A 554,531-nucleotide genomic window follows, 5' to 3' on the forward strand; every position below is an offset into this window, starting at 1 on the left:
GATTGCACCTATGAATACAACTGCTTTGAATCTGTCTAGTGAGAAGTTTAATTTCCTTGATTGCAGCTGAGGACATTAATTTAGAATTGTGTAAAATCTATGAGAGAGATTTGCCTTTTCTTATGAAAATATTATAACTAGCTAAAATATTTTTTGTTGCAAGTGTCATTACATTTGTAAATGTAATATATTTTATATGCCTTAACACCAAACCTTAAAATATGTTGTTCTTCTTTGCCGTGATGAACGATGATCATTTCTACCAAATGTTTCCAGCTCCTTAGATAGTGTTGATCTTTTAAAAACCCCTTTGTTCTGATTTGTGAATATTTTCTGTAATAAATGCTGTTGAAAACCAACTTTTTTAAGCCCTATATAAATATCATAATCCATACAACCATCATTAACTATTTTAAAAAAATCACTAGATTGTGTGAGTTTTTCATGAGTGCAATGCCCAGGGGTAGGTATCTAAAAGATCTGACTATGATACCAACAGATTCTGGAAAGCTCAGACGTATCTGCTCCTTCACAAGGCCAGGAGCTGGAGTGGAAGCCACGCATTGCTGTGGAAACACACTGTGGTGTGTAGTTTTGGGTAGATTTTGTCCCCTGTGATCCGTATGGTGTTCCACACACATAGCCAACTTACTCAGCCATTGCAAGGAACGTGGGGGGACTATACTTACTGAACAAAGATTATTCTTCATGAGTAATTTTCTTGCCTGTCGTTTTTTGGATAAGAAGCAATTTTTAAAATGTGTTGTCAGAAATCCATCCCTTATGCAATAAAAAACTCAAAAGCTGTGCCTGATGACATACAAGATGTCCAGATCTGCATTGGCTCCTTCTCTGCAATCTGTTTACAAAAGTTAAAAAATGCAACAGAATGAGTTGGTTTGTAAAGGTGCTTTTTTGAATGCTAAACTGTATCTGCAAAATTGAAACACTAAATTTTTTTCTGTTTCACTACACAAGAGTATTCTGAATCAAGTTTTAATTTAAATTGAAACAGAAGATTAACACACATAGAACAGAAAAATAATTTACATACAGAGTCCATGTTTCCCTCTCTCAAGGGAAAGAACTCTATGGACTGATGAAATAGTATATTTATTTGTGGTTCCTATGGTACTTTGTAATATTTGACAAAAAAAAATTTGGAAATTATATGGGAATTATTGTTAAGTTTTCTAATAGTATTCATATTAAACTGTCATATGAAATTTTTTATCTAGTGAAAATCCCTATCAAAAGACTTTTGAATTTACCAAAATATTAGTTACTGATGCATTTTGAATTTTAAATTGCCTATGCCAGGCGTTTTGAAGTTGCATTTTGATCGTGAATGAGTAATCTGCTTTTTAGAGATGTGATATACCTCATTTGCCATTGATTTAATGTGATCTAAAAGGCTTAGCATATCTGAAAACTAATTCAATAATTTTATGCTTCTCTTGAGATCTTTTTAAGCCTGCAGGGAGTTGGAAATTCCCAAATAATTGTTAGGAAATACTGCTAAAGAAATACCTTGTTCTGTCTCAGGTTTGCAGAAATTCCAATTAATAGAGTGTATAAAGTCATATATCCGTTCCCTCTAACCACTGTTAACTGTTTGAGTTTTGTTAACATGGCTATAAATTTCTGGAACTATATGGTAGCTGAGCTCATTTTGTTATTTTTAGTGGATTTTAGTAGTTTCCCTCTGAAGAACGATCTCCTCATTTCCCTCCAGCATCCTATGTGGCTAACAGAGGGACCAAAGGATCACATATCTATCAGGTACGTGAAACAGACACATGAAACCTCGCAGGGTTAACTCCTTGAGATGTGCTATCCTCCTTGCCTATCATGCTGATTAATAGTGCCTTGGTATTTCCTTCAGTGGCCCTCACTGTCTGTGTTTTTGTGTAGTCACAGTTGGAATCAGAGCTCACTTACTGTGTCTGTTTTCTGTTTGTCAGCACAGAGAGCCTCCTCTGCACCCACACCCGATGCTTACAGGCTGCACCAGTACAAGTTAATTAATAATTATTATGGTTACTTAGTTGTGTTAAACAATCCTCAACATTATAAGAAACATTTTAAGTGTGGAATGAAACAAGATTAAGAGTTCCTAAGGCTTTCTGCTCTGTTTCAATTTCTTGTCAAAAGTTAGTGTTTACAGACAAACTTTAAATTTCTGAAAAATGCCTTTATTTGCAGCATACTCCAGCCAGCTGCTTCTGGTGGTAAAGCTCACGTCTGTGTATGGACTCTGCTTCTCTGCATGACTCTGTCAGTTGTCCCCAAGTTCACACTAATATTGCTTGGCTACAGTCTCTAGCACTGTGTCACTGGAAAAAAAAAAACATACTTTGAGTTTCATTCTTGTTTGTTGCATTTGTGTCCAGCTCTGAGCCATAAAGGAAAATTCTTTTTCTTTATTATTTAAATAGTAATGTTGAGTATTGGTCTGTGAGGGCTTTTTTTGTTTGGTTCTGTTTTTTTCTAAATGTTGCATGACATAGTGCTATTAACATTTTTATGGAGTAATGATGATGAAAGAGGAAACTGCATTCCAGTGGCAGGTCACCTCTAGGTTAGAAGAGGGGAAAAAACAGGCATTCTCTGTCTCAGTTGCCTACTATGGAAGCAGTAGTACCTAAATATTCCTGTCAAGCATTTTGTACTGAGTAGTAATCTAAAATATAACTGCCAGAAGACAAAGCCCCGAAAGAAAATGGCAAGGTAAAATGCAAAATTATTTACGCTAAGATAAAAGTATATGTGGAGGTAAATAAGTTATAGACCATAGGTTATAGACAGATATAAACTCTTTGTCCTGCTTCAGCCTTAAAGTTTACATTATTACATCTGCCAATATTCATATAGAACTGTCACAATTTTGTGAGCTTTACGTTATCTAGACAAGTTTCACAATGAATGATACATGAGTCAGTAATACATTTTTAGTCTATAAGCAATTACCAGATATTTTCACCACAAGTATATAAAAATGCAAAAACAAGAGCAAACACAGTACTGATATACTGGGAAACATGATGATTTTCTTAAGGTAGATGACCTTTCTAATGTTTCAGAGAAGCTGCCTAGAGAATAGTATCAGTAGGAAATTATTGTTTCCACATATCTGGTATTCTGTACTTTAATGCTGTCTTCTCTTGACATGCTTAAAATACATACATAGTAAGGGCAAATCTTACCTGTGTGATCTAGTCTATTGAAAAAATCATTTCTGTTTTGCTCCTTTAGCCCAGGATGCTCTTGCTAGTTTGTGGATGTTTACACTTGTCCTTACTGTGACAGAAAATATTCAAAAAGATGAAAATATTAGTCTTGTTAAGGTAGCTTTCAAGATTTAGACATGTGGACTGAATTAGGGAAGAGTATTTTTATACTTCTGGACCAGAAAGGAAATGAGTTACACATGACTAGGCATTAAAATGATCTTCAGAGAATAAATTAATAAAATTTGAGATGAAAAAGAAAGTGATTTCAGGTGGTTTAGGTTTGATTTTGTCTGTACCAGAAGAAATCTCCCCTTCAAAGGTGAAATACCGTGAAATGTTTTACTCTACTCTGAAAATGCAAGCCCTTGAATTCTCACAGATCTAGTTCAGATTCATCACATGTTCTGATGGTTATCCAAATGAAATTCCTCTAAAAATGCAGATATGAACTCAGAAAACAAAACAAAGAGCCTCTGTGCAAAATGTGCAGTGTGTGGAGTTAGGAATGAGTTCAAAGAGCCTGTCTCTCAGCCTTCTATGATTTTCATCTCCATCTAGGCCTACAGGGGCATCTTCATTGATTCAGTAGAATTATGCCTTTTTGAGTTGTTATTTATTTGATGGAGAATTAGTATACATCTGATTGAAAAAATACATATCAGCTAATTCTGTTTGATAAAGGAGGAAGGAAGCACTATTGTGAATTTTAATATACCTGAAAATCTGGTGCATGGGTTCTTGTGAATGAGAATATTTGAGGAAGAAAACATTTGTAGCAGCTTCATTTCTGTTTTCTACAATACTGCCTTCTCCAGAAAAATATTACTTTAAAAAATGTATTTTAGCAGCAGTAATGTTTAGTTCTTTTGATCTCTAAATGTTTAATTTATTAAATTAAAATTTAATATCTTAGAAGAAATTTAAACAAGATAAAATTGATATTTACAAAATTTACCACGATTAGATTAAAATCAGAATTTCTCAATTTGCTTGTGGAAACATGTTAATGTAATGGATTCTTTTCTGAATTGGATGACAGACAGATTGATGTGTCAACAGAGAAACGACTTATAACCATCGAAGTGTCTCTCATTATTTGACAGTGATTTACTACTGTCCAACAAGTCTGTTAGTTTAACTTCCACACTGAGTTATTTAGAATACCTTACGCTAGAAGCATTATTTGCTATGATACACAGACCAGGGAAATGGCCTCCCAAGACTGGTCCAACAGAGGTCACACACTCTTAAAAGACGTAATCAGACAGCCTCTTGCCTGTGCCAGGACAGCCTGAAGTCACGGACTCACTGTCAGTCACTTCTACAATCTACAGGAGACAGTCTATAACGGAGCTTTTAGTTTGGAGTTGAACAAAAGCATCTTTTCTGAAAACTCAAAGATGTGTTTTCTGGTTTATCCTTTCTCTATTTTTAGGCCTGAAAGATAATTTTTTTCATCTTAAATGCAAAATTCTGATGAATACCCAAATTCTGTAAATGCAGGAGGTGACTGATATGTGCACGATTAAGGCATCTGTGATCTTAGAGATGTAACATCTACACAATATTTAAGCAATGAGTGGCTCAAGATTTGAAATAGTGTTGGTACATTTTTTGAGCCTATCATATAAATACAAATTCCTATGTTTTCATATCCAAAAGTTTAGCTAAGGCAATGGAAAGCCTTGAGATCTTAAATTCTCACTGAACTGGCTGAGAAAATCCTTTTTTATGTTTCAAAATCATAGCATTGATTTTTCGTTGTTCTGTCAATGGATGTTCAGAATTTATTGCAGCAGGGTATTCTCATTTACCACTGATAATTGTTGTATTTCCAATTTTATCATGTGCATACTTTTATGATGTGATAAACAAACTTTGCTGTTGATTTTAATACAAACAGAACCTGATCCTTCATGATTGATTAGTTTAATTATCCATTCATTCAGCTTTGTTACTCTTACTAAAATACTTTGGAAGCAATGTAGGCTACACTAAAATATAAAGATTGGAACCTACATAGCACTCATCAGAGTAGGAAGATGCTTTTCTTCATTCCTGGTGTAACAATGAAATGGTGCAAGTGCTATTTTTGAAGTCTTTAAAACATCATCCAGAGAAGACAGTGATTTTGATCAGAACAGGTAAGGCTGCAGTTGTATTGTGTTTTGTTTCTATTATTTTAGTAGAAGTAATTTTATAATAATTCTGAGTATATTTTTCCTACTTAAAAGTTTTCTGTATCTATGCTTTGGTTTTCCGAGCTAGATTTGAGTGAGGTTTCACCAACCACCACATTTTTTTACATTGCTTGGAAAATCATTGTGTCCTTGGGCCTTTTTTTAGTTGTGTGGTAATTTTCGTTGTAGTTTTCTGTAATCTTTGTTGGCATTAACAAAGGACATCCTTATGTCCCTGACTCTTAGGTTGAATACATACTGTTAATTATATTTCTATCAGGAAGAAAATCTAATGGTTCAATATATATACAGTTAATAGTGACTTCACTTTTATTTGTTATATCTTCTTCTGTTCTCCACTCTTGAAAACTTTTGCTGTTTTTTAATGCTTTCATTTCTCACTTAAAGGAAGTACATCAGGCCATCATTTACATGGCAGTGTTTTGCAGACATGCTGTATTGATGTGTTTCATATAGCATGTTGTGTTACTTATATAATGAATTTGCTCGTGTTGATTTATATAATCAGCAGCAGTTTGTAATTCTGAGATAGTTTAGCACAAAACTGAAATATCCATTGAATTTTTATGGAGGACAGCGAGGTTAATATTTGTCATTACACCACCTTAAAAACAGCAAAATAGTGTGTTAAAATTTTGTACATTTTAATTTAACAATTTCTATTTGCGAGGGGATTTTTTTTAAATGGCCTCAGGACTTGTAGTTGCAGAAAAGAATGTTGACTGTGGCTGAAACTGTCACAGGTAAAAATGGCTTAGTGTTAACTAAAGCTAACCTGATGTCAACTTGCAAATGTGAGTCATACAAAAAGCTTCAGATACAAAATTATTTCATGTTCAGATTCTTTATTTCCTTGAAAAAGATGACAGGTTTTGTCTGGGGGGAAAAAAAAAAGCAAGTTGCCATATTGTGTTTGCACTTGCTTACCCACTTTCTGAGAAAGTACAAAGGAGAGGAGTAAGCAAGCTTCCTGCAGTTGCACGAGGTCAGTCAACAAGGATGAGCCAAGGACGCTGAGATGTAAAGATAACTCAGAACTGAGTGCAATGTATGTCAGACTGCATTTCATAGTTAACATTGTTGGTCACTAATTTAATGTGCTACATTTTTTACTTTTTATCCTCATATAGGCATTTCATAGCATGAGGAGCAGCATCAAGATTACTAGTGTAGCATAAGAAAATTCAACAGCCTGAAAGTTACTTGTTGTCAAAAGACCCAGCATCAATTACTATGGCAAATAAAACATGGACCGAAGGAGAAATTGCAGTTTCCCTCACACATAAATGATTCTATTGTAATTCAGCCATCCCATCTGTTAGAGCAAAATTGAAAGTTTACAATAGAACATATGTGACTTGAGCAGTGTGTTTCTCTTTTAACGTGCCTGAGTCTTAGAAAAGGAATCGTATTATCTTGTAGTTGTCATAGTAACTCAAAAGGGGTTTTTTATTAAATAAAATGTACTATATAAAAACTGTTAGGTGATAGCATTGTTTTCCAAATTAATGAAATTACTTGGAAATATATATATCATTTTAGGACACTGAAGATTCTCAAGCAGCTTTGATTGTCCACTGAGTAATATTTCAACTAAGCATAGGGAATTCCCTTCGGTAGCTGCTGATCTGTGAGACAGGTCTAGAATCACACTGTACATTGTTGTGACATTCCATGATGTACCTGAAAACTTAGTTTAATTCTGTCCCTCAGAACATCGTTCATTTATTGCTAGGAAACCCAGCAGTTAAGTGTCTATTCCAATCTAAAATCTGCTGGATTTTTTTTTCCTTTTTGCATAATTTGTGCTGTGGTCGTTGGATTCTTCCATCACAACACTAAAATACTTGGCCTTCAGGAAATAAACAAACAAAAAGCAATAAAATTATTATAAAGAAATATAGAAATTAAGATAAAGAAAATAAAGAAATTAGAAATTTCTTCCTAAGTTAAATTTGTTGTGTTGTGGTTTAGTTCTTTAAAATCATTCACTCATTCTGCAGTTAAGACTCAAGTGATTGTACTACATAAAACAATAATTTAAAAATATGAATTCAGTAATTCTGCATCCTTGACATGAAATGCTGAGACCTGAACAAGCGTATTTCCAACATTTCCTTCGTTTGTCATCTTCCTGATATTTTTTCATACATGCTGATTGATCTTCCTCAGATTTATTTTATTATAAAAGGTATTGATGCAAGCAAAAGCTGCTGATCAGATTTGCTTGGAAGAAACATTCTGTGTGGAAGTTCCCCACAAAATGGAACATATTTTACCCATCTAGAGATGTGCTCTAAATTCTCTTTGGATAGGTGAAACATATCAGTCTGGACTGATTCAGTGCCACTGCGAGGAACTGTGTTCAAACTGAGATCATTTAGCCCTTATTCTGCTTACCTGCAGTGCATGGGTAAGGGAGCCAGTGCTGCCTGGATTGACATGAGATGAGGAGGCTGGCTATCAGAGGTACCTGAAATGATCCTGCAGGAGCTCTAGCATCATATGGGACAACCCAGCAGTCAAGGAGAAAACAGGACTGGACACAGTGAATCATTTGTGCTGCATGTGATGGTTTCTCACAGATCCAGTAACACATAACGTCATTCTGTAGATGTGACCTTACAGAAGGTAGCTTTGGAAGAATGGAGGGTTCTTTTCCTTTTTTTCCTGACTGGTTCTCTTATCAGTCTAGCAACATTTCTGACAATAATCTTGAGGAGGTCCTGTTCCCAGTTCTGTTATAGTTGTCATTTTGTAAAGACAATCTCTGAGCTGCTTTGACACAGATTAACTTTTAAATTCTGAACTGGAGTGACTAATTTAGGGGCTTAACTGCTAGAGGTCTCCTCTACCGTCAATGAATGAAGACAAACATCTCCAGGAGACCCTTTGAATCATAAAATCAGCAGTCTAGTGGGCTTATCTTATGTACTGTCCTTAAAGAAACAGGATAGTCTAACTTAGTTGCTTCATTTAGATATCTAAAGCTAAGTGAGATGTACCCAGTCACTTGTCTTTTAGTTTTACCAACCTTTAGAACAGCAATAATAATTGGGTATGTTTCAGAATGCTTGTGGAACTAAATGTATCATTTGTGCTATAGATGTTAACAGCTGTGGAGTTAGGCATAAGTGCCCCTGTAATGCCTGAAGTTTTGCCACAGTGTGTTAACATAGCATTTCTAAAAATTCTAAACATTTGATAGGTATTTATTGACAAGAGCTTTTGGATAAATGTCTTCATTTTTTTATATATTAGTGTCCTGCCAAATCTTTTCCTTTTTCTCTACTTTCTGTAGACTTTAAAACTGTTGCCTAGGGGCTTTTCAAGGGAAACAGACTTTTTTAAATAAAATATCTGCAAAAAGGGTAAATTTTGGCATTAAATTAAAACACAATCACTTTTTTTTCTGTTAAATTAATTATCATCAAAGGTTTCATTAACAGCAGATTTCTTATCAGAGAAGTCAACAACAAAATTGGAAGCTGGACAATTTTCTCCCATTATCAAAAAAGAAAACATTTTATGGACCTTTTTTTCTTCACTTTGTCCTTTCTGGAAGACTGACTTACAGCATAAAGAGTGGGATTCAAAAGTCCTTAAATCTCTTCATGCCTTCTTTGTTTTTACTGGAATTGGAAAATGTGATATCAAAATACAATCTGTACATTAGTCTGATTCTGTCTAAAGATCAGCTTCTGAACATCATTAATACAGAAACAGAGTTTAGGACGGTGTGTCCATTTTACATTGTTTTTTCAATAATTATCTAAATTATCCTTCTATCTTCTAAACTTTCCTTGATATTTAGGGGAAATTACTTTAGAAAACCTTGTTTGGATGAGTTAAAAACATTTTCCTGCTGAAGTTTCAGCTCAGCTGAGCATTTGGACTGTTAGCTGTTTTAGCCATTTAATGAAAAAAACAAAACAAAACAACAAACACTCAAACCACAACCTTTTTTGATTGTTCTGCTTCTGTTATGAATTTCTATCATTTCCTTTTTTGGGGAGTGATTTTGAACACCAGAAGTTCTGTACAAGTTATGAAGGTGACTTCCAAGTCATCTGTCAGGTGTGAATTGCAGCATAGCTGTAAATTGCTAATACTACCATGGTTAAGCATGGAAACATCTGATAGATTGAGAAAAACTAAAAGCAGTTGTCCTTTATTTTTCAAATTTTAATAATTAAAGGTCTTGATAACTTTTTGTGAAAATTGGTAACCAGTGGTTCTCAAAGAATATAGGTATTTTAGAAATTCAAATATTGGTATATCATTTCTTGCACTGTCATCATAACTGTCACAACACAGACTTTGGTGTAGATTTAGATGTATCCAGCAATTGGATTGGTCCTCATTTTGAAAGAGGATTTGGCAATGGTAGTAAAGAGAGATGTTTGCTTTGCACAAAGGGTCAGCACTAGTGTAGAGTACTTTATAATGCCTTTGGAAGGGAGGTACCTTGTGAGATTTAACTGACTCCTACTTTGAAATAACATGTCAGCATTCATTATACAACTCAGTACACAGACAGTAAGATGAGGTGGAGTTGCTGCCTTATTCATTGCACAGGGACTGATGCAAGGGGTCTATGAGTTTTGTGGGCTATAATTATCCCTAGTAATTTAAGAATCCATTTACCTTCTGCAGATGGAGATACAGTTTAATCAAATACAGTGGTAAATCAGCCTTTATTAGGCACATTCTGTAGGCTATTATGTAGGTGTTAACGTTTAAAATGCTTCTGTATTAAAATTCTTCCCAGGTGAGCAGGCACAGGTTTCAATTGTTAAAAAGAAATTTCAGTAATGACCAACAAAGTGCTTTTTCTTCAGAAATTGTACTACTTTGAACAAAGAATTTTGATACTTTTAATCCCCATACTGTGGCTGCTCTGTAAACCAAATGGCTGATTTTGAAAATTAGTAGCTGCAGACTGATTCAGTCAATGACTGTGCAAAACATTTAGAAGCTAAAGATTTCAGCAATGTATTTTTCTATTAAAATGGCAGTTCCTAGATTTGCTTTTAATTACTTGAAGCGAAGATATCCCTGAGATCCCTTAGTAAATCTTTGGTTGAGTGTGTTTGAACTCCCTTTCCATTTCCATTTGTATGTGCTGAACTTTAGTTTTGGAAACCTCTGCATTAACGTTATAATTTTCTTTGGGATTTAAAATATATATGCTTCATAGGATTTGTCTTCGTTGTTATTAGTGGTATAGCAAATGTATTAGCCATGTTGCACTTGCAATTGCTGTGTTAATCATACTAAATTCTGGTCTGCAGTTATCACTAAAAGCATACTTGTAAGGCCTTCTAATCCAAAGATAAGAGTATCCGCCTCAAAGGCGGCACTGTGGTGATAACAGGCATAGGTCTTTCATGGCCATTGCTTTTGCTGTGTACAGGATAGTCCCATTATAAATTTAAAAAACTTATATATTGATATTTCTGGTCATTTGGGCTGGAATTTTAACTATTTGATAATTCGATACCTTGCTGACTTGTAATAGTTTTAGTACCTGTATTTTGAAGGTAAGGAATGGAAAGATCTTTCAAGGATGTTTGTAACAGCTCAGAGTTCAGTCTTGACATTACAGTTCCCAAGCCACTTCCATGTTGGTTTTTGTTTTTGAAACTTACACTGTCCAATTTGGGGAGAACCTAAAGATACGACCAGGTCTGGTTTGCTTCTGTGTTTTGAATGATAAAAATTAGTAGTTGTTGGGGATTTTAAGACCAATTTCTGAAGTTACTTGAACAATGTGCATTTATTTGTCAACTATGGATAAGGGTCGTGTTTGGTGGTGAAAACATGGAATATAAAAAATTCAGCAACTCTTCTAACTCTGCAGAATTTAACAGTGGTATTAAGAACTTTGTTTCAGCAAAGCTTAAAATGTTGTTCTTTTACCACTGGATATTAGGTGTTTCAGAACAATAAAAAAGCACCTAGTCCTGGCTTCTGTGAAATTCAGAAGCATTGCTTTTGTAAATAATGTTCTTGAGAGTAGGGTGTCTATATTTGGGACTTAAGAAAGTCAGGACTTTTCCTTCTTCTATGGAATTTGATAAAGTTTCTCTGTAAGAGATGAAGGCTCTGCCTTCCCCTTTGCAGTTTTCACGTGACACAGGACCCCTACATCTTTGAGGGTGAACCAGAATGGGTGAGACAGTACCATTCCAAAAATCTACCAATTCTAGCAGAGCCTTAGTTTCCTTGCAAAGTATTCAATATTTGATGACAGGATTATACCTATTTACATGAATAGTCTTAATTAATCAGCTTGCATTTACTGCAGGCTTCTGTGTTTAGTGACTCAAAATAATATCTCAAGTGCTCTGTTAGCCTCTAGTACAAGAAAGGCACCTATGCAGTAGGTCAGATGAACTGAGTGGGGCTATTTCTGGTTCACTGAATGCAAAAGACATGGAAAGTTATAAATGGCAGCCCACAGTTACTTTAATGAATGTGGTCACACCCAGAGGAAAAAAATTGGAATGAAGAATAACAGCAGGTGTGAAAAGTGCATTTAATTTTCATATGATATATCTTCAGTTAAATGGTGAGTGTAGAATGAGCAGGATTTCTTCTCAAAAGCTAAAGGCTAACTATCAATGCCCACAGATTTAACTATTACACATGGGCTGTCTGCCATCTAGGTATGTGGTAATTGTGAGTTTGGCTTACTCTTTAGATCTTGAGAAAATAATAGAAAGGGAAATAAAACCAGCTGGCTCTTTTTGTTCCAAAGAATTAAAAAGAAAAGGAAAAGCAAACATTTGATGATGTTGATAGTTGCTTGCTTTCTGGGCAAAAAGCAGCATCTAATTTCCATTTATATGTCCCTCACAGGGATAATGTTTTCAAGCTTCACCATATAAAAACAGTCAAATAGTTTCTCAGTTAATAAGTACCACTACTAGGTTTCCTGTGTAAAAAATGAGAGCTTTTAACATCCATAATCCAATGTCCTGCTAGAGTTTGCTCAGGTTGTGGAGCAACAGTGCATTTGATGTTGCAACTTGAAAGGCAGATGGCCATGTGGCCCAGGTGTTCTGAGTTAGTGTACACGGGCAATAATGTGCAAAATGTATACAGTTGGCTAATAAATACTTGTTCCCACCATTCCTGAAATAAAGGAAAAGGATTTTTTTAGTAAAATGCTTCTTTCCTTTTTTAATGCTCATACTATCAGTGATAGTCCAAATAGAAATGGCAGGTATTGCCTAGACTAGGGGGCTGGCATGTATGAATTATTATCTGTGAATTGGTGATTTTGTGTGATAATTTATTCCTGAAATAACATTAGAATTAACAACTTTCTTGCATATGTTGTTTATTTAAATTGCCAACTTTTGAGTAGTTCAAAGTTTTGTTCTTTAGATGTTATGGTGGTTTAACTGTGTCTGGGTGCCAGCTGCCCATGAAGTCGTTCCATCACTCCCCCTCCTAAACTGGACAGAGGAGACAAATATAACAAAATGGTCATGTCTCAAAATAAGGACAAGGAGATCACTCAGCAATTACTATCACAAGGAAAACAGGCTCAACTTGGGGTGAGGTTTCACTGTGAGGGTGAGGGCGCCCTGGCACAGGCTGCCCAGAGCGGTTGTGGAGTCTCCTTCCTTGGAGGTCTTCAAGACCCACTTGGATATATTCCTATGAGACCTGATCTAGGTGAACCTGCTTCTGCAGGAGGGTTGGACTAGATGATCTCTAAGGGTCCCTTCCAACCCCTACCATTCTATGATTCTATCTGTGCAGCAACTTCCTCCCCTTCTCAACTATGTTAATCACTGGTCAGCAAAGGGTCCATCTTGGAGGTCACTGGCACTGGCTCTATTGGATATAGGAGAATCTTCTAGCAGCTTCTCACAGAAGCCCTCCCTGTAGCCCCCCACTACCAAAACCTGCCCACACACACCCACTACAGAAGTAAATAACCAACGTGAATATCCTCAGTTGTCCTTAATTAGTGAAATATTTACTGATCTTCATTATTGCTAGTTACAGGCACCAGCCAACTGGAAATAACAGTAAGGAGTGTCAAATATGGGCATTATGGATATCATAAAATAAAGACAGTGACATGGAATTTAGTTCTTTCTGACAAGACAACAAAGGATTTAAGATATGAATCTTGAGGTTCCTAAAAGATAATACACATAGACAAAACTTTTAAGTCAAATAGCTAGCCATTACATTTCTAAAACAGACTATTTTTATCAGCTGCTAGCCTGTAAATAAAACACATTTAATGGACAGTGCTTGATTTTTTTTAGAAGAGTAATAAAGGAAGACTCTTCTATTAAAGTAATACTGAAATTTAAATGGTCCAATAACTTACAGATCCTAACTTCTACATGAGACTGTTGCATCCAATTCACTGATTGTACACAGGTCTAGGTCCAGGTGTCCATATCCACAAGCTCCTACCATTTCACCACAGGATAGTCTTGTCATCGTATGATTCCACGTACGACCTGCAAAGGTACACCAAAAATATGCACCCAGATCATCAAGGAGAAAAGGGTATATTCCCTGAAAACATTATCACACTCAAAAGAAAAAAATAGACCTCTTCCTTTTAATCAGGGAGTTCAATTCCAAGTCCTGAGGTACGGAAATAATGATTTGTAGGTACATGGGAAAATACACAGGAAAAAAAGCTATTGTTTCCCTTGGACTTCTTGTGAAACAGAAACAAAAAAACCACTTTATTTACTTTGATTTGTGCCAGAATTTAACTGATAATATCAACACAAAATATAATAGTTTTAGCAGTTATATATAATCAATTGCAATGGGTAACAGCACAGTTAGCATTAGTCTTTCCATTCTTTCTCTAAAAGCGTATTTTTATCTCTTTACACACAAGAAGTGAAATAAAATAGACAGGGAGAAACTGTTCTAGAAGACCAATAGAAAGCCTTCTTCATATTCAGATCCTCTTATTTAATTCAGTATCAAAGCCTGTTTAATACAGTGAGATAGGATGATGTACCTATCTCCAGCTCTGTCTACCCTCATTTCATTGAACAAATAATAGAGACAGAAGTAGCCTAAGTCATTGTAAAGAGAAATGTAAAGTGTGGGTTTATAAATGACCAGGAATACAGAGTATAATGTAGTACTATAAAGTGTGGATGTGTTGTCATCTGAAAATTTAGAATAATAATGGGGATAAAAAAGGAAAAATTACTAGTAGGTAATTCATTCTAGTACAACATGTTAGAATTTTCTCTAATGGGATTAAATTATGAGAAGCCAAGGCCACTGTTTCTTCTTGATTTTAAAAGATTCTCTGTCACATAGCAATAGATGAATGTCAGCCTTCTTAGAGGTCACTGCTTAAGTTATGTAACAAGAGGGGGGGAAAAGAAGCATTTCTTCTATAGCACCTTGAAATTCAATACTAACACAACAACTAAAAGTTAGCTGGTGTGGTAAGTAATGGAATTCACTCTGATTCTCTGTATCCTCTCCTACCTGAGAGTAAGGTGATTCTCAGCTGCTTTGTTTTGATTGATGAGTAGGGTTCTGTGTATTTCCATTTGTATTTATTGCAATTTTATTAGACTATATTGCCCATAAAAGCTTGTATTAAAAGTACAAGATTTTATGTACTAGGCTCAGAGTCCCTCTCCCACCCTTCAATCACACATAGGATGTTTTAGGATCTTCTTTTGTATCTTGTAAAGCATGTGTTTTAGATGCTCCCATATTATGTTATTGGTTCTGTGGAGCTTTTGGGTCTTTATAGCTTTCAACCATTCTAACATATTTGCAGGATTTGACACTAAAGAAATTCAGTAACTATTTTGCCAGACTTCTAATTTTTTCTTCTTTCAGGTGAAATACAAATTGAGCAAGCAGCAGATTAAGATGTTTCTGAAGCTCTGCCTCTCTGCCACCATCCTCAGGAATATTATAGATGTGATTTTTTTTCATAACAACAGTAAAGACTGAATACGTTTAAATTTGTCTTTCATACTTCACGAAAAATCCTTTTCATATGGTACTGCTATAGTCCCAAAGAGAGCCCCTACCTAGTCTCTCTAAAACTATTCTATTAGCAGTCTTTTCTCTGTGGCTTAATGTTTGTTGAAGGAGAGATAAGGAGGAGAAAGGGCTTTTTTAAAGGATTGTTTATTGTGAAGGAAAAACAAAGCAGTAAAACAGAACACATAAAAAATGAAAATTGCTATATAGTTTAATGAATATTTTGTAAAAATCATTTTCTATTCTCCTTCTACAAATTCATGATAGCAGCACTGCTGGCTGCTTGTACATGATTTATCATGTCAGATTATATTGCAGCAAGCAGACTATATACCCTTTGACCTTGAAGACTCCTAGTGTACTGCTATAAATTTTGGTTTCTTAAAAGCAGGGAGTGAAAATACCCTTTCCTTTAGACAGTTACTGAGCTTAAATATCTAGGAAAATAAGATTTTGTTGTTTTTATTCTGCTTTGTTAGTAGATGATATTTTGTCATTCTGGATTTATGTGGAAAACTATTTGGAAATTTTTGTATCTCTGTCTCAATGTGCATGTCTACAGATACTGTTATTTTCAACACAATTATCTGGATCGTGTTAACAGAGCTTTTCCATGCCAGTGTTTGCTGAGCTGTGAAAAATGTGAAGTTCTGAGTGCAGCATCTTCCAGAACCTGATTTTTGAGTATTTCAGCTTCAGCTTTGTGTCCAAGAACTGTTATGTGATGAAAACCTGGAAAGATACCTTGTGAAAGGGGGAAGCCTGCTTTCTTGCAAACGTGTGCCCTACATTCTCATTACATCCACAAAACAGAAGGACCTGGAACCAGAGTTTCCTTCATGCCCAGTACTTTGCCTTTGCCCACCAACCCATGAGATGGCGTCAACAGCTCCAACAATGGGTGAGCAGCTGGCCTGTGCTCACTGGCCAGCTGAAATCTATTCTTTGGTAAAACAGAACTATAATGTTGAATTCTCAAGCTTTTGTTCTATAAGGACAGTGGTCTTCCTCTCCAGCTGCCTATTTTCGTAGCTGTTTGCTACGAAATTTAATAATGTAGTTGAAAGAAGCATAGTAGGCAAGTCTCACTTTTTTTTTTCTATAGAAAGGGTTGTTTTGATCAATAAAACCTTCAAAACTATACTTTGCAGAACCACGTCCTGCATAGAAAATGCAAAACTTATATCTGTTAAGATATGTTTTCTACATACTCTTATTAAATAAAGGGTACACCTTGACAAGCAATCTGCCTACTATGCAAGAGTATATTCTTGCTCACACCAACAGCATCTTCAGAGAGATTTATAGAGTAAATCCTATTTAGCACATTGGAGGGAAATGGCTGAAAAGAGAAATTTGGATTATGAACTGGATGCCTTTTCCTGCAGCCCTCACCAAACAGCCCAGTAACTGCAGTTGAGTGCTTTTCTGCTGAACTGTTAGAAAGAGCTCTAACTTTTTGTTACACCCTGGGGAAGTCTATGTTGATTTAAAAGATTCACACATGACCTCAGTTTAGTCCACTGACTTCACTATCAACTGTTTCTATTTTTGCTTCATAAATATTAGGACAAAATATGAGAAGTGCTATAATACCAAGTATTATAACAGATTTTAACTTAGCAGAGAATCTTGCATAGCGTAAATTGCAGTAAAACAAAAAGTAAGACTTATCTGTCACTTCTGTAAGTGGCAACTAAAAATACCCTTACAAATATAATGGAGTTAGGGGACTCTCCTGTTTTTTAATTTACTTTCGATAATTCATTAGCATACACTTTAACCTTAATCGCCAGTCCCCACAGGATTTATATGCTGTGCCAAAACAGATTTCTCATAGGCAAAATTAATTTTCTACAAATAACTTCCCTATTTTTTGTAATTCAGGAACACCAGAAGGTAGCACAGCTTTGGTGATTTGATCTCGATACATAAGATTTCAGCACTCGTTTTAGCTGGCGTTCTTGTATATTCAATTTTCTTTTTTAGACTGCTAAATATTGGGTGTGACTTACAGGAGGATATGATTCATTTTGATGGAACAGCTTCTAGGTATCTGTATTGGTGCTTATTAATTACTTTAGCAGAAGTGTTTTGTTCCTTCAGTTCCTCTTGAGGATTAAATACCACATAACATATGTTAGATTTTGGCAATCTTATGTTTACAGAAGTTTAAAAAATATTTTGAGCAGTTGTGCATGAAATTATTTAATATCCCTCATGAGAGGAAATGTTAACAATGTTAAACCCAAATACAACTGCTTTCTATGAATACTCTTTTCATATCTCATGAGAAAGTACTGAATGGAATATGAAATTTCCACACTTCTTTGAGCTCTGGAAAAATCAAGGCAACAACAATACCTGAAAACAAATATTAAGAGATGAAAATGTGATACTGAGAAATGGTTGAAAATAATGCACATTGGCCCACTTACAGTCTCTAAAGTAGGGGAAAAAAGTACATTTGTTTCAGAGGTACATCTAAGTTAAATATATAAGAACAAGGTTGCAGTACAGAAATACAAGTATACTGAGAATGTAATAAGTTCTTTTCTTAAATTTCCTTCATTTTTATCTCATTATAGAGTTAATGACTGTAGCAGAAACCAATCCCTAAATTAAACCAAAATGGCCTCTAAAAGAGGATTAGCAGTTGCCCTTCTTGTCCTCTCTGCTACTTGCTGTATAGAAGCAACAGGAGCTGGGTGAGAGCCATCAGTGCTGAGACAGTACCCTTACCTGGCCATAAGTGGGGCCACACTTGTGCACCGGCTTGATAAACTCACCTCACCTGAGAACTAGTGCAGTGCTGGCCATCCTTCCTACCTTGTTTCCACATGATAGTCAGCTGCTACCCTTCCTTTGCTTTCCACAGCTGGCATAGTACTGTCTCCTGCTGTTGGGAGGTTTAAAGGACTTCTGTAGCAAACTTTGGGATTGCACCTTATCTCTCAGGTTCTTCCTGTCAATTACTATTACTTTCACAGCTGTTTTTGTAGGGGACAAGGCTCCCTCTAAAAAGAGAAAACTGTTCCAGTCTCCACCTCTATGTCCCCCTGGGTTCCTTAGGTACTTAGCTGATCCTATCACTCCCTAAAACTAGTATTTCCCTTCTCAACATTCTTTAATAATTAGAAGGCCAAGTATACAGGTGAGTAATTTGCATCCTTCCTGCTAGGAGCAGTTCACACATGCTTAATTATTTGGCTTCGTTTTGTGCTTTCTGCTGCTCTACTTTGGGTGAGTTCTCCTGCTCCCTGTTTCCATTACCCAAAAGAACAAGATCTTTCTGAAACCTATATTTTGATTCATTCATTTTTCTCAGAAAATCATTTTACTTAGGAAAGCAATAACCATTTCTGAGTGTTATTTTCTGTTTCATATATAACTAAAGAAGGACTTCATTTGTTATTGCCAGCTAAGATTCAAATACTCATTTAAAGCTAGGGGTGAATGTCTAGAGGAAGAGACTGCCCAATGATCAGCTTTGTTGCTGTGACTTAGGTCATTTCTTTAATGTATCTCATTGATCCCTATACACAGAGGTGGTCCAAAGCACATGCAGAAGTAACATCTGCTTATTTTACCCACAGACCTACCTAGGACTACTTTTTGGAGACTGGAATATAGGACTTGTGGACAGACAGCTTTATCATGGAAAGAGAAAGATCTCAGGTTCTTCATGGAAGAGATGGTCGTGTATGGTGAGTGAGCGGTGACAAATTGAGCTAGCATGAGCAAAAAACGTGAGTGAAAATGTTCTGCTTCTAAAGTTTCTACTTGCCCTTCTCAGACTTCTCCCCTTCCCCATTTCTTTCTTCTTGTGTTTTTTCTGAGCAGCAAACTCATCTGCTTGCTCCCAGATCTCTTTTCCCCCTTTATTCCACCTAATGACTTCTCTGTCACTGCCTCAGAGGTGAATGCTGTCCATATGGCTTAAAACTTTAATGACTCCCAAGGTGTCTGTTTCTAAACTGTGTCATTACTGAGCCAAGCAGAATATTTCAATGAAAACTAATCAAATGCACAATGTTATTGGCAGCTGTACCCCTGAATACTAAACCAATGCCTGTGCTTCTCAACAGGAAGGAGAGTTTGTAAAAAGTGTTAAATGTAGAAATGTGTGTTTGAGGAAAACAATATTGACAACTACAACACATTGCTATCCTTTCCAAAGCTGCTGGTATTACCTAGGTGATGTTAAGCAAAAAGGGATCACAGATGAAAGTAATGTGTTCTTTTGATTTCACATAGGAGTGAAATGGCCTTTCCAAATTAAATCCTTACCTACAGAGGAAGTGGCATCACTTGGTAGATTTGACACTGTTTTGATCTGTCAGAATAAGTCCCTCTTCCCAAATTCATATGGTACAGCTAATTCACCTTGCATGTCTTCATAAGTTTTTGTTGCAGGAGTAATAGTGTGAGATCTTTGAACATCTCCAAATAGGAAAGCTTAAATTGATACTTTATTTGGTTATATCCCAATACCTGCTCCTGAATATCAGTGGTGCTGCTGGTTGTCCTATCATAGTGTAAGAGGATTCATTTCTACTCTTAGCTGACTGTGTAAATTATCAAAAATCTATTGGATTGTTATGTGTTCTCTAAAATAATTCAAAATTGGAAAACCAGAGCTGCAGAAAACTGGCAGTTGCTGAGTGGACTTCTCTATAGCGTCTGACATTGAGTGTTTAGGGCATGAAATTCTGCTGTAGATTTTCTGTGTGCTGTTTTGCAAAATTGTTTCAGATCATGGTATCCATTGTTTGTCATTACAATGTGATCACACAAGGAGTTTAAGGATTTATTTAATCTGAATTGGAAAAGCAAAATAACTACCAAAAAAATCCTATAAAATTGAAGGTACTTTTACTTTTTTAGGTACCATTCCACTCATCTATTTCTTCTTACAAATCTGATCCTTTTTTACGTGGGTACAACACTTCAGCTGTGCAGTCTCTCAGTCGAGTTTTTGGTGAGGAAAAAGATAATGGCAAAAACAAAGCATCATGTAACTTTACTTTTTGAGCACACTTTCAGTCATTTAACACAGGATTTTTATAGTTCTGACCGTACAGCAAGAATAAAATGAGCAATAAACTTTTTATTTTACTGCTAAATAATTAGATAAAACTGTTACTGAAATTAAAGATGTTAGACTTGGTACCTGAGAAAAGAAAATTACTAACTAGCCATATATCAAATTAAAGAAGTAATATATTCAGAAGCTGTGGTGTAAGGCAGATGATACCTTTATTAGTGGTGTATGAATCAAACAGTGATTGAGTGAGAGCTACATTAGCTTCTCTGAGGCCTCTCAGTACAATAAGAATGTTCCAGTTAGTGCTGGCAGTGTCAGGGTCACACTAAGCTTTGCAGGATCTTTCCTGGGGGAATCTGCTGTCAAATAAGGGTCACTTACTTCTCTGTCCCTTGCATCTTTTGGCAATGTGTCTTGTAAGAGTCATCTTGGGTTGCTGTAAAAAGACGAAACAGTTCTTCCCCTAATCTTTCAGTGAGACTGTAGGATTTTTCTTGAGTAAATACTGTTCCTTTTCTCTGCACAGATAGCAATTCCCTTGTGTCGTCTTCATGGTTTTTTGGAATGATATAGCTAAGAGTGTTGAATTTCCTGTACATGAGCTTGGATAGGGTTATTTTCCAATTTAGGCTTTTTTGGCTTTTGTTCTTTGGCCTTCAGAAGGAAAATAATTTGTAGACAAACATGTGCACCTGGTGCTAAAACAATAGGTACTAACACATTTGTAAAGAGGATGGAACTGGAACCCTCATACACTAGGTTTCCAGGAAAGCAGTCAGCCATGACTTGCTCTGCGCCAACAAAATGGCTGGTTTGTTTTGTTGTTTGCACTTATGATGGTTGTTGAAAGCTTTTCCCCCTTTTGCACTGACTGTAATTACAAACAGAACACATAAATAATATGTTTTAAATGCTGGTAAGGCAATAGCTAGAAAATCGTGAACAAATCAAATTACTTTCTTCTAAAGTAGTGTAAATTTTATGTTGGGGAAAAAAAATAAAGGTGAAAGCCCTTTGTTTATTCCACTAGAAAGAGAAAAGTCTTCTGATGTTATGTATCAAATAGACTAGTATTGTGGAAGTGACTGGGATAAAAGTAAATTTCTATGATTGGTATTATTTGTCAAACCAATTTGAAGTGCACTTCATTAACATTAACACAGTCTGGCCACTGCAGTTGCAGGTCTTCCACTTGTATGCATTGAAATGAAGTTCAAGGTGAATGTCATTAAACCATATAATTTATATATTGTAGATATGACATCTAAAATTGTCACAAAAGAACCTTGACTATTTCTCTCATTTGTTTTCTCCATGCACTTTTCTCTCCTATCTGTCTAACTCTAACTGAAGTCTTTCTCAAATGCTAATGATGGGGAAACTGTGGTTGAATATTATTTACAATTTTTGCGTATGTTTTCATTTTTCCTCCTTCTTGAGCTCTGAAACAATTATTATTAAAACATAATCAGAAAAGACTAGAAGGAAATCCACAAAAAGGTATAAAAATGCCATGAGAGACATAAGATGAGTAGGTGGGTTTTCTTCAGAGTCCATCTGTAAAACATTTTTTAAAACTGACATCCCATAAATATTTTTTAGAGAAAAAGATCGAATCTGAGATGTTCAGGGAAGACAGCTACACCAGGTAGGATAGATTTCAAAAAACTATGAATTCAAATCTCAAAAGATCAATATGTAAGAATGTACTACTAGCACCTTGAACAAAAAAAGTGAGTTTAGAAAACCAAAGAGATAAGAAAGGATAGAAGCAGAATCCAATGAAATATTTTAACATAAATTTAACTGAATTTAGGAAACCACTGCATGGCATTTTTGAAAGGAAAATATGCAAATATGAAGAACATCCTACAATTCTAAATGAAATTAGTTCCTGTACATGATTAGGCTTCAAACCATAACTCCATAATATATCCCTTTTCATTTTCTTCTGTGATCACTTAAGTTTTGGAATTACTTGCCACGATACTTGTAATCGATATTAAAAAAGGTAACACTGAATACAGTTTGTGTGGGTTTTTTTCTTCGTTGTTTGAACAGAATAAGGTAAAATGGGGTTGTGCTAAATGTTTGTTGAGAAAATTAGAAAATGCTACTTATGAAGAGGTTCTTTTAAAACTCTGAGACACTCAATGAGTCTGTTTTATAGAGGCACACTATGTAAATTAGAAAGTTTTCTGCCTAAGCCTACCCTGCCCTATCATTTTCCAACAGGAAATTAAGATGTGTTTAAGGGGTTATAAAGAATATTCAAGGGTCTTCTAAAGCTGAAAATACCTTCCCAAATTGTCACCCATAGTAGCCTTTCTGCAATTCCATAGAAGTGAAAGGTAGCTGCTCTCCCTCCACCTGTAGGCATGCTACTGCTAGTGGGATCTGTTGCTGAAATAAGAGAGACAGATTTTTACTCTTCCTGCATGTCAAGAAGAGGCCTCAATGCCTTAGCAGCCCTCAGTACAGGCTTCAGACACTTATTGGAATCAACATGCTAAGTTCTACACCCTGTGAAGTAAGACTAGATGCTTTAAGGAAAAGGACTAGTGGAGTTCTAACAAGGGAGGAAGCCACAGTGAAGAACAACAGATGTATGAAAGTTAGAGAGCACTGAATTAGGAAGGAATACTGTGTAAAAGACTCCAGACAAAGACATAAAATTAAGAAGTGAATGGAATACATATTCTGGGACTTCTACCAGTTGGGAACGAGGGATAAGAAAGGGGAAAGTTGGAATGAAATCTTGAAAGGGAAGTGCTAGTAGGAGATCAGAGCTTCTGAAGGGCACAAACCAGGGCAGAAACACATTTCTTTGCAATCAAGGGAGGAACAGGATGGTCAGCGAGGGAAAAAGTTTTCAGCTGGGGTGAGGAAATTGATCTAGGAAGTGTGAGTGAGGATTAATTTTGTTTGTCGGGGGGTAAACCAAATCAATTCATAAAGACTTGATTGTGGGTTGAATTGATGCTGATGGTGCATGCACTAAGTGGTGTCGAGTTACAAAGGGAGATATTTGAATATGTATGTCAGCGTGAGGGGAATTGACTTTGACCGTGGAGGACAAAGTGACTGAGAATTGATTTTTATTGTGGAAGGAAATTGATTCAGAGAGAGAAAGAGAAAACCAGTTTAATTTGTGTCTAAAGAAAGCTCAGATAATGGTAGAGAACTGGTAACAGAAGAAATGGACTTTGAATTTGGTCATGACATGGTTTCATACATGATACTTGTGACAGTTGATGTGTCCCGCATAAAATTCTCTATTCTGTTCTCTGAGATGATACTAGTAAATGTCCAATGAGAAGATCAGTAAGTCACATTTGAGACAATACTAGTTTTTTGGAAAATATCAACTAGAGCACTAATATCAAGACAATTAATATGTCTGAGCTGTGGTACTAGGGTTTAGATTTCCAGTAGTAGAACAATGGTTTTGTCTTGTATGCATTCAAGTCTGATAGAGTTCTGGCATAAAAAGGAATAGGAAATGTATCTTGAATCATTTCAGCATATTCACACTGTTAGTTATACTGATGATTGTGCTTAACAATATGTATACCCATTGAATGTTGCTGTCCTCCTAAATCATCTTATCCATTTAAATGTGAAGCCCATTTAAGTGAGGAGTGAACCTCATTCCATCCAATGTGAGAACTGTGTGTAGTGGTTTAGCTCACCAAAAGAAGTGAAGATTTTAGAGATAATTAACTAGAGGTGGTTAATTCCATAGGTAATTGTATTTGAAAATCTTCATTCTGATTTATTGTTACAATAAAGACTGCCTGGCTTGTTCGAACTCTCTTGAATTGCATCCAGGAAGCTTAAATGCTGATTAGGACAAGGCAAAAGTAGAACTGAAACAGGAAAACACGTGTGCCAATAGACATGTTCTTTGTTATCTTTCTAGAGCAATTATAAGAAAGTTGGTGTACTTGGCAAACTAAGATATTTAGAGGTATGTTTCACAGTAGACAAAATAGACTTGAAAACCAATTCACTCAATTTGATAAATTATCAAATAACTCAGATTTTCTTTTTCTTTTCCGCTAAATCTGAGTTCCTTGATAATTTGTCAAATGTTACTGAGATTGGCCTTCAAGAGGGGGAGTTATGAACAACACTAATATTCTATTCTGTAAAAGATCAGCAGCCTAATAGCAACTTGTTGAATCAAAATTTTGAAGTTTTAATTTATTTTTATGCATTCAGGATGGTGACATCCTGACATATTTAACATTTCTATTGACTTTCCCAGTCAAAAGGAGGTCAGTTTAGTCAAGGATGAAAAATTCAAAAAGGAAAAAAAAAAATTAAACTAGTTTACTACAATTGTATAGTGGAGAAAGCCTTCATGGAAACCTTTTCCAGATACAGGTTGTAAAGGGTGGCTGGGATAAGTCAGTATGGGTTGAATAGGAGCAAATTGTACCCGGCCAAACTGATTGCTTTCTGTCCTAAACTAACAATCTCTCTGGACTGCCTCTGCTGATTGCAGAATATTATTAGTCTGGTGGGGTTTTTTACTGTTGAGTAAATATGGATATTTCTTTGAACAGTGTTGAAGACAAATAGATTTTTAGCAACTATTGTATCAGTGGATATTTATCAATATTTTTCTCTAAGTTAATTTTTTGGTCCTAAATTAATCCCTCACAAAGTTAACTAATAAAGGACTCTTCAGTTTATATGTGAAAAATGTATGTGTATATTTAGCTTTGGGCATATGAATAACTCAAATTCTTCATGTTTTTTAGCAAGTTAATATATGCCCAAGCATGAGCAGGATCAGTGTCCTGTTTTTGTCACAGAGAAGTAATGCAGTCACAGATTCACAGAGACTGTGGAGAGTTAGAGTTCTACAGGAGTTTATGTAGCAAAAATAAGAAATTTACTTCAGGACAAAATTTTTATCTCAAATATTTGGCAGAAAGCAAACTCCGAGGCAATCCTAGGATGCGATTTCAAAGTCTAACTGGAACACTATCTCTTAAAAAAGGGACTGGCAAAATTGTTTAAAAAAATGCAATGATGAGTCACACAAACTAATTACAGTGCTTCTGTGCAGGTGGCTCATAAATACTGTCATTATCAGAAATTTTGCTATCCTTTTAATTTTCTCTCAGTAGTCTTGCTATTATTTTTGTCTGACAGGATTACCTTAGTTTGTTCTCAGAGAACTGGCTTGCAGTAAAATATTTTTAAAGCATAATAGCAAAAAATGTACAGAACTCTTAAATACTTAAGTGCATATTTGATGATTCAAAATCAAGCAGCTCACAGTTTTAGTCAGAGTATAACTGTTGGCATGTAAACTAGTTTTTCATAGCATTACACTTACTTTTGAATGGTTGAGTTCAGATAATAGAGATACAAGCTAGTACATGCCAGTTCTAAGTTCAGAAAACCTAAGAAGTGGCTCAGAAAAGGCTAGTTTTAAACAAAAAGAGGTGAAAATGAAACAATTATTATGATATGTAATTTTGGTCTGTAGATTTTCATGTAATAGCACATATATAGGATGTAATAAATCACAAAAAACACCACAGTATAAGATTCTCCCCAGGTTTAGAGATCTGTGCATTACATGGTATTTTATAAATATTAGGTGCTTAATTGTCCGTGTGAGAAATAACTATTATTTATTGCCATTTTTCATTTAAGCTAAATTAGGAACTGTAGACAAAAATACCACTCCAGGGTTTATACAGTTGTGTCTAAATCCATGCTGATATGTTTTAACCTATACACATATCCATTTAAAAGGGAGTTTATCTCCTGCTTGACAATTCTTAATAACACAGTAGACTGTTCCTGTATCCCCTTTCCATCCATTAGTCAATATACCCACAGCAACCAGCAATAACCCAGCAGCAAAAAACATACTGAAGTTCTTTAAATCTCCCACCTGAATTGCTGTAGCCAGGAAAAACAAATGGGCCCAAATACACGTGGCTACATTTTTAAAACTGCTGAGCACCTGCAGCTTCATCCAAAGATGTTGGATGTCATCACTTAACAAATTATTCCACCAAATTAAAAATATTAACCATGTGAATTCATAAAGACTGCAGTAATCTGTGTCAGGACTGACGTTTTACCAGCGATCCATCCTTGATTTAGGACACTTTTTCATGCCATTGCAACTAGTTATTTTTGTGGCTACTTTTCCCACGTGTTGCTCAGTGGGTTAGCTAGACCTGGTGGATCCAGCTGGCTTGGGCTGTTGTGGGTACATTGGCTCTGCAGCCAGCAGCAGTCACCTGAGCAGCTGTTTGCTGCTTTGGGATCTTTCCCAGAAGGAAGAGACATCAATGGTTATGGCTTTTTAAGATACAATTTTCATTGAAGTACATGCTACTTAGGCCATATCCCTTGCACGCTTTCTTTTGCCGAGACTTGTTCACAGTTTGAAGGCTGACATCGCAAAGAGGGTAGACAGACCTTAGGAAAAAAACAGGGCTGCTATTTTTCCAAGATGGATAGATCTGTAGCCTTTTCTATGTTTGTAGAGGGTAGCTGTGAGCTTGAATTTTTGTATCTGATTCTCAGAGGAATTAGTTCCTAGTAAGAAATAACTTAAAATGTGGCTGAAGTGCTAGTTCATATGCTTTTGTCCCAGTGCTGTCTTCCTTATTAACCCCCCACCCTGCACTACTGAGAAACTCACCTTCCTCAGTCCTCCCTGATCCAGAGTATGCCCACTCCTACACTCTTTAAAGAGCAGCACAGGACTCAATGGGACTGTGTTGGTTTCTGAGCTCTTACATGCCTTGATTGCCTGGTTATTTCTGGTTGAGGACCTTCTGGGGTCTTTCCGTGTGGGGAAATTTGGCTTTCTTTCCATCTCTCCTTTTCATGAGAGTTCTAGAGTAACAGCTGTCTCTGAAGTGACTCATATTTAATTAAAGTTGGCCGGCAGCTTCAACCTTATCAAGGAGTGGAGGATGGGAAAGGACAGACAGACATGGCATTTGTGAAACCAAGCTAAAGGCTAGAGTAGAGCATTAGTTATTACTGGTGTGGAGTGAGAAAGACTAGAAAGTCAATTGAGCTTCAGATACGAAGAAGATGGGCTGATGATGTGGTATTTTATCAGAATAGCCTCAGATTGTAGAACTATATACAGGACATATGTTTTGACTTATAGAATTTTTAATGTCCCATATTTTGTAAAAGTTGGATTCAGTTTAAAAGAGTTACCCCATTCAGATAAGCCCTGATCCTAACAGAAATACACAATTGGAGACTCATGCTGAAAGGATTTAGAAAGCTCTCACCTTTTCACTGTTGCTCAGTATTGTGTAAGAAGTTTGTTTCAAAGTCATAGAACTTGGATTTTCCTGGAAATAAGTCTGCAATGAAATTCTTTATTAACTGTTCACAGTTATGCAGAAAAGTATAATAAATGAGCAGAATATGTGCTGGGTTGGGGGCCACTGTTTTGTACAGTTTTAAATTGAGCAGCCTGAGCATTTTAACAGTCTTCCTACTGCTATATGACACCTTAATAATACTATTTAAAAGGTTTGAATTGTTGTTTTTGATGCTGGGTCTAGAAACATGGATGTCTACCTCCCTCTCTGCCTCTCTCTATTTCTCTCTCTGTAAACATATCCCTAGTTTCCCAGCAGGTTCAAACACAGATGGCTGCCTTATTGCGACAGAAGCAAAAATGCTACATTAATGTTTAAAGAGATTAAAAATCCTCTTGGCAGCAGTGGCATATGTTACCAGTTAATTGTAGCACTGGAAGCTTCCCTGCTGTTTTAAAACATGGACTCATTTTACTTGCTTTCTGCAGAGCTGTATGAAATGTCAAATTTGTTGGTATAAGTTTTGAATCCAGTCTGACAAAAATGAGTCATAAAGACAATGTTGTTGTCCTATCTAACATAGTATTTGAATCCAAATAATGTTCAACTACTATGCCAGCTCTGGCAGAAAGCTGGCTCCTTGTTCTAACCAAATGATCATGTGCATACTTTGATTTCAGCAGAGGGTGTTCACATTTGCAAGGCAATTTTTAGCTTTTCACCTGCATTATTTCAGATTATTGTCATGTTGGCCAAAGCACACTGCTTGTTTAAATTACTATAAGATGCAACACTAGCTTTTTCTGACACAACCTCCAGTTGGAAACTATGATAGCCTGCTAGCAATGAACGTTTTTGTTGTGTTGAAGACATTTTTAACTGCCGTGGTCAGGTGATTAGCGCACTGCTGAGTAACATCGTTCTTTCTAGATACCTAGTCACAGATTTACAATTCTCAGTAGTGCATTGCTGACAGTGCAGCTACTATTTGCCACTTTTTGACTGAGGCAAGAAATTGGGGAAAAAAAAAATCAAAAGCTGAAAACTTCTGTCATTCTTTACTTTAAATTCTGCAGCAATTTTGGGAGTTTCTCCAGTTCTTCAAGTAGCAGCTGTCACATCAGATATACATTAGGATAAAACAAAGGATTCAATCTTCCTAACTAGCCTGTAAACATCAAACACTATTAACAGGACACTTTTGCTATCAGAAAAGCTGATGATAAAACTTCATTTACTACACAAGGTGTCACATCACCCTTGTGTGCATTTTGAGGGAGCTGCATAGGCCTTATCGGGCTTAAGTATTTTGGGAAGTAATTGTGTAAATGCATTCTCATGTTGGAAAGGTAAACAAAACTTAGCATCACATATTGCCTGTGATCTTTTTAGTATTTGTTCTCTGCCATATGTGCACATTAGCTTTTACAGACAGGTAGATGTGATCTCTGCCCCTGAGGGGCTTACAGTCTAGATTAAATATCACATGGAGATGAGACACTCTTGTTGGTATTCTCAGCAGGGAAGGCCAAGGGTATGGTAGGCATGAACTATCCTTGCTTGTCTGAAAAACAGACCTTTCAAATCAAGGCTGAAACACATCAATAAAAGAGGGAGTACAACTGTTCCTGATTTCTTCAGAGAGCTTCACACTGTACAGTGCTTACTTGGTATCCATTTCCAGCATTGATATCTGCGTTTTGAAAAATCTGTGCTAACCCAGATGATTTTCTCTACTATTACTAAAGCATAAATTGTCTGTTTGGGCAGTCAGGGGATTTCCAGAGTAACAGCTTTAGCCATGTTTACATCACTATTACTTGTCCTTTAATATAAAAATATACATTAATATGAAAATTAAATATTGTTCTATTGGGGGAAAAAATTAAATGGGGTCCTTCAAATTATCTTAGTTTATTACATTTTGCAGGAAGTTTAATCAAGTCAATAATTGTCAAGATATTCGTTGTTAAGTGCTGAACACACATAAAACTTTACATAAGCAATTGGAAAACATTTTGTGATTTTCTGTGGTACAGCGATAGACATCACTCACACTGTTTAAATTACTATTACTGGTGTCCTATTATTTATTTACAGTTTTATTGAAGCAACAAGATGAATGCAGATGTAGCAGCAGTACTAATTCCTTGGGATTCACAGATATCCTAATTAAATTATTTTCATACTTTGCTTTCTGCAAGTGAAGTTTGCAGTTGAAGAGGAGAGTGTTTTTATCATTCTTTCTCCTATTTGTGAACTTGTGATAGTAGCATAAAAAAGGAAAAAATTAGTCCTTCATTTTGAAGCTATAGCAAATTATGAAGATCTAAACAAGCATATTTAAATAGTTACTTTGCATTATTCATGTAACTGAAAAAGATTCACTCTGGGTAGACAATTACTGTGTATTAACATCTTGCCTTAGGGCAGCTGAAATGGTTTTTAATGAGGTGTTACCAATCCTGAATATCTTTCATTTGCCACTTGACCCAACAATTTATTTTTTACTGGGACATCTTGACTTAAAATGCTTAGCTTTATTATAGGGATTACAGCATATCCTTAAACAGAATATATTTAAAGCATATACTTAAACAGAATGTTTATTGGCATTAATGGTATTTATTAAATTAATCTGTGTTATTCTAAATAATGGTAACTGGTACCTATAGATCAAAATTCATCAGAATTTCTGGAGTATTCAGCTCCAGAGCCTAAGAATCACCTTGTTAAATTAGTATTCAGATGGTGAAAACAATTAATGAGGCTTCAGACCTATAAAAGTCCACTCAAACAAACATCTGCCAGTGTTTTAGAGGATATTCTGGCTCTGGCATCTGCTGTGACCTGAAGGGCAGAGTAATATGAACTTGACTAAGACAGTATTTCAGATAATTTGAGATGTAGAGACCATAGCAATAAAGAGAAGAAAAACGGTTCTTCCTCCAGCATGAAGACACAAATATCCACTACTCAGTCACTCAGCAGCACGCTGAGTAGGAACAGAATTTCCAGTTACTTTGTTCAGATGATATGGCTCAGGTACTTGCACTGTAACTAGTGTGATTGAGTACTCTGCACCTGGTTGTACTTGGCAGATAAAATGATGTTTCTGAAAGTCTTTGGCATAACAACTCTGTGAGTGGCTATGGTGTGAAACTTCTATGCTAATTTTTCATATGAGCATTTACCATGTAGTAAGAGTGTTTATGTCAAGGTAGTCCTGGGCAGTAATTCTGCAGGATAACTAGTTCTCTGTGAATTCACACTTGACTTATTTCACATAAGCTTTATAAAAACAAACCCTAAGAGTTAATGAAGTATTGTGAGTTTTGAGCAACAGACAAAATCTCCTTCATCAGGATTCTGTCAGAACAACCTTCACACAGTTGACTATCACATGGATGATGAGAGTCTGTAGATATACCTGTAGCCAGCTCTTCTATCTGCTCTTACCTCTGCTGTCACTCCATAGCACAGAGCAATGCTCACAGTAAAACTAGTTTTGATACTGGAACATATAGCCACGCCAGCACAGTGATTTTCTCAGGCTACTCTTATTTTAGACACAGTTCAAGCATTCTCATATCCTTCCTTGCTGCTGTACTGGTATTTCCGTAGTGCCACACACTTTGCTGTGACACTAGCCTGGATGCCAGAATCGAGGCCATCAGCACCTGTAAATGACAGTTCAGAAGGATGGTAATAAGAATCCCCAGTCCTTTACAAGACCATATATAGAAGATATAGCTCTCTTTGGCCCAGAATCAATAGTCTAGAAAGGGGTAACAGGCAAAATACAATTAAGAGGTTGACCACTGCTTTGTTTCTTCCTGGAACATATGGTTCACAAATAAAGTCCATCTTAGCGAAGTGGAGAGGATACAGGGTAAAAGGGAATCTTTCTGACATATATACCAATACAACACCAGTTACTCTGCTGGAGTTTCTTTCTCCCTGTATATGTAGTCTATGCTGAATTAATTTGTAGTTGGCTGAATTTCAAACACATCAAGTTCGTTTTCACGTATGTTGATGGGATTTTCTTTTGGATCAGTTTCTTATGTTAATTAGGCCTCCATTTATGCTACATTGTAATGAGCTTTAGCAACTCTGCATGTGCAAGCCTGGTGGGAAATTGGCTGGATTTGCGCAATTTCAACTTTTGCAGTTGCCTGGTTTACATATACTATGGAATTTCCCCTTTCCCAAGCCAGGGACAGTCTTAAGTATGGCAATTAGTTCTTTTCTAATTTTTCAAAGGAGAAGGTTTTTTGTTGAGGAAAAGAAAGCCTAATATATTAACTTGCATTTTAAAGAAATGAGGGGTGTTTTTAACTGTGAGACTTATTGGTGCTTCAGATCTTCAATGACTAAGTTAAAGAGAGTAAATGGGATGGAGATTTTATGGCTTCCCTCTAGGTGAGGGAAAATACTACATATCAAAGATAGACTTTACTCTGAATAAGAAGAGAGTAATGCAAACAAATCCTAAATATCTTTCTTTTTAGCAAAAAGAGAGATATTACTGGTTTTGAATTTAAAGGAATTTCCACATCAACTGCTTTGCTTTATCTGTTTAGTGCCCAAAGACCATCTGATTTATAAAAACATTAATTACCAATATTTTGTTGGTTTTTGTTGTTGAGAGACAAAGGATGCTTCATGCACTTCAAAATCAAGACATCTATTCATATATCTAAGTGTACAGTAGGACTCTCCAGGTGGCTATTTTTAAAAAACTTCTATTTCAGTGCCTTCTGGAAGTAAGATATATGAAAACTGATACACTCAGAAACACAAATATAAACAGAAAGTCTTCTAAAATAAAAATAAATGTAATATGTTTAACATACAGATCATATGTAAGGTTATCTTCTGGAATGTAGTGGAACTTTTTGCTGTAATGGATACTGGGCTTTGGTTCAGAGACACCTTACAGAGAGAGTATTGGACAACAAACCACCGTTGTAGAATGTGTAGTTTTATTTAAAGATAAAAGAGAACAGAGGTGGATTCCTATGAATGCTAAGGCAGATAATGATAATTCCCCCTAAAAAGTGAGTGTAGAGAAATACAGAGAGCTCATCTTCATCTTCCCCACCACCAAGTAGTCTTGGCTAGTCCATGAGAACAGATAAGCTGTTGTTTCCTCACAAGGTGAAATTATTACTAAGAAAACTTTTCTTTTTTGTGATCATTGCATGAGCCACAAACTCAGATACTCCTGAGGTATAATGATAGACTCAATCCAAAAAGTTGAGAAAAACATGGATATGTAAACTTTTCCTGTCACAACTGCCTGAGTGAGCATGAACTTTGTGGAGCGGATAGGGTTTGTGCATCACGCTGGGAGCAGAACCACAGTAGCAGTTCATGCCACACTGTGGGCTATCAGCACAACTGCATATGAATTTGTTGGCAGAAACAGTCTTGCCCTGCCCATGCTCAGGAGAGCAACAGCATGGTCAGTACATGCTGAACTTCAGTGGTAACAGTGGGCCCAATCTCACATAATGCAGCTTATAAAAGGCTGTATTAGTCAGTTCAACATTGCATTAAAGGTGTTTTGTAGTCATCTACTTAAGTAGGGGCAGAGCAAGCCTGTTTCTGCCTGTGAAATATCTTCTACTTACCATCTAGTTAATACAACAACATCAGGTGAGTTTGGCACGTTTTCTTCAAGAGCCTGAGGTGGTAGCTGTAATTGCCAACTCATAAGAAGCTTCTTCAGAACAGACTTTATTTATTCTTTCTTCCACGTAGAACAAGTGTTAACGGTGCAGAAGTTTAGTTGCTCCATTTTCCCCTTACTTTTATTTTCCCTTGTAAGAGTGAAAGTTTATGTTTATAAATACAAGTTTCTTTCAAGCAACTATATTCCAGTTCATTTTGAAAACAAGAATCTTTTTCTCTCCAAATATTTTTGCATGGCAAAGACACTCATATTAACTACTGAAATACCTTAAAATATTTAGTACTTTCCTGCTATGTTGTGGTGCAAAAAAAATAATCTAAGAGACATGACTTGGACTGTTCCCATTTCTCAAAAGAAGTTTTCGATAAATATTCATCTTAACCTAAGGCATTATCGTTAATATTCAAACTTGGGCTTTTCAGCTTCACATGCTTCCAGAGCACTTCCTTAAAATAAGAATGGACTCCAAAATTCCATGTACCACACAGAATTATATTTTTATGTGTATAATTACCAATAGGATAGTTACAAACTATCACTGTCCAAACCATTTATTTATTCAGTCATTATGGTCAAAATCTATTGTGTTGGAACATGTCTAAAACTCTTCCTCACTTAAGTGAAATAATTGGTATAGTAACAGATAGGCTTACAGAATTTCTCAAATGTCTTTGCAAGATGTCATCACATGCAAATACTGAACAATTACATTTTGATAAGAATTTTATCACCATTGCCTGTTACATAATCAGTAGTGGGGAAACTATGTCTTACATTGTATGAAGTGTTGCAATGAACATGAAATAAGAGGAGGACTGAACCCAAACTCCTCCAGTAAATACCTTTTTAAAAAATCAATAATCAAAATAATACCCCAAGATGACTTGTGATTCAGCTTGCATGCTTTACCTCAGTGCAAATTGTAAGCTAAGATTGAGCGCTGGATAAATAATAAGCATTGGCTTTTAACGGAGCATTTTAAGAGGCTGGGTGGTCAATGCAGTTAGAAGCATTTGTTGGTTGTGGGAACCCATCCAACTTCAAACTGTGGTCAAATCTTTGCATTTTACAACGGAAATCCCAGTATTTCCTGAATTTAGCCTTTTAAGAAATCAGACTCCCAATATATAATTGAATATGTCATGCCTTGTGGAAACAAAAAAGCATCCTTGCCTACTTCTTTTCAGTTGTGTGATTCTCACAGTGTTTTAACTAAATCAATGTGAAATGGAGAAAAATTGCAGTATTGGTTGAATGAGTTAATTTTTAGAACAGGAAAAAAAAATCTCCAATAATCAGAAAGTGGTAAGACAATCATAGCATGAATTTTCTCAACAGAACTTATTGTATAGTCACACTTGGTCAAGAATCTAGAGAACTCAAAAACCTAAAACAAGTTTCAACCTTGTATTGCACCAGAATCCAAAGGAAAAAAAAAAAATCAGACTAAATGGTCTTGGATGTAAGTGAGATTTACTATAAATAAATAAAACATATAAGTGCACTGTTTTAGTAGGCTTAATTGCTTTGCTAAACTGACACACTAATGGCGACCGTCTTTTTATTAAAACCATGGTTATGCAGTAAGACTTCAAAGAAACAGTTGCAAATGAAACTCTTGACTATTGGATTTCAAGGGTGTGATGTACTGTGCAACTAAATCTCTGAAAATGTCTTATTCATTGCTTGTCTGCCATCTAATCCAATCATCTCTTAAACTACCTAACAAGGTATCAGTTCCTTTGCTATACATACATGTATGTAGCTGTAAGCATGCACTTTCTGCTGTCCTATTCATAATCTACCTCTGTCTGTAGCTGTCCTTACACATCATGCTCATCTGCCTGCTTTAGTGACACAGCATAAATGGAACTGTGGTGCTCCATGCCTGACTTCTAAGAGCATCCTTGAACAGAAGAGGCAATGATGCTGTGTTATGAACACAGGAGCCATGTAATAGTCCTACATATTTTCCTTTAAACAAATGTATTTACAGATCTGCTCTTGGTTTTCCCCCTAAGGACAATAATCCCTGGCATGGGGTCATAGCAGTGACAGAGATTGGTCTCAGTTGCTGGGATTTTTGCCAAATTATTACAGGACTCTTGATTCTTCTCTTCCTGGCTTTTGCCGTTTTCTTTCAGATTCAACAAGTTATTGAGCATCCTCATCTCTAAATGGCTTGTGGTTGCCGGACATCAGCTGTGATCCTTGTGGGAATCTGGATCTCCCAGGCATGCAGTGCTTCCCCAACTACTAGTGGAGACCAGACTATAAATTCCTTATATATCCTAAATTCATAGCTTACTTCAGACCACATCTATGTACATAAATTTCTCCTACCAAAAGAAACCCAACCCAAAACTGTTCTAGGATCCCTTTACACTGAGAGAATGCAGGGGCACTGAAAAAAAACAGCATTATGCACACATTTACCTGTTCACCAGCTACTTGCACCAAGGGAAGGGATAGAGAGAACCCAGTCTCCTGAGGACATGAGAAACCTACAGTGTCTCACTTGTATCAACTAAATCTTCCTAACTTTCCAGCAGATGAGAATCAATTTTGGCCTACCAACCTCCAGTCTCTGGGTCTACTTGCTTTATTCTTCCAAGGATAAATTGATATATGTTTGAATGGCAGCCCTAGAAAGTACTTGTAAATGGACCGCAATAACTTGTTTTCTTACTAACAGTTTTAATTTAAGAACTCCTTAATAAAGGGCCAGTTCAAAAAAGCTCTTTTTAAATAATTGTAACCTTCATTCCAGTTGGTATTATACCTAGAAAGCTGATTAATTGCAGAATATGATCTATAGGCATTACTAAGGAAGACAAGATAAATATAAGTAGTGTGTACTACATATATAAAACTGTTTAAAACAGAGTAGATTGCAAACTACTGAATGCCCATTTAAAGCAGTTTACCTAAATTTACTTTGTCTGTCCTTCAAAGAGATTTTAATTTCATAATGACATATACATTATCCAATGTACTTTTTTTAATAACTGGATGAACACACAAAGGAACATAATTAAGGTTTGGAAAAATTTAAATCTAGCATGTCTTACATTTCCAGTGCTTTCTCTTGGCAACCTAAATATTATTTTAACTTGTGGTGTGATTATATATCAGCTCACATAGGGGAACTGCAGATCTCTGCCTGCTGAGCATCATTAAGCACTTTGGTGCGCAGTGGGAGTTTGTTCATTAGGAGGAGTGTGTTATGAATTTTACTCTATGTGCATCTTTGTGAGAGGGAGGGAGAGCAAGGCAATGAGAAAGAAATATAAGAGAAAGCATTTACACATACAAAATAACTAAATATTAATACTCCTATTTAAAAGAAGCAGAAAAGTATTGTCCAGAAGAAAATAAACATCATCCTTAGGGCCAGGAAAGAAGTCTCCTCAAACCTGTTGCTTCTACTATCTTGAAACTTGCATTATTTCCTCAGATTTAATCTGGCTGGCAAAGATCCACCAATCTGTCATATTTGCCTTTTGGTTTATTGTTTCATTTTAGACATTTGACTGTTTTGGTATTTTTTTTAAATCCTGAGACATAAAAAGGTAAAATGGTATTACATAATTAAATATATTACCCATACTTAGGAATGAATTCTACTAGCAAGAAAGAGGAGACTTAACCTGTGAAGACTTAAAATCACATTCTTTTTTTTCAGGTGTTATAATCTTAAATCTAATTTTTGCACAGCTGAGAACAATCTGTAGAAGATTATTCCTTGATTTTGTGTTATATTTCAATTATTAGATATCAAAGACTATGCAGTCAGGGGGTGGGATATTGAAGTTTCTTAAAAAGAGTGTATTTTGTGCAAACTGTATTTGATTTTTTCACTGGAGTATTCAAAAAGAAGAAAAGAATCACTCTCTTAATTTTGTACTCATATTGGCTTTATTCCCATGTTTTGTAATTCTGTTGGCTTCTCTAGTCTATCTGTTTATTTATATGCATATGGATGTGGTGGAAAATCAGAGTCACTGTTTTGCAAATGGTTTTTCCATACCAAAGCAGTGTACTCACTTGGCCTAAGTGACGTTCCTAACATTTTCAGTGTAGTTATTTTAACTTCACGTGGTATGTATACATAAGATAGATTTTTTTTGCCTTTTGTATGTACATTGAAAGCAAAGAAACAGTTACTGAAGGAAGAGGGATATTTGGATATTATCTGCTCCTTTAAATTATGTCTATTTTTTTTCTCTATGAAAGTAGCAAGAGCTTAAGCAACTCCTGCTGTCTTGTTGTTCGACATCCACTACTGCCCATCTGCCTATTGATTGGTAGGAAACTCCAAATGGGAATTTCATCTCATTAATCATGTCACATCACAGGGATTAGGACAAAAAAAAATCCTTTATGCTTCACAGCAGCCATCTAATGCCCAGTAAGACAAGTGAATGAATATGATATGGATAGAATATCTTCCCACTAATTAAAGGTCATCTGCTAAAAACTATGAGTCAGACTTGCTCAGAATGTACTATAATCTAAATCTGCACATACTTAAGCTTTGCAAAATAAAAGGAACAGTAAATACATATTTATAATTCAGACGTTAGCATAGCTTGAGAATAAAACCCATCCATTACAGAATACTGTAGTGACAATACTTGCAATAGTCGTTCTCCCTCAGTAGTTACTTGCAAAACCCAGTTCCATTGATTCTCTCTTACTCCCCCTCACATCATCATTAATATCTATCCACATGGCATTTCCCCACCGATGTGCTCCATAATCTTCTTTCCAACACCACCAAAATTGTTACTGCTCTACTCATAACCCACATAATCTGCATTATAAGATACTAGGATTTTTCTAAGCCTGTTTGGTACTGTAATGAGCAAGAAAAAGCAATTAAAATTGCTAAGATGTGACTGAGCAGGTGAGGGAGGTTTCCTTATAGTTAGGGCACTATGGCAGATGAGAGGGACACACACAGCCTTGGAAGAAAGCCAGCTTATTAATGGAATTTGACCATGCAAAACTTGTTGAAATCCCTCTAGAACATCAAATGCCACATTAAAATATCTTTACTGAGGTCTTTGCCATTCCCAGAAAATCTTTAATTCCCTTTTCAGAGTATGATTTTTTTTTTCAGTAATACTTTCCAAAGCAAGATTTCTGGGACGTGGTTTGGTTTGCATTTGTGTTTTGCTTTGTCTCCATAGTGAAAGCTCTCATCAGTTAAAAGCAGGTAGGTAGGATGTTTTCTTTGTTGGAAAGAAACCTTCAGGGAATTTATTTTGACAGAACTAAACAATTACTTATTCTTTGCTTTCAAGTTAATAAACAGTTCTAAAGTCATAGATACTTTGTTCCTGAAATCATTGCTTGTGATATGGTATTTAAAATCCTACAAGTCATTTTAGTCATGCTAATGACTATAGCAGATACTGTAACTATCCAGTTGTTCGAAGTGCTTGAGTAGTCATGTACACTACTGTTAAGTAGTGCTTATTTGTTTACATGGAAATAGAATTGCTCACACTGAATAATCTCAGACAAAAATATATTGGTCAATAGTTGTCCTGCTGCAGTGTTTGTGCATGCTAATTGTTTAAACAAATATAATTTAGCATAGAAACCATCCACCATGATATCTTCAGTATCCTGAGGTTCCAACTGAGATGACAGTAACAACTTCTCTATGAAACCAGCCCTACAATCAGAGCAACAGTGCCTAGCTGATACTGCTTATTCCACAGGTGTGGGAGAGTCCTGGTTTGCTCTCTGCTGACTCTTTTTGTCATTTTTTTTCACCAGTCTGATTTACCTCCTCTACAGCACTCTTCCATTGCAGCTTCACTTACAAACCATCCTGTGCTGCCTCTTGTGCCAGTCTCTAACAAGTCTGCTGATCATATCTGGTTTGCTTTTAACCGAGTAGATTCAAGCCCTCACCTGACACTAGTCTTTTTTTACTTTAATCAAACAAGCTCCATCTTCTGCTTTTTCTCTCATTGGAGCCCAGTTCACTCCTGCATTTTCTATTTTCACTTTTCATTCACATCTTGATTTTATTTCTATATTCCTGCTTTTCTTTGCATTCAAGCCTAGATTTACCAGATCAGTTAACCAAGTGTTTTCTGACCCCTCCTGTTATTCTGCTTGTCACCTCTTTGCATGTGTAGCAGATCAGATGCCCTTTCCATTCAAAACCCATGACTCTTAGTAATAGGGTCACTGATTCCAAAGGAGATCCAGGCTCTGTTTTTCTTCTATAGCTGCTTCCACTCTGGCCTGGAGAAGTAAAGAGCAGTATTACACAAGGGATTATTTTTACATGTCAACTTCTCAGACATTTGCTGAAGATGAAAAAGGATGTGCATGGGAAAGAATTTTTTTAAATCATTAACATTTTTTAGGTTACATCTATATACAGGTATAGAGCTTCATGTTAAATGTCCAGACTGGCTCAGAACAAGCTGATATGTCAATACAGCATAGCAGAGAATTACTGGGTATTTTGCCAGTAGCTGTTAAGTGCATCATTACGGTGCTCTGGCAGGGCCAGGTAATGTGGTTAGAGAACATGGATGTAACTACACAGCAGGAATCATCCTCTGGTACTCATATGCTGTTTGCACTGTTTCTACTCTTCCCAGTTGAACCCAACAGGTTCCTAACACAGAAAGTCTTTGAAAGGTACTGTATGATGCAGATATATATCCTTTCAGGCTTTGAATTTTGATCATATAAAGCTGTCAATACTATTTACTTCCTTGTGTAGTGACAGGCAATCACCTCAAGCCTGACAAATATTGAATAATCTACTCAACCTTTTGCCATTCACAGGGAAGCTGACAAATATTTCATCTTGGCTATCTTGTTTGTAACAACTTTTGTGACCAATGAACAGCACTTTTTCTTTAGCCAGCAGAAATTTTCATTGCAGCCTTCCTGTAACATTCAGCAAGCAAGTCAGTCCATGTGCAAGTTCCCTTACAGTTGCAAGTGGCATAATTTCCATTTTTCTTTTCAAAGAATTAACATTTATCTTACAGTGAGAGAACAGCCATAAAATAGGTTTGATAATTTCGTACAGCGTTCAACAGATTTGAATGAATGGTGAGGCCTTTCTGTTATCTCTGTTACACATCAATACAGTTGAAAAGTAGAGAAAGTGCCAAAACCAGCTGCTTTGATGTTAAGATAAAACATCCTGAATGTGCCCAGCAGGATAAGGAAAATACATTTTATGTGCTGCTTACAGTCCCATTTGCTTCTTGCCAGAAAAACAGTTTGTTAGAAGTAATTTTAAATTATTTACTTTTTTTAACTTCTGGGTTGTGGTTGATGTTTATAACCCCTGTAACCCCTTTCTGGTTAAGGGCATGCTATGGTGGTATATGGCACTGTATATAGAGGGTAGTGTGAGGGCAGGGGCTGAACAGCCCTCTGAGTTGTCCCATGCCTATGTGAGTTGGGGACAACCAGTGGAGTCTGTGGAGAAGCCCGGAGGAAGCAGATGCATTGGTGTGCCAGTGCCTTGTGGGCAGGTAGCCACTGGCTTCTACATCTGGGTATACTGGGAGCCATGAGCAGGGAAAGGGATACACATCATACACGTGGGCCTGGCACAGGCCCGCTGCCAGGAGCTGGCTGCGCCCCGTGGCCGTTGCTCTGATGGCTACAGTCTGCTGCCCTAACTCACTGGTTCCCACACTGCACATGGATGGGCGTAGCTGCTCAAGAACAGCTTCCCATGGAGAGGAACACACTGTAGCTGAAGTGCAAAGAAAATTTCCTGTGCTTGAAACATTGATTATCAAAATGAGTGGAATGTGAGTAGTTGAGCCGTTTCTCTTTTTTGTATCTGCATTTTTCAAGTTCAGTCTGTTTTAAAAAAGGAAGAAAATAACTTGTGGGTTCAAATGCTCTGTTTCTTGATGCCTTTAAATGTGCACATTCAGTGGTGTTCAGACTTCTACCATCTAGTGCGGATTTGTTAGTTTTATTAATGTTAATACACGGGTTTGATAGTATTTTAAATACTAACAGTCCTCTCGTAGTTAAATTATGGGAGAACCCAAAGAAGAGAAGATGCTATGAAGTAAGAACAATCCCTCCAGATATGTGGTTCATAGCATATATTGATTTGTAGTGTTCTATGGTAAGCAAAAGTTTAACAACCATAATTTTATGAAAATGACAATTGAAGAGGACATCTGGTGAGAATTCATTTCTGCCTTTTTACATTTTTAACAACCTGGCTATTTTTACTCTTCTCATCCTCTCAAAGGGAGTACAATGTAATGAAGCATGGAGCTGGAACTAGGCCACACCTCAGCTGGAAAATGTCAAGTTCTATTATGCCATACTCAAAAGCATAAATCATTGCTGCACATTTTCAAAGGTATAAATGAGGGAGGGAACAAAATTAAACATTTATCTAAATTAAGGCAATATATTTACAGTACAGAAGAATAGAGTATGGGTTATTATTTATGAAATATAGAAAGATACCAAACAATTACAGGTTGAAAACTGTAATATGTAATATCTTTGCTCAGGAATCCCTTTGAACATTGCTTACTTTCTTGAATTTAATTTTTCTGCTTGTCAACTGATAACTAACCTGCTTAATGTCAGGAACTACTAGTAACTTTGTTGCTTGAAAACCTTTTTTATTGTACGAAATATTTTTAACAGTCTTAAGTTAAAAAAATATACTTGACTAGTGTAATATCCAGGGTTACACATTTCCTTTTTTTTAAATATTAAATTGTACCTTTCACTCATTTTTTTCTCATGTTTCACTGGTTGAGATAGTTAGTATCTGTCTCTTTGGCAGCAATGATACTATAGTTCATAACTATTCAAATAAATAAATAGCATTTACTAAACAGGAGGAGAATGGAAGACTCAAACTAATTTGTTCACTCCCATTTTTCCTGTTTTCTTCACTATTCCTTTTATTCCAAGAGATTTGTATTGTCTAAGTCTGACTCTACTCACAATATGTTTGCCTTTCTGGATTTTTTTATACCTCTCAATTCTGTAACATAATTTAAAAAATCTTTTAAATATAACATTCATGCATTTGAGTAGAGGAGATTTATAGGGACTGCTGATACGCCTCAAGAGCCTGTGATTATATACCTCTGTAAGAATTTTTGTGTGACATTCAGCCTGTAGTAGATGAAGATCTTGGGCTGATTGTTAAAATATAGGCTTGTACAAAACAAGGCTACTAGCCTCTCTGAACTCCTTTGTCTAGCCATGTTCCAGTATACATATATTAGGCTGATTATAGTGATTACAGATTACGGTATATTTACTGTATAAAAGGTAGGCTACATTAAGCATTATGAAAGTGACTAAAAGGTAGTGTGGACCCAAACTCAGTCTCATTGCTGCCACCTGAAACCTCTTCTTATACAGAAGCAGTTATTGTACAAATGTTATTTATTATCTGGTAAATATGTTCTTAATTTGAACTACAACTTCTATAATTCTACAGTTTTTCAGATCCAGGTTAAAGCTGTTCAGAGACAAATCAGTCCATTGAAAACAATCTGTAAGAGCCCTTAGCAGAACAGAATTGCATGTATTTTCTGAGATATTTTGTTCTGTGCAGATTCTTTTATCTTACATGTAACCATCTTATCACAGCATCCTTGGGTATATGAACAATACCTCAGGTGTAGTGTGTGTGTGCGTATATTTCTTCTTATATCCTTTATCCAGAGAGATTTTGTGCAGTTCAACTTTAAGTTTCAAGCAGAGGATTTAGACCAGACTTACACCAGGGGTTAGGATCTTGTCTAATGAATATCCATATAGGTATTTGTATCTGTGATACATAAAAAATGTAAACCTGGAGTAGCGTGGTGCAATTTGTGGTGGTTTTCAGTTCCTAAAGGCATTTGTTCCTTTGCACCTGGCTCAGTATAGCCGATTTTTAGTTGTTTAGTAGGAGTAGAAAAGATAATTACATCTACTGCTTTGATCAACATTGCTGGCATTATTAACACATCAGAAAATATGGGACAAACCTTTGCATGTGGTACAGATCTTCTTTAAACCCAGAGTAGAAAGTGGAAGACAGGCTGAGTACACTACTGAGCCTGTTTTCCTGAGGATATGCATTAGACATCTGCTGGTGTGTCCTGGCTGCTGAAAGCCTAAGTCACTATATCACAATGCTGGAGGCCATCCAAGAAGTGATGGAGATTTCTGTTGTCATCAATAGGTTCATGTGAAATTCTTAATCTTGTGTTTGAAGGTGAAAGCAGCAAGACTGTTTCCTCAGAACTGTCTCAGATAACTCTTGGATGAGATGAGGCAAGGCAGCAAAGTGAATTTGCTCTACTCAGTGATATACATAATAGATTATATATATATAAACCATTAGAACATTTAATTTTTCTTCTCTCTAAAGGCGTTGTAGTTTATACTACTTGTTAGAGGAAGATCTTAAACCACATAATGTTAATTGTGTTTAACTTCATTTTGTGTCATAGGTTTCCAGCTTATATCTAAACAGTGTTCTTGTGCAGTAGATATTTTAGTGTTAGACATTTGAAATCTTATCTACCATTCTGTTCTCACTGATTTAATTTCCTTGGCTTTAAATGGTCTATCTGAAGTCATTGCAGAATGGATCAAAAGAGGAGCACTCAGCTAATTTAGAAGGAGGTTAAGAAGCTATTCTGAAGAGTTATTCTTATCCTTAAGAGTTCTTAAGCTATTCTTAAAAGTTTAAGAAGCTATTCTTAGGCTGAAGGGTGAGAAAGAGTAGTTGAAGATTTAAAGTTGAAGGCAAATAGTTTAAGAAGATGATGATTTGTCATGTACAGCATCAGGAGCAAATTCCTTTCCTTCCTGACCAGTTCTTCATGCATACAGCACAGAACCACATTAGTTTGGGCAGCACAGCTGTGTGTGATGGACACTCTGTAAAACAGATTTTAAAAAATGCTGAGGAATTGGGGGTGGGGGGGGGAGGGGAGTCAGAATAGTTCCCTGACAAGCTGAGCCATCCCAGTTGCAACTCTGCAGCAAGGGACACAGCTTGAGACAGTGGAAGGCATTGCTAGCAGCCACTTTGGAAGGAGGAAGCCTGAGCTGCCTTCATCCTTCACTCTGCTATGAAATCCAACCTGCCTGTGACAGGAACCTCAGGCTGACAGTGGATGCCTCCCAGTACCTTTGAAGTGTTAGGACAGGAGCAGTGTTCCTTATTGCCTGACTCTGATAGTGGTATCAGTAACTGCTTCTCAGGATACAGGAGGGCAAAGAGCACCACTACAGAGGATAGCTAGCGTGCTTTTCAGCCAGCGTTTAGCAGTCAGTAAAGTGTTAATGTTCAGTGTCTCTTCCTAAGCCCTAGATAAACATGCTACTGCTAATTTTCAGCTATCCCGAGTTTAGAACTCAGCAGAAACTGGGTTTTTTAGTGTTTGAGTAGACATTTGGCAACTTGTGAAGTGTCAGATGAGTACTGGTGAATTTGAGAACTAGGGTGAACATTTGTGTCAGGGAAGGAAAAAATCTTCACAGCAGAAAGCCCTCTGTAGCCTGAGAGTAGAGGTACCTGAAATAAAGTATCTTTAAACTAGTCTATTCCAATTACATTAAAAGCCAAATCCCTGCAGTGCTGACACTTTACAGACTGGAGCAGCAACTATTGAAATCTAAGAGACTAGCTGCACACTTGAGACTTAATCAATATAAACTGAATATGGCAAAGGTTTAAACTGTGGCCTAAGCAGAATATACCATGAGAGAACATAGCTGAAACGTTCCATCAGAAGGTGCCAGTAAAGCAGAGGGAGCAGCCTCTGGGATTCAGCAGAGCGGACTTCTCTGCTGCTCTGATTGTTCCTGCTCTGGAGAGGAGCCCCAGCCTGGCATCTGCCTGGGTGTCCGGGCTAACAGCAAAGCTTCAAAAGTCAAAGGCACTAAAGGGTCCTCCCATGTCATTGCCTGGGGTGCAGCCTCCATGCAGAGTCCCTGCTGCAGCGTGTGATGCTGCAGAGGAAAGCACAGGTGCAAGTGCTCAGTTTTCCTGCTTTTTTAAACACCTCTGGGACAGATTCACGTCCTTGCAGATTCTCATCCAAATGATAAAAGACTTGGTAAATCCAAAATTGTATTCACTGGACTGTTGTTACGGAATTTCCCTATTAGATTTATCACCGCTTCTGTTAATTCCATTTAGTCTATTAATTTACCCTCGATGAATTTATCACAGCTTTCTGGGCTGAGGGTTTTTTTATTCCTCCTCATCTGCGAAGTGCTCAACGTTGACAGTGACGGAAACCTCGCAGGAAGCACTGACAAGGTTTGAAAAATAATTCTGGAGCCCTTGTGTTGCTAGGGAAGTTTCATCAGTAGAACCAACAATTTGAGATTGTTTTCTCAGCAGTGCATGAGATAAATGAGAACTATTTCCAAATTCGGTAATTTTGAAATCTGAAGGAAAGATCTTATCAGTTTGCTGGCCACCCTGAATAGAATACATCAAGAAAGATTAATAGGAAACAGAGATACCTGTTTTGGTTTATAGCAAAAAAAAAAGCCCTGCAAAACTACTTTAAGTAGCTGGTTTTCCCTACTACCTTTAGTATTAAATATAAAAATCTATGTATTTTATATACCTGGAGTTTTGTGTTATACACTACTAGGTTAAGCAAATTGTTTTATGAAAATAAAAATAGGTGAAATTTATTAAATCTTAAAAGGACACCCTGTATGAGGTCTGAAATGCTGGAATATTTATGTATGCTTGGGTATAGTCCAGATTTTTCCCAGTGGATAAGGGAATCACTCAGGAAAAGTTTATTTAGATAATTTTAGCTAAGATGTAGATACGTAAGGCAATTTTCTTTTCCACCAGCTGCAAAATTTGACTGTTTTGAGTTTTGCCATCCTCAAATATATGACAAATCTGCATTTATCAGACAAATAAATACAAGTAATGTGAACCCAAAAGCCCATGTTTAAATTCAAACAAACTTCAAGCATTCTTTGTCGAGGCTCTTTGCTACCCATAGCAAACCCTGATTATATTTATTAAATATGAAGCATTTCACTTCCACAGGAGTAGGACTGGGACCATGGAGCAATAGTGGCAGGTAATATTTTACTGTAGCTACAGCATGCTTGAGCCATCCAAGGGGAATACATGACACATATCTGTGTAGCTCAATTTAATGTGCCTGGTTAGACAAGCAGCAGTGTTCGTGTGCAATGCATTTGCATCAAGTAGATATTTGTGACACAGTATAGTACACAGTATATATTTGGAAGCTAACAGGAGTGTATGCAATGTTTAAATAGATCATTACAATGTGTAGAATACTTTTTAACAGAAAAAAAACCCTACATCTTTAAAGATCATCACTTTAACTAAGCTACTACTTAACAGAAGCATATTTAGGTAATGATAGTTTTTTAAGAACGACATCTGTTCTTCAATGAAGAACCTCCAATTTCTGTTAGCATTATAATCGTCTTTGACTTCCAATCTTGCTCATGCACAATGTTATCAGTCATAATCCTATTGTGACAGTAATTAATCAAGTGTGTTGTTCAACATTTAGAGATTTTCAAAGCATATTTCACTGAGCTACAAATAAAACCTCTCCAGGTTAAAGTGTCCCTTTCCTATCATGTCGATCTGGTTTGAAGATTTCTGGTGAGGAAGGAGGGAACTATTTTTTTCCTTTGCCAGTAAAAATAGATCACATCTATTTTGGGGCTCTGAACACAATCTACATTTTAAAATTCTCAGACAGTGACTATGACTCACTGAATATCTATCTGAAGTCTGAGCTTCAAGAACATACAGATACTGGTCAGCTCCTCGGCTGGTGTACATCAGCAGAACTTCTCTGATCTTTATTAAGCTGGCCTTGTGCATCTCTTTTATGCTTTTAAGCATTTCTGTTTTCCAATGCTTTGATTTTCCTTTGCTTTTTCTCACCTCTCTGGATTAGTTTCAGTCTATCAGTCCATGAACTTTTTTGTTATTTTGAGGGCCAGTTCATGTGTTACCGACTTTCTTTTCCCTGTGGGACAATGTAATGTAGTCTCTAAGTGTTGGTTTGCTTTTATATGGAGTAGTTGATCTGATCAAAGTACTCCAAGTGTGCTTTATGCAAACAAATTCCTGTAAATCACAAAGCAGGACTTAATCTGTGTCCTCCTTTAGCTTTTTTTTCTGTTCCTAGAGTGTAGGTGTGTTTTTCTCATGCACATTTCTGTCCTGTTGTATCTATTTCTATATTTAAACATGTGTATTTTATTTCACATAGATGGACTTGTGTGAATTCTTACATGTAAACTAGTCTACAGAGAACTCAGTAGGAAGGTTAGGGTAGTTAACATGACAGTAGATGGCTGTTTCCCCTTTTTTGTTGCAAAAGAGCTGTCTGAGTCTGCCATGTGTTGGAGCTACAGCCAATCCTTGGACAACAAATTTCAATAGCACCTTCCTAAGCAAAAAATTCCTCTGTGTGTGTGTGTGCACACATGCATGTGTGTATTTTGGAATCGGTCACTTTCTTTTAAGCACTGATATCACGTCCTGTTAGGAGGAGGCAACTTTGATTTTGTCTTGATGCAACAAATACATAATTTGGGAAGAGTTTCAGTAATAGAGACCAATGGATTATCAGACAGTGCTTCCCTTAAGGCATGCAGCCTGCCCAGAGAATTTGAAGATTTTGATAAATCCCCTGTGAAGAAATCTACCCACTTTATTACATGAATTTGCCTTTTCCTCTGCAATAGTCAGCTTAACTTTAAGCGATCTTTAAGTACTATTGTTAAAGGATTTTAGTGCACCTTTATTTTAGGAGTGTATGGTTTTGTTTTAGGAGTGTGCACCCTGGGGTACAATACATTTCTAATCATCCTTTCTCTTCCCAATCCTACATGCAATCTTTTCATTAGCTTGTTTGGGGGAAGGGAAGAGAATGGTGTGTCCCCAGGTTTCTTTTTTGTCAGGTATTGTTATATAAAGAAAAATTAAAGTAAGGTAAAAAGTAGCTGCCTTTAAAAAGGTAACAATAAATCATTCAAAGTCTGTCAGTTTTCTGCGCAGGCTGCTGGAATAACACATTTAACGGATCTACAGATAACAGAGCTTTTCTGTGTTGCTTATCTTTTCTCATCTGGCAGAGAATTGCATCATTTGGAACAAGCCCTACATCGTGGGTAGACTTTCTCTACTAAAGACATACTAGTTTCTGACAAGGAGTACTTTGATTGTGGGGGAGTCCATATATATCTTCTTTATAAGTGTTTCTTGTTATATATTTTGAGACACAAAGCCTAAGAATACAGCACAGAATATGATCATGCAGAATATATATAAAAAGCTGTTGATTACCATTTGTATTTTTAGTCTCCTTATTTCAGGAGAATGCCAAGAGCAAACTTCAGCAGTCATATCCAACTGTATTATTCCTCATGACAGTATAAAATAGTGAGGCAGTTTCACAAACTAGATTAAGAATCATAGTTTATATTGCTGCATAAAATCGCTAAAATTGTATAGAAATCTGTATTGTGGATCATAAGTTAATGTAAAAACTCAAAGCTATTTTTTTTCCAGCTTTCTCTGTTTAAGCTACTGGGCAAGTTGTTGCATGAATAAATATATTTTCTTCCTCTGAAACTGTGTAATATTAAATGCTGTGTTGTTGGCATAAAATATAAGTTGATCAGACAGACAAAGATTATTATTCTGACAACTGCATACACAAGGGTATCGTTGTACATTGAATTTCAGTGTGTAATATGGTATAAATCTTCATGAGAGACTCAACTTTTATTGGCTGCACAGAAGGTGCTTTTCCTTATTAAATACGGGAGATGGTCCCAGGGGAATTTTTAAAAATATCTTTATCCATTTTTTTCATCTAGGCTCTGGGCCCTGGGAGGCTGACAGCTGCAGCCGGGTAAGCATTTCTCTTCTGAGTGCTTGGTTATAGATACAGTCATGCCTTAGCACTTGAGCCTCTGTAATGGTTTTGCTCAGCAGAACCCATCAGATCGCGCACAAACTCCACCATCCCCATTCCTTATGGATATGTGTGTGCCCTGTCTATAACCTGTAGGACAAGAAACAAAAAGGGGCTTAATTCAGTGTATTTGCTGAAACTGGAAAGGTAGACTCATCCTGGGTAAAAACCTTACTCAACGACAGAGTGATGGTTATGTTTATTTTGAGACAGTGAAGATCTTAAAAAAGGGAATTTTTCTCGTGTCCTCCACCTTTATTAGTCAGCTAATATTATTAATCAGCTGGAAAGACTGTGGACACAGAGGTGTGTTACATTTTGAACTGATGAAATTACAGTACTCAGTAGATTTGTATATTGCATTAAACGAGTCAGTTAATCTTTACTTAATCTCCCTTCCTCATTTGTAAATGAGAATTAGGTGTATCTTTCATGTGGTAGTCTTTGTAGACCCACATCCACCTCCCTCCTCGGCACACCTTATGTATGCACATATACATGTGTTCCCCATAGCACCATCCTCCAGAACGGATAAGGGCACTGGGGATGAAGGCAAAACTCAGATCTGATGTGTGTAAAGCTTGTTACTAGATTACCAAACTTAATTTTCCAAAATTTGTCTTCTTCACCATGAACGTCCTCAGCTGTTTCAGACCCTTGGAGAGCCCATATGAAATGAATTGCCTTTAAAGCTTGGATTTACTTTTTTTTACAATTAATAGAATCAAAATCTTCCCAGCTGCCCAAAAGTCTCATGGGGTTTTTTTATCCTGGTATTTTCTGTTATAGCTTTATAGCTTAATGCACTTAAAACCTGAGATTATACCAGTACCAACTGTAAAAATCTATGTGCCTCACCTTCATAGCATGAGTACGGGCTGTGGAATTATTATGGTTAAAGTACACATTATTACTGTTGTTTCTCAGCTACTGGTTCATGTATTACTATGTTGAGAGGGCATAACATCTCTAAGGACAAAAATAACCCTCTTTTTACCATCCATAGGCACATGAAATTGCACATATTGTTTTCAAAATTAGCTATCACATGTAAAGTTATATGTTATATAGCTGAACACTAAAAGTAAGTGCATTTTTAGGTGTTGGTCAAGTGAGGTCACAGTGCTTATGAATTTCCCAGTATTGCTTTGAGCTTACAAGATTCTAGTGGCAATCTGTGGACCAGTGACCAGAAACTTGGCACACATATGTCTGCATGTGCTCACAGACAATTTGAAATCCACACCAAACATAACCTGAAGGGCTATTCACATTTACGGTTCAGAGAACATTTTTTCACCTGTGTGTGAATTCACATTGATGAGAAGAAAATGTTCTGATGAGGAAATAAATAGTAAACTATTCCTATATTAGTTTAAAGTGAATGTATCTTAGTCATAGAGAATTTTAACCTGCAGTATTATTAAACTATGTCAGCTGATTTGATCTTAATTCCCACTTATAGCATAGGAAAGAAATGGTTTGGTATGTAGTTTTTATAGCCTAATTTCACAGCGTTTTCTTCAGTTAGAAGTGTGTAAATGTTTTTTAAAAAGCAGAGGTAGGAGTAGCTGTAAGATGTAGCATGTTTTGGTTTTCGGTATCTGCTTCTTACTATAATAACTTTTAAACAAATGTTTGGATTTCAATAGACTGGAGTTTATTTGTTTTTAGCTAATGCTTGTTTATTGTCTTAATTTTTCACTGTCTGTCAAACTTGCTGCATCCTAACACCCAGGCAGCAGCGACTTGGAGATAATCTGTGTGGATTTCCAAAGAGAGCTGCGAGCACAAAGCAGACATCGGCACACAGCGAGGAAAGGCTGAACTCTAAGCACTGCTTTAAAATCTTCCAGCGCTACTTTATGTAAGTGTGTTAGGAAATGTATCACTTCTTAATGCATCCTTTTCCTTCTTTTCTCTAGACATTTTCTTCCCATTTAGACTTCTCGATGTAATCAGTAACAGAACTGTGAAAAGGCTAAACTTTGCACTTCACCTGTTTCTGGAAATGATAACTACTGCAACCTAAGAGACTGTTTCAGTACCCATACTGCCTTTTCTGAGTTTTCATCCACTGCTAGGATTTTTACAAATACACCCAAGTATTCATCACTACATGAATTTGCTGTATTCTCTGTACCCCATAGGAAGGACAGTACTGCCAGCAGAAGTCATGAGGATTAAGAGGGAGCATTTCCCGTACAAACACTGATCCAACTGGAACACTTTGAATATTTGATCCAGGAGGAGAAATGATCATTGAGGCTGCTCCCCTTCAGGGTGTCTGTAACTCAGAATAATAGCTCTTGAGTTATTAGCTGGTTATGTTTGGCATTCATCTTCTGAAGTTACTGCCAAAGGCATATACACAAAGTATAACACCACATTGATAAATATCTGTCATTTCCCCCTGCCTTCCCCTAGAATTGTATAAAATGGCAAGGCATAATTGGAAAGTTAGTAAATATAATAGATCAGAATTTATTTTGGGTTTCTTTTCCATCTTGAACCTTTGTAATATCAGACTTCAACCTGGAGTGACTGACTTTCATATCTGATTTACAAATCTTTCAAATGAAGAATGTAGTGTGGAAACAAAATAAATGCTTACTTATCCATGGATTTCCAGTTATGAGAACTTACCAGATTAGGAAAAAAACATTGAGAAAGCAAGCTATGGCTGCTTTCTTGTGATCTGGCCAGCTGGTGGGACAGGGAGGCCTGTGAGCTCTCACTTGTCTCTTCCATTCCTCTCATGATCCCTGCGCCACTGCAATGTTGGTGAGTTTTAGCTTATTCTTATATCTGACCTACAAAATCTGAGCAAGAGTCAGTATAAAGAAAAAGAATGGCAGAGTTACTCTGTGTAGCAATCACACCTCTAAGTTAAATTCAGATGGTAAAGGAATTGAAAATAAAACATTACTTCCAGTTTATGATTCAACATTCCTGTTTGTCTCTAAGGGGCAAAAGAGCTAAGATGCAAATTTTATCTGCATCCTTTTTTTGTCTCTGAGCAAGCATCTTTCTGAAACACTCAGATCTGACAGAGGCGTGGTTAATAGCTGGCAGATATGGACCAGGAAGCTCCTCTGCCTGTCTTCTACCTTAAGTTAAATCATAGTGATGCATCTTTGTTTTGATCTTCTGGTTATAAAGTATGTTAAAACCAGGATTAAGCATGTCTTTAACTCTTCAGTTCACAGTCAATGTGTAAAAAAAACAATTACTAGAAAATTTTGCTAATTAGTAGATATTTTGCCAAATGTTACCTTATCATTTCTTCCTTACCACTTTTTCCAACAGCAATTAAGAACTGGCTGTAAAGATGAATGGCTACTGTTGTGGATGACTTAATGGAAAGAGCTGTGGTAGTGGCACTGTACAGAGATGGCAGAAGATAATAATGGCCACACTGTGTGAAAGCAAAGAGCATTGAGCCCATGCACTCCCCAGGAGTATGCCAAAGGAAGAGCAGAAATCCATGAGGATGTCTATCACGATGTCTTAAAGCAGAAGGCTGTATCCCTGTGCTTAATCACAGGGATACTTTAATTTGATAGCTCTTATTTCTTCTATTAAATTCTCAATAGTCATTCTCTTGTCATTTTCTTTGTGGCATTAATGATTATATGAAACTCTGTCTCATGAATTCCTGGTCTTTTGTCTTCCAGATTTCAGAGTCTTGATTTATTTAGCTATTCCTTATTAAAGCCTTAAAAAGCTTGGAATTAAAAGTATATATTTCTAATATTAAATGTTACTTTATTTACAGTCATTAATTTGTTCCTGTATATTAATGCAACATTTCATTACCAAGTAAGACACAACTGCAGAGTTACAAATATTTTATGACAATTTCAGTTGTCTATTTTCTTCTCTTATGATAAAATCTCTAAATAAATTATTCCCACATTTTTGACTTTGTTTTCATTTCACACATAGTCACTGGTGTAGATGCCTGTCTTTGAGTAGGAGCAATAGATGACCTCTTGAGACCTCAGCAACCTGAATTATTCTGAGTTGATAAAAATCTATAATCAGTAATTTTCCTCAGCAGAAACATATAAAGCATAATTATAGACATGTAAACCCATTCTTTAAAAGGCATGCAAGAGATACCACAGATTTTCTGAAATGATGGAACTTGTGAATTTTCATCTAAGCATCCCTCTATATGCAACGGGCTCCCTCACACAGCAAGCAGGATATTGAATGTTTCCCTGCTCCATTTATTCCTGCAGCATGGGTGGCTGGAGGCAGCAGTCTGTTGGCCAAGCAGACTTTGTGTTTCAGTGCCACTATGAAACCATGGAATGAGTTTCTGGTGCCCTTTCCCCATCCCACCTCCTCAAAAAAGGATGTCAGGTTGATTTCTTTTTTTTTTTTTCCTATCTGATGAAATCTGCTGACATTATTTGTAAAATGAGTGACACGTTAAATGTAGGTTTTATGTAAAAGCCTAAGCATCTGTAGACAAAATATGATTTTATTATTTGCCTCCCTCAGGCCATGTGTCGTTCAAAGGCATAACTGGTCCAGGATTTTAATATCACTAAATATAAGGCAAAAAAAATCACAGAACATCTAAGGAGCACTGAGTGATCACAGCACATCTGATGGAGCAAACAAATTGAGAACACTGGGCTTTATTTTGGTAAGAAAGACCCAGAGCAAATGTCCAATGGTATCACTGGATTAGAATGAACAAGAACTAGCAAAATGCTCAAACTTTAGGTTTACCATCCTGTTATTAGTAAAATAAGCTTCAGGAGTGATAAGAGTATTTTACAAAAAAAACCCACCCCAAAACCTCAAACAGTGGTGTCACCAAAGAACAAATAGTAATATATTTGTATATCTATCTGAGAAAATTACGTCTTTCCAAAATTACTTCTAGCTCTATGTAAATCAGGGAGATATATCCATACGGCCATGAATTGCTGAACTGTAGATGTTTGGGGTTTTTTTCTGGTATAGCAGATGCACAAAGGGAATGAGGATGTTTTATAACTTAGGCTTTTAAATAATAAATTAATAGCTTACATTCTCAGCTTGAGACATCTTGATTTTTGTGTACTAATACTGAATTATAGAGGGTTTTTTTTCTAGAAATAATTATTTTCCCCTTTTAAAAAGAATATAAAGCCTCAAGAATACAATGAAACATCACAGTTGGTTTCTAAATATTTTGCATCTTAATATGGTTGAAGTTAAGGCAGTAAGTAATTTCTGAGTTTTTCCCTTGAGCTGCGTAGCTCTTTTCATATGTAATTATTCTCTGAGTGCATTAGATAATGCTGTGGTTCCCACAGCTGTATACACATCTATAAATCATTAATGAGGCAGTTAACTGAAACAAAACTATAAAAGATTTGCATTACCCGGCAGAACTCAGCCTTAATTGACTTCCAGTTATTTACAATTAATTTTTCCATTTGGAATAATGATTGCAAGCAACTTAGTCTTTTTTTTATTACTCAAGCATCAGATGCTGACTATTCATCAAAAGTTTTTACAACAGGACCCTGTCAGTGGACAGTAATGAGCTTCAGGTAATCTCATTTTTACACACACATGTACACATACCCCTTCACACTGGCAGGGGAGAGGGGAGTGGGAGGGAGCTTGTAGTAAAATGGGGACAGGAGACAGCACTATCCTTTTTTTTCTTTGTAACTAACTTGTTATCACATACCTCAGTTTAACAACAATTAATTTCCTTCCTGTATAGCATCTAGCTGAAAGGCAACACACTGAATAGAGCTGGCTACAGTTGTAGATAGAACAAACTGCAGGCATGAAGAGTGAGTAAATATTTATTTCTATCCTTCTATCTTACTGTAAGACAGAAACCAGGGAAGAGGTGATTCAGAGGCTGTCAAGTAAATATTAATCCATTATGCTATTTTTAAAAAATTACTTTCTAGAAATACAAGACACAAAGTAAATCCTCATTAGCTTGTCATTGTTTGAGTTAACCACAGAACTGGAGTCTGTGTGTCACACTCTGGACATCCACAACAAAAAGATCTGCTCTCTCTGCCATGTAAGCATAACTCTCAGTGACGTTAATGGGCTGTGGATGTGCTCATCAAGAAGGGATGTCACGTTCAAATTCCTAATAAAACCCAAGTCAAAAATAACCAGAGTCCATTTGCAGCAGCTGATGTTATCTTTGTTATCTTTCAGTCTTGAATTTTCAAAATGCCTGAGTGGATAGATCCCATCAGTAGTAACTCTTGGTCAGGTCTCTGTTTCTAGATCTATACAATGAGGAAAATCTTAAAGGTATTGGAGTGTATTATACTGGAACCATGATCATTGGAAATCAGTCCTTCCCTGAGACTGAGCAAATGATACCTTTAAGTATTTCCCCTTGCTACCCTTATTGGGTGTACAAGATACCTAAAATAAATGTTTGTGTTTCTCCCCCTCAGATGTAGTTACGCTGAAGAAATAAAGTCACCTGCTTTTTTTTTCCATGTTTTAAAATAAATAAAGTTGTTTCCTTCGACTTACATTTAAGACCGTCTCCTTCCATGAAGATTGTCTCGGTACGCTGCGCTGAGTGAAGATCTGAAGGTATAACCATTGTCATGAACACAGCAAAGGGCAGTTGCAATCAGCATCAGGAGCTTTGACATCTTTCTAAGTTGTGTGGACCAAAAAACAAGCACTGTTAAATATGTGAGAGTTTAATTCTGAGTGATGCAAAGCCAACAGCTGCTTTCTTCACCTTATCAATAGGTGCCAGGAAACGGCTGCTAAAATGGATCTATAAAATCTGGGCCCCATGACTATCCAACACTTGTAACCTTGAAAATCTTGCAATCTAGCGCTGAATTTTTTTTTCCAGGTTATGTTTCACCGGGTTGTGTTACAATGTGTAATGTAAAGTAACGTGACAAGACTAGACATGGGTCATTCAGTCTGTCAGTAATTCAGAGCTTGGCAAATTGGTCCTCCCTCTTCACCAGTCCATGAACTTCACAGATACTTAACTTACTCATGCTACACTAGCTACCACATTATTTTAGCTGGAAAAGCTACAATGATGTGTGAAATCTGAGAGGCTTTTCTTTTCTGAAATTGGGCTGGTACCAGATGAGCAAATAGTGTTGTTATTTTCATTAACATCTCATATCCTGTCAACACACAACATTGGCAAGCACGTTTAAAGTAACTGGGTACCTGAGGAATTGTACAGCATAATTTAGACTACACTTCTTTACTGTGTTCATGACCCATGATTTGCCTGAGGTGGAGAAGGCTTTTTTAATTCTTTTTTTGTAAACCCAGAGCTCCAGTAACATTTTATGCACATAGGTGATATTGCTGACATCACAGATGATTATTTTTCTCCCCCCTACTGGATGCAACGATTTAAATCACTCTAAAACTGAGAAGTCCACCAGATTCCAGAAAGTATTACACCAATCAACCCCTTCTGTCTTCCACTTACATTTGGAAGACAGCCTGTCACTGCCTGTCTTCAGAACAGTGGAAAAAAAAAGAAATACCATGGCTTTGGAGGCTCTTGAGGGTTTGCTTTGAAGAAGTAAAAAATAATTCCAGTGACAATCGGAACTTTCATGTGCTGAAAATTTCTGTTTATCTGAAAAACTATTAACTATCAAAAATATGCAATTTACTTACCAGCTCTGTTATAAATCAAGAGTCTTAGTCCTGTAGTGTTTCTCATCACAATAGCAGACTCCTCACTTATTTTTCTGTGACTCCTTGCAGCATTAAGAGTGTGGCCTGGTTTTGATTTGGTTTCAGAGCCAGCATCTGTGAATCAGGGCTGCAAATTAAACACAACTGCTTTTCTCTTTTTCCCTTCCCCCCCCACCCCCCACCCCTCAGTTAGTGTGAGCTGAACATACTGTGTATTAGAAGAAATGAAGAATTACAATCAGGGTGTGAGCAATTAATTTTTTCCTTTGGAATGGAATCTCAGTATCAAACTACCAGGAAAAAGGTCATGAAAAGAATCACTGTTTTTTCCACTGCTTTGCACATTGTAGAACCATTTCAACATTGTAATATAGGTGTCAAATGCTAATAAATCAGCTGTCAAATGCTATCAAATACTTACTTTGCACAGGTGTAAATGGTCACATAAAATGCAAAGCACTGATCTGACACACAAAAAAATAATCTCTGAGTCCTGTTTCTGTCTTCACCAATTTTATAGAACTACTAAAAAAACCCACCAAGTCCATGGGGACTTTATTCCCTAATTTACTAGATTTTTGGTCTGTTTTATTACTTTTTGGGATGTGGTTTCCCCCTCCCACCCAATTGACACCAAGGAGAGAATGCAACAATTTATATGTAATTGCTTTGGACTGGTCTACAAAGAGAAATACTGTGTTTCCTAGTAATGATATAACTGATGAAGCATTTTTCCTGCCAAAACATCTCTGCAAGTGCCCCAGCATCATCAACTGATGGCAGCACAGCTCTGGGAATAAACAGACTCCCATCTAATGGCAGGAATCATGAGGGGAAACATGAAACAGGTATTTCTTCCCGACACGGAATGAAACATATGATTAAAGACAAATGCCAAATCCTACTGACACTGGAGCAAATTAAAGTTTATTTTTTGTTCTTGTTTAACCTTTCTTCTAATTTTAGTTAATTAATCTTATTTTGTTTAATGCCAACGTTTTTTTCAGTTCTATTTGGCTACTTTGGTGTAAGGGTGGGACAATTCATTTAAGGCATGTGGCCTTTTGGTAGTAAGATTAAAGCTTCAGGCAAAGTCCTGATCCTAAAACGAGAATTAATCAGACCCTCCCAGCCTGTATTCAGCCTTCCAAAACAGGGTCATACCTGCAATTAATTATCTTCTAGGGAGAGCAAAAGCTTCTCTTTTTCCAACAACTAACCCCTCTCATAGGCATCCAAAGCAAAGAATTGATAGATGGAAAAGGGAACTACTACTTGGTGAACACACATTTCAATGTCATTGGTGAAAAAGCAGTGCATGCATTTTCAAACACACAAAGCCCAATGTCTTTTCAAAATGTTAATTAAGTATTATAAAAGATCCAATTTCTAAAGTCATTACCATAAGAGCATTTCAATATATGGTGCTGCATTTACTTTCATAATTTTGGATTATGGCAACAGATCATATAAGATATAGTAAAAATCTTACTGTATCTCTATCATCTGGAGCTCAGAATCATGGCAGTTATTTTAAAAATAATCTCCTATAAGAACTTGTTTCCCTACCTTAGATTGCCACACTCCAAGAGCCATGCAAAGACACCAGCTGACCAGCAGCAGCAGGAATAGATGACAGTCTAATAGAATGGCAGAGAGCTGCAGCCCTTGTGCTGTGCTGAGAGTGAGTTGGGTCATTTCAATTGATTTCTTTGATGAACAAACATAAAACTGTAGTACTTCATAATTCAGCCCTAAACTTATAATTTAAACAACCTCAACTTGTTTTTTTCTCCCCTTCCATCTCAGCTTCCAATCATCAAAGATGATTTCTGCCCTTATTTGCAGGCAGAACTAAACTCAAAATGTTTAAGAGTGATTTTACAAATGCCCAAACATTTGCAAAATGTGTAACACCTGTTGACAGCAGGTGATTTGGCTTTGAACAAACACCTCTGTAAATCCCTCTCCTGCTCCCTCCCTCCTGACCCCAGCAAGGAAGAGCAGCACAGGCAGGATGCAGCACGGGAAGAAGCAGTGGGAAAGGGGGAAGTCTTTACATCAGCGTTGCCGCTAAAGGTGAGAAATCTTCAGCCCAGGGCTGGTGAGGCTCTGTGTGACCGTTTGTGTTGTTTGAGGCCAAGTCTGTGTGCACACACACACACCCAGAGGAGCTGTGGTAGAGATCAGCTCAGGCCGTGAAGGGAATCTGTAACAATTCAGGTCTCCCCACATTTTGACAGGTTACCAAAAATACTCTGTAAATAAATACACTAATGGCCCACTTACTTGTAGACAGCAATTACTTAAACCAGTATTCAGCTTTTAATGCACAGCATGCATTTCTAAAGGAGAGTGTTCTCACTGTGTAGTACTATAGATCCACATTTTAAATTGAGATTGGTCACTATTGATTCTGTTAGAGTTCATGATGATAGCAGTCTGCATTACACAAGATTCATAAAACTGCTGAAATACATTGTCCATTAACTTACCTGCATTTAGCCAAGATCACCTTGTGCCCAGCCAACACCAACTTTATAGGCACATTTAATGCCATTTCAAAGGCAATTTACAGACAAGGAGATACTTTGTGGGAAACCAGAGTGGGCTGAGGGGCTGCAGCCCAAACCCTGCTGTACCCTTGTCACATATTGGTGTGAGGTCGCTTCCACTGCCAGGAGGTGTTGAGGACATGGGCACAGCCAAAGTCCTGCTTCTCATGGGCACTTATATTTGAAAAAAGAATCAGCTTTTGAGTCAGTCATCCCAGCCAGATCCCTATGCAGGAGGGTGTCATTTGGAGTATCACTAAGATGATAGGAAGTAAAACGAAATAAAGAACTGAAATTGGTACTTCCACACAAACTACACAGTTGCAATCAGCCAAACCTGTTGCCTGTTCTGGCTTTCTTAAGTTTCTTTCTCCCACAGAAGTTACAAGTGTGCTCCTTGAATTGAGCTGACATAAAGAGACCTCCTGGTCTTGGTTTGTCAGTATTTATCAGGAGCTCTCTACTAAGGATTTAACAAGATTCAGTCCCCGAAGTTTATCAGTTTCTTAAATCTCATTTGCCAGTACTTTGACATTTAAAACTGTTCTGAGAAGGACAAATTAGAAATCAATGATGTGCTCATCAACCCAGTATCAATGCAGCCCTAAGAAATGTAGATCAGCCATTGAGGAAAGAAATGCTAAAATATCCTCCACTGAGAGACAAAAGAAACCAAACAGCTGCTATTTCAGACTGAAACCTTGGGTTACTTTAATTCTTTCTAAACCCAGGATTCTGAGTAACTCATCAAAGAACTGTCTTCAAAATCTTGCCATTCAGAGAAGAGCCAGAAATGACGCAGAATCCCACAGACTGTTTAAAAAACCCAAAGATTTAGAAATGAGGTCCCACTGTCATTTCACAGAATCCTGATGGAATGGCAACTACAATTAATCAACAGTCAAAGATAGGATTTAAGCTTAGGTGCTGTAGTATTTTACTCACACACAAGCCACTGCTAGAGTGGGGAGGACCACATTTCCTAATGCCTCTGTTTCTCTCTCGTTCCATTCCTCGTTGTTCAATCACTGGCAGTATGATTAGTGCAGCTGTTAGAACACTCTCTATAAAAATAACGTGGCACAAACCATGCTTGTTAATTGGAAGACTCCTCTAACAATTAGCTTGATCAACTGTAAACCAGAGGCTAACAAGTTTTCCTGAACTGATGCATGGTTAAACTAACTAATTTCTTTTAGGAAGGAAAAAATCAAGATGGTTCTACTCTGCTGTATTACCTAGCACAGTTTGAAGGAAAGTAAGTTTGCCAAAGGCTTTAACCAGGAAAAAAATAATCTAGTGATAAAAAGAAAAGAAATAGTGAGTGTTACATATATAGCTACAGACAGCAGTGTACATAATCATGGGAAATATATTCCCCACAGATCTATTTAAAGGGTTTTTCTAAGTGGCAGTGATTTAATTAGGGACTATGTATGTAACCATAAGTATGCTTATGTAAAGATGAGTTCATAAGGAAATGAGCATTGTGCCTTTGACCCGTGAACAGAAGGAAGGAGTGAACAGGTGATTACTTAATTCCATTTGACTCAAACTGGTATTCAGTCACATATTTTGAGAAAGGAATGCTTCATTGCAAAGTTCACAGTTTGGAACATACAATACTTAGGAAAATGTTTAATACTAGCCCACCCTCTTTATTAAGTAATTTCTTCAAGTCTTTTTAATAGTGCAAAATACTGTTTTGCATTAGTACATTGACTATGGGAATTCACAGTCCCAAAAAAAAAATCTTAGAAGATTTCCAAAGTCAAACAAAAAATTTTTAATACTGTATTTTTAGCAAGAACATTTTTAACAAAGAATGTGTACTTTAACTTAATATGGTACAACAGAGAAACCATACTCAAAAGTTTCCATTATCTAACACTCTACTGCATATTCATTTTTTCATCTTAAAAGACCAAAAGCCAAGCTGAACTGAGCATAAAAAAAAGCATCAATTATAATCCTCATATTACATCAGCTATTAGGGTTTAGCTCACACTTTTGAATTGGTCATCTAATGAAAGGACAGTTTTTACATCATTCTTTTAAAAAATGTACACACATTTCTCTTTAAAACGTAATATATATCGAGTATCTGCTTCAGTAAACAAAGCTTAATTTATAAACACAATCGAAACAGCTCCATGTTGAACAGTTTCAGTGATAAACTGGACGTGTATGATGTACAGCCAGTGAGGACCTTTGTGGCTTAAAATCATTGTGCCATTGCTATACAGTAATAGCTACTGCCTTAGAAAAAAAAAGAAAAGAAGTTCTTTTGGGGGGGGGAGGGGGAGGGGGAGTAATTCCTGTATGTGCTTAAAAATACTAAAACTCCTTTCTATCTCCAGGGACCTAAAAATGATCTGTTGCAACAGGCTTGGTTTGGTATGGTAAGCTTGTAAAAAGTCTCAATATTTCTTAATGACAATACGGCAGTTTTCGATGCAGCAACAGTAAATTGCTTGAAATTGTCCTTCAAGTTTCATGCTACAAATCCTGTTCTCCACAAAGTACTGAAGGCATCAAAGGTTGGAAGGGACGTTTTTCATGAACTATATAGTCTTCAAATAGTGATCATTATACATTTTTCAGCAATAGGTGTTTCCTTCAGTACATAATAGTAGGTTTGATGTATGTTCTGTTTTCTGGAAGAAAAAAAAGAGAAGAAAAAAGGTCAATTACACAGTTACACATCTTATAACTAACTGAAACACACATTTTATAATTAATTGGTAGGTTTTCTTATTTGCTTGTGGATTTTTTTCTTCCTCATGCCAAATTATCAGATCTACAGTGATATAAACTATCCATCACGTGACATCACAGGCTTTACCATAGATGAAGAGACCCTGGGATGGCAAAGCCCTGAAGAGGAGAACCCTGACGACCTCCTCACCCAGCCCTACAGCTGCAGGCGCTCAGCTGGGCTAAGACCCTATCAACCTTGTTCCTATGGTGCTTGCCAGCCAACATCTGCTGAGTGGTGCCTATAGATACTTGAATTTGGATTTCCTTACTTTATGGCATTTGCCTTTTAACTGAACGCTCCTTTTCCTTCTTTTCGTGTTGTACTGCTTGCTTCCATAGGACAGCCCCAGTAACAGGGCATCACCTTTAAAACATACCCTTAGCAGGTGCACAAAACCTTCCAGGCAACACGGTGCTCAAACAAAACTGCATTGCCTTAAACCACTGTCATAAAAGTAAATCAGCATCTGCTCCTGGAAAACTCTTCTTTCATTCAGAAAACACTGTCTTCCTTTTGCTTTTCTTTATTTAGGGAAACAAGTAAAAAACCACTTATTTCCTTCACAAAAATATTCATAGTTGTAATACCTATCAACTGTAATTTTTCACACCAAACAACTTTAAGCCCAGAGGAAAAAAACCAAATTAAAATACCCACAGAAACCAAAAGTAAGAAGAATCCATGTTCGTGTTCATTATACAATGAATCATGAATCCACCCAGCTAAACCTGTTAAGTACTGATGGTGAAGATGATGGCAAAATGATAATACTGAGAAGCATTTTGTATAATGTTGACATCTATCCCATTACTGTTTTACATATGCCAATATTGAACACTCATATGGAAAGAACAAGTATTGACCTGCTAACTGACACCGATCCTTGGAGCAATCTCAAAGTTTGCCACATTTCAATTTCAAAATGCATTTCAGCTATAATATGAGTGATTTATCATTTAGCAGGAGCTGTCAAAGTAACCTCCTAGATAAAACAAAAACATCTGGAACCATAAACAGAGGAGAGCGGTAGCTGAATTTTAATCCAAATCCGACATGTTCACTTCATTAGGAACAGGAAACAGCTAATTAGTAACTGAATGTTTCATGGTTTTAAGGAGGCTCAGACTCTCCAAACAGAGATGATTTAACATGTATTTTGGATGTAAACAAGAATAAAGATCGGAAGAGCCAGGGACATCACATCTCTGGAGGAATGTTTGGGAGCATGGGAAACTCCAAAGAAGTCACTAAAATTAGTTTGGAACCTTTGGCTGATCAAAATTATTGTCTTAAACTTAGCAAGGCAAATATTAAAGCCTGGGGAGGGAGCAAGCAGAAATGCAAATAGTGAAGACTGTGGGTTTTGTCTGGCTTTGGGTAGGTTTTTTTTACAATTTTTATTAGGAAGCTGCTTGTGACTTTTTCCCATTGCAGGCTGTAGGTGACACAGCCTATATTAAGGTTGTCCTACTAAAGAAAGGAAGCCACTGTCAGAATTTGCAGATTTGCCTTTCCTCAAAAAAATCACATCAATAGTTTTTACAGGCAGCCCCAAACGCTGAGCCTTGGCCATAGTGTGCTTCTCTGGAGGCAGCAACAACAGACACTGGTATTTTGTTGCATTTTAGCAAGTATTTTTCCAGCTAAGGTAGAAGGTGCACACTGAGGGTGCTGTGAGCTGATTTGACTACAACTTTGGAACAGGTTTCAATTTTTCCTTCTTATTCCTTTTATTTCTCAAGGAGAGTTCAATGGAGCTATCTCCAATACCTGTAAGACAGAAAGTAAATGCCAAAGCTCCACCACAGTGCAGCCACCCAGGAGATTATTACTGATCAGCAAACAGAAAAGGCATAGTTAAATATTTCCTTTTTTATAAAGCTCTCAATTCTCCTCCAGAAATGAGAATTCTTTTTGTTGCTGTGCAGTAACCTTAATTCCACTGCATTAACAACGTCATACAGCAACCAGATACGAGGAATGGAGCTGTTGGGAGCAGCTGCACTACCACTTGGACCCAAAAGACAATGCAATGTTGTCAAATTCATCTTTTTTGAAGAATATTCACCATCTCCTCAGTGTAGCTGACTGCAAACTACATACCATTTTATAGCATTTTACTGTATTATATGGCAAAGATTTGAATAAATCTGTGTGCAATAAATGTATTCTTTTATTAGGTTTATCCCTTAATCAAATATTCATTTATGTGGGCTTCATTCTATTAAAAAATGAAATTATACAAAGGTGAGCAAAAGCGTAGATTTACAGTAGTTTAAAGCCTAATCTCATTCTCTAGGGGTAATATTGACAATATAAAAACTGTATAAATGATATTCCCTAACACTAAAATATGCTTATGAGCCCCCTGTGCATGTTCTACTGCTTTACAACCTACAGTGAAATGCATGACTGGCTTAATAAGCAAGACATTTAGAAAGGATTTTTTCCCCCTTCACAATGTATGAGACAAGTGAAGATCTCGCAATTTCTCAGTCAGCCAGGGCCGATGTTAGTAATTGTAATTCTCCCTCAGGATGGGGGTACCTTACCCAAGTTGTTAGTCCAGGGTACACATTCATTTCTTGCACTCCCTTGTAGCAACAATATCACCATTTGTCTTTTTCTTTCAATGTATGTATAAACCCCAAATCCAAAAGCAATAATTATCATCTGCATATTTAGTCATTTTAACGTGTTTTTGCTTTTTAAAATGTCTCAGCCTATTCAGCATCTCTGAATTTTCTGAATCCTTTGTGAGGCTTTGTTTGTACTATCGTTAAGTCAGTAACTCAGCTGTATTTCAATAAAACTACTTTAAAACAGAATTTGCATGTGTAGCCTCACGGTTGCCTAAAGAGCAGGGCTCTCGGGAAGGAGAGCAGCAAGCAGCCCTCAGCCTACCAGCTACAGCTCGGGCTGGGGCAGTACCTCCAGCACCCTGTAAACTGGCACAGGAAGTCAGTGGTGGATGTCAGGAGGTTGGGGCATCACTTTTTTCTGTTGTATCTAGTGACAAGATAAGGGGTAATGGAAAGAAGCTGGAATACAAAAAGTTCCATTTCAACATAAGGAAAAACTAGTTTGCCGTTCAGGTGAGGGTGTGGAGTCTCCTTCTTGGGAGGTTTCCAAACCCACCTGGACATGTTCCTGTGCCCCTGATAGAGGGGAACCTGCTTTAACTGGGTTGGGCTGGATGGGCTCTGGAGGTCCGTTCCAACCCCCACCATTCTGAGATTTTGTGAATCTCTCAGCACACTGAAGCATTGACGGGCCTGGAGGGAGGTTGCACCCAGACCTCTGCTAGTGGGATAAGGACCATGGCAACTATGAAAACCCCAGAAAAGGATCCCTTCACTACTATGAAAGGAAACAACCTGGCTGGCAGCCAGTTCTCATGTTTTTGGGCTAGTCATTCAGGAGAGTGACAACAGCGAGTAAAACTGATTTCCTCACTGCTTATTAGTTGCCCAGGTAAAGTGTTCCCTTTCCAAACTGAGCAGTGAAACAGTAACACAAACTGAGCAGGACATGGTTTCCTCTAGACTCATGGAAGAATGTGAACAATGAACACTGCTTCTGAGAGCAGAGGTGCTAATGAAGTTTGGTTTGCTTTCCTTGAATCTCTGTCTCTTTTGTACCTCGTTTTCTAGCCCTGCAGGTGTGCAGTCTCTGATGTCTCAGGCTGGCTGAGTGGACCTAGATCTCTCTGCGGTGTGCAGGGCCCTGGCACCTGCCTCTCAAGCCCTGCACACTCCCCAGGCTGCTGCCTTTGGGGTTTCTTCCCCATTTGTGCTTTGGATTACAAAGTCAACTCTGTCAAATATTTCCACGTCAAGTTTAACAGACCTAAAAACTTGTAGAGCAAATAGGATTCCTCATAAGTAACAACAGCCACGGACAAGAAAACTCTCACTGAATACAAACGGTGTAGATGCGATTGCCATTGTCATTTTGAGCTGCCAGGGAGATATCACAGTGGTTCCTGCTTAGGAAATGGCCCTTTGTAAGAACAGAAAGGTATGGACCTTCACACTCCTGGGGAAGCTTGTACCTACCTTCTCTTTCCAGTAAATAGCAAAGTCTCCCCTTCCTCCCTCATATGTATGAGTGTGTGTTTACAGAGACAGAAACATGTTCAGAAAAACACTGAGTACCAGAAGATCAGCAATGCTGTTGCTTTTAAAGCCCTGCATTTGTGTTGCCAGCAGGTGAGACACACGGCCAGCATGGCCATGGCATGGCTTGCTACTGACACGGGCCTTGGCCTGGACAGCAGCTGCTGAGCAGAAGCGCGATGTCGGTGTGTGCTGGACACAACAGTCTGGGAACGGCAAATGACTTTGAAAGAGTTTTTTTAGAAACACTGCAATAAGGCATAGTACAAGGTAGCTACTAGAGGTTTAATGGTTCACAGCATCCAGAGCAGGACACGCAGTTGGGACAGAGCACAGCTCAGAGAGGAGACAGAAGGCTTAAGGCTCCTATGAAGAACTCACTCACAAGGAAAATACCAGGCCTCTGTTCAGTTTAATCTCAAGAGTTTCTCATCATAGGATTCTCAAAGTGCTTGAACATGGTTTTTCAGTGAAAACAAGATTAAGACTGTGACTTCCAAGATGTTGAATTTGTCTGTTATAATTGTACTCTGAAATTGGGTACCATGGTTGGTTTCAGTGGTTTGCAGCATTTGGAAGTATAATTTGACATAGTAACAAAGTTGTTAAACCTCTTAAAAACACTAGCCCTCTCTTCTGTGCTCCTTGTGTCCTTTTTACCACAGGCTGGATTTGAAACCTGACTGGTTGTACCAGAATACTGAAAACAAAGCCCAGTTTTCTAAACAGTAACAACCAAAATACCTTCCAAACTTCAACAGTCCTTCCTCTGTGGCAAGTAAATAAAACCAAAAGTCATTCACAGTTGCTGAAAGTTTTTGTGCTAAACTTTCTCCCCGGTTCTTTCCCAAACAAAGGCAGTAGCAGCCCTGGGTCACCCTCCTGTTACAGGTACAGTGAGCCACACTTGCTTTGAACCATGTTTTCACCTGAGTAAAGTCTGTCTGACCATGCTGCTGCCTCCTTCTTGAAATTTAGAGTCTTTTATTTTTGTAAGTTGTTACCACCAAATATTATGGTAACATCTATTTTTTAACATTTTAAGATAACATTGGTTTGCTGTTTGTTCCAATATCCCCTAACAATGAAATATAGTAATACAAAAGTTAACTAAGGTATAAACATGCAAAAGGAGAAGTCTCCTTGCGATCGTAAAATGATGTTATTTTCTGTTCAGCAGTTCATGTTACTGCTGTTCATGCTAATTAATTAAAGGAGCTGTTGCTGTAATGTGCAAACAGGGAATCTGAGAAACTGAGAGGGCTTTTAGGTCTCGGAGTGAAGTTAAGTCAATCTGGGTGCGGGCAATCAAATGTAATGAAATCACTTGTCAGTGCTAAGCTTGCAAAAACTGTGAAGTTTGACTAGGGAGTAAAAGGATTATAATTAGATTTCCAATAGGATAATAACTAAATGGCAGAAAGCAGTAAAGAGAAAATATTACTTTGTTAGCTAATGGTGCTGCTGTTCGGTTTTAGTTTTTATCAGCACACTTGTACTTGTGCTAATTTAATTTGCTTTTATCAGCAAAAATGCACTACTCGAATGGTACTTGAATGTCATTTGCAAAAATCATTGATCTGAAGGTGCACTTAATGACACCCAGTATGTTTATTTTATGTGAAACGGAGATTGGTTGATAAAATGGTTGATGCACTGTTTTGCTGGCCCACAAGTGAGTTATGGAAACAAGACCAGAAGGGTGTTTGTGTGTGTGCATCACCCTCTCCTCTGCCACACAATGAGGCAGGGGGCTTCGTGGCTCCAGCAACTAGTACTTTACTGCTTTGTCAGCAGAATAGCTTCTCTCAGGCCAAGCTCTGTTGGACCAGATCGCGTTATGGAGGATGCAGGTATTTGACTTGAAAGTTCAAAAAAGTTTTAAGTCTCATCTGCACAAAAATGCTGTTCAATTAATAGAGAACATGAGTGAACTAAACGGAAAAGATTTATAATGCAGATCAGAATCCCAGTATATGAACAGCTTGTGTTAATAAAATCATTTTAAGAAATGAGTATAAAATATGATATGACTTAATCACTGTGAAAGGTGGCTGTGCCATATTTTTGTAATTTTCCTTTAAACCATCTTAAGGAGACACTGGCAGTGAAACTAATTGAATTTCAAAGGAAAGGCACTGTGTGAATGATAGATTTCTGTCCAGCAGAGCTATTGACAACAGAAAAAGAAAGGTCTGCATTGATGCTAAAGCTTTTTTTCTGTGCAATAGAGAGAGATTTTTGGAAGCTTGGAAAAAGCTTTGTGTTAGGGACACATGTTTTGATCCTTCCTCCTCCTTGGGCCCAAAAAACAAAGGCAGCAAATGAAGGGGGCAATGAGGGAGTGTGCTCAAATTGTTAAAAGACGACAGCGCAATAGTAGCTGTCAAGCACAAAAACTGCAATCAAAGGAAAAGAGAAGAGAAGAGAAAGACATTAAAGCATCGGCATAAATAAAAATGAAAGTGATGGTGGTACGGGATGGAAACACTTTGAAATCTAACCAAGCTCTACAGAGAGCTCTTCAGAAATCTTTTTGTCAGCTGAGAAGGCTTAGTGAAAGCCATGCGAGCAGGACTACCACACCAAAACTGTCACAGAAGTCAGCGTACGATGTTGCTCATGACTGTGGTGAAGATGAGAGGTGCTTTGCCACTGAGAAGTGTGGTACAGGTTTACAACAACTCCTACACAGTCTGTCACCTTCTGCCTTCACAGAGGGGCACTGAGCTCAGAGGTACTGAACACAGTGGCCATCCAGTTCTCCCTTTCTTCAGGCTTTTGACCTGAATAAAAACTTGATCCAAAGCCTGTTAATACTAAAGAACGACGTAGCTGGCGTCAGATTAAAAACAAACAAACAAGCCCCAAAATCCAACTTGGAACAAAAATCACAAAATCACAGGTTTTCTTGCATATCAATAGATTATAAAAAGTGTAAGAAAGTTCTCTTAATGCCTTCAAGTAAGAAAACAGTTGTTGGAAGTGGCTACGTATTGCTTTCTCCACAGTTATTTATAATCATTTTTGATGAGAAGGCACATTAGAGCCAGCTAACCTTTTTCTTCAATTGAAAATTGAAATTAACTTCCTTTTTAATTCTGTCCAGATGCGCTTTGACTCTCAGAATCTTTTTGGAAGAGCAGGTATCATAAGTAGATCAGAAACGTTAGGAATATTTTGCTTCTCAAATACATGTGTCCCAAGTGCTTATGCAATGTTTTGACTGTTTCTGGAAGTCACAATTTTCCAAATGCACTATTTAGAGCCCAGCTCTAATCATCTGTGCACATACATATACACACAGATGTTGTATGCCTTATACATGCCTTACAGTAAAGCTGTGATTCTCCTTCTTTGTAATACATAGCATATGAACCTCAAATCACAGAAAGACAGCAGTGAAAATATTTGAAAGCTTTCCTGTATAGATGACAGATGGATGGCAGATGCATACCAGAGGTATGCAAAGTCAAGCCTTCCACAGCTGAGAAATGCCAGCAGTGACACTTGTACCTGCGGCCGTACTGCAGCCCTGCTTCTGTCTACACAGGAGGGGACTGTTGCTCCTTACTCCAACACAAATTAGTTTTTGCATGTTACCATCTCACAGTTCAGTAGGAAGTTCTCTGAGCAGCAGCAGTTACACTGATCCGGGCAGCTCTTTCCAGGCTGCTGTAGTGGCCCGTGCAGAACTGAATGGTGTGTAATGAAGATAGCACAGGATTGAAGGGAGAAAAAGGCTGGTTCTATAGAAAACTAACACTACAATACTGGACTTTCTCCAAACTCAGAGAATCACTATGTTCAAATTACTCAGACCTGATTTTTATCAAAAGTGACTATGGATTTTCTGCATTGTCTCAAATAGGCTTCTGATAGCAATGGAAATAACTCTTAAGATCTCCACATCTCAGCTCCCCTACACAATGATTGCACAGCTCCCTCACTTCACAGGCCTACAGTCAGAATGCATTTATCATTCTTGGGAAGCACTCAAGACTACACGGGAATGTTCTGTATTTACAAACAGTCCCTGAACAGTGAGGAGAATGGAGCACTATCTAAGTGCTCATAACATGAATGTGACCTCAACTCTCCACCTACAAGACATGTATTTTTTGAAAACACTTATGACTTTGACAGGTAGGTAAGGATCAGAGGTAAAATAATTTTAAAAGATAAATCATGGGTAAAATCACTTTTGAACTGAGCACTAAATAGCACTGATAGCTAAATACGAGTCTCCCACACTAATTCAAACTAATTTCATTTCTGGTCTTGTGAAGTACTTATCTTTCAAAGTTTTTCTGCATTGCACAGGAAAATGAAATGAATTTGTGTAAGTTATATTTAAAGCAAGAAAACAGAGACTAAAACTATTCCACTTTTCATTTTCAATATGGCTCATGACAAACAGTTATGGGATGTGGAACATACTGCACCTTGCATTGCTGCACTGTCATGTTGGGTTCCGTTGTGTTCTATTTCCATATCTGGGATTCCAGCATCTGAAAGACATGACACTGAAGATTAATGCATTCCCCTTTGTCCTTCTCTCATGCATCTTTAGAAAAATATTTATAGCAAACTAGGGTGATCTCCAAGTTACATGGTCTTGCATAAAACATTTGGTCTTCACAGAATTTTCAGTAGTAAATCGTTTCCAAAATGTGCAAACATTACTGGTCTCACAGTGAATTATTTTTAACGTGCTTCACATTTGTCTGGTGATCAGATAATAACCAACGCATGATATTAATATGGCTGTAAAATTCTCTTGGAGAATGAGGGCATCTGACACTAAAAATAAAAGTTGTAATTAAATGGTGACAATATGAAACTCCAGTGACCCTGGCAGCCCTGCACCTGCACAGCACAGAATTAAAGGACGTAGCCAACATGTTTGTGCAAGTGCATGTCACAGGGAAGGACTGTGCAAACTGCACTTAAAAGACTCAGCTCAGGACGCTGTAAACATGCATCACCACCCAAAACAAAATCACGTATGTGATATTATGTGAAACACTTCCAGATTTCTGGGAAGAGCTTTCCAAAATGGATTGTGCTCTTTTTTCCAAGCTGAGAAAGTCTCACAATGCTATGCACTTTGGAACTACTTAATTTTGTACAGGCAATACCTATAAGCACAGTCCTGAGGGGAGCGGATAGGGGCTCCTACACCCCAGGGTGTCATGGTAACAGATGCCATTATCCACCTTGTGCCAACAAGGGTTAGCATGAAGGGTATGTGATTTGAATCCACAGCACCTCAAATCCTGAAGAAACATCTGCTTCCTTATAATAATTCAGCACTCAGAAATCACATCAAGAAAAAACCCCACACCTGAAAGGGGGCTGCAAAAACAGTTGTGAAGTTTTTCTGTGCAGAAACCTGTTCTCAACTTTCTCCAACAGAGAATAACTGCACTGCTGCTTTCTCAGCTCACTTTGGTTGGAGTGTCAGTACGTATCACCAAGATGCTGGTCTCCCTACATCCTAACTGAACTATTAGAGCACGGCAGCCTGATGAAATGCCCACACACAGAAGAGTGGTATGAGCAATATCTTAGCCATATATGTGTAAATGAAACATATGTGATCTTTGTTTATATGTCCTCATAAATATATATGAACAAATAAACAGTATTTTACTGTACACAGTGTTTTCTTACAAAATTACAAGTGGTTTCCCTTATTCAAAAGTTCAGGGCACCAATCTATTAATCTGCAAAGGTTCATTCTTTTCAAATCTTTTAGAGTACATGTGGTATGTACGTGAAATGACAAAGTCATCTGTAACTAATAACAGCATCTGTTAAATGAGACAGACCTTCAGAGTTAAATTAAAAATATTCAGAATAGCCCTTCACATTTTGTTGTCATAAAATTGTACCTGCAATTAAATTGTGGATTAAGATGCTAATGAGCTACCTGATTTGCATGTGCAATCAGATTAGCATGTAAATATCAGCTTCTTGCAGGCACTAACATATATATGACTACCTGAGTGTGTCTGCAAATCAAAAGGGTAGCAGCCAGCCCCACAACAGCAGATGTAAAGATCTGTTAATCACATTGCTGGCATGTTGGTACCCTTTAATTTGTGGCTTCCAGAACTGCTGAGCACTGCTAACTGTGGTGCAAGCGGCAGGTGCTTACACACAATGGCAGAATGTGGGTGAATGACCTTACAGCACACTAGGATTTTAGATGTTTTCTGACACTCCTCAAGGTGCTGGCTATGTCTGTGGCATTTTTCTGATCCAGTGGGGTTGGTGGAAAAGGTTTCTGCTAGCTCTGTGCACCCACTGCCCTTTGGGTCACTGTCCCTTATCACAGTGCAATTGCCAGCTGTATATCCACGCCTGAGCTCCCACTGCTCCCTGTCAGTGCATCAGGAAAGTCAGGCAGTGCCTGGTTATAGTGATATGCTGGACTATAAAACCCAGCAGATGAGAATGCCTCTGAAAGATGTTGCTCTTGTAGTTAAAGGGTTTATATCTCTTAGGTGTTTCAGATAAATCACAATTCGCAGTCCATTGTGGAGTGTTGCAATGGCAGTTCATGGAGACAGGCCTGCCCTCGCTTTAAAAAACACTTTGAGGAGCCTTCACTACGGAGAACTCAGGACAAGACAAGCTCATGATTTTTACCCAGCAGTTCAGGCAGTGTTTGCAGTTTGCAGGTGTTGTTATGGTTCAGTTGCTGGCAGCACCCAACCTGGGCAGCACGGAGTGAACATACAGAACATACAACATACAAAGGCAACAGGGACTGAAGGGAGCTCAGATTCACAAATCTCTGCAGAGACTTCAGGGCAGGGGTGCACAGACTAAACCTTTGCTATAGAACCTGAAACGAATCAAAACTCAACTATATTCAGCCTGCAAGATCCCAACCAAAGCTCTAAACTCAGGCCAGAATCATTTTAAGCAGGAAAGGCAAATCTTCCCACTACTCAAAAGATAATCACTCTGGTTAGGAAATTCACTGATTTGCTTTTGTTTCACAAGAATATTTGGGAAGTATTCAAAACCTAGTCAGCTCTGAAAGCTGATACATATTTAACAAACTTAATAGGTCCTAAGGCTGAGCGAACTTCAGCCAAACAGCTTTTAAAATGAAGCTCAGCAGTTCTAAAAATTAATCTGCTGGGAGAGGAGAGTTCAGAGAACCTTATAGGAACCAAATTTCACATTGTCTTAGCTGGCACTGTAACAGATTTCTCTGGTAATATATTCAGCATTTCTTGTCATGTCTGTGTAAACTGCTCTGTCTGTTTCTCTAGTGGCAGACTTACTTATTTTTTTAATTCATGACCCAGAGCACAAGGCCTGAAATAGATTTTTAATTATTTGAGAAGACTCTGGTTTTCTTATTCTGGAATTTGCTCTGTGCATCATCTTATTTTCTTTCACTCAATTAAATATCATTTTAAGCTAACTGTGAAAGGCCAACTAAGACATTACCATTTAACATCCTGAGACCGTCACCTGATGTGGCCTGTTTAAGCGCCTGTTCCACTTGTTCTCTTCTCTTTGATTCAAATTCCAAAGCTTCCTGCAATTTTCTCTTTGCCTTTTTTTCTTTCTTCAAGCGTTTCTGAATTGTTGCTGGAATGTAAAGATATTGTAAGAATGGCTCTTAAAGCACAATTAATATGTATTGAGACAGTAAATGAGTTTATGTTCAGTGTTTGAGGGGCTAATTCTGGATTGAGGTAAAAAATAATCTGGCATGAATGAGATATAAAATTAAAATAAAAAACCCAAGCCACATTCTGTAGTGAAACAGTGAACAACCTGAAAGGGCTTTAGATCTTGCTAAAGATCTTAAATCTCATCCTCACTCTGGAACAGCCAGAATTAAGTGTCCTGACCAGACCAAAGGGTCTCAGAGACTGCCCAGTGGTTCCCATCACACAGACTACACCCATAAATTACAGCTATGGTTCTGCAGAATTTGGTTGAAGATCATTGGCTTAAATGCATTTCTAGAAACAGCAGCAAAGGACATCCTCAAAATTAAATAAAACTCTCACCCTTCATTCTAACCTCTTCCCTTAATAACTGACAATTGCATTGAATCCCTCCTCCTCCTGTAGTTTTATTTAGAAAGATGACCCAAACACACTGGTTATATCTTCCCTGGTCACTCCACACAGATGGAAGAAGTCTTCTCAATGTGTCAGAGATTTTGTTTTAGTTATGTTTTCTGATATTAAAAGGAAATGAAATTTACTCGTGCAGGCAAACTGTCTGTGTGTAGGTCAGAGGATATGAAATGTCAGTATCAGTGGTGTAGAGTGAAATCCCACAGAACTATGTGCCCATTTTTCTGGTAAAAATAGAGCAGCAATTGGGTTAATTTTGAAGCAGAACTACTGAAATAACAGAACCACTCCCCAAGCCAGAAGTCAGGTGTAAGGCTTTTGAACTGCTGGGTATGTGTCGAGAAGGGGTATGTCCTGACTATAGCATGAGTACTTTTGCAATTCATTACTACTGGGAGAAAAAAAGAGGGAAGTCAAAGAAAGGAGAGAAACAAAATGCATTGTCTCTATGATGACAATCTCTGAGAAAAATTAAAAGGGTAAAACACCAGTTGAAAATAAGCTTCTAACACTGGTAAGTAAATGTAGTATATTCTCTTCATTAACAATTTCCCCTTCTAGCTGAAGCACTCCATAAAATGCTGTACAGTAGCTGTCTGTTTGGACTTAAAATAGTTAACAATACAATGAGACAGGGCTTCTGCATAGCTTTGTGTTAGGTAATGCAGAAACAGTGCCTAGCTGAAGATCATCATCAGGCCATTGATACAGCCGTGTAAGATTTAGTAGAAAACAGTAGTATTCCTGACTAATCTCAGTCTGAAACCCAACTATAAATAAAGCTAAAACTAGAATGAGAGAACTGAATGGTATTAATTGTAGCCAGATGATCAATATCTTCATTGGGAATTGCTGACATTTGCTACAACTGTATTCTCTCATCTAGATAAATTCAAGCAATAAAATGCACCTCCTAAGCCTTTTGGTTTTCAAACCCTGAATTTTAACCTCATATTTTAACCCTCGTTTTCATCAGCACCAGGCTACCATTACTAGGGCAAGAACTATATCTAAAATACCTACCTCTCCAACAGCAACCCTTCCTATCTCCTGCTGGCTAACAGACTGTCATTATCTTTGTTAAACTATCGTTACTGGGCTCCTTTGCTTCTTTTGTCATCAGTGCTCTTGTGTCAAATCTTTGTGAGACCTGCACCTCCTTTCCCTGGTTTAAACTGCTTGGAGGGATCTCTACAGGCGCATCATCACCCTTCTGCTGAGTGTATCCTGCAGCCAGAAAACTCTCTCCTCCTGGGCACAGCTCTCATTCCAGAGAATCTGTGATGAGCTGGCACGGCTCATTGGCACAAGGAAGATTAGTCGGACCGGAGGATAATGCCCATGTACTTTCTCAAAATCAGCTGGAGAGTACTTTTAGCGAGCTCTGGGAGGGGTCAAATATGACTTCCATAGCATAACCCAGCTTGTATGAAAGCCCAGCATTTCCACAACCCATCCCAACTTGTGCAGAGGATTGACAAAAGCTTTTGCATTGTGCCGCTTCAGCTCACATGTGTAATCACATTCCACAGAGCAGCACTTAATCCTATGGCTTCATTTGGAATAAAATAAATGGAAAAGTGATGGCACTAGAAAAGGTAGGTAAAACTAACAGATTCAAAAGAAGCATTTTTCCTCATGGGAAAAAAGCCCGACTTATCTAGGGTTATTTGCTTCAGATCTTGCACTTGGGTAGACAATTTCTCATAGTTTGTCTGTTTTGTTGCACTGAAGTTATCCACAAGTAAAACTAGCTGGCTAGCACCTTGACTAGAGAGATGTGGCCTAGATAAGTAGTAAGGTAATGAAAAAAAATCACCTAAATATCCAAATTACAGACATATTCTTTTTCTCACAGTAAAACTGATTCTCAATGCTTGGAGGATAATAGCAGAAAACAAAAGAAATTAAAGCTGTCAAATGAAGAAATCGGGCTGGGAATACACAGGCAGTGTGGTAATAACACATGTGAGAACCATGGAACTGAATCAGCCTTCCTCCACAGAACTTGCCAAAACTCTCTGCAGCCAGTTGCCCTCCAGGAAATAATCCTTCAGTCAGTGTTCTGCCTGCTTACAGAAAAGTGTGCTTCATTCTGTTTTTATTAAATTTAAATCTTTCATTACCAGTGCTAGCCCACTGCTGCCTTACACTGAAGTATGAATGTCAGTTAACTCCAAGTCCTCAATAGGTCCAACTGGAAATGCCAAAGGGTTATACACTTAATAGATATCTAAACTCCATTTCTCACTCACTCACCTCTGCTTTGCAGCTCAGCTGTGAGTTGCCTTTCCAAGCTCTCTCTTAGTTCTCTCTCTCTACAAAGCTCCATCTTTAACTCTTTCTTTTCCTGCTGTATCTGCTTTTCCTGGACTCTCGCATTGTCCACAGCCACTTTCAGTAGGCCCTAAAACACACACAAACGTAAGGTCTGAAAATACCATTTTGTTTCAGCAATGACAAAATTCATCCATTTCTTACACACTCTCTAGGCAAACAGAAAAAATTACAAGCAGGAGCCTATAGACCTGGAATGCAACTGGGCATTGAAGTGGCTAAATGTTATATATGAGCAATTTCGTGGCACGGAATCATTCTGTATAGCTTTTGCTAATTCATCCTACTGATGTGGTTTATTACAAAGAGTGCCATATCATTGCTGACCTCAGTCAGTTGCAGGGAGCAGCAAAGGAGGAATAATAAGACTGGTAAATTTTAATATGACCATTATTGCCAACTATTAAGTCAAACAGACAATGTATTAAACCCTTTCATGATCGATAACGTCAGAGAGTGAAAACCTAACCATTACACTAAATAAAAGAAATCAGAATTACATATACAGAACAGTTCCTGAAACTTTAAAGAGACTGAAAAACATTTTATCTACCATCACATAAAGCCTGGCCCTATAGAGAGTAATTTACCTGAATGTTGGTTAATAATGTTTCTACTGATGAAAGACCATCAGCAAAAAGAAATGGTGCCGGAAATCCAGGAGGCAAGGCCTGTCCAGCCAGTTGGACTTTATCTATGGTTGGTTTCATTATTGGAATGGCAATCTGGACCTCTTCTGTAAAGACAGATATAAAAGCAACATCAGAAAGCATTGAAAGTATAGGCAAATGTAATTTCTAGAAACTAGCATTTTTAGCACTAGCACTGTTTACCTGGAAGTCAAAATCAAGTGCATTAGTAAAACTGACATTGTTTCAGTTTTTGAGCTGCTCTGATTGTTACTAAGGTAAATTTGCAAAACAGTGCACACAAATAATAAATATATTGAAGATTACAACACAGTTGTAATAGACTATTATATCTCAAACTCTACAGAATTATTCTACAGAATTACAACAGTATTACGCAGCTCATTAAGCCTGAACAACCACTCTTCACTGCGAGATGTTTGCCATTCTGTGATGTGCACTTTTTGTTGCTACAACCTTGACAAAATCCTAACCAAGAAATGTATCACATCTTCTTACTCCTTGAATGCTATCCTTCCCACAGCCAGCAGTCACAATCTCCACTGAGTCATCCCCTCCTGCTTCACCAGCACCAACTCCTCCTTGACAGTGTCCGCACTGGTTTTTTTAACAAGTACCTTGCTTCTGTCAGCCTTTCTAGTCACAGGCAGTAGCCAAATATGCTTTGCTGAGTTTTCTCTATCAGGAGAATCAAGTGAGCTGGCTGGTGGCAGGTAACGGGAGCGGCCGTGGTGGAGGGGGCTCCAGCTCCAGCCGTACTCCTGCGATTTACTGCACCAAACTAGATGGATGCATCTCTTACAAATTGTGGAATCAAGACCTGGTAGCTTCCCCTTTAGTTGTTTCAAACAGATCACGTTGTCATAGATCGAGCTGTGCACAGATGGTAGAAATGTGTATCCGGAAAGAAACTACATTAGCAATTATTTTTCAAAAATCCTTTAAATTTTGAGATGAATCCATCCATCAATGAGCTCACACTTTTCAAAAGGGTAATTCAAATATATTTTAGGTCAGTAAATGTATCTCCTTCTCTCAGATCCCTCCTACAAGTCCTTCTTCCCCACTTACTCATTTTAAACATCAAGTTACTTCCTGAAAATCACAACAGCAAAACCTAGCAGCCTTTAACAACAAACTCTGTACATTTCTTTTACTCTGAAATGGTAGAAAACTATTTTCTGTGTAAAATTCCACGGAAATCCAGTCTCTTTATATTATGTTCCTGCACTTGCAGAAATAATGAAGAGTATTTTCTCAGCAATCACTTTTCAGTAAGGCTTGCAACTAACATATTGACCGTAAGTTCATGACGCATGTGTTTTCTGAGGGCAGCTCCAAAGCCAGTCCTGATAGTTTCATTTGTCAAGTGTCTTGGTCGTATTAAGGCCAAGATTTACAATTAGACCATACCATATTCAAAAAGACTTCTTTTCCCATCTCTCTTGTTTAAAAAAATCAAAACTACAACTCAGAAAGAATCTGACAGCAACAAATTAAACCACGGTGTCTCTACAGCAGTGCTATTATCCATGTTAACAAACTCCAGGAGCATCTACTGAGCAGTAAGCACTTTTTGCTGTGTTTCTAAAACACATCGACTGACAAGGAACCGGGAGCATTAGCAGTTTCCAGGTACTCTTTGAAATCTCCATTCAGGGAGTATTTTGTTTTCACTGTATGAGTTCATTAAGTGGAACATCTTCATAATGATTCTTCAGGACTAACAAGAACAAAAGCTAGTAACCTCTTTGTACCTATCATTTTAGAGCTGTGTTCATGCAACTTAAACAATTCATTTGGAAAAAAAAGAACTAACAACCAACCCACAACTCTGGTAACATAGCCAGACCACAGGGTTTGTGGTGACTCAGACAGACCATTTATCACATTTAAACATCTTCTATCAGTGGCAAAGCTTTTAAAACAAACTGATTAGTTGTTGTGTATGATGCTACACAGAAATAATTCCTAAGGCATGCAGTCACAAAAGACTAAAAGAAGTGGTATTTGAAAAAGAAACTAATACATGAAGTATGCATAACAAAAGTAGAGCTGCTTTAAAATCTCTAGAAATCTCCACTATTTGGAGATGAAAGTAATAACACTAAATTGGCCGAAAGGAAAATTACTATTGACTGTGAAGACAGGTTGCATGGTCTATGGTTTGTAATGTTACTGTACAGCAGATTGAAGTTTCAAAATAGTATTACTCTTCTTTAAAGAGATAGACACAGCTAAATTAGGTGCTGCTTGCTGCAGTGAGGATCAAATGCAAAAAGAATCATATTTCATCAGACCTAGTCAACACCAGGAAAATAAATAGAAATATAAGAGGTATGCAGGCAATGATTCATTTTGATAATCTGGCCCAAGAGAGACACATAGAGACAGCACACAGATCTAAGCTTCTACCAAAAGACAAATAGGACACAGAGGGTGGGAATTGGGATGACAGTGTAGCAGAGGTCACATCGATTTTCAGCAGCAGTTTTCACACAGATGAGATAACCCTGGACTCTATTTGGCCCATTGTTCATATCCTACCTGTCCCAGAAGCAATAAATTTCCAAGTCCCAGAAAAAGGGCAGTAAAGAAGAAGGATTCTACTTATGACTTCTTATGATTAAGTTTTTGTGCTAACCAAACATGCTTTGCAGACCAAGGTCACATTGCATGTTAAAGTCTGTAATAGCTGAAAACTAGAAGCAGCATATTATGTTTTAGCGTATATGGGTGGAAACTGTCAAACCATTCATCATCTTTTTTTTCTGATTGAAATCACACTCTGCAAAGATGAATGATAAATGCATTAGAAATCTATTTCAATCTTATAATAGGTCTTCACATCTGAATGGTGTCTACATCTTGCCCATATTCTGAATACGTGCACAGTTAGGCAGGAATTTATTAGCTAGACCTGAGAAATCATAATTGGGAAAGTAATTAAAAATAGCACGTGTTGGAAGTATTTTTTTGTGAATTGTATCCAATGCAAAATGTTGATTTAAGCATTTTTACTTTAAAGAACACTAAATATATAAATGCTAAAAGCTGCAGTCATGCACAGTACAACAGAATAAGCAAGAAATAAAGCTAGGACAACCACCATCTAACCAAGGACACAAATGACCTTTCTATTTATTGAAGCAAAGTGGGAACTACTTTTATTGAGCTTGTTTGTTAAACCTGCCACGCTTTATAATAGCATTCAGGAATCCATTTAGAGTGCAGTCTTTTTATTTTAATTTCTAGCTGGCATCCAGATGAATAGATGAAAGCAAGAATTATGTTGCAGAGAAAAGAAATACACAGCAAACACTAACAGTGGATGGAATATTATCCTGGGAAAGCACATGGAAATCTGCTAGAAAGTTTCTTGTTGTTAATTTTGTATACTGAAGTATTTAATCTTCAGTCTTCTGCCTAAGTTTCAGAAATAGGAATTGGAAAATGAAATATCAACCTATGGACTAAATGCAGCACTGGGAACATGAGAAACGCGAATTGCTCCCTGTATGACAGTGCATGGCCCAAACCAACAGGCACTTTTATTTGCCAGCTGGTTTATATTCTTTTAGAAGGCATGTTTTTAAACCCATCATTCATATAACTGATACACTTGACATGTCACATCCCTATCGGAACACAGTAGAAACATTAGTTACAATTTACATTTTGCCTAGCAGCAGTTAGACCACCAAGTTATTTCTTCACATATATTTCAAACTTTATCTGGAGCTGTATAAGTATTATTCCCTTCCAAGAGTTTATAGAATAAAACTCATGCATAAATTAAAGATATGGCATATGGAGAAAAGAGCAACAATTGATATGAAATTTATAGTTATTAAACTGTTCGTTACTAACCCAGACCTATTTGATCTCAGAAAGCCTTCAGCTGGCATTAATAAGACAGTTCCGGACATAGATGTCAGCTGGGTCACTCCTTTTCCCTGCCTGTGGCATACAATTTAGAAACCTAAGGACTAAATGGTTTATTGCAATTACAATTCTTTGAGCTTCATACTTGAGTGATGGGTATTACATTTATTGGTCCATAGTTCCAAAAGAACAGCCTAGATACTCCAATGGACCTTTCTGACTTTTAAGAGAATAAAACAGGTTCTGCAACATCACCTGGGCTGTCTGCGCTATCCATCTCCAAAGATAAGATACATTTTTTTACCTGAAATAGCATTATTTGTCCAAAGATCTTACAGAAAAAAAAATAGTGAGACTTCTTATTTTAATTTTAAACTTTCGCAATTTCTGTGTTGTTTAACTAGAAACTAATTGTTCAGGGTTTTTTTCCTTTACAATATGGTAAGTATGAAAACCCTGTAGTCTGAAGCATTGTTTATTTCAAATCTTTTGTATTTTTAAGTCTGCAATGACAGGCTTATCTGTCTTCAGTGTCTTAATAACTCTGAAAATCCTCCATAAACCTCTGCCTGCCTTTTTCTCCCTCACTCATTGCTTCTCTGCCAGAGGCTGAGTACTCTTGTTCATCAGTGAGAAAAGAGATACCTCCTCATAACCTGGCACCAATCAGACTTAGAAATTTACTGCTTTAACCTTGTGATTCAGGTGCCAAATTTCAAGTCACTGCTGTTTTTCTTAATTACAGTCCCTGAATGAACAGGGTCAATGAATGCAATTGGGGAGTAGCTGATTAATCCAGTGCACTAGCTTTAAATCAGACTTTATTTCATTTTCAAATGATTGATACAGCTTGATAGCATACAAGCATTTTTCACTATTGAGCTTTGCCATAAAAACCCTTCACTTTAAAACTAGTATCTAATCATTACATATACATTTGCAGGCCTCCTTAAAAGCTTTTGGAAACTATCACAAAATACTAACATCAACTATGCTCTGCTTCAGGGTATCATGTCCAAGCTGGTTCTCACCTATGCACTCTGAAATAAACTGATTTTTGTCCTGAAGAAGTGCTTAATAAAATCTTTTCATTGTTTTCAACAAAGCAGTGAAACATAGACCAGACAAACTTAGAAATGTTTAGGTTGGATCATTGAGTCCTACCATTACCTCAGCACTGTCATGGCCACCACTAAACCATGTCCATCAGTGCCACAACTTTTAATCTCTCCAGTGAAGGGGGCTCCACCACACCCCTGAGGAGTCTGCTCAAATGCTTGACAACCCTTTCCATGAAGAAATTTTTCCCAATATCCCATCTAAACCTATCCTGGTGTAACTGAAGGCCATTTCTTCTTGTCTCACTTGTTACTTGGGAGAAGAGACTGACTGCCACCTCACTACAACCTCCTTTCAGGGAGCTGCACAGAGCAAGAAAGTCTGCCATCAATCTCATTTTCTGGATGAACACCCCTAGTTCCATCAACCACTTCTCATTAGACTTGCGCTCCAGACCCTTCCCCAACTCCAAGTGGATCCCATCTGCCCCCACAGACTTGTGTGCATCTAAGTGCTGCAGCAAGTTACACATCACTTCACCTTGGATTATGGGAGTTTCATTCTGTTCTCTGTCCCATCTTCCAGCTCAGGGCTGTGGGGACCTAGAGAACAATTGGTCTTACCATTGAAGACTGAGACAAAGAAGGCATTAAGTACCTTAGCCATTGTTGCTGTTTCCCCCTGCATCCAATAAGGAATGGAGATTCTCCTTAGTCCTCCTTTTTTTGCTGATGTATTTATAGAAACATTTTTTACTGTCTTTTACGACCATGTCTGTTACATTAAGAGCAATGTGTTAGCTTAGGAAAAGTTGAGTACCTGAAGTAGGAAAAAAAGAGAAAGGAAACTGCAAGCAATGCATTCACCACCTTTCCATAGACCTGTTCTCAGGAATGATGAGGGTGTGTTTTCCCAAAGGACGTCACAAAGCAGGCATTTAGTGTCTGAACAGAAGGTGGCAAAACCCAGAGAAATGAAAATTTCACTAGAAAAGGCTGAAATTAGAGTTTACAAATAGAGTTTACAATTGTGCTCTCTTTATCAAGAGGTACGTAATTATACAGCTTTGACATTTTCATCAATGTACTCCCATTAATAACACAGAAAATTATACCTATTTATAACTTCAACATATTTACAATATACTCTGATGTTCACATGGCACTGATGCTAAAAACACCTGAAAATATTTTAATAATTCAAACCTTAAAAAAAAGGATCTGAGTTAGATGAGATACTAGGTTTGCAATAATAAAAAATGAAATGGAGAAGTGTGTTAATTCACTATGTAGACATCAGAACTAAAGTGTTCCATTTCCAGTAACTACAGTCCAAAGTTCAGTATGTACAGATTAAGACAAAAAACCCAAGTGATGTCAACTGAGTAAATTCTGTTCATTAAAGAGAACCCTAAGTACAATTAAGGCTAATAATAAATCTATTTAAAGTCTTACAAATGCTATATTTTATACTCACAACACTTATTTACCATTCATAGTTTGTCCATGTTGCTATTATACCTGCTTTCTCCTATGAGCAGCTCCTCTGGCAGGTTTTGGTAATCTGGATTCCAAGACATTTGAAGTTGTTCTGTGCTTTTAAATTGCTTCTTAATCTACGTAGAAGCTTACGTACCATTGATCTGAATTTTCCATATGGCAATTTAAAGTAACTAGTTACTTGTAGCTAGTAATAGGACCTTGTCATTCCTCCCAACGACAAGAAGCATTATTTCTACTGACAATAGAGCAAAGTGAAAATGTGAACTATTCAATAAAAGGCTAGTAATAAAATTATTGTGGCGTGGAAGAAAGGAGGAAAATGAAACCAAATAAACAAAATCTTCCTTGTGGCCATTAACAAGAGGTTATAGTTTTTTTCTCCTTTTCACATTCACACAGGTTTTTTTTCATGGTGATTTTTAAGCATCACTGCAGTCTGACTATTCTTCTACTGAGATTTTAAACTGTCAGATGAGGATGGGTAGGAGGAACTTGCCAAGAAAAAAAAAATTCTTCAATTTTCTTGGCGGATTTAGCTTTTCCCTATTAATGTTGAGATTATTTCTTCAACTATTTTGTTGCAAATATTTATGACTCCATATGGAACAACAGATGTTGAAGGGAAGAGATAGCAGAAAAGACTTCATTTTCAGCAATTACCCTGCTACTTGTTGTCATACTGTAGGTGTTCTTAGTGAATCTATTTTACATACCACCCTGTCCTTTCACACACTGCAAAAATGTCAGTTTGGATAATTAATGTAATAACTTTAGTCCAAATCATTTCCACAATATTCATTTATGAAAAAAATATATAAACAGGACAACAGGAGGAAGAAATCAGGAAAGAAGGGGGAAGATAGGAATTACTTTCCCAGTCCTTCTGGAATATCTCATCAGGAATCTCTTTCTCACAAAGCTGCTTTAGGCCATTAATACAAAATCTTTACCACTTTTTCCTTTAAGGCAGGTTCCAGTGACTGTCATCAAGACGAGAAAAGAAGAAATAGAAATAGACTGCCACAAGAAACAGAAAAACAAAGCTATCCAAGAAGCAGTTCAACAGTAAAATTATTGCATAAGGAAGGTGAAGAAACACCTACGTGTGATGAATATAAAAAGTAACAGGTTGATGGTGTTCAAGCTGAAGAAATGTCCATTTACTCAACCGGCAGCCTACCAGCACAGCCAGCCAGAGCTGGCTGGAGAATACCAGTCCCCGCCAGGAAGATGGTGAGGTCCTCACAGGTAGAATCGCACCCGCTCTGCCACATTCTCAGGTGAAGAGCAAACCAGCTCCTGCCAAAGGAAACTGTGACCACCGAGCAGCACAGATCCAAGAACCACGCTCTGGCCTGCACCTGGCACCCACGCACAGGGCCTGGGACGGTGGGAAGAGGAACAAGACCAATGACATTCTGGGCTGTATTAAGAAGAGTGTGGCCATAAAATCAAAGGTTCTCTCCCTCATCTACTCTGCTATCTCATCTGGAGTACCGTGTCTGGGCTGCCCAGATCAAGAGGGACCAGAGAACCACTGGAGAAAGTCAAGTGGAGGGCTACCAAGATCATCAGGGGACTGGAACATCTGTCGTACGAGGAAAGGCTGCGAGAATTGAGGCTGTTTAGCCTACCTAAGAGAAGACTGAGGGAGGACCTCATCAACACTAAAGGGTGCATGTCAAGAGGATGAGGCAACACTTTTTTCTGTAGTGTCCAGCAATAGGACTAGGGGTAATGGACATAAGCTGGAATACAAACAATTCCACTTAAACACAAGGAAAAACCTCTTTGCCGTTGACATGAGGGAGCCAGGGCACAGGCTGCCCAGGGAGAGTGTGGAGTCTCATTCTCTGGAGCTTTCCAAACCCACCTGGACACGTTCCTGTGTGACCTGATCTAGGTGGACCTGCTTTAGCAGGGGCTAGACTAAATGACCTCTAGAGGACCCTTCCAACCCCTACCATTCTATGATTCTATGAGAGGAGAAAGCTCCATCCCAGCGCTGTGCTACTGCAGCTGTGTAGCTTCTGGGGGCAGCTCCCACTTGGTGTAACTTGAAGAGCCAGGAGCCATCTGGGAAAGTCACTTGCCCAGCTCTGCCTGTGGCATCCCATGCCACCAATGCCAGTAAAACAGCACTTGAGAATGGAGAGGGAAAACAGTGCACTGGCCTCTGTGCCTCCACAGTTTGGCAATCTCTTTCATGTTCTATTCACTGTAATAAAAATAAACAATGTGCTAATAAACAATTTTCATCATCTATTCTCTTTATTGCAGTATTTGGTAGTAAACCAATAATTTGAAACAGATCTCATCAGAAAGATTCCAGTTTTTACTACTCACAAAATGCTTCCACCTGAAAAACTCTGCCTGCCTGCTAAGGCTGCAAATGTGCCACCAGAAAAGGTTCTCCTGAAGTAGTCTTCCTGGTCCAGGGAACTATTCAAATGTCAACTGGGCATATGCCAGGTGCAAAGTCTGTGTTCTTAATCTCAGACAAAACCTGGCAGGAATTACAGAATCATTTTGTTTGGAAAAGACCTTTAAGATCATCAAGTCCAATCACTAACCTAACAATCAAGACACTCATTGCCTTCTGAGCTCCAGGTAAGAGGACATTAAGTCCTCTCTGGCCACAACCAAATCTAAAGACACAAAGAATTAAGCAATAAGAGACTGTGTTGTTCCCTGACCGTAAAGCTTAGTGATCTCCAGCAGAACTGACTGGGAGCCAGCTGTGGGGCCCTGGGCACCATCAGAGTAAGTTTAAAGAACTCTAAACATCAAAGTAAGTATAAATATTTTTGCAACATGTTTGTCTCCCGTAGGATTATACACAGTTAATACCATATAGAGATTACAGTTATGTATTATTTGGTTTATGTTTAGCATAGCAATTATGACACACAAGAGAATGAATATCTTAATATATTTTAAAATAGCATTAAATTAATATCTATAATATTACTGTTAAATTCAATTTCTTCAAGCATATGTATAACCAGCATTTAAGTCTTCCAAATATTTGAAGCAGGTAGAGTACTCCATTTCTTGGGTATTCCTGGATAATTATTCCTGTTTTATTAAGGATTATTTTACAACTGCGTAAAATAGGTTATAAAGGACAATTCTGCTATTATGTCCTCTCCTGCTTAAGCTTAATAAATATTATATTCCACACCATCCATTAAAGCCAAGCAGTAGAGAAAATAGGAGTGGTAGTAATCTCCTCCACAGATGTAAAATACCTTTAATAAAATAAGGATGTATAACAGTCAAGAACAAATTACTGAGGTCTGCTTTAATAAAATAGTACCCTTAAAGAAGTATTACTCTTAAGGTACTGACATTCCCACTGGTGATGCAGTGTATCCTTTCAAAGCAGTATAGCTTGTTAAAATGGCAAGATATCTTTTTGCAATAGAGTGTTTGTGTCCAGGCAGATACGAGGTTGGTATAGAATGCATCCAGGGAGCCATAAAACTGGTGGGAAACATATTTCTCTGTGGTATTTTAGTACTTCGAAAAATTCAATCACTGGGAAAAAATGTTTTGCTGTAAACATCTGAAGAGCCTTATAAAAGCAATGGCTTCCCACAGCACCTGCTTAAATAATTTTAAGGGGGAGTATGTCTTTGCTCATCTTCTAAAACTTGAAGAAAGCTTCTGTTAATTTCCCTGGTGCTGTAAGGCCAGGGCACATTTAATCAGAAATAATTATGAGTGCAACTGGGGAATGTTCACCAGTAGGATTTTTGCACAGTAGAAATAAGACAACTTTCAAAACTGATTGCTAAGAGAAGTATAATTTCCTTAACAGGGAAACAGAACCAGAAAGATCACCTTAAAAGTCTCGTTATAAATGAATTATGAATTCTTCAGATGTCAACAAAGTACTCTGCTTATACATCCTAGAGCTTGGATTCAGTTCAGTTACACATTGATTTTATAAACCCTCATTATAAAAAAGCATGAGAAATGAATTTATCTTCTGTTTCAATTCTACAGGTGAGAAGCAGTTCTGTGCTGTAGTTGTTACCAGTATGATTCCCGACTCAGCCAAGTTGTAAACTTCCACAGAAAACTTTAACCTTGCACCAGCTCCTCAGAACTCCTGTGCTGCACAGGGCACATCCCTCCATCATACAGCATGTCCCTCAGTCCCACAGCATGTCCTTTGGCCCCACAGCACATCCACCAGTCCCACAGCATGGGCAGCAGCTAACCCTCACCTCCAGACTGCAGCCACGCTCCAGAGTGCTGCCGTTGAGACAGTGCCAGTATGTCCTGCAGATATTAAAAGTCACATAATAGAACCCTAGCACAACCAAACCTCTCTCAGGCTAAGCGACAGTCAGAATTTGGCTTATCCCAGTCCTCTTCCCCTCTTCAACTAAGAGGGCAAGTAATAGGCCCTCTGATAGAAATGTCCTGGTGTATGGATATTGCATCTCAGTGACAGAATGATTAGACTCACATATATCAGCATTACAGCAGCTCTCGGTGTGGAGAGCCACATGGCCATAGCAACATAGCACAACTCTTCACCACCAAATAATTACATGATGCTCTGGGGAAAGACAAGTTTTCCTAGCACACAGCCAATCTATCAAAAGGGAAAACTATTGCTGACCCAAATGGCAGCTGCAATCAGAGTATAAATGTAAGCTAACCACCAAGTAGTCCACATCCACTACTTTGCAACCTAATAACTGTTAAGTCTACTGCTGTAAGTTATCCTGAGCTCTTTTAAAAGATTAAATACTGGGGAAAGGAAAGAAAGAGGTAAACTTTCTGCAGAAAGCAGCAGCTATCTGACATTAACCTACTGTATTCTTCCTTCAGATGATTCCGAGTGCTGTGTTTGGCAGGAAGCTCTGCTGCCTCCAAGCCTCTCACCTTACTGGGGTAGCACCTCTTCAGTGAGCACCCTGTTAGTAATGACTCCCCACATATACCTCAGACACTACATCCCTTGCAAAAAATGTCTAAAGTAGCCAAACCACAAAAGGCTAATTCCAGAGTTCTGTGTTTTTCTCTAACAGGTTGCTAGTACACTGCTAGTACAACTCCCAATAACTGGTCAACAGTTTTCCTCTACTCGTCTCTCTGGCCAAGACTGACAGCACAGCAATGTGTATGTACAATCCCATCCTTTTGGTGCAAACCACTCAGGAAAACTGAGAAACTTCATGAACCTCTTGCCTATAAACCACTATCATTTATACTAGTCTTTAAGACAAACAAAAAATGGCACTGGCGTCATCATTACTAAATAAAATCTACTAAACAGATTTTTGGATAATTCTCTTGGATCTACACGCTTCTCATCTGAAAAAAACATACAAACAAAAAGTGAAACCCAGTACTCCAGACTTCTCACACATTCACAAACAGATTTTAAACCAGCCTTGGATTTGATTTGTGACTGAAAAATCCAACTTCATGGATCTGCCACTTTCTGTGGCTTCTAGATTTGGCAGCGAGTGCCAGGAGAGGTGGTGAAGCACCACAGTGACCTCTGCAGCTGCTCCCAAGGGATACCAGCAGGAGAGAAAACGGCATCATCTTAACCACTCTTTGCTGAAAATATAGAAGTTGAAAAACCAACTATGTCTGAACTCACAAACAGACTCACTGTATTCAGTAAAAAAGTGAATAACTAACAAATATCCAACAGTTTTCTGTGTATTGGCTTCCAAATGACAGAAATAAGGCTCTGCATTTCAGTACTGCAGCTGTCCTTCTAGGGGGATTCCCACCAAGTCAGCTAGGAGCGTGAACTTATAGGTGTTTCTAAGGCATATTAAAAACATCATAAGCATTAAATCCTTTGAAAATGTTTGAGTTTTGATTACTGCTACTGTGACTTACCTCTTTTAGCAACCAAAGCATTTTCTTTTCAAAACTATCTCACTCTCTTTGCGGGGCACATTATATTTTCACTTCGGCTTATTCTACACCTTCTTGCTTTGAATCTATGTATTACTTGAGAGAGTAGTTGACATAACCATTCATGATAGTGCACAAAATGAATCTTAATGAATCCCCAAAGCAATCTACTTCGTGTGCTAAAATCAATGTACATTGCCTGCTACCGTGCCTCCCTGTGAAATCGAGGCATTTGCTAAAAAATTTCTATCTTAACAGGGTCTTTTCTTTTTTTGTAGCACTTAACTGCCTTTTGTCTGCTCTTGTCTCCCTCCAGTGTTGCTCAGATGGCAATCTTTTATTCCTTCTGCAAACTCATTTGGAAAATGCTGGATGGGCTACAGCTGTGTACTGCTATGTAAGGTCTAATACATGTCAAGCGGTGCTTTATACGCACTGAATAAACACAATGAAGCAATGTTTTAATTGATTACCAAAAAGCCAGGGTTCCAGACTGAAAGTAGTATTTAAAACCAGATTTAATCAGCTAGTTTTGTAAAATTCTGAAAGGTATTGATGCTGTACACAGTGCCATTTGAGCTCCAGTTTTCACAAAGGTTACTGCAACCCAAGGTGACAAAGCTATTTCTGGGTGGTTTATGCAAACATGCAAGCCTGTAGCTGACAAAAAACAAGCAGTGGATCAAAATATTTATGAAGTATGAACCTTACCTGGAAAAGGTATTTTCTCCCTTATCTTTTTAAGATGTTATCTAAAGTGCATACTTTTGAAGAGCCAGTCTCTGTTCAAGTACTGTGGATCCTTTGCAGCTCAGTAAAATACATTCCTGCTTTTATGACGTGTAAAGTCTGGACTTCCTACTCTCTGATAGTAAATACTGACTTAAAATCAATCTGCATTGCTTCTAACACAGGTATCTAAGTTGGATATGCAGTCTAGAACCATAAAAAGTCTCTTTCTATGATTTGTTTAAACCAACAACTGTTAGACCATGCAGTTTTTTTTTTCCCAAATCAAAATATCAAAAACAATAATACAAAAGACATTAGTTGGTAGTAAAAATGACCATGGATTCAAAAAAGGTGCCTCTGACCCTGCACAGGATACTACTTGAGGAAGAAGAGATTACTTTGAAGGATTATTTGTAAGTTTGGGCATCAATTAAACTGAAATGAAAACCACCATCTCAATTCTCCTTTATACCAACAAACATTCTTGACTGACTGTATTTCTCCACGGCACCCTAGGAATCTGTGGGAAAAAACGCAATGTGAAACAACTAAAGTTTTTGGGGTTTTTTTTGTTCAAACAAGAAGTGCCAACATTGTCCTGACATTTCAATTGTAAAAACTGGTAATGTCTATTAAACAGCTGCATGAAGAACCTTCATTAGCTTGAAGTACATGGATTAATCAATCAGATGAGAAGCAAGCACGGCACAGATGAAAATAGCAAACTGCTATAATTACAAATGATGTTTTGTGCATGGTTGTGTCTCAAGAATTGTTGCAGGATGCTGAGGAGAAAAAGAAATCATTTGTACCCACAGTCCAGAATAATATGGTCCATTACAACGATGTACTTCAGAGCAGAAATGTCATTTGTTACATTTCACATTGTTTCTGTTCTATTCAATGAATCTGTATTTCATTTTACTTTTTTTTAAAAGATGAATTTGCTGCAAAAAACTGACAGCTTATATGAATATTTTAGTTTTGCTTGCAAGTAACAGGAAAAAACCCACCATGGCATAAAACTCAAGCTCCAAGTTCTCCAGAATGCCTACTGAGAATAAATTCTATGTTTATTTGTATTTCATTTTCCTTGAACAACTGCCTTTCCCTTAGGTATTTATTAAAAGCATAAAAAGAATGAGCCAAATTCACTTCTCAGTAACATCCATTCAGCATTGTCGAAGCTTGCAAAATTGCACCAGACTAGCCAAGGGGAAAATCTTACTCACTGTTTGGTAAATATATATATATACACCTTTTTTTCTAGTTGAGAAGATGTATTGTTTAATCTTTAAATTCTCTGTGTGCTCCTGCTTATCAAACAAGAAAAAGCAACCATTTTCTTATAAATTCGCGACCTCACATAGGAACATATATGATGTATATGCACTATTCACTCATTCAATTATGGGTTACTTGGGGCAGTCCTACACTATGCAGTTCCCATTGGATTTGCTGAAGACTCGAGTGGAGATTCCATCAGCTTCACTACACAAAGAACTAGTTACATTTTCTTCTGCGTGGTTTGCCTGAAGATTCCCCTAAATAATCTTAAATGACCTACATTCTAAAATATACAGATTGAGAAAACATTATTAGCAGAATGGCCTAAAGTGAACTGGGAAGGTCTATGCTCAGTGGCCATGCATAAGGTCTGTGCTCAATGCAAGGCTGGAGGAGCATCTTTACACTGCAAACAATACAGGACAGAGACATGCGCCTTCAGAGCACATAAACCTGCAAAATCCACAAAAAGTGCGATGGGACAGAAGCTATCAGTTGGGCTAAGACCACAACTGAGATGGTTCACCACGTAGCAGTCAAGCTGTCTCCCCATCATGGCTCTCCTGCCTCCTGCAGCAAGTTTCCAGCCAGCCAGGCTGAGCTACCCAGGATTGCCCTTCACCTGCCAGTGCAGATGTCCTAAATCTGTCTTGATATCATACAAAATAAAAAATCCAATTCCCATTATATCCAAGGTCACTTCTCCCGCTGCACTTGACTGTCACTGTGGGTTTTGGACAGTTTGATGATGTCTTTTTCAACAGAGCTTGCAGGAAAAGCCAATCCACACTAATGCTGTAGCATGTAACTACGACTCCTAAATGGAGCATGTGGCCAAGAGCAGGGGTGAGCGTTTCTTGCCCACTACTCCCCAAGAAATTACAGTTTATAGCTTGTTAGTAGAAAAAATGATGTCTTTAAGATCTAAGCCAATGTTTTCAGAAATATCATGGATTGTCTTTATTGCCAGCATAACAAACCCCCAAAAATATAATAGCAAGTAATGTGACCATTGCCCTTGGCAGCACCATTAAACTGGGCAGTGAACTACTTCAAATAGCTGTGAGCGTTAAACATTAGTTCTGCCTTAAGTAGGTTGATTTTAACAGTCAAATGTGCACTGCAGTCTATCTGAACATTAAAAGCACCTTTCAAACTTAATTTTACAGAAATGTTAACGACCAGAACAAACTACTGAAGGCAAAAAAGAAAAGTAATTATTTCAATAGATGAAAGGAAACAGTAAATTAACACTCTTGTTTTAAAAGTGGGCTCAATAACTTACCTGCTTTAAGGAAATACCATTAACTGAAGGTACTAGAGATATTTCATTTAACATGTTTATGGTTTGGACTTTCTTTCCTCTTCTGGTCTTTAAAAATGAGGTTTGAGGCAAAAGGAGAGCTGTAAATCTTTACTTGAAATAAAAGTTCCAGAAATGCTTTATCAAACTCATGGGAACAGATTTGATTCCTAAATATCTACATTATGTGTCATGTACATACAGGTACATGCGGAGAAAAAGGAAAAATGGAACAGAACAGAGGCCTCTCAAGACTAAAGAAAGGAGTAAGACAGAACTAGAATGATTCAGAAGTTTTCCTATTATACCACTAGGGCCTATGTACCTAAAAAAAAATAGGGACAGCAAAACTAATCCTGTTATTACATTAGAAAATTTATAGGATGAAATTTGTCCTAGCTTAGAAAATGTACAAAATGTACAAATTTTTGTACAAGAGCTATTATTCTGTGCAATTTTGAAAACTGTTTTAAAAACAGTCACTGGTATGCAAGCAAGATTTTCTTCCCATATGTGTTGTAATGTGGAAGTAGATTGTAGACATTTCCAAAAAGAATTTCAGATATATATTTTTAAATTGTTTATAGCAAAATTTAGGTGATCATTATAATTTTTTGTGTGTGGACATGCATTTTCTAAACAATAAAAAATGTACTGATATAAACGTGGGGTTTGAAAAGAAATTATTCTGCATAATCAGCATAGCTACATATGCTTTTCATTCTGAAATCGCTCATTCACAGACTTCAAATGAGGAAATGGTAATTATCCTCATGACTTATACACGTCCACCTTGAAATTATGGTCCAATGCAAAGTTCATTCAGCAAAGCTGCATTGCTGATGGAAGTAGCTTTAATCTTGGCTTTTAATTAATAGTTTCGCATAAAAGATACTTTAGTAGATATAAAGATTGCACGGCATAGGTATCAGTTCATGTTTATGCATATTTCTATAGACGCTTTATACACACACATCCATGTAAGACATATATGATCCAGAAGGTAAGGAAAGAACTGCATTCAGAATTTAGCAATACTGAAGTAAACTGAGAATCAGGTCAGGCAAAACTGTTGATGTAGTCTCAGAAAACACTGGCTTTGACAGTAAAGCCAATTTAAGTAGTTCCCACACCCTATAGCACAGTGTATCAGCCCCTTCTACAAAGATCTGTCAGATGCCTATTTTTAAACTGCATCACATAAATAGAGTCTCTTCCCTAACACCTCTGGATGCTACAGGATTATTATTTTGGATAATTCCTTGCTTATGGTATTTTGATGCAGAAATAAGACACATTCTTACACTTAAATCATGGCAGTTAATGTAATTCCACAGAAAACCAAAAAAGTTGTTTAAGGCCTTTTTTTTTTCCTAGCTGAATAAAATAAATTGGATTGTCCAATTTAAAGAAGAATTTGAGGAAAGTGTGGAGAAATACACACAGAGTGCACCTTTGATGGACAGACTATAGGTAGGTGACATTTTGAGGCTTCACTCTGGTGACAGCTGGAGAAGAGCCTGCCCTGCTGCTAACTGGCAGGCTGGACACAGGCTGGACACAACCATTCTGATGTGATGAAGACAGGGACTTTGAGAGGCAGGAAGGCAAGTCTGATGGGAAGCCACTGCATCACAGCTATGTGGGGGGAGCAAAGCATCATTTGGGAGATGACCAAACTCAGATTGGCTGAGGTTGTAAGGGACTCTGGAGGTCATCGTGTCCAATGCCCTGCTCTAGCAGCAAACAGGGGTGTGCCCAGGTCTGCCTGAAAAATCTGACTAAGGCAGACCTCAAATACAGAACATTTAAACCTAGTTAGAAACAGCTATGGCATGACTGGAAGAGGGCTGTCAGTTAAGCAGATAACTGGCATGAAAGGAGAAGTCTACTCCACAAATTAAAATCCCCTTTAGTAGCCTCTGTTAATTTAAGGCTACTAAGGGGACAATTCAAGGAATAAGCTGGAGACAACGCACCAATACAGGATTACATGGTGGAAACCCTTTCACTCTTCTATCAGATCCACTCAGAAACTGCCAGGTGCAGTACCCAAATCAAGCTGCAGCCTGCCACCTCCATGTCCATCACCCACATGTCGGATCAATCATCATTTGGTATTGAGCTGTGATAAATACCACCACGTCCAAGCCTTCAAACAATAACTCCTACTTCTTCAAATACTTTATGACAGTACTGTTGCTATAAACATATCTGCATCAAATATTAGCGTAAGAAGTATTTGCAAGCCAGCAGTCCAAAAGCATGAGTTTGAGCTGCACACAGCAAGGTATATACTTATTTAAAACTAAATGTGAAATTCAGTCTTCCACAAAAGCAGCAGTGTCATGAGAAAACTTGGGCTTTAAGTTTTGTAAACGCTGCGTTTTCAATATTAGAATGTCAGTCTTCATTCACTCTCTGACAAGGTTGTCAATCAAAGAGCAATCTAGTTTTGTAAGACTTTAACCAAAGATCAAAGCAATGATACTGCTGAGTTCACATTACCTTCCCAGAGATAACTACTTGAATGCTTTCATAGCACCACATCGATATTAACTTTGCACCATTCCTTCCAAGCAAATAAAACAGTACAAAGTTTGACAGCTCTTCTGGCTTCTGCTCTCAGCCCTGATCTAAACTGAATCCCAGTCTCCATTTCCCCTACCCCTTTATAACTGCCACCTGGATATTGAAGTTGAGGATTGCAGGACTTGCATTCAGTTAAACTTTCATCAATTAAAAAGAAAATGAAATGTGCTTTCTGTCTCCTTTGGGAAACACACTGAATGTCTTTTACTCAATAACAATAGTTAGGCAATAAAAAGATGAGTGAGCAAAATGTAGTATATCATCGTTTTGCTTTTGACTTCAGCCCAATGGCAAATGAAAGGCATCCAAAATCAATTTCAAGAAGCTAATAAATTCAGTATGTGAAAGCAGTGAAAATATAACTTTTGCAGCCTCATCATCAAGCTGATTTGTAAGCAAAGCTGGGCCCAATTCCTGCACACTATGTCACCCATATTTTCAGTTTCATGTAGGCAATATACTATTTCTACAGAGTTTATATTCTGAGGCTAAACATAGAGATATATATATCTTCTTTCCACAAACATATGTCCTGATAATATCATAATAAAAATCTGAATGTACTGTGCCCAGGAAATCATGTTGATCACTATCAGTTACTTCGTCCAGTAACAGTGAAAGAAAGGTGAAGGCTAATGCTGCATGCAAGGGCATGCTTGAAGCAGAACAACTGCTTTCCACAGCTCCACATAACTTTCAGAACAGACCTCTTTATGGCTGCATGGGGAGGGGGCTGTTGGAGTTTTTATTTGCTTGTTAACTGACTGAGAAGCATGCCAGACCATGCCCATCTGAAGGCAAACTTCCAAAGGGAAATGAATTGACCGTAATTACAAGATAATGTAAAATACTCCTTGAGCAATGTTGAATACCTTCTATGTATAGCCTCTGTTCTTACTAGGACACAATACAAAGGGCTTCCACTTACTCTACACGGTTATGTTAAATTTACACGAGAAGAAAATTGGACCCACAGTTTCTACCACAATATAAGAAACCTTGATTCAAGATCAAGTCCATCAAAACGATTCAGTGGCAACTGCTCTGAAGAGTTAACCAGCCTTTACCAGGGGGTTTTTGTACAAGGTGCAATTTTGCAATGCAATTACAGGTAAACTACTTGAGAAAGGGAGGGACGGCACAGACATACCTCACCTGGCTTGTGAGGCCAGGACTAACTCCTACGAGAGCAGTGACAATACCCACCTTTGCTTACACACCAGACTTGCACATGGAGCATGGAAAGTTGCCAACAAATATCAAGCCAAGGCACGTAAAGGAGTGGCTGTACACCAGCCTTAGGAGCTGTGGGTCTGGATTGGAAAAAATCAGAATTTCTGAGAGCAGCAGTTTCTGTCTCTGCAACAGCCAACATATATGGTGCTTTTTGGATATTCTGTTTGTCTGAAACAAGTGTTATAGAAGGTCGAATATGTTTATCTAACTTCAAAGTCATTAACAGTGTTACAATGTTTTTTGGTGTCCTGCTTATTTAAAAATTATAAATAAATTACAATGAAATAGAACAGGTTTCCAATCTTGGAGATGTCTGTGTTGATATATGGATTTATTTGTTTCCTGTAGAGAAAAAAAAATGACAGCAAGAGAAGACAAAGAAGGCAGGCAGGCAGGCAAGCTGGGCACTGGGTAGAGCCAGAACTGGGTAAAATGTGCATAGAGAGTCCTACGTAACTAAAGAGTGATGGTGTTTGTGGACTGGGGACATGTGTGAGTTTTAAAAAACAGCAGGTGGAGAAAACTGTGGAATAGGATTATATTTAAAGGGGAGAAGTTAGAACTAGGTGAGAACAGTAAAGGAATCACACTCAAGAGTGTAAAATATTGCTTTTGTCACTTAGTTCGCACTGTGAACATGTCCAGGTTTTTCCTTCCCAAAGCAGAAGCAACGGGAAATGCTGTTTGTTCTTTCTCTATTTCTCCACCAGAGAATCATCCTTCTCAGATGGTGGAAGCTTTTGTTAGCCTAGACTGTTATTATGGGACCTGGAACAACTATTTCCTCACACTGCAGAAAACATGATGCTTATTTTTTAGATCTTTCCTCTGTCTTTACTCCAGGATTTTATTGAGCAGACGAAAACGAGTGATTATAAAACCCAAATCAAATATAAATGAAACTCTAAAACCAGCTTTCTTCTGTATTTGTTACATCTATTTTACCTGTTCACCCCTAATATTTATAAGCAACAGGAAACACTAGTTTTTTCAGTCTCAACCATTGTTTCTCCAGCTGAAGACAGTCTGTGCCATGCCTGCTCTCCACTCTTTCAGCTTTCTAGAACACCTCCAGCAATAACACAAAATCTAAGAGATCATGTTACTGATATTTCTGTACTACAATAAGCATAAGCGTATCTTTGAAATCTCCTTTGCAGATAAAGCAGGTTACAAAGCATGTGTATGTATCTAGAAGTCACCTTTAAAATAACAGGTTTTCTGTGGATGTGCAAAGGAGTCACCTGAACTTTCTAACACTGTTTTCATGCCCATGTCTGCCTGTCTTTCTACGTGACTGTCTCCCCTGCTTTACACCATTTAGTAAGAACCTCTGGGTCTGTGATCATACACTGGCTCATGGTCCAGATTTCACCAGAATGCATATGCAAGCAAAAAGCATATGAGCACATATGTTTTTATGAGAAACAGAAGTTAAGCTGTGAACGCAATGCATCACCCTCCAACAAGGAGCTACAGCAGAAGTGAGTCAAGTCCAGCTCAGCTGACCCATCCACTCATCACATCTCTGCAACCTCACATGTGAGGTGCCATGGCTGGGGGATCTCTGTTCTGTGGGGACTCTGACACACCACACTCCCAAAGCACTACCTTTCTCCACATCCCAGAGCAGAGTAAGATTTGTTCCTACTAGATGCATAGTGAATTATTGGTAACATTGCAAAAGCCCCTCTTAGATGCTAATGGGATTAAATAGCATTACATTAAAAGTATCTGGTCATAAAACATATTTAAACAGCCTCTATGTCTGAGCATCCTTAATGTTACCGAGTCCTATTCCTTTTCAGAACTCTTGACAGAATTTGCTAAGCATACAGGGATCCTATTATTTTTAATCATTAATTACCTGCATGGTCAGTCCTGCTTGCCCATAGGATTTAAAATTAATTTTCAAAATGAAAGTTTAAGAAACTAAACTTCCCGGCATTTCCTTTTACCTTTGATAACTCAACACAAAAATAGTTTCTCCTAAATTTTTAGTTTCTTCCAGTATTTGTAGAGACTGTACGTTTAAAAACATTAAAAAATCAGAATATACTTAAATATAAAAATGTCTGATTATATCAATGATTGAGTTTTCATTTAGTTGCAAAGTGTTGATATTATCTCTATTATGTATTCTTCAAAGGAGAACAGTAATTAGAAAAGTTCTGCAAATTTGCACTAATGAAGCTGAAAAATCCACTATGAAGTAATGAATCTTATTAATCACCATTTAACCACATAAATAAAAAATATTAAAATGTACATATACCTAGCCCCTTCTTTTTATGAATTTTATGGCAGTTTCTGTAAAATTCCTTACAGGCTGGTTCTAAGCCTTTACAACAACTTAAGCTGGGGATTGAAATTTTACCACAAATTTGAACTTTTATCAATGAATTTATATTCCACAAACAATCAAAATGAGAAGCCACTTAAATATGCAGCAAAATTATGTACTGAAAAAATCCAACAGAGAATGAGGAGGATAAAAAATAGATGCAGCGAGACAAGGTAAGATTTAAGATAACCATTTGGTCCTGATGCACAGGCTCAGGAGCAATATTCCTTCAAAACATTAATTGCAGAGGAGAAATAAACTCCACTGCCAAGCCTGAAGTGCCAGGGCAGAGGTAAGGTCAGCATGATGCCATTTTTTCACTGCCTCCATGCTGCAGCAGGTGAATGTTGCTCCAGTGCACACAGCATTCAAGGTTATCTTAAGCAACTAATGACCCTCAGACAGGTTCTCTTTTGGTGTGGGACTGCCCAAGTCAAGCCATTGCAGACATGCCTCTTATTTTCTAATATGTCTCCAGTGTCACAGCTGCCAAGATGAAAATGGTTGAGAGCTGTAGGTGATTTTGTGCCTCTGGGGAAATCCCTGCCTCATCGCACTGCCTCCTGTCCCATGGAGTGCGACGCTGTCACAGGACGTAGCTATAAGGATTTAAACAGGAGAGCAAAAGATGGCTGATGAACTAAAACTAATTAATCATCCATCCAACACCACTGAGATGCATTCAGTGGAGTTCAAAAGCTTCAGCTGCACCCAGAATGATGTGAGATCTTACTGCAGGCCACTACTATTGAATCAACAGAAAAGCAGAAGAGTGGGAGACAGGACAGAGGGACTAGGGAGTCTTTTAACCAAAAACTGGTGAGGTCTTATTCTAACTGCACACCTACATCAGTATGTCTTTTGCTTTTTGATCTTTATCAACTGGCACTGGAAAAGAAACCCCAAGTCTTTTTTATCTTTACATCTCCCTTCCCTTCCCCACACCCACCATCTTTTCTTGCTGTCCTCATGGAATCCCTCTAAATCCAGACGAAAAAAGAATGCCATCAAAAATTGCCTTACAACAGTATGTATTAGCACCATTATATGAAATAATTGCTCCTTGGGAGATTCTAGACAGTCAATTAACCCTCAATTCACGACTCAAGTGGCAGAGCAGACACTCAATGAATAAAGGGTAGGGGTTCAATTCTCAATTAGGATGAAATTTTTTCCTTAATAGTTTAATCTTGTGGTCAATTAAATCCCCTAGCGTTGTATTAATTATTATATGAATTCTGGACAACTTCTAATTTAAAGGTTAGTTATAGCATAGAGCAACTGGACTAGAGTCCTGGACATACATGTTTAAAAGCCGAAAGCTTTTTCTACCTTAAGTGGAAAAATATCCTCTTTTGAAAAAAAATACAAGGAAATGTCTTTACACTGTGCATTCCTAATCCTGGACACTTTAAATGTCTCCTGTATTTTTATGCCAAAGATGATATTGCAATTATGTCACAGATCACTAGAACTCAGTTTACTGTTGCACCACATATTCAAATCACTAGTTGTATTAAACAGGATTTCTGAGCAGACTTCCAAGGATTAATGTCATCTCCAATTGCTGAGCTCTTTTTCCTACACTGCTGGCCGTAGCAGCTTGGAATAATAGCTTACTTTTCCATCTGTTAGACATATAGAGACTATCAGTTTGTGAAGCACTGTCTTGGTACTCTTTTTGGTAGAATAAAGTCCTGGATTTCCTCAGGGAAGCAAAGGACATATGCTGATGCTCTGTGGTTTCTGAGTTGCTGCAGAGATGAATTTTTCTTGGCCAGCTTTCTGTTGAGTAGGTGCTGGAATCATATAAAACAGCAACTTGTAAAAAACAAAACCAAACCAACATAAAATAGTGAGTTCTCTGGCCAAATCAGTGATCTTTTTTCAACTAATTATTTTTCTTGCTCAAAATGAAGACAGTTTGTCTTTGAAAAGACTGTCTATCATTAAAAAAGAAAGTATTGAAAGTTTTTGAAACAACTATAACAGATGTCATAGCAGTTGAAAGTACAATTAGAAAGCACAACGCCGCAGAAATAAAACTTCAAACAAAAGCGGAAAGAGTTCTTTGTGCACATCAATAATTTAGAATGATTTAAGAACTGTTTTATAGATGCAAGAGGAGCTCTTTCTGTCTATATATAAATTGAATGTGGTCTTTATAGGCAAACAAAAAGGGGATACAATCCTTTTAAATTATTTTTAGGATAATTGTTTCCACAACAAACATCATTATTTATCAGTTTTGAAAAGAAGCCAACTGCTAACATTTGAAACGCTCAAATCTTGGCATACAACACAGAAAATGGTAATCTCCCCCCTTTTCAAAACCACTTTTGCATTTATTTTACATGTTTGTCAAGTTCTTATCTCAAAGCACACGCAGTGTTACCTATTTCTATCAAAAATCATTGCATTTTATTTCTAATCACCTTCCCATAGCTAATTTGGTAACTCAGGAAAGGAAACATTTATTGCTAACAGATGCTTTTACCTTCCTGCTCACTCACATACTACTATAAATTGATTCAACAGCCTGGAAAACAAGGTTTAATATGTATCATTTTGCCTTCTGGATTTCTTTTGTTAGAATCTTTCATTTTAGATAAACAGTCTCATTTTAGTCCTGTACATGTTCTACATCTATGCTACAGCGTCTCATCAGCTACGATGTCTCCATGTTACACAGTGCAGTGCTGTAGTACTTGGGATAGTCTGCATGCCACAAGCAGTTTAGCCATACCAGCCACCAGGCTTTCACAGAGGCATGCCCCATTTCTGAGACTTTGATTCATCCCATGTTCTATCTCTATTACCATGGTAAAACATTAAGTGAATTATCTGTTTTGTATTTGAAACTAACTGCATTGCTTTTCTCTGTTCTATATCATACAGGCTAAAACCCCTGTATACTAAAATGGGATTCTGACAAGCAGTTTTGTGTATAGAGAGATATAAATGAGGGTCCTTGAGGCTGTAAGCTGTCTTAAGAGGAAGAAGAAACATTTGTTTTTAGAATCTTAGAAGAGAAATCAGTTCCTCAACAGCTTCCACTTGCATGTTTGAACATCAGAACACAATCCCACTGAAGTCAACAAGAACACAAAAGGGGAGGTCCTAATCCAGCTACTTTATTGCTTCCTAGAGCATGAGACAACCAGGCACAGCCTCCAAGACAGTGGAACAGTGACACAAAAAAATCTAGGAAAAGTACAAATTTCAAGCTGTGACACTTCACTTACCTATCATTAAAATGACTTAACCCACGTATCTTTGAAGGTTAGCTCTGCTGAAAAAAATTCCCATCAAATTCTGCCAATTTAGCTACAAGTACTACAAAATGAGAATCATGCTTTTCAGATACTTGGGACTATCAGCTTCAGCATCTTATGCAAGTAATGATATATGAGCTGCTAGTTGGGTAAAATTAAAACACAAGCCTGATTGATAATATATTTAATATATGCTATATAGGCAGTGATGTTTACAAAACACTAGTGCTAGAATTAGTGCTGAAAAATCATCTTATATATTACAGAGAAATCTAGAAACGCCTCACTTATTTTCTGCTGAGATTCCAACGTGTGTGTGTAGAGAGAGAGATTAGTAATGAATGTTCTTGAAACAATAAAACTCTCTCAGGAGCTCCTTGAATAGTTTTTGAATATTGTTGAGTTTTGGTTTCTGATTTTTTTTTTTAAGATCAAAAGCTTCATGCAAAGAAACAAAGGAACTATGGCCCAATGGAATTGCTATAATTGTCAGTATTGCTGCTGTTATCTTAATTTTACAAAAATATTAGACTTTCCTTATAATACAACAGTTAAAAGAAAATGCAGTATATATAAATACACTCTTTTTATAGAGTAATTTCAAGGTCTCCATTCCATCTAAATCCCTTCTGCCTGTAATGCCGTAGGCTATATGACAATAATGTCAAAAGTCAAACAGCAACTCTGGCGACTCCTCCTTTAATATGTGAATTTCTCCACACTTTTGCCTGGAGGGCACCTTCATTACAATCACTTTCTAGTTTTTAAAACCAACAGAAAACAAGACAACAGTAATAAATGCAGGTCAATCTCCTAATTGACAGTGTCTAAAATGTCTCCAAAGGTTACTGATGTATAAAAAGAACATGTTATTTTCTGAGCAATTCATATTTTCTGACCTCTGCGAGCAGACACATGTACACACACAAATTCCATTTTCTGCTCCAGCTCAGTCATCCACCAGAAATGCTCCATCTTCCAACATATTTTACATCAAAAAGGCATCTTCTACCACACCAGAACAGGCACTCTAGTGATATGTCATTAAAAATTTTACAGCTATGTATCCCCTCACTGACAACACTCACCCAAATAAGCCATGGGATATGTCAGCAAATTCACACAAGCCAAGTCTAGCTATCAAAATATTGCACAACAATCCAGGTGATGGATAAAATAGACAGATTCAAAACTATACAATGTTTTATAGATTATAACGTATCAAAATACACCTGGAAGCAGAATTTTATTTATTAAACTACTTCTTATAGCCTGTCACATTCTGTCAACTAGAAGAAAAATCTGCTTTGGAAACTACTGTCACACTGACTACAAAATAAAAGAAGAAAATAAATCAGTTGGTATTTCCAGAGCAACATGAAACAGCCAAGCATGACCAAAGGAGCATGTCTGGGGAATTCTGTATTGGAATAATCACTGGCTTTCTAGCTTTGTACTCGTTTGCCTTGAATTTCAGACTTCTAATAGCTAAAATGAGCTTGAGTGTGTGCAATAGAACCTTTTGGGAAAATGACACATTTTTAACAGTTCTCATGAACATGATTAAGCATTATAAATACATCACAAATGAACACGTCAGAATGACTTAGGAGTCCAGCTTCTGCTTTAAATTTCTTGGGCGCTGGTTTTCACAGGAGTTCAGGCAAACTACAATTATGGAAATAGGAGTGATGTCTCAAAAACTCTCAGAAGTCTGATATTCAAGCTAAAGCTATGAAGGCACTGGTGTCCTAATGCTGGGCACAGATGTATCGATGAGGCATTGAAGAGATGTAAAAAAAGCCAGTATCTAATCTCACAGCTGCCTTTAGCCCTCTAAAATTATGCCCACATTCCTTCTGGCTAGATTTTGGCTGTAGCCTAACTTGGGTCCCATTTCAAGGTTGTAAGATAGACTAAGTCCAGGGAGGACAGAACTCTCTGGTTGACGGTCTCATAAGCTCCAAATGGAGTGGCCACTTGAGAAACAAAGAGTCTTGCTTTCAAGCTGTCAGACTACTGGTTTGAGATTTGGTAACGGAGTCTGAGGAGGAAGAAAAGACATCAAACAACACAGCTGATCATGTAGCAGGCCAAGGGACCTGGAGCCTGCTCTTACAAATACTGAATCACTCAGATGAAGCAGAACAGCTTTATCTGGAGACGGTGTGATAGAGCAATGAGAGGTAGCCATGCAGAGACACACCAGCCTGAACGAGCGTTCACTTAGGAGACTCAATCTTGTGCTACCAACTGAGGAGTTTTGAGAAGTTTACTTCCCACAGAGTACTCCAATGACTGGGATATCCCAAATACAACAAGGCACAGGTGTGTCTCTCCTTCCTCCTTTTTCTGAGTCGTAAGTACCTGCTGCAAGAAGACTATTCACTACTGGAAACCTTCAGCTAATGTGAACACTTGCTTCCTGCCTGGTAGCAGGCACCAGTCCCGGAGAGGACCCAGGCAGCCCCTCCTGTGAGCACTTCCCAACACCAGGCACCTTGCTGAGATGGGTACTGATAGATGTTATAATTAGCATAAGAATGATCATGGCCTCCTGGAAATTTTCATCCTGTTGTTTCATAACTTACTGGGTATATGGCAAGTGTATAATGACAATGTCACAATCAAGTCATTTAAGGTTTGTTTATCCTTTTGGCAAATAACTTGCTCCTGTGAGGTAAGTTGAGAGAAAAACCAGGGAGACATTTTACAAACACAGCAACTCCTCAATTATTTTGCACATTTCCCCCTACTTCCCACCCCAAATTCATTTATGGAGAATATATAGAAAAATAACATGAATTTGAAAAAAATATCTTCAGTAGAGTCTAGAACAAAATAAAGCAAAAAACCCTGACTCAACTAACCAACCAAAAAACCCCACCATTTGTCAGACACATTTTTTGCCTAATTTCCAAAGCACAGCTGATAACACAAAAAAGCTAACAGAACTGTTCATCCCCAGAAATAACTACAATGATTGTAACAAGAACCTAACACAGTAAAGAGTGCTGCAGTGGTGCTCTCTGCCCCAACAATCACAGAATCTGGAGGGTTGGAATGGACCTCGAAAGATCATCTACTCCAACTCCCCAGCCAGAGCAGGATCACCTAGAGTAGGTCACACAGCAAACATAAAATCTGATTTGCTTGAAATTACGTGTTGAGCTGGCTGTGGTCTGGACCTCCTCATGTTCTGCAGTCCCATTAGCTTGTGAGTTCATTATATAGGCCATATCAGCTCTGTTAACAAAGTGTCATGTAACTGGTCACCAACTGCTCCTTGATACTGAGACGAGAGCTCTTCACTGCCACCTTGATGTGACTTTTACACAGAAGGCAGACACACTCCACAGAGCAATCTTAAGGTATTCAGCTCAAATTAGAAAAAAAGTCCTGAATAAAAAGAAATGCTACACAAAATCCCATCCAGCTGTGCTAGGTATGCTCCAATGCTTCACCATAACTTATGCCTTCCTAAGACTGCTGGCCCAGAAGCACAGACATGCAGACAATTCTGCGAGCACCTGCAGCTCTCGAGTGATCCTCTTCCCTGGAAATTAGGTTATATATAGCAAAGTCCACTGATGCTATAAAGGCTGGATCCGCCCTTTGACAGCTGGAGCACAAGTTCTGTCACAACAAAGAGCAGATTTTAGTCCTCTCTGTTCTTGAGTGCAACAAAGGTTCTTGAGTTACGGTCACAGCTGTGACTCTGTCACTCAGTATTTCATTGATATGTAACATCCACCTAAAGGCACCACGATAGGCCTAACTCACTATTAGTAACCCTCTAAAAAGAAACCTATATTTTATTAAGTGCTGCTTCTGTGAATTTCTCCAAGGTCTTCCTCAGACACAAATTTTGCAAAACTTTTAAAATTGCCACTTTATAATTTTTGTTATTAAGTTTTTATCCATTCATATATTTGGCTTGAATAAAATGCATGAAATATGCCAAAAAAGATATTTTCTTACATTTGTGCTGAAAGCAGAAATTGCTGCTTCTGAGTAGTTTCCTAGTGAAGAAGAGTTTGATGGCTTTCTTTGGTTTCCTTGCTAGAAATGACTTTTTTTTCAATAATACATACTGTCTGTACAAACAAAAATTTCAAGCGGTGACAGTCAAGGACTTACTGGATGAATTCAAACAGAGAAGAACCTGTTCCTTCCTTACGTGTGTGCATTGTTACACACTTGGTCACACACCTGCACAAGCATTGTTTTTCAGGAGCAGGTCTGGTGCCTATGGCTGGCTCAGAGTGCAGGCAGGGGGAGGCTGAACCCGTTAGTGCATTCCCTGAGATTGCAAGGATTTCTGTAACATGAGAAAACCATTCCGCAACCTTTCAGGATGCATAGTTTTCAGATCTTACTGCTCGTAATGAGGACTGAAGGCAAGCTTATTAAGTAACTCATAGACATTAAGAATGTCACCAACTGTAGCTTTCAGGTTAATGACTTTGCATCAGAGGTATTACAAATCAGAGAATTCAAAGGATCAGTTTTAATACAAATGCTAACTCCAAGGAAAAGACTCCTGGGTCTAATCCAAAAGCTTTCTTAGGTCACTGGGTGCCAATCAGCAATTTTTCTCCCCTTTTTATGCCTTTCAAATCTGATATAGCTCAATAAGATGGATCTACCTAAAAGAGAATTCACAGCATTGAGAAAAAGTGCAAATGCTAAACTCTGAAGAGACAAACTGACTTTGGAGAGTAGCTACCTCATTTCTATTTTATTTCATTCTTATTTTCCCTTTTTTTTCCACAGATTACATGAATTCTCTTCTAAAAAATTTGGTCCAAAGACTTTTCAGTAAATGATTTCATTATTTCAGCACATTTATCTAAACTCATAATTTCCAGTGTTTAGATAGCAATACATTAAACTCATTGAAATCTAATAAATTAAACATTAATAAATTATATAATGATGTAAAAAACCGTCTTGGTCCATCTGTCAAGATAATTATGAAACAGGTATTTTACTCTTCAGAAAAAAATGCATTCTTAAAAATTATTCTCCAAATAAAGACCTAAGATAAACTGAAAGATGTGACCTTGGAATACTTCAGTAATATCTCTTGCATAACTCCCCTTGTGTCTATAAAGGTTTGAGCAATGATTAACACACAATCACAATAATACAAGTCTAGACACTTTAAAAATGAAAGCTTTACCATTACTTTCTATTTAAATATGTTGTGAACCTAAGTGTTAGTAAGAGTCTGCCTTAGTTTCGTGGGTGTGGGTTTGGGTTTTTTTTTGATTGACTGACAGAAGATGACACCTGCTCTCAGGTCACCATTTCAACAGTTGTCAGGTCACTTGCAGGTTAAATTTAACATCAAAGAAGATTTTTGGGAAAAGCCTTTACCCAGGATGGAGAACTATGCTTCTTATCTTTCAGTATTTTCAAGGGACAGAAAATGTAAAAATCTCCCTGAATTTTCCAGTAAACACTTGCACTGCACGTGCCACTTAAGGTTTTTGGAAAAAGGGATGCTTGCAACTATTATTGCATCTACTGCTTAGGAAACGAACCCTAGGTCTTTAATGCACACACTTAGAAATCAAAAGAAACATGAGTTCACTTCTCATTTGGGGAGTTTTTCATGTATCTCAAGAGCAGAGTCATGAGCACATTGCTGAGGAAAAGTGCTTTTCATTCTCATTATATGTTTAACATGCAAGTATCGATACGTCAAAGAAACAGCATGGGGAACATTTGAAGTGTTGGCACCTATCGTACACTTTGTACACACGCTGTGTGGTGCAGCTTCGTACTCTTATTTCTCTTCCTTACTCCTTGCACTCTCCATCTGGATGCTTTCAGATTCATTGCTGGAAAAGTCCTCTCTCTGGAGGACACCACCCGGGCCTGTTGCTGGTTCAGGTGTTCTGCACCTGCTTGTTCTCCTCCCCTCACACTGTGACTAACCCAGTCCTTTGGCAATGATTAATTTAAACAGCATAAAACTTCTTTTCTGCTAATGAAATACAATAAATAAATTCAGTTATTCTTTCGTTACCATAGTCTCTGGCCATCTGAAAATACTTTACTCAGCTGACAGAAATGATGCAAAATTCCCATTTCCTTGAAGTAATAAATAGAAAGGTGTTCCTTAATAAAACGAAAAGGGATAGCTGCCAGAAGCACAGTTTAGGAGACTACCATCTACTGGAAACATGAGATATAGTCCTCAAGTCCAGATTTATGGTCTGAAGATGCAGACAACTAGGGTAAAGGAGGCTAGCGTCGCCACTGAGCAGCTCTCGGAAATTCGGAGCAAACCGCTTTCTCAACAAAAACAATCTTTTATTTCCACTCAAAGACTGCTTGAACCACGGTTAAGTCTGAAGATACTGGTCATTCATGCAATTCATCCAATGAAATTCACTCTGGTTCGCTTAGGGTAGCACGCAGCTCCAAGTGCCTCCGACACCCACGTGAACACCCTGCCCAAGTACGCCGTGGGCCCTAGTCCCACACATCCTGCTGGCCTCCTGCTCAGAGCAGAGGAGCAGGGCTGGTGAGTGCCCAACTCTTAGCAGGGCATGCCACGAATCTAGGAGGAACAGCACTAGTGCAGCCTGCCAGTATGCACGTTCCTGTCTGGAATAATCACCAGTACTATTAGCTGGCGGAATGATCTGCCAAAACATCAGGCTTTAGCGGCCTCTGTTTCCATTGAAGACATCATGAACATTCCTATTGATTTCACTGTGGAAAGAGTTGGGCTGGTGCCTTTTATTACTCCATCCTATATGAGGAGTTTGAAATATTTCTTGTCATGCAGTCAAACAGAATAATTGTACTGGCATTTAAATCCGACTGGAAGGCATGGCCAAATTCTTTTCTGGCTCATTTAACCTACCTAATGCCAGAATTCATATGGAGATTTCTATAAAGCCTATACAGGGCTGTGTCAAACACAATCCTTTCCCATACAATGGAGATTTTTTCCAGGATATATACTGAAGCAGATGAATTTAAAATTTAGTTTATGTGAGCAATTATGCAGGTAAAATGCAACTGCTTCAAACCAGACACAGCAAGTAAGCAAGGTCAGGAAGAATTTGTGTTTAAGTTTCTGTAAACATTTGGGGCTATCTTCTGTGGGGATTTTCTAACTCTGTTTCGTTTTACAAGTGATTTCAAAGTAAGTGAAGATTACTCTTCATATGGTTTTCACTCGCACCCTGACATGGATGCACAGGCAAAATGCTTGTGCACCACAATGGTTAAAGACATTTGGCAAAAAAATAGTATATATTAAAAAAAATCCACAACTGTAGACCTATAAAGATGTTTGACTTTGTTGTCCTCTAATGTTAAGCTTGGCCTTACTTCCTAAAAGATGAAAGGATATGGAGCAATTGTGATTTAATGGCATTTCTCTTTCAAAGAACTTAAAAGTATGGTCTGTAACGGGGCTCTAACCCCTCTGCACTAGGGTAGCCACTAATTCCATAAATTCTGCCCCCCCAACACATGCAAACAGGTCTTTACAATCAGAACAATCCTATATTAACTGTGTTTTAAAGAAAAAGTGGTAAGTCATATTCTCTTCAGCCCTAAGTACCTTGAAATTATTTTGATGAGAACAAAGCAGCACCTTTTTGTCTGGTGCTGAGATCACTTAAAATGAGACATGGAAAACAAAACCTGTGTAACCTGAGAGATATCATAGTATTTGCCTATAATCACTACAATAATTCTTTTCTTTACATGCTAAGATTTCACCTAAGTAGCACCACTGTTGAATTTTAGTTACTTTATTTTCATTTGTTGCTATCTTTAATTGTTACAGAGCGCTCAGAATTGTAAAGTTATATCAAGGTGCATAACAAAAACATGTTCAATATATGCCTTCAATAATTTCTTTGTTGTTAGGAAACTTCCAACTTATAGCAAAGCTGGCATTTTATGGCCTGCAGAGCTATAAATCATTTTTAAAATCATGATGATATTACTCAAAACAGATGTGAAAACATATGTTTGCCACGGTTGTATAAACCGCTTACTTGTCATACTTAATAAATGTTGATACTTTTATTTTAACTACATTCCTTCTTAATAACTTTGAAAATCTTTTTCATGGTAAATATATTTTGCCTTAGTAAAAGTAATGGCCAGTTTTGAAAAACAAAGCTTGTTCTGTACACAAATTACACATACATTTTTGCTGAGTGATTCAGCATAGATGACACTCTTCAGTGACTATTTGTGGTGCACCAGAGCCCAAAATAATTATTTGCAAGAGGATAATAATAGTATTAGGAACAAAGAATCTATATGGGAGTGAGAGAAATCACTGAGGAATACCAACACTTGCATGGGGTGACAAAAGCCCAGCAGACACAGGCTGAGGATTTCCACAAGCAGAGGATTGACTCTGTCATACTGGTGCAGCCCATCAGTTACCAGGTACTTGCATCCTATAAAACAGGATTTCTACAGAACTGCAATACAGGTCTGTCACATTGCCAAATGCAAAATTGGCTTGGAATGGTTGAATATATAATGTCGGTGCCTTTAAACTTTCAGCATTTGTCCCACTATAACGTTGTCAAAAGGTTTCAGCTCTGGAGCCCTGGGATTACTTGAAAATTACAACTTTACTTGACAATCTCTCATTCTCATGTTTTCAGAGAAATGCTTGAACTGTTGCAGACCAAGAAAAAAACAGAATCTTTATTTTAGCTTTAAAATGATAACTTAAACTGTCTCATGATTTTGAAGCACTTTTTTCTCGTGCAGGTGAATGTCTGAACACTAAGTTCATCCTAAAAAAATGCATGCAGAAGTAACGTATGTATAGAGATGTATTTCCCAGCACCTAATAACACCATGCAAAAATGCAGACCAGGAAATGAATAAACCTAGACAAACTTTAATCTTAAGATGAATCATGGTACACACAATGTTAGCACCAGAGCTTTGTGATTTTGTACATGTTACAAGGAACGTTCAATGAACACAGGAGCCTGGGAATTGGGTTCACAGGTGGTGGGGTTTAAATTATTTTCACTCTTTTTGGGATTTATGAATTGTCTTTTCTGACTGTACCTTCCTTCATCCACTCAGAGTGTCAGGACTGCTACCACCAGTAACGACATGATTTGCATCTTTAAACCCCACAGGATATTGAATTGTTTTGCTGAAAAATGACTAAACATGTGGCAAGAAGCCAGCCACAGTTCGTGCAAAAAGTGTTCAACTACACTTTCAGATTCAGGTTAAATATTCACCTATGTAATTACTATAGAAACGTAATTATTTACTCTTAGGAATGAAGGTATGGTTATTAAGTACTTAGCCTCTGCTGTTGGTCTGTAAATGCCAACAGGATTCAAGAGGGAAGGATTTAAGCATGATGATCCATACAGAAAATTATCTCAGAATGGCACAAAGAAGCTCTTTAGGGGTTCATGAGGAAAGAATTCAGTAAGAAAATACAAAATATAAGCAGAAAGTTTCAGGCTCTTCCTAACCATGACTGGATCAGTCACAGATGCCGAGGGAGAAGAGAGGATCATGCAAAATCAAGAATCTGTTCAAATAATTTTATATGACTCTGGAACCACAGGACACATGGAGCCTCCAAATCCTCTTCTGAGTAGCTCATAAAATTGTCTGAATCAGTCTTTTTTAGTTTTCTCATAAAATACATTAAGATAATCTCAATCAAAATATAAATGAGGGTTTTTTTATTTATGATAAAATGCTCATATTTACAGTACACTTGTTAGTACATTTACCTTATGCTGTCTCCTCTCTTGGTGACTTCATTCTCCTTCTTTTCCTTCATTGTTTTTTCACTCTGAAACCTTATTATCTCCCTCAGCATAAGCCTTTGCAGTCCTTTTCCAGTGTTCACCTACCATCAGCTCTCTTATTTAACCATATCCCATCTTTTTTTTGCAGGCACTCATTTTGTATGGTGCTTTCTGTACATATTGCCAGAATAAACAAACTTCTCACCTATTAATATGATTTATGCTTTTGTTATATTCGCAAGGAAGCAAAATGGCTGCTTCTTCCTTGATGTGCAGTCATAAATGCCACATGCTTTCCCTCACTAAAACACTTCCCCAGGGCTTACCTGCATCCACCAACATGTTCACTTTCTCCAGTACCCAACAATCACTGCAGGGAGAATCGAGCAGAGGAGGCACTTCCCTGCTTACAGGACAATCACTACTGGCCAAACGTCACTTCTTCCCTTGTTGCCTCTCACTTGTGTAATGGAATATCATTAGACACAAAAATTGGCTTATTTCCCTCACCTATGTACCAGCATTAGAGTAGTCTGCACACACATCCCCTGGAGGCAAACAAACAATACCATGTGACTAATCAAATATTTGCTAGGAACTTCATAAATAATTGAGTTAAAAGATCAGCAAAATATTAGCCCCATACTATATAAACAGAGAGAAGCAACGATCTGATTGTTTACACTTCCTAAGAAGAACGTCATATAAATTCACTGGATACATTATTCATTGCAATTAGGCACTGAGCGCTCTTAAATTTATAATATAATGCCATTGCATATGCAGAATGCTAGAAAAAGGAATAAACCACATAATAAGTGTAATTAAATGCTGAGATAGAAAACAGTCTGCGATTTTACCTTTCTCCTTTTGCATCTTTTTTAGGCTGGTTCCAGTTTCTTGATCAATGAGTTCTCCTTCCCTGCTGTTGGTCAGCACAGCTGAAAAAATGAGAGGGCACAGCTATATAACACTGTCAGTAAAAAAATGTCAGACTAGAGGAAAGTATTAAATTATATTTTGTCCTGTCAATATTTTGGTGCTTTAACATTTATTTATACCATACAAATTCTAAAGGAATTGATCATTTTTGTTGTCCATAATCAACCATTTCACTGTCCCAGTTCAGCACTTAGAGCCAAGTAAAATATGCAGCCAAAGCAAATTTTCTCAAGTTGATTAAACAAAGATACTAAGACAGAATCCAAATTACTACTGAGGTGAATGTGATTTCTTATAAAATGCTCAAATTAACTAATTAGAAAAGTACTTCACAGAAATCATTTTGAGGAAAAATACATTTATGATTGAAGTATTAGTGATTATCCACAAATCAGCAAGCTTAATAAAAAACACAGATTGACAGACAGTAATGCAAACTGATATAAGACAGTGAAAAAACAATACACTGTAGTGTTGAAAGAAATTCTTTACTTAATACCAGCAAGATCAGGGAAAGGTGCCTATTTTCTTTATTTTCATTTGATTAAGACATTTCCTCCTCTGCAATTTACCAATTACAGATTTGAAACTTATTCCAGTGAGGACATTTGTTAAAAATTTTATCTCCATATTTTAGGGAAAGCTCCTTTTTTATTTTACATTGTAGAAGTAAAATACAGCTATGTTTATATAGACACAAGTATATATATGTATCTTTACAACAGAAAGCATTAGATTTCAACACAAAGAAATGTTTGGTTCAACAAAAAGAAAACTTGTCTTGCTTTAAAAACTTTCAGCACCATTTCTGAGGCTTGCAGTGTGCGCTACTGATTAATAAAACAAGTTACAGCAGTTTTCAAAAGCTATGGAGAGGCCAGAAGTCCTTTTTCCAGTGTTCCTATAGGAATATTACCTTTATTTTCTTGTATGTTCCTAGCCTTATTTGTCATACGGAATTTACTTTCTAGCCTCTAGCCCTATGAGTGCATATGTTTAGAGGAAGCAGTTCAGGTTCTGTTGACTGGTTTGCATAGAGCCAGCAGTGCTGTGTACTGCCATGGTGCTGGTCTATGGAGCAGAGTCAAAACTGCAAAATCCCAACAAACAGCTGAGTAGTTATTTGATGAGAGTGAAGTCTAAACTGACTTACATAGACTGCACTGTTTTTGTAGTTTAAATCTAGCTCAGCAATGCCTGCTTGAGCTCCAGTCACTGTGAAGGCAACAGTGTTGACATACAGTGACGTGAAGAGATGTTAATCGACTTGCCCTAGATCTCTCCTGGAAGCACCAAGAATAGGACCAAAACTTCCTCTAAACTGAATTAGCATTTTAAACACAAGATCGGTAATGCACAGGCTGTGAAAGCTGTGGTGGAGAGACCAAAAAAGTCAGAAAGCCCCCAGTCTCTTAGTGATGAGGGACTGTGTGAGCATCAGGAGGTTTTTGGAACAGGAAAGCCATTCTATAAACTGTGACTTTTCTGACATGCATACAAAGAAAAAAGGTATCTTGTTATTTTTCAACTCCAGGTGCCTTCAGAGGCACTCCTCTACTCCAGCATGCAAGAGAAACTGGTCAGTGAAGGGGCAGTGCATGGGCAGATACTGGCACAAAATGAATCCGAGAGGCTGGGCTCTGCGTAATGAGGAACCTAATAAAACAAACTATACTGATGAACTTGATGGGAGTTTTTTAACAAGTTCTTTCCTGAGTTTCCCAGCAGATAAATATTTGCCTCAGCAAATTTCTACAATTTTTGAGGTCAGTAATTGCAAAAGGTTGTGAGGCTGTAGAGCACTAACCAATTCTGTCTGGTGTGTTGTCCAACTGGGACGGGGAACTGGACACACTGCTGCTCTGATGGGAAGAAGCATGGCTTCCAGGCCGCTGGCTGTCTTCTAAAGATGGTGCTGGAGAAGGGCTATCTTGAATCCTTTCCTTGAAACAGAAATAAAACAAGGTCTGTGCAATTTGATTCATGGACTTCACCAAAGTTGGCTTAAACAGCAACGACAAATGGTCTTTCTGAGATAAATAGTGAACAGCATTCACACTTAAAGAGCAGTATAGTCTTCTACAGTCAAAATGAGTACAGCTTTCCACATGAAATGTATCTGGGCACAGCTTTTCATCCCTTGTGTCATGACATAACTTTTTTTTTTCTTAGTAACTCTTTATTTTCTAACTTGTTCACACATATAAAGAATGTTCATTGCTGTTATCTACAGACAGTAACATTTACATATCTGAGTCACATTTCAAATAAACAATTTGGATTTGGATTAATCAGTCACTAAATGGAGTCAAATTTGTAAGCTCACTAGAGTCTGTACCCAAATAAATTATCTCCCTTCTCAGGGTAGAGCTCAGGCAAATTTAAAAAGCTGTGGCACTGATAAGAACTTTATTTTTGCTTGACAACAACCATTGGCTAGCAAAACATGCTTGCAAATTCCTATGTGTATGTTTGCACACAAAACTTTGATATTAACCTCTCATTCAAATGTACATAGCACTTTAGACCAGGAGGAAGAAAGCATAAGAAACTATAAAAATCTAAGAAAAGCTGAATTCTGTGTATCTATACTTGCAGATTGCCTGAAGTTTACTTGGAATTTCCATCAGTTAAAATCTTTAGGAACAGGTTAGACAAGCGTGGCATAAGTAATAATTCATCCTGTCTTGAGGAAGGCATGAGATTATATGACAACTTAAGATCCCTTCCAACCCACTGATTCCACGTGTATAATTTTTCTAAAATTAATTCACAATTCCAGTACCCTTCACTGCTGTTCCAGGATCAACTAAAAATGAGAAAAAGGGGATCGATCATGGCCTGAGATACTCAGGTATTTGTATTTTAAAATCCCTTCTATGTTTTACATTCTCTTTTACAAGTCCTTGAAAATACAGATCCAACAGAGAGACGTTTAACAAGGAGATGCTTCAATTTACACAATTCCAGAAACTGCATCTTTGGAATTACCCTCATCCCTGGCAATTTGCTGTTCCCCAAGGAAACTCAGAACTGAAATATCACTTTTTTTTTCTTATTTTTTTTAAATGGAGATCCATTTGTCCCTGCCTCATTAAAAATCACAATTACAGTGTAATCTGGGGAAGTTGTCTCAAAGGAACTTTGCAATTTTTCTGCCCTTCTAAACTATTCTCAAAGATTTTTCATTAGGAATATGCAATCTGGCTACTTGGTGGCAATTTACCATGTGCCTTTGAAAATCAACAAGACAGCATCTGAACTTTTTATGAGTTTTTGATAGATAGTGCTCTAAATCAATAATATGGCTTTAGGAAGAGAATGGTAGGTTCTAACAGTTTTTCCATTCTAAATAGATGGCATAATAGCTTCTGTCCATAACCTACTGAGACAATTCACTAATAGCACTGTTGGTAAGCAACACTTTAAGAACATTATGTTACCCAGCCTCTAAACAGACTCATCTTCCTATTTACAGATACATTTGAGAATGATGTAAAGGGAATTATAGAATGGTAGGGTCAGAAGGGATCTTTAGAGATCATCTAGAGATTGGATCCTACAAAAAGCCAAGGGTGGCATTTGCCTATTCCAACCACAGCAGCTGAAAATGTAGCATTGAATGCATTTTTAATAGGATAGTTATTGTACATTAAATAACAACTGAGCCTCAAAATCATGTAACAGATGTGTATCTATTACATAGCTGTTAATCCTCAATGGATCTGTTTTCACTAATTACCTGTTATTTAATGAACATACAATAACTAATAAATCTTAAAGGAAGACTTTTAATTGCACTATTTCTGAATGCTAATTAAAAAGGCTTATTAAGTTTTAACAGACATGAATTTATTATGCTGAGTCAGAACTTCTTAAAATGCTGAAAACTTAGTTGTTTCAAACAAATTTTCATATTCTGGGAGGAAAAAAGTCAGTCACTGATCTTTCCTGCGTTTTCTTCTCCTTGGACTCCAGAAGTGTGCTTTAAGAGGTTGCTGAGATGAGTGGAACAGAAACAGAGTCCTGACTTACTCTGTGGATGAGTTACTTCTAAGAAGGTCACATTCTTACCCCAAGTAGTACTCTCCTATACAAATGATGAATCATATACATGCAATCCTCAGCTTGTAAATATTATTTTACTTTTACCTTTGTGTAAATAATGGCTTCCAAATAGGTTAGTGCTGATCAGATACAACTCTGTATTTTCATTTGCCTGGATTTCAGATTTAGCAGTCCTTTTTGGCACTATTTCCTCTCTTTTTACCATGAAGAATACTTAATTTACAATTAACACATCATTTTAAAATTATTACTTTTACAGAAGAGAATATAGTTTAAGTAAATTTCATTGTCTATTGCAGCCATGAAAATGAATAGTCAAGGAGAGGACATGCCAACTGTTCTGCCAAAAAAAAGCTATGAACAAATATGACTACGAATTAACACTTAGATATCACACAAACAGCCATATATGTCATCTTAAATGGGAGTTATCTGAGTAATTCAAAAGCTGATGATTTGGAAAAGCGAAGTATTTGAGCTCCTTCTGGTAACTGCACTTCCCATTGTCTCTTGCTATAAAATAATCTCTGCTTCAAGTAATTTGCCTTCAAACTCAGCCTCTTGGTTTGAAATGTTCAGGCAGAAATAAAAGTGTCAAATAATAATGTCATTCTTAATCACACAGTGAATCACTTTCTAAGAGAGTTAGTTGATTATGTCATCTACCGTCTTACCACTTACAAAAACTGACATATGCAGAGAAGACACACTTTTCCCTATAAGCAACAAAGGAGTCGAAATTTTCTCTGTATCCTCCGTACAAGAAACGACGATTGAGTATCTCCATGTAAGAGCATGCAGATTGAGAAATTGTCTGTTTCTAAATGTTTGTGTGGAAATGCAATGCCAATATTCCCCTACCATAATGAATAACACCATGAACAGACTCTTTTTTTGCAAGTAAACAGATCCATTTTTCAGTCCTGTAATCAGTATGCATCTATTTAGCTACTTAACAGCAATGTGCTCTGGTTCATTAGGTAGCTACTGTTGTGTCTCAGTCTAGTTAAAATTTCACAGCAAGTTAATCTATTTTATTACAAATGAGAACACAAGTGATAATGTCCTCACCATTTTCCAAACACAGGGTTAACAGTATTTGTAACAAATCAATGAGGACATTTAAATGGGAAAATTGCAAATCTAAAACCTTAACATTTTTTTACACATTGATGACTTCATTTTATTTGTCATATGTGTATTTTACAACACTGTTACTTTTAATGCATTTTCTTTTCTTTCCTCTTGAAAATAGCTCAGTCCCCACTAGCACAGAGATGTGCAGTCTGGTTCTACAGGAGGTACACTAACAGCAAGAGAGAAGCATTTCTAAATGACATCATGTTTTTTCCATTTGAATTTCTTCCTATTTCATAAATTTGCAAAAGTCATATTCCAGATTATAATGTAATGAATTATATATATAAAATGTACAGATTGTGAGAATTTTATGAAAGATGAAAACATCTCTCAAGAGCTCACCTATTTATCTAACTATACTACCCACTTTATCTTATCTTTTCTCTTCCCTTTACAGAGCTGTAACATAAATTCTCAAAAAAGACTTTTGCAGTGTTTAATCCTTTTGAAGGGTAATATATTTCTGTCTCACTAAAGATCAGTGTCTTGCTTTGGCTCAGAAAATGTAGCTACAAAGCCCAACATAGTTAATTTTAGTAGTGATTTAGGTTAACGGCACTGAAGTCATCAACTCATCCAATTTCCAGATACATCCTTGATTTCACCTCAATATCCCTTTCTATCCCCTACGAGGTAGTATTCCACACAAATAACTTGAAACACTACATAACAGTTGCATCCACACTAGTTTTATCTGAAATATATATGAACAGCTTACCTATTTTTGACATAATCATCTTGACCTTAATTCCTTACCACTGATTTTTTTATAGTATTGATCTTCATTTTGTGTCAAGAGTTTAGAGAAATGATGCTGCTGGATTTTCCTTTATTTTTCTTTGTTCTTAGTTCTAATCTAGATGTAATTACTCTTCCAAATGTTAATCTATTAATGAGTTCCTAGAGGATTTAATGGCATTTCACTGCTGACAAGCAGATTTTGGAAGTTTGTCTGAGTCCTGGATGTTTTATTCAGACATTTATCTTGATATTTCATATTTAATTGAGGTGCTGCTTCTGTACTCTACAGGGCTCTGCAGTGGCAGGAGATCTGGAATGCACCAGACCTCACTAATGAAGTGGAGAGGAAGGAAAAATGGGGATTCTACTGTCTTTAGGTCTAGTCTAGAGTCTTCAGCTGTTGTAAGAAAGATTCAGAGCTGAGGATCACACCGGAAAAACACAGTTCACAGGCTCCGACAGAATAAATGTTCCAACATTAATTTGCAAACTAGGTCTTCACTGGAACATTTATCGTGCCAAATCTTCATCTCCCATTGTTTGCCAAACTACCAGATTCTCAAAGTGGACTATGCAGTTAAAAAAAATGTTTGGAAATCAGAGTCCTTTTTCTCTGGAGGGGTCTGTGAAGCCAGAAGCAGTCAGCCACCAGACTGGCTGTAGATCGCCTCACCTCCAATCCAAAACTACCTCACCTTCATGCCTGTGATATCAATACTCCTATCTCCCTGAATGAATTCCATCCTCAATGAGAGTGAAGAATAAGAATGATGAACACAATTTAGGCTAGCAAAGAAATGGATTGCTAATGTTTTGGTTTTCTTTGGTTATATCTAAGACATATTTCTTTCCAACTGACCTTTGCTGATACTAATGCTATTTGAATTCTAATTACAACTACATATTTAACAGTGTTTTAAAGTTTAAAAAGTTTTTAACTAATGCATTAATTATTGACAAAAGCAATACATAATTGGTGTTTAGGCTTTTCAAAGAAAAAGAATAATCCTGACACAGGAAGCAAGAGCTATGCTAAATCTGAAATCATGCCGGGCACTGGCCAGTAAGAAATACCACAGTTAGAGTCACTGTTTCTGGGCAAGAGAACAGTGGTTAAGTTTGTATTTTGAATCACCTCAGTCTGGAAATGGGCACACAAAAAGAATATGAATGACTTGTTGATCTTCTGAGCTACTTACAGTATCTCCAATTGCTGTAAGAACTGGAGATGAACAAGGTAAACAGCTGGTCTGAAAACTAAGATAGGATCTGTATGTCTGAAAGCCAGCTGGATCCCATTCATCTTTTGCAGTGTATTGGGAAGTCATTCACTTAAAATATGTACTTTACCACTTAAAATCGCAATTTTTTTCACTGTGGACATATAGTTGTTTCAGTAATAGTCAACAGGCAATTATTTTCCCACCGAATTTAAGGAATCATAAAAACTCTTCTATGTTTACTGATTTTTAATACCAGATGTTCACTTGCTAATTCCATTACCTTGTGACTACTTCCTATCAATTCATTAATTGCCAGCTGCTCAGCCAAACAGAAAACTGCAGCTAATCAGATGGTATTGGTAAACAGCCAAACAAGAGCTTCCTTCTTCACCACATCTTAAATTAGCAGCCACTGTGAAAACAACCTTCACTCCTATATTAAGACTTTACCTTTGCATTTTACTTTGGAAGTATAATATTGACTAAAACTGGAAAGCATCTTGCAGTGGAAACTTTTCACTTGTAACCCTCCTATGAATTGTTTCATCCGGTGCTGCTACTGAATGACAGAAAGGCACTCCCAGAGCTAATGATGATAATGCTATATCTAATCTACTTTATAGCTATATTAGTTATTAAGTACAAATGCAAATGACTAAGCCAATAATAAAAAGACCTGAGCCAGAACTAAAAGCGAGTATGTGCTTGGCCTAACAATATTCCCTTGCAAGCTTTAAAAAAGAAGAGATGGATTTGCTTCTTATTGTATTTTTTCCCACTTGCAAGTTTAATATAAGTATTCACTGCTCATTCTTTAACCAAGCAACTAGGTGACTCAGTGTTAACAAACAAGACATTCTTGATGTTGTAGGGACAGATATACCTCCCTGCAAAGGTGGAGAGAAGGATATGCAATTTCTAGGGACCCTAACATCTCCCAAGATCGTAGTTTCTTTGTGTGAGTGAATAAAAAGATAGAAAACTGCACACTCATTTCTCCTTTGCTAAATATACAGCCTATGAATAAGCAAACTTAAACTTGTCTTGCTTGTCACTCCCCTAATGTATTCTAGTCCCATTTCAGCAATAAGCTGCCAGCAATGAACACATGCTAGGAAGCAGGACAAAATAAATCTAATAATGAGGAAAATACAATAAATTTCATGGAAGTTTAATTTTATAAATCTTGTAATAGCCTGAAAACAATTCAGAATGAGTTGAATGCACAGAGAGATATGAAATTAAATGTTATAAATTCTGTTTGCAAGAAATCTTTTTATACTGAGAAGAATGGTTTCAGAGTATTCTGAGATGGCCACATTTTTCTGGCTGTCAGGTAAATATTAAGAATATGAGTTGTACAGCACACAGAAAATAGCACCTCTCAGCAATAATTACACAGCCCATCTGTATTCTCTTTAGGGAATTTAAAATATGTCATATACATCCGTTACAAATGCTTTAACAGTCTCACAAAATCAGGAGAAGAACAGAACACAAGAAAAAGGAGACTCAAAAATCTCTAAGGCATGTCTAGATCACACTATACAGATAATGCTTTGTTCTGTTTTTCAGTAAATCAAACTATTCAGACAAAAATTGTGTACAGTGGACGTGAAGTACAAGACTTGAGTTTCTCTACCAGAACAAAAAACCGCATTTCACCTAAAATGTCCTTTTGTGGGAGGAGTGGGTGGAGTGGGGTGAAGAGGGAGGATTTTGGTCTGTTTCTAAAGAACATTGGAGTGAAATTCTGAATGAAACATGAGAGGCTTTTAAAATAAAGCATTTTATTATATTTCAATTTATTTTCTCTGTGTTTTCCAGTGGCATTAAAAAAAAAAAGCCATTTGTTCCTAATTGGGACCTGGATAAATGAAGAAATAAGATAAAAAGGAGTAAGATTAAAGTAAAAATACAGCAAGCATGAGGGAATGATGACAGAAGAAAAATGGGCAGCAGGAAATCAATTTGCAGAAATACTCCCACTCAGGAGAAGTACATATCTCAGCTCAGAAGAGGTTGTTAAGAGAGCCAGAAAGGGAGAGAGACCGATGAGAAGGAGGAGAGATGGAGGAGGAAGGGTGAGACATGGGCAAGAGGAGCAAGGAAGTTGCAAAATCTGTGGTGTGAATGGAAGAAGCAGTAAGGGAAAAACTGGGAGAAAAGGGTAAAAGAGTCTCTCAAATCTCTGGGATAAAATTTTGCCTCATTACTCTCAGTACTCTTTCGAACTGTTGACACAAAAGGAAGCGGCTTAAGGCTCCTGGTTTGGATTTGGTTCCCACAACTTCAAGCCCCACTCTAACCACAGTATCTCCCACCAACCTGTTTCAAAGGACATCTGGGAATGTGGCCTTTCAGCAAATATACAAAGACTCCCATAGTTACAGCACCAGACACTTGGCTGTTGCTATCCCTCCTTATACCTTCCTACACCCAAACCTTCTCCCCACCTCCTCGACACCTTTTGGCTGAAATTGTGTAAGTTAACATGGTTTTAGTCAGCTAAGCCCCTTCTGGCTTAACATGTATAAATGGAGACTTTAAGCTCAATGGCATCACCTCAATACTCCTGATGCCTTTATTGCTCACAGCTTGAGGATCTGCAGCTTGAGGCCTCACGCTACCGTGGACAGAGAGTTGTTACACATGCATGGTCTGACCTGGAGGTTCTCAATGAACAGAACAGCTATTCTCATTTTTGTTGTGACACCTCTTTGCCTGTTTGCCGTTCATGTTATGTGCTGTGAGGTCTCAATTCCTTTGGACACAATTTAATTTCAATGATCTGTTAAGACATAGGCGTGCTTCCAGCATTCCATTCAGTTTGCATTCTCAGCATAAATCTTAACATCTCCTTTATGATAAATTCTACAGTATGCTGTGAATGCATATTAACATCCATATTCATTTGTTACATAATTGGTCATATTCATTATAGGTCCACTGCAAAATCAAAATCTTAACATAATGGAGTTATTGCTCTCTGGAGTTGAGTTGTTCTATAAACTTCAGTAAAAAAATCCTTTCAGTTTTGTATAAAGGGCCCATTCAAACTTTGCTTCTCCAGCCCTGAAAATATTGTCACTGAGTACATTTTTCCTGAATTTCAGGAAGAGAATTATTGAATAACAATGAACTACTACATTTATTCACTACTGTTTCTAGCTTATGATTCAGTGTACTTCAGCTAAACACATCCCAGACTGGTCCTCATGAATGGGCTGGCAAAGCATTTTACACCTAGATGAGTGAGTGGTATGCAGAGGGAATCCAGCTGAAGAATAGCTCTGGAAAATGAAGAGTAGACACAAGAGGGAGAGAGGGTGGTGAAGTCAGTGCTGATGGCATAGTTTGGTTTCGCCATATGAGATCGTCAACTATACAGATTCTTCAGAGCCATTTGAGCCAAGTTTCAAACAGAGCAAGTTCTTTCACATGTGCAGTAAATCCCTAAAAGAGTGGATTTATTACAGAGCACTGTCAGAACTGTAGCTATAGCCCTGCTAAGCAGGTGCTGCTATCATCACATCAGATCATATTATAGATGGCTAAGAAGGTTGTGTGAGCCTGACCATTGTGCCTGCCTAATTTATAGTGTTCCTGTCAGGAAGAAATCAAGTTTCATAGTTATGACATTTCTTTCTGGAGCACTAAACGTTAACTTTGCTGATCATGCATATCTTGGTAGAACAGCTTATTTCTAAATGGCAAACGTGATATAAAAAGCATAATGACTTCATTGAAAATCTTTATAAAGCAGCTTATTCTCACACCTATAGAAAACAGGGCAAGTGGTATTTTCGTCATCAGAATATGGAAACAGATACACACTCAATATATTCATTTTTCCCATTTTAAGCTACAGCATGAGCTTACAACATTTTATAGAGACTGGAATTGCAGTCTCTATAAAAGCAGCCATTTCTTGTACTTACGAAATGCACTTAAATAATGTCACAAAATAAAAGTAATATTGCTGACAGATAACAACAGCAGCAATCCTTTTCTTCTAACATAGTTTGTTTTGTACAAGGATTTCAATCTCAATTAGTAGTTGTTCGGAGACAGATGATTGCACATGAGGGAGGGAAAGGACAAAAGGAGCCTCACACTACAATAAAATTCATCCACAGTTTCAGCACCCAGATCAAACAAGAGCAAGATGTGGCATCACTTGACAGGTGAGAGTGACACAGGAGTGGATGCACATTTTACCTTCATCATTAGCTACTGGTGTATCTTCCTCTACATCGTCTAAAGGAAATAATTCCCACTAGAATGACGGAGATATTGTGCATAAAGAATATCCTTAAAACCTGAACTCCTTGCAAAATTTTTATTACAAAGATCTAGCTTTTTTTATAAATCATATTTAATCTTCATTCTGACATGCTGATAGTATTTAAAATATAATCAAAGCTTATGCAGTCTTCTTGCTGCTACAAATGTCACACTGCTGTATTTAAGCCACGATTTTCTCCAGAGGTCTCTGAATAGTGAAGGAGTACTGAGTGGAACAAAGAGAAGCTCAATTAATTTCTAACAATTCAAGGACTTGTGTTGATTAATGGACAGTTGGACATCAGAGATACCATGTTTCTCCAACTCAGCCAACAACTGTATAGACAGACTGATGATAAGGAGAAATTTTTATAGATCTTAATCCTAAAGAGTCTCTAACTGGGAAATGTCTGTGTGTTGTGTGACCCTCCCAAGCCTGTCAGAATCCAAGAAAACAAAATGTAAAGAAAATCAAAGCATTAGGAACATTTGTCCTAACTTGGAAGGGGGCTCTCAGCAAAGACAAAAACCCAATCTTAGGCAATTTTGGTGATGCTCAGTGCCAGGAAGAAGATCAGAAGGAAAACAAAGACCTCCAGAACCTCAGCAATAGACAGATGTTGTATTTTATGAGACTGTAATGTGACAGAAGAGAGCGTCTTTCTTCCTTGAAAGTATGTTGCTATCACTAAATACAGGTATGAAAAACAAACACGTAGTTGTGTACAACTAGCCCCTTTCCCTGCTCAATTTAGAAACAAAATCTCCTGCAGTGGGGCAAGTTGTGACAACAGAAAAAGTACAAGACAATTCTGACTAATTTATTCTCACAACTGGCCTGTACTATTGACAACAGTAACTTTCTGAATGATAAAATATTCATATTCTATAAATAAGATGTTTTACAACAAAGATAAAGAAATTAAGTTCACCAAATCAGTGAAAGTTATTAGAATAAAGAACTCCGTGATTCCGCAATGATGGGGATACACGTATTTTGCAGAACAGACAGCTCTATAGACTCCTAGATTTAAAATCAAAGAACTATGGACTAAAATAACTACCTTTCAAAACTGACCAAATTTTGCCAACAAGAAATATGCAAGTATACACAGAAGTTAACACTGATAAAACCTGCAACTTTTGCTCAGTAAAAGAGAACACACTGTGTTTCAGAGAATCCCATAGCACCAATCCTACATATGCATCCTCTATCCTTTGACTTTGAAAATTTCTTGTCTCAGCATATGTTTTAGTGCGTGGTAGGACTTCAGCTCTCAACACAGGTATGAAATTTTCTTAACAGTCATCCTGGAAGCGACTATCAGAAGGCCTTCAAAGGTATAAACATATTTTACTCAGTCAGAAAGAAATTTAAGTGTGGCTACCAGAGGCTATACTCACTAAGGTACTTCTGATGATTTTCTCTGCTAGTAACCTTTTCTGGAATTGCACTGCACTATGGCTCCTGTTACATTCTGTAGCATTTTCTTTTAAGTATAACATTAAGTTTGATTATAAAGAGCACTTTAAAATAGCTGTAGCTTTAACAGATGCAGCACTGCCTATTCCCCTAGCCTCTAGTGAGTCTTAGTATCTGTTTTTAATTACATTACAGATTTGTAGATAGAACAAAGCATCTTAACTCCTTGATGGTACCCGTGGGTATTTCCTCAGACTGAAGCACTATCGGGAATAGCAGATCAGGTGTGCCATAGGCAGCGTAAGACCACAGCTTCTTTATCTTCCTTTAGAAAAGTCACTGTAAATGCTTTTGTTAGCCACAAAAAGCTATTTTTTCTCTCACATATGACTCTTACCTTTATAACAGAGGCCCCTGCCCTGGACAGAGGACTGTGCATCTGGGCAGCTGCAGCCATGTTCGCTATCGTATTGAGGTGGTTCATCTGGTTCATAGCCATCGCGACTGAGGCAGGAGGTAGGCTGACAGGGAGCAGAGGGTGAGGCATCATCATAAATGGCAGGTCTATCCCTAAGAGAGAGCATGGGCAGGTTATATCTGTCAGTCCTGCAGTTTATAACCCATCACTTTCATTTTTAGTATCTCAAGTCTACTTGAACATTGACTTGTCAAAATCAGCATTATTGTGTGTTAATAATTTTGAAGTTCTGTAGGGAATAATTGTGATTGCATTCCAGAAAAGGCTGTGTGGTTCGTACTTGGAAAGAAACCTCCAGATGTAAAGTAACACAATATTAGTAAAATGAATATACAATAGCATAAGTTCAGTGATCTCTTTATTAAGAGCAACAAAGAAAAAAAATGAAAAACATGTAGATATTTGCATGTTTTTCCAACATTATGTGAAACTGGATTTCCTACATTAGGACTATTTCTTGAATATAGGAAGCTGTGGGTTGGACCACAGACACTACTGAACTACCATACAGAAGGTCTGTGAACTGGAAGATGTAATGAGAGATTAAAATCATTGCCAGAGGTTTTAATTTCCAAAAAGTCACTTTAAATTGTCTTCTGCTATGGATACAGTGCAATTTAAGAAGGCATGAAATTCATTTGGACCAACTTGCAGATCTTGACATTGCCAAAAAGATGATGTTACTGCTAGCAAGAACTGGATTCTCATGTTTCATTAATATCTATTTCAGCATGTGTATTACTTGGTGTATTTAGCAATGACTACAATGGAAGGCAAGACCAAGACACCAATTCAATGAAAAAATTGTTTCAGGTTAGTTTGCATTTAAGAATTCTTTAGAGACCACTTGAAGATAGCTACCTTTGGCCATCCAAAATGTTGGGATTTTTTGGCAGAAAAAATCACCCTGCCAGATAAAATGTCTTATCATTCTTCTAAATGAAATTTAGATTAAAAATTCTCATCTAAAAATTCAGGTATAAGTAGTAAATAACGTAATCATAAAGCTTGTCATAGCCATATCCTATTCACATTAACTATTTCTAAATGGGGTTTTTTTTACCTTTTGGCTCCATCTTAACTATTTTAAAGGAGAAAGCCAGTCATTATTTTGGTGTATGACAGAACCCATGATATTGCAATACAATTGCAATGTTATTGCAATACAATTTGACTATAGTGATACAAAAGCACCACTGTGCCCACCACGAAAGACAGAACTGTGTATTCTGAGCTCCCACACTATTTCTGTTTCGCTTGACTATATCATGATCAACAACTGTGATGTCTTATGATTCACTATATATTTTATATGATGATACACAACAATATTAATTACTATAGGTAATAAGCAAAGCAAACATACTTCTCCCTTCACTTTAAGCAATACTGACAGTCTCCTTCAGTGCTTACATCCATAAGCTTTTGTTCTCCTGCATATCTCTCTTAACAGCTCAATAATCTTTCCTCTTACTCTATAGAGTTCCAAAACTCCCAGACACCATCTGGCCACATCGAGTTGTATGTCTACTTAAAGTCCAATTGACATGCAAACTAAATGCAAACTACAAACAGAATTTAACAGCACATCACCAGTTTTAAGACACAATCCGTCAAACATTTGAGAGGACTACGAAGAAAATATATCCTACACTTGCAAATCATTGGACATAACGTCTGACATTCAACGAATTCTTTAACAGCCCTATAGACATTTGCCTACTACAAAATGTACTGGAATATATTTTTCTTTAAAGAACACAATATCCCTATATATAAAATATATACAGGTGTTAATTATTTAAGAATATTAAAAGAAAGGATAAACTATAGTGAGTTTGAGTTCTGTGATCTTAACTACTGACACTGAACTCATAATGCTCAGGGCCATACATTCCCACAAACAAAGCTGATCCATATTGTAGGAGTCATTTCAATAGCTTTGATTTGTTCAAGTCTGGGGCTCTACCAAGGCAACAAGGAACTATCTGCTCCTAAAATTATGTAAGGAGCTCGAAATACCATTTCTTCATTAAAACTAACACAGAAAATCAACTTTCATGGAATCATAGAATGGTAGGGTTTGGAAGGGACCTTTAGAGATCATCTAGTCCAATCCCCCTGCAGAAGCAGGTTCACCTAGATCAGGTCACACAGGAACGTGTCCAGACAGTCTTTGAAGACCTCCCAAGAAGGAGACTCCACAACGTCCCTGGTCAGTCTGGGCCAGGGCTCTGTCACCTCAACAATAGAGGGGTTTTTTTTCAGCTTCTTTGCATTACCCCTTGTCCTGTTACTAGATACAACAGAAAAAAAAAATGTGCCAACCTCCTGACATCCACCATTTAGATATTTGTAAATATTGAGATTCCTCTTCAGTCTCCTCTTGTGTAGACTAAACAGCCCCCGTTCCCACAACCTTTCCTCATAAGGAAGATGCTCCAGTCCCCTGATCATCTTGGTGGCCCTGTGCTGGACTCCCTCCAGCAGTTCCCTGTCCCTCTTGAGCTGAAGAGCCCAGAACTGGACACAGGGCTCCAGATGAGGCCTCACCAGGGCAGAGTAGAGAAGAACCTGACTCAACCTCTTGTCCACACTCTTCTTGATGCATCCCAGGATGCCATTGGCCTTCTTGGCCATGAGGGCACATTGTTGGCTCATGGTCAGTTCATTATCCATCAGGACTCCCAGGTCTCCCTCTGCAGAGCTGCTCTTCAGCAGGTCAATCCCCAGCCTGTACTGCTGCGTGGGGTTGTTCCTTCCCAGATGCAGGACTCTGTATTTGTCCTTGTTGAACCTCATGAGGTTCCCCTCTGCCCAACCCTCAGATCCCACAGAATGGCAGCACAGCCTCTGGGGAATCAGCCAGTCCTCCCAGTTTGGTGTCATCAGTGAACTTGCTGAGGGGACACTCTGTCCCCTCATCCAGGTCATTGATGAAGATGTTGCACAAGACTGGCCCCAGAACCGATCCCTGTAGAACTCCACTGGCCACAGGCCTCCAACTCAACTCTGTGCCATTGATCACCACCCTCTGGGCTCTGTCATTCAGCCAGCTCTCCATCCACCTCACTGTCCACTCATCCCAGCCACACTGCCTGAGCTTTCTGATGAGGATGTTACGGGAGACAGTGTCAAAAGCCTTGCTGAAGTCAAGATAGATAACATCCACTGCTCTCCCCTCATCTAGCCAGCCAGTTATACCCTCATAGAAGGTTATCAGGTTGGTCAAACAGGATCTCCCCTTGGAGAATCCATGCTGCCTCCCCAAATAACCATCTTTTCAGTCCTTTTTTTTAACTAATTTTCAATGCTTTGAGGATGAAGAGCTAAAAGAAACAAAAATAATTCAGAAATAGTGACATTTTTATTCTTCATAAATCACCATCTTTTAGAATTAACTTTACTCCTCACTAATTTTAAAAATATTAATCTTGAACATCTTTCTTGGAATAACTTTCTTTTCCCTTCCTTCCCTCTTTGGGCACAAAGAAGACGGGGAACTTCTGGCATCCCATCTGTGCCATCCTAAGGGAAGGAAATGAGATGGGTTTGAAGGGAGCTTAAAGTTTCAAATCCAAACTTAACCTGTGCTAATTTATTCCAGTTAGTTTGAATATCTCAGTGAAATGGATGACCTTGCCCACATTTAGCACATCTAGACAAGACAATGCAGAGAGATTCCTTCTGTTTGCTTTCAACTAGACATTGTGCATTTATTTCTGGCCCTCTTATTTTTATTTGGTGGTCAACATCTTCAATTGGGTGAGAGTTTTCCCACACAGCTAGAACTTTAAGCAAACGGTTATTTTCCCCTTCAGGCCACAGGAATGTCAATTAAGGACTGACAGTCCCTAAGACAGCAGTTGGTGACTATTGAAAGAGGGCAGCTGTATCCCATGGGTGCCCTGGACAGGATGCACATGTGCAGTGGACAGTGGGAGAAGTAACACTTCTGTTGCTCATGACTCCCATCCATTTGCCCCACTTCCAGGAGATGGGAAGGAATGCAAGCCCAGCCTCCCAGCAGGGCTCCATGTACTTTTTTGTCTCAAAGAGCACAGTACATACTGTTGGTGAGCAGGTGATTCTGCTGGAGAGGACTGAGGGGGTGCGCGCTTCCAAGGCTCGACTGCCCTGACAGTGTGGGGTGACCAATGCTGTGCTGTGATCCCGTTGTAATGGGAGACTGAAGCTTGTCTTTATCCCAGGAGGATTCACTCCCACCTGCAAAACAGGGTGCAAACAAAACATAAATGGCGTATACTTTTCTTTAAAACACATTGTGCTTGGTTAGCACTGTGCTAATACCCTGCACCATAGCTAAGGACCTCACACAAACACATCACCTGAAACCTACGCCTGATTTTTCAAAACATTAACTTTTAAATATGCATCAGGCAAAAAAGCAGTATTAGCAACTCTTAGTATCACCTACCTTCATAACAGTAGTTTCTGGAAATAGGAAAAGCTGAATGTTTACATATAAAACAATCCAAGTAAACACAATAAAGTAAATAAGGCAGAAAGGGAACATCTGAGACACTGAATCACAATGTCCTGCTATCATGGGGAATCAGGCCATCCAATCCCTGCCAGAGACTAATAAGTACCCAACCTTGGGCTCATCAGGTCTCTCACTGCTGTTAATCTTAGTGGAGAGTCACTCTGCTATTCAGTCCCTGCAGTGCTCTCTGGCACTCTAGCTTAAATTTATCCCTGATCCTGCTGGTATGTTATCTTTGATCTGAAATAACTTTCCCTCCATTTCTGAGCCTTATCCTGGGGCTGTCACCAGTGAAACACTTCATGTTGCTAGGTTAAACCAGCCAGGCACTAGGGTGGGCTTGGAAATCATTAATATCCAGGCATGTAAGAGTCCAGATATCTGTTATGCTCAGTAATTCCTGTATACAACAAAGACAACAGCACAGCAAATGAAGCACTCATGTTTGATCTAGAACACTCGTTTGGTTTTCCGAAAAGAGAGTGTTCTGCAGCAATTTTACAGATTGTAGTTTTGTCGAGTATTACACACTTGAATAACAAGTTCCTTTTAAATAGCAGTTATGTAGATCATGTTAGAGAATTCTGAAACACATCTGGTCCACAGAACAAACCATCTTTAAAAACAGAACACTTTCTAGAGTGAAAAGGTATTTTAAGTACCCTCCTTTTTCAGGTATGTCCCATATCATCTCTTAGATTATAGATTCTTATAAAAATGTGTAACTGCACTATTGACTTTGTTTTGAATTTATGAACAAGAATTTAAATTAGAATAAGTAAATAGATCACTGTGATGAAGAAGATACAGGCAGCAAGCAAAAAACATTTTAATTGAATATGAAAGTAACAGAAAATTTCATTCTTTATGACAACACTTAGCTAATAAACATGATTAATATGCCTAAATGAAAAAGTTTGAAAGATCGATGATCGAGAAAAAAGAAAATCACTCCATCATTTTAACACTATGTCCAAGTATGAATTACCTTCTTATAAAAGATTTTTAATTTGTAAAACGATGAGTAATATATTGACAAAAAAAGATACACTAAATTGTGCCATGTGATATAACATGTCACAGTTCAGTAATTAGAAGAACTACTACAGTTAAGGCCATGTCAGCATCTTTTTTATTTAATATACTGTATATCAGCTCTTTCAAGTAACATTTGACTGGCACCCTGTATAGAAGTTTTCCATTCTGACTACTTTGAAACAGAGGTGGCATTATTTGGTGAAGTACTTCTGAATTTAAATGTGCAATTTTAAAAAGATTTTCTGAGTAAATGCTTAGCATTTGACTTTAACAAATTAGTTTTATTTTCTCTATATGCTTTTTTCAGTAAATTTAACATTTGCAATTTATTCTTCATCAAAAAAACACATATGATGTGTACCTCAGCATGACATTTTTGCTTAGAAATAGATTTTGTCCATTTAACTTCACGTATCAGGGCAGTGGCCACAAAAGTTGTGCACAAGGGAGTTTGTTCAGAGATTCTGGAATGAAAATAAAACACTGCACTCTTCATCTAAAAGCCTTCCTCACCTTGTTTTCCTCCAATACTTCCAGCTCCAGGTACAGATGGTATAAACTCTTAGCTCATTGACTTATTTCTGGAAGCTTCTCTTGTCTTTCCAAAGCTTCACGCATCTACCCACCATACCTCTGTGGCCCTGAAGCTGTAGTGTTAGAGTGCCCTACCAGGTTACTGTGCTCAGCTTTACAACTGCTGCATGCCCCATGGCAAAGTACAACTATTCCCGTTGTACATCTGGAGATCTGCAAAGTGCAGAGAAGTGACTTGCTTAAGGAAACAGAGGAAACCTGCAATGGAACAGAAAACTGAATTCATACTGTGTCTTACAGTCCCAATCACTGGATGAGTTTTCCTTACAGGTGTGGACAATAACAACTTTTTCTTCTGCAAATTCCACTTGTAAATCTGCTCCAGTACTAAGTGCCACCAACACAAGAGTTAATTGCAATACTATCACTTCTCCTTAGAGAAATTAAAAAACTTCAAAACAAATTGCTGTGTGTATGACTTATAACAAAAGTGCATGTTAAATGCAATGTATCATGTAGTCTGCAGTATACTACATAGGTAACAGCTTAATCACTTAACCTAGACTCTATATACTATGTAGTAGCAAGTCTCTTCAAAAGAAAAAAATAATTAGAACTCCTTACCTAGAACTGTTCAGCTGTGACATGATTTATAAGGACAGTATGATTATCTCCAACTACACAAGTGGGAAAGTTGAGGTGCAGAATTTTAAAGCAACTTCCTCCATGTTACCTAGCAGAGTAACGGTGAAACTGGAAGAGAAGTCAGGTCTGGCATGTCCCACTCCCATACTCTATAGACAGACACTTGCAATTCATCTTACCCACAATCTCTTTGCACAGCTAAAAAAGAATAGTTTTAAAAGAAAATATGCATCGTTCTCTGCAATATCTATACCCATACAGTAAGAAAGACTTACATAGAAATTAATAGTAAGTCAAAACTAGATTCACATTATAAAGTAAATGTAAAATGCAAAACTATGGTAATAGACTCAGTCATTTTACTGTCATGAAACTTTAAAAAAAAGTATTTCTGTTTGAGAATATACATTTTCTTTAGTAACACAGCAAGTTATATCAGCAAGTACATATTTGACATTTATATCAATGTATATTTTCAAATTCTTTGCTACTGTAATAATTAGAATTGAATACATCTACAAAATCTTCCTTTATACTTCAAATTTAGGTTCAGTCACAATTTTTCTGAACATTTCTGTTCATTGTCATTTTTTGCCCAAACTGGTGCCATCTGTAAGTCAAATATGTCATGTTTTAATTCTAAATTCTGTCTTTGGTATGATGAGCCTTATAGGTAAAATGAAAAATGAAACTTTATTGCATGAATCACACAATATACCACAAAAAATAAATTTATGGGAGGAAAAATTTTTTCTCTCCTTATACTAGAAAGGTTTAGTCTTTGAAGAAATCTGTGTTAGGATAAACAATTTCTTTGTCCACATAGCTAGTGAAAGCTCTCATTCCTTTTAATATAGAAGATAAGGAGTCTAAAATCAAACAATGATCTGTACTACTGTATATAGAGACAGACTTCAAGTAATTTCTTTTAGCTACATCTGAAACAAAAGGAGAAAAAAATATGAAAAAAGAAAGTAAACATACAGTACTGTAGAAAATTAGACAACAGAAAAAAACTAATGGAACTGACTTCTGTATATGAGGGGAAACTGTTGTTTATTTATTTTGAAAGAGAAAAAAATGCTTCATTTTAAAATATTAGTGACTTGATTCATAAATGCCATAGGAACATTATTTGAGCACTTAGGAGTCTGTTATTTTTTAAAATGCCAGTATCATTTATACACTTAAGTTTTACATTTAACAGTTACCCACTGCTCATATGACCTTCTCTCCTACAGATAAAACTAAAGGACAAAAAAGGTAATTTTTTCTTATCTTGTTTGCATTTAAGTCGATCTTGTCCCAGAACAGATTGTACTCAGCATTAAAAAAGGGCAAGAGAGACATGAGCCTCCATCTTCCAGAGCTCCTGATGCTTGTCAGAAGGAAGCACAGAGACTGTGGTTTCCTTAACGTAGCCACACCAAAGTGGGAAGTAAGAGATATGTTGGCCAGCCATCCTAAAAGGTTGCAGAACGCACTGGCTGACCTGCAGAAGCAGCTAAAAAAAGGTCTGACCTACTTCAAATATCCACTTCAGACCACACAGCAAAGGTGCAAAGTACAGGTCTGCATTGAACACAGCCAGCAGTCAGCTGCAGAGAAATATGATGTGTGTTTCAGAGGGCACAGATGAAGATGGACACTACGTGGATTTGGTAAGAGAAAGAGTTATTTACAGTATGCTTAATAATTAAAATCTGGTATTTACCAGTTTTAACAGGTTATTTGAAAGAACTTATTTATCAGTGCATGAATTACCCTTATGTTCAACTAAGCAAAAGCAGAACTAATGTAACAAACCCCAGTCCTAAATTAAAATGCAGTGAGAGGTAAGCATTCCCTTAATGTCATTTTACAGCCCTGTGGCCAAATTCCGTATGTCTCTGTTCCTAAGTCCCTATCAACAGTGAATTCAGATCAGTTCCAATGCACAGGGAGTTAAATCACAGGTAACACAAACAAATAGGCAGAATCAGCCTAAGCAATACATGCACATGCTGTTCATGATCTACACTTGACTCACAGAGCCACTGTAAGGCTATTACAATCACGTACACGTCTGTAAGCAAAGTGCTTCTGTTTGTTACATTTTGTTTAGTTGAAGGAAATGCAAGTGATAAGCTCAGCTTCATTTTTTTTGAAAATGCTTCTACTCACCCATCTTAATCTTAATATTTTCTAAGATAACTCTAAAAGCTACATGTTTGCTTGTAATAAACCTCTTTTTGCATCTGTGTTCTTCAAAACAAAACTGAAAAAAACCCCTTTTTTTTTGGTGAAAATGTACTTATGATGATTAAATTATTGTCTTGTTTTTAGGTATTGAAAGCTCTCCAGAAAGTAATCAAAGTTCAATTTGGTGACAGTTTCTTTTCATTTGGTTTCAAATTCATTTTATCAGCCTTAAAACTGTCTGGTCTAGCTAAATGAAATCCACTCTGTCAAAGGTACCTTTGAATTGAACAACCACACTGTTTCAATCTATGTCTGTCATTTTATTTTTTGTTGTGATACATTTCTGAAAAATTGAACTCAAATTGTTAGAAGCAATACCATCTTCACTGTCCAATTTGATTCTAAAATTATTTTTTAACACATTTTTCATGTTGGGCACATTAAGTATAACATCAGTTGCAAAGAAAAAATATTCAGTGAATTTCCGTTTCAGCAGTGATAATTTCTACTTATCACCTCTAACTTCTTTTCCAAGTGTGCAGCACACACAGGGCCTCTGGAATTTTTTTGGCTTATCTAGAACCCCAGTACCCCTGACACAGCATAGGCTTCTTTGCCAGCATTCCTAGTCCATGTTTTCAGGTGCCTCAGTCTACTTGCTTTCACCAATATTCCACTCTCACCTCGATAGCGGGAAAAATGGTCACTTTTTTGGCCTACACAGAATATCCTCTACTGGAAATCCTTCAGCCTACAACCTTCTGTCAATTTTTTTCACAGTGTTAGTATTTGAATGCTCCAGGTAGAGAAGATGGGGTGGAAAACAACGTTTGTCTTATTTGATAAACTGAGAATTTTACTACAGTAAAGACAGAAGACACCATCCAGGTCATACTCCTGGTAAACTGGCACTTTTCTGTCAGAAAAAGATAAAACTGTTTGGGTTGGGAAAATGACTCCTTTAACTCCAAATTCTCACCATTACATTGGCACTTGATGGTGTTTATTATGGAATCACAGAATTGTTCTGGCTGGAAAAGACCTTTAAGACTAATCAGTCCAACCATTCTGCCAGCACTGCCATGGCCACAACTAAACCATGATCCTCAGGTGCCACATCCATCACTTGCCTGGGCAGCCTGTGCCAGGGTTTGACAACCCTTTCTGTGATTTTTCCTAATCTCCAGTCTTAACCTCCCCTGGTGCAACTTGAGGCCATTTCCTCCCATGGAAACCATACAAACACGGACACTTTCTGTGGTCTTTTATTACCCTTAAATAAGGTTTCTTACTTTAAAGTTGGAATGAGATTCTTTTCATCAGTCCCCAGAAGGATGAGACCCATCTGAAAATCTAAAAGGAAGATCTGCAATGTGTTTAAAGCTTTAATGCATTGATTTGTTTAGCTGTGTGTATTTGGCTATATCAACCTCTGGATTGTGCACTACAATAAAGCCAGGAAAGTGTGTAGGGTACGATATTAAAACTCAAGAAATACAGTGATGTAGCTTCACTGGGCTACTTCCAAAAACTTATCAAGTGGCTCAGCAGATGTAATTACTGCTTAGCCCTGCCAAAGCTTTGAAATGTGCCCATTAATTCAGCAATTCCCAATCTGTCCATCAGTCAGTCATACTTAAAAAATATGTCTGTCACAACTTAGGTGAAGTAATCTGTATATAATTATACAATAAGAATTATACACAAGGCATCTGAAATGTGAATATAAATTCTAAACTTTCTGAAACGTCTTAATGACAGCAAAATCAAGGTTTATTTCACAGCAATAAGATATTGAGGATAACTGAGAATATGTCAGAATATTTTATTAAACGATTAATTCCAGGAAGATACTTTTTTAGAAGACAAAAATCAGAGATTTATTTATTTAAGAACCTAACTACCCCTCCATAACCATCAATTCCTTCCCTTTTAAATGAACCAAGAAAGAAAAAAGTGGTAAACATCATGTATTTTAAAGTTCCCAAATTATGATTTCTGATAATAATGAAAAGTCTTCTTACTGTCAGTTATCTTGGAAAGCAAAACTATCCTACAATGGCCTTTCCAGTTAAAACAAAATCTCAGAACTAAAATCAAGTGCTCACTGTCCAAGACTCTTAACAGTATAAAACCTTTTTTCTAACAGCACACTGGGTTATCCACCCCTTCAAGTTACATGCTCAAAAACATCTTCATTAGTGTGTGACTTTATCACTATTTATTTTTCTATACAAAGATCAGAACACTGTACCAGAACATGGCACATAGGACCATCAGGAAAAAAAAAAAAGCTGTTTTCCACTGCAGGACCAAAGTCTATCTTCAGAATCAAAGTCTATCTTCAGAATCACGTGCATTTCATGGACAGAAATAAGGTCAAAATTTTGGTTTGTCATGTCTTTATTTATGCACAAGCCAGAAATAAAACAGCTTAACTTTCAGATCTTCAAAACAGTGTAGGGCTGGCTGCCAGAAAGGATAACACATACATCCTTCTAAACTCAACAACTGTAGCCAGCAAGCACAGAACCAGGATTCATATTCCAGTAATGATAATCCTTGACACCTTCACTCACCACAAACCAAATGTTACTTGGTTTTGGGTTTTTTTAAATTACTTCATATTTTCCCATATTTAACAACTTGCTGAAACAATCACTGAGATACATGTACTGTATATTTTTACTGTGCCTATAACTAGCCAGATAGTTTAGTTTGATTTTGAGAGGCTTTGAGAACACTCTGATATCCACAGCAGACACGTAACAGTATGATACGAAATTAGATGATTCAAGTTCGAACAATTGATCATTTTTTGTTTCTTAAAAATAGTTGTAACAAACACTCCATGTTATAGATTGTAATCTTCTGAGATAACTGCAGCTACATAAATAAATCATATATTTAAATAACTTCTAACACAGAAAGTACTTTGTGTAATGTAAAGTGTGGCTTCAAAGAATTAAATATCTGTGGCGCTTCATACATACACATTTGGACAATCTTCCACCCCTGCTAACTTGAGGCATCTACTTGAGGCTCTATGACACCGGAGATTTTACTAGAGAACGAGAGATTGCAAAAAGCACGTCTAACATCCTTTTATATTGAAGCTGAGTAACTGCAGAAGCTCTCCAACAAGACCAGTTTCCATGAAGGACCTATAAATACAAACTTTTGCACAGTTCCAACAACTTGTGCCTGTATAGGGAGCATTGGCAAGGCATATACTAATTCTGAAGACGCACCATTTTTTGTATCTAGCATTTGATTCCTTGCACTAAATTATTACTGACTTCAAAAAATGTAAATTGCTGCCAAAACCAGGAAAGACTGTGAATAAACCTAATTCACATAGAAGGTCAGCAGTGAAATATACCGTGTTTCATGTAATGTCAGTCTAAAAATAACAAGCAAATAATCTTTCTATATATTAGCAGCCAACTTGGAATTTCCTTCAAAAATCACTTTTTACTCATAGTAATAGCTGAATATACACCTACCATAGTACTTAGACATTTAAACATTCAGCCAGTCTTTGCTTTTCAGATTTTTTATGTTTTTCTCCTTCAGCAAACCTGGTCTATGGGTGCTCTCATCTAATTTCCAGTGTAATTGTCCTCAATGAGTACCAGTGAGAGCTTTGCATTAGCTACCCTAAGGAGCAGGAACAAACCCCTAAAAAAAGATGAATAATGCCAAAGAAAATACATCCTAAATTTGCCATGTTAAGGATATTCTGGTCTTCAAATTAGTGTTTCTTTCTGAAATATACAAAACAACCATCATCAGAACAAACATTAATAAAATGATGATTTTAATATCAGGTAAAGTGAAAACATTTCTTAAGAAAAAAGAGTGAGGCTTCAGCAACAAAATACAATAGTACAGTGGCAAACTGAATTTAACTAAGCTTGAGGTTTTGGACAGGATTCATTTCTGCTTGCAGTGTAAGTATGCACCACCTTGATTATCATTTAAAAAAATATTGACAGCTTGCCTTCTCATACCAATGCCTAGTAACAAATTCCAAATGTTTTGTCACATTTCTTGTGAGCAATGCCATCTGCCAGAGGTGGCATTTCATGGCTGTTTACCCTGACTCCCTCCAAGAATTCATCTGCCACTATCTAATGCTGCCTGAATAAAGGGGATTAAGACTCTGATGCAACAGAGACTATTGATAATTTGGTATAATTGGGAAGAAATGAAGATAAATGAGGTTGAGGATGGAGAGGCAATTAGTTGAGCTGCCTGTACAGCTGTGTTCTCAGCCTAGCTCCCCTGGCCTTTTCTTTGGTGGGGTATGTGCAAATTAAACATAATGACAAATACACTCTTCCCAAACCTCTTTAGTTGGGAAGCTTGAAGTTACATTTTTCACTTCTGAAATTCTAGGCAGTATTTAGTTTAAAAATAGAATAAGATTCAGGCTCACTGTTGAGATTTTTAAAGAGCTTTGTAACAGCAGACCTATGGCACAGTTCTCTTATGTCAAAACACAGCTCTTGATTTGGCTGAGGTATGTAGCACTGGTGCCGGCTTTGCGACTTTGACCAAAAAGGACGAAGGCTCCTTCAGTGCCACAGAAAGCCTTGCCTTTTCCACAACTCCAGACATCTTTGATACTGATATTTCGTGCCTCATTCTGTAAACATACTCTTTCCATGTAATTGGTCAAGTAACAACTCCAGCACACGACCTCCTGAAACGGGGATTCTTTAAAGTTTAGCCCCAGATTCTGCAGCTGGACCTCCATTAGTTAAATTGCACTAGCTTTTAAAAATACTGGTCAAAAAGTCTTAATTGAAATGTCCACAATACATGTTTTCCTCTATGAAAGACCTTAGAACTGATAGGCTTTTCATCATAGATATAATACAAAGACAGCTGCCCAGATGTAAGCCTTATTTCTAAGCTGTATTATTCAGGTGAGGCCAAGTAATCAAGTTTGAAAACCTTGAAAGGTACTTAAATCCGAAGTGAACATGGTCAGACTATCAACATCCATATTAGAAGGCACAAATCTGCAGTCTAATTTGTAGTTCTCCCTTCAAATATATTGGGATATTGTCATACATATACATATAAAACTGTACGTGTACACAGTGTAATGTAAACATACAATGTGTTTGCCACAATAAATGCCACTGTTTCACATATTCTAAAATAGTTTTTCATAAATATCAAATAGATCCCTTTTAGAAGGAAAAACAATATTTACAGAGGCAGTTTTGGCTTATAGAAATGTTTGCCCAAGTACCCACCACATGTGAATTTTCTGCTTTCATGGGAAGGTGATTTTATCTTAATTAGGTCTTAGATGAAAGACCAGAAAATTGCACTTTTTCCTGTATCCATACTATCCTCAGCTATTTAATAAAAATATTTTACTGGATACTTCAAAAATGCTCCTTAGATGAAGACAAAGCCTAGCTCCTGCGCTAGAGGGATTTTGGTGAATTTTGGAAGATAAATACCAAATCATAGAATCAGAGAATGGTAGGGGTTGGAAGGGACCTTTAGAGATCATCTAGTCCAACCCCCCTGCAGAAGCAGGTTCACCTAGATCAAGTCACATAGGAACATGTCCAGGCGGGTCTTGAAGACCTCCAAGGAAGAAGCCTCCACAATCCCTCTGGGCAGCCTGTGCCAGGGCTCCCTCACCTGAACAGTAAAATTAGTTTTTTATGTTTAAATGGAACTTCTTGCGTTCCAGCTTCATCCCATTACCCCTTGTCCTGTTGCCAGATACTATCGAAAAAAGGGATGTCTCAACCTCCTGACACCCACTATTTAGATATTTGTAAATGTTAATGAGATCCTCTCTCAGTCTCCTATTCTGCAGAATAAACAGCCCCAGTTCCCACAGCCATTCCTCATAAGGACAAAATTTATTAATTTTTTCTGTAATGTGAATTTTCAACACAGTTTCTTTGTATTATAGAGTACTGTTCTTTGGTATATTCTCAAAGATGAAAACATTTGAATTGATCTCTTTTCAAACTCACAGAACTTCCACAAAGTCCAATGCTGGTTTTGAGGCAAACATTGTCGGGAGAGGGGGGAAAAAAAAGTTTATACTTAAGTTTAAATCCACCTTGTTTTGTCTTATTGAAGCTGAAAATGTGGTTGAGGTAAGTGTTCCCTTATATAACAAAAGTTCTGAACATACAGTTCAGAACAGTGATTTTTAATTCGTCTGCAACATTCAAATTGCATGTTACACCTTTGGTCTTCTACTGAAATTCTCATTGTGAATGAGCAAAATTATTTGCTGCCCATCTTCTGGCTTGACATGTTATCAAAGCATTGCAAGTTAACCTTGTGACTGACTGTGTACAATTCACATGCTAGATAAGACACACTGAGCAGAGCTTTGGCTTTCCACTGGGAACAAAGGCCCATGTCCTGACTGGAGAAATAGCAGTGGCTCCCTCCAGCTCTGCCCTGCTTTCTCACACCTGCACTGCAGCTGTACACACTTACCAACACTCATGTTGGCAGCCTCCATCTCCTGGGATCACACAGGGTTGACTGCTCTCAAACAAAGCCAAAATACACGTCTCTGTGGGTGCTCCTGATGTGTGTCAGCATTGCTCGAGTCAACAACGCCCAGTGCAGTACTTGCTTTTTATTTTGTATTTGAGGAAACTGCTGCAAGGTTTGCCTGATCTCCCCATCCCTCCATGTGCCCCTGGTCCTTCACCTACAGCACTCGCTGCCACATGAAGAACAGCTGCTGCTTGTGGGCCGTGCACTTGGGCTGGGAAGGAGGGAAAGGGTTGGAGGGATTTTCAGAAAGGGCAGAAACTTCAACGCAGTGAGGAGACCAAAATCAGCACAGTGACCCCCTTAAGCACAGGCAAAAAGATAAAGGATCAAAATTGTTCCCTAACTTCAACGGGTCACCCAACACAGTAACCAAATGGCCCCAGATGACCATTTCAAGAATAGTTCCATAACCTAAAAGGTAGTAAAAAGCAGTTTCTGACTAAGCCAGAAAACAAAGGGACAGTAGGTGATAAAACAGAAACACGTGAAAAATTTTACACTGGCATGGACAAAAGAAATGCTCTCTTTCCCATGTTCATCTTGCTTTGTTTTCCCACTTTTGCATTAAAATATTTGTTTAAGTCCCTCTTCTTTTCCCTCCATTTCATACAGCCCTTCCTCAGAAGTGGGTAACAGTTCTCTTTACATCAACATACCAACCCCAAATCATAAAATGTACCAGACTCACGATGACTGCAAGGGAATAAGTGAAACTGTTCCTAAGAAAATACATTGTGTTTTTACAGAACCCCTTCTTGCTGTTTTTCAAATGTACCTGTGATTTCAGCTGTATTAAAAGGCTAAACATAGCTTCTGCTCTACCTCTTCTCAATTTTGAAACTCAGATACATCCAATTTGAGTATGAAAGTAAGTCTACAATAAACAACAGCTTTCTGACTGCTAGTTTTTAATTTATTTGTACCCTACTTTCAAATGTTTGCTTATTTTCCTGTTTTTGAATGGTACCTACAGCAGTATTATGTAAGACTTACAAAGCGAAACTAGTGTTATTACAAATTTAAGTGTAATTTCTCAAAGATGAACCTGCAAAGCCAAATAAGTAACTAGAGAACTAGTTCTGCAGTTAGTATCTCACTTGGCTTACTACAACATTATCACCAAAATTTCCATGCTGCACTTTAGGTAAGCTTATTAAAAATGGCACTGGAATGGTATATATCTGAAAAATGAAACATAGGAAATAGGTGACAATGCTGTTAAAGGACCAGCTAAAAATCACAGAAAGTGATTTTTGACAGGGAAAAAAAACCCTTTCTGAATAAATGCTCTCCCAGTCTATCAAGTTGACTTTAAAAGATGTAATCTGTAGCTTACTATGGGGTATTTGCAAAAAAAGGTAACACAGAATGATAACTGATGATCAAGGAGAATAGCTACAGATTTCAATAGATTTTCAGAGCTTCCTGGTATATGCTGAGAACAACAATATCAAAAGGTTCCTCTCCAGCACTGCTGGTGTCAAGGTTAATGAGCTAAAACTTGTTAAATTGATATTACCAAACTAATGACTTTTTTATAGTATACTGCATGGATTTTAACAGACAGGCTAATGTGGAATACTGCTAGTCTTAATTGAATTAGAAGTTATTGCATGTATACAATTAAGACAACTAAAATGGAAGAGCTGTGAGGTGATTGTCTATCTAGACCATGCTATTGTCACATACCTCATGTGCTGCCACACATATACTTCAAATTTCCAATGCAGGCCCTGAATTCAGAACGCGTTCAACTGCACACATACAGAGGACAGCAAACACTAGCATCTGCAACGATAGTTTGTTGGCTAGCAGTAACCCTTAAAAAATCATTCATTTTGATCCTGTTACGTTCCCTCTTTACTGATTCACACAGTGAGTCAGAAGAAGCCACGTAAAACCACAGAGCCTCAGATCTTGAGGACTGTGCTCAACAGCAGGATGAAGGTCAATTGCCCGACTCACAAACTGCTGTGACTCAGAGCCATTCGAGAGCCACAACCACCTGCAGGAGAGGAAAGCAACACACGCTTTCTGCCAATGAACCTTCTTCCATCAGTATCCCTCCCCTGCTGAAGAGTGGGAAGGGACAGCTTTCTACCAGTCTGCAAGAGCTTCTGCTGCAGGCTGGAGGAGCTCCTGTCTACAGGGGAATTTTCTAAATCACACGTGTTCTAAATGAGAGGATGTTGAAAATACAAATTTTCTTGAAAAGTAAAGAAGTCAGCCTCAAATCTCTAAGAAGTTACAGCAGAACAGATCTGTGATTTCAAACTTCTACATTTGAAATACTTCAAATAATGTGAATGTTATTTTAAAATATTTCTACATCAATTGCACCACAGGTTAAGACAGAGGGGAAATAAATGCCTGGAGTCTACATACAAAATAGATGAAGAAACAGCAGGGGAAAAAAAAAAGGATATTTAATGAATCATATTAAATGAGAAGGAGTTTATAAAAAATAAATGACATTTGTAGAAGATTAAATTTTGAAGATGAGATGTTATATAACTGCACCAACCATTTATTTCAGTGCCATAACTGCATCTAATAAATAAAATACTTTTTTAAAATCCAAACTGAAGATTCACTGCTATCTGATGACTCAGATTTTCCATTTACATAGTACAGGGACAAGGTTTGGGCTACAGTTATTCAAGGCAGTTTCAAAGAAAGAAGAACTGTTACTTAGCTGGATAAAAAATGAGGATTAGTCGCTAGCAATAGGACAATGCAAATATTTGTTTTACAGACGCAGTCATTGAGTTTAAGTTCAGAGAGGCTCTCTAGAGATTATCCTCCTAAATATAAGATACCTGCAAGTTTCATGCAAATACCTTTCTGCTTAGATAATGTATTTCCATTATGTTCAATCTCTCACTAACACAGAAATGTTATTTAACATACAGTATGTACCCACACACATTTTAGTATTTATAAAAAATGAAAATACAAATCTTACTCATGCTAGCTCTTCTATTTTTTTATCTAGATTATTTTTCTTCCCAGATGTAGGGTTTTCAGAGGAGAATAACGTTGGATTTAATTTCCCAAAAACACCTACTTTTTCAAAGTGAAAAAAAAAATGCAAGAGTTGCTGCAAATGAGGGGGAACACTGCTCAAAGATGGAATGCTAAAATCCCCCTTATGTCAAATTCTTACAGACAGTCAATCAGAAAACAGAGCCTTAACAACTTGCAAGACACTTCTCATACTACCTTTCCAATTTCCAGCTGAAATATGAGAAAATAAATCACAACTTAGGTAATACTGTATGTCTTACAGGAAAAGAGTAAAATGCAGCCTCTTATGTGCATTAATAACTGAATATATAGCTCTTAAACAGGTGTGCTGGAAGTTTCACTAGTCCCAAAGTTTCAGTTGTCTCCATCCTTACAGTAGCCTTATCATCTTAAAAAGAACAATCTGTTCTCATTTTTACAATGTACAAATGTAGAACAGACACAGAATCCCTTAATTTCCTAGGTTTTAAATAACAGTGCATGTCTCATTGTAAAGGCAAGCTCAACATTTATGTCTTGTCTTGGTGATAAACTTCATGAATATATAATGAGAGGAGAACAACTCTGCTACTGATTAAATGTCAAAATAAGTTTTATTGTCAAATATACTGTAAATACAGAAGATAAACAACAAAGAGCATTAATTGCAGAAAGCTCTGTACAGCTAAAAAATGCACATAATCTAAACAGGAAATGTTGATTTTCAGTTCCAACTATCAATTTTAATTTACCTTCAGAATGTACCTCCAGTCAACTTATGAACTATAAACTGGCCAAAACTCAAATGAAAGAAATGTTTCACATTCAAGGGCAGATGTCATAGTCTTGACCATAAGCATACACAACAAAATTAACCAATATATACAAAACTCTGGATCTTTAATATTTACCTAAACCTTTGTGAACATTTAAAAGAGAAACAATGTTAAAATTTGGTCAGGACAGGTGAAATTCTCACAAATTTAGAATAGAGTCTGTGTTTGTACCTCTTTTGGAAAAAAAGAAAAAAACCCACAAAACCAACATCAAAGAAAAACCATCAACCAATTAAAAACAATCAAAAACTCCCCAAAGACCTAGCAGCTATAGAAGACTGCAGGTGAACACAAATCAGTGTTATCCAGCTTCCAGGAAATGTCAGGAGAATGAGAGTTTCACACGATAGCTGAAAGTACGACTGGGAGAAATTCTTTCTCCTTATCCTGCTCTACATTGCTGCACTGAGCACTGGCATAGCCCTGACTGAAGCGTGGTGTTGGGCTGGGAACCAGCAGGAAATGAATCACCTGCAGAGAGGCCAGATGAGTGCAGTGAGATCTGAGTAGGGACCTAAGAAAATCATCAGTATGAGGCAAATTCAGCTTGTTTAATGTAGGGAAGGGAAGATAGGAGATTCACTAATAGTCTTCACTGGATAAAAGACATGTTCAATAATAAAAGGCAATAAATTGTTCTCTGTACCCACAGTGTACAGAAGAAGCAGTAAGGAAAGACTACCAAAGGAGACTTAGGTTAAACATTACAAAAACTGGTTGTGATTAGGATGCCTGTGAAATTTCCAAATTTAAGCTGGATAACTTATCAGTCAGGTGTCACTCTGGCAGACTTCTTGCTTAATTAGGAATGTGGATAAGAAAATAAGTGCTGTTTTCCTATGATCCTAAACACTGCAAACTGCAACACAGAGACCAGATCCAGAGGCGGTGCCAAACTGCAGGGTGAGATGGCCTGTCCTGAGCTCACCTCACCACTGCTGAAATGTAGATACCAATTGATACAGATCTGTATGCTGCAACATAAATTGAGAGTACAGCCTGAAGTGTTCATCCACAACACAGGATCATTATCATACATTGTGATCTCTTTTACACCTACGAGAATAGCTCAAGTGAAGTCTTTTTTTTCAAGAAAACATCATAATTTGAGAATGTAGTGCTGTTCTAAAACCATTAGGAGCATCCTTTCTGCAACTTCCAAGATGAAATTTATACCTGGAAAAACTAATACCCAAGCTGGTTATGCTTTTCTCTTTAGATTATGGAAAAACTAGTAGCTTTAAATATATGGTGACACAAAATTTTCTTCTCCGTGACTAAATGGACTAGGTTTTAATATTCTTCAATGATGTTATTAATTTAAATCAAGCTTCTAAGAAATTAAGAATTTAATTTGAGAAAAAAATGCCGTGGGCAGGGAAATGAAGGCTTTCTAATACTCGTTGATGATAAATGTACATTTACTCTTGGTCCAAGACAACATTGCCTTTTTTCCATAATTGTAACTAGAACGATCTGCTAAATTGCTGCTCTGGTATACAGTTATAGGGGTTGGTTTGTTGTGTTTGGGGTTTTTTTTAAAAAAAAAGAAGCTAAAAACACAGACAGCCCACCTGTATCTAATTTTAACTTGGTAATGATTGTACTTGCTAAAATTCTACCAAAATGTCACTCACAGCGTTGAATTCCAGCTTTTTTGAAACTGAATATGGAGCAGAAAGCATAACCTCTTATGCAAAACCGTCAGATGCTTACTTTTAAAATCACAGAAATAAATGAATAATCCTGGTTTTCTTATGGATCAAAGCTTTACTGAAGGAAAACAAATCTTGAATATAACTAGTCAACAGAGTCCAAGTATTCTATAAAAAGTAGTTAGGTTCTCATCTGTGTATGTCTAGTTTATCCCTACAGTCCCTACTCCAGAACTAAGGGATGCCTCTAACTTTATAAGTGCAAGTAATGGTGGAATTACTTGAGACCACTGTGATTTCTGTCTCATCAAACTCACTAATCAGCTAGACATTTAAACAGCACCAACTGTTGCAAGTAAAACTGCTATTGAATCTCAGCTGCAAAATTGTCAGTTCAGGGCACTGTGCAAAAATCTAGTACTGAATCCTTAACTAAAAACCGCCATTATTAAAATGAGGATTTTGGATTAATGCTACTCTTTTGAGTGAGAAAATATTCAAAATGATCACAGCACAAACAGTTCTTACCTCAAACATAAATTAACTGTATGTTAGGGGACTTTTTAAAAAAATCTGATTAAAATTGTAATTCATGAGACTCCTGCTGTTGGCAGCTGTATCACTGTCAATGACATCCTTTGGGGGACTCTCAGCATGTGGCCCGCATCAAAGGTAATATGCCAGTTTTCATCCTAACTTGTATATGCCTTAACAAGAACAAGAATGTTCCAGACTTTATAATGTGATTAAAATATTAGAGTACTTTTAATTGTTAAAATGTCATTAATGGGAGATTGAAGTTGACTCACTAGTATTTCCAAAGGCAGATATCACTAATACTTTCTTTTCCTTACAGACAGGAATTCTTTTTATGCTGGATTCCTTAAATCCTCACATACTGAAATGGGAAATTAAAACATACTGGCTAAGCATGCTCATATACCACAGTGTTTAAACAAATCTGTTACTTTGTGCAAAGGCAGACAAGATTTTATCAAAACAGAGTACAAAGAGCTCAAAAAACACAAAGGGAAAAAGAAAAAAGGATGTATAAGACATATGATATTTCACTATTCTTTGGTAGCACTGTGAAAAATCTGCAAATTAATAAGCATACTTCTTAGTGTTTTTGGCATTGACAGAGCTCACCTCATCACCAGTTGATGGTTCCTACTTCCAGCACCACTTTTGCTGTTATCCAGCAATGGCTTAATATAAAAAGCAAAATGCCTTTCAAAGATGTAGATCTGGACCACAAATTTCTTTCTCCTTCCCTTTCCCACTGAACATAAGGACCAGAAAGGCAGAGATGCCTGAAGATGCATTCTCACCCTATGTTTGCCTGCAGAGACACCAGCTCTGCTCTCTAAAGGGCTGGTCAGTACTCTTCGCTTCACGTCCTTCAGCAGTCACAGAAGCCTACTAAAACATCTAAACTGGAATAATTTCTCCTTTTCAAGTGTAAAGGATCTAATCTGTATTGGTCTTAATAAAAAATTACATTGGAAGTCCTAAATTTGGTATGTTTCTGCTAGGTATTGCTCCCTACGGTGCTATGGCAGTTCCCTGTGTCTTGCAAAGAAACATAAGACCTCACCTTAATGAGGGACACTTTCGAGCAACCTGTGTTCCTTCAGCAGGTTGATATTGATCATGAATATCTGCTACTGCTAACAAATATGAAAATTATTATCAAGGAAAGAAAATGTCACTTTGGCTCACAGTGGCCAAAATGATTTATGATATCGAGACTCAGTGAAGACAATGAATACTCTGAAGGGCCTGTGTGAGCTCAGGCTGCACTCACGTGTTCTATGCCCACTCCTAATTACTTCATTTATGACTGTAAAAGTATTTTAACAGACAAAATTAATTATTTTGAATAATCATTCTGAAATATGACATGCATTTTAATTGTATGTACCCTGTCATTAATTAAAGTTCCCTACCTTTTGGTGCATTAATTCAAAGATCACATCAGTGACAAAGCAACATCTATAACAAGACTGTTTACTAAAATTAAAAATGAAGTTAAAAGGTTAATGTAGGCTTGTGATATACTTAAAAGTAATGCTAAAATGTTTTCATTTGAGTTTTTACTAGACATTATTTTCTACTCTTTAAAATCAATCTCTTTGTTCCAGGAACACATTTCCTGTCAATAAAATGAAAAATGATATAGATTTAGGAGGATAGTGGTCTCAGCGTAGCATCTCTCATATTATTATTCCAGTATCATCTGTTACAAAGTAAGACCAATTCCCACATCTAATTACAAACAGGATTTCAGAGTCATTAAACAAAATACATTTCCATTAGTGCTGCTGTAAGAAGATAGGGGAAAAAACGAAGATTAGTTCATGCTGCACCTCTGTTTTTCAAGCTTTGAAGATTTAGACCTCTGCACTCTGAGACTATAAATTTGTAAAGGATCTGAAAGGTGACAGACATGTGAAAGCTCTCAATTCTAAGCAGTTTAGCCATACCATTTGCATTTTGTCATTAGTTTATCTTTTGTTGCATTTAGTTCTGATAGCAGATACGGCAAGAATCTAGAAAGGTGTTTTATGATTATGCTGAGAGCACCCAAAGGTATTGTATTTAGTGTTAGGAAGTTTGGGTTTTCTAATAGATATGAATCTTGATTTTTTATATTAAATTTGCCAGCAAAACTTACAACATCATAAGGAATTTTTTCTTTCTGAAAGAAACCCAAGTACTTTATGATCTGGAAAAAAGGAACAGCAGCTCTTGAACTTCAAATAAAATAACTGCCAAAATACACTGAGAAAGAAGATTGTGTGATACGTTTAACTGTTGAAATACAAACTTACAAGTATATGTATCCTCCATTCATAAACATTTAGCAGCATCTAATTGTCATGATTCCATTTAAAATATACCCTTGAGAATTAGCCACTAAAAAAGCATTCACATTAATCAGAGCTTAGACATTGAATAAGAAATTTTCTAAAAGAAGTCTGCACAACAGCTAAATTTCCTTACTATAAAATAGTTTGTATTAGCTTATGATGTTATACAAACCTCATATAATTTCATCATGTGTAAAGTAAGCATCAAAAAATCTGTAACAGAAATTCTTCCCAAAGGGGATGTCTATTAAAGAAAAGCATGGAGAACTTAGTTTTCAGAAGATGTCTGAAGTTATATTTTATTAGCTTTAAAACTACAGCCAGGGCTACTTCCTATTTCTCAGAGTTGGGTATCAGTCAATGCAAATACGTAAAGTCAACATTCGTGTGTGAATCATATACATTTACTATAAATTATGTATGTTCATATTTAAAGGAATAAGAATACTTTTTAAAAACACAGTTAAAGTATTCAATAGGTAACTGCCTGAGAAGCTATCTTAATTGGGATCTTAAAATATTTTGTAGATAAGAAACAAATTTACTTTTTCACTCCACTGAAAATGGTTCTCTAAAACATCCTAAAATTCTTGGTATTGCATCCTGCCCAATGAGAAACTATCCACCAATAGCCACTCTCAAAAAACACCCCAATTTGCCAAAGAAATGTGTGGAAACTGGGTTCTTGGGACAATTGAAAGGATTCATGAAAGTCATTACCAATATCAAAAAATAATAGAGAGTATAGCAAAATAAAAACGAGGTACAATTGAATCAACCAAACAGCTTATCATCTTCAAGGTAATGTTTGAGGAGCTGGATCTTAAAAAAGAAACCAACACCTCAACCGTTTCCTCCACAGCTATCAGTTGCTGGCTCCAGGAAGGCTTCACTTATTTTATCTGCATGGGATTCACTGTTCTGTATCATTCACCAACCATGGGCACTTTCTGAGAAGCAGAAATGGGTAAAGCTTTTTAAAGCTTCAGTGTTATGTGAATATTGATGTACCTTCACTCCATTTTCAATGAAAAGGAAAGCTTACAGTTTCTTAGACATCACTTGCAAATGGTTTCAAGGAATTTCCAAGAAGCCACACCTCAAACCTGTGTATGGAAGCGCATCCTGAAAGCCACCGAGTTTCACCACTGTGCAAATCTTCAAGTAAGGCGTTGGGCCAAACACCCTTTTGCAGAGCTTGTCCTCACAGTCAGTCACCCCTGAGGCCATACATGTCTTCATTACCCAGAGGAGTCTCATTCGCAAATCAGACATCAGCCAACTGCTCCCTCACCTCTGCTCTGTGTTAGCTCCAAAGAACCAATGTCTTCTTTAGGGGCTTCAAAACTGCAGGCTTTTACAGACACACTGTAACACGGTCCAGCGCAATTGGAGCACCCTGTCTCCCCCACTGAAACACATCTCAGTCTGAACAGGAGTCATGAAGTACTCTGAACTCATTTCTGATCTCCGGAGGTCCTGTAAGCTGTGTCTCTGCACCACACTATCACTTCCTACCTCCCAGCCTGGTTCATCGGCTGTGCAATAGGTGTTATACCGTGAGTCATACTAACAGTATAACATCATTTGCATGTTTGAGGAAAAAAACCAAAAATGTCATCCTCTTCCTTTCTATCCTATCTTGGTGCTCAGTCCGTTTGATAGCTGTGAACTAGGAGCTCACTGAACTTCACTACCCAGCAGAAAGGGAGGTCCACTTACCCACTATGTGCTACACTCAGCTTTCAGTGTGAAAATCAAGTATCTCCACACTCACTAAGACCAACACAGGTACATGTACAAAGAAATAGCACAGATGACTCAATTTTTAGGATGAAATGCTTTAATATATGTCCTAGAGCTGGAGACAAAGTTGTCTAGTTTCTACATGAGACAGAACAGAAAACAAAACATACTAAAATCTCACTTCAAGACTGTAGGCGTATATTCCTCCTGGCAAATGGACAATTAAAGAAAATTAAATATAAGCTTCATTAGCTTTTCAATTGATTCTAAAAATATTAATAGTAGTTTTGACTGGTTATATTTTTAAAATGGCATGAATGTTTTGTGTTTTTTAAATAAAATTATCATCTTTGAAACAATAACTCTCTGCTCATGTAACACAAAACTACTTGCTCTAACAAGAGGTAAAATGACTTCATAAAGTCTGCATGGCACTCTAGCATTAAAAAAGTCTGTTCTCTGGTCTTGTCATCTTTACTCTTACAATAAAATAACATCCTCGGCATCATGCTTTTGAGAAGAAAAGACATACCTCTTTTGACTTTTCAAGCACTTGAAAATTTTAAAAGAGAAAAACTAAAAAATGCTGACCGTGTAATAGCTGGGTATTCATGGTGGGTGGAGAACATGAAAGGTTACAATATGGATCTGTGCCTACGCGTTTCTTTTCAACTTGAGCAGCATCCTCCTGCTTCTGCTAACTCGGCAATCATACAGCTGACAGATTTCTGGGTTTTCTAAATAATGCATGGGATTTTCTTTTAACATGTCAGTGCAAAAGTATCAATTCTGCCCCTGTGTCGTTTGTGATGCTGATTTTCCTTGACAGCATTCCATTAAACCAATGAGTTTTTTCCCTCCTGATGGTTCCTTAAATATTCCTCTGAGTGATGTATTTGTGGTTTTTAAAACAGATTGTGAAGGATGTTTGCATTTATGAGAAAACTGCATGGCAGGTACTGAAGGGAAAAAGAATAAAAAGATAACACTTTCTTTTTTCTGTGAAGAGCTTTTTCTCTGATCCTCATATGCCAAAAGCTAGGGTGTTTTTCCTTTCTTTTCTGCTTAACTTAGCTCCTTGTCTGGAAATTAAGCAACAAGATTCTACATACAGAATAACATTTTGACTTCCTAAGGAAATACCACTGAAACACTTAGTACTGTTTGATATCTCTCTTGGGAAAGCAAAACACATTTATTAAATCATGCATGCGAACTCCAAAAGCCAACAGAAGGAAATAACTGCTTTATTCTTTGCACTGAGGTTTTGTACAAACAGATACTGTCACGGACTGCTGTGCCCTGATACTTTTTACCTTATGCACCTTAAAGGATGTTCAGGCAATATCATCAGCACTGTATTTTGCAATCTTCAAGTAAGATTCAAATTTCCCTAGGCAATTACATGCTAATTTCCAGAGTACACTTCACCTCATTTTAGTATTGTATGATGACGAAACAGAGGTTTTGTTTATCTTATTTCTAAAGCACAACAAAACTGGTTACGTGGCTGGGCTTTGAAAGACTTGCACATGCATCCAGCATACCTGGATTCAGCTGCCAGCTTCAAACTCTTGATCCTACTCATTTTCCCAACTGGAATATGAAAGGCCATATCACTCCTGGCATGTATTATGAGTCATGCTTTAAAGCATGTCTTGCCTTAGCTATGGCAACCCTCTGGAGTCCAGGCAATCCTCAGGTATGTGCACTGATGCCATCAACAATCTGTCTCATCTCCAAGGACTTGCACAGAGTAGTCAAAAAGGAGGAACAGGATTATGAAAGACTTTTGGCCATTAGGAATTTGAGATTCCAAAGGGATTACTTTCTCTCACTTACAAGAAATCTGTCTCCAACTACGTGGTTCTCTAAATCCAACCTTCTTTCTCACATTCTACAAGAAGATGGAGACACACACTAAGCCAGAGGAACAGGTAGCACACATTGGCCAAACCATGGGGCCAGAGAACCTACAGTGCCAGATTAAATATGCGATTTTCAACTGCCTGAGAAGATTGTTTCAACACTTCATATGATGAGTAGGAAGGTGCAAAAAAATCTTTCTCTTCTGCAGAGAGAGTTGAAGGAGGACATTAATGTTCAAACATATAACAGCATTCTTCACAGCACTGTGAACTAGTGCATTACTTCAATTAAAATATATGTAATTTTATTTTAACCTTTTTTCTCCACAGTTTAATTATTGTCTCTTGCAGCATTTCTTTAAGAAGTTATTTAGAATATTCCAGTATTACATTCCTTCATTACTGAGATTACTGTAATAGCATCAAAAGGAGGTGGGCAGGACTGGATGGTAAAAGCCTAGCAGCTAGTCTAGAAGTAGGAAAAAAAGTGTCCCATTTATTCCCCACTTCCTTAAAAAAATTGTAAGATTAAATCCCACACCTGTAATTTCCTGGAGGACAATACAATACCTGAGGAATTATAGCCAGTGATCCTGAGAGTTCTGATTGTAAATTAACAGCATGAATTCTGGCTCAGAGAGAGAAATTCTTGAAAAATTTCCATCATCATAGGCACAGAAACATAGGGAGAAAAGTGACAGAAGTGACATTCTAGGCATTACCGAAGAAGTAAATCCCAAAATTATTTCATACTAACTTCAACAGATTCAGATGGGAATTGAAATGAACATGGTAAGACTGCTTCACCACTCTTTTATTACAGTAATGTCCTGTGTATGACACACTTTCAAAAACCTGGCAATAAAGTTTCAGGACTTTATACTGATTGATTACATTTTTAATTCAAAACAAACAACAGCAACAGAGACTCCTCTACTCACCTATCAGACTATGGAATAAGGAGGAAGTCACACATCCTAACGTGCAATATTTAGAGACTGTATTTTATGATCGCGAAAGGAAGTTGGTGTAACGCTGAGGTAAAAACTCAACAATCTCTATTGCTGTTTTTTTAAGCTAAACTGCAATCCTTCATGTCTTTTTACAGTAAAAAGAAAATTAAAAAAATCAAAGGTAGCAAAAGGTCCTTTGCTCTGTATAGCTATATTTCTGATTTGACAGCTACAATTATAATCATTCAGACATCTATTTCCCACAAACTCTCCGCAGCCATAACCTTTAGTGATTAATTATAAAGTTCCAGGAGCAATAGTACACAGACTAATTTCCTAAAACAATAAAAGACAGAATTTCTCATTTGGAGCTAAATGAAACACGAACAGGTTGTTATTCATGCTGAAATCTAAATGCAGAGTCATGTTGCAGCCATTACAGAAGCTATTAAACACAACCTCAAATCAAAGAAACTGTAAGTCTCTCCTAAAATAAAATGTTTTTCTCACTTACGAGGCTTCTGACTCCTTTGCTCTGTTGCTTTTTACCTCTTCTTAGTAAAAAGAAAAAATTAAAATTCAATTGTCTTCCTTATTTTGTATTCCTTTTTTTTTAATAGTAATTTAAACTGTAGGAGTCTAGAGCAAAACAAACATCTGGTAAAGTTTTCATGCACAAAGGATTACCATGTTCTTCTCTTCACATGAAGCAAAGTTAACGAAATGTATATCAATTTCTAAACAAAATGCCCATTCTCTTCATGCCTCAGCTCAGTCTCCAATAAATTTTCTATAACAAATATTTGATAATTCCTCAATTATTTTGTGTAGTAAAATGTACCATTAAGTTGTACCTTCTTTTCATTTTTGTTTTCCTTTTTGCCACATCCTGCTTAATGTAAATCTCTAAAAGTGATCCCCCAAAAAGGAGAGGAGACATGCATTACAGAAATGATCCTAATGCTGGCATTGCAGATACTAAAAAGACAAGAATTTGTAATTTTTAATATGATTAGTTGTATTTACTTTTGTTAAGGACTTACTTCTCTGTCCAGCAGCAATATCAGCACTCAATCCAGTAGGTTTGCTCTTGGCAAGTTTACTGAATTAGGCAATGAAAGGGGGAACGAATTGAGAAAAGATCTTTACATAACTGACATTATATCCTTATCCTTGGGGCCCACCGTAACTTCAGCTAAAGTCAGTGGGAATTTTTCCAAATATTTAAATTGGTATTGAGTCAGTTGTAGAACTCATTGAATTGCTAAACCACAGAGAACATTCATTTAATATGTATACTCCTGGTGTGTTGACAAAAGGCTGTATGATCATCCCTCATAAAACTTGTCAATGAGGTAACTAAAATAATATCAATGTAACAGAGTCTCCCTGTATGAAGTATACAAATTTTGCTGTATCAAGTAGGACAAAACCATGAAAACTCAAATTAGCAAGCTTTAGTGCAGTAGCTTTTAAAAGCAAAAAAAACCTCCCCATCTTTTCTATATGGAGCTTCCTTGCTTCTCTGTAGGAATTCTATCTTCAGTCATATTTCCTAGCATTCAGTGAAACCTCATAATTCAGTTTGAACTATAAGAGTTACACAAATTAAATGTGCTTTTGCAATGCTTTTTTTCTGAATTCAATATGCACTAATTGATTAAGGTCTAAGAGGTGAATAAGAAATACATACCCTACATAATAGAAAGCTGGGTTTGATGCATGAATTAGAAGCCAGATTTCTTCAATACAGATGAGTACACAAAATTAGCAAATGGCAATACCACTTTTGGAAAGACTGCTTCGTGCATAATTTGTCATGAATTCAAAGTTATTCCCTTAGAAAATGAGTCTAAGACCTCCCAGCTGCTGCTTTATTGGTCTAATAAATTACCATTTTGAGGGTACAATGCATATACACTATACACCATCCAAGCAAGCAAACTGTTAGAGAGGCTTCATCTTTAGAGACACATGTGTGACTTCAGAGATGTGTGAATGCCAATGGGAGATATGAATGCAATGAGGGATTACACAATGCCTCTGTTCTTGAATTGATAATGAAAATAAAGGATGCAGAAGCTTCCAAAATGGTAAAAGTGTATTACAGGATTGTTTGTGTTAAAAACATGAGTTCAAGAGAAACTACTCTTATTGTAGTATGTGTCTAGCAGCTGAGACATCTCTATGTAGAGACATCTTTCATTCACATGAAAAGGACGTTAGAATAAACAACATATTCACTTCAAAGGACCCAGTTCTGACTTCAACTTTGAACTCTACTCTTATGGAGCTGGGACTCAAGGACCTTAGTTCAAGCTTTAAGTAATACTTATAGTAGTATAGACTGAACATATGTCCAGTGTCAGAGTGTTCCACCTGAGGTTATTCCAGCCAGGTAGGCCACACCAAACATTTACCATGACCCTCCTTCGTAGCTGTCATTTGTAAGTATCTATTCAAGGTAAGAACAAAATGGAGAAAAGACAGAAAATTGGTGATTTAGCTTCCCTGTTTTACCTTTCTCCAGTGACCTGTTGGAACTCATAATGAGTTCCAACAACGTGATGTTTTGGAAACCTTCCATCATTTACAGGAAAACACCGGACTCAACTGTATTATTGCCAATAGAGAAGTCTTTTGTTACTTCAAAAGTTTAAACTGCCTGTGTTCTAACATAATGAAAACAATCCATCACTAATATTTTTTTAAAAAATAATGAAGATGGCTGTCAGGAGGAAAATGAAGAATACCAGAGGAATGGGTGCAGTAGTTTTGATTTCACACTGGCAGAGAAAAGTTTACAAAATATAAGAGCACAAGAATTTCAGATAGATTTTTTTATTTTGTTTACCATGCACAAAACCAGATGTTAAGAGCTCTTACAGGGCTCATATGCACAGCATTACGTACCTGCATTAGAGTTGAGCTCTTCATTTTCTGATTCTGTTCCATTTTGACTTCCACTTCCATGAAGGCTATTCATTGCCATAAGTTTCATTTTCTGTAACTTCATAGCCTCTGCCATGGCAGCCGCTGTCAGACCTAGACAAACAGAAATAAATAAAGTACATTAACATACCACACAACATAGCACTAAGAAATATCGGGAAGAAAACAATTCCTTTCCGTGAGAAGTCTATACATACATTCAGTACACATTCTTAGTCCAGTTACACAATGCTATTCTGAACAGTATTGGTATTTTAGAGGCAAATTATTTTAGTATATGGCTCTACTTTTTTTCTAAATAATTCTTTCATATTTTTCTCTTCTTTGTACATGTATAGCATACAGGAAAATTTATTTAATGGCATCCCTTTTGATTATACTTTTAAATATAATTTCCTGACACTTTGATCATTTTGTCACTTTGATTACTTTCTGGTTGACTTACTCAGCTGCTATAAAATTTCCAAGTACACTAGTAAGATACAGTATTCTTTAATTTCAGCAGTCCAAAGCCAAATAACATGCAACTATAAATGCTGTACTATTATATTATATAACCAAATATTATTTTGCCAACTTCTGAAGTCTGTTGGTTTGGATTATTGCCACTGAACAATCAGAAATGTTAAAGTACAATATGAATAATTACTAACTTGATCCCCACCTTTAAGAGACTTTTAACACCTGCACAAGTTAACAAAATCAAGGGGGGTTAGTGATAGAAGATTTTCAAGTGACTAAAAACCAATTAATTTTCAACAGTAAAACAGAAGTCAAGTAGTGTCAGCCTACAGGTTACTACCCTGGTTTTTAAAATTATTATTTGGATTTTCAGTATGTTTTTTTATAAGGGCAAACTTGTCAAGATTTATAATTTGGGCTTGGTCGGTAAGTAACAGACCAGATTTTCTGCCAGACAGTACCAAATTACTTTCACCCTGGGCAAGATGAGACTGAAAATGTTGTATAAGAAGTTCATCAGTCTTGCAGGAAAATACATGGGTAAGGCCGTGTAACCAAAAAGAGCTCTACAGGTGTAACTGTTTATTCATTCAGTTGTGGATCAAATGAGATTACTGACCTCCTCCCAGTATAGTAGGACTTGCTTCTGTCATTTGTTAAAAAGCAAGCTAAAATGCTTCATATCAGCTATCTTGTAATGAACTATGCAATAGTGCCAACAAAACCACTGACTGGCATTTACCAAAAGCCCCATGATTTTTTGGTGGTGGCGCATGTTGTATCAACCCACCAAGATACCCTACATCAAAACAGAATTAAATAATCTTCAGTTTCTTGAAAGTACTGCTGAGAGATTAGATACTGATTAAAATGAACTAATAGGTTTCACACCCTATACTGCTACACATAAATTAAAGTACTTTCTTTTAAAAGCTGCTATGAATTTGACATACAGATTAGCTCTGCTGCTCCTACAATAGGCTTCACAAAAGTGCTCATTATTTAACATGACTTAAGTAAGCAAGCAATCCACAGACTCCAGCTGCATGGAGGAGTGACGTATTATCACATGTAAATAATGCAGAGATATTCCTGATTAATATAAATCAATTGGGAGATGACAGGCTACCAGACAGGAGTTACCCAAGCCCTCTTCTTTCCAGGCTATCTGTCCTCCAGCTTGCCTAAGAGCCTTTCAACATTCACAAAAACAAACGGCAGCTACACACTTCTGTACTCTCAAAGCACAGATGCCAGATCTAACCAATACTGCCAATACTAGTTAGGTATTTGTTTTACTGTTTTGTCATTGCTACATGAACAACTAAACTGATTTCATTATTAACATACACAAAATAGAAACATATAAAAATAAGTCCAGAAGTAATAATCAATAATCTTGGGGTTCAGGTCATTTAATGCAGTCCTCATTTCATACTGAACATCACTACACCATGGCAACACTCACTTTTTTCTTTCCTTTTTTTTTAACTCCCTTTCAAGTTCTTTTGCAAATGCTACAGGTCTTTTAATAGGCAAATATAAAATTGTGATGTTTAAACTCCTGATTTTACAAATTCTGTCTGACATCACTCACACTTTATCCATCAAAGATTTTTAATGACAAAATTGTTCACACACTTTCAGTAGAAGATGAAACAGTCTGCAAACTTTTCAAGGTTAGTTATAGGGAAAGGAAGTGGGATTGCCCTTTCAGTGAATTTCATATTATTTTCAGGAAGTTCAAAACCAAGCATTAGCACAAGTTGTCTGAGGAATTTACCGTTTTCAGGATTTCTAGGCATCTGTGTGATTTGCCTGCTTACCTGCGTTTTTCCTCCTTATCCCAACCAATTCAAACTTTTGAGCTATAGCCACCACTAAAGCATCTTCAAAACTTGTACCCACTCCCAGCCTACTCTGTTTTCACTTTACCCCTTTGCAAAAAATTCACATTTACTTTAGAGCTTACAAAAAACATAGACTCCGGAAACTGAATTTTTTATCCTAACAGTTTATCATTTTTATGTACCCGAATGTGTACAGATGAACCGGTATCCCAGTAAATATTTTCATGTGGGTCTGTATTTATACAGGTTCTTGATACTATAAGTCATAAAACTTTACTTAGTTTAAATATATGACAGAGTAAAGACTACTCTTAAGGAGGTAAACAGGGAATGGAAAGTAACTTCAAGCCTTCAGTAACACGTTCAGAGAAAAGACAAAAAAAATATCCAGGGCACTGTATAAAAAACAAAATAAAACAAAAATCTACCGCACAGTTGTATTGGGAACATAACGAAGGCAGAAAGGGAACTGAAGAACAAACACAAAGGAATAAACACAGTCCCAAAATCAACACAATGCTGCCTGCAAAAATGAAAGGTAATTATTGTGAAGCATTTTTGAGCTCCCTAACCAGACACAGCTGCCATAAGGACAACAGCCAAAAAACAGTGATGTATCAGAAATCTATGCTGTGCCATCTGCCACACCAAAGTCACTCTCCTTCAGCATTAGAAGTTATAAAGAGTAAAGCACAGTCCTAATATAGAAAGCACTATAGCAGGAAGATCCTGAGCAGTCAGGCATTAACGTGAAGCAGAAACAGCTAATCCTATCTCTAAGCTCAGTATCAGCAAAGCCTTTACACACTCATTCACTTATTCCCTAGTCTATATAATTTCTTACTTGACTCGTGATAGCAGTAAAAGCCCCAGAACCAGAGTGTATGGGACACTTGAAAAACAGTGTACTTATTCCTCAGCATTTCTGAAAGCTAATAAAATTGACGTTAAAGCAAATGGTTTCAGCAGTAAGGGTGTGCTACTGATTGAAATGATGGAAGAAAATGTACAGCAAATCACCCACTGGCATAATCTTCAATTAAGGCTACTGCCATGGCTAATGTTACTGAAGCTACTATTTAATTCAACTATTAATAAAACTTCTTTCTATAATTTACTCAGCCCCGGCTAGCTGTGGCAAAGAGGACTATTCTTCAACTGACTTATCTAAAGATCTACAAAGAACTGAAGAACCATTTCCATCCTCTTGGATGAATCATTATCAGCAGCAAGATCTCACTTAGAGTACCTCACTTTGAAAAATGAACTTGAAAACTGCTGCAACATATACATCCATGCCTCTGCCTTCACCTTAAAAAAAAAGGATCACTAGGAAAACTGACATGCTGGATTACATACTTCAAAGCTTCTGGGACTTTGCTCCCCATTTAAACTTTAAATTTCCCTTCCTTCTGCCAGCTGTGATCAATCACAAAACACCCAGGAAATAAACTACATACCACTTATTATCAAATACTCATCACAGTGGTAATGCAACCATGTGGCCAGAGGCATTAGCCTTGCTAACAGTGGCCCACAAGCCATCAGTTGCTTTGACTGAAAGACAGCAGCTCCTTGAAGAGCTGCTAGGGATCTTGAAGTGAGGCATATCTTAAAGACATGTTGAAATCTTGGAGCCATGTCCTGGGTCAGTTCTCTATACATGAATCTTGATTACAATTGTGTAACAGATTGTGACGGTGTGCGCTCAGGTACACCTGCCTCATACATATGGCAAAACAACCAACTGCCATTAGTAATCTTCATTCTGTAATTTCTGTTTTGTCAGGACAGTGTGTACACTCCGTTTGACAACTCTGCATAACTCTGCTGTTCAACACACAAATTTAGCCCCGAAATAAACCTTCAAGGACACACAAACCACCACAATTCATACTTAGGTTGCACTGAAGTAAAATTTGGCAACTGGGTTCTGAGTCGAAGTTGAAACATACCTAAGCAGCAAACAGTTTTCAAATTAAGGCTTTTGATTCAAATCAGAAACATACTTATCTTACTCAATATGGCACACCACACTCCTCTGGGGAAGACCCACTGCTTGTGGGGTGTTGGAGATGGAATAGAATAGATGAATGTACTGTGAGGGTTGGTTGCTTCTGAGAGGGATGGACCCACTGATCATGTCTTCTGCCCTGAAGCCAAGGTACCTCTTAAACTACTTGAGAGGATGCAAAGATCAGAGAGGATGCAGACAAGAGCCTCATCCTCTCTGACAAGAGCCTGCATCCTGTAAAAGTTAGTGGTTGACTGTTTACTCAAATATCTCCTTCATAGACAAAAAGACTACTGAAGACATTCCTCTGTCAAATCCAAGTACAGTCCCAGGCTGAGGTACCTAGGGTGTCTTGTGTGCAAGTGAATCCTCCATGTTTAACTAATGCCCAGTCACTGAAAATTGGATTTTGATGATGAATGCAAGGACTCTGTTTTTTAAGGTGACCCTGAGTATCTGCTAATCTTGTACTCTAGCTATAGCTATTTGTTTCAGTTCCCTAATTAGTCAGACTGTGCCCCTCCTTCATATTACTTTGAAAGCTTTTCTGTCAAAACCGCGAACAAGCAAATTAACTAAAGGAGAACTATGAGTAATCAAATCCTGAGGTTTGCAATTAATTAAATGAAACAGTGAGTCAGTGAACTGAAGAATGGTCTTATATTAAAACAAAACATTTAATTAAATTAACAGTCAACACATTGCTATTAATAATATTCAAAAGGAAAAATGAAAACCAGTTTAGCCTTGCCATATTATTTCAGTCTAACAGTCAAGCATTGTGCATCAGCTTGTTTGTTATTTGCATTCAAAGCTGCTATGGGTCAAGTATGATGTGCTAAAACAGGAATAATGAAACATCTGGTCGTATGAAATGTTAATATGAGATACCATATTGCAAACAGTGAAAACAATTCTGAAACATCCAATAAATTAGGCCTTTGAAGACTGAAAAGGATTTGCTTTCTTTCCCATTTTCTTCAATAGGGAAATTAATAAAAAATAAATACATGTAATGTACATTACTTTTTCAGAATGCCTGTAAGAATTTGCTAATTAATTTAAACATTCCCATTAGAAAGTGGAGGCTTCTCTGTAGCTGAAATGAATCATGCTTGTTTAGGGAGAAACAGATAGGTAAAACCCAGCTATTTAAAACACAGATAGTGAAACCAAAATGAGCAAGAATATTAAAAGAACCAAAGTGTTAAACAGTTTGTAGATGGGTCCAAACATGTAAGTCTTATTATTGCAGATTCTTTCCATTTGTGTAAATGGACCCATCAAGAAGTTGTGGGAAAATTCTAGCTCTAGTGCATGTTATTTTTTCAATGGCTGTTCAAAGATATCCTGGCAACCATTTCAGATAGGTGATAATAATTCATCAACGTGAAACATTTGAGAGACTGTAAGGAAAGAACTTGGTGAGTAATTGACCAGTACAGGCAGAGGATGGGATTTCAGCAAAAGCATCGTAATGCAAAGCTTTATCATGGGCTAAGGTGCATACCCCAAGCCCTGGGAGGACACTTTGGAACCCAGACTGAAATCCATGCTACATCCATTTGACATTGCCAAGCTGAAATGCAGTCAATAGCCAAGAAATATATTACAACAGCTGAGTTTTTTTCATCTGTTCTGATATCTACAGCCCGTCATTCTGATATTATAATCATTTTTCAAAAATATGTTCTTCTCTCCCATTTTGCAACATGAAAGAATCCCAAACAGCGGCAAAAGTTGATTTTTAGAGTAGAAAATTTGAAAGCACTTATAAAGTATTTATTCTGCAATGTGTTCAAAGTGAAAGAGAAAATAAAGAATTCTCTAAGCATGTTCAATTAAGGAAAGTTCAGAGATTACTGAAGATCACCCTTAGCAAAACATGACAGACAGCAGTTAAAATTTTTGAGTGGCTTACAGTATTTAAATACCACTCCTTTAAAATGTCAAGAAAATATTACTATGACAAAATAACTTTATTGAGAGATAAAAAACCACTAACAAATATTATGCATATTTGTCAGAACTGTGACAAATAAATCTTCTAAGAGGAAGCTGCAGTCAGCTCGCTCCTCCAATGAATCATCAAGAGTTTTAACTAGAGAGACCATATTCTTTGTCTTTGCACGGTCCCCAGATATTTCCTACATAGTTCCTGCTTGTGGATCAGATAGATAGGGACAGACCTACAGATAGATTTCTTCATCATATAACCTTGCTTCCTCCACAGGGAAACTGATTCTCTATCATCAACCAGGCAGTTACACTGGGTGGGGGGAAAAAAGCAGTATGCGATAATGTAGTTTAAAGACATTGTCAGATGCTCAGGGGATCAGAATTAGAGTTGCACAACTGTTTCTGAACTTTTGATGGCTTGATTTTGCAATCTTAGTATTTTGTTACTTTGACACAGTGTAATTGCTTACCTTAATTTAATTCTAAAATATAATTTCATGCAAAAGTTCACAAGAACATAAACAAGATTAAAACCTTTACACATCAAAACATCCCTGCCCCTCCATGGAATAATTCAGAGAAGTAATAGGTTGTTATTCTCCAATTTCACACATATTTAGACAGTTGCAAAAGTCCAGATATCTAGAAAGTCTGGCTGTTTACTTTAAAAGATGGAGATAGTTTGCTTTCCAGATGCTTTCATCCCACATCTACATCTATTATTTTGGTTTCTCATCCCAGTTATAACCTCTGTGTTTTGTATCACCTGATCTTATCTTCCCTGATACCCACCTGAGAGACTGGACACATTTTTAACATGAACATCTTCCATCAAGTCTCAGATATTTCATGTCCTTAATTCACATGAAGATATGATAACCAAAGACCTATCAGATTTCTTGTCTAAACCCAAGCAGCTCAATTTGAAGTATACAGAAATTTAAATCCCAAATTAGTGCTTAAACTTATGTGTTGTAGGCGCCCAGAAGATCTCAGGCTGTAACGCGAGAGGTGGAGAGTACAGAAGAGACAGGCACGGGGTGGAGTGAAAGAAGGTGCTTGTGTTAGCAGATATAAGTGCATGGCACAAGCAATAAGCTGGAATAAAGCATCATCCACGCTGAGTATGCAGTGATCTTGTCCCCTCAGCGGTCGGTGGGCTGACATCCATGCGGGTGGCCTGGTGATGTTGCTGGTAGCGGCAACAACTTATGTTAACAGGACCACTCTAGTTCAGGCTGACATACAACAATACCCAGGTACATATTTCACAGAGGATTTCATATCCAAAAATGTTATCTGTATCTTATGTCAAACAAAAATGCAGCTTACTGTATTAGAGGAAAAGAGAAAAATCAGAACGAAGAGCACTGAGAGGGTTACATTATTTTTTCCCCTTCATCCTTACAGTGTGTCTCCTGAGAATTGATTAATTTTTTGACATTTTCTGCTCTTTTTTACAACCTATGCCATGAGAATGATTTGTCAAGACTGTAATGCGTAATACTTTTAGTATGCTGCACTATTGTGACCTTTACCTTCTTCTGTGTATTTGACTGACGGGCCACCCCACTTTTGATCTCCAGGTTTCAGAAGATGGAAGCATATATGAGACATATGCATCAGCCATTGAACTATTGTTGAAAGGATCACAATCACTTCATACAGATAATTTTTATGTTCCTTGGTCCGTATCTGATACAATTTTAGCCATATCATTGAAAATTTTCAACATAAAATGGTGTACTTAAAAAGCATTCTCGTACATCAAAAGAGTGACAAATTCATGTGTTAGGAGTCAGATTTCAGTAAGGATAAGACAAGTTAAACTAATGCTCATAATCATCCAAATTCTCACAATATCCACTTATGGTTTCATAATGCTGTCATAGACCAAAGATTACAATTCTTTGAGGTAAGGACTTAAAAAATTAAAAATAAAACCAGAACCATGTTAAATTACCTTCCTGACTACAACATATAAAATAAATGCCATTTGTAGGGGAAAAAAAAAGTTAACTCCGAAGTGCTAAATATCCAGAAGTCACAGTGAAGTATACAGTGGGGTGACAATCAGCCCCAAAAGGGAAACAGACCTTGGACACAGACCTCACAACCTGCAGAATGCGAATGCATCAGTAACTTCAGTAATTCTTTCAGTATCAGGACAAAGACGGATAGTTGCCTGAACGTATTAAAACGACTTAATGGCCACCTTCTCTTGGGCTTTAGAGCTCACTGCATTTGCTTCTGATTGCAGGGCTTGGTTACCCATTTTAGAATATATTAAAATTAAGCTTAAAATTATGTTACAAAAACATTTAAATCTAATAGCCCTAATAATTCACCACAGACATTCTGTAGCTTCTCTGTAATCATAGAAGTCTGACATGATGTACATGCTGCCATCTGAAATTAGAATTAGCTGCTGATATTTTTTCCTCCATGTTTATTCTATTCTCATTAAATCAATTTCTACGGGTTTAAAGCACTTGTTCATAAGCAGTAATGATGGGGAAATTGCTGAACTTTTTGGAGGTCCTTTCAGTTAAGTACCAAAAAGCCTGAAAGCTTATCTGGAGTTGGCACAAATCTCTTGAGTTTGTAAAATTAATTGGGCTGGAATGTCTTCTGAGAATAAGGGTATCTTTGTGAGTGATTGCAAGCTACTTCCTTGTGATTGGAAAATGCCACACAAAAATCTTTTTGGTATCAGATGGCACAGCTCAGCTACGTCCCATTCGGCTCAAACCACAATATGAAAAATGGTATTTTTCAAGGATTTTCAGTGAATACCAAGTTCCATGAATTCGTTGTGCTACAGTCTTTCAGATGAAACCTCAAGATACTGTCAAGATCAACACTGCTGTTAGAGATTAAAATATTACTAAAAATAAATTTTACGAAATTACTAAATATTGCTAAAATATTACCCTTCATAACTGCTGTTCACTACACCTGGACCAGCTTTACCACGGCAACGAGCTTTCAATGATCACACTATGCCAAACCCTTTCCTAGCCCCTCCAAGAAGCTGATGTGTTAGAGAGGAGAAATGTTACAGTTCCAGGGGTTGACAATCCTTTCTGTGAAGAAATTTCTCCTGATCTCCTAACTTAAACCTTCCCTGGTGCAACTTGAGGCCATTTGATCTTGTACTATCGCTTATGTCAGAGAAAAGTCTGACCTTCACCTCACCACAACCTCCTTTCAGGTAGTTGTAGAGAGCAAGAAGGTCTCTCCTCAGCCTCCTCCAGGCTGAACACTCCCAGTTCCCCCAGCTGCTACTCGTAACACTTGTGGCTCCAGATCGTTCACTGGCTTCACTGCCCATCTTTGGACAATACTCAGGCCACAGGTAAAGAAATATAAAGAGCTGAATTCTCCTCTGGGGCATAAATGAATTACTATTGATCACACAAGCACAGAGTGTATGGCACATGATTACAGAGGAGTGTGTACATTAAATTTTACTTCTTTATTTTTTACTTCTGATTGTTCTGATCTCTCTGGTTTTAAGTTACTTTCATACAGTTTTGTTCAACTTTATTCATGCACATTTACTTAAACAAATAACACAGGAGTCAAGTAATTTAGTCCCAATAGGTTAATATCTTCTTTGTTTATGAAGTTATGCCAGAATAGCCATTTCCATTTTATGCTATGCAAGGTAAAGAACATTTTTCAAGCCTGAGACACTGATTGGAAGCCTATTTTCTTGTTCCAGGTGGAGAATAAAAATAGCGCATAGAAGAAAAACTACACTATTTTCAAACTCTTAAAAGATGTGTCTCTACTCATCGGTCAAGCTGAATTAACTTGCAGCCTCCAAGCCAAATGCAGACTCAAGAAGGAGACGAATAATTTAGTCACTGAATTGAAACACTCAGTAATCTAAAATTATGCAAATATTCTCTTTGCCCTTGCAAATCTTTACAGATAAACTCCACTGCTCTTTACTCCCAAGTCTGCATCATTCCTTCTAAAACAATGGCAACAAATATTTTTAGCTTGGGTTTTGTGCAACTATTTTAGTACTCAAAGTACATTCAGATTTTAAAATTTTAAAATAGAGACTCCAATTTTTAAATTAAAATTAATTTAAATGAATTTAAAAGTAAACATATATCTCATAGAAATGATGCATAAGATGTATTCAAAATTTTTTTAGTAAATTCAGAAAAATATTGCAAATATCTTTTCATCTTGATTTACTAGAAGTCTGTATTATATAAGCAACCCTTGCAAAGCATTCCCTTTACAATTACTATACTCTCCAGTCCTCACTATTTACAGTACAGAGCCACAGTACTTTTTGCAGCTATCTTGTTAGACCTGAGAGGTTTAAGTCTACTTCAAGGCTTTTTCCCATATTGATAGGTTGAGTATCAATATGGGAAAATATGAGTATTACATATTATTATAAACTTATCTAGGAAATATTACAATGTGCTTCCAGTAAACTTTTAACTTTGGTTTTAGAAATTTTATGTGATACATCTGTCAATTTAATAGTTCATTAAAAAGACAGGTTCTGTTTCTTCTACATGTATTGCTTTTAAATAAATCTTTTCACTATTCATCTACTATATCCTTTAATTGAGATTTCCCTAACATGGAACTACATTGATAAGAGCAGGTTTAACAGTACAGTTATGGTGGATTAATTTGTAAGTGACCAGTTCACTGTGTTAAATATAAATCTTACCTGTAATTTTATTCCTCTGTACCATTTTAGGAGACAGTATGTATTTAAGAAAGACTTACTTAAGCTAAGAAGTGAATGTAAGACAGTTGGGCTGTGTAGAACTTAGAGATGAACAGGAAACATCTTTATATTCTGTTCAGGAAACAAAGGATGTAATGTCCACAATCTCGTCTGTCCTTATGTCTTTCAAAAGCCACTAAATTGTTCATACTTGAGAAGAAAATTAACCTTTTTACTGATTAATCACTAGGCAGCTTTGACTGGCGAAGAGAAAATTGTATTACAAATGAACAACTACCTGTTATCAAATTACAAGGCATTTTCATCAAAGGACAAAAAAATGCAGCACCTTGACCAGTTAACATGTTTCCACTGACCTGCGGGGATTTTTCCAGTTAACAGCTTCTGAAGAATGCTTCCTTTTGATTCTTGTCTCTGACACAAAAATGATTGTCCCATTTAACCACTGTTCTATCACATACATCAGAGAATCCTATTTACTCACACACTACTGGAACATTAAAACACAATAGTGTGATTGTCTCTGGGAAAAAAAAAATAAAGATTGACTTTTTTTTTTTTTTAAAAAAAAGGGGAGTAAGATCAAAAGCTAACTTTAATAGATGTTTGACTAAGGTCACACTCCTAGGAAATGGAACACTGAAGATGAAAGAGAACAAATAGATTTGGCTTTTGATCTCAGCCAAATGCATTTGGCATAGTTTAGCTTTTGTGAAATCCTTCAACTTTAGGTCGTATCATGGAACTGAAATGAATTGAAGTCCTGAGGTTTTAATAGTTCAATAAGACCTTAACATGTACCAACATTTGTAAGAATTTCTTTCCTCACTACTTGGTTAGATTTTGTTCTTATGGAAATGAGAAACTGGAATCAAGCTTAACTACTGCTGTTAACGCTAAATGGACACATACAATTTTAAGAATGTTAGGGGAAAATGTAAAGCACTGAGAAGTGGTATTTGAATTACTCAAATAAAATATATAACTGTGTCCCTAGCCAAGTGTGTGTATCAGATCCTTTTACCAAATTACTTCATCGTTCTAATCCTCCTAAAAATATTATGGGCATCCAAATTTGTAAACTAAAAGTAAGGGAGGAATGGATTACAATCTACAAACTACTACTTTCAAGTTCTTCAGTAATATAGGTGTTTGCCAACTTAAGACAATTTGCTTCATTAAGGAAAAAGATGAGATAACACTCATTAAAGCAATATACTTTAATTATTACTATTGTTAGGAAAAAAATTACTATCAGCGATTAGATGTACTGCAAAAACCTATAAACCCTTTGGTAGGCGTCAGAGTCAAAGCTTACAAAGGGGTTTTATCAGCTCAGCCTGCTGATAAAAAACAGTGATGGCAGGAAGTGCTCCAGCCATAAGTTTCAAATTGCCTTTTTAGAATTTTGGTAAGAATTAATCATTTTTACTACAAAATATATTACAACAGAAAATACTGTATCTGTGGTATGCAAACATTTGGCCTTAGGAACTATACAGAAATTATATACATGGAAAGAACTTCCTGATCTTCCTTTCAAATTATTATATTACTGTATTACAATAATGATAAAGAACTGATAAAGAGGCGAGAAATTCCAAGGAGAGGAGGTCAGGTATTTATCAGCATTAAAGGAGACATATTTGACCACAAACCCTAAAAGTAACCTAGGGAAGGAAGAGGAGATTTCCTATATACTTCTCTGTTTATCACAATACCTTTCTCGAGGGCCACTTAAAACAAAAAGGCACAAGAAGCTTCAGCTATTTGCTCTCCAACATCTAGTCACAAATTAAACCGCATGACGCAATAATTCAGTTCTTCTTTATATTGCTTATTTCTTAAATAGGGAAAATATCATAGGCTTCCCCTCCCCTTTTTTCTTTTTTTTAAAGGACATGGTTTATTATTATTTTATGTACCATATTTCTGCTGCTGAGGCAATATGTGTGATTTACTGAGCCCACCTGGACAATGAAGATATCTGCAGACCACAAAACCCAGTACACATAGATCTGACTCTCCCAGGTACAGTACACCTGCCCCTGGCAATATTTTAGCTATGTCATTCTCAAATATTACAAATATGCACCTCTATGTACTAAACCCACCTTCAAGACCTTGTCATACATCACACATAAGCCATTGTTTTTTTCTCAGCACCTTGGTTCAGCCAATCCAGAATCTTATCACTCCTATTTTACCTAATTTCAAATGCATGCCAGTATTAATCTACGCTACTGCAAACCAGAGGCTTAAAAATCCCTGCCTTAAAACAGAAGGATTACAAGATGAAACAAAAAAAGTCAATCTAAAAAGACAGCTCATTTTTAAATCAACACAGAAAAGCTATTCAGAGAAGTATTCATATACTTCAAATATTATTTAATACTTCATGAAGTACTCGAATACAAGTCTCCTCACCTCCTGCATGAGGATATATATTCAAGCCCTACAGTTTCCAACATGGAATCCATTCCCCATTTCTCCTCTTAGTTACATTTTTTCAAGCACTGAAAACTTTCTGTTCCCCTTCAAGATAGGACTTTTTCACTTCTCTACCTTTAAGACACTAAGCCTACAGAACTTCACTAAATAACTTCTTTTGTTTCAGGAGATGGATGCATGCTATTCTGCAGCTCCTGTTTTCCTTGAAGGACACAAAAACTTACATTAATTATACAACACATGCAGTCATCACCACAATAGGTCTTGGTCTCATTCTTTTCACAGTCCAGCACACCTGCATCTTGTATCTTACACATTTTCCAGAGAAGGTTTACATTTATCTGCAGATTAAGCTATAGAATTTGTTACTACTGGGATTTCCAAAGAAGCTCAAAATCAGAAAGGACTTCTTTCCATGGGATATACAGATGTTTGCTAACTGAAATTAAAAATTTTAAAGGTAAATCAACTAGTAGACTAGTATACAAATAATTCAGGTGCAGGGTAAACAAAGTTAAATCCTGCATCTTGCAACAGTTTTTCTCTTGGGCACAAGTTTGAAAATACCGTGCTTCTTAAACAATGAAGTAAATAAATTCTTCATAATTTACTGTGTCTGATTCTTTGCAAGAAAATGAATTTATTAAAAACCACGACTATCTATGGATAAAAATGAACTTCCATCAAATAAAATATACAAGAATAGAAAGCAAAAATTCAGCAAAATAGTGCTTGATTATTTTTGTCCTTATTAGGAATATAGAAGGATCAGTCTTATCTGTTAGAATATATCATAAACCTGATTTATATTATGAACACTGAACTATTGAGATCTATGCTTATATCACATTTAAAAAGAAGCATCATGGGATCGCACCATCTGCTACGGAGACATCAATAACCATATCTTTTAAAAAATAACAGCCAAAGACTAAATATTATCACTATGAGGTTTTCTTTTTGTTCTCTCTTTAAATAAGATTTTTGCTTTTTTTCAGAGAAAAACAGCAGCACAGGAAGGTACAACAGAACCAAATCCAAGCCTGGTGGCAGCGGCACTCCTCACAGGTGGCGCAGGAGTCCTCAGCCTCCTCACACCAGCGAGTCTTGTGCTGGTGCACAGGCCCCATAGTGACAGGCAACGGCACACAGAGAAGTCCTATGGTGCTGTTTCATTTATGCTTGAGATGAAATGCTAGTCTTCTTGAAAGAATTATTTGCATTAGGTAACATCATAGGCAAAAATACTTAATTTTAATAAAATGTTAACTAGCTTCATGGTTAAATATCCCACAGAACTGTTTTCCCCCGAATAAAGTAAAACGTAGTATGCTTGTGCATTTTGTTTATTTATTACTGGAAGAAATCCACAACACTATAAACATACTCTCTCACATTATATGTATGTTGAGATATAGATTGAATTTGATTTTCAGGATGCCCCAGAGCCTGCAACACTCAAAACTGCAGTGATGAAATACAACTGCACCCAATGAATTTCACTGCTAGGGTGCTTAGCACTAACACCTCCATAAACTACACTCCTAGTATCAGTGTTATTATGATGTATATGTAACAAAAGCATGCACAAACTTTTTGCCAATTCTTCAAATAGGTAATTTAACTGGAAGCCTTAGAGCTCCTGAACCTCTGGAATCAGGACTGAGTCACGGAAACATCTGTGAGGAAGAGCGCTTTTTTTATCCAACACCTGCAAAGCCCCTTTGGCCAACCAAACTGAGGCAGAGATAGCATACCTGCCAAGTTCATACGTGACTTCTACTGCCACAAGCAAAACATATTATAAAACTATAAACATACAATTTGCAACCATTTTAATGTATGTCTCTGCAGTTATTTACTATAAACTATATTTAAGATATTCCTTTGTGGATTCAAAGAGTGAACAGGTTCTGAAGGCTCCTAAATGAAGGCTCCTAATGGTAAAAAAATTGCCCTAAACAATTTTAACCCTGAGTGGAGAGACATATTTTTATGTACATACTAACAAAACTTGATGATTTTGTTCTGCCTTTTACACTTGGGATAGGTACCCAGATTTCCTGAAGAGAACATTACTTCAGTTTTATCCAGAAGATTTTTCTTTTGGAGTAAAAATATTTAGTCTCTAGTTCTAGGTGCAGAAAATAAACCCTCTCTTGGAAATTACTTTTCCATTCCTGAAAGAGCACATTGTATGGTGAGCATCACATCACCAATAATGAGATGAAATGGTATTGTAAATCAGTGTAGAAATAACAAATCTATTATGAATAATTCCTACAAGGAAAATCTACTGTCTGTCTGTATTTTATTTAGTCAAAATAGAAAAATGAGGGAGATCTGTACAACTGGATTTCAATTAGCTTTACTCTCAACTTCCAGTTGCATTCACTCTCAAATGACTAATTGTTGTCTTCTGTTCTTGTCTTTCGTATTTGGTCAAACTGAACAGAAGGAAAAGATATCTATTGTCCCCTGACACATTAGTACTCATTACAGTGAAAAGGAAATGAGAACTATTTCATCTTCAGAGCACCATCCTAAGACATTAACATCTAATAACAATATTAAAGTCGCATTACAGATCTTTAATCTGTGGCAGTAATAATACTGTCTAGTTTAATAAAAACTCACATTAAAATAAATGTTTTGGCTATCCACTTTTAGGAGTTTGCAAATAATATTATCACCAAGTTGAAGAGGCTACAGGACGGTTAGAACTGAACTGCTGTTATGGCAACTTACTTCCCCATACTCTCCCAGAGAGAAATGAAAGCTATATTATCAGGGTTTCTCCTGTTAATACTCTTAAAAAGGAAACAAACACACAACAGAAGTTGTCATATATCTTGAAATCAGTAACTAAGTAAATAATGACAATGAACCAGAGCTCAGGAATTGTGCACATCTCCCACAAACATCTGCAACACAGCCAGTACATTGCTTACTCCTGAGATACTCCCTACCACGTTCTCATCAGAATTCTACCAGAAGGACCAACTCTAACAGACAGCTTTTCACACAAATCAACAAATTGTAATATGATAATTGTTGTTTAACTAGGAAAGTAATCTTTGAAGCAGGTATTATTCATCAAAGACTTCTGGCCAAAAAAGACCATATCATCCAGCATCCCTAGAGGTAGTCTGGATACACTGACGCAATTCATGAGACAACTTACTGCTGAGTATATTTAAAAGTTAGCAAATAATGTTTACGGCTGTAAGAAACACCCTTTTAATTTGCTAAGGAGTTGGAAAATGTATCATACTATGCTCTTGCTGGTTTGCATTTACAAAATTGAGTGTCAGCTTAAAAATTTTGGGAGCACTAACAGTCAAACATGAACACATTCACTTGCAATGCTGCAGGCATAGCATTAGCCAATGAGGTATTAATTAATTAAGGTGTTTACTAAAAGTAAGAAATAAAATAAGCACATTTTTGCTGTTGGCTTCACAGAAGGTGGAATCAGCATTTTCAGATTGCAAGGTAGTCTCTGTGTTTGTTTTTGGCTGACTGATGACATTCCCTCGCCAACAATGTGTTATTGCTTGGGGTTTTTTTCAGAAATTGGTAGATTTAAATAATTGAGAGGCTTCTAAATAACAGTCCGGCACTCCTTTAATCACACATAAAACACTTGAAAATGGAATTCCCCTAATTTTATTTTATAAACTCTATAGGTCTTATTTTCCCCTTTGTCCTCAGCTGCTCTCATAGTATAAAGCATTTAGATCCAGTGGCAGATGACAAGCTAGATAATATCAATTACACGTGATGGCAGATGAGGTGACTGGTACAAAGAACAATGTCTTTCATTTGAAATTTCTGCTCTTTATCTTTCTTGGAGATATCACTCCTGTTGGCCTGGACTTCTGCATTTGATGAATGGGTCGGCAGCTAGATTCAGTATGAGCAAATGAATAAGATGCACACCTCATCCCTCAAACCATAATGAAAGTCTTTATGAGATTGGATTCATGCATTGAGATGACCTGAGAATATGTTCCTGTTTTTTTTTTAAATATTATAATCTAGTTATGAAATGACACCATGAAGACTAACCAACAAGCAACAACCATTTCTGAAAGCTGGGAAAGTAACTCACACATGGGTGGTGCTACTATAAGCAGATACCTAATATTAATGAAAAAGAAGCATAAAACAGCAGTATGAGAATCAGAGAATGGTAGGGTTGGAAGGGACCTTTAGAGATCATTTAGTCCAACCCCCCTGCAGAAGCAGGTTCACCTAGATCAGGTCACACAGGAACATGTCCAGGAAGGTCTTGAAGACCTCCAAGGAAGGAGCCTCCACAACACCTCTGGGCAGCCTGTGCCACTGCTCTGTCACCGAGAAACTTTTCTAGTTATACATGTTCAAATCATCTTTTTGAGGAAACACAACAGCTGAAAAAAATGCTAAAAATGAAGTGTCATGAGCACAAAAACTGCCTACATTTACAAAAGTTGCTCAGTTTTATTTTCTTTTCTTAATTAGCATGTAATGAGATCACAATGAGAGCTAACCTACAAGAACTATCTGTACACTCTGAGTGTTAAGGATGGTATTATTTATGCTTTATTACCTGTACATTTACTCATAGCTCATTTAAAAATGTTTGGATGAAGAAGTTTTTTTCAACTGCAAAACAGATTTTTGTCAGAGGCAAAAAAATCTCTACAACAGCTGCCTCTGCACAGATAGAGACCCCAAAACATGGGCAGAGGCATGACCCAGGACTACATCATCACCTCCCACTCTACTTCTGTTAGAGCTGTCCTTGGGGGAACTAAATAAACACCCTCTGAGTTGGCAGAGACTGACTTCCCATGGATGTATTCTTCTCTTCGTGCCAACCTGTCCCAACAGACACACACAGGCACAAAGCCGAGCCTTGCACATCCCAGTCTGCACGCTCCAATAATAGTTGCCCTAAAGTTATTCGGACAGGTGCAGAGCTCCCCTTCACACCTTGGGAAACAGACCAAAGTAGGTCTTAAAAACTTCTCTTGCTAAAGCTGTCGCATAAATTCCCTCAAAAAAGGTTTCTGTTTTCATCATTTCAATTTCTGAAATTCTTGGTCAGTTTTTCCAAGAAGTTTACTTCCTTTAGAAGCTGCTAGATGATGATTTAGTGATATGAACTAAAAATGATGCAGAAAAACCATTTACTTTCTTTGCTCAACCCATGTCAAGTTTGCTCTAACTTGTGTTTCCTCAGCAAGGCCATTAACTGATATAAATGATATTTAACAGAGAGAGATTCATTCCTTCATTCTCCCTTTCATGATGGAAAAAGACTGAATTTTGTTTAAATTATTAAAAGCCAAGAATAATGACACCTCAAAGAAGGTGAAAAAGTACAACAAAAATATATATCAACTGTTACAGTCTGGACAATGAAATACAAAAATATGATGAAGAATATCCACAATCAGCATGTAATTTATTGATTGCCCTTTATCAAATGAAGGGCCATCAGCTAGTTTAAAAGTAAAATTACACACTAAAATAACAGTAGAGAGAGATAAAAAATATGAGGGTCATGCAAGGGGAAAAAGATGTATTTTCAGCAAAGATTTTTAAATGAGATGGAGGGTCAATGAGGCAGAGAAATACAGGGAAGCCCTTCCATGTCAGAAAGAACTGCAGAAAAGTAGATTCTTTTAGCATTAGTTGTGAAATGTTGAGTGGCAGCATGGCAAGGAAACCAAAAAAACAACATAGATACTCCTGAAATAAACTGCTGTATTCCCACTTTTTAGAATTGATGTTAATTACATTAGCATAACGGAAGTTGTCTGAAAGGCCAGACAACCTGGGTAGAAAATAAATGGCTTGCTAAAAATGTGCTAACAAATTATATGACTGTAAACGTGAGTTCAAATTGTATATAAATCATTAATTGCATCCTCTAGCTCTCTTCTGCACCAGCAGCTTTGAAATCCCCCTTCCCATGGCCAGTCCCAGTCCTTCCCTCACTGCTTGCAGATGTATTCCACATCAACTTTTGGTACCAACATTATTGATGTAATTTCTCTTTTTGTGCCAGGGACCCAGCACTTTCCTGGTCATTAGGTACATCTGCTGTCAGCTCACTGAATTCAGGCTTGAGTGAGGGAAAAACGCAACAAGTGAAAGAAAAACAGCAAGCACTTGACCATGGAGATAAAGTTCAATGAATCTGCAGCAATAGGCAGAAATCTTAACATAAACCAGATTAGAGGATCAACTTTTAACAGCACAAATAAATAAACACCAAGACAATTTACCAGGGCATGGGATGAATTCTCCATCACTTGAACCTTTGAGCTGGGACTGCTGCTCAGATACCAATCAAGTTCAGCTGGAAGTTGCAGGCTTAACACAAGAATATCTTGGTCAAATTTCACAGCCCAGATTATACAAGAGGTCTATACAGATGTCAGTCTGGTCCTCTTAATATGTTTCTATTTACTCATGCATGCAATCCAGGTCCAGAGGCTGCTCCTCACACTGCAAATTTACCCTACTGACAGTAAAATTCCTTGTGGATGAGTCATAATTGTTGCAAATGATGGCCTCCTTGGAATATGGCAACGTTCATTCTTGTGTACAATGGCTGTAAGGAGACTGCACTCGCTAACTCTATACACAGCTAACTTGGTTTGTAAATATTTTGGTGAAATTTAAATTTTTCAGAAGAATAATTCTAACAGTCTATGGGTTTTAGTTGCACATGCCTTCTCCAAAGGTATCTGCTCTTTAGAAATGTATGTTAATAACAGGCAAGAAGCACTGGTTAAAACCCATGTCCCTGATGACTGGGGTTTTTACCCATGAAGATTACAAAGTTTAACTGTGCCTTGTATGGAAATCAAGTTGTGTCTTTGAGGTTATTTTAACATACCTTGAGACTGACTAGATTACTGTCGATAAACAATCAAATGAAGAGAGTCTGTATCACTTACACAGGCACGTTCTTTGTCTCTCTGCTTCATGTTTAGGTATCTGTGCAGAGGATGTGACTAACAGCTCACATTCTCAATATGGTGATGAGAGGAGGTCTGCACTGCCAGTGAGAGCTGCACTGGTTCTGAAGGCATCTGTCTGTACAACCCAACAGTGATTTTGGGTCAGATCTGTCAGAGTACCATTCTCTTAGAGAATATTGTATTAATTTTTGTATAACCTTTCATAGCAATAACATTGCAGATGTGTTTGACAACTAGGCAATGAGAATACAAAACTGAATGTTTTTCCCCTGAACTGTCAAATGCAATTAAATGAAAAATAATAATTACTCAATTGTGAAACCATAGTTAAATCTAAGACTTTATCCAGCTATTAGAATACCCCAGCCCAAGTTGCATTGCAGAGCAGTTCCCTAACCTGCGTAATTTAGGGCTGATCATCATTCAGCTCAAGCTGCTGTGCTAGAACCGCTCAAAGTCTGCCCCAGCTCTGCTATGGCTATGGTGGTGTGGACACAGTGATTGCAATGGAAGCACAGAGGAGTGCATTAGCAAGGATGAGCAGCTGATGAGGTGTGCTAATTCATTTCTAAGTCTATCTAGTTTGCATCGTACATTGCATCCACAATGATTGTGCGTCAATCCTTGACCTACAGAATTTTAAGCATCACTTCATTCATACTAGAGATTTTATCTACAGATAAAATATAGATAATGGAGGATTTATTCTATGCCAGCATTAAAGAAACTTAATCACAGTCAAGTTTATTTTACTAAAGACTTAACCACAAAAATTAAAAAATCCTTCCAAAGTTAGAACTGTAAATTAAGTTTAAACTTGATAGAAGTGCTGAAGGACACGGTTTAGTGATGGGCTTGGCCGTGTTAGGTTTGTGGTTGGACTTGATGATCTTAAAGGTCTTTCCCAACCAAAATAATTCTATGATTCTACTACTTCATTGTTGCTATGTACATAAATAAAGTGGAAATGCATATCCTAGTTTAAGTGTACATATAGTCAGATGCTAACAGTTTTTCCTTAGAGTTATCATTGCTATCAGACCTATCATTTCATCTATTCAATCTACTTCTCTTTCCTACGTTTCTTAACAGCTCTCATCTCATTTGATGGAAAAGACTGAAAGAGAAATCTTCACACAATAAATTGCCAGTAGATGAAGGAGAAATTCCAGTGCACTAAGAAATACAACAGAACGGCTGAGTTTGGAAAGGACCTCTGAACATCATCAAGAACCCTCCACTCTGAAAAAGGGTCACCTGGAGCAGATTGCCTAGGACAGTGTCCAGATAGGTTTTTAGTACCTGCAGTGATGGAGACTGCACTGTATTGGGTGCTCCAGTGTTAAACCATCCTCAGATTAAAGAAAAAAACATTCTCAATGAAGGTGAACAAGGAACCTGCCAAGAAAGAAGTGTATACAGTACAGCTGTATTTCCCAGCACTCCTCTGGAAAACATTCCTTGCCCAGAAGATGATTATTCAGTCAAGCTAAAAAGCAGTACTGAAAGCAGGCAAAGCTTCCATCTGGAAAACCATAATATTTTAAATAAGAAAGAACCACGTTATGTAGGGGGGAAAAAAGTGTATTGGCTTTGATAACCAGCACTATCAGAAAAACTGCAGTATGCAGAGTATTTTAACAGACCTCAGATATGATAAGAACATTAATTCAGTTCTAAATACCCATCTGTCTCTGCACTAACTCAAGGAAATTCAAATTTCTTGAAGAACATATGAGAAAGAATACTGCATCTGTAACTGAACAATCGCTACAGTCACTGTCTTCAGATTTGTCACCATCTCTGATACTCAATCCTAGAACCTGTGCTTTGTATTTTCAAAATCCTTTATTTCTTTTAAATTTAAACCTCACCATAATTATAACATCAGATACATTTGTTAGTAATTGCTACCCAATGGAGTATATCCCAGGAGGCATTTGATTTCTGAGAGATCCATCGAAGCCCCAGAAGGAAGTTACACAAGTACATTGACACTGTAAACAAATGTTTTAGGTGACAGCAGAAAATCAAACCCACTCACCCCTTAGTAATAACCAATGTGTTAAAATAATGCCATAACTTTATCAGTATTTATGTGATAAAATATGTCATTTATTTCCAGGCACTTAAGTTAAATTTTGGTTAAATATGGTCCTTGCCTTTGAAAAGAAAGGAAAATACACTTCAATACAGCTGAGGTCATAAAAGCCACACTGAATTTACAATCCTGGTATGGTATTTCACATCACAAGCTCCAAACTTTGTATTTCATTTGCTTGAATAAAATAAGAAGTGAGAAAATAATAACACTGTGTCCACACTGGCTTGCTCAAAAGTTGAAGGAACAAGGAGATCTGTTTGCAACCTGTATCCTATAGTCTCCTCAGTGAACTTATCCAACAGAACTTTGCAGTGGAATAACCTGTGTTTACAAAAGGCACACCTGGTTAGTAGAATTAGGGACAGCAATTAGACCTGATTCTTTTGACTGAAATTGTATCTCCAGTCTGTTTAGCAATATACATGATTGTTGCAGTTTCAAGATTCCATGTTACATCTTTAATTGTGGGCATTTAGCAGACTGCCTCTTATTATTAAGATACTGCTGAGTTTTACTGTCAATGTGGCCACAGGACAAGGCTAATAATTACTAGCACCAGAAGCAGCTTGTGGTTTTATATTACATTGAGGTAAATTACACTGGAATTAGAGTGGATTACTTCTATCAAATGGGGAATAAGCTGTTAATTAACTCCCCGCTGTAGCAATCTTTTTCTGAGCTTGCAACTGTTATTAGCTCTAGATTAAACTGTTGAATTAATTTCCCACTTACTTACTATTTCAAGAGTTTTTAATTTACCTGGCAGCAGTTTTAATGGGAAATTGTATTAGTGAGCATAAATTGTTTTTGGGAAGGGTAAACAGTTTGTGATAATGTTTATTAAGTCGTTTTGTTTGAGCAAAAATATAATTGCAGTTTTAATTAGTGCATGGTTGTTGGAGTATTAGGTTTGAGATTACATTACAGCATTCAGAGAAAACAATCGCCCAGGTAATCCCAGCATTTATAACTGATAGCAAACAGAAAAGCTGTGTCAACACTGCTGTGACGGGTGCGTGCACACACGTGAGCGCTCATCCGCTGGCACACATGAGAACAAGCGCGTCTAGGAAAGGAACAGGGTACATGCTCAGGAAAGCCAACATGGCAGTTCCCCTTGCAGGCAGATGGCACACACGCTGCGCTGTGCATGGGGGCAGCTTTGTATAAACACAGGAAAGAAAGATGTTATGGAAGTAGCAGAATTTAGAGTACACGAAGTGGACACATCTCTGGCTTTTCATATGTAAAATATCACAAGTTCAGATCTTCTCACAGGGCAACATTTGCTTTAAACACATGTTACTTATTGATTGCCCCTGTATTATTTTCACAATACCAAGTCCCTCCTTGTGAGGGGTTTGTAGGAACTAGATGGAGGAAGGAATTCAGCTTAAAAGTGACCTGGCAAAGAGTTCTCTAGGACAAGCCTGGAGCCCATTTCTCCAGGTATGCCTCCATGCTGGACTGCTGCAACTTGTGGGCTGTAAGGCTTAAGAAAGCAGCTAGTGATAAAGGTTCTTTAATGGATGGAGAACTATGATCTGGCAATAAATATGGGTGTTAGTAAGTGTATTACAGCAGTAAACAGGGCTGTAAATCACAGACCACTAATTAACAGATCTTGGGTTTTGTTTCTCTTTGTCAGCACTTCTTTCCTGTACTGCGTTCGAGGTGTGGTCAATGTTAGAAACCATTAAATGCTCTTGAAAAAGTCTACAATATGCTTTTTCTAATTCAAACAGAAACATAAAAATGTTCAACTGAAGTTTATTCAATTAATTTTAGGTCTCAATTTATAAAGATTTTACTATTCATGCAAAGGAAAATGAGAATTAAGATGCAATGTGCTGACATTCAGTGTAGTTTTACAGCCTTTTTAATACAGAAGTAATTTTAAAAATAATAGGCTTAAAATAGTAAAAACTCAAAAACTAATAGTTTTGCTAAATTACCTTTTTATTACATGGTTTCAATTAGCATTCCCTCATCCTGCTACCCAACACACAGATTGTTCTCTCTTTTCTCTGAGGGAAATTATGAGATGATAGAAGCACAGAAGATACTTCAACCAAATGTTGGAACCTCAATTGAAAACAAAAGTATACAGCATTCCCAGAATAATTTGTTGCAGTAAATTCTATAAAAGTTAACAGTTCTTAAAGACTTATATAACTTATGAAGCATGTTCCTTGCATATGGTAGTAGAGATTATTCTACTAAACTCATCAGTTATTACATTTAATATGCACTTTGCTAAAAATTACAAACAATAAAATGCTTTCAACCTGAATGTGGTTTCCCATTTCTTTGAAGTCATTAGAAAGTGCAGTGGTTCTAGTTAAGGTATTACTCTGTAGCACAAGGAAAATATTATACTAAAGGTGGGGAGAAGATGTCCACATGTTGCCATGTTACATATGGATATTAACAATGGATTAATCCTCAGTCCCCTTCAGTTTTAACTCTCACAGGTCAGAAGAAAAATAGCCCTAATTTAGAATTTGTATGGTTCCCTGTATTGACAATACCTTTTCTTTCATCTGCCAAAGGTTTTATCAGACAGACTCAAACTGATTATAATTTCATTTTCATTTCTAAAACTAAAGATCAAAAAATAGGTAGAAATAGCTATACTGAGAGAAAGAAAAGAGGTCACTCCTGTAGATATTATAGATGAGCACAGTACCATAAAAATCACTCAGCCTTGTCTATACTGCTGTAACAACAGTGTAGATAGACTGCAACTTGCACTTGAGCAGCTCAGGTATTCAAATACTCAAGTAAACACTACCAGAGAGACAAGACTCAAGCCCTGTTCAAAAATGCTGTAAACATTTGAAATCAAATTTCATGATGTTCTACTAAGACTGAATTTAATATGTGCTTGGGTACAGAAAGTATTAATTCTCTTTCCTGACTTAATGAGCATAGCTTTTAATGCTCAAGGTTCTGCAGTGAAAGTTCACATTTGGAAACTCCAAATGCCTTCTCATTATCTTTTAAAATTATTTTCCTCTTAATGCATAAATACTTTAATAAACCACAATCCTATTTCAAGAAAGATTATAAGCACAATGATATGTGAAATCATAAAGCTTAAGAATTCCACAAACATTCCGCTGGTCACTTCCTGTTCTATTTTCTCTCTTAAACAAGAAAGGACAGCTATGCTGAAAAGTACTTAAAAAAGCTATCCTGTGACCACAACATATGCAGCACCTGGAACTCACTTCCAAAACCAACTTACCAAGGGATTCAGTCCATGTAACTATTAAACATCTGGTTTGTTCTGGTTTTGAAGTAAAAAGGCCAGGATAATTAGAGCAAACATCTTAAAGCTTTCTTTGGAGAATTTCTATCATTTATACTATCTTCACATCTTTCTTAAAATTTGTCAAATATAAAATTGTCAGGCTCAAGTAGATCTGTTTTAAGATTAGCTCTCTACTTGATGCCAGATTTGCCAGCCTGAATCTGCTTGACATATCTAATATAGGACAGAAGTTAAGAACACAAGCAGGTTTAATTACATTGTCCAGGACACAAAACCAAAGCTGTTAAGTGAAAAAAGACTTACAGAATCCCAGAATCCTAAGGGTTGGAAGGGATCTCGAAAGATTATCTAGTCCAACCCCCCTGCCAGAGCAGGATCTCCAGAGTAGGTCACACAGGAACTTGTCTGGGTGGGTTTTGAACATCCCCAGAGAAGGAGACTCAACAAGCCACCTGGGCAGCCTGTTCCAGCGCTCTGTCACCCTTACACTGAAGAAATTCTTCCTTTTATGTTTTTTTAGAATAGAAATCTACTCAGAGATTTATGGAAATCTAGCTATATGAGGCTACTTAGGTATGTACAAATACACACATACATCAATGGAAATCAATGTATATCCTCCTGATAAGGTAGACAGAAATTTCATAGTTGCAATTCTGGCCTCTAAAAGCAGCAAATGTATGAAAAAACAGGTTTGCAGAACTACAGTCAAATGCATTCACATGAGATATATACAGTAATAAACACCTTGTATTTGAAGAGTCTTGAGCTTTGCAAACTTTATCTGGGTCTCATCAGGAAAAAGCAAAGTTCTTAAATCTGGAAAGAAAGAATACCATTAAAAGCCTATACACGCTACTAAAATGGAATTCCATTCGTTAACAATGCAAGTTTATTGGTAAGTGGGGAATAAAAGGACAATCAGCAAGACGAAAATCCTTTAAAAGGTTAACAAGCAACAAAGGTTCAAATGTTTTGTCAGTATGTTCACCCATGCAAGTATTTGAGATACAGTGTGCTCCTAAAATGGTCTCCACACGTTACGCTGCTACGACTGTCTCCAGGTGAAAGTTTCAAGCACAGGAGCATTATGCACAGAAGCATACATTCTCCAAGGAGAGATCTCAAAGGTGCAGTGCTGTAAGACTGTTTACCTCCTCTGAACGACAGCTGGGGATCAGTATAACTAAGTAAGACTCCCTGTGACAGGTAATCACAACGTGGGGCCAATGCGCTGCACACTCAGCTCAGTACTAGCCCTGTTGTGTCTGAGTCAGGTATGCTGTAAAATTTCAATGATGCCTTTAAATTCTAATGGTTTCAAGCTGCTGTAAACTTCTGCAGCCATCAAAAATAATCTGTCATGGGACTAAGGGGTACGAACATCATGTCATAGCCACTCTTCTGTTAGATTTATTGGAGGGTAAAGCATGTCATTTATGCATCAACTCACAGGAGAAAAAAGCAATCCCTATGAAGTTAATCTAATAATAGACTGGAAAGCAATGATTACTGTTTCATGTGCAGTAGCTATTTGTAGCAGTGGATGGCCTAATTCAGCAGGCCTTGGCTGCCAGAGCTCTGGGATTAGCAAGCGTTTAGATGAAAATCTGTTGGGAAACATCAAGAAATGGTTTAATGAGGAACAAAAGTCCTCATTGTTACACTTAATATTTGCTGAAACTTTTCCATTTGCACCATTACATTTTTAAAAAGCTTACTGGAAGTGACACTCCAAATAGAATACAAATGTTGAGGGACTGGAACTTTAATTAATCTACACCAGTTCTCTACAATTTCACTGTAAAAGTCTGCTCTCGTTAAACAGGCAGAATGCCCTGAAATTGAGTACAAGATTTTTTAAAGACATGACTAATAATCATGGCCTCACTGTTTTACACACATTTTCCACCAAATAAATATCTAATATCTACTGACTAATCTAGCTCCTTGCTCCCCACATAGTATAATCCAATGGCTAGCATCTTTTTAGAGGAAGCAAGGGAAGCAAGATGACAATGATCTGATATCCAGAACTCAAACATACAGAAAAATGGCACAATGGGGACTGGGCACTGGCAAATCCTGCTGAGTCTCCAGGCCATTCTGGTGCCAAGAGCCATGTCACTCTCACTGGGAGGTACCTTACACATTTATCAAGTTTTAAAATCATTTATAAAAAATAAAAAAGATCTCAAATCCTTTAATTAGGTTCAAGTCCTAACGTTAAATAACCCTGGGGAAGAGGCTGCATTTCATCTTCCTTCATCTATTAAGCAAAATTAAAATTAACCCGGGGAAAATGTTACAATTCCCTTTTGCTTATAGATATTGTTCATCTTAGATCATAATGAACTTCTCAAATTGAGAAAACAAGGCATTCCTATCCAAAGGGAAAATCAGAAGTTAATCTGATTGATACATAAACTGCACAGGTAACTCTCTGAAATAAAATTCTCAGTAAAGAACAAAAAAGAAACATAGACTGTAAGGCATGCCAGTGTACTTCAACATGAACATGAGACACAGAAAGAACACTGAGGCATACTAGAAGTTCCTGTACTTATAACCATGCACTCACTTCCACATCCTCTACCAGAAAATTACCTAACCAGTAGAATCCTCATTCACATAATATTTAGCAGCTATGAAAGACCTAGATTAAACCTGTTACTATTGCCAAGTCATCCCCTTCTCACAGGATGTCATATAAAAGAAGAGACACCACGGATAAACGTGCAAGAACAGGTAAATATGGATGACTTTATCAATAGTAAATACTGACAAGGTCAGAAGTCTGGATTGACAATATCAAGACAAATCTACTATATCTTATCAATTTAATTCATGAGTCTTCAGAGCTACTGTTAAATCAAGATTAACCAACACTGCATAGATCTTTCTCTTCAGAAAAAGTTTAATTTTCATGTGGGATTTAACATAAAACTTAAGAGAAAGTTACTTATCTCTCATTTCAACTTCTTGTTGAAGAAATCTTGCTATGAAGGCACAGATCAAAATATAAAACAATGAAATAACTAATCTCAATAACTGATTTTAGACAGACAAAACCAACTTTTTAATGAAATAATATTTTAAACCTACATAAATTTCAAAAAAAAAAACCAGCTGAAACAGTTTACTGTTGATCACATTTTAAGAGAGACTCATCAGTTGGTATCATGGTGAAAAACCATTTCACCATGATATTTAACTGTCCTCCCAATTGCAACTGAATGGCATACCACAAAATCCATTGCAAAATTTCCATTTGTTATTTCCTAGGAGACATATAAAAACAGAATTTGATGATGCAGAAGATTACAAGTATTGGAATGATATTACTGGCTGTCATCTAGTAAAAACACGTGTGACATGTTAGTGATAACATTAGATGTCATAGTTCACTCATTCTTTTAAAGACCAATGTGATCTTGAGCTGGAAAACAGAAAATCAGCTCACTAGGAAGACCAGTTGGTTCCTCAATTAACATAGTAGCCCATCACCTTAGCCTTTAAAAACACATAGGTAGCAAATCCTAAAACTAAGCAATATTTCACTATCTAGTAAACTACTCTGATCTTATTGTTATTTTTAGTGTATCAACACATTAAGTTCTACAGAGATGTTACAGAAATACTCATTGCTGCTCCATAGATCAGAAACCGAAAAACAGACAAATATTTGATGAATAATGAGAAAGAGGTAAAAAAGAACAGAAAGTAGCCAAGGAGATCCAAGGGCATCGTTTGATTACACCACATCTTTTACCATAACAACACAAACTGTCTTCATGCCTATCTACTTGCAAGCCAAACCCGTTCTCCACCTCACCAATAGACAGCAAGGTTCATCATGGTCAGCACTGATCTTTGTCCAGAATATAAACCTGGTACAGAATGGGAAAAGCAAAAGGGTGGCCAACACTGGCTTTCCATGCATAGGGCATGGCAGACAAGTGTAGCCATGGGGAGAGACATATAAGCAGTCTCGGGGGTCTCTGTCATCAATGGCAGAGCAAAGAACCCCAACCTTAATGCTGCCCAGTCACTCAAACACCCTCCTCCTATTTAAGGCCAAAGATGAGGCCAGCCTAGCCTGCTGTCTGGCCATTATTCCTCAAATTCCTGATCTTGATCCTTGGCAGCCACTCTTTTGTTCCTGAGAAGTTTGTTGAACTTTTTAGGGATAAGATTTATCTCTTTGATAATCCTCCTCTTTTTGCAGGTGGCACAGACACTGTAGGCTTGAGCACAGGAAACCTTCCAGAAGCAATCCTATGATTTATTGCTTCTGATTTCTATCTCTTTTGTATCTCTCCTTCTCTTTATTGCCTGGAAATAAACACTAACTTGAAAGGAAAAGAAAAATGGTCACAGACCCGTTTCTAGGATGGCTCTGCTTTTCAAATCAGAAGCATGTTGTTGAGGCTGTTGGTTTGGGCCATGATACTGAAACAGCCGAGCTAATTGAGGCCAACCTCAAGGTCAACACAAATTGTGGTGTGGACATAAAAGTCAAGGGCAAAAAAATAAAGAGGAAAGGCAGAGTAATATGATGCAATGAAAAATGAAGATCAAGAGAGATACATTAGAAAGGGAAGGACATGTACATATCAATTGGCCAAAATCCTATTCTCAGAATATTTTCCTACATGCAATCTACAGTGAAAACTTTCCATCAATGAACACAAATTCTCAACAGGATGAGGACTCATGCTTAGCTACTATGTAAGACTGATAAGCTACTATGAAGAAATATGTGTAGTAAAAATTTAAGGAAGCAGTGCCAAAACAGGAAGGTCAAAACAATTTATGGTGCATTTCCATGATGTTTATTTAATAGGTTTGAAGAAGAGATTCCAGTGTCAAGTTTTCAGCAATCTAACGCAGCTGCAAACACAAAATAGCCTTCAGAAGCCTTATACAGATGAATCTAATACATTTCAGGGGAAAAAAATTGAGATCAATATATCTGTATGTCATATGAGACTACGCAGAACAATTTTGTAGTGGGAAATACCAAAACCACTATCTAAATGGCAGCGCCCTCTGAATTGCCATTGAAAGATGGCAAGGCTTTCTGGGTCACCTGAATTTGAATAATAGGGTGTTCTTAGCCCAAATAACCTATTGACTTCCATATATAACAAAATAGAGAGACGCTTTCAAGTGCCTCCTAGATTTAGCAGCTGTTACTCTGACACTGTCAGCAATGCATCCATCTTAATCACAGTATGATCCTTTCAACTTTTCTTTTTGAGGCTCTGCTTACTTCATTCCACCCTTCAAGTCCTGCCCAATATGTATTTCAGCTCAAAGCACTGTGTTAATGAGCTAAAACAATGTATCTGGTTTCTCCTGAATCATGTCTCTGGTTTAGTATATGATACATATATATCTACATTATCTTTGTACTTATAGGAAACATACATTTAGATGCCTATGGGAGGTGGCTTCTGGCTACTTTTGTTTTTCTATTCTAATGCATTCTGCTGTCGCAATTCCTCTGTAACCTCCCTGCTCACCACCACAGGCATTTTAGCTTTTGTTCTCATTACTCTTTTTAATTTTTCTTTGGTTGAAATAAAAGACTCATACATTTTGCTCTTCTTTTATTGGAAAACATTAATGCTGTGTACTGGGGGCCCAGTCAATGAGAGACTGCCACTTGGACAGAATTATATACCCCAGTATTGCCTAGGGTATATCACCTGAATGAGTGCTTTAAGAGGATGTCAGCTTTGTTTCTGTCAGATCTTAAGACAATATTTTAATGTTGAATGCCATACTCAATGCTTTCCAAGGGAACGTTTGTTCTGCTAAATTCATTTAAATTAACTGGCACTTAATGGCCAACAACTCTTTGCAGATACGTTTCTATCTCTCAAAACTGAAATCCATCTGAATGATATCTGCTTTTAAAAGAAAGCTCAATCATATGTACTTTTGGTTAATTTTCATTCATATTCAAACTTTTCTCTTCATTCAAGTTCTCATCTGAAAAACTGAAATATTACTTTATAGGTCATAACAGAGTCAGGAATGCCTTAGAAGGAGAGCAGTCCTCACGTTGCACCAGTAAAGCATGAGAAGGCAGCACATCTGAAGCAGCTCCAGTATACAGGACAATTCACGTTCACTAAGTGGATTAGCTGAAATAAGCATAATAAATGAAAGAGAAGAAAATAAAAAACAATTTCACACTAAGTGAAGGCTTGACTTATAGGAAGTGGCAGCTCTGATGGCCCAAGGCACAGAATTAGTTTTGCCACTCGATAATTTGACTGATTCACTCGAGTGGCCAGAAGAGGACATTTTCTGCCTGATTTCAGCGTAATCAAGTCACCTGCTCTGCGACTGCCAGGGCCAAGTCAACTGCTCCCTGCCGCATCCCGCCTGTGTGCCCCGAGTAGCAAGAACAGTGTTTTCTGCATATGTGTGCAGAACTACTCAGCTGTTAAAGATGGGGAGATGTGACTACGTCCATACATTAGCGTATTTTCATTTGAAACCATATACACAATACGAAAATAATCTATTCCCTTAACTCCTTTATTTACATAAAAGTCTGGGGCTACTGATGGGATGTTCTCTCAGTTCTGTTCCTTATGCCAGCAAAGAGCTTAGGCATCACTTTTACTTAAGACAAAAGAGGTGACAGATACAAATACTCAAAAAAAAGTAATTTCAAGAGACTGGAAATATAAATGACATTTTCTGTCTTAATTGGAAATGACTATGAATTTTTTTCTAAACACTTACTGCAAGATTTTGTTTTACATTTATGTAACAGCAGTTAAACGTAATAATCCTTCATAAACATATTATATAAAAAGATGAAAACGCACATGCAGAGATTTGGAAATGCACATGAAAAACTTGCACGACACGACGTCAGTTTTACTCCTGCTTTGCTGAACTGAGGCCAGACTGATAAATGCCATATATGTGCTCATCTTTACACATATGACCAGTTTCACAGGTTATTATTTATAGCTAACCTTTGAAAGTAATGCTTGTATACTAAATATCAAAAGAATGGAATTTTCTGTTGCTATCGAAAAGCATATTTTTGTCCCTTTATGCAAATATTAGATTGAGGCTGCCCCAGTCAGGAGAGATAATTCACTTAGAAATATCATTATTATTAAAGAACGTCCAATCAACATAAATGTGAATAACAGTAATTAAGTATTTTATTTTTTACAATTTTACAGTGGTAAAAACAAAGATATAATGTGTTGCAAAATGATTTAATATTTTATAACCTATTTTCTACTTGACATATGTTACTGAATGATTCATCTACATTTTCCAGAATTAAAGTCCATGATCTGGCAAACTAAATCTGTTAATAAAATGAAAAGGTGACCTTGCTTAATTTAATAAGTCTGTGTAGAAATACTCTTTCAACATGTTAAAGAATTATAAAAAGGTTATCATAGCTGGCTTTCATGGGAGAGTACTCTACCTTTTCCAGCTCATTTCTCAGGCTTTTACTGTAATTCATTAGATTACATAAAAACAATGTAGATCATTATATTTTAATAAAGGCTTTCCTTTCCTAATAAAATGTCTGTCATTTACATTCAGGCATGTATTATATAAAATGCTTCTCTTTCTGAAGTAAAGCTTTTCATATTCAAGTCACAGGAGGTTGGTAGCTCCAGGAATTAATTTCTTTGCAAAGGATTTTCAGGATGAATTCAGTTCCTAGACTAGATCCTTCAGAACTCTGGTCTTACATTTATCTTGAAAATAGGTAAACACAGTAGCAGCCACAGCAATTGCTATCCCTGCAAACCGAGATCTCTCCCTTCAGAAAAAAGATAGTGTATGACAATATACTCATTAAGTCAGCTTGCTTCTCTTTACAGCAATTAATGTTGACTGTGATAAAATAGTTTATATAATACAAATACATTTCCAGTGAAACGTAAATAAGGTCCCAGTCACTTAATGAGAATGATCAGACAATGAAATCTATTTTAGTTACGCTAGCTCCAAAATATAAATGTGTGCCTCTTCAAAATGCTCAGTAAGAGATGTTTCCTTTTCATCATGAATCCTAATTTGTTGCCAGAACTTGGCATCGTGTTTTATTACTTGGGAAGGGTTGAAAGAAGAGCATATTCTTCTTGCACAGGAGGAAATACCAACTGCAGCTGCTGCACTGTCTGCTCTTTGGGAGATGGCTATACAAGTAGCTTCTCCAGAAAGGACAGTGAGGCAGCCTTCCTTGCTGAACTTGCTTCTCTAAATTTTCTGCATATGTATAAAAAAAAGATACCAAAACCTTCTCTCCCAGATCACCAGGGTAGTGTTTTACTACTTTACATAGAGAGACTCAAATTGTCCCGTCCTGAACCCACACAGCATCTTTTGCCTAATTGGAACATATTTAGCCTCTTGCTTTTGGCACAGCAAGCCCTCCCCTCTGCAAAACCAATGCAAAGGCTGATCCAGAAAGCAGTAGCAAATGAAAAATTTCTACTATTTATTTTCACTGTCTCAACTCCAGGAGAAATAATTCCAGGAGAAGGGAGAAACAGAAGCAGTGTTTTGCAAATCCTCGTCCTCAAATAAACAGGATTTCCATCTGTCACCTTGGACTACAAGTGCAAGCCGCTCCCATCACAGTGAGCTGCTCAATGGGAGTAAAAAAAGAACAAATAACCATCATCTTTCAGGTCACTTCACTATCAGCATCCATTTAATTTCACTTTTTTCCAACTTGTTTTCAAAAAAGGCGTTGCTTCTTTTCACAAACCCAAGCCCACACAACACAGCAGACACGTAGAGGAATGAAGACTACTAAGACAATCAAAAGGGAGTACTGGTTTGACAGAGGCACTTACTGAAGCCACACTTTTGCAAAAGAATCCATGTACTGCATGTTCTCAAAAATGCTACTGTATGTGGCAAAACACATTCATGCAAACAAGTAATCCAATCCAAATCAATGGCACTATTTGTTTGTCTAATCTTTAAAACATACTTCAGTATTTCACTTGTTTAGCACTCCAGAGGTCTGTATGGCAATGATCAAAGCACAACAGCTGTTAAATAACATTACAAATACTTAATACCTGACCAGAATTGTAACTATGGAAATACTTGGATTTAAATGTAGTACTTGTTTACTTTTTATTCATAATAAATAGGATTTATTCCCTATTTCTTTCTGAACAATTTGCAGTAGTGCTGTTATAACATGAATTTTGCCAAAATACAGACTTACAAAGTTTTCCTTTAGGAAACCACACTACTCAAATCTAATACAGATCTGAATGCTGCATTTTAAGAGAACATTCTTTATGTAAAAGTAGTAGTTTTTAGCATTGCAAATACATTATGTATCCAACTTTTTCTTTCAACCAGGTATTTATTATCTAGCGAGTTCCAGTTATATGTATTTAAGCAGTTACAGACAGTTGTTTCTCTAAGTCACAGGAATAAAATCTTAAGTCTGTGCAAATATGTTGAATTGAATAGGTCTACTGAAATACCACTGGATAAACCTAGAGCTGAGGTTTAAGGATCAATAAGGATCTACATTCCTTGTCTCTGATGTTGTATGCAATAATATTCCATTTTTTTCTGGTTAGCATAAAACATTATTCTTCTCAGATGGAAAATCATGAATTGGCCTTATGTCACTCAAGGTAACAGTCCAGAATCTGTAGATGCTTGATTTGCCTACCAGAGAATTATCACCGTACAGTCCATTTGATGAGCCTTGTAACCAGCTAAATCAATAAGCCATTCTCCATTACCATGCATGTAAAAATTATTCAATGTCAATAGAACTGCAGTGAATCCAAAAAAGAGCTTCCTGTATTAAAATGCAAGACTACAATATGCAGTCAGTCTGGGATTCTTACAGAGTCTTAGGGCATTTCAATACACCTCCTGTTACAATTGTTAAAGGTATCAAATGGAGAATATTTCAGAATGTAATTTTTAGTTCAACTTAGTCATGTTACTTTGAAGGAAAATAAAACATAACAAAAGCTACTTAATTACTATAGCCATGTCATTGCAAAACAGCCCTCCAGAAAACAGAAGGAGCTGAAGACAAATCTTTCATATCTCCTATTTTTTACTTTAAAACACTTCTCAATGATGGCCTGAAAGAGCTAAACCACTTTCAAGGTCAGTTAAAGATGTAACAGAGAAGCAGACAGGTATTACGATCATTATAGACCTCAACATCATTAGATATGAAGATAACAGAAAAACTGGTAAAGAATGCCACAGGTAATAAAAATAGAGGAAAATTCAGTGATTTTGCTAACTTTATGATACATCAATCAACTTTTTTAAATGGTTCCCTTCCATCTGCAAATCAAGATAAATTTGGCACAGATCTGCCCCGAGAGTCAAGACAATGTAGTCTTAATTCTCTATGTGTGACCACTTCAGTTGAACACTGTCATCTCAAAAGATATAGGACCTCAGTAGGATCCAGTTTCTTCAAAATTCTGTTCAAATGATTAAAAATGGAAGTATATTACTAAGATCCACATTTCTCAAGCAATAATTAGTAGCTGAGGCTATGTGTAAATTAAATTAACAGTAAGGTTAAGCATTCTCTAAATTCTCAACAGCTTTAGCTATTCATTTGTCAAATGTAACATCTCACCCAGATAAATTGGACACTAAAAATGGATCCCTAAAGAAAGATAACATTAAAAGAGAAAAGGAAAGGAAAGAGAGGAACTGAGTGACTCATAGTCACCAAGTATAGTTCTTAGATTATCAGAACTGTACTGAATGGCTGTATTTTAAAGAGTAATGATATGCTCCTGTATTCCTCATTCACTCAAATTCATACTCCTTACAGCACAGAAATTTGCTGGCATGAGATGGGATAGTACTCAATCATGCAGCATCCATGGTCTTTAATTTTAAAATCAAGTTAAATAGATGTTCTAACATCATTTTTTATCTAAGAACATTTCATGATAAAATAAAAAAGTGAGCATGTAACTTATTTGTCAGCTTTACTGCGTAGTGGATAACTTTCCTATGTTACTCACACGAGCTTTCATTTCCCAAAGCTATATGCATTCATTATGACAGTAAAAATGAAGAGTTGCTAAAGAGATGTATGCATTTTTATTATTGTTTGAAAAAATAGATCTTTCTACAGTCCTCTGAGCTTCTGAGTGTGTGATTTGTATAAAATATCTCTCATTTTGGGGACACACCAGATGGAGTGCAGGGCACTGTGGGATATGCCATTTATCACAATGACAGTGCGTAGGTAGCACTGATCCTCTCACCACAGGGGGAAGCTAGAGCTGCAAATGTGGAGCAGCATCAAAAGCCTGACGAGTGGAGTTTGGCAACACTTGTACTACTCATTAACTTAATCATATTAATTTATTAGCCATATATATCAAAGTAATTCACTACTGAATTGTCACCAAGAACAATTTATAAACTGTTAACGTTCCCCATCGGCAGAGGAGTGTTGTGGCACCCTTAATCAGTACGTTTGCCTTTGATTAAAAATAACAATTTCTACCAAACCAGGTAATGCCAACAATGACACAGTCATACATATGTTTCTTATTATAAATGGAACTTTAAAATGACATCTACAAGTGGAAAAAAAAAAAAGGATAATCGTAAACAGTCAAATGAGCCACAGAAATAGGATGTAAACAGGCAAAAATGTTCAGTTATGTGTGCTGAGAAAGGAAAGGGTTCCCTTAACACTACCATCACCTGCTCCCTGCTCTTGGAGGCTCCAGAGCCCCCGCCAGCAGCTGCCACAGTGGCCTGGCAGCAAACACCCCAAGAACTGAAATCGGTCAACAGATTTTCTGTACAGTAACCCTGAATGAATGCTTATTCTTCCAATAACATCTCTTCCTTGGAAACGGGTTTTACAATAGAGGGGCAAACCTTCAGAGCCTGGTTTTGGCAATCCCAGTCTCCTAGCCAACGCTGCACATGTAGCAGACTGGCTGCCTCCAGCTCCACTGTGCCTCTCTGTAAGCGCATGTCCTTGCTGGCTCCACTTTTCTGACCCTGAGCATGTCTTACAGTTCCTCAGTCAGGACAGACTAGTGGGCACTGCACCAGCACCAGTCTCAGATGGAAACAGGGATGTGATCTGTGGGGTCAATGGTAGCGGGAAGCTCCCATGGACAGTTCTGCCCATCAACTGTGTTGGCTGACTGTGTGCCCACCGCCATAAACAACAACCGCATACCAAAGACCCTGGAAGTCTCTAGTCTCACTCATTCCTCTAACAAGGACAGACCAAATTAAAGTGGCTACTCGTATCACTGTTGAATTGAAGTACCATACTCGCTGTGAGCTACTCTATTTATTTATTTCGGTCTCACAATTATGTGACATGGTATATTTATTAAAATATTAAGTTCATTAAAATATTAATTATGTGAAACTATTCAGTTCACCACAGCTTAACTATAAGACAAAATCATACTGAAAAAGTATTTCTATCTGTATGAACTGGTCAATATTTTAATTATTACATTCTCAAAAACTGCTCTAGAAAAACACCGAATGAGACTGTTTTAATTGTTTATGAAATTAAAAAGGTTCTTTTTGAGGTGAAACTAATGCAGTTGATAATGAAAACAGCAGTTTATCTTACACATTTGGAAATGCAGGTGGCTTGCTGCTTCTTACATTGGTCTGCCAGGTGAAACAGGGATCTGATGGTAAGCACTGGCAGCAGGTTTCATCAGGAGGTAGTAACACCAGGGAGGGCCCTGGACATCTTGGCTGCTCCAGGCCGCACCAGCCATAGACTGCACACAGTGTATTCATAAAATCATAGAATGGTAGGAAGGTTGGAAAGGACCTTTAGAGATCATCTAGTCCAATCTCCTGCTAAAGCAGGTAAATCTAGATCAGGTCACATGGGAATGAGTCCAGGCAGGTTATATCCATCTTCTGAGCACCTAGCCACACCAGTTTTCCAGCCATCCTGCTGCTTCAAAAAAAATGAAACCAGCCCCAGAATGTAGGTTTGTGCCCTGTACCACAACCTAATTAAGTGCTAGTGACAGGATGATTTTCTTCTTGAACCATCTGCTCCACTGCCTTGAAAAAAGATGGAGCAGACCTCTAAATGGTTTTACTGAAATAGTAGCAGCCATTCTATAAATTGAACAGATTAAAATTGCAATGAAGACTTTATATAGTGGTTTTCTACCCTTTTTGGGGATGACCTAAACTGAAGTTGGCATGCATAACTTTCAAAAGACCCAACTAGCCTTTCAGCTTCACTTTCTATCAACAGTTGTCCAAAGTATCTGCTTAAATCAACTAATGGATTTCAGCTTCTCTCCGCATAGCAAACTACTGCTTCAGACTCTTAAAACTTCCTTGAGAATCTATCCCATTAATATGTCCCAACTGTCATCTTAAGATACACTGATGATAAAGACTTATACATTAATAGAAGATAAAGCCTTTTTTTTTTTTTGTTAATGTCACTTCATCACACTTCATTGTTTGAAGAACTGAGCCTTTGATGACCATCCCTCTGTGATATACAGGATCCTTCCTTTGCCCTCACAGCAGGCAAGGGCACCATGCCGATTTCCACATTTTCTACATGAATACAAGAAGAAAAACACTTTCTCCTAAGTTAAGGTAGAATGGTCAGTATTTAAATATCAGCTCTTGAAGGATGCAGTTTGGGCACAGTTTACATGAGCCCTTACTGGTGACATGCATCCCAGACACACCACCTCATCTTTCTCAGTCACAAGAGTTTTAACCACCCTGCTGCTCTAGTCTCATGGTAACTCAAAGGATCCCATTCCCCAAAGGTGGAAGCAACCTACAAATATCTAAAGAGATTAAAGCTTCACTTACAGCTCCTTCACAAATTACATATACAAAGAGTAGCTGTAGTCCACTTTGCAAAGGGGTAAAAAAAACCCCATTCTGCACTGGGCTATGCAGTATGCCTTATTTAACTACCTGTTTATTACGTGAAAATGGCCACTTAAACTGAGCTGACACAAACCAAATGGGTGATGAAAATAACAGCACATTTCAAGGAGTGGAAACGCAGATGGCTTGCACAAGTCTGCAGGAAGTTACTAATCATCACTCTGTAATACTCTCTATAGACAGATCTGTGAGCTCTGCAGACAGAACAGCAGCTTCTTGAGGCTTATACATCTAACCTCAGCAAGTCTGGATGCTCACTCCTTCACTTTAACTGGGTAGAAGACTAAAGAGAAAGTAAAACTGAAAAATGCAATGGATGGACAAATAATGCTGCATCTGCTGATGTGGAGTCTGATATTAACATGACCGTATCTGAGAAAGAAAACATCTCAGATGCTAAGTTGGGCACATCAGAAAATGCAGTAGCCACATTAGAATTGTGTGATTTTATTTTTTATTAGAACAGTGTAGGCAGATTAACTTGTCTGCATAACTATGTCTTAGCAAGAATGGGCAAGATGAGACAAAGGGACTATCAAGGAGTGGACAAGAAGGCATCCAAAACAAATGCTTCTGGCAATTACACTGCAATTAGAGGAAACAGATAACCAAAGAAGTGATGAGATCTAAAGAGTCATTCTTACCTCCATATCAGCATCTGCTCTACTGGAAGGGATGGATCCCACCCCACCACACTGCAAAAAAAAAGTCTCTGCCCCAGGCTTGGTCCTGCTCCTGCTCCTCTCCATAGCCCTCTGAGACACCATGTGGGAGCAGAGAGCACTGAGCAGAAAACCTCCACCAAGCCCCATAGGTCCAGCCAGGGACAAGAAACAGATTCACTTCTACACACACATTCAGTGGGCCAAAACTGTCAGAATCAGAGCAAATTATATGCAAGTGAGCTCATAAATAAACAATTAAGACTTAGCCAGTAGACAACAGGTTAATAGCCTTGCAACTTTTATTCTACTCTATTATCCATCACTCAGTGTGGAAAAAAAAATATCTGTTCTGTGAGAAGTGTTAAAATGCATTTTGTTCTTAGCTTAGTCAAAAGGGAAGAATCCAATTGCAAAAGTGGTGAAGGAAATGAGGGCAAAGTAGTCAGTAATTAAGTGTAAATAGATATAAATAAAGCTAATGGAGGTTTCATATCCCGGGTGCTGCATCCATTTCACAACAGTTCAAATCCCCATTGAGTTTACAAGTGGCTCTTTCAGCACCTTTCCTTACTCAGTAATTCCCCAACTTTTACACTGCTGACATCCTATTTGAAAACATACAGAGTGGAAAAGTCATATGATACAATCTGGATTTCTGACAAGAAATTATCAGTGCAAGGTGGCTCTTATGCTTTCCTATTTATCAATGATAACATAAACACCAAATCCATGAAATTCCTGAGCTGAGAACAAAACAGAGCTTCTAAGAAAACCCCTAATTTACAAACTGCTCTAAGAGTGGAAACACAGCACTTGATCCTTGTCATATACATAAGCATTACATGAAGTTAAACTAGCTCAACTGTGGCACCTGGCTCTAGCAAAACACTTTCATACTTTATGAATTATTTCAGTAAAGCTTACTGTGACTAGTGCTTAAGAATATTCACTCCCACAGTGAAAAAGGTTATTGGTTTACTGTGAAGTCCTTGTAACACTCGGAGTTGTAGGAGAAATTAAAGATCTCAGCTTTGCTACTCTCCTGAACAGAGACCCGCTGAGGCATTCAGTTGCAGTGCAACTGTCTCTGCAAGCAGAGTAATGTGCAAGATCAAGACAGTTCTGTTAATAATTTTTTTTAATTCTGCTTCCCCCTAAGATGTTCTGTGACTTTACATTCTGATAAACACTTCATTAAACTTGGTTATTATGGAAATACAAAGCACTTTGACTGGACTTTGACAGTGATCCTAAAACTGCTAAGCCCATTGAACATTTAAACAATTACTGTTATGAATATAGTCATCTAACAGAGCTTTATTACCAAAATAAACTTACCTTTGGCACTCAGCAATTAATAAAAGATTAAAACACTCATCAGGATAGCATGAGATTTAATTTAAACTCTATTAATAAATTAATGAAGTGAAATAAAATACTATGCATTAAATTATGTTAAGGGCTTGTTTATATTTTCACATACTTTCATGCAAGTTTTTTTATGTTATAATACTGAATGCAGATTATTAAAGTACGACCCACTGTAGCAATGGGGACTTATTTGCTTTTCAAGTGTTTCTTCTCTGATTCGTACAAGCATTTCTCTATCTTCCCAGCATACATTAATGAGGTTACAATACAATACGCATTAGCCACACTGCTCATATCCCATGAGAACTACAATACACATGCATTTGAAGGGAAGAAATGCATGCTGCAGGGATCTCTGGGACAATAGCTGACTTTCTCAGGTTTTTTTCTTTTACTAAAATAACACGTTTAATGTAATTTCCTGTAAGGAAGTTACAATTAATAAAGAACTAAATTACAAATCCATTCGATTTCAGTCGCTGTGGCAGCAAAACAGAGTTTTCATGAACACTCAAAAAATCCAATAATGTAACCTCTGGTAAGGCTTGAAAAAACCCTGAAGGACAAGGCAGTTAGATCAATATTAGTTTATTTTAACTGCTGTGCAGTATGAAGAGATGAGGCTGATCATCTGATGGATTTTATTACCTGTCGGAGAGATAAGTCCTGGTGATAAGAGGCCTGGAACTCCATGGGGCAGAAGACGTGCATTTTCTTGTATCGCAACTCCTAGTGAACGCTTGGGGGGTCTTCCTGGCCGGGAGCTGATGAAATAAGAGGATAAATGAAAACGCGTTTTCTTTCTGAAATATTTGCTTACTACACATGGTATTGATTTGTATAAAAATATGTGAGCCATCAGTGATACACAAAAATACATCAGCAATTCTTGCCTAGGAAAAAAAGATAAATAAATGGGTTAAAGATACAAGAACTGTACAGGAGTTTCAAATGAACTAACAATACATTGAAACATAAAAATGTATCAAATTCTTGCCTTGGAAAAAAGAAAAATAAGTTGATGAAAGATACAAGAAGTGTACAGGTTTCAAATGAACTAAAAATAAACTGTCAAACAGCATCTTTAGTTAACAGAATCACGATCTTGAAGCCACATAAATGACTAGAAAGGTAAGACTTCTTTTTCGATCTGCAATACCTGAAAGAAAGCAGTCCATACTTCTAGCCCTACTGTACTACTACTTCACTAAGTAGTATCTTTTTCTTAATATTACTGTCTGTGAAACGCAGCCCAGAAATTCACATGCATGTGTAATTCACACATACATTACTCTTCTCACAAGCCATGGTTTTTAGGAGTTGTGGATTAACGAGGCAATGACTACAGGGATGCCAAAGCTATTCTGACTGGGTGAACTAGAATTCATTAACTCAGCCCTCACACAGATTGGTACAACCACACTGCTTCCAGCCTCCACAGCTCGAGCTCACTAGGCTGATTTGCAGAAGGCCCATGGATTATCCACACACTAGTCAGGCTTTTCCGTTATCCAGGGCTTCCATGACCTTACAGGTGGCTAATGAAGAGGGCTCTCAGCAGTAACACGCTGAGGTCTACGCCACACACCTGCACCACAGAAAACGAAAAGTTGTGTTGCCTGAAAATGAGAACCTGAAACTTTGAATGCAACACAAAATTAAACCTTGCCTCTGAATCATGGCAGCTAACTGCTGACTTCTGAAGACACAGCAATAATTTACCACTGAGCAGTTCCAAAACTGACTGCTTATCTTTCCTAATTGACTGGTGGTTTTAATCATTACAGATAGGTAAAACTATGAACACAAGCCCAACTTGTTAAAAAAAATCCCACCTGCCCTCGTCCAGCTTATGATTTATGGGAGTAGTTTTTAATGCAAACTGTTAGAGGTCTGTTTACAGACCTGTTACATTTAATGATTGTTTTCAAATATCACATTTATCCCTTAACATCAGTATGGGTACATGTAATCATCCTACATAGTTCCCCATAATAATTTGAGAGATTCACAGACCAAAACCAAGTTTGAATCAACTCTTCTTCAAGTCAGGTAATAAAAGTGCAACATCCTCATATTTGGAAAAGTATTGCTCCCTTCTCTTTGATCAAAGTAGATTTTACTCTGTTGAATAATAGAGCTTTTGACAAAATATAATGAAACACTGTATAAAATACCCAAGCTGCAACAAGGAATGAGGTTTGAATAAAAAGCATTTCCAAAATGACTTCTAGTTCACAAAGAAATTTTAGTTAAACTTCACTCTATCAATTTACAGTGGCAAAGCCCTCCATCAACGTAAGACAAACTCTGCGTTTAAATGAAGACAACTCCCAGCAACACTACACAGAGGTGCCATTAACCTGTTCATTTTTCACAGTGTGCTAGTGTTATTTTGTTTTACTGTACATCAAAGTAGCACAAAATCTTTTTTGTTGTTTATTATTTTATCTCTATAAAACTATTCCCCACTCTTTGTAACTTTGAGTTTGCCCATTTTGTATTTCATTTTATTCAGTACTTTTTCCATTTTTCTTTTTTATGCTGTAAGTTGTTTATCATACCATGATGGCTATGTTGTAAAGCCTACTACAAGAGCACAGACTCACTAGGCAATATTAAAGTACATCTACAATAAGAGTAGATGAGTTTTGCAGGAAGTTAGATGCACATATGAGTTATCTATTAAAATCACCTGCTGAATTCACCCACTGCACAAAAATACTGCCTAAGCCAATGCTAGGCTGGTATGTGGGGGTTTTAAACCAAAAAGAATCGTTGCTCCTTTGATTTACAGAAAGCTGTGCTTACACACACACACGTAAGTGCTTAGTTGACACTTACTGTCTCTGAAAAAAAATACAAAGCTGCTAATTTTAGCTGTTTTCTCTAGCAGAGGAGCTCAGTCAACAAAACTACAGAACATTCTATTCTCAAGCTCAAACACTAATAAATCTTTTGCATAAAACTCCATATGTTGACAATTGTGGAAAAATATTTTTAAAATTAAACAAGCAGCTTTAGAAGATTTTGTGAAGAGATATTTTATTTATGATTTGTGTTTTCAGAGGAAAAGGAAGGAAGACAATGAGTTTCACTTCTGGTTATGTGGTTTTTGCACAGACTGCAGTTCATGTCAATGACTCAGTTGTCTCTTGAGCAGGCAACTCATAGCCCACAGGTTTACCTGATCACACTTTGAGTGTTTCACAGCACGTAATACAAGCAGAAGTGAAACTCTTACAATCTATGCTTATACACTGACCTGTACAGAATGGCCAAGGTTAAAAAAAGTTTTAGGAGATGATGAAAGAGAAGTTCATGCCAAAACATAACCAGGTCCTTTTCTGAGTGCTGCTGACTACATTATATTTTGCCTACTTAGCCAAGTAAGTCAAGCACTGTTGGGAAAACACAGCACTGTTTTGCCTGGGTTTTGGTGTCTTTTGGATTGTGGTCCTTTTCAGAAAGTGGTTTCATAGACAGGAAAGAGAAAAATGCCAGACATACTTCTAACACACACTCTTTTAGTGAATATTACTATAAAATAGTAATTACTAAGGGACAGATTCTAGTCTCGTTTATACAAGCTGTGGCCATAATTGCATGGAATTGTTACCAGTTGAACCTGTTCAAACAGAATCAAAGCCCTTTTTCACCAATTCAGTATAATTCTAAAATATCAAGGCTGTATGCTACTTCCTTCTGACTGTCATCCATACAACATCTGTGATAGAACCACTTGCATCCTAAACACTGAGCTGTGTAGCTTACATGGGAACACCTTGAATGCCGTATGCCTTGTTCTGAACAAAGGAAAAGAAGTGAAGAGCCACCCAGAACCCAGAAACTACTGCTGAGGCTGCAGCAGATACCTCACACTTCTAGCTAGATTGCCTGAAGATGACCACAGATCATGCCAGCCATCATGACGCAAGATCTTTATTTAATTGAGAGGACACCAGAACTCTCAGAAAGCACCTCGGTAGCACATCTGAATCCAAACACTTCCAGTCTCATTTTGGCCAGAAGCAAATTCTCTGTGATTTTTATTTAAACATGATATAGCACACAAAGGTTTGCTCTAAACAGAGTAAGCAAATGAAACAAAAACATTAGTAGATTTAAAATTTTTATGAGATTTACTTTATGTTGTGAATATGCTGCTGTCAAAGATAGGTCTGGCATGGCAAGCAATGAAATCTCACTAGTCTGTCTCAACATTCCCAGTAGCTTGTATGCACCCTATCATCTTACGAAGTCTAGAATTTCAACCAATTTCACATTTACTATTTAAAACATATCCAGACTTCACAATTCAGAGAAAATTGCTAACACATTCCTTGAGCAGAAACCATAAGGCAAGCAGAATTATCATTTGGGAAGAGTAAGACATAACTTGTGATTATGTAAGTATTAGCACATAAATGCCAATAGTATTACCATATAAATATAAGATTATTTCTTCTAATATTTTTTCACCTTGCTATTTTATTGCATTTTCCTCTTTACCTTTTCCTTTACCTTATTCAAGAAAGTTATCTATTGAAGAAGTGTAGAAAAATCTTTTCCTCATTGATAATATAGGAAGCATAAACAGGAACACCAGCATCAAACAATTTAAAACATGTTCATGAACAGGAAATGATTCAATTCTAAATTAGATGTTACTTCAGTTAGAAAATTCTGGTTTACAGAAAAGAAATCTTTTGAAGTACAAGAGCTACGGACACACGTGAAAACCACGGAGACAAAAACCAAAGCACAGTATCATTTCTCATGAATAACCTTAGTAATCTTTTTGCTCAAAGTCTATAACTGATTAGAATTCTATTATTATCTCTCAAAACCAAAAAGTCCTTGGTTCATCAATTACTTGAAAGTTAAGATGATTATAAGTTTTGGGTGTTTACCTGTGTTCACACTATGGTGCTAAAGACATTCTTGTCCTCCACCTTACCTTACCCCCACAGAATCCCTAAGTCTGAAGGAGAAAAAAGAACTAACTTGAATGTTATTTTTGTTTTATTTTGTTTGGAACTAAATTTCTCAGAGACTAAATTACATTATAAGTAGTGTATCTGACAGATAAAATTTAGATAGTAAGATGTTGCAAAAACGTCTATGAATGTCTGGTTTCCCTTAGCTTCCAATTCTTTTGAGAGCTAATTTTATTATTCTTCCTCTCAAAGTTTTATATATTCCCTAGAGATCCCAGGGATTTTTTTTATTTGAATTGAAACATAGACTATTCTTGTGATTGTTAAAATTACTGATCAGCTCTGTCCATTGTAACTCTGTTTTATGTTCATTATAAAGAACTGTATTTCATAAAACCCACAAATTCATCAACATTTTGTGAAATGTAACTAATCAGAGGAGACATACAGCGCATCACTGTTGATGTATGAGAGCGCTCTACTTTTGGGCTTTTAAATATAGCAGATTTAGTAGAATCAGAAGTGAATTTGCATATTAATCAAGACAAATAAACATGTGGTGATTTAACTAGGAAACTGTTATTTGGATGACAATTTAATCAGCACAGGTTGAAAGGTCCATCACTGCAGCATCCTGTTTCTGCTAAAATATTGATTGCGTTGCTGATTTCAGTAATGCTTTATTTTACAGGGCACAAATAACCATGTAATTATTCTTTAATTGAATGGTAATTGCTTGCTGGCAATTATTTGTTAAGTTTCAGAGTTTAATTACCAGGTTATTTGTGTTTTGTGAAATAAAATGTTCCATATTAGTAGCCCAAAATATTTTCTGTCTGAATGGTCTGTCAAAACTAGGAAAGTAAGTTACGATGGTATGAGTTTGACAAATAACACTATAATACTAAAACTATTATTAAAAGGATCAGATGAAACTCTGAATGCTTTCCCTTTACAAAATTAACATTAGATGTAACGTTCGTAAGATAAATGGAGGAATACTGTACCACAGAAGCATGATTTCCTCTGGGGTCCAGTCCACCATTTAGCATAATTTATCCTGATGTTTTGCTTTTCATCCTCTGGGCTTCTTTAGAGGAACTGAAATAGTATCCTATCCTCTTGAGAGCAAAGAATAAACCAAGTAGAAATATATTTCAACAGTACTTCATATTTCTGCAACTGAAGTGGATTACCACCAGCACGCTATCTTAGCAGCCTATAAACTTTGTAGACTTGGCAGTTAGCTAGATAACAAGGGAAAGCATTATGTCTTGCAGTGTCAATGAGGTATGACACATTCTGTGATATATTTATTCCAAGTTGTGATAGATGAGGTACCCAATACTTTGATCGTTAAGATTCGAATTTTACTTCTACGCTTTTCATTTTTGTCATCAAATGGCAGCAGGTAGTCTAGCAAGGACTGACGATTTTGTTTGTTCAAAAGATATCCAGTTAATAAATTAATTATTGATTCCACAAGGCCTGAGCTATTCGGTATGAAAATATGCTAGACCTGTGATTTAGGAAGCTCTCATACATTCACAGGCTTCTTCAATAGCAATGTATTTTATTTGGTTTAAAGGAGAAATACAGAAGTACTACACCACATGCTGCGTAATTTGCTCTGATGATAATGGCAGTAACTGGTGCAAGTACTCATAAGTAAAAAGAAACAAAAAACCTACAAACTAACAAAATTAAACAAAAATCAACTAAGCACAACAAGCCCCACAATCTTAGCTGCTTTCCTGAAACTAGAGCAGGAACCATGAATTAAATTTTTCTTTTTAAAGATCAAGAAATATCTTCTAGTTCTCTTTGAAGCCTTTACCAATAAATATAAGATCTTGATCATTTGAGCTAAAATTATTTCCTTTTATTACCCTAAGATTTTTAGACGTAGCATGGATTTAAAATAATCTCTTTACTTTGGCATTTATTACAACATTTCAAAGATGTCAATGGTAGTTAAACTCTACTTGACCTTTCAGTGTTTAAGAAGAGAAGCAAACTCTGACCTCGCAGCAACCTGATTCTGTCTCCACTGAGCGCTGGCAAACTGATCACTTGTCTAACCATTGCAGGACATTGGATCACCAGCCACATCAAAGGCAACAAGAGCCGATTCAGCAGGAGGAAAAAAGTCATCCATACAAAATGGGCAATTAACATTAATCATACATGAAGTTGTTGGAGCTGATAACTAGAACCTGGTCCCTATGGCAACTCTCATAAAACAGTGCCCACACTAGCATGAGGAGAGCCACAGCTCATCTTCCATGGGCTCAGTGCACTCCCTTCTCACTCCAGCAGACAGAAGGAAATTGTGGAGAAAAGCTGTGACACCTCAAAAAAAAAATCTTCCCACTCAATTCTCCAGGGATTTTCAGTGAGGAAGGCCCTCAACATCAGCCTCTGTGAAAACGTCAGTGGAAATTTGTTACTAAAGCATCACACATCTGAACCTTTTTTTCTGTCATTATGAATCGGTGTTATTGTTAGAAAAAAAGACTCAACACCACTGAATTGTTCAGAGCTGGGAGTAAAGTGGAGTATTTATTAACTTTACCAGTTTTGGTCCTCAGGGGATGAAGGTCTCTCAGCCACACAGCTTACCCATGATCTACCGAATCTGTTCCTTCGATCTTGTACCAGTCCTCTTCCCATCCCATCCAGTCCACTTCCTCCAATCCCTCTCTCCCACATTTGACCATTGTCCAAATTTCTGAATACGTCCAGTTTTCTGCTCTTAACCCATTCATCAAATTACTTCTGTTTTTCAAACCCTAGATGCTTTTAATTGCTTCCCTCTCACCCTTCACCTCCTGCCAAATTCCCAGTTATCCTCTGTTCCTGATCTCGTCTCTCAATTTTTTGTGTGCTCCTCACTCCACTGAGGGTAGCACCAGTGCTAACTCCTACTATGACTTTAATACTTAATAATAAGAGGGGATTCCTGAGCACGAGCTTAATTTGGCATCTCAGAAATGCTTTCTGCCCCCTCTTTGACCTCCCTCCCCTGGAATGGAGTGGGGTGGCCAATGAAGAAAAGTGGTCTCTGAGCACCACTGCTTGCTCCTGCCCCTTGGTTTTTTCTATCAACCAAGCAATTATTGAAGTCCCTGAACCAAACTGAAAGTCCCTAAACTCGGGATATGCTTCCATTTAAAACTAAACTAACAGAAAACTAACTCTCTTCTCAGCAGTTTTCCAGAATGTTTGTTTCTCAAATCATATTTTCATGTGGGGCATGTTTTTTCTGGTTTGCTTAAAAGAAAATCATGTGACACTTCACTACAGAAAAAGAGGCTGCTTTTCCCTAAACTTCTACATATATAGTCTTCTACAAATTGCAGAGGACTTAGGACAACCATGCTGGTAGTACTACACTTGATAGACACACATATGGTGTGAAGGCAAGAGACCAAGCAGAAGCTAGTTGGCTCCCCTGGATGAGAAGTAAAGGAGTCAGGACAGCAAAGCCCTCTTATGCTGCATGGTCTTCAAGCAGTCACCTGAAGATCTGAGGAGCACAGAATCTCTCAATTCTACCACTCTCTAAATGACATCTGTATTTATTTTATAGATGTCAGGTATGTCTTGTATATCCTGGAATCACTAGATTCCTGCAAGCCAGAGAAAGCTGCCAGCCAGGGAAGAGGAGATACAACACATTGGGCTTTATTTGCCCTTTTCAAGCCCACAGTAAATTCTTAGTTTCCACAACTGAGTCCAAATATACCTCTGGTTAATAATACCAGTGTTCACATCTTCTTGATAAGGATTCAATACAATTTCTTCTTTGTCAAATAAAGTATTATGGAACAGACAATTTAAGGTTTGACTATTTACCTGACAGAAAGTATAACTGTGAAGTTATTCTGTACTTTATTTACTTGACCTAGTTACAGCACTTCTAACCCCAAACGTTCACAAAACACAATTCTCAAATTGTAAGAATAATTAAAATGATAATTGGTTTAAAGTTCTATTTTGAACATTTTAATTTGGCTTTATTTTTCTAACTTTTAACTTTGCTTTTATTTACCCAACGTTTTATACTTGAAAGCTGAGGTTCTCTAATTAATTGATAAGTAAATTTAGAAGCTTCTCAAAAAAATATATATAGAAACAAGCACTATTACAAGAAGTGCAAAAGTAGAAGTCTCCTTCTGTAGTAACTGTGATTGAGAGTTATCACTAGGAATTATCTGTGTCTCTCAGTCTAGCTACTGAGACATGATGAGCATTCCTCTGCCTACTAAACATCACCAGATGCTACAGGAGAACTAAAAAAATATATTTTACTTTATTTTAAAAGTATAAATGTGGCTCTGATACATGAAAACATCCTCTATAAAGCTATCTGGAGAAATACTGAAGCACTATATAGAAATACAAAACTATTTAATTTACAGTTAAATTGTTTGTGCAAATCATCCTTAATTCTGTATCTCAGTGCAGCCCATTATGGACTACCTCACTTTAAAAAGAAATAAATAAATCATAAATTCAGGACTACTTGCTTTTAACTGTGCAAAAAGATAACACAGAATTTTAAACGATCTTTCTACAAATTTCTTAAATAGATATGTTAGAAAACCCTGCTAGAGTACTATATTAAAAACTTAAGATTCTGACAGACTCACTCAATATCAGATAATATTCTTTGCAAAATCACACATGGCTTACAGATTTATCCCCACCAAAGTCTACAGGACCTTTTGGTTATTTACTATTTAGATTATTCATTTAAAACTTAAGTTTGGGTCTGCTCTCCAAAAAATTAGCTGAGTTCTTAGTATTCAAATGTTTTGACAGTCCAGTTGCAATAGAGGACAAGTGACTTGTTCTAACTTAAGTTTAACTGCTTATTTCTGAAGTCAGGCATTTCAAAATAAGTTTCAAATGACCAAAAAAAAAAAGAAAAAAAAGAAAAAGGCAAAAAAACTCCACATTTTTGGTTCACTAAAATTTTAAGCTTCAAATTATTTCTGAATTATTTGTGACTGTGCTTGCAGACACAGAAGTACCTCAACATTCCTGGTTTTAATTTGTTCCCGTCAAATGAGACTTGTCACAGGAAAAAAGGGGAATAAATCACCAAATTTCAGAATTGTGGTGATTCACAGCTGCAGACAAGATGAAAAGCCTAGCTACGTGACACACCGCACCAGTTCAATTTAAGAGTGTCAGTAATGAGATTGAAAGCGTGACTACAGCACATGTAGGTATACACACACTAATTTAATGTAACTACATTGAATTAGTAACTGTAGTAGTGAAGATGCAGTGACATGGATAAAATATAGTTCGTTTAACTACTGGAGATCATATCCAGTAGGACGAAGTTCCTGCTGCCATGCCTTTACTACTATTGTTACCCAGTCTACCTATATGAAACCTAGCTGGAGCAGTCCTGTCAGTGATGGAATCGTGCCACTAACTTCATACCCAGAACCACAAATTTAAATATCACACATTTGTTGTCAAAATAATGCTCACCCAAGATGTCCAACTAAACCAAATGTGAAAGTGCCAGAGATATTGCCAAGTATATAACGAGCCTTGCAAACCTCAGCTCAGCTATTTGGATAGTTCTACCTGGATTTTGATTCCAGTGAAAGCTGTGAACAATTCTTAGGCAATATCAAGATGCAATTTGCATTCTGGCTATTTTTTAATTTCCTAAGTTCAGTATGTAGAAGTAAGCTACTGAAAACATTTTTAGGATTATTCCATCTGTATGTGAAAGCTCAGCACCGACACAAATAAGTAGAACAAACAGCTCCATTCTGAATAGGCTACAGTTGATGTTGGCAAAGACACAGACAGAATAAAGATTTTTAACATGAGCAAGACCTCAATGGCTTGCCTTCCTCAAAGACCCACAGAAATTGTCAGTAATTTTCTTTCAGTAAGCTTCCAATCCAGCATATGGACAGCTGCACAGGACCACACAGGTCTCTGTTACCTGCTGCTATTCACTGCACGTCTGTTCAGAGCCTGATGGGCTTCCTTTCCCGACTGACAGCTCAATTTCTGCGCTGTCAGCAAGCTCTGCCCTGGGCTGGAGGATATTGCTCAGCCCAGCCATCACTCCTTGAAGATGTGAGTCCCAAAACCAGAACTGCAGGACTGAATCATGGGCTGTCCTTTGGGAAAAGGAAGATGTGAGGACTTCATGGTGACAATGAACAGTCTCAATCTCACTGACGAAGAAAGTGCTTGAATGAGAAAATGATGTGTATAATATCTTCAGGATTTGCCCTAAAGATAAGAAATGGTATTGAACTGAAAATTGGATGAGAAAGGGCAGGAGAAAACTCACTTTCACTCATGTAGCTGAACACCACATACACAGCAGCATACAGCCCAACCTAGAGCAAAGACATACCATTGCCCTGAGAAGCTATAAATTTGCTTTCATCTGAGTTAATTTAACAGTGATATTTTCAAGCAGTATTTTACACTTTCCACATTTATCCATCTACAAATATTTGCATGGATTATTTCCAAGCAGGGAATCATCATCTACTACAGATATTCATGATACATCATATATGTCTGAATTATATTAGATCTTTACAAGTTTTATTTTTGATCTGTATCTGAATTCGATGCCAATTTAGGGGAATGTTATCATAAAGAAAGGCTTTTGAAATACTGTTTTCCACTGAGCTGTATCTCAATAAGATTCAATTCAATGACATTTGTAAAAAATGTGACTGTTTAAGCCTATTATCTATGGACAGAAACCTAATACCAAGACTTGATGTATTTACAGCACCAAGTATCACATAACCCACATCAGATAACAGCTAATTCCATGAACAGTGGTATATGGTAGTACAACTTTGTCGCAGCAATTCAACTTTGATACAATGGGAAACTACTCTTGCTTAAACTGCTTTTCATCTTTGCATTAGAAGTTTCAGTGTTTCCACAATTTTTCAAAGATGCTTCAAATTTACAAAACAGAAATTCACCTTTCAAACAACAGTAAATGAAAGAACACAGAAAGAGTACTCTGTATCATCTTTGGCACCTATATCCACATTGAAAGAATTGTTCACAGCAATCAAAACAAGCCTCTACAATTAGGTGGTTATATGCAGAAATAAACATCTGAGGGTTAACCGCTGCAACACAGAAAATACCCTTGAGTTAGCTGGTGATCCTGGAACAGTATGAAAATAAATGGGAGGTATAAGCAAGTAGCTACACTGCTTTACCTTTACCTTTCCAGATTTTGTGACTGTTGGTATTTAATTCAATAGCTATAGAGATAGACAAGGTTATTATTTCTACTGTAAATGTATAAAAGTATTTGTAAACAGTAAAATACAGACACCATGAAAATATATATAAAAAAAAGTCAGAAACAGCATCTGCAAAATTCCCATTACATTTACCTTTAAATAAATTTTAAGATTTCCTGTTTTCATAAGATGCTAATATGAATAAGATTGTACGCCAAGCCCATTTAAACAGTCCTGCTTACCTAAGCCCTGGCTGTCAGCAAAACTCTAAAGATACAAGGGAAAAATCACTGATCAGGATGACCCCAGAACCAACCCCACATTGGAGACTGATGTCCTTCCTGTATCTGAGGACACTAAATGCCATTCTTTTGCGTTGAGGTCTAACTATCCACAGCCTCTGGACATCCAGTGAGGACTTCAAGGAGAAAACTATCAAATACAGGGAGTACCTGCACACATTGGAAGAACAATCCCTATACAGTATGAAGTCGTGGGGATGTTCTCTGTTACCAGCTACTCCTCCTCTTGCTTCTTGACACATCTTCAGATGATGTTTTTTTGTAGAGAGCTGTGTGGCCTCAAGGACTGATACTAGAGCTCATTTTCAAACTATATCCTAGTCATGATTCTGGTTTTTAGACTTAAAAGGACTCTTTCCTGTTCGCTAAAAAAATGTTCCTTTCTGAATGTATAATCCAGATTTGGGCTTACAGTTTCTATGTAAACTAGAGCACAGCTTTGGGAGGGCCATCTAGCTTTTTGTTTAAAGACTTAAAGCAACAGATTATCCACTGCATTATTTTTTTTTCCCAGTAATCAATCATGCAATCATTTTATTCTGCTATTTAAAAACAAACAAACAAAATACTTAAAAATTCAATCTTGAATGGATTTAGAGCCATGGGGTATTTTCTTGCCTTTCTCCCCTTCTTTGAAGGGCACATTCAACAAGACGTTCTCTACATGCATAGAGTCGCAGTCTGGACAAATAACATCTCAATATTTTTGGGTCCCGCCACAGCCACAGCCCAGCCTTGTGGCAAAGATGGCAGCACCTCTGCCATCCCTCTGTGGAAACAGGATCTTCCTATCCTTACCCGAACCCACCCCAGGAGACACAAGATGATCTAGTCTTTAGCTAACTAGAAAGGATACTGTATGATTCTATGATAATTAGTGCAAGAATGTGAGAAAGCCTTAATTTTAACAACAAAGACATAAAAGGAAACAAACTAACTCTGGTTTGGTTTTTTTCCCTCCAAATCTTTCTTCTTGGAAAAATAAAACTTTTGTATGAAGATGAACATTAAACAGTAAATTCTGCAGCTTGTCCAACAAATACATAATTTCTGCTGGATGTCACTTAAAAACTATCCCCAAGGTACAGAGTATTGCCTATGCTTACCCTAGGGATGTTCAAACATGCAACACTGATACAAATTTTTAAAAAATTAAAAAAGAACTGTATCAATCTTTTAAAAAAATAATGTGACTGAATTAAGGGAAATACCTGCAATGATTTTTTACAGATAGGAAAGTTAGCAGTATTATTATGAAGCAGTAAATGCTTCAAATGATATAGACTATACAGGCAGCTTTTGTAAGTATCAAAGCATCTGAGAAACACTGTGATAGTGGTTGGTAGGTATCACCTCAGTAAGTCTCCTGACCTCACAGATTCTGACTTTAGTAGCGGACTTAGGAACAGACACTAAAGCCTAGCAAACAGTTCTGGAAGTTAAAATCTCTCCAAAAGAGATCAAGGATCTTACCCTCCAAGTTGATTTTCAATCTGACTGAACAGTAAAATCATAGTCTCATAGAATGGTAGGGTTGGAAGGGACCTTTAGAGATTTTGTAGTCCAACCCCCCTGCAGAAGCAGGGTCACCTAGATCAGGTCACACTGTAAAATTATATGATAATAAACTTAATTTGCATCTTAGCTGAAACCTTGGTCCATTGCTACCATTTATCTCAACACTGCTACACAGCTCTTGAAAGGTAAGAATTTTCTTGAAGCATCACATCAAGACTGTCACTACGATGAACTGCTTCAAAGGTCAGCAAAGAGAGCTGAAGCCGAACAAGAGGCAGGGGAGGAGTATCTTGACAGACATGAATTTTCAATTGAATTTTTCTCTCTGTTTCATCACTGTAAGACCAGAGGTGTAATATCAATTATGTTTAGCAAGATCTACCCCATAGTAATGCGAGAAACTTGCCATATTTTGTGCACACATATGCACACACAGAGACACAAAGAAACTTCACCTAATTAGAAGTCTTTAATAGCAATGATTGTGTAAATAAACCATGCTGCACACTTTGATTATAAACTGGACCACCCTTAGAGTTGATTATATGAGAAAGAGTATGTTTCAACTAGAATCTGTAACTCAGCTGACTACCAAAAACATGGATTCAATAAAGACATCACTTTCAATTCCTCTCTGACCTCTCCCTTCTGTACTCTGAGCAGTGGGTCTCATTCCCTCTCCTAGGAGATTTCAGCATCACTCTTTTCCTTCTTGGTAATGTTTCTTCTGCTTCACAAAAGTAACATTTACAATTTCCTGCCTTTCCTTCCCAAGTGGTCTAACAGATCCAAATGAGAGTATTTTTCCTGAACTCAGCTTCAAATACTAGTTTTCTTTTTCTTTCTAATCTGCCTTGAAGAAACACTTTTCTGACCAAAAGCTTGCCTATTTTTCTATCGACAGCTAGACCCACAAACCTTTCTCACCACTGTTACACCTGGTCTGCCACTGACAGTGAAATGTAATGTCATTTTGTAAATGCATTTTTTAAAATCTAGACTCTGTCATGTACAATAAGGAAAAACTGGAAGAAGCCAACTACAGCCTAAATCAGTTCAGGGCACTGAAAAGTGTCAGGAGTTATTTACAAGTTTGGGGATCTCCTGAAATAAAATATTTCCTAGATTAGATACAACAGTTTATCAACAAGTCATGCCTGCTGTCAGTCTTTCAAAAAGATCTCCCTTTAGATTGAACGTTTGTCTCTCCCCAAAAGTATGTGCTATGCATTAACTTCCTAACATCCACTGCTGCTTCCCTCTGGTTGAAGCATCAACATTCAACTTGGCTTTGAAAAGACAGAGAAAAATGTAAAATGTGTGTTGCTTCATATGGCAAGAGACTGTGTAAAGTACAGTCCTGCTCCTACTACGAGCAAACACAGTCTTGTCACTGACTTCAGCAGAATCACAATCATATATATTATGCACAACTCACTGCTCTTTAGTAAAGGTTTTTTCTTTTAAAGCCATTGAAAAAAACTAAAAAGACTGGAGCAAAAGAGTGTTTGTAACAAGATTTCCTGGAGATAAATGAAAGACATACGTTTCCATGGCTGCCAGCCTACTAAATTTTTCAAGCATAAATATTTACCTAGGACTAGGGGGTGGGGAAATCAGGAAGAAAACCACCATTTAGACCCTTCAAAGTTTAAATACTATAACACAGAGATCATTATTTACAAATAGAAACAGAGAATACAATTTTTCTATGTGTATTTCTATCATGGTTTTCATCCACTCCATATGCCTTCCGTTATTACCATTCTTACACCAGAAAATAATTTCTGTGTCACTTGCTTACATTGTATGCATTAATTTTCTTTAGGCTTTCTTGTGGTTATTGATTTCCTGCTTTGTTGAAGTGGCTTTGTTTCTTTCTCAGCAGGCTATCCATTTTAAAACAACAGTTGCTCAACAAATTAAAAAAAATATACTCTAAAATTAAATTAGTTTTATCTTCATTTATTTCTATCTGAGTTAAATGCAAGTGACACATTTCCCTTAAAAAAAGGAAATATTCAATGTGCCCCAGCATGCAAAGTAAACGTAGTAAAATTTTTCTTTACTAGTAAAACATATTTATTTTTATAATTGGAAACATGAAAGAAAAAGTGAAGCATACATAAAGCCTCTTTCATATTCCTATGTTGCAATCACTGCTGTGGCCAGTGTTTTAACACCAACAAAAGAGGACTACCTGGTCCAGAGCCAAATTCATTTAAGTCTTATCTTGCTACACTCAAAATCATTGATTTTTTTTTTTTCTTTCAAGGCAGGTGGTATCATGCTCTAACATTGTCATCATTTGTCCTGCTAGCTTGCTATCCTCTTCCACTGGACCTGTCCATAATACACAGATTTTACATGACAATTAAGAGGCAGATGAATACCACCATTTAATCAAATGCAAAACCAAGGAAAAAGGCATTTTTGCAGAAGGTGACAGTTCTGACATGTGCTACACCTTGTTTCAGTGCTGTATGTTCAACAAGTGCCACTTCCAGAGTTCTGAGGTTTGTTTTCCCCCTCTATCCCCCATCATGGTTATTAACTGACTCGAGTAGAAAGGAAGCATGTAGACATCAAATTGCTAAAAGCATGTTATCAAGTGCCAATTATTCAGGCTCCAAAAGCTCCTCTACATTTTATTTCTCCATGTTCTGTAAAAGACTCTGCTCTGTGAACAGCAGGAATTTACTGTTCTGGCATTATCCTCCTCATCATCATGGTTTTCAAGAAAAAAGCTTGCATATCACTCTTTGTGCATGAGAATTGTTTTCAAAAGCAATGGGCTTTAAATACTTCATCCAATTACTGAAGGAAAAAATTATAAGACGCCTTCCATATTGAATATGCTACTCTGTTTAGGGAAGGATATTTTCCTGAAGGACTTATGGGGTAACTATGTTCACAAAGAGCAGACACGGGATTCTTCAGAAATGCACTTAAACCAGGTGGGCACAGATGTGGGACTTCATCTTCCACAGTCAAACTTGACAGAAGAACAGGTACCAAGACAGTTGAAGATCCAGCTGTACCTTGCACAGGCACATGTATCAAAATTAAATTGTAGGTGTGTAACAAATGAAAACCATTCAGATTTTTCTCTTCTCTTTAGGCTACAGCTATGCAAGGAAAGAAGAGAAGCTGTGCTAAGCAACTGAAATGGCCATGTAAAGCAATATACCAAATACTGCCAGACACAGCTTAGAAATACAGCATGCACCTCGCATTCGTTTGCATGAAATACTCAGCTATCAACTACCCAGGTAACTCTACCGAAGATGAAGATTACAGTAAACATGTACTGACTCCCTGGAAACTCAATACGTGATAGTGCAACACCAGAAGTTGTTGCATATCTGTTATCTAGGAATAATACACCATAAATAGTGGCAGTGTTGCTATAAGCAACTTCTAGTGCAACACAATCCTGTACCAAGGGGCTAGGAAGGCAGAACAGAGATGGGTGAGGAATCTGACTGGAAATTGCTCACAATGATTTAAGAGACCGTGTATAAAAATACCATCTTTTGACATGGAACCATCTGATAATGAAGCCACATACAATAAGTCAGTTCATTAAGATGAGAATTTTTCCAATGAACAGACATATAAGAAAATGGGACACAATCACTGAACAAATTGTTTCCTATAAACCATGTGCCATGGATCTCTCCAACATGACAGATGACAGCAATATCTGTTAGACATTTACTACCTTTTTAAACTGTCAACAAATGTCAAGTGTAAGTGGTGGGCAACAGAGCTGCGTCATTTATCCTTGCAGCAAATAAATAATAGTAATGATAATAATCTAATACATAGTAATTTCATCTAGAGTTCAAAGCATTTTCTAGAGATCAATGTCATCACAGACAGAGAAATACAGAGCTGCAAGGTGGAAATCATCCTGAACTGCAGGTAGAAATTGTAATGCTGAATCCCTAGCATTTGCCACTAACAGTCATGAAATCCAACTGATGACACATGATCCTTCTATGTTACCCAAGAGTTTATATGAGCTTGGTTCCTTCACATGGTCTAAAACTATTCTGCAAAGACAGGTACTTCCAGAAACATTTACAGATGGATGACTGGAGAGCACCCTCTTGTTTTACCCTGTATAGTAACTGGTGGTTAGTTTACAAATCCCTGTACAGGAGGGGAAAAAAAAATAAGAGGATGTGTAAGCATGCAGACCACACTTTAAAAGGAAATAGCTTTTGAAAAAGTTTGCAGGATATAGGAAATGAAAAGAAAAAATGTTTTGATTCAGTTTCCTGTTTAGATGTATGGACAGATTTGACTTCAAATAGATGAACCACACAGAAGTTTAGTTTATAAGAGTCAGATGGTAACAGTTTTTGTTTAATCTTTGATTTACATTAACAGAAAAATTAATGATTTTAAACAGGCATCAAAGTGAGGCTGTTTTTTTTTCATTTCTCTAACTTTACTTGCAGAACAATTGTTTCCTTTATCTCTCTTCCAGAAAGTTAGTGATTGTGTTTACCTTAAACTGCTCATTTAGCCTTCAGGCACAGCATATTATGAGTTGTTTTTCAATGAACATTAGCCCCTTCAGAGTACAAACTCTCTGACAGTTCTCTTAGATTCTTGTGCTTACTTGAGCATTTCACAAAACCAGTCTTCACAACTGCACACATTATAATTTACGCATTAGAACAGCAGGTTTTCACCTTAGGTCTGTTGCCAAGAATAACCTTACAAAACTCTTTTATCTTTTTATAAGAATGTAATTATAAATGTGCAATTAACAGTCAAAGAAAGGTCTTATGAAAAATCTTAGAGCAATATTGCCTACTTTAATGCTTCAACCAGATGGTGGCTTAAAGAAAATGATTTAAAGAAAATAAATAAAAGTCACATTTTCAGTCTGGAATGACATGTGAAGTGTAAAATTTGATGTACTAAAGTGAGGGTGTAACAGGTCTGTCTAACCACCAGAAGTGCTCTTATCTTCTTTGTTTTGCCATTGGATAGACACAGGAGTTGTAAACATCATTACTGATATGCATCAGTACAAAAGCATGGAGAGACCACATGTAAAAAGAACGATTTGTTGCATTTTTTCCATGAACTGGGCCCATCCAGTGACTGATTTTCCCCAAGGATGAATAATATGCTCATTTTCGTCTTTTGTTACAATTTGAATTCGTCCAATCTAACGCTGAAGTCTTTTCCTCTAAAAATACAGGTGCTTCCCTTTTACTAATTAAACACGAGTACTCTGTAATTGTTGACATTCTCAAATTGGTGTAATCACCTTGGACTAAATGGCTGACAGAATTTCCAACTTCACTTTATTCCAGATAACACAAAGATATTTTTTAAAGCTGTAGAAAAATTTACAAAAGACAACCCTCTCATTTGAAAATGAACCAGCTGCATCATTTTACAGCCAGGTCATAGTGCTAGAAAATATCTGCTTGGAACTAAGTAAAGTAGGAGAATGATCAAATACATCACACAATAACTGATTTGACATTAAACTCAACTGCCTAACTTAATTCCTCAGTGATGGTCATCTAGACTGCTTTTGTTCACATCACTTCGTGTGTCCCACCATTACTAATTTCTATCACTTTAGATATACTCTTCCCTTGAAATCCAAGAGTTCTAGAGGTTGGGCTTTCCTTTAATAAATTCAGACGATGGGCAATAGCTATCGTTCCTCAGTGTTACCAGAAAAAAAACCCCAAACCATAAAATCAGACTGGCACTATTTCAAGAGATGGATAAAGATAGGTAAATGAAGGTAAGTATCCATATCATTTCTGACCAGTTGCCACAGTGTGAGTTGTCCTAAACCTTACACATTAGAGATGCTGCTTTGGGTTACAAGCAGCACCAACTAGCAGCCAGCGTGCAAACAATTAGCTTTCAAAAAGAAATAGATTGGTACTCTTCAGGAGTATTGTATCCTTTACTTCAGTATTCACAAAGAAAATCTGGAATAAAAGAAATAATGAAGAAATGTAAAGATGCAGAGAACTTTGGTCTTTAAGTGACCACAATGGCTCTGTGTCTGTCAGGAACTCTGACTTTCTCCTTAAATAGCTGTTCAAACACTAAAGCCAACACGAGGGCTTTTTTCAGTTTCAATACAACACAAAGCTTTTACACAGTTTCCAATACCACAGATGCTCCTACCAAATCAAATATAACTTTGACAGAGCCTTAAATGCTCAAGCATATACTAAAAAGCACATAGGAACAGAAAGCATTTCTGTAACACGTGTACACACACAGTGTCTGGAACCCCAGAAATACAATCCCCACTTATGGTCCTTATGCTGTCAGTACAATTCTGTGGGATTTTAGTTAGCATTTTCTTACAGAATAATCTTACAAAATTTATTGGAAGCTGGAAAGCACTGTTCACCATCAAGAAGTATTTGGATCATCTTCTAATGCCTGTCTGTGAACAGACAAATTCACTCTACGCTGCAACTGAAAATATGAGGAGATAGCTTCTACTTTATATAAACGGTACATAAAAACATACTCATCACCTTAGTGCAAGTATTTAAAGCTGCAAAAGAAATTGTTTTTAAACAGTATTTTTACCTAATCATTTTCCTTTTTTAACCAACAAACAAACCTGAGAGAAACCAATATCATTAGCTTCCAGGACAATTAATTATTTCCTTTAATTTTAAAAACAGCTTTTACTGAAAAAAAAAAAACTTTATAAGAGTCCAGCTAAGGTAGCAGAAAAATCTGTTCTGTGTTAGTGTCCACTTTAGGTAACTCTAGGTAATTACTGACCTGGAGAAATAACTTCTGCTTCTGATAAATTGTTAAACAACTATAAAGAAAACAGTCTCAGGTTGATGAAAGCACAGAGTTGCATGGCTATTAGGCAGAATAAAATCTTTCCAGAAAGAGATTTGCAAAATTTATTAATGTATGGGGAAAAAAAGAAGATGCAATACCTTTAGACTGTAATTTAAAATGAAAAATCAACTAACAGAGTGTCCTTGTTCCAATAAAATATTAAGTACGGATGTGAGCACTTGTGGCCTGAAACAGAGCGAATGAAGGTATGGAGAGGAGCCACCTTGAAGATTCAGCAATAAATTGATGTGGCTCTAACTCAATCTAGTATCTTCATAAACAATCTAAAAGGAATGCAGAACAGTTTAAACAAAACCTCCAAGAGATATATAGCATGGACAGGAAAAGGGGAAGATCACAAAAAACTTCAGTAAGATCTGAATTACTACAGGAAGATTAGAATTTTTTGTAAGAAGTAAAATTAATAAAGTATGAAAAATACTGCAAATGTAACTCTCAACAAGAGAGGCGACATCTGTAATGTTGAGAGACATTTAGGTGTTATAAAAGACTGCAAATTAGGCAGATGTGACAAAACAAGGAAAATATCCAACTTTTTGCTGGGCTGCGTTCCTAGAAGCATCATGTCAGAAAAGGAAGAAACTGCCCTGACTCATCTGCTCCTGTATGGCTATACCTGGAACTGCATGGCTATTTCTAAGCAATCTAACTACAAGAAAGATATTACCAAGCTAGAGAGAATTGAAAACACAGCAGTCAAAATGATAAAGTCATAAGAATGAGCGGATTTAAAATGAAATATTAAGATTTACATTACTGTAGTCTATGTGGCCAATGGCAGATGTGAAAAGAACGTTCAAAATAAAACACCACCTTTAAATAGATCTTGACACACAACAGCAAAAACAGTACAACTGTTTTCAGTGGTCTGATGACACTGTAGAAATTAACGACTAACATTTGGGACAAGTGAAAGGAGCAGGTTAAGGCTTCATTGCCCTGGTTATGCAATCATGAAAAACAGCCTTTAAAAGAGATTTCACCACTCCCCACTTCTGCTCGTGAATTCAGAATATCCAAAGAGGTATTTCAGATCTAAAACATGTATAATATAGACACTTGTACATTATTTTGTAATGATATGGAACAAACAGAGGGTTTCTTTCTGAGAACACTAATACTACAATACTTTCAGTTTTCTCCTTCAGCGTTGCTCACTGCTGCTTCTCAGCTTTAATTGTAGAGCTTTTCCTTAAGCAAATATTCATGACACAATAAATTCCGTAGCTAACTGAAAAGGTTATTTTCCAGTGATACTTGAAAGAGCACAGTTATTCTAAAGCATTATTCTACCATGACTAACTGACATTAAAAGAAGTGCAAAGTACATAACTTGATTCTTTTTCAAATACATCAGAAGCCATTTATTTTCAAATCACATAAAATCTGTCTGGGATGAAATTCTGCTTAGGTTGCAGTGTTGTAATCTCAAAGGAAAATGTACAAGAACATTTCTTCAGTAGTTTGTTGCATGCCCAATTCTTTTCAAGAAATCTCATAGTTGGTGCTTGGTAAGCATGTTCTCACTGTGGTTACTTACTCATTGATTTCTGTAGCCATGGGATGTAGATAATTTTTAAGAAAAAAAGAAAAATTATAAAGCCCTGAAATTTTTTTTTTTTTAATTTCTTTTCCTAAAGAAGTGGAATGAATCTCACTTTTACTATTGCATTGCTTCTCTGGAGCAGGCTCACTTTTCACTTTCTAACACTGATAAAAGGAATTTTGCACAGTCTAAAAATGATTTAAATTACTGAAGTTAAAATTTCTTAACAATAGGATATTTTCAAGTCAGTTATAAATAGGTTGTGTGTGATCACACACTTAAGAAAGTATATTCCTTCTGCTGTGAACTGAACCCTGCTATCCCTGTTAATCCCTACTACAGTACAGCTGGACAGAAATGTCATCATTTACCTGAACAAGACTGACCCTATAAAATGCTGTAATCCTCAAAGCTCCTGGGAGCAACTGACAGAAATTTTCTTTGCAGGCCTTTGCACCAAGAAAGAACTCTGGGATTATCCTTGTGTGATTTCTTAATGGAATTAAACTTTGGACCATGATAAATTATTAAAATAGGCCTAATTACAATATACTGACACTGCCTTATATATTAAGTTCAAGATATTATACCCCAGTTTCTGAAAGTCCTTGGAAGAAACAAGCACATGTGCCTACACTGATTTTGGAACCAGCTTTATCAACACACTATATTAATATCTGAAAAAGGAAAAAAAAGCATCTGAATATGATTTTAAAAAGCACAAACAAAACTGGGTATCAATTCTAACTTCACAGTAAGAAAATACACAATCAATGACATGCACAGTAAAGGTGCAACAGCCCCTTACTCAAAGTGTTTCCAAACTAAAAAGTCATTGGGCAAAGTCAAAAATGGGGGAATCACCACAACGTTTTTCAGAAAAAAATGCACTGGTCTTTTCTCTTTTCTATATTTCAGTTTTATCTTTATCTTTAATAATTCTGTATTTATGGATTTACATTTTCCATCACTAGCATTTATAGGTTTTTGGGTTATTTTTAATGTGACTTTTTCAATTTTGTCATTTAAAACAGCTTTTGATCTTCAGCAAAACAAAAAATGCCCAGGAATAAATTGGATTGAGTATCATACTCTTATCTATACAGATAATTTTACTGCAATTTTCTTTTTTAAAGTTTTAAAGGTTGAAGTTTTAAATCAAGGAATAATTACAAGAAATATTAATCTAATAGGAACAGGTCAACATAATTAAATAACGCAGTAATATCTAGCTAACATTATCCATCAGTGTCCAAATGTAGATTTAATGAGGTACAGAAAATATTTTTCCTTCATATATTCCCCCTGTATCATACCACATAAAGGAGATATTGTGAAATAGAGAAGACTCAAAAGGGTAAAAAGGTGAAAACTATCACAAAGGTCTGCACTCAAAAAAAACCAAGCAAACAAACCAATAAAAAGAAAATTCCAAAAAGCAGTTTAAACTTAGAGATTGCACAACTTAATGAGATTATTTCTCAAACTCTTGGCAGCGCCTTCCAAGTCCCCTGGTCCCCTACTAGGATGATGTCTTTCCTCAGCAATTTTTTTTTAAAGGAGAGATTTGTATTTACTATCAGAACTGTTTCCTTGTTGAACCTCAGACATTTCTCTCATTGTTTTATGTAGTCTGCAGTGCTATTTCAAGGAGCCCTTGTCTCAAAAATAAACCAGCAGCATATCTACAGCTTTTGTTTACTTTTTAGCATCAAAAAAACAGTGTAATTACAGCATCTGTAAGTTTGTTCTTTCATCTGTTATCATGGTTTGTGCAACAAACCCATATTTTCAGACAGCAAGCTCTAATGCTGATAACTAAACATCTTTCCAACTGCCACGCACAACACACAGGAACTAAATGGGAACAGTTGACCAAGGGCTGTGGTTAAGTACTTACCAAAAAAACTGAAAATCGCAGTATATCTTGTGTGTGTACCAAATTTACAAGAGTGATTTCTATCGCAGTGGTATTTCATCAAGAGTAAAAATACTAAGACAGTTAAACATAAAAGTTTTTGCTACCAAGAAAACTTGTATCATACAAGACTCATAATAAATTTCCTTCCATGTTAACATTTGTAAACAACATCTACTCCAAATAGTTAGTACTTCTCAACTATTTTCCTCTAGAATCTGCCCTCAAACTTTCTGCTGTCAGTCTCACATCTGCCAAACCCTCCCAATGCTGGGAAATTTCTCTCCCCGTTACTTTCATTGGACTAGTATTATGGTATCAAAGACCCAAAAGAGAGAGAATACCTAGAGGATGACGTAAAACATAGGAGGAAATAAAGCTCTTGCCCTTTCCTCTAGCTGCTTCTCCCCAGAGGAAAAGACTCAGCACTAAAATCTTCATGCTACCAAAAAAATTCTCTTGTAGGAGTTGATGGAGAAACAATTTAAGGAATGGTAACTGTTACTATGCAAAAACTTGGTTTTGGAAGTTTAAAGTACTTTTTGAACGTGAAATATTAAACTAACCATTTATTCTACCTTTATCTTGGATATGTACTCTTTTAAAGCATAAAGGAATTAGTTGCACTAATTACTCAAATTCAAATCTGATTTATGGCACTTTGATTATCACTATTAGGAGATTTATCTAACACAGTCCTTAAAATATATGCATCGATATATCGCTTTTGTTCAATGACAATTCATTAGAAAAACAGTAAATATTATGTTTAAAATTAGGATTTTGTCCCCTCCTAAACTCTCATAAAGACAGAAGGCAAAACATGGAGTAAGTCAGGGTGCCTTTGAAGATATTTAATTAAAATCTAATCCCACATTCGTAAAGGCTCACATAAATTAAGTTGTCATTCAGAAGATTTATGCATTCCCATTTGCATATTACATACAATTCATCAATTACTGCTGTTTGAAAGCAATGCCTTCTCAGGGCACGGGCTGCCACCGGGCGCACCACGACACACCGCCTGCGCATGCACCGCTGCCATACGGCTGCTCCTCTCCCGCCGTCACACACTGCCCGGAGCACCCAATCGGACACGATGGATTCTTTTCAGCTCAATCTGTCAACTAAAGACGAACATTTCGGAGAGTCCTCAAGCAACCTGATCAGACAGTCAATATGGATCGGTTTGTGGAAGGAAGTTTCACAGAACACCCACTAAGGCACCAAATTCTGCTGGAGGAAGCTGAGCCTCTCCTGGGATTTCTCAAATAGTAGCACATTCAGTTTCCCCAGTACTTCTCTATAGCTTTTAAAATATGCTTAGATTAGCCTGGCTTGTCTATATGTGTGGAACATTTTGTTTTAAAAGCAGCTTTACACTCGGTATTTGTATTAACTTCTACCAGCAGAGTGGAGAGGGTCCGTCAAAGTGCCCAAATATGCACCTGATGTCAAAATGTCCAAATCTGCATCTGACATGTACTGGCCTGTTTGAACCATACACCTTCATCCCCACAGCTTCTTACTCATGGATGGCTGTATATCACAGCTCATCAGCACTATCCTTATTCACACGTGTGCAGTCATGTGATGACAGGATGGCTACAGCTTTTATGAAAAACTCCTGCAAGAAACTGTAAGAACATGACCTACTTGCAAATGAGAGGCTCAGAAACTATGTTTTAGTAAAAAATCAAACCCAGTTCTGACTTAAATGTCCTGCTTCTAAACCATTTTTTTAAATTCTTTTTTTTTAGGCTTAATTCATGATCATTAAGCATCTAATATTGGCAACACAAGGTAGCTTATGACTTGAAAATTTAACTTTGAAACAAATTTCTTCCTCCCACACAAGACTTTTTAATAAAAACAACGGGCTAATCATACGTACTTTCACTTAGATTAATTTCTTTAATGGCTTGTTATAATGGTAGGCAAAGTCTCAGTAAAACCTCCATTCTGCATTTATTTTCATCAGTCAGGTTCATATTATTCTGCTATTTGTAGATCGTACAGTCTCTGGAACAAGCCTCCCTGTCAGTCACTTCATAATGATCTCCTGTATATCCAACAATGGCAGTGGTCACAGGTAATAGTAAGAGCAAAATGTAATGCCCCTCCCTCAGCCCTTCTTTTTTCCTAGAAATGTGAGTTTCATTTTTGTTTTAATTACATAGTGTTTATAAATGCACCAAGGGATAAAACTGCCAACAGAGGAAAGCATTTTGTAAAGTTTTCACACAGCTCTGGCAACTAAGCACTGACACATCTGTTAGTCCCGCCTGAGACCTCTTAGAACCAACACTGCTAACTGCACCAAGTAAAATGCATGAAACCACTGAATTTCATTAACTGCAGCTACAACCAGGTCTTCAACTCACATTTCAAAAGGTGACAGGCTAATGCAATAACCACTTGTTACCCTGTCTTGTTACTAAGATACTGCTCATATCTTATTGAGTTTTTGCTCCGTTTATTGTAGTCTTATTATGTTATTAAACATAGACTACTTACTACTCATGTTCTTCACCAAACACTTCCTAAAACTGCTTTAAACATTTTGTTTACACAACTATAATTTGTGAATGTCTGATATTTTCTCATAACTTATGTCAAATGAGTTAATGGAACCAAAGTATAAATATCACAGTTGATTTTACCACCAACTTCTCAATGACTTTGACTGGAAATGGTTTAGGTGTATCACCTGTCTGAATCCCTTCTGCTAAAGAGTTAAGATATGCTGAGGCAAAACAGTGACTTCAATGCTATCCGTTTACTAATTTTCTTTTAATAAATGAACACTTCAGGATGCTTCACAAGCATTAAATTCACTTATACAATGCAAAGGTATCCCTCCTCAAAATCACACAGGCAGTACATTCTGAGATACTTATTGGTTTGAAAGGAGAAAATCCAGGAAAGAAAAAGAAAATGCAGTTATGTCCCTTTTCATAGACTCACATGCTCTGCTTTTATTATTTGGAGTGAGGGGGTGTGTGTGTTTATGTGCTTATTCTTCATATTATAAGCTAGTTCCTGCCTCTCCAAGACACCTTTTCACAACTGAAGAATCAGTGTGACTGTTAAAAATCACAAGAAAGCAATCCTGACAAAACTGATTGGGGAACAACCTTCATTTAACTTTCTATCTTTTGTAACTCTTTTAACTTGGACTTTAGAGAACCAGTTGGGTGAGAAGGGAAATTGTTTCAACATCATTCATCATTTAAAGATTTTAAAGATTATACCTCAGGAAAACGAAAATCTACACATTTCTATAGAACTAGCCTTAACAGCTCGGGAAAAAAAATCCAGGAGATGCTATGCACAGTAAAACAAATGGTTTTTAAAAAACAGTTTAAATAAGCACAGAAACATGAAATCTCCCCCTTGTGACACACTGGTAGGAGGGAGTCCCTTTGCCGTGCAACTGCCTCCCTTTGCCTTTTCAGATGTCTTTGGCACCCCTCACTGTGCATCTTCACCAGCCCATTCCTTTCAGCAAGTTATGTCACTACTCTTCTGATTGACTGACACTTTTTCTTTAATGGTGTTTTATAAACAGAATATATAATAATGGCGTTTCGCTCTGGGCGGGGCATTTATCTGTGCTTGTTATGTGATGACTTGTCACAACAGAGGAGAGGCACAGTCACTCACACTGTGTGTAGTGACATCCTCCCTATCCCTCCAGAAAGCTTCATCTTCCACACGATCCTCGTGTACAGCTCGACGGCGTATGGAGTAGCTGCATTTTGCTGAAAAACTGTAGCATGTGGAATGGAAAAGTTTTTTTTCCTAACAAATTGGTATTACCTATTTGTATAACTAGTAAAATGTAATTACATATATGGCATGTAAGAAGACAAAGCATACTCCAAAATGAATCTGTAAGATGATCAATATACAGAGGCTACAAACACACTGGAGTTAAAAACAACATTAAAAGCTATATGACTTTATGCAATAATTGAATTAGTAATATTGACAGTCCTGAAAGTCTCCCTATCTTGCTGTTATACAGTTCACTGCAAGAAATGTCAGGAACGTAAGTCCCACAGTAGCCACTAAATAATTATTTTAATGCAAGTTCAAGATAGTTTGTAAAGCTGGCATCTACAGGCCATGTAGATGTGCCCACATGGGAAGTTGGAAGACACCTCACTCATCTTGCACCAAGCAACAAAACTTTGTGAATCATACACAGAGTTTAACAGGAAAGAACTTTCAAAACAGGGCTCTCAAAATGATGTTAAAGATGAAAACTGGGGAAAAAGGTCACTGCCCAGCATCCCTCAGCAGGCAGCAGCCTTTGAAATTGACTCAGGGTTCAGGGAATGTGCTGGGAGCTCCATTCTTCTGCCCACTGGATGTCTTCAGCTCTGACCCACACAGCTCTTGAGGGCCCTGTACCACACACGCTCCCCAGTAGTTCTGACTGTTCAGATTGATCTTGGCTTTTGCCATTTTTCAAAAATGTTCATGTCTTCCCTTTTTTCCTAATCTAAAACAATGGATTTATGGAAAATCCACTCTTTGTTCACTAACTCTGGTGAATCTAACACCCATACATTGGGCTGCTCTATCAGCTTCACCCTATTAGCTTAATGATACCTGTTTGTCTTAAATTCTTACAAGAAGTTGCATTATGAGCAAATGGCACTATTTCTCATTCACCAAATACATCCACATGTCTCGGGCCTCTGGGAATTGATTTTTCTTCACATGAAGTTATGCAGTGTTAAAAGGAAGGAGAAAGCAATTTAAGTGCTCATTAGACTGGAAGGTGACACCTACAAACATCTGGCTTCAAAACAGAAAATAAAAACTGGTCTAAATTAATGGGTTTCCATACGTTAATGCACCTTGGATTTTTACTTTCTAAACATTAAACTGAAGTTTTAAAAATTTAAATAATGTTAAATCACATGTACAATTTCCTTCTGAGAGTTCAAACAGACAGATGGTTCAAGCCGTAACTTCAAATGAGAAGACGGCTCCTTTGGTTCCTGAAGTACAGCAGCCTAGAGCTTCTGTCAGGAAAAGCTTTGCTGGTTTTCACCTTCAACATTTCTCTCTCAGGGAAAAAAAAAAAAAGCAACTAATGGTCAATCCCTGTGGGTACCCTTCAAAGTAACTCTCCAAACTGAGATGTCTAAACTACTTGTCACTAAATTATGTACATCTTTCACATCGACAATGATTTGTAGAAATGTGTCATTTTTACCAGTATAACTGTGACAAGAAAGTACATTTGCAGTACTTTCACTTTCTCCACATTCAAACAAAATACATTTTACATTTTAATTTTCATTTTTCAATTAAAGACTAAATTCTACACCAGCTACAGATTTCCACTGAGATTTTGAACTGGCTGGATGCCAGTTCAAGCCATCAGTATTTCTTTCCACTGAGGAAACACACTATACAATCATTTTTAGAACACTTTCTACATTTTTGATGTTTAATGTATGCAAAGGATGTAATGCAAAAAGTAATCAGAAGACACAGTAGAGCTACATATCACTCTTTCATAACTATCCATTCATTTTACTCATTCCTTTAACTAAGAAAGCTAAAGAAATTAATCTTTATTATCTTCAAAGATTACTTACTACCCGCTCTATATAATTAACAGAAACTAAGAAGGCATAGCTCAGGTGGGATTTTGAAGATCAAATTCCCTTTTCCCCTTAAAGAAAGATTAAGCTTTCAGGATTGAGCACATATCCACAGTAAAAAAATGAATTTCTACTATTTATCTGCATTATAAATAGCAGAAATATAAATGCTCAAACGCCAAAAAAACAACACTGCTTCAGCAGTACCTAGTACACTTAATCTTCTTCCTAAATTACTCAAGACAGAATGGAATGCATATACTCTATACTGGAGGCAAGTAAAGCCAGCAAATGTTATAAAGACCCATGTGCAAGTAGGACTGCGAGTTTCTCGGTGCCCTTGAATACATGGATGCTGTACGACCATGAGAGCCCTCTGCTCATTTCGCATTGTGCAACTTTCTGATCCACGTTAGTCTGATGCATGCTGTGACTGTGTGCTGCAATAAAAACACCAGAGCTTTCCTGGTAATGTCTATCATAATCTGGGCTAAATAATAAGCCTGCTTCTCACTGCAGGCTTGAACATAAAAATAAGAAAGCTTGAGGCACTTACTATTACCATGTGCATGTGTACATATTTATATTGAAAACCAGGTAGAAAAATCCTCCTTGAATCTCTATACCAGTACTTAAAAGTATAAGCGGACATAGGAGTAGAACTATCCACACACTGAAGATGTCTGAAAACAAGAAATGATTTTGTCTCTCTGCTTCCATCATTGCCTTTTCTGCACTCCAGTCTCCTGCTACTGGAATACACACGGGCATTGGCTTGTTGGGTTTTTTAATTTGAACTTGGGTCAAAAGTGAATTTGTAAGAGATTCTTGGAGTTTCACAGAAAAACGTTATCAGCACATGCAATACATACTCAAGAAATCAAGAATCAAGGATTAAACAGAAGTATGACTTTGTATCAACCGCCTACAGGCCTCAGTTTCTTTGCTTTCCTACTAAGAGCTCAGAATTCTCTGTGCTGTGAGAGCACTGAAAAACTGTAACTGACGATTAATTTAATGATATTTGCATATTCCTTACCACTGTTATAAGAAATAACTATACTCTCATTGTGCAAGCAAATGCAGGGATCCAACTATGGCACATAGAGAGCTGTTCATCTGACAGACTGGGACTGGGAGGAAAGGCAGAAAAGTGAGGGAAGCTGAATAATTATAACCAACTGTGCAACACCAAGGCTCCTTTGATTGCCTCTTTAAACTTGCTAAAAAAATACAATCTATATTTACCTATGATTTATCTGTTATATAACCCTTTCTACTTTGATTATCGCTTCCTTTACGCCTTCTTTATTACCAGTGTCCAGTTAATAACACTAGCATCAACTCAGTAAATCTCTGCTTTCTAACTTCCAGGTACTTACTGTATTTTTAAGACAACCATATGCTAGATTATCATTTAATTATGATTTTTAAAATTCATAAATGTAGGTTAGTTTTAACTGCAATTTACAAATAACTAAGATACCCTGCTTTCCTTACAGCCACTAACCATTTAACTGCCACAAACATGAGTACTTGAACTTCAACAATCTTCCATTTAATTTAAAGTTTATGCAGACACAGGCATATCTCTTCACACAGAACTAAATTGTAGTCCAGAACTTTTCAATGCTTCTTCCAAAAGCATTCAAATATCTTTTAAAATCATTTAAAGAGCATCTGAAGCAATAGTTTTCAACACAGGGCACTATGGTCATTAGAGATATCAGTATGACCCAAGTGCTTCCTGTTACCCAATTAAGGCAACTTAACAATTGGGCTTCTGATATTGGCATTATTTTCCACAAGAGCACATCGTCTCTTTTAACACAGAAGTGCAAAAGTTTCTTCATTTACTATACAGTGACATGCAATGAGGCATTGTTGAAGTACAGTGTAAATAGCTACTATTGTATTATATTATTAATTTTTATATATATATTAGATAAAATACAAGCTATATGGATCTAAAAATTTGCTCTGAATCAGATAGTAGGGAGTACTGGCTCATTTGATTACAGCTCTGTGCTGTACTTAGTCCATCCTGTAGCACCTGAACATGTATTAGCATATAGTACTTGATTTTGGTTTTTTCCTTCAATTTTATTTTGTGTCTCCCATTTTAGATACTAAACTTCTCAATAACTTTCCTTTGGTGTTGCATTACCTTAAATGAAAAGCAATACAGACGAGTCTCATTTACAATATTTTTATCACTCTAGTATCTTATAATCTCATTATAGTAATTTGCAAAGGCTTTTGTTGAAGTGGATACCAGAATGGATTTTATTTTCACCTTCAGGTTCTTTTTTCTTTAACATGATGCTTGTGGGCTGCTGTACCTTGTCTTTGGTGACCGTGGGAAGGTCTTGGCAAACAGGCAAGTTTTGCAATACTATAAAAAACCATCAGGCTTGGGCTCAGACTCAATTTGGCTGTTGACCAAAATTGTTCTTATCTCCAGCTCTCATGAACTTCCTTTGGAGCACGTTGAGCAAAATTGCTCAGGAGGGTTACAGCTGTTTTGGTTGGTTATGAATGAAGAGGGACACCCTTCCTGGGTATTAAGATCTTAGGTGGTTTGCACTAAACTGAGCTGAGAAGTACACCAAGAGCTACATGTAAATATACACACACATTAATTAATATGATTATTTGATGATAGATATTATTCTTTTCCCTTCATATTCTGGTGGGTGATCATACTGCCATAAATAACATACAGAACTGGACATGTGCTGCAAAGCTGATGGAAGAGCTCCAAGACTGTATTATAGACATCTATATTGAAGAGAAGCGACTACACTGTTCCCAGAGACAGTCAATACATGCAATTTGGGGTACACACTGCAGAGCCAGAGGCGATGGGGACAGGGATGCAGGGATCCTGCTGCCTCCATGCAGGATCTGTGAACAGCCTGGCGATGCCTTGACATCTGCTGAGCTAAAACAGGCAAAACAGTTCAAGAACTAAAACTCACCAGCTCAGACAACAACGTTTATCTCTGACCACAAGACACTCTGTAACATTTCTCCATATATCTTCTTGGGGGTGAAATAACAAGCAATAAATTTCTTGTTGCAAACATCCTAAGGACCCAGAATGTTATCTGTGTCTAAATACCCACGAAACCCACAAAGAATTATAAATTGCAGGGCATATCATGCTGGATGTTGCAATTTTGTGCAGGATGAAAGATGAGCAATTAAAAGCCAGTGAATCCCACAAGCTACCATGCAAGGCCCCAGCACATTCAAAGGGCTTTAAAGAGCCCCAAAAGTCACTGATCTCCTTGATTCCACAGTTCCCAGTAAAAGCAAAGTCAGGAATGAAAGAGATCAAAAGTTGATCCCCCAGATTAGGAGGTTTTAGTTAACTGTACCAAAGTCAGAAACATGGCAATGATATAGGTTAAGATCTTGAAGAAACTTCTGGTGCCAATGCACAAGTACCAATAGATTTGGTTTTGTATGATCTGCATTCCCAGAGAAGTAGTAGGTTCAGGGAAACGTAACTTGTTTCCAGCTCTTCTGATGACAGGAGCTGCTTGAATAAAGCTAGTTTTTTCAGAGTACATTTTCTATTACTTTTTTATCCAAATTAATGCTATTCTTCTGATAAATGAAATTGGGATTTTTTTTAATAGGTGAGAAACTACTACTCACTGTAAGATAAGTGAACAGTAAAAGCATGGGATGTCAAGACAAATTTTGATCCTCTTCCCCACTTCACAGCACGATGTCCAAGAAAAATCACATAATACTACTTCCATGAATTTGTAATTTCATCCCAGAAAGTAAAGAATAAGATAAACATTTTCTGTTTGTTTTTCACTTTCACAGCAACACCATCCTTACTTGCTTCTAGATGGTCACATTTTGCTGACATTTACAAACATTTCATGTTGATCTTACATGGGTCACATCAATCATCTGTACAGTTTCAATGACACTTTGTTAAATAAACTGTCATGAAAGATTTATAGAGAATTTGATAAAAGTAAAGAAGATGTAGTTTAGCTTTTAAAGATGCATTACCCCTTTTCTGAGGTGTAATATCAGCTCTAAAATACCATTAAGCTTTTCTAGCAGGAGATGAAGTGAGAAAATAAAATGTACTCTTTCATCAGCACTCACTTATTTGCATCCCTTGTGCTTCTACAAAAGGCTGTGAGAACATATCACCTGCAGCAAGTCTGGAGGAAAAGGAAACCTCACTCTTATTTTGTGTGTTCTGTTTCTCTATACTAATGCTTGGCAGAAGCCATTAATGTACTTAATACATTATTTGAGAAAAAAATGCCACCAGATCAAAAAAAGTCCCACACTCACAAACAACAAAAAACACCCCAACCAAAACAAAAAACAACCCAACCAAAACCACCGAAGTTCTACTTCAGATTAACATCTTTTTTGAAGGAGAGATAATAGTCCCAAATTCTCTCTCAAAATAGGGAATGCAGACAAGTAATATATTTTCATTAAAAACCCTTGTTAAGATGTATTTAGATTTTCAGACTTTATTGTCTGATATCAATTTCATATCTGCAAGTGGCTCACAGTGGTCACACTGTTGAGAAGGGCTTTTACCATACTTAATTCACTAACAAGAATCAAAGTTTGGAAAAACTCTTTTGATCAGGATTCTACTCCTGCCTGATCCAGTTATTTGCTGCATCCTTCAGTTACCTGCCAGGTCAGCTATATCTGCAACTCTCAACAGTTCAACCCCTTATAAATACTAGCAAAGAAGCCAACTTGGGAAGATGTTCTCCATTTCACTATTTAGTCCTGAAAAACTGCAAGTTATACATTAACACTTACAGAAAAAAAGTAACAAGGAATCTTTCACCTCTCCTAAAGACCATCAATTTTGGCAATCAAGAGGACAGCATAATATAGACCTAAGAAGCTTCTGTACTTTCAGAGTCTCTTGCCTAATGACCAGACCCATCACAACTGTGTGTCAGTCTCCCTTTACAAGAGCTCCTGTTAACCTTCAGGTAGTTACCCCATCCCAACTCTCACACAAGAGGTCAAAAAACAGTGGATGAATCCATCATTTAGGCTAGTAATTCAATAAAACCAAGTACTATTTCAGCAGTGAAAGTTTCTTCACAAGACACAGTATTATATAATTGTACTGGACTTACTACAGTGTAGTTATGACCCAAAGAAAGCAGATACAGGTGCAGTGGTATACAGCACTCAATAAAAAGCTCTGGCAAATCAATCTCCCACTGGTCTGTTAGAATAATTTCCACAAATATAATACAGTTATACTTTGAAGGTTTTCTTCTACACTATTGTCTTCCACCTTACAAATTCTGTATACATCCAAATCTACAGCACAATTTTAGATCTAGTTTGACACTGAAGAGTGCACTTAATTTACATTATGATCTTAGTATGTGTGGTCCTGATATCTTTTATACAGATACTTATAACATCTGTCTCACAATAAAAAGCTGAAATTGCAATTTTCAACTTGCATCACAGGGCTGACCTCATACAAAGCTAACATCTATTTTTATTCCATTTCTTCAGTCCGTTATGTCCTCCATTAATCCCATTGCATCACCCCTTGACCCTGGGTGAACAACTGCATTTGTAGGTTGCATGGGCCTTTCTGTTTTCTGGCCCTGGGTTCATCTGTGCAGTTTTCATGGGGAACAGCATCTTGGTATTTGGGCTGCAAGAATTAATTTTTTTAAATGAAATAGGAAAGACATGAAGCATTATCTGTTCAAAGTGTTCCACACAGAATGAAAATGAGCTGGGAAATTCTTACTCACATCAAACATAGCTGAAACCTCCAGTGGGTTCAAAATACTCAGAACAACTGCTCTTCACAAAGGGAACATGGATCTGACTTGCACTTCATTTGCTGAACTGACTTTACTCACAGTAATAGCTTACTCAGAGTGAATTTGAAAAAGCCTCTTTTTTAAAAAAAAGAAGTCCAATCTGCAGCCATAATCACAACAATAAGTGGCCTCTCAACAATGTTAATTTGGAGATATGTAACTACTATGTTATCAGCAACGTTTCTAGATACTGTGAACTCAGAAAGTGAAAAAGGCTACGAGTTTAAAGGCAGCAATTTACTCAGCTATTCAACACATCTGTCAAATATATTACTGAGTGGTAAATGAATAAATATTGAATTTCAATTGCTATGACTAGAAATAAATGGCTAGCCATTCTCCAAGCAGCAGCACTGTGAGCTAGAGGCTTTCAAGCTTATTTAAAGAAAAAACAGAGCAGCTAAAACTAATTTCTAAATTCTAGGGGGAAAAAAAAAAAATCTGTTTGTAAATTGACAGATCAGGTATCTAAAACTTGATTGCTTCTCCTTTACTACATGTCACGTGCTCTTTGGAAAAAACCCCATTCCTACTGGATATCTCAAAGAGATCCTAAATGTCAAAGACTTGAGGTCCAAAAACACACTCCATTTGGAAATGACTATTCCAAGAATTTTAAAATATCATGAAAGTAACTTAAATGCAATCAAAACTTCCCGAACTAAACTCATTTTAAATGCTTAGACTGTACACTTATTGTTAGATACTAAATTATATGCTGTGTAAGAACTTTATTATTATTCTGTGAAAATTAGTTCAAACTTGTGACTACTGAAAATTAGCCAGAAAAATATTAGCTATCAAAGAAGATGGATATGCATATGAAAAGATGACATGAACACACAACTTTTCTAATTGTCCTGCAGCCTTTCCATTGTATTTTCTTATTGAAAAGCACTGAAATATATTGACAGATAAAGACAGATCGGTGTTTCTTGCCATGAGGATATACTTACAAGCTGCTTTGCTCAAGTTTCACAAAGATCTGCAACAACTTTACAAAACTGCCACATGCTCTAAAACAGGGAAAGCATGCAAATCACTCCGATTTTCATGAAGTTCAAAGCCACAATGTAAGTGGAAGAGCATCCTCATCCTTACAGGATGGAATCAAAATGTCTATCTCCATGTCACACACATGGTGAATATGCTTTAAACCATCCTCATGAAGTGGCTTTATTAGAAAATATTGTTGTAAAGCAGCAGACAGCACTAGATCAAAAAAACAACTGCCTCTTCCTCATTATAGTAACAAACATGATTAATACGAAAAAGTTAAATCAAAGAGGTTTAACTCCTGCATGTTGTTACCTACCCACACTCCAGATGATAATCAGAATGCATGCTGAAAACATTCCTTCCTTGGGCAAGCAGCAGCCAGTAGAGAATGCTAATGAGAATGTACATCTTTCAGCCCAAAATGCATCTTTTCAAGCAAAATGCAGGAGTTATATACTCTGCTGGTGCATATATCCAGCTCTGGGCTGCTTCTACTATGGCCTTATGGTTAAGATGATCAGTAGCCTCTTAGTTTGACATTTTAGATTTTCCCAGTCTTTATCAATGTGTGTTACAGGCTGTAGAGGGAACTACATAACGGGATTAACTAATGGCAATAACCCTCTTTTGTCAGAGAGGATTACTGTCATTCAGCACTAGGAGAAACTGAAGACCAGGAGTTCCTTTTGTGGTATTTATTTAATATTCTACTCCGTAATCTGTTTGCAACAGTATTAGTGCAAAATGTCATGGGAAGATGTAAACACTCACCAGATTCCTCTTTGTACCTACAAATAAATCGAATGAAAAACAAAAAACAGTTTGTTTCCTGTCGCTCAAACTGTTCCAAGATCCTGATGCTCTATGTTATTTAACGTTTTCAGCTGACTTTGAGGACATTGTAGACTGCTCTGATGAGGCATGTTCTAGTGTCAGCCAACGGTTTATCCCTGGCATGCTTGTCAATCAAAATAAAACTAACAGACGGCTTTCTTTGTTTCAAATGAGCTTTCCCTGGTCATTAAAATTCACTTTTTATTACAAAACTACCATTTGGAAAGAGCAAATTGAAATGTTCATGGTTCCTACTGAATCAACTTCTACTGAAGTTCACTGTTGCAGAAGAAAGCTGAAAACAGAAGAAATGTATTACTTCATTGCCTGGGTGCTACCTATTCTTGTGTCACTGTATCATGTTGCCTACAGAATGGCCATTTCATATTAAAGCCTGCAACCAAGACTCGTGGCAATGGGATGGCATGACTTCCTTGAGTGTTTTCAACAACAGCATATAAAAGTCTAAAACATTAAAATTTTCCTAGGACTGAACAGCAGGAGGCAAAGTCTATGTCTTTAGACAGTGTGGAAAATGTAGTAGTTATGGAGTGTCTACTTTTTAGAAAACATCAGGTTTCCTATTCTAAAGATTGAGGACAATGTGCTCTCTTAGATTATATTTGGGAACATATGGCAAAAACTATGTAAGCCAATAGAAAATTACATCTAGAATATGTGCTCCTGGCAAAATAATAAAGTGCTTCCAGCAGCACCAACTTCATTTTAGGGAGATAAATCTAGAAGCTACCCAAATATATCCTGACAAAGAAAAAGTTTAAAAAAATCATGATTTTCAGCCAGCCTTTGTGAAACAAACTGCAGCATGATGATTTGTAATGATGTACAAGTCATATAAAGGAAGCCACTGTTTTATCTGAAGTTCCCACATGAGTGAGAGTATAGACCGCTGCAAATACATTTCCTTTTCCTTTTTAATAAAAGTATATTAAAAACCCCTAACAAACAAGGTTTCAAAATCATAATCTTTCTTGTCTACAGGGAAATTGTGTATGTAGCCTCTAATTGTGTCAATTATGATCACCTGGGATTTTTGTTATTATAAACACACTTTCCTTCCACTGACTGATTCAGATCTCATCCTACGGATTCATTTGCAGCCCTTAAAATCAGTACCTTCCATTTCTTAACAAGCAGAATCCTCTGCAGTCGCCTTTGGAGTAAGAAGGCAAAATGAAAATGAAAATCTCCTTTTTGACATTTTCTACAGACTAAACACAGAATACAGAATGTAAATAGCGTAAAACAACCCCAACTGAAATGGTTTAAGATACACGATAAGCTAAAAGTATGGGCTGTAATTTGGAGGAAAAGAAGACAGGAAATAAATGTCTAAAAATTAGTGCAGATGCTGAGCATGAACTATAATCCTCAGGTCACAACTTAATCCTACGTAACTGACAGCATTTGCACATGAGAAAGCAAAAGTCTAGAAATTACTCAGTAATTGTAATTTAAGCATCCTGCCTTTCTCTAAACAAGTTCATCAGGAACTCATTTTTAGCCTGCCTATGCAAATAGGAATAATTGGTAACAAACCCATCTTCCTACCCCACGTTAATCACTGTAGCTACTTCTCTCTCCTTTGTATTGCAAACAGATTCACATTCATTTTGGTCCTAATAATAGTATTTATGAAATGTAGCATTTGGCACATAAAGAAAAATGCACTTTGGCAGCTAGAATTCACTATTTTGGAATGGAAATGATTAGAATTAATTAGAGCTTCCATTAGACGGACAGACAACATTACTGTCACACCAGTGGGAAGGCACACCTGATGGACTTGCCAAGCTCTGCGACTGGCAGGATCTATATCAAACACCTGGGGATAAGCTCCTCCTCACTCTAGATCCTTTGGTGAAGATTGACCTAGCAAAGAAACTGTCCTTTCCATTCTCCTCTATAACCAGTCATCCCCTAGGGATAAAAACCTGTCCTATTTAGGGAAGAACAAAATGGTACACTGCTGTACTCCCAGTTTTCCTCTTGTTTGATTTCAATAGTACTGATAAATACTCTCCCAAGTACAATTTTCAACCTTGTTTTGCATCCATCCTTACTAGTTTCATCTAGATTGCATTTTCTATACTATGTGAGACACCACCAGAATCTTCCTGAAAACATGTGACATCTACTGTTTCACCTTTGTCCTCTATGAACTGTCATTCTTTTTTAAAAAAGGAAATTGGATTAGTTTGACATAATTCACTCTTGACAAATCCATGTTGTCTCTTATCTCCTGGGCACTCATGAACACTTTATTAGTCACAATATTTTTCTAGTTCATCTGAAGTTGAGTGGTCTGTACTTTCCAAGCATTTCCTCTTCTTCTCTTCTCTTCATGCTCCTGATACCACACTCATCCCTCCATGACTTTCTAGAAAAAGCCATTAATCACTCCAACATCTCATCCACCATTCCTTAACTACATTATATGACACCCAGCTGATGTGGAAACATCTAATACAAATAAGCTTTCTGTCACACTTCTTTTCTTGCTCAAGTTTAGATCTGGCACTTCTGTTAATTGTCTTAGACACCTAATTGCAGGTGACCTGAAGCCATGAAAGTCTTTCGCCTTCCCTGTGCCATCTGTTGCCACCTTTCTCTTCGCATTGCAGCATATCAACCCTTGCTTTCCTTTTCCCAAAATGCACACAAAGAATTATTTCCTCTTATTCTGGAAGGCATCTGCTGATTGCATCTCACTTTTTTCTTTGGCCTTCCTGGTACTCTCCACATGGTCTCCACACACCAAACCATAAACTTTCCTTCAAAGCTGCTTTCTCATTCATACTTGAAAAAAAGACTTCTCTAATGCATTTCAGTACATGCTGCCAGCATGTCTGAGCTGGAAAATTCCCATTATCATGAAGTCTTGTGCTATGGATGATTCTCGCTGAACCCATATTGATTTCTTCTGCTTCGGTGGCATTTAAGAGTAGGCTACTAACACATGCAGTGCTATTCTTCCATGCCCTCTCCCTCCTAAGCCTGGACCCCTGAGCAAAAGCACATGCTCTGTTTTAAAAGACAACAGCTCTTTCCTTTCTAGCTCTTTCCTTTGCTTCCCGAACAAGCCATATCCTTTACAATAATATTCTAGCTATGTAAGTTATCTGACCAACTCTCATAATGATCGTAAATTAAGATCATATACTAAATTTTGGCTGGTTGGTTAGTTTTCCTGTTTATTTCCCTGTACTACTTATATTCCCACACATCTTACAGGCGATCTGGAATCAACTCATCACCACATTTAAACTTACTTGTTTTAAACACATTGACCAGTCGTCATTATCTGTACTAACCTCCAAGCTTTTGTCACCTCTCTGTAATTCTAATTTAAAATCTTTGTGACCACATTTACAAGCCAATATATAAATATGCACATCAACTTTTTCAGGATATGTATTCTAGTGAACACATTTATTCACCTCTGGTATTAACACTTCCACTTGTTCAGAACAACAGGTTAGAAGAGGAAGAAACCAGCAGAATGAACAAGCAGTTCCTAAATCATACTGTCAGGAGAGTTTCTGGATGTGGGTAGGTATAAATACTCTGTTTGTTGCATAATGATTGGTAACAGACTGTACAAAGTCTTACTCTACCTGAGAAACAAAGTAAAATCTCACAGATTCAAAAGTACCACAGCCTAATCTAATCTAATATAAACCAGCATATAATAGTAGTTGTTACCATATGTTGACCCTCAAAGCCTCAATCCTCTTGTTTTCCTGAACACTTACATGCACTCAGGCATCCCTTTTCATTTGCATACACTACTTCTACTGCAGATGGTTATCAGGCTATTTTTTGTTTCAGCTGTGTATTTCCAAAGAAGCAAATCTAGAAGTTTTATACAGCTCTCTGTCACAGCACAAGATGACATAATATAATATTGATCCAGGAACACTGCTGCTGTCGTGCAGCTGACACTGTGATATAGCAGCAAAAGTCATCAAGGGTATACCAAAAACAGTGTGGCAGCATGTCTGCAATGCAGCTGCAAAAGAACTGATGCAGCACTAGATATGTACAGAGTCAGTGAAAATACCTAGAAGTTATTAATATCTTAATGCAATGTAATCAGTATATCAATGATCACAACTCTTAAAAAAAATCTTTCTTGTTCTCTTTATGACCATTTTGTTCAGTTAAAAACATACTGCAGAATTCTACCTGTTTAATAGAACTTAGGAGTTGTTCTTCCTCAAGATCTTTCATTTCAGCCACTGAACCAGGGAGCTTCTCTTATATAATGATTTAGTTTTTTATGTCATACTAAACTGGTATTTGGTTAAATTAGGAATGCTACTTTCACCTAAATAAACAACAGAAGAAAGAGATCAAATGTCATACTGCAAGGGTTTTTTTTCTGATGCCACACGTATTTCCTTAAAAAATTAGTTTATTTTGCATCATCTTTTCCAGAAGTGTCAGTGTACATCTACAAAATCATTAAAAGCAACAGGATCACGCTAAAAGCTAATTTTTTCTCACCCATACAGCTTTGACTTAGAACACAAATTATTTCATCTGTGAAGCAAGAATGTTAAACTACAGAATCCTATTACTGTAACAAAACCAAAAAATAAATATTTGTAAGCTTCAGTAATATACTTGGTTGCAGTGTTTCTTATAACAATCACAGAAATGCATAATGTTGATAACAACCATTAGTGAAGCAAACCATGATGGAGAAATGGGAAAAATAAGAATATTACTATTTGCTAATATAAGGACAGCGTTCTCTTTACATACAGTCCTTTTACACTGCTACATTTCATAACAGTGACAGAAATAGATTTGGGTCTGGGGCACTCTCACAACACTCATTTTTGGAAAAGCTGTCACATTTTAAAAATCTATGCTTCCTCATACTTCATTAGGATTTCATAAACTGAGTTTCCCTTTAATTAATATCCTTTTCCCCATTCCCAGTGTTATGCATTTGATAATTAGCATTGTCAACTGTCTAAAATTTGTACAGCAAAGCAAACCAAGTGTCTGCTCGAACTGGTCTAAACTCCCACCTGGATCTCCTTCTCTCCCTGTGGCAGGTCTGGGCAGTACAGTTACTATGGGACCCTTACAGGTGACGCTGGCTGCGGGTTACAGAGGTTCTGCTGATCTGACTGTGTTTCTAAAAATCTCAAGTAATCACATATACACACAGTAATGTTAAAAAATCATTACTGAGACAACACAAGCACCCCAAAAATCATGTAACTTCAGAATCCAGGCTGCTTGAGTGACTTGTGTTCTGCTTCCCTATTATCATCCTTAAATACTCCCTTCCATACACTCATCCACTACCAAAAGCCTCCAAGAGGGTGCTGTGGGTACAGGTGGCTGGTGAGTGGCTTGGCTTTGCCTTACTGCTTAATGCTTTGGATGAAAATAAGGAAACGTATGAGCACTTAAAAGATCATTTCCTAACTCCATTGGTAATCACATATGGATATAGAACCCTGAAAATATAATGCATTGTTAAGCATAAGATAGACAGGGGAAGGAGTTAAGAGGAAAAAGCCTGGCACGAAATGATGCAACAGATGTTGGATAAAGTTTCAGATTCAAACAAATCTTCAAGAACTCTGCTTCAGAGGACATTAAAAAAATTCTCATTTGAAAGTATAATTCATACAAACATTTTGAAATAAGATTGAGAGAAGTTTAAAGGAAGCCAGAACCAGTTTTGTACATTCTGTGATGTCACTTCAGCTCCTGCTCTGTCCCTTCATTCACCCCTGTGGCACTGGCAGGATCACAGAGTGGGATGGAGTGAGCAAGAAGGCTTGTGAAATCTTTATTACAGTCCTGTTGTAAACCACCAGAAGACAAAGTAGACAGTTCCAACTAGGAACAGCTGTTATTTTCCAATTAAAAATCACAAGACCAAAATATTAATTTATTAAGCAAGTGTTCAGTTTGAGCAGCCACAACTACATTTCCTAGTAATAGATTCTTTTTTATAAGAGAGGCTGTCGGAATGTCTCTGGCATAAATAATTTTATGTGACAAAACAGTTTATTGTCTGCTGCTGATATGCAAACAACTCCATTCCATATTGTGAAATACTGTCTCAATATGTAATGAACTGTAAAGGATTCTCCTTTGGGGGAAAATCCAAATTTGTTGACATTTTTCCAAATGTTTTACCTATTAAAGTATTAGCTGCATTAGACTTGGAGAAAGATTATCTTCTGCTATCATAGAAGCAAGTTAATAAAGTGACAATAACAAACTGATGTATCTGTCAAAGTTTATAGATAAGGATGTCAAGCTATAGGTTATCAGCCTACAGTACTGACACTGTTCATATATCATAGCCCCCCAACACACACTCTGTCAGCATTGTTTATTTTCAGTCAGAAGTTAAATAATGACCATGTACTAAAAGTGCCTTTGGGGAACTGCTTTGTCTTACATACTGTTCACCTGTTTACTTCAGAGTAAGTTTTGAGTTGCTTTTGTTTAATTTTCTATTTGAACAGCTGGTATTTATCAACTTCAAATGGACTTTAGGTCAATATACCACAAAAAAAAATTACTGCAATTTCTACACTTGCTGCACACACAAAGATTGTAAAATGCCAACATGAACATCTTCACACCGAGTCCAGTTCTGAGGAACACATGAAGTGTTTGCAGTACTCCCAAAACTACATCAACACAGGGAAACAGAAAACACTCAAACTAGGAAGGGTATTTAAAAAAATTCAGCAGTAGAAATCATGCCCATTCTGTACTGATCACTGTAGAAAACAGTCTTTATTCCTTCCCATTCTTAATCTGTGTATTTTCTTTACAGTATGCAAACCTAGCTATCCATAAAAAGGTAAAGATGTTATGGGGTTTGGGGCTTTTTTGTTGGTCTGGTTTTTTTGAGAAGTCAATGGCAGAGAAAAAGTTCTGCTGAAGTTAGAGGATGCAAAGACAACACAGCCACGAGGAAGGAGACCACACACATGATCACCAAGTTGAGTTGTTTTCATCTTAAATACCAAATGAAACCTCCATTTCTTTCTCACATATATAAACATATACATAAATTAATTACATAAAGGATAACAGGTTATGAAAAGAGTTAAATTAAACAATGGAAAACCACATCAAAATGTGAAAAGTAAAAGCCTAGATATAACCAGTAACAACATAGAGGGCTTCCATCTATTTTACTGCTTTTTCTCTATATATCAGGCAGGGTGAGTGAAAGATTATTTTACCAGAAATCATTTTCTGGAACTGACAGCTCACAGTTGACAAAGTAGAAAAGAATGAGAAAGACCGTGAGTTCTTAATTCAAAGAAGTTTCTATTACTTTTTTTGGAACCATTGTCTCAGTATGCATCTTAAGATATGGGCTGAGAATTACCATATTGCTCTAAGAATACTTATCCTAGTCAGTGCATTTTTCCTTCTACCCCAACAAATTTTTTGAAAATGAACTGAAAGAAAAAGGGCATATCTGAAATCTATATTTACTAAAAGCAGGGAAAGCTGAAGGAATTATGGGAAGACCAAAAAACACCTTAAGAAGAAATTGGTCATGCTAGTTCTTCTCCCTCTACATCAAATTAGCCTTTCTAGGTACCAAATCTAGGGACTTGAGTTTTACAAAGTTACGCAGAATTATGGTATATGGGTTCTCCCTCCAGTCCTATGCAAAAGAGCAAATGATACACCCTTTAGACATGAAGATACTAATATTACTTAATTTGATACATCTTAATACCATATGATCTTCAGCCGAGAATAAAGATCTTAATTCTCCTGAACTTGATTTTAGCAGTAAGAAAAGATGGTAATCTGAACAACTAAAAACTTTATTTAAAGGACTAAGTTCTCATGGAGAACAGTGCAGGTAAAATGAACCATGAGATATCTAAACATACATTTTTAAATAAAAGCATTTCTTTTGTAATTATTAAAATTACAATTAAAATAAAATATCATTTATTCTATGCTAGTTAATTTAATTTAGATAGCAGTAGGCAAAAAAAGGGGCAGATTTTTGTAATCAATACTTTTAAATGCAAGTATTAGGCAAAGGATTGAGAAAAGCCAAGAGTACAGCAGAGATTTCTCTGGCCCAGACTCTGTTCCAACTTGAACAGCAAATAAAAAATTATCTATTTTCTTAAAAAAGCTTGATTGAAACCATCCTGTTTCAGTCACAATTTACAAGGATTTTACAAGGAAGTACTTCAGTCCCTTAACGTGTAGGATGACTGCAAAAATCCCTGCAACCTTTGCAAATTAATACAACCAAATGGAGTAAGAGGCTGGAAGAACTCCTGAGCTTTGCTCTGGAAACTTTCACAGGAGCTCAAGCCTATTGTAGAAGAGGAACCAGGGGGTGCTGAAGGAGCTGGTTGCTATGGTGGCATCTCATAAATCATCAATTATTGTCTGTTATTATGAAGGTGACAGCCTCATAAAGAGATTTGCATTTTCGGCTAATTTTAAGGATTTTTTTTTTTTTCCTGCAGACATCATTTGCTTTGTAAAAGAAATGTCATGACAACCAGAGAACACTTAAGCTTGTTATCGGGTAGTCAGGCATCCGCTTGGCCCCCGTCACTTTGGCATTTGAGCATAGTAGTCTCTTTTGCATTATTGAGTAGTTTATCTTTACAGTTCATAAATATATTTCTAAACGTGGGGATGGCATAATAGAAGAATGTGGGGAAAGTGATGGAGGGCTCCTGGTTGCCACAGCAACCTAAACTGATCAATTCCCTGTCACTGTTTTAAAAGAGGCACCACTCTCCTGTGGCCCCCAACACTAATTACAAATGCAGGCCCTTCGCTAGTATGTTCAGCTTACAGATTAAAGCAGTTCATGCCTAATTTATCATTTAACATGTCCTCCCACATTTGTAGTGCTGTACGGAATGAATAACAACTTCACTTGTTTACAGCATTTTCAACTTAATTTCACTAATTAGTTTTGCAGTCGTGGAAGTGGCAAAGGCCCCGCCACAAAGTTGGGCCCAGGCAGGGCAGCAGTGCAGCCCTCCCCACGCCAGCTCCAGCCTCTCCTCCCCTCCCAGCATGGCAGAACATCAATATATTACCTATTTATCTTCCCCTTTTTAAAAAAATATTTATTTTTAAGTGACTGGGAGTTTTTTTAATGGGAATGGAAAAGAAATTATGGAAAAATTTGTTCCATTTTAGAGTATTTAATATTGTACTGTGCACTGTTCGAGACAAAAATGAGTGATGAGACACCAGTGGCCACCAACACTGCCCTTCCAGCCAGGCTTCTACTGATTTAAGAAATATGTCCAGATTTTATCCAAATTGAACTTTGAACTTGTATGTTTCAACACAGTGTTTATCACCACCCCAGAACATGCCTCTCAGACTGTTCTTCCAGATCTTTGTGACTGTGACTTGCAGATGTCTTGGACAATCCTTTCCCACCTTATGTGTTCTGCAACAATACAGGACAGAGTGTGAAATCTCCACATGAAAAATCAAAATATGTTGGATCTAGAATGCTCTCAGCTACCACAGCAGCCTCAGACCTTTAGGAAAAAAAGGTCTGAGGCATTTGAGGCACTTAAGTCACTTGGCAGCGATGAAAGTCAAGATCCAGTGTTGTACTATCTGGAATAGTCTCTGAACTTTCTGCTCCAAATAAAGTTTGCATATTTCAAAACACTGTATAATTTGAAATGGCAAAAAAAGACAGAACCTGTAAGACTCATGTCTCACAATATGAAGCGCTTCATGTTCAAGCTCAGCTGCCCCAGGGAGCCTGGGGAACAGGATGGGAATTTTGGTTCCTTGGTAATACACTATCAATAGTCATAAAGGAGATCATTTGACAGCCACTGCCCCAGGCAGCTCCTCCCTGTCATCAGTTTTACAAAAGAGCTCTTTCCAGGAACTTCTGTTAATTAACAAAAATTATATACCCAAAGAAAGTTAAAACCCTTTAGTGGGTCTCAAAGGGCTTGGCAACATGGAGCAAAGAAGCTCTTCCAACTGCTGCTCAGCCCAGCAGCTGCAGCCCCAGCACTTCTGGGGCCCCAACCAGCCCGACAGACTGTGCTCACTGGTTATCCATGCTCGCCGGCACCAGCTCCACCACAGGAGTTCTGCATTTTCAGTGTCAAGGTTGAAGCTCCAGTGCCCCGATTTCCAAGGGAAATACAGTCAGCTTGAAGCAATGAGGACTAATCTGTGCACATGTGGCTGTCAAGCAGGAACAGCCCCCAATAATGCACAGTAAATCAAAAGTTTATGCAAAGGTGGTTTTTATTGAAATGATGCTTCTGCTTTCCATAGCTTTTTAGTCCTGCTTCAGATAGTCAAATGGCACTTTCAAATCACCCTATTTTACCAACAGAGAGTGAACGGGTGCATAAATGAGTACATGGCAGAGCTGAGGTGATTGCTGCTAACAGTGGAAGTTTGCTTTTAAAACAAATAAATCCAAAAATCACAAAGTTTTTCTCATGTATAGCCTACATTCTCTGTGATTGCATTTGTTTTGTCTTCTATTATTTAGCTCTTAATATCCTAAGTGGATACTACAGGACAAAGGGCAACCTGCAGACCTCTGGCAACTTTAAGCATAACTTAACAAAATCTGAAACAGTATTTTCCCTGATCAGAGATTCAGCACTGTATTTTAAACACACAATGGTATAAGTATCTTGAACATGATTCTATATCAGCACACCTCCAATGTAGGCATACAACTAACACGCCAGTAAGCAGAGTGTCTCTCTGCATCAGGACACCTGCTGACAGTTTGCTTTGCTATATTCATTCCATTCTTGAAAATATTGGTTTTATTTTTCCTGGAAGTATACAGACAATTTGATGCTCAGTGTAACCACAGAAATACTTGAGATTGATCCTCGTTTTCTCCCAGTGGGTTTTCATAGGATAGAGGCAATTAGGGGCACAAAACTAAAGGGGCTGCACAAGTCCCAGCATGAAGGACAGGTTGGGCTCCAGCAAGGAGGGAACATGACTTGTTGCACACCTAAGTGCAAGCTGTACTCCTTTCAGCATTGCTGCTTTTTCAGAAACAGATGCCCTACTGGACAGCCACGGGAGAAGAAAGGTTATCATCTCGTCTTCCCTCAGACTTGATGCCCAGGGAAGAACAGCACTTCTAAAGGAATATCAAAAACAGGCTGCTGTTATATAGCAAAACCTTCACATCAGCCATGCAATGATAGTTTACACTCTCCTTCCATAAAGCATCCTTAATGCTCACATCCATTTTTAAAAACCCTTAAATATACAGAAACCCTCCTTTCCCACCCCCTCTCTAAAATAAGACCAATTTCATTAAAGGCAATCACATCAAGGTAACATGCTTTCTTGTGCCCGCATAAACCAACATCAGCTATGGACTAACTGCTTGAGTGCTTCTGTGTGTTCACTCATTAATATCACCCAGTAGCAGTACATACTACTCCTAGTCAGCTTTCTTACAGTTCCTTGGAAACTTACATTGTTTTCCAATCCTCAGAAAATCAAACCATACATACTAAGTTAAAAGCAGTTCCTACATGAAAGCACTCAGATCCTCCCAAGACTAACCATTCTATCTGCTACTCCCTTAAGGATGCCAATTCAAAACTTGTAGTCAAACAACCCTAAATCACACTGGGTTATCAACTGTGCTTTTGAATCCATCTGTCACTGCTTGTCACTGACCATAAAAGTGCAGAGCCCAGATGACAGGACGAAGGACCAGGCAGGATCTGACATCTCCCTGGGCTCTCAAGTAGTAAAAGGACTAGCATTTTTTCACCTGTTAAACAGTGACAAACATAAGGTGTGCAAGCAGGCTGTGCACTACTACCTAGCGCTGCTGAAATCAAAACAACATATATTAGCAATAATCACCTTGGTTTTATAAACCAATTAGTGCTTAGGAGAGAGCATTTAAAGGTTGTTTAAAGGTGATGCACTGGACTTTGCCTTTTGTGATTATATACTCATCCAGGATTTCACTTCTAATTCTTATTCAGGCCAGCGAACTGAGTATCAGCAAAAAGGCACGATCCTTTGAGTACTTAAGTAACAGTCTTGCAGTACTTAATGCTTTTTTCCACTTAGTAGCATGTTTGACATGACACAACATGTTTTTATTACTATCTCACTCCTATCATTCCTGTTATTTAATGAACTTCAGCCTCCATCACTTACAGAGATCCTTAGCCCAGACTATACTCATTATAGATCAACCGAGATGCTGATACAGTCACTTCAATTTTGTTTTGCCTGTCCAACTATACATTTAAAGGATGACAATATACTGTTAGGAATGTAACACACCAAGTATCTACAGCTACCACAGACTTTCTCCTGACCTACTCTAAATCTGTTTGCTTTCAGTTTATGACAACTAAAAGATCCCTGAGAGTTAACGCAGAACCTTCAGGTTATTAAATGTAACTTGCAGAACATTACATTATTATGCTACACATGGCTAAGGAATTTTAGTATTCACAGGATTATGGTAATTAAGTCTTCCTTCACTTTGGGTGATGTGACACTTGCTTGACTATAATGTCACTCCACTTAAAGTCTGTGTAAACAACATTATCTTAGTCACTCTGCATTACATTTCCAACTGTGAGCAAAATTACAAGGTCGAAGTGGACAAGAATGTAGGTAATCCCAAGGAAACATCATGTAAATGACTAGCTCAAGGTTCAAGCCGGGTTTTTCAAGGGTGGTAAAAGGCTTATGTACTACACCAATATTTCAGTACTGTTTTGTAGAAGGTTCACTAGCAAAATGCGTTACTATTTCTAGAGACAGTCAGAACATTGCAAGCTTTCCCTTTTTTAAGGACTTGGCTACAGAAGATATGCAAGGAGTAAAAGAAAACTGATTTTGTACAAAAATCTATATGAAACTCGCAGAATATTAATTAACTGTAAGTGACAGATGCAAACAAAGAAATATATCTTCCAATGACATCATTAGCATAACATAATAAAATCTCCATTAAACTGTCAGTCAAGAGAGATGGGAAAAAATATTTACCTCATTGTTAAGGCCACTTTTTTCATTCACTTAGTTGAATTTGCTTTACCTTTAAATATCAAATAGAAAAGCATTTTACAGTCAGTCATCTTTTGTGATTTCAATTGTCAAACTGACGTGCAACTGAATCTCTTTTCCTGTAACAACTATATAGTAAACTCTGCACACAGATTTCCCAATCTACCTGTATTTCAAAAAGCATAATGCTAAGGCACAAAATGATGTATCACTGGCATTGCCAGCTCGGCTGCTGTTAGTGAAGTTACTAGCTATAGTGGCAGATTACCTTTGATACTAATGCTTGGCTTCCTCAGCCCCTGGAAGATATAGCACACTTTTGGTCTTAAACTGAAAAAGACTGCATAGATGAGCAAGTTGTATTCCAACAATTAGCAGATAATAGCTTCCAAGTCCATTAGCTCTGCAGGTTTCCAATGCAGCAGTTAACCCCTTTTCAGTAATACAAATCTGACTAACCAAAGCCTTGTTAGTGGTTAGATATTTCCAAGGTTGTTTAAGCCTACAAATCCACAATCATTCAAGTCTACATCCTTGAAAACATAACACAATCAGATTGAGTTGGGACTTAGCTAGCCGTATCAGTAATGGGGCTTTAAATAATTCCTGGGAATTCCACCTGCAGAGAAGTGGTACCCAGGAAAATGTCACTGACACATCAGGTCCTTGGAAATGTCATTTCAGCCATTTCTATCTTAAATAGTAGCTGTAGGAAGTTTAATTAATAACAAAATTACACTGTTTCAAGTTCTCTCCAGTTGGAGTTAAGTTCAGAAGTTCATTGATAAAAATAAGCCTTTACCAAAAAAACTACAGGAGTAAAATCTGTCAAAAAAAACTTTAACTTGCTACTGGTTAAGGATGTAGGTTGTTAACAAGATCTGGCTCGCTCCTCATTTTACATTGCAGACTCACTAGGGGTAGGAGGATAAGACACCATTCATAACCTGATCAGTGGTCATCAGGCTGCATTCTTCTTTCAAAGGTCAAATTACAAACATTTTTCAACAGCAAACCAAGGAAGAAACTGTGATACTGTTAGCTGTATATATTTATACAGTACGCATTTAAACTAAAACAACTGCTAACAGTCATTAGTCCCTTAAAATTGTTCTTCATGTTGACATTACTTCTGATATAATCAACCTTTAATCTACAGTGTATAATCAAGAGATATAATCTGGGACAGCTGAATATTAGTAAAGTTAAGAAAATTCACACACAAAAACCCTTTACACTTTACACCACATTCTACTGTATCATGTGAGATGTAGGAATCTGTCTCTTATCTTTCTTTGCTGATGTTAATTAGGATGTCCTCACAGTCAAAGCAGAGTTTGTATTTCACTCTGAAAGCATCACCGTTGGATATCTGTTGCTCCTGGAGAAAATTACAGTGAGGCACTAGTGACAAAACTCACTTTCACAAATTCATCAGCATGTAAGATGCAGGGGCTTCCTTATCAAACCTACATTAAAAGACTTTAACTCAATTATACTACCGATTATACATTATTTGTAGCTTTTAAAAAGTTGTTTGCAGCCACAGATAATGGAAAACACAGTGCTCAAACTTATGATCCAAAACTAGGCAGTCTGTGACTACAGCCAAAATCTGGGTACAATGTTCAGCATGAAGGAAAAAAAGGTGTTTCCCAGGTGTAACTATCTGGAAATCTACAAACAGGAAAGGATGTTCAAACACTGAAAGCAGTTGATGTGTTCTAGCACATACAGGTATTTCAGGAGGGTAACATTGCTTAAACTGATTTTTATATAAACCAGTAATTTTAGCCCATTGACATAGTTGGTTATAACTAGGAGATGATTTCCTGTTTGAAATACTTCAGTATTCATCAACCATACTTGTTATGTTGCCTGTTAATGACACTCATCACATGTTTTATAACATAGTCTTACTGCAGGTTTAATGGAAAGACAATCAAAAATTAAGTGCATATAAAATTATTAATATAAAAAGGCAAAATACCACTGAGAGCAGTGACCTGGTGTCTACTTTGGCAGGAGCTGAATTTGGTCAAATGACTTATGGTTCTCATTTAGCAAGTGTTCCAAATCATGTATGACTTTGTGACTTCTTCAGTATGTTTTCTTTAAAAAGTAAAGGTTTTCTGTATGAGATTGGAATTTAATTGTTTCCGTTTAGATAAATATGCTTTTGGATGGATGCTGATGGAAAGGGCAATCAGATGTCAAAAGGGCAGCAGTACAGTGAGATTATGTGCTGAGGTCTAGGGCAGGACAGGCAAACAAGGGGGAATCTCAGATCACTTGAGCAGATCCTTATAAATAAAATCTCAGATAACAGGCTTTGTTTATTCTGCAGAAATGCATATTGGCAGGTCAAATCAACTTCTGTTATGTTAACTACTTAAGTTACTTTCGTATTAACAGATATGCCTGACAGCATAACAGAAGTCTCATCTGTGAGCATCTGGAATGGATGGAGGAGGGGGAAAAAGCATTTGAGTAATTAGGAATGAGATGTCTTGCACCTACAAGAAATGAATTGTCCTCTTGCCAACGGGGAGAGGGGAGATAAACAAACTGCAGAATGACAGAGCTCAAGAAGTAGTATGTCAACGATGCTACTTTCTCATGGCATAAAAACTACAGAACAAACTCTTAATATTAAGGATGAGATGAATGTCCCACTTTGCAGAACACTGCTGCATTGTTAAATTAGCTATCATGTTTCACTTTCCAAATTATTAAGTAGGCTGTTTAAAAAGAAAAATATCTGAAATCTTTCTTTAGACTTGAGACTCATCACTCTGACACTTATTCTACAGCCCTTAACAAAGTACTCCCAAACAGAATCATGAAAATTACTACTAAATAAAGCTGAAAAACACAAGAAAACTTTGGTTCACTCATTGAAAAAAAATCACATCAGCTGATATCCCCCACCAACCAGAGTACAAATATGAGTATGTGAAGGGTAACATTCACTGGTGCAATACTCACTGCAAGAAATGTAAGAGAAGCTTATTTTTTATTTTTCAAATACCACCCAGTGCTAAGTGACATCTCTTGGTGCCAGAAGCTCTAATGGAGTGCAAGGTTACTTGCAATGTGTTTATAGGAGTAACTCAGACAGCTACAACAAAGAAATTAAGCCATAACTTTTATCTTGGGAGAATATATTGGTATTTTTGCTCACTTTAATGTTGAGTGACCACGTAGCATTTCCACTTTGCTTTTATCATGCCTTTTAACAAGCATTCTATACAAGCTGCAATGCATTTAGTACTGATACCACACTTCAACAAAGCACTTCCCCAGAGATTTTCAGATCAGTTATTCCACAGGCACCCAACATGTGATCTTTCAAAGCACACAGTGCCTGAATTCCCTCCACAGTGAGTGTATGTATTGCTATGCAAACAGGTAAATACTTTGAAAACATAAGGGTAGAAATGTTTCCACTTTTTTTTTAGTCAAAATATCACATTTTTTAAATCAGAAAGCTTTGCAAAACGCTCTCATTTAAACAAAATTCAGAGCAATTTCAGAGGTACTTTGAAGAAAAATGCTTATTTTAGTCCTTTACTCCATCATCTGCATTGAAGTAATATTTTTCCACAGCTCCTATCCCAAAAGAATTTCTGTTCTAGAAGAACAGAAAAAAGTACAAAACCAGAAAAATATTCAAATTTTGGAGTGGTCTAAGTTTTAAATAAATTAATAGTTTACAGAATGCTTTTTCAGAACTACACCTCTTCTGTACTATTGGTTTCTAAATTATTCAAGGATTACATTCTGCAAATGTATTTGTGCAAGTCCAAGTGAGAGTCAGCTCCATCTATTTAATTCTTCTACATGTAGTACATCCCTAGTGGCTACCTAATGAAAGTGATGCTGAGCAAAAATCACTGCTGAACATAAATGGTTTTAATGGTAAAGTTTGTTGGGTTTGAATAATCTTTTTTAATGTTTTAGCCAATGCAAAACCTACAAGTATTAAGACCATTGAACCCTCTTTCATTATGAGTCTGTGTGTGACTGTGTTTTTTGGAAGTTGGAAAATGCAGGACAATGAGCTTTGTGCTTGCCCTTCCAACATCCTTCAGCAAGGAGTTTCACAGGTCAGCTTCCCAGAATATAAAGTACAAAATCTGATCCTGTTTTGCTTGCCTAAGAGAATTAAATGCACTTTAGGAGCAAAAGAGCAAGTAACTCTGCTTGGAAATAAGATAATAGTAACTTTTATATATCTATTCCATTATGTGTAATATCACTTTACTTAAAAAACTGAAAGAAAATGGCAGGTGCAAAGGTCAAGAGGACTGACAGTAAGCCTGCAGGCCAGAGTACACTGGGTCAGAGATCTCCAAAGACTTAAATACTAAAATATACTTGAAATTATAGTAAATCTGCAAGCTGTTCTCTACCATGTAACATTACAGTAATAATCAATGTGCCTCAAAAAAGGCAATTCTTTAAAAAGTGGTATTTCTAACATATTTTCCCATTCTTCCCAAATCTAAAATTACATCAGCAAATTTAACTGAAGAGATCATAAGCAAAGCTGAAAGAAGCAGCTTGTAGTAAATCCACAATCATTATTCAGGTGGTCACACAATCATTATTCAGATCTTTAAGTAGACACAGTGTATTGTTCTCCCAGACGTTTCTAACCATAGCATCATTGAATTTACTACATTTGTCTTCAAATAGTGTATGAGTGGTCACGATTTCTTCCTGTTTGTCTTGGATGCAGATTTCATAGCCCCGAGTATATGGGATAATACTTCAGACTAAGGAGAGAAGTAACAAACTTGCCAATAATGTATGAACAGGTCTCTTCCCCTCACATTCTGTGACTTGAAACGGGCTGCAAAGAGTTGCTTAGAAGCAGGTTGATATTATTTACAGAATGTTCTATAATCATTTCCATTGTTTGAACAGCATTAGACAATATTAGACAGTGTTTACTGGCCTTATTGCTTATTCCAACAGGTAGTTTTCTTGATTTCAGATGGTAAAAACTGTTACAATTCTTAGAACTTCGCTTCCACTCTAAGAATTCTCAACTAAATCCTGTCATTTGCAGTGTGAACAATATACAAAAATGGACTTTCTTTAAATGGTAGTATAAACTCTCCCCAGTCACTCAAATTTAATTAAAACAACTCTAAAAAGACATTTCTTTTCTGATTTTCAACCTTCTTTTCCACAAGAATACAGGAAGCAAAAGCATTTAGAACTGCAAATATTTCCAATTACTTTCTTTAGAATTCCTGCAGTTTGCCTTCATGTTATAAGCATATTTTAAACAACTTAAATATGTTCTGCTTTTCTTCTTAGGGTACTTTAGTACTGTTCATAACATAAAAACATGTACATGCCAACAATTAGGTAATCTACACTTTGACTTCTGCTTGTAATATATTGTACGGCTACTGATAACACAAAGTACTCCTACAAGAAAGCCAAAACTGATGTGAAAGTAACCTGATGAGTCTTAATGCAAATAACACTCTTAGATCCAGTCTGTAAAGGCTTCAAAAAGCTTAATGATTTTCTCAGATGTGCTGTAACAACAAAGACTCTCATGGTTCAGTGTCAAATGTCTGCTAGAAGCCAATGCTCATCACAACTAGAATGACTTGTTCATCATAGATTCCATCAATAATTGTTTCAGTATGTGAATGTGATCAATGCAGCTCTCATCAAGTATAAATCAAGCTATGTATTTTCTAATGGGACCTGCAGCATTCTCATGGATCCTATTCGACAGGACGATTCAATCAATACCCAAGCTCAAGTGATCAGACATCTTTCTCAAAATGGTAGTTATATACAAATACATAACAATAAAACCATCCTAATGCTCCTGGCATAAAACATTTAAATGGGACTGCATACTGAAAGAGGCAAATAAGAAAGTTACTGTGTAGTACTACATTGCATTAGACCTGCATTTAAAAGCTGCCCAATGTAAACTCAATGAGCATGTTTAAATTACTATATCTAAACAGCGATGTCAGTGGCAAAATCTCCATTAGATCAAGAGTACAAGGAACAACATTTATCAAAGATCAAGAGAAACACTGAGAATATCTACTTAGAGCTCTTCATTTCTTAAGAGATTTCAATTCTACAAGTTACAGGCAAAGTTAAGTAGATTGAGTTCTTTTAGGTGTTTGTGGCTTGGCAAAGCCTACCAAACTACACGGTGCGGCTTATCTCCCTTTTATCAGTTCCTTATTTTTAGCAACTACTTTAAAATACGTTTCTTGGATATCTGTCGCAGATGGATGCAGACTGACCCACATCTGGGCATTTTATGATGTTCTTTTTGGTAAACCACAAGGCATGGTTTTACATTTGAAAATATTCAAGTTCAAATTCTCAAGTTTGAATCTTTACATTATAAATATGAGGCCATAAATGCATCTTATTTTCTCAGGCATATTTGTTTTCAAAGAGTCAGGCATTCTCAACTTCATCAGTCTGCCTTTTTATGGTAATCTCTTCAGTGACTAAATAACACTAAAATAATTAGACAAAATATGTGAATAGTATAATTTTAAAACTCATCTAGTTATACAATCTCTTAAAGCCTGTTTACGTGTGTAATAAGTTTTAAATTAAATGCTCTGTTTTGGTAATTCCAGAATGGTTTTAGGCTGCAATAGTGCTGCAAAACTTCCCCCGGATTTCATTCATTTCCCACTGATATTTCAGAGGAAAATTTCTGCTAGCAGACAGATAAAGCAATGCATGTGTAGAGTGTGGAATATCTGCTGACAGGTGACTGGTGTAATCTGGCCATTCAGTGTGTGTGGAACTTCTCTCTACCTTGGGAACTTTTAGGAAGTTTCCCCAAACTGCAAGTTTCCCCAAAAAGTTATATCATGACCTCTGTCAAAGACTGCAGGCCAACTACTGACTCTATCGTATGTCTGTGAAAGCAGATCAACCATCGAGCAAAGTGTCAGCCAGCAATGCTCATGGTCTTCTGCATTAGTCTCAAGATAATGATGGCATCAACTTCAACCCCTATTTGATACTTGCAGAAACCCTCCATACTCTCAATGTTCTTTTATCTCCTGCTGAACAGAAACGAGCTATATTTCTGCTTTTACAACATGCAAAAAGATAGACTCTGAAGTCCCTCAACACATTTCCAAGTCTATCGCCAATGTTTGTGCACACTTCAAAGAGAGTGACCGACATAACTGACAGAAGAACCCTCACAACCCTCTCCAGCGATGATCAGTAAAGACTGTTTGAATATCTGAGACTAATTTCAGACTTTTTTAGGTTTGTTTTTCCCACAAATTCATTTACTAACACATATTTTTATTTTTCCAACTCAGGTTTGGTAAACATGAAAGGGAAGCCTGCTTTCTTCATGGCTGTTAGACCTTGTGCTTGAAAGAAAAAGGCAAAAGGAACAAGTGCACAGAAGTTGCCAAGTTAGTTGCTCTTCATCTGACATATAGTCTTCCTTTTATAATATTTTTTTATATAAAAGAAATAGAGTTATATATTGATATATAATTCAGGAGATTTTATATTTTTCAATTAAATGCCTTTCAACCTTTGCTCTTTAAAGGTTATAGAAATTCATGATTTTAGCCTCTCTGAAGAGTTCCTATCTTTAGTCATAAGGTCAATCAAATTCCCCTTTTCAAATGTTACATCTTCAAAGAATATGGTAACCAGAACAAAAACAATACCCTAAGTGAGGTCAGAAGATTCCATAACCTTTACAATATACTCCTTACATTCTTATTTCATTACTGGCTATTTGTACCCCTTTCTCCTTCCCATTTTTTTCCTCTCCAAGTTGCATGTGTGTTTTCAGCCATTTTTTAAAACTACAAATAGATCCAATCCACTTTAGTCCTTTTGGGGCTGCTACTTTGCTATAATAATTCGCAGAAGAATTCCCAGACCTACTTTTCTTTCCTAACTCTACACATACTCCTAATGAAACATCACCGTTTGATGTTTCAAAGCTTTCAGAAGGGATTACACTAAAACAAACTCAAACTTGCATGAGTTACACCTGTAATTATTTCCAAATTACATATATCTGATTCAGATTTTCAAAACAGCCATGTTTATTAAAATAAAACCCATGCCACTAAAATTTGACCATTCATTAAAGAAATTCAATCAATTAACCAACAAAAAAAAAAAACCCCAAACCTTAACTACTGCAAAGTTGTGCTGCAATTTCCCTATTTAGATGAAGATACATCCCACTTACAGAAATACTAGAGGATTCTTAGCATGGCAGTTTTTTTAAACTTCACATTGCTGCAATAAATACACCAGAAAACTACAGAGTAGATAAATTTTCTATCATTTCAATGAAGGGAACACCTGAAAGATAATACCTGTAAAGACAATATGACCCCACTTTCTTTTCTACTTAGAGCTGAACTGGTAGGTAGTGAAAGTCATTTAAAAGCAGAGGCATCAATGTAGAGCCTCAGCACTTCGTATACAACAGAGTCCCACTGTGCTCACCAGCACAGAAGGCCATGTCTTGGGTAGAAGAATGCAGGGTTTGTTCTGAGAAGCTATGAGACCTCTGAGAAGGTATGAGAAGCTAGGAGCTAGTTGTGCAAAAGGACAAAGTTAACTGATTGTATACTGCATGTAACTTGGAGTCATTTAAACTCATCTGGAAGGTTTTTATTTAAAGCAGTTCCCTGCAGTCCCTCAAGGCTGCTCACTTTTCTCATCTTTCATCAGGCTGTTTATTGCACAACACCGGCATCTTCAGCAGGGCCACCAGTGATCCCTCTCTCCCCACCACCCTCACAGGAAAAAAAAGTTTATACTAACTCTAACAATTCTTTTCCAGAGAGAGGCTATTGATTGGTTACTCTTTCAACACAGTAACACAGTAATTTAATTACTAATACTAAGAGTTAGTGCTGGTCATGGAGTTTGGCTCTCTCAAAGCAATGACTCACCAGCTACATCGTTTAAGACGCCTCTCCCTCAAGGGCTTTCAGAGCCACAGAAGCACTGCTCCTGTATCACCAATGTCTAAATTTCTAATCTGGTTAACATATTTTGTTGTCAGGGTTAAGATAAACCATCTGGGCAATCTTGCTACAAATTCTTTCTTGGCTAAATGTTTTTATTGTAATTTGCCTCATTTCCTCCTAATATAGCAACAAAACGTTGCTTCAGTGGATACATTCTGGTGACCTGACAGACCTCTCTATCAACTTCAAAATGTCTCGCCGTACACTCTTCATTTAAACATCACTAGTTTCTTCCTTCTTATTTTCTTATGAGAACATGATATTGGAGCTGGCTGCTACAACATGCCAATTCCATCAACATGCTGGAATTCATAACTAATTATTTTAAAGTTTATTCCTTTCAGAAAACCATCAGTTGGCTTTTCGGACATCACATCAGAGTAATTGGGTACTCTATGAGTTTAACTTCTCTTACTGTAATTCTTCTGTGCCTCTTATTTCTGCTACAGTAATCTGGAAATACTCACTCACAGTGACTTCAACAAATACTACAAGTTCATTGCTTTATCCATATATATGATCCTGCAAGTATTTATATCTGGCTGAGAGGTCAAATATACCAACAGCACAAACAAAACCAGAGATACAAATAAACAGCTTATCCTTCAATCTAATCTTTGTCTATTTCTTAGCTGCAAATCTAAGATCTGAAATCCACTGTATGTTTCTACTTGGTGTAAGACATGAAAACTAAAATACAGTACATGGGAAAGTCAGGTTTCATATTGCCTCTAACCTTCATTTTATAAATACTTGCTTCAATTTAGCATGTCCCACTTCTAAGACTGCTGCTGTTACAGTTTGTCATTTGCTGCTAGTTTCACCAATCACAAACTCAGATTCTCTTTTAATTTAACATTATATCACTTTATATTATTCACAATGAAGTTTAAAAAAAGTCCTTTTTGTCAAGCAGTTCAAGACTTAAATTACTTTTAGAAATTAGAAAGTTTAAATTCCTCTAAATATATCCTAATGTACACAAGGAGCTCATGTTCTGACATTACTCACACTGCATTACCTTGCACTGACAGACATCAATTTTTAGTTTAAAAGATTACACCCTAACTTTAATTTCTCTCATTTCCCGGCTTGGTTAGTTATGGCTGTTATTTTTATGAAAAGCTATTTGTCTCAGGAAACATCAACACTCTTCACAGTATTCCTGCTCTTCAAGTGAATCTAAGATGCCACAGAAGTGGCCAGGCTGGAGAATAAACACAAAATACTAGGGAAGCAGCTACAGCTCATGCATCCAAACAACGTAGCAGTGAACTGCCTCAACTCCAACCTGTGGAGAGACCACCACCAAAGCACCACATTCACTCAGGATTGATGGTTACTTACATGCAGTTCAAAAATGCAAAATGTGGTAATATGCTTGGGGAGAGAAAGGGAAGAGGATGGCAACTGGATTCCATGATGTGAATTCTGCAGACTTCAACTTTCTAGAGATTTCAGTTGCTACTGTTTATGCTTAATAATATCTTCTATGTGATATTTGCTGCTATCCTCCCTTGTACTGCTTAGGCACACCTTTCCTTTCTTTTTGTTTAGAAGTATTTCTGTGACTTCTGTTACATATATTTTCCTAACTGTAACTACATAAAATCTTACCCTTTTCTTCTTGAAAGTAAATTGTTCAAAAAGGAATACCAAGCAAGAATCTTTAAAAAAAGGCAATTAATATCTACACCACCAAAATGATAAGATGTTGTCCACTAAATTCTACATATCCCTGATGGCGTGCAGGCAGCTGGGTGGCCACTACTTTCAGAGGACAGACATTCTAAAACTCACATTCTTTCTCAGAACGGCTTTTACAGGTTTTTCTTACTTCTAAGATGTAGAGCGAGGTATAACTTAATCTCTTTACATTTCTAATGAATTATGTCTTTTCATTTAAACCATAAAAAAATATGGAGAACCCTTCGCAACTGACATGCAATACCCTGACAGAACACACACCCAAATGCAATAAACTATCTCTGATGATTCAGAGAATTCACCTGGTGATGTCTGTGCTGGTTATGCTACTCTTCAGAAGGGACACACTCTCTATTTAAAAATCCAAACGGTATCTCACAGGCATCCATATATAAGATTAGTCAGATAAACTACACCAGCTTGATCCCTTCTCCTCTCCAGAAAGGCTGGTTTTGCATTCTCCTCCTTCTTTCCTGTTGGGGAATGGCAGGTCTGGGGAGGGACCTAGGGCCACAGGGCTCACCCTCTTTTGTCATCTACCTTCGTAAACTAAGAATAAATAGAATGGAGAATGGAATCTTAGGAGGTATTGCTCCTTCCAACAACTCTTCGCTCAACAGGCAGGGACTTGACTAGATTTTGCCTTTGATGCATAAACTCCCAATTTAGTGAACTAAAACATCTGTATCCAAACAGATTAAATAGAGACCACCATTTGTCAACACTAACATCAGCAAGCACTAGCTATTTACAGATTTGTATACTCACTAAAATTGTACTTTACAGAATCGCTTCTGTCTTCTTCCAATCACACACCACAACGTTTAACAAACTAATTCATACAGGAAACACAAGCAGTGCTGAGTGTTTCTGAATCACTCCCCTCTGGGTTTAAGGAGACCCAATTAAAACCTATTCACACACAGGGTCATGAAAAGACAATAGAGATGGCAAGATACTGGGTTTTCTTCACAGATAACTAGATAAATCAATAAATCAAATCATTTTGAATGTTGTGGGTTGGTTGTTTTGTCATGGGGTTCTATTTTCCTCAGAATTGTGTTAAAACCAAATGCAGATCAAGGAGCGGATAAACACGAAAAAAAAAAAAGGAAGAAAGCTTTGCTCTTTCCATTTACATGTTTGACTAGAGATTGAAATTCACCTTTTTCCCCATAATTGCTAGGCACATCAAATTTCCTTCTAAAATGCAAATTCATTCCTTAATATAAAAATGAATATATAGAGACAGAAAGGTTTACATGTCAAATGGCAATTTTCCTAAATGGCTCACACTTTAACTTGTTTTCTTTTTTCATATCCTAGACATGACAAAAGATTTAATGGCCATCATTACTCAGATGTTTTGTCAGCATACCATGATGAATGCACTCTTTCTGTGTGTTATTCAGAGTTACCTCACAAGATTTCTCTTCTGTGTTACATTAACAACACCCTTCATACTTAACAGTTTGATCTATCACACATTTGACTAATGTTACCCATTAGAGTTCTGTGCAAAGACTTCCTGATTCAGGGAAAGGTAGTTATTAAAATTAAATATATCCTTGTCCCTTAAAAATGTATTTTCTTTAATTACTAATATACATTAAACAGGATCAATCCATTAGTGTAGATGTCCCATAAGTTGCCCATGAAAGTAAGTGCAAGGAGAATCTATCATCAATTAATGATAACCATTCTACCTGACCTGGGGAGATGGCGATGTCGCCTCTCAAAAAATTCTCCTCAGAAGCCTAAGAAAGGAATTGTCAACAGAAACGAGATAAAACCCCCAAATCCTTCCACTCAGCTCCAAGAAATCATGAATGCACAAGGACAAGCTGCACGATCACATCCCAGGAGGAAGAGAACACATCTGTCACAGCTTTAGCTCCTTCAATGTCTCAAACCCAAACTTGCACCATCTCAACTTGAAAGGATATGGATAGAATAACAGAAATCATTAGATAACATTGACCCCCCTTCCCCTGTAATATCTTCCCTTCTCCTTTTGTACATTGTTTTGCAACAAAGAAACCAAGTAACTAAGAGAGATGCAGTAGGCAGTGCAGCTAACCCACAGAGCAGCGAAAGCACCAAGGGTCAACCATCACCAGCTCCACAGCCTCCAAGTACACCTTTCCCCACCTGCTCACAGCCCGTCTCCTCCTACTCTGACCTTTGAAGTACAGTCACCCAACCCCACCGAAACTCTCTGCTTTGCTTTTCTCTCTTATATCTTTCCCTCCTACCTCTTGTTTGCTCCCCTGACCCCTTAAATTAAATTCTGACCCCTGGTATTAGAAAGGGAAAGGGACATTACCATTGTCAGCCATGATCTTGTTCACCCTGTAACCTCACATCTCCCCATCAGCCCTTATCCTGTACACCTGGGTTTGCAAGCTCCTTAGGCCGAGAGCTTCTGATTCCTTGGTGTTTGCAGCTGCACAGCACAATGAATCATTGCAAGGCTAAATATAAATATACTCAGGGTCAGATAGTAAAGGACTATGTACTAGGAGAGCTCCAAAGACTGAACTCAAATGAATTAAGCCATGAAACAATAATGAAGCCTCGGGTATTACTTTCAGAGATACACTCAGGGCAGAAAAGTACATGACTACATCAGCAGCCCTGTATGAAAAATATGAATGTTTACATGCCAGAATTCAGAACTTACTGCATTTTCTTTTTAAAATAGTCATTTTTGCTTAAAAACCTACTAAATAGAAATTAGATCATGCTTTGGACACTTAATTCAACTAATGATTGACTTTTCAAGTAAACTCCCAGTTGACTGTGGGAAATCAATATGGATTTTTAATGGCACCTATAAATCTTGCTCTATTTGACTTCACTTGCAAACAAACAGAAACAATCTTCACGAAACTCTCTTTTGTTCAATTCCAAAGTAGGAAAAAGAACCAAATGACTACCTAGGATATTTTCACCATTATGAACTTCACTCATAAATTATTTAGAATTTAAATTGGTTTTTTTTAGTTTTACAGAATTTAGATGATGGATCTGTTCTTTCTATTCCAATAGAGTACAGAATTTATTTATATTTCTTTCCATTAGTGTCTGTGCTCATGATTTTTTTTCCAAAGGGTCTTCAGAATTTAGTTCATACTAATCGAAGTGCACCTGCATAAAACTGTCCAAAATAATACACTGAAATGTAGTGTTTATAAAAAAGCATGTTTCATACTTTGATGAAAGTATTTTAATATCTTTACATGAAACTCCTTCAAGCAGTAGCAGGATCCTCATTTAGGAACAAGCCTTTAATTGTAGTTAACATTTCAATTGCACAGTGAGCAACAACAAAAAAAGGATGAAAATGAAAATGTGATGTTAACATTCCAAAGAAAATTCCTCAAAACACTATTTATATTATCTGTAATTAAAGATTATAGCATAGAAGTGCTGGTCATCTATGTTTTCTTCTGTCCAAAGTGTTTATTTTCCTCTTCTGTCCTCTGGGAATTGTTTGTGCAATTAAATCTCACAGAGATCAGCATAAATTGCTTTCACAAATACCACAAGCTACAGATGAGATTGTAAAAATCCAGCTCATCATATCTGGAAAAAATGTTTGACTTTTTATGCACAAAGGTGAAGCCATTAGTCATTCCATACTACTGAAAACAAGGGCATACATACTATAACGCACTATCACAAAGACAGGAACAAAGCTGACAAATTTAGACCTATTTCAGACCATTGCTTAATGAGCTACATTCCTTAAATGCCTTAAATAAGATAAACCATTCTATTTGTAAGTATTAATGTTATTATTAGATTACAGGCAAAATTAGATGGACCAAATTTTAGTGTAGTTGCTTACAGTATTATCAATGGTTTACTTCACTGAAATCTATATTCCAGTTTTAAAAGCAGACAAATTATTCAGAACTTCAAATTTTGTAGGCAGACCCCATTTTTACTAACAATCCTTACAGAAGTGTGGCAGAACATAAATCCTTTCTGGTTCACCATCTGAAACTATATACAAAAAAAACCACCAAAAACAACCCAAAAACCCACAAAACCAAAAAACCCCAACCAACCAACCAACCAAAAAAAAAAACCAGAAAGAAAAAGGACACATTTTAACAGTGAATGGATCCTTTCAGATTTTTATTTTGAACCATGATGTTGAGTCCTGCAGTAGAGACGTGAGGCATCCATAGGGGATCAACTAGATAATTACATAATGACCCTAGCTGTAGCATATGATAAACTCTGCCTGTATTTTTATTTTAAGGGGACAAAGTTGAAGAGGAAGGGCTGAAAAAACCCCATTCTCTGCAACACTCCAATGTATGTGACAAACTGCATTAATTTACACGTCAACATCTATTTCAAACCACACCTCAAAGCCAGAAGTCCATTTTCAAAAGGAGACAGATGTCTGTAGCCACATCCCAGAGAAACCTGCCTGTCAAACACCACCCCACAGCCCAACACCCCAGCAACCAAAAAAGCCACTCAGTGTAAAAACAACAGCTGGGCAATTTTGGTCAGAAGAAAAAAAAAAGAAATAAGTAACTTATGAAAGTCGACTTTCAGAGTTTGTACCAACATCACGTCATTACTTAGCATAAACAACAAATTTATCCTGAGAACTAGAGACACACAAATGCATTTATTTTACAGTGACTGTTCCCTTCACAGACCTTGAACTTATTTCTGAACTGTATTATTCTTTGTGAAGAATTTCCTTTCTGTACAATAAAAAAAGCTAGGTATAAAACGCTATCAAAAAACCCATTAAATCCACTTGTTCACAAGGTTTAGACCTAGAGAGTACCGGACCACAAACTTTGTTTGGGGGTTCTGCCCTTCTCTCGCTAGTGAAAGCCTGCAGCCTCAAGGCAGGGAAAGGTTAGTGGGGGTAAGAGGAGATAGGTTCCTAAGAATTTTCCTTCCTAACCTCTTTAGAAGCCATTCAGAAACAAGGACGTATTCAGTTGCCCACACAGACCAGCTCTGAGAGGAAGATGATCAGTTCCTCCCACTCTCTTGAGTAATCTAAGAGCAAATCAGGGAGTAATCACTGTGTTTAATAAAATCAAACGCAGTCATTCCTGCAGTCATCACAGGATCTGCAGCATCTGAGCAGGATTTGACCAGATTTCTACCCACAGCACAGTTGTACCCATGAGAGCCTGCACCACTACTCACAGCCTCATCCTGAACCCAACTCCCTGTCTTGGCCTATCAGCCACTCATCTAACTGCAGTTCATTTGTAACTAAACTTAATACAGGAAAAGGACACTTCAAAGAAACTACACAAAGTATTGTGAAACACTTTAAGCGGTTTAGGGCATTTAAGGAAGAGTAAGTTTAACCTACTAAAGAGAAACATCATTTTGACCTAAATGTGCTTTGTTCAGCTGTCATTGATTTTGTCAACTGTGCTATCTCAACAAATACAAGAAATTACATTTATCTCCTCTGCCCATTTCAAATTTATTTAGCTCGACAGGCTTGTAATTAACAGCCTCACAGAGTCAGGCATGAAATTACGCAGCAGAAAGTGAAGTGAAGTTTGTTTGAGAGAAAAATGCCTACCCAAAGCACAATATGGTTTATACAGCTTAGTGCATACTTGCTGCAATCTAAAAAAATACTACAACCATGAAATCTATGATGAGAATGCTTCATATTAAAACCACCGCAGGATTAAGTTCAAGAAAGGAATTTCTCATGCAAACTTTGCACTCTGATCTGAACTTTTACTGTAAGCATTCAGTTTCAGTTCAATTATATTTCAGGGGATATTTAACTAGATACTCTGGAAAATTTGACTTGCTCTTGTCTACTTTAAGAATTAGAGGAGACCAGAGATCACAGCTGTCTGGAACAAGATTATGTTTGTAAAGTACAAAAATATTAAAGATGGGAATACTTTTAAAACAAACAAACATTAAAATCTCAAAGCAAACACAGATATCTTTCATCTTATTAAGAAAACATATGACTATTTCCTTTTTCAGAATCCTGTTCAATTGTATTTAAAAAAATCCTCACAAATTCAGATGGGCTTTCTTCTACACAAACTTCTAACCAATGTTGTAAGCATACACTGTGCAGCAAAGAACATTTGGTGAATAAATGATGCCACAGTAAAACAAAATGCACCGATTCCTGCATACCAAGTTCTTGAATGAATTCTAAGATGAAAGGAACATAAAAAATGAATTACCCTTTTTCACCTCTCAAGAGAGTAATCCTACAGGTCAGCTTTGAGGTACATCTGAAACAAACGGTAAACTGTTTGGTAAACAGAAGGATTTTTCAGCAGCCTTTTTTGAAGGAATCATGGGAAAGTTTAGATCTAATCAGAGCATAAAGATGAGTTCAAACTAAGGTTGGATGTTTTTACACATCCTGTCTATGAAGCACACAACATGGAAAAAAACAGAGGCTCCAACGGACCCATTCATATTCGTGTCCTACTGTCTTTGCTTTTACTTCTATAAAGTACTTTTTTTAAAAAAAACAACTTAAATATACTGCTTTATACTCTTATTCCAAATTAGTCCAAGTAAGACAGTAGTGTCTCCCTGTCACTTCATCAAAGGGAAAAGAAAAAAGAAGCTGAATATACCAGAAAATTATGAAGATTTTACAGTTTCCAAGAGCCCCAACTCCAGCCAGGGAAGAGGCAGATGGTAAAACCAAAGCCTGCTATTATCACTACTGCCACAGCTAGCACTGGCTATGTACCTCCAACTGCCTCTGTTCCTTGTAACAAGCACGTGATATGCAATTCAGAATGAAACACACTGCTTGCACATTTAGTGAAAAGGTTTTCCCTGAACTCCTACAAATGCAAGAATTGGGAATTCTAAGGACTTAAAACAGCTTGGACACAATGCCCTCCTCCCCACGTCCTGTGATAGGTGTGTGAACCCAAAGAAAAGTTCTCCTTCCCTCATTATTATCATGAGAGATGGGATCCCTGAAGGAGCTGTGACTGTTATCAGTGAAGCAACTGCACTACTCCAAGCACTGACGAAAAGCATCCCACCTATGCTTAGAACAAAGATGCTGAACTCTCAGCTGCAGAAATAGCATTTGTATTTATCTGAAAAGGGATGGCAAGTCTTTAATTATTAAACCAATTGCATTTAGCAGATGGTCAAAGAAAAGTACTTTTAAAAAGTTGCCCAGAGGGTTATAAAAACGAACAAGCTAAAACAGCTGCCAGCTGGTGCGTGAAATCAATAATGAGAAAACGAGTCCTACTGTATCTTTGTGCTTATTGTCTGGCTGAAGACAGCGAGGACAAGGGAAGGGGAATGTCACAGTCTGGGTGAATGGATTACGTATATCTAATTAGGGAAAGACAAACATCTGAAGTTAGGCTGTAACAAGAGAGGCTGTGCGAGTGCGTCCCTGCACAGAGGACGCGGGGATGGCTCCGGAGCCTGGGACGAGTCCTAACTGCACGCCTCGTTCTGCATTGGCCAATTCATCACTTGCTTCAACAGCCTGGGAAAATTCAAAATGTGTTTAAGCAGCACAAGCACTCTAAGGGGAAATAAAAGGCGAGTTGGGCAAACATATGAAACGGTTTAATTATTTTCTTCAATTGGAATACATCCTAAAAAGTAAAGCAAATGCATAAAATAAGCACACTGAAAAGGTGGAAGCTTTTCCATATTTAAGCACTATAAATTATGGGTAAGGATATGAACTAATGTTAAATCTCAGTTGCCCAAGATCAGTAATCTGCATCACAGATTTTTATTCTCCAAATTGTACTGAATCTGTGTTCAGATTAGAATTTTTTAAACCTTGGGCCACTCATCAACTTTAAAACATTAAATTTCTACAATAAAATGGCAAGACCTTGAGCAAAAGTCTAGAGGATAATAAACATTCCTAAAGAAGTCAGATCCATTTTAAAGATTAATGTTATTTAAATCATTAAAAAACCTAATAAACTTTCACCAGAGGAACCTGACTACCTTGTACATAAAACAACAGATAATTTATTAACTGAATAACTTACTCCATGGACAATGTCCTTTGTTAAATCAGTTAAAACCAGATAATCAGTTAGTTTGGTTCAATAAGCATTAGGGTTAGATGTAGGGGTTGTTTGTTTTTGTTTGGGGTGGGTTGTGGGGTTTTGTAGTGTTTTTTTTGGATGTTCATCCTTAAGAATGCTGGGTTATTTGATGAAGAAGGGGGTGGAAGAGGGACGCAGTCACATGCAAAACTAAACAAAACAGAATTGATTAAAACAGATTAAGTAAAACTTCAGCTGCAGATGGGGGAGGTAGTACAGTGGTAGTATGGTTTAAAAAAAGAGAGCATCCTATTGATTAAAGTCTTAAGTATATCAAATCACAGAATCTTACTGACTTGTCACAGTGTTGTTTCCAGTGCAGGGCCATTGATAAAAAGAGAGAAAAACAGACTACAAAAGGTAGAATAAATTATTAATTGCTGCTCAAGACAGCAAAGATAACTCAACACAAAAGCATTCCAAATGTTATTTTTAGAATATAAATAGTACACTCTGTTTTAACTTACATCAGCTGTTTTATCAGATTTTTATCTTAAGATGGAAACAGCACACGTCACTCTAGCTCCCATCAGCTGCTGTATTTTGTAACGTTTTAATCTTAGCAAGAAAATAATGCTCTGTGCTTCAACTCACATCAGCTGTTTTTCTAGTTACTATTGACAGGACATATTGAAAACTTTTCTTGTGCACGCAAAGAAGCTGGGTCTGTATTAATGCATGGAAGTGATACTTCCTGGGGACATCCGGATACAGACAACGCAATTAGCATCAGACTATTTGGTTTACGCAATGGAATGCTGCTTTTTGCAAATAAAAAATTGGCTTTACTCCCATCCACGTGACAGACAAGCATTTCCAAACCAGCTACAAGACGTGCAGGTTGGTAGTGGTCTTGCATGAGTTGTGTAAATATGATGTACAATTATATCCATTCTGACACACAGTTGATTAAAAAGAAGAAGGATGTCTTCTTTGATGTTCTTGGAACTGGAACATCACAGTTTGCCTTGTGTTTTTTTTAAAAAACACCTAGTATAGTAAACAAGGTTTATTTTCAGAAGCTCAATTTACCTTCTGTTATCACATATATTCTGTATAAATAAAGTACCACCATCATTTTTCTTTTCTGCTGTTGAGCAAGGCTTATTTTCCATCACAATATATAAAATGTAGATTGCTAGCACAGAGCATTAATTTTGTCTGTTCATTTATTTAGGAATCCTGAAATAAGCGCCTGAACCATTGCTTACAGCAGAACTGTAAACTAAAAGGCACTGGAATAATAAAGATAAGGCTGTCCCATTTAGAAAGGGAAATTTCTACATTCTTGGGTAAACAGAGTGCTCTCATAAATCGAGCAATGCCTTTTAGTGCTGTCAATGTGACTTCAGTCTAGATGGCCCATTGTGTTCCCTAAGAAACTTACTTAAAATATTTACTGCAGATTTGTTTTAGCAAGAATGATGAATAAATTTAACTCTTTTTAACAAAATATTTTGTTAAAAAGTATGTTCCTCATGAAGTTCTTTTTAATGTCTGAATAAACATATGACTTCTAAGGCAACTGAACCATCGCTTCCAGGCTCTCCATTTAGATATGTGTACAGAGATTACAAAGACACACAAATATTGCTCTTATTTTGACTCTAAATAAAATCTGTGACATTTGTAGGAATTGCTCTATTTTAACAAAAATCTGCAAGATGCAGCTCTATATCCTCTTCTTCTGACAGTTACACCATGTTTTGCCCTTAGTGAGCCTACCTACATGCACCAATCCTGCTGAAAAACTTCCATGAAAAAAAAAAGTGACAATTGTGCTCTATCTTCCCTCATTTGCACATTAAAAAAAAAGCTTGACACTCATACTTTACTGGAGGATCCATGAAAATAGCGTGATATATGTCCAAAAAGGGGGGGGGGGGGGGGGCGAAATGGAAAACAGATCATTGTTTGCATGTTGTGGTTCTGACACTGGTGATCAATGAAAAAATCATCTGTAGTGTCAGTCCAGTCTACAGTAACCAGAACAACCCATCAGAAGTACTTCAGTCATGACTAACACACTTCTTGGCAGATTCTTTAGAGATCAGGCACTGCAGAGGCAGAACAGAAAAAAATCCTTTTTAATCAATTAATTAATGGTGGGGGTTGGAAGGGAGAGATCATCTCCCTTTTTAGATGATCTTTAGAGATCACCTAGTGCAATCCCGCTGCTAAAGCGGGTCCACCTAGATCAGGATCCACAGGAACGCGTCCAGGTAGGTTTTTAAGAGCTCCAAGGAAGGAGAATCCACATCATCCCTGGGCAGCCTGTGACAGGGCTCCTTCACCTGAACAGTAAAATTGTTTTTTGTGTTCCAGCTTCATCCCATTATCTCTTGTCCTGTTGCTAGATACAATAGAAAAAAAAGGATGCCCCAACCTCCTGACATCCACCATTTACATACTTACAAATATTAACGAGATCCCCTCAGTTTCCTCTAGACTAAACAGCCCCAGTTCCCACAGCCTTTCCTCATAAGGAAGATGCTCCAGCCCCCTGATCATCTTGGTGGCCCTGTGCTGGACTCTCACCAGAAATTTCATGTCCCTCTTCAGCTGAGGAGCCCAGAACTGGACATAATACTCCAGATGAGGCCTCATCAGGGCAGAGTAGAGGGGAGTAGAACCTCCCTTGACCTGCTGGCCACATTCTTCTTGATACATCCCAGGATGCCATTGGCCTTCTTGGCCACGAGGGAACCGGTGCATGGGGTTGTTCCTTCCCAGATGCAGGATTCTACACTTGTCGCTGTTGAACCTCATGAGGTTCCTCTCTGCCTGGTTGAGACCCCACTGAATGGCAGCACAGCTTCTGCTGAATCAGTCAGTCCTTGCAGTTTGGTGTTTTCAGCAAACTTGCTGAGGGCACACTCTGTCCACTCATCCAGGTCATTGATGAAGATGTAGAACAAGACTGGCCCCAGAACCCATCCCTGTGGAACTCCACTGGTCACAGGTCTCCAACTCAACCCTGTGCCATTGATCACCACCCTCTGGGCTCTGTCATTCAACCAGCTCTTGATCCACCTCACTGTCCACTCATCCAAGCCACACTGCCTGAGCTTTCTGATGAGCTTTTTCTGATGAAGTCCAGCTGCACACCCCTCCTTGCTGGTTCCTCAATCACCTGTGACAGGAAGTTGTCATCAACATTCTGAAGGAACCTCCTGGACTGTGTGTGCTTGGCTGTGTGGTTTTGCCAGCAAATATCAGGGAGACTGAACTCCCCTGTTAGGACCAGGGACTGAGACTGTGAGGCAGCTCTCAACTGTTCATAGGAGACCTCATTCACTTTCTCCTTCTGATCAGGTGTCCTGTAGCAAAGGTCTGCAACAGGATCACTTACCTTGTCCTGCTCCCTTACTTCTTACTCTGAGGTGGTTCACAATGTTTCTAGAGGATGCTTAAAACACAGGTCCTTAGGTATGTTTTGCAGAAGCTGGGGATTGCAGTTTACAGATGTATCAGTTCCACTTTTGCACTCAGTAAGTTCACTTTTATTGAAAAACACAAGTCTACAGTAAACCTTCAAAGTCTAATATTATGTGCAACATTGAATACACGTCTGAAAAATTATCTACCACATTTCACTGATCACTATTATGTTCTTTCTTAACCTACAACAAACACTTCCATAAATGCAGTTTTTAACCAGTTAACTCTTCCTCAAGCTACGTTTGTTAAATAACACGTTAAATGTTTAGTTAGTCTTAAATGTATGTGTCTATCTTTAGACTTGATCATTATCTTCTCTTCTATTTTTATTAAACAAAAGTACTTTTGTGTTTGGGCAAGAATCTGTTCATCTTAGATAACAGAACTTTCAACTTTAATAACATAAATTACATTTAGCATAGCTAAATAAAGGTATTTAGAAATCATTGTCATTTTGGCTGGCTTACAATCTAGAATGCTGCTTCCCAAGTGAATTTTTATTTTTTTTTTAAATTATGTATGTCTTATTAGGAAAAAGTCTCATAAATGGGAAAATGACAACAGTCAGTTACGGCATAATGTCTTATAGCTGCCATGGGGTAATAGTAAGCAGACACTGATGTGTGACATTTAGAAACGTTCACAGAAATGAACTTATATATGAATAACCCGCTCTGTAACGAATAAAGTAACTCTTCTGTACTTTAATTATGAAAATACAAACAGTTTGACATGACTGCAATGCCCTCTATCACCTTCATTTCAACAGCAGCCACCCTCTGCAATTTTTAAAGACAAATCTAAACAGTTATTGAAATACATGGTGAGTACCTGCCAAAAATCACAGGAGAAAATAGCATCAGACACAGCTAAAAAAAAATCAGCAACATTTATCAGTAACTTAAAACTTGACAAAAGTTGCAAAAATTATCCTAGAAGCACTGTAATTTCAGAAATTCAGACATGAACTGCACTCAAATCAGAGACATTAGAAGTGCACAGCTAAAGTATTTGAACAACCTTAACTCTGTCCCCTACCACAAGGGCTTCATACATAAAATGGTCCTCACACAATCATATGCAATACACACACATCTGGCACACAATGAATTTTATGATACTGGTATAAAAGAAACTTTTGTAAACTTCATTATTTTCTCTCACAGAGTAAGTATTGAGGCCCACCACGGCACAGCCAAAAGCTTGCCTTTATTATCATAACTTGTTCAAATCTCTTCAAGGAGTTCAAAACAGTTTAACAGCTCAGGAGGTGGGAAACTGAGGTGGATTTTCTAAAAAACACCTGCTGTTGGATTAACTATTTTCTTAACAAAGCCAAGACTGAAAAAAATCAAATAAATACTGTCTTTAGTTTCACTTGAATTTTTCTTTGAAAAATCCAAGCCTATCTGGGGCAACTTTTGACTTCTGACTCCAATCAGCAAAAAGCAATTCCACCAATTATTCAGAGTGGTTGTGAAATCACCAGGAATGCAATCCAATCCTATGTCACAGTTACTAGTGCTATTCTAACTGGTGCTCAACATTATTTTTGAAGTCACAGAAAAGATTGTTTCGTAATATACAGGAAGAAGAAGCGAGCATAAGAGTCTTGCTCCCTTATCAACACAAGAACCAAGAACATTGGCTCTAACTCGGCAAAGAAATACAGCAGCAACAGCTTGTTTTGGAAGAGTATGATGTACAGAAGACGTGATGGATGAGCCAGACAGGAAGAAGATGTCCACACAAATAGGGAAGTCGCAGGTGAAGTTTAAACACATTCCCCTGTAGGCACTGGGACTAGCACACACCTAGCTCTGAGTAATGTTCAGCTCAAGTTCATGCTCCACAGTGTAATAGCTCCTGTGTCTGCCTGTAGAGTAGTCCTTGCAAAAGGCTATGCCTGATGTCACATTCTAGATGACAGCTATATACAGTTGATGCTACTTCTACATGAAATCTGAACTGTCCCTCCAAATTGTAACTGGCAGCATGGCAAAAAAGTTGCAGCTCTGCTTCTCCAAGTTCTGCCTGGTTCCCCTTCAATAGAAAAAGAGCACCCAAACCTCCCAGCCCACAAGCATGAACGGATATTTTTCAAAGATTAGGTTTCTTTCAAGCAGTGAATTTCCAAGAGGCAATGAGCCCATGCAAAGGTCCGGAGCTACGATAATGTTATTTTGTTCTTTGGGAAAGAATTTCAAGGAAAGTAGGAGCTAAAACCAGGAAGGCCAAGAAGAGAAACAAAAATAATGGCAACAATTGTCCCTATGTTAGTGATCTCAATTTGACAAGGCCATGTAGAAGTCAACAGCAGTTAGCCCAGGTTTTGGTTTTATTATCAGTGATTTACACTGCAATCTAAAACTCTTCCAAAACTGGTGGTTCTTGCTCAGAAGGTCTCAGAAGAAGCCACTTTCTGGAGATTACACACCATATTTTAAATTAATTTGCATATATTATTATTTTGTAATACTGAAATTCAACTAGCTGGCTTGCTTTGACAACCTTCCTTTCTCAGTAACATATGCAGTATAGCTCTACTGAAAGCTGGCTTGCTAGGCCTTTTCATGAAAAGTTATGACAGTAAAACCAGTGACCTCTGAATGCAGGTTCGTACTCTGTGATGAATTCAATGATGAATCAGTACACTTAAAGCATACACTTTGGCTGAAGGTTTCTACAGCTCAGTGTGGATCTATCATTCTTGCTGCAGCACTGAATGTAATCTCTATTACCTTTTTTTCCCTATTCAGCTACTCCAGGTGTTTCCAAACTTTGGGCTATTTCCTTAGCATAGATGTTCCACACACATACTCACATTATTTACAACTGTTCATAGTTCAGTAATTTCCAATCTGTTAATTTCAGGCATTTGTTTCATGTATGACATCTATTTCAATTAATGAGCTCAAGAATGTTTCATAATAGGGACACCATTAGGGAGAAGAAACAGAAAGACAATGCTAATTCCTCTAGCAGGGAGTTAATAATCTCCTTTGTGCTCTTACCTCCTTGAAAAATTAGGGCCTGTATTAGCATAATTTTTTACTTTCCCTTAAATCCTACTCAAACTAGGTGCACGTTATTTCTACATACTTTACTAATTTCTCTCAAGAAAGAGCATCCAACAAAGTCCTTGTAAAAGTGGAACTTGGAACATTGGAAAAGGAACATTAAGTCACGTGCCTTATGAAAGTTAACCAATGTGCCTTTAAACACATTTAAGTCTCCAGGTGTCATCCATCTGATCTATGTACACTAGACTGTGAGACTGCACCGTCTCAATACTTGTCCAAAGAAGAACAAACTACGATTCAAAATACAGACTTCTACTAATCAGGGTCAAGTTTCTGATTTTGTGGTCTATGATATGCACAATAGTGTTCATTATGTAACATCTTTCACATCACCTCAATAAAACACACAATGAAATATTGCAAAACTCATTTTAGAGAAGTAGAATCACACTCTATAGCAGGGTAACAGTAAGAAATTAGTATGCTACTTTGACTAACATGGCTTCCAATACTCAGGTAAATAAGATAGATGGAAGATATATTCCTATCTTGGACTGTTTTAAACTGGACATTAATGAGACTTGACTGAGTTGAAAACCGTCTACCCAAAATACTCCTGCCTCCAATAAAAATTATTAGTACTGAAAGCTAAGTAACATTGCTGAGGAGTTTTCAGGTAGGCATCCAGAATAAGACAAACTGCAATTAAACAAAGAAACAAACAAACAAAAGCCCTCCCTCATGGACTTATGGCCACATCTCATTCTCTGATTTACTGTGACCTCTATTACTGTGCAATTTGCTCACTAAAAATCACGACCTTTCACCCAAGTACTGTAAGAGATCTTTAAGAATACACACTTCAACAAGCATGATACTAATCCTGGCTACTCCTTACAAGAGAGCTGCCTCCCCTGTACTTTCAGATCCATTAACTAAAGGGAGACAGTCAAGAATCCTTCTGAATCCATGGGTCTCACATGTATCGCTGAGCTCTAAATATTTTCCATGTACGTGGTTCAAGCAGCAATAGTTCATAATAAAAAGCTGCATTTCCAACTGCATTCTAACAGGATCTCCAAACTTCACTGCTGTTGATGGGTTATCATCATATGAAAGTCCCATAACCTGAACTAAAACAACATGATGGGTTGCCATTGTCCTTGAAACCTGCCTCCTCTTCTGTTCTTCTTTGTAAGCAGGCCGCTCACACAGCCACACACAGCCCTCTATCCATCTACAACTGCATTCAGAGCTCACCAATACTCATATGCAGCAAGGTCAGAATTTTTTTTTAACATTCTTTGATTAATGCTGAGAGCTGCAGCATGTTTAGACAGGGTCATGACCCCAGGCATCCATTTAATCAAATTTCTCTGCTGCTTGTCCCAGTGGAGCCATCGCAACAAGAAACTCTCTCAATGAAGGAAAAAAAAGGAAAAGAAAAAGAAAAGGAAAAAAAAAATGCACACTTCACATCTCACATTGTTTACACGCTGTTAAGTAATTATTTCACTCTTCGACCCCCACTGGCCATCAACAGACAAGTCACCTCCTTGGAGATTCTGAAAAGCTTATTCAGCTGTATATAATCCATTTTGTCTCTTTCCTTCATTGTGAAGCTAACTGCTTAACTTAAAGACTTCTTTGTGAATACTTAAGTACACGGTGTCCATGCTAATGATCTCACTAATTATAAGCGTATTTATCATATACAAAGTGTTTTCAGCTATCCTCTCTCTTAAAGCCATCTTAACCACTCAGCCATACCAGGCCAGCAGTTTCTCACTTCATATTTACTGATCCAAATGGGCAACACTCACACCTGAATGCTGCCTTTCCATGAAATTTTGTCATTACTTGATGGCCCAAGCAGGTTGCTCAATATTTGCTCAAGAGTTTTCTGTAACACTCTGATCTTTTATGCAGCTCTTCTCCAGGGCAAAGAGCAGAAATGAGCCAGGCAGGTAATAAAGAATTACAGTTTGCCTTTATCTAATAGCTCTATCAGTCAGAGTAATAGAGCTGGATAAAATGGTAACCTATTCACCCAGTTCTTCTTAATTGCTACCCTAGAATGCAAAAACAAAAGGGCAAGAAAAAAGTTTATCTCTAATTGCAGTTCAGAAATTAGAGGTGAAGGACTTGAAAGCCAAGCAAAAGCGTATTATATCTCCATTTTCTAATTCAAATTAAAGTTGATTGGAGATTGTGTTACAAAAAAAAGAAGTCTGGAGAAAAAAAGGGGATGAGGTGACCAGTGTTGATTTGGGGCAGCAAAACACTGTTTGACTTTCTGGTTTCTTTTTTTTACATCTTCCTCCTTCCAGAAATAAAGATATTCATATTATTCAATAGTTATTTTGTTTCACCATGAGAAAAGATTGTGATATCAGTTATGATTGATAACATGGTCTCTCAACAATTTTTAAAATTAAAGCTCAAAATGAAGTGTTATGCTTCACATTCAAAAATTAAGGCTTTCAGGTTTATTTTCTCTGGTTTACATTTGATTTCACCAGTATTTATTTCACCAGTAACATATATCTCTTGTCAAGAATGTCTCCATTACTTCCAGAGCATCCTTGCTGATGAGTTCTACATTCTTTCAGTGTGCTCCAAGAACTAGACTTCTCATACTATCATCAGAACTTGCTCACTAAATAAAGGACTATCTGGATTAAATGGGAAAGAAAAGGAAATGAAATAAACAAAATAAGAAAGCAAAACAAAAGGAGAGCCTGACAGATTATGATCAGATGGAAAGGAACATAGGTAAGAAAGATAAAATAAGTCACAAGTAAAACAATGGTTATATGGCAACAAGTGAGAGGAAAGTAAGGGAATTTTTATTGTTTTTTTCCCCCATTAAAAGGGAAGTAATATAGTAAAAGAATTGCACAAGGCAGAATTATTAGAAATTTCTTTTGTAGAAGGTTCCTTCCCACCTCAAACCTCATAAGGAAAATTCCACTTCATCTAAATCTGACTCATATGAACACAGCACCAGCAAGGTCAGGGAACACAGCAGCTTCAATCAGCAGGGACAGAGTCAAACTGAGACACAAACCCAAGCTTATATGCAACTAGGGCAACAATAAAAATAAGTAACTTCTTACTTTTTCATAAACATAGGGAACGTATAATAATATTTCTTTAAAAGGTGGCCAATATAAAGTCAGATGTCACTAGTAAGTCTAAAACTTGGAACAAAAGGTTGTAAATTTTGCATCTTTTTAGCTCCCTGCTTAACAGTTTACAAGTGCCTAGATTGAGGCTACTGTATATAACTTTAAGCAAGCCAGAGTAGCACTAGTATATAAACAGTTTGTAGTCTCTCTGTAGAGATTTAAGCACTAAAGCAATAAAGTACTCCAAATAACATCCAGAATGGTATCATGTAAGACATTCACATGAGATTCAAACCTTCAAAGATACATTATTCTGAGATTTGTGCTTCATTTTGTTTAAATTAAAATATAGAGAAGACATAAATACACACACTATAAATCAAGGTCAGGAAGATCTTACAGTATAAATATTTTAAAGAGTAGAAAAATAGAACAGAAGAAAGAAGACACTGCACAGTGTAAATGATAAACTTTACTTGCAAATATATATATGTACCTCTGACTCTCTGATGAGACAGATTGTGACTTTAGCACCCACTGACTTCAGAAGTCTGATAAAATTTGACTGAAACAACCACTTTCTCCCCTACAATGAAATCTTGTATCTGTAGATTTAGATATCAGTAATATATAAACTCTTCTGCATGTTTCTAGATAAACAGTCCTCAACGAGGTTAATTTCTTTACTGTATTAAATTAGAATGTTCAAAGCAAATATCAAATACATTTTCTGAAAGTAAATTCCACAATTAAAATAAAAAAATCACTCTTACAAAGCCCTCAAAAGCCATATTGCACAGAAAAGGCAACCAGGAGGAAAAAGAATTAAAATATCACTGAGTGCCTGTACATGCATCTGACCTTTGATTTCTTCGGAGCTTACAAAAATATGCTTATAAAAAAATTGCTTGAAAAATCAGCAAAAATATGCTTGAAATTTGGGGGAAGCTTTGTGTTTATCTTTTTATCTCAGTTACAAAACATTCTTAGTACTCTTGCAATGTCATTTTTAACTGCTAACTGGTTTTCTTGTGAAATGGAAGAACTGCAATAGTAGGTCTATGTAAAACCAGCAAAACATTAACTTCCTTTAAAAAAAACAAGAGGGAAACTCATCATACTTTAAAAGTGGATGTCATTGGTTATTGAATGACCCATGCATAGAGAGAGCTCTGGATGAAGGCAGGCTGTGGCTCACCCTGACCCAACGGGACCAGGGCTGCCTGCAGAAAGCACACAACAGCAACAGCCATTTCATCTGCCATGCTCCCCATGTGATCAATGTACCTATGGAAACCTGATGTAAACAAAAACAAATAAACAAAACTCACACAACGAAATACACTACTTTCCATGGCTGTGATTAAATGCAGTGTGAAGTAATTAAATACAAGGCTCAGGATGTGCCCAGTCTGTGCCAGGTGGAGATCTGCTTTCCCACGTTTCATTACTATATGGGAATTTCTGTATTCTCAGTCAGGGTCTAATATCTTTTGCAATCCATGACACTCTGCAGATAAAAACACCTCCTATGGCAGATTTTGACACAACACATGGGCTTTTGCCAACTTCAGGCTAAACTGTAACAACTCCAAATATCTTTTTAGTGCAAAGCAAAGGGACAATAGCAAAGGTAGGGCTTAATACCTGTGACTACTGTCATTAAGGCCATTAGTATGTAAAATTGACCTGAAATCTGTATCATATCACTGCATAAAAGATGTCATACAATTAATACTTGTATTTTATGTTTACTACTAGGCATGATCCAAACATCTCGGCCTTGAATTAGGAGCTGAAGTGACCTACATAGTTATCCTCGTCAGATTCAGAAACTATTACACACTACTCTCACTCAAACCTAGATATTTTGTACCAGCATCCCCTGCTTCAGCTGTGTCCTGTTTCTCAAAGACTTTTTCCTAGCTGCTGTTCATGTTTTTTCAAATGTATCCATTTCTGCAGCACTAAACACTGCAGTAGAGTGTAACCAAGGAGGAGATAAAACCTAAGTCTACTTTCAAACATAAACAGCCAAAGTGAAAACATGGCACACCAATTAACTACCCTCAGAAAAGTGTAGCTAAATAGTCCAGCATCACTGGATATAATGGGAGTTTGTTTGAAACTATGCAGAGATTTCTCGCCAAGAGTGAATACATCCAGAGCAGATATCAACTTTTTATACTTTACAAAGTTTTCTGAGTTTTTTGTTTGAGGTTGGGTTTGTTGGGGATTTTTTTAGTATCAGACATCTCAATAGTAATACTTATCATGTACATTTCTTTTGAACTCAGATGATCTTTCATCTTAAAAGTTGGAATAGGAAATTATCTACCAATAAAAACTAAATTTAGGAATAATGGGTAGTTTGAAAAAAGTCTTTCCCCTCAAGCTCACAAATTACACATTGCTAGAGAAAAACATTACAACTGAATTAATTATTTGCTATTAATCAGCATCTCCAGAGAATTACTGACATGCACATGAACAGTAAAATAGTAATCATACTGCATAAACTGTACCTGATAGATGGATTGAAATCTATGAGACTCACACAACTAGATTAATAAATTAATAAATTAACACTATTTTTAACTTTTCCTTATATTTTAAAATTTGTTGAGCTAAATATTGTTAAATTTATCAGCAAACATAACTATTTGATATTACTTGGTTTCTCTGATGTTATCCAATTCAAAACTTGTTTTTGCTAATACTGAAGCCAAAAAAGTATTCATGCATCACTCTGAAAAGCTACTCAAAGTGTTCAGCTAGGGGGTAAATGCAAAAATTTTACAGATCATCTGTATCATTAAAAAAATCCCAAGAAAAAATACTCAGCACTAATTAGAACTAGTACTAGAAGCTTAAAGTTTGGTTCTGGTTTTGCTTCCTTTTTTTCTTTGGGGATTTTTTTTTTTAAACAGAACTCAAAAAAACTCTTTATTCTTCCTGAATGACACTTATTGATTTCCAGCTAAGTTTTCATAACACAGTTGTTGGACTCTACTTTCTTTAGGAAAGACTGGGCATGTATCATCTGCAAACAGAACTTGTTCCATCATAGTAAAGGCTCTCCTCTACAGGTTACATATTCATATTCCTTATGTACTACATATTACCCCTTTCAGAATAAAAGAAACTGTAAAATATCTTTCAGAAAGAAAACTAAAAAGGAAAAAAGCACAGAATATTTACAGATTGCTTGCAAAAAACTCTGGCTACTGACATGCAGCTTTTGTGTTCGGTATTGGAAAATCTCATACTCTTCGCATTAAGGGGCAAGCCACTTCTTTCCCAGTACACAGATGGTGATCTTTCTGAAGTGTACCCGAGAGGTGACACGGTATGCGAGACATAAAGGGAAAGGCACAGGACAGATGCCACCAAACAAAATGATCTGCTCAAAACACAGAACAGGAAGAAAGAAACTGAATATGGGCACAACACACTTATGATAATGACATTATTATGATCCTGTTCTCAACTGCTTTTATAGTAGCTATTTTATTGTACAGTTAATATTTTGCATCCCTGAAAATTACTAATAATCTGAATGAAATTTTTCCACATCTGGTGTCTGCTTCCATCTTAAGTTTGTTTTGGAAGTCAGAGCAAACAGGTTATTTCACTTTTATTGCAAAACTTTAGCAACTCCACATACAAAAGTATGGGCTGAACCCTTACAATAAAATTATTAAGTCACAGAAATATGTTAACTCCTCCTCTGCAAGTTCATCTAAATGTAATGAAATTATTTCAGTTTTTGAGTAAATCTTATGTTGAGAATGTTAATTATATGATATCGTAGTTATGACATTAACAAATTTTTCTATGTGGTAGAAATTAGTTTGTATTCTCCTTGTTAGGTTACATGTATTTTCAATTAAGACATCCAATTACAGTTGTTTTTCTGGGAAATCCCATAGCAGAAATAGTCTTGGGAATGGGACCAGATTTCAACATCCCATCATGAGATATTGCTTTTACGTACTTTTGGTGTAACTCTACAAAAACAGGTATGTATTTCTATACTAAATGAAACACGCAATAATTGAAAGGGCAGAACATCTGTAGGACTCTCATCCTAAAACTGCAATACAAAATGAAAAATAAGAAAGTGAAGATTGGGCAAAACAAAATAAAAATCTTCAACTACACAGATGGACCATAAAAATAATCTGAAAGCCATTCATGGGTCAAAGGGAGTTGCATAAGCAGCAGAAAATAACAACTAGCATTAACATTCATGCACTTAAGTTGAGCTGTCTGAATCTAACAATGACAGTAATGCTTATGCTCTGTTTCTTTCCCAAATTATTTCTGTAAATAACATAGTCCTTACTGTCCCTAATTCTGTTCTTTAGAGATGTCCTCCATCTAGATCTCATAGACAATCTTCTTGACTCTCTGCTATTGGTCTCTGACTATAAAATACATTTTCACCACCACAGAGGAACAAAATCCGAATCCTATCACAAACTTTCACTGAATGGCACTCAGTAACTTGTTTCTCACCACTTTAAGCTCTTACACAGTCCACAGCTGCACTGGTCAGAACATGAATGCCTATAAAGTTGGAAATGCCAGCAAAAGGTCCAGCTCTCATGAAAAAGAAAAAAAACTTCTCCAGGACCTAAAGACAATAAATCACTTGGATATAAAACATGCTTAGCATACAGTTCATTAATAGCATTAATGAAAATGAGGGGGATGCAGAAGGAAAAAGTGAGAGAGAAACTGAAGCAAGAATTCATCAACTTAGACCCATCAAGGAACAATCGTAGGTAGAGTTTTTGTACTGTTGAAAAAAAAAAGAAAGAAACAGACTGTAGACAAAAAGTTATGCAAAACTTAATCCACAAAAGCAGAAGTTGGTGCATAAAGCACTTTGGAACAAATGTTGCTTGTCAGGACAGTGCTCGTCTCAGTATTCAGGAAAATATTAAAGGTCTTACAGTCAACATCACTTTAAAATTGTGCACGACAAAACAGCAGAACAGTTATGAAAATGTGGCAAAGTAACAAGAGAGTCAACAGCTCTGATGAACTCTCCAGAAGCCAAAGGATGAAGTGCACTTCCCCTATTTCAAGTGTGTGAGACATCTATTAATTTTAAGTTGATGGAGAGATGTCAACATTACACCAGAAAAAGCTGCATTAACACTTGATGAAAACCTACTACTGATGGTAAATAAGGTGAAACTCTGCTTATCATGGTAGTTTCATAATTAGTAAAGGTATGATGAAATTAAATGTATGAGTGGATATCAAGTTGGAAGATAACTCATTTCTATCTCAGCATCATGGAAATCGAACATTGAAATAAAAACAGTAGTATCCTGTACCCATCCTCCTTCTTTAGTCCCATCCCACATACAATTTACCCCACTCTAAGGCAAAGACTTTAAAGAAAATCTGAAAGAAACATCACCATGAAAACCCCTAGTTACAGAAGAAAATGAACACTCATTGTCTGTTGGAAACAAGGAGCACCACTAAATCATGGATCCTGCCTCTGAGATCAGCAGAGGCTTTGACTTCACTATAAAACACGAAAATTGGTGTTCTGTTCTCAGGATAGTAACAGAAAATCTAATGGTACTATGAACTGTCCCTTTCCATACTCATCTATAGCATATGCTTAATCTTGAGTCCGTGTTTTAAGTTTCTTTTTATGAACTGAGGAGCAGTAGTTTAAGAGTTCATGTCTAAGTCATTCAGGTTTTTTATCCATTATTATATCTGACAAAAGACATATTTTCTTTAGGGATATGGCTACAAATGAATCCTAACATTTAATTATACTTGCATGTAAAATTCTTCAATTTCACTTTTTTATTTTTGGTAATCTATAAAAGTTAAAACACCTCATGCCTTAAGTCTCATTTACTGCAGTTACTCTAACTGTTCAGACTTTCAGAAATTACAGAAGCCATTACATGCCTGCACTGCATTGGGAAAATTTAATATAGTGTAAGATATGCAGATAAAATATGAATTCCAGCCATGTAACAAAAATGCCGCTGACAACATGTATATTATGCAATTATGACTGTCATTTTATTACTGTTATTAATTTATTAGTATAATTGCAATTTTTTTCAATGTCATAATGTGATAATAAAGGACTTGTCATTACTACGTTAACCTCAGAACATCTCTGACCTCAGGGGAGGTAGCTGTACGCTTTCAGTCCAAAATGAGCTGTCAGTTACCACAACGAGATTTTGATGACTACATTATCTTGTAATTAAATGTCTCAACAAACTTCTCCTTTTGATTGACAGGTAGTTAAGACTATCTTTGACCACAGGGCAGTTTCTTTATTTTTCAAGAATAATTTTTCAGCAGCAAAGACGACAGACAAGAGTTTAAAAATTAAAGTGTTTTCAACTATATACTAATCTATATTTGGTACTTAGAAGAAAGTGAAAATTCTGCCAAATTGCATTATCCTCTGTCCAAGCTACTGCATTTAAGTGACAACTTTGATTGATTAAAGGAGTTTATGCTGTTCTTTACTAGCATTTAAATGTTTAAAGAAATAAGTTGTTTCCATTCTAAGTTCTCCTCCCTTTCATGTTCATTTTTTATTTGTAAGACAATAAAAATGCTTAGAATCAATACTCAGAACTACAGATCTCATTGGTACAAATGCTTAAGGAAATACTCATGGAAATCCATTTCTTATGGTTTGGATTATGTCACAGAAGACTCACTGAACTCAACAGAATTTTCCTTTATAACAGGTTTAAAAGAACAGACAACACAAATTATCATCTATGTGATCATACATCACCTTCAACATGATTTTTTGACATGGCAGATCCTCAGTACTGGGGCTGGAAGGGCAACAGTGCCATAAAGATCCCAAAAAGATACTAAGACGACACGTGTGACAACATGTAGAGCAGCAACCCTAGTCTCTTCACCAAAACATTTTTCTGAAGACAGGAAAGTGGAACAAATCTTTCACAGACAATTCTCCACAAAAGGATGGACTTGTAAGTTGTCAGAAATATTTATTATCACCATTGTCATCTAAATCTTTGCTCTCCCATGAAATCATGTAATAGGAAAGCCCAATCTAGCTTGATCCTCATCCGCTCTGGTAACCTCTGCTGTAGCTCAGGAGAACAAAGAAAGCAAGGTGAGCATTATAGGTGGCCAAATCAATTCCTCCTCTTTTTGAATGGGACCTTCTCCCAAACCAGTTTAAGTTTCAAAGATCAGCAACAACTAAGGTTAAATAAAAACCTTCCTAAAAACAAATTTGAGAGGAATACAATCCTCATATATCAATTCTAATTTAAGTAACATGCAGAGTCCTTTCAAATGCAGAAAATGGTATCAATAGTGAAATCTAACAGTAATAAAAAAACCTCACAAGTGCTTTCCACAAGTTAAAGGACACTCAGATTTGGTACACCTGAACCATGTATGTCTTTAGCAGAGCTTGTAGTCACATAATTTCTTTCCCATTAATGTAAATTATTCAACTGGACTGGGTAATATTTAATAAGTCTTCAGTAGACATACGTAATTGTCACTTCAACTGTAAAGCCTGTGGTCTCATCTTCCAGGAAGAATACAGTGAGTCAGAAGTTGAGACAATAACATATGGTCACAAGCACAAACAGAAGGTTGCACTTATCTGCTGATGCATTCTTTGGTTTCAGTATTTCCTAATTTCCCCCTATGGGTATACTGATGCAATCCAAGTCTTATTGAAGACTTATGTTACCAATGTTTCAAGTTTTTTCATAGATTTCACAGTATGCAGTGTTTTATAAAAGTTCTCAACTCTAAGAGTCATGTATGGGAACCAACTTACATTTGAAGGAAAAAAACTAGAAACAGAAGGCTGAAAGCACATAAAATTTTAACATTGATTTATATGAAATATATGCAATTTTTTAAATTATGTATGTTTATTTGCTAATACCCAATTCTTTTTAATGTCCCTTTCTCCCACATCTCCTCATCTTAACAATACATCTTCCTTCCTACACACTGTTGGGCTGAACCCCAAGAGTTGTAGTCAGATAATGAGGGCATTTAAGAAATGGCACAATGAACAGTTGGGGGGAAAAAAAAAAAACCTGAACCCAGAGAAATGTTGACCAAATTACTACAGTCATTTATGTGAAGTAAGCTTCTGAAATTTTATACTATATATGTAATACCTCGGAACTCTTCAAGATAATGGTAATGGTTACACTTCAATTTCATTTGCCATCAGTACAACTGGATTTCTTGGAATGTGTTCCATTGTTTAAAATTTCTATTTTAACCTTAAAAGTACCTGTTATTGGCTACACTTGCACTGTTACTGATCAAATACTATAGTCACAATTGTTTTGCTGTTAATTACACACTAACACGGTAGCTAAGAGCTCAGTGTAAAAAGTGAAATTCTTTACAAAAAGAAAATGTGGTTACTTTGACAAGTAAAAGAGGAACTTTCCCAATTCATGACACATCAGGATGAAACAACATGAGAGAAAAATAACACAACTCGGAATTAAACTGGAGCAATAAGACCATTAAAAGATTATTTTTACCTGGAAAGTGAAGGAAATACAATGTATTTATCAGAATACTGTCTAATTTTATGGTTTGGATGAAGTTGAGACGGCTTATGCTGTATTTTATTCTATCACTGAAAAGCTACCTTCACAGATGCGAATATGATAGGAATGAAAACAGGAAAAGTCACAACCTTTATTTCAAATTACTTACACTAAAATGTACCACCAGTTGAAAGATGTAACTGCATTCCTTAGGAGCGGGCAAAATGAAGCATACCAAGTTGCAAAATGAAGCATACCAAGTTTAAGTAGTCTGTAGAGTTCCATAAGAGATTTACACATGGGAATGTCCCTTGTAATTAACAGCCAACAACCGATTTCCAAGGTATCACAGGCTATTGTCACTTGAAGTTCACAGTAGTGTCACCACGATTTTTTAATGAGTCCATTGTTACATCCAGCACCACTCAGAATTCATTAGCAGTACAATTTTTAGGTTCTATAAAAATCAGCCACCAAACAAGTTGTGGGAATTCTTATTATCACAGTAAGATGATTAATATTTTTCCTAAATTTCAAATTTTTGGCCACAAAATTTAGTTTCACCAATCTCTTGATAATACGTATACACTTTTGACAAATTATCACCTTTTACATTTTTATTAAGAAACAAGCTTGTTATTAAAAATACAACAAATCTTAATAAGAAGTATTTTGTGTCTAATATAAATTGCAGAATGTATACACATACACACATATATATGCATATCCATAGCTCCATACAAAAAATAAAGATGTTGATTTTAGACCAACTACAGGTCAATCTGAACCTCCAGATACAGGCTACATTAGAACTGCAGCAGATAACCTGTTTGGAACAAACTCAGACTTCATAAGTAATTTTAAATTAATAGATCTGAAAGGTAATAATTTAATTTACATTTTATACAAGAATAATTCACTGTATATATATTCTAAAAATCAAACTGAAATTAAATATATTTAAAGTATCTAGGATAATCTGCCTTATATTACACTCCAAAAGAAAGGTTTTTTAATTATTTAATTTTTAAATGACATTTTATGATACTATTAAATCAAAAGATACCTTAAAGCCCTTTAAATTTGCAGAGAAGTCTAAGTCCTAATGTTGCATTGCTTACCTACATAAAAAGCTAAGAGATTAAATACAGTTACAACATACAATTCTTTATTCTGCCTCCCCAGTGATCTCAGGCTGACCTTTGCAGATCATATTATGTGGAATACTGCTGGAATATCTGCAAAGCCAAATATCTCATTTAGTCTCACTATACACTGCTGTGCAGGTCTGAAGTGCTGTGTAATAGGATTACTTCCAACCTTCAAAATATTGTTAGTGAATATTCTGCATTGTTTACGGTGTGGTGTGTTTGTATATTCTCCTGTGACTGGGAAGAACTGTGTATTGAGGAAATTTGCCTTTGAATATTAAGACCAAATACTGTCACTGCAGTTTCACAGATACTTTCAATCAGAGAGCTATTGATGCTTTCAGTGACTGCTACTGATGAGTTCAAATTAGTGGAAATTATTTTATAATAAATGCACTTCTATATAGCCAGCATGCAAGGGACAGGACTTCCATATGAAAAAGAATGGGAGCTTTGTTCCCCATTACAGCTCTGATGCACCAAATTCAGGCATTCAGGTTTGTACTTACTTCCATGAAGCCTGAGAACAGTGTTTCCACTCAGTTACTTGCAACTGTACCAGTCAACAGGCACAATACTATGAGCTGCCTCTGTCTAGAATATGTTTCCTTCATTTAGGAAAGTGCAGTAATTCATCAGTGATTTAACCTATAGACATTTGAAGGTTGGAGAGCACCTCAGAGGGGCTGTTGACCTTCAGCAACTGAAAGAATTGAAGCTCCAGCCTTAGTCAATATATATTTATCTTTCTGTTGGGACTATTACAACTGTTCAAGTAATGCTGACCTTGAAACTTCTGCACACGATGCACTAGAATAATGATCCCTGAAGGAAGAGTATAAAAATACCTAAATAGGATATCTAAATCCAAAATGCACATAAAGATAAAAGAAAGCATTTCAAAATGTGAAGTCATTTGAGAAGAAGTAATATTAGTGTGATTCCTATTAATTATAATTTGAATAACATTGCTAAATACCATAATTACACTTTCTAAATATTTTAATGATAAGATACAATTTATGTCAAAGATCTTATTTGTTTCATTGTGAAATCTTTGCCTATTTGTAATTAATTTAATGTCTGACTGACAGCCTTGTAAACTGAAATCATCTACATCTTGAACTTGCTCTGCACAAATACAAGAGTAGAAAGCCTTTACCCTATTCCTTCTGTTTTTTAACTTTGCTGCAGGCAGAAAAGCACAAGAAATGAAATAGTTGGTTTCACGTAGCATTAGTTACTTGTACCCTCACATTCCATACAGATTTTTCACTCAAAGGTGAGATTTGAGCAGCAGCCAGGACTAATTATATTTATCAAAAAGATTACGGTACCAGAAGCACTGACAACATGAATATATCCTTCATTGTACCACTTACAAACCAGTCCTCTCTCACCATCAATCTTGCACACATTTTTCCTGGAACTGCTGAGCACTTCCCCTTGTCAGCTAGGCCACACCAGCAGAATCAGGACTATGGCAAGGTAAGAGAAGACAAGGGAAGACAGCCTCCTTGTGTTCTCTCAATATCTAGCTCCTGACGGGGACAGTTGTAAAATCTTCTCCAAGGGAAACCCACTATTGGAGACAATTTCTCAGAAGTGAAAACAAAAGCTCCTTTTAGAGATGGCTCAAGTAAAGATTAAGATGATCAGAAGCAAACTATCATGAAGATGAGGATCCACTTTAGGGTATGGAACATACTGACTGACTTACACATCCACTCTTAAAACAATCACATTCTGTGTGTAAGATTACACCAAAAAATACCCAAAATAAAAATATACCCCAAGTCTTTAAGTCATCTGTTTGAATTCTGCCATTAAAAATTGACATCAAGGATGGTTTGGATAGATTCTTATATCCATTACTTTCATAACTCAGCCTCCTTCATTCTTTTTCTGCATTACCACAATGCCTATCAGTAGCAGCACAGACATCAATGCAGCAGAAACATCCAAAACCATTATTATCAAGCAATGAGTTGGTTTTCTTCTTGGCACAGGGTTATTCTCATGCTTCCACCCTTTGGATTTTTTTCCCCTCCCTTCAAAAGAAGCAATAACTACTTAAAGAAAATAATCTCTCTCATACTTGTTAACACAGAGTAACTTATTCTCTAGTGCAAATATTACTAGAATGAGCTATCAAATGCATAAAATTAAACAGGTCCACATTTTACAAATGATTTTGCTGTCTTACCACAGATTTCGTAACTGTCAGATTTCTAGCTGGCTAGAATTTTCTATTTTAAAATACTTTAAAAATACGCTGTCTCCTAAACATCTTTTCTGTAATGCCAACACATTCTGAAAGAAAACTCTGAAAATCTCCATGTTTAACAAAATTAAGGATGAAATTGAAGCAGCCTTATACTAGCTGCAGTATAAATCTAGACACTGATATTGCACATAAAAAAGAGAAAAACCCTGAGATCCCACTGCACGTACATATACATCACCTAGAGAGCACAACAAAAATATTAATTAGCTTTGTTTATGTCTGAAGAGTCCTGAGTACATGAAGCCTGAAACAACACAATTAGTATTATTATTATTTCTAAATGAACTCATGAGGTGTTGTGATTCAAGAAGAAAAAGGAAAATCATGCTCTTAACTCCTGCTGTAATTCTGAATTTTTTCTACTTTGGGTTTTTTGTTTTTTACATATGCTCCAACACTTAGAGCTGCCAAGATGCAAAAGGGGTAAAAAGAGGTATAACGTGGTAGTTCAAAATCTTTCTGTAGCTAAGTCAAACTTACGAAAAATAGTTTTGGTTGAGTAAAACCACCAGCACAAGCACCGACCTCCTCTTTAACTGAAATCATCCACCCAAAACCTATTTAAACACTGAGGAAGAATATCTGAAACAGGAATAGAGGCTTATCTGCAAAAGGCTGGAATGGCTGGGCATGATGTAGGCATTGAGAAAGTATGATGAAAACTCTGCAGTAGGAAGATGATTTTGTCACAAAGGGGAAACGTCTCTTTTCACTTTATAAATCATTTTAGACATATAGCATTGCTCTGGCAAACATCAGGAAAGGTCTGATGGTTTACTAGATGGTTTAATAGTGAGACTCATCTATTATGAGGAGGCTAAATACCTATGAGGGAGGCCAGTGTAACTGTTCCAGCACATACTCTCCTCTGGTAGGTACCACTCTGCCTGTCCCAAAGTCCTTCTGCTTGGATTGAGAGAAGTCTTCACCATTTTCTTTTGCCTGATATTAGCCCAGATGCTGTTGTGTGTCAGATATATTTATGCATTTCCCACTGGAATACACGAGCCTGTATGAAAATCTGATCCCTTAAGCAAGTATTTATTTTTCTTACAGCAGTTAAAAAAAAGGCTACCTGGAAAGACAAAAAGAGAAACAAAACTTGCACCTATAGAATGTAACTTAGCATGGCATACAGAGTTTTATTTCATCCATATACTGCATGATAAAGTGAAGTTTCACAACATTTACTGCTCTATTGACTCTCTTCAATTATGTCCACTTTATTAAGGCTGCAATAGGAACTTTCTTAAAAAGAAACCTGCTGGTTTGGGAAAAAATGAGGCTCAGTTGAGGATATAGAACTTATTCGGCTTTTGGTAACTTCTTGAATATCAAACCCATTTAGTAAGTTAGTCACATCTGAAGATTGTTTGGTACAATGAAGCTAGAGAGTTTTGGACACCTTCCGCCCAACAGCATAACCAATAAATTTAGCCTCCAGGAGATCCCACAACTCTGAAACCCAGAGAAAGATACACACAGGCACTGCTTCACAGAAGCATATCATCTTAGCCTGAGGAGACCTGCTTCAAAGTCACATTTTTCTGACAAAGAATTAATATTAGACTGACTTAGCAGTATGCCACAGAGATCAGTAGACCCAGATGCACAAGGAGACCAAATATGACAGATACTGTCCAGCTTTTTAAAAGTTTACATGAGCAGAACCAGTGCTAACCCAGTACTGTTGCAGGCAGTTTTGGAAAAGAAACCAACAAGAGAACGGCTCTTAGAGCACTAAGAGTGTCATACAGTTAAGTATGAAACTTTTTCTCCAAGACTATGGAAAGAATTCTTCCATATCTATCTTCTTGAAGAGACAAAAATAATTTCTTGGTGCTATCTTTGGAAAATATCAGTGTCACTTCCCCAAAAATCACTCAGCACAATCCCAAAGATCATCAGTGCTGGTTAAGTCAGGTCATAAATGGGTTTTTTTTTTCCTGTATTTTCTAATTATTACATGATATATTTATTTAAATCAGAGGGTGAACAATAAAGAAGCTCTCTTAAAAATGTAACAATCTTATTTTATTTAGCCTGCAGTGCATCTCAGTTTAGTCCTGTACTTTATTTTAGCTTGAGTAGTAGAGGAAGATAATAAAGTTTAATGGGTACTATTACCTAGTTACTCAAAATTCAAGGTCACTGGGACATTAGGAGCCAAGAAAAAAAATGCTGATGGAAGAAACAAGTACATAAACAATTTAATTGTATTTCTTTTATTACATGTTGTATTAGAACTTGATGAAAATGTTGACCCAGAAGAGCTAAACATAATCAAAAGCTACCTTACTTTCAGACAGCATAACACATTTGGATACTATTCACCAAATGCCTCAAGCCTTGAGAATTTGATAATGTTAATGTTACTCATCCTACATATTTTAGGCTAGTGTTATGGGACGACAGTATAGGTGGGATTGGAAGTTACACTTCATTCATTTTATTTTCTTGAGGATAATAATTAAAGCTGTACCAACATATAAACTATGTTACACTAAATTTATTAAAAAAGTTACAATGGAGATGAATCACCACATACAGGCTTGTCGAATTGCTCTAATTCTATGACATGAACAATTCATTATGTAGAAATGACTACAATATATGGAATGTACATAGATACAAAATGTCCCTTAGACAGCAAGACTTTATCAATATTCACAGACACTTCTTCATTCAAAGACTTTGAATTGAAGGCATCAAAAAATGAAGCAAGTACAGAATTTGAGGCAGCACAGATCTCATCAGAACACACACAACAAGAATTACTTTAAGTACAGTTGGTAAGGGTTTCATTATTTATGATGAGGTCTCAGACCAACCATGGGTGGAGATGACTGTATCTATCTTTGGACTGGTTCCAGAGGGCTGATCCTCTCTCCCAAGATGTACAGAACAGACGCTGAAGTCAGTTCTCCTGAAGCACCTAACTTCAATAGACATGGCTTATGAAGCTACTCTTTAAAGAATGGCTTCATAAAACAAAAGTATTATGCAGTTACATAACTAGTGTATGAAAAGGGGCATATTTCCCAAATTTGGCATTTGCCCAATTACTTAGAGCTTTACTTTCCAATCTTAATATTATGTTACTGGAGATGTTTTTAAATTGGGAAAGACAGAATACTATCTCTGTTGAACTCCAAATGGCTCTGGAACATAATTTTTTAAACAAACTTCCAACTAACATTGTACAGATGGTACATAGCCTTTCCACCTTTATTACAACAAATAAAAATGATGTACAGTATACCAAGGAGTTATTCAGCAAGCAATTCCCAGGCATCACTTTTACTGCAAAGCACTAAAACGTATCTAGAACTCTTTATATGATGTTGGAGGCTTACTCAAAGGCAACAACATGGTAGATGCAACAACTCACAGTTGTTATGGAAAAGATCAGGCTGTAAATAGATATGTTAGCTCTGCACACAGCATATCAAAGAAAAAAGTCTGTGACCAATATTTCCCATAAAGGATTCTGATGCTGTTAAAATTCATACCATTAAATCAATCTAACACAAAAATCCAATTTTTGACAGGCACCAAGGAGGAGCGGGGGGAAAAAAAAAAAGACATGTGACGCCTCACCATTCTCTCTCAGTGCCTATCTTACCTGGAAAATGTTACTACTTACTTCCACTATTATTTATGCACACTTACCAAGCTATAGATGTAAAATGTCAGTTATATCACAAACTACACACTGATAGTCCCCCCTCAATTCCCTTGGCACCTCAAACAAACCCCCTAGTTCTCTCCTTTTCTTCAGCAGTACTTCCTCACACACCTTCACTATTTTCAAGCCCCCTGGTCTGTTCCACTTGAGAGTTTAATGGTGAGTACGTACAGCAACCAAACCAGTAATGACCTATAAGCAACCATGTCAACTTTAAAAGTAAAACTTATATCCTCAACAATGTACAGTAAGAGTAGGATATACCTATCTTTAACACATCTCTTCAGTTTCTCTAGTTAAAACAATGACCAGAGGACACACTGAGAGTACTGTACAGAACTCTAGGGAATCCAATTCCTGGAGCAGAACCAGACACTATCTCACTAATGAATCTCTATACCTGTTTTAGTTGAAAAAAACTTTTAAAACAACCAAAATAGGGTGGATCTCTCATCTTCAAAACATACATATTTTTGAAAAACTGGTTTTGTAGGCAGATGGAACAAATTATCTTCTGCAGGCTCCAGCAGAGAATTAAAAAGTGAAGGTTATACTGAGACATCGCGGCAGAAAAACACTCTTACTGGGGAATATTAATTGCCATTTCCATAACCCATAATGCCTGCTTTTAGCTTATACAATATGGCTCTCCTCAAGAAATAGGAAAAAAAGTACTACTTCCACTAAAAACAATGTTCAAGAAACTATAGAAATACTACCACAATTCACCTATGTGGTTTTCCCAGCTACCTTCTGCCTCCAGAAAACAGATTTCTGCTCAGAAGCAGCAAGAAACACAGTTTTAAATTGGAATTATTTTATTTTTGAGCTCAGGCTTTACCTTCTGTTTTGGTTTTGTCTGTGTGAGGCTTCAATTTTGTTTTCAATTGTCTCCTTTGTTCAATGCAAAAAACACAATCTGCAGTGCACAGAATATTAGCCTGTAAGTTTTATCTCTCCCTTAAATAACAGAAACACTACAAGAATGACTAAAGTTGTTCTCAGAACAAAACCTTTCACTTTTTTTTCCTCCATCTTATTTTTTTTTCTTTAATTATATGGAGCTCAATATTTAAAAAAAAAACCCACTGAGAAAGTAAGAAAATGAAAAGAAGCGGAGATGTTAAAAGAATATGGCTCCACATCTATTAACTTCCAAAAAGTTTCAACTCTGGGATTACATAGATTCAAAATTGGAAAGAGAAACTGATAAACTACCAGAAAATCATTTTCCCCAGTAATTTAAATCTTTTCATAAACAAAGGATCCAAGTAGAAACTCTCATGTAAGAAACAGATGAAGTAGTGTTAAACTCCAATTTCTAAGATTCTACTTATACCACCTTTCCCAACGTTAAATAACAAGGAAAAAAACACACCCATCCCAGAAGCAACCTTACAACATACATTTTCTTTCTTTCTAATAAATGATAAATCCATTAACAGTTTTCTTCATCATTATAAATATCCTATAAAGATCATTTATATGTAAAATCAATTTATTCCATCAATTGCCCAATTGGGAATACTAGAGGTTGAAATTTCACTTATGTGAGTTTACAACAAAACTCAAACTCTGTCAGAGAACATTTTCCAGTGTTGGAATTTTAAAACCAATTGTCTTCTTTGGAAATGCTACAATTATTTTCAGTAAGGACTACAACTCTGTCTCCGGAATCATTTTTGCACTGGCTCCAAACTTGGTCAAATGACAAATTTTTGGGAAACAAAGTCATAGTTCACATGAGAGTAACAACTATAGGAAAATAGAAATTGTGCAAGTATATATTAAAATCTCTAACAGACTCCTCTTCCTTAAGCACACCTAAGCTTCCCATGGGTTCTAGTGTTGAGACTGAACCAGCAGCATCCATTCCCACAGAGTTACATCTGCCTTCTCCAGACCATGGCTGTGGTCCTACCATGATGGGTTCAACATCTTCCAGCTCCTGGCCAGGAAGGATCACTATCCCTAACTGTAAAGTCAGGTCTGCAACCCGCAAACTGCTTACATGCATTCTGCTTGTGCATGGGCTGTAAGGAGGGGCAATATATCTACACAAAGTTGTTTTCAAGGGGAAGAAAAAAACCTCAAGTAGTAGCACGGCCTCACTGCTTAACCCCGATAGCCTACTGGGCTAATCACTGCTGAGATGGCAGCTGCACTATAAAAGAGAGAGAATTTTGCTAGACCAGGTCAGCAAGTCCCTGGATCAAGCCTACATACTTTCTTGTTTTATGAATATTTATAGAAAATAAAAATTCTAAACCCTATCATCTCTGTGGAACTCTCTCACAGCCTCAGATTTGTAATTTGACAATGATACAGAGCTCAGAACATAGGCACTTATTTTCTTGCCGACCATTCAATTATTTATATATTGTAAATAAGATAATTTTGCAATATATTTTCCTCTCATTATTTTGGAAGCTATTTCACATAAGTGAGATAAGGTCTCTTTTAAAAATACCGGCTCTTTAGGTGTTAAACACAAGTAGTAAATCCACTTTGTCAAATTGCCCCATTTATAATATTTAATATTCTTTCTGTAATCAGGAGAGCTGAAGTACACATTCAGAGTTGCTTTCCTTTGACAGAGTTCTCTTATTACTGTCTCTTTTCCTCACATAATGTCCCACAGCAGCTGTGCCATTATGATGATGCTTTCTCTTCTCTCTTTTTTTTTTTTAACAGCCTCTCTAGCACAAATAATTAAAACATGTATTTACCTTCCGTCGCTTGGCTGAGAGTAAGTGCACGTTTTCAGAGAAGGGGGGCAGTTGTTTGTTTCTTTTTATTTTATTTCTGAGCAGTGACATATTGATGTTTCAGATAATAAATCATTCCAATTTGTTCATCCCTGCCAACAATGGTTTTAATCTTCATTTACGACTTGCAAAGTCCGTTTTGTTGGAAGCGTTTGATAAAATACTCAATTACCATTTTTTTTTTTGCACTGCAGTTCAACTGCTGTGCTGATAAAAGGCTCTAGCTCAGAAGATAAACTGCAAATAATTCCTGAAGAACAAATGTCAGAGGCAGTTTACAATGGATGGGATTTTTTTTTGAGCAGATTATTCTCCCACCGAAGTGACAGGGCGGCTCAATATTTATTTTGTTGAGAATGTCATTTAAATATTGTTTGACACCTGCTCCCTACAGTCAGCTACTCAGCACATTACACTTTCAAGGGGTTTAAAAGTGAGGTTCCAGCTCTCTGTCTCTACTAACATATTTCAGGGACTTGGTTTAAAAATAAGAAATGGTTGCTTTAACATATGCTTCACAGCTTTTGTCCAGGTAAGTAAATGGAAATACTACTAAACTGTATATGCTTGCACACATCTACAAACTTAGGCACGCATCAAAATTCACAGAACACAGAACTGTGGACGTAAGACAAAACTTTTCAACATGGTCCCACGTAGCTTCCTGAACATTTAATCCAAAAGAAAATTAATTTCAGATTATTTTTTTTCCTTTCACTCCTGTTCAGGGAGAAAGCATCCCGAGACTTCTGTGCCCAATTTCCACCGTGGGTACACTCTAGGTGGCACTACTCAATGACTGAAGACAAATCACACTGCTACAATTCCTTGCAGGAGCATGGTATTCTCTCCCACCCCAAATTGTAAAGTGTTTTGGACTGACAGTGGTTATTACTCTGTGATCTCAAAACAAAAGGATCATTCATACATTATTTTTCACTAATCAGTAGCCCTTTTCAGTTCTTTAAAAATCAAAGCATTCTTCCAAAACCAGCTACTGAAATGTATATGTGAAATGTACGTGACCCTGCAGGAAAGGCAGTATAGTATGGCAGGGCCTGAGAGAAGGAGGCCAAAGATGGACATAGGACACTCCCAGGCAAAAGATCCTTGACTTCAAGAAGAGATAAATGATGTATCATTTATCTTAAATTAGAATAGTAATTATGTCTTTTGTTTCAGGTTTTTAATCTATTTTCAACAAGCTTGGTTTATTTTATTCAATTATGAGGGAGCTCTGTGTGTGTGGTTGGTTGGTTTATTGGTTTGTTTTTGCTTGGGAACGCATGTTAAATCACTGTCTAGGCAGATTAGAACAGACTGAAGGTGGAACCTTCCAGTTTTATCACAAAAAGCTTGTAAGAAGAGGCACATGGGATTTGCACACACAGTAGTGCAAGGGAACAAGAAGCAAGTGTAGCAACAAAACTGGAGATATATTTTAATTCAACACTGCTTTAAGTGGACCGAGCCCATTTATAGGTCATAGTCTGCTAAATTAGGTCAAAGAACTATTTTCACTTCAGAGACCTTTATAATAAGCAGCAAGGAAAATTACACTAAACCAAAAATATGCTTTAATACATTTATAGTATCAATTCCTCTACCAATTTATATACCCAACTATCTATAATAGGCAAAAATAAAATGGAAACATGCATTTTCTGCAGTTCTCATCCAACCTATCCATATTTTGCTCTTCCCAGCAACAAAACAAACAAAACTAAAACTTGTGGATAAGAACAAGAATACCACTTCCTAAACACCCTTTTTAAGTGATCAAAAATACAAGAGCTGCCTCGTAACACATAATGAGAGTGCTATTACAAATGTTTTGACCATAAGAAGTAGATATATAGATTTGAAGACGACAAAAATAAGCACATAAGCACACATGCACTTTGTCTGAAAAACTGACAATCATAGGACACATGCAGTACAAACCTTAAAACAAGATGGTGACTAACTTCTTGCCTTCCAAGGCTAGGAGCATGAGACACAAGCTGTTATCTAATGACAATATGCATTGTTACAGACACAAGATGGATAGCAAACTCTGCATTGTCTATGTATGTGCACGTGTACACATGTGTGAGTATCTGTATATACATGCTTTTCACTAGCCTCTCAAAAACTATTGAGATTAGTGAATAATTGGAGTTTCGAAATCTCTTACTTTTCCTCTTTGCTTTCAGTGGCTGAATACAGACATCATTACTTCTCCACTAGAATAGTGATTCTGTTCGTCATGCCTGAAACAACTACAGCACAGAGATTAAATACAATCTATATCCACATAAATCATTGAATAAATGAATCATGAAATTAATATGTAAATTGTGTGTTTAACCTCTATTTATACACCACTGTCTGTCACCATGTAGTAAATCTAAAACTAATTGCAAATTCACAACTCTGCAAAAAGAACACCATGGTAAAAGCTTGACATATTTATTAACTAAATGTTGAACTACATTGAGTAAGTAATTAACAGTCATGCCAGAACAGGGAGAGGAAATTATATTTAAGCACAGATGTCACCTGTATGAAATGGCTAAAACTATTTTAGATTAGATTTTGATATTAATCAAAGAATACTCCTGTTTAATTTTTGACAGACAAATCTGTTTCCATTTATTCATGATTCCATTAAACACTTCGTTTTTAAACCTGAATGTCATGTCCATTCTCAGTCTGATATGTTCCTTTTAATGTGTCTTTTAAAAGAAAATGTGAAGAAGAAAAGACTCAAAGGGTAAGGTTAAATGGTAATAAAATCTTCCTGCAGTCTAGACAAAAGCCCCTCAATTGACCAGGAAAATATTTTCGGTTTAGGTTCTATTCTATGATTAAGTCTTTGATACATAAAGAACTGAACATAACCTTTAAAATACTATATCTGATTTCATTCCTATGTATTTTCAGTCCTTTCCAAGCTGGAAGCTGGAACACAAAAAGTTCCACTTAAACATAAGAAAAAACTATTTCATTGTGAGGGTGAGAGCACAGTGGAACAGGCTGCCCAGAGCGGTTCCTGGACATGTTCCTATGCGACCTGATCTAGGTGAACCTGCTTCTGCAGAGGGGTTGGACTAGATGATCTGTACAGGTCCCTTCCAATCCTGACCATTCTATGATTCTATGATTCAACAAAAAGTACTTCCAGTTGGAGGATCATAGAAGCTCCCCAGCTCCTAGCACCAACAGAGCAAGCCTAATTTTGTTGTGAAATCAGGATATATTTAAAAAGGCAACCATAACAGATGTTACATGAAAGGACATGGACAAATGTATGTTTATAGCTTCCAAGAGATTAGTCAGGGGACTAACAACAAAAGGAAAGGGAAACATTTTACCTTAAGGCAGATAAGATAGCTAATTCAATCCCATAACACAAGATAAGGAATACTCATCAGGAGTACCTGTTGCTGACAAATGCATACTTTATTGTGAAATTCATAGTATTAACCCTTTTTTAAAATCCTCATCTGTTGGAACTGAGCAAATTCCATAAGAAGCAACAAAATTAATGGAAAATTAATTAGCTGTATTTCACCTGTCCTACTTGCTTTTTTACCTTCACCAGGTCTATATAAGTAGTCTACATATACAATTCCCATACAGGATGTGAATACAAAAATCTTCTTAACAGTGGAAAAATGAAACCCTTGCTGAATACTGAAATTGATTATATAAATAATTATGTACTTAAAGAACACAGCAACCAGCCCATTGGGTAAACCTGCTTTCTTAACAGGCACTCTGAATTTGAAAAATACACCAAGTAGATTCCAGTGGATTATAGTGGAAAATGTATACTGCAAGGGAAGCAAGTGTCCAGTTCCAGGGCAGGAAAAAGCTGAGATCCTGACATAGGCAAGACTGATGAGAAAGCTCACAATTTTATGCACTTGTGTTTCCAAGCTCCTAGTAAAGATAAACCCAGATAAGCAGATAAATTCTACTTCATATGGAATTTATAGGCTAAAGCTGTCCCCTCATGGCAAATTTATTTTGTACACAGTACTCCTCACACTGCACTTGATGAAGCTACATGAGCATTAGTATACTCATTTCACAACCAGCAAATCAGAGGCACAAAGAGATTAGGTGATTTGTCCAAGGTCACAACACGAATCATTTTTAGGGCCAGCAACAAGACTGAAGTTCCTTGACTCCTGGTTCTGGCAGCTAGACCATGATGCTTTTAACTGCATTACAGCAAACTACTACTTGTGTCATCAATCTCAGATCCAGAAGCACTTTAAATCACTCAAAGATTATGACATTTTTATGAGAGGACAACACTTCATTACTAACCTGAAAACTTGGGGGGATGAGCAGGAAAACCTCCCAAAGCTGGTGAGAAAGGAAATTATCATCTACAGAGGCTGGCAGAGTAAAATAAAACAGTCCAGTTCTGCTTTATTTACAAAGTACTGGAACAACAGCCATCTGTTAGTAAATCTCAGAAGTTACATTAATGCTTGTAAAGCAATTGTCTAAAAACACAAAACATGAAAACTGCTGTTTACTAGTCACCGTTTCTTACCCACTTTCCAGAATGTAAAAGTCAGAATATACAGATTATACAAACAAAAAGACAAAGTACAAGGTAAAAATAAACATATAGAACAAGAAATACAAATAAGAGAATATCTAGAATGGAGCAAAAGAGAAGAGGTACACAAATGTGAAACATCAGGTGAGATGGGCAACACAGTCAACTAAAATGAAAACAGAAGCGATGGGACACAGTTCAGGACAGTAGAAAAACTTTTAAGTAGTGAAGAAAAACAAATGAAGAAACATATCTGAAAACAGCTTTAATCATCTGAATTTTAATAGGAACTGGCTGCCTTCTCTCGGTCTCCTAATTAACTGCTTTGTCTGGCATATTGTTTCAGATTTAGCAGTTTTTAAGTGAACCACTAGACTTAGAGTTTACTAATTTTCATCCCATTTCTGTCACTTCTGAACTTAAAGTCACCAAGTTACCTTTTATATTCTCCTATGTATTGGCAATGTCTTAAATATGTTATCAGCAAACTGCTTTACCATACAGTCACTCTTTGTGTCACGGTAATCATTAAAAACATTAAAGATCATCAGCCATAAAATCCTTGAAAACTCAATCGGTAACCTTCCTTTTGGGCTCTTTGGAAACCACTGATCTTAGACTTCCCTTCTGGAGGCAGCAGGGACTGGATACCTTGCTCTCTCCTCAGTGCAATTTGAATGTAATAAACAGGATCTCCTTTTCCCAACTTTTCCCAGCTGCATAGTTGGCAACTCCCTGAGCTGTCATCATCTTGGACCTCACTTCCTACGCAGTAATGTAGAGCAGCCTATCAGCAATGCACCTAGATTAAAACTACCAAGGAAGGGAGAGAAGCCATAAAGCAGCAGGGAGAAGACTGGCACAGTGCTGTTTTTCAAACCACTAATGGGTCTGATACTGTTTCCACAACAGATTTATGTTAAAAAGATAAGTTTCCTCACTTTTTGTTTTCATTTCTGTTGCTTTCTCTACCCGACATTTCATTCTAGGAAGGAGAAACAGCTGCTCATTTCTGCAGCAGGGAAAAACAATCTTAGATTTATCACATATGAAGAACCCATCACAGTGATAGAGCAATCTTTCCGCCAGACACCTCTCCATTACTGAAGCTGATGTCTCTCTGCCCTGATGCTACTTCTGGACAGATCTGTCAGCCCCAACAGGGCAGCTAACAACATGGCCATCGTGCAGGCACATTCTTCATCTTTATCTCAGCAAGCTCTGCAGTTCTTAAACTCTTCAAATGCAGTTTCACCATTTTGGGGTTTTTGTTAAATACATTGACTCAAACTGTACATTTTCGACAGTAGATCTTCTGTGACTTTATTTTCCATCTTATTTTATGATGAAGTTATTTTAGTTTCTATGAAAGGAAATAATGGGTAAAGATGAAGGCTTCATTCCACTGTGCTGACAACATACTGGTTGGAGAAATGGTGCAGTTAATAATGTAAACTTGATGTATGTAAGCACAGCTGGTTTGGGATCATCTTTTCAGTAGCACTAATTTATACTTTGCCTTTATTTTGTGTTTTGGTTTATGATTTTGATTAGCCACTAGAATGAGCTTGCTTAATTGCTTTCTGCTAAACTGCTCAAAAGCTTAAAAAAAAAAATCACAAATTTAAACCATACGACCTTTTTAATTTATTAGATTTTCATTCCATTATTAGACTTGAAAAATCAACATCCAATCTTAAAGGTTGCCAGTTACCTTCAGGGTTCTAAAGGAACAGGAAAAAGAGGTAAGGCAATCAAATCCTCCACAGTATTCATTCATTAGTCATTTCCAGATCACACTAACTTCTTCCACTGTTTACTTCTTCCATAGTTTACTTCCATAATTCACTTTTTGCATCTTAACTCAAAGTTTTATGGACGAAATACAGATTACTAACAGACTTACATGTCTACTCATCTTACTTTCTGCTCTCCCAGCACTCCAGAAATTCCTTATATATTCATCAAAAAAGCCACACATTGCCCAAGGTAAAAAAAAAAAAAAAAGGCAGGACAGCAGGAGATGTCTTTGAGAGTCGTACAATAACACACAGTTCTTCACACTTCTGAACAGTTCATTACATAAATTTGGTATTTACCTCTGTCAAAATTGCTTTAGGATTCTACCTTCTAGAATTACTTAGGTTTAAATTTAAATCTCAGACTGTTAAAAAAGGCTTTCAAAAATATGCCATGTTTTTGATAAAACACAAAATTATAAAATCAAAAAAGAAAATACATGCAAATTCTTCTCTTGTTGAAAACAACAAATACAACTTCTGAAAAACAGTTAAGGAGGTATGGAACTTACTGAAGCTATCAAAACTGAAAATTACTGCCGAATTGGAGATATATGTTTAAGCTAAAAAAGGTCTCCATCTGCAAACAGTGGTTTCTCATTAAAAAACCTGTAACACTGAAAATAAGCCATACTTTCAAAGAGTATGTTATCAAAATTTCCACCCAACAGGTGCCCAACTGGATACTCCAAAATTATCATCACTGGCATCTCATTCCTGTTCCAAGTCAGTTTTCCACAGACAAAACACAACTATTTCTAAAATCAAAATCTCTAAGTATCTCTTATGCACCTCAAACTGGTTTTCAACACAACACTTAAGAAAAGGCCACAGTATTCAGCACAGGAAGCCCACTTGAGAAATGCCCAGCAACTGGAAAATTAATGTCACTCTCACTGGCAAACTCCCACTGCATGGTCAAAGCAGAATTTGTGAATCTGCAATTTGTTGAAACTCTTCCATCCTCAGCAGAGATAAGCAAGTTAATCACCTGATTTAAAGGTAGGCTGCTCTTTATATTATCTGTGAAGTAAACCGACAGCCGTTAGGCTTTTACAGTGACAATATTATGATCAATGTTGCAGTCTCAAGTGTTAATGCTTCATGTACCTTTAAAGGCAAATAATATTGATCTTTCTGAGCTATTACATAAGTTCCTTATTCCATGTTACATTACTGTGAATTTGTTGCATTATTACACAATTTCATCAGTGACATTAACCATCATCTAAAAGTGTTTCATGTCAAACAGTACATCACAGTTGCCCTTACTTACAAACTATCAAACTCCTACAAAATGTACAGATCAATAGTAAGAACACTTCAGGAAAGTGTTTTGGCAACACTGTTTCAAGTTGTGCAAAATTCAACAATGAAAGAGCTGAAAAGCCTGAATGTTTCAGGACAGTGAAAACAGAAAACAGCCTCTGACCTCAAAGTTACTGGTATATGACCAGACAACAGCTGTACTTAGAGACAAGGCAAGCAACTTCAGAGAGGCATGCAGCAACATCCTGCTCTTTTTTGTTTCCGAACAAAGGACAATTGTACAAGGACCCAAAGTATATGAATGGAAAAAAAGAGGAAGAGGTGGAGGCACTAATCTATGTACTACTAGCATTCTTCCCCCAAGGATTTTACTTAACAGGAATGAAACCATCAGCTGTCATACAGTGCTACACTACAGCATGGTACCACTAACTGTGGCATACTACCACACTAAACTTGACAGTCTGTAGAAAGCTTGTATTCATTTTCTTTTTTTAAAGTATCTAAGAACAAAATTGCACCAGTTTTCCACCACTAGCTGTTCAGAACAACACCAAGGGCTTTAAGCCACAATGAAGACTGGAATATAACAATCCAGTTCATTGGGTCACTTAGGAAGAATCAGGCTAGAAACCGAAGACATACATCTAACTCATGAGCTACTGTCCTGATTTTTACTACCCCTTAGTATTTGTCACTGCTTCCTAAAGTCAGTTAAGCCTCATAAACATACACTCTAGTGTTGCATTCTTCCCATAGCTAAATCATCTTAACAAGGTTCGTATGCAAGGGGGGTGGGGTTTTTGTTGGGTTTTTCTTCTTGTTTGGTTGGGGGCTTTTTGTGCTTAGTTTTGGGTTTTTTAAATTTTGTAAATCAAGAACAAGGCAAATCTTACCTAAAGGGAGTGGAAAAAAAGACATTTTAATAGAACAATCTATTTTATAGCCTACTCAGCTAACTTCTGCAAGGAAAACATTTAGTCAGTATTAAAAAGCAGAAAGCACCTTACATTTTGATTAATTTGATACTCTTGTATTATGCATAAAGCCACTCATTCATTTTGCCCTGCAAACTATTCTTATCCAAGAACAGATACAATCAGAGTGAGGCAGTGAAGAATTTTACTAAAGTAAACACAATCCCACAGTAACACGCTCATTATGGAAATAACACTCATGGTTGGAAAAACATGGGCCATTTCATATGCATACAATAAATATTTTCACGGACACACATCTCCTGTTCTTTGAAAGTTCTAAATGCATGGTTATAAAAAACTTTTTTTGGTGTCTGCCTAAGCAGATGCCAGTCACCTACCATAGTTTAGACATATATAAAGCTTCTCAAGTAGGAAACAAGAATGCTGGTATTCAGCAGTGGCAGCAGGCACGCATTCAGACTTCTCACCAACTGAACAAAAGTATGGTAAAGTATCTGCAAATAAATTCCTTGCATATTAACAAACTAGGAAAGGAAACAACTACAAAGCCAGACGCAAGAGTTAAGTGTTCTCCAATACAGCAATGCCAAACAGCAATTTCACTGCAAGACCTGAAGTAGGAACTAATCCATCTCCTAAATCTGATAGATGAACTTCCTTAACGCATGATAAAATTATGAGTGCTGCTTTCTATCAAAAGTTGTGCATCAGTTTCATGCTTGCCAAACACAAACACTCAGATTATAACTAAGATTCCTGTTTCAACTTCCCAAATTACTCTTCTAATAAAGTTCTAAGGCTTATTGTACTTGCTACTGTTAAAACTGGACGAGTCAACCCAACACAGCCTTTGCCCATAAGTGAGAAGCTAAAACCAGTTCTTTAGCGATGGAAGTATATTAGTGGGGCACACTTCAGCTCTCACCTAGCTTGCTGGTTATAAATGTCACATGCATTCTCTCTTTTGTGCGCCCCAAGATTGACTGAAGAGTTTTGTTTTCTTTCTTCAGGAGGCTCCTTTAGCAAAAGGAAAAGCAATGAGTATTGGTGTTGGCTGGCTCTGCACCCAATATGGATAGGCTTGCACACTCTGGAGATGAAAAGTCACTCTCCAATGCCACCCATGACAGCAGTCTTGCAGGACAATCTCACTAGCTCTGCAACAGGTCAGCAGGATTTGGCCACGTTTACAGCCTCTGGCACAGCAAGCACAACACCTGGAAGAAGAAAAGCCTCTTTGGAGCACAGACCAACAGTGCACGTTCTGGGATGAACGAGAGCTGTGAAGCATTGGAGGTCCCAGCTTGTCAAAGGAAAGCTAGGGAGACAGCTGGAGTTAAGTGTTATCAATTTCTTGTGGAGACTCAACTACAGAGAGGCTTGAGAGCTACTGACTATTATAAAGAGATTCCCAGACTCTGGGCTTTGCTGAAGTGACAGTAAAATCTGTTTGTCAATGAACTTTTTTTGGAAAATAACCAATTTCTGTACTCTTTATCCCCTAAAAACCTTTCACTTTTTAGTAAGTCCTAATATTGTTTTCAATTTTAATTTATATTTTTACAGTAATGTTTTAAACTTCTTTGCCCCCCTCCAAAAAAAATCAAAACAATACAACCTCAAACAAAAACCCAAGACCTTTCACATAACATGAAATGAATGCTTGCAAACTTTCACGTTATGAAGCCCAAGGCCTGGGCACTCGTACTAACTTTAATGATGCATTCTTTTGTATCAGGTTTTTTTTAAAAGACGTACAGCAGTACCCACGTATATATGCACACGCACGTGTAGGGAATGATCTCATGCTTTCACGAGAAGTTCTGACCTTTCCTTAGCAGTATTTTTGCATATACTGACTTTGTGAAAAATGTATAAGAGTAATGAAATTCCTGGATGAGGCTTTAATCTCTAGTCACTTCTATAACAGGAGTGGATCAGAGGGTATAATTTGCTGTTATCGTGCTGCTCATCTGTGTTGACAATAGAAATCCTCCTGTTAGTTTTTCTTAGACAAACGTGACCCCAACCTGATATTACACTATTTTTTCAGCTGTGTAACAACAGTCTTAAACCAGGTGCTTTCTAAGCTGCATTATCCCTTTTTGGGAAAGTTTTGTTTTGCTATCAGCAAGCTAACACATTAAAAACTTGTTTTGTTTTGGCTGCATGTTTAGGTTTATAAGTGAAATACTATACACCAATTTCCTGACATTTTCATATTGTCTCATTAACAAAAATATTGGACTACTTGATGTTTTTCACACTTTCAATTAAAATTCTTAAGTATGGATTTTCAGGCTTTTAAGAAAATATCAGAAACATTCCAGCATAAATGGTAAGCACTAACATGTTTAAAATACTAGTTTTCTTTTTTTTTTCAAATGATCATTAGTGTTTTCTGGAGGTTTTTTTGGTACGGAATATTTGTATTTTCTTGGGTTTATGTCAGTATATTCATCAGTCTAAAACAATTTTAGACCCCAGTCTCTTTGGTATTGTGTTTTAGTACTTGCTAGCACTAGAATTTTGCACCATAGCCCTCGATTTATAGCCCTCATTTAGCCATCATGCTATTCAAAACCCTGACTTTAAATATCCGACACACAGATATGAGTAACAAAAAGAGACAGAGTATAGCTATTGTGCCTTCAAAGAAAAGCAATAAACCATTCTGCTTGCTCTCCTTCATGTTCTTTAATTCATTTCATTTCATTTTAACTACCCAGAACAATTTCACCAGCCATTAGCCTGGAATGAAACCTTACAAAGGCTGATTGTTGTTATAAAGATGGGTCCCAGCACTCCCTCCCCCTCCTTTTCATAAGTTTTAGGACAAATAGGCTACTTCAGAGCTACAGCTTTGGTGGTGGTTTTTTTTATTTTAAAAGAGAATTCTTGCAAAGCAAAGGACAGACAAACTGCTTCACAATCACATTCAAGAGACCCCAAAACATCCACACTGAGCTGGTCTGGCTCAGAGCCCTAAACCGGGACCCTGGTTAGGAGGAAAGGGACAATAAAGGAAGGATTTCTGGGGCTATTTTCACAAGGAGGTGTACTTGAGTCCACCATATATGCAAATATTGGTGTCCCTGCCCTCAGATCTTTAGAAAAGGGAACACTAAATGCTCAACTGTACTATGGCAAACTCTAAACATGAAAAAAATAAAAGCAATGTCATGAACATATTTTTGTATTTTGCAGAAATAAACTTCCCTATATGTCATTTCTGACAACCTATGCCAAGAAAAAAAAAAACCCTACGTGTTTTTGTCTTCTCTGCATCCATGTTTGGAAAACAATCTTGAGAAAAAAAAAGACATGCTATTTTTTCCAATTTGAAAAGAACCGTACACCTTATATTTTAGCATCTTCACAGAAAGCTGTGAAGAAATATATTCATTCTAAAATAGTGTTTAACTGGTGGATTCTGCTTTTTTAACAAGCTACTGGCATTTCCTCAGGCCTGGACAGTCTATCTGTTTAACATGGAGGCCCAAAACCTGTAACAACTATGCCTCAATTTAGAAAGTACATATATGTAGCAACATCCCCAACACAACCGTTCACAACCCTGTCCAATTCAGATGCATTTTTTATCTACTCAACAAGCAGATCAGAGAAATCTTTTCCAACAAAGTGTCAACAAACTGTCTGGAAGACAACTCCCTCCTCGGTTTGTATATTATGTTGTTTGTATTATTTTTATTCCTTGGTTAAGTGTCACACTTGTCAAAAGAGCGAACAGCACTTTTCCATAGTAACACAGTTTTGTGATGGAAGTTGTGAAACCTTTAAGACTTACAGATATTTCCACAGATATCCAGTATCTGCTCAAACATTAACATCACAAGCTCGTAAATCAAATAAGCAGATTTCTGTGTTGACTTTTCCAGAAAGGTATCAAAATCACTCCTGAAATTTAGCCACATTTTTTCCTTTTCCAAAACTAGCTGAAGTTCAACTACTCAATTAGTATTTCTTTCATCACACCACAAGGCAAGAAAATTACTTAAAAGAAATTCAAAGTAATGATACAAGAGAAAAATGACTTTTTAAGTATTGACAAAAAATTGGAACATGAGATTATGTTGAGTGTGAGAGTGTCTATAAACAGAACTGCTTTATCCCATCTGAGCTGTTATTGGTGATGCCAATAATCAGAGTATTTTGAAGATGGTCTCTGAAAAACTGCATGTTTTACTAATTACTTTTAAGTTATGTAAATGAACACCACATTAAACTGTATCATTTTAGAGGTATGATTGGCAAAATACACTGATAAATTGTAACACAACTACAATTCATTTTAACATAACACATTTCTAGAAATCCATCAAAGAAAATCCAAATAAACATTCCCCTATTGTCTTCAGTACATATCTTTTACAGATACTGTAAACTAAATTAAAGAAGCTCCAACTCAGTTATGGCATACATTTCTGTTCAGTTACAGTGCTTCCTGCTATGTTTTCCTCTGCACCTCAGTTTTAACATTATCAAACTAAATGTGAACACTGATCTTTTTAAAAATGAATTTCTAGGATACCTCACTGGTCTGGGGTGTGCACTAAAAAGGCATTATTCATACCTGAGAGGGCAAGAGCTTATTTCACAAAAAACTACATATGTGCTGGTTGAAACGGAATCAGCTATGTACACAGCACCTATGGGTAAATGCAAACTTCACATAGAAAAGGACAGGTTGTTGTGGCAAGTGCACAAGCACTCATCTTCTAGACTGTTAAGTTTCTTTACATCCCCTCAACATTAAGTTAATGTCAGTAAGGTATGGGTATTTTGTTTGGGCAGTTTAAATTCAGAGTCATTTGAAGGTGTTAGTGAACTTCCATACCTTATAACAATAATCAATACATGATCAAGAAAAAAACACCAACTGCAGGTCTCAACCTCTATCAAGGTACACAGACACAATCTCCATATTTAAAAATGGGTCCCACATGGGTAACAGGAGAACAAGCATAGGACGTCAAAGCAAAGAAAATACTTACCTTCCATTTCCAAAGGGATCCCCAGGAATAACTGCCTTGAAACAGGCTGGCTGTTTACATTTAAGCAGCACTACACAATCACATCTTAAGTCTTGAATAGGTTTTAATATCTCTAGCTTCAGCACAGCATACTTTACATGTCTTAATTTCTGTTCTGAAGCTCCTGCATCCATTACAACAAATGCAGTAACCCACCTGAATGGCTGTATGCAATAGGTGAAGGCAGAGACAGGTCTTTAACAGTTAGAATGTACACATCCTTTTTCTGCCCTAGATCACATTAAGTGTGTATAGGACTGCAGATAAACATTAGAAAAATCATCTAACAAAGTACGTCACAAGTTTAAATCATTTAAAAATAATTATTTTAACAGAATCTTTATGTCCATTTGCAGAATATCTTCAAGCAACATATTGTTATCAAGAAATTAACATTCCACATTCTTTTTATTATCTGCTTTACAGGCCCTCTACTGTGTCTGCCACATCCTGCACACTGTCATGAAATAACAGCAGAGGGCAATTCAAGTACAGAAGTTCAGAGTGTTACACGTCTCCGCACGTGTAGCAAAGAGAGCACCCCCTATATCTGTACACACACATCTACACCTAAGAAGATCGGCCTACAGAGAAAAGTGGGCCCTAGTATTTTAAGATACAGTATTTTTTTTTTTAGTAGAAGGTTTTCTTCCTCAGAAGTTCATTTTTGAAACACAGAGCATCACACTCCATCCCAGGGCTGATAGGAAATTTTAGTGGCAATTAGCAACATGCGGTCATCTCAGATTCACCCTACTATGAGCAAAAGAAACATTAAAAATGGAATACTCATTAAACAGACACTCCAAGTTTGTACTTTCTTCTCTCAAAGACTTATTGTTATGCTCTACAGAGTGGACTGCAATTTTCAAGTTTCATTCTCTTTACTGACAACATCAGAAAATCTAGAAACTGAAGCTGAAGGTATTAAACACTACTCAAAGTGGCCACACGGGGATGAAATGAGAGTTAAGGCACCAACTCCTTTACACCAACAGCATGGATCACAGGTATTGACAGCACAAAATGTAATTCACAGAAAGATGCAGGATTTGGGGAAACCTCAGCTAACTTACAATGCTAACTTCATTTAAAAAATATTTTCATGCACAGAACTATTACAGAACTGATCCCATGAGGGAAAGAAGAAACTCAGAAGCAGACAATAACCTTGAAGGAAGAACTACATTATCCATGAAGGGGGAAAAAAAAGTTAAGAAAACCTGGTCTAAACATTCACAGCTTCTACTCAACGGCTTATTTGTCCCTTCCATCCTTGCTACTTAGTGACACAAAACACAGACTGGGAAACTTGTCTTCTGGAGTATTGTTCCAGGTTCAGCCAAGTCCCACAGAAGCCGTAAAAACTTCCAAGTCTGCTAAATCTGTTATATTTGTTCTGCATGTTAAGATGCTATATAAGAAGTGCTTTAAAAAAATATATTACAAATAGTATCACTACCACAACAAAACACTCCAACAAAACCAACAAAAAGAAAGCACAAGGGTAAACAGAAATGGGACTCAAAATATTGCAAGCTTAATGCTGTACTAAGACTCTGCTAAAGTACCTATCTTCAAGCCTTGACACTCACTGAGAAACCATTGAACACATTAAGGTTTTCCATGGTGAATAAATAAAACAAATTAAAAACCACCACTTCTCCTATGATCCTGCACTGTCCAAGTTTACTATTTAAGCTGCTGCATAAGCCTAAAATCTGGCTTTTCCACTAGCAAAATATAGCACATTTTAATGCACAAAGCAGTCTCTGAACAAACCAAGTCCTACAGAAAAGGTGGAGAAGAGTTTTTCTTTTTGCTGTTGTTCCTTCCTTAAGCAAATATTCAGTTTTACAGGTGAAGTATACTTAATTGGTTTAAAAAACACACAGGCTTTATAAAAGACCTAAACTCAGTAAATCTGTAAAACACAACATTATTTAATACCCGTATTAACTGCAGCATGCTTAACTGCAATATTTAAGTCATGAGTAGATCTAAAATTGGCAGATGCATTTAATTGAAATACTATCCCTAGAGCTAAACCCTGCATGTTTTTATAATAGGATACATGTTATTAATGAATAGCTTACTGTTACCCTTCTATGGAAAAACCCAGAGAAAGTAAGCAGGTAAGGAAAGTAAGGGAACAAAATTACAAGGTGAGAGATGGGGGTATTTGCTCAGAAGGGTTTGGAGGTTTTGGTGGGTTTGTTCTGCATTTAGATCATAGAATGGTAGGGGCTAGAAGGGATCTTTAGAGATCTAGTCCAACCTCCCTGCAGAAGCAGGGTCACCTAGATCAGGTCGCATAGGAACATGTCCATAAGTGACCTTGTTTTATTTTTCTTTTCTGCTACCTCAAGAAGTCTTCATATTAAAAAAATGATCTTTTTTCCTCTTTCTTCCCTCATCTTAATCCTCCTCACCTTTCCTCCATCTCCATTTTTAATGTGGTTTTGATTAGTATGGAAAAATTCCAACAAAACTCATGTCTAAGAAAGACTCAAAAGCAAACAAAAGTACCTTCTGAAAACACGAATTTCATTATTTTAAAACAGATTTTAAAATGAGTCACAATATTAGATTCAATTTCATTTTTTACAAGTCAATAATACTTTATTTCAGCCAACTTTATTCCCTAGCAGTCGTCTTCTGCTTTGTACTGTATGGCTCACTAGGAGTGATGCTTGTCTGTGAAGTAGGTTTGGAGCTCCAGACAGTATTAGCTGTTCATCAATATATAGTGCAGCTATTTCCCCATTTCTTTTTTCTGCCTCAGAAATTTCTGATTAACTGAAATTATGTTGCTAAAGGGTTTCCCTGTCCTTGGACCAAAACAATATTGTATCTGTCTCCTACCACCTATTCTGTTAGCATGTGATTCCCTCCCTCAATGAATGAAAATAACACCTACATAGTTTGAACAGAATGGGCAAATTGGACAATGGTGTTTGGTTAGATAAGACAGAAAAGTCTCATTTCCAGAATCTGTATTGAATGTAAATACTAAATTAACAGCTTTCTTCATATTGAGAAAAGGCGTTGACATTAAGCAGTAAAAAGGAAGTTTGTGGCTAATACCACTTTTGCAGTGAAGCTCACAAAAGGAAAACAAAACAAAAAAAATAAAAGTCTTCTATGTCCCTGATCCAGTACCTAACTATTCCTGGCATATTGTAAGAGAATTATGTATACTCATCAAAACATAATCTACAAAACACTGAGGTCAAATGGTTTCCTATTTAGTGCTTTTTAAAAAGAAATATTTACTTAAAGATCAAACAGTAGGTATAAACTGGAAAATATCTATAGTACTTACAGATGGTTCTGACACAGCTAGACAGAAACTACTTTGATTCACCCTGATGTTACTATGCTGCAATTTGCAAGTGCAGTATAGAATTAAGAGCATAGGCACAAAACTCTTGATCTATAAATGGGAAAAGTCTATTCTATAGGAAAAAATAAAGTAAAACAGGTGTATAAAAATAACAGGTACGTCAATAACTAAGCTATCCCAATGAACACTTAACTACTTTAAACAGGAACTGGTTTCAGGTTAATATATTTACCTTAAAAAAACCCCAAACAAACAAAATAAGCCTCTTGATTCCTTATATATTTGAGATTAATTTTTTCCCTTTGTGGCCTCTAAGGAAAAACAATAAAAGTAATGTATGTCATTGAAAAGCTGAACAACTCAGTAACATACACTTGCATAATTTGACTTTTTGTTATTTGCTTTAAGATCTATATCATGGAAGTCCTACCCAACGTATTCTTGCTAGCAACAATCTGCACAAAAATTAGTTTCCCTCAAGTAGCAAGTGTAGCAGACAACTATCTCAATGAAAGAGGCAATTAACAACTGCAACAAAAAATAATTATATATAAAGATGGTTTGAAAGACAATACTCTATTTAAAATGACCTCGCTGTATTCACAGCACTGATAAAACAGTCTTCCTTTAAAAAATGCCGCTTTTTTATTCATCAAAAGAGAAAAGCCCCAAGGTCACCTGTCAATAACAGAACAAACCCTCAGTAAATCACAGTGCTTCACAAATAAATTCCTCATCAGTAATTAAAACCAGGCCTCTCTGGCCCTGTGTTATCAGCTCATCAAATTCATTGCTCATCTAGAATAACAGATCCACATCTGCAGTCATTACAGCATGCCAGATAAATCAATCCTCTCAATGATGCTTTGAGCCATCTCTGCTCCCTTTTAACCAGCCTGATATTTATTTCCCCCTGACACTTCTGACATTCTATTTACTGTAGGCAAATGGAACTCATACGGCACCTTGTAATGGCTTTACCAAACCCCATTGTGGGGCATATCTTCGAAGACTGATGGTCGCAATAAACAAGGTTTTATGGTGTAAGTGTGAGCTTCCAACTTCTTTTTTTTCCAGGAATTTGACTTCTGCAGTGAAGAAGGTTTATTACATTTGATTGCAGGTGGAAAAAGCTATATCCACTTAGAGACCTGTCAGCTAAAAGCAAGCAGAAAACTTTTGAAATAATATTACTTTTGTAATTTTATTTTCACATTAATAACAATACAGAATAAAGCATCACTCCGACAGGACTCTGAAAGCAAGCCCATAGTTTATTATTCCACCTCCACTTTCCCTACCACCACTTCAAATACAGATCTACTCTGGTAAACTTCAAAAAAGGTACAACAGTATTATATATATTCACCGTATATTTATGAAGTACATACCAAACCCTTCCCAGTACTGTTATTTCCATTCAAATTGGAAATACGTCTGTTTAAGTAGGTACATATCTATTATCACTAAAAAAAAAAAAAAGATGACTCCATGTATTATCTGAGCCCAGTGAAAATCACAGGCTGCTTCAATTTACAGCAGAAACCCAAACTTTTCACCATTCTGTGCATTCTCCAGTAACAACTGTTGGGATGCTGGCTTCAAAATAAGAACATAAATTGCTTCCTTGAGAGTGAAACAAACAGCACAAACATTACTTCTCAGCATAAATTTTGATTGTTTGTACAGTATCACAGCTGCTCTGTTTAAGGAAATTGAGTGGAAATCTGTTTGAATGAAAAAAAATACTTCTAAAATCTGAAAGGGTCTCCCAGAATATCTAACATACATGTTAACAGCTCTGAGAAGTTAAGTAATCTCTAGAACTTAAGCAGATACATTCCATCTTATGTGAGGGTGATGCGCTTACACATATGTATGTATATTTACACAGCATATGTCTAAAAGCATATGCTATCCATCCAGTAAGCTAACTTTTATAGTAGGAATCTGTAGTTTCTGTGTTACAAAGACTTAGAATACATATAATTTTACTAACAGAACAAATTTCTTGCGTAGGAGAGCCGTCAGTGAAGAAAGGCAACCCAGCTCCCGAAACTGAAGCTTACCCCAGTGAGCCAACGGAACTGCAACTGGATCTGTGTTGCTCTACACAAACCATCCTTCAGAATGAGCAGTGCTCCACATCATGCCTGTAATTATGCATGGCTCAAAATTGACTTGCATTAAATTACTGTCACAGTGCTAGTGGATCTCTCCTTTAGCATATATTAAAATTTTATTTCCGTGTGTCAATGATGCCTCACTTGCAGTAACACAAAAAGGCTGTTAAGTCCTTTTTTGCAACAAAAATAATGTTAAAGCCTATAGAAGGCTCAGATCCTCTTTTGAACACTGATTCAAAAATGACAGGATATAGTCTTTTCCTTAATGAAAAATCTATATTTATCACTCTATTGTTCTTGTGTACTGATCCTACTGCTCTCTGCGGCCAAAGTTTGAATATATTGGATTTTGAAATAATAGCCCAAGGCTCTGAGATGCTGGGTCATGATACATAAATGATGAGAGGGTTGTTCCCTATTTCTCTGCTACTCACCACAAAAAGAAAATACAACTTCTGGATTGAAAGCCTTCAGAAGTCTACATTATCTGTAGAGTGCAAATTAAGTAGGGATATTCACAGAACAATAGACAATAAAATCAGAATATTCTGAGCAGGATCATCTGCCTGTTCTGTAAATGACTCAGTGATTTGTAGTTTACTATCATAAAATAAAATCCTATTTTCACCAAATCATAGATGTGACAAGCTCTATTTGTTTAGGTTTTTTTAATCGTAATGCAAATTGAGTCCACATATAATAAAGAATCTAAATATTTGAAAAGAGTAATTCATGAGAAAGATTCAGGGCCTGAATTTACTAATGTTATACTTCACACATAGATTATTAGGTATAGCAGAGGTTGAAAGGCTGACCCCCAGCTATAGTCTGTTAGTACTTATAGTAAAAATTAAGGCCAGTGTTACGATGAAAATATGAGGGAGAATCCAGAACATATTTTTCACCTTCATCTCATAATAATATAGATTTTATATTATACAGGATTCTGTAAAGTTATACCTCCTACACCACTGTACTTTCAGTATATGAGAAAGAGACACCTCTCCAGATTTTGTTTCTTGGATGTGTCTAACTTTCCTTTGACCTTGAGTGACTCCAGTTTCAGTTTTCAAAACTAGCTACTGAAATACACTCTTTGTCCCAATAGTCAACACAATTTCATGTGAACCTGAGGATATTCCATCTTCATACTTTTTGTCAAGTACCTGAAAATTAAGATCAGAGATTCACCAACTACTTCAGTAGTTTAATGTACAGTACTCAGTGAGAACTAATCCTGAGAAATGTAAATAAAACTTTGTTACACCTAGCAAATATTCTTTAAAACAATTTTCATTTATAGGGCATATATATGAAAATGAATATCATCATAAAAATTATAATTTACCATGCAATGATCCAGGTGACCCCCTATTGACTATGAATACTGCATTGGAACCTCAGTTCTGCAAACCTTGTAGATACTTCCATGAGCCACATTCCATAACATCAAGCAAGATTGATTCTGCACTGATTCAAACAAAACTAAAACTCTACTTTCTGCCAGCCACAGCACCCTCTTACAAGGTTTCAACCCAAGAAACAAACTAGCTCATACCCAAACGCTGTAGGTTGAAGATCAGACACAATGATAGAATGTTGTTCAGTCTACATAAATGTCTTCCATACACACTTCCTACTAGTCTTCCAGAACAGTTACTCTACTCAAAGGAATTTTAAAATGTATTCCTTGCAAATTACATATGTTCTACACTTTTTTTTTTTACACAAAAAAATAACCCAAATGAACTGTCACTGATAAAATTTTAAAAGACTACATAAGGAAATCTACCATGAAGCTAAAGAAAGAAGACGACACTCTTTCCACTGTCTTCAGACAATAAATTACCTGAAATTTATTTTTACAAACATTATTGAAAAAAGCTGTTCAAGTTTCTATTTTGAGATTTTAAAAAAAAGTCTGTTCCTAAAAAGTAATTTTAAGTCTAAGCTGAGTTCTGAGTAACTCTCCAGCTTCAAAAGACTTATGGAAGACATACATTGCTTTTCTAGATTATTATTACGTGTATATTAAATAGACACACAGAAACAGTGGTTGGTTGGAGTTTTTTAAAATAAAACATTTACCCAAGGTTAATATATTATCCTGTTAAATGAGAATTTTTCAGTGTCAGCAGGTAATAAAAAAGGTTACATTGTCAATGCTCCCTGTTAGCTTTGCACCAACTCCGTCAAACTTATTCATACAGCAACACCCAAGCCAATTCACATTTTCTCTTCATTCCCACTTTAACTCACACATGTGTTACTTGCCTAAAAGCGATCTTTTTTTTAATAGCACAAAAATTGATCCAGCTTGCCACTGCTGAAATGTAACCATAACTGTACAGATAAAGTTGAAAATTCACTGAATTATCATTGTCTATGTTTATTTCTAAATAACATCTTCCAAGTTAAAATCAGTACTTGCCAAGATTTATGAGCCATTTCCTACTAAAATCTATTTACCAAGCTCTCTGTATCACTTCACCCACTATTACTTCTGTAGTACTTTCTTCTCATACCACTGAGGATTCAAAGCACTGAAATTGCCCAGAGAAGGAAACTCTGATCTCCCCACTGCTCTTCCCTCTTCACCAGCCTCCTGAACCGCAGAAGTTCTAAATTTTCATACTCTGGGACACCCAGCATTCCAGCTCCTTTACTGCCCAGCAAGTGCTTTGGAGTCTCCAGAACTCAGAAGACAAGATCAGGAAACTTGAGTTACAGGTTTCTTGTTCCATTGTTTCCTTCTTGCTTAATATTTCTTATGTGTTGTTCTATTCCATCCTATGTCAGAAGCAAGGAGAAAATATTGTATACTAGTTCTCAAAGGAATTTCTATTATGTCAGGTGCATTTGCTAGAGAAAATTTGAACTGGTTGTGCTTTTCTTCACTTTTCTTCCTCCTTTTTGCTATTATCCTCTGGGCTACTATATTAATCAGCTTTAGAGTATTTCCAAATTACAGAAGTTCCTTTCTTCCTCTATGATTACTATATTGACAAAGTCGATCTATTCATAAACCCAGTTAAAAATGTTACAATTGGCACAAGTCCTGCAGTTATGTCTGTCTGCAGTTCAACTCCTTACCTCCTTTTGCTAAAACCTTCATTTATAAAGGGATTTATCATTTTCAAGTTTTTATTACTAACCAGACTGTGAAGCAAACTCGAAATGTTTTCCTAATTAGAAAAGATCTTGGACGAGTGTTAAGTGTATGCACTGAAAAGCATATTTGGGTATTCTAGAGCTACCCTATTACTAGAAATTTTCCTTAGGCCAAACAGCAGATGTTACTTAAAGACATAAGAGAAAGCAAATGAAATGTAGGACTGAAAGGAACTCACCTCAGCTGACATCACATAATTCACTGCAGAACAGGTATTTACCAGTTATCAAGCTAACAACTATATTTAATTAGCCAAGCCTTACAACTTTGACCAACAGCTTGAAGAAAAAAAGATTACACATGTCATTAAGTATAATGCTTATCATGCAAAAAATGCTTATCATTCAACAGGTGAACATGACTAGTTTAGCTTTTTTTCTTCTGCAACATTTATAATTCTGCCATTTACTCCATAACAAGTGGGATGGTCTCATTTTTGAGGATGACTCGCTGGATATCTATGATGTTCACGAAGACATAGTGTCTTGTTTGGAAACAGGGATGGTTTTGCAAAGACTTTCAGATTTATTAGGTCTCCAATCAGCAAAACAGTAACAGACAGTCAGTTTTTCTGAAGTGATATTATTCACACACTTTATTTTTAAAGTCAGGAGACTGCTACACTGGTATCATCCAAGGAACTTACCATGTATGTGCACACAGGCACAAAGAAATTCCCCCTTCTCCACGTCCTTTCTCTCTTAAGGCTTTGAACATTCAATGTATTTGCCACTTAATGAATTACCTATGGTCCCATGGTTTTCCTTCTAACTTGCTACTTTTCAACACAATTATCTTTCTTTGTTTCTAGTTATTAATTGTGGTTGGACTCAACGATCTTAAAGATGTTTTCCAACCATAATGATTCTACGTGAGGTACTTGTGAAAACTTTGCAGGGGCTCATGATAAGTACTTAAGAGTTGTGATCCAGAAAATGCGGTTCCTCAAAGAAACAAAAATGTGATTTCATACAGCTTTGTATCACCCATTCTCATGTAATATGGAAGCTGTACCACTGTTTTCATACCATACTACTGCATACTGGTTTAGCTTTCTGTGTAATTATTTGAATAACTAACTCAAACTTGATTTATATTAAAATAGTCTTTACCTTAATTGTTGTAAAGATTATTGTACCTACCTGTTACAAATAGAGTCTCCATTAGCACAAGAGATATTTGCAGCTACTGAATGGTGCTTCAAGAGCATAAATCCCAAGGACAGCTGAAAGAACTTTTAATTGGTGGTTCAACTAAAACACTACCTTTATGAGCATATGTTCCTCCAAAGAAGAGATGGTACATCCCACACAGGTTATGAATACCCTCCTCAGAAGCAGCACATGTTCCAGGAGATACAAACAGTATGTGAAACAAATCCCTTTTACAGGCTCGTGAATTCATGTAGGAAATTGCCCCCTCCCCTAAATAGTCATTCAAAAACTACTGCCTGTGGTGAGATAACCCATCATCTTGTGAACATTCAGAACCATTGCCACAGAACAAAAGCAAAAAATAATGCAAGATTAGAATACAGAAAGTCAGAGCCAGGCAATGGACTCTACTTCAAAATACTCATCACTCATGTAAACTAAACACTCAGTTCAGGTGTCTCATTTTTGAGCACCAATATAGATTAGGATGGGTAACTCCACAGGTCAGATTATTAGAAAAATAAAAATCAAAAGAAAAAGAAAGTAGTAAGTATTACATAGGTATAATCCTTTTGCTCATAAAGTATAAGATCAAATAATAATTCCAACTGAAACACATTCATCTCAACATCTCTAAATATTCCATGCATGGGCAGTAAGCAGCTTTGAGAACATGCAGAGAGATCAAGACTGGCTAAAAATCTCTCACATTTAAGACACTTGACAATTTGAGGGACCTGTTACCATGGGGCACCGTGGCTGATAGATTATTTTTGTGGATATCACCCATCTCAGCATAGAGAATTAGCCGTTATAAAAAAGCCCAACACTTCATGCACCAAAAGCAGGAACTCAAGGGAAAGTACTTATTTGATTTAATACTTTCTGAAACAAATACATTAAAAAAAAAAAAAAAGAGATGACTCCACTACTGTTATCTATCATCTGTGAAGTCTTAAAACAATTCTTTCCAGTTCAACTCTGCAAGACAAATAACTTAATTCATAAAATGATTTCAGATCTACTACCAGTTGTCACATACCAATGAAACACTCAATGAAAATTGCTCAGTATGAAGAAAAATATACGAATGAGCAACTAGATGAAGACCTGAGCATGTGCACACACAGAAGACCAAGAAAAATCTGAGTCCTTACCATAGACCACCTTCCAATTTGCCTGCACATAGTAGTAAAATACAGACTGCAGAAGTTTTTAGACTCCTCATTGACACTAAAACCTTAAAGATTAATGTCTACAAATACTACTTCCATACACAATGACATGCCCATCCCAGATGCCCTGACATTAGTACTAAAGGCCTATCATACTATAATATGGCAGTAATAAGCCATTAGGGTTAGGAAATTCAACCACCTAAAGAATGGTAGTTGGATGTTGCCCACCATCACCTCCGCTGACTTCTCACAATCGGCCTAAGAACAAGGCCGCTACTTTTCTCTCTATTGCAGTGAATATCTATATCCAGTAAATCTAAAAGAAAGAGAAATAAGTCTAGGATTATTTGCTTCTTTAGTATCATAGAACCTCCTTTATTAAGAAGAAAATTATTCTGCTAAAAACCTTTGGATTAAAATTCCTATTTTAATCCAATGAGAAGCTTCTTTCTTTTTGAGCCTCCTATAATTAAAAAAAAAAAAAAATAGCCTTGTATACTGAAACTACTTATACAAATATTCTCAGTGGAAATAATTTGTGTAAGGAGTTCTTCATCAAGGTCTTCTAAATTCCTTTTTTGTGAAGAATTTTGGGGTGGTAATGATGCAAGTATAAAGATAGATGTGAGCTAATGTAATTCAACCATACTGCTGGAAGGTACAGAAAGAAATGCAGCCTGCCCATCCACAAAGTGTTTATGAAAACATTCCTCCAACAATTTACATTTATGTCAGACAAATGAAAGCAGTGTCATAACTTGCGTTCTTTATGTTGAACCATCCAAAAACAACAGAGAAAAGTCAGATTATCTGCCACAGTCAGTATTTTGATTGCTTTTCTTTTTAAAATGCTGTGACATATACCTAATGACTAATTAAAAAAACAACCTGACATCCTTGCTTTCAGCTTCTCAGTATTTATGTGGGATATTTACCTTTATAAAAGACTGTTTCCCACCCTCCTGGGGAAGTTACGAAGCTTTTTTCTGATTGTATCAGTATGCACATAAGCACAAGCCAAATATACAGGCTGGGAGGCTGAGGTTCTTTAATGAGTACGGCAGACGTTGCAAGTAATATGTCTTTCAAATTGAAGGCATTTATCAGATCTGTAGAAATCAGAGCAGGATTTACCTTGTCTGAGAGATTGGACTATATTCTGCTTTTAGGGAACATGAACCTACTGGTTATCTATGCTGTACCCAACAAATTTGGATACTCTCATGCACGTATTAATTACTTAATATGAGAAAGTAATCAATCTCATGTTGGAACACTCACATTTCCAGCTATTCTCTAGCATAGTCTTATGCTATTGGTATACTACAACTTAATCATTTACAATAAGGGAAAATAAAACTAATGCATTATAACAAACTCTCTGTTACTGCCCAATACTAAAAAGTTGGTTTGTTGTACCTTTAGTAACAGTATTAAAACAATGATAGTTTTAATTCACTGGGGGGAAATGCCTTCAGGAGGAGGATCTGCTTGTCAGGGTATGACTTTAAAAAAAACCCAGAATCAGCTTACAAAATACAAAACATAGAACACAGGGCTGTAAGCTTCTGAAGAGGTCAAGGCACAATTATTTTGTATACAAATGCTTAGAAAATAATTTCATGGTTATCTAAACATCTAAATTTAAGTAGAGCTTCACTTACAACTTACAAGGAACCTCCCCCCTAAACCAGGCACAGGACATGAAAAAAAAAACCCAGCAATTCTCCTTAGCTGGGCACTTGCATTTTCATATTAAAAGGCAACATGCTTAATTTTTTTAATTAGCAGTTAAGTACTCTGAAAGGAGAGACTTAGATAATGTGAACAAAATATCTGACAGACTCATAATATCTAATAGTAGTATTACAAGCACTTTTATAAAAAACTTCCTTAAAATACATATATATATATTTTCTATCTTTCAAACCACATTAATAGTAAAGCCCAACAGAGATACTTGCACTACCATGTTTATCATAACTGGAACAGGAAGTAGTAAGTGACTTAATTCTTGAATCTTAATAATTGAATTTAAAGTTAATATGGAAAATTATCAACAAAAATTAGACAGAAGAATTACTCTCTTATGAACAAGATCACTAAAGCAAGACTGGAAATAGCACAACAAGCCTTTATTATTGCTTTTTTACCAAATACACAGATTTATCTTGTACTGCTATAGTACCTTCAGCAGTTTCATTGTCAGGTCCCATTTTCTGCTTCCTCCATTCTCCCTTTCTCCTGATTCAAAACCATTCCTTTAACACATCATTCCTAATTAGATGATTAGTGCTTGGAAGGGCAGGAGATAAGTCATTTGCATAATTTAATCATAAAAAGAAGTTAAAGATACAGATTTTGCTGTTCGTTTGTACAATTATCTTCACAGGCCTGGGGGGGCTGAGATATTAATGTGATTAAACAGTATTTCTGCAAACAGGCAACTGTGTGTCCTCTATTAAAGCAGAGCTGGAGGCAAATGAAAAATTAATTTTAGAAGACAATCAATTTTATTCTACATGACTGTAATAAATAACAGCCCATCTGCAGACAAGTCATTAGGCCCTAGGAGGCTACATGTGTCACAAAGTCTAAATGACATACAAGGCCAAATTTTCCACCAAAACCAGAATGAGTAATAAACAGTCCACCAATTGTCATTCCCGTTCAGAAAGTTCACAGGAGTTACCCAAAAAAATCAGGTGTATGTGTAAAACTAATCACTGACCACAATTTAAGCTTGTACAATATTCAGAAGTACAGATACTTGATGGTTTACCCTTCATGACATTTTCAGTCTCAGACAGAGAAAAGTTCAAGTTTTTCCACCTATATTAGGGAACACTAGTAACAAACAATTCCTTCTATTTTGTGAGACTGCTGCTGCTTTGTAACACAGAATCAATAGGGCTTGAACATAACTAAACTTAGGTACCAGTTTTCCCAATGCTCCCATGAAAAAATTTTCAATTAAATTGTTATAGAAGAACTGACTTTAACATGTCCAAGAACTTAAATCAATAGCTATGAATAACCAAGACTTCTCTGAATTCCACCTGCAAGAATAAATTGAGTTGACTCAATAGCCAGTAGGCTGCCTATGATACTGTAAACTTTACAAAATGCATGTGCTTATTAAGTGCATAACAATTATTAGTTTCCTACTTTTTAAACAGTTAAGGTGCATAGTATATTTCCACTACTCTTCAAATGCAGGCATGTCCTCTTAGAATAGTAAATCTCCCTCCCTTAATTAAAAGTTATCAAGATTGAGTCTAATCAGATTTCCTATGTTTGAGATTACTGATAGTCAGAATTCTTACTTAATGTACAACACATGCACAGTAATAAGTTCCTAGTACTCACTCTAAAGAAAATATTTTGTAATTGGTAAACACTTTCCCCATTGTGGAAAGTGAAAACTCCTACAGAACTTTGCACCTTGTCATCTCCTATTCAGCATACATTTAGTGACTCTTAATACTTCTAGCCCACGTAGTGCCTTTCACCAGAAGACTATAAATACAGAGAGATTCATTACCTGAATGCTTTGGGGTTCCATTACATACTTTCTCTACATTGACTTTTTATATGAGCGTAAGGACTTACAGTAATCAAAAATATGAGATTAAGTATATATGATGGGGATACAATTGATTTCCAAAGGACTCTTTCATTATTCCACTTCCACATTTGCACAATATGTTTCCTGGTGTAGACCAAAGCAAAGACCAGAGTGACTTACACACAACTTCATGGATATGCATTAAGTTATGATTGCTTTCTGTGCTCCTGATCCAAAATCACTGCAATCAATTGAAAGACTCTGGTTCTGCAATGGTTCCATTGCAAAATTTCACCTGCAACAAGGTCAAAAGCAATCTCCTCCTCCACATGAGATCCAAAGCCTCCAGCTTCATTCCATCTCCTCAACAGTGTTGCATAGAAAGCTTACAATCAAATATTAACACATTCTTTGGCCAAGGTATTAACACTTCAGTGATAAATTTCCTGTACTTTTGTTTTTCTGTTCCACGACTCAGTTGGGTCAGTTTTTGACTACACTGACTATCCATATTTTAAGATATTCAACAGCATGTCTCCAAGATACAAAATTGATTGAATAGAAAGACTCTATCTGCTCTGAAAAAAGAGCAGCTGAAGTCACTATTTCAGAATAGGGTACCATGAAAAACCAACAGTAGAAAAAAGAAGTTTCCAATTTTGCCCACAGCCATGTTCTTTACCCACTTATTGTCTCTAGATTTGTTTACTATCACTCAAATTCTCATAGTGCTAGACATCAAAGAGAATTATTTTGGAAATAATGTGACATCATCAGCTAAACTACTTTGTGTGCATAAGATGCTAAAAGAGCTTCTAAGCAGAAAAAGGAACAGTAGCATCAAAAACTCCCTAAACAAATAAACAAAAAACTTCCCTCAAAATATGTGTTCAGATTTTAATTTATTTTAAAAAACAGAGGCTCTGCTAAACACTATTATCAAAGATGGGGCAAGAATATCTTAAGAAACTTTTTGAATGTGAAAGAGAACTCAATAACCTTTCAATCCAACAACTGAAAGCTACAATTGCTGTCCACAATGGAATTCTATTTGTGTATTTAGTTATTGTGATGTTATTGTCAATGACAGATCAACCTAAATGACAGATGAAAGACTACGCTGTGTAGCCAGGCAGCCACTAGTACCTGAAGGTGCCAAAGAGAAATTCCAGGGCAGCAGAGGATATGCAAAATGATAATCACAGAATAGGCCCAGCAAGAAATTCTGCAATACATTCAACATATTCTGCATGCACTCTAAAGATCACTATCTCTCTTGCAGCAATTCCAACATGCTCTGATATCTTATCAGCCCACTGAATACAGCACATAGCAACTTCAGCCTTTTTTGGAAGCCCTTGCCTGGTTGTGCACATACTGAAGGACAGAATTGTTCAATCACAGTATCTGCAGTCCAGGTCTCCTAACACCTAGGGAGCCCAGACAAACATCATGCATCTGCAAACTCAGCCTCCCTGTTCCCTCTTTATTCTACCTGTAAATCAATAACCAACCCCTATTAAGGTTTTACACTTTCTGAGAGAACTTCACTGAGAGCCAGCAGCAGGTGGGCATAAGATGTGGCATGTGTCATTCTTAGCCTTTCCTTTTTTCCCCCTAAGAAGCAGACAGATGGAGAATCTAATACAATCTAACACTAGAACATCAACTTGCAAACAATCACATCACCTTCTGAAATCAACTGTCCACCAGTCTTGGGGAACTGAGAGGCACTGTGAACATGGCTACATTCACACAGCTTTTGTAACATGTCAGTAGAAGACAATCAGCATAAGCAACATTCTCAGTTTTGTTTGACTGACAAACATGAGAGAAGTAGTTAAACAGAAATATACAAACTGCTGTAGGAGAAGCCAATGCAAAAAGACCTATCTACATATACAGGTGTAATATAAAACCAGAATCCATTCAGACCCTATTATAACTTTTTAAATCAAATGCAGTGCTGGCAGAGGATGTCCCTAACCTAGCTGACTTACATGCCAGACTTACCAGAGATGCTCAAGCCTGCCAAGCATTTAACTTTCTGTTAACAGCTAAGAAAAAAAAAAAGCGCTTACACTATCATAAACTTCATGTGAAAGATTCTTTTTAAAGGAAGTTCTTCTAAAAAGTTGCTATCTGGATTAGAATACATCAGCATAGGAACTTAGTCACATATGTAGATTCAGAGAACAGGAGTTATTAAGATGTACTTAACAGCCTACTGCCATATTCTGAACTAATCTACAACAGCCAATGCATTACACTCAGGAAGGATGCCTACAATAAATATACTACAAATATTTGGGGTTTGTTTTCACACCAATATGAACACAGATTCTCTCAATATAATTAAAAAATGAGTTAAATTTTTCTTGCAGTAATTATAAAATATAGAATCATAAAACTTTAAGGATGAATATTTAAGAAGATGGAACAAATGGAACAACCAAATTAAAGGCCGTCTGGAGAGGGGGGAGAGGACAGTAAAACTTTGAAGAAAGCATATTAAGAAAGGCAAGGTAAGTGCAAGATCAAAAATGACACTCACATGCAAGATAAATTACATGAAATTGCAAGACAGAAACTCTGCTGAGTTTCAGCAGAAAATAACAGATTCGCTTGAACCAAAAACTGGTTGTGCAACAAGGCAACTTACACGAACTATGTAAACAGAAGCAACAGTGATTATGGTTCTGAGACAAAAAAATCTTCGTTTTGGAGTACAACAGTAGGATCAACTAACCTTTCTAAACACTTCTGACTTCAGTCTAAGAGGGCAAGGTTTGCAGTGAGAGTTCTTTCTAAAAGATGTGTTGTAGCAGCAGAAACCAAGAGCAAGACATCAGCCCTTCCAGACAGGTGTCGCCGGAGTCAGAGTGCAGCACGCTGCCATGCCACATGTGTAACACAGCAGGGCAACAAAAGGTATATACAGCATATTTAGCTGTATGGGAGCATGAGATGCACCAACAGATCACTTTTCTGCAAAACAAAAACAGACCAGGTAAGAATGACTTCTTAACTGTGAGATGCTCAGCTCAAGGTGTTTTGACAAGCCACCTATCAGATACATGAAGTGTCATGTACAAAATAACAAATCGAACCTTACAAACCTACAAAAACACCTCCTGACCTAAAAATAGTTAGTTCAATGACAAGTTCGTGGAACAAAGAAAACACTGAGTTTGTTACCTTAGGTCCTGTTTTAGTATTCATAATCTGCTGTTTCCTAACTGCCAGCATTTTACCACCTTGCTCTGTTTGGGGTTTTTTTTGGGGGGAGTTGAGGAGGGCAGGTGTTAAGCATATATTTTAAGTGTCACTGGAAAGACCTGACTTTTTTTTGCTACTTCTCTTTTTCAGCTTTATCTCAGAGGCTTTTTAGAAAATTACTCTCCTGCAGCACACAACAGCAATTATGAGGACAAGAAGCAGCAGCTCCAGAGACCTGCAGCAGTAAAGTAAGGTACCTTCATCAACTTCACAATACACAACAGGGATAATATTTCAGAGACACGTGACATTTTCTGATTAATTCCAAACACAGTCTATCAGTTATTACGTAAAATGTGTATTAGGCAGAAAACAACAACTGTTACACATGTAAGAAAAGGCATAGTGTATATATAAACACATATAGCATAGTGTATATATACATACAGAGCAGAAGTTCTAAGTGAAACTCAAAATATTTTTTTCTTCAAACTAGCATGATCTTCATAACTAACAACTCTTAAATTACTGTAACATACAAATAATTAAGTCTTCCTACTGGCACAACGTCCGTGCTAAGAGTTTTCCTACCTTTTCTTAATTTACAAATACACAAATATTCCTTCTCAGGTAGTGGTGCAGAATAAGACAAGTCAGCTCGTTAGCACACACATATAGGATTTTAGGCAATCATTTGTGAGATAGTGTAGATGCACAGAGCGGTACAACTCACACTCCACTCCAGTAAGGACAAACCGAAGGGCACAGTATCCATACTGGCCTGCTGGAGCCATGCATCAGTGGGGCAGTGACCATGCCAGCAGCCAGCTGTGATCAGCTTGTAGCTTCAACAACTCACACACAATCCAGTCATCCCAATGAATACTAATACCTTCTTTCCTGCACAGCACCGTTATTTCGAGTCTAAAAATGGGTTGGCCAGAGACACTGAGTCTCCACCCTTTCAAGTGCTTGAAATCCGACTGGACACAGCTCTAGATAGCTCCAGCTTATGCTGCTTAAACAAGTAGGAGTAAATCATTTCAAGAGGATCCTGCCAACCTCAACAATTCTGCAAAACACATTAGATTTGGAACTCTGTACACATATAGCGGGAAATAATTCTGATTAACTTCTTAAATTAAGTGTTCTGTTTTAATTCCATTGTCCATACAGCTTTACAAACCGGACAGAGAAGTGACTCAATATTCCGTTGATTGGAAGTACCATGACAGTATCCCAAATAAAAGTTCTCTTTTCACAGACCAGACAAAAATAAAATTACGTGCTGAGAACACTGCTCACTTACATGGCTCCAACAGATAATAAAAAAAAGGCCAAAACTACTTTTATAAGGACACCAAGAGAGCTCATACAGCCATATAAGTTCATTTAGGAAATACAGTTTGCCACAACAAATTCATTTTCACCCAGAAATTTTGTTTAACTTGAATTTTATACATGTATGTGTGTATTATACCCATCAATATGTGTGTGTTTATGTATTAATTACATAAATTCTATTTTAAATCTAACTTCCACTTTTATTTACAGGGTAGCTGAAATGTGTTACCTTATATAATATGAAATCTATGATCACATGAGCCTATGGCTGGAAACAAAAGTGAGGATGACTAATAACAGCGAGTACAAAATGATGTGGAAAAGTAGTATTGGAGATTCTTTAAACTAAAAATCAAAGCTACTACTGTTCAAAATACTATTAGGACTTGAAGACTTTCACCCTACAAAAAAAAAAGTAGAGACAAAAAAAAATGTAAAGGTGGCATTCAAAAGAGTGAGAACCATCTTCTGGCATGAAGGACATTTCTGCTTCTTAGCACAGGAAACACTTAACAGTCTTACAAGCTGGTGAAATATACCAGGTTAAGTCTTCAACAGAAAAACTGAAAGTTAAGTTCACCAGTGATGCAAAGCATGACACATTTCAGTAAATTCTAGTCAAACAGAAAAGACTGCACATACTTTTAAAGCAAATAGGTATTTTTATATATGTATTATAAATATATATATATATATATATATGTATTTTAAAATACACCTTTCACCCAAACCCTACAAAGAACTTTTGCCTTTGTTTTTCCCTATTTAACCATCAGGTTTTGAAGCCAAATAATCTATTTTATATAAGAAGCATAATAAAAACAATTCTAAAATCATTACAGGAGATGACCTCAAAATTCTAAGTCTACCCTACACTTTAGACATCACATATAGCTAGAGCTAGTGCTGAGGGCAACTGAACTTGTGAACTTAAGTGGAAAAAGGCTTAAAAATATTTAAGATTTTCACCTGTTTCACCGATTCAAAACATCCCAGAAGCTACCAAACTCAAGAAGGACTGAAAATAGGTTGAATTGCTGGGAAAAACCTGAAGGAACATATATTAAGAATCTTTTCAATACCAGAATTCCTACTGTATGCTATAAAATACATCTCAATACTTTGGTGTCTATGTGCCAAATTCTTAACTAATACTGATACTAGAAACCTTCAATTAATGACAATATTAATGGAGCTTTACGTAGCAGAGATAATAAAACACATGCACAATATAGCTAGATATCTCAAGTTTTACATCTTACTAGTAAAAAGCCCATTAATAAAGAATAATCCAATAAAAGCACTATTTGCGATGGCATTACCATACTTTTTAGTGTAAGTAAAAAGAGTCTCCCTCCTAAATAACTACTAAATGCTCAGGGTTCTAACATATTGCTGCAAGCTATAATGGTTATAACTGTTAATCCAATACACCTTTTATACAAACCCATAAACACACGAGTGGAAAAATAGCACAGATGTTCATCTCTAATGCAATTTCCATTCAATTTCCTAAGTGCAGTCCCTGTGTGCAAACTAGCTTAACATTATGTTTAGCTTGCAAATTCTTTTAATAAATAATGAATGCAATAAAACTGGTAGATCAATGGCAAGCTGAGAAATCATAAAAAAAGCCTTTTGTGCTTATGCTGTTGCCGATTTCAAACTTTAATCCAGAGACAGATCAATACTACTTTTTCTTTTTAACCCATCACATAGATAGCAGATAGACTGGATGTAGGTTAAATGCTGTTACCAGATATCAATTTCCAGAAACTTGATAAGATCAGACACAATTGCAATCGAACATTTTATACCTTAACATATACACAATATACACTGCTAACATTACACTTTAAGCCCCTGCACGGATATCAAGCAAACACTATTCATTTGGTTTGGCCCTTACTTTTTAGGCAAGTACTATTTCTAACTCTGACTTAATATATTTTAATGAGCAAAATGGGCTTCACAGGTCAAGATGTAGTGACAAGGAAATACAATCTCCCCAGGCTTGCTAGTGACAAGCTTTATATGCACACACAAAACAACATAACTGCTACCAAAAAGAAAGGAAAGCAAACATTCTTTTTTACAGGATTCAGATACTGGAACCCTCTGGGGTAGGTATCAAAGGACATTAGTTAAGAGGCATCAGTGTTTCTCAACAGGTTGTAGAACAGAGACAGTGAGAAAACCCTATTACTAAGGATAATAGTCACTTTGGATAGTCATGCTTTACCAAGAGGGAACAAAGATAAAAAGTGTTTAGCCCCAAAGGACAGTTTTAATATCAAGCCGGATAAATTTAAATCACTGAGAATCATCACTAACTAATGTACTAGTGCTTGGTAATGCATATTTAACCGTAACATACAAAAATCTTGCTGCAGCTTACATCAAAGGAACACATCATAAATGGCAATAACTCTAAAGTATCCTCACTATGTTTGCTTTTGCTATTAGCATTGTTTACATATACAGTGATTAAAATGCTGTATTTCCATACACTCAAAGGGTTTCATTACACTGACCATCACATGAAGAACTTATAAAAGAACACTGAATCATAGAATGGTAGGGGTTAGAACTTACGAGTACTTCAGAGTAAGGTTTTGGATAATATTCTTCATAACTGCAGAAAATCCAAAATTATCATTTCTGGAACAGGCACAGAAAAGATTAAAGATCCTACATTCACGATCAGACCCAAACACGTAGTAGCTGCTTGAAAATGTCATACTAAGCATAATTCTTTCAAACACAGGTTTTAAGTATATACGTCCCACCTTTAACAAGAGTGGCTAAGATCCTAGAAACATTTATGAGTTCTTTTGCCCTTGTTCTGGCAAACTTCCAGTGGCATGAAAAGGAGGTTCACCTCAGCAAAGTCAAAACAGGGACTTTATGGCCCAGATTTCGACACCTTTTTAATATCGATACTGACAAACAGCTCTCTCATAACACGAACACCAGCCTGTAATCAATGAAATAAACAAGATCAAGTTCCTTTAAACATATCAGATGATAATTTTAAATATTTTCTGCAAAATTACCAACGTAGCTAGATAATAGTTTCTAAGGCCAGTGCCATACAACAAAACATTATTTGCTAATTCAGTGATCTTTGCTGTGCTCCTCTGTTCTCCCAAAGTTGATTTTTACCTGCCTTTACAACAAAGGCACACACACAGAGGCTGTGTCTCCAATAACCACAGCCCCAGTATGAGAACAATTTCCCATGTACAGAGCTGGAGGCTTCTGGAGGCTAAGTATAATGCTACTGCCACACATTGATACATTAGTGAAAGAAAGGCAAAAATAACAATGCTAAAGCTTAAACTCATTTGAATAAACTGTGAATTGCCATTGCATATATTGTTTCCTTTATCAAATTGGAACTACTGGAGCAAGAATACCAAGAATGCCAACATAAATCTAGATCTGTTACAGCCGGTTTCTCCAATTTATTCTCAGAAGCCTTAATGACAAAGAGTCAAAGTTCTTCTGGTTAGGGGAGAGATTAAAGAAAGGAACATTCACAATCATTTTTACCATTAAAATACAGCGCCATAGAGAAAAAGATCAGCAAACGATTGAAGCAAATCACAGAACACTATTTTATCTTCTAAAGAAAAACAAGGAAGACCACAAGTGGTTTAATAAACACAGAGGAATAAAAAGCCAATAAAACTTGTGCGTAGTCTATGTGGGAAATAGATCTTCATTATTCATGGCAGAGTACTTTACACTTGGTGCAATCTTTTCAGAATTTAAAACCATTCCACAAAGACACATTCCAGCATCTTCTATGATTTGCGTTCCACAGGTTCTGCTCCAAGACAATGGATATCAGACTATACAGATGAGAAATTAACAGTGATCGACAACTTTTCTAACTTATCTGGCACTAAATGGTAACTAGTAACAGAAACATTAGATCCAAGTATTGCTGCTTTAAGTCTAACAGATATTAGTTACATGGACACACATTCAACTTGAAAAGAAACTTATGAAGCATTTTTAAAAAAGCCTTACTTCAGCCTGTAATCAATTTGGACACAATGACATTCTATTTATAGCAACATTTTAACAGGTTCGACTCCTATATTATTTATTTGGATCATTCCTATTGCAATGAAATATTAATGCTGAGAAAGTGGTTACTCTATCAAGGAGCTATCCTATGTTTAGGTTTTAATATTGATCTCTGCAATTTTGGAATAATTAATCATTCTGCATGAAACTGTATTTGTCTGACTTTGTGTTACAATACGATCAGAAGTTTAGCATCTTCCCCACAACAATGCCATGATTAAATTTATATTTTGACCTATTCCTAAAGGCAATTTAGTTATTCCAACAGAAGGGGGAAAGGGGATACCGCCACTTTAAAAGCTTCAATCTCTTTGACACTGCTGGCAGTGTATGGGAACATTAATGCATCTGTCATGATAACAAGCTAAGAATAACATCTAGACATCAAACCGAGCAGAGAATCCATCTGAAGTGATTCATTCAGATCTGTCTCATTGATTTATTAAACACAGGGCAACATCTGCAGCCTCACATTGCCGCTTGGCAAAATTAATGCAAGATCAATTCAAATGGAAAAAAGTGCAAAAGAGATAAATCAAAACACAATTTGCATGCAGTTCCACAATCAGGCTTATTGGGTGCAAATGCTCAATTTCCCTCCCAAAGCAAATGAGTTTAAATGTTGTTTTATCTTTGTAGAATTGTGTGATTTGAAGTGACAGTGAAGAGTTCTGCAGGTTGAAATGGTGAAAGGGAAAAAAGGAGAAGAAATGCTTGCAAAGACCTTTTGAATATGCAACAAGAATATCATTAATACCTAATTGTTTAGCTCTTTTGTCTTTGCTACAAAAACACAGTATTTTTCAGTGGTAGAAGTCTCAGTAGAAAATTACATATGTATTATGCATATACACATGCAGGAAACATACAAATACTCCATTTTGGAAAAAAAGCATGTTACACTTCAAATGGGGAGCTCTATTGCTATGAAAAAAGAAGGGAATTTTAATCAAGGCTTCTCCAGATTAGAAAGGCATCTGATGAAAAAATATTCAAGTGTTTTCATAGTTCTGAACAAGCACAGACTTTTAAGAGGTCCAAAAAGAAAGAGGGATTTTTCCAAAAGTATAATTAATCTGCTTAGAAAGTGGAGAAATTCCTTCCTGTATCTCCAGTAGAATCCACTGATCTCTCTCGAGAATGTTTTAAGTGAGTCTCCTCTCCAAGGAAGAAAAGGAAACTGAGAATTTTTTCTTTTTTACTTTTAACATGCCAGCACCTCCAAAACTGATAAGTTTAGCCAAGTCTGAATGCATACTAAATATTTACTTAGTCAAAGAAGTTTATATAATCAGATGTTCACATTTAAAATCAATAAACAAGAAAGCTCTGTGCAGTGCTACATGGCTGGATTGCTTTAATTATAATCTTGACATCACTCTCCTAATAAAAGACAGAGTATTGCTGACTATAGGGTAGCTTTTAATAGACAACATGACTAGACCCTCATTATCTCATAAAATAAAATGTCTGCACTTACTGCTTAAATTCATTTCTAAAGCCTTTTACTGTTTGTAAATAGCCAAAGTAATACAATGTATTAGCTTAACTGGATATTTTAAGTCATAAAAAAAAAGCCACTCACTGAAACGCTCTTTTCTGGGAAGCATTTTTACTATTCACTGAATAATCCAGACCAACACTATGCTTTTCAGTAACCAATAGCATCCATAAAGAAATCCTGTGGAACAGGTTATAATCATACTCATATAATCTTAATTTTTAAGGATTGATATATTTACCATCATAAAAATGTTCTCACTACAGTTTTCAATTTCATTTTTAAATGAAATCTCATTATAGTCTTCCACTTTAAGTAAATGTCATGCTATCCTATTAAAATTAAGCATGTGTCCGTAATTTAAGTTATCTCCTAAAGTATTGCAGATTAGTCACTATCTTTTTAAATACGCTATACTCGCTAGTCACTTGAAGATGCCATCTGTAATAAAATAAATGGTTGGTTTCATTGCACAAACCTTGCTTCCAAATTAGATTACATAATGATGGCTAACAACAAAGTTAGGAACATTTTCTTTACATGTGATTGAAAGTTATACATAGACTGTTTAAAAAAAAAAACCATACAGGCCAAACATGGTAGATATAGGTAACCAATGTTACACAAAACAGACAAAAAACTTTTGCTTATGTGTTTATTTCTTTGCAGCTCTTATGAGCTCTGTAGACAAGCTCAACTAATAAAAATGCAATACATTAAGCGGGAGAAACACAATTCACCTTTTTTTTCCAATTTTATCTAATTGATGGTTGGCATTCCAATTAAAAAAAAAAACAACTAAAAGTGCATCTAGCATAAGAGATGTTGACTTTTAAAAGTCAACTAATATTGGAAACAATAACGGCCAGTATTTCTTACTGCTTTTTCCGGCAGCTCTTGAGTTGAATGCAGTATTCAAATATCTATATCTCTCTCTTTAGAAATAAAAAGGTATTACCAAAGCAATGCACAATATTCCGAATTGAAAGTAATGCTTAAGTCATGCAGTGGAAAAACACGTATCAAGGGGTCTGCTTTGAAAAAAAATCACATTTCTTCAAGATTTTACTTCCCAGGTACAGAACCTAAATACTGTATGTATGTACAGCTCTAAGAGTTTTACTGCATTTTATTTCTTTGGTACCATGCACTGCTGAGGTTACCTGGTCACTTCATGGCAAACAAAAATTACATCACTTATGTATACAGCTATTTCTATACAATGCTCTTTCCCTTTAGGTATGGGCTGTTCAAGGAAAAAAAATTACCTGCAAATAACATGACATATTAAATATTCAAGTAGCATAATAGAATAGAATTAAGTTTACAATAATCGAGCAAAGTTTTATATGTGTTGATAACTCGTATCATGCACTACACCTGAAATTGTGAACACAAAACATATTGGTATTAATAGGTTATTTGAACTAGTGGCATGTTGAAGAGACATAAACAAAGACTGAGCAATAAATGAAAAACATTTTAGGGAATGTAAAGGGATCTGCTATTCCTGAAGAGGTAAAAATACATAAGTGTTTTCATGATGAGGCAGGGAGAGCTTCAGCTTACACACATGTTGAATGTGCTTCCTCACTTGAGAGCTTTGACTCCGTTCACGTTTCTGCCCTATTAAATCTCCCCCTCAACAGTGCTCTTGTCACATCTTCAGCCTTTGACTAGGTCTTCGTTCAACTGACTGCTCCTTTCACACCCTCTTTGAGCATCACTCTGCTCCTCACTCACAGCTCGCCTGGCCTCTCTTCTCAGCAGCTCCTTGCATTACTTATCCCTTATCTTATCACGGCCATAAGTCTTTGTCAAAGGAAAAAAAAAAACAAAACACATCGTGAAATACAAGTTTTAAACATTTAACACTTCAACATTCCTGGATCTTAAATCATTGGTTGCAGGAGAACAGAAATCATCAGACTGCATCTAAAGGCTATATCATCAAATCAGATCCCATATTTCCCTAAGGGAAAACTTTGTCACAGTCACAGAAATTAATAAAAGGTATCTCTTTAACGCTCAACTTTCCTGCCAGTCGAGTTTCAGAAACACTTCTAAAAAGCATTTATTTGTGTCCCTTAGTAAATCTTACCTTGATTTCACTCAAACACATTAGTTTCAGATCTTACATATAATACCGTCATTTTAATAAGCCAGTAGTTGTGATGTCAGAGGTGCACGATATCGAAATAAACAGGCAGTGGGAAAATGTTACAGAAACAGACCACGAGCGTAAGAAACAGCACATACTTCAAATAAAAATATTTAGGAATCGAGTGCATGTGTTTCTAAAACATCACCTGTAACATAAAACAATTTGAAACAAAACAAATATTGCTATTCAAGAAAGGGCGGCCAGACTGCTCCCGCTTAAGCTCACAGCAGCGACAAGAGGATCAGGCCCCAAATTAGCGTCCACTTAACGATGCTATTAAAGAGCACCATCCCCAACACGTTCAGTGCTGAAAAGTTAGACTAAGTGACGCAAAAATCCAAGTTACTAAATATTCACATGCTGCAAATCCGACATCGCACTCAAAGCTCTCCGAAACAACCTCTGTGAAGAAACTTTCCTGCCAGAGGGAAACCAGTACATTGAAATGCAAATGTTGCTGAAGAGGCATCTCAGAAACTGCTAAACCAGCACAAGTCACCTCCAAGCACCCTGTCTTACATCCTACCCCACTGCACTATGTATTTCTATTAAGTTCCGATAATGTTTTTGTGTTTATTAGATCATTATCATTTCTAAAGGCAGCTATGAGGTCACAAACCAGGATTAAAACCCCAAGTATGAAGGACCCAGCAGGGATCTCTCATGAATACAACCCGCCCTGGGCTTACTGATTTAAACACCACAGGGCAGGGGCTGCGGCCACCCCGGACCTTTTGGCTACATGACGTAAAATTGTTCCGGAACGATACCGAGCAACAGTTTGCCCGTGAGCGCCCAGCGTCCCCGGCGGGCATCTCCGGCCGGCCGCAGCCTGCGCTCACCCTCCGGCAGCGAGGAATGCTGAAGAGCACCGAAACTTTCAGCGGAAGAAAGATAATGGAGAAAAATTCTTGGTGTGTTTTGTACTGTTTTTCTAAGGAATAACTACCAGCTTTCCCTGCTAGGATAAAACTTTGAAGACAGGCACGTGGAATCGCTCCGCTGCTCGGTGGTCGCAGCCACCGCAGGAGCTGGTGGAATCCTGGAAAGTTTTCCATGTCGGCACCTTCGCGGTGCCTGCTGCCCCCGCTTCCCGTGCGGAGCCCAGGCCCGGCCCAGGGCTGCCCCACGCAGGGTGGCGGGTCGCCGCGCAGCGCCCTGAGGGCCCCCTGCCACCGCCCCTCAGACACAGCGGGAACCCGCCGGGAGAGGAGAGGGGTCGGGACCCGGTGCCTCCCACCCCCGGGCACTGCTCCCCGCGGGCCGCCGGCCCCCAGCGGCCGGAGCGGAGGGAGAACGAAGTTTTGTGGCTCACCTCGCGTTGGTGCAGTCGTTGTACAAAGTTTCGAAGTCCTTCCTGGTGATGAGCTTGCAGCGATTGACGCCAGGCTGGATGGCCCCTAGCCCCCGCAGGATGCGGACCTGCTCCACCGTGCACACCACGGGCGATATATCCAGCCGCTTCAGCTTGGTGTAGACCGTATGCAGCCCTCCTACCAGGTGCTTGAGGAAGAGATCAAAGACCTGCGGCAGGCAGATCAGCTCCTGCCCCTCCACGAGGAACGAGGCTACCTTCACCCCGTGCAGGTCGACCATCTTACACTCGTTGCCGCCGCCCCCGCCGCCGCCGCCCGCGCCGGCCCCGCCGCTGCCGGCGGAGAGGAAACTGTTGACGAGGCTGTTGGTGAGGCGCGGGGACTCCGCGGGGCTGGAGTACAGCGGGTCCGCCCGGAACAAGCCCGCCGAGCCCCCCGCGCCGCCGCTGGAAGTCGCGGCGATAACGGGCGGCGCGGAGACAGCCATGGCCAGCCTGGCTTCTCGCCGCGGCGTGACTCGGCTCGGCTCGCCTCAGCCCCGCTCCCCTCGCGCGCACTCTCGCCGCGCTCTTTGCGGTACTACTAAAAACAGCGCCGCGCGCTCGCCCTCCCACACGCCGCGGCCGCCGCCAGCCGCGCGCCCAGACCCCTCCCCAGCGCCGCCGGGGGTGTGGGGGGGGTGGAAGAGTGACAGCGCCCTCCAGCCAATGCGCCCCGCCCGCCGGCAGCGCGGCCCCAGCGAGTGGCTGCCGGGTGGCGGGGCGGGGCGGGGCAGCGCCGGCCGCAGCACCTGGGCCGCGCGGCGGGAGTCGCCCGGGCCGGGATGAGGCTGGCCGCAGGGAGAAGGAGGTACTGAGTTTTCGGATGCGCGTGTGGGGAGAGTCTTCGTGCTTTACTCCTCTCATGGGCTGTCGAAAGCTCCCTCTCTGTGCCGCAGGTTAGGAAAGTTTCGGTGAGCTGTCCCAGGGTTACGGAGGGATCCCGCCGGTGCTGCTCTGATGCTGTGAGGGAGAGGAGGGCAAGGCTGGGGCCGGCCCGCTGTAGGTTCTGCCACCGTTACCCTTCCCACAAGTGGTTTCGGCGGTCGCTGCGCTCTGGTACGTGCCTGAGTGTTGAAACACCTGTGCCCTGCCGCAGCTGAAGGGAAGCGGCAGAGGTGGGGAGGGAGGAAGGGAGGGTAGCCCCGCAAGTCTCCGTTAGGAAAATAATATATCCGATTTTCTACTTATTTCCCGAGGAAACCAACGACGCGCGGTTACTGTTGTCAGTGAATACTCGGTGGAGCAGCATATCGCTAATGATTCAGGTCTAAAGCTAAACCCCTCCAGAGCAGGGAGCGTGTGCCGCGCAGGCAGGACGGCCCGAGGTTGAGAGACGTGGAAGTTGGTTATCAGACACAGGAGGCAAAGTCCGTTCTCAGGAGGTCTAGCATGTAATTGCTTGACATTTCCAGATTCAAGTGTGGCCTCAGTTGTGTTTTAGATACAATGGTGTCCGTCCTCTCCTCCCGCCTGGCTGTAGGGCAGCCTATAGAAGCGCCATATGGTACTTCATTCAAGTTGCATACAAGTAAAACCCAACAGTCCTGGGAGCCAGACAAATCCTCTTTCTCCCTCACCTGAACCAGGTCATTTGACACATAAACTGCTAAACTTGGGGCATCCCTTCTTCCTCAACAAGTGGACCTTAAGTCAGATAAGTTTCTTATAAAAGAGTTGAATCTGACAAATACACACCCAGCAGCAGCCAGGACACAGTGGCTTAATTTGTAATTTTCTTACCTTCTCCCAGTGTACTTGTATTACACCTCTTTTTTTTCCAGCTACTTCCCTTTCTTTGCATCAACATTCATCTTTCCTGTTTGTTTCCACTTTTTCTGTCTCATTTTATCTTCTTTCCTAGTCCTTCAACTTCTTCATTCCCTCTTCCCTTATTTTTTAGCTCCCTCCTAAAGCATTCAGTAAACAAAGCAAACTAAGAGTATCAACAAAACTTTCCAAGTGGATACCAAACATGCAATACCAATGGAGCATTTCACCTATTTCCATTATCACACCTGTGTATGCCATCTCCTTCCTTTTGTTAAGCTTGGTTATTTAGGCACCCTTTTTGCAAAGTTTAATGTCTTTGCATTATGAGTAGTCCCATTTGCTGTATTTGGTAACTTAAATGATCTAAATTACACTCTGGAGGAACCTCACCTTCTCTCCATTGATTATATGTGTGTTCTTAGAAGACTGGTCACTTGGTTTAGGCTCCTAGCCTAACTGCCTAAAATTAAGGCAGCATTTTCACATAAACTAGGTTTAAATGAATACTTTCCAATGAGAATGCTCATATTTCCTGAAGTAGTTCATGCATGCTTCTAGGATCAGAACTTTAGATTGGAAGCTCTGTGGGGCAGGGGCTGTTTACTTCTGCCAAGTGTTTAGTGCAATCAAGCCCTGACCTCACCTGAGATTTTTATATACTGGAAATGATAGAAATAACAAATAACTAACTTCAAGTAGAAACTTTTGGTGGTTAATTTGCTGGACATAATTGCTATTAGAAGATTTAATAAATCAGGTTCAAAGACTTCTCATTGGCTTTGCCCTTTTAAAGACATTTTTTTTGCTCAGAGATTAATGTGACAATCAAATTCTACTATGAGAATTCTTTTTCCTTTTTGACTTTAATGTCTTCCATAAGCTAAACATATTTCTAAATAAGACCGAATTTTTGCAAGGCCAGAGGAAGCCTTGCGCATCAACACCCAGCAAGTTGGAGTGGCATGAAGCAATATAAAATCATAAAGGCTGTAGTAAAAACAGTACCCTTGAGAGGTGACTGTCCATGGAGAGAAGACCTGCTCTTAAACTAAGAAAATGCCCAAGGTTTGAGAATTAATACCAGGCAGCTGTCCAGTCCAACTAACCATATACAGATCAACTCTAACAATGAATATTTTTATTTCTCTGTAATTTTGTTAAAGACAAGGCAAAGTTACTAAAGCCTAACAATCATACAGCAATATCTTGTCAGTTATAAAGTATCCAGATGGTTTATTTGAATGGAGTCCAGCAGTATGTAATTTGAATGAATACAAGCCACTAAGCCTCCCTATGACTGAAGAAAGTAGTTTAGAATATTTATTTTAAATGAAAATTTCAGTATTTTCATTCCTTTTAAGCTATTATGCAAAATACCATGTTTTCTTAACACTGTCAGCTAGGGAAATATTGGTGTATAATATATTAGTCCTATATAAAAATTGGCTGTGTCTGTATGGCAAAATGTCAAGCAAAGGTTCTGTGATATTTGTTTAGTTTTGTTTTTATTATAATTACATATGCCCCATTAGAGTGAAATGTGAAAGAGCTCTTTCCTGACACAGAAGAGAGGAAAGCCCCACTCATTCCAGACAGGGCCAGTCAAAAACGTTCTGGAAGTTACTTCTTGCCAGCTGGCGTAAATGTGGCTACTGGCTCACAGGGATCCTATAGAGAAAATGATGGGTGCCACAACTGACTAGGAGGAGACAATGATAAAAAATGATGACAGCTTTTAAGTGAAGCAGTAGGGAATTAATTAAAAATAATAACAATTTTATTTCTAGAAGACTGGAAAGCTCAGTAGTTATGTTTGTGTTTGACCTCAGTCTAGTGTAGCCAAACATGAGGGAGAACAATAAAGAAAAGGATTCCACTGTGATGTAAAGATGCCCAGTGGTTTGGGTTTTTTTCTTTTTTTACTATAAAGAAATTTTTCTAGAGGCTTGATATGTACAACGTGAGTAGATTGTAAGAGAAAATGCTAGTTTTTAGTGAGGAACATGTATCTTCAGTAAATGAAACAGGAGAGATAAGTGTGGACATGGACTTATGAGGGTCAGAGGTAACCATGGGCCCAAAATGAAAGATGGAAAAATAACTGAAAGCTGCATTTACAGTGCATCTTAGTCATAATGAAATGAAACACCATTTTATCTGAACTCCAGCCTGACTGGACTCCTAGTGACAATGATATTCTCCTAGTCCTTCAGAAAAATATTACTCTGGGCCCAATCTAAAGCCTTAAGTTACTTTAGTGATCTCTGAATATATATATTATCCATTTAGTGTTGAATGCCTTGGTTTGCTTGGGAAAGAGTAACCATGATTATAATAACAAATGTAGGCCACTGACGTGAGAAAAAGAAGAGAGTGAAATTAGTATGTCATTCTCATTGCCCACATTTTTCTAGATGCACTAGTTCTTGACACTTTTATTCAATTTCTTTTTGACATATCAGTAGAAGATTTTTTGGAATTGTGGATCAAAACTTCCCACATAAACATCAAGGATTTTAAATAAAACTGAGGAATCTAAATGTCTAAGTATCAATAGAAAAATGATCCCTTCTCTTACGTAATTAAATGTATTGTATTAATGTGTGCATAATGCAGAATCAATAAATAATGAATTACCACTGATTGTAATTGAATGTTTTCATAATTTTATTGTCAGCCATGATAAATAATCAGTACATTTATACTGCATTAAATTAATTAGTGTGTCATTTCTGTTACATACATCAGCAGTGAAGTAATGCAGTGACATCTGTTTCTAATGTTTTAAAGATGTGCTATTCCTTATTAAGTAAAAAGAAGAGTTATTAGAGGTATTGCCTGTGATTGGCAGTTATACTGGTACAGTCAAAGAGATCAAATAAAGGAACTTGCACTCTTGGCAAATGCTGCATTTCAACCCCTAATGGTGGTGAGTAATAATGATTTGAGTGATTTTGGAAAATTCTGCCCACCTTTCTAGAGAAAGTAAGAGTGGACCATCTTTCATTAATACAGTCAGGAATGATTCTAACATGCACAATAATTAACACTCTACAGAAGAACTGAGAATCCATTTCTATATCCATTTTTTTGCCTCATTCTTCTGTATATACAAAGGAATTCCCCTGCTAGGTGCTTGTTAAAAAGTCTCAGCTTAAGCTTTTCTTGACCGTGATGTTCTTGCATTAAAGTATCTGGAATATTAGGTCTGTAATCTTTGCTTGGAAATCATATGAATTTGACATATTTCAGCACTGCGATGCTACTCATACTGATATACATTACTTGCAAAGCAAAAAGGAAACTGAGGAGATTTTACTAAGATGGGAACTGAAAAGTGAATGAGTAGAGTTGAGTAGAATACAAGGATCTAGGTAGACCTGCTTTAGCGGGGGTTGGACTAGATGATCACTAGAGGTCCTTTTCAACCCCTAGCATTCTGTGAATAGAGTAAATGGAAGGGAACATACAGCAAATAAACATGTAACAAACTGTGCCACATGTACACAGGGAACTCAACTGGCTCTGGACCACCTGCCTGGGCATGCCTGACAGCTGGCTAGCTCACTGGCAATGATGAAGCGTTTAATACTCTGTATGCTCTAACATCACATTCCAGCTATGTGTTTCTGTATCTGTAGACTTCTGCCTTGCACAATAGCTGAGAGTGATTTTGAGACTGCTGTTGCGACTGTCATCAACAGACATAGCCTTTGAGACAAGCTCTCCAGTTTACAAATGGGCACTAAACTCAACCATTCCAGCTTTACTTGAGACATGAAGGATTTGGCCATTAAAGCACAAAAATATTATCTTAGACAAGGTCCCCTCTACTTTCCCGATCTATTAAAATTTCACTTGTCTAACTGAAGAGATGTGCCCTTCAATGCTGAGACTCTGTCACTTTTTGTCTAAATTATGTGTAAATATCTTTCTCCTTAAGGCAAAGAGAATGCTGGTATAAAAACTTAAGCAGTACTTTTAGGATGGTTCCAATGAAATATATGAATAAGAGATACATTTGTTGCTAATGACTGGCTACTTTCATTTTGGTTTTGATTGAGGATAGAGGGCAGGAAAAATGCAAAGCCAGGACCTTAGTGTAATGAAGCTATATTACATAAAATACAGTCATTAAAGTTCAACATTGTTTGCACATTTTCTTCTTCAGGAAGAAAAAATGAATCCTATTAGATGTGTATTGAAGTTAAAACACACTTTGTGGCAAATACTATGAAGAAAATACTATGCACTCAAGTGTATTCAGTAAGTCATGATACCTGAATGCTTGTTAGTGTTCCTAGAAGACCAAGATTAACTTCATCTCTCACTCTTTCTGTTTGCAGGCCAGCTAAAGAAAGCAAAATTTTTCCTGTACTGTCTGTCTGAGCATCTCAGCCCTAATCTGAAGGCACCACCATCTAGTGGGATAAGAAGGTATTTAATTTTTCTTTACGTTTTTAGGTATTTTTCAACGTGGAGATTACATTGTACTTCAAGAAACAATAAAATAATGTATCTTTTATTTATTTAAAGTATCAAGCTCATTTGGTCCCTTCATTAATTCTGTTTAACTGCAAAGCATTTTCCAATAAAATAGTAATTTCTATGAAAATAGGTTTTAATAAACAGAATTCCGTCAACGAGAAAACAATTTATAGCTATCCAGACTCATCCAGAAGTGCAATTGATTTATTGAATAAATATTTTTAGTGTTTTCTTGAATCTACTTTGTGGAAATCCAATTGGCAGGATTATTAACCTTGTGAAAGTGATAATCGTGAGCTCATCTTCAAAACCAATATGCATTTTAGACAGTACAGATACGTAGTTGCAGCTTTCCATACAGCCATTAAATACAGAGCATTTGGTTGTAAATATACTCCAGCCATTAAGTTACATCAAAACCAAATTTCAAAATGGGATGTGAAGCATTAATTTTGCCTTGGCTCTGTGACCATTTATTGTACTTTCCCCAAACTCATATATGGACTGCTACATGTTCTTATTTGCTGTTCTTTTTAGGCGCTTCAGAATTGGGAAGGATAATGGCAGGGATTTTACATGGAGAAGGGAGAAACATAAGGGTAAGCAATGTGTGTTCATTTGTTTGGGTTTTTTCCCAGAGAATGCATGCATCTGCAGCTGTTATCCTAAGATGCCTCCTTGTGTTCAGGTCTCATTGATCTTGTTACAACGTTTCATACATACAGGGATAATTGATTTACATCATTCAGGAGTACGTATCTTTTGTAAGCATGAGAGTGAATATCAATAAATTATCTTACCTTAAAATTCCATATATATTTTGATATTTTTATATCAGAACAGTAACAAAATAATAAATATTTAAATACTTCATGCCACAGATAATATTTTAGTATTCAGAATTTGAGCCTACTTCGGTTTCCATGGGAGTGAATGGTATTTTTGCCTTAGATATTACTAGACATTTCAAGTTCTACTATCTTCAAATTATAGAAATCTTATTGACAGAAATTGGCATCAATGGGTATTCCGCATTGTACATCAATTTTTTGATACTGTCTTTTAGAATAGTACATTTCTTCTGAGAGACATGCAGTAATGTCAGTCTATGCTGTCATATCTTATTGAAATCAATCTGGAGTTTTGAGTAAAAAATCAATGGAACTGGTCCAAACTAGTTGAGGTAGCAAATGCCATTTTGACCCTTTGATCTCTAAACCACAAGCCGAAGAATGTTAGAGACACTTAATTTTGAATGCTAGTTAACAAATTTATAAATATTCTCATTTGGAATGCTGTTTGCAGTTGATAAAGTCCAGGATTTTCTACCTCCCACTCCCTGAGAAGAACAACAATACTAAAAAACTCTTTAGAAGACAGTTTGGATGTATAGGGAAATTAAGGCCAGGAAACTGTACAACTAAACTTCTGATTTCACAGAGACTTTGCAAAAGCCTTTCCCTCTGAATGTTTTCACAACTCTGAAGGAAGCCAAAAAAATATACTGAACTTAATCAGGTTTTTTTTGAATAAAAATAACTATTTCATGAAACCAGCTTCAGTATGTTCTGTAGATCTGTATAGGAAGTGGAGGGAAGGGCCTCACTGGGGCCTCAATTCTACTACTTCACCATTGTTAAAGCAGTACAATCCACAGAGTCTGAGTCTGTTGTAGAATTCAGTCTTTTTGAATTTCAGTCAAAGAAATACAGAGTGAGATAAGAATCAAGTATTTAAGCTTTTATTTTTAATCTCACCAATTTTCTGTGTCTCAGAATCTTTCTCAATATGTTCTGTGGGTTTTTGGATAAAGTGAAAGACAGTCACAAGATAAATAACAGTGTATTTCTTTATCTTCAGGAGACATTATTGACTTTCTCTACCTTTTTTCCTCTTTCTTACTTCCACGTCAAGGTTGATGTGACATATATTGATAAGCTACAAAGGAATTTGTGATCTTACGTATATACTACAAATTCATCGACTTTCTGATAGAATTACCAATGACTTATGGAAGCATAAGAATGATTGGGCCACAAGTTAAAAGTACAGGTTAAAACAGCTGTGATCATTATTATTTAATACATAACCCTCTTGTAGTTTGAGTTTTTAAAAATGGTCCTTAAACATATTTATAATACTGAAACATTTCAGTAACCAATGAGACAACTACTGATATCTTTCATTAGCATTATAATGCCATGAATTTTATGGTATTTTGTACTGAGGAAGACTGTAAAACAAATAAGTTTCTTCAGTTTTTGTCTAGAAGGATGTGTTACCATTTGAATAAATTGTACTCATCATTTTAAATATACTATATTTAAAATTATACTATATTTAAAATAATTCTCTTTTTTTTCCACACAGTCTATGACTATAGGATACAGCATAGCTTCATCTAGGCCTTGGAATCTCAATTCTTTTTTTCCTAAAATATAACTATAGGATACAGTTTTCAGTATTAAAAAAAAAATTGGGGACTCAAGTTATTTTCTACTATAGATATTGTTTAATCTCTCAGTAAGGATATAAACAAAAGAATGAAAGAAAACTGCTGTGAGTCAAACAAATCTTTTTGCTTAGTAACTTTGAATGTCTTGGGGAGCGCAATGTCTACGTGCAGTTCCAGTTTATTAATGGACTTTTTGAATGGTATTTGAATGCACTACCACTTAATTTGGTTCATCTACTTATTTATAATAAGTAACTGTCCCTGTTTAACATCACTTATCTGGTCAAGCAGTTCAGACTCAGGTAGAACCCTACTATTTAGAATCTCTTTCTTAAGAACATTTTGAAGACCCATTGCACAATATCTCTGTATCAGTTTTTCTGTACAGCTTGGTTATATTTTATTTAAAAAAAAAGGTACATATGTAGTACTTCTAGATTTGACTTCTTTTGAAACAATTTTACACCTTCTAAAAAGATTACAATAGCTTCCATGAAAAGTTCAGACTGAAAAAAGCAAATGAAAAATCCCAAGCACTAAAGCACAAAACAGAAAAGAATTGCACTGACATGTGAAATGCGTTAAGATTCTTCTTTGAATCAGTCATTTAGACATACAAAGATAATGATGATGATTATGATGACAATAATTATAATCAACTAAAATTTAAATTCATCTATTTTCTTCTATGCAAATACCAATTATATTTCTTTTCTTTAACATGAATGTGACCATTTTAAGTAGTTATTCTTGCAAATTTTCCTAATAATCTGCCTCAACATTTACAACAGCGTAGCATTCTTCTGAAGTGAGGGGAAAAAGCTTAACTGAAGGGTCGATGCAACACTCAATTTAAGGTATATAGAATTAACATATATGTGGCACCCTCAGAATGTTAGGAACTAAGGTCTATTCTTTCCCTTTATTTACTTAATCGGAGGAGGTAGTGCCACTCCTAAGGTACTAAGTGGACAGAAAAAAGAAGAGTGAACATTGTGTTTCCATTAGTTCTACTTTAGGATTTCTGACTTGATTTGCGCACATAGAAGAAAAGTGTCAACCTCTCTCCCCTCAGATGGTTATAGTTCTAGGAATAGTCACATGTTGGGGAACAATGAACAATTCTGCAAATTGAGAAATTGCCTTCTTAAGGCTTTTGACACTGTCTCCCACAACATCCTCATTAGAAAGCTCAGGCAGTGTGGCTTGGATGAGTGGACAGTGAGGTGGATGGAGAGCTGGCTGAATGACAGAGCCCAGAGGGTGGTGATCAATGGCACAGAGTTGAGTTGGAGGTGGCCAGTGGAGTTCCACAGGGATCGGTTCTGGGGCCAGTCTTGTTCAACATCTTCATCAGTGACCTGGATGAGGGGACAGAGTGTGCCCTCAGCAAGTTCACTTATGACACCAAACTGGGAGCACTGGCTGATTCCCCAGAGGCTGTGCTGCCATTCAGCGGGATCTCGACGGGCTGGAGAGTTGGGCAGAGAGGAACCTCATGAGGTTCAACGAGGACAAGTGCAGAGTCCTGCATCTGGGAAGGAAAAACCCCATGCACCAATACAGGCTGGGGGTTCAACTGCTGAAGAGCAGCTCTGCAGAGAGAGACCTGGGAGTCCTGATTGATAATAAACTAAATATGAACCAGCAATGTGCCCTCGTGGCCAAGAAGGCCAATGGCATCCTGGGATGCATCAAGAAGAGTATGGCCAGCAGGTCAAGGGAGGTTCTTCTCCCCCTCTATTCTGCCCTGGTGAGGCCTCATCTGGAGTCCTGTGTCCAGTTCTGGGCTCCTCAGCTCATGAGGGACAGGGAACTGCTGGAGAGAGTCCAGCGCAAGGCCACCAAGATGATCAAGGGTATAGAACATCTTTCATACTAGGAAAGGCTGTGGGAACTGGGGCTGTTTAGTCTGGAGAAGAGGAGATTGAGGGGTGATCTTATTAACATTTATAAATATCTAAAGGGTTGGTGTCAGGAGGTTGAGACATCCCTCTTTTCTATAGTAGATAGTAACAGGACAAGGGGTAATGGGATGAAGCTGGAACACAAAAAGTTCCACATAAACATAAGAAAAAACTATTTCACTGTTCAGGTGAGGGAGCCCTGGCACAGGCTGCCCAGAGGGGTTGTGGAGTCTCCTTCCTTGGAGGTCTTCAAGACTCGCCTGGACATGTTCTTATGCGACCTGATCTAGGTGAGCCTGCTTCTGCAGAGGGGTTGGACTAGATGATCTCTAAAGGTCCCTTCCAACTCCTACCATGCTATGATTCTGTGATTCTAAGGGACTGTATTATATGTATTGTGTGGATCTATGATGTAACCTCTGCAAAGACTGACAACTACCAAGCCCAGATCTTACCCTAAAAAAGATGTTAAGATTAAACTTCCAATTTTTACAATGTGTTATGATTTATTATGTTGAAACCTAAAATTCTCACACAGACTGCAACCAGATTGGACCTCCTATTGATTTAATTGTATAGATTGTCACTCTAAGAATGCATAAACTGGAGAACACCCAATTACCAAGGCAATGGAGTTGAAATTCAACTTTCATATATGCTAAAATGCTCAGCTGCATCATCCCCTGAAAATGGATTAAAAAGCAAATACCTTAAAAAAAAAGCAATAAATACTTTAGTATTTATTTATTTTCTACTGTAAGCATTTAATAATGCTTACAGTAGAAACATTCTTTTCTTACATATATACAGTTTAATTTAATAAGTACAATGTGAGTGTCTTATTTTCTGCACAGGAAAAGCTAGCATTTAAATGTGTGTGTACTGTGTTTGGATTAATGAAAAATAGATGTGAAGTCATATTTGCCCTTTCTGAATTCTGAAAAGCATCACTACATATAGTATGGCACCAGATTACAACTTCTGAAAGAAAACCAAGACCTACTCTCATTTCTGTGAGGCAAGCTGAACATTTTCTCATTTCAAAGTTCTTTAAAATTTCAGGGGACAACTATTGCTACCCTCTGACTTTAAAATCCTAACCAGAATATTTTAAATATAAAATTTTATGTAACTGTAATGTTGTGAGGGAAATGTTTAATAAGGAGGCTTTTGCTGTGTACGGCTTTAGTAAATTTTGTTACCAAAATGATAACACATATTCTTGTTTCTTACAAGCAAGACTGATGACTGTTAGAAGCTGATAGCTTCCTTTTCAGTCACAGCCCTTTTACACCTAACATTCCTCCCCAAATTGCCCTCCTACAAGTGACAGAGATTTTCATATATGCTCTGTCAGAGGGCAATAGAGTAGAAGACTCTGGCAGCACTTCCCCTTGGCTCTATGTATCCTCAGATAACATAAGTTTTCCACATTGAAGCTATAAAGCCTGAATTAAATTTCTGCTATTAGTGCAGAGCTCTAAGTGGAGCACTGACAGACCCAGTGCATTGGAACTGAAGTAGATTCAGCCTCAAACACAGACTTTCTCCAATTGAGAATAATGTTTGCTTTACCATTTTTATTCATCTGCTTTCATAATTTTGTATGTAGTTGTTGTAATTAGTTTTTTTAACTTGCTGTTGCCACCGATAGCTTGCTTTACCTGAAAATTAGTCCCTCAATGTTACTGACTCCTAACTTTTAGGTGTCTTTTAGTTACAGTTTCATGTTTGAATCCTTAGTGATGTATGTGTCTTCACAAGAATCCGAGCTTGCAAGAACTCATTTCATCTTAGGCCTTTATAGTTTTTTGTTTATGGTTTCTCTGGTGAAGTCTTGGTAAAAATACTGCATATGAGACACATCAATTCACTTAGCTTTATGGACTACTTTAAACCCTTTTAATTATATGATAATATTTATGATGGGTTTCTTAAGGGAGCTTTATCAGTTTCAGAACTTAAAAGTCTTGGTTTATCCCCTCTTTTCAGCCATGTATTATTTACGATATTCAAGACAAGAGAATGCTACTGTTTTTAAAAAAAAATACTCAAGAATCTTGCACTAGTTGCTCTCCTCAGGTAAGGAACTACTTCCACTCTGTGGTTGGTTGGATTTTTTTGCTTCATGTTATCCATCTCCTAGACCCTTAGATACACTCATTGAAATTTACTAATCTTGATTTATTGCACCATTTTATATAGCAGTCCTGTACATCCAATCACTTTCTTTTGTCTGTTGTTTGCTGGCAATTTCTGAGCTATCACAACTGATCAAGACTTTTATATGCTGGAACAAATAATACAATTGCTGGGACACAGAGCATTAAGCTCTTCTATGTAACATCCTGTTTTATAATGGCATCATTTCAGTTATTCTTCCCAATTTATATTAATGTTATTGAGATCAAATGTTATTCTAACATTGTCATTTTCAGCAGATGAGAAGAAACAGAAGGCATTGGGTATTGAAAGAATAGTTTTAAATTGGTGAGTTAGCACTTAGAGCATGCAGTTAAGCTATGGAAACGTACTTTGATACATATAGAAAATGCATATATTCTACAAAAGTTTATAATTTAAATTCTGACTAGCAAAGGTAGGGTCCACCTGTGTATGTCTGAGTACATTTAAATTCTGTTGTTTGTTTTCCCTTTTAACTTGTCCTGCATTGGTCCACAGTACTTCTAGATCACATTTTTGGCTTTGATATTAGCCTCTTCTAACTGCTGCCCGTTTCTGTCTATCTACAGGGTGAATGTTCCACACTTCAAAATTATCTCGACATCAGCATAGGAAAGCATTTTCTCAGGACACTTGAATTTGGGATTTCCAATACTTTGAAAAAACATTTAAATTTTTATTTACACACTGATGACCCAATGATGATAAGTAACATATTCTTTTATCCATTTGAATAGGATGAACTGGTAATCTATATATAGTGTAAAGTCTGAAATAAAAGTGTTAAAAAGTGATGTGCAAACTTCTGACAGAAGTACCAGTTTGTCTTTCCAAGGACCTTTTAGTTTCAGTAAAGAATACTACTGGGGAAGTGAAGGAAACTTCTGAAAAGGAACACATTCCTTTAAAATTTTACAGCAAATAAAACCAAAACATAGTCACAAAGTCTCGATTATTTTTTTCTGAACATATACAAAGAAGTTTTAGTCCTTTGCTTAAGTACATTGACATTACTTCTGGTTTAAATTACTGGCATTACTTCTCTTAGTAGTCCTAAAAAGTACAAGTTTTTAATCCAGAAAAAAAGAAATACGGAACAAAATTTAGGAAGGTAAAAGGCAGTTTTACAAACATGCCTAAATGCTTCAAAAAAGCCCCAAACCAACCCCAAAACCTTCTATAAAAGAAGATACAGCAAAAATAATTCATGTGCTGTACTGAATTCTTTTAGCCACTAATACAGAGCACTGAGAGAAGTAATCTAACCAAATAAAAACCTGAACTGACACCATACATTGTATATAATGTATTAATAAGTTTTATGTCAATGTGAATCAAGATAAAGTCTGATTCTGCTATCAGTAGTTCTCCAAGTGTTGTATTCCTAAACTAAGCTTTCCTCCACATGTCTTTTAAGAGTCGAGCAATAAAAACTACAGTATATTAGTCATCTTACTACGTTCATCAACTATTTTAGCTATTGAAGATTAACCTGTGGCATAAAAAATAACTGAACTTTTGGGCTACTGCAAAGACTGTATCCTTCATCCTGCACATCTGTAGCTTTAAGAAGCCTGTAAAACTCAGAGGCAATCCTTAATGAAGCTGTAGTGGGACTTTTTTTCCATTTTGCCCCATTTACACTGGGCGGAGCAGCCTAATCAAAGCTATGATCCTGCCTTTTTCTCCTCTGTGCTAATTTTGTACAAGAAATTTTTGTCTGCAACAAGGGACCTACAGAATTTTTGCAGAATGGCATTAATTACAGATGGGAAAGGTAGACTTCTTGCTTTGCATGCTTACAGAAGTTAAATGTAATTCTTTTTCCTCATCTTTAAACAATCCTATAATTTGCTCAGATTTTAGTAATCAAAAGGCAACTTCAAAATTAGTTTCAGTGCTCATTAAGTAGAGAATGTGGATTTAATTACTCAGTGTTTTTACAATATGTCTAGTTTGCTGATCTACCAAGGCCAAGGTTGCTGTAGCAAAAGAGTATTCATACCATCCATGGGAATTGTCTACATACAATTGCAAATAGCAGTTTAGGGTCTAATGCCACCAGTAAAACACAGTCATGTCTTTTACGGGCATGATTGGGACTGACCACTGCAAGCCCTGACAGGAAGGAAGAAAAATTCAGATAGTGGTAACAAAGATGATGTTAGAATAAAGGTATATCAGAGTTTAGAACACATTTGGAAATATTACCCCCCCCCCCCCCAAAAAAAACATGTTTGAATGTAGTGTGGCTGTTTCTGTAGTTAATGAACAATCTAGTTTGTGCATGCTTGAGTGACTGACAGTTGCGTAACAGCAAACTCTATATGACAACCATGCATAACTTCAGCAACACACAAACATTTTCGTGCTGCCTGAACTAATGAGCCATTTACTTGGGATAAATCAAGTTATTCAATAGATATTTCAGGCAGCTAATAGGCCCGATTCTGCCGCTGATCCTTACTCAAAGTGGTGCTCAAGTACAATTAAATTCTGTATGCATTGAGTGAATGTTACAATGAATAATGAGATTTCGTATATGAAGTCACTGCAGAATAAAGACACTATATAACTTTTTAAAAAACAAAATTCATCACAGTGAATATGAAGTATTTGCTGTTTGGTTTTGGAGGAAGAAATATTTGATCAAATGATCCAAGACTAGATCTTGAGATAACTAGAAAATCTTTCTGACATTACTGTATTTCCAAAAAGTATTCTGATGAAATTAAATATTAACTACACAGACTTTAGAGTGACAAAGGTAGTTCCATGAATATGGGAAAATCCCCCCAAACAGTTAGAAAGTAAACCCCAGTGATTTTGAGACATGTTTTTATTGAAATCAAAGTAGGAAAATTGTTTACAGAAAAAGTATTTAGAAATGCTAAAAGTGGAATCTTGAAATTGATCTTTGCATGGGTCTTTCAGAACTGTTATTGCTAAAAATGCTGTATGCATCCTCTGCAATATATATGATTCTGAGTTACTTCATAAAACATAAGCATGTGTTTAATACAAACAGTTTTTAAAATTACATTTAATCTTGCCAGTGTGCTACTTTAATGTGTTTTGGCAATTCTAATTGAAGAGGCCTAATTTACCAAAATATAGGGAAATTCTGCAATTAGACCACAGGATGTGCAGTTTAATTATGTTGGTGTGCATTTCTATTTGTTTCTAATGCAGAGGATCTATTGGTAAAATGAATGCCTATTTTGTGGTCTGTTATGCAGAAAATGTTTAATCCAGTGTTTGATTTACTCTGTTAAATCTTCCTTATTGAATGTGCTTATTCATCCATGCAGAATTGGGTATGCTGCTTTCTGTTACTATGACATTGCAATTAAATAGCTAAAGAGAAAAACATGGTGAGACATTTTCTCAAGGTCCATGAAATTCTCATAAAAATTAGTCATACTTACATATTTTACTTCTACATTTGCTGATATTAAAACTGTAAAGTACAGAGAAATATTTTTGTGCTGTATGAGGTTGACAAACCTTGCAGTTAAAAGAGTCTGAATAATCAGTTTTGTCAAATAAATAGTACTAAGAAGAATTTCTGGTCCAGTGGATAATGACTGTCATCACAAAATAGGATTGCACTGATTGCAGCTTATGAATGAAGCTAACAGGAATTCACAGAACCAAACAACAGCATTTTGTGGTGGGATAAGTACTTAAGCACTTGAGAAACAGTAAGACACTAACAGTGAAATAGCTCTATTCTAGTGCAGTCCTAGAATTATATGAAACATATCACAAATGGTTTTCAGAAGGAAGTTCTGTTTTCACAAGTACACCCTTCCTCAGCAAGAAAAGGGTGTGCAGGGAGAATTTGTATTATCTGATCTAATCAATAGAGTGGTGCTTTGTTCCTTAGTCAAGACATTTAGGTCAGGATGGTCTGGCATTGTGAGAACTCTGGAGCTCAGTTTCTGTTGCTACAGGTTAAAAAGGACAGCTTCATTAGCAGAATTGCCCCATGGAAGCTGCAGAATGGAATTTTTTAATTTTTAAAATCTCTATGAGACAGTTGAAAGCATAAATACGGGGCATATAAGCTTTGCTCTTACTACCTTTATATCTGAATCCATAACTACTAATTTTTGTATTTCTTTGCATGTTAATCAAGTACTGATGTTTAAATTGATTTATGTTTGTTCTTTCGTTGTTTGCTGTTTCCTGTTAGGCTGCTTTCCTGCTAGGCTGCTTTCTGTGCTGTGCTCTGTCTAAGCAGTACTACAGGGTACCTTGGGCTCTGGTTTCCATTAGTCCCTTTGTACTATTTTCACCATTCATGTGCTATGGGAACAAGGAGCTTGTAATAAGGCGTTAACAGGCTGTTAGCTGGTTTGTTGTTATTATTGATTTAAGGTGTTAAGACTTTAATATAATCATACACAATGAATAATATTAAGAGATCAGTTTAAAGCTATATAAGCCATTAAATGCAAAATAAAACCAAAAAGCTTTCTAGAAATTTCCAGTGTATTCTGGCACAAGTATTCTGTGCTAGGTTATTTTGTCTGCATTGCTGTATCTGGCTTTTTCAAATATGTATTTTTATTCTTGCTATTCTTTCAGTCAGACTGGTAAAAATGGAAAGGATACTCTGAAACAATAGATTACATGGTTTTACCCCTGATTTTCCCTTCATTTCTTTGTAAAGTGAAGAAAGAGGCAAAGCAAGACTGAAGTGTGATTTAAGGCCTGAAAGGAAAAGAAAAAAGTTACTGTTATTGATGGGTTGAGAAAAATAAAGAGGTTTTTGAATGCTGAGAAGAAAGTACAATCTAACATATAATATAGCTGTTAATTAACGAGGAAGGATATGAGATTAATGACTAGAAATAGATAAACTAATACACTGTCTCTTAAAACCTATCTTCAGCATGGTGAATAGAGGAAAGAAATGATCACATTTAGGGAGTAAGGGGACTTGTAAAAAATAATAAGGGAAGTATTTTCTTGGATATAGTAATAAAGTGCAGCGATCAGTGAGGTTGGACAAACAATAGAAATAGTTTTGGAAACCCTGCATAGGCAGAGAGAAAAAACAAAAATGAAATCTATGGTTGAACTTAAAGGTCTTTTCCAACCTAAATGATTCTATGATTCTGTTGTGAGTTACTGAAGAACTGGCCTCTGAGAAACAATTTTATCTAAGGAACTGACACATGAATTGTAAAAATAAAGTATGGGTGTTTGCACTGAAGCGTTCTGCACTGTAAGCAAGTAGGTGGAATGCAATCATATTATCACATTTCCAAAGTTTGAACTTGTATTGCATTCACCACTGTTGCCTACAATATTCCTGTATCCAAGGTAAGAGTTTGTTCTCCAAATCATCGGAAAACTACATGGGTAAGAAACTGGGTGGATGCTCAGACTGAGAGAGTTGTTGATGGGTCATACTGCCTGCCTGTGGGAAGTGGAGTCCCACGCAGTCCTGGACTCCGTCCTCCTGTGTAACACCTTCCTCAGTGATGTAGTAGAGCTGATGGCCCCAGCATATGACCTCTATGTCAGCCTGGATGAACTGTCAGTATGACCTGTTTTTTGGCTATTTGTCAGAGACTGGGCCAGGCTGGATGAATGGGCTAACAGAGGCGGCAGGGAAAGGAGCAAGGACAGAAGCAAAGCCTGGCACATGGAGCAAGCTGGGAGTGCAGCACTGAGGGCCATGGTGCTGCGACCAGGGCAGCAACCATTGTTTTTCAAGCAAGTTTTTTGTGACAAGACAACCAGAACAGATGCAGACTGGAGTCTGCCAGGTCCTTTACAGCAGGACAGTAAGGAGAGATGTCTATGAGTCCGCATTAAGGATGAAGCCACAGCAGAACGCCCTGGAGGAACGTCTCTCCCCTTTTGAACTACATAGCCCAGCAGCCCCCGCGAGCGGCGGCCGGATGTCTCGGCCGACGGGACCCGGTATTTCCGTCAGCGCCAGCCACCTGACGGTGCCCCTCCCAAGATGGCGGACAACCTGCCCTCCGAGTTTGATGTGGTGGTGATAGGGACCGGTAGGGACGGCGCGGTGGTGGCAGGGAGCGGAGCGGGAGGATCGCGGGGCTGGTGCGCGAGAGGGAGCACCGAGGAGACGCGGGGCGGGGCTGGCGGCAGTGGGGGCCCCGGGACTGCTTGTGGGGACCTGCGTAGACATCGCGGCGCCAGTGGCCCGGGGACTCAGGCCACGTTAGGATTGTTATTAAGATTTAAGTCGTGAAATGTATGTAGAAATAAAGGTGACATGGAATTACTAGTGATGCGGGGCTTTAACTGGGAGAGGGATCTCCGTGAACGCTGTCTCTGTGAGGCAGTTCCCTCCTACCCCTGCCCACCGAAGATCAGGTGCTCCCTTGGAACTTAATAAAGACTTGTGCCTTGACTCTACCACTTTCAGCAGCCTTTTTTCCTGTAATACCCAAAACTTGTGGTTTGAGTCCTTCTCAATTGTGGATATCAGGAGGATGGGATGACCCCTTTTTCTGTAGTGTCTAGCGACAGGGTTAGGGGAAATAGACATAAGGTGGAACACAAAAATTTCCACTTAGAACACAAGGAAAAACTTCTTTACCATAAGGTTTCAGTACCCACCTGGATGTGTTCCTGTGTGGCTTGATCTAGGTAAACTTGCTTTAGCAGAGGGGTTTAAATAGATGATCTCTAGAGGTCCCTTCCAACCTTGACCATTCTATGATTCTGTGATTCATTTATTTCTCAGTATATAAACAAACATAAGGTTGAATGATTGCATGTATCAGAGACTTACTTTGAACTTTCTGCACTGTTTGCATTTTCTGTATGCTATATAAGTTCGTCTTGTTTCTTGTCAAGGTGACTAATGATGGAGGTCTTGTATGTCTCATTGAAATACACCAGTGTATAACTGAGACAATTCTAAAATATTCCTTTAGAAATAAGATACTTGCTGCTTGTATATGATAATACTCTTTAAATGTTGAAATAAATTTATGTTTGTAGAACCCAGTGACAGTGATGTGGTTCAAACTGGTCTTGTTAAGCCCCTCATCTTAAATTCAGCATTAAACGCTAGTCTTTAAATGTTCAAAATACATTTTTCTTTGTAGGTGCCAAATTTATATACAAATTTTATTTGCATTTACGAAGAGCTGTCATGGTCAGCTCAGAACGTTAATTGGAGCACAGAACAGAAGCCATTTCTAAATGTTATTGTTTTCCGTATGAAACCAGAAACTATGTTTCTGGAGTTCCTTAGTACGTCAAGTTGTGTCTCTCAGATTTAAGATTACTTTTCTATCAATTTGGAGTAGTGTGAGTTTCTGTTGTCATTGTTTACCAGGAAAAAATAATCCTCTTACAGTGTATGTATAATTGCTCAAAGGATTTCTGATCTAGTTCTGGAGTTTGTGAGAGATTATAACAATGAATTGTCCCCATTGTCGACCATAGCTCTGCTAAAAATGCAAAACTAAAGCTCTTCAGCAAATTAAGAAATCCGTTTTGTCATCCTAAGCCTGTTGTATGGATTGGAATCCCTACCAGTGATTCTGGTATTTTTGTACGTGTTCAGATTTTTTGATTATTTTGTTTGTTCAAGAAGAATGGTAAATAATGAAGGGCTAAAGTACCAAACTAAAAGGGTAAAGTATTAAAATATTCGTAACTTTCATGATTTTTCAGGATAGTCCATTCCTTACCGTTATTAAAAAAACAGTGTTTATGTAGATGATGCAGTGATGTCAAAAATCAAAGGAAACTCAGAGGTTTAGATAATCATGTTAATATTAGACTATTTAGCTATTCTAGCTAATAAGAAAACCAGAAAGTGAAAATAGCAATAGGAGTGGTTATTCTAGCTACTAAGGAAGGTGGTGAAGGTGTTACCTCTTTAAAAGAGCTGACAGTAACTTGCATTAATAAGACTTTATCTTTTCATGATTCCAATGGAAAAAGAAAATCCTGCAGATAGAACTTTCATCTGGAGCTTTTGTAATTTTTGTCGAAGTTAGAATGTAATGCAGCTTTGTTCTGGCAGCCCTTGTGCTGAAGAGTCTCCTAGGCAGAGTATGCAGGCGAAGGGAATTGCTCTGGCAGTAGCACCCTCCTCTCATGTGCTGTCTTTCATCACCAATGGTATGTTGTGCTTGCTGGATATGTGCATTAAGAAGTACCAGGCTGATCACTGCAGAGGAGTTGTGGTTAGTGGTATGGTGTCACAGTTGGAAGAGACTGTGCCTGCCTAGATAAGCCGTTAGAAGAATTCACCTGGAACTGGCAGTTCAACAGAAAAGGCACTTCTGGCTGAAGTGCCAGTGCCAGTTGATGATGCAACACCCATCAAGTAAGATCTTCCCTGCTTAAGAATGATTGTGTAATGTTAGAGCTTCAATGCTGAGGGAAGGATATTCTTTGAGCTAAATTCTTCCTCTGAAGTATTGCTGTATTTGGTAGTGGTGATGGTGTGGATTTGTACTGAAGGATGTGGGCTTGCCCACCTGGAGAGACTACCACTAAAACTGATTTCAAAAGTTTCAGAACTCAGCATTTTAGGAATTATTTTGCACTTTTCTTTCCATTCTTTTTTTCTAAGAACATACGTAAACCGTGACAAACGCTGTTGACTAACTGGGTTTTTTTAATCTTTATTAAATTACTGTACATGGCAGATTACTCCAAGCAAAACTTTCATCTGCCTTCTCTTCTGGGAGATGACTTTTGAAGGAATATATTATCCCTATCTATATCTCTGTTTTCTAATGCTATGAATGTACCTGTGGATATTTCATTGTTGTAATAACTAGAATGTTTGTGTTAATGATCTTTTTAACTGCATAGTAGTAATTGCATTCTTTTCTGCATGTGTGGCCTTTTTCTGGTTTTATAATTTGTGCATCTGTTAATTTTAGTAATTAGATTGAGTGGTAACATTAGATTTGAATTTGTTTTTATTTCAGGCTCATTTAACTGTTTCCCTGTAGTAAACTTAATGAAAATGGAACCTCACACTAAATTTTAGTCATCAGTGCTCCACTTAATGCTTAGGTTAAATTACTTCATCAATATTTCTATGGGAAAAGTAAATTCGTTTATTGAAGAAATGGCTTTTCCATAACCTAGATTAAACATTTTCCTTTGCGGGCAAGTTCAGAGAAAGATGGATGTGTAGTGCAAAAATACCAATCCTGATGGATTCAGAAGCAGAAGTTTGACTACTGTCATGGAGTTTATATCCATAGATATAAAGAAAAATAGATTGTCATATGGCATAAAATTGGTGTCCATATCTTGAGGATTTTATGGCAACGCAGTATAAGTATTAAAGCTCTTTTGATACCATTCTTTTGTTCTACCTCTTTTTTTTTTGTTGCAGTATTAAAGTCACCCTTTCCCAATCTAACAGGCTCATGTCCCTACTTTCCTGCTGCTTCAATACAGTATTATAGTGAAGTTACCCACTAACCAAATTTTTAATTTACTGGATGATTATCTGCCAAAGCAGATATTATGCAGTATCATCAATCCTTAAAGCAGTTCTGGTATTTTGGAAGGTCTATACTTTGAAAAGTGATATTCAATGACTTTGATTTGTCTAAAAGCCTGTAGGATGTGGGTTTTGAAGGCTGATGAAAGGACTTGCTTGAGGTAGGCATTAGCCATGTTCTTTTAGATGAGTTTGTTGATAAGCTTTTGTGGTGTCAACTTTTAAATTAGTACAGACATTAAAATGGTAGAACATTTATAGCAAGAGGGAACATTATTAGTTCTTTGATAAATATTTATCTCAAAAAACATGTGTCTAGTTGTGAGTGGCAGACAGAGCTAGGAGTCAGTAGCAGAGCTTTTGTCTTTGGGCAGTTGCCAAATAGGAAAATTGATAGGCAAACACTCGATGTCGAATTTATGGCAAAAGCCACTGTGAGTGCAAAGATTGGCAACATGTTGGCTCACATTTGCAAGTGGTGTGGATAAGGATGCAGGGTCATCCTTACCTTTGAATTTCTTCAGATGATCAGATTATATTAAGTCTTAACTTCTTAAACTCGTCTCTGGTACTCCAGAAGGCCCATATTAACTGCTGGTGAAGTTGTAAAATAAAGGATACAGCTCTTTAAAAGGTGATGGTATTCACAAGTTTGTCTGCCAGTAATTCTAATTTTTTTTTCTAAAAAGGAGGTATTCTTTATAAAAGCAGTCACAGTAAATTTTGTAGTTCTATGCAATTTTCTTTCCATTCTGTTTTTCAGTGGTTATAAATAACACATGAAATGACTTTCAAGGTAGAAAGCAGGAATCCATTTTGAAATATTCTATAAAATAAAGAGTGATTTATGGTTTCATATGATTTTGGCTGAAAGCACTCGGGCTTTGCCAGGTCATCAAAGTCCTGTCAGGAGAATCTATTATTTATTGTTCGATATACTGGGAGTAGTGTAAGTACTTAATGTTTATCTTATGTAAGTATAGTGTTAAGAAAAATCACTCCCAGATACTAATACAATTTTTAAAATGTACAATGGAAAACTAACTGGAATATTACAGATGTGAATTAGGAAGTTAACATTGAAGATTGATAGATTAAAAAAAAGACTAATTCCTAATGTGTGTATTCTTGCAGGATATTTTTAGGACGTGCCTAAAATGTTTTCTGATACATCTTCTCAGCTGCTATCTTGGTTACATTATCATATATAAGCACAGAGTCTTGTTACATCGGCAACTATTGAGGATTTTACAACAAAAACTAGATGGAAAACCAACTGAAAGTGAATATTTTTTGATGATAGTGGTCATTGTGGATGCTGTGGCACTGACTTGTAGTGTTGAATGAAGTAGGAAATAGACCCATCTTATTGTAATTTGTAAATAAGTCATTACTTGTCCATCTAAATGTAAAAAATGAACAGATTCAGAGTTTTCTCCCCACTACACTTTTGGGTTTTTTTAGTATCCTTTAAGCATAAATGTATTTTTAACTGGCTTTTTTATAACCTGACTAAAGTTGAGGGGTTGTTTTCTGGCGTGCCTTCTGTTAGGAATTTTTTTTTGTGTAGCAGAAGTGCTGTGATCTTGGAGGCTTGGACTCCCACTTATATTCTTTCCTAGATACTGTGAAATGTCCTTCACTGCTCTTGTAATAAAACTTATTATTTCATGAATCTTTTTTTTAACCTTCTCGTTTGTCCTTAAGAGGCTCCGTAGTACTCCTGTAATCCTGTTGTGCTGGTCACACTCTTCATGACACATCCCAGGATGCTATTGGCCTTCCTGGCCATGAGGGCACATTGCTGGCTCATGTTTAGTTTATTACCAATCAGGACTCCCAGGTCTCTCTCTGCAGAGCTGCTCTCCAACAGGTCAATCCCCAGCTTGTACTGGTGCATGGGATTGTTCCTCCCAGGACTCTGTACTTGTCCTTGTTGAACCTCATGAGGTTCTTCTTTGCCCAACTCTCAAACCAGTCAAGATCCCACTGAATATCAAGATAAGAAAGTGTTAGCAAGGTACTTTGAAATTCTAGCCTAAATCAATAATCAAAGAGACACTTTGATCTACCCTAGTAGAAAATGTCATTGTGCTGTTTGGAGAGCGGATGTGGTTGTAAAGCTGGTAGTTGAATCCTTCTCCCTCTGTGTAAGTCACTAGTACGCTGAGCTTACTCTAAAGCCAACCAAAGCATTTTTTAAGAGACTTTGTTGGTATACAGATAACTACATGGAATTACTAATGCAAGAGAAGGAACTTCTTACCTTTTAAATCTCTTTTTATGAAGTGTTTAAAAATGTGTAAGGACCAAGGACAGCAAGCTGTCTTACCATGGAGAGACAGAAAAGGATGTGAAAGTATTGAAAGACTTGGGTAAAATTAAAACTTCACATGTGTCTTGGAATACTTTTTTTTTTTTTTTTTTTTTTGTAATGTAATTGCTTTACCTTTTCTTTATCTGCTGCCATTAGTTGTAAACCAGACTCATAGCTATAGTATGTCCTGGAGAATTCTACGTACCAACACTCTTTATTCAATGATTTTATTTTTTTCTCTAAGACACAAAGAATTTTCTGTGTTTTACCACACTCCCCTTAATAAATGTGATTTAAGGGGTTATTTCTTTCTGTAAAAGTACACTTGTTATTTAATTGAAAGTTACCCTTCTGCTGGAAGGCAGTCCTCTAATTGTGAAAAGTAAAGCTGCTGTTCCTTTCCAATATACAGAATTGCTCACCTTGAACTAAGCTGCTTTCACCTGTAGTTCAAAAATTGATCTGCCAGACTGAGTACTAACTTTTTAGTCTGGTACCTTGATTCAGTGTCTTAGACATGCCATAAGCAAAATGTTCAGATACAGCAGAACTCTGCCACACAAATATATGACTCATCCAGCGATACAATTTTTATACAAGTGTTTAATAAGCTAAAATTATGTTGTATTTGTGTTGTTGTCTAGATCCCATGTATCTTCATTTTTCTGATATTTTTAATGTTCATCTTCCTTGCTGTTATGACTTGGAGCCAAATTCAGGCAGTGCATTCTCTTAACTGATTTTCTTTTTGCCCTCCTCTTCAGAGAACACTGCTTGGTTTGTGCATGGTATTTTGTAACAAGTTAATTTTTTTATTTGGAGCATCAGTGTCCACTTGTGTTCCTTTTCTACCTAGAAAGTGTTTGCACCAACTGTGAGATGCGATGTTTTTCATTGCCATCTTCATCTGGTGGTCCATTATATGGGATTACTAATGTAGAAGTAACTTTTTACTTGTGGCTCTCTCCTTGAGCGCTTATATTTTCTTACTTAGTAGATTGTCATTTCTGTGCCCCTAGCACATTCTGTAATGCAAAAATATTTTCTATTATTCTGTAATATGAGCATACAATAAAAGGAAACAAATCTGTTATCAATTCTAATTAGCTAACATTAACTTGAAGTAGTTATTGTAGATAGTATTTTAACTTTGTTTGCGATTAATTATAAAATGCCTTGTAAGTTCTACATATACCAAAAACTTACCATGGAGGTTGTGTAGTGAGCTTCTCCTGAGCCTGCTGCTCTTCTCTTCTTAGAAGTTTGGATGCAAACAGGATTTATTGCAGTTGGTCAACTGTCTGACTCCAGAAGATTGTTTTGAAATTGTCTGTGTTCCAGCATTTTTAATATATTTCCCTTCAACGTTTTATATTATGAAAAAGCCACTTGTGATTTATTTCGAAGATACAGCAAAGCAAATTAAACATTTAAACCTTTTCAAGATGAATCTTGTGTAATTCAGTAAAAGTTTAATAGCAGGATGACTTGAAAATAGTTTACAGTGAAGAACTCAGGAACCAAGATGCTTCCACACATGCAAAGCTGTTTATAAATTGCGTGGGGCAGTTAGTCTATCTGTTTAAACTCACCTGCAAAGACAGTGCATCATTCCAGCATTATGTATCACCACTAATCAAAATAGACACAATGAGTAAGCCTGAAATTAGTTTTTGATTATAGAGGTCAATTATAACTTTTCATTATTTAGTAAAGCTTGTTGGCTTTTAAAGCTGTAGATAAGTGTTTTCTAGCTTAGCAGTTCTCTCTAATTTTAATTTTGCTGTGTTGAAACTAAAAGTAGAATAGATATCTTTATGATTGCATATAATATGTAGCTAATTCCTCTGTTTCTTGCTTATTTACTTGTAAAACTACATTATTCTTGAAAATGAAAGTATGACTGATTTTGCTTCATAGGGAAGGTCCAGAAATTCATGTAATGGAGATTATCTTGGTCAGAGGTTGCTGGAAACAGCCAGATGTAGACTTCAAGGTCGGTTTGTAGCAGCCATATCTATAAGATTTATTGAGATTAATCTGCCTCTTATGTATCCAAGAAGGCTATAATAAAGAGAGTGCTTGGACAGCTGAAAACTAGTGCTATCAAAAATGGGCTGTATTCTTCATCATAAGGTTGTCAGGAACCTAGTCTTTTTACTGTCTGCTTGCTGGTTTACTTCATTCTGGTGCTGCCACTGTCTGAGGTAGTCCTGGAATCTCTTGTGGCAGTTTCCATTGTGTTACACAGACATCTGGAGAAACAGAAAAGCTTCTAGGACTAACTTCAGTTTCCATAGGCTGAAGTGAGCCATGCTACCATTCTTGTCTTATTAGAGGCAGACACTTTGTTACAATTCAGTCTGCTTGCTGTTTATTTTCAATATTTTTCCAACAGGATGCAAGAACTCCAAATACAGGAGGGTAACTGTGCAGTGAGTGCTCTAGAAAGACTACGAAGTTGGTTCAAAGTTGGTTCACTTTGACTTTGTATTTCAAAGGCAGTGTCACAGATTCATGCAAATGTATTGCTTTCTGGATAGGTATCATGAAGCACCTATGAGATTTTACCTGTTAGCAAATGCCAGTGACCCAAAGATCACTTATGAGAAAAATCTTTAATTTTATATTTATATCTATCTGCAAATGTAATATCCTACTTCATTGAAATTTTAAATGAATGTTTCCTTGAGAAGGCCTGGGAGGCTAATTTACCTAATACTACATCTGATAAATGGAGGTTAGTAAGTGGAGAGAGACAGCAATGGCTTTAAGGAATGATGACGTATATTTCAACTGGTACTAATCAGTCCTTCTTCATGAAGGAAAATTCGTTTATCTTTGTTTCTCCTGGTAAGAGAAATGAGGTGCGGGACAGTTTACATAATACAAATATTTTGTGTGTTAAGCATTCTAGAGGGGAAATAGGAAAATACCTCAAAGCACAGAAAAGTATTACTTCTTCTTGATAACAAGCATGGCTATTTCTGAATTGATTCTGCTTCAAACATGAATTAACTTCTCAGTCAGCATGTTAATTTGATACCAGAATCGTATGGCCTCTAAATCCTTTTTATGCTGCCAGATACTTACGTATAACATACTGAAGTCTGGGTCTCTGCTTTCTTGTGTTTGAATCATGCGATTGCTATTCAGACTTGTTATTTTGCAAATACCATTGCATGGCTAAAATTTGTCTGGATTTGGAACCTTATTTGAGAAGAGTGTTATTTTGCAGGAGCCCTTTTCATTTCGGATACAATAAAACATGTGCTGTGTTTTATGGTAGCTAATACGCTTAATAGCTTAGTAGGAAAATATTGCTATTCGTTATACCAAGTGTCAGATCTCTGATTTGGTAATTTGATTACTGGTTTTGGTATCAGTACTATCTTAGAATTATCTTTAATAATGTAAAAGGAAATGTCGATTCTCAATTAGATCTTGCTGTTCTGTGATTGAAGTTGTCAGATCCAAATCATTACTCAATTGCCTGTTCAAAAACATTGAATGTCATGAGCAACAGATCATAGTGCTGCGTCCTTCATTCTTTAAGCTGGCAAAACCAGAAGCTGACTGTTCCCCAAGAAGGATAAGTGGCAAAAAGTGTTAGAATAATACTTCATGAGAAGAACAACTTAGAGATGGGCAGTTTTATTTACTTGTTAGACCTAAATGAAACTTTAGAGTCAATGTTAGGGATACAGCCTTTCCCCTGCAATCATTTGAATTCTGTAACAAATCATTATCTTCAACTCAGACTGTGAGTGAGAAGTTTTGGGAGTCTCCTCTGCCCAGTAGGTAGGGTGTGAACACATTTCAAAATTTGAATATAAACCATTTTGGAGTTTTTAACAAATCAAAGTTCAGAGTCGGAAATTCTCCAAATAGGAACAATTTATAAAAAGAATATATTTCTCTGTTATTGAATAATCCGAAGTGAACCTGTTTTGTATTACTATGTGAGCATCCCGTAGGAGACAGTTCAGCTTCACATGCTATTGTTCAATAAATCTCTATCATTTCTCTAATGAGACTTTTCCAAGTTAGTTACTGTTTTTCTTAGGTAGAGAGGGACTATCTATAACTGCATTACAATGGTCTGTTTACCAGAGCTTTCTTTCTTGGAAAAGGCTTTTGTACAATAACCACCATGCAGCCCAAATCACATGTAGGAGTAACTTAGAGTTGACAAAGTTGCCTGTTCTCCGTGTGGTTTTATTTCTGTTAGAGAAGAGACTTTGGAAGCTTGTGCCAATGCACAGTCTTATTTCTTTGGCTTACCAAGGTTTTGTCATGTAAGAATAAATGGTGTCTTGCTCCTTCAACTCGCTCTAAGAGCCTCCCCAAAAACTAAAATGCATGAGCCCTGCCTTTCTTACACTTTCTCATTTTGTTGCCAGTGGGTACTCAGAGGGCCACAGTATCTTACAGGCAAAAGGTTGGTGAAGAAAATTGATGCCAGCTTTCAAGAGCGAGGAAGCTAATTCAGGGAACAATTTCATCCAAGGTTAATGGAAGAACAGACCTCCAACACAGTATCAATTGGATCCAGCTTAAAGCAATCAGTTATGCCCTAGTAGCTATAACTCCAGTCCTGGCCGGCCAGGCAGCACTGGGATGTTTTATAACACTTCCTCAGTGGCTTTTATCAATAACGAAGGAGAAACAAGTTTCTTGGTTCCATTTCTAGAGTAATATTCTGTGTGCCCAGATGAGGGAAAGAAAACCTTTTTCAGCATCTGTGAACAAAACAGTAGTTGTAGATTCTATTCCAGATAGTTTATAGATGGAGAGAAATGGCACATGTATATAATAAACACTTGGGAGGACAGCTGCATGGGGAGCTGCTTTCACGTAAGACTGTATGCATCCAGGATCTTGTGACCGTCCTGAGGTGCATGCGACAGTTGCATATTTTCTCCTTGTCTCTTTGGTCAGAATGCTCTGTGTTTTGAATTCTTAAAAAAAATCAACTGTAAACATTATTGGCCTTTCTAGGCTGTGAAACAGATATCCCAGGAGCTATTGCAATTGTTTGTCCCTCTCTCTACCTCCAGAGACAAATTCAATGATAAGCCTTCACTTGCTGTGGAAGGTCAGTGATACTATTGTAATGTTTTCTGGTTTAGCAATTCAGAAAGGGATTTTCTTTTTTTAATCCATCAAAATTGTAACCATTAGAACTGGAAAAATTGCTGGGAAGTTTTAGCTATTTTCCTGGAAAATTTGTCATAAACCTCCTTCCTTATATTGTTACAAGTGTTGGTACTTTTGGACTGTCCACACCAGCGTGGAACTGGTCTGCCAAAAAAAATTACCATCTGCTTCACGTGGAAAGTTAGAAGATCAGGGTAGAGAGGTTGTACCTCTTGATTTTGACAGTTGTGTTTGCCTTTGCTGGATTAAAGAGTTCATGAAACTATGGTCTCATGTAGCTAAGTCTCAGTAGGTGCTTTCTAGACAGTGTTTTGGGATCTGGAATTAACAAAGACTAGCTCTACTGTTTAAAATTATTTGTTCCTCTCTGAGTGGTAAGTTGTACTTAATACCCCAGTAAAGTCTAACAGCTTCTTATTCTAGTTAAGTGAAAGTTGGTGCTTTGCAGGTAATAGAGTTGTCCAATATTACATTTTGTATTTTAAATGAATCATTGGATTGGCAACATGCTAAACTTGTATCTGTTTGTTAAGGCAGTGTTCTCTTGGAAAAAAACCAGAAAACTGCAGGCCTGAAATTCTCATCAAGATGCTGTTTGTCATGGAGCTAGCAAAAGTTTGTGCTTTACCACCTTCTAGTTCTGTCTCTCTTCAGTTGTGCTAGTACAGCTACTGCTGGCACTGCACTGTAAATCAGATTAGTGAAACACTCCTTTCACTTTGCTTAATCTCATCCCTTAATTGAATATGTAACCTAAGTGTCTCCTAATACCAATCCCTTAGAATTTTAATCACTTTTACTGAATTACCTACTTAAACAGCCAATAGATCATTTTAAAAGAGATTTAAGCAAAGCTTGTGCCACACAGCTTTTTAGACAGCAAGCTATACTTTTCTGATTCTAGTCAGAAATTCAAGTCATCTAACTGTGCATGTAAAAATCTGGTGAGTGGGAGTAGGAGTTAGAGAACAACCTCATTTATGTCTTAAGTTTCCAATTGAGGTCATGTGCCATTCCCAGCAGATATTACTGATAGAGAAATATCACTAGCTTTTTTGGTTTGGTTGGGGTTTTTTTTGCTACTTATGTTTTCTAACTGTCATGAAAACATACTGATTTGAGAGAGTGTAATTGCCTGGGAGATTTTGAAAAGGTGGGAGATTTTGAGAGAGTCACCACTTAAAGACAACTGTCTTGCATTCATTTTGTCTCTTACACTACCCAGAACTGTGAAGTGAAAGTACATTTGGACTGTTGGTTTAGCTTTCCTGTTTATGCTCAGGTCTTGGTCTGCATGTAGAATGTCGAGTGAGCTTCTGGGCTCACTTTTGTATCAAACCAATTAGTTCAATCAGAAATTAAGTCCAAATACAGTTCTAAAATCTGTTTACACTAGAGATGTTTGCCAACAGGTGATATGGAGGAGGCAGCACAGTGCAGGACTCTCTGCCATACACAATTGTGTAATGGCATCCCAGTAGCTTTTTAGCTTCATGCTTCTCACTGCATCCTCGGACAGTATACTAGGGCATGCAGCATTTCTTAATTTTGAACCGTCATTTTAATGGGCTATTGCACAGTCTTCACGTTACGCCCGATGCTTTGAAGTAAATAAAGATGCACAAAAATGCCCTCAAGTAATACCTGTCTGTAGCAGGAGGGATACAGTTACAGAGCATCCCGCTAAAATCTAAGCACTTACTGGCATAATAATACATAATCTGTTTATTGGTACCAAGGTATCTAGAGAAGACACTGGAGACAGACTTTAACTTGGAAGTAGTAGTATTTGCAAGTTACATGTCTCATACAGCTATTTTAACAAGTGTTGCATTCAGGAGGGTCATAGAAAAATGCTAACAAGGCAGAGTTCATTATTTTAGTAAAATGAAAATATTAAAAATTTCACTTTACTCACATTGTAAAATTTCTCTTGTTGGATTTGCCTGTTTGTGACCACATTCTAACTTAATTTCATAGCATACTAAGTTTTAAAAATTGTGTATGTCCTTTCAGGTTTGCCCGAATCTATAATTGCAGCAGCATGTGCCAGAAGTGGCCAGAGAGTTCTCCATGTTGATTCGTAAGTTACTCCAATAATTTTCCTTTTAAAGAGTTAAACTGGCTAGAAATGTGTCTGTGTCAATGTCAGTATGCCCATCAAGACCTGTATTTTGTGTTCATCTGGCATTGAGTGGACCTACGCTTCTGTGTCTACCTCATTTTTGGGATGTTAATTCCTTCAGTAGAACAGGCAATTTTTACGTGCCAGCTCAGCAATTTGGAATGTAAGTGATATGGTCAAGAATGCTATTGATGTCTCCTTTCATACAGACTGGAATAGTTACAGGTTTAGTACCCCTCATTATCATTAGTGACAGTAATTATCCATTCTGGTTTTGTGAGAATTTTTACCTGAGCCATTATCATGTAATGACAAAATGATTCACTAGTATCTCATTTGTGTCAGTTCTCAGTGCCTAGAGAAGTTATTACAAGTATTTTTGCATTTTAATTATTATCGGAATGAAGACGAGTGAAATGTGGCTGATGAGGCAGGAGATAAACACAGCACTTCTCTTTCTTTGCTGCCTTCTCTCTATCCCGTGCTAAATCAGTCTGTAAGAAGAGTACAGAATATCACTGAAATCAATTTATTAAAAAAATACTTCTGGTGCACTTTGAAATAGGAGGATTTGCTGAAGCACCTGAAGTAACATATTTCATTGCATCCTTTGGAGGGATTAACGTTTCATTTTGATTCTCTTTACCAATTAGCCAAAGGTAATTTTTTAAAATAAAGTTTGTAACTATGTACTATGATGCACACTGATATTTAGAAAAATTAGAAATTTAGAAAAAGTCTTTGAACCTTGGCTGATTTGTATACCTGCTCAGCAAAATTCAGTATCATGACTTGAGTCTAGATATTTGGTTTCTGAAGCAAGCTTGAGGTAAATGCTGGAGCCTCAGCTGACCAAGGCAAACTCTGAAAATACTCCTCTCTCGTGTCTAGCACTTAACATTTCCTCATAGCTTTTTGAGTCCATCAGTCATTACTAAGTGGTTTTTGAGATGGCTTAACTGTCTGTGTTTTTCTAGAAGAAAAGAAGTGCAGTGTATTTTGTGAGATTTCAGTGCTAGGCACCTGCTGGAGTTTGTTGTGTGAGACCAAGATATGGCTATACAGATTTCAAAAAAAATTTTGGTCAGTGTTGACATTGATCTTGTTTGTAGCTGCCCGTTGTCCTCTTGCTGCTTTTTCAGATCCGTTGTTACTGCAATTATGCAGTTTGTTGGGCTAGTATGGTTTTGGGAGAGAGTCAGAAGCAGCAAGAAGGGATTTTGTCATGGCCTAAAAAAATAATCAATAATTTTCTAAGATTAAACAAATTTTTGCATTTCAGCTGTCGTTAATATTTGTGCATGCAACTAAAGTGGATAATTTGGTAAAATTTATCTTAAGTATGGGGGGAAAATATTGTACATTCTTAACTGTAAATAGTTATGTTTGTATTTTATGCTTAATGCACATATTGCTGGTAGACTACTTAGATTTTGTTAAATGAAGCGCTTCTATTATTTCAATTTTTCATGTTTGTTGGCTATCAGAGTCTGTAATAACAGTTAGCCACTGGAACTTTGATTTCTTATATCCATGCCTATTTTTAGCTATGATGAAGAGCCTTCCAGAAAACTCACAGAAGCAGGCAATTAGAAGTGTGGAATACAGATTTTGTTTATTCCTGTTTTCACTTAAATATGCTCATTTACATTCACACATGCTTTTGTTTTTATGATGAAAATGAACGCATCCACATTTGATTCCTTCCTCCTGTGGAGTTATTTTCCAACTCCAGCACAGACTGAGGTCAGGGTAAGGTGTTCTTAACCAAGGTGTTCTTTGCTAGTATTAATAGTTGCCATTTTAATTGGTCTGTGCACTTGCTGAATTATGGTCTAGAATCCATATCTTGGCAAAAAAAGAGAAATGTTTATGCTGTACAACCCCCTCCCCATAAGCAGGGAAGCGCTTCAAGCCATCTGCTTTTTGTGTTTAAGTTGGTACTCTTGCAAAAAAAGCCTACCAAAACGAACAGAAAACCCTCACCCTGATGCCATTTGAATTTTAAGTGAAAAGTTAAGTCTTAGAAAGCTTGCCAGAGATTCATTTGAATTAAAACATTTTAATTTTATCTACTGTATGTCTAGTTTAGAATACTAATTTCTAGGTGAATTTTCAAGTTTTAGTGAGGCAACAGTGTAATTGAACATTCATTGACAAAAAATCCATTTCTATTCAGCATTTTAGAGTACAAGAAAATAGTATCTGGGGTTACTGAAATACTTGTTTGTGTTAGATGTGCGACTTTGAGTAATCTTTTTTCTCTACAATGGTCTGAGTTAAGTTAGGCATGAAGTATAGAAAGCCTGTATGGGTAAAGTATTTGTTTATAGTTTGCTTGCATTCATTGCCTTCTGTACATAATTTTAGTAGTTTTAATCTCCAACCATGTTTGCATTTATCATAATATACTGCATAGGTGATAATGGAAGATAGTTTTGAAGTGGGCTATTATAAAATACAAAGTTCTAGGTTTGATTTATAAACACTGTCCAAGCATCGCCATCAGCAGTAGCTAATCTTATTCAAAATAGTCACTTCACTGCAGTGTTGCCATAAATTCCTGTAGACTGATTTTAAACTAAAGTTAGCTTCTGCCAAACAGTAATTGAAGGAGCTCTATTTCTCTGTGCCAGCTATCTGTCTCAATAAATGTAAAATCTGTGGTTCTTTTCAGAGAGCTACATTTACTGTAGATATTAATGAGCTGTTGACATGTGAAATTTCAAGGATATTTGTTAAGTGATTTAGCGAAGTAATTTGCAATTTAAAATGTGGAGATCGGCACTTAGTTTAAACTTGAAGTTACTAAAGAAAGGTAGATCAAGACTAAAAGTTGATTACTTGAAGTGAATATATCTCCTGTACTAATTGTTCATATGCACAGGACTTTCTTGTAGTGGCTTGCTATGTTTTCTACTTTTAGTCCTTTGATTATTTGCTTGTAGTTTTACACTAGTTTGATTATTGAGGATGGAATAATTAGATGTGAGGTAGGTTTAGCTACATTCTGTGTTTGATTTTCAATATCTAGAATACAGAATTTGTAGACTGTAGTTTTATTGGCTCCGTCCTTCCTCCTTGACTCATTCATCTTTTACAGAATCATAAAATGGCAGGGTTTGGAAGGGACCTTTAAAAATGGTCTAGTCCAACCCTTCCGCTCATGCAGATCCACCTAGATCAAGCTACACAGGAACACGTCCAGGAGGGTTTTGAAAACCTCCAGAGAAGGAGATTCCACACCCTCCTTAGACAGCCTGTGTCAGTGCTATCTCCTCCTCACAGTAAAGAGGGTTTTCCTTAAGTTTAAGTGGAACTTACTGTATTTCACCCTTTTCCTATCACTGGACAATACAGAAAAATGTTGCCCCATCCTGCTGGCATACACTTTTTAAATACTTGTAAGTATTAATGCAAAGGCAAATGAATGTCAAGATGCAGGATTTTAGCTCATACTTTGTGCCCAACTAGTGCTATCTACTTCTTGTATCTTGCTTCGTATTTCTTATTTTTTTAGTTTACTTTGCCTGTAGAGTAATTTATAACCCTAAGTGTTCCTTGTGTCCAAAATTCTTTTGTATCTGAGTGTCCAAAAGCATGCTGGGCATTCTCTTTGTACTTATCTGCTCCAAGATACCTGGTTTTGTAGTTTGTTCTACTTACTAGACAATCTGCCTCACTTTTTTCAGAACTTGTAAAATATATTGTGTAATACAAACTGTGTCTTCATATAGCCTTGTTTGAATCTTTAACTTCTATGAAGTGAGGTTACTTTGTAAGTACAGCAACCAGAAAAGGTTATTTTGCAAAGCAGGTCAAATTCTTGCAAGAAAATAAAGGAATTATTTAACTTCCAGTAAGGAAGCCTAGGCAAAAAAATTCATATGTTCTGGTACGTTTGGATCTTTTTTGAAAAAGTTGTTTTTATTTTGTATTTGGCTTTAGGATATGGTCTCATAGCAAAGGTGTTAGAGATTAAACCATAGTCTCAACTGGCCCGTAATAATTACCTTCGGTCATGTTCACATCCTAGAATATAATGTGACGTAGTGCAGGTGACTACCTCTATCACCCTTTTATTAATCTGAAGGATCTCTAGACCTGTTTTGTTAAGCTCTTCCCCTTGGAAGGCAAGGAAACATTGTCCACTTCTCATGCTCCTCAGCTTGATAATTATGCCAGAATGAGAATTTTTAATGCATGTAACTGTGTATGGGTAGCACATGAAAATGTATGGGTTTGAAACCTGAGTCGTTTCGTGTTCAGAGCCTTAAAATCAATGTGGCAGTAACTTCCTTTGCAAAAGACAGCTACTATGATGGTTCGAGACTTCTTTCAGAAAGATCAAATGCAGGACAGACACAAATATATAGGCAGCTTTTTGTGAGCAATCATGAAGCATCAGCAGCTTTTCTTCAGACTCCACCAGCTTTGTTATACCACGACTGTTCTCACATGGCACAGAGAAGGACAATCTTCCTAACAAGCATAGACTCTGAAATACCTTTTCTAGTTCTACTAGTTTATCTCATTCTTTCAAGTGTTCAATTTCTCAAGTTGCAGTCTGTCTTCAAAAGGATGTTTTAGATATTCTCTTGGTTCAGATTCCAAAAATGTTAATCAGTAAAATTTGCAATTTCAGTGTTCTGGACTGGCATTTGGTGATTCTTTTCAGGTATTTGCAGAAAAAATGGAGTTAGTAACTGAAATCAGAGGCTAGTGTAGAAGAGAGAATTAAGCTTTTTGCAGAGGTAAAACTATTTGGGTGACATACCTGAAAATTTGCAAAAATGGCTTCAGCAGTTCTGTTGTTAGTTCTGAGCTACAAAGCTGAGACTTGAAAAATAAGAACTAAAAGCAGTAGTATTTTATCTCATGTTAAAATCCAAGTAATACAGGAGAAGTTTTGAGTAAATATAATTTAGGAAGCAATATATGGGAGAAGAAGAAAACATCTGTACTGCATCTTACTTGATAGAAAAATTAATTTCTAACTCTGCTGTTACACCTTCAAAATCTTTCATGGTCTTATGTAGAAGATAATTGAATTAAAACCCGAGAAAGGAGGAGAATAAACATCTTGGTAGTTTGCTAATAGCAATGGAAGAGGGAGCTTAGTCCTTGAAATTTTAGGATAATATTTTAACTTTAATTAGGCTTTCATCTTCATTCATTACTTTAAGGAATTCCTCTGTTCGTCTCCAGGGCAATTATAACAAAAATACTTGATATCAAAGGACTCCTAATTGTAAAACCATTAATCATCTCTTTTCAGAATTTCTCTTCAAGATTTTTACTAAAAACTTTGCTCGCTGTATCAGTAATTGTCTACTGTCTGTCTTTAGTGTTTTCAGGTGAGAAAGTTAAGCAATCCTGATTTGTCATGTGATGCAGGGCAGAGTAGTTAAAATTCCCAGGAAAAAAAAAATCTGGAAGTTGTAGCTTCAAGAGAAGATTAATATTTGAGGTGGTATAGCATAACTTGGGAAAGATGCTCAGCTACCAGAGGAAAGGAGGGACAGCTGAGATTCATTTTCCACTGGAGAAAGGCCATACAGTCTCTGAAACCCGTTTGAGCTTCAGAGCAGCATTACAGAGTGCTTTGTTGAAAGATTGATTTGCATCAGTGGTGCTTGAAAAGCAATTTCAAAGGAAAATCCACCTGATGAACAGAGGAACATTTACATCAAAGGTGTCTGCCAGCTCACAAATAAACTTTCAAAACTTACTGTGAAAATAACATTAATTTCTCTTACAAAAAGTTTTTATTCTAAATATTTTAAATATGTATTAATTTATATTGGTATAGATTCAAGAAACTCAGGCCTAATTTAGGCAGGTGTTTTCTGTGAATTCTGTGATCAATGGCCTTGCTTGCTCTAACAGCCATAGTCAAGGAAACTTACAACTAAAGTAGCAGATTCCTTTAAAAGTAAATATGGCTGTGGGGTTGTTTATGGAGATCCAGAAGTGGTAGATAACACATAGATATTGAACTTTTTATTCAGTGGACTCTTGAGGAGCAGCAAGAAATTAACTTGCACCATTGACAGCTAAAACAAAGCTGGAGATTATTGTTGCGTGAAAAAATCATTTACTGTTTTGTAGACTGAAAGCTGACAGAATATGCAATATATTTAATCCTCATTGGTTTGTATTCTATGTGATATCATATAGCAGTGCATTTTAAGCCTCTCCTGAGTGATTGACGTAAGTCTGTGGCAAGTGTGATTTAAGTACAAGCTCTTTTTTACAGATGCTGGGAGTTATGCTATGGAGCTCCTCTTGGAGTAAGCAAATTGCAGAGTAGACTATGCGTGTGCGCTTGAAGTGTGGATCCCATTGGCCTTAAACATCGTTTTGTTTTGTTGAAGCCACCTTTATTCAGTGAACGTTGGATTTTGTTGTCTTTGCAAAAGGTGTCCTATTTATGCTCTTCACTATTGCCCTGCAGTAGCTGAAAGACTTTTTTAGGTCAGTTTCTAGTCAGGAGCGATTAAGCATTGTTCTGCAGACATCTGTCCTTCATATGCTAAGTAAGCACCTCAGTACAGAGCATCACCCTCTGGTGCTGTGAAGAGACTGACACTCTTAATGAAGTCTTTGTCAGTGCAGATAAGCCTTGTCAAAAGCATCTCATCTTAACGCTAGAATCAAACCCGAATTTAATTTTTTGCTTTTATCACACCTCTTCAGTTTAAGAGGAAGTTGTGATAAGGTTTTTAAGTTTATTGGACTTAACAGTCTTTGTATTATTCTGTAACATGCAAACCCCATTTTCCTCACTTATTGTGGATTTGGGTGGTTTTTTTAGTGTATGTAGTAACGTTATCTATCCATTCAGGAAGGTACTAGTGGTATCTTTTGTGCTTCTGAAGTGCCAGCATACAGTGCCAGAAAACAGTTAAATCTTGAAATTACTTCTTTCTTTCTTTCTTTTTTTCAATAACTAAGTGACTTGAAAAAAAAAAAGTAATTGCACCACTGTTTTTGCCGCCAGAGTGGTTAAATATTTAAGATGTAGTATGCTTGATAACAAAAGCCAGTTAATACAAGTGATACCGAAATACTGATAGAAAAAAATTAAACGGGAAAGCAGATACCTTCTTTGATTAACAGCAGAACTATTAGTTTTCTGTGGTGTAAAAGAAGGTAACTAATATTTTCAAGAAAGAAGATGATAAATATAAACTGAAAAGTACTTGTGGAACTCTGATCATTTTGTACAAATCAGTTCCTTTGGCTCCACCTACAGTATATGCAGTTTAATAAGTGTTATAAATGAGCACAATGGGCCATTTAAGCCAATTAAAACCAATTTATTAACACAGAAAAGAAAAAGCAAAGCACAGCGCTGGGCGACAGGGGGAGTCACCGCTCCACCAACTGCGCAACGAGAGTCGTTCTGTTCCTCCTTTTATACTCTCCTCCACGTCACCCCTCTAGCGTCCTTCCGCGCATGTCCACCCAGTTGCTAGGGGTCGTTTTCTGCCTCCGGCTGATCGTTGATGAAGGCCCCAGTAGTCTTCCTTGGTGTCCTTTGCTTAAGTCTGAAACTCGGAACAACTTGTAGTTGATTAGTTCAGTAATGTTTATCTTTTGCGGTTTCTCAACTTCGTAAACTATCACAAGGTTGCTAGCCCTTGGTTAACTATTTACAATATATTCTTTCCTGTTTCTAGTGAACAAAAAGTCATGTTCCCATCACAATCCCCCCTTTTTCTATTTCACTCTTTTTGTTCACTGAACCTGGTGAGCTCCTTTCTGCTGAGCTCCAAGTAGTCCTCTGCGTTTTCACTGTTTAGTGGTTCATATCTTGCTCTAACTAGCATAAGGTGAGCAGCCTCCAATCTTCCCTTCACTATGTTTATCAATTTGTTAAATATACAAGGCCCAAAGGTTAATATCAAGATAAATAATATTAGAGGTCCTGCTATAGTGGACAAAAGCGTTGTGAGCCAAGGAGAGTGGTTGAACCATGATTCATACCAACCCTGTTGTGCTTCCCTTTCCTTTTTACGTTTTTCCAATTGCTTCCTGAGCTCAGCCATGGTATCTATCACTATTCCAGTGTGATCTGCATATGTGCAACATTCCTCTCGTAAGGCTACACACAACCCTCCTTGTTGTAAAAACAATAAATCTAAACCCCTCCTATTCTGGAGCACTACTTCTGATAAGGACCTTACTGATTTGACTAGCCCATCTATCGCCTTTTCGATTCTACTCGAATCTTCATCTACTGAGGCTCTTAAGTTTATCATACCTTTTTGTTGGTTTATTAAGGCAGCTGCTCCTGTTCCTATTCCCAATATTCACAAAAAAAATTCCCCAGGGTAGTTGCAATATGCCTTCCCTGGATTTGATGCTGGGCACATATAGAACCCTACCTTATTCTTACAGGGCTGAGTCTGGATAATGTCACACAGCTGACATCTAAAAGAGGGGGCCCCCGAAGTTGTAGTTTTTGCAATGACCCGTTGATCTTCCCATCTGATAAGTGACCATTTAAAGGGTTCATGGCTTGGTACATTGTCTCCTAGTGCTGTCCTGATCAATGACCATATCATCCACATCCACATTAAAGTTAAGTAAAATCCACTGCCAGTGTGGGTATGGTTAATTAGTCTGCCCAATTTTCCCATCCTTCTAACCCGAATCCTCTCGCCCCTTTGGTCATTGCCTGTAAGCTCCATGGGGTTCCGTCCTTTCACCAAGTATCCCTCTGCCTCGCTCGTCAACTAGTTTGCTGCTAGTTACGAGGGTTATTATCTTCTTGGCAGCAAGGATCCTTTTGGGGATGGAACTTACATTCCTCTCGCTCTTTGAGAGAGTTCACAGGGAGTTGCACCTGCAGCTGTTGGTTCGCCCACGGCTTGACCCTCGCGGGGGCCGAGAGGCTGGTTAGAACAGTATTGCCAAATTCAAATAAGAGGCCCCAATCCCGGCTTTGAGGCCTCGGATTGAGGTTATGCCCAAACTATCCCTCCCAGTACGGTTGGTAAGTATGGGCCCTCCCTTTTTCTGACAGTGGATTTATCACAACTTCTTACAAGTTTTAACTTGTACCAATTTTATAACAAAAGTTCAGCAAGCTAAATAATCAACAAAAATGCAAAAGTTAGCTGTTAAAAATTCAAGCTCGGTAAATAGGGACACAAAGTCAATGATAGCTTTCGCTGGATTCTTTCCTGGTTTGCTGGTGACAGTCTTTCCCACTACTTAAGGGGCAGGGATTTATAATCGTACCGTCTTTCCTTCCTCCAAGTCTATGAGCTTTGTCCGGACGTCCCTGGTGTAACCTTAGTTAATACCAGCTTTAGGTCGTCTGTTGGTGTCTTTACTTTCCACTGAGGAGCCGGACACTCTGGGAAGTTGGAAGGGTCTACTGGCCCCTTTATTCGGCTTGCATGAGTCCACCCTTTCTCGGCTGTTCTTATGGCGGTGTCTGTGGTGAGCAGTGTTAAATAGGGCCCTTCCCACTTCGGTACTAGTGGGTTTTCCTTCCAACTTCTGACTAACACCCAATCTCCGGGCTGCACCTGATGTAATACAAGATCCAAAGGAGGTCTTTGGGTCCACATTCCTTTTTCCCATAAACTTCTCCTATACTTTGCCAAAATAATTAAATAACGATTCAAATTTTCGTCATTAATATTGGGGTTTGTTTGTACCTTTTCTAAATTATAAGGCATTCCATATAACATCTCAAAGGGAGATAACCCCGTATCTGCTCGTGGTTGTGTTCTAATGTTCAATAGGGCCAGTGGTATACACTTTACCCATGATAATTTAGTTTCTAACATCAGTTTAGTTAATTGTTTCTTTATTTCTCCATTCATCCTTTCTACCCGCCCTGAGCTCTGAGGATGATATGGGGTATGTCTTTCCCACTTTATTCCCAACGCATTAGCTAAATCCTGAGTTATTTTCGAGGTAAAGTGCGGGCCTTGATCTGAGTCTATGGTTTCGGGTACCCCATATCTCGGTATTACTTCTTCAAGCAAAATTTTTACTACAGTTTGGGCAGTCTCTCTCGTAGTTGGGAATGCTTCCACATAGTGTGTGAGATGATCCACCATCACCAAAAGGTATCTTATTCGCCCCACTTTAGGTAGTTCTGTAAAGTCAATTTGTAGGCTTGAAAATGGTCTTTTAGCTAAGGGTCGACCTCCGGGAGGTAATTTCCTCAAGTTACTCCGATTAACTCGTAAACAGGTAGGACAACTTTTGGTGATGTGTTTGGCAATGTCGTGCAACCCAATAGTCATATATTTGGTTGCAAAATGATCTGCTAGTCCTTGAGCTCCCCAGTGTGTACCTTGGTGTAGTTTATACATAATTCTTTGGGCTACTGCTTTGGGCAATATTTCCCGCCCATCCTGGGTTATCCATTTTCCATTGTCCTTAGACAATTCCAATTTCTTTAACTTGTCCTCTTCTTCGGAGGTGAAGACTAATTCCGTGTCCTCCGTTAATCTATCCTGCCTCTTCGGGTTTTCCCTTAAAAGCATTTCTCTAGCTGCTGCTCGCTTAGCTTCCCGATCTGCTGCATTATTCCCCCTAGTTTTGAGGTCCGTTCCTGTTTGATGGCCTTTTAGGTGTACTACTGCTATTCTTTTGGGTCCCCTCAGGGCTTGCAATACTTCAATTATCAATTGCTGGTGAACTAACCCCTTCCCTTGTGAGTTAATTAATCCTCGTTCTTCCCATAATTTTCCAAAGGTGTGTACTACCCCAAACCCATATTTGGAATCAGTATATATCGTTCCCTCCTTCCCCTTCAAAAGTTTTAAAGCTCGAAGGATGGCATACAGTTCACAGGCTTGTGCTGACCAGGACTTATCCAAAGCCCCTGATTCCACTACTTGTAAGTTTGTGCCCCTTATGATAGCGTAACCTGATTGACGTTTTCCTTCTACCACCCGGGAGGATCCATCTACAAATAACTTTTCTCCTTCATCTAATTCTTCTTCTTCTAAGTCAGGCCTAATTTTAGTTTGTTCTTCAATAGTTATCAAACAATTATGTGTCAAAGGTGTTTCTTCTACATTCCCAAACAAAAAGGTAGCTGGATTTTGAATAGCAGTTGTTTCTAAGGTAAAATTTGGTGCTTCTAATAAAATTCCCTCATATTTTAGGAGCCTAGTGTCTGATATCCATTTGTCTGCCTTTTGCTGCATAACGCTCCTGATATTATGGGGAGAATAAACCTTGAGATTGCTATTAAAGGTAATTTTCCTAGCCTCTTCGACTAATAACGCGCACCCAGCTAACATTTGCAGACACGCAGGCCATCCTCTGCTTACGGGGTCCAAAAGTTTCGATAGATACGCTACAGGTTTCCTCTTATCTGCCCATTCTTGGGCTAGTACTCCAAAAACTATTCCTTCCTCTATATTAACAAATAAGTAAAAAGGTCTTTTTAAATCAGGGAGGCTTAAAACTGGGGCATGCATCAGACTCTCCGTTAGTTCCCTCAGTTTTTCTGTGTCCTCCTGAGTCCATTTCATCCACCCATCCTGAGTCAGCTTTTGGTATAAGAACCTGGCCTTACTACTATAATTCTCAATCCATTGTCTACAATATCCTGTTAAACCCAAAATTTGTCTAATTTGTCTCTTGTTTTTAGGTATTGGCAATGATAGAATAGCCTGCACTCTTTCTGGGTCTATTCTTTTCTCACCTCGTTTTAAATAGTGCCCTAAATATTTTACTTCTTCTTCCACAAACTGTAGTTTGGCTCTTGAAACCTTTAATCCTTTAAGTCCCAAAAAATTTAAAAGTTTTATACTTTCTTTTCTTACTGCTTCTTCATCTTTTCCTGCTATTAATAAGTCATCTACATATTGTATCAAGGTTATCCCAGGTTCAGTTTGGTAATCCTCCAATATTTGTTCCAAAGCCTGCCCAAATAAATTAGGGGATTCTGTAAAACCTTGGGGTAACACCGTCCATCTAAGTTGTTGTTTCCTCCCTGTCTCTGGGTCTTCCCATTCAAAGGCAAAGTAATCTCTACTCACTTCATCTAAAGGACAAGCCCAAAAGGCATCCTTTAAGTCGATTACACTGTACCAGTGATTGTCCGGGCTCAGTTTACTCAATAACGTATAGGGATTAGCCACTACTGGGAACCTGGCTATTGTTCTCTTGTTTATTTCTCTTAAGTCATGTACTAAACGATAAGACCCGTTTGGTTTCTTTACCGGTAAAATTGGAGTATTATAAGGGGACATACAGGGTTCCAGTAGTCCCTGTTTGATTAGCCGGTCGATTTCTGGTTTCAGCCCTTTTCTCCCTTCCAAAGACATTGGGTATTGTTTTATTCTTACTGGCATCTCTGGATTTCTAATAGTGACCTTGAAGGGAGTAATTTCTAATCTTCCAGCGTTGTCAGGATTATACCATACTTCAGGGTTGATCCTTTCCTCATCTTCCAATCTCAAGGGGCACAACTTAATTTGGATTTCCTGTTCCACCACTGTGATTTGAATACCTAATTCTACAATCATATCCCTTCCTAATAGGTTATAATCTGATTCGGGTACTAATAAAAAGTCCCCAATGCCCATTTTGGAGTCTGATTCTACCATTACCTCTTTTATTATCTTAACTTCAAAAGGTTCTCCTTTTGCTCCCACTACTGTGGCAGTTTCTCTAGATAATTTACACCCTTTAGGTAATGACTGGAGTGTAGACCTTTCAGCTCCAGTGTCAACCAGGAAAGTAATATCCTGGCCCTGGGGACCCACCTTCAATTTTATCAAGGGCTCTCTTCGATGTTTCTGGGTCCCCAAAAGGTAGAGCCCCTGACCCCCCTAATCCTCCTTAAACTCCTTCTCATCCCTGATCCGCATCCGACATTCCTTCTTAAAGTGTCCCTTTTTCCCGCAATAAAAACACACCTTCAAGTTTTGTTTATCTTGTCCATTCCACCTGGATTCCCTTTTGTCTTGCTTGGGTTTCCTATCCATCTCCCGGCTTTCACGCATTGCAGCCACCATTATTCGGGCTTGTTTCTTATCTCGCTCTTCCTCCCTTCTCACATATACCTTTTGGGCCTCTCTTAGCAATTCATCTAGCTCCCTATCTTGCCAATCCTCTAATTTTTGTATTTTCTTTCTAATGTCTTCCCAGGATTTGGAAACAAAGTGTACTTTCAGTACTGCCTGTCCCATTTGTCCATCCGGATCCATTCCTGAATACAACTGAAAGTTCTTTCTTAGTCTCTCCAGCCACTCAGTGGGGGTCTCATCTTTTTTTTGTCTTTCGTTAAAAGCTTTGTTAATATTCTGTCCCCTTGGAACAGACTCCCTGATCCCTTGCACAATTATTGTTCTGAGATCTTGCATATGCACTCTATGGGCCGGATTCTGATGGTCCCAATTAGGGTTTTGTAACGGCCATTTTGTATCTGCTGCCGGCCCTTGCGCGTGCTGCGTATCCCAGATGCGCATTCCTTCCCTTCTGATCATATTTTTCTCTTCTGCTGTAAATAAGATGTTCAATATAGATTGCAGTTCTTCCCAAGTATACATGCTGGGTCCCAAAAATTGATCTACCCGCTCGGCTACTCCAAGTGGATCTTCCAAAAGGGATTCCATTTCTTTCTTAAAATCCCTAACATCCCCCGAACTTAGAGGCACCGATATAAACCCTATGCCAGGTTGGGGTCCCCCCATAGGCATCTCTCTTAAGGGATATAAACCCTTCCTGGTCCGGCTTCGGGTTACCGGTCCTGTATATTCGGGTTCATCCGAATCCGAGTCTGTCTCTGTTGGTGCGCTCGGAGGAGCCACTGCTGCCTGTACTTGGGGTGGGGGTACATAGGGTGGAGGTGCCACTAAAGCGTCATCTGGTTTACTTCCCTTTTTCTTACTCTTATTCCCTTTTGGTATTTCGGAGAGCTTAAACAGAAATACCTCCGGTCTCTCCACCCACACCCTAGCGTAATGACTCTCTTCTTGGGTACAGGGGGGTATTTTGCTATTCACCCAAATATTTAAGGCTTGTCTTACCCAAAGTTCTGAGGAACCGAATATAGGCCAAAACACCCTTTTAGAAATTTCCTTCCCTCCCCATACTTCAACGCAATATTGAATCATTTTGGCCTTATCCTTGTCCTGCGTGCCTGGAAAATGTCGCCAGTTTTCTAACACAAACCCTAAAGGGCTTTCCCTAGGTACTGGAGGGAGTTTTACCTCGGCAGGGGGCTTACTCTTCCCCTGTCCCATTCTTCCGGAGTGCTTTCTTTCCGCGCTCCGGGATCCCACAGGGGCTTGCCCTTCCCCTGTCTTATTCTTCCGGAGTGCCTTCTTTCACACAATTCCTTTCGCTTCCCCTGGTTCGTGGCCCAAGCCCTCGCGGGTCTGTGGGAACCGCACTACTGAGGGTCCGCACTCACTTGGAGAGTCTGGCTGCCAGCTCTCCTCTCATGCACATCACACAGTCGCACTCCGGGATCCCAACCCCCGCCCGGACGGATCCCGTATTACTCACGCGCCCTGGACCGTCGTCCCGCGTCTTCGTCCGGACTTTGTGCACAAAACTTTTAAGGGGGTTCCCCGGGCCCTTAATTCTTCCGGAGTGCCTTAATTGCACTCCGGGATCCCCTTTGCTTTCTCTTTTCTTTTTTTTGGGGTTCGTCGGTCGGGGTCGAGGGTGGATTTCAAGCACCGGGGCCACCAAATTGGTGGGGCGCCCCCCCTAGTGACTGAGAATCCTCCCCTACGGCCTCCGATCCGAGTCACGGCACCAAGCTGTTATAAATGAGCACAATGGGCCATTTAAGCCAATTAAAACCAATTTATTAACACAGAAAAGAAAAAGCAAAGCACAGCGCTGGGCGACAGGGGGAGTCACCGCTCCACCAACTGCGCAACGAGAGTCGTTCTGTTCCTCCTTTTATACTCTCCTCCACGTCACCCCTCTAGCGTCCTTCCGCGCATGTCCACCCAGTTGCTAGGGGTCGTTTTCTGCCTCCGGCTGATCGTTGATGAAGGCCCCAGTAGTCTTCCTTGGTGTCCTTTGCTTAAGTCTGAAACTCGGAACAACTTGTAGTTGATTAGTTCAGTAATGTTTATCTTTTGCGGTTTCTCAACTTCGTAAACTATCACAAGGTTGCTAGCCCTTGGTTAACTATTTACAATATATTCTTTCCTGTTTCTAGTGAACAAAAAGTCATGTTCCCATCACAATAAGAATGTTGCCAGAGCATCTTAACAGTCTATAATAAGCAGAATCTGCTCTGTAAACAGTAGATAAATAATAGACCAAACTGTTTGGTGGGGTTTTTTTATTAATTTGTAAAAGGGATGTAGTTTCTACTGACAAGGCCCGGTTTTGGTTTACTCAGCCTTCCTTTGTGTAGCCAACCTCGTGAAGCACTCTTAGTTTAGAAGTGGCATGCAATGCAATTATCTGTACTTTCAATCAGAAACAGCATCGCTATGCTTGTGTGACAGAGCTATTGCATCCTGCCAGAGCCCTAAACTGTGAAATGTGTTAGGGATGCAAAAAGCCTGATCTGATTTTACTGAGAACTCACATGAAGCTGGCAGACTTTTTGGCTTGGTTCCACACTAGGTAAAGATGTCTAATGTAATGCAAGTGTTTGAGTTAGAGGTGTAGTCAGTCTGGCCAAGAAGCAGTACTATGCGTGTTTTCCTTTTAATCATAGCATCGCACATGCTTTTATCAGCATTATTCCAAATACTTTGGAATCCAGTTCCTCCAAATACTTTGATTTTGGACTAGAGTCTGTTTGGTCAGAGATGCATACAAATGAGTGAAAATTAAAGTTCTTCATCTCATTGAGAGCTGTGAAATATTATACTAATTTTTACATTCTTCATCTGTAAAATCTGTAGTGGGAAGTACTTTGAATGTCTCAAACTTCGGTTGGTTTTTCTTTAAACTTGAAAAAGCTATATTTTGTCCGTCTTATCAAGTTTCACTCTTGTTTTTTCTTTACAGGAGAAATTACTATGGTGGAAACTGGGCTAGCTTTAGTTTTTCAGGATTATTGTCCTGGATTAAAGAAAATCAGGTAAAAAAATCATTCTTTGAATGTTCCTCAACATTACATCTCAGTTTCTTGCATAATTTATTAAAAGACAAATTACCACAGTGCTATTTCTCTTTGGTAATTTGACAGATGAAAGAGATTTCTAGTTTTCAACTTCACTGGTTAAGACTTAACCATCTGGCCCAACATTCTAAGACTCTGATATGCCAGGTTTATTAATATTATTATCTCAAACCAAACAATCTACTGATTGTTCGGGCCTTTTGGGTTCTTTATGTTGAAGCAACCACATTATTGTTTGGATTCCCTTCCCAGCACCTTCTGCAAATAAAAATTTGTTATTTTTCCAATTCTGGTTTGATTATTTTCTACTCTGTGATGTTTCAGTCCCTTTTGTTTTCCTTGTGTGCTTCATCTCATTCTTCTTAACTGAAAGAGAGGTAAATACTGAATCCTTCCATTGAAATATCCTGTAAGCAGGGCAAAGTGATTCATGTTGATACTGTATTTTTCAATAACCAGAGTTTATCTAATTCCTGTCAATCCACCTGAAATCTTCTGAAGAGGGTATTTATTTAGGAGATTGAGCACTTGGAATGTATTAGCAAATGGGTGTTTGTATTATTTACTGAAGTGTTACGATCATGTTGGTCTGTAGGGAATGGAACTTTTTCACTTCAGTCTCATGTATTTATTATATAGTACTGTCTTCTGGTGCAATCAGTGGAGTTGCTCACTGTCTGAACTTAGTATTCTCAGGGTTCTGTTATGTGATTTAGAGATTCCTCTGTGGACAGATTAATATAATACCGAAATCGGTGTATTCTTTCATACAGTCCCCACTCAAAGAGTTTTATCACAAAATTTGGAGCTAACCTGGCTGTGGCAAACCTATCTTTTAGTAGATCATATTCAAAGCTGTATCCAACTCTTTACTAAAACTTGTATTTCATTTAACATTCTAATTTCAGATTAATAGAATTGGTAATGTCTTACAAACATTGGCATACTATAATAAAGTCAGGAGCTCTGTTTTAACTCAAAAAAAATCTGAATAGAAGATGCATTAAGATCATTAAGATGATTCTTTTGTCTTTAATGTAAGATGGTACAACAAATTGTTTAAGACTTCAGAGATTTATAGTTAAGGAGCAGCTAGCACAATACTAAATTGAATTTTGCGATTGTTCTTTGTAAGCAAAAGACAGATATCAGTGATGAATGTGAAGACTGGAGTAAGCTGATCCTTGAAAATGAAGAAGTTATTTCTCTCAGCAAGAAAGATAAAACTATTCAACACATAGAAGATTTCTGCTTTGATGAGTAAGTATAAATATAGCAATAAAAAATTTCATCTGCCCAGAAGTAAAATAATCATATTGTGCTTTGGACTTCAAGCTTTTCACTGTGCTGCAATACTGCATGTTGTCTCAAAAATTACCCATGACCTCGTCTTTGTGCTTTTGTTGAAATCACTTGCACTGATGCAGTATAATTTGTTGGACAACTTTTAGTTGGTAGATGACTTCTCAGTAGAAAACAGAAGTATTAAGTTTGTAGGTATTATGAGTAATATGAGTTATGCACTGCCATTTACTGTTTTTTTTCTGTTACTAATTTGTCTAAAAGCTCTTATTGTAAAGAATTAAATGCATAAATACATATAAATGAAATAAGTACACAAGAGTAGGAACACAGACAATAGTACTGTAAATAGAAAATATTTAGTAGTGATAAAATGATAAAGTGATATTTGCCATTGGTCATTTCTGTATTCAGCAATTTAATTTGCTCATTAAGCAACGCTTACTCATAATAGTTTAGAAGCTGTGTGGTCAGAGGTTTCTGGAAATGTAATAACAACTCTCCTTTTTGAGCCGTCACCTTCCTCCTGCCGTTGAAGTACAGCTCTTTACATACAACATACCACCTTAGGATTGATATGTAGTAAACATACTAGCTCTTTGTAGGAGTATGTCTGTATTAGCAGAAGTTAAGAATATCATTGTCTCTTTTTGCTGAGATTTTTAAATGGAAGTATAATACTTTGTTACGTCTAAGTCGTGTGCAGAAGGTGGGCTTTTCGCAGTGTCATGTTACTGAAAATCAAGGAACATCTAAAAGCAACTTTATGAAGCAGTAATGTTCTATAGTGTGTGTGCATAGTAATAATGAATGGAAGTTGTACAGGCCTCAGTTGAAAACTGAACTGGTTTTTTGTATTTATTTCTTGTCTTCTGGTTTTTGCAGTGAACTGAACACTCTTCTGAATTCCTGAAAGGTTCTTTGGGATACTGTGAGGGTCACAGAGCAGTGGAACAGGCTGCTCAGAGGGGCTGTGAAGTCTCCTTCCTTGGAGGTCTCCAAGACCTGCCTGGACATGTTCCTGTGTGACCTGATCTAGGTTGATCTGCTTCTGCAGGGAGGTTGGACTAGGTGATCTCTAAAGGTCCCTTCCAACTGTACCATTCTATGATTCTATGATAGTTATGGAAGTTTAACCTTGAATCTCTTGGGTAATACCATAGGCAGCTAAATGAAGCAGTTGACAGATACTCATATAGGACCATGTATTTCTTTCTGTAAATATCATAGGCAGGAGGAAAAAAAAAGATGTTAATTATATCAATACAGGATATGCCAGAGTTCTATATTGCACAGTAATGACTGCTTGACTGTATTGCAGATGAAGTATTATGCTTGTTTTAAAGCAATATGACTTTGAACATTGTAATCCTGTTGCCATAATAAATATTATTCAGGTTAAATATTTCATAGTCTCTTAACTTTGTGTATGATTTTTCCTAAGAAGGTGTGATACTGACTGATGGCCAGGTCAAAAGTGCACTAGGATTTCAAATCTGTAGAACTGGGTGTTATACTTGAGTCAGGACTAAATGGCAGATTCTACTTTTAAGCTTTTTAACTTAGCCTGGCAGTACCAAGCTGTCTCTCTTGATTTAAAAAAAGGTACCGTACCGAAACCCACAAGGAAGAATGGTAAGATTAATAAACCTAGCAAAGGAAAAGTTTTCCCAAAAAAAAACTTTCTGAGTCAATTACTATGTTTCTGACAATTTACACTTTCTGTCTAGATTCTGTTGGTTCTGCTTAACTTTTATAACTCCTATGAAGTAACCATTAAACATTTATTTTGAAAGAGTAAACAGCTGTGTAGCAGTATAATATACACAGTGCAAATCTGAAATGAATGGCCTTAGAACAAAGTGCATCCATCAAAGGAAAAGAATACTGTGTCTACAACAAGCTGTATTGAAAAAAGGCAAATGGCTGAAAAATAAATAGTGAACACCTGTGCTGAATAAATTAACCAGCTGGTTGGCAATTTTTCATTTGACCTATCTGAAGGGGTTGCTGTTACAAGGCATTAATAAGACACATTCATTTTAAGATATTCCTTTGTTAGTACCATTAATTGGTGAATGGTGGAAGATAATATTCTAAATTTACACAACAATTTGTCTGCAGATGTATTATTTTTTTCCTGAATTAGGAGAAGAATTGTCTGTACAGAAGTTCAATTTGAGTAATTTTTTTAGACAGTTCCTACATTATTCAGGGATATTTGTTCCTATAGGAAGGATGTCATGTATTTAGATTATGTACAGTTTTTAGGCTTTCATTATAAAATGTGTAGAGCTGCAAATCACGCAAATGTACATATTCATTAATGGAGATTGAATAGAGGTGTGAAATATGTAAATATAACATTTCTATTCCACTACTTTGCAGAGTGATACAGAGAAAATAAAGTTTATCATGAATCTAAGTTTTAGTTCCATTTAAAAAGTAATAAGTGTGTTTAAAATGAGATTGAACTGTACGTTGAGGTTGGGAAAAGGTATCAAGAAAACTTGACTCTGAATGAATTTTTCTGTTTTAAAAAGATTTAGGATGGGTTACACAGAATAATTCTTAGCTTTTGCAATTTGCACAAATACTATATTCCAGATTCCTTTAAAAAGCCCCAAATCCAAAGAGAATTCAAGAATTTAGTTGACTTTCATTTGTATTTTTAGTAGAGATTCCACTTTTTAAAAAAAGTCTGACCCAGTATTTTGTTTCGTTTATATTTTAAAGTTATTTAATGCTTGCAATCTGAAGCAAAAAGACATAATAAATATACAGAAACAGACTTCTTTCGTTAGGCCTTCCTTACAGTTCCTGTATTTCCATGGGCAATAGTTTAACCCTATTCATGAATAAGTGCTTTCTGGTGATGTACAGAAGCTGAGGGCCTTATTCAAAATTTTTGTATTTATGAGCTCATGTGAGCTCCCCACATTCATGAGTGAGGAGCAACCTTTAAAGGATATGAGGATTTTGTTCCCTCCTTTAACAGAAGTCCTGCCTTCTGTTTCTATCTGTAAGGCTACGGATGTGTGAGGAAGCGTCTTTATGTGTACACTGAGTAATTCCTTGCTGTTCAGTGAATTTTAACCAACCTATTAGTTATTGAAATTTTTTTATTCTATCTTTACAGGTCACCTTTAAAATCATAGTTCATTAGTTTTCATCTAAGATTAAATTGTTTATTCAGTGCATTAATGGCTTTTATAAAGATAAAAAGATAGTGTGAAATTATTGCTGAACTTCTTTCACTTACAATGACATTGATTTGATTCATCTCAGCTGGTAGTAAAAACTAAAATACCAAGTTCAAAAGTACTAGTTTCTAAGTAGATCTCATTGAAGTTCAAGATGAAACGAGTAGATGAGATTAAAAGTGAAGGTCTGCTTTAGAAGAAGAATATTCAAAAGTTATGTCCTGAAAAGGAAATGGACTATACAGAGGAAATGTTGTGTGATAACATCCGTTCTTTGGACTGACTGGCTTCATTGACGGCACAAATTTGTAACACTTGCATAAAACTGACACTACTATATGAAGAAACTTTCCTCTCTAAGGCAGCTACTTGAACAGCTAATTTAAATGCAAGGTCAAAGTTGAAGAAGTAATCTGAAAGTTTTACTTAGGCCTCAGGTCAAAATTCCATGCTTCTCTGGTGGATTTGCTGTGAAAATAGATGCTAAGTAGTCTGGGTGGTATAAAGGACTTCCGTTTTCTTCGGTGAACGTGGTTCTAAAATACCTGATCCTAATGACTTTGAAGTTTTTTGTTTCAGTTTCAAAGGGTGGAGTTTTTTTAACCCATCAGAGAAATCAAATTCGATTGCTTTACTGTTTCCTTTAAAAATATTACTTCTGTTTATGTAGTGCTGTATTTTGTTTCACCATGAGAGTTTTGATTTTCATTTTAAGCTTATTCCATCTTTTGAGTCCATGCAAACCTCAATTTTGGGTTGGGTTTTTTGAGGGGATTGTAGTTTTTTATTTGTTATGGGTGTTTTTCTCCTTATTAAAAGTACTTGTGAATTATTGCTTTGGAGTCAAAGAACTGGAATGATCTAGTAGGTGGTTGGTACACCTGATTTGGCCAGGATAAAGAAATTCTAACGCTTTTCATAGAAATGCTTGAGGTTTCCATTCTGGCACTGACTCGAAACAAGTTTTCAAGACTCTTTTGAAAGACTTTTCCCCTTTCTTCCCCTTGTGTTTTTAATCAGTCAGGACTCAGCTGAAGATGTTGAAGAAGCTGGTGCATTGACAAAGCTGCCTGTTTTTGGAGCCTCTGGTGCTGAGGGGGCTGCTCAGGAATCAGAAAAAGAGTGCCCACCGCTCGAGAACACTTTACTGGAGACGAAGAGCCAGGATCCAGAAAAGGCTTCAGACGCTGAATCAACAAGTGCAATGGAAGGGAATAGTACAGAAATAACCTCTGAGAATGAAAGTTCTTGTAGTACAGCTTTAGGCGAGTCCCCTCTGGAATTGGGAAAAACTGCAGGTGCACCCTCAGAAAATTCTGCCCAAGAACCAAAGAAAATTACATATTCCCAAATTGTTAGAGAAGGCAGAAGGTTTAATATCGATTTAGTTTCCAAGGTAGGAACTGAAATACTCTTTTCATATAAGTACATTTACTCTGCTTCAAATACAGAATTTTTTTTAAAATGTGCAATAATGAGGAGGGCTGACACTGTACCTGTGAGGCCAAAAAGGCAGCCTTGAGATGTAAGCGAGAATTACACTCTTAAAACAAACAAGTTGTTTCGAATGTGCTCTTTTGTGTTTGTTTATGATCAGAGAGGCCATAAAACATAGCTCAGTAAAGTATCCATAAAAGTGGATGATTTTTCACAAGTTTAGGACTTAAGTAATATCTGAAAAATTACTCTTTTAAAATAGTACCATTAAATTTTCAATCAAGGAAAATCAGTCTACATGCTGATCTTTGTTTCCAAAATGAAACATTATTTTCCTATTTGAGTGCTTCCTGGGTTTTAGATCTTTCCTGGAAACTCTTGCTGCCTCTCAGACTAAAGTACTGAACGGTAATCAATCTTACTGGAAAGAAAAAATCATTACAGTTAATCTGTAACATACAAACTGATTAAAATTAGTTCTTACTGTGCTGAATTCCTACTAGTGTGCATTTTATTCAGAGCAAAAACTATTAGTCTGACCTGTTTGTCGTACAACTGAAACTCCAAAATCTGCCTTATACGTACTTCATGGTGTATGGATATATTCCTGTAAATTAACTGGAAATGTTTCTGAACTTCTGTGCATTGGACTATATGTGTGCTCTGCAATGGGGAGTTTTTTTTAACTTGCATGCTTAATTTTTCAGGTTCTGCATGGAGAGGTTTTTCAAACCTCTGTAAACTGGGAAAAATAATTCAATAATTTGATAAATTCTTTGTGGAGACACTACAAAACACATGATTGCAAAGTTTATCTCAGTGTTCCAAATGTAGATACCTCTTTCATGCATCACTGGAATATCACCACAAAAACTGTAGTCGGTATATAACGGTTAAGCAGATAATGCTATTCTGTACACTTTTCCTGTGCCACTGCATTACATGCTGTTAATTGCAATGAATTCCAGAAGTTCTGACAGAAGAGCAGTCAACAGTGGAAATTCCCGTGTGATCATGCAAATTCTATTACTCAAGGCCACAAGACCTGAAGCATTTTTAAACTAGCCTCCAATGCTTTTCAATTCAGACATAATATCATCAGTTAATAGTTACATTTCTGTCCCTTCAGTATTTCGTAATATGTTTGTAGCTTGTAGAAAGAGCAAAGTTAGACACATGATAAACTAATATAGCAGAATATGACTTAACAGGGTTTAATGAGTTTCTATTTTAGAAAATGTGAGTCTCTGTACAGGTAATTTGAAAAACAACTGGGAATGATTTATACAGACAGCATCATAATTTAGTGATATTGGGAAGTGAAGGTTGTGAAATACACCAGTGAAAGATAGCATACAATACAAAGAAGTTATTGAAGACGTCAATGCAAAAAATTGTCTCAAACTGTTACTCCTAGACTAAAAAAAGTCAGTGATCAATATGCCGACACCTCCTTTTTTCACCTGTGGACTGCTTTGTTGCCTCTATTGCTTTTGTTGCTTTGGTTAATTTAATATTATTCTGCACATACTACATCTTTAGATTCTTTTATTCAGATTTTACATCACTCTATATACTTCTAAATAGTTATTAAAACACCTTGCAAATGAACGCTGTTGCTATCTCTGTTTTCTTTTGGTGTAAACACTTTCTCTTTACTCACAGGTTTGTTTTTTTTACCCTGTACAGTTGCTTTACTCCCGAGGTCTGTTGATTGACCTGCTGATTAAGTCAAATGTTAGCAGATATGCAGAGTTTAAAAACGCAACACGAATTCTTGCCTTTCGGGAAGGAAAAGTAGAACAGGTATCGTAAAATAATGTAGAACATATGTTTAATCTCATCATTTTTAAGTAAAAAAACCCTTTTAATTTATTGAGAGTTTTGCTACAGTAAGCTAATATTTTTTCTTAATATTCTGATTTTTATTTAATTACTGGAATGAAGAAGGATTTGTATGTGTTTATATATAATTTTTTTAAAAAAATAAAAGCTGAAATAAGGATATGCAGCCCAGCAAATTATTGACATACATCTTTGCCTCATGTCAAATATTTAGACAGTGATTGACTTGGCAGTTAATTCTTAAAAGATTCAACGGTTTTAGGTTTTCACATTTGTAGCTTGGACTTGATTTGTCTCTGCTACTTAGAAGTCATTGGCGTGATAATGGCAACAGGCAATTGTGATTGTGGCACTGTTAATGCAAACTCTTTTGATTAACCCTGCAGTCAGAGAAGTAAATGAAATTGAAACAAAAAGAGGCTGAAAATAATTTCAAAATATTTTTATTCTGGAAAATTGGTAACTTTTATTAAAATAGAAAATAATGAAAAGACAGAAGTTTCAAAAACCCCTGTAATAGAAAATAGTAATTTAAAATATTTGTTAGTTGATCAGAAAGTAGTTGTTACTGCATGCTTTTCACATCCAGAACATAGAAATTATCTAAAGTTATTCACAAATTTTTCCAGGTACCTTGTTCTAGAGCAGATGTCTTCAACAGCAGACAGCTCACAATGGTGGAAAAGAGAATGCTAATGAAATTTTTGACATTTTGTTTGGACTATGAACAACACCCTGATGAATACCAAGGTAGGGTTTCATTGAACAGTGTACACTCTCTTCTTATGAATTCATTCAGTCATGCACCATTTTGATAGCTCTCCTGTGTTTTGACACAATTTATTTTTATGGATTCATTTTCAAAGTGTGCTTTGACCTTTTCGTGACCTTTTCCTTTAATGTTCAATTCTTGTACTTAAGCACTTCCTCTTCTAGATCCCACATCATTTATTATTTACATTTTTTAACAGAAAAATTATATATTACAACAAGGTTACAAAGTGGTTTTTGGCATTTTTAGGTGTTTCCTCCACCTCTCAGGGTTTTCTTGCTTTAAGTATGGTGTGATGAATCTGATTTTCTTGCTTTTTTTGGATAATACATAAATCTTCACAGTATGTTGCCAGAAAATCAGAAAACATGGAATTTTTTCACTTAGAAAGTAAATATTATTTAATGCCTTCTAGTTGCAAAGGGCAAGCTCAAAGTGTCTTTATCAACTGTGGCTTATTTAGCTGAGGGAAAATCTGAATAGGTTTGTGCTATAATGTGCAAAGAATAATGAGCAGCAGGTCAATGAGGTAAATTAGCTAACAGAAGGAAGGTGCTTAGGGTTTATGCACCTCAGGGTACAAAGTATGAAGTTCTCAATTCTTGAGTCTAAAAATAATCTAAAGCAAAAGAAAAAAACTGTCAAAGAAATAACGAGGAAAGACAGAACAGTTAATTTATTGTCATGAGTTTCAGACTGAAGCCTATCAGTGGCTTTGTAGCTTGACAGGAGCTTGGCTAAACAGTATTTTTGAACAAATCTAGTGTTAAAAAGAAACAATTGTTAAGATATTGGTTTGATTATTTGAACAAGACTCTTAGATTAGGTACAAATACTACAGTGACTTGATCAGTTTGGTTAGATTAGGAGAAAGAGAGGCTGTAATGAACTCCAGAAAATCCTGAAGGGGAAAAACTCATTAGATTTAAGTGGATTATAGACTACAGGTAATTTCAGGTTTGCTGCTGCTGAAAGAAATGGAGGTACTCAAAGTGAGAATATAGGTGGTGTTTAGAAAATTTATTAGGTAAAAAAAGGAGACGCTGCATGAATTTTAAATGAACCTATTGATTCATGTACCTAAATGACGTTAGATTTATTTTATTTCCACAGATAGTTAAACAGATTTTGTTCCTACATTTTAAATAGCCTGGGAAGTAATTGGGAGTATTTTCAGCTTGTGTAATGTAAAGACTTTAGAAATTTAAAATTACTCTTGGTGAGATCATTGTATTTGTGGGAAGGCAGACTTTTAATAAGGGAGAGTTCATGATAGTGAAGATATTTTTTTTAAGCTTTTTTCTCTCAAATTTGGAGTTATGTAAGAAGTTTCAAATGTGGGGAAAAAGTGGAGATTTTTTTTTTTTCCGAATGATAAAAAAATCCTCACGTTTTATGGCTTGCTTTATGATCATGCAAAGGATAGTTAGATACATCTGTAATGAAATAGTGGTTGAATCTTGAATAGAATATATAGCTTGATTATATTAGTGTCAGCATTGATGGAGGTGTTTCTGAATTACCTGTGAATTTATCCATGACTGAAATAAGCTTAAGAACAGATTCCTGAATAATATGAAAGTATACTATTCCTTAAATAAAGTATTTTCCTGAGAAAAAAAAAATCATTTTGTTATTAACTAAAGTTTTTCAGAAATGTATTAGTGATGTGCAACACTCATGATAAACATCTCTTGGAAGGGTTGTTTTTCTATGAGTTTCAAAATGTGTCATCAACATTATTAATTTAAAGGGGAAATATGCTTCCTCATTGCTGTTGTCTTTGTGTCTCACTCATACTTGTTTATTGTGGGCAAGTCATCAGTTGGAAATAAGTATTGCACCTTCTTGTCTTTGTATTAAGGTACTACATGCATGGCTTGTCTGTACATAAATAAAACACTCTAACCATATCAGCAGGGATTCAACTGTATTATTCTTGAATGGATATTCAAGTATAATATTTTGGGTAATTTACAGGAAACAGTGTCCCAAGTCACTTGAATGGATTTTGTCCACCAATGCTCACCCTTCTCATGTGATTGCGAAATGGATTCAGATCAAATCTGACATATGATGCCATATTTATAGGTTGCTTTTTAGATTGTTGGAGACCCATACAATGGATTTATGTTATTTTGAATACTTCAATGGTGTCTTGTCAGGAAACTCATTTTCTGGGAGTAACGTTTTTAACTTCATTGACTTGGGTTACCCATTTTCAGCAAGATGTTTATTGGAAAACTCAATTGCTCGTGTTTATTTAATGCAAAATACTTGTTGAAGTTCAGGCATATGAGAACATACAAATGTTATACTATACCTTTTACCTAAATTTGCTTTTTCCTCAGACTACGAGAACGGGACATTTGCTCAATTCTTAAGAACACGGAAGTTAACACCCAGCTTGCAGCACTTCATTCTTCATTCGATTGCAATGGTTTCAGAGACTGATTGCAGCACTCTTGAAGGTCTTCAGACAACAAAAAAATTTCTTCAGTGCCTTGGCCGCTACGGCAATACACCATTTTTATTTCCTCTGTATGGCCAAGGAGAGATCCCCCAGTGCTTCTGCAGGTAAGCTTGACTTCTCTAATGTGTGTCTTCCAAAAAAGAAATCCTTGACATCCTTGATCTCTCGACATCATTCTTTAGATAGATAGCTTCCACCTATGACTTAAACCACAGAAAAGGTTGTGAAATGCTGTAGCACTGAGCCGTATTCAGACTGCAGTTTTATATTCTGGCATCTTAAACAGCAGCCATATGTTCTTCACTACTTGAGCCCTAGAAATAATTAAAACAAAAACACCCCTATTGATTCTAGGATAAAACAGCATCCACTTCAGTCCCATTACTTGAACTGTGGGCAATGATAGTGTGGTCTTTAGCATGACTCGTGAGGTGTACGAGGGACCGTAGTTCTAGCAGAGGAGTTATTGATGGATGCTTTTGGGGACCATCAAGAATACATGTACAGAGGGTAGGCGGTTTTAATTTTCAGTTGTTTCCAACAGTTCAAGTGGCTTTTAAAAGGCTGAGGATTTTTTTTAATCTTTTCTTTTGCTGGCATGCAGCCTTTCCATCTGCTCTATGTGGGCTTTTAATGTAGTAACCTGTAGGTCTGAAGTAAACATTAGCTCTATTTAAAAAAAGAGTATTGCATGGTGAGGCCATTTTGTTGTCTGAGTGATATATTTTTATATCATTCATTTAGATATCAATGCAAAGTCTTACTTGCTTTGTTCTTTGTTGGTGGACAAGTTTTGCTTTTTATATGTGTGCTACTATTAAGAAATGCAGGTTTACAAGCATAATACTGGACATTATCTTACTGTCTTGTCTGTATGATAAATTCTGTTTTTCTTCTCTGTAAGAGTGCTGGAATTACTGCTAAAAGAATAGCCTTAGCAGCCTGAGTCTGTTAGGCAGTATTTATTCTGCAATAATTATCAGTTTGTGGAAGGTATCTGTGAGGTAGCTGGTTGGCACTAGCGGCTAACCGTGTTGTGGAAATTCTTATTTGGCCTTGACAAAGCCTTGGTCAGTAGCCTTTCATCGGTGCCTTAAACGGTATTTTCATGGAGGTTTTACAAAATTGGGACCTCTATAATTAGGTGCTTGGGCAGACAGTTTGTGAGCAAGAATTGGTTTTAGGCAGGTACTCTGGATACAGTCATGTAATAGAATCTGTGTTCCTAGATTTTATGGATATAATTCTTTATAGGACATGATGGGGGACCAGATAACTGTATGTAACCAAAAGATTAATAAATCAAAATATTATGAGAGCCATTATAGTAACACAAGTTTTGCAGTCAGACTTTCTTTGGCTTCCAGTACTTGGAAGAAAGTTAATTTGGTAACTGAGATTATAATTTTAGGAACTTTTTTTTCCACTGTGGGTTCTTCTCAATGTAGTTTTTCTGGCTTTTGTGAAAGCCTTTTGGCTTTAATTTGTTTAATAGCCAGCAGGTGCAATTGTCTGGTCTGTAATGGCAATATATTTCAGATGTTAGCAATAGTGGTATCCAGAAGTCTTACAAATGTTCTTATCAGAAAATTATTCCATGACCCCAGAAATCCTTCAAATGATGTGATCTTGCTGTTCATGTCTGTTGCCTGCTGCATTTTTGAGAGTTTTTTTGCTAAATTGGAAGTGTTACAAGAAGGACAGTATTTTAGTAGTTGAAGCGAATTACTCTGTCAGACCAAGAAGTAATTATACTTTAAAAAGATTTGTATTACAAACATTCTAATAAAAAATAAAGTCTAAATAAAGTCTTCAGTATTAAGTGAGCAATTTAGAAGGCAATCACAGTTTCTTAATTTTTTTTTTTAGGTTAAAAAGTAAATTTTTGTATGTGGTCTGCCTTGGGTGTTATGTCTTGCTAAAACTGAGCAGTATCCAAAGAATACTGTTGAGACTGCATAGTAAAGTGGTAATGCCACAACCTATACATCATACCCTACAGTTTTTATCACCAGGTTATCAGAATAAAGTGTCACCTGTTCTGTGATTTCTAACCACTGTTCTATATTCTGTTTTAATGTAAACCTCTTAAGCGTTTCTTGCAGCCAGTTACAGTGTGTGTTCTCATCAAGGCTACTGTTATAAATGGCATGCATGCATATTTATGTGAATGAGTCAAAGACATTTGTAAGTCACATCCTTGCATTCTAAATGAATTCTGCATAAACAGTACAACGTTTTATAACTACTGACGACACTTGAGTGAGTAAAAGCAGTGTTAGTTCTTTATTGGTTTAAACAGGTATAGTTTAGGAGAGAAAATTAAACTTTTATATCACTGTAATGTTCCTCCCAATATGTCGAGGTACAGATGTGAGATTTCTGTATCCATAAATTGGATTCGTGGTACAAGGAAGGTCATTGTAAGCCTCCTGCTATCCTGAGCTGATAAGCAGCAAAACTTTACTGGTCTGTGTAACCACTTCCTTTGGTTCAAACTTCTTATGAAACCGTTACATTTCTTCCTTTCTGATGAAGCATTAGTAGTATTATGCTTAGTTAACATAAATACTGTGATATCTTCTTCTTGAGGAAAATTGAAACAAGCCTTTTTATTTGATATGGTAAACATAAGATGCTGAAACTTTGCTATGTAAGGCAGCTAGGGAAATCAATAAATGGTTTGCACTTTGCTCTTAATGTGTTTATAAATGTGTGATACAGATTTCTGGAAAAAATGTCACTAAATAAGAACTATAATTGGACACTACTGTAAACAGTAAAGTCTCAGTGATAAGATATTTAGAATATTTAGTGTGATTTAATTTTTTGTTCTCTTTTTAGGAAACCTTAGGAAATACCCCAAGTATTTTCACATGTAGGAATGTTAAAATAGTCAGTTTCCAAGATTTCTTTTCTAACCGGGGAAAAAAAAAGATGCTCAAAAATCTGAAAGTTGTCAAATATGAGGACATACTTGCTTTTGATGTTGTACAAAATTCCTGTTCTGTAACTTGAATCTCCTTTCTTCTTCTAGTTTTCCAGAAGCAAAAACTTTTTGATTGTTTGTTTGTTCTTGAGGAATGCTATTTTACAAACACTGTTTCATACAGTTCACCTCAATGAAATATGCCTCTCATCTTCAGTCTCCCTTTGAGAGGAAGTTTCTGGAAGCTTGCAGTTGTGATTCTCTTTACCAGTGGTGTTCATTGAATGACAGCTGAGGGGTCAGTTTTAGACTGTGGCTTCACTTCTGTTAATTTTTTTTTCTTAGTGCTTGATTTAGGGATAAACTGAATTTTGAAGGAGGCTGTGCATAGTTGCTCTTTATATTGTTTTCAGGTTCTTTTTTCTGGATTCTTGCTAATATGAATATCTAAAAGGAACCAAAACTTTGTGAGACATAGTATTTTTTTTTCCATTTGAACTTTTAGAGGGAATTGGAGACATATACCATCTGTCATCTCATAAAGGTTCTAGGAGGTGATACAGTCTTTTTTTCTCTCTAGTTAAGAGTCATTCAAGAATTGACAGATGTGGTTGTGGTAATAGGTGCTGAGATTGTAGAATGTCTTTGGCTGCTTTGCCATAGGAATTAGTAAGTCACTGATTTTTATGAGTTGTCAGTTAATGACTTGTGTTTCCTATAAATAGACTTTGAACTTTTACATTGTCTATGTATTTGGTGGGCAGTGTTGCCTTTTTTTAGTAGTTGTTACAGATTCGAGCTGAAATTAGCCATTTTTGTGACAGTGACAGTAGTAATTTTGTGATGGAGGAAAGATCTGATTAAGATGGTTCTTCTCTTTCAGTCTCTGTATTTACAAAAGTTTAAGAGTCCACGCTGAGATATGATGGAGTGTGTGATTGATTTGGAAGGCTCCTTGGATATATTTCAAAAATGAGTAATCAGTTTTTACCCTTACATTTGAGGTATTATCTGCTGCAATTGTCAAAGCTTCTGAGGTGGTCTCAACTATTTCACATTTCCAATGATGTCACTGTTACAATCTGTAGGAAGGTTTTAATGTTCTGAAGTAAAGACTAGACTTTAGAAAACCTGATTGTAATAAGCACTTAGAATTGATATGTTAAAAATGTAGTGTAACAACTTTTTGATTTGCATCTATAAATGAGTGTCATGTTTCTATACGTAAGCAATATGCATAACTTCTGTAGGTTGATTGTGTGACATTAGTGAGAAATTCAAATGATGTTAATTCCTTGAGATGATCAGATACGGCATATTTCAGTCTTAACGTGTGCAATTCTATGCTAGTGTGAAAGGAAGACTTAAAAAGGGTGACTTAAAAACGTCAACTGTATCTGTGATACGGGTTCAGTCCTACATTTCAAAATACATTCTTTTCATATTGATGTATCTCCTACCACTTAAGATTATTCCATTTCTTTGGCCCAGAAAATTTATTGTGAAATTACTCACAACTTGTCAGTATCACTTGGTCTTAACTAGAATACTGAATAGTAAGAGCGTCTGCAGTGCAGCTTTCGTAATTGTTTTCCCTTGCATTTCAGTGAAATAATAAAACTTCTCATATAGTTTGGCTTTTAAAGGCAAATTTGATATATTCACTTGGCAGATAAATGCAAAATGGGCAGCCTGAGTTAGCATGTTTGTAGGATCAGTTGTTTGTTTTTCTCTCTAAGAAGAAACTCTTGGGATAAACATCAGGGCAGTGATATAATCCATCATTCTGAGACCCATTCACTAGTGATGGATGGATAGATTGGTAAAGTAACTCAATAATCTTTTTTTTTTTTTCAGGTTATTCGCAGATCAGTGAGCATTGTTGTTAATAAAGCTATGGAATGCTTTTGTGTCCTTGCCCATATTATTTCTCAAAATTTGACAGGAAAAGACTTTTAATTTGTAAATAACCTTTGTGAAATTTATTCTAAGTGTATGAAACTTGGGAAATACCTTGTCATTTTAGATTTTATCTTCTCAGAGATGTTTGTCTGATCTTTGCTTGAAAAATATTTATTAACGTGAGAGTTTTCTGCTCATTATTTCACTGATTAGAAATACAGTGCTGTTCAGAAGTTTGTACTTAATGAAGGCCTTCATCCATTAGAATATATCACACGGGAGCCTCCGGATCCTAGAGATGTTGTCAGAGTATATATTAGATCTCTGACTAGGAATGCAGAAGTTTTCAGTCAAGTTATATTCTAGGGGTTAGAATGTACCCTGTGATATAGCACAAATAAGTAGAACGTTAGATGTTTTTGAAAGGCTGAAAATACTTGCATTGTCCTGGTCTCATTCTTGATCATTTTTGCTTCATATAATGAGATGATATTTCAGTAATCATTCACTTAATTCTTAAGACAATGATAATAATAATAAGGAAGTAAATCTAATACTTCATTTTGTGTTGTCTCATAACAAGTAAATTATCCTCTGCTTGTGTGGGGATGTGCAGATTCTGGCTTGTCTGTTCTGCTTGGCAATTATGACTCAGGCTAACTAAAATGTTAACAGCAATATCAGAAGATCAGCAATATCTATAGAAATGACATAAATGTTTATTATTGGAGCAAATCTGGGATGTAAATGCAAATGTAGTTGAACAGAGTCATTTTTCATTTAACTAGAAGATGGAGAAAGATAGCTTGCAAAACATTACTGAATTAGTAAAATAGTCTTTCAATAGTCTTTTTATTGAGGGTTAAGAGAACTGATTTTTTATGTCTTTTCTGGAGGTAGAGAGCACATAAATGGATTTTATAGTTGATCTCCTGCTTGGTGACTGATATCTAGTTATTCCTTTTCATGTCTCTGGGCCATGATCCTGATTCCCAAGCTCCTCTGTGAGGCCAAAACTGTTCTATAATTACAGCTGAAGGACCCTTTGTGAGACACAAGCTTCTTCTCTTACGAGATTGGTACAGCTTAGAGCCTGGCAGATCTCCTTCTTTCCATATAGGTTAGTTGTCAGATTGCAGTCATAGTGAACTACTATCACGGTGATACAGAAATGACTGAACTTCTTTTTTCTGTTGTTCTGTTCTTGCAGTGTAGTAATTTCTTACAATTTCCACAATGCTTTAACTTTAATTCTAGGACATTTGACAGTTTAATAGTTGAAGATATTCCTTGATGGATCCTGCTTATTTTAATTCCATGTACATCATCTGTTTTTGGAGTTTAGCATCCCAGAAAGTGATTCTTAACCTATATGCAATGTCCTAGAAAAACGTTTATATAATTATTCCATTTAATCCACCAGCATTAAGCAACTTTTCATAGAGTCATTATGGTTGGAAAAGACCTCTAAGGTCATTGAGTCCAGCCACGCTTTTACTGGAATTCTTTTGGATTCCAGTAAACTTTTCTTAGGCAGCTGTGCTATTATAGCTAGAGAAAAGTTGAAATGTAGCATTTATCCTTGAAAACCCTGTTGGTGAAAGTATTTTTCCCAATAAATAATATAAAACCGCTCTGGCACAACTTGAGTGTTATTTTGCCTTGTCCTTTTGCTCTGCTTGTCATTTGGGAGAAGAGACTGCAACTGCCTTTCAGGGAGTTGCAGAGAGTGAATTCCCCTCAGCCTCCTCTTCTCCAGGCTGAACACCTCCAAGTCCCTTTGCTATTCCTCATCAGACTTGTGCTTTAATATCATAGCTCTCATTGTTCCTTCCCCATTGCTATTGAGCAGAAGACAAGAAGATCATGCAAGTACATAGATAACAACTTGTTCAACAAAAGATAGCTGCTGGAATGCTTCTGTCTTATTACTTGTGAGAAAATCTGGTAAAAGAAATTATCTTGCTGTATGAGTACAGGCATAAAAATAGCAATTCCTTTAAAATAGTCCTTGGAAGTTGACTAACTTCTGGTTGTTAACTATGCAGGAACTTTCTGACAGTTTTAAAACTGTCATTTTGCTAATTGGATTTATAAACTAGGCTGATCCTGTACTCTTTTTCAGGAGCTTTTTTTAATTTTCCAGGAATGCTGAACACAGTCTCCAGAAACAAGTAAAAATATTTGACTCTTTGCTTGCTTGCATATTTACTGTCACATATTATCCTTTCCAATAGCTTTCCAAATGCCAAGACATTTCTAGTTGACATTGATTACTGTCTTCATTTGTTCTTTGGTGCCATTTTCTATATATATTTTTGGTCTTCATCTGTATGCGTGCACATTCTGAGATTTGATTTTCTTTAATGGGAACTCTGTGCTGGGAAAATTATCTTCTTTTTTAAGTGTAGCCATTTCTTTAATTCACCTGTATTCTCCTTTTTAATGTTTTTGTAACATACAACAATATTGCAGGTAATCCTGAAATTCTAAGGATCTTTCAGGAAACACATAATTTATCATAAGAACCAGGTCACAGTTTTCTCTCTGTAAAAATAAATTGAAAGGGGACAATCCATTAATTCAGCACTTGGCAGATTTTTCTTTGATCTCTCTCCAAAGCTTACTGTGCTGTACATGCAGAATTCATCTTTAAGGAGAGAAGGAAATAATTTTTGATATAGTTGCTACAGTTGTAGAGAAAAATAGTCAATTTTAAAATTAATTGCTCCATGCATTTTTAGAAAGTAGAAGACAAAATGTATGCTAGAAATAAAACCCACCTTTGTTTTTATGAGACCATGTGGTATGCTCTTCTGGTTCCTTTATGTAGTTGCAGAATGAACTAAGGATAACTTTGTAATTTAAGGATGTTTATGCTATCCATTGTTGCAAATCAAGATGTCAGATGGAGAGGCATTCTATTTTTGTTCAATTAATATCAGAGAGCATTACATCAAAGCAGTAAACTCCTCTTGTAGCAACAGATGCAGCAACCCTGAAGCCTATTTTCTCTCTTGTTACATTACTGTTTAATTAAAGAAAACAACTACTTGGAGGCAGTTATTTTCTGTGAAATGTAATGAAGATTTATTTTGTAAGTGACCTTCACTGTATTAGCTGAATCGGTAATCAGAAAAATTAATAGAATAATCAGATTATATACAAACTCATAAATCATTGTGAACATGCTGTCAAAAATTCAGCTTTTAATATGTCCTATTGTTTCACAGCTGTATTAAAAATTACAGCTCTTGATTCCTGCCGTGATGGGAACTGAAATGGCATTTAAAAGCTGTGTATGATGGAGGGCTACCAGGCCAAAAATTTTCATAACTGTTAATTTAGCTGTAATATGATTTGATGTCACTAGGGCAAAGTTGAAGTTGAGTACAGTGTTGCTGCTGTCTTTCAGCAAAACTTGAATTATTAGTGTAGGCAGTCACCAGTTAATTAGACTAATATCAGTTTAAATGTCTGTCATTTAGGGTTAATGGTATCAAAGAGTCGCCTTGTACTTGAAGTACAGTCAAATCATTGTGAATAGCCTATTGTATTAAAGTAATGTTAACACAATGATTTTACTTTGTCATAAATTATTGGCATGCCATTCAGTTAAATATTTCAATTTCTGTATTTAAAGAATTTTGACAAGTTCTTCCTAATCATGTCATTTTTCATGGTAGACTGTTTTAATGGGTATTTTGGCTCTTTGTAATTGTTTAACATAACACACTCAATATTAATTTCCATTTTCATTTAAAAAAAGGGAAGTTTTCTGTTGGCCTACTACAAAAACAAGTCATGCCTTCCTCCTCTGGACAGCAGACTAAATAAAAATAAGTAATTGAAAATAAGTAATTCACATTTTTGAGCAGCCAAGCAGTAAAGTTCCTTAAAAGCATTATAGAAGAGTAAAGTGTGTATATCAAAAAGCCCTTGACTATGGTTGAAGTTAAAGGAAAAAGTACAATTTATGTTTTTTAACAAAGAAATCTTGCTTCTAGTTAGGTTAATAATGCTATTATTTTATACAACATAAGATATAAACTCATTTGGGTTGGTTTGAAAGATCCTAATAAATGCTTTTGTCAGGCAAGAAGCCATCGATTGCAGCATTAGAGATAATAAGACTGTAGCTCAAGGCTCTTTAATCATTCTTCAGTGGATGTTCAACCTATGTGTCATCTCCAACAATCTCCAGACAGCCAAAGCTGGGATTTGACATGGTGTATATCCTCCCTTCTTTGGCATGGGTAGGAGAGGTATTTCTAGGGAATAGGATCTTCTGATTCAGCCAGTTGTAAATGATATTGCTGACATTTCCTTAGCCTGCTACCTTTTTGAGTACAGCTCAAAAGAGATGAGAGTTGGTAAAACACTTCAGGTGTTTGCTGTGCTGTGCTGTCGATGAAATTTAAAAGAGATTGTGGTGCTGTCTTTGATCTAATATGACTTTGGAATGACAATATGGATTCCATTTTTTAAAATTTTCTTTTCAAATTAATCATCTATGAACAGATACCTAAAGCTCTTTAACTTAAAATTTAAAAATAAAACCAAATGAACTGTTAGTATATTAGGAAAATCCTGCTATCATCTCAGAAATCTGGGAGAACCACGTTCCACCAAACCGAGGTCTCTTCCAACCCTTAGGATTCTGTGATTGTTTGCTTTGGCTGGTCTGAAGCCTAGCCGATGCTAGGCGGTATTAGAAATGTAGGGACACCCATCTGTTAAATTACAGTGTAAACTCTATCAAAAGATAAATAAAATTATACATTCTTATTTTAAATACAATACCTAGGCATAGTCTGTTAATGAAATAGCAGATGCAGTTTCTAATTTTTATGCAATCTCAGTTTCAGCTCTGTTCTTCCACCTGTGAGCTGAACATAAATGGCCGAGTCAAACCAAAACTCAAACGAATAACTTAACGAATAATTCTGTTGGGGCACTCCTCAGTGACCTCAAAATTTGAGATGCTTGTAGTGAATAAAGTTCCCAGAGTATGTGTTGTAAGAGTACAGAAATAAGTTCTGAATCACACTTAGATTTCTAGTAGGAGGTTAGTACGATTATTGTGTGCTCTTACTTTCTGATTCTACACCATGTGCAATCTAGCATGACCAGCAGTAGAATATCAATACATACTCTGTCCATCTTCAGTAAGTGGTGTTTTTCCATACTGAATGACTGAAGATGGTAACAGAATGAGTGCTTAAGCTAACGTAACAATTTAGAGGACTAAGATAAATGCTAATACAAAAAAAAGGTTAACATATATTTCAGAAAAACTATAGGACATACTTTATTTTTATTGTTATTTGATTGTCTGATTCAGTGATTAAGATATGTCATTAAAAATACCCTACAGCATGCACAAGTACTTTGCCTTGCTTATGACACACACTCATATGGATTACAATTAGTCATGGTAGGAGTAACCATGTTTTCTTAATATATTTCTAGGTTGTGTGCTGTGTTTGGTGGTATCTATTGTCTTCGTCATTCTGTGCAGTGCCTTGTAGTGGACAAAGAATCTGGACGGTATGTGGAATGTTAAGTAACCTTCTGTTTATGTACAAAATACAAATGAAAAATGTGGTAAGTCAATTTCTAAAAAAATGATTCTTCAAAGATCCTCCTTGGTATTAATAACACATCAACCTTGATTAAAAGTAATTTGTGTATAGGTCCTCCAGAACAAGGAAAGTAGGTCTAGAATATAGAAACTAAATTAATTTCCCTGTGATATTACTACAGCTCCTGATCACCCAAGCTTGGAAGACAAATCATTTCAGCTGCCGGGGGGTTGGTGATGAGTGATGTTAGTTTTCCTTGTGGCCTTACCTACTCTAATTGATTTTCGTCAGATGACAACAAAGCCCTCTGTTATTGCATTTTTAAAAATGGAGCTCACCTAAAGACTCATCAGATTAATCTTTGCTGATAATGCATGTCACTTCAAGAGAAAAGACTTTAATGAGTTTTTAGGTAGATTGTTGTCATAAACTATGCTGCCCTCTTATCCTAGGATAAATTCTTTTACAGCGATATCAGGGCTGTAGGCGGGTTTAAAGTTGAGCTGAGAAAAATCAACCCATATTTTTTTCCATAATGACATTTTTCACACCTCTGTAAATTGTCATAGTTTCTGTTATATACATTTTAGCATTTATTAGTCTTACTGCAGACTTTGAAGAGTTTTCAGCTTAAGTCTATTTTCAGTTTAATCTCTCTAATTGCAAAGTTCCAAGTGTTCTGTAGAAAATTTTGAAAATTAAGCTAGAAAACGTGTAGTAACATTTTGTTAGGAAAAGTAATAGTTAAATGGTGATCAGTATGTGTACTTTCCAGTTGCACCTCACATTTGATTCTTTGAGCATGGTACTTGTAGCTAAGTTTGTCCTGTCATGGGCAAGTGGTGTCTGCTTTCCCTGAAATTCTAAAAACAACAGATTTTATCTTTCAGTCAGTTTTTTAAGGTTTTGAAGTTCATTGCAGTTTTAGACTTTGATATGTAAATGTGATACAACTTCATCATGTGTGTTGTTTTAAGTTCATGATTCATATGCAGATGAAATTATGCCCCTTTCATAAATTCTGTAGTTTATTTTAAACTGCGATGTTTGAACTTTTACTGTGGGCAGCTTTATTTTCCAGTAATGTTGAAATAGTTAACTTGGTCTTTGAGATGGACAAAGCTTATAGTTGTTATCAACTTCTAAACGCTGCTCTGTGGTAAGTGGTGCTGGTTTCCCTGGTTTCCAGCTTCTTTTACACATCCTGAAGACCTTTGAAATGAATGTTTTCTTTGTTAAGGATATATATATATTCAAAAAAAGGTGCAATGCTGCTTTTCTTTTAACCTGCCTTTGTGTTTTCCATCTAGTAAGTTTCTTAGGTTCCAGATAGGTTTCAAGTGTCTTTTAGGCAATTACTTTCACTTATGCCATTTTCACTGAAAACAGAAGGGTGGACTTTTGAGGTGCAAAATTACTGAAATATCTTTACAAGACTGGACTAGGCTTTCATCATTCCAAAACATCAGTCTTTTAATAATGCGTTTATCTAATGCTAAATATGAAGAAGCACAACACACCCAACTTCCCAAGTCTAGTCACCTACCTTTTCCTTAGAGCCTGCTGCCTGCGTCTCTTGTCTCCCATAGTTTCAAAGCAGATATTTTACAAAGGAGCATTTGTACATCAAAATAAAAGTAAACAAACAGAAAAAAGTTATAGGAAAGAAATGTCAGATTTCTTTGAGATGATGAAAGTAATGTCGCCCAGGCCAAGATGGACTTTTAAAAAAAGAAATGGAAGAAAGATCATATGAATTTCTCTTTTTCCCTAATAATAAGTCTCAAATGTCATCTTTACTATAGCAAAAATATCACTGAAAAAGCTGACTTTCTTTGACCCAGTAATATGTTTTTATTCAGTTACATTATTTTCGCTTGATTTTCTTTTCTCTTACCTGAATGCAATACTGCTTTTACTTGCTAAGTCTTTTCCATAGAGAAAAACTTAGCAAGCTATCCAGTTTGTTCCTAAGTTCATATACATTTTCTTTCCTTACTGTGTATTCCCTCTCTGCACCAACTCTAGTTTCACCATGACTTTGGGCTTCAGTGTTTTGCCTAATAAAAATCAGCCATCAAATTGTTAATGAGAGTATTTATGAGTTACTGAGCTTTTGAGTCAACAGGCCATTAATAGTAATTGGTAATAGACAAATTTGTATCTCGTTGTCATACAGCTGTGTCTGTAGTTTCAGAGGCAACATACTTGGTTACAAATAGATTAAACTCACAACAGTAGAAATGTAGTGAAGTTGTGCAGTATTTGTTACTATTTTATAAGCATCTTCATAGGATTCCAGATGGTTTGCAGTATTCTTCCTCTAGTACATGTAAGGAAAATTTATGCTTAGAGCTACAGCTAGAGCCTAGTTTAGAGTTTAACTTGAAGCCCCTAAGTATCTCCAAAGTTTATTCCATTTCCTTTGTAGACATGACTAAGGTTCTCTCCAGCACAAGAAAGATCAAAACCTATTGAATACCTAGTTGGATTGCTTTTTTTACTTTTCTACTACTCATAACTGAATATATAGAGAACAGTAGATTCCGTCCCCAACTTATGCAATTATTTGTATCATTTTACTCCATCTCTTTTTATAGTTTATTAAAATAAGATTCAGGGAAGACAGTGTGAAAGCATAGAAATTTTTGGACATACTTAGTTTAAGGTATTGGTAATCCACTTGAAAGTTTTTTATTTTTATGTATTAAATCAGAGTAGGTCTGCTGTTTTAATACATAAGCGGAACATCCTGCCTTCTCGATAGAACTCCAATGCTCTGTTAGAAAGTAAAAACCATGTTGTATTCATTAGGCAGAGGAAAAAACCACACTGAATGTGTACATGATAAATTTTTATTGTTGTTTATTTTCTCTTTGTTCCTTGTAGCTCACCTTTTTTTGGTACGTATGATCAAGTTGAAAGTATTTTAAATTACATGAATTGCATTAATGATAGGCGTTTTATGTTGATCACCATTTACATATGTTTCCAATTACATAGTTCTGTCTCAAAAATGGAAAAGAGGTGATAAATGGAAATTTATACATCTGTAATAAAAAGATATAGCAAACACACAGTAATTTACATATCTTTCTTGAAATATTGCATACTGGCTTTGTCAGTGCTGGTAAGTCCATTTCAAGGATGTCGTCCTTAGTCCATTAGTTTGGATAATGAGCCCTATAAAGTACATTTATAACTCGTGGCACTGCAAGGAGATGGATTCTAATTTTCATCCTTTTATCTAGACACATTGAAAGAAGGTCAATGGAGGGTTCTGTATGATTCATTGTCCCAACACATATCAGATGACAGAGACCTGATAATGTCAGCGCATAAGTGTTTTCCATATTTGGAAGCAGTACTTGAAAGAAATTTTCTCAGCATTATCCTTTGAAGTAAAGTGGAGACTGAAATCAAAAGTGTTATCTCTTTTTCTGTTTAAAATACTATCAAACATGACCTGATAGCTATTCCTGAACAAAGGAGAGGAAACAACACTTAGCAGGAAAATAAAAACTATGTAGTTGCTTTTTCTGGCTTTGAGTGATGTGACATGACATTTAATCAACCTTTCCCCTTCGGTAATGTTTAGGGGGGTGGCAGGGGAAATTGTTTCATAAACAATAAGAAAGGTTATAATTAGAAATGAACTGTAGCAGCTTGACTTCCTTGTTTATTTGCAGTATTCAAATGAGTTCTTGAGAATTAAATCAGGTTAACATTAAGAAAAAACTTCTTAAAGTTGCAAGTGAAACACGTGTCGTGTGGAATGTAATTGAAACTGAAGAATACTTCAAGCTTAAACAGTGGTCATGCCATTAGATTTCTTTTAATCACTGCTAATCCCAAGTTTTCTGTTGAATTTGCATACAGATAGATCTGCAGTATCCAGATTGCTGTGGAATCAGCATTAGAAGTTTGTGTTATAAAAACATACTTAATTGTCATAAAGCTTTTACATTTATAAATAAGCATCGTGTGAACTGGTTTTCAGTTCTCATTTCAGACTGCAGAAGCCACTGGTTTACTAGAGCTAGTGGCAGCTGATGGCTATTACTTGTTTAGATTTGGTTCTTATCTCTAGTTTTATAGATCGTTTTGATTACAGAAGCTAATGAATAGCTTGAAGTTGCAGAAGTGCTGCTTATTCATAAGGTATAACTTTCACATTTGATATTATTGAGACGAGTAATGTTGAGTTATGATAAAACACATTTAAATCTGTAAGGGATCTGTGTTTTAGGTATATCCCTTTGCGTCTTTTGATATTTCCCTGTGCATATGTGCACATGAGTGCGTAAATGCATAAAGAACAGTCTGACAAATGCATTTCTCAGGGACTTGTCATTACATCTCTACAGTTAATCAGCCAAACATTATTGCGAAAACAAGCTCATCTTTGGTAAATGTTGCTGACTGGGAAAGAATAACAGTGCATTAAGGTAGCACCTACAAAATAATTCACAGTATTACTTTTCCATGTATAATGATGTAAGAAACATACACCATTTTAATGTACAATCATGCCAGCATTGCTAACTTTTATTTAGTTTTCCGTATAAAGAGACTAATAGAACATAATAACATTCTGATACCATTGTAATGGCATTGCATGTACTAAATTGCCTAAACCAAGTACAATGTGCAAGTCTAGATTTTAATTATCAATTTCACTTAATTTGTTTTAGAGGTTCATGTATTAAAGAAGCATGTAGCTAACTTATTTGAAAGATAAACAATGGACTATATCACTCAATTTTGAAAACTTCTGCATGCTTTTATTACATTACATCTGATTTTTTTAATTTTTTTAAAAATTTTTTTAACAGATGCAAAGCTATTGTGGATCATTTTGGACAAAGAATAAGTGCTAACTATTTTATTGTGGAAGATAGTTACCTTCCAGAGAGCATATGCACAAACGTGTGCTACAGGTACGTAGTAAAACACTAAACATAATAAATTTCTTTAAATAATACTGTATCAAGTACACTGCAATTCAAACTTTAAAGATTGTTGTGTCCTGCTTTACCTTTGCAGTACAGCTTAGTTCTATACTTGAAGGCATACAGTATACTTTTTTTAATTTTTCTTAAATTGTCCTCTAAATCCTATTTGTCTTTTCTTTTTAAAAAGTCTGATAGTTCTAAGTGCGTTAGGAATTTTGTATTTGTTAAAAAGTGTTTGGAAGGTAGAGGTGACTTGCTCTTCTTTAAGTTGTTTTCTGGGGTTATTTTTGTTTTGATTTTTTTGAGGGAGAGGGTTGTTTTTGTTAGTCTGGACAAAAGCATTGGATATATACTGTCTTCATCTTCAGGAACATTGCAGAAAAAACAGCAAAACTGTAGTAGTGGGTGCAGTGCAGAAATGATCATAGACAATGGAGAACTAGAAATTTCAACTCATGGACTCCGCTGTAGTGTATTTCCCCTTAATCTGAATTGCCCTATGCTTTTTTGAACATAAAGTTCTGTAACATACTGCTGCTAATCTTGATAAAGCAAACAGAAGATTTTTTTAAAAAATAGCCTGAAAATCATATATTATAGTGGCATTGGCTCATTTATTCATCATCTATTTTGGTCATTGGAAATACTTCATTATTGTTCTAAATGTGTTCCTACTTCAACACAGGCTGAATGTCCCACTAATGATCATATTAATATAGATTATATGGTTAAAGAGCCTTCCCACAATACTATGTTTAGATTGATATTGCCAACACTTGGAATCCAAATTAGTTTTTTAACATTTTTGTGAAATACTATGAATATCTTATTTTATTGTAGGCAGATCTCCAGAGCAGTGCTCATTACAGATCAATCTGTACTAAACACAGATTCAGAGCAGCAGGTATGTATCAATTTTATATCCTGTATCTGTTTGTAAATTGTATGTATTAAGATTTAGTTGTTGTTAGGAATTAATTTATGCTTTTGTTTCTGCTTTAATATAGCTTTTTAGTCATCTCTAATGAAAATTGTTTAATTCCTTAGTATCTATAGAACTATTAGGAATTTTAGTTCAACTAAATGTGATTTCTGTGTTTGGTTTGCACTATGTTAATTAATAGAGTTTCTAAGCTGATGTCTTTAAGGCAGTTCATTTTTTTTTTAATAAACGACCACTCTTAGTATTTTATTAATTCTTAGTTATTTCTCTGATCTAAACTTTGTTCAGAGTTCTTTTGGGGTTTTTTTTAACATTCACTTTCACTGTTCAAAGTTCTTAGCACTTTCAGATCCTTCTTTAAATGTTACTGCTTCATCAGTCTTTGCAGACCTTAATTTTAAAGGATATTAATCTGTGTGAAGTGTTTCTTCTGTACACTTCCTGTATTCTTACAGGTTAAATACAATCTACATATATGACAGAGAAGTGTGATTTTTTTCCTAAGTCTTGCTACTAGCAGTCCTGCTTAAAAGTATTCCGGTTATTCTTATTTAACAGTGCTCTGCCTAGTGTTTAAAAAAGTATTTTGCAATAGTCTCTAAATTGTCCCCCTTTTGGAAAGGACAGTGATATGAGGTTTTCTGTCTGTTCTGCTAATGCAAACATTCCTTACAAAGGTGGCCTCACTGACCTGAGTATAAATTCTTGAATGCTCGAGTTTGGCAGGATTGATTACACAAGTTGTTACTAATAATCCAAAAACCAAAATTGTATAACTGGCTTCAGTTGTTTTTCACCCTTACTCAGAATTCTATTGGTTACCTCATTCTCAGTGTTACTCCAAGTTAAACTTTCTGCTTGATAGGTTTCCATTTTGACAGTGCCTCCAGTAGATCCAGGAAAACCAGCAGTTTGTGTCATTGAGTTGTGTTCCTCAACTATGACGTGCATGAAGGACAGTTGTAAGTACAGTCTACGTGTAATCTTAACTATGTTTTCCCTTTGACTCTGTCAGCTCTGAAACGAAATAAAAAATGTGTGTGTGTTTCATTCCTCTGCTGCACAACAACCAGTCTCTTACCTGAGCAACCAATGTGAACTAGGATACCGCTATCAGCAGATGAGAGTAGTAGTCCATTGTCTTAATTCTATATAGCAGTTGTCTACTGTTCTGTATGGCTTGGGAATCATAGTACAAGTTTCTTGTGGTGTTTTATTTTTGTTAAATGTACATGTGGTAATTATTTAAAAGCTCGTTGTGATTTTTATGGTGATAAAGTATATTGTTCTTTGTTTCCTAATGGATCAGATATCAAATATTCCTTTTAACACCTATACGACTCAAAAGCTTGATCATTTAAGTCTTATTAGCACTGGGATGATATTCCGTTTACTGTTCAGTTATTATAAAATAGCACCAACAGAGATCTTTTTGTTATGACTGCTGGGTTTTTTTAAGATTAAAAAAAAGTATTCAAATTCCACTTTTCTTTATTCTGCAACATTATTAAGACAACTGAATATTTAATAGATTGACAGGTAGGTTAGTGGAGAGCTCTTAGTAGACTTTCTTCTCCACTGTGACTAGCTAAGAACGTGCAGTCTTCAAGTCAAAATATTAAGATTTTTTTTTCCCAACTTAGAAATGTATTCTTTGCAAAATTTTCTGCCACAGATTTTTCTGGTCATGATGTTTAAAACCCACCCAAAGTATTTTCTCAAATAATTTCTGCAAAAACTCGTAAACACAAAGGTGGGATCTTAGTTACCATAGTGCATGTTTGGGTTTGTTGGGTTTTTTTCCTTTCAGGTGACCTTCAAAATTTTAAGAGAATCTTTATGCTATAGGACTCTGGGATTATATGAAAAATGTTGAAAATTTTAGTCTCCATAAGGGTAGGTTTTCAGTATATTTCTGTAATATTTGTAGCAGACTATTTTCTGCTGTAGTTTCTGGTTTTTTCTTGATGAGCATATACAGAAGAATTAATAAGTAGGTTAATAGACATATTTTCACTTACACAATAGTACATTTTTCCTTCAGTAGATTAATATTCCAAATCATATGAATTTCACTGGTAGTTTATCATTAGTTTTTTTTATTTGAAAATTGACTAAGTTAGCTGAACTATGAAATTGAAGCACCTGAAGCACACTATATTTGAGGCTTTTTATCTTCTGAAAGTTTTGGTGGAGCTGAGATTATGTCCCTTTGTGAGATTTGGAGGTAGGAGTGCATCATGATATTTTTGAGGTCAAGTTGTAAAAATTTGTTTGAGAGCTTTGTTGTGGTCATCTATTGCATTAGGTTATTTAATTTTTAAAATATCTGAGAGACCATCTTTCTAGGAAGGCCATCCCAGTATTTCCACTATGTGACTCTGTTGTTGGTATTATATGTGAACTTGAAATAGATGAGCAAAAAAAATACTCTTACTGGATATCCATTTTTCTTTCCAAATTCTTCTTCTGAATTCTGTTAAATGGATTACCAATTTGAGATACTATGGAAGAGAAATAGAAATAGAGCTTAACTGAGTTAGGACACTTCTTAGCAAAAAATAACTAATTGTAATAAAACCATTTCATTTTACAGTTATCTAGGCTTGAACTTAGTTAAACCTGTAATTAAAAGCTTAGTGCTCTGTTGTTAATATTTCTCCTTTAAATAGCTGATTTACTTTATTTAAGGTTTCACATAATATAAATAGCAGGAAGTGAAACTGAAGGATTGACCTCCAAGTAGATGTAAATTATTAGCTTCATGAGAATTTTCTGTGGTGCAGAAAAATCAAGGTTTGTTACTTACTTTTCTCCATAAATTATTTTCATTTCAGAGGAGAAGGTACTTAAATACCTTGATGAAATTTGTCTTCATGTATTGAAATAATATAGTTCCACTTCAGGTATAGCTGAGTTCTAGTTATGGGACATATTTCATAATTTTTAAAAAAACTTTTCCATCATTATCTGTAAATGGATTTTAACCTGACTGATTTCTCCTTCAAACAATTATTTAAGATAAGTATACAAATACATCTACTCTTTGATCACACTGCATAAATGACAGGCACATAATCTGTATTGCCACTTGAGTGGAACCAAGCTCCTTCACTTGCCCTAAAAATTGAGACTGTAATGATGAAATCATGAACTAAACTCATCGTTCTTCTTGCTAGAGGAATTACTTGAAGACAAATGTTGGCAACCACTGTAACTAATGCAGTTATACCTGAGTAAATCAAATATAATCAAAATACATACTGATGACTGTGACTCATAGCCGTAACCTTAAAGATAATAAAAAAGATTTTAAAGAAAGTAAATGATGTGAACTTTAGTGATTTATAGCTGAGTTTTTTGAGGAAAAAATAGATTGTATTACAATGTTTGGGATTGTAAACATTTATTTAAGGTTACAATGAGACTTTAATTATCACCACCTGTTTCCTTTTACTTTTCTTTAGTACATACTCTTTTAGATAGGAGGTTTGGTTTTGGTTAAATAAAAAAAGAAAGTTAATGTTTGAATATGATCTCTGTGTGTGCAGTCTGATAGAGTAGGATCAGGAAGGGTTAAATTTGTGAACCTCCTGGGGTCAGCATCAAACTCCATGGCCTGACTATGGCCAGGAAATGATTCAAGGTATATATGATACACTTGTAAATGTGCAGGGGGACACAAGTATAGCCAGACTTCAGAGTGAAAAGAGAAAAACATCATTATGGATTTAATGTAACACCATAGCTATTTATTGCTGTTAAATTGATCAGAGATGTATAGTAATTAAGAAGAAGTAATCAATTTAAACTTTGTACAAAGATATGTTGAACGCCTTCATGATTCTGTCACATAGTTCTCTGCTGATACATTTCCAGAGAACCATTCAGTAACGAATGTGTCTGGTATTATGGTTTTATACAAACCTTTAAGATGAGGTTTTTAGATGAATGACTGTAAAATCAAGCGGGATAAAGCAGCAGAGTAGCTGGTTCTGTGTCTGAATAGAGAACAGTGGAACAGAAAAGGGGTCAAGAGCTGCATCAAGTGAGCAAATTAGTTTGCAAAATAGAGCAAATAAAGACATAGTGTGTTCCACAAGGAATCTGTTCAGCAACTTTATTTTCATGAAAAAAAAGAACATTGGCAAGAAATCAAAATACCAAATCTACATTATTCAAGCAAAACGATGAATTTTCACAACTACAAAATTGTATTTAGTGACAATGATTTGTCCATGCTCGAAGGCGAATTTTGATTAATTTTATACTGTTCCACAGATCTGTTCTCATGGCCCAGAATCTTTTCACATCACCTTTTTCCACAGTGGGTTTACTGTACTCTGTGATTTATTTCTGATGTGTACAGAACGGCTCTTGATTTCAAGTACTTGAAACCAGTTCTGCAAATGATTTGAAGTCCTTACTGCATGTCATAACTTAGCATCACAGAACCAGTCACTGATACTCAACACTGCTCACCTTTGCATTCTCTCTAGCCTGTCAAAACGTGGCAGTGTTTGCTGTACTTGTCATTCTCTGTGTGGCTGGAGAGAAGTAAAGTGCCAGCCCCCTTGATCAGTTAACTTCAGACATACATCTGTTGACTTCATCATCTGTTTACTGTTTAGTACAGTAAAAGAAACAGAAGTCGTGCTGAAAGTTTTTACTTACTACTTACTTTCCTACAGCCAGACATAAACTGTGAGTAGCCAAATGGCCCAATTCCCAGTCAGTCCCAGTTCAGCTCTTAAAGGAGAGTACTGATGAAAGCAGTGATATTTGTGGGTTTAGCATGTTGTTGAACTATTGGACTACCAACAATGATAAAAATGTTCTTGGGGCTTCTAGAAGTCATTAATGACAAATAAGATCTATTTTCCAGATTCTTGCTGCTGCATTTCCTGTTACTAATTGACACCTTTTCACAAAATGATGTTCTCCCTGTCTGCACTGCTGATGTTAAATTATACATCCATCTTACCATCATAACTGGGATAGCTAATTATGAGATTTATTAAGAAAATGTATCTGTTTAATGTATATACACTGATTCTTCCATAATATAATACTTGTCTCCGTTAAAGGAAATGATATATATAAAGAGCAGTGGTTTCTAAAAGCTTGCTGTGCCTTTTAAAAATCCTAAATTGTATTTATGTATCTATGTATTGGTGATTGTAATTAGTTTGTGTTCTCTTTTCACAGATTTAGTCCATTTAACCTGTCCATCAATTAAAACTGCTAGGGAAGATTTAGAGCCTGTTGTACAGAAGTTATTCAATCTAAATACAGAACAAGGTAAAAACAAATAAATGAAGTATTAAGAGGTTATTTTGCAAAAGTATAACTTACCCTTGTAACTAAAGGATCTTTTGCCAAACATCTGAATCTGTCATCAGAGTCAGCATATGGTGAGCTGCTATTTAAATATCAGCATATCTCTGTAAAGGAGTCTATTTTAAAGAGCGAGAATGATTAGACAGATGTCAGTTTTTTCGTATTTCCCAATCTAATATTCAAAGTCGTCTTTGATCTGTGGTTTAACTTCAGAACACAAGGACCATGGCTGTAAGTGTCTAGGACATTTCTCCCATTTTATTTTTCATGGAAGCATATTTGCTTCTCAGCATGTCTTCCAAAGATACAGTAGTGAAATGTTTGCGAATGTGTTTTAGACTATCTTGGGTTTAGTGGTTCCTATCAGTTGGGTATTCCTAACTGAAGTTATCAAAACCTCAAAAGTTAGTGACTGAACTTTTCTTCTTCATCTAGCAGATGTGCTCAGTGCTGTATACTTCTTAGTTTTCTTTTGCCTTCTCTTAGAATAAGACTGTTGCTCATCCTTTTGTTGTCTTCTTGAAGTACTTCTGTTTCTTGGTTTTAGTTCTCTGCATTCGACTTTAGGCAGTGGAAGCATAAAATTGTTTCACAGCAATGTTGTTAGCATGATAGGTTTCCAGTAAATTTCAATAATGAACTATTTGTCTCTAAAGAAAACCTTGTCTGCTGTTTTCTTGAATTTTGACCTTGAGATAGACAATTTTGTAGTCCCAGAGGAAAGCAACTGTTGACAAAGTAGTGCTTGCCTAGAAGGAAATTATCCCTGAGATCCTTTGAGCTAGTTCTACAGAAGTCTTTAAAATTTAATCCCGAGATCTTGAATTTAATCTTATTTTGGTAGATGGTCATAGAGTAGGTAGTATGCACATAGATGTTGCTGTGTTCTAACAGTGGTGAAGTGTTTCTAAATATATTGTGCTCAAACTTAAATACAGTAAATCATAGTTCTTCTATGAGAAAACAATACTTAGCTGTCAGTGGAGGTGTTTATGTTCAGATATATGCAGGTTAGTGTAATGTAAAAGTATGTTATAATATTTATAATTGGTTTGCTTACAATATTTGCTGTTACGCTTCGATGAATGAACGATAACATGAATCCAGGTAGAATTTTCTCCTATTAAAAAAAACCCATTCTTTTATGTGGGCAGCCTTTCTTTTTCCTCTCAGGGCTCTGTAATCAAGAGCAGTGTTTCATGAAGGGTTGAATTCAGCTTTTCCCTAGTTTGCTTTGCTGTGTTTCTCCATTTTTGGGTTTTTTCCCCTTCTACCTTTTATTGAAAAAGCAAATATCATACTGTTTTTGTTAGACAACAAAGTGCTTTCAATAGATAATATTAAATAATATGCATTTTTGCTTACAAAAAGGGCATCTTTGATGTTACAAAGATTTAATTTTCCCAAGGTTTGTAGTACAAGAGCATTTACAAAATAAATATGTAGAGTACAACTAGGGTTTGTAATTAGAAAAACTTTACTAGATTGGAGAGCTGAAAAACCTTTTCATGTTGATATTTGTTAATTCAAAGCCTGCTAATTTCCAACTTTTTAGTATTTAACATCTCTGAAGTTTTCAAGATTGTGTCATGCATTTCAAAGACTCAATTGGCGAAGAAAAGATTAGCTTGCAGTTTGGTGTCTTCTAATCATTTGGAGGGGCTAGTATTAATCTTAATGTTTAAAGTTATTCATTTTTGAAATGATATATTGTTTAGAACCTGACTGAAATTCTTCTGTAGAAACTTTGTGATCATAGGGGTCCTCAGGTGCACTGAGGCACTGAAAAGCTAGTTTTCACTGACACATAGGCCTTTTTATCATCAGGATGAGGTAGTGGTCGTATTTTAATTAAAATGTCAGAACAAATACTGTTGGAGTTATTGAAAATGAATCACCAGATAAAGTGAGCAGTGGGCCATGGCAGGTCAAAGAGGCAAAGTCACCTGGAGAAGAGGACTCCATTCATTTTCCTGCCTAAATGAGGAAGAAGTAACTTTTATGAGCAATGTGAACTTTTAAATATATTAAAGAGCATCTTGCCCTGTATTAAGGCTCAGACTGTCACAGGCTGATGAATTTAATTTATATTTCAAACTGTTGGGAATGGTTAGCACCTATTTTTAAAAATATTTGACAGTTGTACAAAGATACTGAAGGAATAGCATAGATTTATCTCTGGTTTTTTCTAATTCAACTGCTTTAAAATACTGTTTTGTATGCCATTGTTATCTAGAAGTTTCTTCCTTTGAAAGGAGTAAATCTTACAAGGTCCTTAACAAGCTTCATTTGTTTTAAAGAAGGCCAAATATATAGCAAATATGCCAAACAAATAGTATCTATTGAGCAACAAATCTATGTTGTCTATTCCTCCATTGCATTCTGCACTGTTAAAAAGTGACCTTCGTCTTCCCAGAGGATTTTCTTCCTTTGTGCAGAGGGTTTATATGAGTGTGCAAAGTAACTGCAAGAAGATACAGATGATGAACAAGTAAGATACAGGTCACGATAATTTTGTGTTCATAATGGGTATTGTAGCACAGTACAAGTCATCAGTAAGCATAGATAAATATAAATTAAACATTTCTTTTCATTCAGCAGTATTTCCACAGTTTAGAGATTCTACACGCATAGTATCACACATCTCCATGTACTTCTGGGGTTTGATAATTCCTTATCTGCCGTTAATGGAAGGGGACAGATATTCTTTGTGGATTTTTCTTTAAAATTTCTTTTATTTAAACCATGAGCATTAGTCTCCTTAAATTGGCTTGAAGACAATCTTAAAACACTGGAAGGGTCATTATGAGAAGGATTAACAGGGGGAGGTCGGGGAGAGGGGGAAATATACATCAAAAATATCTTTACACGTGGAATGCAATAGCTTCAAGTGGGCACAACCCAGGGAGGACTTGATCATACTGTAATATGCTCATGGAGTTTATCTGGAGTAAACTAGATAACATGAAGTGGAAAGACATTAAATTTAGAGCAACTACCAACTCAGTAGTATGCTTTTAGGTGGTAATTGGTTCTTATGTGGCATAGTGTGTACAGAATAAGTAGAGTTCACATACCTGCGGTTGTAAAGGAGCAGCATGGTGAAAGACTACCTCAAAAAAGAATGGAATGTAAAATTAATTAGCTTTTTAAAGAAAAAATACTTTATAACAGTCATTCCACCTTAATAAGTTGACTTTTAGTATGCTGGAATACGTATTTGCATGTGAATATTGGATACACTTTTTTTCTTTTCAGAGACTGAAAATGAAGAACTGGGAAAACCTAGAGTCCTCTGGGCAGTCTACTTCAACATGAGGGATTCTTCAGGAGTTGAGAAAAATTCATATGATGGCTTACCTTCAAATGTTTATATTTGTTCTGGACCAGACTCTGCATTAGGAAATGACTGTGCCGTCAAACAGGTTGGGCAGATCAGATTTTTGGTTGCAGGTCTTTAATTTTAAAGACCTAAGAAAGTCCAATACAGTCTACTTTTGTTCTGGGTTATTCTGCTTTAAAATAGATAATTAGTACTAACACAGCTATAAAACCTCACACTAGACATACCAAAAATATTCCTTAATGAGCAGTGGGATTGAGGATGAGGGAAACTTGAAGGGCAGTTAATATAGTAACATTAGTGTTGTTGTTGTGAAGGCAATAATCACTCAAAGACGTAGAGGGTCTAAGTAATGCACGTGCAGAGACGTACAGGGGCAACACAGTACAACCACCAGAGTTGACTCGAAGCCACCCTTCCTTTGCTAGCTACCTCCTTATATGCTGCTTCTGCCCATGAGATCACCCAGGGCCCAATTGATTAACTTGCAGCACCTGTTTCTGAAGTAGCATGCCAGCTGCATTAACTTATCCCTACCATCTTTATTCAAGCTGGCTGGTCCAAGCTACATCTGTGCCTACAATTCCCCCCTTTTTCTTTTTTGAACCAGCCAGCCTTTAGCAACACATTTCAGAATTAAAGGTACATGAAGAAAACATAAATATTTTTACCCATGGCCATGAGTTTACAACAAAAGGTCAATAACAGCTACATCGCTGAACAATACAATACAGAAATCCATAAAGTCAAAATAAACAATCTGATATGTGTTGGTAGGAGGGACGCACACTGGCAGGAAGGGATGAGGTCTTGGTAGCTCCACTGATATTTCTTTTTCCTGATGTAGTTCTGGACTTTTCTTCAGATCCTTTAGCATGCTGATCTGTGAGCATTATCAATAAGATGGAAGTATCTCTTCATCTGTTGGTCATCTTAAGTTCTTTAATTCTTTTATAGCTGAAGGAATTTACAGCAGCCTAAGTGGTGCCACAGTTGCGAGGGTTTACATTTTAATAGAGTGATGGATTGAGGGTGGATCACTTGGTTCTTTCCTCAAGATTGTTTTTTCCATTGGTCTTACAGTTAAGTCCTTTCTGTTGATGTGGCTTGATCCATTTTGCCGGAATCCATCGGGGACCTTGATCTGTAATGACACAAGCATAGCCTCTTCCCCACGTTAACAGATCTGCAGGTCCTTGCCACTCTCCAGTAGTGGGATTCTTATACCAAACTTTAGGTTTGTCAGTAAAATCCAAATCCCGACTCATTTGGGCAAAGTGTGTTAATGCCGGTGGTTCATTCCGGTTTGCCACAATTCTGAGATGATTCATTGTATAAAGGGCTTTCATTAGTCTGTCTTGAGGACTCACCCCCTCTTCCCCCGTTTTTTGTTTTTCTAGAAGGCCTTTTAAGGTTTGATGTGTCCGTTCAATGATGGCTTGACTGGTAGAATTTCCTGGGATACCAGTAGTATGTTTAACACCCCATAAGTTTAGAAACTTACGTGTTTTACTGGCTATGTATCCCGAGCCATTATCAGTTTTTATCTCTCTTGGAACACCAAGGACAGCAAAGCAACTCCTCCAATGTCTTATGACGTCTCGAGAACTGTCACTGGTTAAGGCTGTGGCCCAAACCATGGCTGAATAAGTATCAATAGTAACATGTATACGTTTAAATCGCCCAAAAGGAGCATAGACAGTGATATCTGATTGCCATATACCTAATGGTGCCAGACCCCTGGGATTGACTCCTACTCCTAGGCCGATCTGATTCTGGCATGCAGGGCACGTGGAAACAATACCCTGAGCGTCCGATATGGTCAAGTCAAACTGCTTCGCCAGCATTTTCGCACTTTGATGAAAAAAATCGTGCGATCTTCGGGCTTGAGAAAATTTGTCAATTATTGGCCCCGTAGGTATCAATAAAGGAGCTGCCACTATCCTGTCAACAATTTCATTGCCAACTGATAGGCCATCTTTTAAGCCCGAATGGCTTCGAATATGTCCAATATAATAAGCAGTTTGCCGTTCATTTATCTGATGCCAGAGTCGCAGAAATAAGTTATACAGATTCTGATTAGAGATTTCTTTCAACAGCGCTCTCTCTAATCGAGTGACAGCATCGACCACATAGAGGGAATCGGAGATGATGTTTAATGGGACGTCTGACCATTTCTCAAAAGTTTTAACTACAGCCATCAGTTCCAGCAGTTGAACTGAACTGCCTGGGGAGTGGACAGTTAGATTTTGCCATTTTCCATTTTCCCACCAAACCACTCCTGCTTTGGCTTGGATCTTACTGGCGTCGGTAAAAACAGTCAGGCCTTTAACGGGTACTGCTGATCTCAACGGCCGGTCTTCCATTTGAAATTTAACAGAGAACAATTTATGGGCCGGATAATGATTATTTATAGTTCCTGGATATGACAATAAGGCCCACTGTAATTCATCAGATTGTTGCAGTGCCCAGTTCAAGAACTCATCTGTGAGAGGAACGAAAATGATGTCTGCCTCAATCCCTGCTATTTCCAGCAGACGTTTCCTGGCCTTAACTATTATTTTTGCAATTGCCTCAAGCCTCGTGGTAATTGTTTTTTGTAAATTATATGGCAAAAATATCCACTCCAAGATCCTCAATGGGTCTTTCGCTACTGAATCCCATTGCATCAAGATTGCCATTACATGCTGGTTTTGACTTATCACAGCAATGTTAATTGACAAGTCAGGATCATATCGGTGACTGTAGTTATTGACTATCTTGCTTCCTATTTTTTCTATTGCTTGGATTTGCTGCCGAGACAGTCTTCGCGCACTATCAGCCTCTACTGAGCCCTTTAACAAAGGCATTAGTGGCGCAAGATCCTCATTTGTGATACCACATATGGTTCGTACCCATTGGATATCACCTATCAGCTTTTGAATGTCTGTTAAGTTAGCAATATCTGTTTTAATTGCCACCTTCTGAGGATAAATGCGCGCATCAGTGATAATATTACCTAAATATTTCCAAGAGGCGTGCATTTGTACCTTCTCTGGCGCGATCACCAACCCGGAGTTGCTTAACTGTCGGTTCACTTCTTGTAGAATGCGATGCTGGTCCAGGTCTTTTCCTGCAATCAAGATATCATCCATATAATGGTAAAATAAGACACGAGGGTATTTTTTGCGCAGAGGTGCCAGCGCCCAGGCAACATAAGTTTGACAAATAGTTGGTGAGTTCTTCATTCCCTGAGGTAAAACAGTCCATTGATATCGTTTTGCTGGCTCTTGTTTGTTAATCGATGGTACTGTAAAGGCAAACTTCTCACTGTCATCCTCATGTAAGGGAATTGTGAAAAAACAGTCCTTTAAGTCAATCACCAACAGGGGCCACTCTTTTGGAAGCATTGCAGGAGAGGGTAATCCTGGCTGTAAAGCACCCATGTCCTGCATCACTGCATTAACAGCTCTTAAATCATGTAACAGCCTCCACTTCCCTGATTTTTTAGGGATAGTAAAAATTGGTGTATTCCATGGACTGGTGGATGGCTTAATATGACCCTTCTCTAGTTGTTCATTTACTAATTCATGAATGTGGGCGAGCTTTTCTTTGCTTAGCGGCCATTGATCAATCCAAACTGGTTTATCTGTTAGCCAGGTTAACTTCAGGATTGGTCGCCCATCAATGGCCGCCATTAAAAATTTTCATTTGACAAACGAAAGCCCATTTGGCTTAAGGCGTCTCTACCCAAAAGCCAAACTGAAGTATTCATTACATAGGGCCTAATTTGCACACATCTATTCTCTTCGCCCTGTATACATACCGAAATCAGGTCTGTGCTAATTTTTGTCATCTGTATTCCTCCTACTCCAACAACAGGGGTGTCTAAGTTCTCTAAAGGCCAGCTTTTTGGCCAATAGGATAATGGCACAATAGTAACATCTGCTCCCGTATCCAGTAATGTGTTGTACCCAACCATGTGTTCACCATTTGGATGTTGGAATACAACCGTCTGAGTGGGCTTTCCCTGTGAAAGCGGCACCGCCAGTCTTACCTCAGGTACTCCAGTGGATCCAAAACCACCGTCTCGACGCTTACGACTTCCTGCGAAAGGAACTTTAGCTCTGAAAGGAACTAATTGCGCTATTTTAGTTCCTTTAGGTATATGAACTGGTGGCTGCCAAACTTTAACCATTATTCCAATATTTCCTTCATAGTCTGCATCAATTACACCGGGGAGCACAAAAATACCCTGTCGAGAGGCCGATGACCGTCCTAAAAGCAAAGCGCTTAATCCATAGCCAAGGGGTCCATTAACGTTAGAGGAGATAATTGTTACCTCTGTGTTGTGGATGGTTACATCTACTGCTGTTTCCACATCCACTCCTGCGCTTCCTGCAGTGGCTGATCTGAGGCCATCCAGGCAGCTCTTGGTGTTGAAGGGCGTTTTTGTGTCATCGCGCTCGCCCTTTTTGCGCTCGTCAACCCGTTTCCCTTATGCATTGTTTGTCTGGCCACTCGAGAGCGGCACTCAGTGGCTCTATGGCCAAACTTGCCACATCTGTAACAATTACCGTGAAATCTGCCATTGGACCCAGATGGCCTGGCGGAGCTGTTTGTCCATACCAATGGTCTGGACCGACATTGATTTTTCACGTGTCCTATTTTTCCACAGTTAAAGCACTTTGGCCTCCGATCTCCTTTGTGGGCTTGAACTAAAGGTTTCAATGCTGTTGCCATTGCCTCAGCTAAATGTGCTGACGATCCTACCCTAGAGCAGGCTTCTATCATGTCGACCAAAGTTGCTGTCCGCGGGAGAGCCTGCAGGATCTTTTTGCAGTCATGATTAGCGTTAGCAACTGCTAAGTGTAATCCTATTTCCGCCTTTACTTCAGCCGACATGTTTGGTATACGATCCAGAGCTGCTCTTAGGCGGTCTAAGAAGGTCATGAAAGGCTCATTAGGTTTTTGAATAATAGTTGTATATGAGGGAACTGGCACCCCCATATCAGGAACAATCTTAAATGCTTGACGTGCCAGTGTCTGTGTTTGCTGCAAGATAGCTTCATGCAGCCGGGCTTGTACCTGAGGATCAGCGAATGCTCCTTTACCCAGCATCATGTCTGCTGTGACGACTCGCCGCGGATCTCCCTGTTGTAAGTCCATGTTTTCCACCACCGTCAGATCAACTCTTTTTTCCCATTCAGACTCCCATAATAATACCTGAGTGGGCTTCAGGAAAGTTTCTGCAAGCTTCCGGCAGTCAAATGGAGTCATTAACCCACTGGCAAAAATATGATCTAGTAATGTCTGAACGTATGGGTTGGACAAGCCATATTGCATTACTGCTTTCTGGCCTTCTCTTACCAATTTCCAATCTAAAGGTGCCCATTGTCGTTTTCTTTGTGCTGTTATTACTGGAAAGGCTTGCGGAATAAATTCGCCTTCGATTACCGCATCACGTATGAGGCCTCTCCATTTCTTAGCCGGATCATAATCATCTGGACGAGGATCTCTGAGTACCTGTGGGGATGAAACTTTAATCTTTGTTTTGGTTAATTCATTAATTCGTTCCAACAGTTGATTAGCTGTTGCTTTTGGTTTTTCTATCAGTTCCTCCAGCTGGGCCAAAGTGTGTTTCATATCTTCTCCGTGTTGTATTAACTCTTCCTTTAATAATTGTCTTTGTTGATCTTCACTAGAAGTTGGGGGTGATGATGGCAGAGGGATACACTCAGGGATTGATGAGCTCAGGGGCAACGGCATATCATTTGTAAAACGTACCTTCCGTTCTCTGTTAGGTACTCCTTCAGGTATAGCAGAAGGGTGGGATGGGGCAGGATGGTGAAGGGTGGGTGGGAGGGGAGGAGAAGCAATGTGTGTATTCGGCTCCTGGAACGGTGCTCTAGGGGGTTCTGGGGGAGGTGGGCTCACATCCATGCTCTCCTCTTCCAGAGGTGGAGCCGAGGGTATTACAACATTATCCCCTCCGAAGAATCTCTGAGTATTTTCTTCTAGAGGTGGAGCCGATGGCACTATAAAGTCACCACCTCCAAAGAATCTTTTAGCATCCACTGGGAACGCAGATGGTGCAGCAGCTTCTGCTTTCATGGCAGCAGCGGCAGCACGCTCAGCTTCTAGCTGGTGTATAATGGATGATACCAATTTACACAAGCCAATAGCATTATTCAACATGTCTCCTAGCTTTTCCCAGTGTCCTTTTTCATATACTTCTTGGGGGGAAGCAAAGAGACCTACTTCCTGTCCCCATCTTACAAGCCTTAGCAAAGGCTCTCTTTCATAATTGAATCCTTTTTCCGCAAGGATATGCTGGAGGGTGTCAATAGGACTTTCCTCTTTGCTTAGCATTTTTCCCATTATATCAGTTTGCTCAGATTACTTGCCTTTTCCAGCAGAAATCCAAGTGCTTTTCTGCCGAGGGTTCTTGATCCAACCAATTCAGCGAATCACGTCGGGGTCACCAAATGTTGTTGTTGTGAAGGCAATAATCACTCAAAGACGTAGAGGGTCTAAGTAATGCACGTGCAGAGACGTACAGGGGCAACACAGTACAACCACCAGAGTTGACTCGAAGCCACCCTTCCTTTGCTAGCTACCTCCTTATATGCTGCTTCTGCCCATGAGATCACCCAGGGCCCAATTGATTAACTTGCAGCACCTGTTTCTGAAGTAGCATGCCAGCTGCATTAACTTATCCCTACCATCTTTATTCAAGCTGGCTGGTCCAAGCTACATCTGTGCCTACACATTAGGAAGGCAGATAGTTAATCTGAGCAGGTAAAGGGAACCGAGAAGGCAGCAGTAGATAGTGATCTTGTTAGAACACTGAATACTTAGAGTACTTGCTCTAATACCACAGAAAAGAAAAACTGACAAATAATTCAGATAAATGATAAGTCCCCAAAATACATAGTCTTTTGCCTGTAAGGCTAAAGAGGAAGTATAGTGTTGGAGAAGTAGTACAAATCAAAAGTCTGAAGAGTCTATATACATCTCAAGTTAGAAGGATATTTTAATACTTGCAGGACATAGTCACAAACCTAAAACTTATTGAGGAAAAATCCCCAGCATAGTTAATAAGCTGGCACATTAAGCTATCTGTCTCAGTTTACCTTCTCTTTGTCTTAGGTATCACTGTATTAAAAGATTATGGCATAATTGAGCCTCTGAAGGAACTGAGGGGAATATCATTCTATTCATAACCTCAAAATGGTATTTGGCACCAAGTCACACTCATATAATTTATGAGTTTTTATGATTTTTAGTTCTCAGTATGGGGATGTTTACATATCTAGTTGCTGCTAACTAGAATCCTGAACCGAGAACCACTTGCAGCTTGCGTGCTAGTAAGTATGCCATACAGGTATTCAGTTTAAGACAAACTAGTAGTGCTTTGAAATTGGAGATGAAAAGTGAAAGATCCTTAAACTAATGAGACTGAATAATTGCCAAGAACTGCATAGGAATTGTTTGTCTGCCCCACTTTGTCAAACCTTTAGGGGAAAATTGTAGAATCATAGAATGGTAGGGGTTGGAAGGGACCTTTAGAGATCATCTAGTCCAACCCCTCTGCAGAAGCAAGTTCAGCTAGATCAGGTCGCATAGCAACATGTCCAGGCAGGTCCTGAAGACCTCCAAGGAAGGAGACTCCACAACCCCTCTGGGCAGCCTGTGCCAGGGCTCCCTCACCTGAACAGTGAAATAGTTTTTTCTTTTATTTAAGTGGAACTTTTTGTGTTCCAGTTTCACCCCATTACCCCTTGTCCTGTTGCTAGCTACTATAGAAAAAAGGGATGTCCCAACCTCCTGACACCCACCATTTAGATATTTGTAAATGTTGATAAGATCTCCCCTCAATCTCCTCTTCTCCAGACTGAACAGCCCCAGTTCCCGCAGCCTTTCCTCATATGAAAGATATTACAGTCCCCTGATCATCTTGGTGGCCCTGTGTTGGACTCTCTCCAGAAGTTCTCTGTCCCTCTTGAGCTGAGGAGCCCAGAACTGGACACAGTACTGCAGAAGAGGCCTTACCAGGGCAGAGTAGAGGGGGAGAAGAACACCTTTCCTCAATATTCTGTTATAATAATCATTAAAATATATTTTTGGAACTTCAAGGACAACTGCAGACTTGAAATAAAAAGTCTTTCTTTTACCTTCAGAAAGTTAGTTTTGTAAACTTTTTATTGGATCTTTATATCCCCTTGTCCCCATACTTATCGGCAAAATTTTCACATTACAAAACTGTGGTTTTAAGGTAGGGAACAGATTTTTTTTTTTTGTATCTTGTTTCATATAATAATGTAAATTGTTTTAAACATATATGGAAGAGTGAAATTTAGGAAGCAGAATGAAAAATTAAATTGAACTGAGGGTAGACAGGGTCATTTAAGCAGTTAATAACGGAGTCCTACGTCGACGTGCTCATGATTCAAATTCACAGCTGGTAGGCAGTGAAGTTTATCATGGAAAGATGTTTGGTACATGCTCAATGATGTATTAATCTGAAAACAATTCCCTTTTGTCCAGGAATCCGCATCATGTAATCAGCTTTTGCAGTTGGCATTAACTGACCCTCCTGTCAGTATTTTCAGTGCAATGTCTGATAGCTGTATGAATATAAAGATTAAAAGCTTTCTTGCCTATGTGCGAGCTCTCATCATGGGTCATCTTTAGGGCATAGTTTACTGAATAGACAAAATCAAGAGGTAATATTCCCTTGCCTTTTTAGAAACCCAGAATGTAACTGATCTGCACCAGTTGTTTCTGTTTGCCTTAAGGCAAGAAGCTTAAGAACTTGGAAAAGAAAACTAGTATGGAAATGTGAAGCACACGTTGATTCTGTAAAGAAATTCCTGAATTAGTTTAGCTTTTTTTTTAAGATAAGCTTATAGATGGTAATTTTCACAAGAATGCAAAACTATTTACCAGTAATTATCTAAGCTCTTTGCATTCTTGTGCTTAAAAAGGATTTTTGTCCTCCTTCATTTTTATAAAATGTCTGGTTTGCAAGAATTCTAAGACTATATTGTTTTGATTTGTTTTCTCCCAGATTTTCTAGTTGTGTTCTGTATGTCGAAATAACTATCCCGATGTGATCAATAACACATTTCTTCTTAATATCTTTCATTACTGTCATCAAAATACTTGACTTTTTGTGTGTATCCAGTTTCTAAACCTTGATGGCATGAAAGGTAAATTGCATTTGTAAATTAAGTCCTTGAAATATATGAGTAACTGTCTTTTTATCTAAAGAAAAGTTGCTTATTTAGTTCATTTCAGAAAGGCACAATTTATGCACGTAGGTATACACACATAATACATTGAAATTAATGTATGATGAATATCAATATTGTATAGTTTCGGTGATAATATTCTGATGGATTAAAATAGTTGTCAATTGAGCTATGAGTGAGCAGTTCAGAGAAACAGAAACGGAAATTTTTTTTGGTGTAATTTTTAAATTTATGAAGGGAACACAGATGTGGTGCACATTGTACATATTACGTTTCCTGGTTTGCTTGTAATGTGAAATGGATTCTTTTCTCTGGAAAAAGCCAAGGTCTTCCCTGTGCATTGCATTTGACTGCAACTAGGGATCTTTTGCAGCTGAAGAGATCATTTTACTTGCAAAATACCATCTGTGTTGTTCTCAATACAATGTAGAATGACTAGTGTTTTGTTTTTAAAGCCCTGTGCTGTGACTTTCCTAGTATAACAATGTAAAAAGATAGATTACTTTTACTTTTTTCAAGGACTACAAGAAGGAATGGATTTCCCATGTGTTTACAATACTGTCATGGTATTAAATCACTATTGATTTGAAAGAACAGAGGCTAATCTTAAATATCTGTAAAATATTGCTGCGAGGTATTACATTTCAAGGTAAAGTTTATTTTATACTTTTTTTTCTTTTCTGAATAGGCTGAGACTATTTTCCAAGAAATGTTTCCTACAGAGGAATTTTGCCCACCACCACCGAATCCAGAAGATGTTATTTATGATGAAGATGAAATTGCACCAGAAGGATCTGAATTCAGTAACTCACCAGAGACAAAACCTGAATCCTCAACTGAGGAAAGCAGTAGTGGAGATAGTACTGCTGTTAAGAAGGAAGATAATGAAGAGTGAATTAGCAATGTTCTTAGTAGAAGAGGAGATTTACCCAAACTAAAATGTAAGGGAGGAAGGGTAAGAAAAAGAGGTTTAAAAAACCCACAACCCTGTTATTTGCAGTTGCCTTACTTTCCTTAGCATCTTCGTTAAATAGTTTAATTGAGAGATGAGGCTTTTCTAAATAGTCATAAGTCTACAAGATCCAAGGGTGTTTGTAGCTGAACAAAAAACACAGAGCAAAACATTTGAATTTAAAGTGATAAAACGGGATTCGTGATTTGTTGAGAGAATTTGGTATGTTTTACATCTTGGAAGGAGTCTTCCATCTTTTAAACAGGCAACAAATGGAAATTAATCAAAAGAAAATGTGCAAGTTTTCTTACCAGTCAGAAAATGATCTTCTGATACAATGTGTCAGAGTTCTGCTAAAAATCATTGGATCTATGCTAATTAAACGGTTGAAGGTGAGCCTCACAATCTGTCCTTCAAAGTGGTTTCATGAATGGAACTCAAAGGCAGGAATATTGGCAGTTCTGGAGTGGCTTTAGGATAGGAAATAGATGTCATGTTTAATTTGCATAATGAAAAATTTCTTCTATCATTTTTAAATTGGTGCCATAATTTAGAAACAAACATAATCCGGTAAGTCTTCCTCACATGAAACTTCTATGTTCTGTTTCTTTCCTAATAAGATCTAATGCATTTTCACTAGTGGCTTAATTTACTGTAGTCAGAAGAACAACACAGTTTTAATGCTACATTCCTTAACAAATTTTAAAATGATAACTGTTAGCTTCCCTGGATTTATTGCAATTTTGGGGCCTTTAGTAAGCCAATAGTGAATTTTTTGAAGTATGACGTCTGAGACATTTAGGTGGTTATTATTGAGGCTTTTTGTGGTACAGAGAAGGTTCAGCTGGTAATTCCAAAGGTTTCTATTGATCTCTCTTACTAGGATTAAAATTAGTGTGATAGCTGTAAATTATACATTTTTTAATGATCAATCATAAAGCATTTATACAATAAAATTTATTGAATTATTTATAAGCCTAGTTTGTATGAAAAATGACAAAATGAGAAAGCTGTTGTAAATGACCATGATAAACTTGCACTTCTGAACAATACTTGAAATTAGATATTCAAATAATGAAAAATATTTAGCATTTACCTTAAAATATACACCCAAGAGATCAGAAGTATGTCTCAATATTTAGATTGGTGAATTTTGATGAGGGTTGAAGTTCTACGTCAAGTTACATAGAGTTCTAGCAGTGCTTAAATACTGTAGGAAGATAAAAAATGCTGTTGAATAATGAATATTCAGCAGTGCCTGAGCTTGACACATCCAGGCTTTTGTACAGTTTTGCGGTGCATGTGCCTGCCTTGAAAATGGCTTTGTGCCATAGAGTTTAATTTATTTATTTTTTTACAGCAGAACTGTTACTGGTGACTTCACTTTGTCTTGCATCATAAGAAATTGTCCAATTTGCATTTCAAAATCTGATTTGTTAGTGTTTACGTTCTTTGCTTATTGGATAGGTACCATCATGTGTATAATCCCGAAGTCCTCAAGAATATTGGGTTGAAATGTTTCTAATGTTAAACAACAGTTACCTTTGGATGCTTGTGATTGAGCAGTTATTTATATACAGTAAGAAGCAGATTGCCTCTTCATTTAGCTGTAATTTTTTATGTGTATTGTAAAGCATGAGTATATGGTAATTGTATTTAAAATCTACAGATCTGTGAAAGAACCAAGTGGAGGACTCATCCCTGTATGTCTTTCAATAATAGGGATCATAGTTGAATTTTTCATCTTCTATGTTTACAAGGAAATTGTCTGATGAAAATTAAAAGCTTGCTTGCAAGTGCATTTTTCTGTGTTTTCTTTCGGTTACAGAAGAGAATTTTGTTGTCTACTTTCATCATGATGACATCTGTAATAGAACTGCAGTTTTATGTGTGTGACAGTGTTTATATAAGTTAGCAAGTTTATATGAAGTAGTATCTTAGTTCTTCATGTCCATGTGAAGCAAAGTTGGGAAATGCTGCATGTTTGATTTTAGTCAAGATGGAATAATCCACGAGTTGCAGGCCATGACTTTACATGGAGTTGATTGCTTACAAACTGTTTTCATGTCTCGTTCTTATGGTGAATGGAAACATAAAATGTTTTTTGTATGGTGCTTGAGTACCCAATATCTCACTTGCAGTAGCAGTAGATAAGACTGTTAAACTTTGTATTTTACGGAAATCATGTACTGAGCTGCATTTTGTTCTTGTTTTAAATGATTTAAGCACACAAAGTGAGGGTTAGACTTACTTGAAGTAGTTTTTAAGGCTTGTCATACAGGATGTATTCAAAAGATAACATGACTTTTTAAAAACTGGCAATTTATCTGTAGGATTATTAATAAATCAAGTTAAAGAAAGATAAGGTTAATTGAATTTTTAAACAAGTAGTTATATTATCCTTCAAGCACCTTGGAGCTCATACAATATTCACACCTTTTTTTCTGCTTTGATATGTTTGAATTCCTTTTTTAATGAGTACTTTCTTTTTAAGTTGGTTAATTGGGTTAACCCTTAATACTCAGCACATTTTATGCCTTTTCCCTTCTGCTGTTGTATTACCTTATCTATATGACTGCAATTAGTTACTGTTCCTTTGGAAGCATTTTCAGCCATGAAGCTGCTACGTCTGCTTTTTCTGGTGATGATGATGCTTAGGGCCATTTGACAGGTAATCATTAGAACTCAGATCCTTGCAGACTGTGGGGCCTTTTCTCCCATCGTTGTAGGGGGATTTATGTAGGTAACTCCTGTTAATGTTAATAGGACTTGCATGTGTAAATCCTCCTTGCATCAATGGGAAAATTGACCCCTGAAAGAAAAAAAACTTGCTATTAGACTTGCTGATTCAGAAACATCCAGGCCAGTCCCAGCTCTGTTGTGGAAATGTGATGAAACATGTGCTTTGTGCCGTTTCACTGAACTGCTCTGAAGAGGACTTTTCAGGAGTTTTATATTGAATTTATATTTTCAGTGCACTTCTGAATCATATTGAAGTTCTTGTAATGATTCCCTTTATGTAGCTAGTATCACTTTCACTTTCTGTACTCAGGATGGTGGCTCCTTGTGCTTCATATCTCATTTTATTTTAGGCTCCTCTCTCTCCCATACAGATCTTTTTTCGTCAGCAAGGTAAGTTACAACAGCTTAATTTCAAGAACAGTTTGTTAGGAATGTATTGGTGAATGACAAGTCAGAAGTATTTAAATACTGTTTTCATACAAAAAGAGACTAGGTCACTTACGAACCATCATCTCATCTGTTGAAAGGGGGAGATTAATTTCCAGGCTAGAAAAGGAAAAACATGTAAACTATCCACTTTCCTCAGGTGATGGAAAGAAGAAAGGAGAGAAAACCAAATGGAAATAGCTAAAGCAGGATTGTTGTAGTGGGAAGGGGGGGTTAAAACCACTAGTTTGTCAGAACCTCACTAGTTTGTCAGAACCTTCATGCTCCAAGGTCAACTGAGTCTTGCACTTTTATTTCCTGTTTTGCTATGTGAGATTTCTACACAATTTCGAACAGTTTATGGACTCGGAAACGAAAACTACATATGGAATTTTTGGAATGAGGCAACAACAATTAACCAGGAATGGGCTAACATATAAATGGAGTAATGCCCAGCACATGCACTGAGGACTTTGTAGTACAAATAAAGATATTGGGTTTTGTTCATCTGTGGATATGTTTATCCATAATTTATTGTGTATTTTGTTGCTCAGTTTCTACAGTAGTTCTTTTTATTTAATACTCTCCAGTACATTTTAGATCTTTACTTATCTGACAGTTTTCTATCAATAGCAAGTCATACCCTTAAAAAGTAAAAATTCAGTGTTGGAACTACCCTAAACTGCTCCAGAGATCTCTTCTAGGTTTCCTGCCATAGTTAATGTTCTCTTCATCCATCAATTATCAGTAAGCTCTGCAGATTCTGGCAAGTTGTCTGCTGTTGATACCCTTTCTTATTTTTCCTTGGGATTCTGTGACTACAGTTAATACAGTTGCTAATTTTCCAATTACTGAGTTACTGAGATTGCATCATGAAACGTAATTTGTGTGTGTGTGTATACAATTTTCAACAGATTTTTTCAAATAATGTTAATAAACTTTGTGTGTGTGTGTGATTTATATATATATTATGGCAAAATTATGTTAACACATAACAGTTTATCATTTAAACTGTGGAATGTCCAAAAGTTAGAATTACTTGATACTACCAAAACTGTCAGAAATACGTGGGAGAGCTGGGATGGCAGAGCAGTTGCTTGCATTCCTTCAGTAAATAGTAGTGCAAAAATGTGGTAAGTAGCGGTAAGATGTAGTAGTTGTGACACTGGAAGTTTGACACACTGTTACGAAATGTCCGTTCATTACAACCCAATTTGAATAGTATGCTTCAATAACCAGACGGAAATCTGAACTTAGATGTGATTTTCAAGAATAACTTTTTTTAGTGTGATAAAATTTACCATAGAAAGATACTTTCAGCTGTAGAGGTGAGTAGTAGGAAATGGTCAGCTATGTGGAATTCATGTCATCAGCCTCATATCTAGCAAAAAAATTACTTTTAGTGGAAATAGAGCTTATTAGCAATTCCACCATTCTGTTTATTTACAGGCTGCCAGTTCCTGTTTGTAAGAGTGAATGGTTCTTCAAAATCTGGATAGGGAGTCAGACAGGAATGTTGTAAATCTCAATGACGTTTGAGATGTAGAAAGTTGACAGGGAAGTATCAAGAAGATGCAGTTGTTGACTGCCTGGGAGTTCTGATCAGAGGTGACTTTAATAGGAAATACTCTTCCTGTCACAATTCTAACAGACAATATATTTAACACTACTTGCATGCATTGACAAAAAAGATGGAAGGTATCAGCCTAAGTGTATATCAAGACCCAGATGCATTTGGCTAAACAATATTTGTGTAGACAGTGGTTGTCTTCCAGTGCATGTAATGCTACTCAAATGGCAGTTTTACATAGGTATCCTCTCAGTATCAGAGAAAAGCTTTGAGAATGGTGCGAGTAAACTTGCCAGTATACTGGATTCAGTAGCACACTTCTTCACCTGATTTTTCCTGTTGCTTACCAAAATTATTTTTACTTAAAATGATTTAAGCATCAAGTAGAACTGAATCACTTTATTAGTAACAGTCTGAGCTTTTGATTACTGGAAGAGTCACGGTGCAAGGAGGTTGTGCTGTTAATATAGGTAATGCTGATGTTTAGGAAATCTCAGAACACCTACATTTTTAGATTCAGATTTTCAACATCTCATACTTGTTATGAATTGCCACCCCATAATTTAGTTGTGTCTCTGAAGAAGGCGTCAGTGTTTTTCCTCTGTTCCATATGGTAAGTGGGACATGCCAAAGGCTGTGGACACTCCATCTCTCCTCAAACTGAGGAGGCTTCTCTTCTCAGAAGTTATTGCATGATAGCAATCACCACTGGTGGCTGACAAATGTGACTTCAACTTTTAGAGCTGCTTCAGGAAGCTTATTCTCTAGTTACTTTATCTTGTTCCTTTTCTTTTGCTCTAAGCATGAAGCTGGACTAAGAAATGCTTCTCTGTTGGAAGTGACTGTTGTCTTGATCATGAAGCTGTTAGGTTTGTAGGTCATATTAGCACAAGGATAAAACATCTGGATGGTGGTGTGCTAGACTGCAGTTCAGTGTAACCTCAAAGTCTAGCTATAAAACATGTAATTTGTTAATAAGCTGGTGTTCTGTACCTGAGTTGAATGTCCAGACTGAGGACATCATACTGGAAACTTGTGTCTAGAAAAGAATCGTTTACGAGAGTCTTCCCTCTCAAAGAAAACAACCAACCAACAACAACAAAAAAACCCACCTGTGCAAACACTGCTGTGCTGGAGTGCTCTGTATGAATAAGAAACTTTGTAATGGCCCATGTGGAATTCTGAGTCTCTTCTGTTTCAAGCGCAAGCCTATTTTCAGAGCTCACCCAAGGGAAAGCCATTTAATCATGATGAGAAACCAGCTGTCAGACCCATATAAACATTGCTCTGCTCTTGAAACTTTTTGGTAGCATGAAAGTCATTGCAAGTCATGTCTGAGTCTTCTGTTGTGAATAAATTATCCAGTGAATTCAGCCTTTTTTCCTGTGCAAAAATTTGTAGAAGCCTTAACTAGGGACCTTCATTGAATAATTTTTTAGACTACAGATTATTCAGAGAGAATCCACAATGTGATTCTTAAAGCAACTTACTAGCCAACTCATGGTATTTTCACGCTTCATATTTGGATGATGAAGAAATATATAAAACTTAATTTGGAAAATGGTGTATTAATTATCACATCATACATTTTTAAGACAAATTGCTTTTATGACAAAGAGAAATTATAACTACTATTAAGGAAGCCTTTGTAAAATAGCTAATTTTGGTGACAGTTGTACAAGATGCCTGCATTTTCTTTCAACAGAAGTTTTAAGCCAGAAATCTGTATATTACCTTCCAGACTCTCAGTCTGAATTTAAAATGAAGATATGAGCATGGTAAAACCTAATAGCTCTTTCAGTTAGATTTTAAGGACATACTCATCTCTGCTAAGATATTACTTGAAATGCACACTGTGTAGAGTGTACACTTAAAAATTTGGCTTGCATTGAATCTCTTCAGATGGCCTATTCCAGTGTCATCTCTGAAGTGGTCTGAAAATGGATACATGTGTGGAAGTGTAATAAAGGGAGGATGAAGCAGTAATCAAATGAAGAGTAGCAACAAGGAATAGCTAATGTATCAACTTGGGATTCAAGAGAAATGGATATATTTTCTGGCTCTGGCACTGATTTCCTCAGTGAACTTGAGTCATTTCCCTTTAATATCCTAGTAAAATGGTTACAGATACTTTTCTGAAGCCTTTTTTGAGAGGTCAGTGAAATATAAAAGTAATATATATATTTGAGAAAGAAAATGAACAATGTTAATGATAACTGTAAAAATGAATAGCAGTAATACCTGAGTAGAGGTACAAATGATTTTCTGAGGAAAAAAATCATATATATAGCTATTATAACGTGGTAGGGACAGCAGACGTTTTGTTAGCCAAGTCTCTTTTTCTGTCTATGATATTTTCAGTTTAACCAATCAGCACAAAGTTTTTGTTTACTGCTTAATAAAAACAACATTAAATTATACTTTTTTTAAAAATTTCTTTTTTTGATTATGCATATTTTACTGGCAGATTGTCATGCATATTGCTTCATTGTTTAATTAGGACTTGATGCTAATGTCATTAACATTCTATGTGATAATTCAATAGGTTACCTATTTATAGACGTAATGAAAGTTGTAATTTTTTTGTAGTAAAGTGCTTTTGACTCTGCTATTAGATTAAAAATAAAATTACTCTAACCTGACATTAGCTTTCAGTTTCATTGTCCATGTCCAGTGAATCTGAAAAATACTACTACATGCACTAAATGTGGGGGGTTTAAAATTATTGATTTTCTCAATAGAGATAAACTCAGCTTTTTCTTTTCAGAAAGTAAAAAGGAATACACTAAACAGAAATCTCAGAAAACTGAGATCTGAAGTTGGAGATGTCCTTGAAGACTAGTTGGAGTTATGAAACTAAATTTAAGTAATCATAACCTTACCCACATTTTGTTCAGTGGTACTGCTTATAAGTCAGGTAATTAGTACCACTTCGCCTTTTTAGGTCATAACCACAAATATGGATTTTCTTTCTTTATTTGTGGTTTTGAAGTGCAAAATATTTGCTGAATTTTATACTCCATGTTGTCTCTTCAGTATGGACAATGAATTCTACACATTTCTTTATACACAGCCTTTTTCTCAGTATTTGCAGTGTCTTTTTTGCATAAATTATCTCCTTTTCTAGGAAGGTTTTTAAATAAAAACTGTAACAGAAATGCAAATTAAGTATGCTTCAAGAAACTTCTAAAATTGTGTTATCACCTTATTTTAGATCTTATTTCACCTGCTGTCCTTTTGTACTTACTGAACATATTGTGCACATTCTTACTTTAATTCACATTTTACAGCTTGCATTATGTGTACTTGTAGATCTATTTCTACAATTTGTAACATATCCCAGTAAATTAAACAGGTCTTTTCATTGTATGCTCCACATTCTCTGAGTCAGACATGATCAAAGAGGTTTATTAAACTATTACTGCCAGGCCAATGAATAATACTTGAATAGTAGGTGGGAGTTAATACAAGGTAAAGAAAATAAATACAAGTGCTTCTGGTTCCCTGCCTGTGTTATGGACACATGGGGTGTTTGTGGTGGCTGGAATAAAATTTGGTGAGGGGTGATAATGGTTTTGTACTTTGTGGGCTTGGAGGACTTGCAGGGAGTCTGTGGTGTCTTCCCCTTGAGAGTGATGGTGGGTGCTCCCCAGACAGAGCTGAAGACTGCTACTGCCAGTGGCATGACCTGCCTCCTCTCTGGCCTGGGCTGTAGTGGCAGCAGCAGCAGGAGGCCTGGGCTGGCTGGGCACTGAAAGAGGAGAGCTCTTGTGAGGTGAGAACGGGCACATCAGCAGGCAGTGCTGAGGAACAGTCAGTGTGTCTCTGCTCCCTGCTCCTCTCAGCTGCTGTGCTGAAAGACTCGACACTCCTCTCCCATCTGCCTTGTGTTCCTGATGCCTCTTCTTTCCAGTACATACTCAGTTACTCCAGAGGGAGAAATAGCCCCCCCTTTCTTCCTGGGTGGTTACACTTCCTTCTTGAGAAAATGAGAACAAGTAAACCAAGTTTCTGGTGCAGTGCATTGCAGAACGGGACAAGCAAAGGCCTGATGTTTTAGATGGCTTTTCCGAGTCTCCCAAAGCTTTGCAGTTGATAAATACCAGCTTCTCTGAGGGTCGCTGCCAAATGAAAGATGTCTCAGCACTCAGCCTGTACTTACTGTTTTCAGCTCCTGTGGAGCTGAAGCAATGAAGAATTGACCAACTCATCCTGCACAGAGAAAATTAAGCGCAATCCTGGATACAAATTTTAGCATTCTGTGGATGTTCAGGGGAGTGTGAGGTATGTTTTGCATTTTTTCTGAGTGATTGTGTGGCTGTTACCATTGGTGTTTTTGTAAAGAAGACTAAGAAGTAAACAAGAAAAGTGTTCTCTGAATTTGACTAGCATCTGCAATGCTGGGCTGTGAGAAGCTTCCTCCAGGAAACACCTATTGTACTCTTCTCCAAGGGAGCCTTCTGTACGATGTTAAGTCCAGTTGGGGTTATGGATGCTATAGTAGCTTCCTTTGCAGAGCTTAAACCTCTTCTTACTGATATCAATAAGGATTTTTTTTAATAAAGCCACTTGAAAAGGTTTTTAAAGGATCATTGGAATTCTTGGATTACCACAGATGAATTCATTCTATTTCACTGAATTGAATTACATCATTGTATCTGTTGCTGGTATATTAATAAAATGTATGAAGCCGGTCTTTAAATGAAGTTCCTTTGTGAAGAGATTTTTTTTCAAGAAGCAGGAAGGATTTTTCTAAGATGAGTATTTTTCTCAGAGTAATGTTGCATACAGGCTGGAGATTGCTTCTTCTATTGAATTGCATAATGAAAAATCAATCAGTTTAATGGTTGACAAACTTTGACATTCAAATAAAAATGTTGCTAGTGTTTTCATAAAGACCTGTTGGCAAAATAGCTTCAGTGACTTTAATTTATGCAATAGTAAATGTCTGCCAAAACATTGTACAAATGGCTGTATAATGAGGCAATAATAACTGAGGAACGAAGGAAAGTAAACCGAGTCCAAATTTCTCATTTTTTACAGATTATATAACTTTGCAAAACCTTTCAATGTAAAATATGTTTCTACAGCATCCTTTCAACAACACATTCTGTTTTGAAAGCAATTGCTATAAGTTATCAAAACATATTTATCCAAAACTGTTGCATTGTATCAGATTAAAATGTTTAGGTTTTGTACTCGTTGAGTCATCTCTCCAGACTGCATTTACTTCTTGACCACTTCTTATCTTACTGTATACTCTGCAAAAAACAGATGGATAAAGCTTTGTTCATAGCTGTTCTATGATATTTTTCATGTGTCTGAGGGGAAAAAGAAGGGTAAGAGAAATCCTGCATTAAGAGAGTGCCTCTCTTCATGTCAGTGGTAATGACTGGGGTATTTTGCCTTGCTTTCCTCATCTCAGCAGTAGTGACTGGAATGTTTTGCCTTGCTTTCGTCCTCTTAACACTTTTAGCTACTTACATCTAAGCTGTGTACAACTTTCAACTCCCTTTCATTCCTACATGCTCTGAGTGTTTTTTAGCTCTTTTTCCATTTGTCCTTTCTTCTCTTCGTTTTTCTTTCATGCATTATCCTGAGCTTTGAATTCCCTTTTCAAACTGACTTACAAGATTACAAATATTTTTTTGTGTAATTATGTGTTTGCATTCAAGATATTAAATAAAATAGATGTAACTTTTATTGCATTTTCTAACAGGAAGAAAAAAACTCGAGTCCTCCTGTGCTGCATTCCAGCCCTCACAAGATAACTTTACTGCTTTCCAGACACCTGTCCTTGCTACCTTAATTGTTGCCTCCCTCTTGTTTTGACTTAATGTTTTGTTGTGTTGAGTTCTTCAAGGTAGTGACTGTGTCTCTTTCTAGTTCAGAAATGTCTAATAAATTTTATGGTACTATGTTAAATAATGTGCCAGATCACTTGTGTTATTGCTGGTGAATTGTGTGGTTGCCATTTCTTTTCTCAAAGGAAAAAAATCCTTATTGTTTTTGTTTCGGGAAGTTAGGAGAATATTCCCCCTTTGTTCCATGTGACTAATGATAATTGTGCTTCTTTTCCACCTTTATCATTCTTCTGATTTTTGTCTCGATATGATGACTAGTGTCTCTGTTTTATAACTGGTACAGATTGGAGAAGTCAGTTGATTCCTCTATGGCCATAGAAGGAACAAATGATAGAGCCAAGAAGAAAGCATTATTCCCTTCTCTTTTTTCCTTCTAGCTAAAATTATATAGTTACTCTATACTTTTTATTTCTGTAGTCATTTGTATGGTGGACTCTAGCCTTTCTGTCAAGAAGTCTGTAGTGTGTTTTATTCAAGAGCATCACATTACTACTGATGTTAATGTCTACATGAGAGCTGATACGGTGCACGTCTCTATAGCTTACTATATAACTATAGTAAGCACAGAAATCTAATATGTAAAAAACATAAAATACAAGATTTTTCTCCAGAGTTTGACTTCAGATTAGATGCCTGACTTTAGTCAGAGAAGAGGCTGGCATCAAGTCCTTGCTTCTGCCTTTGAAAACTTACCCCTAAAACTATTCCGGCAAATGACATGATATGCATAGTGTATATTGTTGCTTTTTTTAGTTGACTCAGAAATGCTCAACTGCAGCAGATGTGCTACTGCAGACAGTTGTTGAGAAAAAAATCTTTTAGGTGTAATGGTTGAGGCTTCTGGTTTTTGAGCCAGGACGACTGAATTCTCTCACTTCAAATCTCTCAGTTCCACGTACCTTATTTTTCAGACTCCTGCATCTTTGAAATCGTAGGTGCTACAGATTTGACTTTAAAAAATGTGTTTTATCCAAAACTGTAAGGGAACTGATATCCACAGAATATCAAAACGCCAGTCAAAAAGGCTGAACTTCTTTGTGTTGATTTGCATAGTTGTGTAATTTACACTAAATTTCAAGTACTGTGTAAGTTACTTAATTCACTAAGAAACAAGATTGATACTGCTTACCTACCAAGTGACTGTTTCATGAAAATTATGCAAAAGATTACTGAAGTGAGACTGCTGTTGGCTTTAAATTCATATAATGCTTGATACATCAACAAATGTTTACTGATGTTTACTGAAAGGGTTGTCAGGCATTGGGACAGGTGGTGGAGTCACCTTCCCTGGAGGTGTTTAAGAGATGGGTGGATGTTGCACTTCAGGAAATGGTCTAATGGTTGATAAGACCAGGACTAAGGCTGTACTCGGTGATGTCAAATATCTCTTCCAGCTGAAACGATTGTATGATTCTATAAATAAGAGTGGACATCTGCAATGTTAGATGAATAGTTGATGTTCATTTCTCCTTACAGTGATGTAGTTCTAGGTATACTCTGGAATACCAAACAATTATTTATGTGAAAAAATGAGTTGTAGTGGGATTTTTGCATAGCACTATCTTTTTTGTTGGTTGCCGAAGTGTAAATTTACCATTTAAAAGCAGCCTCACAGAGTAATTATAGTGAAGACTGGGAAACACTGTTACATGATGACAAAGAGAGTAACTCTTAGAGTCATTTTATCTCCCGCTGAGATAGAATACAAGTTGCATCAATTTAGGAGGCTTCAGTTTCTAAATTAGTGTTTCATTAGATACTCTATCATTTGATTTTTATATGAAAAAAACACATCCTAATTACATTTTTAATCTAGTAGGCTCTTAGGTGAAGCTTACCTAAAATACTTTATTTAAACATGTAACACCAGAACATTCAGATACTTGTCAGGGAAGGAACCTAGCTTAAAACTAAAAACACTCCTGAAACTCTATACCAGAAGATATATTTAGCCCTTTGTGTCTGAGTTAAACTGAACAAGTTCAGAACCGTTATGAATTTTTCTAAGTTCAGCTTCAATTTTGGTAAGCCATCCTGGATTACTCTCTAGGTCGTGGTGAAATGGGAGCTTCATAGCTCAGTAACCATCAGCACACTAGTATCGGGGTACCTTGCAAGTAATTAAAGCAACAAAACTTTCTCACTGCTCCCTGGCTGAAGTGTGCTTTCTCAGCACTAGAACTAAAACAGTTTGCTAACCTCCAGCACTCGTGTCAGCAGCAAAATTGAAAGTATTTTTTGTCACCTACAGTGCTGTCAGCAGGAAAAAAAAAAAGTAGAGGAACATAATTTCAGCACTAACATAAGTATCAGAATGATTTACCTGTCTGTTCTGCTTCACTTTCATCTCAGCTTTCAGGGCTTCATTCATCAATCTTTTATTTACACACGCATATCTCATTTTTACACAATTTCTTTCTCCCTGACCAGATGGCTGCATTGTCTGCTCAGTGTTCATCAAAGAGAATGAGAAAATACATGGATGTGTAGCGTCATCTGGGTAGTATTTGGCTAACTCTGTTTTTCAGCAGCAATTTTGTAAGTATTCAGATAATGAAAGAAAATACTTTAAGAAAAAATTACCACAAAATTCTCACACTTAAATGTACGACTTACTTTTATCTATATGAAAACATTTCTCAGTTTGCACACCAGGTTTTTTTCATCATGTGCAGCCATTTAAGTGGCAGTGGTTTGAGAGGGTTAATGTACAACTAAAAGCTGGTCAAAAAAAGAAAGGTACATCTTAAATAAAATGAAAAGTTCTTCTAACACTAATGTAGAAGAAAATGCCAATTGTAATTTGAATGGCATAGAGAAGTGCTGTAAGTAGTTCAGTGGTATGTCATCTGTAGCACCCATTTTGTCTGTATGCAGTTGCGGTTTTAGAACAAACTCAGTGAGTTTCCTTCCAATGAGCTTTTCTTGAAATGTGTATAACTTTTTAGTTAGAAGCTTGTTCTATTCTTAAAAGACTTTCAAACTTTACTCTTTTTGCAAAAATTATTCTTGCCTGATTTCACATAACCTGTCTTGTCTGCAGCATTTGTAGCAATTTTTTGTTGTATTTTTAGCTCATTATGTCTGTTCACTTAACTTTAATGTGATGCATTAATTTTTGCACCTTGTTTAAAATTTAACATATACACAGTAGAAATAAATGTTAATGATCATATTTAGAATTTTATGAGTTGAATCATTGTAAATTAAATATTTTCCAAGTTTTTATTTGCCCTTTTTCTACCAGACTCAATTTCTAGTTTTTCTTTGATAGCAGAGTATCATTCTTCAAGGTGAATGTTCATAAAGGTGTTTGTACAGATTAAATATATATTTTATATGTAAGTTGTTGGCTTTGCTAGAACACAGCAAATAATCAGAGTGAATAGAACACATGTAAAATGGACTTAAGACAGCTAAGAGACCTCACAAAGGTGTTAACAATGGGAAATAGTCTTTGAAATGCAATATTTTTGGCAGAGTAGAAAAGTACCGTGTTCTTCAACATCAGTAACATAAATATCAGAACATGTGACACTGACAAAATGATCATGGCTTAATAAGCATTTACAAAGACAGAGCCATTATGGATAGTACTACAGGTTGTAATGGTAAGCATTGGCTGTTACAACAAACTATGTCTTAATGCTGCTGTAGTCAAATGTATTCTTGTAGAACAGGGAAAACAGATTATAACTACAGAATGGACACTATGTCCAGGAAGGAAGTGACCGTGAAAAGGCTTTAAAAATCATGGTTTGAGATGACTCAACAGAAACTCCTAGCAAATGCTGTGTAACATAGGATAACTTTAATAATAATGTCAAAATTACTTTGTGCACTGCTGAGGCTAATATGTTCTCATTTTTGATTATGTGATGTGTTCTCATTAATTCTAGTATTTAAATTTTAAACAATGTTGAAGAACTTACAGAACATAGAGAAGAGCATCAAACATTACTCAAGCTAGAGAAACACCTGTAAATTAGAGACTTCAAGGTTGGCTTGCTGAGCTACTGAGAAGAACTTAATAGGATAAATACAAATAACTTCATTGGATCAAGATTTGTGTACTGATGTCTCTTTAATGCAAACACACAAGAGACTAGAACCTAGAGCAAAGTAAATTCATAATTGAAAACTCTGAAATGAGCAACCAGAGAAAGTGATGGCTTTTCTATCTCAAAAAGTCTTCAAAGTCTGAATTACCTTACTGTAAAGTATGTGAGCCCATATAAGGCATATAACAAATTGCTGGAATTAAAGACTGAAATTCTATAACTGCAATGTAGAAATCAGAGTAGCTCATTTCAAGGTAATTTCTGCTTTTAAAGTTAAAAATACATGGTAATTTCTGTGTATTATTGCTCTGATTAAACAAATGTATTTTAATGTATTGGGTAATTTACTGAAAAGATATGATGAAAAATGGTTGAAGAAAAACTATGCCTCAAACCAGCAGTCTCTCAGGAGGAATTGCAGGAGTTTGCTGTGGTGATTTAATCTCTTTTACTAGAACCTACAAAACTGTTTTTACTTAGACTGGCAAAGACCTGATGGACATATAAGAGTGCAAGAAACTGAGTTGAATTGAAAGAGATTTTCTGTTAAATGAGAAACAGCAGTCACTGAAGTAAAGCTAAACTGAAACACCTCTCATTTTATTTTTTCCACTGAGATTGCCTAAAGAAGCAAGCTTTGCTTAAACTGGAATGTAAAAAAAATACGCATTTAGGTAATTTATTGTTTCAATATTTTTGGAAGTTATATGTCTACTGCTGAAGGTAACTTTTTGCTCTGAGGGCTACTGTGTCATTTGATACCACTGAATACATATTTTGAGAGAAAAAAAATCAATGTGGCCAGACATGAAGCTGAGTATATACACAATTATGGCTCAGGGCTGAAATTTAGAGAGAAATACAAAGTTCTTTGGCTATGAAGCAACAAGAGGGTAGAGGTTAGAGATTGCAACTGGCCATGATCATAGTTACTCCATTTTGCTTCCAAATTCTCCATACTCTCTTTTGGATGTTTTTGACTGAAAGTATACAGTTAGACCCCAAGATGCTTAGTCTGTCTTGTCTGTACAAGCATTTCAAAGTTCAAAATTCAGGAAGAACAGTGACTGCAGCTCCAGAATCATAGAATCATAGAATGGTAGGGGAATTGGAAGTCACAAGACTCGTCTGTGACAATTAATTTAACTACGTCTGTTGTTTCACATTATTTCCATGGAAGGAATGCTAAAAAATACTCTATTTTTAAAAACCCCAAACCGCTAGTTTATTGTCATTTATGATGGAGGATTGGATTTTTCTTTCCTACTACTGCAAGAAATGGACAGTAGTTGTAATATGCAAATTTTTAAGTAAAAGTGTAAGACTTTTGAACACTTTAAAAGGCTCTTTGGACCAGTAGAGATGTAGCAGACTACTTGAGAGTCCTCTTTTCTCCACTATCTGTAGAGAACTCTGCCATCTGGAGAAAAAAGGAAGAAAGCAATGAATTCAGCGCTCTCTTAAATGGTACTGGACACATTTTCTTGGGGCAGTCTAATAGGCTGTGAGGACAGCAGGGCATCACTTACCCAAGAGCAGGACAAGTGTGATTTTTTTGATGGAGTGTCCTCAGCAGGGCATCTCAGGTTTCAGGAATGATCCATGCTATCAACAACTATCTTTTTGAGGCTGTGAGCTGCTCTGAAAATGAATATGAGCCCTTGCAGCATAGAAATGAGGAACTTCAATTTCTGCTGAATCATTTTTCTATGTCTTGGAAGAGAATAGCCATGATAGATGCAATGCAGTGAAAGAGCTTCTGGAGTTCTATGCATATCAACAAGTTTGGAAACTGCAATCCCTCCATCTTTATTATGATATAAAAGCTATCAAAATCCGAATACCTCCTCTCCCACCTCCTCTCGACATTATGGAGCTTAATGCATAGCATAGCTTGTTAGTTTGGTAGGATTTTTATAATACTGCTGTTAACACATACCCAGGAGATGATGCAGATCTGCAAACCTCATAAATAGGGCTGATATCCCTGTTTGTGAAGACAGAAAACTCAATAAGGAGGTTGTGACCTGCCCAAAATCACATGAGATTTTAGGTGTCTTAAGTATCAGGGACTAACTTACTCCACAGACTTATCACTGCATAGCCCATCAAATCAAGAGTTTTCAACTTATGGAAAAAATAGTTGAAGTAAAACTGTATGTGGGAAAGAAAACAACATTAAATAAATTTTCAGGATGATAGTTGCATGCAGTTCTAACCATCAAAACAGAGGGCTTGATACTTTGAAAATGTCAGCTCAATGTTGTTGTGCCCAGTGGCCATCCACAAAAGGAAACATGTGACTTCCTAATCAGAAAACATTTTGATCCATTGCTTTTACATGGAAGGATTCATTTAAATTTTAGTGTTACTGATTGTGAACACTGAACTTGAGTGTGCAAGCAAGGTAATCATGTCTGGAAGGATCACCCAAAACTTCCGTATGAGCACAGGAAATTTATCTCCTCTCTTAGCAAAGGAAGATACAAGGTGCTGTATCTCTAGAAGAGAACTCCCTTCTTCTTCTTACCCTGTTCATAAGAAAATCAAACCACTTAGTAATGCTGATGTTCATTGCTTTGATTGCTCTGGATGAGAAGTATGACATTTCCAAAAATATTGTGTCCAAGTGACCTGTTAAAGGAAAAAAAGGATTTCAGATTAAAAACCGAGACCAGTTAGGTATGCAAGACTGCATCTAATTTATACATGCAGTTGCCATGACTATGTATGCACATTGGATAATTGCTAGCACAAATGACTGCTGGCATTTGCACACACATTTATCCAATTAGTATGTGCAATCAAAGTAATTTCATGCACAAATTAGCTGCACAATTGTGCATGCCTTCTGCACATGTAATTGTATGCCTAATTGGTCTGAAAGTCTTGTTCACAATGTGTGTCTTGATTTTATTGCAGTATAACATAAAAACCAGTGAGTTTTATTTGCAGAAATGCAAATTTTGTATAATGTTAGCATTTACAAATAACCCCAAACTCTTTTTTTTACTAGATTTCACAAAATAAACATTCCACTGTAGGCAATGTGAGCTCACATTCTGTAAATTGAATGGCAGTTGAAAATTAAGCTTGCCTTGAGGTTTTAATAATTATAACTTTAATAAATCATGTAAATTATTCTATCCTTTATGTAGAAATAAGGACAACATTGCACCATTTTTTAGTTTTTATGTGCTACATATAACATTAAAAAATAATACTTTAGTATGAATGCTTGCATGCAAAAAGATGTTAAAAATACTGTCACTGTTTTATATTAAAAGAAAATTATTATTAAGAAATTAAGAAAATTATAGTATTAAGCACTATATTTTGTTCATGTGAGCGTGAAAGCCCTGGTGCATCCACTAAGAGGTAGACATGGGAAAAAAGATTATAGATTGTGGCTTGGAAAATGCTTGAAAATAACAACAGAGAGATTGTCTGCCTTTGAATTTCCTTCCATTTCTTAATGTTTTCTCTGATCTTGCAATCCTAAAAGTATTTTTCCAAAACTAGCCCAAACCTTGCTTTTCCCAAAAGAAGAGCTGTCCATTAAGTGCACAATATCAAGGAGAGGTACTAGGTCATCAGGCACTTCTTGGCAGATAAGGGAAGCTGATAGTAATCTTCAGGGCCTTTCAATATGAAAGAGCTTTTCTTATCTCCCTTCCATGTGTCTTAACCTTATGACCATTCTGGTGATAAAGGCTTAGAGAGATGTTTCTTGCTATTTTGCTAAAAGACACTGATTATGTTCCCATGTTGTTCAGTGTCATACTGATAGTGGGGCAACATTTCTGAATCATCCTCCAGAGGGTCAGTCTGCAAAATTGGCCCAAGCAGCATGTGCTACATCAGCACCCTGTGGAGAAGGACAGTCCAAGTGTTGACTAAACCACTGTGGCAACAAGAAAGAGCAAAGCTAGCCTGATGGAGACCCCTCACATGGCTCCTGTAGCTGACCTCCTGGCTTCTTAACTATGCTGTGGGATGTGCAACATCCACAGAACATGGGTGCATGTTGCAGAGAAGGTGCCATAACTTTGCTTTTGGCCATGCTTTACTGTGAGGCTATTCAGGTATCCCCTTTTAGCATTTGGACCAACAAGTTAATGATCTTTTGCCATATCCAGTGTAGCTGAGCTGGTGATGTGAGTGCTGATAGCTATACCTGGCATTTTCAGACTCAAATCCCAACAAGGATACTTTGTTTGAAGGCATTTATTTGTGCTTTTATTTGTAATGAAAGAACTAATAAAAATAATCCAGCATATTAATATTAGCAAGCTAAATTGCAGTTTAACATTTGTTGTTTCATAAATGTTTGTGCAAGTGTTGTTTGTTTTCTTATGTTAATATGTCATGTAAAGGTAAGAAAGTTGCAATCCAAGACTTCTTCAGTCTGTGTGCAAGTAGCCAGTTTTCAGAGTGACAGACATTTATGCTGTGAGTTTGTGACCCCTGAAAACAGTCCTGTATTTACACTAGAAGTGGCCAGTGCACTAAACAAACAAACCCAACCCAACAACCCTGGATGACTGTAAATGAAGTTGATGATGTCCCCTCCTTGTAACAGACTTTTCACAGGGAATGCTTCAGTTTCGGCAGGTTGTTACCCAGAAAAAGAGCAGTCCAGTTAGGACTCTTTTAGGACTGCAAATTAACATAAGTTGTCAATACTTGCTTCTCTTTGGAAAGAGGCAAATGTAAACATGACTTCCAGTTCCACTTTTTGAGCAGATTATTTGTCGAATGGGATTAACAACGTAGTTTTATGTTCTGCAGTAACTGGGTGTATAGGTTAATTAGTACTTATTTGGTGCTTACTGCTGGCAGTTGTCTAATAAAAGACTTCAAGGGAAGGGATGATATGGAATGGTGATATATACAGATACAAAAGTTAAATTAGAGTTGTCCATACAATATTATTCTGCTGGGGGTGGGGGGGGGAGGAGGGAAATGACTGAACTTCCAGAGCAAGGAAGGGCTGGACACACATGGTTGAATTTCTGAAAGTTTGTAAGTATACCCTCACACCTTTGGATGTTCTCTGCTCCTTAGTTGGTCTTATGGCTCTAGAGAGCCGTAATTTACTGATTCCAGATCCTGACTCTATTCTGTATGTTCTTTCTCAATCAGTTAAGTGTTTCTGTTTGTTCCTTTGTTTATTGCCCAAAAAGCAGGTAACGTGCAGCTGTTCTGCTGTATCTTTCTCCCAGTGCTGCCTTGCACTGACACCTACTGGGAAGGGGCTGGGAGCCTCTGGGCTCCCCAAACTACCTGTCCAGAGCAGAGCCAAATTCAGTTCCCCTTGAATTACCATTTGTGTCAACAACATATGTATGATCAACAAACATGAATGCTGCTTCTGGAGGGAATTGTTAGGAATAGCATCAGTTTCAGTGACACACATCGAAAGAAGTTTTCACTGCTTGCAAATTAAGGATAAACAATGAGCTACAGATTTCTGTCTTCTTTGCCACTTAGTAGATATTTTAATATTACTTTCTGGGTTTACTTTTGTTTAATTTTGTGTATTAAGGTGATTATAATTAGAAGTGATATGTTTAAATATTTTGGTTGGTAGAGGATGAAGAACTGCATTTTACACTAAAATTGGTGATTGTTTGCTTTTATGGATGGTTTGTTAGGGTTGTTAAAGGCAAAAAAAGTATAAAAATGTAAAAAAGAGTAAAAAAACTGTAGTAACTTGGGCTTTGAGCTTTTAAGTGTGTTACATGTATTATACCAGAAATGGTTGGATTTTATTGTGGTTTTTTTCCCTGTAACAGTGTTTCAAATGAATTTGCAATGGTTTAGCTAACTCATTGAAAGATTGAGCACAGATTAGACTACAGTTTCCCTTTGATATTCATAGGTAAGATAGTTGAAAAACATTTAGTGCATGTAGCTACCTCCTGCAGAAATAGCTGTTAACATCTGATGATGAAATTAGCTCCATAGTTCCTTAACTGAAGGGACTAAAGTACAAATGGATTCTTGAAACAAAATTAACAAAACATTAGGTCACATGATATCAAAAAAGGTTTTCTGTTGCATTGTAGGCTTCAAGTAGTAAGTTCGTTGTATTAAATGGATTCTCTCTGATATCTGCATAGAATATGTTAGGAGCAAGCAGAAATGCTTGACTCCATCCTTGAAATTAAGTAGTGTAACAGAATAAGAAGTGGTTTGACCAGATACAAAAAATATTGAAACTTTCTGACTTCTGGAGTAGTAAATAGACACATTCAAAAGGCTAGCTAATGGCATTAGAAGATAACTAAGGGCACAATATGGGGGTTTATTCTTTGATAAGAATTGTCTTGGATATTTAAAGCATGTAAACAAGGGAACACTGCATTAATCATTGCTGTTTCATATTACACAGTTGTGTTATCAAAGCAAGGATATTAAGCCACTGAGCTGTACATACCTTTTGTCCCTCCAAGCCTGCAGGTGCACAGCCCGTCAAGCTTGCCATGCCACTTCCATGGCCTCAGTACAGGAGACTCCTTCCTGGTACGTCCCCCATCCCAACACACTAAATCAGCCTGCAGCAGCTCCTCATGCTGTTTTTTGTGTACCTCACAAGTTATAGCTACGGTGTACTGGGAATTCAAAGGAGTTTTATATGTTAGAATTTCTGTGCTTTCTCTAAGGGTGATGAACTTATCCCTATATACTTCACTTACAAAGCAAAGAACCAAGAGATCAGCAGACAAGTATTGTAGTTTGCCTTTTAACTTCTCACAGACCACATCTCTATTTTAAATTAGTAACATTCTGTCTTGCCACTGCTTACATCATGTAGTTAAAGTTTAATTGCTTCAGTTCTGTTCTCATTCACCTTTAAAAAACCCATGTAAAACAGGAATCCTTCCAGGTACGCAGAGATTTAAGTTTTGCTTATTTGGAGCAGAAAATTATGACAAGAGCTGCCTATATCACTGATGCTTGTATGTCTTTAAATGAGTTGTCTCCTACCCCTGAAGGTACAAAGCAAATCCTGTTTCTTTTTGCTTGGCTTTTAAATTTTTTGGGGGAGTGCTTAGCACAGCAAAATCCAGCCTGCTTGCACTTGTAGAACTGAGAGCATTTTAATATTACGCTTCTCTTTGACCAAAATATCTTCTTTTGTCGTCCACTAGTTAGCAGAATAACTGGATGATTGCAGATAGTGCTGCTGATGAAAGTGAGATGCCTCTGAGCATATTGGATAAAAATCTGATTATAAAAACATTAAACCTTGCGTATGCAGCACTTAGACATTTTCCAAACTGGTTTTTACAGACCATGAGATAGCACCTGCTATCCTAAAAAGGAAGCTTGCACTTAGCTCACACACAAGATTTTACTTTGAAGATTGTGATTTCAAAATACAATAACTTCTACTACAGGTTTAAAGCCTAACAATAATGTCTTAAAAAAAATATAACAAAGCCACAAACCAAAAGCCAAAACACCTCACACTGATAGCAAAGAATGGTTTTGTTGCAAGTTGCTGCTGGAGTTTTTGTTCCAGGATAGACCAGTGCAGGGGGGAGCAGACTCTTCCTTTTGATATTTATAAAATATTGCTTTTTTCATATTTGACTTGTAAGATAAAATGTACTTTCAAATGTGAAAAATTATAAGGTGCATAATCATAACTGCAGAAAGACTAATCATTAATTAATACCATAAGTGGTTATTAATCTCTTCTAGATTTGTCTTTTATTGCATGAACTTATTTTAGATTGTCAGAACATACTTTATTCTTTTAGGAATGCAGATAGAGCATTCAGAGGCTCTTACAGTGAGGCCTGGCTTTCATCATAGACAAAGCATAGGTGTAGGCAACCAAAATAAAATTCAAACATCTCACATTTGATTTGGAAAAGACATCCTAGAAGTGTGGATAATTTATTTAGATTTTATTTAAAATTAGCTTTTTAGACTAGTGAATATCCAGTCCAGCAGAGTCAGTGGGCAAATTTCCCAGGCACTTCCAATTGCTTAGAATGTGTTGTGGGAGGATAACTCAGAAACGTTGGTCTGCCTCTGGAACTGCTGAAGGTGTATGTGTGTGTTGGACACTGTGATGCTGCTCACTTCAGATTAAGAAAGATGTAATGGGACCAGAAAAGAGCCAGAGGATAACACAGACTAACAGCAATTTGAATGGCTTCTGCATGGGCAGAGCCTGAATGATGATTCAGCCTTGGAGAGAGAGAGAGGACATACAGGGGACATGCTAACAGTTGATATAATGAAGAAGGGATTGAGAGTAAATGATTTGGAGAAACAAAAGAAGCAGTTAATTATCAGCATGATGCTTTAGAACAAGTGAAAAGAAGCACTTTTTCACAAATGATAGAACTTTTAGCACAGAGTGGTTAAGGTTTAAAAGGACCAGAAGACACTGGGAAAATTAACAAAGCCAGAGATGATCAGTTGCTATTAAATACAACATTAGAGGAGATCTTAATCCCAAACTCCCAGTTACCAGAAGCTAGGGCAGAGTATCTGAGGAAGACCACTCTGTCTAACCTGTTCCTTTATACTCCTTCCCTAAGGTTTTGATACTAGGCAATATGAAGACAAGATCCTGAGATGCAATGTGACCGTTCTCTAATGTGCTTATTTGATTGATTATGTTAGTTCCAGGAGCTTAATTCTTGGAGCTTGGAATATGGTTTTCATAGGCTTGGGATACACATGTCCGGCTGACCCCTAAGTGCCAAAGCCTGAATGTAGACATGGTCTGAATAGAAATAAGTGCATTTTTTTAAGTACCCAAGAATGTTGTAACAATCTATTGCTGAAATACTAGTACAAGCTAAACATTGATGTTTCACCTGAGAATCTCATGCTTAGATTACACTGTGCTGTCTGTATTGCTAGATTGGTTCTGTCCAAATGCAGGTGACAGCATTCCCTTGAATGTGCCTTTTGGTTGTTTTCTTCTTTTTGCAGATTATATTCTTCCTTTTGAATATTTTTTACTGTCCTCTCTCCTCTTTTTTTTTTTGCTGAGCTAGAGGTTGGTATACTTTGTGCTTTGCTTTGAAAAAAAACAAGTGTCATGTGAAAAATACACAAGTTTTTGCTTATCCTGAATGTATTACTGCTTTCAGCTTTTGATCTGAAACTACTTAAGCAGCGTTTTGGTTTTTTACAAGAAAGGAACGGTAGAGGGAGGTGTTCTCTAACTTTCTTACCAGTGACTAGTCTAAAGTATGTAATGAAAGTCAATTTTACCTCGTGATTTGAATGTTATCTGAATACAACAACTATTACATTGTGTTTCAAACATTCTGTGTTTGAAAACAGAAGTTGAAAGACTGTTGAAAGTGTCCAAGATACTTAGCATATGCTCTGGGACTGAATTTGAATGTGTTTATTCAGACACTTGGAAGGCTTTATATATATTTGAAAGGAGGCGGTTTTGGTTCCATAAATTCAAACAATCATACCGAGATTGACTTTAAGATCTACATTGTAATGAAACTGATTTTGGCGTGATTTCTGGATTTTGAGTCTCTGATTTTGAGTGATTATTTTTAAAATTGCTTTTGAAGTTTGGGTTCATTTTTTAAACATAATTGCAAGTTTTAGTCTCCCTGTGGCTGCTTAGGCCAGTTTCTGTGTACTGGTCATACATCTCGGGGTGTGTTGAGCTGTGGTTCTTTCCCCTCCTTATTACTGTCCTTTTCTGCTTCCTTTTTATTTCGTTGTCCCAGCAACCCAGTGTATGGTGTGCCTTTCTGCTCATTTACTATCCTCTGTTGTGTGCCGTTTCCCACAAAGGATGATCTTCAATTTGATACAGTCCCTTATCAACCACATCCATATTCAGGTTCACGTTCCTTTCTCTGCCACCCCCTTGCTGTATTTCCTAACAATGGGTTTGCTCTTGTTGAACCTTGAAGGGAAATAGCATCACGAAAGGTGTGTGGTCTCAATCCAAATGAAAACATAAGGCTGTCCTGAGCAGAACGTTTACAGACAAACTGTAATAGTTTTTCTAATTAATAGCTAAATAGTTATGCTGAGGCTGGTGATAAAAGTGTAAATGTCTGCACAGATTGTGTAGCCAGAGATACACATTTGAATGAGGCTTTTTCTGTCATTAAGAGGATGAAAATAGGCGTTGTCAGAATAGACATATGGATCCCTTCTCAGCTATATCCAAAAGAGTCCTTGTCCAACCCCTCAGTAACCTCATTTGTAAAACAGGGGAACAATACCTACTGCCTTTGTATGGTTTTGCTTCATAATTGGGTCTTTGAAGCCTGGTTGGCTCTTATCCCAGTCACCTGCCCCTTGGTGAATGGGCATGTGATGGGACTGTTTGTCTCTCAAGTTGCTGATAGGCTGGTCAGACACTTTCCCAGCTGGGGAGCCATATGTCGCAATTGCTTATGTTTGGTGGCTTTGATTAGGCATTTTTCTTTCAATTAAATGAAAATTGTCAGATTTTAAGCAGAAGTATTAAGAGTGTCCATTTGTAGATAAAAGGTGAAGTCTGTAGGAACTGTGAAGTAAACAAGCAGTACAAGTTTATGCACAACTGGTACAAAATTTGAGAGCCAGCAGTGTTTCTGAGAAGTGTAACTTTTGATAATAGCGTGGAATTACAACCCCAGAATGACTGCTATACTGGCATCTTATAGATTAGGGAATTATTACCTTGGTTTTGTTTTTTTCAAGAGATAGAAACAAACTGTTTGTTAACCTGGTTCATTCTGTGAAGTTGGTTTATATGCAAATTAAAGTGTAACATTTATTTTCAAGTGTCTATTCTTTCCAGTACAGATGTTGTTACACAAAGATGTTCTATTAGTTTTGAGGCATGACAGTATGAAAACTATTGGTTTAGATGAAAGCATTTTGCAGCATAGCCTAAAGATGTATGCAACTTTTACTTAATCAGTAGAAAGCATATATAGGCAGCTTGTGCAGAGAAGTGTCTGCTGTGTGCTGGGCTTTTTATGGTAACATTTGTAAAAAAATTCATGGTCAACCATGTTAAGAATGAATGCTTGCTGCTTTGGAAAGAACATTGCATTATTTTTACTTTTAAAAACCAGCAGAGAAATGTCCATTATGCCTGTTGCTGACAGGTGAACATGGATTACTAAAGACCGGGACTATATTTTCATAGAATTTTCATATGAAGTTATTCAATTTAGAACTGTATTTATCATATCTACTTGATATAAATCATCTGATTGCATTATACACCCTTGTACACAATTTTTATTTGCATCCAGAAAGAAAATGTCATTAGGGAAAATAATTTCAGATCAGGTACTTTTGCATGTCTTCCTGGCACACAAGTGGCATTCGGTTGATGTGGAAAATCTGCTAAGGAACATAGCAGCATCCGAGTTTGAACTCAGAATCCATCCCCTAGAACAAGTAGCAAGGCTTCTTGTTGGGTTTTGTCTTGCATGTAGTAACATAAACATTTTTCATTTCTGTGATATTTTTATGGAATCTAAAAGTTTGGTTTCTTACAGGAAAAGCTATCAAGAACTGAATTTTAACTAGGTCTTTCCCTGTCCCTGATAAACTGGATTTTGTGTTACGTTCAGTGCACTTCATTTTAGGAGATTTAGAGAGGAATTTCACAGTTATGTCAAATTATGAACTAATGGGCTTACTGGCCATGTGGTAAGTGAAGGCTTTTTAATATCACAGTTTCCTTAAGGAGGAAATAGATCTGGGATTTGAGTGTAGCATCGTGTTTGGACACCAGAGTCAAAAATTCTGCATGAAAGAAGCAGCTTCAGTGATTCAACTTGTGGCGACGATTGCTGCTTATCCATTCCTACTGACTGTGCTTGCCTGTGGGAATTGCTTCAGGTAGAATTATTGTCAAGTCTCGCTCCAAGAAGGTAAATTTGTAACCTGACTAACAATGATCATTGGACCAAAACCCTGCACAATTCAAAACAGGAAAGGAAGAGATATTAAAAGTATCCCAAACATCAGATGTGTAGGAACTCAGGAACCTCAGGCTCAGGCACATGCTTGTTCCACACGTCTGTCAGATTTGAATGTGTTTTTTATGACATCTCAATAGGACACGTCACTTAAGTGTTGATTTTTGGGAAATAAACGTTTGAAAGGGAACAGGTTTGCCACTTGCTGAAGTGCATTTGATTGACAACTGTTCTATTTTTCTAAACTTCAACAAGAGGACTAGCTTGAAATTTTCAGAAGCTGAATCTGTCAGCTTTGTGATACAAAGGAAATTTTGGGGAATTGGTGCACTGACAGAAGCAGGGATGGAGGCAGTTGTAGAACAAAAATCAGAAGTAAATATTTGATTTACTTTGCACTTTAATTTATGTTCTTGCCATATTTTAGAAGCCAAAGCAGAACAAGGGCACTTTAAGGCCACTGCCAGAAAAAAGTATCTTAAAAATGCTATAAGAGTGTGTAATCTGCCTCCCTCACTGTGCCCAGTAAAGGTCAGAGTCAACGCAGAACTGAGAGGGTGAAGCAAGGATAGCACAGCTGTGGCCATGCATCCTCAGTGGGGGAACCAAGCTGGAACCTGCCTTGCATACCACACTTGGCATCAGTTTGTTACACTTATGTGGATGATGGTAATCCTCCCCTTGTTGAAAACTGTCAATTACACTTACATGGGTGATGGTAATCCTCCCCATGCTGAACATTGTCAGCATCTGGTGCACGGTTATAAATTAATGATGTTTTTGGTATTGGATCTTTGTTTCTACAGCTGCTGCTAATGAAGTTCTCTGTGTGCAGATTTTATTTAAATTCTATTTTTCTTTTGATCTTGCTGTCAGTATTTGAAGTTAACTGATATTTATCACTGTGTTCTCACTACCTGCCCTACTTTCCCTGGTGCATACCCCATGGCTTTCTTGCTTAATGCTGAACTGGCAAAGATGTTGGCAAATATATCATAGACAAGCTGATGAAGTCAGACTAATGACTTAGGCTGGGTTCTGAACTTAAAGCTTTTGCCATTTTGGTTGAGGTAGGTTTTTTTGTTTGTTTTGATTTTCTTTGGGAGGAGTAAAGAATGTTACACCCAACAAAACCTCTTAGTATGGAAGGAGCTCCTAAGCTAGCATAGCTAGTGTGGCAAAATTAGCTTAATGCTTGGTGAGCATTCAATGATACATCACGTCAAATGAGTGTTTGAGCAAGTCAAATGAGTGTTTCAATTCATAGTTTTCCATGTATTTCTCCTACTGTTAGGTTACTAGTTTTAAAAGTGGCCATATTTTACTGTCAGTATAATTTTAAAAGAAACAGCACTCATTTCAGAATAAATGAAAGGGAAGTGTTAGCGTAAGACAGATCTGTGATGAGAGTTCTTCTGCTGGTACAGATGGCATCTGTGTATTTTTATCACTATAAATCACTCACAGTTGGAGTCATACTTAACTCCAATATCTTGCTTTATGTTTATTCAAATAATGACAGTTTTAAATGCAATGTTAATCATTCCATTCTTTGGAAACATTTGGATTGGAAGATGAAAAAACATATTTATTTTGAGAAAGCAAATGATACAATTATTTTCTACATATTTATAAATTTACAAATAGTAAACAAAGTATATTGCAAAGCAGTGAATCAGTAAGCTGAAATACTGATTTGTAAGCTTTATTTTTCTCATACAATGGATTGTCATTGTATGACTGGTAAAATGAGACTGTAAGTAGTAGAGTAAATGCACTGGGGATAGTTACCCACATTTAATGCAAACTGTATTTTTCTGTTTTTGTCCAAAAGTCCCAGCCTGGTGGTAAAACTCCTCAAAAAGTCTTATATTTCTTCTTTTATATTGTGATGACTGCAGTTGCATTCCAGCTCTGAACTGGTAGTAGTCCACAGCTATACTACCTTAGAGAGGCAGACAGACTTTAAAGACTAGGTTTTCAGCTAGAAGACTTGGATCGAACAGATTTGGATCAAACTGCCTTTCTCTTTGCCTTCTTCTGGGCATGGCTGATGACTTGTTTGCCTGTTAGCATAACCAAAACAGTTTACAGGCTCTCTTGCATTATGCAGGCTACCTGTGCCCAGAGATGCCTGTTCTCAGATGCAGGGTCCCCTATCTATTCCTCCAGCAAACTGTACAAGCGCAGAATGGGAGAGCAGAGCCCTAAGTGCCTACACACTGCTACTCTTTGCTGTATCTGGTGAGTTTGTCTAACTTGTACTATAATATCTACATAAAATGGACTATGCATCCCTTCAAATGATGTTGGCAATGTTCCACGCAGCAACAGAAATGAGCTGTGGGCTGTGCTCCCCTTCGTCTTTGCAAAAGGATAAAGAGGGAGCTGATTTTCTCCAGGCTTTCCAAACTAGGAGCTGCACCCTGAAGGAAAATAAAAACAATTTCTTCATTCTCTCAGATGAAAATCAGTTGCCCCCTGCTTTCCTTAGGATATGAAGAGAAGCGGGCCTGCATGTGCAAAACATGTCAAGTGATGCCAACTGCTTATACAACCGATGTGACCTGATCAAGACAGACCACTTCTCACTCAGTTACTTGTTTTTCATAACTAATGTAGTTTTTCTGTTCTGAACCTCAGCATTTATCCAATTGAATTAAGTTTTAAAGAATGGTATTCAAACTATGAAATGTTTAAATTCAACTAAGGTGTAGCCAGATAATTTTGCACCAGTACTGTGTATAGAAAACTGTCAGAAAATGTGTGTTTCTGTAGGCAGACACACCCAACCTAACCAGTTTCAAATTTGTACACACTTGCATTAGCAAATTGTAGCTTGCTTTGCTCAACTGAAGTATGACTCATAAAGATATCAAAGAAAATAACATCCAAAATTCCAATTTAAGAGTAACACATAATTACAAAATTGGTTGACTCAAATAGCAGCCGTCTTCATAAGCAGAATTCTCTAGAATGACCTTCTATCTTAATATGCCTTTACACAAAGGTCCAATGCTTGCTACTTGTTCATGTGAACCCTCCAAGCATGTCAGCAGAATTATTCGATGGGCAGGGTTACAGAGACAGGATAGCTTTAGCACTGCTGAGCTCCTCGCCTGTAAGGACATGGGAGGTGGACTTTTGTGTTTCTTTTCTTTCCTGTAGGACATAGAACAAATGTACTTTACTGTTAAATATTCCAGATACACCAGGAGAATATGGCATTTGTATTCATGGTATAAAATGTGATTAGAAAGAGCTCCCTATCTTCACTTGATTGGTAAAATTCAGTTGCCTCTGCTATAAAGAACGGACAAATTTTTCACTTGCATTATTCTGACAGGAATAATTCCATTAACTTCAGGGCAGTTACTCCATGTTTACTGCCACGTGACTGAGTTTAGAATGCGGCCCTTCAGATTTGCCATCAATTGGAAAACAGTTGTGAGAAGGTCACGCTGCAGATGAGCTCCTGTTTGACCTAGTCTAAGTGGTCCTGCTCTGGCGAGGGGTTGGACTAGATGATCTTTTGAGGTCCCTTCCAGTCCTTGAGACTCTGTGATTCTGTAATGGGAAGAAAGAACCCTGGAGAAAATAATCTGCCTAATCTATATTATAAATTAATATTTACACATACATAGATTTATATTTACATCTTTACATGACAGAAGAGGGGCATCCAGAGTCACACAATTCAAGGCGGTGTGATGAGCTGGGATCAGCTTTGCCTAGAGCATGTTATGTGAGAAATGATAGTTTACTATTAGGACTTACTGAAATTGAATTCTGCCCATTCTAATAAACTGCAGGCAGAAGATAGAAATGTTTTGCCTTGAGTAACCTAAAATACCTAACAGAACTTGAGGGAAAAAACAGGTGATGACACAGACATTTTCCTATGAGCTAAGAATCTTCATTGGCTTACCATTATTAGGATGGATCTATCATGCTTACCAGGCTGGCAGAATCAAATAGGGAGGGGTTGGGGTAGAAATGTCTTACAATACATATTGAGGCATTGTTAATGTTTAGAATAAACCTAGAGTTGTCAAATATGCAGTATTCTCCATGTTCATAAACAGAAATTAATATCTTTAAGAGAAAACTGGATATATGCGTAATATAAAAGAAGATGGAGTTACTTTCCCAACTAAAACATCACGTAGCTGAGTGTTTTGTAACAATCTGATGAGAATTTAGAAGGAAGAGCTGGAGCTATAAAGGCACAGAATTGAGGTACTACTGTGCAATTCTTTTGGAAGAATAAATGTCAAATAAATGTCTTATGATGCCTTTATAATCACGGTTACCTCAGTAAGGTGGTACTTATGTATTTCTTTACCTCCTCCATCTTCCACTTCATGAAATCAGTTCAAGGTACCAGCTTGCGTTAACTTATTGTATAATGTTAATAATGGCATGTTGTAATAATATCATATGTCCCAGAAAATACCATTGGAACTCCATTTGAAAGTACTGTGTAATTATTTCTTGCATTAGATAATGTGTGAAGCAAGTCTAAATCAAAAAATCATACAAGAAAGCATACATTCACGTACAAATTACAAATTGTCTCAGATGAGATGGTAGAAGTTGTTTTTCCCACATCTGCAGGAATGCATTCAGTGAATTCATAAAGCAGATCGTGCAATTTTTCTACCCAATTTTGCAAAGTTGTTATTGCAAGATTCCTGCTGTCTGCAACTCATTTTAGTGAGACTAGTTATCCTTTTCTTATTCTGACCATTACATTTCATAATTGCCAAATTAATATTGAAGTTTGGATTTCATCCAAAATGAAATATTTAAAGCAAAAGGAAAATGACCAACTGCGACACCAGATCCTGCTTGTTCTTCCCCACTTCTAACGCAGCGGCTCTTACACTCTACGTTCTGGTTTGACTCAAGAGTAAAAATGAATGCATATGCAAAAAATACTATCAGGACTACTTTAACTATGTTGTTAGGTTGTAAACATAGCAACAGGTTATACAACATATGTAAAAAAGTTCATTAGATATTATTCAAGCAAGGTTTCATCAATCTGTCTCAGACATCATGTAAGAAAGGTATTTAATACATGGGATAAAATGTGTTCATAAATACTACAGTGATTTAAAAATTCTTTTGATAACTTGCAGACTTGGATAAAAGCATGAGGTTAAAAGTAGGCACAAACAGAAAATTATTGGCATATATTTATGGTTTTTATCAAGAAAATAGTCGTTTAGGTTTGTGGTCAGAAAAATATACCCAATATGAAGCAGTATTGAAGTCTACATGTGAAGTACATCAACGTAATTCTAATAATAAAATGCATATTCTTTTAATATTCTTTTAAACTATTCTATTTGACTAAACAATTTAGTTAAATTCTTTTTAACTTAAATAGCATTTCTATAAAGATTTTTTTCTCTAGAGGTAATATTTACCTTGACATATTACTTAGATTAAAGCCTGTAATAATCTGTTGTTTGTTAGGATTATAACCGAATTTTACCATTCATATTCATGTACATCAGTTCAACTGCTTGAATATTGTGAGTCATGCCACTGGTAGGTGAGTGCCATCTTGCTTCCTACATCTTGTTTGTGGTTTTTGGCAAGTATTTTCAAATGAAAATGCCTGACATGAACCAAGTGGCCTAATCCTCAGACATAGTGGCTTGAAATCCATGTTGCATTAGGGAGTACTCGATAAATTTGAATGTCATATTACTGGCTTGGAATATTATATAGGTGCCATATTTTCTACAGGACCTCAAAAATGTAATCTGTGTTCATTTAATTTCTTTAATTTTATCTACTGAAGAAAGGGGACATATCAGATTAAATAGTTAATCTAGGGACTGGTTTATGTTTTTGATAATGCAGCTTGTTCTGCAGTGGCTATGGACAGGTTACAGCTTGCCTATAATTATAGATCATATAAACACATTACAGCAGTAGTTTCTATAGGCACAGTTCCAGGAACAATCTGGGTTTGTTCTAAATAACAAATAGAACACCACGGCAAAGTGTGGGAAACAGCACATAACATCCAGTAAAAATGCTCATGCTGGTATGACTGTCATCTGGCTGTTAGGCACAGAAGAGTACAAGACAAAAATAATTAACTGGAGATTGTTAGGAAGGGATTGGAAGTAATTGTTTTGCCAAATTAGTAGTCTTGAAGATAAGACCAAATTTGCTAGAAAATCCCTACTGTCACTATTTGGCAAGAATATGTGAAAGGGAGGTCAATCACAGCTCTTCTGTAAAATAATTGAAAAAAGCCTTTTTCTCTTTGTCTTTTTTCTTTCTTTTTTCTTTTTTTTTAAGAAAACACCTCCTTCCTACCAGTCACTACTCCTTGCCTAATTGCCAAATGGACTACTTGATGTTTCAAGTATGCCAAAGGGTGTGATGGACATGAATGCAGAACATGCAGAAGCATTTTTTGTCGATTACAAGGATGAAGCTGGGAAATATTTGCAGCTGTTTATGCCTACATTCCTTTTTTATTTCTTCCAAGAGTGAATTTCCTCTATGGCAAGGTGGCTACTGGAATTCAGACATTAGTTTACATTGTATCTCTGCATTCAAACATAAAAAATATATAATGATTCCTCTCTATTACTGTTTTTATCCTTATGAAGTCTGCTTGGAACATAACAAATACCCTTTTCTTCCAAGAAGTTTTCATAATAGTCTAAGGCAGACTTCCTAACCAGTAATAAGAATATTGTTGGTGGCTTTTGTGCTTGTTGAAAGTGGCTCAATGGAAAACAAACATACAAAACCTCACAACAAAAGAAATACACTTCAAATAACTATTACATAGTCATAACAAGAATAGCAGTTGTTGCTCCTAGATATAGTTTTAGCACAGCTCAGGTGGAGTGTTGACCCTTCTCGATGAGCAGCTCAGGAAGAGCTTGGAAGGCTCTAGCTCGGTGTCTGTGCCTGGTTGCCTGGGAAGACACTTCAGAGTAGATATGAAACCTGCAGCAGGAGATGCTGAGGGCCATCAGCTCATCCCTTCTTTTCCACCCCAAGTATTTCAAAACCTGCACTTTTTTTCTTTTTTCTTTCTAGAATATAGAACATGGAAAAATGGATGGAATGTGTCAATTTACATTCCTGTCATTTTTTAATGGTTTAGTGTTTTACTAAAAAGATTTGGGGGTTATGGTTTAAAACACCCATTTACTGAAGGACAGTTAATTTCAGAATTACCATACTACAAAAGAAATAAATGGATCTTTACCTAATCTAATGTCTTATGTGGGAAAGGAAGATGGTGAAAATCAGAGAATGAAAGTTAAGATTCTTATTCGAAGTCTGCAGCTACAGTATCACGCTTTGTAATGAATCCTTTAACATCCCTCCTGTAATGTGGTACAGAATGGCAGCTTTTCCTGGACATGTACTAACTATCCTTTCTAAGGATACATAGACACAATACAATGCCACAGTATAGTTGTTGTTTCATGTAATGAGTATAAGCTGTGGGAGTCTTTGCAAAGTTTCACTTAAAGAAATAAATTTATCAAGGCATGTGCCAGGAAAATATTTTGGACAGAACTTAAGGTCTGTAACAGCTTGTCTGTAACAACTTTTAGAAACACTGGGCACGTGATCTTGGCTTGCTCTCATCATATCTTTGGTGATGATGCTTATCATTCTTATTAATATTAGTATTTTTTTACGTAGCTGATTAAATGTCATAACACTTGGAAATTAATGTTCTATTTAATTACAATAGGACAACTGTTAGGTGCAGTGATGACTGTTCTTTATTTCGCCGCCTTTGAAGTTAAACTCCACCCTATAAAGCACCTTCTTCCTGATGTATACCCATAATTCTCCCTCTAAAACGCTTGCACAAGATTGATGTGTATTGCCATCCATTCAAAAACAACACCAAGATTGCAAATCAAAACTGTTTGAATCCGATTCACAATAAAATTGCCTAGTCACTTATTTTCCCAATGCATTGAGCAAAGGTAAATCTGCTCTACTTCACAATGAAAGTTACACAGCATAGTCTGTTCTAGTGTTATCAAACTATAATCATTTGAATTATGAAACAAAATTACATATGAATGGTTTGTTAAAATTCACCAGATCACTTAGGTGTAATATTTTATTTTGTAAATTGTCTATATTTTCAATATAGATTTCTTTAAGGTAATTTCTGTCAGCTCACTTTCCCTTTGTGCTGTATTTGGCTCAGTCACTGGCCCCATTAGTAGTGATGAAGCGACTTCAAATTCAAGATATTTTTTTCAAATTTTGTTCATATTTTAAGAATAGCAGAACCTAGTCACTCCCATCAATTATAATACAATTTGATCTCAGTGAGAGAAGAAAAGTGAAGGACATAAATCCTAATCCACAATTTGTAAAACTGGGGAAAATGTTGAAGATTCTCAGCATTATATTTAAATGTTTCTCGTCAAATACTACACAAACAGAGTAAGAATGACAGTGATGCTGTAAGTTTGAATTGCCATTGAAGACTCAGCACTCAAAATTTTTGAAGGTAATGAACTCAGCATTCCCCAACAAATTCTAAATTGTTGCAAAAGAATTTATAAAAGTAATCCTGACACTCTGCTGACCTTCATTTTGCATATAAAGGTTTTGGATCTTATATCTGAAATGAAATGTCATCCTTTTTCCCATTTTGAACACAGCCAGTTGGAATAACACACTCTAACGCTGTGATGGAGCTCTTGCTGGTTTCTATAACAAAAGATGATAGTTCTGGTTTAACAGTCTCTTGTAAGTGACTCCCAGCAAAGGGAAGAGTTGGTCCCAGCTGGAAGGTAGCCTCTCATGTAACCAGATAACTTAGCCCTGCACAATCAGATGTCAAACAGCCTGCCTGGCCTGAAAACCAGCTTTCAGGCTAAGTGTAGAGGCTTTGGAATTCTTCTGAGTAGTTTTGCAACACCTGATGAATTCCAAATGAGCATGCTTGGTTTTCCCAAAGAGCAATAGCCTACCAAGACAGCCGATTTCTCCTTTTGCTCCTCTTGCTGGTATTTCTAGAGGGTCTCTGTTTTGTTTTGGTTTGTTTCTTTCCAAAGTGGATATTTCTTTGAGATTATTAACTTGCCTGTCTTAAATTCTTTAACTTGTGAAAGGAAATAGCATTTTTCTCTCTGTTCACTGCAAACAGTTCTAGAAATAATGGTCTTAAGTGGCAGCAAGTGAAATTTAAGCTGAACTTGAGGAAAAGACTGACAGTTGAGCACTGGAGTAGATTGTCTGCAGAGGTTTTGCTATTGCTAGAAAGAGATTGACAAACTTTAAGAAGCATTTTGGTACAGCTGATCCTGCCTTGACATAGGCAAATGTATAAAATGACCTTTCAAGGTCCCTTCCACCATTCATTGTCAATGAATCAAGAAAAGAAATAAAGTGTGTCTCATTCCTTTTCAGCCTCAACAGAGGCTGACCTGGGTTTCTTTCCTCTCCTTGTCAAAGCAGAAGTTATGGCCCTGATATGCTTTTATTCTTTTGGCTTACTGGTTTATTACCTATTTGGTTTGTGTGGCTTGGAGAAGCGGGTTTTGCAATAGTATGCAACAAAGATAACCATGCTACTTTGTAGTTCTCTTTCACTTTTCTTCTAAGACTGACAAAGGCTCTTCACAGTAGGAATGAAATGGTAATGATCATTCTTTCAGGCTTGAACTGTCATATCCCTAAAAAATACACTGACCCTTGTAAATCCACACACAAATGTAACAGAAACATAGACAAGTTTTGTGTCCTCAAAATCCCATCCCTCAAAGTTCTGATTAGCTGGGAAAAAACCCACAAACTATTGATTCTAGGAAGCAATACTGCATTTTCCCTTAATGTTTAATGTCACAGGCAAACTCCGAGTTTGTCATTAGAACTTTGAAATCCTTATCTGTGAAGCCAGACACTTTTTCCCAGGTGGAAATATGTTTAATCCATTGGGATGGGGGAACAGTAGCTCAGCTCATTTGACAGAGAGTTCTCTCATGTCCGAAGACTTAGAATGAAATTCATCCCATGTGTTTCTGCATTCAGTGAAATCAGAGGTCTTTGTACTGTGTTTACTGAACAGCTTTTCTGAGATATAAATACCAGCACATTCTGCTAAGATTCTAACAAACAGAATGGTCTCCTCAGTCCCAATATGGTCCTGTGTTACAGCAGATTGGATAGTGCACTTCAATGACGGGAAATGCATTTCAGTTTTATCCAATGGCGCGTACAGTTTATAAATTTAGCCACATTGTGGGTGTATAGAAGCTGATTGTACAGCATTATTCATTACGTGCCTTATATCAAGCTTTGGCTCCTATTCTGTTCAATGATTGCACATTAGCATTCTTCTTGATCTTTGGTGCATGAAGCTTCCTGCAGAACTGGTTTGAACTAGTCCCTCCTGCTTAAAGAATATTCTTTCTTCTGTTCCTGTCATTAGAAAAACTTATTATTGATAGTTGATGATTTTCCAGTACTCTTCCCAGTTCAAAATGCTACAGACCAGCCATGTCTCTGAAACAGTGTTGGTAAGTAGATAGGGGGCTGAGGAGCATTTCTGAAAGGCTCCTGATGATTAGCTGCTTCTCTGGGCATAGGTACAAGGTTCGTCAGTGTCTTTCTGACTGATCAGCTGGGTTATCAGATGACTTGCAATTAAAATAATAAGGCAATTATTAAGTCAAGAGTCCTGGAAGTGATAGCCTAAATTGCACTGACCGCAGTTAGTAGTTTGTGAATTAATAGCTTGTAGGGGAGAACACAGTTATTCTCTCTCTCCACTCTTGCTGTCTGCAAAGCACGTGCCTCCTCCTACTGCACTGAGTTTATTTTAGGCACGTGCTCTTTGGTGTAAAATGCTTTCTTTCTACTTTGTGGGTAATCTTCTTTAGAGACAGAGAAGCTGGGCCGCTAGGAGTGGGGGAATGTCTTTTCCAGTACAATTAAGATGGTTATTATTATGAGGTTTTACCAGCAGCTCTAATGGCTGGTAAGAATAGCTTATAAATAGACAAAGCCAGGTATGGCACAGACAAAGACTTAGTGTCTGAAACTTGCTCTCTTTTATTTATACTTCTTTTTTTACTTAAAAAAAAAATCCAATACTCTTACCTTAAAATAATACAACTTATTTTCCAGATGATATAAATTAGCATGGAAGACCAATATCTCTGTTACATATGGAGTATGTATATACTTGACAAGGTATGCAAGTAAAGACTTTCTTGGCAAATACAGTAATGCACAAATAAAAACAGTTGTAAAAGAACAATTACAAGTGAATCAGAAAGCAGAGCAAGGAAGCTGAAGTATTACCTATGTGTGACTAAGTTAAGGTAGAAAACAGAATCTGGTGATATTGAATGGAAAATCTCTGTAAAATGGAAAAATGCTTGAGGAAAAGGTAAATAATCTGATATAAACATAAAAGCACCAGCTCATGTAGATTGAAATAACAGCATGAATTTTTGGTATTGTGCACATGTCAACCTCTATATACCTATGTAAATCACAACAGGGAACCTCTTCAGAGTGCGACTTGCTTAGAGTAACCAATATCCAGAGATGACAGGAAATGAATTTGTTAATCTTCTTTACATGAGGAAACAGAAGGCACTTAGTGAAAGCCAAGACTCTTTAACCTCTCACTGCTCAATGGACTTTGTTCTTGCTCTGTAGCCTTACACAGAATGCATGTGTATAAAGCTCTACCTTCGAGGAAGGTGTCAAGTGTAACATTATGCATGATAAAAGAGTAATCTTCTGTGTCATGAGAGGTTGTTTTAAAACACCATTTGCAACCCAGCTGAACATGGTTGTCTAGGAGAAAGTACATGGGGGAGTTGTACTTAGAGAATTAAAATGTTGATTATTTTGTATGACCTCTTTGAATCTCTGATTGATCAAGAAACTTAGAGGAGTGGAGAGAAGAGTAATCATATTGAGGGTTTAAAACTAGAAAATGCTTTCCAAGTCAAAGTTACAATACTTAACCAAAATGTGGTGAACTGCACATTACCCTCCCATGTGCCTACACCATTCCTGAAATGATTGGCCCTGCTTTTTCTGTCAGGAGTGCTCTGCTCATCTGTCTGATGCACATTGTTGAGGCACTGATAATTAATCACTCCTATTTCAACGTTCGTTTTCACAGACGGAAACTGTACATAAGCAAGGGTGAGATACCGAAAGTGAGAAAGAGTTGCAAGATGAATGTTTGTGCTTCCTACAGCCCGTTTCTAACAGCAGGTATGTTTTATTGGCTTGAGGCAGTTACTGATTTACTAGTAGTGTTCTTCTAGTTTAGCTTTTAGTAGGGTTAGCTTTACCTTGGCAGAATTAATTCTTGTATTTTAATGGCCAACTGCTGTGTTCCAGTGGGCACCAGTAAAGCAAGTCAGAGAACAGACAGTTCTAGACTGTCTTTCTTTAGCAAGCCCAGCAGTTGTAGGTTTAAAATGCAATCTTTCTAATTGTGAAATTAAAATATGCTTTTAACTGAAATGTTTTGACCTTTTTTCCCAACTTTAAATGTAAATAAAAAGTAGTTACAAAGCTAAGTATAACAGCACACTCAAGCCCTACCAGCAAAAGAATCTCACTTTTTGAAGAGTAAGTTAAGACTTGTCAAGTGTCTTGAAAAAAAAGAGAAAGAGAAATGTTGCCCTTCATTGTATCCTAATACACACCTCAAATCATACAACACAATCAGAATACCAAGCAGTCATTGCTTTACATAAGGCTCCTATCTGAATTCTTTCTTGTGCTTGATAAAGAGTCTTTACTGCAAAAAGGTTTTAAAAGATAACAAACACTTTTATGCTTAAATGTGTTATAAAAGCCATAAAGCCATACGGTAAATGAAAGCTCTCATAAACAAAACAGCAATGCCTGTTTAAAAGAACTGTTTCATGTTGTTTACGCTGCCAAGTTGCTGAGTGAGCATGAAGTTGTTCTCTTCATAATGACTTGGATGGAGTAACGCCCATCATCCAAAAACGTGTTACCTTGTAGGGATCTACATTTTAATCAGCTGATGAAACAGATGTGGGAGGACTGTCATGAGCTCTGTTTCTTAAATCTGAGAGAAGCAACTACAGATCTATGGAAAACAAAATCTATCAAGTTGGTTTCTTGCTTTCCACTTGGCCAGTAGGAGACAAATTAAAAACGTAAGCTCTCTCAAAAGAGCAAGTCCTAATTTAGGGGCATCTAACACAATGTTCTGCACAATGTGTTACTTAAGCAAAACCAAACGCTTGCTAAATGCATCCATAAGCTGGAAACTTTTCCATGTTACCTAAAGATGAACAGCATAAACCCTGTATTCAGAAATAGCTGAAATTTCAGGGTACGTTCTAGAAATGCAGCAAAACTTACATCACGCAAGGGAGAGAACTATGAAAAAAACACCTAAGTTTCATCACAAAGTTATATGCTTCTATATTTCTAAGCATATATATGTATATATTTTATGTGTATATATACACACACAATTTATCTATATATATTTATAAGCATTATATTTATTAGCCAAATAATATGGTATAACAAAGAGGATATACAGGTCACAGTATGGAGACAATGCATTTCAGTTAGCCTGTTTGGATACTAGAACAGTGGGGCCACAGCAGCCTGAAGCAGGTTATATTACCTAGTTCCACTTTTTGTGACCAGATTGCCTGAGCTCTTTAGATAATCTATGTATAGCTATGACATACATTGACCAAAGTACTGTCTAGTAATTACACTTGTTATTTTAAATTCCTATTTACTTCATCCTTCATCCTTGCCTATAGAAATTTTATAGTATTTGAATAATATGATGATAATGCATCTGAAATTAAGTATCTTTTAAACCATCCTTTCTTCTTGATAAGATTATTGGGTAGAAAAATAGCCTATAAAATCTAGAATATGTTTTATTTACAGATGTTAAAAACTTATTCCTCTGCTTTTAGGAGTTTTATACAGTTTTAATACTTTTTAGACAAATTCTAAACACTTTTCTGTGACACATTTTTAGTCCTGTACAAGTAAAAGCAAAGATAAACACACAAATCCATATCTTGGTCTCCCTAAAAATCCACAGTACCAACATTTATTTTAAGTATGTCACAATCGCAGCTCCTTTATCTCCTTTAATAAAGAGGATTGGTCCTTAGGCAGTCTGTTCAGGACAGAGAAATGCAAATTGTTGCTTTAGAACTGAACTCATTTCCTGCTCTTTGGTCATAATGAATGTAATATCTTTCCTTGGCATGAAACTTAAAAGTATCTAGCTCCACAGATCAGATGGTCCTTACTTGGTTCCACATGGCTGCAGGCCCTTTTCCTTTATCAGTTTTCTTAGAGCATCACTGAACTATAAATTAGAACTGGCAGCATAATCTAAATACCACTGATATGTACTTTTGCAGTATGATGAGAAGAGGAAAGTTCAGCATTGTCTTTTGCTACTTATTTTGTACTAAGCTTTATTGTTGGGTGAAATTCTGTATTTAGCATATAATGACATTTTCTTAAGGTATTTTTTGCAGTCAGTATTTGGAAGATGGTGACTGGCAGTCTTGCATTAAAATGAGGCAATCACTCCTTAGCATGCTGAGTAAGGTCTTTAATGGATAGGAAGAAAGTTGCTCAACGCATTCTTTCTCCTTTGATCACCAATCTCATGCATAGTATTAATTATCTGAAACAAAGTAAATTGACTGTTAAATAGCCTCAACAATTCCAACAGGAAAATAGTTAGAACAAAAGAGTGACTTCTGCTTAAGGGTAAGTACAGTACTGTAGTATTTAAATGAAATGAAATACAATCCTCTGAACTTTGGAGTTGTTGAAGATACTGACAGCCATCACAAAAACAGCGTCCTTGTAAATCAAAGTCATTCTGTGCTGTTTTGTCACTTCGTATACTGTTGTTACAAGACCAAGATTTTCTTTGTATATTCCAAGGATTTCTGTTTTGATTTGAAGTGTATAAACTTCAACTGATATCACAATTTATTACAAGGAACATATTAATGGGATAAGAGAGTTTTGCTTCAAACTTGGAACCATGACTTTGGTCTGATCACTAGTTAATGCCAGCACAGTAAGTGACAGTTTTTCAAAAATGCCCTAAACTCTGTTTAACCCTTTCTGCTTGCTGAATTTTCTTTCCACTGAAACGCTGTAACGTACAGAGGTAATTAAAATGCTGAAATCACATAGGTAGCATTTGAGATCCAGTCTTGCAAGGGGTATATTGCAAGATACCTTGTTAAAATATAGTTCTAACTAAAGTGTCACTGTAATGCTTATACAGAACACGGGAAATCATGGGCTCTGAGTAGTCTGTTACTGCTCTAATGCAAGACTCTGTGGTCATGACAGTTAACTACAGTAAAACATCAGCATCGTGGCAGTCAGAGCAAATCAAACATTAGAAGCTTCTAAGAGGGTAATAGAGAACAAATAAGTAAACATCATTGCACCATTGTATAAACTTGTGATTTTTCCACATCTGGAATACTGTGCAATGACCTATTAGAACTGGAAAAGGATCAGGAAAAGAGCATTAATCACCCATGGTACAGAATAACATCTCTGTGAAGAAGATTGAATAGAAATGCTTTTTTCCAGCCTGGAAGAGAGAGACCTTAACAGAGAAATGGTAAAGTTGTATCAAATAACTAGGGGCCATTGAACTAGGACTCAGAATCAGAAGGAGTTTCTTCCTGCAGCAGTAGCAGATCTGCCCAAGCTCCAGAGGGCTTTGTGGGTGCAAGAAGTTTACATGAAATCAAGGCGTGTGCTGAGCAGGTCTGTATATGTGAGATGGGAGGTTACTGGTGAGAAGAAAACAAATTACCCTTATGAAACAGCCAGAGTTGAAAATAGTTGGTGAGTGGGGAAGTATTGAGAAGGAACTGTTACACTGGCTTGTCCTACTCAGACACTTTCTGGAATACACTGACAGTTCTTTCACATCTGCAGCTGCTACTGCTGAGATCTAGGCATCTTGATCTGAACTGGCAGAATTGTTCTTACATTTTTAATAAAAGTATAAATAGCCAACTAGTGTTGTCCTAAACCAATATCAAGGTATTTTCTGAGAGGTCCTTTTTTCACCTTGTGAGAAATAGAGTATGTTGTGACTGCAGAGGCACAAACCAGAGGGACAAAGGCTTAGGCATTACCAAGAGCACCATGACATCCTTTCTCTAAGTACTCTCTGTCCTGAAATTCCTGTGACAGTGTGGCAGATGGGGCCTCCAGGTGCCACAGAGCCAAGGCTTCCTCTATACAAGGTATGTTTTCCTCCATAAGACCTTTGTTTAATCCTTGTCTATTCTTTCCCCTTCCCTGCTCAGCTCTCAGTGGCTCCTCCATCACCCCTTGTACCCCACTGTGTGTCTGCATCATACACACACCCACCCATGGATCGGGAGCTTCAAGTGGGACAGCAGAGATTCTGATCTTCCAGAGGTTTCCATACACAGAGCAGCTGTAGTGGTTTCATGAAAGAAGGAGGAATTAGAAGACAAAAGATAATCCAAGCCAGGGAATCACTGGTTTATTACACAGTGTACCAGCTTTGCAGTCAAAGGTCAAATTTTCTGTTTTCCCAGGCAGGTGTCAGGCTGCCACCTGTGTTTGCACAACAGTAGACTGAACTTCACTGCTTAGAAGCATTTACCTTCTTCCCTCTTTCTCTGACCAATCACTACTCCATCCTTATATATTAATATTATAAGCAAAGTCTGATTTCTTTATGATTTCTTCAGTTCATTCTGCCTTTGTACTTCCAGTAAAGGATTACTCTGTATTCTGACTGATGATGAATGTTACATACATGTCCATACAAAAGTAAGGGCAAACAGGCAGCTGAAAAGCAGAAGTTTGAGGAAAAAAATAATCAAAAAGACACTCAAATCAGAAAGTGCAGTCTGCTTGTACAAGCAGTTTTATAAAAGGCAAATCATGAAGGCTGACCTGCATGAAACAGGCCATGTCTGTCACCAACTGATCTTTGCTGTAACACACAACATCCTACCTAACAGACCTCATATTTTAAAAACACAATGGTCTGCTTGTGATTTAAACAGCAAGTTCTAGACGCTCACTATCTTGTCTGAAAATACCTTTCTTCATTTTTACAGGCACTTAATGATGTTAAGCTTATGGTGATTAAACCAGAGCTCTGTAGCCAGGCTGTCCCAGCCATCTGGAATGAGGACAGAAGTGGCTTCTTGCTTGGATTCTTTTCCCTGCCAGGTCATCCCGTGATCAGCACAGTCTGATCCAAGTAGCCCAGGGTTAGAGGTTAACAGGAGCACTGGGCTATCTGGGTCAGTGTCTGCAGACAGGCACCTTCCACCAAGCCCCAAGTGCATTATGGCTCTTCCTTCAAAGGGAGGATCAGAAAACTGAAGCCTCCACTTAAGAGCTGCCTCTGACCTCCCTTCAATCTCTAACGCCTTCCTTTCACCTGAAAGCAGATTTTTATCTCTGCCTCATCAAGTTGCTTATGGGGTGCAGCTGCCTGCCAGTTTGCTGGTTTCTTCACTCTCTCTTCTTTAACCCCTTCAGTTTCCCAACCCTGTGTGACAAATAAGAGTAAACATCAAAATACAGCATTTCTTGCAGTGGTTTTCCCCAGTATCTTCCTCTCCTGTTTTATTCATCCTAGCCACAGCTGTCACAGCAAGAACTCACACTGAACAGGTAACACCCTGTAAGAATCAGAATGCAGTATCATTCTTGTGTTTAGATGTGTATATTACTTTGGTCACATTAACATTCAAATGCTTTGTTTGAGTTTCTTTTCATTAACTGCCACAGATCACCGTGCATATATTACTTGCTGTTATTATTTATGACTCCAATAATCCTTACCACATCTACAAAGTTATCCGGAAGTTACTCGGGATTTTCATTACAATAGGATAGCTTAGGGCTCATTTTCTGCTGACCCTTGTAAGAAATTCCCAAGACACTCTTTATTAAACAGGGCAGTTCTGCATGCTGGTAAGATTCCTGAGCTGGCTAACCAACTTTTCCACATTTTACGTTACAGCACTTCTCTTTACTTGACGAGTGTTTCTATAGTTTCCTACTGAAGCATAAAACAGTTTCTTCTGATTTGTATAAAACAGGAACTGGGCTGTTGTAACCATATTTTGTTGCTTTCCAAGAGATGCTCTTTTAAAAATTGTTTTGGGAAATGCCACCAATAGCTTTTCCAAGCTGGTGAACCAAGAATGAGGGTTTAAGAGAACACGGGGTTTTCTTTGCATGTAGTTCCTTTGAAACCAGTGGGATACAACTTACTTGAAATGCTTTTTGTATATGCTTGTATGTAAACTAGATGTCTGTTGCCTAAAGGAAAAGTAAAACTTTTTCTGTTTGATGAATATGTCTCCAGGTGTCAAAGTATCTTAAAATACTGAATTGTTGCAAGACCTCATTCTAAAATGGATAGCTTCCCAGTTATCTGTTGAGGAGACTCTGTGAGCACTTTTTAATTTCTGAGGCAGTGGCCATCCAGTGAATAGCCACTGTAAGGCCGTGTAGAGTAACACAGACAGTATTGCTCCATTACATCAAAGCTGTTTTTGCCATAACATGGTACTGTAGAATTTTTTTTGTGGGTGTGACTACTGTGTGAGCTTAAAGCATAGTAAGCATGCAGGAGAAACAAACTGACAACGTTACAAATCTAGGGTTCACTATTAAGGATAGCATTTATTTCACAAGATTCTACAGTTATGTTATTGCCACATTACCTTCGCAGATCAAAGTTAAGTTCTCAGCTAGGGCTTGCCTGACGCAGCCAAAGGAACTCAAGCCTTTGAGTTTATGCTGGATTGAGAAACTAACTGGAGATGACATTCTCCTCCACTGAATAAGACTTTGGATAAGCAACTAACTCCATCCTTTATAGATAAGTGCCGCGTTGCAGTCCATCTGTAGGGATAGGCCCGGTTCCCGGAGGTTGTCCCCCTGCCACGCAGGTATGCGTCTGTTCGGAAAACACGCTCCTTCCCCAGGCGACTGCTGCTGTAGGCTGCTGCACGGGGCAGAAGGCAACGGCTCCTGCGAAGTTCACAACCTCCTGCGAAAAGCACTTGAGTAACTTAATTGCGTAGTAGTATTTACGCTCCCTCTACACACGTAGTAAACAGATTAACAACAAAAGGCTTTACTAAACAGGATTATGCTTTATTATTCTCTCCTTTTTTTCCACGAGCGAGGTGTGAGCAGCCTGGAACCGAGGGCACTACCTCTTCCAAGTCCTTTGCCAGGCACGACACGGAGGCGAGAGGGTGGCGAAGCTGCTGCGAAGCAAGCCCTGGTCCTCCACCCCTCCCTCTAGGCTCCAGGCTGCCTGACCCCTCTCCCCGGGGTACCGCGGGTCCCGGGCCGCCCTGCGCGCTGGGCCCGCTCCTGCCTGGCCGCCTGCCCGGAGCGGGGGAGGCGGCCGCGGGGCTCGGCCAGCCGGAGGTGTGTCCGCCCGCCCAAGGCGCGGCTCCCCGCAGGTACTAATCGCCGCCCTGCCCCGGCTCCGCGCTGCAGTTGCCGCCCCGCTCCTGCAGGAGCCCGGCCGGGATGTTCGGGGCCCAGCAGCAGCTGCAGCCCCCCACGCTGCCCCCGCACCTCCAGCCGCACCAGCAGCACCACTACTATCGCCGCCAGCAGCACTACAACACGCTGCCCGCTGCCCGGCGGCCCCTCTCCTGGCCCGAGCCGCCGCCGCCGCGGCCCCTGCCCTGCCGGGACCCGCCGCCCTGCCCGGAGCCCCCGCCGCCGCCGCGGCCGCCGCCGTGCCGGGAGCCGCCGCCCTGCCCCGAGCCGCCGCGGCCGCTGCCGTGCTTCGAGCCCGCGTCCCCGCAGCAGCACGAAAGCGGCGTGGCGTACGACCGGGTGCGGACCTACGGCCCCGGCTGCCGGCGGGTGAGCGTGTCTTGCTCCTCCCGGGCGGCCTCGCCGCTGGAATGCTCGCACGTCTCTGGCTGCGACCCGCCGCAACAGGTACTGCGGGCACCGCTGCGCTCCCGCCCCGCCCCGCGCCGCGAACTCGTCCCGCCGCCGCGCCCCGCTCCCACCCGGCCGCCCCGGGTGCAAAGGGCCGGGCCGTGGGCCTGACGCCCCGGTGCCACCGGGGAGGCCGCAGGGCTCTGCCCGGCGGAGGGACGGGACGGGTTTCCCCCGGGTAGAGCGGCGAGTGCCGGACGAGCCTTTCCCAAGCCGCCCCACCCGCGGGTTCTTACCTCGGAGAGAACGGAGAGGCCCGTCCGCGCGCATGATGGCCTTCAAAAACAGCGCCTTGGAAACGCAGCGGAGTGGGGCTCGATGGCCCGGCCCGGCCGCAGCTTGTGGACGGGCTCCCCTCAGACCACCCCCGGCCTTCTCCGGCAGCGGGCGTACTCGGGGCCCTCCTGCGTTCAGGCTCTTAGCGGCGGGCGGGCGGTGAGCGGGCAGCGGCGGGCGGCGCTCTCAGCGCTGGGCCCGGCTCGGCTCATGGTGCAGGGTGGGAAAGGTCTCATCCTTGAAACTGGCACCTGATGAAATAGCTTCTCTCCCGGTTGGGTAAGGAAAGCTCAGTCACTAGTTTTAATCTAGAACTCAGCTTCGCTTGAAACTTCTTTTCGTATAATTTCGAAGAGATCGGTCAATTTCATGTTAGTTGCCCGTTCAAGTCCATTTTGCATTGGTTTGGGTTTTGGGGTTTTGTTGTGTGGGTTTTGTTTTTCTTAGACCCTTCTAAATACCATATTTTGTTGTACTATTTCTGCCCATTTTGTCAACAGAACAATACAACTGCATGCAGAGCAAGAGCTGGGCGCTGCTGCGGCACGGGTGCTGCCCTGCGCTGCGGCGGCACTGCCTCTGCAGATGTCACACACAAGTGTATGTGCTGAATGGTTCTGTTTGAATCCGTGCTGCCCATTCAACGTGACGGAGGAGGGGACCAAGCAGTAGAGTTTGCTTACCTTTGCTCTAGAAGTTTTCTCAATGTAGTTCTGCAGGTTTGCTGCCATGGGGATGTTCAGGGATTGGCTTGAAGGTATCAGTGGAATTTAATAGGATTTTAATGGACACAATTGGTAGCTTAAAGACAGAAACCATTGACTTCACAACAGCTTTGACTATAAAACCAGCAAAAGAGGTCAGAATTTATTCTTGAACCAATTTTTTGTTGTACATGGGGCTGTCGTTGGTAGAAGCGGGACTGGTGTGCTATGCTCGATATAGCAACATAGATTTGGTTCAAGTTGAACTCTTAATTTTCTTTCTTGTGATATAAGAATACTCAGCTATGATAAAGAACAGGGATTAAAGCTAATATGAAATGACATTTCCTTTCCAAGCCATATTTTTGTGGTTTAAGGGCTGCCTTCCCCTAGAGGTTGACTTCTGTAGGTTCTGGAAAGCAAGCTGGCTCACTGGTGGCTGTGTGTGACCTGAATGTGACAGGCGTATTCCCGCTGTATCACATCTGATAATCCCTCTTTGCAAGATGTGGGGCGAGAGTGTAAACACTGGTCTCACCTCCAGATAAGTGATCTGCTCAACTAGGCTAGATGATAGTCTGAATTGCATTCAATTAATTAAATATTCATTAGAATAGTCACTCCAGTCGCAGTCTTCCTTTGCTCAGATAAGTAGGTGAACACTTTGCTTACAGACTCAAATGCTGTCTCTGCTCTATGAAGTTTAATTTTCAGCATCTGTTTTACTCACTGACTCCATTAAGTCGTGCTGATGAAAAATAATTTCTTGCTGAAGTGTTTTTCTGGATTAAAGACAAAAGAGGGCGTAGTTCCAATCAGTCTTATGTGGGTTGCAGTTTTAATGGTGGAGAGGGAAGGTGCTTAATGATGATTATTAGCAAGTTATTAAAGAAGAAAACAGTCCCAAGCAGGAAGTCAGCTGAGAGTAGACAGGAGTTGGGTGCTTGGTGCTGAGTTAGAGTTGTCAGAAAGTGCTGGGGAAGGGTGTTGGAAGATTCCGAGGTGTTGATTCAGTTGCCCTTTGAGCAGGTCCCATACAGTTGCATAAACTGAATGATACTGGACTCAGAGGTGGTTTAACACTAGATTTTTTCAGTGAATGGCAGCCTATAGCTGTAGCCTAAGCTTCTTCCTGATGGTAAGGCAAAGGGCTGTCTTTGAGCAATATTTAATTTGTTTCTGCAGTGCGCTTGTAAATTCATGATAACAAACCTCTGCCTCACTGTTGATACACCATCTCATCATGTACTCACACGTTTGGTGTGTTCTGTCTGTTTGTACTTTTCTAGTAACCTAGAGGGAGGGAAAGTTTGCAACTGGTGAGTGCATATAGTACATGTGACTGTGGTTTTTTTGATTGAGGATTTGGTTTTCTTCAATTTTCAGTCTACTTTGTTTTATCCTTCATGTAGAAGCCAAGTGTTACTCCCCAGCCATGGCGAGCTTCATCTGGAGTAATTCACAGCAAATTTTGCTCTTGTCTGCTCAATGTAAATGAAGAATGTTGTTTAGAATACATTGGCTACCAGTATGGCTTAGCTGTATGAACCCTTCCACTGTGATCATGAAAAAATAATACCCAAAATGTCACACACAAGATGTCCGTGGTCAGTGCAGAGGGCAAAATCCCAAAAGCCTTTGTAGGAGTTGTCTCTCCATATGAGAAATTTTGAGTTGTCATGGCTGGGCTCAGTTCTGTGGAGTGTTAAGGGCTCTCACCTCCCATTGTGAAAATGGTATAATATTAACCAGCTTGTAAGATTTGTCTGTGTCTGAATGGTACCTGCCATTTCCCTATTTTAGCTGCCAAATGAGACTCGTAAATTCCAGTTAGATGACTGGATTGCTTGCAATTAACAAGACAGTGTGTTCTGGATAAAAGGTTTTAACATAGATGAAATTCTTAAAGCCTAGCAAAAGTCTTTATGGAAGCATTAACATATTCACTCACCCAGAGTGGCTGGTCAGGCAGTTATGAATCCCAAACCCACTCATGCCACTGAAATCCACAACAGCACTGGGCTGTCCCCCTTAACTGCCCCCCAACCCCTCACGTTCCTTCTCCCAGTTAGATGATGTTGCTTCTCCGAAGTAGCCTGGGGAATGAGAAAGCAGCCTGAGCGATGCCCTTTGGGAATGACAGAGAAATAGCCCCAGGCTGTCTGCCATCCTCCTGCAGCACACACTTCCCAGGGAGCCGCTGCGAGGCCCGGGCGGGCACTGGACAGCGTGGTGGCATCTCCCCGGGCGGAGCAGAGCACAGTCAGGAGCTGCGGGTGGGTGGCTCAGGACAGCATCATAGGGCTTCTGGCTTCTGCATCCCCTCCCAGCCTGTGCAAGTCCAGCCGGCTCAGCTGGTACGGGAGGGAGCGCAGGCAGATCGTGTTTGTGAAGGAGCAAGGGAAATGTGTCTGCATCTAAGTTATTTGGAAATGAAAGAGTTTGGATATCTTAAGAATAGGCATAATTTGATCCAAGCCAAACGTTTTTAGGTTCTGTATGATAGTCCTCATGTGCTCAGACTGTCCTTTTGAGTATTACAAAAATACATTTCAGCTTAAAATGCTCCAGTCCTCTCAGTTCTGAATGTGTTCCTCGGAGGACACATAAGAAACCAGATAAAATAGTGTTGCACTTCACCCTCTACATTAGACAGTGTGAGTTCTGTACCCCAGAGCTCTGTGGCAGCACGACTCAGTTCAGGCAGTTTTATCCGACTTCTCCGTACACTGACAAGGCGTCCTTGAGTTTTGTGCGCAGTGCTCGTCGTGGTTTCCTGTGCCATACAGCGGCAGTGAGCTCCAAAGAAAGAGCAGTCACAGCTCTCCCATGGTACTTGCCTCACCATGGCGTGCCAGGGACGGACAGAGCCAGTGGGGTCAGCTCAGGAGGTGCTGGGAGGCAGGGGTATGCCTGCTGGGAAACTGCTGGCCAGGAAGCACCAGTGAGCTTTCAGTTTTGTGTTTTTAGTTCAAGTTCAGTAGGTGTCAGGGTGATGTAGGAATTGGGCTGTATCTTCCAAAGCACTCTGTTGTCTCTTTGGTGTTACGTCCCCACGCGGAGTTCTGGTGGCGTCGGTGGGTTCCATTCCTCAACTCCTCCCTCCGTGCACAGCGTGTGGGAGCAGCCGTGAGCACATTTCTAAGTCTTCTGCAGCAATTACAATTTTGAGATGTCTTAATTAGTACGATTGCTGCTAAAACAATTTGTTTTCTCCTTTGATTTCTCTTTCCTGGTGCTGTTATGATTCACTCTTGGGAGATTTGAAAACCGCTTCAGGCTTCCTAAACTTGTGCAACAATTCACGAGTGGAAATCTGACCTACTTCAGAGCTGCCCTTACACAGTTAAGAGTGTCTCCGAGACCGAGCGCAGCAGTGCGACCTTCCCAAGCACTGCCTGCACCGTAAGGGAAGAAGTTATTTGTTATGAAAAGTGGAAGTTTGTACTGTGAGGAAGAACAAACAGACAGTGTGCTGTCGACAAGTTGCCCAATGCTTAGATTAGATTCAGTGAGAATTTTGCTTCCTTGGATAAAGGATGTCAAGCAAGGTCTATGATTTGTTGTACCTCCCGGTGGCCCACAGAATGGAGGATGGTGTCCACAATTGCTTGGGGGGAAAAAAGTGAAAAAATCTATTTGAAAATGAAAAAAACCTGCTGCCACTCAGGGATTTCTGTAATTTAGAAGGACATACTTCATACTTCTTTCGTTGAAGAACGTGGCAATATTCCACGTGAGCATCTGTCTTCATAGGTGTCAATCCCAGGGTTCCGTGACTGCTTTTTGAACCTCTTGCCACTGCTTGGTGCATTGGATAGTGACCAGAGTGGTTTGTTGGCCGTTCCTCTGCCCTTTCATTTTGGTGTTTAAGCAAAATACAAGTTGTCTATCCTTAGTGAAAAAAAAGAAGTATTTGAGATGCTATACATTGCTTTACACCAGCTGACCTTGATAGCATGAAACACTGTGTCTGCATGAGGGATACAGGATCTGAGACCAATGTGTCAGCTTTGACTTGTGTCATATTCTGTTGGTACTTTTGGAAAATAAGTACTCACTCCCTCAGACCTGCAAAGAGGAGACCGAGAAAAACCAGAGTCTTGAAACTGAGGGCAGCAGATCGTGTGCTGCCACGCAGTGACGGCATCACTCCCGCTGGGATGGGGAGGCTGTGACTTTAAGACATTTCTAGGTGATTTGAGGCAGTGGATCGGTGTGTTTATAGCTGATGACTGTATTCAAGTTCCCTCGGGAATCTGTGTGGGCCTGAGTTCTGACATAAAAGGATTTAGAGACTGAATTGAAGAAGTCACTGACTCTTTGCTTATTTTCTTCCTTGCAGGGCACTGTTCGAAGGATTATTATTGAGAATCCTGATCAGGTAGGAAAACTGTTCAGTGCTGGGGTTCTGCTGTGTAACTCTTCCTCTGTTATCCCAATCTGGTGAAGTGCTGGGCTGTCTCCATCAGGGGATGCTAAATATTTTGAAATCATATGGCCTGTACCTCACCTCTGGTGCTGAGAGAGATGGAATTATTGGGGATGGAAAATACTACAGAACTGCAGTTAAGTCTCCGTTAATATGCTTCAGTAGTATTGCTACTGCAGAGGTGAATTCCTGCTGTGTTTATGCCAAATATTGTCTAGATGGAAGCACAGTCACTTTGTTTCTGAAGGGACACACACTGAAATGTCCAGGCCTATCTTGAATGCATCTGCAAATTACAAAAATCCCTGATCTTTTTTTTTTTTTAGTCAAAATTACTGTCATTCTGAATTTACTGTTTCACATCATTTATGAATGTTTTTATCACAATGTTTTACAGGAGCAGTTATCCCCATTTTTTAGAGGGGCCAGTTTCAGTCCTGGAAATAACGTCATCTATGAAAAGACAATAAGAAAATATGAGCTGTTGAATCCCCACCAAGTAAGCTGGTTGTTTAGGTTATTTATTGCAACAGAAAATTGAGATGAGAGCAGAAAAGTATCATTTCTGGGTTTTTCTGGGGAGGTTTGGTTGGGTTGGGAACCACTGCTAGCTTGAGAATTGCCTTGTTGACGTATAGGATACATTGTCAAAGTAAATAAAGGAATTTCTGTAGGTGAGGAGACCAGAAGTTGGAATGTTCACTGTATTTTTGCTAAGAACTTGTTTCAGACTAACAATGAAAACTGTTGTATCTCTGCAGTCAATCTTTATTGAATATAGACCAAGAATTAGTTTCTTGCTGTAGCAACACAACAGAACAACCAACAGCAATTTTTACAAAAAATGAGTTGAAAAGGTATAGATGTATCTGTTTGTTCATTCTTTAAAGGTTGTATTTGGCAAAGCTGTCTGAAATGTCATCTTTGAACTGGTGTTTTGTCAACAGCCAAAATATTCCTTATCATTGCTCTGAAACACTGTTATATTCAACAGGAAAAATGTGAAATCAAGAGTTCAGAGTGATTTATCTGTTTGTTGTTTTGCTTTTTAAAACTGAAGGTTTCATGCCATTGTGGATTTTACGTAGGTCAGTCACGTGTAGTGTCTGCTCTCTGAAGCTGACGGGGGGTGGGGACAGGAGGTAACTGTGAATAATAGCTTCTTCCTCCCCACAGGTAATAATTTTAATAAATGAGATAATACATGTTAAAAGTGTGGAGTCTAGTCCTGGAAAACATATTCCTACTTCTGGTGTTTGTTTCCCAGGATATGTCTAGATGAAAGTCAGGAGTGTAGTAGCCCCTCCAAACCCCAGGTGGAGCCTCCTCAGCCCTGAAGATGGGCAGCGTTTAGTTCTCACTCTGGTCCTCTCTGATGCGGCTGCAGTGAATGAAGTCTCTGTGCTCTGAGTTTGGTGCAGTTAAGTGTTGGTTCAGCCTGTTACATGTAACTGCAATGAGTTTTAAGTCAAAATTACCTGAAGGATCTGCATTTCTGTACTTCCAGGCAGAATACAAAAGATGTATGTTTCAAAGCGACCTTGTAAAAGCCGTGATGGAGACAAACAATTATGTTTTGCTGAAAGCAGTAACTTCCAGTGTTTGGACTGGAATGTAAACTTGTTCCTAGTTTATTGTTTTGGTGGGTGGTTCTGTAAACACCACTTTTCTGGGATTACAAAAGCAAGATGCATGTGTCCTTACCCGTTGTACACTCTGAATCTGGAACTGCTGAAAGCATTTATAGGGGAGAGTATCTTCAGCCATTTCCTATTCTACTTTTTTTTTCCCTCTGAGATAACAAAGGCTCAATAAGCAGTTCAACTGCAGCTTGTTTATAACCTCCAAATATTTAATGAAGCAGGGCATGCATGTGTTTTAAATGAAATAATGGACATTCCCACTGCCTGAGTATGTTCAGAGTAACAATATCAAAAAGCACCCAGGTCAGGAAGGGTGGCTTCTCCATGCTTTTCGTTTGCAGCTACTAAAATGTGAGGGGCTGGTGATTACACTCTTGTATGAAATTATGAAGCAAACTCATGTTCAATTAGGAAAAGAAGGTATTTTATTAGGATTATTAAAATATCTGAAAGTGTCATCATTCTTTCCATGCAAAACCATGTTTCATTCATCTCTATATTCACACCAAGCTTCCTTGTGGTTACAAGTGTCCAGCAACTTGAGAGGAATCCGTGTCTGTTTGCAGGAGAAGCAGTACCAGTTCTCCCAGCAGTGTCAGACTCCCCAGCAAGCCGAGCAGTGGCACGTTGTCCAGCCCTGCCAGCACTCTGAGCAGTCCCAGGTCACCCACCAGTGCCAGCAGACACAGACCAGCAGCCTGTGTGAAGCAATCCCAGTCTCTGTGAGCGATGACTGCAGAGGAAACACCGTGAGGAGGGTGACGGTTCAGTCTTGTGACACGGTGAGAACTGTTGTCTGCCCACTGTGCTGTTCACACTGTATTTTTGGGTTGTATGCAGAGTACAGAACTTTACAGATACATACAACTGCCAGTCCCCAATGTCACAAGTTTTTGTTCGAACTCATAGCAGGGTAATTAAGCACCATACACCTGTTGTGAGTAAACACCAGATTTGTGTGTCTGCTGTGGGTAGGTTTTCTGTAGCTGTGATTGCAGACATTGTCTAGAACTGTCCAAGTCTTTGTCACATACTGTTAAGAAAAAAAAAAAAGTCTCTTTTAGGTGGTATATCCTATTTCTTGTTGGCACAGACCTGCACTGAGGTGTACTGACAGATATCTTTCTGTTGTCCTTTACATGTGTTAAGTCCTGCTGGTTTGTTTGTGGTTTTCTGTTTATCTGGGAGTGTAACTTGTGGACTATGGCAGGTTTTATCTGTCAGTCTTTGTACAACAAGGACTGAGTAACGTAAAGCTTATGCCTCTAGTTTTGGAGAAAAGATATGTTACTTTATAAACTCAGCATACAGCAGTTCAGGATTGTTTTCTACCTAAACTGATTAATAAGGACTTCAAATAAATTTTGGTATGACGTAGAAGTATTTGACATAGATTTGCTGGAAGCACAAACTGGCTTCCTTCACCCTTCGTTTTACAGCAGGTTGCATACTGAGGAATTTCTAAGGGCTGCAGGAGGCTCATGATGCATGTAGACAGTTATTTCAGCGTAGCAGCCCTTCCCCTGCATCTGCACTACAGAGGTAGCAAGACAAACATACCTGGTGGCCTCTGTGTTAGACCTACGCAGACTCTCCCGTAGCCTGCTGCTCCCACAGACCAATCGGGCACCCAGTCGGTTTGGGTTGCTGTTGGGATTCTTGTTCACGTGGGTGAACATTTGAACTGTGCAATACTAATCCCATTTTTTGCAGTGGGGAGTCCTGCACCTGTCTGCTTTCATCTGGCTGCTGCCCACAGGCGTTCTGGCCACTCTGGCAGCTCTGGAAGTGTGTATTAAGGAGCTTTCCCATATTAGCATCACGATGATGCCACTGCTGTAGAAGATGCTACTTTGCATATTTCTGGTGGTTGTAAAGGATGTAATTTATTTCTGCATAGTTCACTGAAGACATGAAAGACTCAATACCAGAGAAAAGAACAGTGTAAACAGACTGCTAATTAGTAAGAGCAAACAAAACCAAATGCATCTTGTAGCATTTTTACATCCAGCTTTTACCCTGAATCTGTGATGAGCTTCTTGCCTCTCTTCTGCCAGGTGAATTGCTCCCAGGAGAACAGTGACCAGCTGGACTGTCGCTACTTTGGCGAGCTCCTCGCTGAGCTGAACCGCAAGACCAACGACCTGTACAGTTGTTTGCTACAGCATGTGGAGAAGATTGGAGGAAGGTATGGGCCTGAGATCTGCTCTGGTATTGCTGTGTGCCAGAAATCCTGGCACTGCACAGTTGGGAGGACAGTCCTGCTGGCAAGCTGGGTTCTTTTATTCCCTGACAACTAGAACTGTGTATGTTACACGTCCGTCTAATTTTCTGCGTAACTGAGGACATAAAAATGCTGTAAGCCAAGGCAATTCATTGGTTTTGATACTTATTCAAATCATTTAGATTAATACTTGGTTAAGAGTTGCATATCCCTCACCTGTTAGCACACAGAGCAAACACCTTCAGCACACTCTGACAGAAATCTAACGATACAATTATATTGTTACGTCCAAGTTGCTATTTCCTTTGTTCTGTCATGGTGTCATGTCATGGTTTAAAAGATGGGCTCCATGAGGCATAAAGCTCAGTACCTACATGCAAATGAACATTAAGCATGTATCCTGCAGAGCCCTACAGATTGCCTTTGAAAAGAAATGCAGGATCACAGTGGCCAGTAATCTGAGTCTCCACAATGTTCTTGCCCTTCCCTCGCAATCACCACTGCTTCATCCTTCCCATTTGCTCCCAGTCTTGTTTGGTGCTTTCCAAGTTCACTGAACTGAGTGGTCCCATAGCAGGGGAAGAGTGGAATTTAAGCATCACAAAACCCCTGATACTGCAGAGTAAACACTTCAGGCATATCAATCCATTGTAGCACAGTTCTGGGTAAGCCATTACCCAGGCAATTAAGAATTGGGTTAACCAGACATAATTGGGGTAACTGCCCAAAGGAGCAGTCAGCCTGTGTAACTGTGCTGCTGTTAGTGTTCCAGACTCCTCAGGTATTTCTACATGGAGTCATATTTAACAGCTCCTGCTGTCTGGCACCTTAAAAGGAAGGTAACAGTTCCTAATCTGATAGAGAACCTTCCTGGCTCCATATTAAAGAGAAATCTCTTTAGTTGTGAATGTTGGAATGGATTTTTAAAGTTCTAAGCAGCTTTCTGTTAATTGGTCCCTTGACTTTTGTCTGTTTTCCAGGAGCTATGACGTTGAACTGACGTGCCAGGTGAGCATCCAGCTGCTCTTGGCAAGAGGTTCCCTGATAAGTAGTGTCTGTAATGATGGTGTGGATCTTCAAGGAAATTAAGTCAAGCCCATTTAAATGAAGATGCTGGTCTTTTGTCAGTTACTGATTCCTGGCTGTTAAAACATTCAGAGCCTGAAACCTACTGCTAGGCTTGCATTTGCAATGTGCTAACACTGAAAGGAAACTTTGGTCATTTGCATTATTCTAGTAGGACAGTCAAATTCTGAAACTCTTTCCTGCTGTGCCAGTAATGGTTTCATTGTAAAACAAACTTACACAGCTGCAAGTATTTTCACTGTGTGTTTTTGCAAAGGATCTTTTACTGTCTTGCCAGTAAAGCTGCTGTTGAGCAGCAACATGTGAGTGCTGCCTCTCACAGAAAGGAGAGGAGGAGCTGACAGAACAGACTTGTGGCTATAGAACAGTCACCTTTGTGAACAGGGCATGACAGAATCAGCAGCACCTCTGTTCCCTTTGAAGGCATTGTGTACGTGGCAGAAATACTTGTCCAGGATGAAATTACATGAAGGAGTGCTGCAGAGTCACTGGCAATCCCTCCTGTGCCAGGCTGGACATCTTTTATTGACAGCCTCTCCCTTGTTTAGAAACAGGAAATTTGTTCCCATCATAAGCTGCTGAAAGCTCTGCTTCAGTGTCAGCTGTTGCTTGAGAGGGGCCTGGTTTGAATGCTGCCTTTAAAAGAAATGTTAAAGGTAATGATTTGAATATATGCTTCATTTATCACTTCATCTGGTTTTCTATGCCACACATATATCCTTGAAAATATTTTGGGCATGCTTTGATCTATTTCAACTCTTGTTTGCCTTGTACTGAAGATGTTTTTCATACTAGAGCTATGTAATTAATGAAATAAACCCCACATTATGATCTACCAGGCAAAATTCTTAATCAAGATGTCTCCCCTCTCCTCCCTTCTTTGCTTAGACTGAAGATATTGAAGATTTAATTCCCAAAGGACTGTCTGAGGCAACAAAGCAGCAGATTCGTTATCTCCTGCAGGTAAGTGGATTTCCTGATTCCTCTAAGTGCATCTGGTTTTACATTCTCTCACCTGTGTTTAAAAAAAGCTAAAATGCCTTTTGTCAGATTTTGTCACCACCCATACAAAATGTGCTCCTGGACCACAGACCCCTCAGGCCTCAGGGACAGAGACTCTGTGGTACCTCCTACGTGTCTGAGAAGGAGTCTAAGCAGCAAAGCCCAGGGCTGAGAGCACAGAGATTGCCACTGTACATGCACATGACACCTCTGGCACAAAGTCACTGCTGAAGGGGGATTTACTTACATTTTTATAGTCTAAATTAATCTGTTTTGACTTAATTCTTTCTTTTAATCTACTCTTCCAGTCTTATTTCCCAGTAAACCAAATACAGGAAGTCCAAACTGAAATTCCACTGTAGTTAAAACCCAAACAAACAGGTGAACAAATCAGGTACCAGAGGAACAGGAGTATTTCACTCACATCCAGACAGTACAGAAGTCATCTTTCGCACAGAATATTCAGCCCTTCCAGCTGAATCAAAACTTGAGGAATTACTCTGTGTGTTCTTCCAAAATCTGTTCTCCTTCTTTCAAATATTAGAAATGTATCACAAAATGCAGCACTTTGTGTCTTGGTGTGACTGACCTCAGAGCTGTTGCCAGGCACTGAAAGGGCTGTCTTGTGTGACCGCCTCCCGTCTGTATCCAGTCCACTCCTTTCATCTTTGGCATCCTTCTTTTTAAAGGGAGGAGTTGGTTGTGTAGCTCTTTATTTAATGTTAATTGAATTTTCTTGCTCTGGGGTGGAAGGTGCTTTGCCAGGTCTGACACAACTCATTCCTCTGGGGCCTCTCACACAGGGCACTAATTCTTTACAATCAGTGTGTGTCACCAAGCTCTGACCACTCAAGAGTGATTGTGCAATATTCACACTCTTGGGTTTCCCTGTACTGGAGTACAAATACAGTTCTCTGCTAACTTCTTCCTTCCACTTCCCTGTGTCCCAAGGCAGTTAAAAACCAATCCCATCTGCGGAACAAAGGGCATGAATGTGGATTTATTTGTAGAAACTGTGGCCCTTCTGAGACTGAAGTGTGGTGGTTGTAGTTTACCTTCAGCTGTGCAGCAGTTTTCTGTTCTGTTGTCAAACATGTTGCAAACAAAGCTTACTCATCACATGTGTTCATGTTTTCCCCTCCCAGATGAGAGTGACATCAGACAAATCCCTCAGACTTGTGCTTTCCACCTTCAAAAATTTACGTGAAGAGCTTTGCCATCTGCAGGACGACTTGGGGGTGAGTCACACATCTCAGTGCCTCATCATCTGTGTCCCCAGCAGCAGAGGGGCCAGTACGAGGTGGGGGTCAGGGTGCTGGTGCTTTGTGACAGCGCTTATTCCTTACAGGAACCAAAACACTTTGAAAGGAAGAAAAGACCCTGATGAGTGAAATCAGATTTAAAGTTCTGACTCGGTGCAGACAGAGCAGTGATCACTGGCAGAGGGAGCTGTGGGTTAACTACAGGGGAGAAACACACACCACATGCTGGTTTTCTCCTGCAGTTCCATTGGCTCTTGCCAGAGCTCATTCCCACTTCACAGGAATGCTGCTGGTGGCTTTGACAGCTCCAGAGCTTCCCCAGGGTGGAAGCTGGAGCTCACTGGCTGTGGGGAAAGCAGGAGCAATTCCTACACCAGCACTGGAACCTTGACAGCATGCTCTAAAATAAAGTTGAGGGAGGGCAGAGGGAGTTTGGACTGTCATGCTTCACAGAGGGCAAGGTGTCTGTGCAGGGATGTGGTCCTAGTTTAAGTGGTTTGCTGTTTTTTTGTTTAATAACTCTGAATAATTCTTTCTGGGGCAGACTGAGAGCAGTGTCCAGGGTCCACTGAGTATTCTCTCAGCTTTGAAACATCACTTACTGATGACTCAGTATGCTGCTCTTGGAACCTGGGAAGAGCTCACTGGAGACTGGCAGCTATTGACCAAACCTACTCTTGTCTTACAGAAGTTAGAAACCGACAACGTCTTACTTAAGAAGGATTTGGCTTTTAAAGATTCTCAAGTACAAGAATATGAGACCATGCTGAGCTCCCTGAGAGAGAATAACCGTCAGCAGCAGGTAAAGCTGCAAAGCTACTGTCAGTGTAGCTACAGTCAGCTGAGAGGCAGCCTTGTGCTGGCTCTGGGTGTTCCACATGTGTGCCTGACACGTTGCTCCTGAGGAACACCACCAGGCCTTCCTTGCACTTGTTCTTTTAGCAAGGGCTGAGGGACAGCACTGCCAAGTGCCGCTCGCTGGAGGAGCAGCTGCTGGCGCTGCGGCTCAGCGAGGGTGAGAAGGAGTGTCAGCTGAAGGAGCTGGAGTATGGCAAGCGCGCCCTGGAGCAGGAGATCCAGAGCCTGAAACTGCAGGTAAGGGGTGGCCTTGTCCGAGGGCTGCTGGCCGCAGACACAGGCACTAACCTATCAACCATTCAACATTCGTGATGAAAACTCTCCTTACAAACAAAAAGTGATTCACTTTCCCTAGAGCTGCTCCAGCCCAACGCTCCAGACCAGCACGGACGAGCTCTCCAGCCGCTACGTGGAGATGATCAACAACCTGAGGGAGGACAAAGACCGCGAGATCCGCAGCCTCAGGGTGAGCTGGGGCTGGGACACGTGTACTGCCCGCCCTGCATGGGGAACAGGAAGGCTCTACCAGGTGGTCTTTTTGGGTGTCTTCTGGTTCTGCAGTTACTTCATACCTAGACAATGATGATGGCTGAGATACCCTTATGGTAGAACACAGAAAACCAAACCAAAGCCTCAGATGTAGAAACTGGGGGTTAAGCAGTCTTTCTCAAAGGGGTATTCTGTGTCCTGAGAAAGTAAGAAACCAGCCAAAAGACACCCAACAGAAGCCAAAAATAAATCCCACTCCAAAGCTTACGTAAGAAATGTCTTTTACATCACTGCACTAACATTTTACTACCCTGGAAGGCAGTTCAGCCTCGGCACTGGGGTATTTGCTTTGCTGAGTTATGAAACTATCAAAGAGATAGTGGGTAGAATGCAGTCCAGCTGCCACTTTCTGAGTCGATGGTGCTGCTCAATGCTCTTACTTGAAACACAGTGGGTCTCACTGCATTGCTTCAATGAAAAACCCACCCAAGTCCTCACCCCCCGTGGAGGGCACCTGGATGGGGCCCCCACCCCTAACTGTTCCTTCACTCCCGTGCTGCAGACGCAGTTGTGCCAATTCCAGCAAGACATATCACGGAGAGAAGGGAATAACAGCGACCTGCAAATGAAGCTGCATGAACTGACATCAATGTTGGAAGAGAAAGATGCTTTTATTAAACAACAGCAAGAGGTAACAAATACAACTTAGTTCTCTTCTAAGAACTCTTGTATTTAAGCCTCTACTTACTGTGTGGGTGGAAACTCAAGTCACTGGTACTCTCCTGGTTCAGGAGTCGGGGTTAGGGGTTTTTAACTGAATGCTGTTCCTCTGCCTGTGTTTTGGCAGGACAGACTTTTTCACACTGCTCTTTGAGAGAAATTTCTGCAAATTGTTATGACTTCAGTGAACTAATACTTCAGAAAACGTTATTCCATTGGAATGTTGACTTTTTGTTTTCTCAGGACCTTTTCAGATTGAAGCACGAGAAATTATCAGGCAGTCAGTCCCCTGGTGTCACAGCAGTCATCACCAAGAAGTAATGTCCTTCTTCACCTTTCTTAAAAATGCACCCTTTGGCTTTCCATGGTATAGGTCTGTTACACAGTTGTTCTGCACCTCAGTACAGCCTGGTCAACTTGAAGGGAAAAAAGATGGGAGATGAGATTTCCCGTCTGGGAGGGTTCAGTACTAAGCTCTGCACTGGCCATTGATGAGGATGATCAGCACAGTAACCTGACAGTGAAATGACTGTAGTGGCTTCTTAGTTACTAGTGAGACTCTTTGGGGATTAAGGGCTGTGGCAGGATCAGAGTGCAGCATCTGCATGTGAGTGTGGGGATTTCTGCTGACAGGTCTGTGACTTCTCCCTACAGGTACAGGAATCAGTACCCCATTCTGGGCCTCCTCTCTGATGACTACAAGGTCACGTCACCTGTCAATAAATCACAGACGATTGTAATTGAGAGGACTGGAGAGATATGGAAACATGTAAGTGCACCCAGAAACTGACTGTTCAGTACCTGACATCCCTAAGTGTTCAGTTTAACTTCAAAGCCACAGGTTAACTGGAGGTGACCCCAAGGACTGTGTCACGTACTGCACCCCCAGTCACTCTGTTGGAGCTCAGGGCTGGGCAGGAACACTGAATCCTATCAGTGAGGGTTTGCCCTGGAAGTGAGCAGCATGTGCACAGCCTTGGGCCCCGTGTGGAGCTGACCTGCTGTGCTTAGGCCTCCACGATACTCAAAGTACTTCCATGGTCCTTTTAACCCTCAGCCCAGTTTGAGTGGAGGAAACTAGTAGAGGAGAAATTTTCTCACCATGTAGTTTAGGTACCTGGTAACTTCCTATTCTTGGTTGTTCTCCCAAAGTACAGAAGAAGTTCTTGCCCTCATTGTGTTTGCTGGGGCTGGGGAGCAGCTGGAGCTCCAGGACACGGCTCTGCCCACAGTGGGCACTGCCAGGCTGAGGCTGAGCAAGGAACAGCTTCCTGGCCACTCCAGACACTTGCAGTCAGGCTGTTAGAGAACATAAATACCTACTGAAACAACAGATGCTTTGTGTATGTTTGTTTTACCTACAGAAAGAACTCTGTATTTCCTTCTGCTTGTTTATTTCAGGAATGAAAGAAATGTCTAAAACATGAGAGCTGCTTGAAGGAGTTGACCAAGGACCAAAACTGCTTTACTTTCTGCTATTTTGCATCTGAAAGAGGTTCAGTCTGACATTGAGACAGGCTGGAGAACACGAGGGACATGGAAGCACAAAGATCATAGAAACCACCACCTCATCCCAACCATAAAGAGCTCAGGTACCCGTGTCCATAACCTGCCACTGACCCCTGCATACAGGTGTTATTTGCACTTTTCCACGCACTTACTTTTTGCTCAGAGAGCAGTGTGTCAGTCATCCTTTTGTGGGCTGCTGTTCTTCAGCCAGTCCTGAAGCAATCTAAGAGACAAAAGGAAGATGTTTGAAACCTTTTCCTCTTGGCAGTAGTAGCCCTGTTCTGTCCTGTTTGCTCATGCTGCCAAGTGGGAATGACACACATGGAGGTCCTGTATGTACTGCATGGCTGCTGTCAGTACACACTCACCCACAGATCTACGGCTGCCTGCTGGGGGTGGAGCAAACCCCAGTAGTAACCTTCATGGGGACCTTTAAGAATACCTCACTGCAAACTGCTGACCTGGTGCCTGTGTCTGGAAAACCAACATCACAGGATATCCCTTACTCCAGACAGAAAACACCTGAGATTTGGCTGCTGAGCTGGCAAGTCCCAGAGTTGCCTTGTTCAGGGGACTGGTTGGGCAAATGCTAATTTATTGGCCTTGATGAATCTCAGGTGAACCATTGTAAGTCCCAAAGTATTTACTGTGCTTGAAAATGTCAAGAAATCGGTATATTTTTATACAGAAATACTTAGTATGAAAACAGTTCATTGACTAAATTCCATTGTTAGAAACAACCTTTCATTTACAATTTTTGCTCCTTACAGGACCACAGAAATTCCCTCCAAATGCTTTGGCATTAGGAACCAAGTAATTGTCTAAACAGTGCAGTGCAGAGACTCACAGGGGAAGTTTTAACTATGCAATCAAAAGGTGCTTGCTCTTTGTCACGGGGCTCTTGCTTTGCTTTATTGCTGCAGATCTATATTTCTAGTCACAAATCATGTATATGCTAGACAATGTCTAATGGTGAAAGAAGGCTGTAGGCTCTGTGTAACTATAAAATAAACCCAAGTGTAATGTTCTGAATCCTGTCTCTCTGTAGGGGAAACATCCTCTGTCTACACAACATGCTGGAGAGGGGGTCAGGTGGTGTGATACCACCTTTCTTTAGACAACTTGTGCCTCTAACACACTTTACACGTAAAGGCAGCAGGTTCAGTCCCTTCTCCTGCTATTGCTAAGCCTCGGTTCATGCTGGGATGATGATGACACCCACCTCATGCTCTTCATAAGAGGGAGACAGCTAAGTGCAAAACCTGCTCCTTGTGCTGCTCTGAGTCTCCTGCTGCTTTATAAGGCAAGAGTCTGCACCGTCAAATGATACTCACATTGCCCCTGCTTTAGAGGTTTAATTAAATAGCCTCATTTGCATGAGGAGGGCCTTTCCCCACTGAGAACAGTATATTGCTTTCTAACTCAGCCCCTCATTTCTGTACAGCAATTGGCTGCAACATGCACTTACACACACCCAGTTCACCCCCTGCAGACACTGAAGGGTCAGTGTATTCTGTCCCAGTGAAGGATTGCAGTCATCCCTCATCTAATGACTTTTCACCTTTGGTGACCTAAAGGACACAAACAAAGGAGGTAGCTCCCAGCTTTGTCTAGTGCCAGAGTTACCTGTGCCGATTGGTGCAGGTCCCTGGGGGAAAGGCACGCACTGCTCCGTGCTCAGCTGGGCCTGGCTGCTGGCAGCTTGACTCCATGCTGTCAGGAGTCACTGGGGAGGCCTCTGGATGCACTGCCCACACCACTTCCACGGCCCAGCCCCAGGACTGGAACCCCCACAGCAGCAGAAGGTGAGTGAAAGGCCCTTCAAGGGCAGGGACGGGGGCCTCTGCCCGCTGCCCATGCTTGGCAACTTCCCACAATGGGCAGGGCAGGGGAATGACCTGTTCTGCACACAGCTGCCATCACTGTCCATTTGCAATCAGGGCATCTGCTCCCAGTGCCTGGAGATGGCATCATCTATCCCATTTAACAGCCCCAGTTTGCCCCTCAACCCAGACACCTTCCTCAGTGTGGGGAGCACAGATCGGCTCTGCCACAGCCTCACAGTGTTTTGGGACTGCCCTGCGCTGAAAGGGCTGCAGAGCTGAGAGCCCAAACATATTTTCCTCACAGATAATACAGTAGATACTTGTCAAAAAGATGAATCAGACCAGCAGATGAAACATAATGGCTATTTGGGGCTGGTTTTGTTTTCAAACCAAATGTACTTAAAATAGCAAGTACAGGGTGGTTGCTGTAGCCTCAGCTCTCACCTCTTCTGTTAAGCTGAAACGTATTTACAGAGATGAGGAAATCAAAGTTACCACTCTAATTATAAACAGTATACCAGATAATTTTTCACCTCAGTTTCAGGAAGATCCACATTTTTCAGGAACAAGTGAGAAAAATCACAGACAGCATTTACTTCCTCTACTTCCAGCACCACACGTACCTGCACCGCCTTCATCCATCCCGCGTGTAAGCAAGGAGCCCTCGCTGCCCAGACACCCCATGGCACGTGGAGTTTCTTGTTCTGATGCTGAAGAGCAGAAGGAAATTCTCTCTAGTTGCTGTCACTGACTTTTCCCCAGAGCTCAGTATGCAACAGGGAAGAGTTTCTCTGCTTCAGCTGCAAAACAAAAGACAGAGCCTTGGTTCACCAGCTCCTGACTGACAACTCCCACACGCTGTCCTGAGGAGTCCACACAGACTGAACATTCTGTCACAGAACCTGACCTTGACCTCGAAGGACTCTGCTGGTGGCTCTTGCATGTTTTCTCTCTCAATTCCATTACTTTTAATTGTGGGTATTTGAAACCTGAAGGAAGAAAAACACAGATGATGATCAAGACATGAATCACTTTTAAGTGCTCCTGGCTTTTGGGAGTTCTTAAAGTCTGTCATTCCAATAAAAACCTACAGTAAACAGATGTGACATTTTGGAGCAATCCTTCCACACGTTTGTGAAACTCACTGCTTGCTCAAGCAACCACAATGTGTTTGTACACCCCAGTCTGCATCACAGCAGCAGGCAGAGGAGAAACCCAAACACAAGAGCAGCTGAACTTCCTCACTGCTGTGCTCCAGAGCAGTGAACAGCTTCAGAGCCTCATCACCTTCCCTGCTCTTCATGTGTCTCTCATTTGCTTCCTAGCACCACTGAGGAACATGTCTGCTATGAAATGACTGAGCAGGACATGCCTGTAGAGCACTTCATCCCATCCTGAAGGCTCCAGCAGCTTGGGAAGCAGAGGTGTCTGCCGTAGCTCAGGGAGGGAGCCAGGCAGGGCTGAAGTACAGACTATAGAGAGCAGGGATCTGTGAAGTACTGACACATAAGTTATACTGTAATGACTGAGCAGGAAGCATTTTTAAAATCATGACACCTCCCCAGTAGCAATAGAAGAGTACAACAGCCATGACAAACTCTTTTAAACATTTACTGGGAAAGCGTCCTGGAACGAATTGAGCAACTGTGCCTCAAACTGATGAGGATTCAGGTGAAATTTTATTGTAGTTCATGAGATTTTAAATGACACTTCCTAGTAAAGTCTTGTGTCAAGAATATCAACCAACTGCTTGCTTTAAAACAGAATTTCAGTTATTAGGGAAATTTCAGTTACTGTAGGAAAAAATAAAGGTTCCTGCTGAGTCTCACCTTCTGTTGGATGAACAGATTTACAAAAAGATCCTAAATTACTCCAACATCCACAAAGAAAGAGGACTGCATACAACATAACTTCCTCTCAGGTTTCTCTTTATCTAGCCAGCACATTCCTTTATTTTCCCCTCCCAAACCCCAACTTCTCTGTCCTTTCCTCCACAGCCCCAACATCACACCCACAATATACTGAACAGGCCTTGCTATGTTGGCTTTCTTCCTCCTTCCATCCCTCACAATATTACTTCCTGTTTTCCCAGCCACCAGAGCCCTCCTCACAGCTCCAACCCCCTTCCTGTGCCTATTTCACCACCCAGCTTGGACAGGCAGGTGAAGAGGCTTTGACAGCCACAGCTCTATGGAAAAGCATCTTCTGGAAGGAAAAGCAGAAGCACCACTGAGAATTTCAAACTGCAAGAACAATATCCAAGTCCTGAAGAGCAGCACTGGACAGAACCAGCCAACATCCAAACGGGGGCACACACACTCCCAGCAGCACCCCAGCTAGTGAATTGTGAAATCACTGTTCAAACAAGAAGTCTTGCAAACTTAGTTTTTTTAACTGTTTGAAATTTAACAACATGTGGGTAGCAAACCATTAACCTTAACACTGGGACAGTGAAGTCTTGAGCCTCTTCCTCTCTTTGGCAGACCTTGTTTCCACAGTGTCTCTTCTCAGCTGGGTTTCATTGTCCATACACTGCCAAGGAAAAAAAGAGACCAACAGTATGAACAAACAAGCATTCAAAAAGCTAATGCAATAACCCAACCCAAGAGAAGTGGTGATGCATCTTGAGCCCTCCTGTGGGACATCCTGCCAAGTTCACTAACCCAGCTCCTCCACCTGACCACCACCAGGGGCAGAGCTCCCACAGGCTGTGGGAGCTCTGCCCCTCCTCTGCACCAGCTGCCAGTCCCACACACCTTCCCATGGCCATACCTCAGCTCATCTGATAGCCAACCACAGTTGCAGTTTTCACAACCACTGTTAGCTCTCCCACATCTTGAAAAACCTGTTCCTCACAGATTGTCATGTTCCCAAAGGTATGACTTTTTTTTCCTCATTAGGTGGACTCACACACTGTTAAACCTCATCATCAATTTCAGCTTCTGGAATACAAAGTTAAAGAACTTCATCATTCTGGAATACAAAGACAAAGTTGTAAATGAATGAAACTTTTATCCATCAGCCATTGTACACTTTCTGCTCTCTTTAAATATGTTTAAAAAAACCCTTTTGTGCCCTCTAAAATATGTAGCTTTAAGGCAAGAAGAAACTAGATGGAACAGAAAATATAGGTAATGAAACCGATGCCCCTCAGTTTACCACACTCTTAAGAACAGCAGATACCACTCACCGACTGCATTAAGCAACCAAACTGAACACCACTAAACTGTTCACCACAGAAAGAATTAACACACAGATGTAACTTTTATCTATCAGATATATAAAGGTCAAAGGCTTTCACTGCATTCCTAGGAAGAAACACTACTGTTACCCTCAAACACACACTGTAAAATGGAAACCTCAATAGTTCACCAGTAAACACCAAGTGTGAGCAAGAAGAAGTATGAAAACATGATCTGAATGTAATGCTTCGAAGCATTATGTCCCCCTTTCACACTGCTGTCTGAAACACTGCCCCTCCAGAACCTGAACTCCTGCCTTTTCTATCCCCCATGTCCTGTTCTGGACACCATGGACATGGGGTTAAGTCTTTCCACAAAGCTGGCTACAGACAAGGAGAAAGTACATGATTACTCCATCTATCTGGGGAATGGGCAAGCACCAGTGTGTGCTCTGTCACAGAATGAACACCTTCAGGCTGCTATGGAGAAACTCCTTCAGTTTACGTATTCAACGTAATGTTGAGGAATAAAGCACTAAAACTGTCAGTAAAACACAACTTTAACCTCTATGATTTTTTGAATGCTAGGGCCTCCTCATCTGATTGCTGGGCATAAAGAAAGAAGCAGCATAAAAAACCTCAGATGAACAGGTCAAAGTCTGCATCATTTGGTACAAAAGCTGGCTGTGAGCCTGCTGGAAGTCCTTGCTTAGGAGCTCACATAATACCACACTCTGATTTTCCAAGTTTTTAATCTCTTACTGATGTCAGAATCCAAGTCTTCTAAAAAGAGAAGGAAATTAAAGACAGCAGCATTTTTAGTATTTCATTTTGCGAGCTGTTCTTATTACATAGATAAAAAGACAAAACCTACCTGGCTTGTCCCAAAATATGTGAGGAGTTTTATCTTCTCTTTACTCAAAGGAAAGAATTTCAAAGGCACATCAGTACCACACGTGACCATTATCTCAGCAATAAGCACAAGCACAGGCATTACCTGTAACTTTAAAGGGTGAACTAAAACTCCAGCACTCTGCAACAGTCTGTTAAATATACCTCAACTAAGTTATTTACTTGAAATGTTATTAAAACATGAATTAGTAATTCAAAAGATTAGGCAAATTTCCTAAACTCCATAAATGAAAAGCAAACTCCAAAAACTTGGAGTGCAAGAGATGCATTTTATTGTACGCCCGTTACGATGAGGAACACATTTAGAAATCATAATCCCACATAACAGTGACAATCTTATTTTACAGCGTGTACATCAGTTTTTACAGCCACATAAAACACGTATTTTTCCTAAGAGATTTCCCAAATTGAACTTTCTGAAGTTTAGAAATATAAAAAAAAAATTTATTCTCAAGGAACTGATTCTCATCTGGTGCAAAAAACCAAAATATGAACATTATCTGAAACACAAAGCCACAATATAGCATGAAGTTACAATTTATCATGTGAACAGCTGTGTGCAAACATGAAGCAACTAAAAAAGTAAAAAATACACATTATATGCATAACATTTATGAACAGGTTTGTCATTAAATAGCCCTAGAGCAGCTCGTTATATTAAGCGCCATTTGATCTGCAGCATGCTAACACAAAGCATTGGTTAAAGGGATGCATATTTTAAATGTATACACTGTAAACTGAAGATCCACCTCCAAACTCTAATGGCAGCATATTTTTTTTCTGGTTAAATACTGCATATATACTTTCTTACAGATTGAAAATGCATGTTTATAGCATGGTATAGTCTTTTAAAGACTCGATTAAAAGGTGCAATTTTATGTCTCTATTGAAAATTTCATATTAGGAGGTAGGACAGTAAGAGCCATACCTGTTAAGGACACTGCCCCACAGAACTTCTAAGTACTTTGAATTTTAATTCAAAAAAACCCTCTACATTTCCAACTCTGTTTTAATATTCTTTTTAGAGAAGACTTTAAAGTAGCGAGAAAAAACCAAGTGTTGAGGCACAACACTATGAGCTGCATCCATTTCATCCTTAAAAAAAGTCAAATTCAAAGTTAATTGTTATATGTGCCATACTGAACAACATTCAACTGTAGTTTCAGATAAAAAAGGGAAATTATGTACATACACATCTTTAACCCTAGCACCAGAACACCACCTCTGAGATCATAACATAATGCTCTATTTTAAACATCATATCCTGCAATAGAATAGGTTAGCAGCTTTGAAAACCATTAAAAACTGACTTGTTGGACCTAAACTAAAAGGAAACAAAAGCAGTTTCCCCAATGAAATGTGTTTTGTTGTTTCTTTGTTATAAAAAAGGGACAACCCCCTCCCTCCCAATTTGACCGGTTCTGGAACTCAATTTCCAGGCGCGACTTAAAAACGTTATGATCAAGTGACAGACTGACACTCTCCTTGCAAGAACTGCACGACAACTTACGACTTGGTCGCCTCTGCAAACAGTTTGTAAATAACCCCACCATGTATCTGAACTGTTTTCATATTGGAGACAAATGCTGTTAGTGACAAAATGGACAACACAATCACCTGTTTCATCTTCTATAGCTTAACAATGAGTAATGCTCTTAATTTGAAGACATTCACCCATCTTTCTCCAAATTTAAGACATTCATCCATCCTTCTGCATTCGATAGTGCTCTTTAGGTTCTGATAAGCAACAATCATAGGGCTATGAGATCCCCTGCCAACCCTAATACTTTTAAGACTTTTAATACAAAGAATGTAAAGTTATGATTTAATATCAAGCTTTGAAACCAGGAGAAACAGTTCGTGAGAGATTTTTTTTTTCCCGTATCACAGTTTCTACATTGCTTCCTTCTGGAGATCATATATTACATTATGGCCTCTTTGTGGTGCCTCATTATGTGCTGATTTTTTTCAGATGGTCTACGGAATCCCTTTTTGCAATACTCACACCTATGGGGATAGTCTTTCGTGTGTATGGATATGACGTGTCGTTTAAAGCCCGACGCATCCGTAGTGCTATATTCACAATACTGGCACTGATACACTTTTCTTCCGCTGTGGGTCTTCATGTGCTTCTTAAGTTCGTTTTGCTGCCTAAATCCTCTTTTACATCGTTTGCATTTAAAAGGCAGGTCCTTGGTATGAACTGAGAGGATATGCCCACTAAGTACAAAAGGATCTGACGTTTTAAAGTCACAGTGCCTACACTGATGGATCTTTTTACCTTTATGGGTCTCGCTATGCTTTTTGAGCTCAGAGGGGCGATGGAAGCCTTTTTCACACACCTCGCACTTGTGAGGAAAATCCTTTGTGTGAACCGAAATAATGTGTCGCTTCAGGTCACTGGAATTGGTGCTCTTATGGTCACAGTGTGGACACTGATGAGTCTTATGCCCTTGGAATAACTCTGTGTGCTGCTGCAGTTCCTTTTCATCTGTGAAAGCCTGGGGACAGTGCTCACACTTAAAGGGCAGCTCAGTCCCGTGTTTGGTTTTGATGTGAGTTTTCAGATTGGACTGATCAGCACACCTGAAGACACAGTGCTGGCACTGGTATGGCTTTTCCCCAGTGTGGGTCCTCATATGCTTTTTCAGCTCTGATGGGTGACGGAATCCTTTCCCACACTCCACACAGACATGAGGGAAGTTCTTACTGTGAACTGCAAGCAGATGTCTGTTGAGGAGTCCCTGCTCTGCAGTTTCATAGTCACAATATTTGCACTTGTGTAGCTTAGGCTCCTTGTCCCTCAGTATTAGTTTGTTAGAACTCAACGGGCTCGCTTCTCTGTATCTTCTTGTATATTCTGTAAACTCATGGGTTTTATCAACTTTATTTATAAGTTTATGGCTTTCCAGATGATTGTGGAAACTTACTTTTTTGTTAGTTGTGAAGTCACAGTCTGTGCACTGGTATTTCTTCTTAATCATATGATCTGGATGATTCTTCATATGCCTTTTCAAGAATCCTCTGGATTTAAATTTTTTCCCACAAATATGACAAGGGTAAACTGTTAAGGGCTGTCCATCAGGACCTATTATAACAGCTGTTTTTAAACAAACAAAAACAAGTTATGAAGGAAACAAATTCACTGATTAAAAAGTTTCAAACAGCCAACTGCTTGTTCAGATTCATGCACTTACACTTGCAGCAGACAGAATGGTTCAGTAGTTTAAAAACAACCAATCCACAGCACCTATAGTTTATATAGTTTTGGTTTAGAAACTGCTCAAACAGGTCAGTGATGGCATATATGCAGTGAATATAACCACGATTATTTTCTGATAGCTTGCAAAATTCAAATGAATTGCGTTAGCCCTAGGTGTACTGACTCTGAAGAGCACAAAGCACGACATTTCTATGCACAGAACCGGAGGGGGGGAAGGACACAGGAAATACGCAAATCACCATTTCTATTTTTGAAGTCTGTATCAACTTAGGGGAAAAAAAGGAATAGTACAGGAGTAAGTGCCACTCCATGACAGTACACATAACTATAGTGTTTACCTGTTTGCCATTGCCTGGCCTCTCCTCTCCTCCTTTTCTTGGTTTTTTGTTTTAGCACTCTATTAGTGCTAATGCTATCACAAATCTGCAGGTATTGTGTTGCATTACCGTTTTTGTTTTCTAATCGTGTATCCAAGTTATTTCCTAGAAACAAAAATTAGACACCATAAAAAACCTTAAACGACTTGTTTCTCTGGGACTGATGACTGGAATTGCACAGCAGCGTATCTACTTTCATTTTAAACTGCCCATTCCTCTACACCGAACATATATAAAAAGATTGCCAATACAAAGCACTATCTATCCTTCCTGGCAAAAGTCAAGAATATCACTGTTTGAACATTGATTCCTCTCCAAATATATTCCTCAATTTATCATGCTTCTCAAGACATTAATTTTATTAGGAGTTATGCTGGTTGTTTCCTTTTATTTAACTTGGTTTTGTTCTCAACAACTCCACCATCTCCTTTCTTGATTACAAAACTGTATTAAAAAACCTGGCAGATCCTCCCAACTTCCCCACCCACTCAGAAGGCCTACAACACACCTGGAACTGTTTTCATTTCAAAACAGTACTGAAAGACTATGCAGTCCTTCCCTATATACTTCAAGGATAATTCTCTGCATTCACCGATCAGGAGAACTGACACACCAAAGTGTATTTTAATGCTGTGCCAAGCACAGTTACACTTTCTTACCTGCCGCTTGACCATCTTCGTATCTTCTGGGGAGCCTTCTTTCATCTCCTGCAGAAAATGGTATTTTAGTCATTATAAATCACAATTCTTTTTGAAGGCAATGGCTTTGAAAGTCTGATAATGAGAGAAAACTAACTTGGCTAACAAGTAACAGATGAAGGCTATCCAAACGAGATGTTCAGTTCACAATCAGTTCAGTCTTGCAATTTTGAGTCCCAGGAAACAAAAGCACATCTTTGTGAGCAGCTGACACCCACTAAACCTGCATTTGCATGCTTACCATGCTGTCTGTCCTGCTTCTCATAATTAACATGCTTGTTCCTGCAACCTTTTATCCTCACATATAACCTCAGATATCAACCCAGAAACGAGGTTATCTGAAACCCACCATTTGTTCTTCAGATCAAAGTACTTTGTCTCTCTGGAATAGAACCAGGCAGATATGACGACTTGGAGTTTATCAGCTGCTCAGCACTCAGCTACATGAGGTACTACAAAATTCTGGGAGTTGGAGAAGTAATATCTTAAAAGTGTATTCCCCATTTGGGATTGAAAAGTGCTAACTGCTATATGCCAAGGCTCTGCGGTTCTAAACCACTTTGTCAGCCCAACTACTGCCCTCAGAGATATTACAACGATGAATTTTAACTGCCTTGCTTATTTCATTGTAACATAAAGCATGGAAGACCCGATATCCTCTGAATACACATTCACCATGCCAAAAATCAGAGAATAGGATATGAAAGAAAAGAATATTCAGAATTTGCAATATATCCTGATAAGACACTTCTACTGTTTGAAGCACAGCTGCAGAGTACAAATTACCTTTTTGCTTTTTGTTTCTAACCTGAAGGACTAACAGACTTCAAACAGGTAAAGAAACTGAAATGATTAGAAACACGTTTATACATTTATCCCTACTATTCCCTTTGGAATTTTTTCCCCCTTCCTCTGAGCCAATGTACAATATTTAAGGCTATTCTTGTTTTTGTAAGATCTTCAACAGCCAACTTAATCATTAAACGCCCCACATTCTGTACACCTGAGCTGGAATTCAGAACAGTACCAAAATTTTCCTTTCTACTTCAGAAAATTCCAACATATAGCATTCCATTCATTACATGGAAGACAGACAGCCACTCAAGCAATCTCTAATTGTTTGACAGGACAGGACTGGAAAAAATCCCACTGATGTAAAATGGAGTTGTTTTCTTCACATGGATCTGCAAAAAACCCAAGGACCTCATGTGTGAAAGGTCATAAATGATGTCAAATTGACTTTTCACATCATTTTACTAACTCCACTAACTGACACTGCTAACAGATCAGAAGGAGCCATTTCCAAACCACTAGGACATGGTGAGAGATTATCAGATTCACACAGAGATTCTGGAAGCTGGACTTGGGAGAAAATCATAGAAAGGACTTTCAGAAAATAAACATACAGATTCCTACCGTAAGCAGCAGCCCAAGCAACAGGGACAAAGGTTTTATTCACGCCAGAGTCTTCAAGCTGTGTTTCTGGAAGTGATGTAGCTTCTTCTTCACCTACAATAACTTCCATATAAACTTCATCTGCTATTTCTGCACAGCCTGGATTAAAGGAGGAGAATAAAGCTTTAATTTTGTTCTGCTCATACTAAACTTCCCTTCGTTGAATTTGTGCTCCCTCTGACTGATACCCGTCAGAAATTACTTTTCTCCTTCTGACATTCAGAACCATCCCTTCCCTTAGGGGATCACTGTTTACTCAGACATTCTTTAAAGAGAGAAAACACATATCAATAAATATAAATGCAAACCAAATACCACAGTAAATTCAAGCCTACCAACTTATAAACTTGTAACTGATGACTTTTATTTGCCACTTTGCCAAAAAGCTGATGAAACAAGGCAATTCACAGCAGGAAAACAGAAAAAGGGGAAATTTGACTAACCTCATTAACTTCATCCATGGACATGTTAAATCTAACACAAATAATGAAATGATTGCATACAGCATGCACAAAGTGCATTTATCCACATCACTTTAAAGTAATTACAGCCTGCTTTTTATTTTTAGGGAAGATAAGCTTAGTTTTCTACTACTTCATGATGAAGAATGCCGGTCTCGGGCCAGCTGGGGTTGAGGTGATGCACTGAAACACACTAAACCCACTCAGGATGGCTGAACAGGGAGCATTGCCATGAGCAAGGGCTGCCCCGCTGTATGCAAGCCCCTAATTTATTGTCCAAGTTACACAGTATCTGTTTTTGCTTTTACATCCTGCTGACCTTCAGGCTTTGCCCGTTTTCCACTCTCATGCTGCTGCTTCTCACACTCGCAACATTCTGGAACATTAGCTCATTCACCAGCAACCAGTCTCATACCCTGAAGGTCACTTTTGCCAATTACCAGCTCTTTATTCCCGCAAAGAATCCCTCAGAAAAATTAAAGAAGTCCTTGAGAATGGAGTTACACTGTTGTACAAAACAGCATGAGAAACAAAAATGTTTCTTATTATGCTTACTAATATCTTCATCTTCCTGAGAAGAGTCCTTAACAGCCATGTAAACCATTTTTTCTCGTTGCATTCTACCAACACCTCCTTGTTCAATTACTCCAGCTACAGAATGTCCATTGTGAAAGTCACTCTCAGTGACAATTTCTGTCCCACCTTTAACAAAAAGAAGTTAAACACATTAAGTAAATGTAAACAAAGCCACAAGATTCATTTCAGACTGAAATATTTTCTTCTTATTTACAACAGAACTATTTCACAAAACTCCAATTTGATGTTTTTACATCCACGTCTGCTACAAAATCATGCTTTGGAGCAGACAATAAACAAGGTCTCTCAGTGTGACCTGATAAATTCAAGACAGATCAGCTACTTCCCCAGAAGGATCAAGAACCTTTTACGTATTCTAGCAGTGCGCTCAGGTGTGACTGGAAACACACACCTGCCCATGCCCACCAAAAAACTGACTGTAGTTCTCATCCTGCCCAGAACACAGCCTCTAAATTCTACCTTGAGATGTGAAGAGCTGACTCTTATGCCTCTTCTACTCCATGAAATATCCTATTTCTTCACTTGCAAAAACCCGATTCTTAGTTAGTTTTTCCTACAAAGACTATTGTGTGTGTCTCAGAGTCATTACATGGGACTGAGTAGTAACTTACACGGGCATCACACTTCACAAACTATGAAAGAGCTGATCCAGCAATGACTTCAACAAGGAAAATGCTATTCAGAGAGAAAGAGTGGCAGCAATGTAAGGTGCTGCACCCAATCCCTAGAGAAAACACAATCTGAAGACTAACAGTTGGAAAGATGGAAATTATTAAGTTAGGAAGACAGAACTACCCACACAGTCCTCCTCTGGGTAACTAACAAGCTTTGGCCCACTGACTTACTCAGCAGAAGCAAAAGAACAAGTTCCAACCTGGAACTTGACATTGATGCTTGAGTCAGAGAGAGGTGGCAGATAAATATTGATGCTTAGTCTACCATGTATCTCAGGAACTGAACAGTGAGCAGAGAAGCTGAAGGTTATAGCAGAACCGAGAGTCCTTGTTTGCTGCAATTAATGGTCACAATGGAAAATATCAGTGCCTGCATCCAAATCAAATACATTGACCCATCACTCCCTGTGTTTTGTAAATGGAAGACTTTTCCAAACATCCCTTCTTCAAACAGACAGAAGCAGCTCTCCTTCTGCAATCAAAACATGGAATTTCAGTTTCTCCTAGCTAAATGTGTAACTTGAGTTAGCTGCACCTCCACTTGCAAAGCACCTTCAAGTGCTGGATCCGTCCTATGCAAAAGAGAACTGCATAACAATTCTGGGTTTCTAAGCTCAGTTTGGAAATGACTGTATGCCTAAAGCTCCAGTAATCTTCCCCCTGCTCTTCATCTAGGCCACCAAAGGCTGTTCAATGAGAGGAATCCACCCTAGAGGCTTTTCTGTGCTGACACACAGTCTTGTAACATTGGAGAGTGCAGTAGCTGAAAAACAGCTGCAGACACCCAACTGCTTCTACATTAGGGCTTAAGTTGCCTGAAAATAAACACTGCTAATCAAAACAGAACTCCAGACTAAGGCACACCCGGTATTTACCACATACAGGCAGCTTCCACAAATGCTACAGTCTACAAAACATTCCAGTCAGTGGATTACATGGAATTAAGAATAAACAACAACAAGATCCTGTCATACTTCATACTACTGAAAGAACACATAAAATTTAAAAGGTACCTATTTCAACATCATCTTCAGCTTCAGCTTTAAATATGTATACTTTGATAACTTCTGAACCGAACCCATCGTCTTTAGCAACGTCATCATTTGCCACCTCGGTACTGATTTTCAAGGGAGTGCTTCCTATATGATCCAATTTTTCTCCAACATCATCCACTGCAAAGATAAGAAAATAACCACGAAGTTCACATACATTTTGCAAAACTCAAAGTAATCAGTAGCATGATTTCTGCACTATTATCCCCACTCACAGTAAAGGTTTGTGTTAACAAACAGCTGTTACAAAACTGTTCATCTCAAGAAACTTAGAAGAGATTCCAGAAGTTCAGTACTCATTTTACTGTAACTCAGGAAGCACAGCAAGTTACAGAATGAAGGACACAAGAGGGAGCTTGTGATCAAAGAGAAGGTGGTAATCAGTTATGTCTGAAACTATTATACTTAGAAAGCAAAAATGTATCAGTGCATAAAATTAAACACAACTATAAAAAATGTTAAAAATTAACCCAGAATTGCCTGTTACAGTCAAGAGTCCCCAAAAGTTTCACTGATTAAAATGCAATAGTTGAAATTGTTATGAAGACTGATGGAGTATGTTCCCAGTGAAATAAAAATTTGACTACATCTTCACTATTTTGCACATCTTCATTATTTTATCCAGTTTATCACTTGAATGAAGAATTGTTGTATGCCATACAGCTGATTAAAATATGCAGTGACAAAAAACCCAAATACCATGTGACATTAACTCATTCTTTGTGTATGCAAAATGTTATTTGTCTATTTCAAAATGCTAATTTTATTTATACAACAAAAATCACATTCAAACTGTTAAAAGTGTGGAAGTGACAGTATTTGGGTAAAAAGGCTACTGACACAGATATCCATAGATACACTCCCCAAACTGCCAAGGTGGAGGCCAACTGCACTAAGCATCTTTCCGACGTATGCATGGCCAACATGCTTCTCTCAGGGATAAAATTAGCCCCTGTGCAGATAGCCTACAGAAACCTGTGCAATGCTGGACACCCACCAAGGTCCCCAGAAGAGGAGAATTACACAAAATGTAAACAAAACCAGAAAGAAACACTTCTCGGGGAAATACCAGTTTACTGCATACATAACATGGAAATATGCACATATTAGGTAAGAGAAAATCACTAAAATTAATATTAAAATGACAGCTGTTTTGTGAATAGCATCTATTCTGTGGAGAGACTGAGGAAAGGATGGCTTATCTCGGGATGGCTGCAGTGCTTCCCAATAACACAATCTCAAGGGCTCCAAGGGACCTCAAAAGATCAAATCCCTCTTCAAGTTTCCTGCCTTCAGTGCAGCAATGACTGCTCTTGAAGAGCTGCCTTTAAATACCTCAGGCTGCAGCCTGGGGGTACTAAGGTAAGCTGGAGCTACGTGAGGTGGTTCAGAACCTGCTAGAAAAGGGGCAGATGCCTTTCTTGTCACAGGGTGGGAATTTACCCCAGCAATACCAGACTAAGCTCTTCCTACTCACAGACAGGATTCCACAGAGACAACTATCCAACATTGTTCTTCATTCCCATTGAGGAATCTCATTTCTATTTGACAAATCTTGGATCGTGTCAGGACTAGATATAATGTAGGTAAATATAAATCAGTGTTTGATTTTGTTTTAAAACCTCTGACAATTATGTATTTTGCTGAAAATTAACTGGAAAACATTAAAAATAAAACACTATGTTTTAGTTGTTTCTTTTTTGTAATAAGTGCATTGCTGGAAAAAATAACAAAATTGGATCATTAGGGGGAAAAAAATCTTTAGGAAAAGAATTTTTGTTTTTTTAATCTCAATGCCAGCAATAGCAACACTTTAACCTGTTAGAATCTGACGTGTACTGCGTGGTGCTGGTGTTACCTTGCAGGACAATGTGAGAACAGTGAGAGAATGAACACCATGCACAAGAAAGTCACCACAGAGAACCTGGCACATTCACTGGACACTCAAGTTTACCGGCAGCAGGTTATTAGTGTATCTTTACACCCAGCATGAGAGTGTGATTGCATCTGCTAACTGGAATTTTCCACGTTGCCAGAAGGAGTTTTTAGAAGAGAGGACTATACATCCTCTGCTACCATGAAAGATGCTAAAGATATTGACCTTAGAAAAAGTATTTCCATACATTTACTGTGCTTGAACTTATTAAAGACTATTCTCTTTTCTGTATTGTTTTTACAAGTTTGTTACACATAGTCTTCAAGAAATGACTTAGGACAATGAACATTTCCACTGCATGTCTGCATCTTTGAAGGACTGGAGGTAACTAACAGTGCAAGGTGGGAGGCATCATCTATAGAGCTGTGTGACTAGACATGCTGACCAAACACAGGGCTATGTAAAGACTGAATGGAAGAAATCCCTACCTGTAAACTGTTACTGTGGGCTTAGAATTGGTACATTACTACTGAATTATTTTCAAATCTGCAACTCAAGTCACACCAACTTTTTCATAAATTTTATAAACATAACACATTATTGGTTTAACAAAAAATAAACATTTCTGTACCAGGAGGTTATCTAACACCAGCAGCTTCCTACTAAATAGGGGAGCCATCACATACATGTGATAAGAAGTCTTCTTGAAGGCAAAAATTTCTAACTATTTAAGTAATATCAGGTGACAATGACAGTATACCACCATGTTATCTGGTGAAAAAACCCACACAACTTAGATAGTTGCCTCACCAGGACATCAGTTGTAATACAACAAAGACTATATGAAAGAAAAAAAAAGTGGATTTTTTTTATTTTACAATTTTTAGGATAATATTTTCAACCAAAACTATCAAGTAAAATACAGTTTTTACAGTCATATGTTGTGTTTTACTGTTTCAAGTAAAGCCCTCAAATTTTCAATATCCTTTAAAATCTAAAAAGCCGGGGCAAACTTAAAACATGATTTTTAAAATTAGTGGTTACTCCCACACCATCAATCATCCTGTGTAATTTCAAAGACCTTCAGTCTCCACAATTTAAGCTCAAGTGATGGAAACATATTGGGAAGCCTGTGTATCCAGGGCTTCAAGAATCACTCTTCTGAAAATGCAAAAGTGGAATATAACAAAATATGGAAAATATAGAGAGGAATGAGAAAATTATACTGATATAGACTGTCATGTGTAAGATTTTGCCTTTTGTTTCAAATACTTCAATAACAAACATCAGCAAATCAGAGATTGTTACTGCTTGAATTGCTGTCTTATATGAAGTAAATGTCGTTGTTTCCATCTATTTTTAGACACATTCAGGTAAGAGGAAAACAATCAACACGGCAGGACATGTAATCTTTGTCAAGTTTCCAAATATTATGACTTTTCAAAAAAACAGACAGTGAAAATATTCTATTATCCAAGTAGTATTATTTCAGTCACAGACTGCTAACCCATGAGTGCTAAATTATTTGATGACTTTTCCCAGTGATAGGTCTCAGGAACAGGAATGCTTACTTTATGTCAATGGAATATGAAAGTGTCTTCTAAATCTGGCTCATCCACCAGAAGCACTACATATTATTATCTCATCACTTAAAATTAACTGAAAAAAACACAACAGAGAACCTTTATAAATATATGCTGAATCCTCCTGAATAAACAAGGTTTAAAGGAAAACTCAGCACACTTCCAACTTTAAACTTACCTTACTCGGCTGTTTTCAGGTGTGTGATGTCCAGATTCACCGTGGATTGCCAGCTCCCAATTCATGTGATGCCTCAGCATGCACTATGCTGGTGATATCACACCCACCATAGGAGCCCGTAGGGATAACACAAGGGCAAGATAAGTCCCATGGTTTTGTCAAGTTTCCATATGTTTCTAATGTCTGATATGTCCCATAGGTTACAATATAGGAGTATTAATATTAAAATGTTTAGCAAGTTATGTAACACTGTACTGTAATAGACTAAAAAGGAGGTGGTGGTGGAACAGTACCTTACCCCTAAAGCCAGCTCCAGTGTTGTTCTTTGGTGGGTATGAGGTCAGCAGCATAGTGCATGCAGGGCCGACACACGGATCGGGAGCTGGCAATCCCCTGTGGGTCTGAATATCGCAAACCTGAAAAACAAAAAAGGGCACACTTTAAGCTACATGTGTGCTGGCTCCTCCCAGGCTAAACGGGACGTACAGGTCGCAACGTTCCCGCCTCACTATGAGACGGGCTGGGTTCATGAGCACACCGTGTGCATTCATTTTGTATTAATTCCCTTTTTAACAAGGCCATTCCAAACATGTACTCTGGGGATTTCAAACCCGGGATCACGCATATCCCATGGCATACAAAAAAAGGGGTTTAAGTCTTACACGTATTCATCTGCACTGAGACTGCAGAGTGGTGATAACCTTCGAGTGAAAATTTCCCACTACTAAACCACATGCAGCTACTTTACAGAACTAATAAGACAAACTTATTGTTTTCCAAACAGTATTTACATAAAAAATAATTACGAGTAGTGTATAAAATATCTACAAGAGAATGTCTTAAAATGGTGAAAAATCACCTTTCACTGTATTTAAACTGTAAATCCCAAAAAAGAGTAAGTTACTATTCCACACTCAGCTTCACACCTGAAAATACACTATTTTAGAAGTTTCTAAAATGTGTTCCACAGAACAGCTGCTGGTATTCCCTAAGGCTATTACCTATCATTTCATGTTAAGTCTCCCCTTTTCAGATGTTACATTTCATTAAAAGACAGCAAAGTATTCTGAGATTCTTTAAAACCATAATTTTACTGTATTGACTCTATTTACTGTACATTTGACAATTAGATAAGTAAATAAAAAGGAGTTAAAACTGCTTGATAAAGTAAGGCACTTATCTATTCTACATAATAGATTATCTTCATTAAGATAATAAATTTGGAGCTATTTTGAAGACATTTAAGAAAGTAGACAAAAAACAATTGAATAATATTGACTCATTTTTGCCGAGGAAAAAAAAAATCACTAGTAGGTCCTTTGTTAGGTTAAGCTGGCATGAGCAACAGCCTGAAAACTTAGCAGAGACGAGAGATCTCACTTTTATCAGTGATCTGGATGAGGAGATCACGTGCCCCCTCAGTCAGTCTGCTGATGACAGCAAGCTGGGTAGGAGTGCTGGTCTGTGTGAGGACAGGAAAGCTCTGCAGAGGGCCTGGCCAGGCTGGAGTGATGGGCCAAGGGCAATGGGGTGAGGTTCAACAAAGCCAAGTGCTGGGTCCTGCACCTTGGTGGGCTACACCAGCTGGGGCAGAAGGGCTGGAAATCTGGAGGGAAAGGACCTGGCCGGGGATGGTTGAGAGCAGCTGAACAGGAATGAGCCAGCAGTATGCCCAGGTGGCCAAGAAGGTCAGTGGCATCCTGGCTTGTATCAGCACTGGTGTGGCAGCAGGACCAGGGTAGTGACCCCCTGTACCGGCCACCGGTGAGGCTGCATCTTGAGTGCTGTGTTCAGTGTTGTGCCCCAGAGGGATACTGAGGGGCTGGAGTATGTCGAGACAGGCACTAGAGCTGGGGAAGGGGCTGGAGCACAAGTCCAGTGGGGAGTGGCTGGAGGGAACTGGGGATGTTCAGTCTGGAGGAGGCTGAAACATGATCACTCTCTGCAACCACCTGGAAGGAGGCTGCAGTGAGGTGATGGGTTGGTCTCTTCTCCAAAGTAACAAATGATAGGACAAAAGGAAATGGCTTCCATTTGTGCCAGAGGGAGTTTAAGATTAGGATCTCTTCACTACAAAGATTGTCAAGCCCCACACAGGCTGCCCAGGGCCCTGGTGTAATCCTCAGCCCTGGAGGGACTCCAAAGCTTTGTAGCCATGGGGCTGGGGGACATAGATTAGTGGTGGCTGTGGCAGTGCTGGGGAATGGTTGGGCTTGATGAGCTTAAAGTTCATCTCATCCAACCTAAAAAAACTCCATGATTCTATGACTGCCCGAACTTATGTATAATTATTACTTAAACCAAATTCTAGATTAATAAGGAGATTACTCAGGCATATCATGATTATACATATACATAAATCTAATCTGTCAAAAAATAGGTCTCAAACTGTCTTCAAAGCATTGCAAAAGCTATTAACAGGCTTGAGAACACCTGAGAAAACTATGACTATAACAGACATGACTGGGGTCATCAGGTAGCTGTTACTTAAAGTTTAAGATGCTCTGGTGTAAGTGCAGTGATTATCATTATCAATCACATGTATCTAACTTAGAAGGAATTCCAAAGATGGCTTTACTTACAATTACAAAGGTGCAGTTGGAAATACCGCAGTTACAGAATACAACTCAGCGTAAGTACTCTGTCAGAAAGGAGGAATTTTTTCAGTGAAATAACTGACTGTAGAAATGATGTTCCTTTATTTATAAACACAAAGGAATTTTTCTCTTGTAGGTCTAATTTGCTTTTAGAGTGATTTTTTTTTCATTTGTTTTCCAAAAACCCCTTTCTGACTTGTTAGTGACAAATGGCATTACACTAATAATAGAAGGTAAAAAATCATTGCTGTCCATCCTATACTGAACAAAAAGTAAATACCAAAATGGACTTTGCATAGGGACATAAATGCTACGAAGTATCAAAATCATTATAATCACTCATCAGTCATGTCCTCTGTCTTCAAATAAATGCAGCTTGCTGTGAACAAACTGACACTTTGACACACTCGGTGTTGCCGTTTTTTTAACATATTGCTTCTGACTAATTAAAGTCTGTTTTGACCTACTCACATTCCAGTAACTAGTTTGGAGCAGTCAAAAAAAATGAATTATCACATATTTAATAAAATTTGTGTAACAAAAACCCCCTTGTATCTTGTGTAATTTAACCACTGAAGAAATGTAATATACCTCAGCTCTTTTCAGTAGCTCTCACTCAACAATATAGGACCAGAGTTTTCTCAGAGTTGAGTGCTGGGTGGAAACTGAAATGAGCAGCCACTTTCCGGTGTTGCAAAGCCAATCAATTAACGCACACAAGTTCAGTCCAGAACACCATAACGTTCAATAAAATGCCCATTGTCATTTTTAATACAGTTGAACAAATAGTATTTTGTGGACACATAAGAGAAAACTTCGAGTCAAGTACCTTAAAAACCTGTTTCTTTGTTGGATTCTACTGCTTAAAGCCATCACATTATTTTTACGTGAATCTACATAACATGGCAATATACCTGTGTGTTTAAAAACAAAGTATTATACTCAAAATATGTGGGATGTTTAACTTCCCAATGTATTTTTCTTAACTTTCAGAAATATCTTGTTTCAGGAACAAACACCCACACTCATTCACTCAACAGCATCAATGTCATTCTTTTTCTTGCTGTATCAGCAATAATGGATTTTTCATCAAGAAAACCCAAATCCAGACACCAAGAATTAACTGGGCAACAGACAACAGTACAGAATGCAGCAAAAGTCCAGTTTTAGCAACTTCTCCCCACTAGACCACTTCCACTTCAGCTAATCTCCTGTTAAATCTACCTTTGTTTAACTTACAAGATATCATTAAGTAGTCTTCAGATGTACTTTTGCCATCATCATCGTCTTCTGTTTTTATAGTCACTGTGGAGCCAGGAACAGTACCAGCTGCTTGAATGACTGCTTCAGAATCTGAGTTCGTTACAAGAACTTCTTCTGAAACCACTGTAGGTGAATTGGCTCCTGACACGGAGTCTTGCACCACATGCTCCAAATGTCCATCAGGGCCCGTTACAAGGTCGGCCACAAAAACCTGATCAGGAACTCTAACAGTCTCTGTTATTAGATCAGAAGTCAAAACATGATCACTGGTATCTAAAGCTTCTTCAATAGCAACGTCAGCTTCCAAAACAGAATCAGGAACAATCACACCTTCTGTTACGACATCAGTTTCAGTGATGATGTCTGGTCCTTGGACAACTTCAGCTGCTAAGCCATGATCGAGAGTTATTCCATCATCGGTAACAACATCAGAAACTAGGACAGCTTCAGGGACTGATACAACAATATGGTCTCCATCAATATGAGCAGTGCCAGCCATTCCAGCCACTATGAAACAATTATGAATTAGGAGAAAAATGTTAACACTATTGCATTAGCAATCAGCTTATCTATGGAATGGAATAACTGGACAGATAAGTTAAATACAGATGTGCAAATCTGTTACTTTTCAACAACTCACATTTTGCATTTCACTTGATACAGGCTCTCCACAGTAGCCTGTATTATTTTAATGAAGAAAAACACAACATGCTACTTCTTTAAGACATAATGTGGAGTCTGCCCCAAATTTAGGTTTTACAGTGTTAGTATGTTAAAAACTACAGGCCACTTTGCAATTTCATCCTTTTTTAAAATTCCAGGTAGAAAATGTTTGATTACAGCAGCCATTTGAACCTTCACAGAATTTCTGCACAACACTGAAGTGTGGTAACAACACATTTACAACAAAAGGACTCTCATCCTTTAGACTTCACAGGCCAAGATAAAAAGAAATACTCAGTTGTATGCAATATTTATAGTACAATTTCCAACAACTTGACACGTTGCAAGGGATGGCCAGACACAGAAAGCTGGTTTTCATTAACAGACTTGACTGGCCAGTCACACTTGCAGACTACTTTTCTATCCATAAAAAAGAGTGCACAGTGAATTATCTGAACATACGTAGCAGTTTAAATCTTAATGAATAAAACATTCACCAAAATGGTTCTTATCATAATTAAACCAAAAGAATAAAATTCAGCATTGGACTGCAAATGCAATTATTTTGGCACACTCTGAGGGATATTAATTCATATTAGAACAAAGACATGGTCATCTCCTGTCATCACGCAGAACTGGAGACCCACAAAGGAAGAGAGCAATTTCTTGCTTTCCTTTAAAACTTCAAAACTGTCCTATCTAAATGGATTTAGAAACAAGTTTTCTTGCATTGGACCATTCCTACGACTGCTGGTCTTGACAGAACACTTCTAAGCACATGTGAACACTCAGATTTAGCTACATCGTTGCTAAACGTGTAAATCGTTGTCTAAATATTATCTGTTCTCACACAAAGACACTGTTTCTCACATTTACTGAAACACCCTAAAGAGTTCTGAACTGGAGACACTCATCCAGGTAAGTACAGGAAAGCTGGGATGTTATTTACATCTCTTGTACACTGGAGAGGTAACAAAGAGTCCATGTCATATCAAGCAGAATGTCCAAATTTTCATGAACCATGAAACTGCTGAACATTCTCTATCTCATTTGGAGGCCTTTGGGACTCACACTTCACTCTTTTTTTTTTTAAACAAAGAATTACTTCAGTATTTTGGAATAAGTGACTACTTCAAGATCAGTAACCAAAGTATACAAAGACATATTGCACACCACCCCAAATTTTGTATTTTCTTAAAAAACTCATGCAAATGACATTATTGTATTAGTCAACTCTACGTCTTGCTATCATTTATAAACATATAGAAAAAACATCAAAAGTCATCAGTTTCATTCATTATCTTTAATAGTTAAAATGTTTACCAAAATCCTGCATAATCATAGTGTGAGGCATTTTGGATTCTTGTGTTTGCAGTCCAAGACTTCCACCACCTGGATCCATATTCAGCTAAGTTGATTCACAGGTTAACTGCAATAAAAGCAAAATCAGAATGTATGTGGGAACGGTGTTACTGTGTTGATCAGCTTTACTGGATTCATGTGTCACACTGACAAAGACAGAGAAGTATTTATACAAAACGTCAAGTAAAATGCATGCAGTACTTCATACAATTCCTTTGGCTTTATTCTTTTGGTTTTACATAGTTTGGACCTAAAATCTTGAACTGTTTACACCAATAAGTAGGACCAAAACAGTGCAGTAACCAAAACAGTACAGTAATCAGAACAATTATAGTGAGTGAAACCACTATAAAGATTTAATCTGCAATACCAGCAGAAGCACTGGGCCATAGTAGCAAAGTAATGTAACATGTTGGTGAGCAACTGAACCTAGTTATTGTCTAAAGCACAAACTTTGTCAAGGAGGAAGTCGACTTTGTCTTAACCTGTCTGTAGAAGCAAGAAATAAAAGTTGGGTATCAACTGCACACCTGTACTATTACTAAAGACATGCCTTACCACAATAAGATTTATTAGCACTACACACCTTTCCTCTACCCCTGACTGTACATACTCTTAGTAACCAATTATCAAGACCAGTGATTATGGATGTGGAGAGACATCAAAGAAAGGTGGGAATTTTATTGTACCAGCTTTTCAGATTCTTTCACAATTTGATATTTCTGATGTTTCAAACCAAATTTTCAATTGTTAAATTAACTGAACATCGCATTTAATTATAAGCAAGTTTTTAAAATGCTACATAATGCACTGACTTCACAAGAACAAAAGTGCCAAAGCTGCCTTGCTCTTCCAGAGGCTCTGTATGTTTCCCTCTGCCTCATTAAAAAAGTCTGACAAAAGGCCTGAAAGAAATATTCATCTTCCCTCCATTAGATTTGCATGCACTTGCAGAGCTACCCATTAGAACAGGCAACAGCTAAGCATAGGAAAGGCCAACTTATTTCAATGTCTCCATTGCCACGATATTTGCTGAGGAAACCACAGTAACAGACTTCAGTGCTGACACCTCTATTACCATTGCAGCGTTAGCACTGCACTATCCATATTGGTTGACATTTTATTTCAAAACTGTCAGGTTATTCTAGAAATCTTATTTTCCAACACTGCCCCTTCTGTGCTGCTTCACTGCTGCTGCCAGGGAAAAGCTGGTGCTCTGCAGCTATCTGCAATATGCCTCTCTCTAATGGAGAGACGATCCTCCCTGACAGAACGGACTCCCCAACTCTTTGTAAACTGTTACATCTTTAGCTTATTTTCTTTTTGGACTCAGGTGCTGCAGAGAAGAACAGAGAAATGCAAATGCTTTTAAAAGCAAGCCTCAAAAAATATGGTACTTTTACTGTTGTAATACTAACCTTGAGTTTGCTTTTCTGTATCTCATGAAAAATGACCTCTATCTTGCTGCAGGAATTTAAGTCTAGGTGTCTAAATCTAAAACATGATAAAAACTTCCAAGTACTTCATGCTACAGCATATTTGACAACCCTACTGCAATCAGAGAGACCACAACAGAGTGAAGAGCTAACACAGTCAAGGAAAGCAAGCAATAAAATAAGCCAAGCTGTAAGCATAAATGGCTTAAATGCCTAAAATCTCTGAGATACCTCTAAGCCAGAATCAAAGGACCCTGAAAGAGCCAGAACCTAATGCAACTCACACTATCAAACTGATCGAGAAATAAACTAAACTTTGCAGCAGATTTCAATTTATCTTAAAATATGAAGCTCTATTGACACTAGAGTCCATCCTAAAACACTAAAAACTGTACACATTAAAGCATCGTCACACCAGTTATTACATCCACTGTAACACTTGCAGCTCACCAATACTGACAGAGCTGGGTCCTTGGTTCCAAGCCAAGTGGCCATGGAGAAGAGAGGCACTGGCGTTCTTGGCGATGACCCACAGAATGCCCCCTGTGTCCGGGCACCAGGCTCACTCGGCACATAGAAACTGATGCTCCAGCTGCCATCCATACCAGGCAGAAAGCCACTAAGGTGAGAGGATGTACAAAGTCAACTGTGATGCTACAGTGCTTTGCCTTCTCTTCTAGTGACCATGTTAAATGCCTTCAGCAGGTGATGCAGAACTCCTAACTCTGTGTAGGCAAGATGCAAGATACACATGCCAGGTGGGTACAATTTTATCTTCAGGAGGTTTTTTTGTATGAAAAAATATAAAACAGAGTAACAAACGATCTTGAAGAAAAATTTGGAAAACACAACCCATGCTTTCTGCATCTTTACTGTCATGGAAGGAACTGAGCAGAGATGATTCCTTTTTTTAAACTCTTGAAATCCTCAAGCAAAGGAAGCACCAAGCGGTCTGCCATGTTGGCAATCTCAAGCAAAAGCCACTAATCTACCCCAAGGAGTTTTCAAACTGAGAATACAAAAGAAACACAGAACTCATTTCACCCAGTGTCACTACTATCCTTTCAATACTTCCTTCCCCATATTATTTGTTCAAACCTACTTTTCTCAAACTGTCTTTAAACCTGTAATACTAATTCTTGGGGACCATGACAATGTAATGTTCTGCTTGCAGAGCCACAAGAATTCTCCCATGTCATTTCTTGATGGTTCCATAACAGAGCTAAATTCTGTCCACAGATCAGCAATTATTACAAAAACACAAGTTAGACATTGTCAATGAGGAAAGTAATCAGTCACTAACCCAATTCCACCCATACAATCAAATTTGAATGTAGTGTTAAGTTTTAGCTCCAAAATCAAATTCTTTCACTACTATAAGGCAGCTTCAGAACTTCAGTGCAATGTTCTGTCACTCCTAACTTATTGTCACAGCCATTTGAAACTCTCTGGTAGCTGACTAATAGTTGCTATTACAAAATAAGATACAGCTCTAGACCAGAAATGGCTAATTTAATAGAGCAACTTCAGAATTAATGCAATCCCACTCAATTTCCTGCCCATAGCCTTTACACTCAGATCATCATTCTTTTTCAATGTGAATGGATATGAAAAATTATCTTAAATTATATCAATCTGAGATTACAGGAAGAATATGCTACATTCTTCTTCCTTCTCAATAAGCAATTTATTTCCAGATTATACAATTAAATGCCCAACTACATTACATAGTGTGCTACACAAAAAATTCAATTAGACTACAATTTTAACTTAAATTTCTGCAAGGAAAGCAAATTACCACTAAAAGGACTATTTTCCCAGCAGCTAACAGGACTGTAAAAATTAACAAAGTTATGGGATGGCACCTTCTGTGCATGTAGTACCACAAGTACCTTAAACTTCCACTCAAAGCAGAGATGGATGGCGACACAAAAGCAATAATGATGCTGGAGTTGTATTTGAGTTGATGCAGCTGTCATCCAGCCAGCACCAAAGTGTACGCCTCTAAGTCCTTGATGCAGACAAAGGACAGACTTTCATCAAAGATGCAATCACAGGTTATTTTTTTACATCTACATTTCTAGATGTAAAAAGGAATGTTGTAATGGCAGGAAAACCTTTGCTGCTAATGCTGGAACAAATAACACAGATGTGGGCCACAACTCCGCCACAACTTCTTATTTTTGCTCATAGGTTTCTGTGCTGCAGGTGATATAGTTTCATATACTACATATGCATGCAAATCTTATTACTGGAAAGAGCAAAAATATAGTACGGTGATTATCTGTCATTCTTCACAGCTTCTTTCTGAACCACAACATGTTATACACCCCATCCAACCACGGAAGTGGTCCTATCATGTTTTAAAACAGGACAGAGAAATAAGGCAGAGAGCTATAATTCTGTATACTGTCATAATCTTAAACATAACCATACTTCTCTTGCCTCTATTAAGATCTCAGGTTTTTCCTCTCAATTCCCTTTATCCTCCATTTACAAGAAAATACTGTGAAAATGCTTTATTTTCACAGTATTTATTTCATGCCAATAAAATAATATTACAACATTCCACTCATATTTTCATCGATTAAAAAAAAGCAGCATGCTGACTTGTACCAAGAAGCAGCAGGTTACCATCAGATCCCCAAATGCAGAATTTCATGGAACCTAAACTGAGATTCCCATAGCAGTGTCTCAAGCCCAAATTTAAAAAATATGTATGTATCTGATACTGCTATGGTTTTTTGAAAAATGTAGTTTGGTAACTAGCGTCAGGAGGAGGCAGATTTTAATCTATTTCAGTACTTTATGCCAAAGGTCTTCCTTAGACAGGGTTCAGCTGAGACCAGGCAATGAACTTCAGAGTAAAAAAAGGGATGTATGACCTCTTTGTATATAGGTGGGGTCATAACCGTAAGCTACTACTGTAATCAGTTATTTCCTTAAGTCAAAGCTAAATGTTGGCAGTTAGGGATTAGCTAAGAACACTACTTATAATAGCAACATTCAACTGAAAAACTTGGTAAAGGCCCAGGCTCTTACAAACATTGCTCTCAGGATACACATTGATTTATTGTTACCTTACTCTTCTTGTAAAAGTATCATAAAATAGCCACTAAGATTCTAGTTTTCTTTGAGTAAACTTTCAGAAAACATCCTAAACTGAGACATCCTCAAAAAAGTAACTGAAGAAGGAGGGGGGAAATAAAATCAATGCTACAGTAGCTCTAGTCTTCCCAGGAAAAGAAGGTGTCATTCTTGTACCTAGAGGTACAGTGAAGGTCCTAATCATCGCACTGACTTCCAGGCATTGTTGCCACAGAACGCAAAGTACAACTTAATAAATCAACATAAATAAAGAGTTGGTATTTAATACATTTGGTTACATCCTAAACAGGGTGATCTTGCAAATGCTAAGCACCTCTGCAGTTTACATGTTCAATTATTCCCAGTAGGTTCACGGGATATATTTTCACACAAAGTGTATTTGCATGGCCAGCCCTTAAGCACTCCTTTAAAATAGTGAATTTCTTCTAAATAATATTTAACTCTTGTTTACACACAATCAAGTAAAACACAACATCACACTTTGTCGGATGTCTTAAATATTTGTAAGCTGCATATAGCATTTCGAGTAAACCAAAAGGACCACCGTTAGATACAGAACAACGCAACACAGTAAATTCACATGTAGCTGAAAAATCCAAATCAGATGTTTTCTAAGTGTCTTATCTCTTAACATTCAAGTTCCAGAAGATAACAAGAGAATTATCCTTCCCTGAAGATACTTCAGGGTTTGGGGCTTTGTTGTTTGTTTTTGTCTCTTTATTTTTTAATGCAGCAATCAGCAGAAATGCAGTGAGCCCGCTTATGTGGGTATCTTAAGCACAAGAACCCAATTCATAACAGAGTGTGCAGGTTAATACAAACCCTTCACAAAAAGACCGGGTATGAAAAACTAATACATCCCTTTTAAAGTCCTTTATTGTGTTCACCTATAAAAGCACCCCTGAAAACTTACACTCTAAACCCATTTAAAAAGACAAAACCAAGGGAACTGGATGTTGTGTTACTGCCAACAACGCAGTAATAAATTAACAAAACAGAGGAATTTACATCAGCGTGTTACATCCACAGCAGCACCAAACTTTCCTTACTACAAATCGCGGCCAGAGAAGGGGCCGCCGCGGCCGCCCGCCCCGGCAACTCGCCGGTGCACGGGGCCGCGCAGGGGCAGCGCGGCCGCGGAAGCGCCGCACAGGGCAGCGCAGCGCAGCGCAGGCCTCCCGCGCGTGCTCGCGGGGCGGGCGCGCCGCCGGGCGGCGGCAGCGCGGCGGTGGCGGGGCGGGCGCGCCCGCAGTGCCGGCCCGGGCGCGGAGCCTCCCCCCGCCCGCACCCGCTCGATCCAACCGCAGAGCGGCCGGCGGCGGCCCCGGACGTCCCATCCCTGGGGCCGGGCGGAGGTGCGGCGCGGAGAACTGGCAGCGGTCCGGCCGCTCCCGGGGAGGTGGCGGCAGAAAGAGGAGTTGGAGCGCGGAGACAAAGGAGCTCGTGTCGGGCGCTGGGCGGCGGCGCGCCCGGGGGCTGCCGCCCGCGGCGGGGGCTCAGGGAAGGGGCCGCCGCAACCCCGCGGCCGCGCCTCGGCACAGCGGCCCCACCTGCGTCCCCCGGTCCGTCGCCGGGCTCCTGCCCCGCGGCCGCGGCAACGGCAGCCGGACGCCCCGCGGCGGTGGCGGGACGGGGAGGCGGAGATAACCCCTGTCCCGGCAGCGCGGCGGACCAGCCAAGCCGCAGCCTTCCCCGCCCCGCCGGACGACATCTTGTTTTCCGCCATTTTCTGGCCGCCCAAAAAGGCCCCTCGTCCGCAGGGTCCGCCGGCGCCGCCCGCCCGCGCCCGCCCCGCGCAGCAGCCGCTGGCGGCCGCCGAGGCTCGCCGATCCGGCCGAGGCAGGAGGGGGGGAAGCCGCGGGCGGGCCGGCCGGCGGCCGGGGCGGCGCTGCCGGGCCTCGGGCGCGGCCTGCGGTGAGGCCTAGCCACCGCCATTGTTCCCCATACCCCCCCACCCCCCCTCCGCTGGCCCGGCTCGGACGCCTCGGCTCACCTGTGCGGGTCCCCGGCGCCGGGCGGCCGCGCCGCGGGCTGGGGCCCGGCGGGGGGGCGGTTCGGGCCGCCGGACTCCGCCGCCGCCGCGGCCTGGCATTCGGGTCCGCCGGGTCCGGGCCTGCACCAATCACAGGCAGGGCCGGGCGGCGGGGCGCGAGCGCGCGCGGCCTGCTCCCCTCCCCCCCCCGCCGCCCGCTCGCCGCCGTCACCGCGCGCCGAGCAGGCGCACCCGCCGCGCCGAGGCCGCTGCCCTCAGTCTGCCCGCGCCGCGCGCGCCTGTGCGCGGGGGGAGCCACGGCCCCGCGCCGCCCCGCACCCGCCCACGGCGGCGCTGGGACCGCCGCGCGCCCGCCGCTCTGCCGTCTCCCGAGGGAACGTCGGTGAGGTGCCCGGGAGGCCCTACGGAACCGTGCCGTGGTCTTCCCCCGCCGCCCCATCCCCTCAGGAGGAGCAGCCGGTAGCACCGTGAGGGCGGCTGCTGCCCCGCGCGCGCCCTGCGTCGAATTTCAGCCATTTCGGGGAGAGTGAAAAGGCAAAAGCGGCGGCGCGCGTGAAGGGTTCCAAAAGGGGACCGGGAATCGCTCCGGCCTGGCCCTGCGCCGCTGTCCTTCCCCACCGCAGCCTCCACAAGAAAGATGAAGGCACCACGACTGGGCAGCTGTGGCTGCCTTTGCTTCGTTACAGACCCTGCGGTCGGTATTTAAAATACATTCTTGCCCCTACCACTGGCCTCAAGGATAAAATAAAGACAAGAAAATCCTGACACTCGTGGTAATCAGAAGGAAACTGCTGGCAGAAGCCACAGTACCCTCCTCACTTTTTTGTTGTCATCATTTTGGGTATGATTCCTTAAAAAATGGGTAGCTCTAGCAAAAACAAAGAAGAAATAAAGAATTGGCGTGATTATACTGTATACTATTTCTGGTGAAAATACAGGTAACTCATAGAAATGAATGTTTCATAAAATTTTGCCTTATATTTGGCAGTACTTTTGTTGTTGGGACAGTAGGATTCAGTTGCCTCCATGTCCAACAGGATGTCCGAAATGGGTATGGCCAATAGAATAACCTACAGAAGACTTGCCCACTCCTAAAGCAGCAGTGGGATATCAGATGGAATGCCAGAGAGCAGCAAAATGGCATAGGGAACAATGCTTAGGTACCAAAATCACGCAGCTAAATCTCAGTTTGCGCCACACAATTACAAATTGCAGTTAAAAAGTTACAGGGTTTTTTTCTTTTGTAATTCCTCAACTATTCTTATCCCTAGACTTTCACCTCTTTAGCAAAGAACTTGGAGACCTCTCCTCCTTTTGACCCCTCTCCCCTTTGCTTTCTCTTGAGGGGTAAGCAATAGAATAGTGGGGTTAACACACCAAGGTAAATACAGTATTAAAACCATTGCAGGGGGTTGTTCCAGCTCTAGCAAAAGATTTAAATCAGAATCTCATCAGAATGTCTAACTGATCAACGCAATTTATGGAAAAATACCTGAAAAAGGTAATCACATAACTTGATACTTAGTAAAATCGTGGAACAGACTCTCACAAGGTGATATAATCAGAAAAGCAGAACTACAGATAGATTAATTATCCCATTCTTCAACAAAATCCCATCTGTGCTGGATTCTGTCCTCTGGAGTAATACCAATAGAAATCTCAAAAGCAAAATGAGTGTAAAATAAGCAACCACAAGGCCATTGCCAAGTGTGACACAACATTCAACATCAGATCAACGTGAAAATTTGTAGAAGGAGGCAGCCATTAGAAAAAAATCAAAGCACTGGTCAGAAGCATGGGACAAAAAATCCCACCAACATCACAGGAATCCAAATATCAAAGCTGGCATCAGGGAAACAGGAATGCTCCGTCACTGAACGCTTCAGTATTTGGTATATCCTGGGGTAGCAGGAAGCCAAGTGCCTTGGTTATGTTTGTACAATGCTGTTAGTGTCAGTGAGATACACTCACTGGAGTGGAGCCTCCTCTTCTACCTAATTCTGCAGGTGTAACAAGAATACAGATTCTTACTACACTATTCAAAATTGTATGTAACTTGTTTAAACATTATTTCTTGAAAGAGAAAAACAAAGCAAAGTCAGGGCACAATAGGATCTGCGTGCTACAATGCCCTGAGGAATCTCCATCATTCTAGTCAAGAAAAGTTCATCGCTCTACTGATAACATTCGATTTGTACCCACAGCTCATAGGCATGTGGAGGGGGATCATGACACGGAAGGGAGCAAACATCACAAATAAAGGAATCAAATGGACACTGAAAAACAAAAGCCATACCTGGCACAAGCTGTCTTTCAGAAGCCTTTCTGAGAAACAGGAAAAAATGCAGCCCCTTACCGCGCTTTTCCTGTTTTTCTCCCTTTCTTGTGAGTTTCCTCTGAGAAAGGGCAGGGGGTTTGGTAGGTGCTTGTCATTAAGGCACAGGACGTGGTTAATCACGAAGCCAGTGTCTCAATAGATGTGCAACAATTTAAGCAGTACCTACAAGCAGCTATGTAAACTCTAAGTCAGGTATTCACAAGAAGGTGGGATGTTAATATCATGTTCTGGTTTACAATTATCTTCTCTACCTTTTCTTTGCAATAACTTTCAGTGCTTTCTAATAGTTATGGCTGTTACCCTTCTGTCCCAACCCACGAGGTCTTATGATTGCTCAGCGTGTGGATCATGCAGCGTTCCAAAACATTTCGGATAGCAGAAGCACTGGGACTTGGTATTTCTGTAAAGAGATTATAATTACATCAGCAGAATGACATACACCCTCCAGCATGCTTGTTGTTAAAATAATCTGTACCTAAACAAACTAGAGTTATGTATTTCTTTTAATATCTGAATGCATGTGCTTCTTCTGAATGTGTGCTCACCGATAGCTTTGGGAGACGATTTTCATGCAGATAACTGAATGTATTAAGACTTCTTGTGCAGAAACCAAAACAAGTTTGGAAACATTTAAAAACATTCCAGTGGAGCCAGCTAGAAAGCAGCAACAGCAGAACATTCTGTTGTTACTGAGGTATTTGGTCTGGGTTTTTTTAATGAAGTTCTTGTGGCTTGAAAAAGAGAACCAAAGAAATCACAAGATAATTGAGGAAGACAGAACACGGCCAGACATGGCCACTTGCATTTCTTTTGACCCTGTAGTCATCCTTTTTGATTAAGCTATAACCAAAACTACTATCTGGAAGGAAAATCCTGTATTTATCTTATTTTCTTGATTGTTTATGCCAGAGCAGGACCACCTAGAGTAGGCCACACTGAAGACCTCACCTTTGTAATGTTTTTCTGCAGTTGAAGCGTACGCTTTTCTGAACTATAAGTTTTCCTTTTGCAAAATGTTAAGAGTTTTCTTTTCACAGTAAGATATACCCATTTTGCCTTTTTAAAAAATCCATCATGAAGAGAAATGCCTGGGTTTTACTGATAATTTCTACCGATTGGTACCTCTTGCACAGAAATAACCCAGGAGGCTCATTCACATAAATCATCTGTAATTCCAAAATACTGATCTATCAAGAGCTGGGCCAGAAAGACATTGGTAGTTGACTAATGCATTTAGCAATTTTGGTGAGGCTGATTTTTTAGGCACAGAAAGGCCTTATAGTAAATATATCTGACCATAAATCATTCAGCTGTTTAAGGGGGGAGGGAAGCCTGCTAGAACACTTAGTTATATAAACGACTTTCTACGTTCTGGAATAACTTAATTTTTCTGTACATCACACTATTTGTACATGAAACAGATAGGAGCAACTTTCCATGAAGCTTTAGTAAGTTTGAATTATAAAGTGGTGGAAGGAGGAGAACTGGAACCCAAGTCTCAAAGGAAAGGTGCTTTCTAAGAGAAAAGTACTGCTAGAACTATTGACAGTCTTTTTACTTTTCATGCCTCAGTGTCTAAATTAAAAGTAAATACAGCGATCAAGTTCAATTGAGTATTGTCATTTAAAGGCTGGCTGCTGTCTCGCTAAAGGAAGAAGGAAAACATCATGAAGAAACAAAAGAAATATTCCATATTTTTCACAAAACTAGTAAGTGATGTTCATTTACTAAATGTATCTTTGTTTAGAAATATAATGACCTGAAGTAATTTTGAAAACAAGGTACCCACAGGAGAGAAGCAGTGTTCAGCATAGTTCATCTGCAGGAGCTGGTGCCATCAGATACAGATTTTGGATTCCCCTCCTGCCTCTCAAACAGCTTTGGTGAGGGCTCTGCAGACTGCAGAGCTATGTGTATTGCCTTGTTTTTACAAGCTCATGTTTTCATGACCACCGCATGTAGCAAGGAGATGAGGTAGGTGGAAGTGTCCCATAAACTGCCTTTGGGCTGCAACTTGCAGGCTGGAGCATGATAAAGTAGAGCACTTATCCACAGCAGTTCCTGTTCTGACAAAGTGCTCAGGATTCGGTCTAATTCTCACCTTGAAAACGACAGCATCCGCTGAAGGCAGTCCAGACTTAGTTATGAATTAAACAGCACCATCTCCTGGTGAAGACAGGTTCACACCTCACCCCCCCCCCCCCCCCCCCCCCCGCTTTTCATGCCACGATACTAATACTTTACAAATATATTAATACTTACAAATACATTTAATGGGACATTATGTATCAGACTAGATGATTTTCTTTCTTTTCTCAGCTTACAATGTCTTCTCAGACACTATACCCTCCTTAAAATGTAAAATAATCTCTTAAAATACTGAATGAGGACAAACATATCCTCTTTCCTGTTTCCTTGTATTTCCTATTTCCGTTTTGCTTTTGAAATGCTTTTATCCATCTTTCCTTGTGACACTAGTTCAGGCAATGATCTCTACTATAAACAATGCCTTGCCCAGTGGAGAAAATTGACATGGCAGAGCGTTGGCTTTGTGGAAAGGCAGCGTCAGGCCCTTTGGGGCTCACAATTCAAACCCCTTCAGGGATTCATTACCTTTGTAATCTTGCAAATGACTCTGCTCTCTCTCACAGGTATGTTGCAACGGTCCCAATGAAATACTCTGTTACAAAGGTGATGCAGGTAATTCAATTTCAGGTTTGATTTGGGGAGTTTCTCCCCCTCTAGAAAAAACATAACAAAGTAGGAAATGGTTAGCCCCAAATCCAGCTCAGTTGCAGGCAATGCGTTTTAAACAAATATAGCTACAACTCTGCCACATCCTTCTGATCATCTGCACTGATGCCCCCAAGCCTCCAGAAATGCCCTGGGAAAGCATTGCTCACAATATGAAGAGAAAGGAAGGGCCATATTATCACCATTTAACCAGTTCCCCAAATTTTCATTCCACTTCCAGCTGCATGAAATATCTTTGAAACAAACACTTCTAATTGTCATAAATTTTTTCATACACATTAAGTTTTGTTGGTTAGCTTTTCTCTTTTCCAGTTGTGTTTTCTTTCCGAGACTAGAAAATACCCATCTGGCTAGGAAGAATGTCAACAAAACCTGACAGCTCCACATACCTTTACACGCCATCTTGCGTTTTTATTATTTATACATTCTCAACCTTCACTGTAGAACAAGACCCTGAACATGTGACAGCCTCAACATGAATTACCCTGAAGTATACAGGAAGTATACAGTGCAAAGTTATGCATTCTGCAACTACAGTCTAGTTAGACTACACTTACATTAATTTTATTTCCTCAAATAGAGACCTGTAACTAAGGCAAAGATACTGACCAAAATTAATGGTGGAACCTGGTGAAGTGCTCATTTGCTTTAATTTTAATTAATTTCAGATCTGCGTCAAGCTGCCTTTGGAGAATACTCTTGGTATTAGGCCTGCTCCAAAGAAAGCACAAAAAAAGTTACCACACTTAAAACCTAGAGCCTCAGTTTAGACCCATTGCCTGATCACAGCAAGGTAAACACATCTTTTTCAGGTGCAATCTCCTACAGCCCTTAAAAAAGGGGGCAAACAAATAACTGCATTTTGAATAATGGTGTTCTGTCTCTGCCCTGCAGTAAACTCAACTCTCAAATGCAGATCCCTTTCACCACTTTCCAGTCAGTGATGAAACTTCCATTTCCCCCTCCTTTCTACAACTTGTTGGTAGGTACTGGTAGACTCTTTTTTCCCAGCACAAATTAGATCTGGCCGTTAGGCTTTAAAAACGTAAAGAAGCGTCTTCAAATTAACAACAAAATAAAATAGTGCAACAAGATTTCCCAACTTTTAGATTTTCTCCTCCACAGCATTTTAGTTTGCTTTGTGTAAGAAACAAACAAGTTTTCTCTTGAAAGACTCAGGTCAGACTCTGCAGCGAAGCACTTTTATTAAACGTTCTTGCAAGAGCGGGTGTCCTAGCTAGTCGGCACACCTGATGGATACAACATTCAGCTCTTTATTCCCTATCCTGTCTGCAAGATCCCTCCCTTGTTTCCCCATTGGTTAGGTTTTCCAAGGTTTACAACTTATCTGAGCTGCCTAGAATCCCCTCAAGGGATGTCTTGTTCCTATTCACAATTCTTGTCTTAATCACCCATCCCCCCTTTTGTCCCCTTTTATTGTCAGATTTCAAAACTGCCCAGTAGGTAGTTACCAATACCAAGAAATCGATTTCAGTTCAGGTTCTTTTCTCTTAGTTTCCACTGGCTCAAAACTGCAAAACCAACATTTTCTACAGTTTGTACTCTTGCTCTGGTCTGCAAGGAAAGCACATCAATACTGACATAATATAAACAATACAGCAGCTTCCAGAATGGTTTCAGTCACAGTCTTCCTTGACTGTAGCTTACCATCAGCCCATAGCTGAGCTTTGCTTCTCAGAATCCCTGTAATTTAAAATAAAAACTACACTACACTCTATCTAGTACATATTAATGCTTTTAGAAAGGTATAGGCTTTGTGAGTCCTCACTGTCTTTTTAGATTTAAAATGCATTTTCTCTATTTGAATGACATTCAGAAATACTCCAACCTTTCACTACAAGATAACTATACTGATACATTAAAAGTCTTTATAGTGTTTCCTAAGTTACTCAACAATCATAATAGCAATCTGCTGTTAAAATAGTCACATTACTTATTCACACAATTTTTCTTCTTTTAAGTAGTTACACTGTAGGTTACATCATGTATTACATTATTTATGACCCTTGGATCGGCAAATTACTTTGCCTGAAGATTATCATGGAGCCACACTGAGTTAAATGTATTTGCTACCTGCCTCATTCTTTTAGAAATGTGCCATTCCTCTGGTATGGACAAAGGCATCTTTTCTCCAGGTTCTGAGCTACAGCATTCTTTAGAAGAGATTACCAAGAAAATGAAAGCACTTCTCAAAATATAAGATGCATAAACAACTGAATGCTGAGTGTTGGTATGTTCTGCATGATACTTTGGTGATTTCCTCCAAGAATGTGTGTTTCAGTAGTTAAGAGGTGAAGTTGTTTCCCCAGCATCAGTGAAACAGTTGTCACTTAGTTGTGTTTCCATATTAGCTTTTAAACTGTTCTTTAGACAAAAGGAATTGACAGTTTTCCCTAGAGATAAGACAACATACAAAAGTTAAAATGACTTTTTAAAAGTATCTTATTACCCTTTATTTTCAGGTGCTTCAGACAATATGACAAAATAAAGTATCAGAATCAGTTTCATGTAAATAAAAAATTGTTATCAACATGTTCCAGATTTCAATATACCCAATACAATCAATCATAAATAAAAACATGCATTCAGATAACACTATTTCTATATTATAAAATATCACATGACCCAGTTCTTTAAGACATTGTATTTTTCACAAATACATAACTTACATCATATAAAAATGGTAGCACACATTCTTTGTCTTACTGTATTATTGCATTATGAAAAAACCTTTAAGTGACCTACTAATGATACATTTGAGAGGCATTTCCAAGTGTTTCACTATAAATTAGTAAAACCATGTCTGGCAATGCAATTTTTGCTATGTACATTAGTTACCTTTCCAGTGCTTAACAGGGTTGCACACTGGGTCTGAGTTAAAGAGATCACGTCAGGCACGTGTATTTATAATGAGGACTCAAAAGCATAGAATAACATACATTTGAATTTGTTTTGTAAAAGCCATTACGTAGCACCTTTACCATAAATTATTAATACAGGCATGTGGCTACAGTTCCTTGCAGTTACCTGGAACAAGACATTTGTAGAGTATCACAGCAAACACGGAGGTTCAGCTGCCTGAAGAGACAGCAGGCACCTTTTTAAGATTTGACAGAGAACCACTTCATAGAATGGCAGCTGAGTAACACAGATTCAGTCACCATCCCAATATTTTTACAGCAATTAGTAACCCGACTTGGACAGCCTTGATTTCAGCAAATACATTCCAAATTTCTCTATAACCCGACTATTTTTTGGTACCTTTAGAAAATTCTCTCATGATGTGTCTCACATGGGTGGACAATGACTAATACAGGTTTATGTTAGCAATGAACTATTATATCATATTCCGAGTTTTAGTAAAAAAAATCTTTCCCATTACTAATAAATCTATGCTTCAGGACAGACAGACAAATACCAACTGACAGATTAGTTACGGTCTTCCCAAAAACACAGAACACACCCAGATGGGACACAAAACTTTTCATACTTTTTTTGTCCCATTTTCTTTGGCTGCAGATAAGGAAACAGTCATGTTGAGCTACAGCTGTCTCAGTGCCAAAACTCAAGCCCCTAATTTTAGTCCCAGCTTTTCAACTATGTGAGGATATTAAACAAAAAGTGTCAATAGAAAACAAACAAACAATTTCCTCATTGCTCTACAAGAGAAATCTCAACCAACAGAAAAACTAAACTAAAAAGTGGCAGTAGTAGGCAAACCTTGTACTGGAGTAAGCCTGTTCAGGCTCATTCCTCTTGTCCACCAAGAGCTGGTGACACAGCATGCAATTTTATGAGCTCTAGATCTGTATTGCTCATGCTGTTCATTTGTCAAAGTGGGCAGGAGCAATAATTAAGTCCCAGAAAATGTATTTCAATCTTCTGAATGATGATTTCACTCTAAGGTGTAGTTCTATTACAATTCTGAGTGGTCTGAGACTGAAATACAGCCTAAAGACAGCTTTGTGTATCATGTCCATTTACAGCATGAACTTCTTGTAAAATCAGGGGTTGTAATACACACTGCTTGGATGAAACATCCAATTCTTGATGGTCTAATCTCCAAGGAGTCTGATATACCTTTTTCAGACCACACATTTTCATTTTTATCATGAGATTTGAGTCGTCATGCCCTTAAAATAGGGCCAGACTATCTTTTGGCATTGCAGGTAGAGAGCAGTTTTGTAAGGCCCACTCCTGCCTGGAAAGGGCAGACATACTTGTTCCTCAGCAGCTATCCAAGATAACTTCTCTCCCTGCTCCAAGAAGACTAATTCCTGTGCATAGTTTTCCACCATGTACTGAAAAATATCCCCACAGTAAACACCTACAAAATCCATGCAAACCTGCATCACCTTACCTTGCTGTCTGACTTCCTCTGGTAGCATATCAAAGGACATGCTGGAATTTAAACAGAATCTGGGAGCAGAGCAGATGTTTTTTCCTGTGTTTTTTATCCAGAATCTGATCAAAGAGAGATGGATCATTTTTTTCCCAGTCAATTTCTCCTATCCAGTCTTGCGCCTGAAAACGATATTTTCTTCACAAACATTTTCACTTCCTGCCTTATGTCTTCAACTGTTTCCTTGGAAATGGTATATGAAGCCCAGTCATCTAATTCTTCTACTCATCTCTCTGTGATGGATCACTAAGTGTGTCTTGCCCAGGAGCTCTGTGAAGACTGAACTAATATCCTCTGATTGCTGCCTGAATTCTGACTGTTTCCTGGGCCTTAAAAGATGATTAAAGAAACAAACCACATGAAATTCCAATTCATCTGTCCCAAGCAAGTTTAACTACTAGAATTCTTCTTTAGACTTCACATTTCCTGACTTCACCTTTCTAAAGGCTGGACTCTAAAAAAGTCCAACACTTTGCCTGATATTTAGATTCCGAAATATCAATACTTATCTGTTTCTGAACCATCATAAAAGCCTCATTCTTTTGCTCATTCATCATTTGTGCCTTGTGCACATTCTATGGTGCACTGCCTCCTCACAACTACTCCCAGTCCCACAATGACACTAGGAATACTGTTTACCTGTATTTCACTAGTTATTTCCTTTTGCCTTAGCAGCCTTAGAAGGAATGAGGTTGCAAGATCTCTTCTTATGGAGACTAGGAGCAAATAATCCTTCATATCTCAGTGCTGAGAACAGATTCATATGCAGCAGAATTTATTTTCAGGTATAACTTTTCCAACCAGTTTGTCCTTACTTCCCTCCTCACCTTGATGACAAAGCACACATTTTCATTAATTGAAAGGTGAAAGAATTCAACAGATCGAAGGACAAACTACCAGCACAGTAGCTTTTTGCAGTTTATATATTAGGGAAGTGCCACAGTAGATACAGATGAGATTACCTCTAGGCAGTGGGCTGATTATCAGCAGGAACTGATAATGAGTTGCCTTCTCATTCAAGACCATCAGATCTATTCCAACCCTTACAATGAAGGGAAATGATGAACAGGAGTAGTGTGATACATGCAATGATAAAGGCAGTGTTTGAAAGCTTCATCCAGGAAACAATCAATTTCTAATTTCATTCCTACAGAAAAAAGTATTTCACCGAAATCCTACCAAGACCAGTGACTATTGGATATGAACTTCTGGGAAGAAAAAGTTGCCTGCCCATTGCTTCTGTACTTTTAATATTTGTCAGCACTTTGAACCTCAAAACTACATTTCCAACTTCCTAAACACGGCTAAGGCATTCTGTGTGAATTCAAACAGTATCAGTTTCATCGATTAAGCAATTTGCATACAAAAGTAGATGAAATTAATGGATGTTTTTAGAGATTAGTTGGGAAAAACTGAAGTACATGTAAATACACAAGAAGCACGCAGGACAAGAAGCTGTTTCCATTCACCTTCCTGAAAGCGGCAGATAACAAATTTGCAATGAAAACCAGAAAGTGCTTTGTTTATACAAGCAATAAAAGATGATGCTATTTGTATAACAACTGACTTTAAAGATACTCAGTCCTGTAAGCTGCACTTCATTTCAGAGCTGAAAGAAAAAAAAAGACAATGAAGCCTCTGCAAACTCCATCCATCACTCTTCTTTCAGATCAATGAATATCTGAGCCAAAGTATAAAGATGTGTTGACATTTTCAAACATCCTTTGTGAAGCAACATTTATTAACAAGCTTGGCATGGACAAACCTCATTGTGAGAAGACATTGACAAATCTCATTTTCTCAGTGTCTCACTAATGACATTGAAAATGAGTGAATTCCCACAGCTTGTAAGTAGTGAGGAACAAAATATTCACTAAACAGAATAATGTAAGTCAATAATACAAATTAGGTTATAAGAAAATACCTGATTAAATTATATCTCACAGAGTATATATTATAAGGATTATTTCTTCCCTTCTTCCCTTTCCCCTATCTGTAATACTTTGCAAAGACTTGTAGGTAGATTTCTCTTAGCTTCTAGTACTGTACATATCCACATCTTCTGGGCTGGACTGACCATGGTCCATAAGTTTTGGATCAGGCTTAAATTTTGGTTTCTTCACTGCTCCTGTTAGAGATATGAAAGAAATTAATTAAAAATATACACATATTTGAACTGTGGAAAAAAAACCCCAAAAATTTATTGGCACATACTAAGAATTCTTTATTACCAAACACAAGACATCGAAATATGTTCCAGTTAAAACTGTAAGTGATGTAGGACAATGAAGGCATGTAATTATTGGCACACAGCACTGGATGGAGAGCAGGCCTTCCTCCTACTCTCTGTACTTTAATACTTCCTGAACATAGCAGAGAGAGAGAAGAAATAGTGATACTTTGCTCTACACAAGAGAAAGAAAGGAATGTTTGGGATGTGAAAAAAAAGCCTCCAGTCTTTCTTTCCCCACTGCTCCCAGGAGCACAGCTGTCTCCCAAAGCTAACTGAATCAGTATCCTCCCTGAATTCCAGATTAAGACCAACACTCTTGGCTAGTTTCTCTTTGTGACTTCCAAAACCAATCAACAAAGTTTACTAAAACACTGAGCCCTCATATTCATCCTGAATGACAATACACAGACATAGATGTATGTAATGATACAGTAATTTCAGAGGATCTAAGACAGGTTTTCTCAGACTGTGCTTCCTATGACTAGTCTGGTTCTTTTTCAGCTACTTCAGTTGGTTTAACAAAGGGTGTTGTGTTCTGCTGAAAGCTTTGCCCCATTTGAACTAGTGAAAACAAACATCTCGGATAATAGAGATTCATTTAGGGCATGGACATTTTTGGCTGTATCAGCGACATGAACTAATTCCACCCATGACAGATATCTATATACATAAAATCATTAAAGTCAGTCTGGCCTAAAGGGAATGTGATCAAAGCATTCTACAAAATAAACCAGAATAAATACAGATGCAAAGCGAAGAAAGATGTGACTGTATATTGTAGTGAAAATAAAGGGAAAAACAATAAAAAGCCCATCCAAATATGTTCTGCTTGCTTTCCAGAAAAAAACGTTCTGGTAAAGAATACAATCAAAAGTAGTGAGTGAGTTTAAGTGAAGAGTAGAATTTGGAAATTGCTCCTACAAAAGGTAATAATATTTTAAACCAAATTTAGTTTGACTTTAACAGGTAATTCCACTATTTCTCTTACTGATTGGTCTATCAAAATATTTGTATGTTAAATATGCTGTTACGTGATCTGGTTGATTATCCCAACCACTTCAGATGCACAAAGGACAGCACTACAAAAAACCTGGCAAAATAAAATCCAGTGCTTCACCTCTATGTTACACATTCCTCTCCTACCAGTATCTGAAGATACAGAACCCGTGCAGAGAAATGAAGACTAACTCAAATCAGCTGTTTTCACAAAAAACAAGCAGTGATCCTTTAAATTACCCTTAAGAGTATTCTGACAACAGAAAGATAATTTTATGTAGGCATTTAACAGAAGTACTCGATGATACCACCTCATTGCCAACAATAGGGGATATGGTTCAGACCACAAGGAATGAAAGAAGATGTTATTGAGAGATTTCTGATACTGTGTCAAGTTCCACGGTGAGAAAATGATCACCCCCCCCGAGGGTCTGAAGTACATATTAAATGACGGAGTGTAAAATATATTCTCAAGAATAATATGCTGTGACAGTCTGCTCTGTTGTAAAGCAAGGGTAACTACAAAATTAAGTAATTGCATTTGCAAGTCACTCAGACTATATTTGAAACCTTTAATTCACCTGATGAAGGCACTGGATCTTGACTACTCCAAGACTCTACTGGAGAAGACTCTGTTCTGTTGAATGATCTTGATGCAATAGCAGAGTCAGGATTTGTACTAGAAATCTCTTTCTTTTTCTTATCTTCTCGTGTAACTGATTTTGACTCTTGCTGCAGCTGTGAACCAAACATTAATAAAAAATATGCACATTAGTAGATGCTTAATACATTATTGAAATACATGCCTTTCAAGTCTGAAAGCTTATGAAATTATTTCAGACATCACATCATGCAATTACATTCAATCAGTATGTTAAAGTTAGCTATATGCAAGGGACACAGCCAGAACAAATAAAATGCATGTAATGTTTTGGGAACAGGCTGCAGTTGGGGGTAAAAAACATTAACAGAAACTACCTTTACCGCATCAATTCTTTTTTTGCCGCCAGTTTAAAGACATTTGCCTGAATCTCATTTTACCAAGTCAGAGTTCCAATTGTGCTTTTTCACCATAATAAAAGGTGAGGACTGCAAAGCTGAAATTTTATTCAGGTAAGTAAAAAGAATCTTTTTGTCATGAGTTTATAAATTGCATTAGGGAAAAGCCCTTTCAGGTTGCAGAAAAAAACATACTTAATTGTGGGACGTACCGACCCGAATTCCACATGTAATATACAGGAGGTTAATATTCTCCTTTACCTAGTGCTGGCAAAGCCTCAGCTGGTTTACTACGTCCTATTTTGACCACTTCACTTAAAAAACAAACATCTAAAACCACACACAAAAACCTTCTAAGAACAGAAAAAGGAGAAATTAGAGAAACCTCATAGGAGAACGAGAGTTACATACGAGCAGGAAAGCCTGCTCTATGAGAAAAGCTTATAGTAAGGAGAAGATAATGTCAAAAACCACCACAAGGTTTCCATATGTAATAGGTCAATATAAATAAGTTACTGATCATTTATTCATTGTGGCTGCTATGAGGACAGGACAAGCAGGAAAAACATAACCAGATATGGACAACTTCTATCACAGGATAATTAGAACAGAGTACCTGGAAGGGCTGTGGAATTTCCTTCATGGATATGTTGAAGAACACACCGGTCACACCTAATGTAATTGTGTGTGTCTTGACCTTAAAACTCAGTGGTCTGCTTAGGACCAAAGCTTGAATCAGAATGGATTACTTTTGTCAAGATCAAGAACGACTAGTAAGAGAAACTCAGTCTTCTCTTGTGCCTGTTGCATGTTTTGTGGGACTACATAGGGAATCTCAGGATTTATTGGTCTCAGGATGTAACAAAGATGACATTAATTAAACACTGAAATTATAAAAATATCAGAGTAGGGGTTGTGCCTCACTTGACACAATCAGTAACTTTAAACAGTATCAGTATTTTTCACCTTCTTGTTTACTTTTTTCTGTCTTTGACTTCATGAGTTAGCCATTGCTTCAGGAAACCTACCTTGGTGACATCTTCCTTTTTTGCCCACAGTGACCTCACAGCTTCATAGGTCTGGTGGCTTGCAGAAAATAACTTCTTCCCTGCTACCTATTTTTTTTTTTAAAGAAAAATGTAATTTAACAACAGCCTTAAAAGTATTGACACACCCAGATCATTCAAATGAAATGCAGCTTATTTGCATGAGAACATGCTCAACCTCATACTAAAATAATCTAATCATCTGCTCTTCAAGTATACTTCTATTACATCAAGCAAATCCTAAATAATGATTACAGTAATATTAGACAAAAGGAAAAAGCCCCAAAAGACAACCTGGCCCATGTTAGTGAGCAGCTTCACAAAAGGCCAAATCCTTCAGTCTGTTTCCAAAAAGTGACTCTACAATACTGCATAACTATGGAGTAAGTACCTTTACAAATGCTCTGTACAAACAGAATATGTCAAAGCTGCAACAATCACAGATTGTATAAAAGGCGGTATGCAATGTAAGGAGACAGGAAACAAGGATTTAGCTGCCTGAGATAAGTCATAATGTACAACACAGCATTCTTATTTGCTGCTCCATTTCCTAACCCTGACATTTAAGTCTTATGACAACAATCTGACAAACCTCACTGCCTCTTGAGAAAACATAATCCTCATTGATTTTTTACATAAGAAAAATCCCAATGTATCTGTTCATCAGTTGTCCAAGGACTGCAGCCACAGCACCAGCCTTAGCGGTACACGGCACTTTCCTAAATATAAAACACCAAACCACTGCCTCACTGAAACTACCAACAACCACCACCAATTCAGCATAGTGGAGAGCTGGAGGAAGATTCAACAGCAGTTTTTCCAATCCAAATTCAGGATAATGTGCCACAAGTCTTTCTGTCAAAACTTAAATCTGACAAGTTCAATAGGCCCTGGAACCCAACACAAGTAACTAAATTGAATTTTCCTATAGCAGCAATTTAACACAGAAGTGCAGTTCTGAAACTATGTATAAATACAAAGTCCATCAAGCAACTATGAAGAATTCTTCTGAAGCAGTATGTGCTCTTCTAAACAGGGAAACGCTGTACAGAGAAGGAAGAGACATGTGGACTTTATATCCTGCTTTTCAATGGACTTTTTGTGTAGAAAAGTACTGTGTGTAAACAACTCTTCCTTGCAAAATAAAAGCTCTGCTTATTGAGCTCTCTGCTTAGAGCTCTGCTCTACATAAACAGCTAAGATATTTTTATCAGGTAGACAACTGCAAGACAATAGTAACAGGAAAACAAGGAATTCCAACTGTACAATTGCATCTCTTGTATCTCAAACTGAACATTTATCAGGTTTGGCATGGCTTTAAAAAAAAAATACTTTTATTTCATCAAGATAAAATCATGTTAATTTGTCTGTGAAATGAGGATTAAAATTGAGAGGCTATGCAACTGCATCTTTACATTATTCACTTCTTATAGTTGTACAATTAACACCTGTGATGCATTATATGTTTCAATGAAGTTGAATGTGAATTCCGACTCCCAGTCTCAGGATGCTTCATTCAGATGAAATGGGAATGCTACGACTAAATTAACTGTTATTTCAATACTAAGATACAAGTAAACTTACCTTAGCAATTACGACTGACTGCGCTGGGTAACAAACAGAAACTCCCAAAGTAGTAAGTCCCAATGGATAAGCAATTTTCTTAAATCTAGAATCTGTATAAAGCCAAGTATTTTCAATAATTAGACACTAATAAAATGTAAAGCTAAGCAGCTGTAACAATTAAAAGCATTTGTTTAACTCCTAACCTCTGTTAATATGAAACTCAGACCCACGATGGCTGAAGAGAATACAGGGTGTGATCAACACTTTAGTACAGTCACATTTGCAGGAGGTACACAGGTTTATTGACTGAGAAATAATCCCAAACTAGATTTTTCCAATACTGTAGAAAATGAGTCAAACGTCTGTGTTATTTAGGAGTTGCTGTGGTTCCTCACTAGCTCCACGTGCACTCTTGAGGACTGGGACTGCAGCCTTTGGAGCAGCCAGGAGCCTGGAAACTGAGGCCTCTCTGTGCCAGGTTCAGGTTCGTGTTTGTTGACGAGGAGCCCTGATGACAAATTCTCAAACCAAAGCATTTTAAAAAAATAATCTGTCCACCAAAGAGGGACAGGGACCCAAGAAGAGTGCTTTTACTGATCTGCTGGTATTAACACATTTACTTTGTGAAATAGACACTTGGGTACTACAGACTAACATTTCTGAACAACATTTTCTGGCAGTTTATGTATCACTCCTCAAATATTTATCTTGAAATGAGAGACAGCTTTATCCATTGAATTACTCTACCTATTAAATTACAGCTTCAAAGCTGCTGAAACTGTGCCTTCTGATATGTATTCTCTTGTACCTCTTAGCCAAATAGTAATGTTTTTTTGCTTCTTCCCTCTAATTTCTTGTTTTCACTATATTCAGTAACCTTTCATCTCCTGTTTCCTGCCCTACACACACTGTTTTTGAAAACCAATATTGAACAAACTAGTGTCCTCCTTTGAATTTCTGCTGACTCCACCATTAAAAATGACTAATTCTTCTCTGTTAGGTCTTAGCCAGCTTCTAAAATAAATACTTCATAATGTCTCTTCAGTTTATCAGGAATTATCTTTTTGTTCTTTAATACTAGTTACACAGCTTTCTAAGTTTCGGGAAAAATATTTTGATCATTAAATTACTACATGCTACTTATTCAACACAGCAGTAACAAAAGTAAGCAAAATCTCCTACCTTTTCTTGCCAGCACTACGCCAGCTAAGCCTGATATTGTAATTACACCGACTTTGGGAAGAAATTCAGGCGGTGGATTCCTCAGGTAAACATAAGCATCTTGGAATTAAAAAGAAGGGTAGCAAGTCATTATTAATCCTTTTATTTCCTACTTAAGAAACAAAGATGTAAAATTATGACTATCCAAGACTGGATTTTTTGTTCCTGCACGAAGATGCTTTATTTTCCAGGTGCGCACTCTGCAGTCTGTGTTAGACAGAAACAGAATCATCATCCTCAAAATGCAGTAGCAAAGCTAACAAATTCTCTAAGCTACTCTTTTATGTTCTCTACAGTGACAGTCCTTAATAAAGGAAAAAGAAAGCCCAGGTTTAAGTTTTTATTTTACTGTGAATTAATATAGATTAAATGAGACAACGCATAGTTTGGAATCTCCAATCTTTCCAAAAGGAAAAGAACTTATGCATAGTTTCAGACACTGAACTCGAAGGCAAATACTGCTTGTGACTTGTACTAGAATCAAGAAGTTGTTTTTATCATTAAGACAGGTTGTGAATTTCCATTCCTGGAGATGTTCAAGGCCTGACTGGACAGGGATGTAAGCAACCTGCTTTGGTCCTGCTTCAGGCAGGTAAACTAGACTAGACAATCCAAATTCCAACATCCACGACTCTCTGATACTGTTATTTTAAGAGCAAAGCTAAAAATCAAAGGAATGAATAATACTTTTTGTCATTTCTCTCATTTGAGAACAGAAATGACACTCCATAATCAATTAACAGGACTTTCCCCCCAAATTGAGTAAAGTAGCCCAGTGCATTCCCTTTCCATCCTCTCCCACTCCTCCTCCCTCTAACCAGAATCTGCTGTTTCAACCATTTTTCTAAGTTGCACGAAGAAGCAACAGAAAATGCTCAGATCAGAATCATATGACTTGCCTACCTTTTCCAAACTGAATCGAATCCATTATTCCATTCTTAACAAAGACAAAAGCATTCTACAAAAAAAACAAAACAACAAAAACCCTAAAAATCTTTGCAAAAGTAGATGTTTTCAGTACACAGCCACTCAGTTCATACATATGGTTCAGTTGATGCAATGAGACAGAGAAGTGTTATATAACCTTAAGAAACAAGCACCGGATCAGTGCACTTCCACAGAAGCTGATGAGATTCTATCCCCTTTTTGACTGTATTTACATTTAAAAAACTTCCACTCATATTTAATTTTTTAAAATGCTTTTAATATAGCAAGATCACTTTCATAATGGACATCTCAGGAAAAAAACTGTGAGACAGTAAAGTGTCTAGATGCCAATTGTGTAATATAAGAAAATTCGATTATAAAACACAATCTTGCCTTCCCTAGAGAGATTTGCCCAGTAAAACTGACTTTGCCTTTTAGTTTGGGAAAATGGTGCTCAATTTTGCTAAAAACAAACAATGCTGATTTGGTCTAAGACCTGTACTCAACTGGTTTGCATTATTCACCTCAAAGCGGTCAATCTCTTTAATTACAAGGTTTTATCCAGGAAAAAAATCTTCTGCTAGGCTATTATTAATATCATTGTCCTCAGATTGCTGAGCAGATTGAATAAATACACATCCTTTAGGAGATTGATGCAAAAGAATGTCATTTTGAGTTGTCTCACTGAAGTCACTAGTTTGCAGTAATACAGGACTTGTACCACCAGAGGTCTCTCCTAGGCAACTTGGGCACACGCCACGATTAAGGATGGAGAAGTCTGGTATAGGTCGGTAACTCCATTATTGCAGCTGCGTAGGGACTGACAAAATTCCCACAGACCAATGGAATGAAAATTTAAAGAAAGTACAGGAAGATTATTTGATCTCTTTGCCTTTTTCGGATAATAGGACTTACTTTGTTTGTAAGAGACAAATACAAGCAGGAAACTCCATACTAATGGCAGCCGGGGTGAAGTTGTCATTTACCAGCAGATAAAGAGAATGGCGACAGGCATCACATTTTCTTCTAAGCCCAGAATATTCAATAACATGGTTGCCATGTGCTTTTGATGACTAGTTAATAACAGCCTGCTTTAACAGCTACTTTGGATGCACACAGTTTGTCTTTCCTAAAAGTACCTAAATTAGATCTTTTAACCTACCCTTCAGAAGCAGCTCGCTCTCTCTATGGACTTCACCTACAATTTCAGATTCTTTAATAGTCTCCAGTTCCTCTAGCAACAATTTACCTACATAAGGCTTGATGTAGAAGTTAACCAAGAGATACTTCTGAATCTAATACTGCAGGTTGGCTCAGATCCAGTTTAGTATTGCCTGAAGGAAACCTATTTATCTCACTGCCTTTTGAGTTGGAAAACAAGTAGAATGCACACGGTCCCTGGTATAAGATAAGCACAGCAGAGAAAAAGTGAGAGAAAGGTTCATTTCTGTATCTTAAATTATAGGTGTATGGTAATACGAGGACTGCAAAAAAAGCCTCTGGGATGAAGAATGCTGTTTTAAAAATGTCGATTAGTCAAGTGCTGTGAGGAACTGTAGGAAGCTTTGGGTGCAGGTATTTCTTACCTTGCACCATCCAATATAGTGGCCAGTTATCTGTCTTATTGAAGAAAATTGCTTCTGCAAGTGACCAGGCTGCTCTTCAATGTATTTTGATTTCAGAGGTGGTGGAGAGTAAATTGGAAGCTGGGGAAAAAAAAAAAGTTAAAGTATACTACAGGGAGAGACTTTTGTATACTCATTAGTACTTACATTGAAAAGTGTTTTTCGAGCCTGCAAACCCTTAGTGTTTCCATTACAGCAAACAAAATCTCTCTATCAAATGATGCCCTTTTATATTTACAAACTTACTTTACACAAAGGTGTAATTCTTTAGAAATGAAAACTAAGTATTGTATAGGCTCCAAGAAGAATTACTGAGTATGATAAAAATATCTTTTATTCAGAAAAAGCATAAGCAAGAATAGTGGGAAGGTGCTTGGATGTATGACTAAAAATGTGCAACAGAAAAAGATGATGATTATCAGTAATACTGTACTCTAACTTTTCTGGCTTCAATCTGGAAATAATGTAATAATGAAAATGAGACAAAAAGGTCAACTTATTGTTGTAACACTTCATGTTTTATTTCTGCTACAGTGGCCAGTTATGTAGGAGGCAATTTTTATTATCATGTGTTACTTAACTATGTATTTTATTTACTGGGTAATACAACTTAATGGAAAAAAATGGTATTCTGCAGATTCTTCTAGTGTTATTTTAAAGACTGACAAACAGTAAGATTCTTACCTGATTTGGCTTCACCAGCTGACCTTTTGATTCCTTTTCTGTTGCTGCATGCACAATAAAACATGCAAATGGCAGACTAGAAGACACAGCTGCCAGCTTTGCCACCTGGGACACACAGATTAAAAAGGGAGTCTTAATGCAGAAGTAAAAAATTCACAACAGTAAAGTCTGGATTTTACTATAGCATTGCACTTGATCAAGTAGGGGATTAAAGAAGTCACTTTTAAAACCTTTTTAAAATACCACGACTTTTAGAAACTTCTTTTGTCCATAGAAAGGTTCTAAAATTACAATGGTAAAGAAACAGCTAAAGATGATGGACAACAACAGTTGAGTCACTAAAACAACAGGAAGAACTGCATGTTTGCATGCAGTTGTACAATAGTTCTCATCTACTCAACATAAAGGTACTCCAAGTCTGTGAATGACTCTCTTGTTTCAGCAAAACACACCTCAGTTTTATTTACAGGAATTCACCATGGCATCAGACAAAGTGTCATCTCCTTTCCATTCAGAAGGATGCTTCAGCTACTGTCTGTTTGGGGTAACTGTGTGTTGATAATAAATCAATATACACTGCAATTATTGGGATGAAGAACCACCCACTTAAACCTTTCCACTTAGCCACATTACAAAGTACATTACCGAAGCACAGGTTTGGTCCTGAGAGTTTGATGTCTCCTCAGAACATTAAATTGGAAAAAAATCAACATATATTACACAAAGCTTAAAATCAAATACAGCTTAATGTGAATCATTTTTAAATGATTGCCTTGAGATTCCAATCAGAGCTGGCAGTAAGCATGCTGACACACCATGTATTAGAACACCTGCCACAGCATGCTGAGACATCTGAAACTTTGGTAGATTATGGATTCTTCTGTATCAGTAAAGACTTTTCTAGCTTCACCTGAGGTATTTTTGAAACTTTAAAAATGTGAGAACAAGGATGAAAAATGTTCCCAGGATCTGCATGGAGGTGATGGTGGTAGAGTGCCAGAAAAAGAGGAAAAAACAACTTGATTATGGGAAATACCTTCAGTCCCTTGTACAAAACCCTACTACATCCTCATTGTCATCTCAGCTTTCCATTGGAAAGATCCTGTCAAAGGGGTGGGATTTACTCCATAGTATTCAGCTGTATTAATGAAAACACAGTGAACACAAAGAAATTAAAAAGCACCAACCTGAACTAGCTCAAGTTCATCAAACATGAATCACAAGCAGGTTAACTATTCAAGATAGCAAAACACCATCACTTCTAAAGCAAACTGTGCCATCATCACAGCAAGGCTTTCAGATCATACAGCCACTGTGAAACACAAAGCTGTAGAACACAAGAGGACACTGCAGTGACAAGACGACTGTTAAGAAGGAAGGGGCAAACAGACAATGCCAGAACTGAAAGCTGTATGATAAAGCTAAAAATTACCCTTCAGTTGCATTCAGAGGCTAAGGCAAGGAAGGGTTACTTAAGGTTTCTCTACACTAATGATCTAATACACAATGTTCCTCCTCTCAGCCAATGTACCACTTCTCTCTCCTTGGAGCATTAAATTTTCTTATGAGCATAATTATTGCACCACCCTGCAAATATGCTACTGGCTTCCATTTATTTCATACTTTTCTTCTATATTGAAATGGTAAGAAAATGTGCAAGACTGAACTAGTTTCACCTCAAGAAACAGAACCCCTTCACTTCTCTTCAGGCCAGGCTGATGTTATGAAATGTCTGTAACACAGCTACATCAGCTGGAAGCTGCAAAATCCCACAACTCCAGCACTGCCAGGAAAGCAAATCTCAGCTGGCAAAGCCTACTGTCTGCACACAACCATGCTGACCAGCATGTACTATTCTCTTAATTTACACTAGTGACACCCCAAAATGCTTTACCTTTCCAGATGACATGTAACAGGCCTGGGGGACACCAACCCAGCACTGCTGGACATGGACACTAGCTGGAAGCTAGAACCCATCTTCAAAGAAAAGTCTCCACTTTTAAAGAAAACTATTTAAAACATATGATAATTCAGCCTACTTAGCACACATTGCTGTAATAGCTTGTAGTTTTTTTAGTTACATTCATTACGATGCTGTAATGAATTCAAGAAATAGATTAACCTCCTTTCTAAAAATTTCACTAGTTCCACTTCTGCTCTACCAGTTCTGTGTTTACTTGAATCAATGCTCTGACCTAAGCCCTATCAAACAAACCAAACCCACTCAGTCCCCAATGGGAACAGGGGCTAAATAGCAGCAGTTACCAAAGACACGAGCCCAAGTGACATCTTCCAAAGAGGAGCTCAATATGAACACAGATCTAAACATCTCCTGAATTACAGATACTAGAAGTCAGCAACCTTGATGCTCCGTGTGGGAGAGAAAGATACTTCCTTTGGCTGTCCCCATTTGCATCACCTCTTTCTTTCCAGATATATACACGTTTAAAATGCTTTGCAAAAATAAATATGGAGATTCCTGTGGGATCAAACCAGTCATCATTTTGACTACAAAAGCCAGAAAACTTGTCTAAATATCTGAAATATTTCTTTACAGGTACACTTTCCTCAGTTTAAAGACAGCTGATTAGCTCTCTAATCAAAATCACTTTAGATTCCCATGACTTTGATCATTTGTAAGGAACTAGTTTGTAACAAGTGTGATTTTTAACATCCCTGTTTTAGTGATGGCATAACGACACTATACTTTGCAATGTTCCTATCTCGCTATTTCATCTCTCGAGTAAGGGTGGAAAGTGCTTCAGAAGCTCTAAGCATATGCACAACTAAAAGAGAAATACTTCTTTTATTCCCAGCTGTACAATTCAACCAAGTTCTTGAACTGGCTCATTCTACCTCAAGTTCCACAATGGACAAACAATAGAGACCTCTTCCTTTCCTACTCCTTCATCTGAACCCTGTGTTACAGCCTGAAGGGACGTCCCCACTCCGAGACGCCGCGGTCTCCTGGTCTCCCCACACTGGAGGGTGAAGCTGTGCAGGCGACAGGCGCTGAGACGCGGGGAAAGGCTGCGTGGGGGACCCAGGAGGGCGGCGGGAACGCCGGCCCAGCGGACGATCGCGCCTGTCCCGTGCACTCCCAGGGCTCCTCCCGAGCTCCGCGACGCCCCGACCGCAGCAGCCGTGGGGATGGCCCCGCGCGGCGGCCCGGGCCGGCCCGTTCCGTCCGCGACCCGCCAGCGGGGGCCGTCTCGGAGCAAGGCCGGGCGGGGCGGCGGGCAGCGCAGCTCGGGGAGCCCCTGAGGGCGGAAGAAGCGCAGGACACCCCGCGGGGCGTCCACGGCTGCCCCCGAGGCCGCGGGAGCCAGCGCCGCCCCTCACGCAAGGCGGCACTCACCTTGGCCGCCATGCTGGCGACGGCCCCGCGCGGCGCTACGGCGAGCGGGAAGGGCCGAGGCGCGGCGGGGGCGGGGCTGCGGGGCACGGGCAGGCGCGGCGGCGCTCAGCGGGTGTGCTGTGAGGGGCCAGGCCGCCCCGCGGCGCCCGGGAGCGGCGGCAGCGGGACGGGCGCGGTGGAGCGTTCCAGGAGCCGTGTGGCCGAATAGGCAGCCGCGGCTGCGCCTTGGCGGCGTTCTGAGGGACCGCGCGCCGTTACCGTTATTTAATCCCGCGCCACAGGGCATTAGAAGCGGTTCATGAGGTCCCGGTCAGCGGTGCTGCCTGTGCCTGGCGTCGAAGGCCGCACACAGACCTCACCGCAGCAGAGCCCTCAGTCCTCTCAGGAACTGGCATCTGCTTTTTTTTCCCCCGCAGCAGAGCCCTCAGTCCTCTCAGGAACTGGCATCTGCTTTTTTTTTCCCCCGCAGCAGAGCCCTCAGTCCTCTCAGGAACTGGCATCTGCTTTCCCCCCCCCGCTTTTGGCTCTTAGGAAGCGTTCTCCCAAACAACATCAACTCTGGAATACGAGATTACTGGTTCTGTCTCAAGGAGAAAAATAAAAATCCCAGATGTTACTATTCGTGAAATAAAGAGGAAAACCACCACAAACTGCACTTGCTTTGACAAGTAAACGCCCAGAACTATTTACTGAAGACTGTGTCGAGCAGCCAGAGCTGCAGCTGTCCAAGAGGCGTGGGAGGTGTGCTCAGTGCCAGGGAGAGGTCGTGGGGTGCAAGCACTGCGTCTGTCCAAACCCAGGGCTGCCGCTTGGCTCAGTCCTTGGTTGCTCTTAATTACAGGTATTAGAGAACACACACATGCACACACAAATTTAAGTGCAGATAATTTGTTTATTGAAGTCCAAATTTACAACTGAAGTTTACAACTTCCTCCCCCCCCGCCCCCCAACCAAAAGCTTTGTTTGAATTTAGGAAGAATAAATGTTCTTTTTAATAATGTACAGACTATATCTCTTAAATAAGTTAATATCTTTGAAAAAAGAGCAATATGTTCCTTTTTTAATGTTGCAGTGCAACTTACAACTTACACGTCTGTGCAATGTACCATGAGGTATATGCCCAGTGAGCAACACACAGTGAAGTTTTCCATTCATAAATTTTCATTGTAGACACACAAAAAGTTAACAAGTTAATCTGTGATAGAAAAAACGCAGCCGGTTACAGTAATTCACACAGAACTCATCTGAAAAGAGGGAAAAAATAAACCTAATGTTCATTGCCTATATAAACTATTGGATCATCTCTCAACATAGACAAGTATAAAATTAAAAATACTGTTGTGAAACTGAAGAAATACTGTATTATCCAGGGGTTGAAACCTAGTTTTACCTGTATGGGTCTAGAGCAGTCGATTTCCTCTGTCTGTAGCATCGATGAGCTGAGGGACTTTACTGTGGTATTGGTGGAGCATCTGCCCACGCAAAGTGCTTCAGCGAGATGGGGGTTATAGAAAAGTTGCAGAGTGTTCGTGAGTTGTGATATAACTTCGACTTTTTCCCTGGCACAGGCAGGCAGTTTGCCCCTTCCTTTCAGTTCATCTCACAGCCGATCAGAAAAACAGGGCTGAAACGTGGAAGATGACTAGTCTTTGAAGCTTTGACGCTTCAGGCTTCTCAAGATGGCTCTAAAATACTTATTTTTCATAATGAAAGAAAACATATATTTATTTTAGAAATAATCCACCACAACAAAACTTTGTGATAAATAACAGTTCTGCCTCTAATACATATATACATACTGCTTGTAAACAAAAAATGCCCACAGGTCATGGAGTCTCCATGATTTTTATACAAGGCGCTATAGATTTTTTTTGTTATTGAAAACAGTCCTAGTGAAAGTTTGGTTTATAACCTCCTATTGCTACAGAAACGGTAAGAATGTTTATATTTACAAAGAAACAAAGACCATGGAGACCCCATAGCATTATTTGCTAAAGATTTTAAGTCAGTGGGGTTTTCAAACTACACGTTGTCGGCATGTTTGGATTTGATTAACAGTACAGGTTGAACACCATCAGTACGATACTCCAGTGCTTTGGTATTTCAACCCCTGAATATACAAAGACATTACTACAGCCTACTTCACAGTTTAATGCAAGTAAAGTGCAAGCCATAGTACAAGGGTGTCATACATTTTCATACAGGTAAGCATTATCTAAAAAAGGCTCTCTATACAAGTTGTATTAGCTACTGTAGTAAACTAGACGGAAGTCACCTATGGCCCAGCAATTAATGGACTTACAAGGATATTTTTCTTTGTAATACAGTATGTGTCAAATGTAAAAAGTATATTAATACTAGTGCATTTCTCTTATGTCCTAACCTGTCTCCTTTTCAGATTTTTAAGCTCAAATCCTTGTTTCTCAGTAAAACAGAAGTCTTAACTGGTAACAGGGTCTTACTGGTATTTTGGCCAGTGAACACGATTTGTTAAGACATATTTGTTTTGTGGTTGCTAGTGAAAAAAATGCAATTGAGTTAATCTGTATAATGTGGCATCCTTATTTAATCTGCAGCATTCAGACAGATGCATTTACAGTTCGTAAAAGGATCTGTATCAGTACCCTCACCAGTGCCTGAGAATGAACAATGTTCTAGAATCGTGAGGACAGAAGCTAGAGGGCCTAGCTGGCCAAACAACAGTTTGTCGATGTATTTTGTCAGGTTTACAACATTGCTTGCTTTCAAATTCTGCTCATGCAGTGGCATTAATGCATACAGCAAAGTCTCTAATTGTCACTTTTAACACTTGTACGTGTCTGATAAAAATAAGCTGTGTGGCCTGCATTAACAGTGAGAATGGGTCTTGTCCTGAAGCTGATGACACGATCCGTCGGAATTCCTTACTTTTATTAAGAGTAGGTCCTAGTAGGATATCAGCTATCTCAAAAATGGATAAAAGCTTAAATGATATTATTTGTAATCCTCCTTCTGAATGTGGAAGTGTGCTATAAACTGTAAAATGCAGAAACTAAGCTTTAAAAACATGCTGCTTCATCCACTCATATCAAGAATAGGGTTGCCTGCCTACATGTTGATGAGTGGAACTGATCAGAAGTACAGCGTTATGCTTATGTGTAAT

General features: G+C 37.6%; 5 protein-coding genes across 14 annotated transcripts; 2 read left to right on the forward strand and 3 right to left on the reverse strand.

Annotated features, from left to right (window-relative positions):
* Positions 1 to 62,061: 62,061 nt before the first annotated feature.
* On the reverse strand, positions 62,062 to 340,253 carry DACH2 (dachshund family transcription factor 2). 2 transcript variants are annotated; one of them, XM_062006544.1, is made up of 12 exons: positions 339,628 to 340,253; positions 200,768 to 200,883; positions 158,263 to 158,394; positions 131,021 to 131,176; positions 126,869 to 127,041; positions 115,397 to 115,532; positions 113,508 to 113,588; positions 77,690 to 77,835; positions 77,022 to 77,169; positions 74,143 to 74,262; positions 71,091 to 71,156; positions 62,062 to 62,423 (listed from the first exon to the last, which is right to left on the reverse strand). In XM_062006544.1, exons 1-12 carry the CDS (start codon positions 340,113 to 340,115, stop codon positions 62,386 to 62,388), a joined length of 1,800 nt encoding a protein of 599 aa, XP_061862528.1. In that variant the 5' UTR covers positions 340,116 to 340,253; the 3' UTR covers positions 62,062 to 62,385. The 2 variants fall into 2 exon arrangements, with proteins under 2 accessions (XP_061862528.1, XP_061862527.1); XM_062006543.1 differs by having other exon boundaries at positions 74,119 to 74,262.
* Positions 340,254 to 358,436: 18,183 nt separating this feature from the next.
* CHM (CHM Rab escort protein) lies at positions 358,437 to 435,656 on the forward strand. Of its 3 annotated transcripts, none has more exons than XM_062006860.1 (15): positions 358,437 to 358,505; positions 371,442 to 371,508; positions 387,529 to 387,601; positions 388,779 to 388,903; positions 393,169 to 393,544; positions 395,275 to 395,391; positions 396,060 to 396,180; positions 398,554 to 398,779; positions 408,979 to 409,056; positions 413,927 to 414,031; positions 414,887 to 414,950; positions 415,855 to 415,951; positions 420,198 to 420,290; positions 423,588 to 423,754; positions 433,597 to 435,656. In XM_062006860.1, the coding sequence occupies exons 1-15, from the start codon at positions 358,457 to 358,459 to the stop codon at positions 433,801 to 433,803; spliced, it is 1,965 nt and encodes a 654-aa protein (XP_061862844.1). In that variant the 5' UTR covers positions 358,437 to 358,456; the 3' UTR covers positions 433,804 to 435,656. The 3 variants fall into 3 exon arrangements, with proteins under 3 accessions (XP_061862844.1, XP_061862845.1, XP_061862846.1); XM_062006861.1 differs by lacking the exon at positions 433,597 to 435,656 and adding an exon at positions 425,772 to 426,300; XM_062006862.1 differs by lacking the exons at positions 420,198 to 420,290; positions 423,588 to 423,754 and having other exon boundaries at positions 433,597 to 433,643.
* A 44,363-nt stretch (positions 435,657 to 480,019) lies between these two features.
* On the forward strand, positions 480,020 to 497,736 carry POF1B (POF1B actin binding protein). Its single transcript, XM_062006570.1, has 15 exons — positions 480,020 to 480,496; positions 485,825 to 485,863; positions 486,309 to 486,410; positions 488,121 to 488,336; positions 489,612 to 489,742; positions 490,759 to 490,786; positions 491,753 to 491,827; positions 493,012 to 493,104; positions 493,817 to 493,930; positions 494,071 to 494,223; positions 494,342 to 494,452; positions 495,038 to 495,166; positions 495,439 to 495,512; positions 495,850 to 495,964; positions 496,597 to 497,736. Exons 1-15 carry the CDS (start codon positions 480,074 to 480,076, stop codon positions 496,600 to 496,602), a joined length of 1,809 nt encoding a protein of 602 aa, XP_061862554.1. The 5' UTR covers positions 480,020 to 480,073; the 3' UTR covers positions 496,603 to 497,736.
* On the reverse strand, positions 495,128 to 527,400 carry ZNF711 (zinc finger protein 711). Of its 7 annotated transcripts, none has more exons than XM_062006565.1 (17): positions 527,220 to 527,274; positions 522,579 to 522,737; positions 520,644 to 520,749; positions 518,634 to 519,164; positions 511,122 to 511,280; positions 509,393 to 509,539; positions 508,338 to 508,475; positions 506,883 to 506,930; positions 506,185 to 506,328; positions 502,586 to 505,723; positions 501,303 to 501,472; positions 500,966 to 501,062; positions 499,438 to 499,519; positions 499,154 to 499,330; positions 496,857 to 496,927; positions 496,313 to 496,494; positions 495,128 to 495,611 (listed from the first exon to the last, which is right to left on the reverse strand). In XM_062006565.1, the coding sequence occupies exons 3-10, from the start codon at positions 520,720 to 520,722 to the stop codon at positions 504,546 to 504,548; spliced, it is 2,424 nt and encodes an 807-aa protein (XP_061862549.1). In that variant the 5' UTR covers positions 520,723 to 520,749; positions 522,579 to 522,737; positions 527,220 to 527,274; the 3' UTR covers positions 495,128 to 495,611; positions 496,313 to 496,494; positions 496,857 to 496,927; positions 499,154 to 499,330; positions 499,438 to 499,519; positions 500,966 to 501,062; positions 501,303 to 501,472; positions 502,586 to 504,545. The 7 variants fall into 7 exon arrangements, with proteins under 7 accessions (XP_061862549.1, XP_061862548.1, XP_061862550.1 ...); XM_062006564.1 differs by having other exon boundaries at positions 522,569 to 522,737; XM_062006566.1 differs by lacking the exon at positions 522,579 to 522,737 and having other exon boundaries at positions 506,293 to 506,328; positions 527,220 to 527,400.
* Positions 527,401 to 534,788: 7,388 nt separating this feature from the next.
* On the reverse strand, positions 534,789 to 551,759 carry APOOL (apolipoprotein O like). The gene is made up of 9 exons (XM_062006571.1): positions 551,390 to 551,759; positions 548,032 to 548,136; positions 547,309 to 547,428; positions 545,699 to 545,753; positions 544,757 to 544,855; positions 543,593 to 543,684; positions 541,991 to 542,077; positions 540,545 to 540,701; positions 534,789 to 538,862 (listed from the first exon to the last, which is right to left on the reverse strand). The coding sequence occupies exons 1-9, from the start codon at positions 551,399 to 551,401 to the stop codon at positions 538,765 to 538,767; spliced, it is 825 nt and encodes a 274-aa protein (XP_061862555.1). The 5' UTR covers positions 551,402 to 551,759; the 3' UTR covers positions 534,789 to 538,764.
* Positions 551,760 to 554,531: the final 2,772 nt, after the last annotated feature.

The sequence above is a fragment of the Colius striatus genome, chromosome 13 (genome assembly GCF_028858725.1).
Source record: "Colius striatus isolate bColStr4 chromosome 13, bColStr4.1.hap1, whole genome shotgun sequence".
NCBI classification, from domain to species: Eukaryota; Metazoa; Chordata; class Aves; order Coliiformes; family Coliidae; genus Colius; species Colius striatus.

Coding starts and splice junctions, on each gene's coding strand:
- CHM (XM_062006860.1), top strand. CDS start 358,457: ATGGCGGACAACCTGCCCTCCGAGTTTGATGTGGTGGTGATAGGGACC. Junction 358,506..371,441: donor TGTGGTGGTGATAGGGACCG/GTAGGGACGGCG, acceptor ATGTCCTTTCAG/GTTTGCCCGAATCTATAATT. Junction 371,509..387,528: donor AGAGTTCTCCATGTTGATTC/GTAAGTTACTCC, acceptor TTTTCTTTACAG/GAGAAATTACTATGGTGGAA.
- APOOL (XM_062006571.1), bottom strand. Junction 540,702..541,990: donor AAAAGGAAGATGTCACCAAG/GTAGGTTTCCTG, acceptor TTTGGTTCACAG/CTGCAGCAAGAGTCAAAATC. Junction 538,863..540,544: donor AGATCCAGTGCCTTCATCAG/GTGAATTAAAGG, acceptor TATCTCTAACAG/GAGCAGTGAAGAAACCAAAA.
- POF1B (XM_062006570.1), top strand. CDS start 480,074: ATGTTCGGGGCCCAGCAGCAGCTGCAGCCCCCCACGCTGCCCCCGCAC. Junction 489,743..490,758: donor GTGGAGAAGATTGGAGGAAG/GTATGGGCCTGA, acceptor TCTGTTTTCCAG/GAGCTATGACGTTGAACTGA. Junction 491,828..493,011: donor AGATTCGTTATCTCCTGCAG/GTAAGTGGATTT, acceptor TTCCCCTCCCAG/ATGAGAGTGACATCAGACAA.
- DACH2 (XM_062006543.1), bottom strand. CDS start 340,115: ATGGCTGTCTCCGCGCCGCCCGTTATCGCCGCGACTTCCAGCGGCGGC. Junction 113,589..115,396: donor CAACACACCAGACAGAATTG/GTTAGTGCTCTA, acceptor TCATTTTTTCAG/CTGTGCTGACCAACAGCAGG. Junction 71,157..74,118: donor CGGTCTCAGGATGTTAAATG/GTAATGTCTTAG, acceptor CATGTCTTTCAG/ATGCTGGAATCCCAGATATG.
- ZNF711 (XM_062006562.1), bottom strand. CDS start 520,722: ATGGATCCAGGTGGTGGAAGTCTTGGACTGCAAACACAAGAATCCAAA. Junction 511,281..518,633: donor AGACTACTTAATGATATCTT/GTAAGTTAAACA, acceptor TTATCTTTGCAG/TGGATGATGTTGGAGAAAAA. Junction 505,724..506,184: donor GGCCAGGCAATGGCAAACAG/GTAAACACTATA, acceptor GTTTAAAAACAG/CTGTTATAATAGGTCCTGAT.